Source organism: Cydia strobilella, chromosome Z (assembly GCF_947568885.1).
Source record: "Cydia strobilella chromosome Z, ilCydStro3.1, whole genome shotgun sequence".
NCBI classification, from domain to species: Eukaryota; Metazoa; Arthropoda; class Insecta; order Lepidoptera; family Tortricidae; genus Cydia; species Cydia strobilella.
The window spans coordinates 32,839,079-33,341,141 of NC_086068.1; the positions used below are offsets into that span (position 1 = coordinate 32,839,079).

The window sequence follows — 502,063 nt, forward strand, 5'->3', positions numbered from 1 at the left end:
TAGGCCGCTTGTTAACTTGTTGTCGACCGCTGTTATTTATGTTTTAAATGACTCTTATTTCACAGTCAAAAGGAATGATTTTTGATTAAAACAACAAATATTTAATGGTACATTGTATAACATTAAGGAATGTTAATGGTAACTTTTATTTTCCAAAACATGCTCAAATTAATTACAATAAATCCATAACTTGAAGGTCAGTTTTAGTACGTAGTGGCCGAGAACCGGGGGTGGCCGGTAAACCGGCTAAACTACCCTACACATTTTCCAAGATGGCTGCGATTCCTCGAGGTCCCCAAATGTCAAATAGTGTGGATATGAAAAAGAGACCTTTATTTAACATACATACCAAATTTCATATCTTTGGAAGGATTTCGAGGTGAGACTTAATCCGATTGTGCTATAAGATGTGACAAGCACTTTGTATGTTATGTTATGGTATATGGCCCTTGAACTGAACTCTTATAATAAATCAATGGTTATGGCGTATCTAAGCTGTCGCAGTAACTCCCAAATAAGTTCCATATAGGTTTTCTTGTGCCAATAATGGATGATACTATGTAACTGTTTTGGATTTGACAAATTGATATGAAAAGCTTATTTCAGTTCCTGATTAAGTCACAATCATATTTTTATATTTTGTTTACAAACCAATTCTCTTTCCAGGGTTATATCTAATTGTCCTACGCCGCATGTCGAAGAAAAAGGAAGAGAGAAAATACTTTTCAAGGTTAATAAAGAAGATTCTTTAACATTTTTTTATATTGTTTTTCTAGATATGAATATGTATAATAAGAAGTCGAATATTGCAAGAATATATACTTTTAATTTAAATATATGTATTGTTTTTTTAGCGTCCGTACCCAAAGGGTAAAACGGGACCCTATTACTAAGACTCCACTGTCGGTCTGTCTGTCTGTCCGTCTGTCTGTCACCAGGCTGTACCTCATAACTAGACAGTTGAAATTTTCACAGATGATGTATTTCTGTGGCCGCTATAGGTAGTGTGTGTTCCTGCCGGTGAGTAAGGTTGCCAGAGCTAAACGAGGGAGAGGAGTGTTAGGGTCGGCAACGCGCATGTAACTCCTCTGGAGTTGCAGGCGTACATAGGCTACGGAGACTGCTTAACATCAGGCGGGCCGTATGCTTGTTTGCCACCGACGTAGTATAAAAAAAAGGTGACAACAAATACTAAACACAGAATAAAATAAATATTTAAGTGGGGCTCCCATACTACAAACATGATTTTTTTGCAGTTTTTTGCGTAATGGTACGGAACCCTTCGTGCGCGAGTCCGACTCGCACTTGGCCGGTTTTTTCTGAATTCCTGTATTTTTTACGGAAAGAAAAATAAATAAAGTAGGTACATAGAGGCCATGTTTAGCTCCCCAGGGCCCACTTCATATGCCCACTGCAACATATCATAACATGACCGTATCAGGACCTGTCACCAAGTGGGAGTCGGACTCGCGTTCCAAGGGTTCCGTACATTACACAATTTTTAACAATGTATATTTTTATGTGAAACGTAAGTTTTTAAAAACCCGTAGGGTCGTATCAAAACTAAGTAATTAAGTCCGACTCACGCTTGACTGCACATTTCTAATAGGTTTTCCTGTCATCTATAGGTAACGAACTATTGCCCTTGGCCACGAGTCCGACATATCCGTCCTAGTTCCCCGGCTAGGCGGAATGCCTAAATGCATTACTCCACGTAAAAAAAAAGAAGGTGAGAACTGCGACCTTCACAGAAACCAACTGCTATTGGAAAACAGAGGACAGGAAGTTTTATGAAGAACAAAATGAAAGGAAGTTAATGGCCAATATTTACTTTGTTTAAAAAACCGGCTAAGTGCGAGTCGTACTCGCGCACGAAGGGTTCCGTACCATTACGCAAAAACTGCAAAAAAATCACGTTTGTTGTATGGGAGCCCCACTTAAATTTTATTCTGTTTTTAGTATTCGTTGTTATAGCGGCAACATAAATAGATCATCTGTGAAAATTTCAACTCTCTAGCTATGACGGTTCATGAGATACAACCTGGTGACAGACGGACAGACCGACGGACAGCGAAGTCTAGGCCCGGGTCTGCAACAAACGCCGTGACGCTGTACGCGACGTACCAATGCTTACTATAGTGCATTTCCATAGTAAGCATTCGGTAAGCAAGGTAGGTACCCCATTGATGATCAGCTGAATTTTCAGCTAACCAATTTTTTCGGATCAGTTAAATTGTAATCCAAAATTAAATAATCCGCTTACCCACTGATTGCTTAACAAAACTTGATTAATGGTGGATCGCTTACTGCGGATCGAATAATTAATTTGCCAACCAAATCAATTTAGAGCAGCTCATTATGACATTAATTGCGAACTGATTTTGACCTGATCAAATACACATTTTGGCTGATAGGAATATTTTGCAGATCGATTAAATAACACCCATTTTTAATTTGAATACTAATGTGGAGACTTAACCTTTGGTATGCTTGGGAGCAGATCTGCTCCAAACATCAAACATTTATTCAGCAAATAGGCCACAGGGGCACCTTTACATGTCAATTTTTACAAACAATAAAATTAATCCAAAATTACAAAAAACAATTACGTAAATATAAATGTTAAATTATACAAGAAAAAAAACTAATAAAAACTATACAAATAACAGTACTAAAATTTTAGAGATGTAAAAGTCTCTAGGTGAGAGGGATAAAATGTATATAATAATAAAAAAGATCATCAAATTATCCAGAGATGTAAACGGTCTCCAAGACTTGAATTGTTATATAATTAATAAAAAGACAAAATATTAAATCAGACAAACAGACAAGAACCGAATGAAGTGCCTCACGTTAATGCCACTCTAAAGTAAAGTTACATAGGTCAAATGAAGCCCGTGTAAACTTAAACAGACCGGTCTCCACAAACAGCATCCGTTCACGAGTATGACGTGTATCTCAGCCATCGTCTCCCTCAACCTTCATTCGGGAAAGTGGCGACCCGATCAACGACGCCGCCGTAAGCAAAGACTTTTAAGCGCGCATGACATGTTCAAGTTGCCGGCCTGTATTAATATATATGAAGTAAATTAATTCAGTGAGATACAACATTTGTGCTTTTATGTTACATTAAAGACGGCATAGCGCCACATAATCACAACATAATTCGTAAGAAGTATGCCTACCTATAAATAACTAAATTACAAATTTAAATTGACATAGAGATGTAAAGGTCTCTACCTGTCAGAATCATTAAAAATAAAGGTATTATTACATATAAAATAAAATTAAAACATAATAAAATCTTAGAGGTGTATAAGGTCTCTAAGTGTCCAAAACTAAAATTAACTTAAACAATACAATCAAGCGAGAGCATGATGGTCTCTTGAGTCAGTTCTACTGGACACTAGTATGGTTATTTCACAGAAAAAAAAGACTAAAACAAAAACAAATATTGCTTAAATTTGTATCATACTATCAAGATCAAGCTACTGTCTTAAAGCGATCCTTATCGTCTATAAAATCTTTTTCAACACTTGCTCAAAACAACGTTTTTATTCCACCGATTTTTGGCTCATAATCCTAGATATTAAACACGCGTGCTCTTTCAGTGTATTATTCCACTCGTGCTTTTTCATTATATTATCCGACTGAGTTAAGAAGGTAACTGATTGCTAATAATATGCATGGAAAGGGAGCCTTCTTTAATTGGTCGGACTGACGCGCCCGATCGCCTGCGCAGTGCGCGGCCCGGCCGGCCCGCCCGCCGCCCGCGACCGGGGCGAGCGAGTCAGTACAGGTATGACAGTTGAAACACACAATACTAAGTGTCTTAACTATTAAAATTTGATTAATATGAGTTTCTTTTTTTTTCTCGCAAGTGTGTTGAAAAACGTCGTATGAAACGGGTGTGCAGTGGTCATTACACACATCGGCTTTCTTATTGCGCGCTCGCTTACATCGATATCGCCTCGTGTGTAATGACCAACTTAGCACACTTGTATCATAATGTACTATTACAGTATAGTACGCCTTACTAGACAAACAGCGCTTAACATGTGACTTAAATTTGTTATGTGGCAAATTTACTATGTCTGCGGGCACTTTGTTATAAAAACGTGTACAGTTCCCGACGAAAGACGTACTAACCTTACGGAGGCGGTGGGCGGGCACAGCAAGTTTATTGTCTAGATTACTATTTAACCTTTTGAACGCTTAATAGAATATAAACACAAAATCATGCATTATGCCGACTCTCAAACCATTTGTCACAGCAAATGTTTAGTTATTAAGTTACAGATATTAGGTTGAGATTATAGATTATAGGTATAATGTTTATAGGTTGTAATCTTTTTTGATATTGTGTTTTCTGTATTCGCTGTTGTGGCAATAAATACATATTCTTTCTTTCATTCTTTCTTTTCTTACAAACGTCACTGTCACGCCAAGATAACGGGCGCAAGCGAGCGAATGTAAACTACTTGAAAGTATCAAGGTTACGAGTACTTTGCCAGCGTCCGCCATAACCCCTATAGTGGTCCTTGGCGCTGTGGGCACGACTAGTGACGACCACTTTAGGGGTTCTTGGCGTTCAATAGCAATTTTTTGACAGGAGCATACGGAAGGTTAAATATAACCAAAAATATTACGAATATAACTAAATGGACGGTCCAGATCCATTTAGTTATACTGCTCAGATTTTTTTGTCGAGTTTGTTGTATCGTCTAACCAAAGATGTCTAACTAATAGTAGGTATAACTGGGTGGACAAACCTTGCCAAACGGTGGTAGGTTTCTTTTTTCTTGCTGAACAGTCACCAGATATATCGGAACGACCGAAGTATTCACAAATATCTTAAATGTCAATATAATGAAGTTAAAGTGCATGTTCAGATATTCTTGAGCTACCTTGGCGACTCCGATATACGTATATCTAATGGAGACTACAAATTAATGAAGCAAATGTAGTCAGCAACAAATAGTGACGGCTAAAGTAGCCATATCGTAATGTAACTTTGTTGCCATAGACATTTAGCCACATTGGCAGTCACTATTTGATGCTTACTGTAGTACAGTCAGCAGCAGAAGTTGCTAAGCGGGCGAGGTGTTCGAAATGATCTTGACGCGACTTTATTGTGTTAGAATTACCGTTTATTTATGTTAGGATTTGTCGTTGATTTGGTAATGTAATAACTATCATAATAATTAAATTAGTATTTAAATTGTTTTAATAGATATTCTACTCTCCGCCAACGTATACTGTCAGTGGCGCCATAGTTTTAGCCACCGTCCGCGGACGACGGTCGGTGGGCGATGAGAAAGGGACAGCACACGTTGCCGGAGACAGACGTTTTGATTGATAAAATTATATCTGGATTTTTATGAAACACAATAATTGTTACTGAAGCAAATAAAAGTCGTTTAAGAGTTCCTGAGTCTTTTACTGAAGCTTGCCGTCTTACAAATTCAGAAGTAAGGGATGTAAAGGAGTAAGTATCAACTCCTTGAGTCGAACCAGTGGTTTGTACAAATAGTAAAACGTAAGTATTATTGTGATTGTATGTAAATAGTTTGATATAATAAATAGTCTTCAGTGGTGTTAAATGTACGAAAAAGCTAATAAAACAGTATTAGTATTTACGAGTTTGTTGCTTATTGTTATTTATCTATTTATGCTATAATGTTTGTTGCACAAAACATGATAGTAAAAATGGCGGATTTGTTTATAAGTACAAAAATATGATAAATAAAAGATACAAATCAATACGATGTTTTATACTATGATTGTTTTTATTTTTCTTTCGTATACATAGTGTATTTATTGGGTAGGTATTTGATGGTTTGTTCGTTTTTTTTTAAATATGATAACTACTAGATTAAATTCGATATATAGTAATTCTTGCTAATATTGTCCGGCTGTACAATAATTGTGTTATTTACATTATGGAATTCTTTTGAACTACGAAATCGTGTTCTGGGTATCGGTCTAGGTATTTAACATGTGACCACATCATGCGTTAGAAGTACTAAATAAAGCTGTTATTTTATGCCGTTTATGTTCGGTTTTGCGGTGTATCTCTTATAATGCTTATTGCTTTATACTTCCCTTGTTCCCTTAAAAAAAAAGACAGACTTGTGCTAGAAATGTATATTTCAGGAAATGGAGGACGAACAGAGAAGGTCGCGTGTGCTGACGACGCCACCTTCTGGTGAGCGCCAGTCACGCAGCACGACCAGGCATGCAGAAAGACGAGGAGGTCGTCGCTCGCGTAGTCGAAGCAACCGTCGGGGACGCGACCGAGCCAGTAACTACCGGTCGCGCAGTCGACGGGGCGGCACGCGACGGCCGCGCAGCCGGAGCAGTCGGCCAACACGGGAGCGTGCCAGCAGACGCCGGTCCCGCAGCGATGGCTGCGACAGGCGTCGCACACGCAGCCGTAGCAGTCACCGGGGGCGCGGTCGTCCAAGCAGGTCTCGCTCGCGCGGCCCGCGGCAGCGTAGCGAGAGAGGATGCGCTCACAGCAGGGCTGCGGCCGTGTCACCCTCGCCACAAGGGGGTCGACGCGAGAGCGGACCTGTGCGCGAGTCTCCGAGTACTCTGCCTGTTCCCGGTAATAATGTTACCGTTTTACAACTAGTAGAGGCTTTGCGTACCATTGGCGAAAAAGGGTCTAACGAGAAATTGTCAAAGCAAAATACAATACCTGAATTTGATCCGGCCTGTAAGGAACAGACTATCGCGATGTGGATACACAAAGTGAACGAGTGCGCAGTTATATATAACTGGAACGATCGTCAAACAGTTCACTTTGCTACCAAAACTTAAGGGTTTGGCTCAAAAATGGTACGCTGGCCTCTCGACTGTTATGTTTTCCTGGCAAGAGTGGCAGGAAAAGTTGAAACTAGCGTTCCCTAGTGATGATAATTATGGACAGTTACTTACGACAATGCTTGCCAAACGTGCCGGGTTTAACGATTCATTAGAAGAATATTTCTATGATAAGATAATGTTGCTAAACCGTTGCGGGGTTACTGGTAAGAGGGCCGTTGATTGTTTAGTGTTTGGAATAGACGACCGTAGTGTTCGCTTAGGGGCTGAAGCAGCTCGTTTCGATAGTCCCGATCAGCTGTTACCTTTTTTGAAGAGCGCCAAGAATAGTTCGTATGGTGACCGTAAAGAAAAAGTTAGACCTGAGACTAATTTAGAATTAGGCAACAAGAACATGGCTAGTAATGATAGGTCTATAAAATGTTTTAACTGTCTACAAGACGGACATTATAAATCTCAGTGTCCTAAACCAGTTATAAAATGCGGTAAATGCATACGTTTTGGTCACTTAACTGAAAATTGTCGAACCGAAAATATTGTGCTGTAGTTTCTGTGGATAAAATGAAGGCAGGCTCAAGGTAGAAGCGACTTGAACTGCGCCACGATTGAGGTGGTTTCAAGGTAGTAGCGACTTGTACCACTAATTTCGTGGTTAATTAAGTTGATTACGGTTTCAAGGTAGAAGCGACTTGTACCGCATTTATAAGTTTTAAATAGGTTCAGTAGAGGCAGGCTCAAGGTAGAAGCGACTTGAACTGCGCCACGATTGAGGTGGTTTCAAGGTAGTAGCGACTTGTACCACTAATTTCGTGGTTAATTAAGTTGGTTTCGGTATCAAGGCACTTGTACTGCAAATCTAAGTTTATATAATAATATAAAAAAGTATATAGAATATAATAAGGTTTTGTTCATAAGCACAATATGTGTATATCATCGAAGTAGAAGTGATTTTAGCCAAGTAAAGTACCTAAAAAATGTTGTATATTGTAGCGGCCTGTAAGTAATGATTTTGTGACATCTAGGTCAATGGCTCAATTTTACTTGTCTTGTACACGGGACGTGTGTATGTTGCGGATGGCCGAATTGTTAGAATTACCGTTTATTTATGTTAGGATTTGTCGTTGATTTGGTAATGTAATAACTATCATAATAATTAAATTAGTATTTAAATTGTTTTAATAGATATTCTACTCTCCGCCAACGTATACTGTCAGTGGCGCCATAGTTTTAGCCACCGTCCGCGGACGACGGTCGGTGGGCGATGAGAAAGGGACAGCACACGTTGCCGGAGACAGACGTTTTGATTGATAAAATTATATCTGGATTTTTATGAAACACAATAATTGTTACTGAAGCAAATAAAAGTCGTTTAAGAGTTCCTGAGTCTTTTACTGAAGCTTGCCGTCTTACAATTGTTAAGAGAATAAGAGCGTGTCAAGGTGATTTTGAACACCTCGCCCGCGTAGCAACTTCTGCTGCTGACTGTACTATAATTTAGATAATCCGCCGTAGACACTATTCTAGATAGTAGAAGCCCCGTTGCCAGCAGTATAGTAGGCGCTTTAGCGAGGCCGCCAAATACCAATAATCTTGTTGCCCGCGGCAGGTGGGAGCGCGACAATAGTAGACCTGCCGCGCGCGACAGATTCGCCCATATTGACCGCGGCTACCATTAACGAGCATGCCGCGAGCCATCCGCGAGCAATCCGGACAGGTTTACATACCTATTTTGAATATGAGCACTTTTCAAAAGGGCTGTTTTCTCTATTAACAGCTTACAACATCAAGCCCATTTGAAAAGTAGGCCAGGAAATAAATGCCCAAAAAAAGGTATAGAGGGAAATGCAAGGAACACAATTAACTTCGTAGCTTTGTTTGGACCAGTTAGGAGATGAACATATCAAAAGTCCCCGGCCATAACTCTGGTGCTTTTTAATTTAATTTACCAAATTTCAACTAAATCGGTTCAGCGGTTTAAGCGTAAGGAGGACTTAAAAAAGTTATTTGTTTAAAGTTTATATGTTTTTACTTCGGAAAGGTGTATTGTTGATACCACAAATTAATTCAGCACCCCCGATTTATTCGAAAACGATCCCAAACCCGGCCTAGCAGCTTTACTGATGTAGATAATCAAGATAAAAATGAGAGCCCTAAATAAACCTTCAAGAGCGGATATCTCAAAAACTATACAAGATATCGAAAAACTTGACTGAATAAAACTTGTAACAAATTAAATCTCTTTTCATTTTGTATAAGTGGCCAAGTCGCTCAGACGCATAGTTTCCGAGATATAATCGAGAAACCGAAAAATTGAACCTTCAAACCCCCCTCTCCCCCCAGCACCAGGGTTATGGCCGGGGACTTTTGATATGTTCATCTCCTAACTGGTCCAAACAAAGCTACGAAGTTAAAAATTGTGTTCCTTGCGTTTCCCTCTTATACCTTCTTATTGCTTGGCCTAAAGAATGAAATGAAATGAAATTTTAGGCTTCCGTATTTATTAGTTTAATCAAAAATATGCGCACCTAAAATCGAACACTATCCTTCTAACCCTTCGCCTTCCGCTTCTTCGTCAAATTCTCCTTCGTCATCCGCCGTGGCATCTTGATATTGCTGATATTCAGAGACCAAGTCATTCATGTTGCTCTCTGCTTCCGAGAATTCCATCTCGTCCATACCCTCACCGGTATACCAATGAAGGAATGCTTTCCTCCTGAACATCGCTACGAACTGCTCAGATACCCTCTTGAATATGGCTTGTATAGCTGTCGTATTGCCAATGAACGTAGATGCCATTTTTAGCCCTCGTGGGGGTATATCACAGACTGCAATCTTCACATTATGGGGAATCCACTCCACGAAGTATGTGCTATTTTTATTTTGGATGTTTACAAGTTGCTCGTCTACTTCTTTCATAGACATTCTTCCTCTAAACACAGTGGCTACTGTTAAATATCTTCCATGTCGTGGATCGCATGCAACCATCATGTTTTTGGCGTCAAACATTTGGAGAGTCAATTCTGGAACTGTCAACGCTCTGTATTGTTGAGCTCCTCTTGACGTTAAAGGCGCGAAGCCGGGAGTGTAGAAGTGGAGTCGGGGAAACGGTACCATGTTCACTGCTAATTTCCTCAAATCGGCATTTAACTGGCCGGGAAATCTTAAACACGTCGTGATACCTGACATTGTTGCACAAACTAAGTGATTTAGATCACCATATGTAGGTGTAGTCAACTTTAGGGTTCTGAAACATATGTCGTACAGTGCTTCGTTGTCTAAACAAAACACGTGATCCGTATTCTCAACCAGTTGGTTCACAGCCAGGGTTGTGTTATATGGTTCCACTACACAATCGGATACCCGCGGGCTAGGGAAAACAGAGAAGGTAAGTATTATTCTATCTGGATATTCTTCTCTTATCCTGTTTATTAGTAATGTACCGAGACCAGAACCAGTGCCCCCGCCCAGAGAATGTGACATCTGAAATCCTTGAAGGCAATCACATCCTTCAGCTTCTCTTCTGACTACGTCCAAACAAGATTCCAAAATGTCTACACCTTCTGTGTAATGTCCTTTTGACCAATTGTTAGATGCGCCATGTTGTCCATAGACAAAATTGTCAGGCCGGTACAAACACCCAAACGGACCAGAGCGCACGGCATCCATCGTTGCTGGCTTGAGATCGATTAACACGGTTCGTGGAACATATTTTCCACCAGATGCTTCATTGTAATACACATTGATCCTTTCTAATTGCAAGTCGGAGTCGCCGTGGTAGCACCCACTGGGATCGATACCATGTTCGTCAGATATTACTTCCCAAAACTGCAGCAAAAGAGAATAAACATTATTTCAGTAAACATGTTCAAATGTTAGTTATCACTTAGGGCAAACTAGACGGAATAAAATATATTGGACATGCATAAACGAACAACACGTTCATGGCAATATGAGACTTCAACAAAGCCATATGGCTCTTAACTGATCGATATCTATGTTGTAATTCATTGAAAATCAGGGCTGGCTAAATTATCGCCCAAGTAAAATGTTAACAATTTTACCACGAAATAAATATCCATTGACCTCGCGATAAACAGAGCTGCGAAAAGTAGTACAAAAGTAAAAAATAAAAATTCTATAGTAAGCTATCTTCACCCCCCGGTCCCAACTTCGGCATCATCATTTTCTTAAAAAAATAGAAACAAATCCTTAATGTTAAATACGCTCATGAATTAAACTTATAGCGAATTTATGATTTCATGGTAGTAAAGGCGAAGTTACGAACTAAAGGCGAACTTAGGGTACGTATTTTTGTCAACCCTCATTTTCAATGAACTGCAACCGGGATTTGCCAATTAAAAAAGAAATTCATAAATTAGCAAAACGTCTTACCTTTCCTCCAATCTGATTGCCGCAGGAACCAACTTGAAGAGTTATTATTTCTCTCATCTTGTAAATTTATCAAATATAAAGGCTACACTCGTCAATTTACTTCAGATAATCGAATAAATTATTAAAGTGAAGCTTAACATAAAACTTAATCTAAATAAAAATATACTAAAAACCAACGCTTGCCTAAATCGTGTGCATAACGTCAGTTTTCTAATAAAAATGAGCAAATGAGATTCTGTCGAAAACAAGTAAAAAATTACAATTAATTCTAGAACATGAAATTTTATTACAAAAACCAGCCATGTATCTGAATCAACAAAGAATATAATATCTGAGGCATGAAGGCTGCAATGTAAATTATTTTTTAATAAGGCAAAATCCGAAAGTTGAATACAGCTCCATCTGCAAATGATATGGAGAACTACGTATGCATTCGAATGTAAACTTTGCTCAGGCACTCTTGGTTTACTGACACGCTACCGAGTTCCAAGGAGTGCCGCTGGGGGCGCTGGGTCGCTTTCAGACTTGAAACTTGTTTTGTTTTCAGCGGCTGACGCGGCTGTATCAGTGTCATGGCGCTCGCTTGAAATGTCAGCATCATAGCGATCGAATCCGCGTATAATATAATGGATTATTAATGTAATTTTCTGAATGATGTAGTTATATTAATTATATGTCCAGGATTGTTTGAGCTAGTGACTGCCGAGTGATGTCATTAGTAGAGAAAAATGTGACTTCAAAAGAGAAAAAAACTGTTTACTCTGAAGACAGCACTGATAGTGAAAATGAAACTGAAGGGAAACCTTTGCTTCGCAGAATATCTACCAGTAAATGTGTTGGTAGACTGGTAATTATAGTATATTTATCATTTATAACATAACATTAAAAATATTATTTGAAATTTTATGGGCGTGACAAGTGTCAATTTTTCTGAGGAGTAGCGGGGGAGAGGCGGCCGGGGACGACAACATGTGCCTGGGGTTCCGGCCTTATTTTAGATTTTCTATGCTATCACTTCGAGTAGGTACGTTATAAATATGGACCTATACAATACAGGTCTTTCAACTCTGTCATTCAAATTATACAATTGTAAATATACCTATTCATTTGTCACAGGGCGAAAGAAAAGTAGAAGAGGGTCTGTATCTAGTTTACTGTTGTTATTGTTAGCTAACAATAACAACAGTAAACAGTCCTTTCTAGTTAGAAATAACCATTTCTTAGGCACTAATTTAATTTAAGAAGATAATGGAGGACGGCTTCTCCATACAAACGTAGTCACTAGGTACTTTCCTCTCTAGATATCGACTTCCTGGAAAATATTTTAACAATTTATTTGGATATATTTATCAATAGCAATTTTTTTAGATTTTTAATTGGGATACCCTCCTACAATTTAGGAGGGAATTAAATCTTCTCGGGTCCGTGGTGGAGGGTTGGAGCCGGCATAGTTTTTTTTTTTTTTTTTTTTTTTTTATCGCGTATATATATATATCTTTACTTGAAAAATAATTATAGTGTATAACTAGCCTTATGAACCGATTTTGCATGTACAACCAGCCTTAAAGTTTGTAGTCTATGATTGTTCATTATTTTAGTATGTGGGTATTTTTGCACTTTGTAATTTTTCCTCAGTCACCCGTTGACCACGAACGCTGTAAAGAGTTCGAAACGTCGGGATGTATTATAAATTCAAAATACGCGATATAATCCGTTTTCATAGTTTTATTTCATGAGTAACTATCGCGGTAACCGAAGACAATATTTTGAATTATATTGTCAATTCAACACTATAATTATTATTTCCCCTCACTAGCTAGGAAAGTTGTCTTTTATCCTTCAAAACAAGCGGGGAAAAACGCGTTTTATCCACTAGTGGGGAAAGTAATTTGACCTTGGATGGAACGTGTTTAAGTAGCTTGACAGATAACAAAACGTAAAACGCTCATGATAATGGTTCGTTCGATATTAATTATCATTGAACAAATGGTTTGAGAATCTAATAAAAAATACCAAATTTAGCTTTATTTAATGATTTTATGTCATACACCTTAAAATTCCATAATAAACGTTGTTTTTTTTTATAATGATGTTAAATATAATTCTGAACTCACAAGTTGAGTCGATGCAATTTTAAAACGCATCGTTGACATTTCATACGTCAGAAATGTCAACATTGTCAACAAATTTTTTACTTCAAAACTTTTCACACCGACGCGTAAAAATACACAACTTCAGAGTTTTCTGTTATAATATCGTAAAAAAATTAGTGATTCCAGTGATGAAGATAATCTAACGCCTGTGGATGTTGCACTTTCCTCGCTATAGTGAGGTGAAAAGTTTTGTGTTACACACGGGTGCAAATGTATTTTACTTCTCGTGTGTTGAAACACTCGCGGGTAAAATACAACTTTGCACCCTTGTATAACAAATAACTATTACGTTTAGCAATTATAAATTAGGTACGTAATAAATGTCAAATGGCGAAATAAAAATATAGTTATTGAACATTATACAATTAGTTATGTAACCAATATTTGTTTTATTGTGATTTTTTCGCAAATGCACTATACACCGTTTGTTCTCCGCGTCATTATTGGCCTGTCAGTTAGAACAAAAATTTGACAGTTCCGAACAACTGACAGGCCGATACCGTCCGGCGGATGGTTAGAAAACCTATTAGGAAAATGAGCTTAATATCTTTAAAGTTCTGGCAAAACGCGATGTACTTAGGCAGTAAGAGAATTATGCATTACGCTATTTAAATATCCATTTTAGGCCAAACGCGATAATGCCACTTTGAAAGTTAGGCACTTCATCGTAACTTCGTGACAGGCAGACCACTATATTTTATAGACAAAAAGCTAAATAGTCGGCAAACTAAGTACATAGTCTTAATGCCACTAAATATTGAAGTTTAGCCAAAACGCGACTATTTAAGTCATAAAACTAAAACGTTACGCGGAGATAAAACGAAAACCAATTTTATTTACTTACGATAGTTCGTACAATTATTTTGGTATTTGCGAAGCCTAGCGAATGTCTCTTAAATGCTGTCTATTTTAAATATCTACCTACTTTTAAATGCAATTAGCTGTCATAAATCTGCTAAGCGAACTTGATTGTCACATTGTGTTAGGAAATGCTAAAACGACTAACGCGTTAGTTTACATATACGAGTACATATAGTACGGTCATGGAATTTAATTTCAGCACCAATGCCGTAGCTTATTGTCACAGTGACAATAGTAGCCCCTAGCCGCTTTCATATTGAATGTCACTGTGACATGGTACCCACGAAATTAAATTAAATAAAAAAAAAATAAAATTATTCATTTGGTGGCATACAATGTTTCAGTAATTGGGCTAGTATCTCTTTTTAAGTATTGTAAATACTTGTATTAAGAGAATACCGCTCTTCCACTATAGGTAAGTTACAGTTTTTTACATTGGTTGCAGTTACGTTAAAAATTTACAATTACAATTTAACATTAAAATTAAAATAACAATATCATGCTAAAATATGAATATTAGAGTAAAGGCTAGTGTTAGAGCAAAACGAAATGGTACAAAAATTAAAATGTTTAACTGTACAAAATCTTCAATTTATTTTCTACTCTTGGCTGTATATCTAATAAATAATTATTAAGTTTACATGCATAGATGCTTATTGTTACCCAGTCAGTACTGTGTGTAAAGTAGACATATTAGCCTTTATTTTGCGTCTATCGGCTATCACCCGGATTAAGCACATACTTTTCATTTCGAAAATGAGCAAAGTAAAATGGGTACCTAATGATTTTCCGGTCAATTTTTACCATATTATCAATTCGCAGACGAACATAGTTTCGCAGAGTGATTTATTTGTAGATGTAACTTTTGGTTGACTAACGTTACGCAGACTCTTGGTTCATATTCAGTCCAGTTCGCTTCTGTGTACATTAGCAGAACTATTATTGGTTCTTCAGGATGACACCAACCGCAGTCTGAGCAGACCATTTACTGTATGTGAACTTGAAACTGCTATAAAGAGCCTGAAAAGCGGGAAGGCGTCTGGCATGGACGACCTCACAGTGGTACAAATTAAGCACTTCGGACCTGTGGCGACGTCTTGGCTTCTGGCTCTCTTTAACGATTGTCTGGTGTCACTTAGCATACCAAAAGTGTGTTGTTAACCAAAAATAGTCGCACTCCTAAAACCTGGGAAGCCTCCCGATGATGCAAAAAGCTACCGCCCTATCTCCTTGTTGTGCCACACTTACAAACTGTTTGAACGTCTTTTTCTCAACCGGCTGACACAGGCAGTGGATCCCCTTCTTATCAAAGAAGAAGCAGGGTTTCGCCCCGGGAAGTCGTGTACGAGCCAGACACTAAAACTGACGCAACACATTGAGGACGGTTTCGAGCTTGGCATGGTCACTGGAGTGGCGTTCGTCGATCTATCTGCAGCCTACGACACTGTGAACATCAAGATCTTACTGTCAAAAGTTGCCAACGTCACTCGAGATGAGGGCTTCGTTCGTGTACTTGGTGAGCTCCTACGGAACCGCTGTTTTCAAGTCCACCTCAACACGGGGAAAGCCGATGGCGACGCCAAAAGAATGGCCTCCCCCAAGGCAGCGTGTTGGCGCCAACCCTGTTCAACCTATACACGAATGATCAGCCAAGTCCACCAGGGACTCAACGTTTCCTCTACGCAGACGATCTAGCCCTCGCAGCTCAGTGTCGCTCCTTTGAAGATGTGGAAGATATTCTGCCCGGGGCACTGGAGCAACTCGGAAGCTACTATAGGGCCAACTGCCTCCGGCCGAATCCAAGCAAAACTCAGACCTGTGCGTTTCACCTGCGCAACCATCAAGCAAACAGACCCCTTCGCGTAGAGTGGGATGGAGCGACGCTTGACCATTGCCCCCACCCGCGATATCTGGGAATAACACTGGATAGAGCGCTAACCTATAGGGCGCATTGTACTAACACACGCATGAAATTTAGTGCGCGTAACAACTTGCTGCGTAGGCTAACATCAACAAGTTGGGGCGCAACCGCGCACACCTTGCGTACCACCGGACTAGCTCTGTGTTTTTCTGCAGGAGAGTTTGCCTGTCCAGTCTGGCATCGGTCCCCACACGCCAGCCTCGTAACCGCCGCGCTTAATGACACCTGCCGTACCATCTCAGGCTGCCTTAAGCCGACCCCGCTCAACAAGCTATACCCATTAGTTGCCCCTAATATCCGCCGGGAGGTAGCCTGCGCTATCGAAAAGCACAAACAGGAGAACGACCAGCGGCACCCCTTGCATGGATACATCCCGCCACCTGCTCGTCTTAAAAGTCGCAGGAGTTTCATACGGAACACCAGCCCCCTGTAGGGTGAGCCGCCCGCCGCCGTTAGGGAACATATAAACGCAGCAACTGAGCTACTAGTTCGGGGCAGTCAGAATCCCCACGTAAAATTCTACTGGCTAAAGTACACAGTCTGTAATTTCGCCTCAAGTGAGTTAAAACCTAATGTACCCTGCAAAAAATTGGTAGGGTATAAAAATGGGCAATATCCGTAATTTTTTTTGTAGAGGGAGCGTAGAAACGCCTTTTGCACTCGCTCTAGCAGCAGGATATAGGTTGTTTCATAGGGGTTCCAAATAACACAACTTGCTTCAAGCTTGCTTCTGACAAGAGTGGTGTAAAGGAGTTTTATTGACCTGGCATCTATGAAATCCTTAGTCATCCGAGTAACGAACCCTAGTCTCTTGTAACAGGTACGAGCCAGCGTATACATATGCTCATGGAAGTTAAGGTTCGCATCCAGAATAACTCCTAAATCCCGAATAGTATTGACTCTAGCTATTGATTCGGAATCTAGAAGATATTTATTATATAGCGGATTGCGGGCCCTACTAAATGTCATAAGTGCACATTTTGCAGCATTAAATAGAAGTCCGTTATCGAGACTCCACTGATGTACTCGGTCAATATCATCTTGCAGTGACATACAATGCGATATATCCTGTATGCCATAAATCAGTTTCAGATCATCGGCATAAAGTAAGCATCTGGCGTACTTAGGAACCGAAGCCAGGTCGTTCACCATAACTCCAAAGAGCAACGGGTCGAGAATCGAGCCCTGGCTGACTCCAGAGCGAGTATGGTAAGGTTTCGAAACAAAGCATCCATGCTGCACATATTGCTGCCTGTCAGGTAGATAACTGGCAAAGAACTTGAGCAGTTTTGGCGAAAAACCTATGCTGCACAGCTTACTCAAAAGTACATCGTTATCTACGCGATCAAACGCTTTTTTGAAGTCGAAGTACAGCACGTCAACCTGTATACCGTTATCCAAATGATCAGAAATAGAGTCAACCAGGGTTAAAAGGTTTGTCTCCACTGAACGACGGGACCTAAAGCCATGCTGCGCATCGCAAAGTAACGGCTTTAACGGCTTTACTATGATTATACAAAACAATTACTTTATATATTTTGGATATGTAATTATATTTATTACTCATACAGAATAAAGATCAATTTTTGGAATTGTTAACTAATGGAGTGTTAGAAAATTTAACCCTTCAGAAATTTTACCGTTACCGTTAAGTGACTACACCAGCCAGCAGTTCTGCTGCAAGGACGCAGAAGCGTTGGTCATACAAGGGAGGGAGAAACGGAGAGGCTCGTTGAGCTTGCTCAAATGCACGTGCTGGTACGATCCAGGCTGTCGGTCAGAGGCGTATGCTACGGTACGCTAACGACCTCCGTCCAGAGAAACCTGTTCCGAGGCATGAGGTGTATTCGGGCCTACTCGTGTACACCTCCCTTCACCTGCCGCCCCGGCATGTTCAACTGACCCTCCTGCCCGAGACACCGGTGAGCCAATAATACAGGTGAGGAGTGTGGGGCTGTTGCAGTCGAGGCTAGGAGTTGACGGGAGTAGAAGAACCAGACCGAATACCAGCATCGTGCCCAGTTTAGGGAAGATATAGATAAATATTAGTGTAAGTATATACGAAGGGATGGCGATTAGGTTGAGTTCATTTTTCGAAGGTTAATCGTCTCTCGCTCTCGTCAGGCTCGTAGTCAGCAGCAATCGAGGCCCCTTAATAGCTTTCGTAGGTGACTTTTCTTCAAAAGGCCTGCATTGCGTTAAGGGGGCTTTCGGAAAGACACAGAATAGTATCTTCATATCATTGTACGGCCTTCACATGTGGGGCCCTTAAGTTTATCCTGAGTCTGTTCCACCCATATGCTTATACCACGGCGAGCTCGATCGCTCATGTGCTACGCGCACACTAGGCTGTCAATGTCGTCGGTAAACCGCATCTGTCAGGTCTATCCTGTCGTGTGTTAGCTGCCACGATAGTCCGCTTTGTCAAAAAGCCGTGTGTTGCCCGCCGTCGCCTGACATCTTGGGGTTGCGATATTGCGAGTAATCTCTGGTCGCCTCGTACTAAATAATAGTACTTTGGTCACTGATGATGATGACACACAAAAATAATAGCACTTAACAAGCAACACTGGCACGAGTCCCGGCGCCTCAATATTACCAGACACAAAATAAACATATTAGGCAAGGGCAAGACAAGACAACAAGACAAGAGACGCCACACCCAGCCAGGAACATGCCTGCTCCGGACTAACCGGCATACCTACCAGAGGGGACGTAATTTTATGGGGAGTGACACGTTTCGGTCTTCGTAATATCTTGTGTTAAGCGAGGCCAATATCCTCTTGAGATGCCGTTTGCTCGTCGATTCGAGGTGTTCGTTCTTCTTCGTCTGATTCGCTCTCGGTTTCTTGATTCTTCCAGTTAATATATTTATCTTGCTGCTTTGATGGATTCGCCTTTGTCGTCTCATCAGAGGGATGCCGGGATGGAGCTCTGTAGCTATGTTTTTAAGAGATGAGGTTTTGGACGTCATAGGATGTCCTAGGTAGCATTTTATCCTTTTGGTTATTGTTTTGCCGTTTAATAAATCACGAACCTTACCGGGTTCTTTGTATTAAACATATGTGTCGTTAGAAGAGACGGCTTTATTTACCCTGCACGTAATGCCCGTACACACCTTTATAAGGAAAGTAATAGAGCATTTGCAACTCCATCAACAAATCTGGTGTTGCGGGCGTCCATTGGCAACATCAATTGCTCACCATCATGCGATTCCCCCCGCCCGCTTGCCTACCATAATATAAAAAAACTAATTCTACCAAAATGCCCATACTTCGAGCACGAGAGGACTGCACAATGTCACTTAAACAACACTCATTTAAGCAAATCAGGCACAAATAGCATCACAAAAAACACAAATAGCACCTCACTTGAATTGGCTATAAACTTGTAGAGTGGTAGAGTCCTCATATTCTGCGTAGTAAAGTGGCGATGCCCTTTTTTGTCCCTGCACATGTTGAAGCACTGATTGCACATGCAGGACATCGTGCATTCAATGCAAAAGGAATTTTGAAGCATAATAACGTTGATTACTCGCAGTCAGTAATAATACTATGGTTTCGTCGAGTTCTTTGTGAGGCTTTATGATTCTTTTGTTTAGGCAGACTTCTTGCGTAACCTAAATGACGAGTTTTTAAACATATTAAATTATTTCATTTCATATCTTTATTGCTATCATGTTCATCATAATACAGGTGTTACAATAAATACATTTGTAGGTACATGACACCCTGGTAGGGCACTGCAACATTCTTAAACCTAGGTGTATTTTTACATTTCTAGTACTAATCATAATATGTACTTAATTAAAATAATATCATTAATACGTAAATTGAATAAAAATCGAATTATTGAATATTAAATAATTAAATATGCGTCAAAATATTGGCTTACAATCTTTATTGTTCATGAAGTATTTAAATTAATTAGAATTATACTTTAAAATTTTAGTGTTAATTATATTAGGTATGAGAGTAAAGATACTGGCAGGTAAAAATGAATTATTAGTTTTCCGAAAAAAATTTAGTAGAATAAAAGTTTTTCTGTAGTAGATATTTTTTTAATTTGGTTTTAAATTTGGGTAGGCTATTCTCATTCTTTAGGTCAGCTGGCAAATTATTGTAAACTTTGACGCACATTGCAAACGGTCCCTTATGTACCATTTGTAACTTTGAGGTTGGTCTTTCCAATTTACTTCGTGGACGTAAGTTTTCTGGTCGCGAATGTTGCGGAAATAAATTCATATTTCCTTTAACCAACATGCTTGCCTCTAAGATATAAATTGACGGCAGAGTTAAAATTCCTAGCTCTATAAAACATTCCTTACAGCTATCTCCCATGCCTATATTACAAATTATTCTAACGCACCGCTTTTGTAACCTAAATAGATGAATAGAATCTGAGCTATTTCCCCACAGCACTATACCGTACGACAACCAAGCATGTGCGTAAGCATAGTAGGCGCACGTGGCAGTTTTTGTATTTGTACATATTTTTAGTTTACGTAGTACGTATATAAATCTATTTATAGGTAGTTTTGTCATTATTTTGTTAATGTGTTCTCTCCAGTTAATTGTGTTGTCTATAGTAATGCCCAAAAGAGGGAATGTATCCACAAACTCTAGTTGGATGCCTTCAAACGAGTAATTTATGTTTATTGCACTTCGTTGATGTGGCTTAAATTCTAACAGTTTTGTTTTTGTAATGTTGACTTGTAGATTGTGGTCGGCTAACCAAGTTGTTATGTCCGTTAGCACAAAGTCCAATTGATTTTTCAAGTCATGATCATCTTTACACGATATAGCAAGAGATATATCATCCGCGAATAAAGTGGTGGGGTGATTTATTACGTTGGGTAGGTCATTTATGTATATTAAAAATAATACACAGCCAAGTACGCTACCTTGAGGTATAGAATGGGTTACTCTTACCCTATCAGAGCGCACCGTAAGTATTTCGCCCGTTGTAGAGTCATAATGTTTAATTTCTACACTTTTTGTACGATTTCTAAGTTAGGAGGAAAGCCACTCGTAGGCAGTTCCCCTCACGCCGATACCATACAATTTTCGTAGGAGAATTTTGTGCAAAACTCTGTCATAGGCTTTACTTAGGTCGAGCAGAACACCAATCGCATGTTTTTGACATTGATAATAGTTAGTACGTCATTAATGTATTTAAAGGTGGCTAACGCCGTCGAACGTGTTTTCCTAAAGCCATTTTGACTGTCGCTAAAGATTTTATATTTCTCACAGAACGAGTTAAGCCTAGTAGTCATGGCTGATTCGAATATCTTTGAGAATGTGGCTAACAAGGCTATGGGACGGTAGTTATTACAGTCCGTTTTATTACCTTTCTTAAAGATTGGTTTAATAAGTGATATTTTTAGAAGGTCGGGAAACGTACCTTCTGCAAACGATTGATTTATAAGTACAGTTAATGGATCAGATAATTCCTGTGCACATTTTTTTATAAGAATAGGGGGCAACTCATCAATACCATAGCTTCGCTTGTTTTTTAGATTTTTGATAATTTTTAGTGTTTCCTGGGGTGTTACAGGGGATAGGTACATTGAGTTTTCTGTTGGGGATATAACTGGTCGAGCTTGTGGTTGAGAATGCTCTTCTTCATCGGTACAGATGCCTACTGATGAGAAAAACTTACTGAATTCGTTTGCTACTTCCAAAGGATTTTCTGTAAGTGAGTTCTCAATGTTCAATTTAGTGTTTATTCTGGTTGTAGTCTGCATTTTATTGGTTTGATTTTTAATTATTTTCCACATTGATTTGGTTTTGTTCTGCGATTTTTCCATTTGCTTAATATTCAAAAGTCGCTTAGAGGTAGTTACAGTTTTCTTCAATGTTTTTTGTAGGCTTAATAATGTTTGATTAATATTGGGTCATTATGTTTGGATATGAATATTTTTAGTAGCCTTTTGTGCTTACATGACGTTTTTATTCCGTTTGTGAGCCACTGTCTTTTAGGGTTGGGTTTTAATTTTAGCGCTTTCTTAGGAATTATGTTATTTAGCAAATTTTTAATTTTGCTGTCAAAGATTTCGTAATTTCTGTTGACATTGTTTTGCGGTGAGAGGGTGATACTCCAGTTAATTTTCTGTAGCTTTGTTTTAAATAACCCAAAAATTAACTAGTAAGATGATGAAAGGGCCTATCTTTACTTTTGAAATCTTTGCTCCTATTATCATCAATCAACACGCGCATCTAGCAAGGACCCGAAAATAAATAGGTAATTATGAAACCTAAGTATACCTATACGCCTATTTATGCAACCACCCGCGTAATCACTACACCTTGCAAAACAAAGCCCCCCCGCCGCGCCCGTCTGCCTGCACGTTCGCGACAAACCCAAAAACCACCGAGCGGACCCTCATGGGGCCCTCACCCACAGCGACTCCCGAGGAAGGTTCAGGCGTACAACTTGCCAACCCGTGCGAAGCCGGGGCGGGTCACCAGTAGCCTAATAAATAAATAATAAATAAATTCATTTATTAAGGACCATCTTGGATCAATTTGTGTTAGTGACAGTTTAATCTTAAGGCTAATGTTAGTATATACATAATTATTTACTGACTAGCTAACTATATACTACAAATTTCTGAAGGGTTAAATTGAGTTTGGTTCTGACCGCGGCCGGGGTCGGTTGTGTTCCTGGGGCCCTTTACAATGGCATTCGCAATTGCATCTTCTCACCAGATGTTGACCGGACCGTGATAGTTTTTACCGACGCGAGCATCTAGATACGAGTTTATTATGCAGTTTACGTTTCTCTAGAATATCTGCTTATCTCGAAAAACGTGGGTTGGTTGTATGTGAAAGTGAAACAGTGAGTGGCAATGTTAACAGTGCAATTTACCGGTGAGATTTTTCCATTTCACGTCTTTTAAATAACGGTCCGTTCTTAACAGTGTTTGTAGGTACACATAGGTACGCATGAGGGTCCACTCGGTGGTTTTTAGGGTTCCGTGCCCAAGGGGTGGAAGCGGGGCCCTGTCTGGACTCCGCTGTCGGTCTTTCCGTCTGTCTGTCGCCGGCCTGTGTCTCAGGCTGGACGGTTGAAGTTTTCACGGATGATGTGTTTCTGTCGCCGCTGCAACAACGGGTACTGGGGAGTGCGGAGCCCTCGGTGGGCGGGTCCGGCTCGCACTTGTCCGGTGCTTTGAGTTTATCTCGAACGTGCAGGCTGACGGACGCGGGGGGGGGGGGTCAACGAACAAAGAACTTAACGAAACCATCGTATTATTACTGACTGCGAGTGGTCAACGTTACGCTTCAAAATTCCTTTTGCATGTCTACAACAACATGTGCAGTGACAAAAAAGGGTATCGCCACTTCACTACGCGGAATTAGAGGACTCTACCACTCAAATTTGATAGCTATGCAATTCAAGTAAGGTGCTATTTGTGTTTTTTTTGTGGTGCTATTTGTGTATGAATTGTTTAAATTAGTGTTGTTTAAGTGACAACGTGCCGTCCTCTTGTGCTCGAAGTATGGGCATTTTGGTAGACTTCGTTTTTTATAATATAGGAGGCAAGCGAGCGGGGAGAATCGCATGATTGGGAATTGATGTCAAAACGGCAAAACAATAAACAAGAGGATAAAATGCTACCTAGGACATCCTAAGACACCCAAAACCTCATCTCTTAGAAGCCGCATAAAATATAGCTACAGAGCTCCATCCCGGCATCCCTGAGTGGCTCAACATGGCAGACGACAAAGGCGAATTCATCAAAGCAGCAAGAGAAATATATCAACTGGACAAAACCGACAGTGAATCAGACGAAGAAGAACCTCGAATCGACGAGCAAACGGCATCTCAAGATGATATTGGCCTCGCTTGGCACAAGATGTTACGAAGACCGAAACAAAAACGACGAGAAGCATATCACCAACGCTCTCCCTCGACGACATAACCTACCCCACCTACCTTCCAATATTGGCTTAAGGCTGCATAGCCGGCTGATTATAACTATCCCTTTCCCATCCCAGAGCGTGTCACTCCCCATAAAATTACGTCCCCTGGTATGCCGGCTAGTCCGGAGCAGCCATGTTCCTGGCTGGGTGTGGCGTCTCTTGTCTTGTCTTGTCTTGACTAGCTAACTATATACTACAATTATAAAATTCTAGTTTCTAAAATAAATAAGTAAGCAGATTTTCTCAAAAACCAGTTTAAAGAAAATCTGCCCACTTACCTATTCCTGCGCACATGAATCATGCAGCAGTTATTTATATATAGGCTATCAACCCTGTCCGCAATCATGGTCAGGATGCTGTTGGAGCTGGCCCGTACTCTGCTCACCAGGGATGTGGCTCGTTTGCGCATCGTGGTGTAGAAGCAGTCTACCCGCGCTTCCGCGAACATCCCTGACGCGCTACAGAATCTGGGCAGCCCCATCAGCACCCTGTACGCGTTGTTATATTGAACGCGCAGAGCGTTGTACCGTTTATACGTATAGTCCGCCCACAGGCTGCTTGTGTAGAAACTCGTACAGTAGGCTCTGAACAAACTGATTTTGACTTCTTTAGAGCACTGAGCAAACCTGCGGGCTATCATATTCGCTCTGACGGACAACGCTCTGCGCTAGAGCTCAATATCGGCATCATCCTTAAGGTCAGCGTTCACCAAATGTCCTAGGTATTTAAATTGGTTAACGATGTTTAGCGGTTGCCCATTCAATTTAACCGATGGAAACGCTGGCGGGCATTTACCCTTGACCTTAAAAATATAGGCCGGTCCGCACAGTTCAAAATGTATGAGAAATCTACATTAATTCTCACATTAGAGATTTTTTGAGATGTGATTACCTATGTTACAAATAATATATTTTGAAAAAAATCTCCACAAAATATGTCAATTTGTTTTTATAAATCCAAATTATTACTAAAATAGAGAAATAAACCAAAACATCAATCCCCACACTAGAGATTTTCTAATATGCTGTTCTCAGGCATATACTCATTAAGTATTTATATTTTCTTCCAGCTTGGCACAGAAACCTGCCCCCAATAACTTTCTTTATTAAAAAATTTTTTTACATAAAAATCACAACTAATGTGTACATAAAAATTACATGTTAATTAAGCTCTTTATATTTACTATATTCTACAAAAAAATCTCTAACGTAAATGAATCCGTTTAATTACTATTAACCATTTTTGTTTCGAATTTTTTTTGTTGCTTATAGAAAATGGACACTCGACTTTTGTTTCACCTTCATAAATCTCTTACTCATGTTAGTGTAATAACAAAAAAAATCTCACGTATATGTAATATTGTATGGAATACAACCATAATTATTACGACGTCCAAGCTATTTAAATTACCCACGCAGGCACTAACTGACGGGTACTGATTCACTGTAGAGAACGTTTGATCGACTTCCATATCTCCGTCTCACTTCAATGTTCGCGGTAGACGATCGGTCCGCTTGAACTGCCGAGAGTTCGCGATGCGGTCGACCGTTAATTCTCCCATGACTAACTTACCCAGTTTCATCGGTACGCGTAACGATTGTTTACGCATGTTTAATTTTGATTGCGCGCTTACTTAACACACCTCAGGCAAAGCTCCGATAAAACGCGCAATGCATACATTGCGGCATATATCTCACGTATGTCAGCTATGAGGCTATGACATAGCAATGACAGACAGTGGCAGTTAGTGCCAAATTAGAATACACACTTTTTTACCAACCATAAAGTTTAGTGCAAAGAGAATTTTAAACTCCTTAGTGAAAACCTCACGGTTTGTGCGAAATTGAGCGTTAAGCTATGCTATGCTAATAAAGATGATGGTGTGATTTACGGAAATTAATAATAGATATAATTTATTTTATTGTATAATACATTCCCGTTTCATTTACACCCAATATTATATCTTTTTCCGTAATCAAATGCGTTTATAATTACTGTAACCGTCTGTGTAGTGTACCATAATATACGCGATGGTTTGTCCTCCGGGCCCAAAATCGATGATCCCCTTTGATTATTTATTTTAAATGAACGTCAAAATCCAGACAGGAAATTTGATTTTGACATTTACGGCTACTGCCGTAGCAGTCGACAGCAATGTCGCGCTTCAATATTGCTGCAGTCGACTGCATTGCTGCAGAAAACGTGAAAAAGGTCATTCAATTCAATGGGTAGTAGGGTTATGAGATGAAATGACGCAATAATGAAACTTTAGTTAATTAACAATATTATATTAAATCATTATTACATACTATTTTACTCGCAAAAAGGTTTACTACCAACATACTTCTTGGTGCCCAAATGAAATAAATAGTACATTTCGATGCTAGTGCGGAAAGTATGTCATTACTTCACGAGTACCAAGATAGGTATCTTGGCAAGACTCGGGTCGAGTGAAGAATGACATTTCCGCACGTGTATCGAACGACGTTTTTTAACACAGTTGCGAAAAAATAATAAAAACAACAAGTGAGGAATAAAACAACAAGTAAGGAATAAAAACTTGGAAACTTAAAACGCCGCTTAGTAAGAAAAAACGCCTCTTTTTTGACAGGCGTTTCGGCAGCTATTCCTTTAAAGTGATATTTTCCAGAATGAACAATAAATGGGCTACATTGTCCATTTTTTTTATTTAGTGCAAATCGCCACACTGTAATTGTAACAGGGAAAATTGTCACAAAAAATTACATAACATTAAAAAAATTTGTAAACAACTCATTTTTTTTTTGTATGGAAAGGTCTAATAATTTTTTCAAAAATGAATTCCTTGTTCCTAAATTATACGAAAATGATATATAAGTTGCCCTAGTTGCTAAGAACAGGAAGAAATATAGCATAGATTGGACTTGGGGAGCCGACCCTTTCACCCCCCTTTTGGGGGGCGTTACGATCTCGTGGCTACCGGGCTGAATCAGTTTTATTTGCCCTAAGGAACAATCAATCGTGCCAAGCGGCATCGCCTGAGACAAAAGTGCATACTCAATGCGCTTACTTACCACTATAATTTAATAATCAAATTAATGGGCCCTGGAGGGAAATTCTCTGAAAACCTTAAGTTAGCTCATTTTACTTAAAGGAGACATTCTTTTATTTTTAAAAAGAAACTAAATTGCATTCAAAGGTTTTTAATTTTTTTTTTCAATTTTGCTTTCCTAAAAATATTCTTGAGTACTAAATATTCGATTTTATGGAAATTTTGTACGACAGACGAGTGTAAGACCTAATGTTTCTTGAAGAAATGTTATCATTAACATTAACTGTATCGACGTGGTATCGACTAGTAGAATAAAATAGGGAGTGTTTATTGTTTGGAATTTTTAGTCGGTTCGGCGAGACAAGCGAATTTCAAAAAAACCTTTGAATGCAGTTTTGTTTATTTTTAAAAATAAAATGAGCTAACTTAAGGTTTTAAGGCACTTTCCCTTCAGGGCCCATAAAAAAATTCCACACTGTATATTCAGAGCACGTCTTATTCTCAACTGTTAGACCTTAGACTAATATAACTTGATCCCAAGTTTCCTTACAATTATACGTAATCGAGGGCCAGGTTCATACTGGTTTCATGTCGCGATGCGCTCGCTGACAAATACCAAGCGGTAAGAATTGCTGACATTTGCGTCTTTTCACTCTCACAGCTCCCGCTACTAAAAGCATCGGATGACAGGATCGTTGAAAAGGGACAAACATATCGTTTGACGTTACATTATTCTTCTCGTGAATTGTCAAAATTTAAAATTCGAAATTAGCTTTATAATTTGTCCGGGCGGCTATTCGAAGTATAACTAAGTGGACGGTCCTTACTAACCAGTAAGATTCAGATCAAACATAATAGATAGTTGTAAGACTTCAAGGGTCTATTTATATCTGACACAGCATCCAGTATTCTAAACGTTTTGTGAATAGATATAAAAATTTGACAGCTATTGTTTTTCATATAAAGACAGAGTAGACAATGCATTGAAATATTGAACCTTAACGCAATGCCATAAGCCATAAGGTATACTTTCCTAATATACCTTGAGGCTAATTCGAACTTTGTTATTAAAAATGTCATTTTTTTAATTTGCGTGTGCGTTTCGCTCGTACTAGTTAAAATATGTTTTGGTGCGAGTGAGACGGTCGGGCGAATGATAACAAAATTATATATAATTGACATCTTAAATAAAGTTCGAATTGGCCTCTGTGAATGCCTGGAAATACCGTATACTTTTTAAATTTTTTATGCTGGAAATTGATTTAATTATCGAGAGAAAAATGAATATGTTATTCTTCCATAACTTGTGCAGTTACTGGCAAAAAACTAGAAATGTCCATTAATTGTGCAGAACATTATTAGCTGTTTGTTTCCAAAATCTTGCTGCTATTCTACAAATATAGTAGTGACTCGGGAGATTTTTAAACATGATCGATACAACTACTTCATAACCACCATAGTAAACTTTTCTCTCAGTGTGGGAGTTCCTCGGTCATGAAAAACTTACAAAATAATAATTTGTTTCAATAAATCTATAATTTACATTATTGTCGAGAGATATTCTGACCGTGTAGTCGTATAAGCTTCATAACCCATTCTACGAAAAATATCTTATGTGGGAATTATTGTTTAAGTAGTATAAAAGATTTAAAAAAAAGTTTTATTTCTCAAAAACGGGAACTGATATCAAGTTGTTACTTTACAGACGGGTATTCAATATGATATAGAATTCACCCATGTAGAAAAATTTGAGTGTGCATTTAATGTAACTTAAACTTTATATTGACTCCACTAATAACGCATTCGCTCTTGCTGACGTTGTAAACTAACCCATGGCTCGCCGCGTATCGTTCACAGATAGAGATAAGTTTGGCGAGCCCACACGCCGAGGCGTTGAGCAGCACCACGTCGTCGGCGTAGCTTAAGTTATTGACGCACACCCCATCTATGTGACAACCGACACGGGTGCTGCTCAGCTCCTCTATAAGGGCGTTTACGTATAGGTTGAAAAGTTTAGGCGAGGTCAGCCCGCCCTGTCTTACGCCGCATTCGAGCCCGTACGGTTGCGAGTATGCGTCCGACCATCTCACGACATTGACCTGGTTATGGTACCAGTATTTAAATATACCTTGCACATCAGCTGGCATTTTGATCTCATCCAGCTTTTGCCACAGAATGTCATAATGTACCAGGTCAAATGCCTTAGATAGGTCTAGGAAGCACACATAAATCGCCGTCCGTCGGTCCGTATATTTAGTACCTGACGGTCTGCTTCAGTGCCAAAATGCTATTTTGCTCTCTGTAGACAAGCCCGTTTTAAAACCAAACTGGTTGTCGTGAACCTTTTAATACTTGTCTATTTGGCTATTCAGCAGATCGTCAAGCACCTTAGCAGTTATCGTAGCGAGCGAAATGGGTCTATAGTTGGATTTGTCACTGACATCACCAGTTTTGTTTTTCACTATTGGGATCACCACAGTCCTCATCATGTCGGCAGGTAAGTAAGAGTGTTGCATACAAAATGTGTATAACATCGCCAGTACTCTAGTCAGGTGTGGGCCGGCATGATGCAAGTGCTCGATGCTGAGGCCGTCGTGACCAGGAGACTTCCCTCGCGCGATAGACCTTAAGGTACTCCTAACATCCTTTACGGTAATAAGTTGTTAATTTTTAAACTTACTTAACCCCAACAATACCGAATGTACCTACAAACACTGTTAAGAACGGCCCGTTATTTAAAAGACGTGAAATGGAAAAATCTCACCGGTAAATCGCACTGTTGAATTTGCCACTTAGCACAATCGGGTTAAGTATAACCTCGAAATCCTTCCAAAGTTATGAAATTTGGTATGTATGTTAATTAAAGGTCTCTTTTTCATGTTCACACTATTTGACATTTGGGGACCTCGAGGAATCGCAGCCATCTTGCAAAATGTGTACCATCCTGGAGAAATTTGCGTTTTACTCTAAATATACGTTCTCTATGAAAATATGGTGTAAGGCAACATTAAAGCTCATTAAATTCTACACAAAAAAGTCCTAGATATCTTTGCGGAAAAAATACATATTGTTATAGAAAATAATAGCTGAATCCAGATTTAGCGCTTATACCCTTTCAGGGGATATTCTCTTAATATGAAACTTGCAGGAATATGAATTTCACTTTTGTCTATACATTTGTACACGTTCTACCCCAATATCAACATTTTACTCGACTGCGACTTAAACAGAAAGTAGGGTTATGGGTTTAAATACTGAAAATCAGTACACCCTGTAGGTCAGGATACTGGACGGATTTTTTTAAATGACATTTCGGTAGATTCCTCTTGCCCTTCACAACCTGTTTACACTTGTTTTATTAAAGAAAAATCAATACAGCCGCCTTGAGAGGACGTCGAATAGTAAATCATATTTTTACTTCTAGCGCCTAAACTATTGAGTAGATTTCAATAAAATAGGCATCAGTAGATCCATAATTGGTATGCAAGTGCTATGCAATACAAATTTACTAAAATAAATGGAGGAAAAATGTGTAAAACTTAAAAATGTGACTACAAAAACAGATTTTAGGTCTTAAATGGGGTTTAAACAATAGTGAGTATAGTGACAGTAATGAAATTTGACACCTACAATTTCAGGGATCCTTGTTTGCGTGTCATAAAATTGGAGCTTCGGGGACCACGGGAATCAAACGCCAGCTTGAAAAGTATGTCTTTTTTGGTTTTTCTGTTTTTCTCGGAATATCTGGGTTTAATGTGAATACTGTGTATGGCGAAACAAAAGCTTAATAAGTTCTACACAAAAAAGGTATAAAACACCATGTCCTTAAAACGGAGCTTTCTTCTAGAAATATGGCTCCGAAGTCAAAAGGTTATACTTATCATCTCCTACCAAAAAAATATTTTAAGACGGGTCAGAAAAAAATACTTGTATAATTTTTTTACCAATTTTTGGAACACAAAAACATTATCTACCCAACCACGAATTAAAAAAAATGTGTGAAAACTTGTAAGCTTCCCTTGTAACTTGTAAGCCCTATTTCTAGAAAAAGGCTTCGTTTTTGGGACATGGTATTGTATAACTTTTTAGTGTGGAATTTAATAACCTTTCATTTCGTTATACACAGTATTCACATTAAACCCAGATACTCCGAGAAAAACAGAAAAACCAAAAAAGACTTATACTTTTCAAGATGGCGTTTGATCCCCGTGGTCCCCGAAGCTCCAATTTTATAAGACGCAAACAGGGATCCCTGAAATTGTAGGTGTCAAATTTCATTACTGTCACTATTGTTTAAACCCCATTTAAGACCTAAAATCTGTTTTTGCAGTCACATTTTTAAGTCCTAAGCATTTTTCCTCCATTTATTTTAGTAAATTTGTATTGTATAGCACTCGTGTACCAATTAAGGATCTACTGATGTCTATTTTATTGAAATTCACTCAATAGTTTAGGCGCTAGAAGTAAAAATATGATTTACTATTCGACGTCCTCTCAAGGAGGCTGTATTGACTTTTCTTTAATAAAACAAGTGTAAACAGATTGTGAAGGGCAAGAGGAATCTACCGATATGTCATTTTAAAAAATCCGTCCAGTATCCTGACCCACAGGGTATACTATTTTCAGTATTTAAACCCATAACCCTACTTTCTGTTTAAGTCGCAGTCGAGTAAAATGTTGATATTGGGGTAGAACGTGTACAAATGTATAGACAAAAGTGGAATTCATATTCCTCCAAGTTTCATATTAAGAGAATATCCCCTGAAAGGGTATAAGCGCTAAATCTGGATTCAGCTATTATTTTCTATAACAAGATGTATTTTTTTCCGCAAAGATATCTAGGATTTTTTTGTGTAGAATTTAATAAGCTTTAATGTTGCCTTACACCATATTTTCATAGAGAACGTATATTTAGAGTAAAACGCAAACTTCTCCAGGATGGTACACATTTTCCAAGATGGCTGCGATTCCTAGAGGTCCGCAAATGTCAAATAGTGTGGACATGAAAAAGGGACCTTTAATTAACATACATACCAAATTTCATAACTTTGGAAGGATTTCGAGATTATACTTAATCCGATTGTGCTAACTGTGTCACTTTCACATACAACAAACCCACGTTTTTCGAGATAAGAAGATATTCTAGAGAAACGTTAACTGCATATTAGACGCCAGCATATGCAGTAAAAACTATCGCGGTCCGGCCAACATCTGGTGACAAGATGCAATTGCGAATGCCATTGTACGGGCCCCCGGATCCCGGAACATAGCCGACCCCGGCCGCGGTCAGAACCAGACTCAATTTAACCCTTCAGAAATTTTAGTACAATTTCTAAAAATAAGGCCTTTTAATTGACTGCCATAGGAATTTTAGAGCGTAGGTAGATATATATTTGTAGCTTTTCTACACAGATAAAAAGGTTGCACATGACATGAAGCATAATGACCCTTCTCGAATGGAAAACCACATTTATATGGGTTTGGAAAGGGTTCCATAGACGTTACAAGAAATCGCATGCCATTTTTGGTACATTTCTGACTAAGTGTAACACTGTACACTGTAACTAGGTGTAACTAATTTCAATCGTGATCGGTTGATCGATCGACCTACTGTCACAATTGTAGGCAAGTTTCACGCTGCCGCACTTCAATTGAAGCAATATTTCTCTAAAACTATACTCATTAGGGCATGTGATATATAATTTTCGGATAAATTAAAGATGAGGAATCTATTTATTAAACAAAAACAATGCAGATTCTAACATAAAAAAATTAAGTAGAAAAGACTAAAAATCGTATTTTTTTTTCTCTTAAATCGATAACGTCCACTATACTGGACATCCCAAGAAAAAAAATCTGCACCAAATATTAAAGCATAGCGATACTTTCCTGGTAGCGTAAGTAAATAAGATGGTCTTTTTAAGTAAATAAAAAAATATTGAGAACCAGTGTGAACATAATATTTTTGTCAAAGTACTACAGAACGCAGAGCTTGCAAGGAAGCATCCGACAGACTGATATTTTTCCCATTTTTCAATATTTTTATGCTTACATATATGACAGTATTAAAACATGCAGCGTTAAAACATGTAATAAGTTACTATTTCTTTCGTTGTAGTATAATTTACATAAAAATGTGTTGTATTTATGGGTAAAACACACCCGGACGATGGACGTTGCCAAGTATGCGAAGTCAAATTATTAAAATTCCTGGTAGTTTTTGTGGTAAATACATTTAACATAGGGATGTTAGGTATTCAAAACGTTTTAAAAAGTCATTACTAGCCGTGTGACAACTTAATAAACCAAATCTATAAAAAATATATTTTTACGGATTTTTTTTTCCTTTTCGTTCATCAAGAGAAAGTCCGATATATTTCAATTGAGAAATTTCTTACGAAAATTTTTAAAAGCGCTTGCATTATTGTAAAACCATTGCTCCAGGCCCCAATTTCACCACGGTGACAGGTGCGGCAATTGTCGACATCACTATTACTGACGTCACAGGCCTCCATGGGCTACGGTAACCGCTTACCATCGGACGGGCCGTATTCCTATTTGCCACCAACATTTTAATTTAAAAAAAACTCCATTATACGTCCAAGTTTCTTATTTAGAAATTATATATATTTTGCGAAGCTAATGACAATTGTTGTCCAGTGGTTGACTGGTAGAGAATGCCTTATGGCATTAAGTCCGCCATTTGTACTTATAATTTTATGTGCAATAAAGTTTAAATAAATAAATAAATTGTCACAAGAAACACGATATGTTACGAAATTCCGACACAGAACTCATTTCCTGTCAAGAATTACCGAAAATTCTTTTAAATCTTGTGACAATTGTCATCATCATCATCATAAACTTACCTGTTTTTTGCCGATATAATAAAGTTTTTTTTTAAATAATACAATGATAATGGCAAACAGGAATACGGCCCGCCCGATGGTAAGCGGTAACTGTAGCCTATGTGACGTCAGCAACAGTGATGTCGACAATTGTCGCACTTGTCAGCGTGATGAAATAAGGGCCAGGACACTATAGGCACTTTACACGACATCATTAAAGTAATGTTTAAGTACAAAGTTGGCTTGCCAGAGTATAAATATGTAAATTGTAAATCATCCATTACTCAGGAACAACTAGTATGAAGATGAAGAACTTTAATTGCAATAAGTTTTATCATTTCTCTCGATGTTCATGAAAGTTGTTCATATAATATATATTCGATTATTTTGTGTAGGTAGGTACACAAAATAATATACGATTAATTTAATTTCCAAATATAATTATTTGCAGCCCGTGGTCAAGGAAGGATTCCTGATGAAGCAAACGCGCAGCTTCCAGCGTTGGCAACGACGGTACTTCAAGCTGCGCGGACGTACAATTTATTATGCTAAGGAAAAAGACGTGAGTAGATACGCCATACCTAAATAAACCGACCGAATGCGTCGGACAACGCATAATAGATGGTTCCATACCTACATAAGTACAAAACAAATGAAGCAACAAAGAACCGTACAAGTAGAACGCGTTTTTCTGGGCAGTGAGAAAATTCCAAAACCTTCCAAGGACGAGTCGTGTGGTTCCGTACCATCACCCAATTTTTTAAGTTTATTTTTTTCCTACTCATACTCATACTCATTTATTAATAATATAATTACATATTACACGTCAACATATAAATTAAATTAGATACAATAATTTACAATTATTATCTTTATTTGTCTTTCATCTTAAGTTACTTATAGAGGGTCGGTTTTTTTGTCTAGAAGTTTTCTAGAAATCGATTTTCGCTCATGTGGTCTTGGACATGGGTATATTTGGTATCAGTGCATTCAGTATGATTTCCTTCTTCAACACAAATATATGAGATGACAAGCGCGAAAGTGGTGGGTGTAACGTCCACTGTCATCGTGAGGGGGCTTGCTCAATAAAACACAAGGTTAAGTTCCGTCCACGTACGACACGTCCACCGTCTGTCTGATCTACCCACAAAATGGTCATGACAGCTGGCGGCTCGCCGTGCACATTTATTTACGGATACATTAAATAGTTAGTAATTTTAAAGAATCTTACACTAGTGTCATTGTGAAGGACGAGGAATTGGAATTGGTTAATAGTATAGTTTTTCTTAGTATAACTTTAGATTCTAAACTCCAATGGGGTCCCCATATTGATACTCTTTGGAATAGACTGAGTTCTGCAGCTTTTGCAGTGAGCAAAATCCGTCAGTTAACTGATGTGAAAACAGCTCGATTAGTATATTTTAGTTACTTCCATAGCGTTATGTCATATGGTATTTTACTCTGGGGTGGTGCTTCAGAGATAAATACCATTTTTGTTCTGCAGAAGAGGGCTATTCGAGCAATATATAAAACTAGAGACCCGTTGCGGCGTCAACACGCCGCTAGAGTATGGTTCTAAAAGTTAGGTTGCCTGTCCACTGGAGCGGAGCGGTAAGCGGGAAAAAAAATCCAGCAATAGAATTTCATTAAAATTTCAGAGCAGAGATTTTTACTCGCTCATCGCTCCGCCACCTCGCTCCGCTCCTGTGGACAGGCAGCCTAAGACTGAACGCCTAATGAAATCAGGAAATGTGACGTCTTCAGATGAATCACTGGCTGTCACTATCTATTTGATGCTGACTATACCCACAGAATATGAAATCTTATACATAATTATCCATACTAATATTATAAATGCGAAAGTCTGTCTGTCTGTCTGTCTGTGTGTTACCTCTTCACGCTTAAACCGCTAAACCGATTTAGTTGAAATTTGGTATACAGATAGTTTGAGGCCCGGGGAAGGACATAGGACACATTTTATCCCAGAAGTCACCCCTCAAGGGGGTGAAAAGGGGGGTGGAAATTTGTATGGGGAATCAATAACCGCTCAACCGATTTAGATGAAACTTGGTATGGGGATGCTTTGAGCTGTGGGAAATGATATAAAATAACATTTATCCCCGAAATCATCCCTTAAGGGTGTAAAAAATGGGGTGGAAATGTATAGTGTGGACCAATTTGGGGGTGAAAAAAGGATGGATTAAAAAGCAGATTTGTTTAAGAATTAAGATACCCAAATTACTAATTCCACGCAGACGAAGTCGCGGGCAAAAGCTAGTTTCTTATAAAATGGCGACACGTTTGCATAATTTTAGCGGTATTATATTTTGGTCGCGTAGCACCTACCAGCATGTTTTGTGATCGTTACTTTTGATGCAAAAAAGACATAATTATTGTCTATCTTTTCGCATCTTTCTAAACTAAAAATCATGATACGCGATCGCGATATGAAGCGAGAAAGCGATATTGCTTTCTCGCTCTTACTTATGGGTGCGTCACACAATGACCTTGGTGCGGTGCGGTAATGTGTTAGCCGCTTTATAGCCGTATTTAACAGACTTAAAAGCCGTTAGAGACTACCACACCTCACCGCGACCTTGGTGCGATGCGGCGCACGTATCGATAGTGCGCAAGGTGGTCACCGTACGTACGTTAAGGACGCAGTTATAAGTTAGAGCGAGAAAGAAATATTATAGCCGTATTTAACAGACTATCGTAAAAGCCGTTAGAGACTACCACACCTCACCGCAGCCTTGGTGCGGTGCGGCGCACGTATCGATAGTGTGCAAGGTTGTCACTGTACATACGTTAAGGACGCAGCTATAAGTTAGAGCGAGAAAAATATATTTTGACCGCACCAATACGGCTTTTCGAGATATTCCTTTTCTCGCTCTCACTTATGGGTGTGGCGCACCAAGATCGCGGTGCGGTGCGGTAGTCTGTTACGACTTTTACACACGATCGCACATACGCCGCACTGCACCAAGGGCGCGGACCGATGCGGAAAATGGGGTTGGCCGGCCGAAATAATTAACAGAGGGCGCCAGCATAGCTTGCCCTGTCAATCCCTAGAATTGTGTCAAATTTTTGTTTTTTTAATGTCCTGGATGCCAGCCCTTTAAGCCAAATCTTATAGAAAAAGAGGCAAGCTATGATGGCGCCATCTCTGCAAACCTTTGACAGTTGCCAACCCCATTGGCTGACCGTTTACCTTAAAGATCCGACATCATTTAATATCCTCATAAGAACAAACCTCGCCGTACGTGCTTTTTGAAGTAAATATAGATGCTTTTCCCCACCGATTTGTATGGTTTATGGTGACCTGGTGGGCTACAAATTCTGTCCCTCACGGGCGCACGCGGTACGCTACTTCTATAGGATCCTACCTTCTATGTGCCAAAGCAACAATAAAATAAACATGTGTAATTTTGATGAGTACGATGTGGATTAGAACGTAGTGATTATCTGATTATATGCTCTTTGATGTGGATGACACATGTCTGACATGTTGTCAAACACAATAATAAAATTTTATGGTGTTTTAATATAATTTTTAGTGTGGTGTATGCATGTTACAGTCTCAAAACAAATATTTGAATGGATTAGATACCTTACATACATTGGATATAGGTTTGAGTTCAATTCAATCTCAAGTCAGAACAAAGGTCACGTGGTAAATTTTTTCAAATTAACTTTTTAGTACTTTTTCGGGAAAAAATCCAAAAACTAAGAGCTTATTGCAAATCTGTAGCATGAGACGATTCTAATGACATATAATTTATTAAAATCGAACCATAACTGTAGATCTGATGGGATGAACAAAAATCGGCCTCGCGTAATATACCTATATATATAGATGAACCATAGAGACTCACTTAGAGATAAATTTAAGGAAATTGACATAATGACAGTGCACTGTCAATATATTTATGAGAATATTCTGTATGTACATAAAAACATTGCCAGTTTTAAGAAAAACTGTGACATTCATAACATTAATACTAGAAAAAAGCATAAGCTTGCAGTACTTTTCACTCGGCTCCATAAAATTAAAAAATCATTCGTGGGTAACTGTGTAAGATTTCATAATAAACTTCCAAATGTCATCACTGAATTATCTGTTAATAAATTTAAAAAATATGTAAAACGTAAACTTATCTCTAAAGCCTATTATTATAGCACATATATATAGCACACACATGAATGATGAAACACCGTGGGATTGTGTTTGAAAATAATTAATAATTTATTATTGTGTTAATAATGATGAAATTGATAATTCAATGAATACCTATATTAGGTAATCCGTATTTTTTGACATTTAGATTTTTATTCTAGAAACTTTCTAGACTAGTATTTTTTTTACAATTTTGGTGTTTGACGATCCTTTTGTGAATTCTTATTATTAAGTTTGACATATCTATAATAATTCAATGTTTTTAAGAATAATAATAACTGCATCAATAAATTGATCTGATATTTAGATTAAGGTAATTTATAATGTAATTTCATATTATGAGAATAAATATCTAATCTAGAGTTTTGGATGATTCACGGTTAGTTTCACTAGACTTATATTGACCGGGATATAGACCGTGACGTCACGGTCTATATCCCGGTCAATATAAGTCTAGTAAATATCTAATCTAATCTAATCTATTTAAAACGTGACAATTTAAAAGTGCTTGTTGCTAGGCCTATTTGAACAAAGAATTGACTTTGACTTTGACTTTAACTTTGATTAGCTTTCATTTGGTACCCATATTGCTATAGTAAGAAAAAAAACAATCCCCCCGCTCCCTTTTTTCATTAGTGGGTGCCATTTTCAAAATTTATATGTATAGCCTTTCTCACTAACATAGTTTTGACGAATTCAACCACACCTCATATTTCAATAACCGTCCAGCCGTTTGGGCTGTAGGGCATGCGTTGATATTTTTGAGCCATTTGTCTGGATCGATATTTTTGCCTTCGACTTTACTTTGGGGCCTATTACGTCCATGGTTTTGGAGGACTTAGTCAATCGGTGGCTGGCGGAAAGCAGGCGTTCTTTGCTTCCTAGACGGGTACGGGGTACGGATGAACTTGCTAGTGTTAAAAGTGTGCCTGTGTGTGTGTACGTGTTTGGCGATGTTAACTATGTATTGTGATGGTAGTGTATGTTATTTTTTATAAAACGTTGTTTAACTTGGGGTAGACATGGATACTATTCTGACCGCACGTTTCTGTAAGACACTTCAATCACACTAAGGCTTGGACAGATTTTATTGTTTTCATTTCTCATGCTCTGAAAGAGGGTCATTGTTGTTCTAAACGGTGTGCAGAAAATGATACGTGTCTGCACTAGAACATTTTACGTTCGAAGTACGATTTTTTTAATTTTTTTAAGATAAGCAATTGAAATTTGAGTTTAAATGGATTTGTTATACAATTTTCATTCTGATATTTGACTCTCCATTCCATAAATAACGATACTTTTGTCTAAATTGTTAATTAAAAGTACCCTCAAGAAATACTATAAAAATGTATACTTAGTCATGTTTTAAAAAAAACACATGCATTTTACTTTCCTTGTATTCGAAATGAAAAGTAGAGTGTTTAACTCGGGTGAAAGGCATCATTTCTAACTCGGACTATTGGCGCAATCACTGCGTTCGAGCGCCAAAATACCACGGCAGAAATGAGTGCCTTCATCCCTTGGTTAACACTCTACTATTGTTGTGCAGTTATATTTTCTTTATTGTCATACCGAGTTTGAAGTTTGAGTCAAGTTAACCGTCCTAACTTTCGTAGCTAGTTAGTCGTTATCATCATCAGGCCCACTTCATCAAATTAATCGTTTTCGAGAGAGTCGTTTTTTTGTTTGAAAGGAGTTAACTCCAAGGTGGTCCCACATTAATCTGGTGCTGTTCTGATGATGGGATTCATGAGGAATTGAGGGAACTCCTCAATCTTTTAAGGCACATGCATGGTGATTCGGGTGTTTTCATAAGCAACTCGAGCATTTTCTCTCGAAAACTACCAATTTGATGAGCTGATGATGATGATTGTTTTGATGATTTCAGCTATTACTCCTGCACCCATGATCCGATTTGAGTAATTCTTTCTCTGTTTGAAAGAAGTTACCTACAAGGTGTTTTCGTAATATTTTTGGTTTTGATCTGATGATGGAATCCACGAGAAATTGAGGGAACTCCTCAATTTTTAAACACACATGTATGGTGATTTGGGTGTTTTCATAAGCAACTCGAGCATTTTCTCTCGAAAACCACCAATTTGATGAAGTGGACCTGATGATGATGATTGTTTTTGATGATAATGATGATGATTATTATTTAAATGTAGATTGTTCAGCGATTACTCGGGCACCCGTGATCCGATTTGAGTAATTCTTTTTTTGTTTGAAAGAAGTTACCTCCAAGGTGATCTCGTTCAAACCAATTTTCGGTGGAAATTTGCGTGGTAATGTACATCATATATTTTTTTTAGTTTTATCATTCTCTTATTTTAGAAGTTAGAGGGGGGGCACACATTTTACCACTTTGGAAGTGTCTCTCGCGCAAACTATTGAGTTTAGAAAAAAATATATATTAGAAACCTCAATATCATTTTTGAAGACCTATCCATAGATACCCCACACGTATGGGTTTGAAGAAAAAAATTTTTTTGTCTTTCGGTTCTAAGTATGGGAAGCCCCCAAAATTTTTTGGGTTTTTTTTCTATTTTTGAGTGAAAATCTTATTGCGGTTCACAGAATACATATACTTACCAAGTTTCAACAGTTCATAGTTCTTATAGTTTCGGAAAAAAGTGGCTGTGACATACGGACGGACAGACAGACAGACAGACATGACGAATCCATAAGGGTTCCGTTTTTTGCCATTTGGCTACGGAACCCTAAAAAGACATTACACAATACAGACTTTTTCTTCTTAACTATTTCTTAGCGTTCATGTCTGTTTAGTAATTAAGACGGTCTAAGATGCAAACGTTTTGCTACCGGACCATTTAGCGTTTATGTCTATTAAGTAATAAGGACATTTGAAGATAAAGAAGTTTTGCTGCTAGATCATTTTAAATTGTAACATTCTAAGATCCAGACGTTTTGCTAAAGAGGCATTTAGCATTCATGTCTATGTAGTCACAAAGACATAACACAATCCAGACATTTCAGCTATACTGTCCTTTAGCGATAAGGTAAATTTGATAGTAACCCGGTGTGAGTGGTGAAGGTAGAGGGTGTTTGGGGGGTTTGAGGTTGGGGGTTTAAGGGCGGTGTGTTGATGGGTCGGGGACTGAGGGATTGGGAGTTGAAGGATTGGGGGTTAGGAGTTAAGGGGTCTGGGGTTAAGGGTCGGAGAATGGCGGTTGAAGGGTTGGTGGTTTAGGGTCGAGGGTTTCTTGTGCGTGTGAGCAGGGGTTGATGTGCTGTGAGGTTGAGTGATCGGGGGGTTTGAGGGATTGGGTCAATCACGGGGCGGAGAATGGATTTAGTGTAGTGACAGGAACGATTTCCTAGACCGACTTGAGGAAAATCCTGATTATTTATTAAAATTTACGAGTTTAGAGTTAAACATGGCTATGTTTTTTATTCATACGTCACCCTCTTAACAATGCCTTAAAACTAAAAATGGAAAAATAAAAAATTAAAAAAAAAGATAAACCGACTTCAAAAAGGATGAAATAAAATATTATCTTTTTAGGGTTCCGTATTTAAGTATATGCTTAAAGTACTAAGTTAACTTACATGTTTGAAGTCTGTGCCAAGCCAAGTAGTAACAATACAAGTCAAAAATAATCAGCTTTATGTCTATAAATCCTATTCCAACTGGTTTAATATTATTAACTTGAAAGTAATTCTGTCGGCCTGTTTGTTGTTACCTTTTCATGGCTTAACAACTGAACTTCTGGCTGAACTGCTCAATTTTGAAATGAAGCATCGCCGCGGAGTCGATAACGTTATACCTGACGCTCTTTCTCGCGCTGTCCCAGTCAATGCTATTTCTTTAACCAATTCCATAACTAACACGAATGATGATTGGTATAAACGAATCTACAACGGTTGCCTTAATTCTCCGAGTAATTACCCTAATCTTCAAATTAAAAATAATTCTTTGTTTCGGCCATGTAAGTATGTATGTATGTATGTATAAACTCTTTATTGTACAAAGACATAGAACACAAATATGGCACAGAAATAGGCAGTACAAAGGCGAACTTATCCCTTTAAGGGATTTCTTCCAGTTAACCTTTGAGTAGATGAGAATTGATGAAGAACGGTAGACAAATATAGCACTGCGTACAATAGACTACAGGAAAGTCAATAAATTTATAAAAGAGGGCGAAAATAAATAAAATAAGATAAAAATTTGAAGTAACAGTATAACAAATATATATAATACCTACGTTATATATAATAAATATACATCTATAGTCACAAACAGTTAATTCTGATCCAGCCACAGTTTCCTTAACTGCCCCTTAAGCGATGCAACGGACCGCGATTTCCTTAAGGAGGGAGACAACTCATTCCAAAGCTGAACCGCTCGTACCGCAAAAGATTTACCATACGCACTAGACCAAATTTGTAAGTCCAAATTTGATCAACTTACTTCGGAACTTGATTGGAAAGAGGTAGTGGTGCCAAGCGAATTTCTTTGCTTGGAACTGGCTTTAGCTGAAATTTGGCATGAAGGTTCCTTGAATTGTTTTATATTTTGAAATGTAGTCCTATGGATAAGGGACAGGAAATAACTCAGGCCCAATACCTTCACTTGCATGCTATGGACTGTTCAAAAATTAGTAAAAAATGCTCTTTAAAACATACAACGGCAAATAAACGCATTGGATTTACACTAATTTGCCGACAAACATAGTACGGATTGTACCAAGAAGGTTCGACTGTGTGTTCTGAAATGTGTTTTTAGGTACCTACAGAAAGTTCGTTCATTGTCGTCATGTAAGGCAATACAACGTTACTTACTTATACATATAGCCGGCATAGCCGCATCCTTATCAAGTCGCACCAAATTACTATGAATCTAAAGGCACCGTCAATAGAACATGCCAATAATGTAAACAATTATGGTTTGTTTACTCGTACATTATTTGCAATTTCTATATTGACGACGACTTTATGGTACAAAATTTGGCTTGGCACCGACTTCAAACATATCAGTTGGTAACGCATAATTATACTTAAATATGGAACCCTAAGAAGGATAATATTGTATTTCATCCTTTTTGAAGTCAATTTATCTTTTTTTTAAGCTTTTATTAATTGTTCTGGAAGATGCGAGGATTCAAAATATTTCATTTGATTAATTTAATAGCCGTTTAAAATATTTTTACACAATTTTCAATCGTGGCTGAATGCCGGACGAGTCCGTGCCTTCGATGCCTAACCAGTCAAAAAATGACAATATGGCGGACGAATGTCTGAAATGTCACCGTATTATTTTGCTTAAAATTTAGTTTTTTAGTGTACCGTACCCAAAGGGTAAAACGGGACCCTATTACTAAGACTCCGCTGTCAGTCGGTCTGTCTGTCTGTCTGTCCATCTGTCACCAGGCTGTATCTTATGAACCGTGAAAGTTAGACAGTTTAAATTTTCACAGATGATATATTTCTGTTGCCGGTATAACAATAAATACTAAAAAACAGAATAAAATAAATATTTGAGGGGGCTCCCATACAACATACGTAATTTTTTTGCCGTTTTTATAGATAATGGTACGGAACCCTTCGTGCGCGAGTCCGACTTGCACTTGGCCGGTTTTTTTTTGCATGTGTGATGAAAAACATTGTAATTCCGGTGGGTAAACATATTGCAAACTCGAGTCTTTAATTCACTCCAGCCTGCGGCTGTCGTCTCTAGATCTATAGACCTCGTTTGCAAAATTGTACTTACCCCCCGAAAATCACTCCACATGTTTTACTCGGTACCGAGGAGCATCATCGAAAGCTCGCGTTGGCGGACCGGCGCAGACTACGGGCTGCAGCTTTTTTGTAAACATGAAAAAAATATTAAAGTGAAGCTTAATAAAGACTCAATAGGGGATATTACTGCAATGTACTGCCACCAGAGTGCAGCACTAGCCTTTTTAGTAAACCATACAGTAACTTATACATACCGTACCTTTAACAGGTTTTTGACAAGTTTTCAGAGATAATAAAATATGACATTGATGCATCAAGGCGGTTTGTTTACAGAGGGCCTACCGGGAAACGCGAATCCGAAATTTCGCTATCTGTCTCTTTATCGCTCGAATATGCAAGAGTGACAGAGATGTTAGATAAAGTAATTTCGATTTCTTGTTTCGCGATAGACCCTCAGATTGTGGTAGTAGCGCCCTCTGCGCAATTCTAAGGCCTATTGACTTCCTTGGAAATATATGACCCGCCAAAAGCTTCTATGTGTTGTCCGTTCTCTAGAAAAAATTGCCAGTAATTGACATTAAAAAATATTTTACAACAGCAACTTTGGGCTTCGTCTATACAAGTCCGGGAACAAAACCAATTATTTTATCAAATATTTTGATTTGTATTTATAAAGTAATCACACTACTACCTATATGTAAATAATTATTTATTTTTTGATATAAATTTTTATCTATTTGAGTTTATCTTTGTCTATGTTAATAAAATCTACAGAGGGTTGACGGGCCTCTACCCTCCATAATAACATTTAAAAAAAGTCTTTGTCAATAAGCCTTGCACTTGGGTCTGGCTGGTAAGAACTAAGAACATAGACAAAATCTGTAATGTCAATGCTGTCATTAATGTCATTGAACGCAAAAACCAAAAAGTAAAGTAAGTATATAGGTAAAGAGAGCCCACTTGAAGCACTTTATGGAAACTCATTTGAAAGCACCATCTCTGTTGTCTCCCAAAACTAACTATGTATGTTTGCGTGCACAACTACATATACATACGTAAGTGTACTTTCGTCTTACATAATATTAGGTCTACTTGGGCGGTTTACAAGTCAATTTTTTGTTTCATTTCTTGTAACTTATCAATGATTTTTGAGTACAAGATATCGAACAAAATAAATGACTCGTAAACCGCCCAAGTAGACCTAATATTATGTAGAAAAAAGGTTTTAAAGTGGAATGAATATAACAAAAACATATTAGTAAAGTAAGTCTTTTTATTGCCTTAAATTTGGTATACAAAGATAGTACCTTTAATAAGAGCAGATGTAAGTACCAAGTATTTTGATTCCACCGCTTGCAGCTTCTGACTCTATATCCATTTTCTTTGCAATTTAAGTATTCTATTCTATTCTATTCTATGTGATAATTCGGATCCATCTTGTAGCTTAAGAATTTCAGACACATGTATTATCTCTTGTTTAAGCAGTTACCTCCATAGATGCGCTCTAGTAAAATTCCTCTCACGTGTCTTTAGCGGAATCAAATCCTACGATTTTTTGCAGAATGTCATCAGACATGTTTTTCGTAAACAAAATTAAAATTGCGCTATTATATTTTCGAATATAAAAATGTCTTTTCCCCTCACTAGCTCGCTAAGTTGTCTTTTATCCTTCAAAACAAGCGGGGAAAAACGCGTTTTATTCACTAGTGGGGAAAGTAATTTGACCTTGGATGGAACGTGTTTAAGTAGCTTGACAGATAACAAAACGTAAAACGCTCATGATAATGGTTCGTTCGATATTAATTATCATTAAATAAATGGTTTGAGAATCTAATAAAAAATACCAAATTTAGCTTTATTTAATGATTTTAAGTCATACACCTTAAAATTCCATAAGAAACGTTTTTTTTATAATGATGTTAAATATAATTCTGAACGCACAATTTGAGTCGATGCAATTTTAAAACGCATCGTTGACATTTCATACGTCAGAAATGTCAACATTGTCCACAATTTTTTTACTTAAAAACTTTTCTCACCGACTCGCGTAAAAATACACAACTTCAGAGTTTTCTGTTATAATATCGTAAAATAATTAGTGATTCCAGTGATGAAGATGATCTAACGCCTGTGGATGTTGCACTTTCCTCGCTATAGTGAGGTGAAAAGTTTTGTGTTACACACGGGTGCAAATGTATTTTACTTCTCGTGTTTCAATTCTACACTCGCGGGTAAAATACAACTTTGCACCCTTGTATAACAAATAAATATTTCATCGCTCGCTGCAGTGAGCACCAACGATGATGGCTCCAGGTGTTGTAATATTGGGAGGCTAATTTCCCTATTCTCGTGTTTAATGCTTGCTCCATATTTTTACTTGGTTATACTTTCAAATTAAAAGAGAAAAAATAACCTTATATAACTGTTTTCGACAGTTAATTCGTCTGACAGTAAACAACAGTGTCAACAGTTGCCGTTGCTGGGTAACCAACATTATAAATAAAGAAAGGTCTTGACACACTAGTTATATTCAACCTTCTATCGAACGATTCATGATGTATTCATGCCTTAAAATTGTATCAATTTTATAGTGACATCTGGTGCCGTAGTTTGCAAAATCGAAAGCATCGGAATTCGACTTTACGCAAAAGTAGGTTGTCTGGGAGCAAGATATAGAAATCGCCTGCATCTTTACTGACGTTAACTACATTTCTAGTGTCCCCCCCCCTGGCAAAAACATCAAAGTTTTCATTTCCATATAAAACGTCTAACTAACGATTTATTTGCTTAAAATATTTTTATTTATTAGTTTTAAAAATTTAAACTAATCATGCGTGATATGCGCGAGCAACGTATGCTAAATGCGTCTCGCACAGACTCGGTTAAATTTGAACCGTTGTAGTAATAAACCAGAAACAATAATTATTTCAAGGTAAGAAGTATATAAATCTTTAAAAAAAATAAGCGTACTACTTATTGCCAAATTCAAATATAATAATTTAATCTTACTATCCCTTTAAGTCCCGCGGACGCTATATTGCGTTCGAAAAAATAGATGTAAAACCTCACATTGTTTAAGCTCAAAGCTGGCAAATTTAGACCCCTGGTAGCAATTTTAAGCGAGATTAGTTATTAGGAAGTTAGGTAATATTGTTTAATTTGCGACTGTTTTGTTTTAGAGAGTGAATCAACAGGTGGCTTGAGCGTGTGATGATAGTATAAACCTGGACCGTCATATATAATATATTTAAAAAAGCTCGAAGGGCAAGGATCTACCGCATATCCAGACCAGTTTCCCGGTGACCAAGACCACGGATTAATAAATAGTTTCTACGTAACAGATACATCATTCCCATACAAAAGCGAAAATACCTACGCTATAATAGCCTACAAAATCTTAATAATAATACCTGCTGCTCAGGACGAGAAGAAATGTACCATAAGTACGCGCACAAAGAGTCGAGACTGTGTTGCCCGCCGTGCGAGTCACGTGCCAACGCGTCATCGTAAGAATGCGCTAGGGTTGTACTGTTACTTATTTTGTTATTGTAATAAAACGAATGTTGCGAATGAACCATATTTTTTTATTAGTCAATCAAATATTTAAAAACAACACTTATAATACCCGACTCAAAAAACTCCTTAATTTACGATTTATCTACTTATGTTCAAAGAAATAAATGGTGACTGTTGTAGATTTACAATAACAATATGTAGGTAGTCTTAATCTTAGATATTATCATATGTGGGTAGCACCAATAAATCAGTGTTTGACCAAGCATCTTGTCTTTCACTACAGTGACAAAATTCATAATGATAGATTTAAAATACTACTCACCTTTCTTTTTCTCTCGGAAATGAAAAAAACGACAGATTTTCTTTTGTTTTTTGACTTTTACACCCATCTACTGCACAATAATTACGTGGTATCGGTATTTCGAAGCGTAAGCGCGGGAAACGTGCGGTGCGAGCGCTCAGGCGGGCCTTCGGCGGCCCTCTGTCGGTTGTATCGTCGACGATACGCCGAGCGGTAGGCATATAGCGCGTGGCCTTGAGCGAGTGAAGGAGGCCTGCCAAGACCGCTGCGCTGTGGAGTAGAAAATGTCCGATAACCGGATAGATGTAATAACAACTTTAGTTGCCATTTGCCATAATCAATGTAAGTATTTATTTTGTTTTGGACTGATAGATGTGATGTGATCACAATTTACATGAACTGCAATTGTGGTGTGTGTCTGTGTGACCATATGTTCCAAATATACTTAATATGTTTTAGGTAAATATATAAAAACCCATATTAAAAGCATTATTATATTTGACAAGCCCACCACTTCAGTGGCAATAAGTTTTTAAATAAATATTATAAACAAATTCCACAGTTAGTTCAACAAGCCCCGTCCGATGCATAATTTTGTATAGTATACTTTTTTCTGCCTTGAATTTTTTTCGAATCAAGCTGTTTTGATCCTACGTAATAGGAATGAAAATATTTATTTATATCGTAATTAATAACTGTGCAGTGTCTTTTTGTATTGTAAGAATTTCTAAATATAATAGAAATCATTCTCTTCACATATTTTTTTATTTATTTGAAAAATAAATTAATCCCAACAAAAACAAAAAAGAAAAAATACAAAAAGAAATTCCCTTGCTGGGATTCGAACCCAGGACCATTAGCTACCTGAATTGGATTACTACTAATACCCGCTAGGCTAAACGGGTTGCCAATTTTAGTTTATGCTATACAACCAGAGCGCCACTAGTATAAACGAACTTTTGAAAGGGACATTTTTTTGTATGGAGTTATCCTTCTTCTCCTAGTGAGTATTATATTCTTTGATACTAGTCCTTTAAGTCTCACTCAAACAAAACTTAACAAAAAACAAAAACTCAACAAGGCAGAAATCACCACGGAGCAAAAAGAACATCCTAAAGGGCCCTCCACACTCATGCGCGAATCACGGCGCGAAGCCGCGAACGCGAGTGTGGAGCCTAGTTCGCTAATCAACGAACAAGGCTCCACACTCGCGTTCGCGGCTTCGCGCTGCGATTCGCGCATGAGTGTGGAGTGCCCTTAACACTCGGAACAAACGTCGGATGTCGAATGAGATTGAGAAACAAACAATTTTACGCAGTGACAACCACACTGTCGTAGTTTTTTTGGTCTTGAATTCCAGTTTCGAGTATATAATAGGAGATTTTTTCTCTTTCCATTAGCCGAAGTCAAAAAGTTCATCTGATAACAGCTCTAATACATACATATGTAAGTAGACATTGCTCATATTTTTCGTTTTAAAATAGTTGCAGTTTTTATTTAGCAGTTTATATCAACAATATCAACTGTGTATTTGAAGTAGGTAGGTATATTAAAGTTTCATTGTCATGCTAGCCATAGCGTTTAAATAATTATGTCGTTATGAAATATTTAAAGAGGCAGCACGGGAGGGCCGGGCCGGGACGCGGGATTGGCACTCACGGCCGAGTTACGAGTGTGAGAGTGTGCACCTGGTGAGCGTCAGGGTGGCGGTTGGACCTCGGCGATTTCAACGAAATATTTATAAACTGTACCTTCAGTGTAGCTCAGTGTACCTTTAATAAAAACCAGTGTATACCGATTTCTAATAATAGTTTACGGAGGTACACTGAAGGTACACTACAAATACATATATTTCGCGTGAAATAATGCAAGATTTCATAGGTCCACTCGCCAACCTGACATCAGGATGGCGGGTGGACCTTGTTTTGAGCCTAGCTCGTTTTAGTGATAGATATACCGATTTCTAATAAAAGTTAACGGAGGTGCACTATAAATAAATACATTTCGCGTGAAATAATGCACGATTTCATAGGTTCACCTGCCAACCTGACGTCAGGTTGACGGGTGGACCTATGAAATCTTGCACTATTTCACGCGAAATGTATGTATTTGTAGTGTACTTTTTACAAAAACTCACGAAAACTTATTAGAAATCGGCATATATACACCTTAAACGAGATATTTCACAAATAAGGTCCACCCGCCATCCTGACGTCAGGTTGGCAGGTGAACCTATGAAATCGTGCATTATTTCACGCGAAATGTATTTATTTATAGTGCACCTCCGTTAACTTTTATTAGAAATCGGTATATCTATCACTAAAACGAGCTAGGCTCAAAACAAGGTCCACCCGCCATCCTGATGTCAGGTTGGCGAGTGGACCTATGAAATCTTGCATTATTTCACGCGAAATATATGTATTTGTAGTGTACCTTCAGTGTACCTCCGTAAACTATTATTAGAAATCGGTATATTTATTTTATTTTTATTTATTTTAAACTTTATTGCACAGTAAGAATATACAGTGACAAAAGGCGGACTTAATGCTACACGGCATTCTCTACCAGTCAACCTTTAGGCCAAACAGAGAAACATAGTTGGTGCGGGGTATGTAAAGAACACCAAAACTAAATGCTTTAATAGACACAAATATAAATGTAATATGTAAATAAAATAAATATATACAACAATAAATATATAAATATCAATAAATATAAATAAATATATATATGTATATATATGTATGTACCTGCTACTAAATTTACTATGCAGACACTTAATCGTGAGACTTTTCAAAAAGATACTTGCGCAGCTTGCGCTTGAACGTCAACTTAGTCTCGGCTTGTCGTATGCTGAGAGGCAAATCATTCCATAGACGGGTGGCTTGCACGGTGAATGAATTGGTCGTAGCACCAGAGCGGTGGTGCGGGATAGCTAAAATAAGTTTACGAACGGTGCGAAGTTCGCATCCTGGTCGAGCAGTTACAAATTTAAATTTAGATCGCAAGTATTCTGGCGCCACTGGGTCAAAAAGAATGGAGAACAGGGTGCATACAATTTTGAGACTTCTGCGCTCACGAATGCGAAGCCAGTTGAGTTGTCGGCGAAAGGCGGTTACGTGGTCATACTTGCGAAGGCCATAAATGAACCTAATACAGTTCTTCAATACTCGGTCGAGCTTGTCCAGTAATCCTTGCGTCACATTAGTGCAGCACACATCACAATAATCAATGACAGGTAACACCAGAGCTTGAATAAGGAGAGTTTTGGTAGAGATCGGTAGAAAATGTTTAAACCTATACAGTGATCGCAAGGTATACGCAACTCTTTGACACATATCGGACACCTGGGGTTCCCAGGTCAGGCCACAATCAAACAGCAATCCTAGGTTTTTAATTTTTGTGGAAAAAGGGATGACAATGTTTTCGAAGAGAATCGGTGCAACATTCGTGAAAATCGGTATTTAGGACCAGGCGTGGACTCCCGATAATGATAGCCTGACACTTGGAAGGGTTCACAGCTATTCCGAAGTCTTTGGACCAAGATGAGATGCGATTGAGGTCATCATTTAATCTCGAGATAGCCTCGTCCACGTCATCAAGCCTCGATTGGGTGTAGAGTTGTAGGTCATCGGCATATAAATGGTAGGAGCACTTAATTTTGGTCGTAATCAAATTAATAAAAACGGAAAAAAGCAAGGGAGAAAGTATACTACCCTGAGGAACGCCCGAAGTTAGGTTGCACCAGTCGGAAAGCGATTGATCAGCTCGGACGGCCTAGCGGCGTCCCTGCAGGTAGGATGCAAACCACTCAGCCACTGACGACGAGATATTTAGGTGGTTAAGTGAAGCAAGGAGGAGATCGTGATTTACTGCGTTGAATGCGTTCGAGAAGTCAATCAGGACCAAGACAGTAACTAGTGAAGATTCAATGCCATACCTCACATCTTCAACGACACTTAGCAGCGCAGTGGTGGTACTGTGACCAGGGCGGAAACCTGACTGTAGCGGTGAAAGTAGATGGTTGGAAAAGATGTGGGCAGACAGTTGTTTATGAACAACAGCCTCGAGGACCTTTGATAGGAACGGAAGAATAGAAATTGGGCGGAACTCTTTAAGTGGGACTAGGGGTTTTCGGGAGAGGGATAACAAAGGCATTACGCCACGCAGAAGGGAAAATACCCGAAGACAATAAAAAGGTTACAATGTAAGTGATGATTGGTACAATGTTTTCTAAAATGTTTATTATCATGAACCTACTTATCTCGTCATGTCCGATCGCATTCGACTTTACTCGTCGTCAGTAGCCGGGGTGAAAGAGAATGTAGTTATAGATGGAAACGGCAGAGTACTGATGAAAGATAAACTAAGAGACTTTGTAGTGGGGTCTAAAGAAGAAGTTTTAGAAAAATGATTGTTAAAATCGTTTAAAGGGAATGGTAAAGAATTAGAATTACACTGAGAGCTACCCACACCAATAGATTTTAGAAACTTCCAAGTGTCAGCAGGTGAAGAGACAATAATATTATCGTGAATATGTTTCCGTTTCGCAGCTCGCACTATCATGTTGCATCGATTCCTAGCAGTTTTATAAGCGGTCTAATTGTCATTCCACCTATGTTTTTTAAACTTAGTGAATGCTCGATCACAGCTCGTCATTGCAATTCGGACCGATCGAGTAATCCAAGCAGCGGGTGGTCGCTTCACTTTCACACGGACGGGTGCGTGAGTGTCAAATAGTTTTAAAACCGCCGCGTTTAGTGAGTCGACCGCCTCGTCAACCGTCGGTGCTGTAAGTGTGGGTGTCCAGTCAATCGCGCAGGCATCACGTTTCAACGCATCAAGCCTAGCAAAACTACGCAGTTTAATTGAGACCGGATGCATCTTAGGAGGTCGAACCTCAGATAGACAAGATCATGGCGTGAGAACCCTGGAGCCGCAAACTGACCTACTTTGCTCACGTAGTCACTCGAGGAAGTCAATATGAGATCCAGCCAAGAGTCCGATGTGTCAGGATTGAAATGAGTGGGATTTAAAGGCAACACATTAAGGGCCGCAGATTCAATGATGGACAATAATTTCCGAGAACGGGTATTGTTTTTCAAAAGATCGGTGTTAAAATCGCCCATGATTATGTGATGTGTGCCCAATGTTATGAAAGACTCGAGCAGTAGTTCTAGTGATAAAAAATAATCTACTGTAGATGGACAATAAACTACCCCCAGAACCATCTTTGCCCCCTTAATATTTACTTCGACGACCAAGTGCTCCATTGAATTAGAAAATTGAGAAGGAGACGACGACAAAATATTGAAGAGGATATCACTGCGCAAATACATGGCACCACCGCCTCCGCCTTTGCCCGTGCGGTCGTTATTTATCCCTAAAACGAGATATTTAACAAAAAAGGTCTCGCCATCTTGGCGGGTGGACCTATGAAATCTTGCATTATTTCACGCGAAATGTATGTATTTGTGTACTTTCAGTGAACCTCCCGAAACTTTTATTAGAAATCGGTATATCTATCCCTAAAACGAGCTAGGCACAAAGCAAGGTCTGACTGATTCCATCCTTACGTCAGAATGGCGGGTGGACCTTTTTTTTAATATCTTGTTTTAGAGAGAGGTACACTGGTTTTTATTAAAGGTACACTGAGGTACACTGAAGGTACAATATGTTATTTCGTTGAAATCGCCGAGGTCCACCCGCCATCCTGACGCTCACTGCACCTGCCCTCCCTAGACCGCTCGGCGCCGCGCGCCGCCGCCCGCCACCTCCTTGGCCGCTCGAAAGGCCTCGCCTGCCGTCACAGCATTTTCAGCCAGTCGCGCTTCGCGCTTCACGCGTGAGACTCGCTGTACGCTGCTTTACGCTGGTCGTCTCGGCCGCATTTTTTATCATCCACTCAAAATCATTACTAGCACCTATTTTGTTTTATTTAGTCCTTTATAATTTCGGTATCTGTGGGTCTGTTACACTTAATACTTGACCTTTGGAATCAATTTCACTGACCTGGTTCTGTTTTCAATCCATTATCCATTTTTTGTGCTATATCACCTAATTTCATGTCACGAATTGGATAACAAGTGGGTAAGCAAATATTATTAACTTACGTAAATTAATTAATGTAACTGAAATTACCATTTGTAATATAATAAGTTACTCACTTTAATTGCCTTTGCGATCGTTTTAAACGTATAACTTAGGTACTTAAGCTGTAATTTTACTTTGGACAGTTTCGTATGCTTATAATATAAATAATCAAGCAAAGCTTTCTCAAGTGTGTCAATAAATTGTTTGTTCTTTTTTTAATTTATTACTCTAGCCTAATATTCCATTTTGTTAGAGGCAGGTACGTAGGTAAGTATATTAATATCCCCGTTTTAAACCCCGTTGGAAACAGGTTTTATGTTTAAATGTTCACTGTCTAGAAATTCCCATAGAAAGTGACCCATTTTCATTGATCTGCAGTGTAGTTAATGAGTGGATCCGAACAAATTTCACACGTCCGTTCTATAGGTTATAAGTTTGATTCATTTGCTGCACCAATGATAAAGCTTAGAACATGTTAACCTTGACCAGATGCTACAGCACCACCTGTTATTTGCAGGATACCCTACTCCTTACCAGCTTATAGCAGTTAGGCTAAAGGATGTGTATAAAGATACAAAACGTATTCGCGTGAACTAAATCAAATACATAAATACACGGTATTTTTTTTTAACTCCGTTAACTATGGCTAAGTACATTTAAGGAAACTGAATGGCATAGTAATTTTTTTTTCGTAAAAGTAATTAATAGCGTTATTGTAACACTGACATTATACATATTTAAATCCATCAAACAATTGAAAACTATTACATATCAATAACATTTCGAATATCGATCTCCGAGATAGTGGGTACTTACTTGCGTTTAGTAGCACATGTAGTTTCATACTAAACACTAACCAATATGTAAACAGGCCCTAAGGCAAGTGTACACGCTCGTAGGGGCCGTATCAGATACAAGTAAATTATTGATTATCTTCAAAATACAGTTTTTTTTGAGAAAGTTACTTAATTTAAACTCAGGAATGCACCCTTGAAACAGTTGAAACTAACGGACTATTAAATAAAACACCGTGTATAAGATTTTTTTACGAACGAATATGGGTACTTCTGGGGCCTATCCCACGAAACATAACAAGTGAACAATTCGACAATATTGTTAAATTGTAAACATAAATACGTACCACAATAATTTTACATAATTATGTCACATGTACAAGTGTACAATTTACAAATATTTTGGACCCGTAACACAAAACATGGAAGGTATGTCAAGATAACATACATAATTGTGGCATATGTAGAATAATTAATTTATTTTATTTTAAAATACATTAAAGGTATTGAAATAACGGACAAAGTAAACTAAACATTAAAACGAAACTATATCTAATAAGCAGTCACTCTAGTAGGCTCCATAAATATGTGGTTGAGATTACATGATTTGTAAAGATTAAACAATCTACAAGTTACTGTTGAATTTTCCAAAATATTTACATTAAAGTCGCCGCATATAAGTAATTCTTACTAGAAGGTTATACTTTAAGTACGACAGATTCCATTATGCTTTCAAATATTTCAAAATTCTTTAAAGGCGGCCTATACACACAGACAACAATAAATTGCTCCAATTCTACTGCACTTAGTTCTATAGTCCGTTCAACAGACATAGATACAATGTCCTTACGTTCCTTAAATTTTAACTGACTATTTAATATAATTAACGACCCACCATGTAAGGAACTAAGTCTGGTGAACGAACTTCCCACCTGGTGGTTATTAAATTGAGGCATTAATTCATTATTAGTTAACCAATGTTCAGTTATATATAAAATATCAATATTAAAGTCATTCAAAAAAAGTTTAATCTGTAAATCTTTTCCTCTAATACATTGAATGTTTTGATGCACCAGGTGGATATACTTTCCAGTTTTGCAGTATTTTTCATTTGATTTAATAAAAACTAAATTGCCAGAGACAGATCATTTTATCTTAAGAGCTAATTTAAATTATTGGTTATGACTGGAACAAAAACCAAGTTCATACCAGACTGCTCAAAAGAAGCAGGATTAACTGCCAAATTTTTGGCAGAAATGTCAAACAAATATGATAGCGATAAATAACTTACCTTTAATCCAAAAAACCATAGGCATATGGTATTTGCTAACAAATTTGTTAGTGTCAATTATACTAAACTTACTACTATATGTACAAAGACTATATAGAGATATATTCAACTTATGTCTAGTGTTATTTTCTGCCTCTGACATCTGCTCACAATAGGGGAATGTGAAAAAAATTATTTCATGAACTGCAAGTGAGTTTAACTGTTTAAAGTATTTAATTAAATGATTTTTATTCACATTACCCCTATTCCCCATGAGAATAAGCAGTGTTGTCTTTGAATTAATGTTACTGTCATTTAAAATCTGTATTATGATATTTTCAAAGCTACTATGTGGCAGACAATTGCTGATTGTACTAAGTCCCTCTAGGTAATACTTTAAAAATGAGCTTCTTCATATTGCTTCCAATTTCGTCACAGTATTACATAATAACATTAGGTTCAGGTGTGCTTTGTTGTGTAGTGTGGAAGGAGCTATTATCATTTTGTTGTGATAGAGGCAAACTGTCACACAGGTCCGGCTCAAGTACTCCACTCGACTGCAAGGTGCAGCAATCAATGCCTCATACTCATTAAGCATTATCATCAAATTAAAGAGTTAATCTTAGATAGGAAAATAACATGCACTATTGTGTACCTGTGTAATAATTTAATAACCACGGCGTCCAAATCTTCAGTAATCCGTCAAGGATCAAGCGTAAACTGCGATTATAGCCAATGCTTATTGCACCTTATGGTGACATCTGTAGACTAGTTTTGACCATGACCATTCACTTGCATACAGGCACATGACTGGCCATTGGTCAGAGCCTCAACCCGTTCCGAATTTTGCTTAATTTGGGATATTAAATCATCCATAGCTAAAGAATATTTATTAATAACCTTGTTTGAACTCTCATTCATCAGAATCGCTTTCATTCGACTTATTTATCGTAAGATAGGAGCGCGGTTGCAATCACTCGACTTATTTATCGTCAGATAGTCATCAGAATCTCTTTCATTCGACTTATTTATCGTAAAATAGCTACCGCGTGACGGCCGGGTTGTCAAATTAAATTGGAGTGACAGAAAATAAAAGTAAAATAACACAACATACCTTTGTTAAATTTTACGCCAGCCATAATTATATAAGGTAACTTTGACGACACTAAGTCGTAGGTCTTACTTTCACGTGCGGAATTAAATTTTTCGTCTACATTTCTTAAATGTTAGTTAAAATTTTCATGGGCCGCAAGATTATTCAATGGAATATTAGTCAGAAATAATATTAATTTAAAAGTTAATATGAATTCGCCATTTTGTCATCTCACTTGTCATCCTAAAAGCCTTCTTTCAGCTTTTTAGTCGAAAGATAGATTTGAGAATACCTTTTTTCAACGTAAGTAGCGACATTTTGTGTTAGTTTAGGGGTCTTTAGGGTGAATGTTAAAAGTAAAACCATTATTATCCAGCCCGTACTGGGCGGGGACCGTCTGATTTCAAACTCAGATTTCTCGGTTCGGGCGGAGTCACTTTCTAAGTACGTCACTTTCGGAGTATGTCACTTTCTGAGTAGGTCACTTTTGGAGTTCGTCACTTTCTGAGTATGTCACTTTCGGAGTACGTCACTTTCTGAGTATATCACTTTCTGAGTAGATCACTTTCTGAGTAGGTCACTAATGGATTTCGTCACTTTCTGAGTAGGTCACTTTCGGAGTACGTCACTTTCTGAGTACTTTCTCAGAAGTCAGTCACTTTGTCAGAAAGTAACATACTCAGAAAGTGACGTACTTCGAAAGTGACGTACTCAGAAAGTGACATACTCAGAAAGTGACGTACTCTGAAAGTGACGTACTCCGTCCGAACCGATTTCTCACTGCCATTATCACTATTTTCAATATTAGGATCCGAGTCTTGATTATTGGGGATATTTCCGGTAAAAGAACTAGTAGTCGCTTCTGAAATCATGTTTAGGAATATCGAGAAGATTTTCTACTGAACCCTCGTTCAATTTTTTTGATGGCACTTCACCCGCGGCTGCACCCAATGTCGCTGTTGTATGATCTATCATACGAGTGTACAATTTATAAACTTTAGGTCGGAAACCACCACTTCTTTTAATTTTTTTCCGCCTGTTGTAATCCATTTTAAATTGAACTAAAGCTAACGCGGTTTTTATTGTTATCATCAACAAAATGGCGATTAAATGTTGTAAAAGATTTCAAATAGCTTTCATTCGACTATTCAGCTGAATGATAGCCGTCAAAACAGCCTTTTCTCAACCTCAATATTCAAGTCGAAAGAAAGTCTTGCAGACAGCCATTATACGACTATTTGGTTAAATGAACCGCTTTTACTCAACAATTCAGCTGAATGATAGCCGTCAAAACAGCCTTTTCTCAACCTCAATATTCAAGTCGAAAGAAAGTCTTGCAGACAGCCATTATACGACTATTTGGTTGAATGAACCGCCTTTACTCAACAATTCTGCTGTCAGAACTGAATGTCGAAAGATGGCGCTATAAAAGCTGTTTTGATGAAAATTAGCAATTTGGTTACTTTTATACAACCTTCTTACGACATATCAGTCGTAAGAAGGCGATCGAGAGATACCTTTATACAATTATCGAGTAAAAGCGATATGAGTTGGTCGAGAGCACGTTTACTCGACAAGTTTATGCGACAAAAAAGCGTTCAATGCTAAACAGTCGAGAGAGTTGCTTTTATACGGCTTTTTGATAACGAGAGATCTTTCATACGACTGTTTTTCGACTTAATAGTCGAAAGAGTGAAGCTTATTCGACATAATTTACTAGTTGGGTAGTTAGGAGACGACGTGGAGTGCCTGAAGTCCCAGACTTCTGCAAATTTCCTGAATTCCCTTGACGAATAGGCTGGGCCGTTGTCTGAAATGAGCTCCACTGGAATTCCGTGTCGGGCAACTTGATCCTTTAGTGCTAGCACTACAGATGTTGAATTTATAGATCTTAAGGGACATACCTCGACAAAGTTTGAAAAGTAGTCGACTAAGAGCAAGTAGTTTTTACTCTTGTACTCAAAAAGGTCCGAACCAACTTTGGGCCATGGTAAGCCCGGTATGAGGTGCGGCACCATCGGCTCCCGCTGCGGCACGGGCGCGTGCTGCGCGCAGGTGCGGCAGCGGCGCACGGCGCGCTCGACGTCACGCGACATGCCCGGCCACCACATCACCTCCCTGGCGCGCCGCTTGCACCGGTCTATGCTGAGGTGGCCCTCGTGCACCCGCGATACCATCTCTGATCGGAGACCGGTCGGAATGTACACAAGATTGTTCTTGAATAACACGCCCTCTGCGTATTCAAAACATTCCCTGCCGTCCCATAATGCTCGCACAGATTCATCAGACTCGTGTTTTGAGTTTGGCCACCCGTTTTTGATGTAATTTATCAAACCTTGACATACCTTGTCATTGCGAGTGAATTCTCTTATGGTATCCATCTTGTTATCACTCAAGCGCACCGACCGCAACAGAAAACAGGTTTGATCGTCAACTTCATGTGAGACCTTATCGCTCATTAAGTCTGGAAGGGCCGCACGTGACAAGGTATCCGCGATGAACATGTACTTTCCGGGTTTGTATACTACAGAAATATCATACCTCTGAACACGCAACATCATACGCTGCAATCGAGCCGGTACAGCGTCCAGGGATTTCTTAAACAGCGCTTCCAAGGGTTTGTGGTCCGTTTCAACTACCACGTCTGATTTTCCGTATACATACTGATGAAACCTCTCAAGAGCAAACACAATCGCCAGCATCTCCTTCTCGATTTGGGCGTAGCGTTGCTGCGTATCGGCCGCTTTAGCTTTAGGTATTTCGATGTAAGGGAAGTAGTAAGGAATAGTTCCTTTATTTGGTTTAGTTTGGTTTTTATTTGAAGATGTTTTCTGGGTATGACTAAAAACAGAATTACCAGTGTTAAGTCTTTCATTCTGATGATTTTTGTTAGATCTAAACATACTTAAGTACTTTTTTTCGTAATCAGAAGAGTCGATAGCTAAATTAATGCGTTTACACAACTTTTGCATGTATACTTTTGTTGTTTGCCAAAATATAGGCGCATCTATAAAAGTACAGTGGGTCAAATTGTAACAAGCCGTTTTTAGTATGTTATTTGTCATGTTTACATTTAAATGCTTATTGTCTAATACGGGAATAACAATTATATTACACAAACTAATCTTTTTAAGTGCTGAATACAGTTCATACTCAAATTTAAAACAGTTTGAGTCATTTTCTCCTACACATAATATGACAAAGTCGTCAGGCTTCACTTGAATTTTGTAGCACTCTTCTAAAATGTCTTCCGCTGAGGCCATGGGCTTACACACAGCAGACACCTTGTAACTTTCATAGTTGCTAGAGTATCTGGACAGCACAGTTGAGAAGCAAGTCCCTTACATTGTTGACTTCCAAATATATAAATCTTCCTTTTTCTCTTCACTTGTAATTTCAAATCGTCTTGCTCATAACCATCCACTATATGATCCTTCAAATACACCTGCACATCCTTTGTAACAGTCGTTGGCTTTTTTTGGATTTGTTTTTCAAGGTCCGCTTTATATTCATTCAGCCGTACAATTTCGTCCATAGCCTGATTAAGCTCGGCTTGCAAATTATCTATTTTATTATTATTATTATAGCCTTTGCTTCCATATTCTTTCTTAATGTTTGTTTTTTGTATTTTTTGAGCAAGTTGTTTTATTTGTCTTTATGGATCCCTCTCTGGGTGAAGGCCTCCTCCAGTTTTTTCCAACTTTCTCTATCCTCTCCTGTCTCCATCCAGTGTTTTCCGGCTATTTGGGTAATGTCTTCAGACCAGCGTTTCTTCGGCCTGCCTGTGGGGCGTTTTCCGTGTGGTCCCTTCCATTTTGTGGTTTGTATGGTCCATCTTTTGTCTGTCATGCGGGCTACATGGCCAGCCCAGTTCCATTTAAGTTTGAGAGCATGGGTAAGAGCGTCGGTTACCTTGGTTTTTTCTCTAATTCTTGCGTGTCTTATTTTGTATATTTTACGCAGCTGTCATACTTCTCTCCATAGCTCTCTGCGTAGTTCTTATTTTCTCCTTCACTTTGTTGGTGTATACCCATGTTTGTGAGCCGTAGACTAGACATGGCAGGAGACAAGTGTCACTCACCACTTTTTTTATGTCATGCTGTAGTCTCCCTTCAGAACTTCTTTCAGAGACCAGTACTTCTTCCAGGTTATAGCTGATCTTCTGTTGACCTCTTCATCGTTGCTGGTTTTTGAGAATGAGACTTGTTTACCTAAGTATATATAGTTATTTACGTACTCTATTGTCTCGTCACCAATGATTATAGGCTATTTATAACTGTTAGTCATCACTTTTGTTTTATTAGTGTTCATTTCAAGTCCTACTTTGCTGCTTTGTTCAGTTAGTGTTCTCATCATGGTTTTTAGGCTTGTGGCGGTTTCTGAAAAAAGCACTATGTCGTCAGCGAATCTTAGATGACTTAGGTATTGGTCATTTATCCTTATTCCATTTTTTTCCCAGCTGAGCTTCCGGAAGACTCCTTCTAGCACTGCGATGAAGAGCTTAGGTGAGAGTGGGTCACCTTGCCGCACACCCCGTTCTATTTTTATTGCTTGCCCTCTTTTATCTAACTTTACTTTGCTGGTGTTGTTTTTATATATGTTCTTAAGAATGTTGATATATCTTGTGTTAACCTGAACTAGTTCTAGGGCTTCCCATATAGCGTTATGGCTGATAGTGTCAAAAGCCTTACTGTAATCTATGAAGCCTATGTATAGTGGTTTATTCAACTCTTTATATTTTTCTAGTACTTGCTCGAGTGTATGTATATGATCAACAGTGCTGTATCCAGAGCGAAAGCCTGCTTGTTCTACAGCTTGGGCTTTGTCGATGCCTTGTGTTATTCGCTTGAGAATGATTGATGTAAAGAAATTATCTATAGAAACTTGTAAATCATCGATCCGAGTTGGTGACTGATTTAGTGTGTTTCCCGGTGACTTTAAAGGCAGATTATATCGCTCTCCCTTTGGTGATTGGGATGGGCTACACAATTCCTTCTGCGTAATACCGGGTCCTTTTTTTCTTCTAGTATTTACCCTCGTACTCGGTGGAGTCGGTGTTGAGCATATATTTTTTTTCATTACCATTGCTTGTTGTAATTTTTCAGTGGTTCTCCTTAACTCAATATTTTCTAAAATTTTAACATGCAATTCTGATTGTGTTGAAAGTAAGTTAGTAGTGAGTTCGTCATTTTTTATTTTCAGTCTCTGAATTAACTCCAACTGCGAGTTGTTAGTACTGGTATCGTTTAAGCTTTCTGTACTCCTAGATATATCAGTTTGACTTTCGCACAGTGTATCGTTCTGAATGTTCTCATTTATGAGTGATGAGCTCATATCAAACTGTTTTCGAACTGGAGTGGAGTCATTCTTCCGCCTTGTTGTGACATTAACGCATATAGGACAACGCCACGCCCGAATCAGTTCATGTCGCCGAGGTCATGTTTAGGCATTGGTAATGGTAATTTCCTTTGGAGGCTACGCATGTTAGCAGCTCTAGGTTATCCGTGATCGGCCTCGGACACGCCATACAATCCATTGTGAAATAAATTGATATAAAATGAAAAGTAAAAAGCAAAAAGTTATCTCGTCCACGGGATTTGAACGCAGGCACAAAAACCAAAAAACAAAAAATGCAAAAAGTTTGAACGTTCACAAGTCTCGAATCCGGAACTTTTAGGAGTCAACTGTCCACAGTAGTCAATATGTTAAACCACTAAGCCAAATACTCGTTAGCGTGTGATTGCGAAAAAGTCTTATAGACTCTAGATTTAAGTCCGGTAAAATCGGGTATAGTAGTGATTTTGATTTGGTTTAAAAACTACCCTTTTTTTTCGTTGTTAACAGTTATTTGTTTAGCACTTTATTTTCACTTTATCACTAAATTATGTTCATGGTAAAAAGTTTATTGCTAAAAAGTTAAGTGTTTATGAGTAATATTACCGAGCACCACTATTTTTAACTTGCACTGACATTATAGTCTTTGATTGTAGACAGTATTTCATTTTCAAAATATGTTACTAATTCAATAATTAGTTCACTTAGCACTAAGATAATAATGACACAGTCAATTTACACCAAGTCTTAAATTATAAGAGTTAACAGCACTTTAAACCACGGCTAAAACTATTTTTTAAATTGATATAATCGCAGAGCCAATGTTTACGTGACGCGAGCGCCATCTTCTCGCCATTTGCATTTTACAACCGTCGACACCCAAAACGAATGCACTTTGTAGAAAACCATTTGTTACAACATGTTTTTAGGGTGCCCTATTGATATGCCGAAAAAAATACGCCGATTTTTGTTTCGCCGACAACGATTCGCCGACGGATTCTTTGGCCGAGTAACGATTGGCAGAATCTCATTATGCATAATGTAGTGTATTGACGCTTCGAGCGCTTACGTCATGGTGACGTCACTGACAGTTAGGGTCAGTCGATATTATGCGGTGAGCAGAGCCGGACGTACCGCGTGATGTTTGTGTTGGCGAATCGTTGGAAATACGTTACATCGTATGATATACTGAGGTAAATACAGTACATTACATGTGGCGACGAGGAAAACAAGAAAAGAGGAAAGGGAAGACAGGTCAGTCGATCTCGATTAATTATCAAGTTTTGTCAGTGTGCAAAAAATTGGTTTAAAATCGAATCCACTGTTTCAAACAAGTGATAAGTGAGAGTACGCACTGGTGGTACACCTTTCACACTCACTTCTAAAAAAACAAAGAAAACAATATTTCCATTCGGTAACGCCATCTAGCAATATGATCTTTGAAGCGTTGAACGTTACAATTATAATTGTAGGCTTTAAAGTTGGATGTGCGACTAACAACAATTAGATCTACCTACAAATAAAAAAAATCATCTCGGAGGCAGCCAGTGTTAATAGCACTGTTTAAAGCTTATAGCCTGCCAGGCATCAACACTGCAAATAATTGCATGTTGACTTCCACTTTTAAACGTAGGTAGGTAGGTACAAAGACACTACATTCATGGTTGACATGTTCACACTGGAGCTTTATTATTGCAACTTAGTTCCATCAAAACGCAATTGTGTGATGCAAATGATAGCAGGTTCCCGTACCTGTGCATTAAATTGTCACGGAAATAACAAATCTGATTACAAAATCGGTTAATACAGATAAATTGATTTGTTCATTAGATTGACATAGGTGCTTAGTACCCTAGCAGGTTCCCGATCCTAGACATTAAATTATATTAAAATCTGATTACTAAATCGGTCAATGCAAATAGGCATATCTTTTGTCTGCTCATTAAATAATATAAATATAGACTGAAAACACCAGGTTTTAAAGCCAGGACTAAATAGTCATGCTGTGTATAGCAAAATTGATGTCAATCGACAGGTTCATTAAATCGGCATCGTACGTACGGCCTGTTGTTTAATACATTGATGTTGTATTATATCGTCATACAATTGACAGCAAGGTCACACGTTGTATAAAAATAAATGGGTATACCCTGTAATCTTCTTCTTCCTCGGTCCCTCATTGCTGAGGATCGCGACCATGTATGCTCCGTCTCCATAGTGTGCGGTCATAAGCCACATGAGTCACGCACTGCATGTTGCCGCCAACCACCCTCTTCACACCATCAGACCATCTCGTGGGTGCTTTTCCTCGCCCGCGCTTGCCATCCATTTGACCCAAGATAATCTGCCTTTCTAGGTCATGCTTCTTAGACCGCATGATATGTCCAAAAAAGCTGAGTGCGCGTTCTTGACATATTGTAGAGAGCCGCGTGTTGATTTTCAGCTCCTCTAGGATGGACTTATTGGTTCTCATACCCTGTAATAGGTCATCCAATAAAGCGTTTCTAATATGACGCAAGAAATCGCTTGAAGACCTCAAGAGCGGGGTAAAGTTATAATCCAAACGAAATTATATATATATATTTGAAAAAAAAAAACAATAATAAGTGAACTGTGCAGATATAATAAATTATCAGCGAACGCAAATAAAGTAAAATGTATCTGGCTTATTTATAGATTTGATTTTGAGGTACTGGCATGACCATCCATCCAGTTATACTGATAAAAAAAACTGGATAGTCTACAATCTAGTCAGTATACTTTTGATTAAATTTATAAATAAATGAGGTGAGGTAAAATTTATTTGTCTACCCCGAACATTTATATAAACTAATGTCGGGTAGTTTAGTGTTGTTTACCAATATCTCAAATCTCAATTGACATTTGCTGGGACGTCAGTCTTCCGTGACCACAGCTAGTGCAACCTAGTTGAAACGTCGGAAAAAAGGTAAAATAATGACATTTAATCGCGTTAGACCCGGTATAGACATAAATTATGTGTACAAAACGCGAGAGTTTAAAGTGTTAAATGAGGTTAGCTAATCAAACAGCTACCTAATACATTAATATGTAATAAAAAAGGAGTATTGCCGATATAAAGATATAAATTAATTAAACAATGAGTTAAGTAAGCTTATTCCATAATCTAGTGGATATCAATTGCAAATACTTTAACTTGGCTGCTAGTCAGCGACATCCAATAATTATATAAAAAAACGGTTGCAGGAAAACACTTACTGGTCATTCGTGACGTTTATATTACATAGCTAATAAGCTTCGAAGATTTAAACGAAATTCGCAGACCTTTACATGGACACTGCATTCATTTGAAAAGGAAGGGATGAAGGTGTCTGCTTGAAGTCGTGATTATTTAGCAAATTCATAATAATCACTATAATTAGTTACTAGTGGCTATGTGTGAAACACTTGGTTCGTTGAGTCATTGTCATTATCATAGTGAACTCACAAGGGTCTTAAGCGCCATGGACGCTATTGGCACTAGTTATTTAATGTCAATCTACGCAGTTTGAAAAATTACCAAAACCTGGATCGGAAAAAATATATTTAATCTGGTCACAAAATTTCATGATAATCGGTCGAAAATTGTGACCTGTAGAGGAGAAACGAAAGCATATGGCTCAAGTTAAAACGGAGACCTTCGCTGACGCTTTGGTCAACTTTTGAATACAGTGTATAGCAAAAAACTAAATTGTGAACGTTTCATTACACAACTACGGTACATAAATGGATACTTGTAAATAAGTACCAGTGATATTAAAATAACATTGTGACTTCAGACCAAACGTCACATGTCACACGGCTACTATAAAAAAAAAAAATGAAATAATAAACATTGGATGTTTTATTAGTAAACCTACGTCCGATATCTTCCATAGGCATATTGTTAGCTACCTACGAGTTGGTATGTCAAAGGTTGAAAATGTGAATATATGTTTAAATTCATAAAAATAAATCCAACTAATATATAAAATAAAAACTAAATAATTAAGCTATGCAGCTAGCTTATGTATGTATGTAGTTCGTAGTTTTAACCGTCTGCACGCGCATACATGCGGGAAAATAAAGAATTCTAGAGAAAACATGAAGTCCATTTTAGTGGTGAACGATACCACACGATACCATGTACAATATATTTATATGTATGTACAAAGAACATAGCGAACAGTGCAGTCATTATCATATATAGGTATGTAATATGGGTAATGAATAAGCAACTGCCTGGTTTCACATTACCACAAGCATCTAACGAATTTGCTCTCGATTGATGGACGTTGCGTTGTATTGTAGATATATATATGTCGGCGCAAGGCACCTGTAAGCTTATAATTGCTGGGGCCCGGGTAGGTGGCATTAGGCGTGATTGTCACAGAGTACGTCGTTGTTCCTTGAAGCGGGGCGGTTATTGTAAACACTGCCGAACGTAGCCGTGGGTCTGGTATTTGAATGAAATTTGATATTAGTTCTTTATTCTGAGCTTAGCTTTGAATGCCAAGCGAGCATTAAGATTTGGGCCATGGTTGAGTTGGGACGCGCGTCGTCCCGTAACCGTGCCGTGAGATTTCGTGTGTGCTTTAAGTACCTACATACTTGTACCACTTGACCCACGGATTCGTTTCCGTTTCTTGATAACTTCGTGATGTAAAAGCTTTGATTAACTTGGTGTGATCTTTTTGTGATTTCGAACTTAATTCATTGTCAGCGTGATTTAGTGTCATTCTGAATCTATACGTAGTTACTAATGTCAGTGGGTTTATTGTATTAACATTGTATTGGACTTGTGTGCGTGATATTGATATGCCCACTGATTCCGCCCACCATGGAGCTGATGCCTGGTCCCCTGATGCCTTCGTAGAGTTACCGGCTCCGACATCAGAAGTGGGATAGTGAACGAGGAAAATCCGGAAAATTGTGGAAAATTCTAAATTGATAGATTATCAGAATTTGATCGGAAATCGGTTGCATATTATTTGAAGATAGTTTAAAGGCCATTGGTTTGTAATTTGAGGACCGCTCACTTGGAAGATGCAACCTAATAAGATATGAATTATCTAATATGAAAGTATTTGTTGACGAGATGTTCTTAGAAAGAATAAACATCTGCAACTATTTTGATTAATTTGAGTGAGCAATACACATGGTCGTGAAAACTCATTTTTTAAATCATTTTTCCCACAACACTGAATAAAAACAAGAGACTTTATAATTCTGGAAGCAGTTCCTAAGGAGCTATAAGTGATATGATGGCTGTAGTGTTCAACAACACCGACTGTGTTGGCGGTGCAGTACAAACTGACTGCAAGCGATACGGCTTGTGAGATGGAGTTATCCGGTGGGATAGCAAGATAAGTAGTAGAGGTTAAGTCGTAGACACCGCTGTGTGTTGTCTTTATTCAGTTTGGCACTTACTTCTGTACGTCTAGCGGGAACTGTCCGTGGTGTTTAGAATCAAAGTCAGCAATTCACAACACAGCTGTTTATTAGCACAGGCACAGAAGAAAGTCAGCACACGAGCATAGAAGGTGAAAGGAACACAAAACAAGCAAGGCAAGACAGAATAGCGTAAAGGTTTCGGAGCGCAAAGCGACGTGCGTCTAGTATCGAGCGGTTAGATCGACTGGCTGCGCGAGGGGCGGCGCCGACGGCGGACCGCGCTCGCGCAACCGGTCGGGAACTAGAACAAAGGATGACGTCCGGCGCTCTGTCTCCACTATGCGTAACTAGTATGCACGGATGTCGTCCGTCAATTAATACTCGATATAAAACACACATTATATATAAAATAAAACTACACAAATTTAACATGTGATGTAGATCCCCACATCACTCCCCTCCTGAGACCGTCACTACGGGCGATAATAGCGTGGTCGACGTACTTCGCGACCTGACCTTGTTTTGGTTACCACCGGGTCCTTGGTCATGTTTACTCTAGCTTTTTCGGGATGATTGTCGCTATCTATAATGTAGGCCGGTTTTAACCGATCTATTGATACAGAAACCTGTTTTCCCTTAATCATTAGTTTGAAAACCTTGGTGTCTCTTTCCAGTACTTGATGCGGTCCAGTGTATGCGGGTTGTAGCGCACCGCGCAATGCGTCTACCCTCAGGAATACGTGGCTGCATGTGGGTAAGTCTTTAAAAACAAAAATTGACTTATTATCATGGCGTGCGGCTGGCAATGGCCGAAGTCTGTTAGTTGACTGGCGAAGACGAGACATGTAATCAGTAATATCCGTAGTTCCTGGCGTATGTGGCTCAAAGAATTCGCCTGGCAATCGTAAGGTTTCGCCATATACTATTTCGGCTGAGGATGCCTGTAGATCTTCCTTGTATGCGCTTCGGACGCCCATAAGGACCAGTGGTAACGACTCCGTCCATTTTTCTGCAGCGTGACAAGAGATTGCTGCCTTAAGTTGCCTATGGAATCGCTCCACGAGGCCGTTGCACGCAGAATGGTATGCAGTGGTTGTCTTGTGTTGAAATCCGGATAATTGTGCAAGATGCTTAAATAAAGACGACTCGAATTGGCGGCCTCGGTCCGTGACTATTTCTTCAGGGCATCCGAACCTCGAGATCCATGTAGAAAGTAAGGCCTTGGCTACGGTCTCTGCAGTTGCGTCTGTTATTGGTACTGCCTCGGGCCACCTCGTGAATCTATCTACGGCAGTAAGGCAGTATCGAAATCCCTCTGAAGGTGGCAGTGGCCCTACGAGGTCTATGTGGACGTGTCTGAATCTCGCGCGTGGTAGTTGGAATGTTCCTATAGGTGCGGAGACGTGTCGCGATATCTTGGATCGTTGACAGGGCAGGCAGCACCGTGACCATTCTCGGCAATCCTTCCTCATTTCTGGCCATACGAAGCGTTCTGCTACTAACTTTACTGAAGCATTAGCCCCTGGGTGGCTCAGGCTGTGGAGGCTATTAAAAATCTGTCTTCTAAAGATTTTCGGAACGTATGGCCTCGGTTTTGCCATACTTGTATCGCAATAGAGTTCGGCGTGTGTTCCAGGAAGCTTCGTCTTAGTGAGTCGTAATGATGTGGTTTGCTGCAAGAGCTGGGCCAGTTCCGGGTCTTCGGCCTGGCTTTTGGCCAATTGCTGGAGGTTCACAGGCGATGAAATTTCCTCGATACGGGATAAGGTATCGGCTACGACGTTGTCTGTACCTGCTATATGTCGAATATCCGTCGTGAATTGCGATATATAGTCAAGATGTCGATATTGGCGAGGTGGGCATTTTTCCTTCCGATTGTGAAACGCGAATGTTAGAGGTTTGTGGTCGGTATAAATGGTGAAATTACGTGCTTCAACCATGTGTCTAAAATATTTCACAGCTTTATAAATCGCTAGCAACTCCCTATCGTAAGGTGAATATTTTTGTTGCGCCGGACTGAGCTTCCTTGAGAAGAATGCCAATGGTTGACAAGAACTATCCTTAAATTGCTGTAAGGCCGCCCCGACAGCTGTATCGGATGCGTCACATGCCAATCCAAGCTTTGTGTGGCAGTCTGGGTGAGCCAGTAACGCGGCCTGGCAAAGACTCTGTTTGCAGTCGTTAAAAGCTTGTAGTGCTCTACCCGTGATGTCGACAGGGTGCGAGCCTTTTACTGGGCCGACCAAGAGGGAGTTAAGTGGTGCTTGAACTTGAGCTGCCCTGGGAATAAAGCGTCTGTAAAAGTTCAGCATTCCTAGAAATCTTCTTAGCCCCTTAACGTTCTTCGGTACTGGGAAGCTGGAAATGGCTTCGACCTTGTCGGTCAGGGGTTTGGTTCCTCTGGCAGTTATGGAATAGCCCAAGAAGTTTATCTCTGACACGCCGAAAATACATTTCGATGTATTTATTAGCATGCCGTACTCAGACAGTCTCGAGAAGATTTGGCGAAGGTGGGTCTCGTGCTCTTCGCTGTTTCTTGAGAAGATGAGAAAATCATCGAGGTAGGCGTAACAATTGTCCAGTCCTCGCGTGATTTCGTCTACAAATCTCTGAAAAGTTTGCCCTGCGTTTCGTAATCCGAACGTCATATACGGGAATTCAAATAATCCGAACGGTGTGGTGATGGCGGTTTTCGGAATGTCTTCGGTACTGACCGGTATCTGGTTATATGCCTTTACGAGGTCTAACTTTGAGAATATCTTGCATCCAGTAATGTTATGTGCGAAGTCATGTATGTGGCGTATAGGGTACCGGTCCGGTATGGTTCTTGCGTTCAGCATCCGATAATCCCCACAAGGTCTCCAACCGTTTTCCTTCTTGGGCGCGAGGTGAAGGGGAGATGACCATGGACTTTGTGACGGCCGTGCAGTGCCATCCCTTAACATGGCTTCAAATTCTTTTTTTGCTATCTGCAGCTTATCGGGTGCTAGCCTACGTGGGGAAGCACTGACTGGAGGCCCGGGGGTGGTTTTGATAAAATGCACTGTATTGTGTTTTGGTTCTCGCTGTACGCCTGATGGCCGTGTTATCTCTGGGAATTGTTTCAGTATGTCGTGGTATTTGCTGTCACCGCCTGCTACCTTAATCGAGGATATGTTGCTAGATGAACTTGGTAACATCCCCGCGACATGCAATGAGGTTGTGCCGTCGACTAAACGCTGAAGTCGGATGTCGACTAAGAGGTTGTAATGACCTAAGAAGTCGGCACCGATGATGGCTTTAGTCACGTCGGCAACGACAAATCGCCAAGAGTAATCTCGGCGAAGGCCCAAGTCCAGTGTAAGGTGGACGTAACCGTACGTGTGTATTATGGATTCGTTAGCTGCGGTTAGTTGGAAATCGGTCTTTGGCCGGCGTTGTTTGAGTGCAGAATGCGGGAACACGCAGAGGTCACTGCCAGTATCAATGAGGAACTGTGTCTTCAATTTACGATCTGTTACAAACAAGCGGCTAGAAGCTTTGGGACAATCATTGGCCGCCATTATTGATTGCCCGAGAAGTTTTCCGACCCGAAATCACATGGTTTAATGCATTTGGTAGCCCTTTTCCCGTATTTAGCATGACACCAGCAAACTGGGAACTTGCGGTAGCTTGAGTTAGATCGTTGCCCTGACCGGCTACGGGATGGTTGGTAAGATTGCGAGCGGCGTGGAGAGCGGTTGTTGCGATCCAGCTTCATGTGCATTGACTGCATTTGCTTTTTGAGTTCGGCTACCTCGTTGGCTAATGATTCCATGTGTGATCCAGGCACGGACGTGGATGTGGAGGCTACTTGAGCTTGAGCTGAGGTTGCCAGGTCTTTTATCCTGTCTGCCCGTTCGGCGAGAACTTCTAAGCTGGTATCAGGTTGTCCTGCGATAAAGGTCTGGATGTTCATAGGAAGACGCGTTGTCCACAGGGTTTTTATAAAATCTTCAGGCAAGGTTGGGCCTCCCAGGCTTTTTAGGTGTCGCAGCAACTGTGACGGTTTTCGGTCTCCAAGCTCTTCGTGCATTACCATCTGTAGTTGCTTTTTTTCCTTTGAAGCCGTGAGTCGTTTGATTAGTTCCGCTTTTAATTTGTCATATTTTTCCGTGGCAGGAGGGGCAAAGACAATGTCTTTCACTTCTTTTAAGTACTGCTGGTCTAGTTGACTTATGACATAGTTGAATTTCGTCACGTCCTGTGTAATGTTTGCAACGTGAAATTGCCCTTCTATCTGGGCAAACCAGATTTCTGGCTCCTCCGGCCAAAACGGTGGTACTTTGACGCTGACCCGGCAAATCTCGGATGAGTCAGTGGAAACGCGCAAAGTCGCCCGCGGGGCACGCGGCTCGCCGCCATCCTGTTTTCCTGTTTCAGATTCATCACTCATATTTTTTTTTTTTATACCACGTCGGTGGCAATCAAGCATACGGCCCGCCTGATGGTAAGCAGTTACCGTAGCCTATGAACGCCTGCAACACCAGAGATATTGCACGCGCGTTGCCGACCCTTTAAAAACCTGTACACTCCTTAGGTACTCCTTACTCCTTTTTTTTATTCCGAGTATTTCTCTGTGTTCCGTTTATATAAATGCTTTCGTGTCCAACGGGGTCACCAGTGTGGCACTTACTTCTGTACGTCTAGCGGGAACTGTCCGTGGTGTTTAGAATCAAAGTCAGCAATTCACAACACAGCTGTTTATTAGCACAGGCACAGAAGAAAGTCAGCACACGAGCATAGAAGGTGAAAGGAACACAAAACAAGCAAGGCAAGACAGAATAGCGTAAAGGTTTCGGAGCGCAAAGCGACGTGCGTCTAGTATCGAGCGGTTAGATCGACTGGCTGCGCGAGGGGCGGCGCCGACGGCGGACCGCGCTCGCGCAACCGGTCGGGAACTAGAACAAAGGATGACGTCCGGCGCTCTGTCTCCACTATGCGTAACTAGTATGCACGGATGTCGTCCGTCAATTAATACTCGATATAAAACACACATTATATATAAAATAAAACTACACAAATTTAACATGTGATGTAGATCCCCACATAAAGTTTTTGATATTTTTGTTGGCAGAAAGGTACTGAATATTATATTTGATGTGGTTTAAATCATACTATGAACCTGCAAAATGATATTTTATATCTGACTTTATTTCATGACGAAGAATTTTATTCTTATTTTTGGAAGGTATCTATTGATTTGTGGCGTTGTTAATGAACGTCGGGTCTGATAAGCCCTTGATGATCGTTTGACCTTATTGGTCGTTTTGACATTTGTGTTTGTTGGAAGGGGGAGAATTTATGTTGCGACAGACTTAAGCCTCTGATGGACTGAGGTCTCAGTTGGTTGAACATTATTCCTGCTTGATTTACTCAAAGTCGCAAATTTCCGTGTATAAAAAAAAAAGTGAACTAAGATTTACTGCTAATTATATTTGACCTAATGTATCCCGTCCCGTAGCGTCCTATAAAGAAAAAAAAAGTTATAAAATAGAGAGAGCCTTGGATTTCAAATGTCTGGTGAGAAACCACTCTTAAGCAGTATTATATATTTTTTTCAAGTATCTTGATAACAGAATCTTGAAGCAATAATGAATGTTGTCACTAAACATTTGATAAAGGTGCCATATTATTTTTTGTATGGTCATAAATATGCAGCGGACAAAATGCAGTCTGAGTCTATTGAAATGTTTTAGTGGGCAAGTTATTGCCACACGTGTAATTGGGTACCTACTGTATTTCCCGCTTATTGCATTTGTTTGATTTTAAGGAAGTTTGTTGCATCGGTCAAATGACTTAACAAATTTACCTAGAATTCATGGGTACTGAATTTCTAACGCGCAAAACGATAAAATTCTTTGTTTATATTTGTTGATTTCATACAAAATGAGGAAATCAAATAAATAATTTGAAATTTGGATTATGGATTTATGGAAATGATTCATGTTGGATCATTTGGTCAGTTTAATAAAATTTGATAAAAATTATGAAGTGATCATTTCAATGATAGATCACGGATCACGATTGTTAAACTTTTGACTGAAAACGTGATGATTGTTTGAACCATACAGATCGAACGAAAAGAGATCTAATTTAAGAATAATTTAAATTAAAGAGACAATGACAAACTTTGTATTGATCAGTTTTAAGGAAATGGGACTATGGTTTGTCCAAATAAAAGAAAAGGCTTGCATTCTTTATGATATGTGTTAGCACTTGTGGTGCGGTTATTGTGTTGCCAGATTTGGCTGTGTTGTGTCTGACTCGGGTTGATGAGTCGTATATGTGAGAGAGTCGCTTGTCTAGTCTCGACTCAGGTGGCGACAGAGTTGTCCAGTCTCTGTGTGAGATGGCGGCAGAGTCGGCCAGCCTGAGTGTGATGGTAAGCGTGATAATCTCAAGTAACATTTTGTATGTTTGGCAATCTTGTGGTAGATTGCGTGTATAACTATTGAACAGAGAATGCAGAGCGTTTGCAAAGTATGTGCATTTGAGTTTTGAATAAAACTGAATATGGTTTTGATCTTGAATAGTTTGTCAATGCATCTTTAAATTTCTTGTTGAGTTTAAGACTCGTTTTAGAAGTTTGAAAAGTTTTGTTGCTATATGTTTTAGGTCAGAGTTGAATGAAATCACCTGTGAAGAAATTAGACCTAACCAGAATGAAGTAGTGGCTTTTGTGAATTTGCCTCTTTTAACAACAGTTATGCAACTGCAGAAACTTATTGGTACACTTTCATATTTCTGCCAATTTATTCTTAAGTTTTCATAGTTATCAGCGCCCCTTTATAAGGCCATTAATCTACAACAAGTAAAGTAAAATTTCGTTGGATGCTTACCTGATGCATTTCTGGAGAGATGTGCCAAAAATATTGGCGTAACTAATGATGAACGTGTTTTAATGTTTACTTTTCATTGGTACTTATTCTAAATTACCAAATGCATACTGATACTGCTGGTTCAGTAACTATAGTGTTTGGCTTTTCGCAAAAGCAGCATAATATGTATCATGCCAGAGATTATTACAAAAGAAAGGTTCATTATCATTTATACGAATTAAATCAAATGAGATTTTCAATATACTTACAGCCTTTCTTATATGGTAGTCATTTCACAATTCGAGGAAGAATTGACGATAACTAATGATCATTGATGTTCATATACACAGAAGAATAAAGTTAACACCTAGAGTTCATAGGTGATGAATCTTTAAGTGTTTTTATTTATTTTATATTGGTTATAGAGACGGTAAACGAATGGGTTCTGTTCATACTCGTATTTTTGTCGAAACAAAATACAAAAGTGCTAGAGATTTCTAACAGTCAGTTACGTTACATCCTGAACGCGATTTCAAGATTATTGAAATAATTTAAAACGAAATAAAAATGTTATCATGCAATATCTTCTGGATACATTTTGAAGTCTGATGTTTTTCACCAAAACTAAATTTAACTCGCTGTTTACCAATTTACTTCGTTTTTAGTTAGTGTGCGATAAATTACATTTGACTAGTATGCATTTCGGCCGAAAGAGACTTGATTTCTGGATAGGAAACGTTTTTGCCGTTTTCTGAATAATCGACAATATTTGTTTATTTTATTGAAATTTGAGGAAACTGAAGCTGATCTTGGTCATCATATACGAATACCGTCACTATCGGTGCAAAAAAAAAAGAGAAATTATGTACTTCTTAGGTATTGATTGAATAGTAATGTTACTGTTAGAGCTGTTAAAGCTTTATTATTACAGTGTGATTTTATGGTCGGTAAAATAAGTCGTTTAAAAAAAATCTTCATATGCCATCTAGTATGTGATGACAAGTTTCTAGTAAGACTTGGACTTTAAGATTGGGTGTATTATGATCACAGTAAAGAACATGCTTACTGCTTTGGATATCAATTAAGAGAGACCATAGCACGATGTTGTTCATGACTTATGTTGTCACAGCTCTGCTGTTTTAACTGTACAGTGATTAGGGTCATTTTTATAAAATATAACCCATTGCTTATTGGTAAATTGAAGCAAACTGACAATCGTTACATGCGTTAGGTGGTAATCACCAGAGCGTGATCAAATCTGTCAATGAAATTTTATTTATGTGGATAAACAGCATTTTGACAAGTAAAGGCTATTTCGAGAGCATTGTTAATTAAAAAAAAAAATGTTTCTGTATTTTATACTGTGGATACTATTTTTGGGTATAGCAACTATGACGAAACCTGCGCTGTAGATTGATATTGCATTTTGAGTAATGAAGTTTACGTGCAATTCATGATTTTCACTACATTAACTAAAATTAAAAATCATGAAAGAAATCAAACTAGGTCAGACTTGACAATCAACCTTTAATGAAATCAAGACTATTGTAGAGATAATATTATAAAGTTTCATGATAGTATAAAGGTATTAAAACACGTTGATTATTCGCAACAGACTGACTTTTATTTGACAAGTAACGGTACATATAAGTTACACACATATTGAGGATAGATGGCGCTAGCAGTAAGTAACATACATAAAATATTTTTTTTTGATACTATTCCAATACCCCCACTTATCAAAATAAGCTAAACATCCTCAATAAGACACAAGAATAAACAATCTTAAGAAATTAGGAAACCAAAAACCACCACCCACTACAAGAAAAAACACCCCATACATAGGTATACAATTTTACATTGGGTAAAACTACAAGGAAACAATACCAAGCTTTTTCATAAACTTGTAGTGTTTAAGAGAACACAAACCTTTGGTCAGTAAATCAGCTGGCATTTCCTCAGTAGGAATGTACTTAATATTAACATAATTACTTTTAACAACATCTCTGATATAGTGATATCGTACATCTATATGTTTAGATCTATTGTGACTTTGATGACTAGATGCTAATTTCTAAGCACTCTGGTTGTCACAATTCAAATTAATTGTATGAACCTTTCCTGTAATTTCATGTAGTAAATTTCTTAAATAAACCGCTTCTCTAGAAGCTTCAGAGAGAGCAGTGTATTCTGCTTCGGTACTAGAAAGGCTAACAGTCTTCTGTTTCCTGCTTTGCCACGAAACAGCTGACCCTGACATAACAAAACAGAAACCAGTATAAGACTTCCTATCTATGGCATCACTTGCCCAATCACTGTCAACAAAACCTTGCAAATCACTATCATTATTACTATATCTCAAACAATAGGTTTTTGTTAACTGCAAGTACCTTAAAATGCGTTTTACATAATTGTAATGTTCACTGTTATAACAATTATTGAACTGACTTAGGTAAATAGCTTACCGAATATGCTATGTCTGGCCTTGTCAAAACAGCCAAGTACATCAAACTTCCTATTAACTTTTGGTAAGGAACATTAGGTAAACTTCCTACAGTTTTTTCTAAATTTAACTTGGGTTTGCAAAACCTTCAGGAATTGACATATATATGTTTTCCTTCAGAAAACCATTTAAGAAAGCTGTAGTAACATCTAAATGCGTTATACTCATCCCTAACTTCACACTAAGAGCAAATAATAGTCTTAGGGTTGAATGATGCACTACAGGAGAAAAAGTGTCCGTATAGTCAACACCAGGCTTCTGCGTAAAGCCTTTGGCCACGAGCCGCGCACGATAACGCACATTATTGTCCACATCACTTTTTTTATTGAACACCCACCTACATTTCACTACAGACACGTTACCGGGGTTCTCGACGAGCTCCCACGCATCATTGTCGTCGAACGACCGTAACTCTTCAGCTATGGCACGTCTCCACTGCTCCTTCTCGGGCCCCTCGAGAGCCTCTGAGTATGAGATTTCCTCTGATGCTGGAACAGTACTGGGAACACACATGCTGCTAAAGCCATACCTGTCAGGCTGTTTTTGGAGACGCTTACATCTCGGCTCAGGTGTTGATGTATTTTGGACTGGTTGTTCTGGCTCTTCATTTGACAGAGGCTCGGTTAATGTTCCATTAACATCAGCGTATACTGAAGAATCTGAAGAGAGTTCAGAATGATCCTCATCTGGAACATCAGGATGCAAATCCCCCACTGAAATGCTGCTCTTCTCCTCCACACTGTTTATCGGTGCCTCTTGATTAGGTATCCAAATAGCCAAATCTTTACAGGTGTCGTTACTGTCCATTTCACCTTCCATCACAATGACATTTCTGCTGGTAACAATGGTTTTCTTTGAAGAATTATACAATCTATAACCTTTCACATTCTCTCCATATCCAACTAAGATATGCTGTGCTGCTTTCTTATCCCACTTCAAGCGTTTCTCCTTAGGGATATGTACCATTGCTTTACTACCAAACAATCTAATGTGACTTAAGTCAGGTTTTGAACCATACCACAATTCAAACGGAGTTTTCTCTAAACCTGATACAATGGACCTGTTTTTTAGATAAACTGCGGTGCTGGCCGCCTCTGCCTAAAATCTCTTGTCCAACTTTGCATTGTAGAGAAGACACCTAGCTTTCTCAACCACGGATCGGTTGGCTCTTTCTGGAATTGAGTTTTGTTCTGGTGTGTAGGCATTTGTAGTTTGATGTATAATGCCAGCAGCAGCAAGGTAAGTTTTAAACTCACGGTTGCAATATTCCAGACCTTGATCAGTATGAAATATCTTGATCTTCTTCCCTTGCTGATTCTCTACTAGTGCTTTAAATTCTTTGAATTTGCTAAAAGCTTCATTCTTTTGTTTTAGAAAATAAATGAAGGTCATCCTGCTGTAGTCATCAATAAACAGCATAAAGTATCTGTTACCATTTAAAGAATTAACCTCCATGGGTCCACACAGGTCACTATGTATTCTGTGACATGTCTCTGTGCTCCTGGTACCAACATGAGTAAAAGGTAACCTTGTTTGCTTCCCTTCACAACAGGTTTCACATTTCGCCTTGGTTATGTCCAAAGATCCTTCATATGGCACACCATCAACAATACCGTTTCTCATTTTGTTCAAATCTTGGCTATTAATATGAGCCAGACGTTTATGCCAAAGTTGTCCTGTAACTGCTGAAGCTGCCAACAAACAACTCTGTTTCTGTAGCCGCAACTTGTAAACACCGTTAATTAAATCGGCTATAGCAACCAAAGCATTGTTTTTGTCAGAAATATAACAATGTTTTTTATCGAAAGTGACACTGTTGCCATTTTTGGTAAGCTCGCTTACTGATAACAAGTTTGTTGTCAAACTAGGCACGCATAACACATCCTTCACAGTTATTTGACATTCCAAATCCGAAACAATTTCCACGTCTCCGGAACAAACAACTGGTGCTCTTTCATCATTTGCCACAATGATTTCTGGTAAACACGGCGTAAAGTTTGCATTCATCACCCAATCTTTGTTCACCACAAAATGACCGCTCGCACCCGAGTCTACGTAAAAGTCATCCTTATCGAACTTCCTGGTAAGGAAAACAACACTAAATACGCATTTACTAGCATTTTTCTTCAACATCGGGCATTGATTACGATAATGTCCACCTTTACATTTGTAGCATATAACCTGTTTAACCTCTTTTGTTGTTGCATCTGTCACTGTCTTCTTGTTTGACATTGACTGCCCGCCATTATTCTTCGGCTTAGTGTTGCTAGAGTGATATTTATTTCTCGCTACGAATGCCGCACTGCTGCCAACTTCAGAATCATTCGTTACTTCCATGTCAAGTAACTTTGACTTAATGACATCTGCAGTTATCGATATACCCGAATGTTCAATTGCCATAATCATAGGTGAATAACGATCAGACAAACCTGCTAACAATAATGATCCTACCCATTCATCGGTTATTGTAAATCCTGTGCCGTTTAACCTTTGAGCTGTTTCGACCATTTGTGTGACGTAGTTAGACATCGAGTCACAGTTTTCAAGTCTGATATTAATCAAATGTCAAAGCAAGGTTATTTTTCTCGAGAAACCACAGTCGTCATACATGGTCTTCAACTTAGTCCATAATTCCGCTGAGCTCTTTGTGTTCTTGATATGCACGTACAATGTTGGATCAATAGTTAATATTAACTTTGCCTTCGTTTTTGCATCTTCCATTGGCTTACTTTGAAATCCCTCCGGTGGATTGATGTACTTGTCAGTTCCATCGAGCACCAGCAAGCTTTCGGCCGCAAAACTCCACTCGTCGTAATTCTCCCTGCCTTTTAACTTTGGCACACTGGCAATATAGTTCGTAGTCATGTTTCCGCGAATAAACGTTCACTTTTATCTATTTTAAACTAAAATAACTGATAAAAAACTGGAAAAAAGCCCATAACCTATTAAAACACGTTGATTATTCGCAACAGACTGACTTTTATTTGACAAGTAACGGTACATATAAGTTACACACATATTGAGGATAGATGGCGCTAGCAGTAAGTAACATACATAAAATATTTTTTTTTGATACTATTCCAATAAAAGGCTCTCTCCTTTTGTGAGTTTATTAGCTCGAACAACGCTCAGGAAGCGTTTAATATCCTCTGTGACTTATTGAGACTTCTTTTTGATCTGTGTTTTTCCATCATTAAATTATCATCATCGTCGACAAAAGGGGATTAAGTGATTATTTAAAGATATCCGCCAGTCTTGTCACATTAAACGACAGGTGCATTTCCAAAACAGAAATAATGATGATATTTCAGTACAAACATTCATTCTCATTTTGTCACTGATCACCGCATTACACGGCATATTTCAGAACAAACATTTTCTTTCATTTATTCACTGATCACCGCATTGCACGGCATATTTCAGCACAAACATTCATTATCGTATCATCACCGATCACCGAATTCACGGCATATTTCAGCATAAATATTCATTTTCGTATCATCACTGATTACCGAATTCACGGCATATTTCAGTTCAGATATATTTTCTTGTTTAATCACTGATCACCGCAGCATACGGCATATTTCAGCATAAACATTCCTTTTCGTATCATCACTGATCACCGAATTCACGGCATATTTCAGCATAAACATTCATTTTCGTATCATCACTGATCACCGAATTCACGGCATATTTCAGTTCAGATATATTTTCTTGTTTAATCACTGATCACCGCAGTATACGGCATATTTCAGCATAAACATTCATTTTCGTATCATCACTGATCACCGAATTCACGGCATATTTCAGTTCAGATATATTTTCTTGCTTAATCACTGATCACCGCAGTATACGGCATATTTCAGTACCTGAATTAAATATAAATGTTTTAAATATCACACCAACATAAATACTACATATAACGCAGACTATGTTGCGCTTATTCTAATCATGTAAATATTATTAGTATAATATCACAAATTTATTTACATACAAGATATATTATTAGTATTATTTTTTAGTTACACTTTATTTGATGACATAGGTCAGCAAGTTTGAGCTGGTCACGAGTTTTTTTTTAACTATGTATTCACAAATCGCCAGAAGTTTGCGATAGCAAATATATACCTTCTAATAATAATAAAGCAACCTGGAATAACATGTCTTCGCAGGTACCAAATAGAGATCTGACAACAAATATACCTTATTATTAAAAAAATGAATAGTAAGATCTATAATAATTATCAAGATGTATGTACTCCTAAATAACCATTTCATCTGTCAAATATTTTTAATAAGTTAACAACCAACAGTAAGGCAGTACTTAATGTTGAATATTGTCCATATTACGATGTTCCTATTGTCAACAGCAGTTGAGCAATAGTAAACCCTTTGGTATTGACGATATTTCAAGACTTCCTTTCAAATTATTATTGAATACTTAAGACTCGTGGTTTTATTTTATTGATTTATTTCATTTGTTGGTTTAGTAGTCATATCGATTTAAGCTTGTAATGGATTTTATGGATTAGTATTGCTACACATTTCAAATATTTTCGTACATAAACGACATGGCTACCAAGTATTTTACCTAATTATTAAAGTCACATAGTCCACAATTTATTAGTCATTTAGTCATGTATTATATCATGTATTGTGAAATAACGTTTAATAATGAAAGTTTAACATAATAAGTCTTACACCTACATAAACAATGCATAGTTTTGATTTTATATCTTCGGGTCCAACCCATAGTCAACATGAATGCAAGCATATGCTGAGATAAAAAAAACCTCTTGATAATAATAATAATTATGAGTAACAAATTATGTTGTTTTAGGCTACCCATTATTTGACAATATTTCATTCATATACTTAATAAACGGAAGTGTAAACGAGTAAGTCCCGTTTCAATATTAAGATTATTCGATAATTTCTTTTAAATTATATTATTTTGACGGTTACCCGCTTTAGGTCATTATTATAGCCATTAAAGACTCATGAATACTCAACCAAATTTAAGAACATCAAATAAACTAACGAGTGATTCATTACAAGAACAAATTCCTTGTCACAAAAAAAGATGAATTTAATTAATTACTTTATTAAAAGTATTTAATTTCCAAATATAATCTTATTTTTTTAGAAACATATTGTAATAGGTATTACGGTGCATTTGTTATCCTAATTCGTTATTCAGGCTAAATTCCAGATTCCACAATTAATGCATGTACTTATTTCAATATGTATGCTTGGAATGTTTTTTTTTTTTAATTATTTTGGCTTTACGAAAACAAGACTTTATTAATATTACTGTCATAATTCACATATAAAACCCTGGGCAAAATAAAGTGTGGATATATATGTCGAATACAATTTACATTGCATATTATTTTTAATACTATTTTACTATATCGAGATAGGTATTCGTAAATAATTATTCAAATTAAGAACCGTTATTAAATTAAGATTTTTTTTTGTCAATTTATTAGTTGTATTGAAATTGACATTTGAATAAATGGTACTTTCTTCTGCATTATCAGTTATCAAACACACTACATATTAGAATATAAAATATGAGACTAGAATTTACATCATGTTTACTTGTCAAGATAATATTGAACAGAAACAGCATATTGATAACGAAGCACCTTATTAATTACTATTTTATATGTACATAATTACATGTCACTATGGTGATTTAAATAATGGAAGAAATGAGATTCTCTTATGAACGAAACTTATAAGATCATGTTATTTCTTTTGCAGAGATTTTATCATATCTCCTCAGTAATAAGCAGAGTTTTCATATATATATGGAATGTCTCAACTCTATGGCTTACGCGCTCAAGTTCAAATTGAACATTAAGAAAACAGGTATCACTAATGTACGCGTATATCGATTTCCTTTATATTTATGAACGAGCGATAATAACGCTGCGTTCCTTTTATTAGTCAAGTGTATAACTCCTTCGTCTTATTTTTTTTGTAGGTGTACACAAAAATACAAGTACGAGTAATGTATAACACATGTAATATGATATTTCATTCATATTATCTGTAATTTATTCAGTTTTAATCTAAATTGCACTTGAATGAGAACTCCACATATTAGCGTGTAGCGACGTTATTAAGTTTTTCTTTTTATTATTATTGTTTATTTGTATGTTATACATATTTACATGGTTGGCTCATTATTTTAGTGTTGTAAATATGTTTATGAGAGTTGTAATAAAAGTCTAGCGCCTTCATCTACGCACTTCAAGGTCTCACACGTTCATCCACGTGCGGTAACTATACACATCGATTTCACAAGATGTATGTTCATATTTACTGATACTAGCGTCTACACGTACGCCATCATTTCTATTTATGACAATTACTCAATATAGCTCTGACTGTACATATGACTCTACATGTGACTCTACATGTGACTACAAATGACTCTACAAGTGACTCTACAAGTGACTCTACATGTGACTCTACATGTGACTACATATGAGTACATGTGACTTGACTACATAACCGACTACATATTACGCATTATATTCTCTATATTTGTCTTTCATCTTAAGTTAGTGTTTTTATAATATGATATTAAAGTAAAATATAAAAGCACTTACAAAACAGTACAAAAAATATATAAACACATTATAAAAAACCTAACCTGGCCGCCGGCAGCGGGGCAAGGCCCATTTTTTACGCATTATATATATTATATGATTCCAATTAAGGTCCCTTATTTTTTTTATTTACGTAAGAATTAGTATTATTACAAAACATAAATAATAAAATGTAGTTACTGCCATATAATACACTACGATATTAAAAATATTCTCAATAAATAATAGAAAACGGGTAAATGAGTTTTTAAATTTTCAAAATATGCGAGTTAATCCAATAATAATATCGACTTCCCAACGACCTCGTATGAATGATGAATGATTTATTTGCATATGAATATTGGGTTACATAAGTAGGTGTATAGGTACATTGACACAAAAATAATTGAATGCTCAGCGCATAAAGTTACGAGATATATAATTATATATATCATGAGAGGTGTACAATATGGAAAATACGACATATGCTCTGCTCCATAACTTGGAGATTTAACATACCAGAGTTGGCAAAATTAGAATAAGGTTCGTTTTTCGACAGCTACATCATTAATTCCTTATGAAAATATTTGAGGCTTATTTGAGTTTAAGAACAGATTGCATTCGGGACAATTATGACACTGACGCAAATCGCGTTTAACCACTTGGAACTCGAGGCATTTCTTATTCAAACGCAGCATTAATTAAGAGATATTCAATTGACAAGTTATCATTTTAGTTCACTCATCGGTTTCACGGCTACTAAGTCAGTGTATTTATACAATAGGGATGATGACACATGTTAAATTGTATAACAAAATCTAGTAAAATAGATAGCAAATGAGCAATTAATCGCAATAATATGGATATTAAAATAATATACAACAGGATCTAAGTTTCAAAATCTAGTTTTTTTCAACTTCCAAAAAGAATAAAGTAAGGGTACTATTCGATTCCTTACATTTTATCTAAGAAAAGATTGTATAGCAACGATATGCATAAACGCAATATTTCACAGACAAAATCGCAATTTTACTTATTTTCCATACATTCAAGTTGGGCTCACAGTGACCTTGACGTCACGTTCATATCGTTTTGTTAGGACCGTTTCGCGAGTGAAGTACGACTGTCGGACTTTGACTATCAATTCTGACTTTTGTATTGCTTTAATGCAATGGGTCCCATATAGACATTGGATGAATTGTAATTAAACTGACATATATTTACTTGTTAATATTTATGACATGTAAAATTTGTAATTTTATCAATAAAGGAATATGAATATGATCCTAAAAATAAACCTGATCGATTGATACCATTAAATAAAATTTGTCATCTAGCCTATTTTAGTACCACAAACTGACCTCAAAGATGCAGCAGATCGTAAATTTTTAATGTGTATAAAACAATATCCTACTGTAGTCTGCTATTACACTACTGCTATGCTATGCTATTTTGCTACGCAGAAAACTAAACAATTAATCCTTAGCCTGAACTTGAAATAATCGATGTGTTACAGCATCGTACAATCGATTTTCATAAAATAAAAATAAGAAACATTCTAATGACATGATCGACTTTTCACTAACTCATATGCTGTATTCAAAAACGCTTAATAGACAACTGTAGATTTTAAAATTTCATATTTTTAATTTATTATTATTACTGAGAATACCTGTTATTTGTTCGTACGTTCTTTCTTCTCATACATATGCCAAAATTACTACATTAAATGATATTAGACGACGATAGATTATCTAACCAGTTTTATTTAAAATGAAAGAAGGTAAAAGAAATACATAAAAATTATGACTGACTTACCATAATTTAACATACTTTCCGGTAAATAATGTTTTACTCACTGATACCAACGGAAAGAAAACCTTACGTTCGTGGGGCGTGGCAAAACAAAATCTTATCGATTTTTGTTGGATCCAGCTTCTGATTGTTAGGTTACCACCGGGTTGATGATGAAGACTAATTTGTACCAATATTTTAACTTTATTCGTTCGCTACCAACATAATTACAACATAATGGACATGGCTAGCACCTAACAAAGAAATTAAAAACGAAATCGACTATATAATGGTAGCCAAAAAACAACAAATAAAAAACTTTAAAGTCCTCAATATAAAGTTCAACTCGGCCCATAGATTTTTGAGAGCAACCTACACAACAAACCAATCAAAAAGAAGCCGAGTAACGTTCACACAAAATACAAAACGTGTGTTTACGAAAGAAGATGAGCAATTTCTCCAAAATAATTTACACAACAATTTATCAAAACTGCAATTATCTCAGAACGAGAAGGTTCAAGAATTCTACGACGCTGTTGAAAAGTGTATCTCACAAAGCACATTCGCTTCTAAATCATCGTGCAATTCTAAAACTAATATAATTTCCGACAGTACTAAAATTCTTATAGACCAAAGACACAACCTCCAAAAAAATAAGCCTCTATCAAAAGAAGACAAAACTGCACTCTCTTTGCTGTACAAAAACAGCAAAGAGAGTGCAGTTTTGTCTTCTTGAAAGTGAAAAAAGTGAACAAAGAAATAAAGAAAGACTATAAACAATACCGCTTAAATATATTGGAAAAACATCTCCTTTCCACGGGAAGCACAAAACAAGCCTTCAAAGAACTTGATAGAGAAAAAATCTGGATACCTAAACTAAAATCACAGTCACGACACACAAAAAATAGAGACGAAATACTAGAACAAGCGACAAAATTCTATACGGATCTATATGCAAAAACTGACACGAAAATTTACCTGATATTACAACATTAATAGAGTGCAACGAAACCCATAGTGACGAAGTAGAATTGTTTGATGAAACTGAAATTAGAAAAGCTCTAGAAACCTTAAAATCCAGGATAAGCCCCGGAAATGACGGTATTACAAACGACATTCTAAAAGCGTTCGCACCTATACTGCTCTCTCATCTTGCACATCTTTTTAACCTGATTTTAACTTACAAAGTGGTCCCTCGGCAATGGACAGAATCAGACATTACAATACTCTACAAAAAAAAGACCCGGCCGACATTTCTAACTACCGACTAATAAGCCTTATGTCGAGTATCTACAAATTATTCGCATCATGTCTACAGAGAAGACTTTCTTCTACAATCGAAAAACATATACCCATAGAACAAGCGGGCTTTAGAAAAGGATTCTCTACAATGGACCACATTCAAGTCATCGAACAGCTAATAGAGAAACATATAGAATTTAATAGCATCATGTACATAGCTTTTATTGATTTTCAGAAAGCTTTCGACACTATATCCCACGAAGCCATATGGAAAGCACTGTCAGAGCACAACATTCATAATACATACTCTAAAATACGTATATATCAACTCTACAAGCAAAATTAAACTCGAAAATACAGGTGAAAAAATAAAGATAGAAAGAGGAGTCAGACAGGGGGACCCGATATCACCAACTCTATTCATTACCGTCTTACACAGCATCACTAAATCGCTTAACTGGAGAAATAAAGGCATCAAAATCGACTGGAAAAGCTTAAACCATCTCTGCTTTGCAGATGATATCGCAATATTTTCGAACAAACCCGAAGAAATACAGGATTTGATGCAATCACTTCAAACAACGAGCAAACGTATCGGCCTCGAAATGAATATTAATAAAACCAAAATAATGACTAACGGAAATAGAGCCAAAATATATATCGATGCTGAAGAAATAGAGTATGTAGAGAGCTATATATATTTAGGTAAGCAAATCACATTCGAAAAGAACAGAGGAGTTAAAGAACTGGACAGAAGAATAACAAAAACATGGAGCAAATTTTGGAGCCTGAAAGAGGTCCTAAAAAGCAACCTTCCAATAAGTCTAAAGAAAAAAGTTCTAGACTCTAGTTTATTGCCGTGCTTGACCTACGGCTGTCAGACTTGGACTTAAACCAAAGACATAAGACACAAGATTCAAACTTGCCAAAGAGCCCAAGAAAGAAGCAAACTAAACTTAAAAAGACTAGATAAAGTGAGGAACACAAAAATAAGAGAGAGAACGAGAGTCATCGACGCATTAGAACACTGTCTGAAAATGAAATGGCAGTGGGCAGGCCATATAACGAGGATGAGCGACTAAAAATGGACCAAACGTATGACACTTCGGAAAGGGCCACAAGGAAAAAGAAAGTCTCGCAGACTAACCACAAGATGGGTCGATGACGTCACCGACACCGTACCGCACAAATGGCAAGAGGTAGCGCAGGACCGCTCAGAATTGCGGCGGCTGGGGGAGGCCTTTACTCGCGAAGAGGTCCACCAATCATAGTAATTAAGTTATTTTATAAAATTAATAATTAAGAATGTTAGCTATATTTTTTTTATTTTTTTAAGTATTGTTCATATTGTGTGGAATTTAAGGCTTTTTTGTTTTATTTTATTTATTTATTTATATAAACAGACAAGGTTAAAATAACGCTTTTTAAAGCCTATAGTCAGATTTTTTACACGAGCAGCCTGTGGGTTAGGTACACCCAGCGTTCCGCAAACGCTCTCCGCGTTCAGTATAATAATGCTTTCAGAATGCTGATGGGGCTGTCAAGGTTCTGCAGCGCCTCGACGATGTTTGCAGAGGCGCGCACAGACGGATTCCTTGCTATCTTGCGTAAGCGCTCAGCCTCCTTAATGCAACGAGCAAGAAGCAGTCCCAACAGCTTTCTGAAAGTATTATCCGATAGATACGACTGTAGAATATGGAGGCACCTGGTGGTTTTAACTGGGCGACCTGTATGTTGACCTGTATGGTGTTTAGTTCTTTTTTAGTTGTAGGTTAACTTAGTAAATACTAACACTAGTTAACACTAACACTAGGTAACTTAGCTTAAGACAAACTAACTAAATCTATGGATTGTTATGATCTGCAATAAATGGTTATTTAATTTTAATTTAATTTAATTTAATAAAAGCTACGTGCATGCCAAGTTTCGTGCTTTCTTCCGGATGGGACCGTAATTCAGGTTAACTAGCCGTACTACGCATACCTTTCTAACTGTAAAAATAAAATAGTTACAGGTTATCAAACATAAATTGTTTCAATTGTCCCCAGACAACCCTACTAAAATTCTCAAATGAGAATGATAAGTTGCTGTTATTGTTTCAGAGCCAATTGTGGGATGAGTTTGAACTAGAAGACGCTACATTCGCTGAATGCCGCACCAACAACGCTAATAATAGTTTTCAAGTGAGTAACTTTCTCCGATTTGCTAGATTTCTTCCGAGGTTCTCTCTATTGTAATATATTGAATTGAAACTATTGAAACAAACAATTAAACATCAACAGCCTTTTATTCCGTCGGCTGCCGGGGATCTGGAGATTTTAAGGGTCGTTCTCGGAAGTGAAAGATTGAGTGTTTAAATAGTCTTGTCGACCACGTTTTAGATACCAAATCCTAAATTTCAATAAAAAAATTAACGGTTCACGAGATTTTGTACCACTGATTCGCCCGGGATACCGCCGTTTAGCCAAAATATTTTTCGCCAAATTTCACTTCCCAACAAACTTATGGCATCAGTTTCATTTCCCAAATGAAATTTTAGCAAGTTTTTTACTTCGCAACCATTTCATTTCCCAACCCCATACTTGCGAAATGAAAATGACGTACTAGGTTGGGTTAGGTTAGGTTGGATTATGAAAATTTGCGAAATGAAATTTTGCCAAATGATAATTTGCGTAAAATAGTTTGGGAAGTAATACTTTGGGAAACGATTTTTGGCAATACATTAGTAAACCTTTCAGCTTCATCGGAAATCGGGAAGATGGTTAAATTAGTTACCTTAGACTCCATTACATACTTACATACAGGTTGACCTAATAAAAGCGTGTTAAAAACGAAGTATAGCTAGATGCCAAATTCCAACTTTCTAGGTCATTTCAAAGTAGTCACTTTTTAATGAGTGAGCGGGCGAATCGGTTTACTAATGTATTGCCAAAAATCGTTTCCCAAAGTATTACTTCCCAAACTATTTTACGCAAATTATCATTTGGCAAAATTTCATTTCGCAAATTTTCATAATCCAACCTAACCTAACCCAACCTAGTACGTCATTTTCATTTCGCAAGTATGGGGTTGGGAAATGAAATGGTTGCGAAGTAAAAAACTTGCTAAAATTTCATTTGGGAAATGAAACTGATGCCATAAGTTTGTTGGGAAGTGAAATTTGGCGAAAAATATTTTGGCTAAACGGCGGTAACCCAGCTGAAAATTTGCATACGCATGTAAGTCGGGTGACAATGCAATATTATGGTACCATCAAGCCGATCTGATGATGAAGACAGGAGGTGGTCATAGGAACTGTGTGATAAAACAACGCAACCTAATTGTGTTTGTGGTTTTTAGAATTGTCTCGATGAATATTAGTTGCCCGTGGAAAAAAATTAATAAAAAAAATTAAATATTACTTACATCGAAGTGGTCTTCACACATAAAAACATTTGTATGCGCTAAAATGCTCTTTGGGTCTCTTCGCGCTAGTTTTAACCACATTTTTCTTTTTTCGGGATTCGTTGGAACGGAAACAAACAATTTATCTGGATTTTTTATAGTCGTACTTGAACATTGCGGCACTATACACCATTTATATACCATTTTACAGTGAAATAATCAATTCAATGCACATAAACCATAAGATTTACTAAGGTCATTGACTGAGTTTACTCGCGTGTGTTTATTTATTTTGAACGCGCCTTAAACAGCGTTTAAGGCGCGTTCAAAATAAATAAACATTAACATTGTTTTTTTATATTTAATACAGGAAATTTCACGGAAATATCAATGTAGTGTAATTATTAAGTCATAAACAATCAATTAAAACCATTTTCGAAAATTAGTCAAATAGCCTATACAACACTCCCACAAGTCACCTCTGCAAAATTTTTAGGTGTTACCCTCGATTCGTCACTAAAATGGGACACCCAAATTCAATTAGTTTGCACAAAGTTAGCAGGGATCTGTTTTGCACTTAAAAGACTGTCTATTATTCTTCCACAGGCCCAAGTGCGTAGCAGTTATTTTGCGCTTTTCCATTCTGTGCTAAACTATAGTCTCTAATTTTGGGGAGTCGCGGCTGACTGGCGTCGTGTCTTTGTGCTGCAGAAATGAGCTGTAAGAATAATAGCCAACGCCCCTCCCGGCTCGCCGGCTCGACAACTATTTAAATCATTACGAATAATGACATTACCATCGCAGTACATTTTTAACATCGTGATGTTCGTAAGAACCAACTTCAACTTGTTTCCTCTTAGGGCGGGTAACCTAAGATGTTTACGAAACAGGAACAGAGGGACGCTCGAAACTACCAGCTTCAGACTGACCAAATCTGCCAAAACGACCTATGCTATGGGCCCAAAAATATATAATTCTATCCCTGAAAATATAACTGTTATCACATGATAATGTATTTTATATTAAATTGAAGAAATGGCTAATTGACAACGCCTTTTATGACGTACAAGAATGATTGGAAATGTAGAATATAATATGATATGATTTTTGTAATTACATTTTTGAACATGTGTAAATAATTTTACTTTTATTGTTTCGATGTAGAAATAAATTGAAATTTATAGCGTGTGACAGAGACGGGATGCCTAAGCGTGCGTTAGTACGAGATAGCACGCCTAGTGGGCATCTTCCCAATAGAGCTAATCTAAGTAGACCCCGGCTCGCGTATTAACAGACTAAGCCGCGGGTCAATTTATAGTAGTCGCGTGCGCGGCCATGTTTGAGCATCGCGCGGATGGCAACAGCGCTGCGCGCGAGTTTAGTTCGGTAGCCGGTACCTTTGTGTATAGACGTGTGCGCGTATCCGACCCTACGACTGATCACGAGTATCATAGCATTGAATTGTAATAGTTTTAGTAATTTTAACGTATAGTGGACTGTATTGTATCATAAACCGTGTTCTTTAAGTATAATAAACTGTTTAACTTCAGTGCCGGTTATTATTATACCTACACCCGCTATAAATTTTATTTGTTATTCTACTAATTGTAATTGTATTTTGTATTTTGACGTGTAATATATGTGCATATTATTAATAAATATGAATATGAATATGAATATTTTTATTTTCGGCTGAGAAAACTATATAAGAAGTTTTTGCAGTATTAATGGTGAGTAGGTTAGTTTCAAACCACATGCTTAACGTATCTAAGTCCGATTGTGCCTGTATCAAGGTATCCTCCATTGAATTGCCATAGTAATTAATCATTTAAAACTTCAAAAAAGATAAAATAAAATATCATCCCGTTTTATGTGCGCTAGCAACTGATACGTTTGAAGTCGGTGCCAACGCCAAGACTCTATATCTCAAACTTATTCGTCAGAAAATAAAACATGAGACCACAGCTCGATTGTTTTAGGGAATTTTGTGTCTTAGGGATGTTTTTCAAATATTGTAATATTAGATCCAATTACTTTTAAAATTTAAATTGTTTAAGGTAATAACATCAAGTCGGTGCCTCGTTCTATGCGCTGACAGTCGCGGTGAAATGGAGTCGTGGGCCGGAGCCCTGCGGGGTGCTTTGCACCGCGGGGGCGACGTCGACGATCTCATGGCCAGGCTATCATGTGGAGATCATCAATGGTAACCTTCGTAATCATGTTTCTATTAACATCTTATCAAAGTAGCTCTAGTCAGGGAACGTGTTTTTTTTCTCTCATTTTATCTGCAATCGGCTGTTTTAGATGTTCTGTCATTTGAAGGGTTTTGAGAGGTCTTCCATTAAATACGCTCTCTTGACTTTTATAGAATAGAATTTATCTTCTAGTGCCTCTGGTCTAGCTGCAGTATTTGCCACCTTTTCAGCCTACTCGGATTGTCATTGGTGTTTACCAAGTCCCTTGCAAGTTCGTTTGTATGTTTTTTAGTCGTTCTTTGTACTTAACACAATATCTGTTAACCTCCTCTTTGATCTCTGTATTCTTTGCAAACCATGGTGCACATGTTACAGCCCTTAGGACATTATTCTGAAACCTTTGTAGAATCTCGGGGTTTGAGTTACTGGCCGTTCCCCAGAGTTCAATCCCGCCGTATGTCCATATGAGTTTTATAATGCATTTATACACTAGCATTTTATTAGTTAGTGTCAGAGGTGATTGTCGGCCGATCAGCCAGTACAGGCGCTTGTAACGAAGGTCTGCTTCTTTTCTCTTTGTTCTAACATGTTAGTCTCATATCCAAGTGAAGACCAAGGTACCTTACACAAGTTTCTTGGGGTAGCTGTTCTCCTCTAAGGTTCACAGCTGGACAGTTCTCTTCGTAGTGTAAATGTTATTTGTACTGATGTATTCACATTTGGCTTTATGCTCCACTTTTCAAGCCATTCTTCTATCTTGCATAAATGAGTTTGTAATTTTTCAGCTGCTATGGTCGGGTTTACGTGACTTGCAAGACCGGCTGTATCGTCTGCATATGTTACCGTTACTACTCCTACACTACATGGTAGGTCAGCCGTAGATATTGAGTAAAGAATAGGACAAAGTACGGAGCCTTGCGGGACAGAGGCTTTGATGCTGTACAACTGGGATACTTCATCGCCAAATTTGACCTGAAACTTTCTATCTTGTAAGTAAGATCTTAATACCATATAAAATGAGTTTGGTAGTAACATTTTCAGTTTATGCAATAGTTCATCGTACCAGACTCTATCAAATGCTTGCTGGATATCCAGAAACACAGCGGCACAGTATTCCTTTTGTTCCAAAGATTGTTTTATCTTGTTTACCACACGATGTACTTGTTCTATTGTTGAATGTTGTTCTCGAAATCCAAACTGGTGGTTGGGTATGATAGCTTCTTTCTCTAGGATTGGTTTGAGTCTCCGCAGGAAAAGCTTTTCGAAAAGTTTTGACATTATTGATAGAAGACTAATTGGTCGGTAGGAACTTGCATCTGTAGGCTTTTTTCCGGGTTTGGGTATCATACAGATTTGAGGAACTTTCCATAGTCTGGGATAATAATGTATTCGCATTATGGCATTAAATAGCATAGTCACATTATAGACAATAGATTTTTTAGGTATGTGTTTCAAAACTTCTGCCGTTGTTAAGTCGAAACCAGGTGCCTTCTTATTGCTTAGCATTGTTATTGCCTCTTGTAATTCTCTTGGAGTAATAGCATGGATAGGCATTGATAGTTGTTGATCGCTTTCCAGGTAAGCCTTCACCTCATGTTTAAAGTCTGTCATTGAGCTAGTATTGGGCATAAAACCTTTGCTAAGGTGTCGCGCGAAGAGTTCGGCTTTTTCTTTGGGACTTTTAACCCATGTACCCGACAGATTTCAGTGCAGGAACAGCTTGTTGAGGCCTTTTGAATTGTGTTGTAAGTTTCCACAAGGAGTACTCATCACACTTCTTCGCCGATAGTGACAAAAGTTGTTGTTGAAATGTGTAGTTTTCATTTTCGGCAATCATCACTTTTAGTTCCCGAGCAGTTTTTTGAAACAGCCGCTTGTCCTCCAGATGTCTGCTAAGTTGCCAGACTCTTCTTCTTTTTTCTGCAAGTTTTTCTCGTATGCAAAGAGGAATGTTTACCATACGTCTACTCGTTGTTTGTAGATACGGTGTACAACGCCAAGCTGCTTCCTGTATCAAATTAGTTATATAAAATGTTGCATCATCAATATCACTTTCAGTTTTAAGCTTAACTTGCAGATTCGTTTTTTTGTAAACGTGTAACTGGAACTTTTCAGTCCAGAATTACTTGACCTGTGACCTAGAGTTACAAACGTGAAAGACCTTTTAATCATGCGCCGATTAGGTTATTTACCTACATTTTTGTTATTGTGAATATTGAACCTGTATCAGAACCAGAATCCCAGTTAAGGCAATGTTTTATCCGTTTGTAGGTACTCTGCCACACACGCCCGGCCAACGTTTTGCAACGTGTGCCGCGAACCATTCGGCGCGCTGGGTACAGCGCACGCGTTAGCCTGCGAGTTGTGCAAGTTCAGGGCGCACAAGCGATGCGCCGCGCGCGCTCCTCCTTCCTGCAAGTGGAGCACGCTCGCTTCTCTCGGTCCGCACTTAGTCGAAGACGCTGAAGGAGTAAGGTTTTTGCACTTACTTTTACTATTGGTCAAGTAGACTTGAGTAGGAGCAATGTGGGTAAGACCGTCTATCATGCAAGTCCGTCTACTCACTATAATTCTTATGTTAATATACGTACGCTACTTACAACTTGGTCGGTATAGCAGTTTTTCGTCCTAAATCCATTGCTCTCCAATGAATATTGCTAGAACGAACACAACAATCAACTTTATTCGTCTAGCTATCATCGTCATTAATGATTAAAGACATCAATGCTGGCCAGTCCAAGGTATACCCACTGAACACAACAGTTAGTAAGGGAAACTGATAATGTCCTTCCCACAAAGCGAGCGCCGGGGCGGCAGGCGACCCCTTGTTCCTATTGTTAGCGTTTGTACCTCCCCAGTACACAATATTCAACGATAGAACAGTAACGCTGTATTCATTTCATACCTAGTACTTTATGCAACTGATCTTATATATATAAATATATGTATATGTCGGAATCGTGGGCGTATCATACTATCGGCAGCACAACAGAACCTTCAATCGTGGGTGACGAGGGCTTTCAATGAAATGCAATAATCAACTCATAGTCTTTACTGAACAAGACTGATTAAAAATCATAGCACACATTGACACATGTTACATTTCTCTTCTTAAGCAAACCAGTGGATTTGACTAGGAATCGCCACCGTCGTCATCTTCTCCCGTTCGTTCTCATCAGAAGATTGATTGACAGCATCGCTTCAATTGTTCTGGATTCTATTGTTTAGGCAGCGCCGCAGCGCACTCTATGACGACTTGGTGGAACTGCGTCGAACGCCACTCAGGTGTACTGTAACACCCTAGTTTGAAGAAGAAGAAGAAGAAAGACATTTATTCCATAAAGCACACATACACAGGACAATACGATGAAATAAATAAGATGCTTAAAAAATTTAAAATAAAAAGAAGAATAGCAAAAACAAAAATAAAATTATTTACACATTAAAAACATAAAAAAATGCTCTATTTGTCAAAGATTGCGTGATAACGCCTATGAAAGGCGAAAGATGGCACAATTCAGTCATTCTCCGACATATATATGCGTATGTCCTGACTGACTGACTGACTTCAATGCACAACATGTGACATTGAGTTGGCAGCAATCAACGCTTACTCGTATAAAAAAGATTTACCCAGGGTCACAAGTGGTGTGGTGTTTTGTTCATTTGCGTAAAGCTAGTAAATGAATATTGACACTAGTAATACTGGACGAAAATATGTTGCTTCATGTGCACCGTTGGCCTTGTTGCCTAAGGAATAAAAAAATTGTTAAAAATTATTGGAAAGTCCTCGTCAGGACCGGATATTAAATTATTCAATGCTTATGTGGTTGATACGTGGTTGACAACTTACAAATAAAAACTAGATTTTTTTTAGGGTACACGAAGTAGGGATAAAAGTTTTTTTCTTTTCGATTTAACCCTACGGCGTGGGGTGTCGTTGGATAGGCCTTTCGAAACGAATAGTGGTCTTCAAGTCTGCAGTCTTCAAGCAGAAAGCATTTTCGATGAAGTAAATGATTTTGGAAATAAAAGCTCCGAAAGAAAAAATTTTATCCCCCCCTCTAACTTTTGAACCATTGGGTCCAAAAAATATGAAAAAAATCGTGAAATCAGAGCTTAATCTATATATATAAATGCACGTGTCCTGACTGACTTAGTGATCAGTGATCATCAACGCAGAGGCGAAACCACAAAAGCTAGAAAGTTGAAATTTGCACAACAGGTTACATTTATATTGTGTACAAGAAATAAGAAGGGATTTTGAGAAATTCAACCACTAAGGGGGTTAAAAAGGGGATGAAAGTTTGTATGGGGTTCAAGTTATATTTTAAGCTAGGAATTTGAAACTTCGAGAAAAGATATAATATTGAAATACAAGCAAAGTAATTTCAGCGTTTTTAAAAATTCATCCCCTAAGGTGGTGAAAAGGGGGTTAAAAGTTTGTATGGTCTAAGTCTAGTAAGCTAGGATTGAAACTTCGTAAAAATGTATTTCATTAAAAGAGAAGAATACTGATTTGAAGGTGGTAATAATGAGTTGAAAGTTTGTATGGAGATCAAACTTTAATTTTTGTATAAAAGCATTATTATTAGAATACAAGAAAAGTAATATAAGCGTTTTTAAATATTCATCCCCTAACAGGGTTAAAAAAGTTTTTTTAACCCTATTAGGGGCTTAATACATTTGAATCCATTACAAATGCTTTGAAACTTCTTGGAAAGGCATAATAGCCGATTATAAAAAAGGGATTTCGGTGCTTTTGAAAATTCAATCCCTAAGGGGGTTCAAAAGGGGATGAAAATTTGTCTTGGGGTTCAAATTTTATTTTAAGCTAGGAACTTGAAACTTATTCTAAGAATTCATCCCCCGAGATGGTGAAAACTAAGTTGAAAGTTTGTATGGAGATCAAATATTTTTGTGAGTGCGGGACTTGAATCTTTGTATAAGGGCATATTAGTAGAATCCAAGAAAAGTAATTACAGCGATTTTGAAAATTCATCCCCTAAGGTGGTGAAAAAGGGGTTGAAAGTTTGTATGGAGATCAAAAATGTTTTCAAGTGCGGGACTTGAAACTTTGTATGTGGGCATATTATTAGAATACAGGAAAAGTAATTTCAGTGGTTTTTTTTTTAATTCATTCCCTAACAAGGTTAAAAAGGGGTTGAAAGTTTGTATAGGGTCCTAATATTATTTTAAGCGTGTAACAGTTGAAATAGGTTCCACTGGTACCCCCCCGCGGGTTGCTCACCTTGTCGTGGTGGAGGGGCTTAGTAACCGTGGCTTGGTCACCCACGGTGAAGCGAAGAGGCAACCAGGGCCGGCCTGTTTGGGTTGCGGGCTGGCCCGAGGAGGACGCTCCAAGTGGGCTGGTTTAGAACCATAGACCTGATCTGGCGCCCGTGGCTTCCTTGTGGCGGGCTCGGGGGGGTCCGCTACGATACAGAATGGAAGCCGAGGAGGAAGGCGCGTCTTACCATCTGGCGCGCCTAGCGTGAAGGGCCTTCGGGCATTCGCGAAGGAGCCGCGCTCGTGGGCGGCTGCCGCCGGTGGGGTCGCAGATGACAAGCGCAAGCGTTCCTGTAACCCCACCAATAGGGCGGCGAGGCGGCATATGGGGGTTTTTTTAGTGGGTACACCGTGGGCCTCATTAGCCTAGACGGGAGTCCCACATAACCACTCGGGTCACCCCCCGCACCCGGGTGGTATGCGTAATGCATTTTTCCCTCCTAACAAAAAAAAAAAAAAGATTCCACTGGTACTCACCGGGTTTGCTCAACGCAGGCATGAAACTCTTAATAAAAAATAACCCCAGGGCGCCTTTACTGTGGGTTGTGGTGTAAATGAATAGAGGTAGATATTCTGGAGAAAGTTTTTTATTCAGCACTGGGTCACATAAATGCACTATTTAATTGTCCGCTGACGTAGGGTTAAAGTTCAAATTAAGTTTTAACTAACCTTGGTGATTCCTAAAGCACTCGCGATCACTTTACTTTACACATATGGTATCCTATACGCAGACGCCGATGCCTTCAGGAAGCAGGTCCAAGGTTCAGTCAAGTGGTGACGTGGAAAACCAGCTCGAGCACCAGACGCAGGCCGGGGCTCATCACTCGAATCCGTAATTCCGTAGTCAGGGCAACATAAGGACCCCTACAACAAGGCAAACCCAGCTGTAGAACCAAAGAAATCTTGCAAAGCCAACGTGCCAGACATTTGAGGTTATAGAATAGTACTTACAGTTTTTTAGATTTTATAATTTCATTTAAGCGATGACTTCCTCCAGTTTTTTATAGTTTTTATATTGATACGCTAGCTAGTACATATTTAATCGCCAGGGTGGTGGCGCCAGCCTCCTTCTTGAGTTCATTTTTCCAAAATCCTTCTAGCCACCACGCCGGTCGTATCCAAAAAGAACGCGTCTCCTATGTCGCACTCCAACCACAGTTGCGGATCTCACCGGAACTAATTGCTTATTAAGTTTGCTAATCTAGCTTGCGCGTGAGTTGGGTTTCAAGTGAGCTATTAGTTCCGCGAAACACAGAGAGGGCGTTATAATTAATACTAATATTTCTTTATATTTAGATTATTTAAGTATTTTTAGTGAGTATTGTAATATTTATGTTACAAGTTAGGTACTTGAAACTTCGTAGAAAGATATTTAATGAAAAGAGAAGATAACTAATTACAGCATTTTTGAAAATGTATTCCCCAATATGGTAAAAAATGGGTTGAAAGTTTGTATGGAGATCAAGCCTATTTTTGAGTGCTGCACTTCAATCTGTGTATAAAGGCATATTATTAGAATACAAGAAAAGTATTAAATCACATTTACAATCGGGTCTATCGCGAATTTATTTTGTTACCTTTATTTACCGACTTGTCGGTAAATAAAGGTAACAAACAAAATAAACTGCGGTGATTTGTCAATCAATCAATCTTTAAGTAGTATGCCTCCATCGATACTGTCGATGATTTCGCCAACGTCAAAGTGGGATCCACGTGGGATCGAAGTAATATTTCTTGATTTTCTTCAGCCAGTGTACGGTAAATAAAATTATGGGCCTCTAGGGCTCTAGCCAGACACGGTTAGAGGTAGAAAAACCAAATGCTCTTAGAGCACGACGTTGTTCGGTAGTTATATTGTTGTTGTCTCGTAAAACCGATAGCTGGATTTTACGAGAAGCAAGTGGACTACCGGCCGTTGACTCCAAAATGGTGGTTAAACACGCTTTGAGATTAATTCTCCATTCACTGCACACTACCAAATTAGAATACTGTATAATAAAGCTATCGATATTACACTTTAAACAATATTAATGAGCAGAAAACAAAGGAATTAATCACGAGGCTACTATCAAGATGGCGTTCGAACCGGAAGTCCGGTGATTTGCCATGGTCGCGGCTAACTGACGTCCCAGCCAAATGTCAAAACAGAGATTTGTGTGACTACCCGACGAAAAGTGCATTTAAAGTTTGGGGTAGACATAACATTTTTAAACCACCCACTACATACGTTACGACTCGGGGACCTCTTCGGAAAAACCGAGGGTTTTGCCAATTGTGAAATTGCGGACGAAGTTATTATGACGAATAACTACCGGAGATAAATATATTCTGAAGGACGGTCGACATTTATCGGGGCATGCCTCCGTCCCAGAGTTACTCAGGCATACGTATTATCTCCGGTTGTTCTCATCTTGCTAACGGCGGTGCTTGCACAGACAATCTCGAAGCCAGAATTATTCACCAGTAACTTGCTCTCCTATACGTCATTGTGGACCGCGAAGTGCCGTACTAATAGTACTATGCCTTATGGGAAACGGTCGAAGAGATAGTTCAGATCCGTAAAACCGCTACCAATTTTTAGTATGTTGTTGGGCATGGTACTGGGTCTCCAAAACTGCCGGGAGACAGCGGCGCCGACCATCTACTTCAGCGGAATGACGTCATCAAAATGACTCCCGCCTCGTTGCGAATATTGCATTTTGCACCCAAACTATGCATTGCACATACACGTGTGGGGTATTAAACGAAAGCCAATGAAATATTATATATTTCACTAATACACTATGTATAAAAATATACAATAGTTTAAGAGAAATTTTAAAATAAATAAAAATGATCAAAAAAAAAAATTTCGATTATTTTGGTTTTTCAACCAAACCAAAAGTCGGACGTTAAAGCAATGTACTACAAAATTAAAGCTGATGTTTCAAGCCATACACTGATATCAAAATAATCAAAATCAGACCAAAAATGTGAAAATTATTATATATATATTAAATGCATTAAAGTAAAAAAAATCGAAATTGGTCATTTTCAGGATAATTCGCATAAGCTTCTAGTATGTTATTAGCAATATAAAAAGGATCATAAAACTGCTGGGAGACAATCTCTATAGTGCCTGAGTATCAAATAATGGCGTCATACATGTGACCGCTGCCGAAATTTGCAAAATCTAAATTATAACTATACCACGAGTCATACATACACGTGTGCTATATCAAACGAAAGGTTATTAAATATATTATGATTCGTTAATACATTATTTATAAAAACAATGTATATTTTAGGAGCTACAAACAAAGAAAAAACACTTTTTTTGAGAAAAGTTCGTGTATATATATTTTATAGCTCAACTAAAAACGTTATAACAACGTTGCGTCTAATATGAAAGAAACCAGTTATTCAACTATACGTCACAGCTTAAATTTTTAATTTCTGATAAAAACTGTGGAACATAATATGAGCGCATTAAGGTAGAATTGTTGGCGCACTTTAGTTTTTTTTTGTTAGTATTAAGTAGTGCGGCTGCGACCGTATGCAATTGAGTGGAATAGATGCACCTACGCGAGACGCACGTCTTTCATTCCCTTGCCCCGCCCCGCACTCCGACCAACAGTGGCGACTGGGCTGTACCTTTAATTATTACGCGTGCAAAATAAATCAATCAGTGATCATGGCTAAAGTGACAATAGGAGCGTTAACCATGAAGTGCAAGATTGGTTAGTGTTTAAGGAACGTTTGGAACAATGGTTCGTGGCCAACGATATAGGTGCCGCGGCGGACAAGGCCAAGTGTAAGCGTCAGGCTATCCTGTTGAGCAGTCTCACCGAGGGTTCTTATAAACTGCTGAGGGATTTAGCATTACCCAAAGTCGTGGGAACCCTAGAATATGATCAACTCGTGAAACTTTTGGATGATCACTTAAAGTCTGCAAAGTGCGGGTTTGCGGAACGTAACAGATTCTATTCGTCGACTCAAAAACCTACAGAAAGTATGGGCAGCACGCATTCGTGGACTAGCGGTCGACTGCGGTTTTTCTGCCACGACTTTAGATGAAACTCTTCGAGATCGCTTTGTACTCGGTTTGACACCGGGGCACAAGCGAGATAAGCTGTTTACCATGGATATGGAGAAATTAACCATCAGAAAGGCATTGGAAGTAGCGGAGAGGATTCAGTGTGCTCGGCAGGGCGCTGCACAGGCATCGCCAGCGGCATCGAGCACGCTGCCATGTCCCGACATGCCAGTGTACAAGATGGCGTCGTTCCCACGTAGCGCGAGGCCCGGCGGCACAGGAGGCAGCTTCGGTAGCGGTAGCTTCACACAAAAACCCCAAGTGGTTTGCGCGGCTTGCGGTTATGAAGGACATGAGGCGCCTACATGCAAGTTCTCGCGTTATAAGTGCGGTAAATGCGGTTTAAACGGTCACCTACGGCGCGTGTGTCCCGGAAAAAAAGTGTATCGTCAGAATTATATAGATGGTGAATACGGTGATGTTGATGCTGGTACTGACGATGATGGTAAGCTTGTTATATATAATATTCGTTGTACTCGTGGCGAACCGATGATGGTGACGGTTCAGGTTGCGGACTATGACCTATCTTTTGAGCTGGACACAGGTTCGGCGGTTACAACTATGCCAGACAAAATGTATGCCTCATATTTTAGTAACATACCGTTACACCCGAACCACACAGTTCTAATTAGTTATAATGATAGCAACATTCCAATATTAGGTACTGTCAACCTGCCCTTTACGTACGACGGTGAGAGAGCCACGTTACAGGTTTTCATAGCACGAGACAACGGCCCATCTCTGTTAGGTAGAAATTTCATCACTAAATTCAATTTGGAAATGGTAAGGGTAAAAAAATGCGAGGTAGAAAACTTAATGGAAAAAGCGGAACGCATGTTCCCGAAACTGTTCACAGGTGGGTTAGGTTGTTGTAAAAATATTTCCGTCGATTTGCTTTTAAAACCAGAGGCCAAACCAGTATTTTTTAGATCACGACCCGTACCGTTTGCGTTAAGGCCAAAGGTTGAAAATGAGTTAGATAGGTTAGTTGGACTAGGGATATTAGTACCAGTGCCATTTTCTGACTATGCAAGTCCTGTAGTGCCCGTTTTAAAACACAACGGCAGTATACGCTTATGCGCCGATTATTCGGTTAGTTTAAATAAGCAGTTAGTGATAGAAAAATACCCGCTACCGCGCATCGAAGAGCTATTCGCAAAGTTACACGGCGGTCAGCAGTTTTCTAAGCTAGATTTGTCGCAGGCTTACAACCAGTTATTGTTGAGTGAGTCATCGCAGTTGTTAACAACAATAAACACGATTAAAGGATTGTTTAAATTCACGAGATTAGTTTTTGGTCTAGCATCGGCGGCGTCAATATTTCAACGTACGTTAGATAAAATATTATCGGGGTTAGAGGGTGTTCTGATTTTCCAAGACGACATTTTGGTAACCGGACGTGATCGGTCGGAACATTTGATGAGGCTAAATAAAGTGTTTGATAGGCTGCAACAGTCAGGTTTAGTATTGCAAAAAGAAAAATGCATGTTATTTCAGGACTCAGTGTCGTACTTGGGATTTAAAATAGATCGCCATGGTCTTCACAAATGTCAAGACAAAATAAAAGCAATAAGTGATGCAAAAACCCCAACCAATGTCACTGAACTTAAATCTTTTTTGGGCATGGTAAATTACTACCGTAATTTTGTGAAAAATGCGTCGACTATTTTAAGCCCATTACATAACCTGTTACAAAAAAATGTTCCGTGGCAATGGAGGAAAGAGCATGATGTAGCGGTATCTACCATTAAGCGCGAATTGATATCAGAAAAAACGTTGGCTCATTTTGATCCAGATGCCAAACTAATTTTGACCGCTGATGCGTCACCTTGGGGTCTTGGATCGTTTTTATCCCAAATTGGGGCCGATGGTATCGAAAGACCTGTATCGTACGCGTCTCGGTCGCTCACGTCAGCCGAGAAGAGCTATAGTCAGATCCAAAAGGAAGCAACTACATTAGTCTATGCGGTATGCAAATATCACCATTATTTGTATGGGCGATCAGTTCCTTTTGTACTTAGGACTGATCACAAAGGGTGGCCTAGTCAAGTTAGTGACTGTTTAAAGCCATTTCTCTCTGTTAGAAACGAATTAACAGTTGAAAAGCCATGCGTAACTAGAGGTCATAAGGTCGTGATTACTACTAATTGTCGTAACAAAATCCTAACGGAACTGCATATTGGTCACTTAGGGTCTAATAAAATTGGAGCAGAGGCTCGGAGCCGGTTTTGGTGACCGGGCATGTCTGCAGACATAGACAAGTTTGTTGCGTCGTGCGAAATATGTACTTCTTTACGACCGTCGCCCCCGCGTACCCCTCTGACGCCCTGGCCGTTCCCGCCACACGCATTCCATCGAGTACATTTAGATTTTTTAGGCCCTTTAAATAATAAAATGTACTTAGTTGTCATTGACGCATATTCAAAGTGGCCTGAATGTTTCGATGTTTCAAACGGTTATGGGTCAAAAGTAGTAATAGAAAAGATATGTGAGTTAATGTCAAGGTTTGGGTTGTTTCACACCATATGTATTGACAATGGCACTTCCTTTGTCTCAGCAGAATTTGAGGATTTTTGTTTGAGGAACAGAATCACTCATTTAACTTCTCCAACGTATAACTCAAGTAGCAATGGGTAGGTTGAAGCGTATGTTAAGATAATAAAAAAGCGCTGAAATCATTCATTTTGTCTGAAATAAATCCGAAATTATTCAATTGCAAAATGCACGAATTTCTGATGCGATACAGAAATTCAGTACAAGTCACCAGCAGAGGTCGTTTTTGGCCACAAGTTAAGAAGTAGATTAGACACGCTAGCTATGCATCGCCCAGCAACAGCTGACGCAGCACTCGAATGCGTTGTAAAAGAAAACCAGTTTTCGCAGTGTAAATACTACGGCGGTAAACGAATTGTTGACTTTAAAGTGAACGAAATCGTTTTAGTTAAAATGTACAGTGCACAAAAAACTATTGGGCTAAGGGAACTATAATTAATCAGTTGGGAAAAAGTTTGTACACGATCAAGTTATGTGATTCTCACAGCATTATTAAAAGACATGCTAATCAACTGTTAAAACTAAAAGGGGAGGAAGTATCACGTGATGATATGGCGACTCAACCAAGTACCTGTAACATGGACCAGACCGTATCAGAAATGCCTGCAATTATTTTGCCACCACTACAGCGAAACGTGACTCCAACTCAGCACGCTGATGCGCCGGTTACAGTGGTACCTGCTAAGGAGGAACAGGTACCGATCCCCATGATAAATACGACTCCAATTGAGCAAGGTAGCGACATATCTACGCATCACTCCGAGCAGCTAATTGCAACCAGATTAGGCGAAGGGCCTGTGCCCCCGCGCTCTGAGAAAACTGAGGCTTACCAGGCAGGACCTACATCAGATTCGGCCGGAGAAGCCGCCGATCAATTTGAGTCACCCGATTCTTCTCCATTGGCTGAGCCACCTCCCCCACGGAGGAAGCGAAACGTCGTTAGCTACAAACAATATTTTTAGGCTAAGGGTGGAGGGATGTTAGTATTAAGTAGTGCGGCTGCGACCGTATGCAATTGAGTCGAATAGATGCACCTACGCGAGACGCTCGTCTTTCGTTCCCTTGCCCCGCCCCGCACTCCGACCAACATTTTTGTACAACTTCCACAGTTTTTATCAGAAATTAAGAATTTAAGCTGTGACGTATAGTTGAATAGCTAGTTTCTTTTATATTAGACGCAACGTTGTTATAACGTTTTTAGTTGAGCCATAAAATATATATACACGAACTTTTCTCAAAAAAGTGGTTTTTCTTTGTTTGTAGCTCCTAAAATATACATTGTTTTTATAAATAGTGTATTAACGAGTCATAATATATTTAATAACCTTTCGTTTGATATAGCACACGTGTATGTATGACTTATGGTGTAGTTATAATTTAGATTTGCAAATTTCGGCAGCGGTCACATGTATGACGCCATTATTTGTTACTCAGGCACTATAGAGATTGTCTGCCAGCAGTTTTATGATCCTCTTTATATTGCTAATAACACACTAGAAGCTTATGCGAATTATCCTGAAAATGACCAATTTCGATTTTTTTAACTTTTATGCATTTGTTCTAGCAAATACCTAAATTTTGATGCATAATTTTCACATTTTTGGTCTGATTTTGATTATTTTGATATCAGTGTATGGCTTTGGACATGAGCTTTAATTTTGTAGTACATTGCTTTAACGTCCGACTTTTGGTTTGGTTGAAAAACCAAAATAATCAAAAAAAATTTTTTTTATCATTTTTATTTATTTTTAAATTTCTCTTAAACTATTGTATGATTTGGTACATAGTGTAGTAGTGAAATATATAATATTTTATTGGCTTTCGTTCAATACCCCACACGTGTATGTGCAATGCATAGTTTGGGTGCAAAATGCAATATTCGCAACGAGGCGGGAGTCATTTTGATGACGTCATTCCGCTGAAGTAGATGGCCGGCGCCGCTGTCTCCCGGCAGTTTTGGAGACCCAGTACCATGCCCAACAATATACTAAAATTTGGTAGCGGTTTCCGGATCTGAACTATATTCCCATAAGGCAGTGCACTATAATACAAGTACTTACCTGCGCCAGCTTTCAATGAGAATGTCGTGAAAGACGAGGACAAGTAAAAAAAATTAAGGGAAGGAATACCTACTTTTAATATACGTCAAAATATTTTCTATAATGATAATATCCAGAGAGGAAAATGGGGACTATCTTTGAATGGAGAAGCGGTTACGTGTTTCATTTAAACACTAACATTGATCGATTACATACTTTTGCCAGCCTGCCTGCATAAGGCCGGGAGTCGCTTTCTGTAAGTGTTTATAGGCTGCACAGATGTCGCATGCTTTCACTATACCGACTACGTCTTTATACGGGCCAATATGGTCCGAGAGCTGGTAGAAATTTGGAGTAGGTCCTTGAGGCAAGCCGAAAATTTGCCTCTAAATAGCCATAAAAAAATAAGCCAGACGATTTGGTCGGGGCTTTCTACCTGCCAGATGATCTAGAAAGTTACGTATGGCACTTACTCGCACGCAAAATTAAGTTTGTTATCCTATATAAATGTATGCTAATACAAAGTTATTTTTGTTGTGCAGAAAATTAAAGATAGAAAGGTACAAATTTGGATGTACGATGTGATTTAGTCCATGGGCCAGCCGAGATATCGGTATAATTTGGGGGTACTAAATTTCCTTTTCACAGCAGTTAGATAGATTTATTATGATGTTAAAAAACCATGATTGCCATCTCAAAATGGCCGCCAATCCAAGATGGCGGATATTGAGTTTTAAAAAATCAACCATAACTCGAGAAATATTTATCCGATTTCATTAATTTTTGTTTTAAATCATACCTCTGTATGTGTGCTTGAAATGTTGTTCTATATATTGTATCAATAAAGTCAACCGTTAATTAGTAATTAAAGAAATATTTAAAAAAATCCAATTTTTTTGTGATACTTTTTTTTTAAATCAGGTTTTTACAAAATATCTGTTACAATACAAAAAAGTTTTAAATGAGGAAAAATATTGTATTAAATTACCTTTAATTTGACGTATAACTTGTATGGGTCTGATCACTGAGAACACATGGAAACATGAATTTGATTTTACTTCCGTTGAAATTCACCCTTGACTGAATATACGCAGAACAAAAAGCTTCAGATAGAAGTAGTAGAGTACAAAAATTATGTTTTTAGTACATTTTAATAATTTTAGCCATAATTTAGTTAGAGTAATTGTAGTATGACAGTAATATTAATTTTGATGTTACAGGTAAAAACTAGTATTCGGTTTAAATAGTAATTTCTTCAGTGAAAATGTGTTCGGCTACAAATAAAATACAATATACAAATAATATATTTTAATAATTTACAAGACTAGTAGCAGGGCTTCGTTTCTTTTCGTTCATAAACCCGGGAACGAAAAGGATTTCGGTTCCGTTTGTGGTAACCGGTTAAAGAACTAACTGTTCTATTTAGATAACGTTGAGATGCGTTCGCCTTTCGTTTTTGTGGAACGAAATTAACCGGTTAAATAAATTGAAAATATCGAAGTAAGATTGAACGAGTAAGTTATTGCTATCTCTTTCACGTACGACAACGAGTTTAACCGAGTCTCCGAAAGGCTGCAGTAATCGGTAGTATATCGTTCCCCGCGAACCGTAAAATTCCGTTCCCTCTTCTTACCGGTTAGAAGATAAAACGTATTTTTTTAGTTTATCATCATCATTATATCAGCCAGAGGATGTCCACTGTTGGACACAGGCCTCCCCCAAAGAGTGCCACAATGACCGTTCTTGCGCCACCCGCATCCAGCGGACTCCCGCGGCCTTTACCAGGTCATCAGTCCACCTTGTCGGTGCCTACCCACACTGCGCCTTCCGGTACGTGGTCGCCACTCGAGAACCTTTCCGCCCCAACGGATATCGGTTCAACGTGCAATGAGCCCCGCCCACTGCCACTTAAGTTTAGCGATTCGGAGGGCTACATCGGTTACTTTGGTTCTGCTGCGGATGGCCTTATTTCTGATGCGATCACGCAGAGAAACTCCCAGCATATCCCTCTCCATTGCCCTTTGGGTGACTTTGAGTCTTCTTATGAGGCACACAGTAAGGGGCCACGTTTCAGTTCCATATGGCGTCACTGGCAACACACACTGGTATAGAAGACTTTCGTTTTGAGACACTGCGGAATATTGGACAAATAGATGTGCCGTAGCGTAGCTTCCCAAACGCTGCCCATCCGATCGGATTCGTCGATTAACATCTTTCTCCAAGTTGGACCTACCTAACTGGACAGTCTGTCCTAGGTATTTATAGTCGTCTACATCTTCAAGTGTAAAGTCTCCAATAGTAACGGGAGCTGGCTCTACATGGGCATTTGACATGATCTTCGTCTGGTCCATGTTCATCCTCAGATTAACTCGCTCGGAAGCTTTACTAAGGTAATCGAGCATCATACTCAAATCCTCTATGATCTCAGCCAAGACTACTATATCGTCCGCAAACCGAAGGTGAGTGATGTACTCGCCGTTTATGTTGATGCCAAGCCTTCCCTAGTACAAAGTCTTGAAAACTTCCTCTAATGCAGCGGTAAACAGTTTAGGAGAAATACCATCCCCTTGCCTGACTCCCCGCTGCAACGGAATAGGCTTCGAGTTCCGGTCCTGGAGTCGGACTGACATAGTATAGTTCTCGTACAAACACTTCAGCACTTCGATAATCCACTTGGCACCTCTGGAGAGATTGTAGTACAGCCCAGGTTTCGATCGAATCGAAGGCTTTCTCGTAGTCCACAAACGCTAAGCAGAGAGGCAGGTTATACTCCTCAGTCTTCTGTATTACCTGCCGGAGCGTATGGATGTGGTCTACGGTACTAAAGCCTCTTCGGAAGCCGGCTTATTCAGGAGACTTGAGAGTCATCTAGCCTGCGTGCGAGACGGTTTGTAATGACTCTTGAAAACAGCTTATAGACATGGCTCAGAAGTGAGTCAGAGTTTTAGTTCGCTTTCCATCAATTAACCGGTTTCTAATAAACTAATAATTATAACGGTTTTGGAACGACGTAAACAGGTATTTCAATACCGGTTCCGAGCCTTGAATAGTAGTATGATAGTAATATTGGTTTTGATTTGATACAGGTAAAAACTGGTATGTACCTATTCGGTGTAAAAGAAATTTCGTCACTTAAATCAACGCCCAGCCCAAACCGTTGGACCCAGAGAGCTGAATTTTTTACAATTGGTAGTTTTTATAACGTTAGTATCCACTAAGAAGGGGTTTTTCATAATTCATCCCCAAAGGGGATGAAATGAGGGTCCAAAGTTTGTATGGGGTTATATTATTAAAAAACAAGTAAACTAATTTCAGCGTTTTTGAAAATCATCCCCTAAAGTGATGAAAAAGGGGTTGAAAGATTGTATGGAGATCAAAAATGTTATCAAATGCGGGAAAATTAAAATTTTGTATATGGGCATGTTCTATGCTCATGTAAAATATATACACACCAACATACAAATCCTCGCGTACGAAGTCGCGGAAAACAGCCAGTTAGTTTATAAATATGTTCAGGGTAGACACGGAAATTACCACTACCCGTTAAAGTTTAATGTTTATTGTCCACGGCACGACACGCAACACACAATATCCACACACTGGTCCGAAAATTGGTCGGAATTTAAGGTAAAAACAATGAAAATAAATCGAGGTAGACCCGTTCGTATAATTAAATATCATCTCAGCAATCGTACGATTTCACAGGACAATTAAATTCGACCGCTATTAATTGGAAGACGAAAACATAGAGTTGTTCCAGTACCCAGTAGTAAATCAGCTTATGCCAGGAGACAGTATGATGTACAATCCGCGGTCTTATATAATAAAATAAATAGGGAACTAAATATGTAGGTATTCGGAAAATTTATACGAATTTAAACAAATACTTTGTAACTGGTTACATAAACTAGACTACAGTGAGACCGAAAATTTTATTCATAAATAAATAATAATAAAAGTAGGATCTTAATTCATGTAAATACACACACACACACACACACACACTTTTCCCAAACTGCAAGATACTTCCTGTGCATTGTAAGGCTGTATATTTAAATGTATTACATAGTTACTACACTGATGATTGTAAAATACCAAGAATAAGTAAGCGTAATACTAGGTCTGCTAAGAAAATAAGATTGACACAACCGTCAGCAAAAAACTATTATGGACGAAGAACAAAAGAATACTTGATCCCTAAAATATATAATGATTACCCTCTCCTACTCGAAACACCTAAATTAAACATAGGTAGTTTGAAATCAAAATTTAAACAGATTTTACTACACAAATATGAAAACATAACCTAGTTACTTACTTTCTTACCTATTTTCGGTTGCTAAATAAGTAAATAAAGTTTTATATAATTGTTACTGAACGTGGACCTTATCTCAACGAGATAGGATCTACGCATGGACAGTTGATACCGTCTCGCATGATAGATTTAAGATACCTACGTATAAGTATGTTCCTAATGCTATACCTAACTACTGTAGTTTACTTAATTTTAGTGTACCTATTTAGTTTAAGATTATTTTAGAGCGCACCGCCAACAAACTGTTTCACAGTTTGGCGAACATTAGATTAAGGTACTTATAATGTTATAAATTTTGTTAAATTTTCAATAAAAAAAAACACACACGTAGCTTGTAATTTAGTTCTTTAGTTTTAGTTCTTAAAATACTCAATGTAACATAGTTAATATAATTTTAAAACTAACACGGGACTTAATCGCGTACAAACTTACGTTTATTATGAGTGAAAATCGTGTTAGTTTAAATCAGTATTATAGTTAATATAGTTATACTCAGAACATATTACAATGTTCATACCAATTGAAAGAGCAAGGCTTTCTGATACAGGTATACTATACCTACTAAACCCCATGATTTATGTATTACTTTAGATTGAATGAAATAAAATTTATTATTTATTTAATATAGGTTGATTGTTTGATTTATTTATTTACCTACTTAGGGTGTGTGTTTTTGGTTGTTTCAGAATATAATCATGCCTCACCAATGGTTAGAAGGCAATCTACCGGTAGCCGCTAAGTGTGACATATGTGATAAGACCTGTGGTTCAGTACTTAGGTGAGTAAATCAAGCATCAGCGCAAGTTAAAAGGAATTAGGTTTATAGCTTGTTTGTGACCTCGTAAAAGGGTACTTAACCATTTAATCGACTTTCACTAAGGGTATCTTAGTCAGAATTGTGGTAATTTAATTGAATGACGTCTACGACGTTTTACTGAGAACGCTTCTGTAGATGAGACTAGCGGATATCGCAACGACGTCTTTTGCAAAAGATAGAGATGATGTTAATGTATCAGATGTAAAATTAATATTTTTAGACTTCTCAGGAACATTTCATTGTATCAATAACAGTACAGTACGACAGAGGTCGGGAAATAATGGATTGCCGGCCAACTTGGCCGGCAATCCACTACCTTAAGCCGATGACAAATAAGAATACACATATCCCAAATGCAGGTAGTGAGCTACTAAGTCAGTTAGATATTCATGTAGATTTAAAATAGTGATGAAGCTAATAAGGTCACAACTGCGCTAATACGCGCAGAGCATTTTTTTTTTTTCATTGTGCCCTGTTTACAATTTCCGACTTAATACTTAAATAAATTCTTCTCCTCTGTTGACCCAGTTATATGTAGGTTAGGTACACAACTTTGGGAACAAATCAAATTATTTTATTAAATATTTTGAATTGTTTTTTAAGCAGTCACACTACTATATATATGTATAAATTATAAACTGAAATAGATGTCATATATTAAAGAAAAAGTGACGAAGCCCTCCAGTGATGAAGGCCGGATTCGAACGCAGCGTCGTCTTTAGCAATCCGGGCTAACGCCTTGAAACCCTAGGCACTATACTTACTTTACTCTTTGCCCTACGCCTCCCCACCCCATGCCATCTTACTAAGACTAGGCGTCTTTGACCAACTCTAAGGGCAAGCACTTATTCTTGGACATATCCTGCCTCCTTGCTCTCCATCCACTACCATTTTTCTTTTTAGGCCGTTAGTAATGAGCTTGATCTTTGACACGTTCTTCATTAATCTACCTTAAGGCTTGCCCTGCTTAGGTCCCGTTTGTAAATATAAACGTAGGCATATTTTTCTAGGGCTGCAATAACTACTGCGTGCTACTTTTCCGCTCAGTATTAAATATCGACGTTCCCCGGCACTCTTTATTCCGCGCAACCCACGTCCCGACAAGTATTTATACCCCAGGTTAAAAGTATAGAAACAACGTTTCAGCTCTTCTATTCGGAAAGTTCACATTTCAGAGGCTGATAGCCGGGTGAAAAATTGCATTTCCCACCCTAGTTGTATTTATTTATTTGTACTTCGAGCAACGGCTATAATCCTTTTCAAATAGCTTGAGCTCTGTGACACATGTCATTTAGCATTTAAAGGGTTGTGACAATGTTGTCGAATCGATTTTTTTACGATTTTCGATTAAATGTGCTAAGGGAACGTAATCGATTAATATATTTTTTAAACAAACATTACAGGAAACCATATAGGAGAATATAGGAAAATTAAACATCATAACACAAGTACATTTAAGTGTTTTTAATTTTCTGAACTTGAATCTGAAATATATGGGTTAAAGTGGAGGTATCAGAATCCCCTACATTAAGGCGACGGGAGAGGTGGATAAATTTTCAGATTCTGTCAATTTACCCCATTTCACACACAAGCGCAATTCACGCACACTACCTCACTTTACTGGGACAGGTCATTGACCCATCAAGTTTTTTTTTAAGATAGCGTTTTTAGTTTGGTATTAACCGCTGGCCTCCTTTGAGGAACAGAAACTCTAAAAGTGACAAAGGCGTTATGCGCTCGCGCCCTCTAGTACACTTCAAGCGCACTATTTTGACATGACGTATTTCGTTTTAAATAGTTGTGAATAGTCGCGTCCTGTTGCAGTAAGGTGGCGTTTTACTATTTACTTAATAAGGAAAATATGACATAAATGAAGTTAACTACAATATGCCTACCTATTTCCAGGTAGATACTTTCCACGAAGACTAGTTATAGATAGACTAAACGTGAAAGTTTGAAGCGGTTACTTTTATACTTACCAACCTAATTATAAAATCTACCAATTTAAAAAAATGTTCTTCACCGGTAGTTCCACTTCTCCATTACAGCGGATGTCTTTGTACATGTAATGCCATTGATGTCACTACCTACAGTACAGTAATGATTCAACAGTACAGATGAAGTGCACAGTAATTGTTTTCTATCGTATGTTCTCGGAAACGTTCCTATTTGTCATGCCAGTTCAGTCAATGTTCGTAAAATTCATTTCGTGGCACTTTTTCTTTTTATTTACCTATATGTTTCTCTGTTTTGTATAATTTTCTATTTGTGTGTTCTAACGAATAAATTGTTTCTATTTCTATTTAAAATAATTATGAACTACATCAGATCTATTCTGTATTTTCGCATTTTTTTTGCAAACACGATGGGTACGGTGTCGGATGTCATCTAAATACAGTTATTAACCTAAAAACGCCAAAACTCGTAAAATTGTATTGAGATGACATTTATCAATCTCTTTCATCATCTAACGTGTACGGGCCCTAGAAATGAATATCTCCATCATCAGATCCTGAATTGATAACAATGTGATCATGTGATAAACTATCACATTTTAGCTATATGATAATTATGATACTTGAAAACAGTGAGTTTAATTTAATTTTTAATGATCTTTGATCAAGTACTTATAAGTATACTTTATTACTATTACTTACAAGTATGCTATAAGTATACACCGTGTTTGTGTTGAATTCCGTCAACTCGTAATTTCAAAATCAAAAATCGTGTTATTTTAAATTAATACATCCGTCAACTCGGTCTGTCGTTGCGTATATTTAAAGAAACACAATGATACAGTTAATTTTTGTAAAATGGTATTTTTTATTTATTTATTTCTTATACAAAATAATAAAAGCTACATCAACCGCTATTGTATAGCAGGTGTTACAATTAATTCACCCTCAGAGGAACAATATGACCGAGGTTAGGGTTTTTGTTTTTACAATATGAATATAAAAGTAAAATATAAAAACGAGTAAAAAACAAAACAAATTATTACATACAAACACATAAGAACCTAACCTAGACTCTAGAGAGCCGCCAGCAGCAGAGCAAGGCCCAAGTCGCCAGTGACGGACCGCAGAGAGAGGAACCGCCGGACTATCCGCGCCCTGTTCAAGACTAGCGCCTTCTGCATCTGACCCTTGATCCAATCACCTAGCGAGAGTCTCTCAAGATGTTGGTCGAGACGCATTGATGTAGCGAAGACGCTATCAGACCGTTCGCTGAAAGACTATCAAGACAATGATCGTTGAATCAACAACCCACATGGCGGATATCTTCGTGAGCCAAGTCTAGGTACTTGCTGGACTTGTCCTTCTCGGCTTTCACAGGGGATCATGGGGGATGGTGATGTCGACGAGCACGGTCCGGCGTTGCGTCCGGTCTATCAGCACGATATCAGGCTTATTGGCTACAATAGTCCTGTAAATGATGATAGATAGGTCCCAATAGAGCGTGGCACGACCATTTTCGAGAATTGGTGCAGGGAAGTAGAAATAACTAATGGCTCGAACTGCGCAGAAAAACCTATTGATTGCATCAAATGTTGGACGCGTCATAAAAAGAAGAATAGACAGCATAAGCTATCAAAACATAGTGAAAGATATATTATGCAGGGTGACATTAAATTGGTGATACAAAACACTTGATTGTGGCTCAGTTAATGCCCAATAGTATACTACAGTAACTCCGTTGTTAAAATTAGCTGTATTTAATTATCGCTAATTTTCTAATAAAACAAATAATTAAAGTCCCGAAGTGTGGTTACCCCACGTTAAATACCTAACTGTCACACCTGTCACTCGATGTTTTCAATGTAAGTTAATAATTATCGATATCACCATTAGTGACACTCGTGTAACTAAAGCCCAGTCCAGACGGACGGGAGAATTATGGTGACATTTAAGTGCTCTAAATTAAAAAATAATGCCCCTAAACGCGCCTACTGGCGTCACAAATCTCCATTGTATCGGTCATAATCTTACAATCGAAGAAAAGGGGAATCGGCGGGCCAAATTGGCGTTTGCATCCACACCACCTGATTTGATCAGACAATTTAATCAGATTAGCACAAAACTGTTCCCGTCTGGACTGGCCTTAAGCTGTTTAGTCTTATGTACCCTGATACATTTATGGTAATAATAAGCGAATCAATTTAAATTAAATTATTAATTAATGTACGTAATCTACCGAATGTAACAGAATCTTAAAATACCAACGTATCAATAAGTAGTGTGCACCTACTTTACCTAAACGTATTTTAAGATGTGTGCAAAATGCCCACCGCCTTCCTGGACACGAAGTCTAATTCATATGATTGATTTTGAGTCTGCATTGGCTTTCACAGAATTGAACACCTCAATTATCTTTTGGCGAAGTTCATAGACGGTATTTGATTCCCGTGCGCACACTCTCCTTTTAATTTCGCCCCGCAAGGGATGTCGAGTCGGCCATGCGAAGATTGGGACTTCGAGACGGCTTTGCGACTGGGCCGTTTCGTCCAATCCATCTGTCAGGGAACTCTTGCTCCAAATGATTTCGCACACTTAGAGCAAACTGCGCTGGTGCACCATCTTGCCGGAAATGAGGATTCTCCAAATTTTGCTCCGGCACTTCTTGTAGCAAAATCGTCAACACGTTTCTCGAGAATAATTTTATCTTAAATTTTATTGTAAAACCGAAATCTTGCATAAAATCTTATTCTCTTTGACAAGTGACAAGTACTAATCAAAACACGTTTACATCATAAACTGTGGCAGGTGATTGATAACCAAAGAGGAAAATATTCATTTGAAATCATTTAACCTTTTCTTTGTTTATCAGTATGTTAGGATAACCATGTGAAGCCTAAAAAAACGGGATAAAATAAAAAAATTAAACAAATTACTTTTGATTATTTTTAAAGCATCAGACTTAATTGAGGGGCTTAGTTTAGGGAAGATGTATGTAAAACATTGATTTTGTATCACCAATTTAATGTCACCCTGTATAAACAGTCGATTGACCATGTGGCTTCAATTTAGGAAGGAAAAAATCATGAAAAAGGCCTTGGACCAGTTATCTCGACAGGAGAATGTTGAAATAAATAGATGTGGTCTGTTTATCAAGCAAGACATACCGCACTTGGGAGCATCACCAGATGGTGTAGTAAACGAGAAAATTATTGTAAATGTCCAACCTGTAGGAAACAAAAAGGTGGTTAGAAGGTTATTTATTAGGTGAAGGTTTAAGGCTGATGTTAGGCTGATCCGGGGAAATGGCTTTCGTTGTGACTGTAGTAGAGGTGGACTGGTCCGGGCAGACTGTGGCTTGGGGTCTTTTTTTGGCTTCCCTTCTCGCAATAGCCTCAGTTATATATGCCGGATCTCTAATAGGCATCTTACGTGTATACTGTATACTTTTTATTGGGAGATTTTCCCCAGACCAAATGCCAAACAACCACATGTCCCTTTTTGTGACATGTAACTGTCCTTGAATTTCATAATAATAATGGTGTTCCTTGTTGAGTTCAAGTTGCCCTTTTTTATTTTTTTGTATAAAACGGATTTTTTTTGTTTTCTACAGCTTTTTCAATTCCAACTTTATAAGTTGTGGTTGAACATTTGACTTCAACGATAATTTTTTCGTTTACTACACCATCTGGTGATGCTCTCAAGTACGGTATATCTTCATCAATAAACAGACCGCATCTACTTATTTCAACATTTTCTTTTCGAGATAACTGGTCCAATGCGTCTTTATCGTGAGTTTTTCCATGCTGAATTGCAGCCACATGGTCAATTGACTGCTTATACAGGGTGCCCATGAGGAAGGGGAAAAATTTAAACAGCGTATTCCTGACTAGGATTTAAAGTTAGAAATGTTAATTAACGTCTGCTAAATTAGGCTCGGTTTTAGAGATCCATTCCATCCATTCCATTCCATTTTTGTGTAAAAATGTTGTAATGAAATCTCCAGTATGAAACACCTTTATGATTGCGACGTTGCGAGACTTAAACATCTAATTTGACTGTAAAACTCAAATCCAGTTCTGTCACTATGAGTGTTTAGCATGACATTGTTTACGTGTCACTTAGTATCAACAGAAATATCGGCGTTTTTTTAATAAATAAAAATGAAGAAAGAATCCAAGAGATAGCATAGAGGATACCCAATGCAAATAAATCGATAGGCCTATTATGGCTAAGAATAGAGTGATCGTATTATTTGCAAACGTTTTACGTGTTTACTATTGAGAGCGTCCACTGATGCCAGGGGGCAAGGAATCAAAGAGTGATAGGTTTGTGCACTGTTCACCCAACGTTTGTTTCACATGCAGATTACTCCTGCAAAGTAACTGGACTAAGTAACCGCGAAAATCGAAGTTCACAAATTACGGGCATCTCTCTATCACTCCAATTCCGCCTTCATTGGAGTAAAAGAGAAATATTTGCGAATTTCTGCCAACCGAACGTTAGAAACTATTCGGTCTTGCTATTCGGAGGATATTGTAGAAGACGCCGCCGTGAGATATGACTGGGAGTGGGAGATTTACTAGTAAATTCGATTGTGCATGTGATTATTGGACAATAAACGTAATATTGTAACTAACTATGTATCTTTTGTTACTATTTGAAAAATCTAAAGTTAATAAAGAACTCTTATCAAGATCCCATCCATATTGGAACAGGCTATTATACCATACATTGCAGGTAACCTATGAATGCCCAGCAAGTAATATTTCAGTCTCATTTTCAATCAGCCGCAGAGAGACCCCCTGCATCCAAAGTTTGTATCCATTGGGTGTCACGTTTATCTGCAGCTGGCTGTACTCAATTGATTTTGTCCTTACTATGATTATCATTGTTATGATACCAGGTCGCTTAATTGCATCTAACTAAAAGTAAACAAGTCCCTACATAAATAAAATATTTTATTTTTTTACAATTGGGACATTGCAATTAAAGCGACTAACATGTTGTTAAATTGTGATAGACTCATGTAGAACAATGGAAGTGATATTTGTTTACTAGATTAAGCTCCTTTCTTTATGAATCATAAGCGAGGTTTAGACTAGCAAGAACTTGCATGCAATTTACGTTAGATTGCTGACTACTAAGGTTAACTGCATACAAAATGTTTATCAAATACCGCAATGTATTGAGAATTGCATGCAAGTTCTTGCTAGTATAAACCTCCCTTAAGAGGTCATTATTTGATTTTATTAAAAGTTTAATACGATTATTATTATGTAATTCATTTCATCCATAAATTAACGTACACGATTGTGTAATCTTATCTTTAGTACTCATTTATTTAAAAAAAGGTTATCTACCTCAAATTTAATAGTTTACAACCTAGGTATTATTCAATTAAAATCATACAGTACTAGTATTATCACGTAAAATTATCACTATTTCCAATACGATTTTCACGAGTAAGTAATTTGTTTTGCAAATCCTTGATGGTTGTCTGGAAATCCGTCCTTCCCATCTGGAGCATCTAAATGCTCGAGTAACGGTGATGTTGCCGGAAGATGCATCATGGAACTGTTTCATCATGAGTTCATGAGTGTTACACTCACAGATCATTTCCTTAAACTCGCTTCGCTCGCTCCGCTTCGCGCTCTGTTTGATCGCGATCATCGCGGTCAACCTCGCTTCGTCGCTTCGCGTCGTCGCACCTATCTTGTCTCTGTTACTTAAATTTACTGTTCTAAATGATTGATTTTAATTTGTCAAGTAGTGGTTTCAACTTGCGGGTCAAATATCTCGGCCATTTTTGATTTTAGAGAAAAGTTTTTACTACAAAACATGCTTATTTTAGCGTATTCTCTACGATAACATAATAAAAAATAGGTGTCATAATAACATCACTCCGATGAAAAAGTGTCGGCACCCCCTTTGCTTTAGTCCAACCCTTATTTTCTTATTATTATTAAGTGAAACTTTGAGTTTAAATGTACTTAATAAAACTATTATTCGTTTAAAACTCAATTACAGGACATTCAAGTTAAATGCTAAAATTAATAACAACAACACCAATGACGTTGACAGTTGAAGGTTGAATAAAGTAGAACATTTCTAAGTGGCAGTCATTTATCGTTTCTAATCTAAGGAGTATTTATGATGGCGAAACTTTTAAACTTTAACTATTTGTTGAGTAGTAGGACTATTAATAGGTAAACTAAGACCTACTTATTAACTACACTAACTGATATGGCTCAGCGACCCAAAGAGGATCTTGGCCTCCGAAAAGAGAGCACACCAGTTTTCCCGATCCTGCGCCGTCCTGACCTACTTATTAGAAGTGACATATCATGTCGTGTTTTTCTTTCGTTGCACATGCCCCAGCCAACGTAAGCGTCTCTGTTTTAGCAGCGCAAAGAGGCTGGGCAGCTGAGCAATCTCAAGCACCCTCTCGTTTGTGACCCTATCCTTCCAGTGTATGCCCTACATGTTACGGATGCAGCGCATGGGGAAAGCGTTAAGACAACGTTCTTGCTTGGCATACGATGTCCAGGTCTCAGCCCCGTACAAGAGTATGCTCAGGATGCACGTTTGATAAGCAACCATCCTGGTTTTCCGGTTAAGATGTTTATTTTGCCATACTCTTGTACTCAACTTCCCAAACATCGTTGCGGCTTTTTCGATCCGAACGTCAATTTCTGCATCCGGTGAGAAATTGTTTGTCACCGTCGACCCGAGGTAGCGGAAAGAAAGCTTGACACTACTCTTTAAGTTCAGTATGAAAACCCCGCTTTCCATTTTTAGAAACCTTTGAAAATTATTCCGTTACGTGATGTGCAAGTAAAGATTTTTAATCTGTATTAATTTTAGACGATTCATCTAGTGGATAATCGCCTCATGCTTAACTCATATTACAAAACAGGAAGCGAGAAAGACGAAGAGACGTCATAATTCTAATTCGTATTTTTGTATTAACCAACCTTTTTATTTAATATCTGTGGGATGATTGTTGCGGTTTAAACAAAGAAGGATCTAGACCCGGCTTTGAATAATCTATGCCCAAAAAAGTCGAAATAAAAAGTCGTCATGACATTGCCTCGTGAAAATAAAAAGAGATAGCAATAATAAACGTTGCCAGCTCGCCCTAAGGCACTTTCATACTAGGGAAGCAAACGTTATGTATTTATTATGTATGAAAAATTAAAAAAAAATTAAATAGCATAATTCGACTTACATTTCGAGGTAGTTTTAAATACACAGCAACTAAGTGCTGGAATAATATACCTCCGCCATTAAAGATATTAAATTCTCTTAAAAGTTTTAAAACACAGCTTAAGCGACACCTTCTTCAGATACAAAATGAACTACCTCTTGGCGGTAGAGCAATACCCTCTTATCTTTGATTATAGCCCAGCCATACAATAATGACATTAAATATAATATTATTTACAAATACGCACATTCACACTTTACACTCCAGTATCAGTCTTACCTACGTATAAATATATCTTAACCTACAAAAACACAAAAATCCTTTATAATTTTTAAGTACTTATAATAATACTACACACTCAACAACACAATGCACACTTTCATTTCATACACCTTCCATATACCTATTCTTTATCTTTCTTTTTCACATTTGTTCTTAATACTTAATGTTTCTTTTTTCCTTTTATCACTTATTTTTTTTTTCTTTTTTCTTTTTATTATGTAATAGGTACTTAGTGTTTATTTTTTTTTATAGGATCCGACTGAAAACCAGCGTCGCAGTAAAATTACTGCAACATTATGCTGAGTCGAGACTCCTTTTTAACATCACGCTGTCTTTAATGCCAATGTCAATTAATTTAGTTAAGAAGTAATGTACCTAGTTAGGTACATTAGTATGTAAACTACTAAGTACATATTTTATGTTTAATAATGTTTTGTGATGTTAAATAAATTTTCTCTCTCTCTCTCTCTCTCTCTCACTCATTGTATAACATTTATTACTCCTTGTGGGCTAAATGAAAAATGGAATGCGAGGTTAAATTTTTTCCCTTTCCTCATGGGCACCGGTATAATATATCTTTAACCATATTTTGGCAGCTTATGTCTATTCTTCTTTTTATCGCGCGTCCAAAATTTGATGCTGTCAAAAGATTTCTGCGCAATTCGAGCCATTCGCAGCTTCCACTCTGGAGTATAGTTTCTCGTTCTATTCTATCTCTGTCTTCTTATTTTTTTTTTTTTCAAAAAAAGCAATTTTTGATTTATTCATCATAGCTTCTTCCATGTCTGGCTTCAAACAATCTTATCCGTAGTTCTTCGAATCTTGTTTCTGCAACAGTCTATTTTTTTTCGGTTATATTTATTGGCAATTTTCTTTTCTTTCCTAATTTTTTTGGATTTCATTAACACAAGGTTTTTGCACTATAGCTCTATATAGTATAGACATGGGCGCCTGTAAGTTGAATGACAGTGCTGCAGCATAACACCGCATTGCATATTGGTATCGTTGGCTAAAGTTGATTCGTTTTCCACCTACAAATTTAGCAACTATACTATGAAACCGCTCTACAGAATTGCTGTCAACATCGAGAATCAAGCTTCTAGCATGAGCTGCAAGTCGGGTCATTATTAGCACTATTCTTTGCCAAATGCTGTTGGTGAACATTTGGCGTTCAATAGTGTCTGTATCGTCCGAACCCTTTGCGCAAAAGTATTCTTTGCATTTAGTATGACGGCCGAAAGCATGATCACACGCAATTTTTATGTCGTCATGAAGTGAGTTCCTGTTTTTTTTTGGTGCGCGATGGCCTTTTTTACAACCTTTCTTATGGATAAAATTCTTTTGGTTGTAAGATATTTTCTATATTTTAAGCAGTATCTTGTATCCACACCGATAGCAGCGAACTTGTTACACATATTTCTCAACAAATGGTTGCGGCACTCAATTTTCTCTACAGCATAGTTTTCGTAGGGTCTTGCGTTAATTATTTTTGCATACGTGTTTGCATCTCCGTCTGATATTAATCTTCCATATATTAAATTGTGCACTTCAATGCTTTTTTAAATCCTTCTACCAAAATCTCGGACTCCATTCCAGTAGATGCACCTAAAATAAACGTAAGTATGTAAATTGCTTAGTTTCTTTCGCATTTATAATAATAGTATGGGTTTATTAATAATGCATAATTGTAGGGTTTTTAGTGTATAAGTTTTAACTTAATTTGTTTTAAAATTAAGAGTACTTTTGAAATTGAAGGCGGTTATTGATTGGGTATAAAAAGAAACGACACTCGGGCGATCGCCGGCTGTTAGTTGATTTGGAGTCGTGCTAACAAACGGTCGAGATTATTGTCATTGTGAATACCATTATAAGTTGGAACAAGACAAGAAAATAAATGGATAAATATCTTCAAGGGGGTTTTTATTTTACTTTTTTTATAATAATATAAAATACCTACCTGTAAATTTTTTGTAACAGGTTTGATCTTTAGCCTCGACATTTTTCTTCTCTGCGTGAGCACAAATACAGCAGTATTTATTTTTAACTGCCAGGTATAATATTTTATTTGTCCGTTTTCCAATGATTGCTTCTGCACCAGACAAAGAAGAATAGTTCTTTTTATAAGATCGTTTCCCATAACACCCGTCAGCTATAACGTCTATTATCGGTATTCCATTGGAGTGGACCCTATTCTCCTCCATGGCCAGCCGACGCTCTTCTTCAGCAGCATCCGCCATTGATTTATAAAGCTCACCTTCCCACACTTTGTGAACCACGTCCAACCTTTTGGAAAATATTTTTTTGTTCATTGGAGGAATTCCAATAGCAGGACTTAAATCTGTAAGTTGACTATATCCACATCCAATAGTCACTGCACCAGCCACGGCACTTGTGTTGAGATCCAATTCATTAGTATCAATTGGGTTGTCATTATGTATCATGAATATCTCATTGCACATTTTGCACTTTAACTTAAATTGGGACATTAATTCATTTCGAGTTTCTGCTATAATTTCCATTGCTTCCAACTCGCAGCTTAGTGATCCATGACTTGATACTTGTTTCAGTTGATCAAAGAACTTATAAACATCTACAATTCTTCTTCGAATTGTTTCTCTGCCCTTGACACTGAAAAAAAAAGAAAATTATAGTGGAACCATACACAGAAAAACAATAATTGATAGAGAAGGAGAAAAGGAAAATTACGGTTACTTATAAATTGAACCACATAGTGAACTACCCCCCGCGGGTTGCTCACCTTGTCGTGGTGGAGGGGCTTAGTAACCGTGGCTTGGTCACCCACGGTGAAGCGAAGAGGCAACCAGGGCCGACCTGTTTGGGTCGCGGGCTGGCCCGAGGAGGACGCTCCAAGTCGGCTGGTTTAGCCCGCTTGTGATGCGCCGAAGGTAGACCGTCGAGGAAGAGGAGTGTCGGTATTGCGGTAAGCCGTTCTCCCTATCCTCGGCGGCCGAGGTGGGATCGCAGGGGAAGAGGAGTGATGGTATTTCGATGCGCCACTCTCCCTATCCCCTGCGAACTTGGCGGGGCCGTTCCGCTGTAGCGGCGTTGGTGGGGCTGCAGAGGAAGAGGAGTGTCGGTGTTACGATGTGCCGTTCTTCCTGTCCTCTGCAGCCGAGTTGTGGTTTTGCGGCAGAACCATAGACCTGATCTGTCGCCGGGCGCCGGGGAAATTCCTGGCGCCCGTGGCTTCCTTGTGGCGGGCTCGGGGGGGTCCGCTACGATACAGAATGGAAGCCGAGGAGGAAGGCGCGTCTTACCATCTGGCGCGCCTAGCGTGAAGGGCCTTCGGGCATTCGCGAAGGAGCCGCGCTCGTGGGCGGCTGCCGCCGGTGGGGTCGCAGATGACAAGCGCAAGCGTTCCTGTAACCCCACCAATAGGGCGGCGAGGCGGCATATGGGGGGTTTTTTAGTGGGTACACCGTGGGCCTCATTAGCCTAGACGGGAGTCCCACATAACCACTCGGGTCACCCCCCGCACCCGGGTGGTATGCGTAATGCATTTTTCCCTCCTAACAAAAAAAAATATAACATAGTGAACTACAGCATAAATGTGCCATTTCCAACCAATTCGCTTGTCAGTAAGGCGCTATTTCCATATAGCTTCAATTAGAAATCAACCTTATCAACAAGCGACAATGTGGTACCTTTTGGTTGAAAACGTCACAAATATACCATTGAAACAATTCCCCTTAGGGCTCATCTCATCAGTACGTACTTAGAAGACCTAAACCAAAATTCCAAATTGCTGAGTTTTGACCAAACTCTTTACTCTACTTACAGTACAGGATCAGTTGATGGCTCATCAGGGATTATTACGTAATCATCATGATCATGTAAATGTAAATAAAAACGCTTAATTATAGTTTTAATAGGTATCAAAAACAGTAAAAACAAGGCAATTTATTACTTATTCTCTTTGGTTTCTACGATTAATATTATATTCATAATAATTACGCATATCTGACCTTTATTGATTCATATAAGCCATTTATTTAAATAAAATCGGTCGGTATTTTATTTGCTGTTTTGTTTTAAGTCGATGAATTATTTATTTTGAATGTACATATGAATAAATGATTACATCAGAATAGTAATAATCACAATAGGCTATTTGACTAATTTTTGAAAATGGTTTTAATTGATTGTTTATGACTTAATAATTACACTACATTGATATTTCCGTGAAATTTCCTGTATTAAATATAAAAAATCAATGTTAAAGTTTATTTATTTTGAACGCGCCTTAAACGCTGTTTTTGCAAAGGGGCTAATCACGTGACACGTGTGACGTCACACGCGAGTAAACTCAGTCAATGACCTTAGTAACTCTTATGGTTTATGTGCATTGAATTGATTATTTCACTGTAAAATGGTATATAAATGGTGTATAGTGCCGCAATGTTCAAGTACGACTATAAAAAATCCAGATAAATTGTTTGTTTCCGTTCCAACGAATCCCAAAAAAGAAAAATGTGGTTAAAACTAGCGCGAAGAGACCCAAAGAGCATTTTAGCGCATACAAATGTTTTTATGTGTGAAGACCACTTCGATGTAAGTAATATTGTAAACTGTAAATAAATATGGTAGTTAAAGCAGCGGATTTTGTTGTATTTAACGAAACAAGATCTATGTATTTAATGTATTACTACATAACCTCATAACATAGCTCTTTCAGCATTAGTAGGTAGTTAGTAGCATACTTTTTCTTTCAAACTAAAGTGCAGTGATTCTCGTCATCGTATTCTGTATATATATCCTCGTCGTATTCGTATCATCGAAATCGAAATGTTCGTAAATAAACAATTTCGACGTATACTCACATAGCTGTTTTTACATTTCTAAGTTCCGCAGCATAGTAATCCGGATTATCTTTAAAGAAAAGTGCAACCATTATTGATGCGTCTATGTCTGGTAGGTTGCCGCTATCAGCTTTCACATTTTTCGGCTCCATTTTGAGATTCTTATGAATATTGTGCTACTAGATATACGGATAAATCGGAATATATCAGAAAACTGTGGAACAATAACTAAAATTAACTAAATACAAATAAAACAGTTAAAATACTCAAGGCAATCAAGAATGTTTACGCGCGTGTGACGTCATCCGAGCGTTGACCAATCACAGAGCGTTCACGTCCCTGATGAAATTTCCAAAAATATTAAATTTTCTTTCGTTTATATTCTAAAAAACTAAACATAATTTACATTCAAATATAGTGAAATATACTTTATTCGTTTATTATCCTTCAGGATGACAGCAATTCGTTATATATTTTTAATGTTGTCAAATACCCTATTGTTTTATTTCCCATTTTGTGACAACCCTAGCATATTTGCATGTGACAGCGTAAGTACCTACACTGGCGGCGGCATCGCGCGACATCAAAGGCGTCGTGCTACTGTAGGGAAGAATAATTGTAATACAGTGGCGTCGTCAATGTATGGAAATTGTACGAAAGTTTACACTTAAGATTCAATTTCTGTGTTGTCTTTGTAAGTAAAATATAAATCGATAATAATTTGGTAGTTCGGTTATCTAGCTTTCAAAATCACACAACAATTCAAGACAAAATTGTATTATGGCTTGTTCAAACGGAACTCCATATTTTGATTTTTGATACTTTTAGTGTCGATTTGTAGAGAATAACAGTAAATAAAAAATATAATGGCGTGGGGAGTCGGTACACGGCTTCTTTGTAAACAAATTAACGGTCATTTAATGCAATTATTAAACATTCATTTAACAATATTAAATCATTTTACGGTTTAGACTCACTTGTTTTAGTCACTCGCGCGACATGTTTTGAAGAGCCTAGGTCTCCTTTCTCAAGCACTAATAGTGCGAGCAGCGTTCACGACGACCGTGTATTGCGTACACAATACACGCAATACACAATGTACGCAATACACGGTCGTCGTGAACGCTGCTCGCACTATTAGTGCTTGAGAAAGGAGACCTAGGCTCTCCGAAACATGTCGCGCGAGTGACTAAAACAAGTGAGTCTAAACCGTAAAATGATTTAATGTTAGTATGTCTCACGACAGTTTAAATTCGATTCATTTAACAAATTATATGCGCAAAGTAAGGTCTAAATCGAAAATGCCATATCCCGTCGCCTTAATCAAAATAACACCAAACAACGCAAACGCGAAACACAAAACATAGACGCATACAAGGCAAAGCACGCTCTCGTACTAACTGACAGATAGATGACGCAAGCCAAACGATTTGACAAGATGGCGGAATCGATTCGGTCGATAGACAAAGTAAAGCTCTATTGTAATTGAGTTCCGTTTTACACAATGAGACTTGACGATATTAAAATTTATCTTTTTAGTTTTGTAACATAATCATATGTTTTAAGTGATTAGTATTTATTTTTACGAAATATTTTAAACTATGGTAATATACATTTTTATTTGTTTTTTGGGATTCAATTATATTTTTTTATAAAGTATTAGCCTGAAACGTTCATGGCGTGGAATGGAATAAACTCAAGTGTCACAGAGCTCAAGCTATTTGAAAAGAATGGAGACTATATAAAGGAGCCTGTTCGGTATGTGACAGGGGACAAGTGAAACTAACGGCGGTTGAAATCACACTACCTTTATTTATGCAAAGTGTTACCTTAAGTAGGGGTCGAGGCAACGAACCCGCTATAGCTACATGTATGCATATACAACATCTCCCCCTAATAGTTTCACAATGCATCGTTGATTTAACAATTAAGACTACCACCTAAATTACATAATACAAAAAAACGGTTTTATAATTGAGCTTAGGGACAGGACGCAACGACATATGTCTAGCCGTTCTATTCGAACTTACGGCTTCGAGTTGAGTCTCTGTATCTTGTGCACCTTCTGTGCCGTGGCTCTGTTCTCGTGCTTCGAAGAACTCGTCGTGATTTCCGTCATCAGCTGACGCGGTCGGCGGCGAGGCCTCCGCTGTCTGCAGGTCGGGTGGCGTCGTCGCAGTAGATGTCGGCGTGGTTCCGCTCTTCTCCACCGTGGGGGACTGTGGTGGCTCCGCTGTGTCTGGACGAGTCATCTCGGGTTTTTCACCGCATAGCTCAGACTGCAAAAGGTCAATTTCGTCACCCGATGTTGATTCAATGGAAGTATCTATGTCTACAGTGCCACTATATTTGTTGTTAATCTCTGTCCCTCTAAAAGCTACTAATTGATTTTTATGTTTTTTTAATTGCAATGCAGTTACACTGTCTTGCACAATATATACTGTTTCACCCAATCTCTTAATTATTACACCCCTATTCCATGTAAATTTACTGTTATTTATATATTTTTTAAACATAACTTTATCACCCGGCTTAAAACATTGCTTATTGGTGGCACCATATGCTTTAGTCTGCAAACACTGTTTAAAATGCACAACGTCAGCGAGAGTGTCAGGTGAGGGCGGCGCGGCGGCAGGTACATTAGGTACAATGAAATCCAGGCGCGAACTAAGTTTTCGCCCGAATACCAGCTGGGCAGGCGAAGCGCCCGTAGTGGTGTGAACTGAGTTTCTATAGTCGAATAGGTATTTTAATAAATTTTGATCGACTTTCTTTGCAGTATTACTCAGTAAACATGCCCGTATACCTTTTTTTACCACCTTTACGAAACTTTCGGACTGTCCATTACTGGCCGCGGTATAAGCGGGAGAAGTTATATGGGAAATCCCATTTACCGCACAAAAATGCGCAAACTCATTTGACGAGAAACATGTGCTATTTTCACTAACCAGAGTATGCATAAGACCGAATCTTGACATAAAGTCATATAATTTAGCTATAACTGCATTCGAAGTTGTATTGTTCATAAAATATACTTCTACCCATTTAGAATGGGCGTCTACGACAACTAATTATTAATCGGTCCGAGTATATCTATGTGTATTCTGTAGAAAACCTGCTGAGGGTAGGGCCATACAGCCAACGGCGCACGGGGAGGTGTTAGCCGGAGCTGTGAACAGACAAGGCAGCTCCCAATAGTACTTTCATTTGTCTTATCTATGCCTGGGAACCATAACCTACTCCGTGCTTCCGCTTTGCACTTTACGATACCTAAATGTGATTTATGAAGTTCAGCTAATATTTTTGTTTGAAATCTTGTAGGTATCACTATTTTATGGCCTCGCATAAGACATCCGTTCTCAACTGAAAGTTGGTTCCTACATAAAAAATAAGGCCGTATATCTGAATCAGACACTTTCCTAGGCCACCCGTCTTGAACATATTTTATCACTTTCCTTAAAGTTAAGTCACTAATACATTCCTCACGCAACGTGTTGAATGTGATTGGCATTGTGTCATCAACGACAAAATTAATGTATGAAGCCCGATCGTCAATAAAATCTGCCCCTGCGCTGGTTTAGTGGCCCGACTGCGACCCGGTGCATGAGTCATCGGGCAGGGATGCGCGGGAAAGGTAGTCGGCGCTGTTATCAGCACTTCGTATGTATTCTATTGTATAATTATAAGCACTTAGAAACATAGCGTAGCGTTGTAATCTGTTTGCTGACACCTCTGGAATTCCCTTGTATAGACCGAATATTGATATTAGGGGCTTATAATCAGTACGCAAAACAAAAGGAATCGTCCTACCATATAAATATTGATGAAAACGACGGACTCCGAAAATTATTGACGTGGCCTCTTTCTGTGGTTGGGAATAACGTTTCTCGGCAGCATTTAACGTTCGAGAAGCATAAGACACTGGACGTTCGACGCCATCAGCATCGATAAGCGATAAAATCGCGCCCAGACCGTACGGAGATGCATCCGTGGTCAAAATTATGGTCGCGTTTGGATTAAAGTGGGCCAACAGCTGATCTGAACTCAAATGTTTTTTTATGGCCAAAAAGGCGTCGTTATGTTCAGTATTCCAAACCCATTTGCTTCCCTTTTGTATCAATTGGTATAACGGACTAAGTAGTGACGAAGCACCAGGTACGAAATTTCTATAGTAATTTACTAAGCCCAGAAATGACTGTAAACTGGCTACATTGGTCGGGGTAGGGGCATTTACAATAGCCTCAACTTTGTTGGGTGACTTTTTCAAACCGTGTTTGATAATAGTGTATCCTAAATACTCTTACTCGTCCTTGAAAAAGTCACACTTAGCTTTTTGTAAGGTTAGACCGGCATCCTGTAGTCTTTGAAGTACTGCCCGCAACCTCGTTGCAAATGCTCCTCCCTGTTAGCTCATGTCACCAACACGTCGTCTAACATACATAAAACTCCGTCCATACCTGCCAATACACACTCCATAACCCGCTGGAAAATAGCCGGCGCGCTTGCTAAGCCATATACTAATCTGTAACAAGTGAGTTTTTGAAATTCATCATCAAGAACACACTGCGCGTACGCTTGCGAGAGATCTAGTTTACTAAATTGCTGTCCGCCATGCAATTTGGTAAACAATTCTTGTGCAGTGGGTAACGGGTACTGTTCAACTAACAGCTGTTTATTAATTGAGACAGAGTAGTCTGCACAGAGCCGTAAAGAGCCATCGCGTTTTAATACTGGCACTACCGGCGACGCGTACTCCGAGTACTCGACCGGCTTTAATATACCTATTCGTACTAATCGCTCTAATTCGTTTTCAACTTTTTGGCGCAAAGCGAAGGCCTTTGGGCGCGCCTTAAAAAATATGGGTTTTGAGTCACTTTTTAAAAATAATTTTATTTTATACTTATTGAAAGTGCCTAGCTCGTCAGAGAAAACAGCGGGATATTGTTTTTGTAATATATCTAAACAGGTATTTGACGATTCGCAAAAATTAATGGGTGTGGTAATTTCTAAACCGTAGTGAGCCATAAAGTCCCTACCTAAAATTGGTGGCCCCCCATTACGAATGACATGAACGTCAAACGTATGAGGTTTGCCCCAAAAAGAAAACAGTAACGGGGCGATGCCGACGCAGCAAATATTACCGCCTATATAAGTATGTAACCGCTTATTTGGTTGGGATAACGGCACATGTTTGAAATATTGTAAATACACCTGTTCCGAAATTGTGGTAACCGCTGAGCCACAGTCATATTGAAACTTCATTCTTACCCCGTTTACGTCAATTATTTCTATCATTGGTTCACCGTTAACAGTACGAATATTAAGTAACTCACCGTCATCGCCGTTCTCATCGACACTCTCGTTTCCCACATAACTAATTTTTTTGCACATCCTATTCAGATGACCCTTTTTGTTACACTTCCTGCAAGTATAGATAGCGAACCGACACTGCTCTGTGGTGTGATTTTTAAAACCACATACCGCGCACTTCACTTTTGCATTAGCACTAACACTTGGTTTTGTAGCGATCTTGAACAGTTGATCAGCTGACGACGAGGCCTTGGCCGGGGTAGCTCCTGCGCGTGCACTGCGCACGCTCTCCGCCAACTCCACCGCTCTCGCCAAGGTCACCTTGTCAGGGTCTACAGCAAACAGCTTCTCTCGCTCCTTTCCAGATAGCATTCCCATTATAAAACGGTCCCTTAATGCTTCCTCGAGATTTGAAAAGCTGCAATGCTCCGTCAGTCCACGCAATCTTGCCGCCCATTCCGTGTAACTCTCACCCTCCTTTTGCACCGCTAAATAAAATTTAAACCTTTTACCAAAAATACAGCGTTTTGGAGAAAAGTGAGCATCCCAAATTTTGAGAATATCTTCATACGGCAAATCATGTAATAACTTAGGCAAGGCTAAATCTGCCGCTAGCTTGTAGGTAGCCTCGCCGAGTGCGCTCAACGAAATCGCGCGCCGCTTCACTCCTGTAGCGTCGGCTTCCTTGGTTACATCGTTCGCGATGAACCATTGCGACAACCGATGTTTATACACCTGCCACGTTCCCGTATTATGATCAAAGCTTGTTAAAATTCCAAAATGAGACATTACTTTTCACTTTTTTTTAACACGCGGGCGGGTAGATTCGTCGCCACTGTTCGGTATGTGACAGCACTGTTCGGCAAGTGAAACTAACGGCGGTTGAAATCACACTACCTTTATTTATGCAAAGTGTTACCTTAAGGCACCGAACCCGCTATAGATACATGTATGCATATACAACAGAGCCAAATCTCTATGTATGAAAAGTGTCGATCAAGAAACAGTAATTAGGCGGCGCCACCATGCACCGAAATACTACCAAAAACAACCTACGCTTTTACAACAATTCTGCCATAAGAGGTTGGCATCCTTTCTATACCATCCATATTGAAAAGGATTATAACAGCAATATATGCCATATTATTCAGTTGAAAGCTCTTATATTAGCTTCCGCATTTTCAGACCAAGTATTGTCGAAATTAGATGTCAATTGCATTGCATTATAAAAAAAATTGTTAATACATCAATAGAATGACGATGAATGTTGAAAATATTGTCATTACTATGGATGGTATAGAAAGGATCGCAATCTCTTATGGCAGAATTGTTGTAAAAGTGACCGCGTTAAGGTTTAAATAATAGTTCCTAATCTCTCCGGTGGCGCTAGTTAGGCTCTGGGCAGGGGCGTATTTACCCTAGGGCCAAGGGGGCCATGGCCCGGGGCGGCTGGCTGCGGGGGGCGGCGCAGGCCGCCGCTGGCTTTCAGTTTCGGGTGCCTCAGTGGCGCCCCAATAAAAAAAATTTGTGGTGTTACTGGTACTAGACATAACTTAATTTAAAGTAAGTAACTATTCGTTGTCTATTGCCAGTAGTCACATCAAAATTTTTACAGCGCGTTTGCGCCCCTTTTCCTTCTACCTTAATTCTTTACCCACGCGGATTGTCAACGAGTTCTCATGATGTCGCCCTGTGACGTCGCTCTTCACATCGCCCTAAGGCCGCGAGCTTCCGTTAATGCTTTTTGGCCCTGTCTGTAACAAACGCCGTAGGTCGCGTCCCGGGTCCGGCGTGACGCTGTACGCGACGTACGAATGCTTACTATGGAAATGCACTATAGTGGTCTCTCTCACACGCCAGACGCCGCGGCGGCGTAAAGCGTTTGTTGCAGACCAGTGCCTAACGCTGCAAGCTTGACGTCGGCATTAACGCCGTGAGCGACGTCTAGACGCAGGCCATTGCGTCAGCAATCGCTATACTTCCTACGGTAAATAAAGGCATCGTGTACGACGTCCGTACCTCTGTGGCGCACGGCGTCCAGATGCTGACGCCGACGTCAACCGAAAACCGTACACTATTAACACTATATATAATATTTGAGTATAGAATTCAGAGGCGACCTGGGAGTTGGCGAACTGGTCAGTCGGAGCCTAGCACAAAAAACAAAACGCGTTCTTTTAGTGGGTACTAAATTTCGCATCATTCATTTAGTGGTTAATTACTCAGCAAAACACTGATCAATATACGCAAAAATCATATTAAAAAAGAACTTATAATACCTAGTGGTATTGAATAAAATTAGAGTTCAGACACGACACGACATGGTTAGTTGTTTCAAAGGTGAACCGCAAAGGCAGGAGACCGAAATACTGGACAGCAGAGCCCGAAGGGAAACATAAGGTGTATAGTTAAAAAACAAACAGACGGACCGCAAGCAGGGTATTGAACTAAAGACCCTAAGATGCCGAAAGGAGCGCACCACGTAAGGCCGAGATGCTGCAGAGCCGCTATTATAGGTACGACCCAATTTACAGTGTTATTACTAGTGGCTCTGTGAGCTGCAGACCTCGCGTTAAGCTTAGAAAATGTAAAAGTGAAAAATACTTCGTTCGTTGAGTCGTTATCACGGTCAACTCACAATGGTCTTAAGCGCCATATAGATAGACGCTGTTGGCGCTTTTAAGTCCTTTATGCCAATTTCCGCATTTTGAAAAAAATCCATAAACTGGATCGACAAAAAAATCTATTTAATCATAGAATTTATAAATATGTAACAACAATTAGTACCTACCTTACATGTAAAATTATTTAAGCATAGATATTATGTAATTTATTGACTTGTAAAATGACTGCCTTTTACCAATAAAACATCTGAATCTGAATCTGGTCACAAAATTTTACGAGAATAAGTTAAGAATTGCGACCTGGCCTTAAAACGAAGACCTTCATAAAAATTATGGCGGACTAAAAGGTCAGGTTGCGAGCCCTGAAAAGCTTAAAAGTCGCCTTTCCAGAAGACCCGAAGCATTCCTGAATTTCCAGGAAGTCGCGCCTCGTTTTAATTTGAGCGAACGCCAAAGATCGAGTAGCAGGAGAGCCGAGATCACATTGGTTCCACGTTCCAAGCCAATTCCAATAGCTCTCCTCTCCTCCAGCTCGGTCTTCGGTGTCACTATAACGTGGTCATTGTTCCAATCCCAAACATTGATTTTTCCCACCTTGACCTTTGGCTTTGCGCGGAAGAGCGCCGCAATTGGACGATCCGGGACTTCAGCACTGCAGAGCTCATCTTGGCCATAGGTTTTTGTCCCAGCTCAGCTCCACCAGTGCTTTAAGCTCTGTTCTTCTGCAGTTCGGCCTTCAGCCTCACAGGGCAGCACACCGCTATCGGACGCTCCGGGTCTCCGGCCTTATGCAGAGCTCGGCCGTCGGCATCGCTTACAATTGGCTATAGGTTCGATTCCAAGCTCTGCAGAAAGGCACTGAGGAAAAATTATGCTTTTGTGTTTGTTTCATGGGTCATGGGGGGCGGCAGAGGCCCAATGGCCCGGGGCGCCAAATATGTAAATACGCCTCTGGCTCTGGGACATGAGTATAACATGAACCATATAAGGCAACAAATAACCCGACCAAATTACGTAGGTTGTTTTTGGTAGTATTTCGGTGTATGGTGGCGCCGCCTAATTACTGTTTTTTGATGGGTACTTTTCATACTTTTCATTCATACATACAGATGGTCATTACATTACATTCATTCATTCAGTGTCACTTTTTAAGGTGCGTATACATTTTTTCTTCTGCAGGTGACTCTCCAACTAGTGAAGGTTAGCAGTCATTTTTGTTTGTCCTTGGCGAATCGAAAGAGTTCGGCCACCCTTTTAATCCCGGTCTAGTCTCGGATGTTACATATACAGTGGAAACTGGATAAGTGGAACCTGGGTTAGTGGAAAACCTCTTTAAGTGGACCCAAGCTCTTGGTTCCAGTCCCTTGGCAACGAATTACCTCTATAAGTGGAATTTTGGGACCTCTATAAGCGGAATCCTTTTTTTCGAAAATTTCCTATTTTTACCTCTGTAACTGGAAGCAGCCGCCTCCGAAACCTCTATAAGTGGAATAGCTCAGCGCAGCCAAACGTAGACAAAAATGTGTTCGACAATATTCCCGAAATTGAAAGAAATGTGGTAAAATATGACTCAGGTCAACAAACCAAAATGACGGATTTTTTTCGTTAAAGTACAATCGGTACATTGATTTATTTAACCATACTCGTTTCTTTTGCATAAATAAATATTAGGAGTGATTTTGTTTTATTATAAGTTACTTACTTCATAACAAAGGACAGATATTATTTTTGTATACGAGTAACTGTGGATTATTTACAGTATTGCTTTTTGTAGTCAGGATTACATACCAATTTTTTGTTAAAACATATCAACATACATAATTAATAAAATATGATTATTTAAGTCTTGATCTTTCATTTGACCATATACGTGACCTCTATAAGCTACATTACTAACATCCACAACCTCTGTTAGCGAGAGCCTCTGTAAGTGAGAAAACGTTTTATTTGAACCTGGTTAAGTGGAAAACTGGATAAATGGAAAACCTGGATAAGCGGAACTAAACAGCCGGTCCCTTATTGCGATTCCACTTATCCAGTTTCCACTGTACATTAAGCCCGTTTCAAATACAAACCGGCCGGTTTCAAACCGGCTTTCGGATGATTAATGCTTTGATATTCTTCAAAACCTATTTTTTATACAAAAATAACGTTACATATACAATATATTTAAATTTAACACATTTAAATTGTTTTTAGACCTTATGTCAAGGCTAGGGATACCTATAACTGATTAGAAATTAGGAACTTGTTAGGGATGATCTAAATTAATTATACAAATTTATTTCTGATTAAAATACTAGAAAGTAGTAGTATAATAAGTTTTTTAACGTTTTGATTCTTAAACTTCTTCTTCTTTCTGTAAACGTTCTTCTATAACGTTTTAAAAATTGTTTCTATTAATAATTCTATTATAATTAAGGGCTTAAAAATTTGGGGCTGGAATTGAACGCCTCCCAGTGTGAGTTTTTCCCCTGTGGACCCTAGTCATTTCTCTCTCTTCTCGTTCTTTTCGGCTTTACTTCCCGTTCATTCGGAATTTAGCACTGACTTTTTTTGTTTACTATAATTGTTGTTTGCTTGTAAAATATTTTTTTTTTGTTTCAATAAAGAAATTAATTTTTGTTAATTATAATTATTTCTAATCATAATGGTGCAATAAAAATTATTTTGTTTCTTTATTTTACCAAAATTCTACGGTTTAAAATACAAAAAGACTCGAGACTCGAGATAACTCGAGAATTTGGGCTCGAGAATTTTCGAAACTCGAAGCTTAAATTAAGTAACTTTCTCAGAGAAACCGGTATTCTACTTAACTACATTTAGGAGAGAAAATAATCATTTTATTTTTATCTGATAAGGCCTCTACGAGCGTGTACACTTGCCTTAGGGTATGTTTACATATTGATTAGTATTTAGTATAGTATAATAAAACAAGGTACCCTCTTCCGAGACTCGCGAACCACGTGACTGACACAAGCCTACGTCGTGCTGTTAAAAGGTTCACGATGACGTAGGCTTGTGTCAGTACCAGGCGGAGTATATTATTATACCATGGCACAGTATTACAATTATTCTTCCCTACAGTAGCGGTGCCTTTGATGGCGCGCGATGCCGCCGCCAGTGTAAGTACTTACGCTGTCACATGCAAATATGCTAGGGTTGTCACAAAATGGGAAATAAAACAATTGTGATTATTACTATTCTGATGTAATTATTTATTCATATGTACATTCAAAATAAATAATTCATCGGCTTAAAACAAAACAGCAAATAAAATACCGACCGATTTTATTTAATTAAATGGCTTATATGAATCAATAAAGGTCAGATATGCGTAATTATTATGAATATAATATTAATCGTAGAAACCAAAGAGAATAAATAATAAATTGCCTTGTTTTTACTGTTTTTGATACCTATTAAAACTATAATTAAGCGTTTTTATTTACATTTACGTTCACTAACTCATTTCATTCATTCACTTTTTTTGCAATCAGTACTTCTTGTAGCTGTGTGATTACACACACAGCTACAAGAAGCTTATCAACTCCGTAAAATGCCAGTTTTACCCCCAGGTTAGGAACCGCTGGTGTAATCATTCACTTCAACTCCCGTGGAAATACTTAGGTAGGTAGGTACTTGGCAATTTTATAAATTTCATGAAGCCGCTGGTAGAAGTATGTAGACGTACATACCTACCTACTTACCTAATAGGTAGGTAAATAATGCTGATTGTACCTCCTACTACATAATTTTGATAAAACTTCATGAGGTTTTTCTCGTCACGATCGAGTGCAAGTAGCCCTTAACTTAGTTAATACAAAATAATTACTTAATACTTAGTACATACATATAATATACATACATATAATCACGCCTATTTCCCGGAGGGGTAGGCACTAGAGACCACGGATTTCCACTTGCTACGATCCTGACATACCTCTTTCGCTTCCTTCACTTTCATAACATTCCTCATACACGCTCGCCGGTTTAGGGTGCTCTTGACCTGGCCTTTCTTCAGGATTTCCCCGATCTGATCAGAGAAAGTCCGCCGAGGTCTGCCCCTTCCAACTCCCGTTTCTACCTCTCCCTTATACACTCTCTTTGTTAGCCTTCTTTCACTCATTCTTACATTAAGAGCATTTTTGGGATTATACACGTACTACGAGAAATTCTTACCCGACAAAGCAACATTACTTGAACCATTATACCGGTTGCTGGAAGCGAAATCATCGTGGACTTGGGGTGATAAGGAACAAGCTGCGTTTAATAAAGCTAAGAATCTTTTGTCGTCGGATTGTACATTAGTTGGATATGACCTAAATAAAGATTTGTTACTGGTTTGTGACTCGTCAGATTTTGGTTTGGGAGCCGTGTTGGTTCACATCATGGAAGATGGATCCGAACGTCCGGTGATGATGGCGTCGCGGACATTACAATCACACGAGAGACGCTACGGGCAAATCGACAAAGAAGCACTCGCGATAATGTTCGGGCTAACTAAGTATCACCAATTTCTGGCCGGACGAAAATTTTGCATCATCACCGACCATAAACCCTTAGTTGGTCTGTTCAACCCGGAGAAACCAATTCCTGACCAAATATCGCCTAGAATGTTACGGTGGTCGCTAAAACTTAGCGGATACAGTTATTCTATCCAATATCGACCAGGCAAATTGAAAATCTGGAAATGGAAAAATTGGAAATGCGGACGCTTTAAGCAGGTGGACAGAACCGGAGACGTCTTCTGTGAACCCAAATATAGACTGCCTAGGCGAGGTACTTTTGCTAGAAGAGCAACCACTGGGATGGAACCTGGATGTGAAAGTTATTGCAGAAGAAACCAAGAAAGATCAGATGCTACAGAAGGTGTTGTTTAACGTACTCCATGGGTGGCCGCACTCCAATACAGATCCTGAAATGCAACCATACTGGATCCGCAGAGATGCTCTTTCACATAATAAAGATTGTTTATTTTGGTGTAACAGAGTTATCATACCCACTTCGCTTCACCAAAAGGTACTTAAGTTGCTACATGCTCCACATGCTGGGATTGTACAGACAAAAGCATACGCTAGAGGGTACCCTTGGTGGGCCGGCATGGACAAGGAAATCGAGAAGGTGGTGGCTGAGTGCGAGGACTGCCAGTCTGTGAGGAACAACCCACCTAAAGATCCGCAAATATGGGTAATGCCTGACAAACCTTGGAGTCGAGTCCATAACGATTTTGCTGGTCCCTTCCAGGGAAAAACCTTCTTGCTATTAATCGATTCTTACAGCAAGTGGATAGAGGCATAAATTGTTCCATCTATGAGCTCGAATTCCATAATTACAATTTTGAGCCGCATTTTCGCCTCACAAGGCTTGCCGGACGTTTTGGTGTCCGACAACGGCAGGACATTTACATCCGAAGACTTCAATTTATTTTTGAGGAGGAACCATATCAGACACATATTTACTCCGCCCTACTACCCAGCTTCGAATGGGCAAATAGAAAGGGCTGTACAGACATTTAAAAATAAGTTGAAGAAAATGGCAGCTACAAACATGCCTTGGAGTGAAAAACTGGCCAAAGCTTTATACGCTTTGCGTACCGTCCCTAACAGCTCTACCAATAAAACACCGGCGGAAATGCTTAACGGGCGAAAATATAGAACAGCCATATCTAGTTTACACCCAGAGAGCACGCCGAGCCGTGCCGAACAACAGCTGGAATAGGCAGCACAGCGGCCGTGTGCGGGCGCCTTCCGTTTGCATCAACCTGTGCTCGTGCGAATGTACACGCCAGGAACTAAGTGGGCAAAAGGCGAGGTTGAGACTATAGAGGGACCCAGTACTTATGTGGTAAGAACGGAAGATGGTGAGCTGCATCGTCGCCACGCTGATCAAATTATAGCTCGAGCACTGAGACAACCAATGGAAGCTCCTACTTGTGACCAACAACCGCTTGAATTTGGGTCTCAGTCTTCAACTGAAGAAGATCCTCCTATTGAAATACCACCGCCAGAGTTATGGCCCGACATCATAGGAATTCGTAATGACTATTAATTGTGTAACGAATTTATAATCTTATATATATAAACGTAAAAGTCCTGACTGACTGACTGACTGACTCACTTAAATCAACGCCCAGCCCAAACCGTTGCTTCTAGAGAGCTGAATTTTGGCAAGTAGGTTTCTTATAAGGTCTAGAGGTGCACTAAGACAGAATTTTTCAAAATTCACCCCCCAAGGGGGTGAAATGGGGATCCAAAGTTTGTATAGGGAAACAAGATTAGTTAGACTATTTTATCCAAAACTTCACAGGAGTATTCCTAACGATAAATGAATAAACACATGTTTCAGGTTTTTTTGAAAATTCAACCCCTAAAAGGGGGAAATGTGGTGACAAGGTATGAAAATGAACATGGGTATTGTTTCTATGGTTTATCGGGTCGATGATTACGAAAACAACAACTATTTTAAAAATCCAACGTGGCGAACGTAAAAAACCATCTCCCCTGTTGGGGTGCAAGGTTGAAAATGTTGAAATGTCTAAATATCAATATGGGTGTCGTTTTTATGGTTTTTTGGGACGTAAATGACAAAAATGGCATCGATTTTAAAATTTAATAATGTGGTCATGAAAATTCTTGAAAGTATTTGTGCGAAATTGCAATTCAAACGGTGCAGTAGTTTCGGAGCAAATCGGTGGTTACAGAGACGGACTGACAGACAGCCAGCAGACACGTGATCCTATAAGGGTTCTATTTTTGCTTTTGAGGTATGGACACCCACGTTATCCTAATAGATTTTTAAGTTTGCATTACCAAATGCCATCTCGATCGTCGGGTATTGTATATCGATGTCGTCAATCGGTACTTAGGCGAGTGCGGGCGGCGCGGCGGGACGGACGGGGCGGGAGGAGTAAGTCATCGGGAAACTTCCTGCATCCGTAATGAGTGCATTCAAGGTGCTGCAAGAAGGTTGTTGACTGTTTGCTTCTTAAAAGGTTAGGTTTTCATTCTAAGTAAAATGCAAAAAATAGTAAGTACATATATATATATATATATTCTTCCTACGAACCATAAACCATAAAAACCATATTTTCGTAGATTTCCTTCCCCTGCCTCCTTCGCACCCTATACATTAGACAAAACGACATAACTAGATTCTTAAATCACGCAGGCGAAGCCGCGGGCAAAAGCTAGTGAACAATACGTTGATTTAGACTTGTTGATTATGGTGGAAAGGTATGTTATGTATTTAGATGGGTACTTGCAGGTTTGAAATGTAATGACAGCTAAAGGTAGTTTGGAAATAAATGAGTTTTGCTACTGACCTCAATGGCGTTGTATCTTTTAATTATTAAACTTTGTTCAAGCGCACGATTAAACTGTTTTTTATGACTTTGTGTATAGCGTATTCCATTAATCATCCAAGTCAATTTGGGTTGAAATACAAGTCCTTAAATTTAATATCGTATGTTAAAGTGGGTCTAGACGAAGTCATGTGCATTGGGGCTCGTATGCTGATAAAATACACCAAGTATTGTAAGTTTTGTAACTTCATTTTAACTACAAGGGGGTGCTCAACCACTATGCAATTTTTTATATTGTATGAAATCAATGAATAATAAATATTTATTTTTTAGATTTTTATTTAAGTATCTGTTTTCACACTATTTGAACATGTGATTAATAAGCTTTGAAGTAGAAAAACAATTTTATTTCTATTTTTATAATTTTTTTAAAGTTAGATTTTTTGAACATCACCTATAAATTCATAAAAAATTGAAATAAAAATGTTATATTTTACTTAATAGCTTATAAATCACATTTTCAAATAATGTGTAAACAACTACTTAAATAAAAATCTAAAAAATAATAAACAATTTTTTTGTATATGATGAAAAAATTCTGTGGTTGAGCACCCCCATGTAGAGATGGGTAGGGGTGAGTAAATACTGAGTATTTACTCGGTATTTACTCAAAGCATACAGTAAATACTCGTATTTACTCATTTTGGTGAGTAAAAACGATTATTAACAAAATTTCAATATTTTGGTGAGATTTAAGTACTAAATTGGCTTTTATTTAATTGTGTTAACGTGTATTAATGATATTTATGTTATAAGAAGCTTATTACGCTTAGTTTTTGGCAAAAATGTGATTATCAGTGAGAGGTCATTTGGAATTTAGCGGATATATACGTGATAAAGTATAGTTAACAATTTTGTTTTAAATAAGAAGGTACTTAATTACTTTCAAAGTTACTTAATTACTTGCGTTCTAGATAAGTGCATGTTGCAAGCTGATTCACATATTATACAGTTTTTAACCTGTTGTTTATTAAAATAAAACTGCGACGAAAATACTTTACAATATTATAGCTCTTACCAGATATCGCGGTGATTGTTAAATAGTATGTATAGTTCTTACAGCTAACTCTTTGTCTATTGTAAGTAAAACCGCACGTGCTACTACCTGCAAAGAAGGTTCGGTCATTGGCATATAATTCTAATAGGGTATTTGACTACTTGTCAAATCAGGTTCTTTTTTCGAACTGTCAAAACGATTTTGCTACTATGGAATGTATATGAAACACTAGCATGTGACGTCACAATCAAATTACCTACTCTTTGTAGTTTTATACGGGCTTTAAAATAGAAATTGTGTCTAATAATAACTGCTGTCTACGTTTCTCCATTAATCTTCTGGTGCTTTATTTCATGCATGGTGTAAAATAATTAATTTTAAATACAGTAAAATACGCTATTGGCTTATCAATATTCGGGAATCTAAAATATTAAACACGAACTTTCATTGGGCATATAATAATATAATTTGGCTGTGTATTAATATTTCAGCGCCAATAATTTATATGAACCTCAAATATAAAGCCGTTTTCTTTTTAAAATGTGGTCTCCTCCTCCTCCTTGCATCGGTTTCCTCATCACTGAGGGTCGTGGTCACTTCTAGGTAACTTCTAGCTTCTCTTGGACAATTTGCTGCCACTTCTTTCTGTCTGTCGCCGAGTGTAGGGCATCGTGGAGCGTTACATCAAGGGCTGAGCGAATTTGGTCTGTCCACCGCATTGGGCTCCTGCGTCTCGGCTTATCGCCTTCGATTTTACCAGTGATTACCAGCTTTTCCAGGTTATCACTGTCTTTCCTGGCACTGTGGCCAAAATTCATAAAAATACAACTCATATTGATTAATTTAAGGCACCGTTTTTGTTGCCAATTTATTAATATTTTAGTACCCATGGCCAAAATGGTTACTGAGTGGGACCCACGGAACACCATAGACGGTGCAGGCCGGGGTTCAGACAGACCGAAAAGGAGATGGTGGGACAACTTGGACGCATTCTACCCCAAATGGTGGGAAAATGCTGATGACAGGGTCGAATGGAAAAAACGAGGGGAGACCTTTGCCCAGCAGTGGGACACCAAAGTAGGCTAATATAAAATAAAAAAGTACCCATTTCTATTTTTTTAAACTACCCAAATTCGATTAATTAGTTGACCGGTTAAATACGTGCCAATTACAATGGAAAACTATTAATTACGTCCCACGTTTAGGGGGAGGGGGTCTAGAAAATGTGACATGTTGTGACACGGGGGAGAGGAGTAACAAACTTTATGACGTCACTTTAACTTCACTTGTAGTCGAAAATTGTTTTGATTGTTTGTATTCGCGATACAACTAAATAAGCTAGTTTTTGAAACGATTTATCGTATCGGTTTCGTGTCATAAAATTTCTAATATTCCTATTATTTTAAATATTTTTATTAAAATAACTATATTTCATTCAATTTGCTAATTTCGTTGAAAACAAAATTGTCAAATATGTGAAGTCACACGAGGGGGAACGGGATTTCTAAATGTGAAATCACTAAATTCGTGTGATGTAATTTATGGATGGCCCCCTAGGCCAACGCTCAAAAACCAGTGTAAGGGCGCTCTCCGATATATATACATTTTATATTGGATAACGCGCCTTTGTTACGCATCTCGTTGACAAATTATATTTTAGACTGGTTCTGTAGCGTTCGACTCGCCGAAACTCAGTAACCGTAGAGGGACCCCACACAGCTTCGCAATTTTTCCATAGTTCATTTTGAATCTTATTGCAAGATCCATAGAAATTGTAATTCAATAACCGGTTAAATTGACCGAACCGTTTTTTATTGAGTGGGTAGCACGTGCGGTTTTACTTACAATAGACAATGAGTTAGCTGCAAGGGCCAGCTTGAAAATTAACGACTATACATAGTATAGCCGTATAGTATCCGCGGTCAAAGTTAGCGATTCTTTTTTTGCAGGTAGTAGCACGTGCGGTTTTACTTACAATAGACAAAGAGTTAACCGAAAGGGCCAGCCTGAAAACTAACGACTATAATAAAATCATATTTTAACCACACTAAATACATAGTTACGGTATACGGCAAATACGGGTATTTTAGGTAAATATTTGGTGGGTTTTTACTAACTACCCATCTAGTTGCGGTCAACTGCTGCTTAGAAAGCTTTGTTGCAAAAGTTATAGAGGGATGAACATTATTTTGGCCTAGAGATGGGTAGTGAGTAAATACTCAAGAGTAAATACCGAGTAAATACTCAGTATTTACTCAATTTACCCGTATTTACTCGTTTATACCCAATTTGGTGGGTATAAACTATTTAGAGTGCTGACACTGCTGACAGGGTATAGAAATCTGAAATAAAGGTGTATTTTGTACTGGATTTAGTAGTCCAATTAGTAAAAAATATATTTTAAGAGGGGCGTTCCATACATGTAACTAAGTGTCACAATAAAAAAATCTGAAACCACCAACGTGTGGCACATCATTAAATTGTTCTTTAAAAATAACTTCAATGTTATTATGCACTTTTTTCGATAAATTTAATACTTTTGGGACAAAACCGTTTCCAAAGGCCAAAATAATGTTCATCCCTCTATAACTTTTGCAACAAAGTTTAATAAAATATGAAAAAATATCGGGAAAATAGACCCTAGAAAACACTTTGAGAAAAAAATACTTTAAATATGATCGGTCGGGTAATTTTTGAGTTTTCATTAAAAAACTCTTCATAAAAGGACGTAAGTGCCGCGTAAACACGTAATTTAGCGTGTACGGGGATTTAGGATTCTAAAAGGCGGACCTGTGGATTCTATTCCAGTCCTCAGTCACTTATTTAAATGGGAGAGTGGAACCCAGCGTGGAACGACGCTTTCTAAGCAGCAGTTGACCGCAACTAGATGGGTAGTTAGTAAAAACCCACCAAATATTTACCTAAAATACCCGTATTTGCCGTATACCGTAACTATGTATTTAGTGTGGTTAAAATATGATTTTATTATAGTCGTTAGTTTTCAGGCTGGCCCTTTCGGTTAACTCTTTGTCTATTGTAAGTAAAACCGCACGTGCTACTACCTGCAAAAAAAGAATCGCTAACTTTGACCGCGGATACTATACGGCTATACTATGTATTGTAGCATCTCATACCTGGGTCCTTACTCCCAGTCTTTACTCCCACGGGCTGATCCTCCGGATTCTCCAATCGGCTATAATTCCTTAACGCTTTTGCCTTCTCTTCCTGTCTGATTCTCGTCTTCCAAATTACTCCCTGAAACTTTTGATTTAAAATGTTTACTTTCTGGCTACCATTTCTAAATTCTTCCTAAACTCCTTCTACCCTAATACAGCCCTGACCCGTCCGGTTACTTACCTTGCTGTTTTTCTAATCATTTCATGTTTTTATTATAATTTCGAAGCTAATCGACCTAAAAATCACTATAAATTTTCCTTGACATATTTGTTTCTTTGTTTTGACATTATCCGTCAAACTAATAATTTACTCAAAATTCTTTAGCATGAAGTTTAGGTCGTATAGTTTTCAAGTAGTTTGTTCTAAATTTTATCTAAAAATTGTTACTGGTGAACAAATATTTTCAAATATTTTCAAAAGTAATAACAAAGTAAAGAATAATTCTAGAAAATGTTATCGCTAGCTATATAAGCGGCCCAGCGGACATCTGAATTCAGTTTGCTTCTAGTTCCCAACAAAGGAACGTCAGTTGTAAGGGTCCGTGCGGGGCCAAGCCAGGCCCCGCACCATCAAGAAACCCTCGCTCGCGCTCCTTAAAAAGTTACCTGTGTTCCTGGCGAAGTCTGGCGCTCTCTGCACGCGCCCAAGTCCGGTGGTGCTTTGCGGTTGCTCTAGCGGAGCGCCTCGTCTCCTAGGCGCGCGCTATCGGCGCGCCTCGCCTCAACAGGCGCGTGCTGTCACCGCGCCTCGCCCGCTATCGGCGCGCCTCGCCTCAACAGGCGCGTGTTGTCACCGCGCCTCGCCTCTTCGAAGAGCGTGCTTATCAGCGCGCCTTACCCAGCGCGCCTTACCGTGCGCGCGCTATCAGCGCGCCTTACCCAGCGAGCCTTACCGTGCGCGTGCTACCAGCGCGCCTTACTGTGCGCGTGCTGCCAGCACGCCTCACCTTTGCGCGTGCTATCTGCGCGCCTTACCTTTGCGCGTGCTATCTGCGTGCCTTACCCTTGCGCGTGCTATCTGCGCGCCTTACTGTGCGCGAGCTACCAGCGCGCCTCACCTTGCGCGTGCTATCTGCGCGCCTTACCTTTGCGCGTGCTATCTGCGCGCCTTACTGTGCGCGTGCTACCAGCGCGCCTCACCTTGCGCGTGCTATCAGCGCGCCTATCCGTGTGCGTGCTCCTGCCTTGCGCGTGCTACTAGCGCAACTATAAACGTATTTTTATTCTTTTTGTAATTTAAACCATCTGTTAGCGTGTCATATTTAGACTATAGCCGATAAATAAAGAACCTACCCCTGTTATATCTATCCTTTCCTTTCTACCTCCTCACTCCCAGCTCCTTTACACACTCCTCCAATATACGTGGAGGAGGGAGTAACGTGACAGTATAGTCGTTAATTTTCAAGCTGGCCCTTGCAGCTAACTCATTGTCTATTGTAAGTAAAACCGCACGTGCTACCCACTCAATAAAAAACGGTTCGGTCAATTTAACCGGTTATTGAATTACAATTTCTATGGATCTTGCAATAAGATTCAAAATGAACTATGGAAAAATTGCGAAGCTGTGTGGGGTCCCTCTACGGTTACTGAGTTTCGGCGAGTCGAACGCTACAGAACCAGTCTAAAATATAATTTGTCAACGAGATGCGTAACAAAGGCGCGTTATCCAATATAAAATGTATATATATCGGAGAGCGCACTTACACTGGTTTTTGAGCGTTGGCCTAGGGGGTCATCCATAAATTACATCACACGAATTTAGTGATTTCACATTTGGAAATCCCGTTCCCCCTCGTGTGATTTCACATATTTGACAATTTTGTTTTCAACGAAATTAGCAAATTGAATGAAATATAGTTATTTTAATAAAAATATTTAAAATAATAGGAATATTAGAAATTTTATGACACGAAACCGATACGATATATCGTTTCAAAAACTAGCTTATTTAGTTGTATCGCGAATACAAACAATCAAAACAATTTTCGACTACAAGTGAAGTTAAAGTGACGTCACAAAGTTTGTTACTCCTCTCCCCCGTGTCACAACATGTCACATTTTCTAGACCCCCTCCCCCTAAACGTGGGACGTAATTAATAGTTTTCCATTGTAATTGGCACGTATTTAACCGGTCAACTAATTAATCGAATTTGGGTAGTTTAAAAAAATAGAAATGGGTACTTTTTTATTTTTTATTAGCCTACTTTGGTGTCCCACTGCTGGGCAAAGGTCTCCCCTCGTTTTTTCCATTCGACCCTGTCATCAGCATTTTACCACCATTTGGGGTAGAATGCGTCCAAGTTGTCCCACCATCTCCTTTTCGGTCTGTCTGAACCCCGGCCTGCACCGTCTATGGTGTTCCGTGGGTCCCACTCAGTAACCATTTTGGCCATGGGTACTAAAATTAATAAATTGGCAACAAAAACGGTGCCTTAAATTAATCAATATGAGTTGTATTTTTATGAATTTTGGCCACAGTGCCAGGAAAGACAGTGATAACCTGGAAAAGCTGGTAATCACTGGTACAATCGAAGGCGATAAGCCGAGACGCAGGAGCCCAATGCGGTGGACAGACCAAATTCGCTCAGCCCTTGATGTAACGCTCCACGATGCCCTACACTCGGCGACAGACAGAAAGAAGTGGCGGCAAATTGTCCAAGAGAAGCTAGAAGTTACCTAGAAGTGACCACGACCCTCAGTGATGAGGAAACCGATGCAAGGAGGAGGAGGAGACCACATTTTAAAAAGAAAACGGCTTTATATTTGAGGTTCATATAAATTATTGGCGCTGAAATATTAATACACAGCCAAATTATATTATTATATGCCCAATGAAAGTTCGTGTTTAATATTTTAGATTCCCGAATATTGATAAGCCAATAGCGTATTTTACTGTATTTAAAATTAATTATTTTACACCATGCATGAAATAAAGCACCAGAAGATTAATGGAGAAACGTAGACAGCAGTTATTATTAGACACAATTTCTATTTTAAAGCCCGTATAAAACTACAAAGAGTAGGTAATTTGATTGTGACGTCACATGCTAGTGTTTCATATACATTCCATAGTAGCAAAATCGTTTTGAAAGTTCGAAAAAAGAACCTGATTTGACAAGTAGTCAAATACCCTATTAGAATTATATGCCAATGACCGAACCTTCTTTGCAGGTAGTAGCACGTGCGGTTTTACTTACAATAGACAAAGAGTTAGCTGTAAGAACTATACATACTATTTAACAATCACCGCGATATCTGGTAAGAGCTATAATATTGTAAAGTATTTTCGTCGCAGTTTTATTTTAATAAACAACAGGTTAAAAACTGTATAATATGTGAATCAGCTTGCAACATGCACTTATCTAGAACGCAAGTAATTAAGTAACTTTGAAAGTAATTAAGTACCTTCTTATTTAAAACAAAATTGTTAACTATACTTTACCACGTATATATCCGCTAAATTCCAAATGACCTCTCACTGATAATCACATTTTTGCCAAAAACTAAGCGTAATAAACTTCTTATAACATAAATATCATTAATACACGTTAACACAATTAAATAAAAGCCAATTTAGTACTTAAATCTCACCAAAATATTGAAATTTTGTTAATAATCGTTTTTACTCACCAAAATGAGTAAATACGAGTATTTACTGTATGCTTTGAGTAAATACCGAGTAAATACTCAGTATTTACTCACCCCTACCCATCTCTATTTTGGCCTTTGGAAACGGTTTTGTCCCAAAAGTATTAAATTTATCGAAAAAAGTGCATAATAACATTGAAGTTATTTTTAAAGAACAATTTAATGATGTGCCACACGTTGGTGGTTTCAGATTTTTTTATTGTGACACTTAGTTACATGTATGGAACGCCCCTCTTAAAATATATTTTTTACTAATTGGACTACTAAATCCAGTACAAAATACACCTTTATTTCAGATTTCTATACCCTGTCAGCAGTGTCAGCACTCTAAATAGTTTATACCCACCAAATTGGGTATAAACGAGTAAATACGGGTAAATTGAGTAAATACTGAGTATTTACTCGGTATTTACTCTTGAGTATTTACTCACTACCCATGTCTACCCCCATGTAGTTGAGATAAAGTTACAAAACTTGGCGTATTTGATTAACATAATAACTTAATAAGTGTACACTGAGTGGTTTAGCATCGACAAAGGTGTTAGGCAGGGATGTGTAGCATCACCGGGGCTGTTTAATCTGTTCATGGACAGTAGTTTGCATGATCTGAGAAATGATGAATGTGGGCTGAGAATGAGTGGGTTACCCGTCAAATGTCTTCTTTACGCTGATGACCTGGTGTTCCTAGCGTCATCGGGTGAAGAGTTGCAGGAGAGGGTAACTAGAATGCATAGATCTTTTGAAAGGAAAGGAATGAAAATAAATGTAAGCAAGACGAAAGTAATGGTATTTGAAAAGGAAGAATATATGACAAACTGTGAAATTTTGATTTGTCATGAAAGCGTCGAACAAGTGAAAGAGTTTGTGTATTTGTTTTATGTTTTATGTTTTTTTGTTTTTTGTTTTATGTATTTGTTCACTGGGGACGGTAAGCATGATAAAGACATTGAAAGGAGAGCGAATGCTGAATCGCGCGAACGGGGCACTTAACGCTTTTATGAGCAGCCAGAAGGAGTCGCAAAAAGCACGGTTGGCTGTGCACAGAGGGGTGTTGGTGCCTATACACTTATGTATGGTAGCGAAAGTTGGGTATGGCAGAAGAGGCATCAGAGCCAAGTGAATGCAGTGGAAATGAGAGCGTTGAGACGTGTGTGTGATGTGAGATTGCAAGATAGAATTAGGAACAGTGTGATAAGGGAAAAGTGTGGACTAAACGAAGATGTAGTGTCAAAAATTGAGAAAGGTATGTTGAGATGGTTTGGACACGTGGAAAGAATGAGTGAAAGCAGGCTAACAAAGAGAGTGTATAAGGGAGAAGTAGAAGCGGGAATTGGAAGGGGTAGACCTCGGCGGACTTTCTATGATCAGATCGGGGAAAGCCTAAAGAAAGGCCAGGTCAAGAGCACCCTAAACCAGCGAGCGTGTATGACGAATGCTATGAAAGTGAAGGAAGCGAAATAAAATCTTAATCTGTGCCGCTTCTTCTAGCTAGAGTTTGAATTTTTCCCATACAAGCGTGAACCACCCTAATGTATAGAAATTTGGAAAAAGTTACAGATCGCCCTTTTTAATTGCCTTACGAACTAGCAATTATCTTATCCAACATTTGAGTTAGAACATTTACCTATTTTTAAAATGGTCTATTATCATTTATCTCCTAATAAATGAGTAGATATTATAAAAATCCATCGCATGGAAATCACAGTTTTTTATCATCATATAATATAAATTTGTATCCTCAAAATCGAACCCGGGTCACGGCAAGCCTTGACGGCGGCGTCTTGACGATATGATCTTGACGCCTTTGATAGGAACTGCCGGCCTAGTCAAGGTGACAATCGCTTGCGCTACGACAACGAAACGCTTTGTGTCTCTATCACTCTTCCATATTAGTGCAACAGTGACAGTTGCGTTTCGTTCGCTACGGAGCGTAAGCGATTGGCATGTTGGCTACGCGGCCTGGTGGGAGACGGGTCAAGACCGGAACAAGTGGAAAGAGAAGAGGGTTTGTACTATACTTATACTTTTGGCCTAGGTGCAGCTTCGTTACGCTGCTAAGTATTCCGTATTTTGTGGCAGGTTGCAAGACTTCAGATGTGTATGGTGCCGCAAAAGCGTCCACGCGGCATGTAAGCCTAGCTGGCGCGCCGTGTGCTCTCTGGGTGCCGCCCGAGCCTCCGTCGTGCCGCCCACCCGGCTACATTCTATTGGTCAAGACGATGCCTGGGTCCCGGATAGACCTACTAACGCGTCGCCTCTCATTGTCTTTGTGAATTCTCGATCAGGTAAGGCAAACATTATTCACAATAGGGTTGTTTCCACATGTTGAATTTTATAACTAAATCCGTAAATTGATGGAAAATGAGCAATTTATCACAATCAATTGGAAACCTAAAAAATATATGGGAATAATAAATAATAGCACAATCGGATTAGGACTAACCTCGAAATCTCTTCCAAAGTTATGAAATTTGGTATGTATGTTAATTAAAGATCTCTTTTTCATGTCCACACTATTTGACATTTGGGGACCTCGAGGAATCGCAGCCATCTTCGAAAATGTGTACCATCCTGGAGAAACATTTTTCCTTCGTTTATTTTAGTAAATTTGTATTGCATAGCACTCTTGTATCAATTATGGATCTACTGATGTCTATTTTATTGAAATCCACTTAATAGTTTAGGCGCTAGAAGTAAAAGTATGATTTAATATTCGGCGTCCTCTCAAGGCGGCTGTATTGATTTTTCTTTAATAAAGCAAGTGTAAACGGGTTGTGATGGGCAAGAGGAGTCTACCGATACGTCATTTAAAAAAATCCGTGCAGTATCCTGAGCTACAGGGTTTATCAGTATTTAAACCCATAACCCTACTTTCTGTTTAAGTCACAGTCGAGTAAAATGTTGATATTGGAGTATAACTGATTGGAGTATAGCTGATATTGGAATACAAATGTAGATAAAAGTGGAATTCATATTCCTACAAGTTTCCTATTAAGAGAATATCAGCTAAATCTGGATTCAGCTATTATTTTCTATTTTACTTTTATGTAGGAAGCAAACGAGCAGACTAGCCGCCTGATGGGAAGCAGTCATCGCCGCCCATGGACATAAGCAACACCAGAGGAGCCACTTATGCGTTGCCCACCTTTGAGAACCCTAAATACCTGCTTCTTGAAGAACCCCATGTCATAGCGCAAGGGAAACACCTCAGAAGGTAGCTCATTCCACAACTTGCACGTTCTGGGCAAAAACGAGCGAGATGCCTGCTTGTTTTTGGTTTGCCACGTGTCAAGAAAGTGAGGATGAGTTTCGTTTCTTTGGCGAGAGGTGCGGTGATAAAAACGTGACGGTGGCACCAGATCAAAAAGTTCCATTCCCCACATTCCCCATTATACAGACGGTAGAACAAGCACAGAGAGCCAACGTCCCTCCGAAGGCTAATAGGTTCCAAACCGACTGTGAGATCGGGATCGACAACAAGACGAACTTCCCGACGTTGGATGGAGTCAAGTGGAAGAAGTTGGTATTTCGGTGCTCCAGACCAGAGATGAGAACAGTGAATGAGAACAGTTTTCTATAACAAGATGTATATTTTCCGCAAAGATGTCTAGGACTTTTTTGTGTAGAATTTAATAAGCTTTAACGTTGACTTACACCATATTTTCACAGATAACGTAGATTTAGAGTAAAAGGCAAATTTCTCCAGGATGGTACACATTTTCCAAGATGGCTGCGATTCCTCGAGGTCCCCAAATGTCAAATAGTGTGGACATGAAAAAGAGACCTTTAATTAACACACATACCCATAACTTTGGAACAGATTTCGAGGTTGGTCTTAAATGTCTTAATCCGATTGTACTATAAATACTTCATTTTAAAAAAAACTTCCAAACAGGAAATAAAATGGTACCATTCGATTACATTTAATTAAAAAATATATTGTGTAGCAACAATATACATAAACCCAATATTTCACCGACAAAATCGCAATTTCCTTGTTTTCTGACGTCACGATGTAATGAATTTGTTAGAAGCGTGACTTTTGTATTGCTTTAAGACAATGGGTCCCATACAGACACTTGATCCTCAAAACGAACCTGATCGACTGATACCATTAATAAAAATTTGTGGAATACCCTTTTATTTACAACAAATAATTAAGTAGTAGGTATATATATATATATTCACTTTTATTTATACTACGTCGGTGGCAAACAAGCCCGCCTGATGTTAAGCAGTCTCCGTAGCCTATGTACCCCTGCAATTCCAGAGGAACTCGCGTTGCCGACCCTAACACTCCTCTCCCTCGTTGAGCTCTGGCAGCCATACTCACCGGCAGCAACACAACACTATGAGTAGGGTCTAGTGTTATTTGGCTGCGATTTTCTGTAAGGTGGAGGTACTTCCCCAGTTAGGCTCTGCTCTAGATCTGGAATGACATCTGCTGTCCTGTGCCCTACCACACAAAGTGAGATGTCATTCAATGTGCCCATACCTCTCTTTTGGACGCAGTTTAAGGACATACCCGGGTCCAGTTCGGGTCACTTAAGTGTACCATTTACTTTTTTTCGAAAATCCATCAACTTTTGGGTTATTTCTACTCAGAATCACGAGGACTATCGATTTAAGATGTACAGAGCGAGTTTCGTATATATATATATTTATGCTTACATACACCAAATGGACCGTTAACCTTTTCGACGCCGTGTCAAACACAAAAGCTGTCATCCAGACGCCACGTCACCGAAGTGTCAAAACTGAAATTTAACTTTATGCATATGCATGTAGGTCTATGTTGCTCTGTGGTCTATGACCGATTAATCGGTCTTTGGTGTTGAATCTACGGTGCGTATATATCAGTCATTGGCGTCCAAAAGGTTAATAACAAGATTTTTATCAATGTGAGTTGGTGGTGTGAATGAGGGTGAAGAATCAGGCAAGTGGCAACCAGTCTACAAAGCCCAAAGTAACGCTGGATAACAATCCAAGGTAACTAACGGACTATAGCGACCCGCCCCGACTTCGCACGGGTTACACTACACCTTAACAAATTATGCACCTAAACCTTCCTCAAGAATCACTCTGTTGATAGGTGAAAACCGCATGAAAATTCGTCTATGGCGAACATATTAAGTACATGCACACAAACAGTTTTATAAGGTGTTTATAGGAGTGAACGGCAGTGGGAAGTCATAATCATAGGTGTTTAGAATAATGCTGTCACTGTATTGGTATCGCTTGATTAGAATATTTTTTTGTAACTTAATAGCTCTATTAAACCCAATAAACCTTGCATTATTTAGTACCGTACCTTAGCTTATTTTTAAGAGGAAAGGGAATCGAACCATGCTCGCGGCAAAAGTACAGCCAATTTACAAAGGCAAGGGAGAAATGGATAACGTAAAACACTTTAGACCCATGTCACTAATCCCAATCTTTTCAAAAATATTTGAACGCGTGTTGAGTGATGTACTTATGTCGCACTTCAATAAAAACAGGTTAATGAACCAGCAACCTGCTTACCAGCCAGGTAGATCGACTATCGACGCTGCCCGTGATGTAACAACTCAAGTCATCTAGAGCCTCTAGAGGCCAAACAGCAAGTCGCGGACATATTTTATGACTTTATAGCTAATAAGGCCCTGCATTTCATAGTGTTTAAGATATGCCTAAAATTTAGTACGATAGTAGATAGATTACGAGTACAGATTACCTACGCACGGAACACTTGCTACCGCAGTTGTGACTGCGGGCTTGGCAAATTTTTATTGCGATGTTTTCCTCTGCGACGGCAGAACACTCACTGACAGCATTGAATAGAAAAGAATAGAAAAAGATTTATTTGGCATAAAAAAAGTAGTAATTAATCACAATTAAACCAAGTAGGATGCCGCTCAGCATAAGCCACGTCTATTAGACACGACACTGGTTTTCAGGGCACCCAAAATTAAATATTTAAAACTTAAAACTATCTAAAACAGAAACAAAAATTAAAACAAAACTAAAATAGAAACTGGACAGAATAGAAACAGAACAAAACATGTCTAAAGACTATTTTTTAAAGAGCCAGACAGAGAGAGAGAGAGAGTTCACTGACAAAAAATTATTTATGAATGTAGTCCGCTTAGTTTTATACTTGTTGTTGGGTTACGAGTAAATACTTTTTAAGATTGCACTTAAAGGAGGTAATGGATTTGTAGTTTCTGATTGGTGGCGGTAAATTGTTCCAACACTTCGTTGCAGCATATCGGAAGCTACCACGAAAAGCGGATAAGTCTAAGAGCACCCACCACGTATATGACCTTTCGAGAACTTAAGTTTTTTCAAATAAATAAGGCGGTTGTTTAACGCGAATGACTCCAAAAAGCAATGAAGCAAGTACACCTACTTTCTGAACCCTGACTGTTTTTTCGGCAGAATTTCGTTCGTCTCTAGATAGTCTGTTAATTGAAAACTGACTGACTGACTTATTCTACAATTTTTGATAAGAAGGGTAAAATACTTATTAGACGGAGATCTTTAAAACTTACTGGATTGGGTATTTTTGGGATAGGTTTAATTATGGCTGATTTCCATGTGTCGCGACAGACGCCTGTTTCTATGGAATTATTAACTATGCTTGTAATTAATATTATGCTAGTAATTTGCGGTTGGTTGCGCTTTATGTCTCGACTCTAACAACCATTTCGCCTGTCACAACTAGTTAACGCTTCAGTTTGCAATCTCTTTGCTTTTAGCGTTATGAGCAGTTAAAACACATTTTTGTTCTGGTAGATGATGCCTAAATGAATGTTAATATTGGATTATACTGATTAACAGGGGACAACCAGGGAGTTAAGTTTCTCCGTCGTTTCAAACAACTACTAAACCCTGCGCAAGTGTTCGAGCTGAGCGGCGCCGGTCCGAGACTCGGCCTGCGCCTGTTCCGACACTTCGCGCCGCTGCGGGTCCTCGTGTGCTCCGGTGACGGCTCCGTGGGCTGGGTGCTTCAAGAGATAGACAAACTTGATATGCATGTAAGCTTATTGAAGTTTGTTGCGAGATTTATAAAGCTGATAGTGCTCGGATTGGTTGAAACGTAATTGAGATAGTGCTCAATACGAGCTATAGAGGCTGAATACGTGTAGCTACTGACTGTACTGGATGCAACAAAAGTCCTCCCTTTAGAAGAAAATCACAGTCGGGTAGTATATACCAGAACACAATTAAAATTCTAAGCGCCACTTGCACCATCCCACTAGCCCAAGGTTAAGCGGTTAAATTGTACTGGTAACCACGGTAACTAGGTTTAACCCGTTAACCCCGGGTTAGTGGAACGTTAACGTTGCCGCTGCAGACCGGGCAGACAACCGCTATACTTATCAAACTCCTTACGGCTTATTTTATTATGTTGATCATGACTATCATGAGTAAATAATAACTAATGCGAAATATAGAACGACATTGAAATATAATAAACTTATAAACAAACAAATGAGCAAGCAAATAAATAACAAATTAGAAAATATTTAGATCAGTACGGTTTCACTGACTATTATTTTTAGTCGCTTTCCAAAACAAATTAAATGAGCTTTTGCTAAAAAATAGTAGATTGTACAACAAGGGCACAAAGCGATTTATTATTATACGAGGCAATTTATTGGTCCGAGCGGCAGCGAGGAGCGAGGACCAATATAGCCGAGGATAAAAATAGGCGTTTGTGCCTGAGTTATACACACTGCTTTTCACTTCGATTGTGAGTAAAATAAAACAATGGCAAACAAATAAAATACATTTAATTAAATTTTAATGTGAAATTTGAACAATTAGATATATTTAATGTAATGGTCTTATCGGGCATATTAACAGTGTTTGTTTGGTTTTGTGATGACGATGGTATATTGGGCAATCGTGATGCCTCCGGCCTCTGGGTCTTCATTCAGAAGTTGGCTGTTTGGTTCAAAATTATAGTTACTACTAGATGGCCCTAGTCCGTTTGGAACTAAATTGATGGCTTCTGTAATACTGTCGGAAATCTTGGATTTATTTCCAATGGAATCTTCTATGTATCCTTCTGCAACCTGGTCCGATTTCCAGCCGCCATGTCTCTTTAAAGTCGTCAAGTTTTCTCCGGAATCGGCTAAGAGGGTAGCCGAAGTTCTCCGAAAGCAGTGCCCTGTATAACGTTCCGGATTTTCTAAATTCAAGAAAACTGCGATTTGCTTTAGAAATGTTGCAAAGTTGTTCCGTCCTATGACTTGTCGTGTACATTTGCCATTTTGGTAATTAAGAAAGTATCTGTTTGTTGTAACATTTTGTGGACGTAAGTCTTGGTACCTTTTAACTATATTAAGATAATCTCCTTTTACGGCAAATGTACGCTCTTGGATAGTTTTTGTATTGGGCAAGTTAATAGCTTGTAATTTCGTGTCCGTCTTGACATCGTCGACGGTAATATTAGCCAGTGCTATGCCTCGACACGCACCGCTAATTCCAAATATGAGCGCCACCTACAATAAAAACAGTAATTGTTACAACGTTGCAAACTTTCAACTCAAAATTACTTTTTGAATTTCGATAGGCAAAGTATGAGATGTTGAATAAACGGAAATTAATATTACGTACTTTTGTAGCCAAATATTGAGCATCGGGAGCGGTGTTTAAGAATGTTTCCACATGGTTTGCCGTGAGAACCTTTGATTTTTTGGTTTTGTGCCCATTAGAAAGTCTTTTCAAAAAACATGTAAGTTTCACCTGCAACGTACTCTTAAGCATAGAGTACACACTCCATAATGTAGGCGGCTTCAATTTCTTGGACAATTCGTCGAAATATGTTAAGAAAACACCTTCCGAGAAAGTATTGACTAGTTTATCGGCTCTCCAACTCATGAAGTTTTCGTATACTGTAAGATATTTTTGTTTGGATTTCTGCGGCAATAACTGCTCAATAACATTTTTCGCTTTCCTTTCCATTAAAGTATTAGGCGAAACTGTAATTTCCTCCTCACTCGACGACATTATTAAAAATAACAATCGTAAAACAGCAACAATTTTTCTTTTTTTTAAATATTTGACACGTGATATTTACATTAAGCCCACTGCACACTCGTGCGCGATTTGCGGCGCAAAGCCGCGAACGCGAGTGTGGTGTCGATTTCGCTGATTAGCGAACTGTCCACACTCGCGTTCGTGGCTTCGCGCCGCAATTCGTGTGGAGGGCGCTTTAAGTCTTTATTCATACTGCCAAATTCCGTCATTGTACCTCTTTACAAAAGAAAGGGATCACAACTGGATTGCAAAAACTACAGAGGCATTAGCTTACTCAGCGTCGTCGGCAAATTGTATGCAAAGATATTGATTGAGAGAGTAGTGAAAGAAACCGATGAAAAAGTATGGGATGCACAAGCGGGATTCCGAAAGGGTATGGGATGTACGGATCAAGTCTTTTCCTTGCGATGCATAGCCGAAAAGTATTTGGCCAAAGGTCAGAAGGTCTATTGCGCTTTCGTGGATTTGGAAAAGGCCTATGACAGAGTGGTGAGGAATGAACTTTGGTCGGTACTGTCGGTGTATGGATTGAGCGGCCGTCTCATTCAGGCACTGAAATCGCTCTATGAGGATTCCAGTGCTTGTGTGAGAGTAAACGGGTCGTACACTGAGTGGTTTAGCATCGAAAAGGGTGTTAGGCAGGGATGTGTAGCGTCACCGTGGCTGTTTAATCTGTTCATGGACAGTAGTTTGCATGATTTGAGAAATGATGAGTGTGGGCTGAGAATGAGTGGGTTACCCGTCAAATGTCTTCTTTACGCTGATGACCTGGTATTGCTAGCGTCATCGGGTGAAGAGTTGCAGGAGATGGTAACTAGAATGCATGGATCTTTTGAAAGGAAAGGAATGAAAATAAATGTAAGTAAGACGAAAGTTATGGTATTTGAAAAGGAGGAATATATGACAAACTGTGAAATTTTGATTGGTCAAGAAAGAGTAGAACAAGTGAAAGAGTTTGTGTATCTGGGAACATTATTCACTAGGGACGGTAAGCATGATAAAGATATTGAAAGGAGAGTGAGTGCTGGAAATCGCGTGAATGGGGCACTTAACGCTTTTATGAGCAGCCAGAAGGTGTCGCAAAAGGCACGGTTGGCTGTGCATAGAGGGGTGCTGGTGCCTACACTTATGTATGGTAGCGAAAGTTGGGTATGGCAGAAGAGGCATCAAAGCCAAGTCAATGCAGTGGAAATGAGAGCGTTGAGAAGTGTATGTGGGGTGAGATTACAAGATAGAATTAGGAACAGTGTGATAAGGGAAAAGTGTGGACTGAGCGAAGATGTAGTGACAAAAATTGAGAAAGGTATGTTGAGATGGTTTGGACACGTGGAAAGAATGAGTGAAAGGAGGCTAACAAAGAGAGTATATAAGGGAGAGGTAGAAACGGGAGTTGGAAGGGGCAGACCTCGGCGGACTTTCTCTGATCAGATCGGGGAAATCCTGAAGAAAGGCCAGGTCAAGAGCACCCTAAACCGGCGAGCATGTATGAGGAATGTTATGAAAGTGAAGGAAGCGAAAGAGGTATGTCAGGATCGTAGCAAGTGGAAATCCGTGGTCTCTGCCTACCCCTCCGGGAAATAGGCGTGATTATATGTATGTATGTATGTACATTTAATACAGATAATAACTATGCTGTATTGTAAGATTTTAATGATTTAGTAATATATAAAATACGTATTATTAAAAAAACGAGCCAAATTAAGTGGAATAACAATATTATCCGATTATGTTTTATTGTGTACTATGGCAGTGATTTGATTGTCTTAGTCTTTAAAAAAATATTACTTTGTGCACTAGAGCATAAAAGTAGCATTTTGTGCAGCCTACATCTAGCACAAAGGAGAACTTTACGAGCATGAGAAGTGAAAAACACATTTCAATATTTTGAACAGATAAATGACATTGAAATCACTTCTTATACCTACGGGATGTGAAGTTTATAATTTTGAACTATATGTACAGTTAGGAGCAAAACTGAGTAATATACAGATATATTAATAATAGTCAAGCGTGACTTAATTACTTTAAATACAACTTTTTTTTAGATTATGAAATGCTCTATCAATCGGTCCACAAATGATCTGTCTATCATTTATGGTTTTTTACGAACTCAAAAGGCAAAAGGCAACAGTAAAGTTCATACTTTTTTTATCCCTGATATAATTACCAAACCTGTGTATAAAAGCCAATACCTAAAATTCTTAAATCAGGGAATGAGTACACCTGCACATAAGTAAATAACATACATATTGGCTCAAATAAAATTTCACAGAAAATTTTGTGAACAAAGTATGTGGTACATACGAGTACTAAACTGAATCATTGCAATAATTGTTTTTTTTTTTTTTAATCTTTTAAAAATATATATCCTAAGGAAAATACCCAGCGTTTGCTGAAAATAAGTTCATCTGTGCTAGCGAAGGCTATTCGTTCATTTCTCTACGAAAATGTGTTGCGGAGGTTGCTGTGGCTGCGGCTGTCCCAAGATAACCATCTACACATGCTGCACCAAGATCTGCTAGGGATTTCAGCAGGATGAAGAACCAACTCTCCTTGCGGCGACGGCGCCGCCTACCTGGCAGTTTTTGTGAAGCCATTTTGAATGTGCCGTTTCTCTAGTGCTCTGTAATAAAGTGAATTAGAAATAATGTATGGAGCCAACAATTGATCCACTTTTGCACCTGATATTTATTTCGGCAATAATTACCTACTAGAATATATTTCTGGTTTAAGAGAGTTGCTGTTTATTGTAAAGATGCGTAATTAGTGTGTCTTATAATTGTAGCACATTTCACATTCCCATAGTTTTTTTAATTGAAGTAAAACCTAAATATCTGATTTATACCTATTGGTTCAAAGGGAGTTAAGGTAATATACTTAAGTCATGATCTTTAACTCCGACTTAAACATAAAAAAATGTACACATTGTCTATTATTAGTTTATTTGTATTTATTCGAACTTCAAGAGATATGAAGATCTCAGAATTTTATGTTAGGAAAACTATGAATTAGACTACCCGCCAATCATAGAGGGTGGTGCAAAATAGAGTCAATGTTAAAGACGTTTTAAAAATAAAATGCTATAAGAGTTTTGAATGATTCACGGTTAGTTTCACTAGACTTATATTGACCACAATTGACCAGATTGCTGTCTACACAACTTTGACACCCACCCGCTATCTTCAGTCACCCGTGAACATGATGCATGTAACTGCGTCGAAATATCGGGAGCTCACAAATAATACAAAAGGTAATCACGGTCTATATCCCGGTCAATATAAGTCTAGTAAAATGCTATATCCTATTTTAAAATGACTAAATGCTACGGTATCCTCAATATGTATGATAACGGAAAAGAATTGATTGCAAACATTTTTTTATTATTTCTTATAATAATTTCTTACCAATTTCATGTAAATTAGAGATACATCACAAAATAGTAAACATGGGTTCAGTTATACTACTAACTGTATATTGTAAATAAATAAGTAAGTAACTCAGTCGCAAACTTCCCAACAGTCGCAACGTATAAATGCGCCGCCCACTCATATCAGGAGTGACAACACAATTGTCAATTTACCGGCCTGGCTCGGTTCGCAACGCAATGCAACTCCTATCGTCAAAAGAATTCCTAAGGGAGCTCGCATTTCCGTCGCGAATGCCCTATGCCAAACTATATTCAAAACAGTTAGCGAAAACTCATTTCAAAGTTTGTCCCAGCTATTTTCCTTTTCCTACAGAACATTACACGCTAGCGACAATAATAACAACATATTCCTCACTCAGAAAATTAAATCGAACTGTATCAATCCAACTGACCCAGTTCCCCGCCCTCAGTCGAAACGCAGCCCGAATGATATTAATCTATTTAAAATAGTGGAGCAGAAAGTCACAGATGGCGATATTAAGGGAGCCGCACAACTTCTTTTCTCAAGTGACGTTGTTGCACCAGACACCCCTGACACCGTTTCAGCATTAATTTCTAAACATCCACTTCCAGCAGCATCTCTTCGCTTGCCTGATCCCCCGGACTCCGAAGCACCCCACCAAATTGCCACTAAAAAGGATGTGCTAGCTGCTGTGATATCATTCAAGAATGGCTCCGCCGGCGGCCTCGATGGCCTCTCCACAACACCTGAAAGATTTGCTGTGCGGTGCCACCGGTGACGTCGGCGGCCATTTGTTGGACGCCATCACACAGCTAGTAAACATCATGCTTTCTAGCAAAGTATGTGACGAAGTTTTAGACATACTCTATGGTGCTAACCTCTGTGCCCTTAAAAAAAAGATGGGGACATAAGACCCATAGCCATAGGCCTAACTTTTAGACGTATCTGTTCAAAAATTTGCTGTAGATCAATTTTTCCTAGTCTCACAAAGAAATTTCAGCCTCTACAACTCGGTTTTGGCAGCAAAGGCGGCTGTGAAGCCTATGTACATGCAACACGCGCCTTTGTTGGAGACGACACTTGCGAGGTGCTGCTGAAAGTGGATGTGAAAAACGCCTGTAATTCTGTTGACAGAGGTGCTCTTCTTACACAAATTCAGGACGCCACCCCCCTGATCTACAAATATCTATGGCAGTGCTATCACCAGCCCACGCACCTACTCTTTAAAACACATCGCCTGTCGTCAGCGGTGGGCTGTCAGCAGGGTGACCCTTTGGGACCAGCCATCTTCAGCCTCGCCATCCATCCAATCATTTCAGACCTAAAGTCAAAATTCAATTCATGGTATCTCGACGATGGGACCCTAGGAGGAGACTGGAAAACCGTTTTAGAAGACTTAAAAAACCTTACGGATTCCTATAGGTCTGGAGCTAAACTTTTCCAAATGCGAGCTCTTTTTCAACAAGCCCCTTCCTGCCGTCGACATGAGAAACATAATCTCATACTTTAATATTCTAGCTCCCAATATCAAAATAATTGACAAACAATCCCTTCGACTCCTAGGCGCTCCCATCTACCCGGAATCAATACCACCCCTCATCAACGAACATCTCAATATCCATATTCAATATTCGGACCGCCTTTTAAAAATCAGCGCACACATGGCATTTAGTTATCATAAAGTTTTGCTTGTTCGTTCCCAAATTTACATACATACTCAGATGTAGTCCCATTTGGAAATATCCCCACCTTATCGAGCCATTAGATTCCATACTCAAAACCACTCTCTCATCAATCCTTAACATCCACCTTGATAATCGCGCCTGGTCTCAGGCCTCCCTGCCAATCCGGCATGGCGGCCTGAGCATACGCCAAGTCATCAGTATGGCCCTCCCTGCGTTTTTGGCCTCATTTCACAGTACACAGAACCTTGCGGGTAAGATTTTTTGCCCAGCTGCTGGAAACGTGTGTATCACCACCCTGAATGAGGCCAAAGATATCTGGTTGCAGTCTTGCACAGGCAGCCCGCTTCCGGTTTCCCTTAAATCGCAAAAACAGTGGGACGAGCCGCTCTGCAGATCAACTTTAAAAGAACTCACTGACTCTGCTCACAGTTCAGCAGAGCGCGCTCGTCTGCTGGCAGTGGCTGAACCGGAAGCGGGCTATTGGCTTCACGCATTACCTTCAACCAATATTGGCACCCTCCTAGATAAAACGACCCTCACTCATGCCACCTGTTTACGACTGGGCACCAAAACTAATGAGCCCCACCGCTGTCGCTGTGGGACCATGGTAGACGAGCTGGGTCACCACGGCTTGTCCTGCCAGATTAGCGCGGGCCGTATCTCCCGCCACGCATCCTTGAATGATGTCATCCGTAGGGCGCTTGTTTCCGTCAGCGTGCCGGCCATATTTGAGCCGAACGGTATCGCACGCGACGACGGCAAGCGGCCCGACGGGATGACACTCATTCCATGGAGGCTGGGGAGGACGCTTGTGTGGGACGCCACCTGCGTTGACACGCTCGCGCCGTCCTACCTACAGGCGACCTCCGTCAAGGCGGGTGCTGCGGCCACAACGGCAGAACTAAACAAGCGGCGCAAATATGCTGTCCTCAGCGAGGGCTACATATTTGCGCCGTTCGGAGTCGAAACTCTGGGACCATGGGGGCCCAGTGCGAAATCATTATTTAAGGATATTTCCGAGCGCCTCGTAGACGCCTCTGGTGACCAGAGGGCTGGCAGCTACTTCGGCCAGAGACTAAGTCTGGCCATCCAAAGAGGTAACGCTGCCAGTCTTCTGGGCACCATAACACGTGATAGCGACCTGGGGAGCATTTTTTATTTATAAGTTTATTTTAAGTTTTATAAGTTTAGTTTAGTTTAGTTTATTTAATAAGTAAACAATGATTTATTACATCAATAGACAAATTTATATACATATACACACGTAAGGGTGGAAAGTGAACCATTTGACCCGAGATATTTTGGCGCTCGACCTTTCCACACTCGGGTGGGAAAAGCAATATTCCACCCGGCTATATCAGCCTATGAAAGGTGAACTTTCCGAACAGGAGAGATGAAATAGTTATTTGTGCAACAAGAGAGGAAAGTTGGTTTTTCTTGCGAGTGTTTATTTTGAGTCCCGAGAAAGCGAAAGATTCTATAATTGAATCACGAGCGAAGTTATTCTAAGTTAGAATCTTGAGCGTAGCGAGGGACTCAAAAACACGAGATATAAAATAACTTTACTCTCGTGTTGCACACATAATTTTTTACCTCAGTAGTGAGAACATAATAAAGGTTAAAATGTATTTCGAATTACACAGAATAATTCAGAATGAAGTGACGGTTCATGGCCTTCACTAAATTAGAAAGCTACTTTGTTTCACTCCCTGGAGTGAGGAAAGTCGCACTTTCCTCACTCCAGGGAGTGACGAAAGTAGGCTTGTTCGAGCTGCTGAGGTGAAAACATATTTACACGCTTTTATTTTAAAAAGATAACTACAATTAAACTCAAAGTAAGTAATGTTCTTATTCTTAATTTCTTATGCTATATGCCTTGTGATATTGTGTTGTGGTATTGTGGTCTCACGTTATAGATAAACAGTTTGAACAATTAATGCACGTTTTGAATGATTAAGCAGCGTCAAGTTCAGACCGCCGTGCTCCCCCTTGGCACCGGGAACGACCTGGCGCGCGTGTTGGGCTGGGGCGCGTCATGCGATGACGCCGCTAACCTTCAGCAGTTGCTGGAGCGCTACGAACGCGCCTCTACCAAAATGCTCGACAGGTAACACATTTCTATTGTCTAAGGTAATTGATTATTTACGGACACGCCCCGCCCCGAATGGACTTACCTCACCCCGCAGCAGCAAATTGACAATCTATTGACAGAATCTCAGTTCGAGTAGCAATGCGCTAACGGAAAGATCAAAATGCCTTTTTTTACCAGTAACTATGCGCTACCTCATACTAAATTTATTTCTCGCTTCTCATGCTCGTAAAGTTCGACTTTAAGTCGTGCGTAGATGACATAAAGTTTATTTTCTTATCTATTACGACCCTTATACCTTATACCCGCCAAGTCGAGCAAAACAAAGAGGCACGGCCGTACCATCCTTTTCTCGAAGCCATTCGGGCCATTTTCGACGTCCTGTAATTTTGTGCTGGCTAAATCAAGAGCCCTGAATTTTCAGTGACATATAGGGCATAATATGGCTTACATATATTCCCAAGAACATTCAATTTGAACTTGTAGTTTAAGAATTATTGCACGTCAAAGTTCCTTACTTTTGTCACTGACACTCACTCACTCACCGATCATCATAATTCTAAGGTACTTCTAGCCAACCAGCAAGCTTCAAATTTTAAACATAAGTAGTTTTTTGCTTAACAAGCCATGAAAAACCTAAAAATATTGCAATATCAGTCACGTTTTAAAGATTTAGGAACTACATAAGTAAGTTTGTAGTCCCATATGAATATATGCTATTACAGTTACTTTTACAGTTCCAACAAATAGTAGGTTAAGTAAAGGTCTAACATGTACGATGTGAGTATAAAGATGTGTATAGTATGAGTATGGTATGGCTTTGAGTATGGTAAGAATATGAATATGGATGGTATAGGTTCATACCATACATATGGCACTCATGCGCGGGTAAGGTGTGGGATGGGGACTTGGGTATGAGTATTGGATGAATACAAGTATAGCTTGGTAGTACTAACGGTTATGGCGATATTTGCGTCGAAAGCTGCACTTGATGCAGAAAGCAAGCCGCTTTGCCCAGTGATACTAGGGACCAATCTGAATGATTTCATCCGAGGAAAAACAAATTTCATCCACTAGAATTCAAGATGGAGGACCTTTTCCAAAATGGCGGCTGCAAAATTTAAAAAAATTGTAGACACAAAACGGATGCACCGATTTTAGTGATTGATATATCAATCAACTCGTATTGACACTTGTAATCGGAAAAAAAATACCATTTAAGAAATTAAAGATGGCGGCCGAATATTAAGAAAATTGTTTTTATTTTTTATTTTTTTCCTTCTACTGAAAATAACAACTAAATGTTCTATAGTATGGTCACATATTCTTTCATTTAAATGAAACCTGATAATATTAGCTACAAAATAAAATAAAAAACTTGTCAATCCGTTGAGTAGTTTTTTAACTATACGCATTACAAAAAGCGCGTAAAACCCGTCCGAAACGGCCAACTTTGATGATATTTCTTTATATTTAAAGGTAAAAAAAGAAAATAATACATATTTACTTTATTTATTGAGCTATAAATAAATGTATTGCCGCTTATTATTTGTGACGTTCCACGGAAAAAGGAACCTTATAGAGGCTGGCGCTTACGTCGCATAGCACCGCGATAGTATTGGAGCGGCGTTAATAATAGCTTAAGCGTCAACCGCCATAAGGTACCTTTACCCGTGGGACGTCACATTTACTCCTCTTTATCATCTTGGTCCGATGTGGTTGAACTGTAGAAAAAAGAAAATTCATATGAAATCAGAACAAAATATACCTACCTAATATAATTAAATTCAATATATAGAAATGAACTACGCCAAACTGTCCCGCCCCTCCATTACTATTTCAATGTGTGTAGTATTGAAATAGTAATGGAGGGGCGGCACAGTTTGACGTAGTTTATCTATAAGTACCTTACGTTTTTGCAGTTGCCTTTGCATGTACTGCATTCTGCATTGCACTGTGCAGGGTAGACCCACCCTCCGACACGTGCAGCGCATTGTTTCGTAACCTTTTTTACAGCCGCAATGGTCCAGGTATGATAATTCACGCCATATCTGCCTGGCTTCAGACCATTGCGGTTCCCAACTGTCATTAGATGACTTCCAACCCCAAGAGGATGGCAATGGCACAGAGGCATCATCAAGAATAAGGGCATTGCCCCATAAGTGGCCCGCTTGATATGTGACACGGAGCGCGTGTTTACGTAATGCTGCCGAGTGCCGATGTTGGTGGGATGCTGGTTACCTACCAATTGATTTTTAGTAGCAAATAGTTCCTTGCGTACCAAGTTCACCGACGAATGCGCTGTTTGAGGGTCATATAGGTAGCAGGTGAACTTATGGGGAAATGCCCTTATTCTTGATGATGCCTCCTTATCCTTATCCTTGATGGGGTCTCCTTGTCATCTTTCTCCACACAGGACGATTTTATGCTGTTCCGGCGTCAATATTTGTGTTTTTCAGGTCATTTTGGACCGTTGTCAGCCAAGTAGCAGGGCGTCTTCCACGGCCCCGTTTCGTCGTTGGTAGATCCAATGCCACTCGTACCATGTGATCTGAAGACCGCCTGAGTACGTGACCGTACCAGCGTAGTCGCTTTTCCTTCAGTTTTTCTTCAATAGGAGCGATTTTAAAACTGCCTCTCACGTATTCGTTACGGATCCTATCCCTCCGGGTGACTCCAGCTGTCCAGCGAAGTATGCGCATCTCTGTTATATGCAGTTTTTGAACGTGTTGTTTTGTTGATGCCCAGCATTCGGTTCCATAAAGTATGGCGGGTCGCACTGCGGTTTTATATAATTTAACCTTTATTTTTAAAGGCATTCTGTTATCACACAACACCAGTCAACTGCCTCCACTTCATCCAGCCTACTGTGGTTCTATGAGTTACGTCTCTATCAATTTTACCATCGTTGCTGATTATCGACCCTAAGTATTTAAGTTTTTTTACTGTAGGCAGTGGGACATCATTTATGTAGAGCTTGATTGTGTTGGGATCTGTTGTACCGTCAAACGAGCTAATAGGTACCTCATAGGTAAGCGTGCTCCACCGTAGACCGCATCATCACTTACCATCAGGTGGGATCGGGGTCAAACGCCTGCCTATTCATCATTCAAAAAAAAAAAAAAACATGACGTGTTCTGTTTTCTTACGGCTTACTCTCAAACCATTTTCCTCTAATGATTTAGTCCAAATGTTTAGTTGATTTTGGAGGTTTTCGACATTATCTGATATTAGGGCGACCTCATCAGCATATAATATGTTCCATGGCACTGGTTTTTGGTGAGCCCTTGTTAGGTAATCTATGGTGACGTTAAATAATAACGGGCTTAATATTGACCCTTGATGCACTCCGTTGCTTATTTCAAACTTTTCACAGGTTCCAGCTGGACAAACTATCTGGGTGGTGACATTGGTATACATATCCTGAATTAATGCTATATACTGTTCAGGTACTTCATGAAACCTCAATACTACACACATTGAAATAGTACTGGAGGGGCGGGACAGTTTGGCGTAGTTCATTTCTATACCTATATATTCAATTTAATTATATTAGGTAGGTATATTTTGTTCTGATTTCATATGAATTTTCTTTTTTTTACAGTTCAACCACATCGGACGAAGATGATAAACAGAAGTAAATGTGACGTCCCACGGGTTAAAGGTACCTTATGGCGGTTGGCGCTTAAGCTATTATTAACGCCGCTCCAATACTATCGCGGTGCTATGCGACGTAAGCGCCAGCCTCCATAAGGTTCCTTTTTACGTGGAACGTCGCAAATAATAAGCGGCAATACATTTATTTATAGCTCAATAAATAAAGTAAACTAGAGACGCGTTGCGGCGTCAAAACGCCGCTAGAGTATGGTTCTAAAAGTTAGGTTGCCTGTCCACTGGAGCAGAGCGGTAAGCGGGGAAAAAATCCAGCAATAGAATTTCATTAAAATTTCAGAGCGGAGATTTTTCCTCGCTCATCGCTCCGCCACCTCGCTCCGCTCCTGTGGACAGGCAGCCTAAGACTGAACGCTTAATGAAATCAGGAAATGTGACGTCTTCAGATGAATCACTGGCTGTCACTATCTATTTGATGCTGACCTTACCCACAGCATATGAAATCTTCCACATAATTATTTCTTATAAAATGGCGACACGTTTGTATAATTTTAGCGTATTATATTTCGGTCGCGTAGCACCTACCAGCATGTTTTGTGATCGTTAGTTTTGATGCAAAAAAGACATAATTATTGTCTTTCTTTTCGCATCTTTCTAAACTAAAAATCATAATACGGTAAATCAAGATTTCGTGGATAGGATGCCTTCTTGTCATTTGGCTCTCATGCCTAAAATTTCATAGGGCTAGAGTATAATTTATATTTAATTTTCTTTTTCCTATTATTCATGAGACTGAAGTTTACAAACATTTTACAAACATTCCGTGACATTCCGTGTCTGGGCTATACCGCGAAAATCGAAGTTCAAATTGCGGGCATCTTCCTCTGTCACTCTAATTACGCCTTCATTGGAGTAAAAGAGAAAGGTCCCCGCAATTTGCGAATTTCGGTTTTCGCGGTAGACCCTCTGACCTAATAATAGACATAGTATATTCACGTAGTTATAGACATGAAACCGAGCGACCAGGGTATGGATGGTATAGAAAGGAGAATCAGAATTGTTGCAAAAGTGACCGCTTTCAGCTTTAAATAATAGTTCCTAATCTCTCCGGTGGCGCTAGTTAGGCTCTGGGACATGAGTATAACATGAACCATATAAGGCAACAAATAACCCGACCAAATTACGTAGGTTGTTTTTAGTAGTATTTCGGTGTATGGTGGCGCCGCCTAATTACTGTTTTTTGATGGACACTTTTCGTACATAGAGATTTGGCTCCTTTATATAGTCTCCATGGACCAGGGGTAAGAGAAAGACATATTCATGTATTGACAGTTTCATGTATGGCAACATAATCCTCTTTAGGGTTCCGTACCCAAAGGGTAAAAACGGGACCCTATTACTAAGACAACGCTGTCCGTCTGTCTGTCACCAGGCTGTATCTCACGAACCGTGATAGCTAGACAGTTGAAATTTTAACAGATGATGTATTTATGTTGCCGCTACAACAACAAATACTAAAAAGTACGGAACCCTCGGTGGGCGAGTCCGACTCGCACTTGGCCGGTTTTTTCTCTTTCACTCTTATAAATTTCGGTATTTCGCCATCGCCTCCATTTCATTCGGCATTTTTTCATGGTCGGGTTATAACATCATAGCAAACCCGACCATGAAAAAATGCCCGGTCGGTGATAAAAATAAAGCATGGCACTATTTTCTCTTTCCTCTTATAGGAATCGCAATACAATCGCAATCTTTAAGAACAAATTAAATTATTTTCTATGAAAATATTTTAATTTGTGGTTTTTCAAGTAGACACACTACTATTTAAACTATAAACTGAAATAAATGTCATATACGAAGGAAAAAAAATGATCAAAGCCTCCAGTGTCCAGAGCTACCTATCTTTCTCTATCAAAGAGTGTCAGGCCCTTGAACCTACTTTAGTTTTTTTTTAATTTACTTTTTTGAAAGTCTGTACAACGACTGGACCGCGACCTTGGTACCGTCAAAATATCTCTTTCTCGCTCTCGGCGAACGGCCCCCACCTTAAGCGCCTAACACATTACCGCACCGCACCGGTCATTGTGCGATGCACCTATAAGTAAGAGCAAGAAAGAGATATTGCTTTCTTGCTCTTACTTACCCATAAGTAAGTCACACAATGACCTTGGTGCGGTGCGGTAATGTGTTAGCCGCTTTATAGCCGTATTTATTAGACTATCGTAAAAGCCGTTAGAGACTACCACACCTCACCGCGACCTTGGTGCGATGCGGCGCACGTATCGATAGTGCGCAAGGTGGTCACCGTACGTACGTTAAGGACGCAGCTTTAAGTTAGAGCGAGAAAGGAATATTATAGCCGTATTTAACAGACTATCGTAAAAGCCGTTAGAGACTACCACACCTCACCGCGGCCTTGGTGCGGTGCGGCGCACGTATCGATAGTGTGCAAGGTTGTCACTGTACATACGTTAAGGACGCAGCTATAAGTTAGAGCGAGTAAGAGATTTTGACCGCACCAATACGGATTTTCGAGATATTCTCTTTCTCGCTCTCACTTATGGGTGTGGCGCACCAAGATCGCGGTGCGGTGCGGTAGTCTGTTACGGCTTTTACATACGATCGCACATACGCCGCACCGCACCAAGGGCGCGGACCGATGCGGAAAATGGGGTTGGCCGGTAGACATAATTAGCAGAGGGCGCCACCATAGCTTGCCCTGTCAATCCCTACAATTGAGTCAAATTTTTGTTTTTTTAATTCCCTGGATGCCAGCCCTTTAAGCTAAATCTCATAGAAACAGGGGCAAGCTATGATGGCGCCATCTCTGCAAACCTATGACAGTTGCCAACCCCATTGGCTGACCGTTTACCTTAAAGATCCGACATCATATAACATCCTCATAAGAACAAACCTCGCCATACGTGCTTTTTAAAGTAAATATAGATGCTTTTCCCCACCGTTTTGTATGGTTTATGGTGGGCTGGTGGGCTACAAATTCTGTCCCTCACGGGCGCACCCGGTAAGCCACTTCTATAGGATCCTACCTTCTATGTGCCAAAGCAACAATAAAATATTTTTTAAGAAAAAAAAACCGACTTCAATGGGGGATGCCGCTGAAAGCATTCTTAGATTCCAGACAATGAAATGACAATGACAATAAAAATGAAACCGACCTACTTTTCTAGTAGCACGTTTTGTAAGGGTCGCAGTTCTAACCTAACCTAACCTACTTTTCTAGTAGCATTTCGTTTCTGTAAGGGTCACAGCTCTAACCTAACCTAACCTACTTTTCTGATAGCAGTTCTGTTCTGTGAGAATCGCAGTTCAAAAGCTACCCACCCACCTAACCCACTTTTCTAGTAGCATTTCCGGGTCCGGGTCTGGGTCCGGATCCGAGTCCGGGTCCGTGTCCGGCTGTCCGGGTCCAGGTTTGGGTCAGTTCGGTCCGGGTCCGGGTCCGAGTTGGGGTCCATGTTCAGACCCGGGTCCGGGTCCGAGTCCGGGTCCAAGTTTGGGTTTGGGTCCATAAGGAAGAGAACAAATCGCCAAACGTGAACTATGTGTCATTGAAGAGTTCCATTCTGATCATCATCAGCAGTTCCACTTCATCAAATGTCACTTTTTTAAATGTAAATGCTGGATTTGTTGATGAGAATACTAAAATCACTATATTATGCCTGTAACATTTGAGGAGTTCCCTCGATTCCTCATGGATCCCATCATCAGAACTGCTTTTTGACAAAAACGGGACCAATCTGTATGTATATACTTACAATCAATAAAGAATTTTCAAAATCGGTCCAGAAATGACGGAGTTATGGAGTAACAAACATTTAAAAAAATAATTTTTAAGAAAAAAAACCGACTTCAATGGGGGATGCCGCTGAAAGTTCACTTATTGTTGATGGTGCACTCTTAGATTCCAGACAATGAAATGAAAAAGACAGCATCTTTTGCCTAATGATGTAGAAAAGGAGGTAAAACCATCCACTTTTCTAGTAGCATTTCATTTCTGTAAGGGTCGCAGTTCTAACCTAACCTAACCTACTTTTATGATAGCATTTCGTTTCTGTAAGGGTCACAGCTCTAACCTAACCTACTTTTCTGATAGCAGTTCTGTTCTGTGACCCACCTAAGCCACTTTTCTATTAGCATTTCCGGGTCCGGATCAGAGTCCGGGTCCGTGTCCGGCTGTCCGGGTCCAAGTTTGGGTCAGAGTTCGGTCCGGGTCCGGGTCCGAGTTGGGGTCCATGTTCAGACCCGGGTCCGGGTCCGAGTCCGGGTCCAAGTTTAGGTCTGGGTCCATAAGGAAGAGAACAAATCGCCAAACGTGAACGATGTGTCATTGAAGAGTTCCATTCTGATCATTATCAGCAGTTTCCATTTCATCAAATGTCACTTTTTCAAATGTAAATGCTGGATTTGTTGATAAAAAAACAAAAATCACTATATGTATGCCTTTCACATTTGAGGAGTTCCCTCGGTTCCTCGTGGGTCTCATCATCAGAACTCGAGCTTGACAAAAATATGTCTTAAAAACTTAAGTTGCTTAACAAACATAACAAAGAGGACAAATCGCTAAACGTGAACTATGCGTCATTGAAGAGTTCCGTTCTGATCATCATCAGCAGTTCCACTTCATCAAATGTCACTTTTTAAAATGGAAGTGCTGGATTTGTTTATAAAAATACAAAAATCACTATATGTATGCCTTTCGCATTTGAGGAGTTCCCTCGATTCCTCGTGGATCCCATCATCAGAACTCGAGCTTGACAAAAATATGCCTTAAAAACTTGATGAAAATACTAAAATCACTATATGTATGCCTTTAACATTTGAGGAGTTCCCTCGATTCCTCATGGATCCCATCATCAGAACTGCGTTTTGACAAAAACGGGACCAATCTGTATATATATACTTACAATCAAAAAAAGAATTTTCAAAATCGGTCCAGAAATGACGGAGTTATGGAGTAACAAACATTAAAAAAAAAAAAAAAAAAAAAATATACAACCGAATTGATAACCTCCTCCTTTTGAAATCTTGAAGTCGGTTAGAAATAGGTGTATATCAAATTTATAGCTAAACTAAAAAAGTTAATAAAATGTTGCGTATATTATTAGAAAAAACAGTTATTCAGGTTTAGGTTACCGCTTAAATTTTAGATTTCCATCAAAAACTAAGAAAGTTATGCAAAAAGAACTAAAGTGCGCCAACAATTCTACCTATAACGACACACATACACACACACACACGACGTACATTACTTTAACGTCCGACTTTTGGTTTGGTTGTAAAACCCAAATAATCGAATATTTTTTCACATCATTTCGATTTCTTTGTAAGTTTCTCTTAAACTGTTGTATATTTTGGTACACAGTGAAATATAGAACATTTAATTGGCTTTAATTTAATACCCCACACGTGTATGTGCAATGCATAGTTGGGGTGCAATATGCAATATTCGCAACGAGGCGGGAGTCATTTTGATGACGTCATTCCGCTGAAGTAGATGGCCGGCGCCGCTGTCTCCCGGCAGTTTTGGAGACCCAGTACCACGCCCAACAACATACTAAAAGTTGAAAGCGGTTTTCGGATCTGAACTATATTCCTATAAGGCAGTGCACTATAGGTCTACTTGGGCGGTTTACGAGTCATTTATTTTGTTCGATATCTTGTAATCAAAAATCTTTGATAAGTTACAAGAAATCAAACAAAAAAGTGACTTGTAAACCGCCCAAGTAGACCTAATATTATGTAGGATGAAAGTACACGTACGGATGCATATGTAGATGTGTGTGTCATAGTTAGTTTCGGGAGCAAATCAGGGATGGTGTTGGTGCTTTCAAATGAGTTTCCATAAAATGCTTCAATAACCGGACCAGAACACCGATGATTTTTATAACTTGATTTAGACGTTGCTATCATTTTCAATTTATACAAACAAATTGATAAGTCACAATAAACATGACCCTATGTGTCAGTGTCAACACTGTCAAATAAAAATGCACTAAACATGACGGCACTGCAAATCCTGCCAGGTCGGCCAGGCAACGTCGCCAACGTCATAGAGTGGCAACTCCGCACGCAACGTATTTGTACACGACATTTGTGACACACACATACGTAAAATTGATGAAAAAATTACGTTGATTTATGTATGATTTCTGTATGAAACAAAGTTTTTCTATTAATTTAGCGCAAACGAATATTCGAAAGTACATAAATGAGCAAATATTTGTGTAGTAATAGTGTGTAGTGCCTTAATTAAAGCAGATTGAATTTTGTATGAAAATCGAACCACCTTAATAACCGTAGTCATAACTGTAGTCATTTACAAAATAATCGAAAACAAATTATTTTTAACCGTGCATGGACTTATAAGTACTGCTAAAACATGCTTCTAACTTAATAAATTATAACTTTACCGCAATAAATGTTATTTCAAAATATACGGGAAAATTTATGAGCTATCCAAAAATATAAGTTTTATTGGTGTCTGATGTTACACAACCAAGTAATTATAAATTTTGTTCAGGGTGGGTCACTGCGCACCGTCATATAAATCCCAACAAACAATTAGGCGATACTTAGCACCTATTTTATTACCTAAAGACATAGACTGGCTCTAAAATAGCTACATATTTTGGTCTTAGCCTACAGGCTCGGGTGACATAAAAGTGTAAGAGGTTCATCTAAAGCTTTATAGTTTAAGGTCTACAGTAGCTCAAGTAGCTGTTTTGGCTACTTGGCCGCTATAATGCATGTTAAGCAGCTAGTGTATATAGCTCAGAGTGAATTGTACAACGTTAACATCTATATGAGTAGGTAATAAGCATCTGCAGTTTGCACTTAAGGTTCTAAATAGGCAATAAAATGTCTTCTAAAGCTCCTTGCATTGCAATCGCTACTTAACTCTCTTGTATCACTTACAGTCGAACAGAGAAGTTATGAGTCGCTATTATAACATGTAGTAGCAGAGAAGGTATTAACAATTTAATACCTTAGTACATCTTATACTGTTTTAGTCTTACTTACAAGCCAAGCCTACAACGCCAAACGCCATATTAAGGTGGCATCAATAGGTAAGCAAAACAAAAACTATAAATTATAACGTAAAATAGTAAATAAAAATGGATAGATAGTTTAACTCTATATTGACCTATTGTTACTATTACTATTTATACTTGAAACCGGACTTCACGGATATTGTTATTACCTACCAACCTAATTAATTTCGCCATCATAAATCCGCAGATAACGCCGGCATCAATGCACTAAAATACTTACTTGTTTTTATGCATTCGCCATTAGTTTTTACTTCTAGCTATCTGGTTACGATAGGTAATAGCACATTATTTTCCTTCTTGAGTGTTACAAATACCTACTTACCTTACCTTACCTACCTACCTTAAATCATTATATACCCATTCTCATTTTTATCGATATAATATACTTAACAGCACCTCACATTTGGGAATGTACCTGATGTCAAAGTATAATAGAATGCTGCTGGTCTACCGAGGCGCCCGCCGCGCCGTTTGTACTTGCTTGACGAAATAAATTGGTCCTGGCATATATGTTTAAGTTGTACGGTAACAAAATCAATATTCTTGGAAAGTTAATAAATAGTTTATTGATTTTTATTCTGAAACATTTCACGCTATATCTACTATATTATCTTTTTCACAAATTATTTTGGTCACTAAGGAAACCTCTTAGGTAAAAATGAAACGTTTTCTTTATTATTTTTAAAATGGTAATTTTCGGCCTCAGATTTCAAACAATAGAGTATGACGACGGCCGGGCTCCATTTACATGACGATGCACACTGCACAGTGCCCATGCTGAACAAAAGTCATCATTACTTGGTAATACAACATTATACAGCAATAAAACTTATGTTTTTGGATAGCTCATAAAATTTGCCGTATATTTTGATAATATATTTATTGCTGTAAAGTTATAATTTATTGAGTTAGTAGCATATTTTAGCAGTACTTATGTCCATGCATGGTAAAAAATCATATGTTTTCAATTATTTTGTAAATGACTACAGTAACGATTACGGTTATTAAAACACAATTATAGCACGTTTAATATTCTTTCAAATGGTATGTAACACCAATTAATCAGTAGAATAGAACCTGAGAATCCAAATCCAATCCCGCCATTTATGTGTCCGTGCGTAGTGACCCATGCTGAACAGAATTCGTCTTAACTTGGTTATAAAAAATCATACACCAATAAAACTTATATTTTTGGAAAGCTAATGAAATATCCCGTTTATTATGTAATAACATTAATTGAATTGATTGATTAATTGATTGAGTTAGAAGCATGTTTTATCAGTACTTATGCCATCCATGCACGGTAAAAAATCATATATTTTAAAATATTTTGTAAACGACTATAGTTATGACAATGGTTATTTTAAAACAATAATAGTACGTTTAATGTTCTTTCAAACGACACCTCACACGAACCGATCGGTCCCATAGGACTCAAGATGTGAACAAATATCAATGATGGTACGCCGCCATCTTTGCCCCCCTTTTTCTCGACCCGTCCCCCCCTCCATAAACTAAAACCGGTCAATTCGTACTCTGGAGACCACGAGAAACACATCCATACCAGTTTTAGGTAGAAGAGATATCTACGAAAATCGTGAAGGAGACGACTTTTGTTTAATCTGCCTCTAGTCTATACAGTTAATAAGCAGATAGTGAAAGATGTGAATAAGAACTAAATATAAAATGATTGCATAAAAAAATGTTTCCTTATTATACTACTAACTATGAACGTTACCTTATTCTTAAAACTACAAAATATTCAAAACACTTACCCTATTCGGGGAAATACTGGAACTTAACACATTTTTAGAATTATTTTGCACCATATTAAAATTTGTCACTTCATGTCGTCTTAGACTTTAAAATAGTATAGATTTATTTAGTCGATTTGACCTCGCGCTGTCAAAACCGTGGTAGGAATGTCGCCATAGACATAGTATAGTAGTTATAGACATGAAACCGAGCGAACAGGGGTAAGAGAAAGTTGCCCTGGTTGCCATGAAAACCAGCGCCATGGAATATAAATTATTTATATCCTATTCTATTCTTACCAGTCCCCATCCTACACCATACCCGCACATATGCCAGATATTCATATTCTTACCATACTCATAGGCATAATACCATACTCATGCTATACACATTTTTATACTCACATCGAACATCTTAGACCTTTACTTTACCTACTATTTGTTGGAACTGCAAAAGTAACATTGTAATAGCATATATTCATAGGGGACTACAAACTTACTTAAGCAGTTCCTAAATCATTAAAACGTGACTGATATTGCAATATTTTTAGGTTTTTTATGGCTTGTTAAGCTAAAAACTACTTATGTTTAAAATTTGAAGCTTGTTGGTTGGCTAGAAGTACCTTAGAATTATGATGATCGGTGAGTGAGTGAGTGTGTCAGTGACAAAAGTAAGGAACTTTGACGTGCAATAATTCTTAAACTACAAGTTCAAATTTAATGTTCTTGGGAATATATGTAAGCCATATCATGCCCTATACGTCACTGAAAATTCAGGGCTCTAGCTTTAGCCAGCACAAAATTACAGGACGTCGAAAATGGCCTGAATGGCTTCGAGAAAAGGATGGTACGGCCGTGCCTCTTTGTTTTGCTCGACTTGGCGACTTGGCGACTTGGCTTGGCCTTATACCTAATATTGGTTTTTTTGCACCAGGTGGTCAATAATGACGTTTGAACGCGCTGTGTCTGCGCCGCCGCCGCCGCCGCCTCCTCCTCCTGAACCTCCGGACATCGTGGCAGAAAGTTCGTTGCTGAATAACCTCCATGAAATTATGCAGGTACGAACGGAATACGTGACACTGAATCTAGAGGGATCAGCACAGTTCAACATGTATGAGAAATCTACATGTGATTACAAATACTATATTAAAAACCACCGGCCAAGTACGAGTCGGACTAGCGCACCGAGGGTTCCGTACTTTTTAGTATTTGTTGTTATAGCGGCAACAGAAATACATCATCTGTAAAAATTGCAACTGTCTAGCTATCACGGTTTATGAGATACAGCCTGGTGACAGACAGACGGACGGACAGACGGACAGTGGATTCTTAGTAATAGGGCCCCGTTTTTACCCATTGGGTAGGGAACCCTAAAAAAAAACACAAAAAATACATATTCTTTTAATAGATCCAAATGAATATTAAAATAGAAAATTAATTCAAAACATTAATTCCCACAATCGAGTTTTTTTAATATGCTGTTCTCAAACATAATACCTATATATCTCCTTAGTGAAAAACCACACGGTTTGTGCGAAGGGCGCTATTATTTACATTTATATGGCAACAGTTCAGTATAGTCTGTACTATGTGGATTGGCAACTCATTTGACTTACATCTACTTTTATTCACCGTAATCAAAAACAGAACTCATTTATTTGGTGTCTACACTTTTTTATAGTCGGTACTTCTTTTTTAATGTGGATGAATGGAATTAGTAGACAGAAAGAAAGACGAACAGAAAGATAAAATGGAAGAAAGGCTCTCTCAAGATTTCCAAACAAATATAAAGTTTTTCTGGAAGTCCGTTCGTTTAGCCAGGGGTAACACCCAGAATTTTGAGCTAAAGTCAATAAAAGACAAGAATGGAAGATTAGGGAATGAGGAAGAATGCATCTTAGAAAGATAGAAAGAGTATTTTGAAAGTTTGTTTGATAAAGAGGAGGCAAGCACGTCAATTTCGGAGTTGAATGAAAGCATTGAAAACGTGTGGGAGAACGAAGATAGTATTAGCATGGATGAAATTGTGAAAGCGTTGAAAGGAATGAAATCAGGGAAGGCTGCAGGGTATGATAGAGTTTCTGTCGAGATGCTGAAAGCTGGACAAGGCATTGTAGCAAGTCAGTTGTACCGCCTTTTCAATATGTGCTTCAGAACCGGTCAAGTGCCCAGGGACTGGTGCAAGGCCGTCATTGTACCTTTTTACAAAGGAAAGGGATCACAACTGGATTGCAAAAACTACAGAGGCATTAGCTTACTCAGCGTCGTCGGCAAATTGTATGCAAAGATATTGAAGATGTAGTGACAAAAATTGAGAAAGGTATGTTGAGATGGTTTGGATTACCCTCCCACAGATTGTAAAAGTGAAATTACCATTAAAACGACCGGACGCGATCTCATACCGAATAAATAATTACGCTACAGCAGTGAGCGCCGATAGTATCTATGAATGAATGAATGAATGAATGAATGAATGAATGATCGTTTATTTGCATTAAACAAGCGTGTATATACATAGGTGTTCAATATTTAATTACAGGACGATTCTTGTTTTACCATGTCTGGCGTACAAATATTATTACTTACTAACTATCTAAACTAACTATGTACAAGATAATAAAACTAAACTTACACACTACGATTATTCATGCAGTTCTGTACATAATATATTTCAAATACATTTTGATAACATTAATTAATAATTAAAATTAAATTACAATTTACAATTGATTATATATTCATCTACAGAATAGTAACAATTCTCCATTAAATGGTTAAACAATGATTTTTTAAATGTCTGTAGGTGCATTTTTTTAAATTCATCAGATAGAATATTAAATAATTTGATAGCCATACAGTAGACGTTTTTCCTAGATAACGCTAGTTTAGTTATAGGTAGAAGCAATTTATTTCTATGCGTCCCTCTCTGCGAGTGGGTTGTAATAATTTCAAAAAGTGACATATGCTTCTTAACAAAAATACACATTTCAAAAATATAGAGTGACGGAAGAGGCAGTATATGTTTGGATTGGAACAAAGGTTTACAGGGTGCTAAAAAGTCAGCTCCACATAGATTTCGGATACATTTCTTTTGTAATTTAAATATAATATCTGCATCTACTGAGTTACCCCAAAGTATGAGCCCATGTCGTAATATGGATGCCACATAACCATGGTACGCTGAAAGAGCTGCTTCTTCCGAGACAACATTTCGCACTCGATGCAAAACGTACACAAATCGGTCAAGCCGTATACGCAAATCGTCAATATGATTTTTCCAATTACAGAAACAGTCCAGAGTTATGCCTAAGAATTTAGCTGATTCTACTTCTTCAATAAAATTATAGTGTTATTATATGTTACCTTCAAATTCATAGTCTTACTTTTACACGTTAAAAATTGAATAACTTTAGTTTTGTTTAGATTAATGTTTAGGTGATTGTTTTCTAGCCAGCTTACTATGTCTCTTAATGCATTGTTTATATCATGATTAAAGGTCATAATGTCTTTACATTTTATGAGTAAGGTAGTATTGTCGGCGAATAGGATACATTCATGTTTTGTAGCATTTGGTAGGTCGTTAATGTATAGTAAGAATAACAGTGGACCTAGTATGCTTCCTTGCGGTACTCCTGTAGAGTTGTGTTTATAACATGACCTATAAGTTATTTTGTGGTTACCAGTTACTCTCGAAATTTCCACGCACTGTTGCCGGTTACTAAGATAACTACTTAACCATTCATAAGCAACACCTCTTATGCCATATTTAAATAATTTATTTAGGAGTATTCTATGGTTTACGAAATCAAATGCTTTGGTCATATCTAATAGTGTTGCGACTACAGGAACATTATTATCCAGGCTTTCTATGACAGATTTTACCAAGTGAAAGCATGCCTTAGTAGTAGAACTATTTTTGCGAAACCCAAACTGCTCATCTTTCAATATGTTATATTGTAATAAGAAGCTGCATATTTTGTTATGCATTACTTTCTCTAATATCTTCGAAAAGACCGGTATAAGAGTGATAGGTCTGTAATTGGTAACTTCACACTTATTTCCCTTTTTGTGTAATGGTTTAACCACTGAGTATTTAAGGCGTTCCGGAAAAATGCCTTGTGCGAATGAGAGATTTATGATGTGACTTAAGGGCGTCAAAATACTTGTAGCACATAATTTAAGGACTTTAGTGCATATGTCATCGTAGCCTGTAGAGTTTGTATTACGTAAGCTTAGTATTACCTTCATCACATCTAAATTATTTACGGGTGTAAGAAACATACTGTGTTCATTTTGAGATATATTCTTGGCTTGATTTACTTGTGGTTGTGATTGATGCGTTACATTAATGAAGTAGTCATTCATTTTATCAGCTATATCTTGAGGATTATTGAAAGTGTCAGTACCAATCACTATTTTGGAGATCTCTTCAGCCATCGGCACTGCATTACAATTGTCTTTTATAATTAACCATGACGCTTTACATTTGTTACTTGACTTATTTATAAATCGACTATTTGAGATTTGTCGCGCTGTATGAAGACACTTTTTTAAAATTTTAGTATAGTTTTTATACTGTGCTAGGAGGCATTTAATGTGCGTCGTCCGAGATGCCTTTCTGTACAATATTCTTTTGTTCATACAACTGATTTTTACTCCCTTTGTAAGCCATTTATTCTTTATAGGCTTGGTGACTCTTTTTACTTTAATGTTAGGAAAGCAAAGATTATAGAATAACAAAAATACATCATGAAATTTATCAAATGCTGAATTAGTATCAGTTTCTTCTAGTGCGTCGCTAAATGATAAAGCAGCAATACATTCGTAAAATTTATGTAAGTTATCTTGGCTAAAGTCTCTTTTAAATTCATGCCTAAATACGGGTTTTTTCTTCACAGAGGCATCATATTCTAATTTACATGTCAGACTTTGACCAGTTTCATGATCTGAAAGGGCTAAGGTGTGGATGTTCGTTTTGACATCTGTTATATTACTAGCCATCAAATCAATGCAGGTCATTTTTCGGGTCGGTTGAAGGATATGATTTCTTATATTGTAGTTTGATAGGATTGATGTTAATTCCTTCTTTATTCTATTGTCTTTTAATATATTTATATTCCAGTCTCCGCATAGTACTACGCGCTTTTTGTTATTTTTAGTTATCAACGGTAATAATTGATTAAATAAAGAGAAAAATACGCTTACGTTTGACGTTGGTGTTCTGTATATACATACTATAATTAAATTATATTGAAGTAATTCAATATGATTTAATTATAGTATGTATATGATCCATGTAGTGTGAAGAGTAAGGGATTTACGCTGAAGCTCCTACTGAAAGTTGGTAATTTGTGAGGCTGTTAGCCGCCACGTGTAATGCCAGGTTTACACTGAACAGTGTTTAAGTTCTTGAACACTATTGTGGATCATTATTTTCTTCGATGTAGTTACTCGAAAATTATTTCCTTTGCCGTATTCACATCATCTGCTTCGGGTCTTCCACGTTTTGTTGTTATCCTGGGGCGAAGGCAGTCCAGATCTCAAAAAATAATGCTGTGCTTGAGAGCAAGTGCCGCGGGCGAATGTCGCGGCGGGCGTGGCGCACACGCGGTGCGGCGCCAGCACCCCACCGCTCGAGCCTGAGCTGCTCTTAACTTAACCGCATCATATTGGATTGGAGTCAGATGATGTTGACATAATTATTTACTGATAGTGCTGGTGTATTTTACAGGAAACTCTTAAAGTGCATAGATGTGATATGATAATTATCTCCTATCTCATTGTTATAAGTTTTGAAGTTAAACTTTTCATTGATTTTTGTAATTACTACTTTAATTTTAAGATGAATACCACATAAGTGCTTTGGTGTAATACTGTTAACCTATGTGTAAAGTTTAATTTAAAAAAAATATACCTAGTACACCTACTTAAATACTAAACCCTTTATGCGTAAGTATTATTTTCTAAAGCCTGACCAGTAATATATGATCATTGTCAAGAGGGCGCTGTTCATTATCATGTATAGGGTGACGGTTCAGTATAGTATGAAAAAATTCGTTTCAGTGAAATTCCGCAACATGGCGCGTGATCATATATTCCTGGTCAGGCTTTAGTTAGGTATGAATCAGACATGAGTAGTTCGTGAATACCTACTTCACTTGATGTCTTTCATTCACTAGTTCAGTTCGGATTCATTTAGTTTTTTACCTTAGCAGTTCAGTATATTTATCTTGTCATTTACTTGCTCATTCGCATAGAAAGTGATTAGGACAATAGGACAACATGTTTAAACCTTGTATTCATAAATTCATTTATTTGAGGAATTCGTATTGAATGAAATTATTTATCAAATCCTTCATTCAACTCAATATACCCGCGAATTAGAGTAATGAAACCAGTACTGTTGATAAAAATGGATCTGTTGAGTTACTGAACTAAACTGAACTAGTGAACTAAAAGAGTGAAGTACTTTAGAGCGTACGAAACATTTCAGTGATACATTTTGCGCATGACTATTATGAATTGAAAAAACTTGGATGTTATTCTGGTAGGCAGGTGAAATGAATGTCTCCGCCAGTTCTGCGTTGCGGTCGGGTTGCGCGCAGCTGGCATCAGTCGGAGAGCGCGCGGGCGGTGCAGCGGCGCGCGCCGCACATCGTCTGCGCCGCGCCGTGTCGCTGCTGCTGCACGCACGGGCACATCTTGCGCACGATCATGCACGTTGCCGGTACGTCTTTGTTTGTTTTCACTAAAATATTTGTTAGTCCTTTATGGAGTGTTAACAGCATATTTAAATCCAAATAAGAATTCCCTAGATCGCAGTCGATTTGAGACCCCTTAGAAATAACCGTTTATATTTTTTTAATGAGTGAAATATTGATTTCATGTGACAAAAATGAGAAATGTTGTGCTGCTGTTGCCATAGCTGTTGTTGTGTTGTTGACCTGAAATTAATTCGAATAAGAAACGGTATACGTTATATAAATGATATGATGCTAAATCATAGAACAGTGATACGAAAATTATCTTTTCTTTTCATTTTACTAACTCTTTTTATGCTTTGTAAAAGTAAACGTTAGAATATTCAAACACTGTTGATGTACAAAACGAATGCTGGTTTAGGTTTTGGGAGCCTGGAGATACTACAAGCGACAGTGAAAGCGAGGCAGCTGCGCCAGTCGCAGAAAAAGGGAGCATTGAAAAGACAGAAAAGGTAAGAAAAACATTTCTTATTTAAGCAATTCGTTGGATTAAACATTGAATGTATGGATATTGTCGAATTGTGACAAAAATATAAGCCACAATGCACAGAAGAAGGTTCAGAATAGGGTACCTTCACATAATTATTGTCATTACCGGGTCTAACGCGATTAAATTTCATTATTTTACCTTTTTTCCGACGTTTCAACTAGGTTGCACTGAAAAGTTGCAAAAGTTGCAAAGTTGTTGTAAGTGAGTTGATTTCAAAACGTAAAATAATGAAATTTTATCGCTTAAGCCCGGTAATGACATTAATTATGTGTACAAAACGCGAGAGTTTAAAGTGTTATAGGGTACCTTCAGCAGTAAAGTAACAAGTGGTTACTAACATGGTTACTACCCAACTAGCAAATTATGTCGTAATAAAAAAGGCAGCATTACGTTTCTCTTTCAGCTATTGGTCGAAAGATAGATCTGTAAAATGTCGAAAGAAGGATCTGAGCACGTTACTCAACGCGATTTGAGTGCACTTCTTTCAGCTTTTTAGTGCTGTAATATATCGTACGTATTTGGTATAAATAGCCAAATATAGGGTGGGCCAATGATAAATGCATTTTAACGAAAGACGTCAATACGAAAGGAGAATTTATCACGGGCCCACCCTATAGTAAAAGAATATCGAGTAATCGGAACTCGAATGCTACTTGGTTCTACGATAGTCATCAGAATTCCATTATTCCACACAAGCCTTATACAAGCCTGTATAATCTCTTTCATTCGATTTTATCGTAATAGGTATAGCAGCGCAGTTGCAATCACTCGACTCTTTGGTCGTGAGAGCGCAAGCAAGCGGTACTCATAGAACGTTTTATTTATCTTGAAGACCAAAGAGTAAAGTAAGTAAAGAGAGCCCACTTAAGGTGGTTCGATTTTCATACAAAATTCAATCGGCTTTAATTAAGGCACTACACACTATTACTACACAAATATTTGCTCATTTATCTACTTTCGAATATTCGTTTGCGCTAAATTAAGAGAAAAACTTTGTTTCATACAGAAATCATACATAAATCAACGTAATCTTTTCATCAATCTTACGTATGTGTGTGTCACAAATGTCGTGTACAAATACGTTGCGTGCGGCGTTGCCGCTCTATGACGTTGGCGACGTTGCCTGGCCGACCTGGCAGGATTTGCAGTGCCGTCATGTTTAGTGCATTTTTTGTTGACAGTGTTGACACTGACACATAGGGTCATGTTTATTGTGACTTATCAATTTGTTTGTGTAAATTGAAAATGATAGCAACGTCTAAATTAAGTTATGAAAATCATCGGTATTCTGGTCCGCGAAAATCCAGGAAAATTCAGACTCAATTGAAGCGGAATTCATGATGGTGAAGTTTCGTTTTTCGTACAGTTTCACTCCTTCATTGTACATTGTAATTTTCTCGTGCCGATCTTTTTAGAAAATAATTCTCACTTCTTCCGTAATGGTAGGATAATAAGCAGTGAACAATACCTATATAATGTAATTATTACTGTTTTGGTTGCCGAATAGTCAATGTGTCACTAACTCTAGGTTTTTTTAGGTATTGTGCAAAATGAAGAGGCATTCTTGGAAATAAAATGTTTTCCTCAAAAAATCAGGACATCCTCACTGCAATACAATAGAAACTTTCCTGGGGTTGAAAATGATGGAATTTTGTATATGAATGAAAAACACAATTATTACTACCAGGTAAGTAAGTGATAACTTTATTAGAATCCATATTGTTGCATCATCTTTCTTCCTATAACATTAGAGATTTTGTGCTATCATGATATTATTTTTCTTTCAGGTACAGGGACAACTACGGATAACAAATATGAAAAAATGTTATTTCATTTGTTGTGTGAATCCATCTACACCAACAAGACATCCACTGCTGGACATAGGCCTCCCCCAGGGATCTCCACAACGACCGGCCAAAATATCGAGAAATAAATAATATAAATAAACATGATAAATATCCCGTTTTCTATAATAGTTATAATTAGAAGGCCATGCAATGTTGTTACTCACTGTACTTGAATCCAAAAAAAAAAAATATAAAAAAAGATTTAATTTTATTTTACATTTTTTACAATTACTACTTTATTATTAGTACATTACGATACAAGTGCGAAAAGTAGGAAATTGGCAACGAGTGGCGATAAATTGAAACACGGCCGAAGGGAGTGTTTTAATCGACACGAGTTGCGAATTACCTTTTCGCACGTGTATTGTACAACGTTTTACAGTACATAATTATGGCCCTTTACATTTTCGACATATGCACGTATATGCACCATATGTACTAAAAAGTATTTTACAGTACACGTGGTGCAACTTTCTCGCCCTAGTGCGTAAAGAGCACTTTTCGTGCATATTTCGAAAGTTTAAAGCGCCATATGTACTGTAAAACGTTGTATGATACACGTGCGAATAGGTAATTCGCAACTCGTGTCGATTTAAAACACTCCCTGCAGTCGTGTTTTAATTTATCGCCACTGGTTTCGAATTTTCTCTTTTCCGCACTTGTATCGTAAATAACTATTTCAAGCAAGGGTACGATTCAAATTTCCCAGAGATAAGACCTAGCTAGATCGAACCCCTTACAGCAAATTTCATCGAAATCGTTAGAGCCGTTTCCGATATCACTGAAATATATTTAGGTTATATCGGAATCGAACAAGAATTCGAAGAAGAAAAGGTATAAGAAAGATAAGATAACACAAAAAGAACAAAAAAAAGTACCCCTGTCGTACCAGTCTCGAACCCGAATCCTCTTGCACGTATTTCCACGAACATACCGCAACGCCATTGCAGCATACTTACACTGCATGAAATTGTCTACTACAAGCATCACGGAAACACTGTTTGCATGTGTGAGTAATAGTAGGAAATAGCATGACAGAAACACTCTGTCGACATTAAAGGTGGTTTTTGCACAATGAAGTATTCAATGTTTATTATAATAGTTCAATATTTATGTAAAGCGTGCGCTAAACATACTTTTAAGTATACAGATACCAACACTATTCCACAAAAAAAAACCTGAAAATTTGCGAAAGTGACGCCATCTAGCGGGGTTTAAGCTTTGGGTAACCTAGTCGAACCACCTTAAAGCATTTTATGGAAACTCATTTGAAAGCACCATCTCTGACATGCTCCCGAAACTAACTATGTATGTGTGCGTGCACAACTACATATACATTCAGATAAGGGCCACCTCCCTTTTTTCATTAGGGGGCGCCATTTTCAAAATTTATATAGCCTTTTGTCACTCTCGAATTCAACCACACATCATATGACAAAAACCGTCCAACCGTTTAGGATGTAGGGCTTGCCAAATAAATGGACATATATACATACATACCCACGCTCGAAATACATTACCCTCCTTCTGATGCAGTTGGGTAAAAATACCATTTTATACTATTTTATATACTGGAAACGTATTTTTACTCGACTGCATCAGAAGGAGGGCAATGTTTTTCGAGCGTGGGTATGTATTTATTTGGCACGCCCTACAGCCCAGACGACTGAACGGTTTTTGACATAATAGGCTATTTGACTAATTTGAAAATGGTTTTAATTTATTGTTTATGACTTATGACTTAATAATTACACTACATTGATATTTCCGTGAAATTTCCTGTATTAAATATAAAAAACAATGTTATAGTTTATTTATTTTGAACGCGCCTTAAACGCTGTTTTTGCAAAGGGGCTAATCACGTGACACGAGTCAATGACCTTAGTTAATCTTATGGTTTATGTGCATTGAATTCATTATTTCACTGTAAAATGGTATATAAATGGTGTATAGTGCCGCAATGTTCAAGTACGACTATAAAAAATCCAGACAAATCGTTTGTTTCCATTCCAACGAATCCCAAAAAAAGAAAAATGTGTTTAAAACTAGCGCGAACAGACCCAAAGAGCATTTAGGCGCATACAATAGTACATTTCGATGCTAGTGCGGAAAGTATGTCATTACTCCAGGAGTAACGAGATATCTTGCCACGAGTCGTAGGCGAGTGGCAAGACTCGGGACGAGTGAAGAATGACATATCCGCACGTGTATCGAACGACGTTTTTTAATACAGTTGCGAAAAAATAAGAAAAGCAACAAGTATTAAGGAATGGAATTCGAAACTTTTTATATTATGAATTCTGTGACATCATTGACATTATGAAGAGGTGTTTTTCTAGCTTTTATTCGACTAGAATAGATTTTGTTATTATTATTGAACCCACTTTAATGAAAGTTTTTTTTTTCAAATGCATGTTCTATAAGACAGAAACAATTGTAAATATTAAAACATTGTACTATTATTACTTAAATATCGTTATTTACGATTATTTGTGTATCGTATATTTATAAAAACAATATCGAATGTTGCCTTTGGAAACTTAAAACATTCTTGCAGTAAGAAAATACGCCTCTTCTTTGACAGACGTTCCGTTCCATTCAGACAACTTATTAAGAACGGTTTTTCAACATTAAAAAATAAACGTGTTATAATACTTATAATGATGAAGAGGTAAGTAATAAAATATGAAATATGCATATTTTTCGTATTCTTACATTAACAGTAGGTTTTTATGTTGATTACGACGTTTAAAGGAAACTAATATAAACACTCATCAATAAGTAGTCATGAATTGGAACAAGTATAAATTTAAGTATAAAAAGTAAAAAGCACTAGTTCGCGAAAACCAACTTTCCGCACGCTAAACAGGCACGAAAAGTAGCACTTTTTGAGCAACTCTGTCTGAACAGTGCAAAACAGTCAACAGATAAAAAATGGATTTTGTTATTTAACGAAACAAGGTCTAGGTATTTAATGTATTACTATAGATAACCTCATAACATAGCTCTTTCAGCATTAGTAGGTAGTTAGTAGCATACTTATTCTTTCAAACTAAAGTGCAGTATGGAGTGCAGTAAAACAAATACTGTGCACAACATGTATAATTTGATAAGCACTTCCGAAAGTCACTAAAAAATCTACACATAGAATTTAAAAAATTAATGTAACCAAAACAAATTGTTTTTCTGACGGTCCGCTTTCCGCACTGGCGTGAACTAATGTACGCGCAAAAGATTACGGCGTATAAATTTAGCTGTAGAAGGAAAGAAATGGATTAATGAGATGGAGATTATGGACGATAATGGCTGTTTCAACGGGTGATAGGTACCTAAATTTATTGCCGAATATTAGTTTCGCCTGACAATTAGGGGCAATTAGAATTTTAAAAGACAATGCCTTAAATAAATGCGGAATACGGATAACAGCGGCTTTACAGAATTAAAAGTAATATTACACAAAAAATAACAATGAACCGGGAAAAAATAACAATTAAACGGGAACCGATTCCAACACGTTAAAAAAATATTCAAGCTCCGTAGACGATGACAATTTGTTCGGCCAACCGAAGCTGTACCGTGACCTATCGAACCGCGCTGTATAGTCATACTTGTTATGAACAAAATGCTGCACTTCATGATAAAAGCAAGCCGCTTTGCACAGTAATAGTAGGGACCAAACTGAGCGATTTGACCCGCAGCAGCGGCAGTTTCACCCCTTAGGAACAGAGATGGCGCCACTTCTTTAAAAAATATTTCAAAAAATTCTACAAGCTAAACCAATGAACCGATTTAAATGTTTAATATCTCAAATGAAAGCGCATTATATACATTACTTTTAAAAAAATACTCAAAAAATATATACTCAATACTTTTGATAAAAACGGGAATTTTAAGTTTGTTTTTTTACTCGATTGATAGTTTTTACTTGATTTCTCTAAAAAATTGTATGAAATATGAATAGTTTAATGCATGTATATATTACTGAATAAATAACAAGTATTATAAAAAAAACCCGACACCGATATCTCTCATACTTCTCGAAATATGAAAGTTTGAATGTGAGTGTAAATTTCTTCAAGATATATTCCAAATAATTCTACAAGCTAAACTATTCGACCGATTTTAATGTTTAATATCTCAAATAAAAGCTCAGTATATATACTACTTACAAAAAAATATTCAAATAACATATACTGAATACTTTTGGCAAAAAACGGCATCTTAAGTTTTTTTTCTTACTCGATTGATAGTTTTTACTTGATTTCATAAAAAAAATTATGGAACATGAATAGTTTAATAAATATATATATAGTACTGAGTATATAAAAGTATTACAAAAAAACCCGACACCCATACCTTTCATTCTTCACGAAATATTTAAGTTCAATTATGCACGTACTTACAAATAAATTCTTTAAAAGAAATCTTCAACCGCAGTAAGTGCACTGATTTTAATATGAAATGTGTCATATGAAAAGAAATCACCCAATTCATTTAATTAATAAAAAAATAATAAATAAAAACTGAATAAAGTTTTTTCCTGGTGCTGAATTACAAAAAAATATAACAAATCTAAAATTAGGAATTATGTTTATTTAAAGTGACTAAATTTGTAAACAAAAAACTTAAATGTCCTCTTCGGGTTCACCGGTAGATGTAGAACTGAAAAAAAAGTCGTTTTGAGAAGTACTCGTACCATTTCAATACTACAAAATCACCGATCATACATGAACTGGTTGCTGTAGATTACTGTTGGAAATTTTTTGTGCCTGTAGATTTACTGTTGAATTATTTTTGTGCCTAGTTGATTACCATTAAACCTATAATTTTGTGCCAGACCTATAATCAGTGGTCAGCATGCAAAATAACTCTGGATTGAAAATTACATTAACTTACTTTTGATCTGTACAGCCACCTTTGCATGATTTACACTGGGCTGTGCATGGTAAGCTGACGCGACGACACTCACAACGCATAGTTTCGCAGCCAGATTTGCAGCCACAATGGTCCAAGAGGCTTAATTGCGACCAAATCGCTGTAACTGCCGACCATTCCGGAGTCCAACTCTCTTTTTCCTCAGTCCATCCCCAAGAAGATGGACATGGTATGGAAACTTCTGGTTTCATAGTGTTTCCCCATATATGGCCCGCTTGGTAAGCGGCTCGAAGTTCATGTTTATAGAGAGCAGCTGATGTAGGTGGCAGGCTTGACACAAGCTTGTTTTTTGAAGCAAACAAATATTTGTGAACTTCATTTACGTTTATGTGTTCCGTTTGGCCAAACAATAACACAAATCTAGGGTTACTTTATACTAAAATTAAAATATGTAATTACACACCTGACAACTGACAAAATCAAAAACTTAAAAGTTGACATACTCCTATTTTCCCGTCTTTTTATAGTGGCCAGAGAAAGGCAGCTTGATCTGAACGAATTCTTCCAGTACGAAAACCAAATTTGTCCACCTTCGTTGTCAGACAATGGAGGGCGTTGTTCAGGGAACAAATCTGATTTGGCCGAGAAATTAGAACCTGCCAACCCTGCCACCTACATCAGCTGCTCTCTATAAACATGCACTTCGAGCAGCTTACCAAGAGCGCCATATATGGGGAAACGCTCTGAAACCAGAAGTTTCCATACCATGTACATCTTTTTGGGGATGGAATGAGGAAAAAGAGAGTTGGACTCCGGAATGGTCGGCATTTACAGCGATTTGGTCTCAATTAAGCCTCTTGGACCATTGTGGCTGCAAATCTGGCTGCGAAACTATGCATTGTGGGTGTCGTCGCGTCAGCTGGCCATGTAAATCATGCAAATGTGGCTGTACAAATCAAAAGTAAGGTAATGTAATTTTCAATCCAGGGTTATTTTGCATGCTGACCACTAATTATAGGTCTGGCACAAAATTATAGGTTTAATGGTTATCAACTAGGCACAAAAATAATTCAAAAGTAATCTACAGCAACCAGTTCATGTATGATCAGTGATTTTGTAGTATTGGAATGGTACGAGTACTTAACAAAACGACTTTTCTTTTTCAGTTTTACATCTACCGGTGAACCATATAATTTGACATAACCTAATAATAATTACTTGCCCGTTTATTTTTGTATTTAATACACTGACAATTATCTGATTCAATTCGGCTTATATGTATAAAAACTACTAATTTGACCTACTTTTATATTATACACATAGATTTAAGATTAGATCCTAAGTATGCATGTAATATTGCTATGCCCCCACGGGGTCCATGTGGAACTACCAAGAATTTGTAATACCTATAAAACCATGGTTGCAATAAATAAATATGAAATATGAACCCGAAGAGGACATTTAAGTTTTTTGTTTACAAATGTAGTCACTTTAAATAAAAATAATTCCTAATTTTAGATTTGTTATATTTTTTTGTAATTCACCACCAGGAAAATCTTTATTCAGTTTTTATTTATATTTTATTTATTTATTAAAATAAATTGGGTGATTTCTTTTCATATGACACATTTCATATTAAAATCAGTGCACTTACTGCGGTAGAAGATTTCTTTTAAAGGATTTATTTGTAAGAACGTGCATAATTGAACTTAAATATTTCGTGAAGAATGAAAGGTATGGGTGTCGGGTTTTTTTGTAATACTTTTATATACTCAGTACTATATATATATATTTATTAAACTATTCATGTTCCATAATTTTTTTTTAAGAAATCAAGTAAAAACTATCAATCGAGTAAGAAAAAAAAACTTAAGATGCCGTTTTTTGCCAAAAGGGTTCAGTATATGTTTTATGAGTATTTTTTTATAAGTAATGTATGTATGTAATGAGCTTTTATTTGAGATATTAAATATTGAAATCGGTCAAATAGTTAAGCTTGTAGAATTTTTTGAAATATATTTTGAAGAAATTTACACTCACATTCAAACTTTTATATTTCGTGAAGTATGATAGGTATCGGTGTCGGGTTTTTGTTATAATACTTGTTATTTATTCAGTAATATATACATGCATTAAGCTATTCATGTTCCATACATTTTTTTTGAGAAACCAAGTAAAAACTATCAATCGAGTAAAAAAAAAAACTTAAGATGCCGTTTTTTGTCGAAAGTAATCAGTATATATTTTTTGATTTTTTTTTAAAAGTAATGTATATAATGAGCTTTCATTTGAGATATGAAACATTTAAATCGGTTCATTGGTTTAGCTTGTAGAATTTTTTGAAATATTTTTTAAAGAAGTGGCGCCATCTCTGTTCCTAAGGGGTGAAACTTGCGCTGATGCGGGTCAAATCACTCAGGTTGGTCCCTACTAGCACTGTGCAAAGCGGCTTGCTTTTATCATGAAGTGCAGCATCCGGGCAAAAAATGGCCATAAAAAGTATGACTAGTATGCGGGCTCGTGTCCTCCGTGGGTCTGCTAGTTCCTTTCCGAAGCAAACGTTCGGCCAACCGACGCTATCGAACCACGCAGTATGCGGGCTCGTCTCCTCCGTGGGTCTGATACCTGACCGCTGACTGATGGGGTCGACGACCATCCACTGCCGACTGCACGTCGGCGGCTGCGCCCTGTCGTTGATACGGCCACCACGCACCACCGGAGCACTGCTCCACGGTGGCCTTAAAAAAGGTCCTGTTGCAGGCAACTGCGGCCAACAAGGCCGCGGAACGACGGGAAGTAAAGCGCACTCGAAGTTGTTATTAGCAACCTCAGAAGATAACGTTCCTCTTCAAGCTTAAAGGGTTAACTTTGACGAAAAAAACCAGGAAAAAATTTAATATATAACAAACAGATCTTTACACGTCAATCCCAAAATCCATCTCAAGTATCACGAAGAAAACAAATTTCTCTTTCCGAATCAGAATTGAAATTCAAAATTCAACGCAATTGTAACCTGCCAATCTCGAAAATATCATCGTCCAAAAAAGGTTCCATATGTTTCTTTAAACCGCCATCTAACTGTAATTGCGTGAATCAATTCACACTATATGACACGACTAAACAAACAAGCAAACTAGACATGACTGACAAGCAAGTAGTTTCCAAAACAAAACGACAGATGTAGCGTCACGCTACAGGAGATACTATTCTCGTCATCGTATTCTATATATATCGTCGTCGTATTCGTATCATCGAAATCGAAATGTTCGTAAATAAACAATTTCTACGTATACTCACATAGCTGTTTTTACATTTCTAAGTTTCTAAGAAAAGTGCAACCATTAATGCGTCTATGTGGTAGGTTGCCGCTATCCGCTTTCACATATTTCAGCTCCATTTTGAGATTCTTATGAATATTGTGCCACTAGATAAACGGATAAATCGGAATATATCAGAAAACTGTGGAACAATAACTAAAATTAACTAAATACAAATAAAACAGTTAAAACACTCAAGACAATCAAGAATGTTTACCCGCGTGTGACGTCATCCGAGCGTTGACCAATTACAGAGCGTTCACGTCCCTGATGAAATTTCAAAACATATTTAAAAAAAAATCGTTTATTTTCCAAAAAATTAACAATTTACATTCAAATATAGTGAAATATACTTTATTAGTTTATTATCTTTCAGGATGACAGCAATTCGTTATATATTTTTAATGTTGTCAAATACCCTATTATGAGATGTGGTTGAATTCGTCAGAACAGTGGTAATGACCATAGATTAGTATATGTTATTACTGTAAATGACATAGACTACATAAATTTTGAAAATGGCGCCCGCTAATGAAACAAAGAGGGGGCGGAATTTTTTTCTTTACTATAGCAATATGGGTACCGAATGAAAGCTAGCGAAAATACCATTTCAACAATATATGTGAACAGTCAGGTTTTTTATTTGTTTTAATTATAGTTGCAGTTTAATGTAACAGAAAATTATACTGTTATTCAACTTGATGTACTTTTTTTATTTTTGGATATATCTAGTTCATTATTTTTTAACATTATATAGAGGATATTCACAGTCACTTGGTATGTACTTTGGAATGATCCATTCAGTAATTTTCAATTTAGAGCAGTTCAAAGTCAACTGTGGATTGTGAAATTTTCGAACGTGTTTAATTTTATTATTTGTTAGACCAAGTAGTGAAAATGTTACAGTATGTTATATATTTGTAATCTACGAGCCCCGATGCATATGTTTTCGTCTAGTCAGACCATTTTTTGAGGTTTTTAAAATCACTAACATTTAATGCTAATGTAGTTTAATTTTATATGGTAATATTCTCCAATAATTAAATCCAAATACAAGAAATACCGTTTCTACATGAAAGAAAAAAATAACGATTTTTTATGTTTTATTTGACGGGTAGGAATATAACAGATGTGAAAAGGGCTATTACTAGGGAAAGCAACACGGCTCTACCAATGTACTGACAATTTTGTTTCGAGTCCATGCATGCAGCAGTGCTATAGGAGAGGACAATATGATTTGGAGAACGTTTCTGAAAAATAATTTTTTTTAACAATAAGAGTAATGCAATTTTATTATACGATCAAAATAAACTAGATTAAACATTACTATTACGGTTCCCATTACTGGGTCATTTTATCTTCATGTGTAAAATTTATTAGAATAAACAAAATTGTTGTGTGGAACTAGACGAACTAATTTGCATCGGGGCTCGTACTCACACCGCCCTTTCATTTGATACCCCACATGGTATGATTTAAAAAAAGGTAAAAACTTTGTACTGCCGACTTTATGACGTCACAGCAACTACCCCCACCACTTTCGCGCTTGTCATCTCATATATTTGTGTTCAGGACATCATACTGAATGTACTGATACCAAATATATCCATGTCTGCGACGACATGAGCGAAAAGTAACCCAATAGCCGGCCGAAATATTTAGCAGATGACGCCAGCATAGCTTGCGCTGTCAATCCCTAGAATTGTGTCAAATTTTTGTTTTTTTAAAGGAATTTTATGCCCTGGATGCCAGCCCTTTAAGTCCCCGTTAAGCTCGGCCGAATTCCACCTTCCCATACAAACGGATTTTCGTTTTCATTTTAAAACTACGTGTTGGATTGTAATGAAACTTTACACATACAATTTGACATTAGGTATATTTAGTTCTGTAATAAGTTTATATAGGTATAGCTCTACAATATAAGACAAATGAAATAGAGCAAAAACAAGTTTTGTATGATAAACAAATTCGCTGTATTTTTTAACTATTGTATCTGAACCTACATAAACTAATTACATGCCTAGATATACCTTATCCTATTTGTAAGTACATAGTTTCAGAGAAATCTAGCTAGTCGTTTTAAAATGAGAGCGTATCTAAGTTTGTATGGAGAACCGAGCTTGCCGGGGCAAGCTGCTGCCGTGTCAGACGTATCTCTGCTATCTTTAGATAGCAGAGATACGCCTAACCAGTGCTTAATGAAACTAGACACTATGCTTTATATAATACTTAAACAAAATTTCAAAACATGTCTTTAGTTACTGAGATATTTCATGTTTTAAGATAGACGTTTTCGAATTTTTGGACATTGAGTTATGCGTATCTCTTCTAACTCAAGTTAGAATAATTATGCGTAACTCTTCGCAGTTTTTTTACGGCAAACTGGATATCTACTATCTCGAGATATCATAGTTTCGCGTAACCACACGCAGGTAGTACGGCGATAGGCGGCTCGCGGTGAGGCGGGGGGCGGGGCGCGGAGGGAGCGGCTCGTCGCTCCTTGCCACGTGTATTTGTTTATTTGTGTCGTTTTCAAGCAAAAGGTACCACATTGTCGCTTATCATAAGGACATTCTGACAGGTTTTTCGTATAAAGATACAAGCAATTTTCGTCCTTATGGTAAGCGACAATGTGGTACCTTTTGATTGAAAACGTCACATTTACATTTCATTACGTACGTAATATTGACCCGGTTAAGTTAGCGTTCCGGTGTTTTTTTATGTTGTTTGTTCAAAATATGATAAATTAGTCTTTGAAATGAGTTTTTTACGAAGTAGAGCCTTGTTACGAATGTGTAGTGATAGAAATGTGGTAGAAAACAAAGGTTGTGCGACTAATTATCTTAGCTAATCTCACTTTGTAATCATTGCTGAAAACCCTGTGAAAAACTAAACTATTTCGTTTTTTTTTTTAAATCTTAAGATAACCTACATAGGTACTGAACTGTTTATCGTCGTCCGCTGTCTGTCATAAACTAGTCGTCAACTGGTCTTGTGATTGTCATGTCTAATTTTGAATTTAAATGTCGGTCGTTCCAAATGTTCCAATATTCCAAATATATATGTCAGCCAGTCAGTCAGTCGGTCTATGTCAGGTCGCCACGGAGGTTAGAAGCCCCGACTTACAAAAATCTTAACGTAAATAAAAAATAAAAAATGACAAACACAAAATTAATTGAAATAACTGACAATATAATATAAGTAATGCACGAGTACTATCTTGTTACATACTTCTGTAGTAGTTTCTTTCTTCTGTAGAAGATAACTAATAAATGCATAAAAAGTAAGTAAAGTTATGAACATAATTTATAAAACATATTTTTTTACTCTACTTTTCATTTTTATTACTAAAAGCAAGAAAAAGTTTCAAACAGTGTCAGTAGAGGCAAAATATTAGTTTAAACATATATTTGGATCGCTGGAGTGTCTTATTTTGAAATATATAGAAACGTATAGTTAATGATTCTGATTCTGAATAATTTTTTTGGAGTAACTGACCTTAATATTTTTACTATATATCTTCTAATACCCACAATAAATTTACACCAAACCTGAACCAAAACCTGAGTTCCACTAGGTACAGCCAGGGTTCATCATCAGCTCTATCTTGGGTACAGCTCTCCCAAGTGCTCATCAAGGCCTGTGGGATGACCAAAAACAGCGTTTGCCTATGTTACACCAAACCTGAGTTCCAATAGGTACAGCCGGGGTTCAGCATCAGCTCTATCTTGGGTACTGCTCTCCCAAGTGCTCATCAAGGCGTGTGGGATGACCAAAACAGCGTTTGCCTACGTTGCACCAAACCTGAGTTCCACTAGGTACAGCCAGGGTTCAGCATCAGCTCTATCTTAGGTACTGCTCTCCCAGTTGCTCATTAAGACGTGTTAGATGACCAAAACAGCGTGTGCCTATGTTACACCAAACCTGAGTTCCACTAGGTACAGCCGGGGTTCAGCATCAGCTCTATCTTGGGTACTGCTCTCCCAAGTGCTCATCAAGGCGTGTCGGATGACCAAAACAGCGTTTGTCTACCAAACCTGAGTTCCACTAGGTACAGCCAGGGTTCAGCATCAGCTTTATCTTGGGTACTGCTCCCCCAACTACTCATTAAGACGTGTTGGATGACCAAAACAGCGTGTGCCTATGTTGCACCAAACCTGAGTTCCACTAGGTACAGCCAGGGTTCAGTATCAGCTCAGATCTATGTATACTAAAACCTTCTCCAAAATGTAACAAACATTTTTCTGAATACCGCATCAAACTCGGTTGAGCCAAACGCGAGATAATCTCGGACAAACATACGGGTCAAACTGAGAACCTTTTTTTTAAGGCGGTTAAAATTTTTGGAGTAACTGACCTTCTGCCGTTAATTCCGCCTTTTACACTTACTGGGATTAAATATTAAATAAAGTACATACAAACAAACACACACACACACACACACATACATACATACATACATACAGACATACATACGTACATACATACATACATACATACATACATACATACATACATACATACATACATACATACATACATACATACATACATGCAATACATGCAAACGCTATTAAACATAAGGCTCTTTTCACCATACGATTGATCTACTTTATAACCAATGATGTAAGGACTGATGGAAATCGGGCTCCTTGTATGTAATGTGAGTTAGCACAATATAAAATGGATTATCTTGTGTAGTCTGGTTACGCGTTTTACTAGGAGCACTAATACAACGAACTCTTACAACTTAAGATAAAAGAACTACGCGTGACCACCTCAATATTCCCCATGCCCTGGTTACACGTTTTACTAGAAGTTGATACAATGTAGTCTTCTAACTTTAGATAAACGAAAACCGCAATAAGCCCGCGAGCCGTGGCCACGCGAAATAGTATGAGCGCTCATACAACGAACTCGTCTAACTTTAAGTTAACATAGTTACGCGCAACCACCAAATGTATGAAACAGTGGTTACGCCAAACTATGTTTATGCGTTTATTTCAAAAACTATGTACTTTTACAAAAAAAAAGTAAAGAAATATTATTCTTCACGTCTATTGAAACACAAAACACATATTAAAAATGACTTAACTCAATAAACTCACGAAATATATGAGTTTATTAGTTTTCACGCTCACCAAAAACTTTAAAGTCGATTTACTCAAAACTATGTTTTTTGAGATAGCAGAGATACGTCTGACACGGCAGAGCTATGATGGCAACCTATGACAGTTACTAACCCCATTGAGAATACCTTTTTACGACTTAGCAGGCATTATAGCAACATTTTGTGATAGTGTAGGGGTCTTTAGTGGTGAATGTCATGCCATACAATGTACTGATTTTGGTTTACGACTTACGACTTGAGACTTACGATTTTCATTTTCGTTTAGACTTTCATTTTCATTTTTGTTTTCGTTTATGATGAAATATAATATGGGGCGCAGGTTTTTCTATTAAATTAAGATGATTTAATGCACAACACTTTCTTTTATTTATATTAATAACTAGCTGTGCCCGCGGCTTCGCCTGCGTGGAATTCGGTCTGTGTCAGTAAGCGGCTAATTCACCCCTAATTTATCTCCCTCTCTCCCCTGGAGGCAGAACTTGAAGTAAAGTTGACAGATGGATACGCTAGAGGACTGTAGTCCAGATAAAATATTTTACAATTAGGTACCACTAAATAAAACTACACCCCAAAATCAATATTTTTGTGCCCTTATTCAAAATTTTGACGTGATTTAAACGACAGAGTAGTAGGTGTATATCGAACGATACAGTACCATTTTTGTATTTTTACGTCCTTGACTGTACCTATCCAAATCATGTCCATGGCAAATATCATCCAAATCGTTCCTCCAGTCAAATCAGTCTAAGCATGACGCCGGCGGCGCGCAGCGTCTGCCCCTTCGACTTGCTGATGGTCATGGCGAAGCAGCCCAAGTAACATTTTAGCGATAAAACTAGTTCTATAAAAGCTGACTATTATTTCGATTAAACACTGATAGCGATAGTGCGGCCTAAAATTTAGCGATATAGCACGCTATAACTCTCTTATAGTCGGAATTAGGCACCGACGTTAGTGCTTGAAGCTCTACAGTGGTTCATTTTATGTGCAATAGTGATAAACTAGTGATATAATAGTGCTACAATAGGGATTATTCTTGCCGGAAGTGATAATAAAGGGTTAAAGTAGCAGTATTTTTACTTATAGTTCTAATAACCTTGTAATATGTTATCTTGTATCACTTACAGTGTTACAAGAACGCTGCAGTAGTGAAAACAATCGTTTGTAGTTTTAAATGTCAAAATATTTAATACAATTTCCAATAATCGCTCATAGTGTTGCGTGACGTAGTCAGACAGATTGTTTATAATGGCGAGCTTGATGGTTTATTGGAATTATTATTACCTGGTGAGTACACAGCAAAGTTTCACGACACGTATTAGAGAATTCAACTGAAATTCTATTGCGGTTATTACTTTTCTGTCATTATATATGGTATTTTACATCTCAATTTTCAAGCGCTTTGTAAATATACATGTTTTGATAAATTTTGTATACTAAAAATACTAGCCTAGTTTATTTTTTGTAAGTAAGTTAATTATAATCTTTAGTTTTGTGAATGGTTATGCTTATGCTAAACATACTAGATATTGTAATATCATAACAAAATGACCTTAACAATTACTGCTTTAGTACTAGATATTTCAAGCATTTTTGTGTTTGTTTGTAAACAAAATGGCGTAAATGATTATTAACACTTATGTCGTAGTTTAGAGCTTTTGGGCCTATTAAGGCTATATTTGATGTGGTATTCAACTTTAAACAACAATGTATCACGATAAACCATTAAAGGATATAGAGAGAGGTATCTTATACCTGAAATACTTAAAAATAACTTTAAGCTGTAATAATGTTCGCACAAACACTCTTGAAGAGCTACGGTTCCATACTGCTGTTATAGCACTTCTAGCACTAAAAAACTACGTGATTTAACAGGGAAAATTATGTCGGTTGTATCGCTATATTACTAAGAGCTATAAGAATAAAATTACTGTTGCCACTCTTAAATGGCTTAAGAGTATTTTTATAGCTGTTGTAACACTGTAGGCGGCATTAAGCACTAAAAGGTAAACATAACATGATTATAGAGCTATAGCGCGAGTAAGTTATAATCGGCACCCCAAAAGAACCTTCAGCGTTAAAATCTACTTAAAGTGGTAACCATAATATATAAAGAGGCAGCTAATACCACCTTATTACAGCCTTTAGCTGCATTATGCAATCATATGTCTATTATATCACCTTACTAGCGCCAGTGTATTAATAAGACCGTTTATTTCCATAGTATCACCTAAAACTATTATTATGGGTCTTATAAAACTACTACGTCACTCAGGACTCTTAATGAGTTGTTGTTATGGCTAATGTGTTTGTTGGGAGACGCTCACGGGGACCTGTAGGCGCTTGAAGCGGAACGGGAAGTTGCTCGGGATGAGGGGGATGCGCGGGATGAACACGGCTTCTCCGGCGCCACACCGTCAGAAGAGGAAAGGGCACGGCCGCTTCTCCATACAAACGCAGTCTCCATTTTCCTCTATCATTATGAAAATATTTTTAGGTACATAATTTGAAGTATATTTACCATAGCTAAATGCTACGTTTTCTACGTTTGACTTTTTTAGATTTTTTGATTATTGTAAAAATTAGGAGCGAAAAACTGATTTCAGGCAAATTTTTTTAATAACTTTTATAATAAGTAATTAAAAATTCCAAAAACACAAACGTACACGGGACATAGCTGTGGTTGATACACAACTAATTGTGTCAAAATATTTTGAATAAATCTAGAGAGGAAAATGAGGACTAACAGTTGTACGAAAAGGTGATTTCGTATGAGTAAAGGATGCGATACGTATGAATATGGATGCGATATACGATTAGGTATTTGGCAGAATTAATCTTGGTGTTCCTAAGATGTATTTAAGAAGTGGAGCTACCCAGATTTTTGATGTAGGGGGGTGGGGATGTTTAAGATTAGGTTCTAAGTCGTTTTCAACTAAATCAAAAGACGTACGTATACGTCTTTCATGTAAATCAGTTCAGGCGGTTATTGATTCCCCCTACAATATTACACCTTCCTTTTCAGTTTTAAGGTAATTTTTTTGGATAAAAACTACCCTATGTTCTTCTATGGGACTCTATACCAAATTTTATCTAAATCGATTCAGCGGTTATTGAATCCCATACGAATTTCCACTTCCCTCTTCACACCCTTAAGGGATGATGTTTGAGATTAAAACTTTCCTATGCTCTTCCCTAGGACTCAAACTATCTCTATACCAAATTTAAACTAAATTGGTTCAGCGGTTTAAGCGCGAAGAGGAATTTATAAAAAGTATAATTTTTTAATATTTTTGTGTTTTCACTCCTGAATGGTGTCATTTTGATATCATAAATGAATTCGGCATACCCGATTTATACAAAAACGATACCTAACTTGGCCTAGTAGCTTAGATGATATAGATAGTTATCAAGATAAAGTTTTTAACCCCTTTTTCACCACCTTGGGGGATGAATTTTTAAAAACGTTGAAAGTAATTTTCTTGCTTTTTAATATACTAATACCTTTTTGCTAAGTTTCAAGTTTCAAGCTTAAAATAAAATTTGCACCCCAAGACAAACTTTCATCCCCTTTTCAACCCCCCGAGGCGTTAAATTTCCAAAAATGACGAAATTACTTTTTTTGTAATTGTCTATTATACTATAGCAAAGGTGAAGGCTATGTAGGTCCAGAAGGTTTGTAGCAGAAGTAAACACTTGTCTATGTACAAGAATTGAATAGACCAAATGGAGTTATAATGGCGCTCTTCTCGACGTCTTGCGCTGCTATTGGTAGTTGTTGGTAGGCGCGGTTGAGGTCCAAGGTGGAGAATATTTGTTTGCCGGCGAGTTGGTAAGTAAAATCACGTATGCGTGGGATTGGATAGCGGTCGGGCTTAGGGATTGCGTTTAGCCGTCGGTAATCGCCACACACACGTAAATCACCATTTTTCTTCGGTACGACGTGAAGAGGTGATGCCCAGGTCCTACAAGGTCGATGTGAATATGTTCGAAACTTGTAGTTGGCGGGAAACTTTTCTTTGTTCAGCGTCTGCATACGCCGTAACAGCTGACTGGTGCGACGCGGTGATTCGTTGTTTGTGCTAGTCTTCGTAAATGCGTAGGTGAGCGGCTTGTGATCCGTGAAAATCATAAGTTCTCTTCCTTCGAACATTTTTCGGAAATGTTTCGTACTTAGGTATATTGCGAGTAGTTCTCGATCGAAGGTACTACTGTCGTATCGTGTCGTATTACGAGTATACCTACATAGCCTTCACCTTCGCTATAGTGGTGACCACCGACTCTGAACAAGAAGCAAGAAGAGGATCACAACCAAGCAGATGGGTTTTCCACCGACTACGTCAGCTCTCGACACCCAATTCCTCATCGGCGAGATAAGAAGATTATCACTCGAAGTCGCCGAGCTGCGTTCGAGACCGCGCGAAAACTACAGTAACCAACGCTACAGCCGCTCTCATCGCCGTTTCCCGTCGCGTCCACGAAACCATTCGCAATCGCAAGACCGAAACCGAAGCCCACGCAGCCGCAGAAGCTCGCCGATGCCATATTGCCATTACCACCGTCGATTTGGAATGGACGCCCAGAAATGTGCACAGGTGCCGTGCAATTTCAAACCAATCCCGGCGACAACAGCAGCACCATCGGAAAACTAAGAGTAACGCTGGCTGCGGCGGAAACCGGCGTTACCACCAAATCACACCGCCTTTTCGTACGAGACCGAACTACCAAACTTGTCTTCTTGGTAGACACTGGGGCGAACATCTCCGTCCTACCAAGAACACCCGGCACGAAGGCGCAACCTCTACCTTTTCAACTGTACGCCGCTAACAATACAGTTATTCCTACCTACGGCGAGAAGACGCTGGAGCTTGATCTCAATCTACGCAGACCATTCCGGTGGAAATTCATCATTGCTGCAGTATCGAAGCCCATCATCGGTGCAGATTTCCTGGACTACCACCACATCATAGTCGACATCACGAGGAGACGACTGATCGACGGCAAGACTCTACTATACACGAACGCACAACTCTGTACTGCAAACATACCTACCGTGCGCAGTATAGACGTGCAACAGTCGTACCACAACATACTTGCCGACTACCCTGGTACAACTCGTCTTACCTCCATGAAGCTTAGCCCGAAACACAACGTCGAGCATTTCATCGAAACAACCGGACCACCACTTCACTGCAGACCACGTCCGATTGCACCGCACCGCTACGAACTCGTGAAGAAAGAATTTGCCAACATGATGGAACAGGGCCTATGCAGACCAAGCAAAAGCCCTTGGGCATCACCTCTTCACGTCCTACCGAAGAAAAATGGTGATTTACGTGTGTGTGGCGATTACCGACGGCTAAACGCAATCACTAAGCCCGACCGCTATCCAATCCCACGCATACGTGATTTTACTTACCAACTCGCCGGCAAACAAATATTCTCCACCTTGGACCTCAACCGCGCCTACCAACAACTACCAATAGCAGCGCAAGACGTCGAGAAGAGCGCCATTATAACTCCATTTGGTCTATTCAATTCTTGTACATAGACAAGTGTTTACTTCTGCTACAAACCTTCTGGACCTACATAGCCTTCACCTTCGCTATAATACCTTTCTAAGAAGTTTCAAAGCATTTGTAATGGATTCAAACTTTCAACCCCCTTTTAACCCCGTTAGGGGACGAATTCTTGATAACGCTGAAATCACTTTTCCTGTATTATAATAATATGCCCATATACAGTTTCAAGTAACGCACTCGAAAAAAATTTTTATCTCCATACAAACTTTCAACCTCTTTTTCACTTCCTTAGGGGATGAATTTTAAAAAACGCTGAAATTAGTTTTCTTGTATTTCAAAGATATATCTTTTTACGAAGTTTCAAATTGCTAGCTTAAAATAAATCTTGAACCCCATACAAACTTTTATCCCTTTTTTAACCCCCTGAGGGGTAAAATTTCTCAAATTTTTATAGCTGGCCGTGGTTTTTTTTTTCTACAGATTAATAGAGTTTGCATTAAAATTCGTTCAGCCGTTTTTATTTGATGCGCGGTCAAATAAACAGGCAAACAGATAAACAGACAAACAGACAAAAATTCTAAAAAACTGTTGGAACGTGTTCTGTTATCGATTCTAAGTATCCCCAGCCAATTTTTTTTTCGAATATCTTCCATGTACAGACTTTCGACCCTCTTCCGCTTTATTATATGTATAGATTAAAATTGTACAGAGCGACTTTTAGTTTTTCAAGTCATGGTGGAAGAAGAAAGGTTCCACAGATACAATATACATATAGGCATTTTGACATGTGTCATCGAGGGATGTTTGAGTTGTATTTTCAACACTTCCTCAACACAATCATTCCTCGATATGAGACCAAGTTTGTCTACAAGTTTTACAAAAATAGTTTTACCTAAAGGTTTAGTGAAAACATTTGCTATCTGTTCTTTAGTACTAATGTATTCTACTTTGACAATATTTTGTTCAACCTTTTGCTTAATATAATTGTACTTCACATCAACATGCTTTAGTCTTTTCTGATCTGTATTTTTAATAGCTTTAATTGTGCTTTGATTGTCCTCATAAATTGTTACATTACTTATTTTTATATTTAAATCAGCTAATAGTTTTAACATAAAAGAAGCCTCCATAATTGCTTCACACAGAGCTACAAATTCAGCCTCTGTTGTGCTCAGTGTGACTGTAGTCTGCTTTCTTGATCTCCAGACTACACTATTATTAAATACTTTAAAGAGATATCCAGATGTTGATTTTCTGTCATCAGTTCTAGCAAAATCAGCGTCCGCATATCCTACCATAGGTAAACTTGATTCATCTTTAGTATACAGTAAAGAAAAATTTACAGTTTTTCTAACATATCTCAGTAATCGTTTCAAAGTACGCCATAACCCTGCATTGTGCTTAGATTGAAATCTACTTAGGTAATACACAGAAGCTGCTAGATCTGGCCTAGAGCCAACAGTTGCATACATCAGTGATCCTATTAATGATCTACATTTATGTTCATTTTCATCAAATTTAAAATTAATGTCCATTGGTGTGTCACAAGTTACATACTCAAAATGAGTTATTGAATTGGTCGCTAGATGTCTCTTTTTAAAATGCAAACTAGCTAAAGGTATGTTTTCCTGGAACAATGGAGTCAAATAGTTTTCAATGTCAAATTAGTAACCAAAAATAAGTGACAGTGATACAGTGAAGTGAAGTATAGGAAGTGAACCTTAAAGTGCAGTGTGTAAGTGCGGATTTACAACAGCCAGGTGCGAACATTTGGTCCTATTCGAGTCGGATCAGGCTATGACGCAAGTGATAGTGCAGTGCAAAGTGGACTCTATCGGATTGCACTAAGGACTATAATTGAGTAAGATCGTTCCGTTTATTTGAACATAGCATTTCGCGAAGTGCTTTGGACTTTCACTTTGGATTTTCCGCGATATTTGGGACTTAGAATATTTCGTAGTGTTCTGGAACATAGTCTAATTTTCGAGTATCCGTGACTTAGAAAATTTTCATAGAATTTAGGACAGAAAAATTCTGTGATTAAAAGACTTAGAATATTTTTCACTAACTTGTCTTAGAAGTTTGGAACTTAGAAAATTCTTGGAATTGGAACTTAGTAAAAATGGAAGCCTCATTCGTAGTACAAGCGGATAACTTACATCTTCTTCAGAAAGCTGCTTCAAACTTTAAGAAGTGTCCCAAGGCGAGACTTACCAAGTCATACTTGCAAGTTAGAGTTGAGAATTTAGACAAACTTTGGGAAGTTTTTCAAAACACACACCGAGAGATAGTGAAGATAGCGACAGCAGAACAACGAAATAGTCATAAATATTTTACACAAGAGATATACGACAATGGAGAAGAGTTGTATATAGACACCAAAGCTGGAATACTTGCGAAATTAGAAGACGAGCAAACGAGTCATACATCAGGAACGGAGAAGCAATCCATCAAAGCACAGAGCCAGGAAGTGAAGCTACCTAAGATTAATATACCACAGTTCAATGGAAATTACAATAATTGGGGAACTTTCAAGGATCTCTACACATCTCTCATTCATAATCAGAGTTCATTGAGCCCAGTGCAGAAATTGCACTATTTGAAGAGTAGTCTTAGTGGCGAAGCTGAACAACTGCTAAAGCACATTCAAATTACCGAGAAAAATTATGAAGTAGCGTGGAATACCTTACACAACAGATACAATAACAAGAGGATTATAGTTAACTCAATCTTAAACAGATTTTTGGGTCAAAAGAAACTGAACGTTGAATCTGCCAAAGGTGTCAAAGAATTGCTGGATATTTCTACAGATTGTCTGAACAGCTTGAAGAACAATGACATTAGTATCGAGAACTGGGATCCAATCATAATACATCTATTGGTGAGCAAGTTAGATACGGAGTCACACACGCATTGGGAAGAGGATCTTTAGACATTATCTGTGGAAAAAAAGGCCGACATTGGAACAATTCAGCAAATTTTTGGAGGGAAGATTTAGAGTTTTGGAGATGATTCAAACTGCTCACCCAAAAGAGAAGCCTCAAGTTAGAGCCAAGACATTCCATGCAACCGCTACGCCTAGCAGTAATACAGATTCCAATCAACAATGTGGTTACTGTAACGAGGAACATTTTATCTATAACTGCAAGGAGTTTGCCAAACTGGATCCTGAGCAACGATCCAAGGAGGTTCAAACTAGGGGTCTTTGCTTCAACTGTCTACGGCCTGGACATAGCGTGAGATTTTGCAAGCGTAATACTTCATGCCTGCGTTGTAAGAGAAAGCATCACACACTATTACACGTTACTAAACCTAACACTGTATCACTGGAAGAGAAACCAGAGCAAGAAAACAAAGAGCAAGCTACACCAACAATCAACATAGTATCTCACTGTGCCTCACAGAGACGGGTTACTCTTTTAGCTACAGCACTAGTGAATATTATGACAAACAGAGGAGCACAAGTAGTTCGAGCACTCATAGATCCATGTTCGGAAGAGTCATTCATATCAGAGGAAACAGTCAACAAACTACAACTCAAACGAACACGGGTGGAGGGTCAAGTGACAGGTGTCGCGAAGATGTCGACTCCGATCAAGCACGCGGCGGAGATACAAATTGTGTCGAGAATTAATGAGAGCTATAAGCTAAACTGCACCGCCTATGTGACGAAGGAAGTTACTGACATAATGCCTGTTACGAAGATCGATAAAGAACAATGGACTCAACTACATGGCTTGGAGTTAGCTGATCCTACATACTACAATCCTGGAGAGATTGATTTGTTACTTGGTGTGCATGTCTATACAGACATTTTAATGAGTGGAGTCATCAAGGGCAAACTAGGATCACCGATAGCGCAACAGACGTTATTCGGATGGATAATTTCAGGTGGAGCACCCGCCGAAGAGCACGGGAAGAATGGAAAAATTGTTAGCATGCATTTGAGTGTGAGCCTAGACAACATGCTGCAAAGATTTTGGGAATCGGAGACGCTAGATACTGAGAGCAAAGACACTCTGACGCCTCTAGAGAAAAGAGCTGAAGAGATTTATGAGAAAACACTAGCGAGAGATGAGGATGGAAGATTCATTGTTGGACTACCATTCGTACGAGATACACCGATTGTTCCCGAACATTCCCGTTCAATAGCTGTCAAAAGACTAGAATGTCTGGAGAGGAATTTAGCACACAACAGTAAATTGAAAACTGAGTATGATAATGTTATCAGAGAGTACCTTACCTTAAAACACATGGAACCGGTAGACAAGCCTGAGAAAGAGAAGAAAACAGTCTACCTTCCACACCATACTGTGGTTCGTGAGGATCGGGAGACCACGAAAGTCAGAGTAGTTTTCGACGCATCCTGTAAAGGATCTAATGGAGTATCTCTCAATGATGAACTATTGGTTGGACCGACTCTGCTAGAAGAGCTAAGAGACGTCATCATGAGATGGAGACAAAACAAGATATGTTTCGTAGCAGACATCGTAAAGATGTATCGACAGATCAAGGTTCGAGAAGCAGACACTGACTATCAGAGAATCTTGTACAGATTCGATCCAAAAGACGAGATTCAAGATTTCAGAATGCTAACCGTAACATTTGGGACAGCATCAGCACCATATTTGGCAATAAGAACATTAAAACAGCTGGCCAAAGAAGAGAAAGACGCATTCCCCATAGCATCTGAAATTATAGACAGAGACTTTTACATGGACGATGTACTTACAGGATTCGACGATGTGAAGTCAGCATTAGAAGCACATGAAGAGCTGAACAAAGTAATGAGCAAATGTGGATTTGAGTTGCAAAAGTGGGCTTCTAACAGCAGAGAATTTATGTCGGCCATACAACCTGGAAAAAGAGAGAGTTCAAATACATTAGATATGAGTAGAAAGAGCCAAATAAAGACACTAGGAATAATTTGGAATATAGAAGAAGACAAACTCAAGGTTACACAAAAAGAGATAAATACTGAGAAACCTGTCACAAAGAGAAATGTACTCGGACAGATCGCTTCACTTTTCGATCTGTTGGGTTGGTTAGCACCAGCAATCATGAAAGCAAAGATGTTCATGCAGAAGCTATGGCTGGAAAAGCTAGATTGGGATGAAGAACTACCTACAGATCTAAAATAAGAATGGATCCAGTACCAAGAAGACTTACATGCGATATCAAATATACAAATTGATCGTTGGACTGGTTCTAGTAGAAATTCAGTGATCGAGTTACATGGATTTTCAGACGCATGCCAGACAGGATATGCAGCAGTAGTGTACCTTCGAGTTATACCCAAAGATGGATCACAATGTCAAGTGTCTTTAATTACAGCGAAAACAAAAGTAGCACCAGTTGTTAAACCGTTGTCTTTGCCATGCCTTGAACTATGCGGAGCTTCGTTACTTAGCAAACTAATGAAACACGTGATAAGAGTTCTAAATATCGGTAGACTCCAAAGTGGTTTTAGCCTGGATAAAAGGAGATCCAAACAGATGGACACTCTATGTCAAAAATAGAGTAATTGACATAAGGAGCAATTTAGACACACATTGGTTATATGTCAATACAAAGGATAATCCAGCAGATCCAGCTTCAAGAGGTCTGTCACCCAGCAAGCTGAAACAACATCAATTATGGTTCAATGGTCCGGAATTCTTACGTGAATCTGATTTCACCGTACCCGTTGACTCCATACCTGAAACAGAGCTAGAGAAACGCTTGTTAGTAAAATGTAAGACAACAATCATAGAAACAGACTCTGAAAAGCTTACCTTACTGAAAAAATACTCGTCACTACAAAAACTTCTGGACGTGATTTCATATTGTAAAAGATGGCTGAAGATCCTGAAAAAAGAAAAGAATGTTAGCAAACATATAACCTGTGAAGAAAAAGATGAAGCACTTACCTTGTGTTTAAAGATGTCCCAAGAGATAGAATTTCCTGAAGAGATTGATCACCTGAAAAGTGGAAAAACAATTAAGAAAAGCAGTCGCCTACTGCAATTCACACCTTATCTGGATGATAAAGGTCTTTTGAGATTAGGTGGAAGACTAAAACACGCAGAGTTGAGTATGGATCAAAAGCATCCTATCATAATAACTAAGAACAACGTATTGTTACCTGTTTTGTTGGATGACGCTCAAAAAAACACTCTTCATGGAGGGCCTCATCTCATGACACCATATTTGAGAAGCAAATACTGGATTATTAAAGGAAGTTCTTCGATAAAGCAGTTTTATAAGAAGTGTATAACGTGTGCAAGATACAATGCGAAAACGAATACTCAGTTGATGGGAAACTTACCGGAAGTTCGAGTGAAACCTTCACGCCCTTTCCTTATAAGTGGTGTTGACTTTGCCGGTCCCGTCACATGCAGAATGAGTAAAGGTCGAGGAGCTAAGACATACAAGGCATATATTGCTTTATTTGTTTGTATGTCTACCAAAGCTATACATTTGGAACTAGTCAGCGATATGACCACAGAAGCATTTATCGCTGCCTTCAAAAGATTTGTGTCTAGACGTGGTCATTGCAAGGAACTCTGGAGTGATCATGGTACAACATTCGTTGCAGCTGAAAAAGAATTACTGAAGATGTGGCAACAAGGTCGCAACGAAATCCCAGAAGACTTGCTCAAAAGTTTAGACGACAGAGGCACTCGTTGGAGATATATTCCCCCTGGAGCACCAAACTTTGGAGGACTATGGGAGGCCGGCGTAAAATCGACGAAGTATCATCTGAAAAGAATAATGCAAGACGCAACTCTGACGTTCGAAGAATTTTATAAGGTCCTTTCGCAAGTTGAAGCGTGCCTTAACTCACGTCCATTGGCTCCATTAGGTGATGATTTAGATTATTTGACACCCGGACATTTTCTGGTTGGCGAACCCTTGATTTGCTTACCAGATCGTAATAATGAGCAGAGTAACATATCCAGCTTGTCGAGATGGCAGTTGACACAACGCATGCTACGAGATTTTTGGGTTAAATGGCAAAGCGAATACCTTTCTCGTTTGCAATTGCGTCCAAAATGGAATACACCTAAAAAGGATTTAGAAGTTGGAGAACTGGTATTGATCAAAGATGGAAGATTTCCACCAGCGAACTGGAGAGTAGGTAGAGTACTTAAAAAGTACCCTGGCACTGATGGATTGACTCGTATGTATGACATTCACACAGCTTTTGGGATCACACAACGGCCGATTACCAAGCTGTGTCGACTTCCTAACTAATAATCAAGGAATACTTCCTTGGCGGCGGAGGATGTTGAGATTTAAAATTGCCGCATAAGTGTACATACTCAAAATGAGTTATTGAATTGGTCGCTAGATGTCTTTTTTTAAAATGCAAACTAGCTAACGGTATGTTTTCCTGGAACAATGGAGTCAAATAGTTTTCAATGTCAAATTAGTAACCAAAAATAAGTGACAGTGATACAGTGAAGTGAAGTATAGGAAGTGAACCTTAAAGTGTGTGTAAGTGCGGATTTACAACAGCCAGGTGCGAACAAACATAAAGATACCAATAATTAATAACATAAAATGTTTATACTCTATAGTGAAGTCAATTATTTTTCTTATTTAATGAATACTTTTATTAGATAATTGAAGACTATAGATGTATGTAGTTAAAATGGTCAGTTGACTGTACAATATTAAAATGTAATAATATATATTATGTTGCCACGTACAAGGGTTGGAATAGCCAGCTATAGTGATGTACTTTTCATAATCATCCCACACTAAGGTTGATTTTCAACCGTAATTATACTTTCTATATAAGCCTGGTTTTTGTTTTCGGTACGTAAGTATAAAACTAGTGACTATGACGATAACAAAGTGATGAAATGTTACGCAGGAGCAGCTCAACTGGGAGGCACGGGGTTGCGCGCTGGCGGGCCGCGCGGACAGCGTGCGGCGCGCCCTTCGTTCCTTAATGCACACGCTGTCACATATCTACCCCCAGGTACGTCTGTGCGTCATATAAAAACTTTTATAAAAAAAAGATAAACCGATTTCAAAAAGGATGAAATAAAATATTATCCTTTTTAGAGTTCCGTGTTTAAGTATATGCGTTACCAACTAATATGTTTGAAGTCGGTGCCAAGCCAAATTTTAAACCATATATTCCCAAACACAATGTTTTTGATGCAATTCGATAAGGATGCGGCTATATAAGTATGTACGTTGGATTGCCTAACGCAGCGTACTACGTAGGCGAACAACACGCGAACGCAAAGCGGCGCGGCACGTCGCCTTAATTAATCCTTTGATACCTATATAGTAGTGTCCTACGTGGGCGATCTCGTTGCGAACGCGAACGCCTTGGGCCGGACGCGCCGTGCCGCGTCGCTTCGCTTCGCGTTCGCGAGTGTTCGCCTATGTAAGACGCAGCGTTACACGATGACAATAAACGAACTTTCTGTAGGTATTTAAGAACACACCTCAAAACAGAACACACGGTTGAACCTTCTTGGCGCAGTTCGTACCATGCTTGTCGGCACATTAGTGTAAATCTAATACGTTTTGTCGTCGTATTTTTTAAGGATTACTAATTCTTGAACAGTCCATAGCACGCAAGTGTGAGATTGGGACTGAGTTATTTTCTGTCGCTTATCCAGAGGACTACATTTCAAAATATAAAACAATTCAAATAACCTTCATGCCAAATTTCAGCTGAAGCGGTTCAGTTGTTTAGCCATGAAAAGGTAACAAACAGGCAGACAGAATTACTTTCGCGTTTATAATATTTGTACAGTTGCAATGGAATTTATAGACATAAAGCTTATTATTTTTGACTGGTATTGTTACTACTTGGCTTGGCACCGACTTCAAACATATCAGTTGGTAACGCATATACTTAAACATGGAACCCTAAAAAGGATAATATTTTATTTCATCCTTTTTGAAGTCGGTTTATCTTTTTTGTATAAAAGTTTTTATTTTTCCATTTTTAGATTTAAGACATTGTTAAGAGCGTGACGCATGAGTGAAAAACATAATCATTCGTAAACTTTATTAAATAATCAGAATTTTTCTCGAGTCTGTCTGGGAAATAATCCCTGTCACTAAATCCATTCTCCGCCCTGCCACTGACCCAATCCCTCAAACCCCCCAATCACTCAACCTCACAGCACATCAACCCCTGATCACTGAACCCCTCGACCCTAAACCACCAACCCTTCAACCGCCATTCCCCGACCCCTAACCCCAGACCCCTTAACTCCTAACCCTAACCCCCAATCCCTTAACTCCCAACCCCTCAGTCCCCGACCCATCAACTCACCTCCCCTCAACCCCCAACCTCAAACCCCCCCAAACACTAATACCCGCTACCTTCACCTCTCATACCTACCCCTCACCTCTCAGTCTCTGGTTGTTTCCAACACTACCTACATCAAAAATCATAATACACAGACGAGGGAAGTTCCACATATCGTCCGTGGTCTTCATCATCAGTAGCCTTACCACGAGTTTGACATTGATATATTCGCTATCGTGTGCGTAACTTACTGTTTATGCATCTCGCTCGTACTGACATATTAGTGTACAAAGTTACGAAGACGCTAGCGAATATTTAGTGTTAAACTCGTGGTTAGGCTACAGTTGCACTACATCAAATTGGTGGTTTTTGGGAGGAAATGCTTGAGTTACTTTAGAAAACACCGAAATCACCATACACGTGCCTTTAAAATTGAGGAGTTCCCTCAATTCCTCACGGATTCCATCATCAGATTAACCAAAACCAAAAATGTTACGAAGAAACCTTGGAGGTAACTTCTTTTAAACAGATAAAGAATTAATTACTCAAATCGGATCATGGGTGCCGGAGTAATCGCTGAAATCATTATCATTAAAACAATCATCATCATCAGCTCCACTTCATCAAATTGGTCGTTTTCGAGAGAAAATGCTCAAGTGTGCCTTTAAATATTGAGGAGTTCCCTCAATTCTTCAGGGATCCCATCATCAGATCAGAACCAGATTAATATGGGACCAACTTGGATGTAGCTCCTTTCGAACAAAAAAAGAATTACTCAAATCGGACCACGGGTCTCGGAGTAATCGGCGAACATACATAAAATAGCCACAACCGAATACAGAACCTCCTCCTATGAAATTGAAGTCGGTTAAAAAACCATCTAACATTGCGAATTGGAATCACCACCAACTGAAGAGGCACCACAAATATTGCGACCAGGGGCCTATTTCTCGTAAATATTAGTTTACAAGTATATTAGTTACTAGCAAAAATAATATTAGTTCTGATAATTTCTGTTTCTCAAAAAAAATTACAAGACTGGTAACTAATAACCGTAGGCTAGTAATAAATATTAGTCTGGCTAGGCTGAATGATTCAATACCCATGCCTACTTTACCTATTAAAACTGGCGGGAAAAGTTCCCGCCATTTTTTCACCCGTTTTCTTTTGACGTTTGTACATTGGCGATAATAGAGAACTGTGTGGTTTCGATTACGATTTTATACTTACATTATAAATTAAAATGGATCTCAAGTTAATGGCTCTTAGGATCATTTTAGAAGCCAAAGATACTCTAAATACTGTAATAGATGTCATATATTAAAGAAAAAAAAATATATAACGAAGTTTCTTTAGAAACTTTCCATTTTTGTGCTTCTCAATCGAAATCTTTCATTAAACTGAAACGTAGATTCAAATAGTTCGTACGTATTTCTATTCAAAAAAACTCGACGACGGCGAACTATTATTAATTCTTCTTCGCCGTCGTCGGAACCTTCCGAATCAGTCCACATTTTGTAAATTTGTTTTTCGTTATTTAATTTGCCACAAATACTTTGGGCTAATATTTTTTACAAACCTTCCGAGACTAGTAGCTTTTAACTTTTTTTACTAATGTAGTTTATTTAATTTTTATTCATGAAACCAAAACCAAATGGACTCTAATAATATTAGCTAATATTTATTAGTTGGCAACTAATAACTAATATTTTATTATTGTAGCGTCAAGAAACTCAGACTAGTAAACTTGTAAAAAATATTAGTCCATGGACTAGTATTATTAGTGTAATAAGTTTTGAGAAATGGGCCCCAGCGCGATTATTACAAGCAAAGTTGCGCCGATATCTTCTCGCGCAAGGCGTGGTAAGTAGCCATGGTTTATTGAAAAAAAAATGTGCTTTATTTACTTTAAATTTGCGAATGCCGAGTATCATAATAAAGAAGTTTGGATAGTTGTAACCATAGATTAGTATATGTTATTACTGTAATAGATAAGAAACTCGGATATTTCACGTTCACGTCTCTACTAGTGCTGCCCCTAGCGGTCCTGCTCTCAACTAATGAGACTGTATATGCAGTAAACACGCACACATGTACACACTCACACACATACTTATGGGTTCTTTACCTACAAGTAACAATTTTAATATTGGAAACTGATTTATGTAGTTTTCTTTGTCGTACCAAATTCCATTGTATATGCTTAGAAAACTACATAATAGTATTTTATACAATCGTGATATAATAGAGAGCTTTTCAGTGGAGTACCGCGTTTAAGCAACGAAGCTTGCTGAGTTGCTTAAGTAAGGTACGAGATTGAAAAGCTTGATTATATCACTATTGTATACAATACTTTTTCTACGAGACAAAAAAATAATACTTTCAACTTACTAGTTGAAAGTATTATTTTTTATCATATAGGTAAACAAACCAAAAGTATACAGCTAAGATACGCGAGCTGCCGCAGCCCGCGATACCTTCATACTCGTACGCGCCCCGGCCGCCGGGCTCGGCGCCCCCGGCGGGTTTATCAACGACACCTCCTTGTAACTCATGAGGCCCTGGTACCTGCTCCTTGCTAAATTCAATTTTAAGACTGTTTTTTTCTCGATTTTGGCCACCGTAGCCTATGGAGACTAACAAGCAACGCTAAGCGGTTTTCGTAGGGTATGGATGTTGCTATATGAAGGGTGTCACTTTCGCGTTTCTGACTTATGAAGCAGTTCTTTCTACTACAACATAAAATAAAATGTTTTTATTGGCCAACCAATCACAAAGCAGTGCGACGCAGCAGCGTGTTTAAGTAGGCTAATTTGCATTGAATCGAGTCTCCTTAAACAAGAAATATTTTATCGAAATGTATGAAGTTCTATTTAAATAGTATTTTATACAATCGTGATATAATAGAGAGCTTTTCAGTCGAGTACCGTGTTTAAGCAACGAAGCTTGCTGAGTTGCTTAAGTTAAGGTACGAGATTGAAAAGCTTGATTATATCACTATTGTATACAATACTTTTTCTACGAGACAAAAAAATAATACTTTCAACTAGTAGAATCATATATATACTAGGTAAACAAACCAAAAGTATACAGCTAAGATACGCGAGCTGCCGCAGCCCGCGATACCTTCATACTCGTACGCGCACCAGCCGCCGGGCCCGGCGCCCCCGGCGGATTGGTCAACGACACCTCCTCGTAACTCATGAGGCCCTGGTACCTGCTCCTTGCTAAATTCAGTTTTAAGACAGTTTTTTCTCCATTTTGGCCACCGTAGCCTGTGGAGACTAACAAGCAACGCTAAGCGGTTTTCGTAGGGTATGGATGTTGCTATATGAAGGGTGTCACATGCCCGTTTCTGACTTATGAAGCAATTGTTTCTACTACAACATAAAATATAAATGTTTTTGTTGGCCAACCAATCACAAAGCAGATGCGACGCAGCAGCGTGTTTAAGTAGGCTAATTTGCATTGAATCGAGTCTCCTTAAACAAGAAATATTTTATCGAAATGTACGAAGTTCTATTTTCAAATTTTTTATAATTGACTAAACCGTATCGATAAAATTCTTATGCTTAAGTCGGAAGTGCCATAGACTATCCAACGATGAAAAGAGTAAGGTTGTAGTGTTGCATGTGAAGTTGTAAATACACAGATTATACTCGACAAGTAGAAAAAAAAGTTATAATTAACTAAACCGTATCGATAAAATTCTTATGCTTGAGTCGGAAGTGCCATAGACTATCTAACGTTGAAAAGAGTAAGGTTGTAGTGTTGCATATGAAGTTGTAATACACAGATTATACTCATCATCATCATCATCATCATGTCAGCCGATAGACGTCCACTGCTGGACATAGGCCTCCCCCAAGGCTTGCCACTCCGACCGATCCTGTGCCGCTCGCAACCACCGAATTCCCGCGACCTTCACCAGGTCGTCGCTCCATCTCGTTGGAGGCCTACCCGCAGTTCGTCTTCCGGTACGCGGACGCCACTCCAGAACCTTCCGGCCCCACCTGCCATCAGTTCTGCGAGCATATTATACTCGACGAGTAGAAAAATCAGTTTTTCAGAATAAATAAATAAAAACTTATGTTGAATCAAGTACAATATATTATTTATAAGTACCTACTTATTTACATACGTTCCATTCCATGTAACTAAGACAAATGCAAATACAGCGTGAAAATATCTTAACAGCGAGTAGGTATACATATAGTATGTAACAATTTATTTCCTGACTATGTAGTGCACTGCCTTATGGGAATATAGTTCAGATCCGGAAACCGCTACCAACTTTTAGTATGTTGTTGGGCATGTTATTCGGTCTCCAAAACTGCCGGGAGACAGCGGCGCCGGCCATCTACTTCAGCGGAATGACGTCATCAAAATGACTCCCGCCTCGTTGCGAATATTGCATATTACACCCAAAGTTTGCATTGCATATACACGTGTGGGGTATTAACTGAAAGCCAATTAAATGTTCTATATTTTATTCATACACCGTGTCTCAAATTATACAGCAATATTTAGTGCAAATTACAAAGAAATCAGAATGGTGGAAAAAATAATACGATTATTTGGGTTTTACAACTAAACAAAAAGTCGGACGTTACAGCAATGTACTACAATATTAAAGATGACGTCTCAAGCCTTACATTAATATCAAAAAAATTACAATCTAATCAAAATTGTGGAAATTATCCATCAAAATGTAGGTATTCGCCCATACAAATGCCTTAAAGTTAAATAAAACCAAATTGGTCATATTCCAGAGAATCCGCATAAGCTTCTAGTATATTATTAACAATATGACCTGGATTCTAAAACTGTCGGGAGACCGTCTCTATTGTCCCTGTGTAACAAATAATGACGTCATACAGATATTCACTGCCGAAATTCGCAAAATGTAAATTATAGCTATACCATGAGTCACACATACACGTGTGCTACATGTAATGAAAGGTTATTAAATGTATTATGATTCATCTATACATTGTTTGCAAAAAATTTTTTGGTTTAAGAGCTATAAACAAAGCAATACCACTTTTTATGAAAAAAGTAGGTGTATATCGAAGTTATATCTAAACTAAAAACGTTAATAAAATATTGCTTATACTATTAGATAAAACAGTTATTCAGGTTTAGGTTACTGCTTTATTTTTGATTTTCGATGAAAACTGTGGAAGTTGTAAAAAAAAACTAAAGCGCGCCAACAATTCTTCCTTAATGCGCTCATATTATGCAAAGAATAGTACTAAGTATCGGGTATTAAATGAAAGGACATTACATAAAACACATGAAAACGATATTTTGGAGTGGAATTATAATTTATAAATTGAACTTGTTTGATAAATAAGCAAAACAACGGTTTCTTTTCGTACCTAATCTCCTCCTTTGAAAGTCGGTTAATATTTAAGTTTTATGCACCTGGGCTACAAAGGCGAATGAATTGACGCCTCATTTATCAAAATCAGTTCAGTAGTTCCATGTAAACAATACATCACACGTAGACAGTAAATTCTGCCTATTTCGTTTGTCTGGGAGAGGACACTGACTTTTGTAACAGGTTTTTTTTACCTAGCTCAGAAGTCAGGGACTTCAACACCTATTTTGTACTTGCTTCTGTCAATATTTTTATTTAATTTTTTTTTCAAATACATTTTATAAATTATGATTCCACTCCAAAATGTCGTTTTTCTACTCGTCGAGTATAATCTTACAACTTCACACGCAACACTACAACCTTATTCTTTTCAACGTTGTATAGTCTATGGCACTTCCGACTCAAGTATAAGAATTTTATCGATACGGTTTAGTCAATTATAAAAATTTTGAAAATGGAACTTCATACATTTTAATAAAATATTTCTTGTTTAAGGAGACTCGATTCAAAGAAAATTAGTCTACTTAAACACGCTGCTGCGTCGCACTGCTTTGTGATTGGTTGGCCAACAAAAACATTTTGTTTTATGTTGTAGTAGAAACAATTGCTTCATAAGTCAGAAACGTGCATGTGACACCCTTTATATAGCAACATACATACCCTACGAAAACCGCTTAGCGTTGCTTGTTAGTCTCCATAGGCTACGGTGGCCAAAATCGAGAAAAAAACTGTCTTAAAATTGAATTTAGCGCGGAGCAGGTACCAGTACCTCATGAGTTACGAGAAGGTGTCGTTGACCAACCCGCCGGGGGCGCCGGGCCCGCGGCGGCCGCGGCCGGGGCGCGCACGAGTATGAAGATGAAGGTATCGCGGGCTGCGGCAGCTCGCGTATCTTAGCTGTATAGGTACTTTTGGTTTTGGTTTGGTTTGGTGGTATGATTCTACTAGTTGAAAGTATTATTTTTTTGTCTCGTAGAAAAAGTATTGTATACAATAGTGATATAATCAAGCTTTTCAATCTCGTACCTTAGTTAAGCAACTCAGCAAGCTTCGTTGCTTAAACACGGTACTCGACTGAAAAGCTCTCTATTATATCACGATTGTATAAAATACTATTTCATGTATTTTATGTAATGTTCTTTCATTTAATACCCCATAATTAGGACTATTCTTTGCATAATATGAGCGCATTAAGGTAGAATTGTTGGCGCGCTTTAGTTTTTTTGTTACAACTTCCACAGTTTTCATCGGAAATAAAAAAAATTAAGCTGTGACGTATAGGTGAATAACTGGTTTCTTTTATATTAGACGCAACATTGTTATAACGTTTTTAGTTGAGCTATAAAATATATATAAACGAACTTTTCTCAAAAAAAAGTGGTTTTTCTTTGTTTGTAGCTCCTAAAATATACATTGTTTTTATAAATAATGTATTAAAGAATCATAATATATTTAATAACCTGTCGTTTGATATAGCACACGTGTATGTATGACTCATGGTATAGTTATAATTTAGATTTTGCAAATTTCGGCAGCGGTCACATGTATGACGCCATTATTTGTCACTCAGGCACTATAGAGATTGTCTCCCAGCAGTTTTATGATCCCTTTTATATTGCTAATAACATACTAGAAGCTTATGCGGATTATCCTGAAAATGACCAATTTCGATTTTTTTAACTTTCATGCAGTTCTAGCAAATTTGTCATTTTGATGCATAATTTTCACATTTTTGGTCTGATTTGATTTTAAGAATTTTAGTCATTTATTCAATATTAACAGTAAACTATAAATAAACTTAAAAATAATAATATTAAAAACTACAAATAAACTTAAAGTAAGACTTTATAAATAAAAAACGTCCCCCAAGTCACTGCCAATGGGCAGTGTGCCCAGAAGACTGGCCGCATTGCCACGTTGAATGGCAATGCTTATCCTTTGAGCAAAATACTGGCCAGCCCTCTGGTCACCTGTGGCATCTATAAGGCGCGACGCTAGGTCCTTGTAGAGCCGACGCGCGCTTGGTCCCCACGGCCCCAGCGTTTCGACCCCAAACGCCTCAAAAAGGTAACTACTGCCTAGGGTGGCGTATTTGCGGCGTTTGAGGTCTTCGGCCGTGGACGCGGCATGACCAGCAACACTGCTGGTGCCCGGAAGATGGGACGGCGCGAGGGTGTCAACGCACGTGGCATCCCAAACTAGAGGCCGTCCCAACGCCCAAGGCACCAGAGTCATACCGTCGGGCCTCTTGCCATCGTCCCTTGCCAATCCAACGGACTCGAGAATGGCTGGAACTTTGACACTGACAAAGGCCCTTCGGATGACATCGTTGATGCTGGCGTGTCGGGGTATGCGGCCGGCGCTTCTGCCACAAGAAAGTCCATGATGCCCATGGCTGTCCACCATGGCACCACAGCGGCAGCGATGGGGGACGTTAGTTATAGTCCCTAAACGCAAACAGGTCGCCAGTCGAAATGTGGAATTGTCTATTAGGGTGCCTATGGATGGTGAGGGTAGAGCCTGCAACCACAGACCCGACTCCCACTCTGCAGTGGCAGCAAGACGAGCTCGATCTGACGTACCAGTTGACGTATCAACAAGATTATTCCGTACTAGACGGCAGATCGGCTCGTCCCATTGCCTCTGCGAGCAGGGATTGTCAGGTGGGTCTGTGTTGCCACAGGTTAGTGACCAAACATTCTTGGCCTAGGTGCAATGTGCTGCCTCTATGGCCCCGAGAGAAGGGGTTAAAATTCTCGAAATTAAATTTTGAGCACTATGCACCGAGGACAAGAAGGCTGGCAGCGAAACACTAGAAATTTTGCGGATGCCCAGGCCACCGTGCCGAACCGGTAGAGTAGCCTGGGTCCAGGACCTTTCTTCGAAACGTATGTTGAGGACTGATGCCAAAGTGTCCTCAATTAGCAAATCTAGTTTTAGGAGTAGACTGGGATGCTTCCAGAGGTGGCTGCAGCGGAGAACGTAGGTGAATTTGGGTACAAAAAGGCAGTGTCGAATGATGGAATAGGCGGTATGCATATTGATTTCTAAAAGACGTTCCGAAACAGATCTGAAATTTAGAATTTTGTCATTGACATATTGGTCGAAAGATTGATCTAAAATCGGGCAGCCGAGGAGGTGAAGCTCAGTTTCGCTGGTTACTTTGATTCCGGGGGCTATCAGAGCAAAGTCATCCGCTATACTTTGGCAGTCAGGAGATGAGTTTGAGATAAAGAGTTCGCATTTAGAGAAGTTTAAAGTTAAGCCAATAGTTTTTAGGTCAGATGTTAGTTTCTGTAAATCGGCTAAAACGGTCTTAGCGTCACCTCCAAGGGTTCCGTCGTCAAGGTACCAGATATTTAATTTAGAATTTAGATTTTTGATGATAGGTTGGATGGCGAGGCTGAAAATGGCTGGGCCTAGGGGGTCGCCCTGCTGACGTGCTGACAACCAACGGAGGAGGCCAAAAGATTGGATTTATATAGAAGTTTGGTAGGTAAACTGTAGCATTGCCAAAGAAAATTGAATGTTTCTGGAATTTTTTCCTTGATTTGGGTCAGCAGGGCGCCTCGGTCTACGGAATTGAAGGCATTTGTTACATCCACCTTCAGCAGCACCTCGCCCGCCTGACGCTCCACGTAAGTACGCACGGCGTGAACGGCGGCTTCGCACCCGCTTTTGGACCCAAAACCCAGTTGAAGAGGACTAAAATATTTACCTAGTTTTTCAAGAATGGCACGGCAGGCTATTTTCGCAGTCAGACGGCGAAAAGTGGATCCAACAGCGATTGGACGTATGCCGCCTTCTTTTTTTTGTAGGGCGCATAGGTTGGCACCATAGAGGATGTCGATTACGTCCGCAGGTACTTCCCCTCGCAACATAAGGTTAACGAGTGACGTAAGCTGTATAAGGAGCTCGTCACGCGTTCCGTTGCAGGCACTACTTAACATGTCCTTTAGATGCTGCGGCGTGAGGCCGTCTAGACCGCCAGCTGGGCCATTCGGGAACGACATGACGGCTCCTAGGACGTCTTCTGCTGTAGCCTTAAGCGGTAAGTCACTGGGTTGGGGAGGGTCGGGCAGGATGGAGCTGGCTGCTGGAGGTGGGTGTTTATTAGCTAGGCCTGAAAGTGTATCTGTGCTATTAGGTGCTAATACGTCGTTAGAGAATATAATGCGAGCGGCTCCCCTGATGTCAACATCGGCTACCTTGCTCTCTACTATTTTACATATATTTCGATTGGTTGTGTATTCACGAGTAGTGTGATGAATGTGAGAATCATGGCAGCAGTTTTCCTTAATTTTAGCGGTAAGTGATTTATGAGAGTTATCGTCGACATTAACGTGAATAACTCTGAATGAAAATGTTGAAAGTTCTTCCCAGGCATGTTTTGAATTTTCACTCACTGTGTTTTTTATAGTTTCAGCGAGGCGTTTAGAAACTGCGACGCGAGCGCCTCTGGGTATACGTTTAACAATAGGGAGGGTACTTTTGAAGTTGCTAAGAGTTTGCCAAAAAGGTGTGTCGGAGGGTGGGGATTGTGGTTGTGAGTTAGGTGCCGATGGAGGAACGGATATAACAGGGGCCGAACATGAGACCTGAGGTTTGTGTTTTTTACCGATGTGGATGTTTAAGCCTTTTGAACCTATGAAATAACCGAGATGGGGACATTGAGGGCAGCGTACATTTATATCCAACGACGTAGTAGGGGCGACAGCATTGGTTGCGGATAGGGACATGAAATATGTACCTACTTTAAAACTACTTAATTAATACAATTAAAATAAAAAGGATATAAAAGAAATGTAGGATCACAGGCGAGCACAACGATTTAACTTCAAGTAAGTACGCTTGGAACTTAGGAAGAACAACTGCACTCCACTTATAAAGCACATATTGACAACCGGCTCTGGTTACACCAAACCGGTCTGGTTATCCGTTGATTGCTCCATCGGATATCGGATACGAAAAAATCGTCTTGTGTACAACATATTAAAAATATTACTTGAATTTCACATAAACATAGGTATTTGTTGATATTTTGATTTGACAACCTGTCATGTCAGCCTGCCGGCCGTGGAACGGCGCTCCTTCTTGGCGCAGCCCGTGGTCCGCGGTCTCCACAGAGAAATATTAACGGCTAAACGATGTCTATGAATAAATGGGTACTTTCTTGGTACTTTCACAGAATCAAAACATTAGTAGATAGAAATATTCTATTTTAAAGAAAATTTATTTTAGGAAGTACGTGTGATTCGGTTGCTAGGTCTGATTTTGATTATTTTGATATCAATGTATGGCTTGAGACATCAGCTTTAATTTTGTAGTACATTGCTTTAACGTCCGACTTTTGGTTTGGTTGAAAAACCCAAATAATCGATTTTTTTTTTCATCATTTTGATTTATTTTAAATTTCTCTTAAACTATTGTATATTTTGGTACATAGTGTATTGGTGAAATATATAATGTTTTATTGGCTTTCGTTTAATACCCCACACGTGTATGTGCAATGCATAGTTTGGGTGCAAAATGCAATATTCGCAACGAGGCGGGAGTCATTTTGACGACGTCATTCCGCTGAAGTAGATGGCCGGCGCCGCTGTCTCCCGGCAGTTTTGGAGACCCAGTACCATGCCCAACAGTACACATACTAAAATTTGGTAGCGGTTTCCGGATCTGAACTATCTCTTCGACCGTTTCCCATAAGGCATAGTACTAGTGTTTTAAATGATAATCAGAGGCAACCTATTTCATTTCTTCTTCTTGATCCCAAAATAACTTGGAAAGCTTCATTGATAGTTTGATCCAACTTTGTATTAATTTAATTTAGATCCATTTTTGGTCGCATATTTCATAGTTTTTAGAACATTCCAGCTTTTTATCCACAATTTGTGGTGCGGTCATCTGGGTTACAGCGCATAGGTAGATTTTTCCTTTTTTAGGTTCACTGAAATTGCCATTGACAAAATCGAAAAACTTATCGAAGAAAAGCAAGATACCTGCCGTGTCGCAACTTTATTCTGGAAGCTTTTTAATACCTGAAAATATATTTACAGTTAAGATGTTATCAAAATTATAAAAAGATTATTTTATAGCGAAACAGGACAAGTGTTGAGCATGCATTTTAAAGGTGTGCTATTGTCACATTTAATGTTAGGTAACAAGAAATCAGTGAATCAGGATGTAATTCATGCAAAATGTCGACAAAGGTAAACGTATTGTGGTTGGATTTTGTCATTAGATGTAGGTCTTTCCAATTTTGGCAGGTTGTAGTTGATTTATCAGATTATGACCTAGCCATAGCAGGAGATCTTAGGTCCACCACCTTGCATTTTTGAGACAAAGCAAACCGTTTGGAAAAGATGTTTCTGGGGGTGATCTGAGCTGATTTAGCCCGGTTGCCACGAGGTCCCCCCGGCAGCTGGGCAGGGGAGGGGGGGGAAAAGTGCCTCCGGCGCGCCTCACTCTAAGCTTTATATCTACATACATCTAGCAAATATATCAAGTTTGGTGTCTTTTTCGTATAATTCGAGGACGAAGAATTCATTTCTGTGACTAAATTTTCACTCACTTATACAAAAAATACGAGAAATTCGAAATGCAATAATTTTCTTTAGAGTTTTTTTTTTCGAAAATCCTCTACAAAATTAAAATTATGGCGATTTGCTCTAGAAAAAATGTTTTGTGTCGCGCGGCGTACCCGCGTTGTAAGAGCGATATGCAGCTTTTAGTATTTTTAAGTATGTTTAGATGATTTCTGATAAGTTGTTATTCTTCTGGTTGTAAATTACATTAATAAATTACTTCTGGACGTGATATATAGTTGGTCAGGTAAATCATGTCAGCAGAAAAAGGCGCTAAATTCAAATTTTATATGGGACGATATCCCTTCGCGCCTACATTTTATAAATTTTCCGCCTTTTTCTACTGAAAAGATTTGCTTGACTAACTATATATATATATATATATATATATAGTTAGTCAACTATATATATATAAACAAGTTTGGGAACAAATCAAATTATTTTATTAAATATTTTGATTTGTGTTTTTTAAAGTAGTCACACTACTATATATAAATTAAAAACTGTAATAGATGTCATATATTAAAGAAAAAGTGACGAAGCCCTCCAGTGGTGAAGGCCGGATTCGAACCGGCGTCTAGCTATCGCGGCTAACGCCATGAACCCCTAGGCCACCTATATATAGGCCTATATATATATAGTTAGTATATATATATATATATATATATATAAGAACTATATATACAAATATAAATTAAATATATAAATAAAGATGTTGCGAAAACTTTCGCCAGTAGTTATTATAAATGTGATAAAATTACCATAGTTAGATGTTTGACAAAAAATGCGGGTTAAAATTAGATATCTATTGTTCGCAATTGCCACTACATGCACATAGGTCCGTACATTTTAGTTTTTTTAACGCAGTTGCACCTCCTTGCTCATTTTTTTTGCAGCGGCAACGAATAATCTCCAAACAAGCAGCAGCCACCGCAGGTCGGCTTGTCCATATGGGCTCCCAATAACCATTTTGTTTGGACCAGCCCCAGTCAGCAGGGCATGGTAGCTGTTGCTGAGAGGATATAATCTGTCCCCAAACCTCCTCCCCAAACTCCTCCTTGGTAAACTGCACGGAGAATATGTTTACGTAGGGCATCTTCTGTTGGAGGCAGATTCTCTAACTGGAGATTTCTTATTATATAAAGTACTCTTCGGCACTCATTTACACTCGTACCTCGTACTTGTACCTGATCTGAAATCAGTAACAAAATGCATAGTGTTAAAATACTGTCTGGGGATCAATTCACACCTCGTAATTCAAATCTGTCCAGACTTAAAAATGTAAGACTCTTACTTGTGATACAAGACCATAACAATTTTTTCCAATATTGGCAACGCCTGCTCAATATTGCCTTGTTTGTCGTATTTAAATCCCTCCGTTACAGCAGGATATGCCCTCCAAGCTTGAAATACGCTTTTTTTCACCTTTCCACACAAAAAAGAAACAGTGTCGCAACCTGAAAAGGCGTGGAAGAATGCCAAGACTACTGTCCTTTCTGGTCCTGTGAAATAAATTATATACTCGTATCTATGCGTTACAAATAAAATCATATATTTAAAGAAAGTTTGCAGCACGTGACCAATTGCCCAGATGACCTGTCTCGTACTGCGGTGACATATTTATTTTATTTACAATTAATGGAGGAACTACAAAAGTTACCTAATGAAGATGCAATAGCATGGCACGAGAGGAACTGGTCATTCTTTCCTGTGCCAATATGTACCCATAACTCCTGGAGCTCCGGCAATTGTGATATACATGCAACTGCGAGAACAACAACATCGTATTCACTGTGCGTAGCATAATTTTTGTGTGACCTGGGGCTACAGCATCAGCCACATAATAGACCCTGCCCACCTGCTGGGGGGAACCTCGTGGCAACCGGGCTAAATCAGCTCAGATCACACCCAGAAACACCTGTTCCAAGCGGTTTGCTTTGTCTCAAAAATGCAAGGTCCCCTTAGAAAACGGGATCTAAGATCTCTTACTACCACGGAAAACAGTATCTTAGTTATGTTAATCAGAGCAACGTGTATCTAAAGACGGGCCTTACGGGCACTAAGAATGGTGCTAGTTCAACGGTTGTTATTTGAAATGTTACAATGTTCCATGTTCCATCGCCAACATTTCATAAATATGCTTTGCCCGAAGCCTCTATCAAAGCTTTTGATAAAGATGAAATAATAAATAATTCATCTTGCCTGCGTTGGTTTGGTTGAATGAGTAAGAGCACAACTCAACACAACTCACAAGGTTATTTGTGATATAAAGAAACGCTGTTAGTTAATATCTTAACATAAATCTGATCAAAAATATGTTTAAACGGAATTTATATTAAAAACCAACTTAGAAATAATTTCAAAATTTCCCGTCAAACCAAACGTCATTTGGTTTTTTATTCGTCATATCATTGTACGGTGTTTGCACTACATATTAAAAAACTACTTTTACGTTTCAAATTTAATTTGTTTCCTAGTTCATTTAATAATATTCTTCTAGATTTAATTAAATACGATTAAGTTACCTGCTTAGACATTTGTTTGATATATTTCGTTTTCTACCATCTACACACAAGAAAGATATCTAGCCACACTCAGCCCTCCTTATGCTAAAAGGCGGTATCTCAAAAACGAGTGAACTGGATATGGAACGTTATGTTTAAAATTTAAGGTACTTATTTGCATTCAATCTTCAATTGAGATACCGCTTTTTAGCTCAGCAGGGCACCACGGCTGAGGAATAGATGTCCAGCATACCCCAGAGATGGCATTATTATCAGCATTACATTACTCCTCTTCAGAGATACTATACCATGGTTGTAACTTCATTTTCGCGGCACAGGATCTCTGACCGATTTTAACAATCTGTCCTGTATTCTAATAACACATGATGTACTTATAATAAATAAGTATACCTATTTATAGATAGAAGTAGGTTGTTTTTTTTTTCATTCGTCAATTGTTTTTCATTCGCATCATTTGTAGAGGCTAATAGGCATCTTAATAAAAATTCAGGGTGTAGCATTATGCGAAGCGTGCGGAGGCGACGGAGGCGGCGAGAGCGCCGAGGTGGAGGCGTCGACATTACCTGTCCCACGAGCTTTCGCCGACAGCCGCCGCTCCTCGGCCACTTCTGCTGTCTCGGCCGCTTCTTTACATCCTGATAAGTGAGCACGTATAATATATTTTAGCACATTTATACATAATTAACAAGGTAACAAATAACGCGTTAAATCAGCCTTTTCCTTCAGCCTCATCCGGATAATGTTAATGTAGGTACATCATAATAAGACAGAACCACGTGAATGATTTTGCTGGACAAGTTTCTAGTGGACGTGTTTGTAAAATATTTTAACGTGTTATATTAAACACTGGGGGATTTTAATTATAGGTGTGCTCATAGCAACGTGTTCATTTTTTGCAGCATCCCGGACGTAGACGAGGATATAGTGAAACTTATAACTCCAATGTTCAATTTGGATGTGGATAAAAAGGTAGAGCAAAAACATAGTAATACGATAAGTCAAGCTCGGCTATCAGTCTCAAACCTACTGACATGTAATACTAGCTCATGCAAAAATTTGCACAAATCGGAGCCAGACACTGATCAGGAATCCAGTATTAGTAGTAACTTGATGATACCAAACTTGGTTGTCTCAGATCTTAGCGATAAGAGAGATTCGATATTACAGGGAGAAACTTATGAATCGGACCAATTGACTATTATTGATATAGACAAACCGTATACTGACGAAGTTCACTTTCAAGAGTTAATACAGTGTGTGATGGCAGGGAGCGGAGAATGCACTCCAGACAGAAGGCCCTCTAGTGTAGATTTGGAATTATATGACGACGATGATGACGACGACGATGACACAAGTTCAGAGGGTTCAAATATGAGTGATGATTTTAGTCTAATGTCTGAAATCATGGAAACGAAACCCAGTGATCTCAATGAAATAGGAGGTTTAGGTGGAATTGGACATATTGACTCGCCTGAAGCTTCTGATACGACATATGTAAACTCTGAAACACTACACGGTGAGTCGATCGTGGATGACATAAGCTCTATGCTAGGACAAGATGTTCTACTAGCCATGTTGGGAAAAAATGGTGAAAATGAAACTTATACAGATGACACAACATTGTTTACTTCCGACACAGTATCTGATTTAGCTATGGACAGTCGAAATCCAAGTTTGGAAAAAAATAAGGAGAATAAATTAAAATATAATGCAAAAGCTAATTTTTCTAAAGAAAATGATATCGATAAATTTGGCTTTGAAAACAAAGTATTTTATATTGAAAACTCTGGTAAACCGGACGAACAAAAAAAATACTGCAGCTTGGCGCATTTTGAAGAAGGAAATGATATAGCCCGAAAATCTTTTAAAAGGCATCATAAGAAGAAAAGTATTAGAAAAGTGTGCCGGAGTGATAACGAAAGTATGAAACTATTAATACCTAAAACAGCAGAGGTACTGAAACAATTAGACGAATCATCTAAAACTGACGAACAATCTCAGAATAACATTTCAATGTCTCATTTTTTAGACGATTTAGACAAAAAAAATATCCCAGATACTGACGTAGATAATGTTTCTACATTTCCTAAAGTAAGTGTTGTCGTCGAACCTCCTTCTCCATCCCACAGTGAGGATAAAAAGAGTCTGAAAGCATGCGCAAGCCGAATGGCGTCTGTATTAAGTGATATATTTGAGCAAGGCAACGACACCCTCAGCGTGAATTCGCCAGAACCTGGCTTAGATTTAAATAGAGAAAGAAGGCAGTCAGATAACCCTAAGTTACTGGGTTCGGATCCGGAATATGGAAAGTTTCTGAGTTGTTCTCCAGCGGCAACTAGAAGAATTTCCTGTGGGAGTCTATTCAAACCTGGCGAACCAGACAAGTAAGTAGTTCGTGTTGTGTTTAATAGGTTATTTAGTATACCCAGTCAAATTAACTACTCTTTACGAAACTTCTAAACGATTTATTTCTATCAAGCTAGTATGAAAAGATGTAAAATTAGTTTTTTGTCTAATCAATGAAAAGGTTGGAACACTTGGAACGTTGTCGATACCTAATTGTTTTTTTTCCCAGATTGTCTACTTCAGTGTCGTCCATTTGGGGTGAAGGTGCGACTGGGGGAGCTAGCGGGTCTTTTAAGTCAGATACCAGCGAACGTGCCAAGAAGCTACCAATTATTAATCCGCTGGTCCAGTTGCCGGCCTGGCCTCATGTCACACAAGGTTTTATAAGCCAATGTCTCTTGGCAAATGCTGATGCGCTATGTGCTGCCGTGAGCCCTTTAATGGACCCTGACGAAACATTGCTAGAAGGTTTCTACGAAAAAGCAGTTATGAATAACTATTTTGGTATTGGAATCGATGCTAAAATAACATTGGATTTCCATAACAAACGCGAAGAACACCCTGAAAAATGCCGTTCACGTGCAAGAAATTACATGTGGTACGGCGTACTAGGATCTAAAGAGTGGGTGAACAAGACTTACAGGTACCTGTTCCTTATTTTAAAATCTTTATCCATTAAATAATATATTGGACCTTATAACACTGTTGCCTTTTAAACGCTTGGTCATCTCTGGCCGCCGTTTTCAAAAACAGACTAATTTAGCTACATTTAGTACAGGCTCTCGTGTCGTATGCAATAATTAGGATGCATACGCCAGCCATACGCCAGGCTAAAAAGTGGTGCCGTTCTTTCTACTCTGCCCTGCTAAGCCAATTAGCAGTATTTCAAATACAAATTTAATAAAAAAATAGCTGTGACAGACGGACAGACAGACAGACAGACGTACGAGTGATCCTATAAGGGTTCCGTTTTTTCCTTTTGAGGTACGGAACCCAAAAAACACCAATACCTTAAATTATTTAACTGAAAGCTCCATTTTCAAAATCATTTGTTTTTTATATAACTCCATTGGGCTTAGAAGGGCAGTAACGTACTGGCTTTTGAAATTTCCTCATACATTCGCCTTCAAAAAATTCACATCCTTTTCAATTAATATTGACAAAAATAATGATTAATTATCTTTCGTAAAGCGTGGTATTATTCCCAGGGGAATTTAGATCAGTGTTTTTTTAAATTAGGTGTTCTACAAAGTCATAACGAACCCGGAAGGTTATGATCTACGTACGCCTAGGCGCGACTTCTTATATCAGTCGTGCTTAATGTACCTACATATAAATTCTAAAAGACAGCGAACTAAAAAAATTGCCCATGATGGGCTATGTATACAGGATGGCTAAAAAATAAATGCATTCCCATTGCCAGGGAGGTTTTGAGATTTTACTGAACAACTTTTACTTTGGGACCAACCACGAAATCGCGAAAAATAAATTTACCCTCCCATAGAAAATGGACCAGCCAAAATGTATAAAACTGCCAAATTTTTTTCGCGATTTCGGGGTTGGTCCCATAGTAAAAATTGCTCAGTATAATCCCAAAACCTCCCTGGCAACGGGAATGCACTTATTTTTTAGCCGCCGTGTATGTTTGGGTTACTTCGTGGGCATTTCTCAGAGGTGACGTTCGGTGCGTGACTTTGGTGCCAACTTTCTTTTTACTTTATGGACATATGATGTTAAAATGAACAATTAGGCTTATATTTAAAAAAATATTGGTCGTAAAGGCCTCCTTATAGACGTAAGGGTTCGGGAGATATTTAAGTTTTTCAAAACACTGAAACCAAACACACTCACTGAAATCAATATCAGTAAGATTGTAATAAAACAATATTATTTTAGCACCAAAATATTTTTTTTATTTACTTTCTGCTTTTTGTACGCATGCTGATATAGGATTGCAGATTGTACTGTAAATAAATATACAATGAATGTTGCACCAGCTTAGCAATCAAAATTATATGGGTGAATCACTTTTTTTTTGTTTTTTGATAAAGAATAAAATATAAAATTACTTCTTTTTACATTTTTATGAGGTTTTAGCATATTACATATATTTAACTTTCATATTTCAGGAGTTTCCGCGGACTTTTATGATTATTATATTGTTTAATATGACCACAAAGTTAATTTGAGGTTTAAAGTTAATTCAATAAAATTGCATGTTGAAAAAAGGTGAAACCAGTGCAATGTATACATAAACACGTTTTTGTTAATTACACATGTAAATTACGGCAAAATATTATATAAGTACAAAATTACAACAAGTAGTTATGTCTCTTGAGTCACTGTTGACAAGAACATAAAAAACTTTTCTATTAATTAGTAATAACCAATACTAATAAAACAAACATCATAACTTTGAATTCTCAAAGCGAAAGAACGGTAGAGAAAAAACGGTAACCCAAGAGACTTTTTATTTTACAAGTTGGTTACCCAAGAGACAAATCGATGACTCAAGATACTTTTAAAATGGAACAAGCTTGATTTATATGGTCGTATGATATATTTTTTGGGATTTTTTCATATCATCATAGAGATCATTAACAACAGCTTGATTGGGAATCAAATGAAACAAAATATTACAATAGAAAAATGTATTATCAAAGTAAATAAAATCAAAAGCCTGTCGAAACTACCATAACCAAGGCACTGAGAGTGTTTGGAATCTGTAGAACGGCATATGGCAAAACATGGGGTTTAAGCCCAAAGGTACTGAGATGGATCTATACCATGATGGTAAGACCTATCATTTTATACGGATGCCTGGCATGGTGGCCAAGGACACTAAAGAGCACATGCAGGGATGCCCTTATGAAAATACAAAGAACGGCATGCATGGCTATTACTTGCGCGTTTAGAACGACGCCAACAACGGCGATGTAAGTACTGCTAGACCTCCCGCCGCTACACCTAGTGATACAATCTGAGGCGCGGAAATCGTTACACAGGTTGGCTTTGACAGGCCTCTAGAGCGATAGCAAGCCAAAAACTAAACACACAAATATGGAATGTGACAATTTCATGAAAAGGATTACGAATATGGGCTGCGGTAAGATGCAACCCAAGTTTGTGTTCCGTAAGAATTGTAATGTTAAAGTTCCAACAAAGGCTGAATGGACCGAAGGTCTTGAAGCACCAATTTCTGATGAAAATGATATCATATGGTAATGGTACACAGATGGGTCCAAGACAGAATCTGGTACTGGGGCAGGCATTTATGCAAATGACTTTAGTAGTAGCATAAGCATGGGCAATTACGCCACTATCTTCCAAGCCGAGACATACGCTATAATTGTCGTTGTGCATGAGAATATAGTTAGGCAAACCCAAGGGAAGAATATCTATATACTCAGCGACAGTCATGCTGCACTCAAAGCGCTTAAGGCGCCCAGAGTGGACTCTAGACTGGTATACAATGGCATCCAAGCTCATAACAAGCTTGGAAGGCAAAACAAATTGCAACTGGTATGGATCCCAGGGCACGAGGGATTCATGGGCAATGAAAATGCAAATGAACTTGATTTTTGTCATTTATTATTTAATATTCAACACTTAAGCATTATTCAAGTAAACCGCCACAATGACACTGACAACTAAAGTTGTGCCGTTCCCGGTAACATTCCCCATTTTGTATGGGGAAATTTCTCGCTCGGTAACATTCCCCATACTAAATGGGTAATGTTACCGGGAACGGCACAACTCTACTGACAACAGTGACAACCTATCATTAAAATTATTGCCAGTGTAAGAAATTAGTTCTAATGAAATTCCGCAACATGGCGCATGATCATATATTTCTGGTCAGGCTTTATATTCCTTTGTGATACGCCGACAAGGTTTATAAATTCCAGTGAAAGCACGTGTTGCTGCGGGACAAGTCGAACAATTGGATTTATTTGATAACATTAATACGTAAATTATTTTGAAAAGTAGAATACGTGAACCAACATTAAAAATTAAAATAAAATTCCATACACGTAAAAACGCCACCTCTGAGAAATGCCCGTTTAGTAGTACTTACGTCTACAGACGTTCTAAAACTGGTAAACCAGTTGTTAGTAGGGTGAGTGAGCGCCTTGAGTATGCACTTTTGTCTCAGGCGATGCGGCTTGGCACGATTGTTCCTTAGCTCAAACAAAGCATATTTGGTCCGGTAGCCACGAGATCGTACCGTGCCTACCCCCCAAAAAGGGAGGGGGAAAGGGTCTATATTTCTTCCTGCTCTTAGCAACTAGGGCAAGTAATATATCATTCTCGTATAATTTAGGGACGAGGAATTTATTTTTGAAATAATAATTATACCTTTCCATACAAAAAAAGTTAATTTTGTATAAAAAATGAAAATGTAATGTAATTTTTTGTGACAATTTTGTCTATTACAATCACAGTGTGGCGAATTGCACAAAATAAAAAAATTGGACAATATAGCCCATTTATTCTTCATTTTAGAAAATATCACTTTAAAGTAGGTATTCATACATTTTTTTTCGTAAAAGAAAAAAAAAATACAGCGCGAGGCGGAGACGATTTCCATTTCCGCCGGTGTTGCAGGCGTCCATAGGCTACGGTAACTGCTTACCATCAGGCGGGCCGTATGCTTGATTGCCACCGACGTGGTATAAAAAAAAACCATTACCATGGAGTGCCTCATTACCTGAGGCGCGTTGTAGAGCATTACCTGACGGGGCGGGTAGTGCTCTATGAGCGGAGGGGTGTCCGGGGCGCGAGGGCCATGGCGTGCGGGGTCCCGCAGGGGTCTGTCCTGGGCCCCCTTCTGTGGAACCTCGGTTACGACTGGGTGATCCGGGGGGTGCAACTTCCACGCACGGTCACCGTGTGTTATGCGGACGACACACTGGTGGCCGTGCGGGGAAAGGAGCTGGAAGAGGTGCTCAGGAGGGCAGCGGTGGCGACCGAGCTCACGGTGCACCGCATAGGACTCCTGGGGCTTCGGGTCGCACTGCCCAAGACCGAGGCCGTTGTCTTCGGGCGAACGAGGGCATGGGGGCAGCTGCCGGTGGGCACTGCAGTGAGGGTGGGGGGCGAAGATGTCCAGGTCAAGCCCCACATCAAGTACTTGGGACTTGTCCTGGACAGAAGATGGTCCTTTAAGGAGCACTTCACGAGAATGGCTCCTCGTCTCGTGGGTGCTGCCTCGGCTCTGGGCCGCCTACTACCCAACCTAGGGGGGCCGAATGCCCCATGCAGACGGCTGTATGCGGGGGTCGTCCGGAGTATGGCGCTCTACGGAGCCCCAATCTGGGCCGGACGACTCACGGAGGCCACGAAGGCGCTGCTCCGCCGGCCGCAGAGGGTGGTGGCCCAGAGGATGGTGAGGGCCTACCGCACCACCTCTCACGCAGCGACATGCCTCCTTGCCGGCACCCCGCCTTGGGAGCTGGACGCGGGGGTGCTGGCCGAAAGATACTGGCAGAGGGCTGAGGCCAGGAGGCGCGTGGCGCCCATGGATGCGGAGGAGGAGGAGAGGTTGGCCCGAGCAGCCGCAGAGCGCCTGAAAGAAAGGTGGAGGGATGCCTTGGAGGACGGCCGTTATGGAACCCGAACCATAGAGGCTATCCTCCCAGTAATGGATGAGTGGGTAGGGAGAAGGAAGGGGGCCCTGACATTTAGGGTGACGCAGGTGGTGTCCGGACACGGCTGTTTCGGACACTACCTGCACAAGATACAGAGAGAGCCGGGGCCTCAGTGCCATGAATGTGGCGCGGTGGACGACACGGCCCAGCACACTCTGGAGGTGTGCAGTCGCTGGGCCGTGGAAAGAGCTGCCCTCAGGGCAGCGACGGGGGTGGCGGACCTCTCGCTACACATCATAATAGCGGCGATGCTGTGTAGCGAGAGGAAATGGGAAGCGGTGGCCTCCTTCTGCGAGGAGGTCATGTCACAGAAGGAGGAGGCGGAGAGGGAGCGAGAAGCGGCTGCTGACGCGCTTCCTCTCCGACGCAGGCGGCAGGGTCGAAGGCTGAGAGCATATGCTCGCCTCGAGCCCTAGGAGGGCCAGCGGGTGTCGAACCCGCATTGTACGTCTGGGGGGGACCAAGCGTTTCTGATCCCCCCTCCATTGTGAGGGTACTCTGGCGACAAGCCGGATGCCGGAGGGCGCCGTGGTGGAATGTTATCGATCCCACTGCGCCCTCACGAACGGCCAAGAGGTTGAAACGCCGGAGTGGGTTTAGTGGGTAGGGCCATTTCTCCCCCCCTCTCGCCAAGAGAGGGAAAAGGAGCGGCGAGTCCCACACACCGTGCGTAAGTGCATTCCCACTCCGACAAAAAAAAAAAAAAAAAAAAGGAGGTTAAAAGTAAAAATAGAACCCCCGAAGGGTAAAAAACAAATATTTAGGTTCCTACCGAAGCTTGAACCACATATGAGATAACACCCTTGTAACTCAGCCCTAATTAAGGTAATTTATCAATTTGCAGCGCCATCTATCGCGCCACTCAAGTACTAATGTCGCCCGGTTGCTAGCGCTCGGCTGCTTTCTCTTCAGTACCATATGTATAAGCCAGCAAGGCCCTTAGGCGTGGTTCAAGCTTCGGCAGGAACCTAAATATCCGTTTTTTACCCTTCGGGGGAAAAACGGTTCTATTTAGGTATCCTTGCCTCCCGCTTGAACCACATATGAGACGTGTTTAAACCTCTGCCGGCGCTGGCCCGGGCGTACTGTGACTAATAGTGGTAATATTTATGCAAAAACCACATAATAAAGGGACCCACTGACTATCAGTCCGCCGGACGATATCGGCCTGTCAGTTAGTACGTAAATATTTCCCAATTAAATGAAATGCCTAGTTAGCAATAATAGTTCACTTATTTTAACTATTGTTTTTTCATACCAGCATATAAAACGCTCACATCCAATAATTACAATTTATTTGATTTAATTCGCACTAGTCGAACTAACCAAACCAATAAATTAAAACAAATTAATAGTCAAATACGAAATAAACCCATTTGCATTTCAATATTTACGATATTGAAAGAAAAGGCTAAATAATATTAAATGAATACGCGTAATAATTGGCACGAAAACGTAATATTAGTGTAGGAAATTTCCGAGCATTAATTACTTAAGTTATATTGGAAAAAAAACGGGTAATAATCTATCGGCAAACAAGAATGCAAGTAGGTACTCACTGCCTTTTGTATTCCTTATCGCTATGCAGCGCCCGGCCGCTCGCTTATAGATAATTTAGATGTGTAGTAACATTTTAACTTGAAATATTATTAAAATTAACCGATCCTTAATGCGGTTTATTGTTAAATTAGATTCAGGGGGATATAATCTACACAATAATTAATAAAACAACTATAAGAAGGCAGTAGTTTAGGCACAAAGTTACAAATACCTATAAGGGGCAAACAAAATGGTTCGGACTCACTCTGACCGCTCGCTTGTTGCTAAGTGGATTTCGCTTGTAATCACTGGCTCACTTTACACCATCACGTCACCGATTTTTGGGCAATCCATAAAGAGATCCTCTTCTTAATGCTTAATGTGGCAGAAGATCCTGGCTAGGCTTCAAATCTTAAGGCATGACGTCCGGGTCGAAAGGTCAAAATTTTATGGTTGATGGTTTCTTCAATTAAAACATGATTTCTTGATTGTTTGTTTAATCGTAGTAGTTAATTAATTACATAATTTGGCTTTAATTTTAATCAAAATTAAGAAGGACGCAAGTACGTGCGAGCGCGTCAGTGTCGTATGTTATCTAGTTGCAGCGCTGGCCGTTATCCTCTCAGAGGTGGGGAGGACTTCCGAAGAATCCCGAACATATATCATAATATGACAGTCGTGTGATGTTGATATTCCTATTCAGATAGAGTTTTAATCTTCTTTTCTTCTTTAAAAATGATGTCGATTTTTCCTTGCCTCCCCCTCTCGTTTTGGTATAGGATCTAGTTGGGCAAAGTATAACACAAGGTTTTTTACTCTGTGCTTTTCCCTCTGCACAGTTTCTTAACTGCCATTTTGCAATTGGTTATACAGTTACGATCCTCAGAATGTATATTTTTAGGTTCGTTTGTTATCTCACGGCAAACAATTCCTTGTTTGTTATCGACCAAGACCAACATTTGTACACAACCAAGATTTACTGTAACTGCGTTTCGTTATCAATTTCGCGCCAAACCCGCCAATAGAAATTCAGCTGCTCATCGTCCTAAAAGGTGACACACAATTCGATCGATGACGTTGACTAACCGGGTCGCACATGGGTAATATCAGGACCATGCAGATCTTAAAAAATGTGAGTCCGACCAAGAAGACATCGAACAATAATGCGACCAACAAGACGTCCGCCACCGTATTAATGGTAGACCATGAGACAACGGTTGTTTGTCTAGCAAGACAACGTTATTTCATTGTCATTTCAGAGGACGATACGATGTCGTCTCATAGGACGACACATTAGGGTTTTAAGATACGACAAAATGTCGTCTTATCAAACAACGGAATGTAGTTCTGCGGGACGACGCAATGTCTTCTCACGGGACGATACCACAGGATGACGCGATATCTTTCCACAGGATGACGTAACTCATCAGGACGACGCCTTGTCGTTTTACCGGACGACGCTTGGCGTTCCACAGGGATGCTATGTCGTCTCACGGGACGAAGCTATGTCGTCTCACAGCACGACGCTTTGTCGTCTCATGGGACGACGCCATGTCGTCTCACGGGGACGACGCCATGTCGTCTCACGAGGACGACGCCATGTCGTCTCACGGGACGACGCCATGTCGTCTCACGGGACGACACCTCAAATAATTTATAGCGCGTGGCGGTGACGATATCCATACAAATGGAACTATGGCCAGTCAAAGATTATAAATGTTTACAAAACATTGAATTTGGCTTTTTAAAGTATGATTATAATGTTTTAATGCTTGTTTCATGCATTTTTGCCCTTTTTTGGTACACATTTGTTGTTTTTATTTCTCTTACATACAAACTTTCATCCTTCCATTTCATCCCCTTAAGGGTTCATTTTATAAAATATTATTTTATCATATACTTAAGCCGGTCGTATTTAATTGATGTTGGAAATTTCAGCTTCATATCTTTAGTGGTTTAGATTGTATGATGTCTGGAACGGAAGCAAACAGAGTAAGGTATTTTAATGTATGGGATATTATGAAATAAAAATGTCTTTAATTCAAACACATGTAGAGCCTAAACTACTGAAAATTTTAAGCTGAAAGTTTGAACATCGATTAATTATAATAGGTGTAAGTTAATTATAAAATAAAATATGAATATCAACCCTTAAGGGGGTGAAATTGGGGGTGAAAGTTTGTATGATTAAAAAGAATAACCTGCCACGCTGGGCCACGGGCACCGAGCGGAATGTCATCGGAATGATGAACGTCAGGGATGCCATGTCGTCTCACGGGACAACGCTTGTCGTCCCAGAGGACGTAACCATGAGGCATAAGTACCCTTGTACTTTTTGTGACGGTGCCTGTAGTAAGGTCACTGCGTCTCGTCGCTGGGCCATGGGCACCGAGCGGAATTTCACGAAGTCGGAGGTATTCAAAATTCTTTCACGTCCCACAGGACGACGCCATGAGGCATAAGTACTTAGCCGTGTATTTTTTATGACGGTGCCTATAGGAAGGTCACTGCGTCTCGTCGCTGGGCCATGGGCACCGAGCGGAATGTCAGGAAGTCGAAGGTATTCAAAACATTTTCACGATTTGAAATTTCTCTATCTTTTTAAACTTGCTTTGTAAACGTGTTGCTCGGCTGAGTTACAAAAGCGTACTGACGAGAAAGCAGCCGAGCGCTAGCAACCGGGCGACATTAGTACTTGAGTGGCGCGATAGATGGCGCTGCAAGTTGATAAATTCCCTTAATCAGGGCTGAGTTACAAGGGCTTTATCTCATATGTGGTTCAAGCGGGAGGCACGGATACCTAAATATAATGTTTTAATAATTTTTCCATGCGTTTTTGCCCTTTTAAGGTACAAATTTGTCGTTATTCTTTTTAATCATACAAATTTCCCCCCCCCCCCCCCCCCCACATTTCACACCCTTAAGGGTTGATATTTTTAAATTTTATTTTATAATTAACTTATACCTATTATAATTAATCGATGTTCAAACTTTTAGCTTAAAATTTTCAGTAGTTTAGGCTCTACATGTGTTTGAATTAAAGACATTTTTATTTCATAATATCCCATACATTAAAATACCTTACTCTGTTTACTTCCGTTCCGGACATCATACAATCTAACCCACTAAAGATATGAAGCTGAAATTTCCAACATCAATTAAATACGACCGGCTTAAGTATATGATAAAATAATATTTTATAAAATGAACCCTTAAGGGGATGAAATGGAAGGATGAAAGTTTGTAAGTAAGAGAAATAAAAACAACAAATGTGTACCAAAAAAGGGCAAAAATGCATGAAACAAGCATTATAACATTATAATCATACTTTAAAAACGCCAAATTCAATGTTTTGTAAACATTTTTAATCTTTGACTTTGGCCATAGTTCCATTTGTATGGAAATCGTCACCGCCACGCGCTATAAATTATTTGATGTATTCCAGAATGAACAATAAAGGGGCAACATTGTCCAATTTTTTATTTAGTGTAAATCGCCACACTATGATTGTAACAGCCAAAAATGTCACAAAAAATTACATAACATTTTCATGTTTTGCACAACAAAAAATTTTTTATATGAAAAGATATAACAATTATAACTTGCCCTAGTTGCTAAGACCTGGACGAATTAGACCCCTCTCTTTTTGGGGGGGTAGGCACAGTACGGTCTCGTGGCTACCGGGCCAAACCAGCTTTGTTTGAGACTAAAGTGCATACTGCTCCATACATTTAGTGTCGTTACTTACCCTACTATTGTAGATAAACTTAAACGTTGTGTGCGCGTAATTATTACGTACCCGTGTGATTCACTACGCCACTCAAGTATCCGTTAAATCTATATTTAAGGCACCTCGGACAACGAGTGCAACTAGAATGCGATGGTCAACGTATACCGCTGCCAGAACTGCAGGGGATTGTCGTACTTAACATATCATCATTCATGGGAGGGACGAATTTCTGGGGAGGAACGAGGGGCGATGATATTTTCTTAGCCCCTTCTTTCGACGACCGCATCTTAGAGGTAACACTCAAACCTATATATTAGATGTGCATGTGCAAACGAAACATAGTTAAAAGGAAGTAATTAAATGATCAGCCGTTTTTAAAACTGATTTGCAAAAAAAACATTTGGACAGCAAACAAAAATTTTGCTGGCAATAAATAAAAATCCAGCTGAAACTTTTGTTCAGCAAACAATTCACGAACGGACAACATTATAACCAATATCGATCTGCTTCTGTTATAATTTATTTGCTTAATAAATAGTCAAGCTGCAAAATAATTACTTGGTCAGCAAGATTTAAGAATTAGTTGGTAGAACAAACATGTCTTTTAGCAGTTTAATTGAGCGGTATGCATATTAAAGGAATGGTAATCTGATATAATAAGGTGGGTTACGTTTGATTGGAAAAATCGTCAGAATTGCAGGCGGAGCGAAATTAATCATTAGTCCACTTAATCCACGTGACACGAGCAGCCAATCGTATGCGTGCTTTTCATTAATCGAATTTAAATTGTTGTGAGACATACTAACATTAAATCATTTTACGGTTTAGACTCGCTTGTTTTAGTCACTCGCGCGACATGTTTCGGAGAGCCTAGGTCTCCTTTCTCAAGCACTAATAGTGCGAGCAGCGTTCACGACGACCGTGTATTGCGTACGTAAACATGTCGCGCGAGTGAATAAAACAAGTGAGTCTAAACCGTAAAATGATTTAATTTTAGTGCTTTTCATTCGTTGATTACTTGTTTGACACCAACTGCTACTAGAAAAGTGGGTTAGATTAGGTTAGAACTGCGACTTTCACAGAAACCAATCACACACACACACAGATTTATGTACCTAGTTATAGTTTAGGTTTAAGAAATACTTGCTGTGCCCTAACAGGGTTCATGTGTGAACGTACCCTAATGTAACATCTGTTTGTACTACATGATAATAAGCAATAAATTATGAATTATGAAACCAACTGCTACTAGAAAAGTGGGTTAGGTTAGGTTAGAACTGCGACCCGATATCGGAGGTCTACAATCGAGTTCCCGAAACCCCGTCAACAAAGCGCGCGGCGGAACACCCCAGGGGGTTTAGTCCGTGGGAGTCGGACATACCCAATAGGCCTCTCCCGGGCCAGTGGGATCCACAAAGGATTCCCCCTGGGTCATCAAAAAAAAAAAACTATGAAAACGGATTATATCGCGTATATTGAAAAAAAAAAAAGTTATAACTGCGACCCGAGATGGTAAGCGCGACCTAGTGTCCCGGAAGCGCTTCCACTGTGTTGGTCAGGGGAATAAAAAAGGGTATGGATCCTAGTCAGGATAGCCGCTGCGGGGTCGCGGACGCATTGCGTGAGCTTCCCCGTTACCCCGCAACCATAGCGGCGAGAGGACACCATGGGGTTTAGTGGGTAGTAGGGCCTCTATACAGCCCTAAGTCCCACATAACCGCCCGGACCCGGCGGCATGCGTAAAAGCATTCCCCATGTAAAAAAAAAGGTTAGAACTGCGACCTTCAAAGAAACCAACTGCTACTAGAAAAGTGGGTTAGGATAGGTTAGAGCTGCGACCTTCACAGAAACCAACTGCTATTAGAAAACAAAGCTAGTGGGCAGTAAGTTTTTGAAAGGACAAAATGAGAGGGAAGTAATCAAATGATGGCTAATATATAGGTTAGGTTGGTTAGGCATTTGCTGATTAACTGATTTTTCAGCTATCAAATTTTTGCGGATCAGTTAAATTGTAATCCAAAATGTAATAATTCGCTTACCCACTGATTGCTTAACAAAATTTGATTAATGGTGGATCTCTTACTGCCGCTCAACCAAATCAATTTAGAGCAGCTCAGTATGACATTAATTGCGAACTGGTTTAGAAATACTTGCTCACCGAGTATCCATTTTGGCTGACCAAATATATATTTTTGTTCAACAAAATAGGAATATTTTGAGAACGATTAAATGACAACCTTAGTTAAATAGGTATAGTATGCGGTCTATCTACTGAGCTCGTTAAGTGAACGACACTGTACTGACAATGGCATTCTGTTAAACAAAAGCCATCATTTCTTTTGTGCCTGATCGCGTGGCTATTGTGTGGGAGCCTCAGGCACAAAGGCCACGCGCTCAGGCACAAAAGACATAATGGCTTTTGTTTAACATAATGCCATGGTTAGTACGTAAGTGATCGAGCTCAGTAGAGATAGCGTTAACTATAATAACTTTTCATACATGTATGCAGGTGGTGGCAGTTTTCGGTTCAGCACAAATGGCGGCGTCCCGCCTCATCAATTTGCAGAAGCATCGCATTGCCCAGTGCCGCGCGGTGCAAATCAATATTCTTGGTGAAGAGTGCGTGCCCGTACAAGTGGATGGCGAGGCCTGGCTGCAGCCACCCGGCTGCGTGCGGATCATTCACAAGAACAGAGCGCAAATGATGTGCCGCTCGCGCGCGCTCGAGACAAGCCTTAGGTTAGGATTAGGAATGTTAGGATTTATTTCAGTATAGTCTACACACGCGGCAGTGTGACCGGCCAAGTTCATAGTTAGGTATATCAATATCAATCCAATATGCAATATTGATTGTGATATGGGCGTTTTTCTATTTTTATAAGTTGATTTGGTTTTTAGGTTATTCTTACCTGTATACGTACCGTTATACGTAAGTACGTAACTACGAATCACAAGTGACTGATTCAGCTAGGAGAAAAAAACCGGCCAAGTGCGAGTCGGACTTGCGCACGAAGGGTTCCGTACCATTACGCAAAAAACGGCAAAAAAATCACGTTTGTTGTATGAGAGCCCTCCTTAAATATTTGTTTTATTCTGTTTTTAGTATGTGTTGATATAGTGGCAACAGAAATACATCATCTGTGAAAATTTTAACTGTCTAGCTATCACGGTTCAAAGAGATACAGCCTGGTGACAGACGGGCAGACAGACATACAGACAGACAGATAGACAGACAGACAGACAAACAGTCATACAGATAGACAGACACACAGCGGAGTCTTAGTAATAGGGTCCCGTTTTTACCCTTTGGGTACGGAACCCTAAAAAAGGGTCCCAATTTTTCCTACTGCCTTCGATTTTCCATTACCTACGTTACATTACAACCGAACAGTGTGCCCGAAGAGAAGCATTAGTTGATTCTACTTAAAACAGTAACACTTTTTTTTCTTACACTGTGAGTTACACGTTTATAGGTCACATAATGTTGATCATTGACACCTATTAAAAGTCAGTAAAATACTCAAACGTTTAAAATGATACCTAGCCTGGTTAAACTTCGTGTAAGCTCAAGAAAGTCATTCATTTCGCAGAGCTTGGGACGAGAAGCAACAAATGAAAGCTCACGCAGCTTCAGGCTCGGCGGCAACCACGGCGGTGCCACAGTCGGCGCGCGCGCCACTCTCCGCCGCCGAAAGTGCGGCGCTGCTGGGGCTGCTCGACGACGTCAACACACTTGTCAAACACGTTAGTATAGGGATGATGACACATGTTGAATTTTATAACAAAATTTAGTAATATAGATAGCAAACAAATGAGTAATTTATCACAATAATGTAGATATTAAAGAATATATGGAAATAATGCAAAAATACAGGACTTGAAAGTTTCAAAATTTAAGTAATTTTTCAACTTCCAAAAAGGAAAAAAGTAGGGGTACCATTCGATTCCTTACATTTAAACGCAATCGGCCGAGCGGCCCGACCCGAAGTCTTCCGAAGATAGCCAAAAGAATCGCAGAGCGAGAGCGCGCGATCACTGAGTGCGAGTGCGAGCGAGATAACAAAGCATGGCTTGGCAAACAACCAACTGTGATGACACTATTGCAATAGGCATTATACATTACGCGCACTGTGTATAGAGTTGAACTGACCATTCATATCGGCGCGTCAATCTATTGAATTTATCTGGAATTGAAACCATTACGCGCGCTTCGGCGCGGGGCGTGATGCTCGCGTGATGAGTGATACATGAAGTAATGGTTGATCTTTCCGCGTGATACGTAATGGCATATTACGCGTTCGAGAGATATCTCATTTGTGATATTACGAGCATTACTTACACATGTCTAGTAGGTATAGATATACCAAATAATTAAGCTAGACTTAATGCCACAAAAAGTATCCATGTCTGACTTCGCCTGCGCATTGTGCGTTTTGTTTATGAAGTGCCTATACCTATTTTCTCTTAAGCGCACGATCGGAAGACTCGACCTCAGAGCTTGCCCTGCCGATAGTGCCGATCATCAAATACCGGTACCCTATATACTACCCTAGCCTTCGGCCATACTACTAGGAACTAAACTTTTCATATAATATTAGTTTATCCGGACCTTGGAATGACTTCTGCTGTTACTGAAGCTTACATTGTCAAGCCGTACAACGTACAACCATTGCAAGCGAGGTTCAGGTTATCAAAATAGTAGATTGTACACCAAGGGGATAAAGCACTGTTTTATGTCACGGGCGCGACATTGAATCCTGAACGTAACGAAGGACTCCCAGTTTTACGAGTATATTCCCGAGCGAAGCGAGGGAATTAAGACTGTCCTGAGTGCAGTGAGGGATTCAAGCGCCCAAGACAAAAACAGTTTTATTCCCGAGGTATATACTCTACTTTTCTCACCTTATGCGAGACAATAAAAAACAGGCTTAGTTCGCAATTTGTTTTTGCCGGCGTGGCCTGATCGTTCGAATCTAGTAGGCCGCGGTTTCGGTTTTCGAAAATCGAGTTGGCCACGACCGCTAATTACCTGGCCGCAGGCAGGTGCAACACATTTTGCTTAACGAAATTAGACTTTATCGTCATAGCAATAAGGATTATGAAAAGTGAAAATTACGTTATTGACCGGCGGGTTATAATGAAATTCCATACAACATTATAACCCGGCTAAAGCCAAGGGATATAATGTCTTGCTTTCGGTGAGGTTTATATGATATATAATCCGGCTTTGTCGAGCATGTGGTGTGAAAAATATAATATTTTCCCATGAACATTCTCCTTGTTATACTTTCCAATGTCGGTCCTGTTAACAAGTATTATGGTCGGAACGCAGGTAAAGCTGTCGTGCATCAGCGAGGGCGCCGTGACCGGCGGGAGCGCCGCGGCGAGCGTGGCCCAAGCGCGTCGTGTTGCCGCCCGTGCCGATGCTCTGCAAGACTCTGAGGGTCGGCTCCTGCCCCCACCTTTGCTGCGGCGCTTACTTGCAGCCCTGGTAAATACCTATTTACAATATAATGATGTACATACTAATTTCTGCCGGCTGGAATGATCATGACTGATTGATAAATACTATTCTATTTCCTTCGCCGGGCCTCAAACTATCTCCATACCAAATTTCATTGAAATCGGTTAAAGCGTGATAAGGTAACAGACAAACAAACAGACTGGAAGGTCACTCCCCAATACCTTTCATAACAACGTGACATACTCCAGACTGACCTCGATAGTCTCGCCTCCTTAGGTCGTCGTGACCGGAGACCCAAATAGTAAGAATATTAAAGGGGATGCGTGGCATCTAACCCCAACGGCATCCGACTTAATCATCTTGGATCGAGAGCCTCCTTTTCGATCTCCTCTCCCCTGAGTCCTGACCTGGCATACTTGACATAACGTATGCGGAGTGAAATTTGGACAAAATTCAATGTCGTATTAAATTAAAACAACATGTTTATTTTTCATAAATTTCATAAATGTATTTTAATAATGTATTTAACAACGTTAAATGCAAGATAAAGTTTACTCAAATGCGCGATTTTTAACGGAAGTTGTGGTACTTTAAAGCCACATATGTTGGCATTTTTTTAGTTAAATTTTTTTCTTCCTTAGGAAAACTTTTTTAGGAAACTTCGTATGACCGACATATTTCACATTCTCGTCCGTTGGACCATTGGTGTTCTCAAAATAATAGTTACCTTGCCATAAATTTCCATTTTAAGTGACATATGATTAGTCGCCCATAAATCCCATTACGCAAAAACAGCTATTTTTGTACATTTTTGTCGGTATGACGTACCCACATTTTCAGTCATTTATTTTTATTTTCGGAGACGGTGACGTCGGTGACCTTAACTTTTCTTGGATGTTTGCCGATGCCCATATCTTCAAGATATTTTTAAACAGTGTTACTGCCACATTTGAATAATCTCATGACATCTCTGTAACATTATGTAACCTCTTTAATAAAATAGCACGCGAAGGGATCCCTGATATCTGGAGAAAGAGCTTTCTGGTACCATTTTATAAGAATAAAGGCGACATACGACTCTGCAAAAATTATAGGGCGATAAAATTGATCTCGCATACTTTTAAAATCTGGGAACGCATTATCAACGATAGGTTACGGGCACTCACAACAGTGTCAGAAAACCAATGCGGATTCGTTCCCGGCAAGTCAACAACCGACGCACTGCATTCAATACGAATTTTAATGGAACACCACAGAGACAACAAAGAAGACCTACACATGGTGTTTATCGACTTAGAGAAGGCTTTTGATCGCATTCCTAGACCGTTGATATGGCAAGCCCTAAGAGCCCAAAAAATCCCCGAAAGCTACATCGCAACCGTGGCAGACATGTATGAAAGGGTAAACACGAAAGTACGATGCCCAGCCGGAGTTAGTGCAGAGTTCGACGTTAAGGTGGGAGTACACCAGGGCTCAGCACTTAGCCCCCTTCTTTTTAACCTCGTCATGGACTTTCTGACGTCCGAATTTCAACAACCTACACCCTGGAATATACTCTACGCGGACGATGTGGTTTTAATCGACAAGGATCCAGCAACCCTCCAATGCACGCTTGATATATGGCGATCAGCCTTGGAAAAAGCAGGACTCCGGATAAATAGGCAAAAAACGGAACACATGCACTGCAACTTCTCCGGGAACAACATCCAGCACACCCTCCACGTCCAAAATACGGCCCTAAATACCGTAACCACCTTCAAGTATTTAGGAAGCGTACTGGCAAACGACGGCACCATTGACGCCGATATCACAAACCGAATTGGCGCCGGATGGCAGAAGTGGAGAGACCTAACTGGAGTGCTGTGCGACACTAGAGTGCCAGTACGGATTAAAGGAAAAGTTTATAAAACAGCAGTGAGACCAGCTATGACGTATGGAGCGGAATGCTGGCCCTTGAAGAAACAACAAACCGACAAGCTTCACGTTGCTGAAATGAAAATGCTGAGGTGGTCGTCAGGAGTCTTCTTGACAAGGTTCCTAACCGGTATATCCGTGGCAGCTTTAAAATAAGGCCTATACCTGAAAAGCTGGAAGAGACAGGGCTTCGCTGGTATGGTCATGTCATGAGGAGGCCTGCCGACCACATGACAAGAAAAGTGCTGGAACTTGAACCGAGACCGGGGCATCGCGGGGGATCTCGAACTACATGGAAATCCGTCATAAAGAAAGACCTCAAAAACTCCAACACGGACGCAGAGACGACCCAGAAAAGACCACTCTGGAGACTAAGGATTAGGAGAGCCGACCCCAAATAGAGATGGGAATAAGGCCTGAAGAAGAAGAAGTACTGGAAAAATTACATACAGTTTAGCGCTGGTGTTATTCTAGATTGGCCACAATTTCAAGAGAATGAATCCAATGCCCATGAAACTTACCGGATTAATTGACATATATATATATATGATAGAGTTTAATACATACAATTTGATATAATTTCAGTTAAATTTTTTGTTTCCTTTTTATGTGTTCAAAACTTTGTCCAGATTTCACTCCGCATACGTTAGCACTCATAAAGAACGAAGGGCTAACCCTGCGTAATCTCGACTATGAGTAACTTATCGATTAAAACAAGGTTATAAAATCTATCCTATGTACTGTCCTGGGACTCAAACCATCTCTATACCAAATTTCAACGAAATCGGTTGGGCGGTTTAAGCGTAAATAGGTTTTTTATAATAAAACATTTTTTTAAATTTTGTTTTTACTTAGGAATGGTGTCAAAGTTGATACCATAAATGAATTCAGCACCCCCGATTGATACGAAAACGTTACCAAACCCGGCCTAGCAGCTTTACTGATGTAGATAATCAAGATAAAAATGAGAGCCCTAAATAAACCTTCAAGAGCGGATATCTCAAAAACTATACAAGATATGAAAAACTTGACTTGACATTTTGTATAAGTGGCGAAGTCGCTCAGACGCATAGTTTCCGAGATATAATCGCAAAACCGAAAAATGGAACCTTCAAACCCCCCTCTCCCCCCCAGCACCAGGGTTACGGCCGGGGACTTTTGATATGTTCTTCTCCTAACTAGTCCAAACAAAGCTACGAAGTTAAAAATTGTGATCCTAGTATTTCCCTCTATACCTTCTTATTGCTTGGCCTAATCAAAATCAACAACATAAATTAAAGGTACTAGTAGCACTTGTACCTACCTGAAGGCCAATTCGAACTTAATTATTACATCCAAATGATGTCATTTAAGTAGTTTAGTTGTCATTCGCGCATGCATTTCGCTCGTACTTGTCTATACATGTATTAGCGCAAGCGAGACGCATGGGCGAATGATAACAAAATGGCATCATCAGTTTGTATTGTCATTTGGCCTCCTGTGCCTACGCTGCCTGTATACACATTTTAATTAACCTGGGTTAATTTGAGCTAGGTACTTAGAATTAATGCGTCTAAGGTAGAATCGCTTAATCTTGATCTGAGCTTATTGCAAAAATATCCAGTTGTTGAAAAGCTAGCCCCGACTCCACGCTTGTAGGCTTAAATGTTATCTACAGTAGATCCCGTGTTTTTGTCAAATGATTGCCGCGGCCAGCTCCATTTTCATGTAATGTCATCTCAATATGTACAATATTTGGCAAGCACGAATTGCCTTGAGATGGTTCAGATACTTCAGATTCAGATGCATGCATGCATCGACGACTTTGGAGCGTATTTCAGTTTTTCTTTAAAAAATTTGAATGAGGGCGTTTCAGACTGCGATGATGAAGGCATTGGCGATGTATTCACATTATTATTGTTAGGCAGTTCAGTTGGTTCGTCGTTTGAAACTAATGAAACGATAAACTACTTTATATTTTCTGTTGATACTCTAGGTAACTCGTACTGCGAATGCTCTTCCTGCAGGTCGTTGAAAAACATGTTTGGGTTTTTTATATATTTTAGAACTCCTTGTATCAAAAGATATCGCTCAGATATTCTCTTCAGGAGTGCATTGTATATTTTTCTACCGAAATTCCAATAACTGCATGGAGTTTTTTAAACGTACTTGAAAACGGTGTCTGTTGTTGACAATGTTGCATCTTGTTGGCATAAAACTTCGACTGAGCTTTTAAATATCTCCAACACACCATGAACATGTTTTATTAATTCTAATTCATTGTCTGTGAATTGTATCCTCGATTTGATATCAAAGAGTGCTTTCTGGATGCATTGGTACAGCATGATAAATCTCTCTATCATCAAGCACAACGAACTCCAACGTGTTTTACAGTCAACAACCAAAGACAAGTTTTTTCCAAAAGCATCTACCACGTGCTTCTGTAGAACTTCATTATTTTTGTAGGTAATTTGCCAAATATTTTCACCACTTTTTTATTTTTTCAATATATATATATATTGAAAAAAAAATATATAATATAAATATAGTATATATTTGGGTTTCATCCACAACAGTAGGTAGTTTCTTGTTTTTTGTACAATACGTCTATGACGGCCAATCGAATTGCATACGCAAAACATAGCTGATGATAAGCTGGTAAAGACTTTACGAGCTTAATCATCACGCTTGCTCCATCGTTGGGAGAGCAACTATATCCTGAAACGATAGTCTAAACATTTCCAGCCGATTCTTTAAGTATGTTGCCAGTTTTGTTGCAGTTGCAGATCCATTAATGCGAATTAAAACCAAATTTAAAAATTTGGTAGAGTTTTGAATAGATGGAGGATGTATGTTTACATTCATGTATCGTTTCTGGTCGAAGTCCATTCGTCATTGAAAATTTGTAGCCTTGTCTAGTTAACGTCTTCAACTCGTCGATAATGATCTGAGTGACTGCCAAATACTCTTTCATTACAATCTTTTTTAGGGTTCCGTACCTCAAAAGGAAAAAACGGAACCCTTATAGGATCACTCGTGCGTCTGTCTGTCTGTCTGTCTGTCCGTCTGTCACAGCCTATTTTCTCCGGAACTACTGGACCAATGAAGTTGAAATTTGGTATACATATGTATGTTTGTGACCCAAAGACGGACATGTAACGTAAACAAATGAATTTTAAACATGGAGGCCACTTTTAGGGGGTAAATGAGAAAATTAAAAAATAAAGTTTTTCAAACTATATCGCGTTACATATCAAATGAAAGAACTCATTGTAAGAATCTAAAATATATTTTTTTATAATTTTAGGATAAATGATTTAGAAGTTATTCAAGATAATTTTTAAGAAAAAAAAACCGACTTCAATGGGGGATGCCGCTGAAACTTCACTTATTGTTGATGGTGCACTCTTAGATTCCAGACAATGAAAAGAAAAAGACAGCATCTTTTGCCTAATAATGTAGAAAAGAAGGTAAAACTACCCACTTTTCTAGTAGCATTTCGTTTCTGTAAGGGTCGCAGTTCTAACCTAACCTAACCTACTTTTCTGATAGCATTTCGTTTCTGTAAGGGTCACAGCTCTAACCTAACCTACTTTTCTGATAGCAGTTCTGTTCTGTGAGAATCGCAGTTCAAAACCCAACCACCCACCTAACCCACTTTTCTAGAAGCATTTCCGGGTCCGGGTCTGAGTCCGGATCAGAGTTAGGGTCCGTGTCCCCGGACAGCCGGGTCCAAGTTTGGGTCAGAGTTCGGTCCGGGTCCGGGTCCGAGTTGGGGTCCATGTTCAGACCCGGGTCCGGGTCCGAGTCCGGGTCCAAGTTTAGGTCTGGGTCCATGAGGAAGAGAACAAATCGCCAAACGTGAACTATGTGTCATTGAAGAGTTCCATTCTGATCATTATCAGCAGTTTCCACTTCATCAAATGTCACTTTTTTAAATGTAAATGCTGGATTTGTTGATGAAAATACAAAAATCACTATATGTATGCCTTTCACATTTGAGGAGTTCCCTCGGTTCCTCGTGGGTCTCATCATCAGAACTCGAGCTTGACAAAAATAAGTTTTAAAAACTTAAGTTGCTTAACAAACATAACGAAGAGGACAAATCGCCAAACGTGAACTATGCGTCATTGAAGAGTTCCTTTCTGATCATCATCAGCAGTTCCACTTCATCAATTGTCACTTTTTTAGATGGAAGTGCTTGATTTGTTGGTGAAAATACTAAAATCACTATATGTATGCCTTTAATATTTGAGGAGTTCCCTCGATTCCTCATGGATCCCATCATCAGAACTGCTTTTTGACAAAAACGGGACCAATCTGTATGTATATACTTACAATCAAAAAAAGAATTTTAAAAATCGGTCCAGAAATGACGGAGTTATGGAGTAAAAAAAACACAACCGAATTGAGAACCTCCTCCTTTGAAATCTTGAAGTCGGTTAAAAATAGGCAAAAAATTACCATTTGAAAAAAATACACAAAATAGATCTTTACCTACAGATTACAGGAAAACCTATTAGAAATTGCAGTCAAGCGTGAGTCGGACTTAATTACTTAGTTTTTGATCCGACCCCTACGGGTTTTTTAAAGACATTTCACATAAAAAATACATTGTTTAAATTGTGTAATGTACGGAACCCTTGGAACGCGAGTCCGACTCGCACTTGGCCGGTTTTATAGTATGTGGAGACTTTGGAAGCTGGTGGCCACTTTCAATAAATAATTCTGTGAGGTAGTAAATGTTCTAAATGAAATACCGTCCACAGCCACCATGCATGAAATTCTTATTTCCAATGAAACCATGACTTTACTTTTTTTGCAGGAGGTTTATCTTTGTTCCCTGTGTCGGCTGTGTTAGATGTGGCAGAAGCCGTAGCTGCACTAGCTACATTTTTTTCTTGTCCGGCTGATTTAGTGCTATGTGGCCCTAACAAATGGTTTCGAAGACTTGATGTACTTCCTCCAGAAGTCTAGAATTTTGAAGCACAACTTGCATTTTGCTGAAGTCCCGCTTTTAGACTTGAGGAAATGATTCCAGACGTCACTTGTGGATGGTTTCATAACCGAATGCTCAATGTACTCCTCCATTTTTTGAACCTGTGACAACGATGATAAATAATATAAGACAAAAATTAAAGATGTCATAATACAGATAAAATGAACATCAAAGAATGGTATCAATCAAATAAGTTAGAATACTTAGAATAGACTTGACACCTTCTTCGCAAAAATATATACATGAACTATGTATACATTATAAATACTAAAAAAATGCAAAACTTACCGTTATCAATAAACACCATTTGCGAAATACTTCACTTCACCAAACTATGTAGTATTTGCAATAATTTAAATGATGGTTGGTCCACTAAACGTGAACACTTATTACACCACCAACCACCGTCACCGTGTCAACAATACTTACTAATACAATACTTATCAGCCGAACTTCAAATACCTACTAACTCATTTTAAAAAGTACCATGCCTATATATCCTTTATTATTTTGCGAACTGGTATTTAGGGATGAGCCATATTGGAGAGATAAGAATTATCACACCACCCTTTTTTGTCTATTGTTGTCTCTTTCTAAATTTAAATGACCGCATGGACCTTAAATTAGATCTTAAATGATTGATTAGGTACTTAGATTAAAAGAATAACACAATATTAGTGAAAAAATATGAAACTCGAAACCGCGGTTTTTAACCGAAACCGACCCCGGTATTGCATCGGTTAAAAACCATCGGTTAAATTCGATACTCGGTTTTTTCATTACTCGGTTGCATTCCCTAGTACGAACAGAGAATTGCCGAATTTCGGGAGATATTGTTCAGGGATATGATCGGAGAAATAATGCCTAGTCACCAGGCATACTAGGAACTAGCTAGATCTCTCAAACCAGATGCCTTGTGGTATACCTACTCCCCATTCGGATCGCCCGGATCACCCGATCCCCGCGTTTGAGGACGACGCGGACGAGAAAGCCGAATGCCTTGCGAGTAGCTTAGTCTCAATGTTCGCCCAGTCTCCTGCCTACCAACGAAGCCTTTGTCGAGAGGGTAAATTCCGAGGTGGACAGATGATCGCGTCTCCCAGTAACTTCACTGTTTGCGCGTAAGGAAGTCTCCGGGTGCGGATGGCATATCCAACCCCATGCAGAGACCTGCCCGCTCATCTACTGCTCGTTTTGGTTGGCATACGGGCAGGATCTGTCCTCTAGACATGCGCGAAACAGTGCTCCAAAAAGTAATGCTATATTACATCACTTTTTCGAAAACGTAATAGTACACTGAGATATCACATCACTCATCACTCGAAACATGACCCGAATGTGAAAAAGCGCTCCGGCGCGCGCGTGATGGTCAAATTACAGCATCTCCTACATTACGCAGCGCATTACAGCACTACTCTAGTGACTAGCGCGTCTCGTACCTATCCGTAATCCGTATCGCCGATCGATTTATTTAATTTATTACGCGTTGCGTTTTGTCACCGCTATGTGAAAGATTTTTTGTTAATTCTTATAAATCATAAAATATGCATAATTTATTATTATTTGCATAAAATTGATATGACACTGATACAGGTATGTAATTAATTATGTATGTAAGTTTTGCAGGTAGATAAACCATACCTGCATTCAAATTGATTTCCCTTCATACTTTACCAAAATAAAATGGAACTCCTGGCTTAGGACTGGCAAACTTCTATAATTATTTTACTATTATTTACAATTTCATTTAAGTATATTTATAATTTAGTTCAAACAGTCTATATATACACAAATCTAATTTCGACACTCAGTCTCGGTACCGTACGCACTAATTCACAATTAAATTAAAGGATAAACATACTTGTTCTGTACTCGTACTTAGTTTGTCGCCAACCGCGAAAGTCAACCAAACATTTCATAACAATATTAAAAAACGGTTTTGTTTTCGTCACATTCAAAATCTCAAACAAATTACTTGATTTAGCCGCATCCTTCTCGTACTATAAGAAAACATTATAAGCTCTACGCGGACGCACTAGAGTTTTAAATTTATTGCAGATGCAGAAAATCATATTCGTAAGAATATTAGTGAAATTTGCGACAACTTAAACGCAATCGGCCGAGCGGCCCGACCCGAAGTCTTTCGAAGATAGCCAAAAGAATCGCAGAGCGAGAGATAATAAATTTAGATTAACATGAAAATATTTTTTTTAAATGCACATGTCAACAATTCCATAATTCAACTTCATTAAGAAATTAATAACAATAACATAAGAGATAATTCTAATTATAATACAATTACACAGATTATTTAATCTTATCTAATCTACCATGGGGACTTGGTCACATTAATTCTCTAGAAACTCATTTACCGACTAGTAGGCCATGTTAGTGCAATAAATTTTGAGCTCACGAACAAAGGCACAATCTGTCGTAACTGTTTTGATTGGCTTAGGTATTTTATTATATATTTTAGCACCCATTATGTTAGATTTAGAATCTACTGTAATGTGTATATACTTATTTGTTATATATGAACTAGTTTGGTACTGGCTTACAATGATGTAAGTCTATGATAATATTATTTGAATTTTATATTTCGCCTGTGTTCTAATTTTTGACTGCTTGACACCATTATGTCACTCGATCCTAATGTTTACATTGTGATACACGTTATTCAATATATATGTTAATATGCCTAAATAGCGCTTTGTAGCGTGCTCAGGGAGTTCCGCCACAATGGTTATGGGCCCAGAGAGCCTAAGGTGTATTAAAATTGTATGCGAGTCTGTTTTAGGTTGATTTGATTTGAGGTACGTACGGTTGATGAAGAAGTGAAGGTTGGCGTAGAGAGGTCAACAAAATGAATACCGTTAAAATAGAACCGCTCACACAAGAAAATTATGAAACGTGGAAGATTCAGGCTGAAGCGGTTCTTGTCAAAAATGATGCTTGGAGCTACGTGGATGGGAGTAGCTTGAAACCTGCCGAACAGGAGGAAGCTCGAAAATGGAGCGTCGGCGATGCGAAAGCTAAGTCGGATCTAATACTTGCTATCAGTCCTAGTGAATTGCGGCATCTGCGTGACTGCAAGACGTCGCGAGAGGTGTGGCTGAAGCTGGAAAGTGTGCATGCCTCCAAAGGGCCCGCTAAAAAGGCGACCTTATTAAAGCAGTTGTTGCTTCACAAAATGCAGGAAGACGGTGACATCCGAGAGCACGTCATGCATTTCTTCGACGTGAGGAACAAGCTTGCCGATATGAAGATCGAGATGAATAATGATTTAATCTCTATAATGCTGCTGTACAGCCTTCCACCAAGTTTTGAAAACTTTAGGTGCGCCATTGAGTCAAGGGATGAGTTGCCAGACCCAGAGGTTCTAAAGGTTAAAATTATTGAAGAGTTTTGTACCGGAGGCACGCCTTGCGCATAACCAACGTCCCTTCACGTACTGTGGCCTTGACCTGTTCGGGCCGATGGAGGTGACTGTCGGGAGACGCCACGAACTGAGATATGGCGTACTGTTCACTTGTCTCACGCTGCGGGCGATACACCTGGAACTTGTTCATTCACTTACCTCGGACTCGCTGATCATGGCCCTTCGGCGTATGGCGGCGAGACGTGGGTGGCCTAAGTACCTATTTTCTGACAATGGGACAAACTTACGCGGCGCTGACATGGAGTTAAAGAGATCACTGCAGGAACTGGATGTAGATGACCTGAAAAATAAAGGTGTTAATTGCGAAGTACAATGGACTTTTATTCCCCCCGCCAGCCCCCACTGGGGTGGGGCGTGGGAACGTCTGATTAGGAGTGTGAAGACGTCGTTGAAGGTAATCCTGAAGGAGCGCGCCCCTAGAGACGAGGTACTTTCCACCTTGATGACGGAGGTGGAGAACATGGTGAACGGGCGTCCGCTAACCCATGTGTCCGTTGAGCCTGGCAGCGAGGAGACGCTTACACCTAATCATTTTCTGATTATGGGGCAAGCGTCAAACTTACCTGTCGTGGGGAACTTCGATGACTCCGATCTCTTCTCTCGAAAGCAGTGGCGTAAGTCTCAAAGACTCGCCGACATGTACTGGACACGGTGGGTCAAGGAGATTTTGCCAGACCTCATACCGAGAACCAAATGACCCAAGAGCAAAAGCCACTACAGGTAGGTGATTTTGTTCTCATTGTAGATCCCGCTGCGCAGAGGAACGTGTGGATGAAAAGCGTTATCCAGCAAGTCTACCCTGGCAGAGACGGTCGCATAAGGGTGGTCGAGGTAAAAACTAACTCTGGAACCCTGAAACGTTCTGCTTCGCGCGTCGCTCGTATTCCAGTAGGTATCGAGTGCTGAGTCAGCACTCAGGGTGAGGAGATGTTAGCGACGTGCTCATATTTTATTATTTTGTATTGCTAAATGCTGTGCTAATATATACTTAGGTAGATTAAAAAATCGAAACTTAAGGGTAGTTTTAACGGTGGCCGCGAGCCGCCATTCTGGTTTGTATGTGCGCTGTATGACGGTTCAGTCGGTCCATGCTATCCGCGCGCGCGCACGTACACACTATTGTCATTTTTTAAATTCTCTGTTCGTGTACTTTGTGTGTCGTTTTCGAAATATAAGCTGTTAAAAGTTCTACCGTGTTCACTATTTCGCCGCGGCGAGACCCTATCCCCAACAGTTCCGTTATACATGAACGGGCTAAGAAAATGTTAACCGATATCAGCGCGGGAGGTACTGTCTGCAAACTTAAGAGGTCATTATATGGGTTGAAACAGGCGGGACGTCAATGGAATGCCAGGTTGGACGAACAGCTTCAACGCATGGGATTGAGGCCATCCTTAAACGAGCCGTTCCTATATTTTGAAGACAGACGAAAACACCAAAATTTTTTGTTGCGGTATACGTTGACGATATCTTGATAGCCTCACAAAATTAGGTTTGCATAGAAAAGTTCAAAAAGGAACTGGCCAGCGAGTTTGAACTAAGATTACGGGATTGCGAAATATATTCTGGGTATTGACATTGACAGAAATGTCAACGGCAAAATCAAGTTGTCACAACAAAAATATATTGAAAACCTTTTACAGAGATTTGGTTTTGAGAATTGTAAGTGATCTGTATCGACTCCAATGGAAGTTAACTTTAAATTTGAACCGTTACAGCGTGATTTTAAATCAAAAGAGCGATATCCATACCGGGAATTGATTGGAAGTTTGATGTATTTATCCGTGGGTACCCGGCCTGACATTTCAAATACCGTCTCAAAATTAGCACAGTTTGTAGAATCTCCGCATAAAGAAGCTTGGGTCGCTGCAAAACGCGTATTGCGATATTTAAAAGGGACGAAGGAGTATGGTCTTATGTTTGCAAAAACGAGTAAGTCGTTAGAGGGATATTCCGATTCCGATTGGGGAGGTTGTGCGTTGGACAGACGTTCATACTCTGGTTATGCTTTTGTATTAGGTGGTGCGTGTGTGTCGTGGAAGTCTTAGAAACAGAAGTGTGTCGCGACGAGCACTTGTGAATCAGAATACGTTAGTCTAGCGTCGTCGATGAAGGAAGCGATGTATCTGAACAGCTTGTTAACTGAAATCGGATTGTGTAAGTTTGCACAAGTAACCTTAAATGCGGACAATCAAGGAGCAATTTGCCTAGCCAATGATCCAGTGTTTCATTCCCGAAGCAAGCACTTTGATATAAGATACCATTTTATAAGAAATGCTTTAAAGGAGAATCGGAACATCAAGTTAGTGTATTTGCCAACCGACTTCATGTTGGCAGATATATTGACTAAGGCCTTGGCGAAAGTAAAACATCACGCGTGTATGTCTGGTTTAGGCATAAGTTGTTTGTCTTAAATATTATAATGTTTTGTTTTCATTATTTTGATCTGTAGCCTGGGGTGATTGATAATATACACATTAAGGGGGCGTGTTAGATTTAGAATCTACTGTAATGTGTATATACTTATTTGTTATATATGAACTAGTTTGGTACTGGCTTACAATGATGTAAGTCTATGATAATATTATTTGAATTTTATATTTCGCCTGTGTTCTAATTTTTGACTGCTTGACACCATTATGTCACTCGATCCTAATGTTTACATTGCGATACACGTTATTCAATATATATGTTAATATGCCTAATAGCGCTTTGTTATTTATACACAGCGTGCTCAGGGAGTTCCGCCACAATTTACACCAAGAGACTTACCGGTTTTCATAATTGCATTGTAGACTTCAAAATATGCCAAAAAATCGCCCAATGTTTCAATCTGAGAATTAGCCAAAAAGTGTAAAACTTCGGTATTTCGAAAGGGCAAAGAAGCGGAACAACTTAAGGAACTATCGAAAGCAACGGATACTACCTAAACGAAGTCAAAAGTAGACCGCAAATTTAAAAAACCAGCCAAGTGTGAGTCGGACTCGCGCACGAAGAAAAAATCACGTTTGTTGTATGAGAGCCCTCCTTAAATATTTGTTTTATTCTGTTTTTAGTATGACATATTGTGTTGTTATAGTGGCAACAGAAATACATAATCTGTGAAAATTTCAACTGTCTAGCTATCACGGTTCAAATAGATACAGCCTGGTGACAGACGGGCAGACAGACATACAGACAGATAGACAGACAGACAGACAAACAGTCATACAGATAGACACACAGCGGAGTCTTAGTAATAGGGTCCCGTTTTTACCCTTTAGGTACGGAACCCTAAAAATCGTCCTCGAAAATTATAAGATGACGCTGTTTTGACGAAAAATGAGCAGTGCATAATACGGCTGCTGGCACCAGAGAATGGATGTAGACCCACGATGTCCATTACGAGTATGTCGCGAAAACTTTTACACACATTTTACCACTTTGGAGGTGTCTCTCGCGCAAACTATTCAGTTTAGAAAAAAATGATATTAGAAACCTCAATATCATTTTTGAAGACCTATCCATAGATACCCCACACATTGAATTGTGTGTGTTGTGTGTGTGTGTGTGTTTTGTTTGGTTTGATGTTTTTTTTTTTTAATTTCAGTTCTAAGTATGGTGAACCCCCAAAATTTATTGATTTTTTTTCTATTTTTGTGTGAAAATCTTAATGCGGTTTACAGAATACATCTACTTACCAAGTTTCAACTGTATAGTTCTTATAGTTTCGGAAAAAAGTGGCTGTGACATACGGACGGACAGACAGACAGACATGACGAATCCATAAGGGTTCCGTTTTTTGCCATTTGGCTACGGAACCCTAAAAATTGGAAACAGGGTTGAACTTGTTCTTCGAACAAACGTGGTTTCCTGAACAAATTACTTAACCCACATTTCCGAGGGGTGTTATTCTTTCCTGTGCTACTCTGCGTTCTCGTCACGTCCCGTACAGTACCTAACAATTGGCCGTTGCTGGTCCAACAACATGCTTCTCCAAGAATTACCTTACAATCTCTAAAGTTTTTATCTTGCTGTCAATAAGGATAAAATCTACGTATCATTTTCAACTCCCATCTTATATTTAATGAGATGAAATGTTACTTAAGGTGCTAAATTGTCTTTTACAAGGTGGAAAGTTGTCACGAGTTGGTTGAGGATACAGTGGCAGTGGGCGCCGCTGTGACGGCAGCGCTACGTGTACACCTCGCTCGCTGCGATATTCACGATGGACACGCATTCCTGCAGGTAGACGAGGTGAGATAACAAACATTTAATTAAATAAATATACTAAATTGACATTGAAACAGTTTAAAATTGGGTCTGTCAACGAGTGGTTGATATGAGCTCCAAAACTTCCTTTAAAAGTAAAGGTTTTACTTGTTTGTGACACTTCTGATACTTGTTAGCATAAAGTGTGAAAATAGAGATCCATGAACATTTCGAAAAAACACGAGGTGTATAGGACGCAACAGGGGTGAATAGGGACGACTGAGGGGTGGAGCGGGACGCCTCTGGTAGATAATAGGGACGCAATAAGTGGAAATAGGGACGCTAAAGGGTCAATAGAGACAGGGCTGCCAAAAATTGTTTTTAAAATGAGTTATTCTTTATTTGTAGTGTATTAGTAGTGTTTTTTGGTAGATTAGTATTAGGCCCTTACTTACACCAACTAAAACAGGCAGAATTTTTGAATGGGATATAAGTAGGTATATAAATATATTAAGTAAGTAAATGTTTTTTTTCTGACTTTTGTTACTTTTGTCCGTATAATATAAGCCCCGCTTAATAATAAAATAACAATTAAAATTAATCATTCTGAGCGTAGTAATTTTATGATTACCTGCAGCAAATAATTAAAAGTTTATTTTTAATAATAGTTTTATTCGTGTTTTAATTTAAAATATTTACCTTATCATATTTAAGTACTTAAGTACAATAAACTATCTAGACCAGGTACTTACCTGTCAACTTATTATATTTTTGACAACCCTAAGCACAAGTCCCTATTCCTACCTAAGTCGTCCCTATTCACCCCAAATCCAGTTTTAATCAAAATGGCCTGTTTTTTTCAAAAAAAGGGCATTAAAACGAAATTATTAATAAATATTCTATTATAAATCAATTCTCAAACATAAAACAAAAGTTTATAAACCTTTAAGGTCAAGTTGGGTAAGTGAAACAGCGGGGCAACTGGAACACTTTAAAATATCTCCCATGTAATAACTTCAACAAGCTGCAGTGCGTGTCGGTTAAGCACGCTGCGGATCGCGAGTGAATGAGACAGAGCCTTAGAATCTGTCAGTTGGTGAAAAAAAAATTTGCGAGTTCTACGTGGTGCCGAATTTCTAGTGGTTTAGTGTCTCAAATCGAATTTATGGGCTGTGATTAATGTAAGTACGATAATCTTTAGTTAACTTCTCACGTGTGTGATTTTGTTTTACTTAAAACTAAAATACTTAGCCAGAATTTGATAATTAAAAACAGCCTAAAATTTATATATTGAGGCAAGTGAAACAGTTCGGGCCGGGGGAAGCGAAACGTATGTTTCACTTACCCCCGTTCAGGGAGTCTAAACATTTTTAGTTACACTTTTTTTAATAATACATTTCAATTATTATTTTCGCAAACTTTGTGTCATTTAAGTGTGCATTTCTAAAAAAGTTTGTACAAAAACTAGGGAATTCACGTGATAAATTTTAATTATTTCTTATTTTGTTACCAAGAATTATTTTATAAATTGAGACTTTAGCCAGTTTTTTCTAGTTATTAAGGTTCTCTCGTGTCTATATTTTCCTAATTATAACAAATTATCTGCAAACAACTTACGAAAGTCAAGCTATTTTAGTAAATCTTGGTAACATAATAGGATCAATTAAAAGTTGCTAACGTGGCTATGTACACACTTTTTTAGAAATGCTCACATGCAGTGTTTTGTTACAGAAACATGAAAAATGGGGCGAAACTATAAAAGAAAAACAGATGAGGCGTCATATTCTCAAGAACATTTGCTTGAAGCTGTAATGTAATTCTTTAAATATACAGGGTGGCCAAAAAATAAGTGCATTTCCGTTGCCAGGGAGGTTTTGGGATTATACTGAGCAACTTTTACTATAGGAACAACCACTAAATCGCGAAAAAAAAAATTACCCTCCCATAGAAATTGGACCAGTGAAAATGTATGAAACAGCCAAATTTTTTTTCGCGATTTCGGGGTTGGTCCTATAGTAAAAGTTGCTCAGTATAATCCCAAAACCTCCCTGGCAACGGAAATGCACTTATTTTTTGGCCACCGTGTATATAACTACTATAATTTAGTTAAAAACACTTGTTATACTCATTATTGTGATTTTAACTTAATAAATGGCCCCTTTTTTTTAACGAAAACTTTTTATTTAACTTAGCTTTAGTCCTTTAAAACCGATGTTGACTACCCCTGACTTTTAATTTATGTTTCACTTACCCCAAATTCAATTTTTTTGTTGCTATGCAAAAATAAACTTAGTTTTTCGGGTATCAAGGATCTAAATTGTTTAATGACTTTTAGATGGAATGTCAGTTACATTCAAAATAACTTTTGAGGCTAGTACTAAAAGACAAACACAACTGTTTCACTTACCTCAGAGGCGAGGGAAGTGAAACAGTTTTTTTTATGTGGACGTTTTCTATTTTTCACGGATTCTGAGCGCACTTAGAGTTATATGTTGCTGAAATTATAATACATTATTATATTGCAGAAGTACATTTTATATTGTCGCTGCTATAAATCTTTTATTTCAGAAATACCAGTTGATTATCTGAAGAAAAAAATAAAGTATGTTTCACTTACCCAACTTACATTTGTGTCCATCGAGGACAAAATCCTTTAAAATCTCTCTTAAAGTTCAAAATCGTCCCTATTCACCCCATTTGACGGTATTTATTAATAATTGTAATAATTAAATGCAATTTAATCAATCCTCATTTAATGAAGTAGAATATAATTTCTATCATTTTTTATTACTTTTCTAGTTATTGAGTTATAGATGAGTTTATCAAAAAGTACCCAAAAACCTAGTGAATGAACAAAAAAACTAATGAATGAACACAGTAAAACCCAGTGAATAAACATTATTAAAATCTTTTTAATCAGCATAAAAAAAACACTTTTAACACAAAAACCATTTCTAACTCTATTTTAGTAGGTATAGCGAAAGCGTTCATAATATCTATTTATCCCCTTGATATTGATTTCAAATAGATTAGAATGTAATAAAATGATGGTTATTCGCCAATAACACAGAAACCTGTTACATATTAATAAATACGAAAAAAAAGGGAAAACAAGAAACAACGTACCTATACAGGGTGTTTTTAACCATGGGGCTTTAAATTCAGGGCTCGATTTTACTCCCTAAACTGAGTTTTATTATGTGACCAACCCCGAAATCGTGAAAAAAAAATGTTTTTTTCATACATTTTGGCTGATCAGATGTCGACATCTATGGAAAAGCCAATTTTTTTTCGCGATTTTGGGGTTGGCCCCATAATAGAAGTAGCTCAGTTTAGCGAGTAGAATCGAGCCCTGAATTTAAAGCCCCATGGTCAGAGACAGTGGTATATGTTGATGAAAAAAGGTCAAGCTCAGCAAATAACGCTTAAAATAATAAACTTTTAATTACATTGTTCGTGGATACAGTGTTCATACACAGAATTAGTAGAAATCTAATAAATGAACAAGCCAAATTTTGTACTGTTCATACATAGGCATGAAAAATCTAGTAAATGAACTACAGAAATTTGGTTTGTTCCAATACTGGCTAAATGAATCAGAATCGTTTTCTATGCAGAATCACAAAAAACAAGCTCAATACCATTTCATTTATCAGAAATCATTTTGAAATCAAATTTCAATTAAATTTCGAAAAAAAAAAATTTAGACGACACCAGTAAATGAACACCCCGTTCATTTACTCGTTTCAGAACATTCGATAAGCCAACGATAAGATAAGATAAGATAGTAATGGAACTATAAAAAATAAAGACTTAATCGCATAATACGCCGACAAAGTGTACATTTATAGAAGGTTTAACTCTTAATCTACCCAAATAACTAAACTTTGTAACAATACAACATTAAATAAGCACTTCATATGTTGCTCCAAACGTACACTGTTCTTATCAGCGATCTAATTTTTCCATAAATAACTTCAAAACCAGAAACACGTAAACTTCAAACGCCAGTTACGCCAGTCACATTCAAACTGGTCGAAAATAAATTTATCACGGGTTGCCATTGCATAGGAAATAGAGTTGTTAGACTATGTTAGTAAGAAAAAAAAATACTTCAAAGGGTAGAAATACTCTAAGAAGAAATTATTATTTTTTCTATGAAAATATTTTAATTTGTGTTTTTTCAAGTACACACACCCCGTAATCACCCGAGTTTGATTCAGTTAGAAGGTCGAACCATACTGTTCTACCTTAGAGGTGGCCAGGAGGCGCCACAATGATAATACTATTACTTATTGCCACAAGCCTTCGGGAAATTGTCATATATGTACTTGGAAATTTTGACCCATGCCACCGTAACCGGATAGCCGGAGAGGTTCAGGCACCTGTCCGGTAAACGGGGGACGCTGGTTCGATTCCAGCTCTGGACACTGGAGGCTTTGGTCATTTTTTCCTTCGTATATGAGATTTATTTCAGTTTAAATGGTAGAAATTGCTATATTTCTTATTTTAGACAAAAAACGTTATTTTGTTAACTCACTGGGGGGTGTTCATTCACTGGAGGGGTGTTCATTCACTGGAGGGTTTACCCAATATGTAGCATTCGCAAATGTATCGAAAAATTAGCTCCGCACGAGTTTCAACGATGTCTGCCCTCTGCCCTCACATGTCTGCCCGCTCGGGTAAGCGCAGTCGGGAACCTGCCCCCCGCGCGCTCCGCACCCGCCACCGATCAAGCCACGCCCCGCGCGAATTACAATTACTTAGGCACCTATTACAGATTCATTATTAGAGAATAATGGTTCACGGTTTATGCATAAGGTTTATATTTATGAAATTACTTGTCTTTATTTTATTTTTATATTTGAGTTGATTGAATGAAAGATAAAATTGCGGTTTACGATTTATGACGTATTAAAAAAACTGCTTACCTACTAGATTTCGTTCAAACCAATTTTCGGTGGAAGTTTGCATGGTAATGTACATCATATATATTTTTTAGTTTTATTATTCTCTTATTTTAGAAGTTACAGGGGGGGGGGGACACAACATTTTACCACTTTGGAAGTGTCTCTCGCGCAAACTATTCAGTTTAGAAAAAAATGATATTAGAAACCTCAATTTTTGAGTTTCAGTTCTAAGTATGGGGAACCCCCAAAATTTATTGTTTTTTTTTTGTATGAAAATCTTAATGCGGTTTACAGAATACATCTACTTACCAAGTTTCAACCGTACAGTTCTTATAGTTTCCGAAAAAAGTGGCTGTAACATACGGACGGACAGACAGACAGACATGACGAATCTATAAGGGTTCCGTTTTTTGCCATTTGGATACGGAACCCTAAAAGCTATATTAACTCCTCCCGTGAGAGTAAAATGGACTTAAGCTGCCGCTACACTTGCGTGAAATAGCACGCTTACTGCGCAAATGTGATGAAATAGTAACATATTTGATATTCCTTTGAGTGCTTATTTTGAGTCCCGTGTAAGCGAAAGACATATTACAATCTTGAGCGTACTAAGGGACTCAAAAGCGCACGAGATGTAAATAACTTTGATCTCGTGTTTTACATACTTTTACCTCAGCAGTGAGAACATTAGAAGGAAAAATACAACCTCAAAAATGTAATCTTTCTTCATCAGCATCACTTAATCACTCATGTTTTCTTAAGGTATTCTAATAATTAAGTTTAATTACCGCAAATAAACACAAAAACAAAACGAAGTCTCTTTATTTTTGCTAACAACGTGAAAGGGACAGAGGGAACAGAATCCATTGTATTTAGAACTTCTATTAGGCCTCGCACGTTGAAGTAAAGGTCGAATGTAAAGGTTACTTGAATGTCATTTTGTCTCACTCAGTGGGCCAAATGCGATTTTTCTTACTGTTTTTAACCCGTGGATCGCCCTACTGTCAGTGTCACACGTGTGACAGTCTAGGAGGATATAACCAAACGGCATTCCCCTCTTTCGAAAATAGTCTGTCAATGGTCATACACAACGTATGGACTAACGTTTATCTGACATGGCTATTTTCACGTTACGTATACATTTCACGTTCCCCTCCCCCGCAAAAATTGGCAGACTTTTTTGTACAGCAAACTACAGACGTGGCGGCTCCGTTTGGTTATATCCTCCTAGGTGACGGTGACAGTAGTTACCTACTTAGAATAGGAGTTCCAATCATACTACTGTGAAACTGGGGCGCTCCACGGGTTAACTAGCAAAGTCCCTTGTTCGAGCTGCTGAGGTGAAATAGTAGATTGTACAACAAGGGCACAAAGCGAGTCATTTATATACGGGGCAATTTATTGGTCCGAGGTCCGAGCGGCAGCGAGGACCAATATAGCCGAGGATAAAAATAGGCGTTTGTGCCTGAGTTATACACACTGCTTTTCACTTCGATTGTGAGTAAAATAAAACAATGGCAAACAAATAAAATACATTTAATTAAATTTTAATGTGAAATTTGAACAATTAGTAGATTACGAACTTTTGTAGCCAAATATTTAGCATCGGGAGGGGTGTTTAAGAATGTTTCCACATGGTTTGCCGTGAGAAGCTTTGATTTTTTGGTTTTGTGCCCATTAGAAAGTCTTTTCAAAAAACATGTAAGTTTCACATAGGGTTTTATATTCACGTCGTTTTTCACCTGCAACGTACTCTTAAGCATAGAGTACTACACACTCCAAATGTAGGCGGCTTCAATTTCTTGGACAATTCGTCGAAATATGTTAAGAAAACACCTTCCGAGAAAGTATCGACTAGTTTTTCGGCTCTCCAACTCATGAAATTTTCGTATACAGTAAGATATTTTTGTTTGGATTTCTGCGGCAATAACTGCTCAATAACATTTTTCACTTTCCTTTCCATTAAAGTATTAGGCGAAACTGTAATTTCCTCCTCACTCGACGACATTATTAGAAATAACAATCGTAAAACAGCAACAAATTGCAAAGCCGCAACAAGAGCTTCCCGCCAATATTCTTTTTTTTTCTTTTTTTTTTTAATTTTTAACACGTGATATTTACCTTAAGCCCACTGCACACTCGTGCGCGAATCGCGGCGCAAAGCCGCGAACGCGAGTGTGGTGTCGATTTCGCTGATTAGCGAACTGTCCACACTCGCGTTCGTGGCTTCGCGCCGCAATTCGTGTGGAGGGGGCTTTAAGTCTTTATTCATACTGCCAAATTATAACTACATTTTGTAGTTTATTTCTATAATAACTATGCTGTATTGTGTAAGATTTTAATGATTTAGTAATATATAAAACACGGATTATTAAGTGGAATAACAATATTATCCGATTATGTTTTATTGTGTACTATGGCAGTGATTTGATTCATAATGTCAATGATGTCACAGAATTAATAATATAAAAGTTTCGAATTCCATTCCTTACTTGTTGCTTTCTTATTTTTTCGCAACTGTATTAAAAAACGTCGTGCGAAACACGTGCGGAAGGAAATGTCATTCTTCACTCGTCCCGAGTCTATCGGATATCTCGGTACTCGTGACGTAATGACATACTTTCCGCACTAGCATCGAAATGTACTATTACAATGCATGTGCTCGAAAAGTGCGTTTCCTACGGAGCCATATCATGCGGGAAGTACTACTTTTCCGCACTAGTGCTTTTTGTTTTCAATTTTTTTTTACAGTACATATGGTGCTACTTTCTCGCACTAGTGCGGAAAAGAGAACTTTTCGTGCATATGTCGAAAGTTTAAAGGGCCATATGTACTGTAAAGCGATGTACGATACACGTGCGAATAGATAATTCGCAACTCGTGTCGATTTAAAACACTCCTTTTAATATTTTTTTATGGATCTCCGTTTGACATTCACATTACTATTTTCTCAAACATACTCCAAAATGTATGCGTTAATGTCACGAAATGAAGACATGAAGTTGCTTATTTATGGCTCCTTACATTACTTCTTGACCTAGGCCAAGAAGTAATGTAGGGAGTTAGTATGAAACGTACATTATTGTCCGCTGCTCTAACTTTTTAAATTTGCTCACTAAGATTAGACTGACAAAGGAAATATTACATACAGCCAACGACCAGTCTCTCTGTAAGCATACTTGCGACAGCGGTTAAAAATGCTAAAAAAACCCGAAAAAAAATTTTTTTATCGGGCTGTATCTCCTAAATCATGCGTCTTAGCGCAAAAATAATAAAATTTCCGTTCCCCTCTAGGTGACCCTTAATTTATATTTAAAAAAAAAACAAAAAAACAAAAAAAAATCTTCATATCAAGTATCTCCTAAACCATGCGTCGTAGCGCAAAAATAATAAAATTTTCGTTCCCCTTTAAGAATCCCCAAAAAAATACAAAAAACAGTGAAAATCAAAAAAGAAAAAAATCTTTATAGGGCTGTATCTCATAAACCATGCGTCGTAGCGCAAAAATAATAAAATTTTCGTTCCCCTCTAGGTCACCCTTCATTTATATTTGAAAAAAAAAAAAACCAAAAAAACAAAAAAAAAATCTTTATAGGGCTGTATCTCCTAAACCATGCGTCGTAGCGCAAAAATAATAAAATTTTCGTTCCCCTTTAGGAAACCCCAAAATAATACACAAAAAACAGAATGAAAATCAAAAAAGTAAAAAAAAGAAAAAGAAATCCCTTCAGGGCTGTATCTCCTAAACCATGCGTCGTAGCGCAAAAATAATCAAATTCTCGTTCTCCTCTAGGTGACCCTAGAAAGAAAAAAAAAGAAAAAAATTTTTTTTTCGTCTTTTTTTCTTTTTATTTGTGTGTGAACCTAAACCGTGTGTCGTAGCGCAAAAATAATCAAGTTTTTGTTCCTCCTCGATACTCCACGCACTGAATAACATATCACATTACAACATGAAACAATCATCATCATCATCATGTATGTATTATTATTTCATTGCATGTTTGAGAAAAGCACTATACATACCTCGGCGTGAAAAGGGGTTGGCGGCCTCATAACTATCCGGCCTCACTACGTTCGGCCGTCTATTCTATTCGGCCGGCAACCCCTTATACATACTTCACGGCCTCTGTAGTAATGTACTATTTATGACCTAAATTACATCTAGGAATATGGTATGTTTAACTCGTTTTAAAGACATATTAAACAAAGCCCATATTTTATTCAGGCACCAAAGAAGGGCAGTGGCCGATATTGGCTAAGAGGACGTCGCAGTTTGTCAGAAGGAGGGTCTACTCGTACAACGCCACAGTGCGGCATCGGCAAGCAAGTTCCTTGTTGGGGCATGAAGGAAGTACAGGCATGGCTAGAGTGTCTGCAGCTGGGAGAATATTGCGACGTATTTGCCAAGCATGACGTTACGGGCCGAGAACTATTGTCATTATCGAGGCGCGATTTGCGTGATCTCGGCATTACTAAAGTCGGCCATGTCAAGAGAATTCTGCAGGCCGTAAAAGAACTCCAGTGACACCCGCGCGGCCGCTCCGAAGAGCGTGGCAAGCCGAGCTTCAATGGTGTACTCCATTAAATATTTAAACACGTATCAGGAGATCGTATCCTTTATGGTTTTCATTCACTAAATAGAACGTAAATATAATAATATCTACAAGTAACGTCGTAAAGTAACTCCTTTAATTGTGTTTTGACCAAAGATAACATTGATTGAGTAAGATGCGTAAAATCTAATACAATTTCATGCTTCGAATTTGACAGGTAAACGAGATGGCGCTGTACAGCTCCATACATTTTGCGGTAACTCAAATTGTCAAAAGTTGACGTCTGATAATGGGGTTGGCCGGTCGAAGTGTTTAGCAGATGGCGCCAGCATAGCTTGCCCTGTCAATCCCTAGAATTGTGTCAAATTTTTGTTTTTTTAATGCCCTGGATGCCAGCCCTTTAAGCCAAATCTCATAGAAAAAGGGGCAAGCTATGATGGCGCCATCTCTGCAAACCTTTGACAGTTGCCAACCCCATTCAGTGACCGCAAAACGCATGGCGCAGTACAGCGCCATCTGGTTTGGATGTCAAACTAAGGGGCACTTTTATTTCTTAGACTTTACCTCTCTATTACAATGAATTCTCTTTGGTTTTGACAAAACATGCTATCTATTAAAGAAAAATTTAGAACGTCCTTCAAAAGTACTTTTTTTACCTACAAAAGAATCTTAAGATGAAACTTTGTTTTTATGGCGACACATTTTAGTGTCGTTTAACATTAAATTATAATACTCACAGTTATAGATACTCGTACAGATACAGATAGTTTATTCATAACGCCAAGTTACATGTCATCAGGTAATAGGTACATATTCAATTTAACTGTTACACATACCTACGTACTATATTTTTATGAATAATTTAGTAATCATTATCTTTCCAAGGTTTAACTTTTTAAGTAGGTGTAGGTATTCATTAATATGAAATGGCATTACCTAAATGGTTGCCAAAAGAAGTAGCACTGCTGTCACGGTGTCATATATTTTGTGCAATTGGACAACATTCCTTATGATAACTATTACTATGAGACTTTTATTAGGTAGCACATGGACTTTGTGACCTATTTAGGAATTATTGTTTAAAAAAACACTAGATAACTAATAAATTATGTCTACCAATTTGCAAAAGACCAGCTTAAACTATTTCTAAAACAAAACTTCAACTCATGTACACATAGCTTAGGCTATAGGTATACATATAAATATACGTTATAACAAATTTTAGCTAATTAGCTACATGGCTGATTATGTACATGAATGTACTAAAAGACTGAGTAAAAGCCCGAGTGTGTTGCGTCAGCTGCGTGCAGCAGGCGGGCGGCAGAGCCGCGTCGTTACACTTATCCGTGTAAGAGCGTATTTATATTGTCCGATGCGATATCGGATGGAGGATCCTACATCCGCGTAGGCTGGTAGTCAGGCCGCGTGGGCGCGGGCGTGGGCGCGGGCGCGGGCGCCGGCGCCGGCTTTAGCGCACACTACACACTACAACAAACAGTATGCATACACATTCTCACACAAACTAATATTAACGGTCCGACAACTGACGGGAAGCTCCGACATGGCTAAAATTATCGGATGTCGGAAGGCGCTTATGAGAAAAACAGATGCAGGACAGTGCCATATGGCATCAAGTCCACCTTTTTTGCGTTATCTATCGTTTTTAGTTATAATGATTCATTAAATGAATAAATAAATACAGAAAAACACATGTCTTACATTTTACTTCCATCCGACATCGGATATCGGATCGGGCAATGTAAAAACGCTCTAATGCTGACACCGCTTCTCGTTAGTGCTTATTGCATGCTCCTGAAAAGACTTCTCATTATCTTACCTATATACTACCAATTCGGCCTTCGTTTTACCTATATACTACCAATTCGGCCTTCGTTTTCTCTTCCTTTTATTGAATAGGTAAGTCTTCCGCGGTCTGGAAAACATCATAAAACGATTGAAACTTACCCATCTCGTTTTAGCTAGCACCCCCTGCGAGGTTGAACACGATAAAAAATATAGGGTGACCTTAGCCATTGGACAAACCCTGAAATCCCACGTAGGGTTACTGCTCAGGAATGCTCTAACGTTAGTATTTTTTTAATTAGACCAAAGGATAAAAAAATAATTTTTTAAACAAAAATTAATTCCAATGATCGACAACAAAAAGAAACACACTGTATTAATCATTGGCAGTGTGTTTGACAACTTGTTCGAAAATGTGCGGCAATGATGACATTTGTCAAAAGTCAGAATCTTATTAATGTCATAAATAAAAAAGAGAATCAATAAGGTCGAAGAAGGTTTCATACTATTTATTACCTCAGGAGTTATTAACACATACAGGCTGCTCCAAAGTAAAAAATCGTAATTAGTTAAATTTCTTCGTAACCGCTACACCGGTTGTTATGATACTTGGTATACTGATTCTAAAGACCCTAATGTATATGTACATTTCAGCTTTGTCCAATGGCTAAAGACAACCTGTATATCTGAAGTGATACCATAAATAAACACTTACAAAACCCTTAACGGTTTTGATCAGATCTTGATCTAAACAACGTTAAGTACTTGTTAATGTTATGTCAAGCATACCTATACCTATAGATACATCAAAACTTTAACAGTATATGTATCTACATATGTTATTATATTATGGTTCTTAAATTTTATCTATTTATAAAATTATCTAAGAGTTTATAAGAGACTCATGTATACTAAAGTGTTTCTAAATAATTAGTTACTCAAGCATGTATCATGAAATTCATGAAGATACCTTTATATCTTAAGTAAATTAAAATAATAATAAAAATGTTCACCGTTATTCTCTATGGATTATACATGATTATATTGGTTAGATAGGTAATGTGTTTTTACATAAGATAAGCATCAATTATATATAAATGTGCGTCACCTAGGATATAATTATAATTATAACCATCGATGTTTGAAACTTTTCTAGTTCTCTATTCGCTCGCTATGCACTCCGAGCTCCACTACTCTACGGCGCGATGGCTGACATCATTACTTGTATACGAGATACGAGTATACAACGTTTGTATACAAGGAATTCACATCGAAATCGCTACCTCCTTTTTTAAACTCTACAAGAAGGTCACGAAAACTTCTTTCGTACCTACATCATCAGCCATTTAGATCGTACTGTGGCATACATACTTACATATTTTTCTACTCGTCACTAGTTAATTATTAAATTAATAAACATGTTCTAAATAGTATATACAATATTATTAAAATTCTATATGGTGGTTAATATTAATATCTAAAACATAATAAAGTCAGATATGCATTGAACTATCTAGCAAGTAATGTAATGACACGGTAGGTACGTCGTTGGGAACAGACACGGCGAATTTACTAGCTACATAATTATATGATTACATTCATTACTTAAAATGGGTACTGTTCTTCGATGTTTGTAAGAAAATACAAATAAAAAATTTCTTACCTATTTAAATCTTGTCCACGCTGAAAAGGAAATAATAATAATACTTAAATCGACATCGACAATAGTTCTTTGTGCGACAAGAGAGCAAGATTAGTTTTTGCTGTGTGTGCTGAGAAAGTTTGTAATTTTTAATCTTGAGCGTATGGAAGGCACGGAGTGCAATAAAAACGTTCGTATCATGTGCTACGCTCTTTTCACCCCAGCAGTGAAACCATTTTTAAGAGGGGTCGTAAAACCAGAATATAAGAAGAGAACAAAGAGATGGCGCGCTGCGCGCTGCGCGAAACTTGCGACGCGATGGAAGAGATATGGCAATGGCGCGAGTCTTTCCCTTTTTTCATATCTCATGCTCTGAAAGTGGGTCGTTGTTCTAAAAAGTGCGCAGAAAGTGACACGTTTCTGCTCTAGTGCAGAAAAGTGGTGTACTCCTCTGCGTCCCCGTCCCACGAGAAACTTGGTGGAACATAATTGAAAAATAGAGTATTTATTTCCCCGCCTGGAACAATTGGTATTTGTTCTAATTTTACTAATCCCGCATTAAATCGTTTTTTATTAAAAATGATCTAAGTAAATTGTTACAATAAATTATTCTTTATTTCTTTTGTTGAATTGTATTTTACTTATAAATTTTAGTCCATCGAAATTAAACAGATTTTAAAATATGCGAATTTTACTGTCCTTTAAAAATGCTGGGTTTAATACAAAATAAGAAATTCGAATAACTAGGATTCATTCATATGGTTTCAACTTAGCAGTCGAATCCGGACTTGGCACTTGGATACGAAAACGGACTCAGAGCAGAGGGCCTACCACGAACCACGTTCGGCGTGTTGCCTCCGTGTCACACTTACGTACGAATTTACAAGTGCGACAGAGAGGAAACACGTCGAACGTGGTTCGCGGTAGGCCCTCAGGACCCGAATGCGGACTTTGAGTTAGGTTGAAGCACAGCTGAAAGCTGGGCACAGAATCAGCACTGCAACTGCACCAACTCGAGCCGCTCAGTTTTCTTTGTAGGAAACTCCTTACCGTAACGCACACTTATCGGCATCGGAACAGCATTAACTTTGTGTCGAGTGGCTGTCCAGTTGTAATAGTGTGCTAAAACCTTTAGACAACTTGCAGTAACCACGCTTCATACATTTGGCTGTCACTGCGCTTGCGTCTCGCCGTATGTCCGGAAACGGCGGCGGCGTGCGAACCGCATGTGGTCACTCCTAACCTAAGAGGCGCCGCTGCGCCCCACCGGCGCTTAGTCTAACCCGTTCTTATAAAAATACCGCAAATCGATGTACAGGTTAGCCGTTTGGCACACACATACTAGAGGTCAAAACAAATTTTTTTACCCGCAGTTCCTAAAAAAATTTCGCTAAAACATTTATTTTTTTGTATGGAAATTTTTTTTTTATCAAAACCTATCGTGTGTGGTATCATGCGAAAGGGCTTTTTGAGGCGATTCTAAAAATATATCATATCATTACATTTCGTGCATTTTTTTTTACTAAAACAAAAAGAATTTTCGAAATATACACGTTTGGGCTCCTCCAGACACGATATGGCTGATTTTTTTTTTGTACAATATACCACAAATGATACGTAATATCTTGATATCGAACCCCAAGAAAGCAATTTTGAAAATAATATCATTTACAATTTTTTTTTAATTTTTCAATTTTACAAAGTGACACAGTTCTACTTCAATACCTATTTCGTGAAATATGGAACTACTGCAGATACGGTACATATTAATCATAAAATGATACGTAATATCCATATATCCAACGGGAAATACAGTTTGGTTGATATAGTTTGTTTAGTTAATGACACAAAATATTAAGGTCGTTTCCTTCAGCTACGATATACCTCACTGATTTTTAACGAGAAATGCGTGTGCCAAACGGCTAACCTGTACATCGATTTGCGGTATTCCTTTGAAATTGGGGTCGAGCGGCTTCCGCTAGCTGTAACGCAGCGTACTACGTAGGCGAACAACACGCGAACGCGAAGCGAAGTGATGCGGCGTGGGGTGAATCAATCCATTGATACCTATAGATAGAAGTATCCTACGTGGGCGATCTCGTTGCGAACGCGAACGCCGTGGGCCCGCGCCGCTTCGCTTCGCGTTCGAGAGTTGTTCGCTTACGTCGCGACGCCACACGTAACGGAAGTTTTTACACTTAGCGCCACTTGCACCATCCCACTAACCCGGGGTTGGTGGGATGGTGCAAGTGGCATCCCACTACACTAACCCGGGGTTGGTGGGATGGTGTAAGTGGCATCCCACTAACCGTTGTTAACCCAGTGTCAAATTGTACTGGTAACCATGGTAACTCCAGGATTATTCAGTTAACCTCGGGTTAGTGAATGGTGCAAGTGGCCCGTGTCCTGGAGTAATTACAGTCCCTCTACGCTCAAGATTCTCAATTAGAATCAGTATCTTTTGTGTTCTTTCAATCAGAACTAGGAGCAAAACCAATGTTGGCTCTCTGATGAAACTACTAACAAAACTAAATTATTCAAGGACTACAACTATTGTTTTATAGGTTAAAAGAATAGTTATTTATTTTACAAGGGAGCAAAGTTGTTGTATAACCGCTCGTGCTAATATTGACATCCGAGCATGCGAAAGATTTCATAATTGTACCAAGAGCGTTGCGAGGGTTTCAATTTTGCCACCGTGTGGTGAAAAAATTGTGTCTGAATCAATATCTACAAGTTTTAGGGATCATAACTGTCATACAGAATAATAATAAGTACTTATACTTATGTTTAGACGTAAACATAGGAAGTTACGATAATAAATAGGTAGAGTAGCTATACATATAGTAGTTCGTATTCCCTACAATATAAAGGTTAAAACCAAATTCTAAATTAAAGCAAGCAATGTTTGTTTGTTTGTCGTGATGAGTGTTGTAAATATATTGTATTAATACAAAACTATGCGAAATGTGATCTATTCTTCTAAATTTAATTAATAATTGTTATTATGGTTGTACATCTATTAAGTGTAAAACTACTTATGTGTGACAAAATAAATATTGTCGACTCTTCACTACATAGTATAAAACAAGTCGTTTTCCGCTGTCTGTCCGTCTGTCCCTATGTATGCTTACATCTTTAAAACTACGCAACGGATTTTGAAGCGGTTTTTTTGTAATAGATAAGTGTTTCAAGAGGAAGGTTTAATTTGTAAGGGTTTTGTGTAAATTAGTTACTACCCGTGCAAAGCCGGGGCGGGTCAAATGAGGCGGGAAAAATGAGTATTGAAAGTGAGTTGCATAGTGTCGGTTTCGGTGAACAGCCCAGAGAGCAAGTTCCCGGGTCACAGCGAGGCGGGGAGTCCCCAGGCCGCAGCGGGGCGGGGGTTCCACTACCCCGCGTCGAGGCGTCGACCTCACACTGACATCACACCACACCTTGGCCTTACACTTACACAATGCCTGTTTTTTTCAAGTGATCTTTATCTACTTCACGTTTAATAGCACAAGTAACATTAAATTACATTGCTGGATTTACTTCAATTTATTCCTGATTGATGTCTGATCGAAATACAGCAGGCCGGGCCAATGAGCAGGCTCTCTAGAACAGTGTCGTATACATAATAAAATTATTATTTTTATCAATATATGTATTTTTCGACAGTGAATGTATGAGCATTGTATGGGGGAAATGCAAGTGTCTGGGAACGGCACCCCTTTTTTACGAGGCAACAAATAATTGGGTGTTCATGAAGCGTAGGAACACCACTTCAAGGACAAGACGTCAATGCTATGCATTATGCATACGTCGCTGTTATAATAGAGAGCCTGTCTAAAATGTTTTTTTCGTTAAACATTCTGATTTTGAAAAGAATGCCATTGATTAGAATCGTGAAAAGTGTTAATTGTTCAGTAGTTGAATATATTATTTACTCAGTGTTAGTGTTATCAATTATCATGTGTGAAATTAAATAATTCTCTGTATGTCCGTTTATTCCCCACATTTATAAACTTCTTACAATAACAGGTACTTAAATTATTTATGGCTATTGATTGACAGACAGTTTTTATCAATTTGATTCTCTACAATAACACAAAAGTAGATGTTTTAACCACGCCGTCATATAGTATGAAATACAGGGTGGGATATATCATGTGTCGTTTTACATAATGTTAAGTCGACCTTTTCTTATGGTATCACTTACGAAAACAATAACTACTTATTACACAGCTACGCAGCTGCTTCCTACACATGTAATACGTTAATTAAGTAAATATTTATATCTCTTTTCTTCTACATTACCTAAGATTACCATATCATTAAGTTAGTATCTATGTCCTTCAATTTGTTAATGTATAGGTATTTTGTACCTGTAGGTCTCTATTAGACTATGTATGAAAATCGAAAATACCTATCGATTCGCAATGGGACGTTAACTGATAAGTAAGATCAGCTTCTTTTTTCGCACTTTTAAACCGATAACTATATAATATCAAGTTACTTTGTAATTATTTTTTCCGATTTATTTAAAACGATGTAATAGTGACAATTAGTACTAACTACTAGCGGTTACAATAGCGTTTTACAACTTTTCCACATTTTGCTAGTGATTTAAACTAACACGATTTTCTCTCATAAGTCATAATTTTAAACTAACACGGGACTTAATCCCGGATAAACTTACGTTTATTTATTTCATATATACCGCAAGCAATAAATCGACATCCTACCGAAACTATTATATATCGAATGATGATGATGATTAATAAGAACTATCCTATGTCCATCCCCGAGCCTCAAATATTTCCATATCAAATTTCATCTAAAGATAAAGATGGTAGATTATTATTCAAGTAGGTATATTATAATGCGCTTATGAACGTCAAATAAAGTTACGCCGGCTCTAACGCTACACCTCTGCCTCGTGAAGATTTGAAAACCCCCCTCAATTGGAGGAGGGTATCCTAATATGGGACCGGCAACAAACTCGGCAGGACAAATCTTTTCAAAACATTACATCTTATATTTAACATGCATTACGAGTAAATAAGAAAAATACAATTTAAATTACTATAGAATTCTTGAAATTACGTACATCAGGTACTTTTCTTTATACAATTTTGATTTAAAAATATACAGTGTGGAAAATATTATGGGCCCAGGGGGGAGTGCCTAAAAACCTTAAGTTAGCTCATTATACTTAAAGGAAACATTCTTTTATTTTTTAAAAGAATCAAACTGCAAAGATTTTTTTTAATTCGCTTGCCTCGCCCGGGAATCGTACCGACTACATTTATTTTTATTAGCCTATGGGTGTGTCCCACTGCTGGGCAAAGTCCTCCCCTCTCCCTTTACAATCCTCCCTGTGCTGAGCAAGATCCCGCCAATCCCGCTGAAACGCATCCAAGTCGCTCCGCCACGCCATCTCTTTCTCGGTCTGCCTCTGCCACGATTACACTGGGGATGCCAGCTAGTGGCTATTTTGACCGACTACATATTCCAAAAAATAAACACTCGCTATTTTATTCTACTATTCGATACAGTTAATGTTAATGATAACATTTCTCCAAGAAACATAAGGTCTTACACTCGACTGTCATACAAAATATCCATAAAATCGAATATTTAGTACTCAAGAATATTTTTAGACAAGCAGAATTGAAAAAAAAAATGAAAAATCTTCGAATGCAGTTTTGTTCCTTTTTTAAAATAAAATAATGTTTCTTTTAATAAAAATGAGCTAACTTAAGGTTTTAAGGCACACTTTCCCTCCAGGGCCCATTAATTTTTTCCACCCTGTATATCAGGGTTTCTTAAAGTGGGGTCCACGGACCCCCTAGGGGTCCGTAGCATGTTTATCAGGGGTCCGCAGTAGGTCAGTTACTTGCATGACTGTAAACATAGAAGAAAATATTGTTGGTCAAGTTTGACGAGACCAAAGATAGATATAACTCCGTAATAGATGGATACAGTCTAAGGAAAAAACGTGCCTCGAAAATCACGAAAATTTGATTCTCGATCAGAGGGCGCCACTAGTTTTGGCCTACTCTCGTATAGAGGGCGCTGACGGTTTCGTTTGTTATTTATAATTTTAACGCACATCAGTGAAAAACATGGGTCAAAATCATATAAAAATAATTAATACATGTCTACCGTTCTCCAACTCTCCCTCAACTGCTCAAAGGTTAACTGGAAGGGATCCCTTAAGGGATAAGTTCGCCTTTGTACAAATGATGCGTTTTTCTCGTGTTTTATGTTTATTTTTGTACAATAAAGAGTTTTGCTACTACTACTACTAATACAAATAAAAAAATCATTTATCCATATTTAAATACATTTTAACATATTTTTATAAATCTTCATTTTTAGTTTTAACGTATGTCGTAGATGGCAGTGAATTTACAGCGGTTACAAAATTTACTATGACAGTACCGCTCTATCTTATTATATCCTCATTGACGAGACCTACTTAAGTGTAATGAAACTTATAATAAAAGTAAATTTTTAAATAAAAATGTGGGTTTTTATTATTTTCCTAAAATATTTTTTGACCGGGGTCCGTGGAATTGTTTAAATTGTGAAAATGGTCCGTGACTGCAAAAAGTTTAAGAAACCCTGCTGTATATGTACATCAAATCATATACAAATACATACGTAGCTTTTTCAGAAAACGTAAAATTCTTAAAAATGGAAAAGGAAATAAAATTAATAAAGAAATGAGAACATACATGATTACGGGTACCTAATGATTCTCCTAATAATTTTTAGCAGATTATCGATTCGCAGACAACGATACGCCGAACATCGGTTCGCAGAGTGATTTATTTGTAGATGTAACTTTTGGTCGACTAACGTTACGCAGACTAGGTTCACATACAGTTCAGTTCGCTTGTGTGTAAATTAGCAGAACTATTATTGGACGATTTTCATTTGGCAGAGTAATCTTTTCGTTTAAGCAATGTTTAGTCGAATTACGTTTCACATTTTATACATCGTTATTTTCGAAATAAAAACTTCTTACAAAAAAAAACCGACTTCAAAAAGAATGATTTTTTTTTTTAAGTATGCATATACGTATGTTAAGTATATGTATAAAAATAAAGTTACGAAGACGTTAGCTGATATGTAGTGCCAAACTCGTGGTAAGGCTACAGTTGCACTACATCAAATTGGTAATTTTCGGGAGGAAATGCTTTAGTTACTTTAGAAAACAACAAAATCACTATACACATGCCTTTAAAATTTGAAAGTTCCCTCAATTCCTCATGGTTCCCATTGGAGGTACTTCCTTTCAAACAGAAACAAAACTCCATGATCCACACAATCAAATGCTTTAGAAAGATCACAAAATATGCCAATTGAGACAAGAATTTTGCCAAATATTATAATTATAAATATTTAATGAGTACCGAAGCTATTTGAAGTGTCCCAGTAGATCATTTAACATTAACTTGAAGTGTCCCAGTAGATCATTTAACATTAACTTTTCAAAACTTTATTCAGTACAGGAAGTATTGATATTGGACGAAAATTAGTCATATCACTCGAATCAGCCGATTTAAAAAGAGGTATGACTTTACTATATTCCATATGATCTGGAAAGACGCCTTGTGAAATTGAAATATTATAAATTACGGCTAAGTAATGTGCTATTACGTCTATGACATGACTAATGACTCTAAACTCTAACTGATGTTCCCCAGTCTTCCGTTTTCTTTAAATTGAGTGACTTGAATGTTTTAACAATACTACACACTTATACAAACGCTTACGTATTAGCTGAATCTACTTGACTAAACTCAAAGTTAATATTACATTTCTTAACATTGGCGCAAAGTCAGGAATGAGCTCGAGAGTCTCGAGCTCTCGAGTCGAGACGAAGATGAATGTAGACATTTCGTGGTATTAATAGCTATTAATCTAAATCGGTTCAGCGGTTTAAGCGTGAAGAGGTAACAGAGAGAAAGATACAGATGAACACAGACGGACAGCTTTCGCATTCATAAAATTAGTAGGGATATTTGCATAGTCAAACCAAGCTGCTTAATTAATACTGCATCAACTTGGCAAGTGACAGTGGCTAAAAGTGCCGTCATAAACTAAACCTATGAATTTTAAAAATACGTGGGCATTAATCCCATAAGTAAGAGCGAGAAAGCGATATCTCTTTCTCGCTCTTACTTACGGGTGCGTCGCACAATGACCTTGGTACGGTGCGATGGTGTATTACGGCCTTTAGGTTTTTGGTGTCCGGAAGATAGCAAATTCTCAACCTATCTTTACATTAATTTTTACACATCCTTTATTTTTCACAAAACTCCTGTATTATTTTTAATAACAGTAAAACAAGGCTTTGGTTGTTTTAAGGCTTATAAAAATTAAATAAGTAGTCAATTGATTGTTTCGCATATTTCAATAAACATGAAATTAGTTTTTTCTACTCGTCGAGTATCTGTGTATTACAACTTCACATGCAACACTACAACCTTACTCTTTTCAATGTTGGGTAGTCTATGGCACTTCCGACTCAAGCATAAGAATTTTATCGATACGGTTTAGTCAATTATAAAAATTTTGGAAATGGAACTTCATACATTTCGATAAAATATTTCTTGTTTAAGGAGACTCGATTCAATGCAAATTAGCCTACTTGAACACGCTGCATCTGCTTTGTGATTGGTTGGCCAACACAAACATTTTATTTTATGTTGTAGTAGAAACAATTGCTTCATAAGTCAGAAACGCGCATGTGATACCCTTCATATAGCAACATCCTTACCCTACGAAAATCGCTTAGCGTTGCTTGTTAGTCTCCATAGGCTACGGTGGCCAAAATCGAGAAAAAATTATCTTAAAATTGAATTTAGCGCGGAGCAGGTACCAGGGCCTCATGAGTTACGAAGAGTCTGAAGTGTCGTTGACCAACCCGCCGGGGGCACCGGGCCCGGCGGCCGGGGCGCGCACGAGTATGAGGGTATCGCGGGGTGCGGCAGCTCGCGTATCGCGGGCTGTATACTTTTGGTTTCGGTTTGGTTTGGTGGTATGATTCTACTAGTTGAAAGTATTATTTTTTTGTCTCGTAGAAAAAGTATTGTATACAATAGTGATATAATCAAGCTTTTCAATCTCGTACCTTAGTTAAGCAACTCGGCAAGCTTCGTTGCTTAAACACGGTACTCGACTGAAAAGCTCTCTATTATATCACGATTGCATAAAATACTATTCCTGTAATGGTCAAAATTCTTAGTGGCCTTTATTTTATTTTGAGTAGTATACGTAGTGGCACTTTCACACTGCCACAGTCTGTGCAGAATTTCCTTATTAGGCAGTCTCTAACTAATCCTTGTTTTTAACCGACTTCAAGATTTCAAAAGGTTCTCAATTCGTTTTTTTTTATGTTTATTACTCCATAACTCCGTCATTTCTGGACCGATTCTGAAAATTCTTTCTTTGTTTGTAAGTATATACATACAGATTGGTCCCGTTTTTATCAAAACGCAGTTCTGATGATGGGACCCATGAGGAATCGAGGGAACTCCTCAAATGTTTAAGGCATACATATAGTGATTTTCGTATTTTCATCAACAAATTAAGCATTTACATTTAAAAAAAGTGACATTTGATGAAGTGGAACTGCTGATGATGATCAGAACGGAACTCTTCAATGACACATAGTTCACGTTTGGCGATTTATTCTTTTCGTTATGGACCCAGATCCAAACTTGGACCCGGTCTCGGACCTGGGTCTGGACATGGACCCCAACTCGGTCCCGGACCCGGACCGAACTCTGACCCGGACTTGAACCCGGACCCAGATCGATCTCGGACCCAAACTTGGACCGGACAGCCGGACATGGACCCGGACTCGGATCTGGACATGGTCTTGAACCTGAACCTGAACCCAGACCCGGACTCGGAACTGCTATCAGAAAAGTGGGTTAGGTTAGGTTAGAACTGTGACCCTTACAGAAACGAAATGCTATCAGAACTTGGGTTAGGTTAGGTTAGAACTGGTACCACCATTAGGTACCCTGCGCGCGGTGCTTGGGAGGAGAAGGGGCTGTCGTGCGGCGTTCCACAGGGGTCTGTCCTAGGACCACTCCTGTGGAACATCGGGTACGACTGGGCGCTGAGGGGGGCCAACTTGCCGGGGGTGAGCGTGACCTGTTACGCCGACGATACCCTGGTAACGGCTCGAGGCATCAGCTTCAGGGAGGCGTCACTTCTGGCCACAGCGGGAGTAGCGTCGGTCGTGGCTCGGATTAGGAGGCTGGGGCTGGAAGTTGCTCTAAATAAATCAGAGGCCTTGTGTTTTCATGGGCCTCGGAAAGCCCCTCCGGCGGGTTCCAGCTTAATGGTGGGGGGAACGTCCATTGGTGTTAAGTCGACAATGCGGTACCTAGGCATAGTCCTTGACAGCCGTTGGACGTTCAAGAAACACTTTGAGGGACTTGCTCCCAAACTAATTGGAGCGGCGTCGGCACTTAGCCGGCTTCTACCCAACGTCGGTGGGCCGAATGTGGGCTGCAGGAAACTGTACGCGGGTGTAGTGCGGTCCATGGCCCTATATGGGGCGCCCATTTGGGCCTTCTCCCTGACCGCCGAAAATCAGGCCCAATTGCGAAGGCCACAGCGTGTCATGGCGGTCAGGATGGTGAGGGCATACCGCTCCGTCTCCTACGAGGCAGCGTGCGTGTTGGCGGGGACTCCGCCTTGGGACCTCGACGCAGCAGTGCTCGCTGATGTTTATTGGCGTGTCACTGAGGCGCGGGCTGAGGGGATCCAACCACCTCTGGAGGAGATCAGACGGTGGAGACTTGACTCCCGTCGAGTGCTCCTCCACAAGTGGAATGAAAGGTTGGAGGCGCCAAGTGCCGGCCACTGGACTGTCGAAGCCATCCGACCCGTTCTGGAGCGATGGGTCAAAAGAAAGGGGGGGTTCCTCTCCTTCCACCTTACCCAGGTCCTCTCGGGACACGGTTGTTTCGGGAGATACCTGTGTAGGAGGGCGGGACGGGAACCAACGACGCAGTGCCACCACTGCGGCGACGCTGAAGACACAGCGCTACACACGCTGGCTGGATGCCCAGCGTGGGCGGAGCAGCGGGCCGCACTCGTGGCCGCAGTGGGAAGAGACCTCTCCTTGCCAGCGGTGGTGAAAGCCATGCTTGGTGGGGAGAGTCTATGGAAGGCGGTGGCCTCTTTCTGTGAGGACGTGATGGTGCAGAAGGAGGCAGCGGAACGCGGCAGGGAGGAAGATCCGACCTCTCAGCCAATGCGCCGCAAGCGCGTGGGGCGGCGGCGGTTGGCATACGACCGCCGGTTACCCCCATAAGGGTCCCTGTGGGCGGCAGGCTCGGGGACGTCTGTCGCCTACACAAAGGTCCCTGCGTGGGCGGGCGCAAACAAGGCGCCCATTGAGGTGAAGGGGTAATTTCCCCAAGAGCCGGGTCCGAGTCCGGACGGCCGCTGGCGAGGTTGCGGAAGAGTACTTCGGCGTTCCTGGGACCTCGCCGTATAGCAGTGAGGCGGCAACAGAGGGGGTTTAGTGGGTAAACCATGGGTCCCATTAGCCTGTATGGGAGTCCCACATAACCATCCCAGGCCCGTCCCTGCGCCTGGGTGGTATGCGTAACGCATTCCCCCTCTATAAAAAAAAAAAAAAAAGGTTAGAACTGCGACCCTTACAGAAACGAAATGCTACTAGAAAAGTGGGTGGTTTTACCTCCTTTTCTACATAATTGGGCAAAAGATGTCTTTTCCATTTCATTGTCTGGAATAAGTAACCTTTCAACAGCATCCCCCATTGAAGTCGGTTTTTTTTCTTAAAATTTATTATATGCCAGATGCTAAAATTACAGTTTGCTTGCCACTATTCAATCGATCAATCTGTTATTTTAGTACAAAAGTGGTACAAACTTAGCCGGATTCGAGCAGTGCCGGATTAAGATATTTTAGTGCCCTAAGCATTTCTAGGCCAGGGTGCCCCCTCACCCTGGATTTTTTCAAATTTGCGTGATTTGGTATACCAGGTGCGGCTGCAATGAAGCACGTGACCAATCTATGACATTGTGTGGATGTCAAATAAAAACTCGAGTCGAGAAACCCTTTTACCAGACTGCAACGGACTGCAACAACACTTTCGATTCTTTGCACTCGTAGTCCCGAGTCGAGTCATTTGTTAAGTCTTTTTTAAACTCAACTCAAAAGGACTCGAACTTCGAAATAAAGACTCCATCAGACCATCAACAATTTTGTAGGTTTTATTTAAACTATTAGTAAATAACAAAGACGTAACTGCATGATTCGTCTATCTACCAACACATGAATTTTATGTAAAATAATGGTTTTGAAAAAATATTTGCAATAAAGAGTTCTCTGAAAAAGACTCAAATCTCTACAAAATAGTCATACGCCAGTCAAATTAGATTTTTTCCACGAATTAATTCTCAGCAAGCTGGAAATCGTCTTAATACCTTCATTTGGTTCTAAATTAGTGTAATCCGAGTTTGCTCCATTCCAGTTGTGGAAAATTTTTTGCTCTTTTTCAGTTTTTTGCTTGTAATTCAAAAACGGTACGTCCGACGGAAAATTTGCTTCCAAGGCTCCCAAAATGTATCCACTCCTCCTGGGATGGAGCAAACTCGGATTAGGACCAAATGAAGGTATTTAAATGATTTCCAGCTTGCTGGGAATTAATTTCTCAAAACGCTTTTTATTAGATCTAATTTGACTGGCCTAGCATAAGGTGATTTTCTTTACTAAAAACAAGCATGAATAATAAAAACTAAAACTATCACAAACATTTATTTAACTCTAACCTAATAACACTTTTGATTTTCTAGTTTTTTGAAAAGCAAATTTTTTTTATGGTATGGCTATAATTAATTTTTCGGAGCAAATCTGACTCTATACAAAACTTATTGATAAAACTACCTTTTCTACTCGCATTTAATTTATCTAGTATAACATGACCTCGAGATTCATACACACAGTGCGTAATTGAAGCTCAGACTTAAAATGGGGATTTTAACTCGGGCCAACCGAGATGGGTTGTTAGTAACGTTGAGAATTTCAGATTGTTTTTCAAAGAATTACGCACCATTATTTAAGCAATGAACTTTTGGTCAGCTAAAATAAAATCGTGTGGTAAACATTATTTGTACCTAATTTAAAAAAATGTTTAGCGTTTTCAACCTGGCATTCTGGTGCCCCCCTAAAGGTGGTGCCCTAAGCACGACCGTGCTTATTTTGCTTATTGGTTAATCCGGCACTGGATTCGAGACATTATATGTATAGTATAAGTATATATTTCTAAGAACAAAAATATTACTGCCGATTATTCTGCATAACATCCTTACATATTGTAGCTACGAGTACATATATGACATTGGTATAAATAGCTGTACAAAGAAAGTAAGAGCTTTGTCCCTTCGATCACGTTACTGCGTCTGATGTTGATTTATATAAAGGTACTTACCGTAAGTGTAAGGACCGTATCGAATAGAATGTTATAACATTCTGTCTATGGCCGTGTAGTGAGTTTGTAGTTATGAGTCATAATTTGTAGAAAGTAAGTATGGTAATACGGTTAGAGAATGTAATTTCTGTAGGTACCTTTTCGTGCATTGTCACAGTGACAATATTATGAGATCCCTAGCCGGTAGCGGCTTACAATATCGATTAAATACCCTACCCTAAAGTTGTCTTGTCTACTCTCAATCCAAAACGGTTCTTAGCATCGTACCATAGCGTAGTACTATTAGTTATTCTGTGCCATAGCTGCTTTCATATATTTAATTTCATTTTCTGTAATTCTAATGTTAGGTACAACTAAAGTATTTTTTCCTAAATACTAAATATTTGTGTTTGAAGTCGGAAATATTAGTTTTTAACAATTTATTTTCACGTCACAATAAATAAAACAGTAAATAGAAAGTCCATGCATAGATCGTGATCGGCAACGCAGGCTTCGTCAAGTAGACACAAAAACAAATCAGCAACAGGCTTCGTCATCAACTTACAAATGATGTAATCCGCAACAGGCTTTGTCAATCTTAACCACTAAATTAAACTATTTAGGCTATGGTGCCACTGTTGGAGTTGCATGAACGTACTGGCACATCACTACTACAAGGTTTTAAATGTGTGTCACTTATTATACTCTGTCAATTCTGATATATTGCGAAAATGTGTATGATCTAATTTTAATGTGTTTTAATGTGATTAAGAAAATAAAACAAACGTTTATATACCGCTTCTCCACCCAACAAGTGGTAGCAGAGCGTGGTTGGCTAGTTAAATGTAGTCGGTGAAAATAAAACTTCGTTCAAAATGAGCACGTCGGCAGCAACCGCTTCGTCGTCGTACCATCGCATCGAAGCCCTAACAAAAGAAAACTATGATACGTGGTATCTCCAAGCGCAAGCAGTGCTAATCAAAAATGGCCTGTGGGGATACGCAAGTGGAGAGATACCCGAGCCGACTGAAACTAGCGACGAGACGGAGAAGAAAGAATTTCTACGCAAAGATCTACTAGCACGGTCAGAATTATTACTACTCATCTCGCCTTCAGAGCTGAAGCAAATAAAAAGTTGCAAAACTTCATCCGAGCTTTGGAAAAAACTGAAAAACATTTATCAAAGTACTGGTCCCGCAAGAAAAGCAACACTGCTAAAGCATCTCATACTGAAAAAGCATGATAACGGTGACGTCCGCGAACATCTAAACGACTTCATGGACACCGTAGATAAACTGGCAGACATGAGCATAACTTTAAATAGTGATCTACTAAGTATAATGATGCTATACAGCTTACCTGCTTCGTTCGAAAACTTCAGAATAGCGGTAGAATCGAGGGATACCCTACTAAAGCCTGAAGAGCTGAAAATTAAAATTATAGAAGAAAGCGAAGCTAGACAAAACCAAGATACGCAAAAAGAAAGAAGAGAAGGTGCATTCTATTCCAAGAAAAAGCCAAAATAATACTGTCAGAAATGCAAGAAAAAGGGGCATAATACCGAGGAATGCTGGAGCAAGAAAAATAAACCTCAACCAAATCAACAATTCCACAAAAGGGAAGAGAAAAACTTCAGCATCACGCCTACTTGTCTGTCCATCACCTCTGCAGATACCTGGTGCCTGGACAGCGGCTGCACGTCCCATATGTGTGTACAGGAAGATCATTTTGAGAACATGAACTCCGAAACTGGAACTTTGCGCCTAGCGTCTGAAAATCACATCGCTAAAGTTGAAGGAAAAGGCAAAGTACGTATAAACATCTGCAACGAAACAATTAACCTCCATGGTGCGTTGTACGTACCTACCTTGGCATCAAACTTGATGTCAGTCGCAAAGATCACTGATAAAGGAAACACTGTACTGTTCACAAAAGATAAGGCATACGTCAAAGATCAAAAAGGTAACGTAACTCTAACTGCCACGAAAGAAAATGGCCTGTACTACACAAAGGGAAAAAAAGCAAATATAGCAAAAACGGTTAACAACATTGAAATTTGGCATCGTAAACTTGGACATCTTAACGAAAATGACTTGAAGTTAGCTGCAAACAAGAAACTGATTAGAGGACTCGAACTAGGAGTAGGAAATTTACCGGACTGCGAAGTATGCATCAAAGGGAAGATGTCCAGACTGCCATTTTCATCCTTAGACGGACCACAATCTACACAAGCGCTTGAAATTGTGCATAGTGACGTCTGCGGGCCCGTCAACACTGAAACACTTGCCGGATCGAAATATTTCCTAACATTCCTGGACGATTACACTAAATATTGTTGCATATACTTTATATCTCACAAAAACGAAGTATTCGAGAAATTTAAGGAATACAAAAGCAAAGTCGAAAAGTTTCATAATAAACCGATAAAAAGCTTACAATCGGACAATGGAACGGAATACTGCAATAGAGAATTTGATAACTTTCTTAAAGAACATGGAATCAAGAGAAACTCACGGCACCGTACACACCTCAACAGAATGGCCAAAGCGAACGCAAAAATAGGTCTCTTCTTGACAGAGCACGGTGTTTGATGATCGAAGGAAATATACCTCAAAAACTGTGGGCCGAAGCAGTATATACAGCGAACTATCTCATCAACCGAAGCCCAGCTAAAGCCCTGAAAGGTTGTACACCATATGAAAAATGGACGGGCCGTACTCCATCTGGAAATCACCTGCGTGTATTTGGATGTAAAGCTTTTGTCCTAAACAAACACAGAAAAGGCAAATTTACACCAACATGCACAGAAGGGGTCTTCATGGGCTATGCACAGCTAGCAAAAGGTTACCGCATCTACATTCCTGCGAAACGAGGTATTGTAATAAGCAGAGACGTGAAGTTGATTGACAAAATGTATTATAAAGAGGATGATGACCGTACCGAAGAAAACTACGATGATTTTTTCAAAGAACAGGAACAACAGGAACGTGTGAGACCTGAAAGAAATATCAAGGTTAATAGAAATACACAAAATACAGAAATCAAGAGGAAGGAAAAACAAAGAAAGAAGAAGAAAAACTTACCTGTAGTAGAAGTTGAATTCTCTTCAAAACCTACCCATGAAACTGTAGTCGCACCTCCTGAACCAGAACCTCAAGATGACGAATTTGAAGTCAACGTAGAACCTGCAGAACCTGAAGATGTTGAACGTGAAATCGACGCAGACCCAGTAGAACCTGAAATTAGAGAAAGTACAAGTCATGAACCAATAAACATCAGAAGTTCTACAAACGAAGAGCCAAGACCCCGTAGAGAACGAAAAGCTCCGACTTGGCATCAAGATTATGATCTGACTAATAAGTCTTCATATTATGACGAGAATCAAGAACCAATATATGTAGACATAGATGAGGTTACATTTATGTGCGAAAAAGATCTCAAAAATGAAGAATGGCATGACGCTATCAAAGCGGAAATAAAAGCCCATATTAAGAATGGAACATGGAAAATTGTTAAGAAAGAGAAGGTTATGAAAATTATTGACCATAAAATGATTTTAAGAAACAAATGGACTCCCGAAAAAGGAGAGATAAACAAGGCCAGACTCGTTGCGCGCGGATTTGGACAAAGACCTGGAATCGATTTCAATGAGACATTTGCACCAGTCGCCAAATTAAGTACCATTCGATCTGTAATTGGACTGGCAGTCGAAGAGGACTTAAAACTTAACCAAATGGATGTCACGACGGCATACCTGAATGGCGACCTGGCAGAAAACATATACATGAAGTTTCCAGAATATACCGCGCAATACGTAGCCGAAATTATGGTAGAGGCATGCGACAAGAATGATTTTACTTTGTATGACAAGGCAAAGAACATGCTAGAAGATATAAAAAGTATTGAACAAGAAAAAGTATGTCACCTCCAAAAGGCCCTTTACGGACTAAAACAAGCAGGAAGGCAATGTTATACAAAATTAGATACCGAACTAAAGAAAATAGGATTTCAAGCCTCGAAAGCTGATCCTTGTGTCTACATATTAGTCAAAGGAGGAGAAAAGACAATTATTGCCATATATGTAGACGACCTTCTTATTGCTTACTCTTGCCCGAGAATACTGGCCGAAATTAAAAAAAAGTTAAACCAACAATTCGAAATGAAAGATTTAGGACAACCAAAACGTCTAATCGGAATTGATTTGGATTACAACGAAAATAAAATAAAATTAACCCAAAAGAAGTTTATAGAAGAAACATTGAAGAAATTTAAGATGGAGGATTGCAAAACCGCGACTACTCCTATGGAAGTTAATTTAAATCTGGAGCCTAATATTATAGGAGGAGAAGAGAACTTACCTTACAGAAACCTAATTGGAACATTGATCTATCTCTCAGTTGCTACCCGACCTGATGTAACGTACGCCGTTAACTATTTATCTAGATTTAACGATTGTTTTGGACCGGAGCATTTCAAATCAGCTAAGCGAGTATTACGCTACTTAAAAGGCACGACTGACGTCGGCCTAACTTACTCCAAGTCACAAGAGCCATTAGAAGGCATGGCGGATGCTGACTGGGGTGCTTGCAAGTTGGACAGAAAGTCCTGCTCTGGTTATACTTTCAAATACGCTGGGGCAGCTATCAGTTGGGCATCCAAGAAACAAAGAAGCGTGGCCCTTTCAACAGCAGAATCGGAGTACACAGCTCTCACAGAAGCTGCGAAAGAAGCTGTTCACCTAAGATCACTGTTCAGAGATCTAGGCATTGATTTCGGACAAATAACAATTTGGAGCGACAATCAAGCCGCCATAAAATTGGGACACAACCCTATAGTATCCTCCAAATCCAAGCACATCGATCTAAAGATGCATTATATAAGATTGTGTGAAACAAGGTGTCCTACACATCATGTACAAGTGCACGGAAGAGATGGAGGCTGACTTGTTAACAAAGGCATTACCAGGGCCCAGACTAACTACACTAAGAAGCAAACTGGGCCTACTGCAGTAGTGCCGTGAGGAGGAGTGTTGGAGTTGCATGAACGTACTGGCACATCACTACTACAAGGTTTTAAATGTGTGTCACTTATTATACTCTGTCAATTCTGATATATTGCGAAAATGTGTATGATCTAATTTTAATGTATTTTAATGTGATTAAGAAAATAAAAGAAATATAATTATTCTTTCATCTGCTTCTCCACCCAACAGCCACCCCGGACCGTAGCCGGCCCAAACGTCCCCATGACACTGGCAGCGTTGCCCCGTTGAATTGCCAAGGAGATCTGTTGGACCAGGTACGATCCGGAGCGAGGATCGCAACCCCTATCTCTCAGTCGCCGACCCAATTCCCACACAAACTCCTTAGCCTCCGCACCCCAAGGTCCTGCAGTCTCCACCGCAACTGGTATAAAATCATACATTGGTTCCAAGGCAGAGTACTTCGTATGCTTCTGTTTAGCCGCATACTCCGCAGCTGAACCAGCAGCACCGATGGTGTGACTCAGATGGGACGGGGCAAAGGTGCTAACACACGTTGCGTCCCATAAGAGGCACCGACCCTTCTGCCAAGGAACCAATGTAAGACCATCTGGCCTTTTGCCATCAGCCCGGCACAATCCCGGAGGCTCCAGGACACAGGGAACATTGGCTGAGACCAAAGCCCTGCGAACTACCTCATTTATCGCATGGTGACGCGAAAAACGCCCAGCGCACCTCTGACAACTAAGGCCATGGTGACCGTTTTTAATTAGGTACTTACTTAAAATGTGAACTTAATATGTGTTCACAGTATAGGTATTCAAGGAGAAGGAACTAAGGAAGCTCATTAGCTAACTTCAGTCCCAACGATTTGCAGCAATGTTATGATACATAATGCCTACCTAATATGTATTTCATGTAAAGAAAGTCTAATTTGTACTTATTGACTACAATCATTCTATGACCTTGTGTTCGTACGTAGAGGTGTTCACTCTGGTTATTATATTACATTAGTTACATTAGTTAAAATGATAGATCTCAAGTAAGCATTGGTTTATGTTGTCTTATGGGTATTTACCTACACATTTAATGCCTATGTTTATAACTAAGTGAAGCAAGACCTTATACATGTATACTTATTTATATTTGGTATTACAATTAAAGATATACTGTTACTTACTAGCTTGGTTTCATTATAAGCTAACCTACTGTAAATTAGAATTTATTTTATAGATTTTTACTTTGTACAAGGTGTAACTAAAATAGTGGGGATCCGTCTGGCCGTGCCCCAGTTTTTATTTTTGCGTCAAAAAATTTTTTCTTCTATTTCCTAATCAGAACACGATACCGAATATGCCCATAAACGGATCCTCATTATTTTTGTTTCACCTGTATAGGTATAGGTGACGTCAAGCGGGTCATTTTTTATTTTGTAATTTTTTCATTTTTCTCAGATTTTGATAAAATTTGGTGGATAGATAGAGTTCCTTATTCTGTACAACATAAGCGCACTTTCACTGTATGGGTGCCCTATTGATTTTCCGACAAAAAATACGCCGATTTTTGTTTCGCCGACAACGATTCGCCGACGGGTTCTTTGTCGAGTAACGATTATAATAGTGGTTTGCAAGAGTAGTCAATAAGCAGAGCATTGATACGCATATTTACTATTCGTAGAATAATCATTTAGAAACTGTCACAATTACCAGAGAAACCATTGGTCGAAACACAATAGGTCGAATGTTCAAATATTGATTAGCAGAACCTCTCAGCGATTACTCCGGCACCCATGGTCCGATTTGAGTACATAATTATTTTTTTGTTTGAAAGAAGTTACCTCCGAGGTGTTCGCATAATTGATTCTGCGAGGTTCTGATCTGATGATAGAATCCATAAGAAATTGAGGGAACTCCTCAATTTTTAAAGGCACTTGTATGGTGATTTCGATGTTTTCTAAAGTAACTCAAGCATTTCCTCCCAAAAATCACCAATTTGATGCAGTGCAGCTGTAGCCTTACCATGAGTTTGAGATGTAGTGTGTTCGTTAGCGAATATGTAGTATTCCTATTCGCTAACGTCTTCGTAACTTACTTTTTATACATATACCTACTCAACGCATATACTTAAAAAAGGATAATATTTTATCTTATCCTTTTTGAGGTCGGTTTCTTTTTTTTATGTAAAAAGGTTTTATTTCGAAAATAACGATGTATAAAATGTAAACCGTTATTCGACTAAACATTGCTTAAACGAAAAGATTACTCTGCCAAATGAAAATCCTCAATAATAGTTCTGCTAATTTACACAGAAGCGAACTGAACTGTAACCAAGAGTCTGCGTAACGTTAGTCGATCAAAAGTTGCATCTACAAATAAATCACTCTGCGAATCGATGTTCGGCGTATCGTTGTCTGCCAATCGATAATCTGCTAAAAACTTCTCGGAGAAGAGAAAGAAAAGAAAGTTTGTGACCCAAAGACAGACATGTAACGTAAACAAATGAATTTTAAACATGGGGGCCACTTTTGGGGGGTAAATGAGAAAAAAAAAGTTTTTCTAACTATATCGTGTTACATATCAAATAAGAGGTCATTGTGAGAAGCCCAAATATATATTTCTGGGAATTCTGCGGGCACGGCAGTGCCCCCGCCAAGTCGAGCAAAACAAAGAGGCACGGCCGTACCATCCTTTTCTCGAAGTCGAATCAGGCCATTTTCGACGTCCTGTAATTTTGTGCGGGCTAAAGCTAGAGACCTGAATTTTCAGTGACCGATAGGGCATAATATGGCTTACATATATTCCCAAGAACATTCAATTTGAACTTGTAGTTTAAGAATTATTGCACGTCAAATTCCTTATATTTGTCACTGACACACTCACTCACTCACCGATCATCATAATTCTAAGGTACTTCTAGCCAACCTTCAAATTTTAAACACAAGTAGTTTTTAGCTTAACAAGCCATAAAAAATCTAAAAATATTGCAATATGAGTCACGTTTTAAACGTTTAGGAGCTGCATAAGTAAGTTTGTAGTCCCATATGAATATATGCTATTACAAAGTTACTTTTGCAGTTCAAACAAATAGTAGGTAAAGATCTAAGATGTACGATGCGAGTATAAAGACGTGTATAGTATGAGTATGACTATGAGTATGGTAAGAATATGAATATGGTATAGGTTCATACCATACACGTGGCACTCATGTGCGGGTCCTGTGGGATGGGGACTTGGGTATGAGTATTGGTTGAATACAAGCATAGCTTGGTATGGCCATGAGTATTGTACAGGTATGAGTACGAGTATAGTGTGGGACGGGTATGAGTATGAGTTTTGAGAAAAGTGGTAGCTGACGTACAAGAAGTAGTACCCGAAAAGAAGGACTGCCTACAAAAAGAGATGATCGTGATAAGGTAGTAATAGTTATTTGTTATACAAGGGTGCAAAGTTGTATTTTACCCGCGAGTGTAGAATTGAAACACGAGCAAGCGAAAGGATTCTATAGTTGAACCACGAGCGAAGCGAGTGGTTCTAAAATAGAATCCTGAGCGTAGCGAGTGCTTCAACACACGAGAAGTAAAATACATTTGCACCCGTGTGTAACACAAAACTTTTCCCCTCACTATAGCGAGGAAAGTGCAACATCCACAGGCATTAGATCATCTTCATCACTGGAATCACTCATTTTTTACGATATTATAACAGAAAACTCTGGAAGTTGTGTATTTTTACGGAGTCGGTGAGAAAAGTTTTTAAGTAAAAAATTTGTTGACAATGTTGACATTTCTGACGTATGAAATGTCAACGATGCGTTTTGAAATTGCATCGACTCAACTTGTGCGTTCAGAATTATATTTAACATCATTATAAAAAAACAAACGTTTCTTATGGAATTTTAAGGTTTATGACTTAAAATCATTAAATAAAGCTAAATTTGATATTTTTTATTAGATTCTCAAACCATTTATTTAATGATAATTAATATCGAACGAACCATTATCATGAGCGTTTTACGTTTTGTTATCTGTCAAGCTACTTAAACACGCTCCATCCAAGGTCAAATTACTTTCCCCACTAGTGGATAAAACGCGTTTTTCCCCGCTTGTTTTGAAGGTTAAAAGACAACTTTCCGAGCTAGTGAGGGGAAAATTATTTTTACAGTAAATTACATAATAGTACATTTCGATGCTAGTACGGAAAGTATATCATTACTTCACGAGTACCGAGATATCTTGCCACGAGCCGTAGGCGAGTGTCAAGACTCGGGACGAGTGAAGAATGACATATCCGCACGTGTATCTAACGACGTTTTTTAATACAGTTGCGAAAACATAAGAAAAGCAACAATGGAATTCGAAACTTTTTATATTATTAATTCTGTGACATCATTGACATTGACATTATGAAGAGGTGTTTTTCTAGCTTTTATTCGACTAGAATAGATTTTGTTATTATTATTGAACCCACTTCAATGAGTTTTTTTCAAATGCATGTTCTATAAGACAGAAACAATTGTAAATATTAAAACATTGTACTATTATTACCTAAATATCGTTATTTACGATTATTTGTGTATCGTATATTTATAAAAACAATATCGAATGTTGCCATTGGAAACTTAAAACATTCTTGCAGTAAGAAAATACGCCTCTTCTTTGACAGGCGTTTCGTTCCATTCAGACAACTTATTAAGAACGGTTTTTCAACATTAAAAAATAAACGTGTTATAATACTTATAATGATGAAGAGGTAAGTAATAAAATATGAAATATGCATATTTTTCGTATTCTTATATTAACAGTAGGTTTTTATGTTGATTACGACGTTTAAAGAAAACTAATATAAACACTCATCAATAAGTAGTCATGAATTGGAACAAGTATAAATTTAAAAAAATTGGAAAAGTAAAAAGCACTAGTTCGCGAAAACCAACTTTCCGCACGCTAAACAGCCACGAAAAGTAGCACTTTTTGAGCAACTGTATTAAAAAGTATTTGATAGTTGTGTTCCTCATAAAATAAAAAAGGCTATAACATCTCAGTACACATATACGGAATGGTACACGGCGGAAATCATTCAAACAATTAAACTAAAATATTCATTACATAAACAGTATAAAAAAAGTAGATGGAATGATGATTATTTAAAGTTTTCGCATTGCCGAAATGAATTAAAGTCGGCCATTTTACTTGCTCACAATCAGTACCAAGATCACTTGCAGTATAATATGGCAAAAGATCCAAAATCCTTTTGTAACTTTATAAAACGGCAAAGAAATAGTAAATTCAATAATGTATTAATAGAAGAAGCACGGGTTTTGTCGCAACAAGAGTCGGCTGATGAATTTGCCAAATATTTTTTTTAAACAGTTGCTCAAAAAGTGCTATTTTACGTAGCTGTTTAGCGTGCGGAAAGTTGGTTTTCGCGAACTAGTGCTTTTTACTTTTCCATTTTTTTTTTAATTTATACTTGTTCCAATTCATGACTACTTATTGATGAGTGTTAATATTAGTTTCCTTTAAACGACGTAATCAACATAAAAACCTTCTGTTAAGAGGCCGGTGTCGATTTTAGTCGCAAAAATGTAAAATTGATAGATTTAGTCGGTGAAATTGTACACCTTTTGTTACCTAATTGAAATAACAAGTACTGGTTTGTATTAGCGCATCTTCTTATCTTACCTTTTATCAGATTAATTTGTTGAAAACAGACTCACTAAATTAGTAATGTTTGCTTTTCTGATGGACGTTTAGGTAAACGCGCGTAAAGCACTGATTTTGTCGCTATTATTTGTAAATTTCGTAAAGTTTGGACTGCTAAACATAGTAATTTTGTATTACACATATCCTGTACTTGACGTTTATCAGACTACATTTTTATTATTATGACTTTGAAGTAGTGTAAATGAAAGTTACACGAAATCAATTTTCTCCAGAAATTATTTCAAAACAAGTGACAACTTCTCTGAAAATCGACTTAATTTCAACGTAATTTTGATACTTAAACAATCTCCAACATTTGTTGAAACTATTTTTATACATCAATTTGTATAATTTACCACCATAAATTTTTGATGATTTTTTAAAAACTGCCCCTTCTTTTCATTTATTACCGGTGACGCACGCTTGCGACCTCATTATTAAAAGGCAAGATGAGAAGACGTGCTAATAGAAACCAATACTTGTTATTTAGATATTACGTTTTTTTCGTCGCTGATCATTCGGAGCGACAAGTCACGTTTAACACCTGCACTTAGTGCACTTCAAAAATTTAAACGAAAAATATAATATATTAAATTAAACTAAGTGCACAGTGCGCAGTGTTCAGTTTAGTATACTCAACGCATAGCAAAGTCTAAATAGATTCGCACCCGTGCACAGTGATTTGTTTCGATTCCACATTGTCCCGAGTTCCTCTACTAACGCCGCGCTAATGAAGGAGATGGGCGATAGTACGCACGGTGTCGACTCCGACATCGAATCGAACACGGCATTCAAGCCTACCTCCACATTGGTAGCGCGATCTCCGCCGCATAAATGCACATCAAATCCTGATTTGTCATCGGAATTTCGTAAACGTAAATACGACAAAATGACAAACATATCAGAAGAGGTCAAGGAAACGATCGAGCTTAAGTTTTCAAGCTTGCAGGATAACATTACTGCCACCATAAACACAGCCCTGGCCGCCGGCTTGGCAACTGAGCTCGCTAAAATCTCCAACACATTGAGCCAAATTCAACTCGACATTCAAAAGGTTAATCAAGACAACACCACCATCAACCAAACATTAGATGAAGTCAAGAATCGCCTGACACACGCAGAGAATTCACTTCAATATTCCGGCTCGCGTCAGGACTCTTATGAGGAAAGACTGCGTTCTGTTGAATCCAGCATGTCGTCATCACAAGGTCAAGCTGACCGTATCCAGACTCTTGAACGCAACATAGATAAATTGGAACAACAATCGCGAACGAATAATATTGAAATATGCGACATGCCTGAGAAGCGAGGCGAAAACCTGATGACATAGGAACCGCTATAAAATTTACTTTTGCGCCCAGTGACATCGTCTCAATACATCGTGTATCGCATGCCGACCCCAGCTGTAATCGCCCCAAAAACATAATAGTGCGTTTTACCTCGGTTTTACTACGTGACAATATTCTGGCTGCGTTTCGCCTTGCTAAAGGACTCAATACTTCGCAAATAAACATAACTGGATCCCCGCAAAAAATATATCTGAACGAGCATTTAACACTTAAAAACAAGTTGTTACTACGACAGACTCGTGAAACAGCCGCGAAGCACAGCTTTAAGTATGTATGGGTCCGACATGCCACTATATTGGTCCGCTAAGATGACACTTCACCAATAATAGCTATACGAGCTGCCCACGAGCTAAGTAAGATATCGCCGAGTAGTTCCTGACCAACATAGATCTAGACTTTTCACTATCTCAATGATGTGTTGTATTTTTGCCCTTATTTTAATTTTATACCAGTGCTGCAGACATATAATACCTACCAGTAAACTATTAAAGTCGCGCGTTTTGCGCGTGGGCATTTTATTATTTGTGTTTAAAGAATTAATAACTATCCTACACAACCAAACACGTAAGTACCTAAAAGTTATGGGCGGGCGTTTTATTTTATCAGAGATCATTATTTTACTGCATTACAATGTTACCTACATTAATTTTCCGTTTTAAACAGTCTTATATCATATTTCAACGCAATAATGGATAGTATTTTTTCGGTTTACTATCAAAACTGTCGAGGCCTCCGTACTAAAACAAACACTTTATACATGAAAATTTTATCGCACAATTATGACGTAATAATCTTAACTGAAACATGGTTATGCCCAGAAATAGCGAATAATGAGTTTATTGACACTCGGTATGTAGTTTTTCGAAGTGACAGGGATCGAACGGGCAGCGGGCGCGGCGTCGGTAGCGGCGTGCTTGTGGCGGTGCTGCGTGAACTTGGCGCCGCCGTCTGCTCTCCGCTGCCTACGCCGCTGGGCCGACCGGCGCTTTCGCCGCTCGTTGATAACATTGTGATTGCCCTGCCGCTCGGCGCTCACCATAAACACATTATAAGTGCGGTGTATATTCCACCCAAACAACCTACCATAACATATGAAACACACTTCGAACAACTGCAAACTCTGCTTTTACAAGCAAACGCAAAAAGTTATTGGATTGTAGGCGACTATAATTTCTCGACCTTGGCTTGGAAGAACTGTGGAAATTTCGCAACTCTGTCTCCGGGTGAACGAGAATCTAACCACCATAAGTGTCTTATTGACTTTATTTAATCTCACACAATATAACACATATTTTAACGCGGGCGGTAAAATTTTAGATCTATTTCTCGCGAACAACTCTGACTGCACCAGCGCACCTGCCCCCCTCGCCTTGTTCCTCCGGATGCCCATCATCCACCATTTTATGTTATTATGACCCTACCTAATTCCCATAATAAAGCGTTGTTCCCTAAAGCAATATATAGGTATTGTTTTAACAAACCTGACTATTCTAATATTAATAGCGATATTGATAAGATCCCATGGTCGGACCTCCTAATGGATCTCTCGGCGGATTGTGCTGTCTCAACGTTTTATGAATGCATTTATAAAATTAAAAAAGACCACGTTCCCTATATGAAAACACACTTAAATACATTCCCATGCTGGTTCTCACCTGCATTAATTCACATTTTTAAAAATAAAAACAAAGCATGGATCAAATGGAAAAAGTACCACAATTTGATTGACTATGAAGTATTCTCAAAGTTAAGAGACAGATTTAAGACAGAGACAAATAAATGTTATAAAAGATATCTGGAACGAGTGGAGGACAGTATACATGACAACATAAAATATTTCTGGACCTATGTTTCTAATCGAAATCATTCATCTCATATACCTAACACTATGAACTATCAAAACGTAACCTCTGATAACAATACACATATTTGTAATATGTTTTCAGATTTTTTCCAGTCGGTCTACCAGCCCTCCACTGTACCAGAGAACTTTAATGTTCCGGAAAATAACCCAACATCTAACATTAACATACACAACCTGCATATCTCAACCAGCCGCATATCATACGAATTGAACCATCTTGATTTATCAAAGGGTCAGGGTCCTGACAATATTCTCCCAATATTTCTCAAGAACACAGTTAAAACAATAGCTACACCTCTCGCTATTATATTTAATAAGTGCCTGAGTGAGGGTGTCTTCCCTTCTATTTGGAAAACCGCAAACATAATTCCAGTGCACAAAGGTGGTTCCAAAAATAACGTAGAAAATTATAGACCCATATCAATTTTGTCCACACTGTCAAACAAAAGTCTTCGAGAAGTTAGTACATAAACTGATTTATCCAATTCTACATACTCAAATTATTCCTAATCAACATGGTTTTGTCCAGCATAGATCTACAACCACTAATCTTCTCGTCTATACCTCATACCTATTTGAAAGCCTTGACAGTAATACGCAAGTAGACAGCGTGTATACTGATTTCCGGAAGGCTTTTGATAGGGTGGATCATCGATTGCTATTAGAAAAGATTGCTTATAATGGTATAAGGTGTATAGATGAATTACGTAAACCTTTAGTTAGCCATATCACATTAAAACCAAATCTATAGCTGGCCACTGTAATGGGTAATAATAGAAACGCGTTCCGTATGTGTTTCGCTTTGCAGATGACCAGGGTGCTTAGCCAATATGCCAACCGTTTACGCTCCGTAGCGAACGAAACGCAACCGTCTCTGTCGCACTAATATGGAAGTGTGATAGAGAGAGATTACCCTATCCTTCGCTGCGGAACGAACGACTGGCATCTTGGCTAGGCACCCAGGTTTAGGTACCTATAGTTTACATTAAAACCAAATCTATAGCTGGCCACTGTAATGGGTAATAGAAACGCGTTCCGTATGTGTTTTGCTTTCCAAACACATACGGAACGCGTTTCTATTACCCATTTCAGTGGCCAGCTACGGATTTGGTTTTAAGTGGTTTTAACGTAAACTGTAGGTACTAAACCCGAGTGCCTAGCCAAGATGCCAGTCGTTCGTTCCGAAGCGAACAATAGCGTAATCTCTCTCTATCACTCTTCCATATTAGTGCGACAGAAACAGTTACGTTTCCGTTGCTACAGAGCGTAAACGGTTGGCATCTTGGCTAGGCACCCTGGTCATTTGGAAAGCGAAAGACATCGTTTCTATTACCCATTTCAGAGTGGCAAGACTCGGGATGAGTGAAGAATGACATTTCCGCACGTGTATCGAACGACGTTTTTTAATTGAAAAATTAAGAAAGCAAAAAGGAAGGAATGGAATTCGAAACTTTTATATTATTAATTCTGTGACATCATTGACATTGACATTATGAAGAGGTGTTTTTCTAGCTTTTATTCGACTAGAATAGATTTTTATTGAACCCACTTCGGTGAGTTTTTTTTTCAAATGCATGTAATATAAGACAGAAACAATTGTAAATATTAAAACATTGTACTATTATTACCTAAATATGGTTATTTACGATTTTTTGTGTATCGTATATTTATAAAAACAATATCGAATGTTGCCTTTAGAAACTTAAAACATTCTTGCAGTAAGAAAATACGCCTCTTCTTGGACAGGCGTTCCGTTCCATTCAAACAACTTATTAAGAACAAAAACTATGAAAACGGATTATATTATATCGCGTATATTGAATTTATAATACATCCCGACGTTTCGAACTCTTTACAGCGTTCGTGGTCAACGGGTGACTGAGGAAAAATTACAAAGTGCAAAAATACCCACATACTAAAATAATGAACAATCATAGACTACAAACTTTAAGGCTGGTTGTACATGCAAAATCGGTTCATAAGGCTAGTTATACACTATAATTATTTTTTCAAGTAAAGATATATATATATACGCGATAAAAACTATGCCGGCTCCAACCCTACACCACGGACCCGAGAAGATTTAATTCCCTCCTAAATTGTAGGAGGGTATCCCAATATGGGACCGGCAACAAACTCGGCGGGACACATCTTTTCAAAACATCAGAATGTCCAGCATCATCCAACACTAAGGTCTCACAGTCTATGTCTCGCTTGCTCCTTTATCAGATGGACTACAGGATCCCAAGCTGGTGGTAGAGAAAAGCCATCTTCCCTATTAAAGTTTGGATATTTCTTAATCTCAATGGCCTCGCGCAGCATTCTGGGTATGTAACGCTTCTCCTTGGCAAGAACCAGAGGCTTATCAAACTTAATTGAGTGATTGGCTTTATCCATGACATGCTCACAGACAGCAGACCTAGGTCGACGGTGCTTGACATCAGCTATGTGTTCCTTCACCCGAGTGGAAATGCTCCGTTTCGTCTGCCCGACATATGATAGGCCACACTCACAGTCCAGCCTGTACACTCCTGCAGTCTGTAGAGGGGTATTGCATTTTACAGGCCTCAGGAATTGTGACATCTTCTTCATTGGCTTGAAATATGTTTTTATAGAAGCACGCTTCAAGATGTGGCTGATCCTGTCCGTCACCCCCCTGACAAAAGGCAGAATGGCAGGCCTGCGCTCGACTGTGGGGATCTTAATGTGGGACCTCTGGTTGACCCGCGGTATCCTGAGCTCGTTTGCCTGGAGCGCGCGCCTGGCATGCTGGAGCTCCGCGGCCAGATGCTGGTCATCACATATCCTCTGGGCTCTCTGAAACAAAGATTTGCCTACTGTAACAAGTTGACTGTGATGGTGATGCGATTTGCCATTTAAGTACCTATCAGTATGAGTAGGTTTCCTATACACGGTGCGACCTAGGGTGTTATCAGGATTTCTTTTTACCAATACATCTAAGAAGGGGAGAGAACAGTCTTTTTCCAACTCCATAGTAAATTTTATTTTGCTATGGATGGAATTTAGGTGATCCAAGAAAGTTGAAACACTACTTTTTGGAAGTATAGTAAAAGTGTCATCTACGTATCTTTTAAATATCTTCGGTCGCACAGGAGCCAATGAGAGTGCCCTCTCCTCGAAGTCCTCCATAAAGATGTCAGCGACTACTGGAGACACCGGAGACCCCATGGCCACGCCGTCGACTTGAAGGTAGAATTCACCATTCCATAGCAAGTAGCCAGATGTAAGGCAATGTTCCAACAGCTTAGCATATTCCTCTAACATGTTCTGCTCACATAACCTCTTCTTGACAATTTCAATGCAGTCTTGTACCGGTAGGCTTGTAAATAGCGACTGAACGTCAAAACTGACCATGATCTCATCATCAGTCAATGTTAGGTCTTTAATCTCACCGATGAAATGGTAAGAATCCTTTGTATGCGTGCTAGTGTTACCACGTAATGCTGAGAGGGCTCCCGCGAGGTGCTGAGCCAATTTATATGTGGGAGCATCTATCTGGCTCACTATGGGACGTAGCGGGGCACTAGGTTTGTGTATTTTTGGCAACCCATACAACTTTGGAGGCACGGGGCAGTCAGGAACTAAACTTGCAACATTCAGATCAAGGCTGTCCGAGTAATCACTAATTAGTTCTTTAGTGGTTTTCAATACTTTCATAGTCGGGTCCGTCTTTACATGTTTGTAGGTTGTAGTATCCGCTAATAATTCCCTAATTTTCTGGTTATAATCTGAAGTATTAAGTACAACCATCGCATTTCCCTTATCCGCTCGAAGAATAGTAAGGTCTGGATCATCGCGTAACGTTTTCAACGCGGCCAATTCATCTCTAGGCAAATTCCTTTTCGGAGGCTTGGCTTTCCGTAATAATGACGAAACATCCTGCCGTATAGCCTCCAAATCTTCCTTCTTTACGTGATTTTTCACCAGACAGTCTTCTACACTAACAATAATGTCCTCAAAAGGGATCTTTCGCGGCGCCACAACATAATTAAGACCTTTTTCTAATACTGAAAACTCAGACGTCGACAATTGTTTACTACTTCTTCTTCTTTTAAAATTATGGCTTCAGCCCAGTGGGACTATTTCGCCAGTGTGAAGGTATTAAGAGGTTTAAAAACGACAAAAATTGTACGGTTGTACAAGACAGTGTACGGTGATTTGTTAACTCTTATACTCGATAGTTAGACTTTACAAGAAGCACGTGGACTACCGGCCGTTGACTCCAAGATGATGGTTAAACGCGCTTCAAAATTAATTCTCCATTCACTGCACACTACCACATTAGTTTACTGTATAATAAGCTATCGATATTACACTTTAAACAATATTAATGAGCAAAAAACAAAGTAATTAATCACGATGCTAACTATCAAGATGGCGCTCGAACCGGAAGTCCAATTGTTTACTAGATAGATTGACAATCGACCGATTTGACACTGACAGCGACGTTCCGTTAGTGCTATTATTCTGAAGCCCTCCGTTATCGCTGCGTCTCGTTTTCGATTTTAACTTGTCAAACTTGGCACTTTGTCGTTTCTTGCATTGTTCAAATATAAATGCGTAACGTTTATTACCTTGTTCAACAACATCATTAAAATCGGTGCTTGTCAACACTTCCTGCAATTGACCGGTGCCTACCTTAATCTGTTGCTCAAGTCTATAAGCCGTGTAACGGTTGTTATGGATGGTTTTGCACAGTAATCTCTCACTCGCCCGGCGAAGTATGCGTTCACTGCCGATAATGTCCTTCTTCGGAGCTATCTTCACGCATGTAGGAATAAGATTTTTTTTTTTTTTATCGCGTATATATATATCTTTACTTGAAAAAATAATTATAGTGTATAACTAGCCTTATGAACCGATTTTGCATGTACAACCAGCCTTAAAGTTTGTAGTCTATGATTGTTCATTATTTTAGTACGTGCAAAGATAGATATAACTCCGTAATAGATGGATACAGTCTAAGGAAAAAACGTGCCTCGAAAATCACGAAAATTTGACTCTCGATCAGATGGTGCCACTAGTTTTGGCCTACACTCGTATAGAGGGCGTTGACTGTTTCGTTTGTTATTTATAATTTTAACGCATACCAGTGAAAGAACATGGGTCAAAATCATATAAAAATAATTAATGCAAATAAAAAAAATATTTATCCATATTTAAATACATTTTAACATATTTTTTTAAATCTTCATTTTTAGTTTTAAAGTATGTCGATAGATGGCAGTGAATTTACTGGGGTTACAAAATTTACTATGACAGTACCGCTCTAGTATAAGTTACTCTATGGTACGTGGGTATTTTTGCACTTTGTAATTTTTCCTCAGTCACCCGTTGAGCACGAACGCTGTAAAGAGTTCGAAACGTCGGGATGTATTATAAATTCAATATACGCGATATAATATAATCCGTTTTCATAGTTTTATTTCATGAGTAACTATCGCGGTAACCGAAGACAATATTATTAAGAACAGTTTTTCAACATTAAAAAATAAACGTGTTATAATACTTATAATGAAGAGGTAAGTAATAAAATATGAAATATGCATATTTTTCGTATTCTTACATTAACAGTAGGTTTTTATGTTGATTACGACGTTTAAAGGAAACTAATATTAACACTCATCAATCAGTAGTCATGAATTGGAACAAGTAAAAATTTTTAAAAATTGGAAAAGTAAAAAGCACTAGTTCGCGAAAACTAACTTTCCGCACGCTAAACAGCCACGAAAAGTAGCACTTTTTGAGCAACTGTATTAAAAATTATGTTACTTGCTATTGAAATCGACAACAATCAAGATTATTCTTCTCTGCGTTCAAAACGCGTTATAGTTGGCGGCGCTGGCGTACCGCGCGTCAACGCCATCTATTGAGTGTTATTTCGTGAAATCGGTGAACGCTCCAGGGAATAAGGGTGTAGCATCTCATACCTGGGTCCTAACTCCCAGTCCTTACTCCCACGGGCTGATCCTCTGGATTCTCCAATCGGCTATAATTCCTTAACGCTTTTGCCTTCTCTTCCTGTCTGATTCTCGTCGTCCAAATTACTCCCTGAAACTTTTGATTTAAAATGTTTACTTTCTGGCTACCATTTCTAAATTCTCCCTAAACTCCTTCTACCCTAATACGGCCCTGACCCGTCCGGTTACTTACCTTGCTGTTTTTCTAATCATTTCATGTTTTTATTATAATTTCGATTTCGAAGCTAATCGACCTAAAATTCACTATAAATTTTCCTTGACATATTTGCTGAGCATATTTGTTTTTTTGTTTTGACATAATCCGTCAAACTATTAATTTACTCAAAATTCTTTAGCATGAAGTTTAGGTCGTATAGTTTTCAAGTAGTTTGTTCTAAATTTTATCTAAAATTTGTTACTGGTGAACAAATATTTTCAAATATTTTCAAAAATCTTAAAAAAAAATGTATAATTCTAGAAAATGTTATCGCTAGCTATATAAGCGGCCCAGCGGCCATCTGCAATTCAGTTGCTTCTGGTTCCCAACTAAGGAACAGTTATAAGGGTCCGTGCGGGGCCAAGCCAGGCCCCACACCATCAAGAAACCCTCGCTCGCACTCCATAAAAGTACCTGCGTTCCTGGCAAAATCTGGCGCTCTCTCTGCACGCGCCCAAGGTCCGGTGGTGCTTTGCGGTTGCCCTAACGGTGCGCCTCGTCTCTGCAAGCGCGCGCTATCGGCGCGCCTCGCCTCTGCAAGCGCACGCTGTCAGTGCGCCTCGCCTCTCCTAGGCGCGCGCTATCGGCGCGCCTCGCCTCAACAGGCGCGTGCTATCAGCGCGCCTCGCCTCTTCTAAGAGCGTGCTATCGGCGCGCCTCGCCTCTGCAGGCGCGTACTATCAGAGCGTCTCGCCTCTCCTAAGCGCGTGCTATCAGCACGCCTTACCGTGCGCGTGCTACTAGCGTATCGTATTTATTCTTTTTGTAATTAAACCATCTGTTAGCGTGTCATATTGACACAAAGCCGATAAATAAAGAACCTACCCCTGTTATATCTATCCTTTCCTTTCTACCTCCTCACTCCCTGCTCCGTTACTCACTCCTCCAATATACGTGGAGGAGGGCGTAACGTGACAAGGGCTCGACTAAAAACGTATTTTTGTTGTTTTTTTATTTGTTATTTATACCAATTTTTTTTAAGTATAGGAAACTAAAACTAAAGTCGTAAATCCACACTTATTTAGTTTAAAAAATATATAGTTTATTTTATAATTCTGTTGATATAGGGTGATTTCAATGCAAGATCGCCCGTGAAGTAAGTTAGGTACTGTTTTAAACACACGGAAGGTGAATTTTTTTTTTGTTTCATGACTCTTAAATGAAACAACGCAAAGAATATTGTATATCATAATTATTATTTGAGATCAGCATCGTGCACTTTAAAATGAGTGCCGTAAAAATCTGTTTACCAACAAAGACCGGCAAATAGACCAAACCGACACCGACCAAAGCTGCTTAATTTATATCAGCATTTTGAAAAGCCATATAATCATGTTTGGGGTCAGTTAGCACAAGTTCAAAATCTACCCTGTCCGTCTACTTGGGGTTCCACGAAGGTCAACAACAACTGGGAGCCTACATGGACGGACTTGTCTGTTGCTGCAGAAGCATGCCTGGAAATTGTCAGGTGCAAATGGAAACAACAGTACCGCGGCTGGAGCGAAAATTGCAAAAAAAAGGCAACTTAACTGTTCAGACCTCTGTCTGTGCAGTACATCTTGCAATATATAATAGTAGATTGTACAACAAGGGCATAAATCGATCACGAGCATGAGATGTGAAATAGTACATTGTGCAACATGGGGCGTAAGTTAAATATTGCAAAACGAGAGTAGAGTTTAGACTCGAGATTCTCGAGAATTATACTAGAAACTTCATAACTCCCTAGGGAAAACGCTTTTTCTATAGTTCCCGCTAAGCCTGCGTGCAATTCCACATTTACTGAGCGAGTGTGATAAAAAAATATTTTTCCCCTCACTAGCTCGGAAAGCTGTCTTTTATCCTTTAATACAAGCGGGGAAAAACGCATTTTATCCACTAGTGGGGAAAGTAATTTGACCTTGGATAGAGCGTGTTTAAGTAGCTTTTGACAGATAACAAAACGTAAAACGCTCATAATAATGGTTCGTTCGATATTAATTATCATGAATAAATGGTTTGAGAATTTAATAAAAAATACCAAATTTAGATTTATTTAATGATTTTAAGTCATAAACCTTGAATTGCATAAGAAACTTTTGTTTTTTTTAATGATGTTGAATGTAATTCTGAACGCACAAGTTGAGTCGAACATACAATACACAACTTCCAGAGTTTTCTGTTATAATATCGTATTATCGTAAAAAAATTAGTGATTCCAGTGATGAAGATGATCTAACGCCTGTGGATGTTGCACTTTTCTCGCTATAGTGAGGGGAAAAGTTTTGTGTTACACACGGGTGCAAATATATTTTACTTCTCGGGTGTTGAAACACTCGTTACGCTAAGGATTCTATTTTAGAACCACTCGCTTCGCTCGTGGTTCAACTATAGAATCCTTTCGCTTGCTCGTGTTTCAATTCCACACTCGCGGGTAAAATACAACTTTGCACCCTTGTATAACAAATAACTATTTCCCCTCACTAGCTCGGAAAGCCGTCTTTTATCCTTTAAAACAAGCTGGGAAAAACGCATTTTATCCACTAGTGGGGAAAGTAATTTGACCTTGGATGGAGCGTGTTTAAGTAGCTTGACAGATAACAAAACGTAAAACGCTCATAATAAGGGTTCGTTCGATATTAATTATCTATACATATAATAAAGCGGAAGAGGGTCGAAAGTCTGTACATGGAAGATATTCGAAAAAAAATTGGCTGGGGATACTTAGAATTGATAACAGAACACATTCCAACAGTTTTTAGAATTTTTGTCTGTTTATCTGTTTGTCTGTTTATTTGACCGCGCAACTAATGAAAACGGCTAAACGGATTTTGATGCAAACTGTACTAATCTGTCGAAAAAATCCACGGCCAGGTTATAAAGGCTATAAAAATTTGAGAAATGTTACCCCTAAGGGGGTTAAAAAGGGGATGAAAGTTTGTATGGGGTTCAAGATTTATTTTAAGCTAGCAATCTGAAACTTCGTAAGAAGATATATTATTGAAATACAAGAACACTAATTTGAGCGTTTTTGAAAATTCATCCCCTAAGGAGGTGAAATAGAGGTTGAAAGTTTGTATGGAGATAAATTTTTTTTTTAGTGCGTTACTTGAAACTTTGTATAATGGGCATATACAGGAAAAGTGATTTTAGCGTTTTCAAGAATTCGTCCCCTAACAGGATTAAAAGGGGGTTTAAAGTTTGAATCCATTACAAATGCTTTGAAACTTCTTAGAAAGGTATGATAGACGATTACAAAAAAACTAATTTTGACATTTTTGGAAATTTAACCCCTCAGGGGGTTGCAAAGGGGATGAAAGTTTGTCTTGGGGTGCAAATTTTATTTTAAGCTAGGAACTTAAAACTTTGAAAAATGTTATTATATTAAAAAGCAAGAAAATTACTTTCAGCGTTTTTAAAAATTCATCCCCCATGGTGGTAAAAAAGGGATTAAAAACTTTATCTTGATAACTATATCATTTTAGCTACTAGGCCAAGTTAGGTATCGTTTTTGTATAAATAGTTTGAATTCATTTATGATATCAAAATGACACCATTCCCGAGTGAAAACACAAAAAATATGAAAAAACTTTTTTAATTTCTCTTTACGCTTAAACCGCTAAACCGATTTAGATAAAATTTGGTATAGAGATAGTTTGAGTCCCGTGGAAGAACATAGGGTAGTTTTTAACCAAAAAAATGGAGGCTGCGTTTGCATGGAGAAGCGGCCGTGCCCTTTCCTCTTAATAATGGTCACGAAGGTGGGTACTTAAAAAAAAACATTTTTCAGTAAATGCCAAACGATTTGGGACTTAAACGCGTTACCATGCCTTCCCGAAAAAAATCGAATCTTTCGCGAGTCTCGCAATGCATTGCGGCCACAAGGGGCACGGTCTCAGGAGTCTGAGAAAAACCACGGTGAGAGACTCAGTGGCGCTCTAGCCAGGCAGGTCGCTTCGCTTTCGGCTGAAACGGCAAGCCAGCGCGAGTTCTATTGTGATCCCAAATACATCGTACGTAATACATATGTAGGCGCAGATCCTGACGGAGTGTGGCGCCGGAGAAGCCGTGTTCATCCCGCGTATCCCCCTCATTCCGATCAACTTCCCGTTCCGCTTCAAGCGCCTACAGGTCCCCGTGAGCGTCTGCTTCGCTATGACCATCAACAAGTCGTAGGGGCAGATGCATTTCGCACTACGAAAACAAAAAAAAAGGGGCAGACGCTGCCCGTGGCCGGCGTCATGCTTAGACTGATTTAACTGGAGGAACGATTTGGATGACATGATTTTGATGGGAACACCCAAATATTCCGAAATACGTTTTCCCGATTTTTATAACCACGACTTTCATAATCCCGATTATTTATAAGTCCGAAATATCAAAATTACGATTTTTAAAAACACGATGGAATAAAATCACGAATGTGCTATTTCCGAAAACTTAAAATCCGATTGTCACTTGACAGAAAGCTTAAAGTTCCGATTTTACACTTTTCCGAAAATATTTTTTCGTTCCGAATTCCTAAATTCCGAAAAATCATTGTCCGATTAGAAATAAAATAATTCAGAAATTCGTTTTTTTACAAGATCGGAAAAATGAAATCCGTGATATACAAATGAAGACTCACGTTTTAGTAATTATTACGGGTACCTGGCGTGCCGCATCATGTTAAATTCGTCATAAAATATTTTCGGCATAAAAATTCGGCATAAATAAATTAGACAGAACTGCGAACCTGCGAACCCGAACTGTTGCTAGAAGTGGGTTAGGTTAGGTTAGAACTGCGACCCCCAAGAAAACGAGCTGTTGCCAGAAGTGGGTTAGGTTAGGTTAGAATTGCGACCCCCAAGAAAACGAACTGTTGCCAGAAAAGTGGGTTAGGTTAGGTTAGAACTGCGACCCCCAAGAAAACGAACTGTTGCCAGAAAAGTGGAAATTTAAAAATTGGGATATTTAAAATACAAAACTTTTCACGTTAATTCGGAATAAGGGCAATTCCGAATTCGTGATTTTGAAAAACGTAAATGTTAAATTCGGTGTTTGCCACCAATTGTTATAGTCGGAATTATGTAGTTCGGAATTTACAATATTCGGCTTTTTGGGTTTTCGGAAATATAAATCTGAATGATGATCCGAATGATGAATATAAATTTTCATCATTCGTAATTATGACAGTCGGAATTTTGATGGGTCGAGCATTTAAAAATCGGAATGATAAAATTCGACATTCTAAAATCCGGAATAAAAAAATTCGGAATTATGTAGTATAACCGATTTGCATAGGTACAGTCAAGGACGTAAAAATACAAAAATGGTACTGTATCGTTCGATATACACCATACACCTACTATACTACTCTATGTCGTTTAAATCACGTCAAAAATTTGAATAAGGGCAAAAAAATATTCATTTTGGAGTATAATTTTATTTAGTGGTAGCAAAGAGGATATAATATTATAATTATTATAGAGCGGTACTGTCATAGTACATTTTGTAACCACAGTAAATTCACTGCCATCTATCGACACACTTTAAAAAAAAAATGAAGATTTATTAAAATACGATAAAATGTATTTAAATATGGATAAATGATCTTTTTTATTTGCATTAATTATTTTTATTATTTTGACCCATGTTCTTTCACTGATATGCGTTAAAATTGTTAAATAATAACAAACGAAACCGTCAACGCCCTCTATACGAGAGTAGGCAAAAGGTAGTAGCGACATCTGATCGAGAATCAAATTTTCGTGATTTTCGAGGCACGTTTTTTCCTTAAACTGTATCCATCTATTACGGAGTTATATCTATCTTTGGTGGTAGGTACCTAATTGTAAACTATATTATCTGGACTACAGTCCTCTAGCGTATCCATCTGTCAACTTTACTTTAAGTTCTGTCTCCAGGGGACAGGGAGATAAATTAGGGGTGAATTAGCCGCTTACTGACACAGACCGAATTCCACGCAGGCGAAGCCGCGGGCACAGCTAGTCATTAAATAAATGGTTTGAGAATCTAATAAAAAATACCAAATTCAGCTTATTTAATAGTTTTAAGTCATAAACCTGCAAATTCCATAAGAAACGTTAGATTTTTATAATGATGTTAAATATAATTCTGAACGCACAAGTTGAGTCGATGCAATTTCAAAACGCATCCTTGACATTTCATACGTCAGAACTCAGAACAGAAATGTCAACATTGTCAACAAAATTTTTCTCACGACTCACGTAAAACATAGAATTTCCAGTGGGTTCTGTTATAATATCGTAAAAAAATAAGTGATTCCAGTGATGAAGATGATCTAACGTCTGTGGATGTTGCACTTTCGTCGCTATAGTGAGGGGAAAAGTTTTGTGTAACACACGGGTGCAAATGTATTTTACTTCTCGTGTGTTGAAACACTCGCTACGCTCCGGATTCTATTTTAGTTATTAACAGTAGTTTAATAACAATAGTTATTTGTTATACAAGGGTGCAAAGTTGTATTTTACCCGCGAGTGTGGAATTGAAACACGAGCAAGCGAAAGGATTCTATAGTTGAACCACGAGCGAAGCGAGTGGTTCTAAAATAGAATCCGGATCGTAGCGAGTGTTTCAACACACGAGAACACACGGGTGCAAATGTATTTTACTTCTCGTGTGTTGAAACACTCGCTACGCTCCGGATTCTATTTTAGTTATTAACAGTAGTTTAATAACAATAGTTATTTGTTATACAAGGGTGCAAAGTTGTATTTTACCCGCGAGTGTTTCAACACACGAGAAGTAAAATACATTTGCACCCGTGTGTAACACAAAACTTTTCCCGTCACTATAGCGAGGAACGTGCAACATCCACAGACGTTAGATCATCTTCATCACTGGAATCACTTATTTTTTTACGATATTATAACAGAAAACACTGGAAATTCTGATTTTTACGTGAGTCTTCTTCTTCTTTTAAAATTATGGCTTCAGCCCAGTGGGACTATTTCGCCAGTATCAAGGTATTAAGAGGTTTAAAAACTACAAAAATGTGAGAAAAATTTTGTTGACAATGTTGACATTTTTGTTCTGACGTATGAAATGTCACGGATGCGTTTTGAAATTGCATCGACTTAACTTGTGCGTTCAGATTATATTTAACATAATTATTAAAAAACAAACGTTTATTATGGAATTTTAAGGTTTATGACTTAAAATCATTAAATAAAGCTAAATTTGGTATTTTTTATTAGATTCTCAAACCATTTTTTTAATGATAATTAATATCGAACGAACCATTATTATGAGCGTTTTACGTTTTGTTATCTGTCAAGCTACTTAAACACGCTCCATCCAAGGTCAAATTACTTTCCCCACTAGTGGATAAAATGCGTTTTTCCCCGCTTGTTTTAAAGGATAAAAGACGGCTTTCCGAGCTAGTGAGGGGAAAATAACTATTTCACTTGTCATGCTCGTAAAGTTCGAATGTAAGTCGTGCGTAGACGACATAAAGTTGCTTATTATGTTCTAGACCATAAATTTTAATCATCTATTACGACCCTTATTGTCTTAGCAATAAAGTCCAAAATCTGCCATACAAACTGCCAGCCCTGACGCGTGCCGGCGCGCCCCCGACCGGCGTGCCCCGTGCTTCCGACCGGTCCGAGTACAAATTTCTTTAGCCTTGAATAAATATGGTAAAATAACCTAATATTGTTAGTATCAGGATGGCGGGTAAACATCAACAAATGGAGCTGCGGTATACGTCAGGAGTTAGTGCTAGCAATGTGCCAAATGTACGCCAAAATTGGAGCAATGTGCTCTTTAAACTCCAGAGATATGTAAGAAATAAATAACGCCCGCCATCCTGACGTCAGGTTGGCGGGTGCATTTCCAGTTCTAGCTTATGGCTGCCTACTCAAGGGTGAAAGTACTGCCTAAGGTTAGTGTTCGCAATGTGCTTCCACATGTATATGAATGGCTATATATATATATATATATATATATATTGTTGGGGTGTTGTGGGCCTGTGAGTGTTACGTCGACCAAGCAGTGATCTATTGTGACGGCCCTTTAAAGTTCATTACGAATGCCCGTTGAGTCCAGAAAATTCCAGACTCTTTGGGCCGTCATGTTCTGTACCTCAAAGGGTTGCAGTATGTGCCGCCCTAAGTGGTATCGTCTGCGTAGGATATAACTCGACCATTAGGGATAGGGAGGGTACATAGGTCATTTATGTACGTCAGAAAAAGCGATGGAGCCAGGATACTTCCCTGTGGGACGCCATACTCAATGGGGAGTTCGTCACTTACATGGTTTTCAATCGATACTCGTTGTTTTCGATCAGAAAGGTAGTCTTTAAAAATTCTTAGAGGGTGACCTCTTATTCCTATGTACTCTAGCTTGTCAATAAGTGTTGGAATTGTCACAGTATCGAAAGCTTTAGCCAGGTCCAGAAATATGGCTAAACACTTTTTTTGGGAGTCAAGCTGTCTAATAACATAGTCTGTAAGATCGTGAACTGCGTCGTTTGTTGATAGCCCTGATCTAAAACCATATTCTCAGAATAATGACTAAAGCAAAGAAGCCGGGCAAAAATAAAAGCTTGGTAAAAGATATACTTTTTGTCTATGAGTGAGTGAGACAACAATCCGCAAGTACTTTCGTTTTTTTCAGTATTGTCATAAGATTGTGGTAGATTTAGAGAGGGCCAATAGAGAGTACTCTCTCCAGACGGGTGTTATGCCTGGGGACCGAAGTCCACTGAGAGTTAGTCAGAAGGAGTATATATAGTAAGTGACATTTGAAACTTCGTAAGCGCGACGTAGGTTTCTAGCTAATTGCGTTCTAGCTCCCTAACGCCATCTGTTAGATGACGTCGACAGTGGCAGCTAGTGGGGACGCCACAAGATGAACTGAGGAAAATGTCAAATGGTCCTATGTGGTTCAAATATAATCCAGCCAAATAAAATATATGTTCGTTATTTCACAGGTAGGTGTCAACTGTAACAACTTGACTTAGTCGTATTATTCTAGTTGAAATATTTCGGGAATTTCAGCGGTCATCTTGGTTTATTTTAATTATATTGTTGCTATTCCTAAAAGATTGTTGGAAAACGTGCTGAGTTTTTATTTGTAATGGTTTGAAGTACCCTTTGTGATAATGTCTTGTGTGATCGAGGGCTGTAAATCGCATACAGGAAGAAAAGAAAATACGCACGAACCGATAACCTTTAATCGGTGAGTTTTGTTCAATTTTGAAGAAATTAATTTATAGGACCTGACCCTAAACATAGAAATCGATATGTTGTTTATGTAATTATTACTTGCATTCAAGTCTATATAGATTTTTGCATATATTTTCGAACTTTTCTGCTAAGTATGAAAGGTTATATTTTTGGCATAGTGATGTATCGACCTCAGATCAATAACCTATCGACATTTACAGCTTTCTTATAGTTTGGCCCAGGACTGTCTCATTTTAATTGATGAATACAGTCAAGGGCATAAATATATATACATTCCCAAAGTCTCAAAAATATGTGTACGCTCAGACAATAAAATCGTGTTCACATATTTTTAGGCCATTTGTCTGGATCGAAATTTTTGCCTTCGACTGTACCTATAGTTTTCTTTGTTCTTACTTACTGACAGATTGTGTTTGCCAGACTATAGTTTAATACTAAAAACCGGTCAAGTGCAGGTCGGATGCGCGCACCAAGGGGACCGTACTTTTTAGTATTTGTTGTTATAGCGGCAACAGAAATACATCATCTGTGAAAATTTCAACTGTCTAGCTATCACGGTTCATGAGATACAGCCTGGTGACAGACAGACGGACAGCGAAGTATTAGTAATAGGGTCCCGTTTTTACCCTCTGGGTACGGAACCCTAATAAAAAAGTCATTAATGATCATTGATGAATGTTCCTTTTATTAATATTGTTGGTTTACCTATCTCACAAAACTCAACTTTTTATTTCAGATTTCCAAAGGACGAGGAATAGGGGATATTACTGCAATGTTCTGCCACCAGAGTGCAGCACTAGCTTTTTTAGTGCACCGTAGAGTAACTTATTCATATTGTACCTTTAACAGGTTTTTGACAAGTTTTCCGGGGACCTACCGGAAAACTTGAATCTGAAATTTCGTTATCTAGCTGCCTCTTTATCGCTCGAATACGCAAGAGTGACAGAGATGTTAGATAACGAAAGTTCGATTTTCTTGTTTCGCGATAGACCCTCAGATTGTGATAGTGGCGCCACCTACGCCGAGTTTCGCGTAATATTCCATAAATTAAAAAAATATATTACACGAACGTTTTTTTTTTCATTTCCTATTTGGTACATACACGACTAGAAACTATACTTAGTCTTTTAGCATTAGAAAAAACGGTAAACCATTTCCACGTGTCTTTTTATTGACATCGTGTCGTCGGTCCGCCGTGCCTCGCTCCGCCGCTTCGCGCTCACTGCTTGGAAGCAAGACACGACGAGTCCGATGAAGATGCTGCAGGCTACTGGTTCCGGATAATCAAAGTGTCCTTCTCAGGGCAATATTGAAACTACCCTTTTCAGTGGCAAACTAAACTGCTCTTGTCAGAGCAACTTCATGTTTCTCTGCTTAACCGCGGAGTATGTCAATCGCACTGTTCTTATTATTATTAGAACAGTGTCACTGTTTCTCAGCCTCAGCACACGGTGTCAATCGATGTATATATATGTATATCTTCAATTATGTAGTGTGTTCCCACAGAAGTAAAGTACGGGTATACATATTTGCGAAGCATTTTTGCCCGACTTCTATGCTTTAGTCATTATTCTGAGACCATATTGTGATGATGCAATGAGTTTATACCTACTTGTCTAAGAATTTAACAAATCGTTTTGATATTACACGTTCTAATATTTTTGATAAAGATGGCAAGTTAAATTTTTCATTCAACATTACCACGTAATTATTAGTATTTATTCAAAAACTGTTAACGTTCTTAAATAATCATTTCACTAGCGGCTGAAATAGTTAGTTTTCATTTTCTCTTTTTAAACCTAAAATAAATGAGTTTTCTTGGGAGTATTTTTCAAAATTTGCAGTGAGAAGTGTCGTTTCGGTTGTCAATTTTGCAGTAAACAAGAATCATTTGATACATGATTGATTACAATTCAATTCACCATATCTTGTACGAGCGGCTGAAATAATTGAAAATCAAAGATTCATTTAAAAAAAAATTAATAAAATACCTTCCGAGTTTTATTCATTTTTTCGGTGAAAACAGGGTCGCATTATGTTTTTTTATCGCAAATTGTACTTATATTTTGCCCTCAAAATAATATTATAGCAAACTAACTTTATGTGAACCCATAAAAAAATCATAACTATAGGACCTATTTTGCCGTAAATTTAAATATTTTTAAAAGACGTATAAATCACGCTGCACCGACGCTGTGCGCTCATTCTCCGCCGAGCGCGCTAGGGGACGGACCTGTGCTCGATCGTCAGGCGTTCATTGCGTTCGTAACCAGCGAGCTACTTCCGAGAAGTGGTGTATACTGCGATTAGAAAATCTTGATCCTTAGGTGATCAATGTGATCATAAGTACATTTTATACCACAAATATTAAATTTTTTCGCTAAGGTAATTCGGGTCTGTTCAGGGTGCCTAGCCAAGATGCCAACCGTTTAGGTACCTATAGTTTACATTAAAACTAAATCTGTAGCTGGCCTCTGAATGAAATGAAAATGAAAATTGTTTTATTTCCTTGTAAGCTTAGTCTACAAATTGCCATCAGTGGTTGGGACTTCCTTTTAGGTGAATGTACCTGTATCAGGATGCCCCGCTCTTCTATAAATATAACAGTCTTTTTGATGAGTCTATCTGAATGGGTAGTAGAAACGGGTTCCGTATGTCTTTCCCTTTCCAGATGACCAAGGTGCCTAGCCAAGATGCCAACCGTTTAGGTACATTAAAACCCAATCTGTAGCTGGCCTCTAAAATGGGTAGTAGAAACGCGTTCCTTATGTCTTTCGCTTTCCAGATGACCAGGGTGCCTAGCCAAGATGCCAACCGTTTAGGTACCTGTAATCTACATTAAAACCAAATCTGTAGCTGGCCTCTGAATGGGTAGTAGAAACGCGTTCCGTATGTCTTGCCCTTTCCAGGTGACCAGGGTGCCCAGCCAAAATGCCAACCTTTTACGCTCCGTAGCGAACTAAACGCAACTGTCTTTGTCGCATTAATATGTAAGAGTGATAGAGAAAGATTACCCTATCATTCGCTACGGAACGAACGACTGGCATCTTGGCTAGGCACCCAGGTTTAGTGCTAACAGTTTACATTAAAACTCCTTAAAACTAAATCTATAGCTGGCCACTGTAATGGGTAATAGAAACGCGGTCCGGATGTGTTTCGCTTTGCAGATGACCAGGGTGCCTAGCCAAGATGCCAACCGTTTACGCTCCGTAGCAAACGAAACGCAACCGTCTCTGTCGCACTAATATGGAAGAGTGATAGAGAGAGATTACCCTATCGTTCGCTAAGGAACGAACGACTGGCATCTTGGCTAGGCCACAGGGCGGACACGATATACATTAAAAATCACTGCGTTTCTATGTGTGAACGGCACGTCTGTACACGCGTCATGCGTCATAGTGTGAGTAAGTTGCTTAACAATAGTACTGAGAGCACGCCAGATGTCCGCCAGATTTTTGTCGCGGGCGAGGTAATTCGAGTCGGGGCGAGTATGATAATACTATTGCTTATTCTGTGGCTAGGCAAGTAGGCACCCAGGTTCAGTACCTACCGTTTACGTTAAAACTACTTAAAACCAAATCTGTAGCTGGCCACTGAAATGGGTAATAGAAAAGCGTTCCGTACGTGTTTCGCTTTCCAGATGACCAGGGCACCTAGCCAATTAACTGTTTACGCTCCGTAGCGAACGAAACGCAACCGTCTCTTTCGCACTAATATGGAAGAGTGATAGAGAACGATTACCCTATCGTTTGCTACGGAACCAATGGTTGGCATCTTGGCTAGGTACTCTGGTCATATGGAAAGCAAAACACATACGGAACGCGTTTCTATTACCCATTTCAGTGGCCAGCTACGGATTTGGTTTTAAGCGGTTTTAACGTAAACTGTAGGTACTAAACCCGAGTGCCTAGCCAAGATGCCAGTAGTTCGTTCCGAAGCGAACAATAGCGTAATCTCTCTCTATCACTCTTCCATATTAGTGCGACAGAGACAGTTACGTTTCGTTTGCTAAGCGCGGCAGCGTCGAACTTCAAGTAATACACCTGGTTCATTTAATAAATGTTTTTATTCTTAACAAGGATTGGTGTTTACCAAGCAGCTGCATCATTTCAGCCACGCCGGGACCCTCAGCGAGACCGCTGAGAACTGATCTGAGCATTTTCATAATAATTGGAAACTTTACATTATTTTCAGTACAGAAGTCCCTCAGATTTTGTTTTATATGTATATGATCATAATTTGGTAACGATTCTAATACGGGTATTAACTTTTCAAGTAGTTCCCTATTAATTTCAGCTTGATTAGTATTTGATGGAAGAATCCATAAGAATCCATATTTGTCCGTCACCAGCTCTTCGAGCCTGCTGATTCTGGAGGTCGCCCACTCGAGAACTCCTTTGACATGTTCATGGCTCACGTTCAACTTCTCTTTGGGATACGAACATTTCACTAGTTGTTGTAATGTAGCAACGAGGGCTCGGCATTCGTGCTCGTCGCGCAAACGGCGTCTAATTTCAAGTTTGTTGCATTCATCAAGCAAATCAGCATTGAGACGGCTCGGGTGTGATGATAATTTTCGTAACTGAAACTAAATTTTGTACAGTCAGCATCAAAAAGATAGTGACGTCACAAGTGTCCAAATATAATCTACGCGACAACATTTCCATTTTCACCACTTAGATGGTTGTCAGTCCTCAACTCCCCAGTAGCATTTATACGTCATTATGACGTCAGCGACGTCATTATGACGTGATAATGCCGTCATTATGACGTCCCTGACGTCATTTTGCTACCTGGGCTGTGCGTTTACCCAGGAACTGCCTGCCTCGCACAGCTAAACTATGGAATGATCTGTCGCCTGCGGTGTTTCCGGACCGATACGACCTTCAAGAAAAGAGCGTATTCCCATCTTAAATGCCGGCAACGCACTTACTTAGGGAATAAATGACTAAAAACGCTGAAATCACTTTCTTGTTATTATTGTGTCTTTTTACGACATTTCAAGTTCACTATTTACAAACATTTTCGTACCCGATGCAAACTTTAAACCCTTTTTTCACGAACAGGTCAGGACACACGACGACACCTGTCACTAGACAGACTAGACACTCAGTGTATATGTCGGCGGCAGATCGTAAAACCGGGCATATCGAGATATTCCTAGGCATATCATGAAACGCCGCAATTTCACGATCTGACTAGCGACTACCAGACATATCGTTCAAACCTCAACGTTTGACGATTTGCCCGGCGAGTTTAGGCATATCAAATAAGTAGGGTGTGATATTCCTAGGCAGATCGTGAAACGCCGGCATTTCATGATCTGCCTAGCGACCACTAGCCATATCGTGCAAACTTCAAGGTGTGATATTCCTAGGAAGATTGTCTCATCAAAATCGCCGTGAAGTTGTGCGAGTGTGGAGTCATACGTCATCTGCGCGAAGTCGCGCCACGATTTAAGCACATAGTCTGGAGGGGGCTTTACCAATACACAATTTTCACAAAAGATACGTACCTACAGCCCACTCCAGACTACGCGGCGCGAATCGCTGATGAGCATGTGCCGTTGTCCTGAGAACTTCTGCTCTGTCCTTGGTGTACTCCACGGCTGTATTTGCGCACCGGCATGGTTGGGTAGTGCCCACACCACCAGAGTAGACGTTGAGTTGAACAGGGCCATGCGACTCATCTCCGGTACGCTACTCTCAACCCCTTCCCACTGGCTGCCAGTGCTTTCTCGGATTGCTCCGCCAGACTTGAGAAGGAAAGAGGCCCTGATGCGAGAAGCGGCACGGATCCAAAAGAACCCAACCCTACCAATTCGGGCGGAGTTTCTAAGCCCAAACAACTGTCGCTTAAAATCCTGAAATTCTTCCTACAGAATCTTTAAGGGTCTGGTTGATAGTTGTTTGAACCGGAAGCGCGTGTGGTCACAGTCGTGGAACTCATTGATGGCGGGGAAGCTGGGTTCCGAAATAATTCCAGGTGACATAATTAAAGGGGCCGACCTCCCAAGACGGCATTGGTGCAACCTCAACAGATTTCGCACTGGCCACGTTCGCTGTGCTTACTATGTGTCGTGATATGCCTGGGTTAGTCTTAGTCAGATCGTGAAATGGCGGCGTTTCATGATATGCCTAGGAATATCTCGATATGCCCGATTTTATGATCTGCCGCCGACATTTTTTTTTTTTTTTTTTTTTTTATTATAAACTGATCGGCGATTGGCCCTAGTCACACCTGATGGAAAGTGAAGACAGGGCCTAAGATGGAGCTCACCGGTTCAGTAACAGCCTAAGTGTATGTGTCGCAGCCGTGGAGACAGGACGTGCGTAGTGTCTGACACAAGTGTCGCGAATTTAAAACCTGCGCGAATTTTTTTATAGCTATAGCAATATGACGTCACGCGCGTGGACTGCAGAGGAAATAAAATCTTTGAATTTATATTATGAGGCGCTGCCAGAACTATGGCAAATATCGAACTCCGATTATAAAAATCGCTTAAAAAAGACAGCAGCAGCCAGAAAGTTTGGCAGAACAATTGAATACTACTGCAATAGAAATAAATAGAAAACTGCACAATTTGCGAACTCAAAGTTTTAAGTTGTTACATAAATATTGAAAGTCTTCGTGTTACATCCGAAGAAAGTTTTTGTAGCATTATGGATCTTCAGTTCAGATAACAATTGATTAAATGCTCCCAGCTGTGCTCTTCTTTTAATCCAATCTTTACCCCATATCAATCATTTTTTACGACGACGCATTTTAATTGAAATACCTATACATATCGCGACAACCGCGGCGGCAGCACGTCGACTCATGGCGAGGGAATGTACGACACTGAGTGTAGTATCGATTCGGGTAGACAGCCAATACTTGAACCGGGACATTAGATGTTACACCGATGTCGACACAAAAAATTGCTTAGCATGTGGACGCAAACGACACATTTGTCGACATTTGTGTTTAGTGTCAGTGTCGTCGTGTGTCCTGACCATTAGGGAATGAATTTTTAACACGGTGATATCTGTTTTGCATATATTTTTATATAATGTCCTTTTACCAAGTTTCAAGTTCCTAGCTTACCCCTTTTAGCGTTGATTACGAACGCTGTAAAGGGTTCGAAACGTCGGGATGTATTATAATTCAATATACCTACGCGATATAATCCGTTTTCATAGTTTTATTTGCTCAAAATAAAACTTGAACCCCAAAAATTTTCTCCAATTTTTAATCCCCTTAGGGGTTGAATTTCTCAAAATCGCTTGTTATTTCTTGTACATATTACAAATGTAACCTGGTGTGCAAATGACAACTTTCTAGCATTTGTAGTTTTGGGCTCTGCGTTGATGAGTCAGTCAATCAGTTTCACGCATTTAATTCAAATTTATTATGGGACGATAACCGTTCGCGCCTACTTTTTTTTAATTAGCCGCCTTTTTCTACTGGCAAGATTTGCTTGACCAACTATAATATAGATGTGTCCTGACTGACTGCCCCTAATAGGGTTAAAAAGGAGTTGAAAGTGTGTTTCGGAAAATAAACCCACGCGGACTAAGTCAAGTCGTGGTCAACAGCTAGTATAAACTTGTGGGACAATTTGGAACATTATTCAATGAAAAGTTTAAATGAGCATTTAAATGTGTTGATATTTTTTTCATGTATTTGTCATCAAATAATCACCCCTTTACCTGGATATGAATATCCAGGTAAAGGGGTCAGGTGTGTCCATGGGTAAAGCAATGAACGTTAATATTAACAAATTTGTTTTCAGGGTTAATCTTAAGTTCGCATATTTCGTCTAGACATGCGGCAGGGTGTCAATACATGTTCAATAAAAAGGAACTATGAAGAAATAATGTCGGATAATTCCGAAACATCCTGTGATAAATTCGCATTCCCAGCGCGGGATAACCCGAAATTGTCGTCATATTCAACTAGGAGAGGACTATTTAATACCTATTGTAGCATGACGCTACATCTGTCGTTTTGTTTTGGAAACTACTTGCTTGTGAGTCATGTCTAGTTTGCTTGTTTGTTTAGTCGTGTCGTATAGTGTGAATTGATTCACGCAATTACGGTTAGTTGGCGGTTTAAAGAAACACATGGAACCTTTTTTGGACGATGATATTTTCGAGATTGGCAGGTTACAATTGCGTTGAATTTTGAATTTCAATTCTGATTCGGAAAGAGAAATTTGTTTTCTTCGGGGTACTTCAGATGGATTTTAGGATTGACGTGTAAAGATCTGTTTGTGATTTATTAGATTTTTTCCTGGTTTTTTTTGTCAAAGTTAACCTTTTAAGCTTGAAGAGGAACGTTTTCTTCTGAGGTTGCTAATAACAACTTCGAGTGCGCTTTACTTCCCGTCGTTCCGCGGCCTTGTTGGCCGCAGTTGCCTGCAACAGGACATTTTTAAGGCCACCGTGGAGCACTGCTCCGGTGGTGCGTGGTGGTCGTATCAGCGACAGGGCGCAGCCGCCGACGTGCAGTCGGCAATGGATGGTCGTCGACCCCATCAGTCAGCGGTCAGGTATCAGACCCACGGAGGAGACGAGCCCGCATACTGAGTGGTTCGATAGCGTTGGTTAGCCGAACGTTTGCTTTGGAAAAGAACTAGCAGACCCACGGAGGACACGAGCCCGCATACAGCGCGGTTCGATAGGTCACGGTACAGCTTCGGTTGGCCGAACAAATTTTCATCGTCTACGGAGCTTAAATATTTTTTTAACGTACTGGAATCGGTTCCCGTTTAATTGTTATTTTTTCCCGGTTCATTGTTATTTTTTTGTGCAATATTACTTTTAATTCTGTAAAGCCGCTGTTATCCGTATTCCGCATTTATTTAAGGCATTGTCTTTTAAAATTCTAATTGCCCCTAATTGTCAGGCGAAACTAATATTTGGCAATAAATTTAGGTACCTATCACCCGTTGAAACAGCCATTTACGTCCATAATCTCCATCTCATTAATCCATTTCTTTCCTTCTACAGCTAAATTTATACGCCATTATCTCAGTTCACGCCAGTGCGGAAAGCGAACTGTCAGAAAAACAATTTGTTTTGATTACATTATTTTTTTTAAATTCCATGTGTAAATTTTTTTAGTGACTTTCGGAAGTGCTTATCAAATTATACGTGTTGTGCACAAGTATTTGTTATACTGCACTATACAGTGCTTGCATTGTAACCCGAACTAATTTGGAATTGCACTTAACCGACATACTTTTCAACAACAAGAACTAACTTCGGATTTACTCGAATACATCTTGTACAACATCTCTATTTAATATTTTAGTTGTAATTTGTAAATATTGATAATTAATTATTAGTACTTAATACTACTTATACTTGACGTCTAAAAGCGCCCTCGTTTTTAGTGTTCCGTACAAAACTTTGTTCACGGAACACGTATGGGATCACTTCGGTCTTGCAAATCAATTATTTATGATATAGGAGGCAAATGAGCAGACGAACCGCCTGTGACTTATTTGCTGATTTTACCGCATTAAAACATTTGTATATATGCTGTAAAATATGCTGATTTATCTTTGTTACAAATCGCCCTAAAGGAAGCCAACAGATGAGCGCAACGCTATTTACAAGCTTTTAACAGGGTGGCCCAAAAATACGTTCACAAAGCTTTTTCTATTTTAGTAAGTATGTACTTACGTAACTAGTACAAAATAAGTAAAAAATTAAAACTACTGTCTTTTTTGAGGCACACAAGCTACGTAAAGCACACCTCCTTGAGGATAGAGATAAAAAAGTTCGCTTGGAGAGATGTCGGTTGATTAAGCAACGTGCCGCTGCCGCTACTGAAAAGTGGAAAAATTTACGTTTTACTGATGAAAAACTTTTTTGTATTGAACAGGCCCATAATCACCAAAATGACAGAATTTACTCTTCTTGTCGCCCTGGAGAAGCCGCAGTCATTCCTCGTCGCCAAAAGCCACATTCAGTTATGATTTGGGGTGGCATTTGCAGTAGTGTGCAGCAGTGGTGCAAAGATAATTTTCCCGTATTTATAAGTTCAAAAGAGTGGCCACCCTACTCGCCTGATCTAAATCCAATGGATTATAGTAGTTTGTGGTCAATCTTAGAGACAAGGGCCTGTGCTACTAAAAACAAAAGTGTAAACGCTCTAAAAGCAACACTAACGTAGCGTCTTACGTAGGCGACCGACCGACGGACGATCGGCTAAATCAATCATTTGATACCCATAGAAGTGTCCTACGTGAGCGATCTCGTTGCGAACGCGACGCGGGGCAAAGCGGCGCGATTTGCACGCGAACGTCAGGCGGCGCCATGCGGCGCGGAAAAAACAAACCCTTCTTACCTATGTAAGTGTCCTAGGTGAGCGATCTTAACGCGATGGCGCGGAGCGGCGCGGAACGGGCGCGATCAATCCATTTGATTTTTTGACGCGAATACGACGCGGCTAGAGGCGTGACGCATGTAAAATACCGGATTAGATTTGATTAGTCGACTCACATTTGATTTTGTTTAGGCTTTACTGTAATTTATAGGGAAATGAAATAAAATTATTTCTATCCTAAGTTGATTACAGCGCCACCTATGGACCGTCTTGAACTACGTACCCTGGTGGGTGCGAAATGAAAGGTTGCAAAGAATGGCTCATGGCTCCCCTTCTTCATATGTTCAACCTAGCCCTGGATACTGGCGTGAACCCTTACCAATGGAAGGTTACCCGAGCCGAGTGAGACCTATTCCTAAATGTACTAGCACGGGTACAACTGGTTGAAGATTATCGGCCAATAGCCATACTTTCCTTGATAGCTAAACTATTTGAGTCAATCGTAGATAGAATGGTAGCACCACAATTAAAGCCGTTACTCTGCGATGCGCAGCATGGCTTTAGGTCCCGTCGTTCAGTGGAGACAAACCTTTTAACCCTGGTTGACTCTATTGATGATATGGATCAGACATTTGGATAACGGTAACGGTGTACAGGTTGACGGTTGACGTGCTGTACTTCGACTTCAAAAAAGCGTTTGATCGCGTAGATAACGATATACTTTTGAGTAAGCTGTGCAGCATAGGTTTTTCGCCAAAACGTCTCAAGTTCTTTGCCAGTTATCTACGCGACAGGCAGCAATATGTGCAGCGTGGATGCTTTGTTTCGAAACCTTACCATACTCGCTCTGGAGTCAGCCGGGCTCGATTCTAGGCCCGTTGCTCTTTGGAGTTATGGTGAATGTCCTGGCTTCGGATCCTAAGTACGCCAGATGCTTACTTTATGCCGATGATCTGAAACTGATTTATGGCATACAGGATATATCGGATTGTGTGTCACTGCAAGATGATATTGACTGAGTACATCAGTGGAGTCTCGATAACGGACTTCTATTTAATGCTGCAAAATGTGCACTTATGACATTTAGTAGGGCATGCAATCCGCTATATAATAAATATCTTCTAGATTCCGAACCAATAGCTTGAGTCAATACTATTCGGGATTTAGGAGTTATTCTGGATGCGAACGTTAACTGCCATGAGCATATGTATACGCTGGCTCGTACCTGTTATAAGAGACTAGGGTTCGTTACTCGGATTACTAGGGATTTCATAGATGCCAGGTCAATAAAACTCCTTTACGCCGCTCTTGTCAGAAGCAAGCTTGAAGCGGCTTGTGTTGTTTGGAACCCCTATGAAACAACCTATATCCTGCTGCTAGAGCGAGTGCAAAAGGCGAACGCCTTTTGTAGAGGGTAGAAACTTTCTACGCTCCCTCTACAAAGAAATGTTCGGATATTACCCATTTTTATACCCAACAAATTTTTTGCAGGGTACATTAGGTTATAACTCACTTGAGGTGAGGCGAAATTACAGACTGTGTACTTTAGCCAGTAGCATTTTACGTGGGAATTAATTTTTGTTGCATAAAAAAAAGACTAGTTTTAATTTTTAACTTATTTTGTACTAGTTACGTAAGTACTTAATAAAATAAAGAAAAAACTTTGTCAACGTATTTTTGGGCCATCCTATATTAACTTGCAATTATCTGGGCGACCGAGCTTTGCTCGGAAAACATATAAAAACTCAAAAATGCGCGTTTTCTCAGAGATAAGACCTAGCTAGATCGATTTTTCGCCCCTGAAAACCCCCGTATAGCAAGTTTCATCGAAATCATTAGAGCCGGTTCCGAGATCCCCGAAATATACAGGGTGGCCAAAAAATATGTGCATTCCCGTTGCCAGGGAGATTTTGGGATTATACTGAGCAATTTTTATTATGGGACCAACCCCGAAATCGCGAAAAAATTTTGTCTGTTTCATAGGTTTTGGCTGGTCCATTTTCTATGGAGGGTAAATTTATTTTTCGCGATTTCGTGGTTGGTCCCATAGTAAAAGTTGCTCAGTATAATCCTTAAACCTCCCTGGCAACGGGAATGCACATATTTTTTGGCCAACCTATGTATACATATACACGGTGTTTCATGACCCACTGAAAACCTTAAAACGGTTTGTTCAGAATCGATAGGAGAATTGATCGCGCTATGCTTTAATAAGGGTAATTTTTTATTTTATTATTTTTACATGCCCATTCTACAGGTTTGTAATGCAAGAATATCAATAACTAGCATTTGACACGTTATTTGTCAATGAGCAACACCCTTAACTGGTTATCTCGTTGCAGTAAGGTATGCAAATGGTCTGTCAACAGTGTTTTCGATGTTAACTAGCAATTGTTTGATGTCACTAAAACGACGAAGCATCTTGTGTAGAATTACCAGTCGAATAGAATTGTTGAGAAAACTACCTATAAACAACTAATTTTTTTTTATATTTATCGAATTTTTTAAATAAATACTCGAGATGAGTTCAAAATAAATAAAAACTGTTGGGGTGTCTCAGGTTTTCAGTGGCTCAAGTAACACCGTGTATACAAGAATTGCTCGTTTAAAGGTATAAGATGTACGTAAAGCCTGACCAGTAATATATGATCACGCGCCATGTTGCGGAATTTTACTGGAACTAATTTTTTCATACTATTCTGAACTGTCACTCTATACATTGAGAATAACAGCGCCCTCTTGACAAAGATCATATATTTCTGGTCAGGCTTTATATTTATACGGGTCAAATCTTGCAAGTTAAATTTGACCCACTTCCCGACTTCTAATGAAGCTGAAAATTTACACACATGTAAGTCCGGTGACAATGCAATATTATGGTACCATCGATCTGATGATGGAGACAGGAGGTGGCCATAGGAGCTCTGATAAAACAACGCAACCTAATTGTAGAAATAAAAGTACAGTCAGCGATAAAAGCTTGTACCAAACATGAACATGAAATATTTACTTGTTCAGCTAGGTCGTCCATTGATTTCAGCCGGAACCCGGCGCCGGGCACGTGGCCGAACCCGCCGCCAGATAGCGTGATGTAGTTCACGAGCGCCAGCGGGTACACTCCTGCAAACGAATTCACTTTAAACTCATGTGAAAAAATCCGGCGAAGGGCGTGTCGGGCCACACAACGCCATAAGGAAGATCCGAACCTTCACGGAGCACGAGAAAAGCTAATACAACCTAACCTAGAGTGCGGCCGCGTGTTGGTTAAAAACCGCAGAGAGAGGAACTGCAGAGGGCCAAGCGCGAACCACGATCGACGTGTTGCCTCTCTTTAAGTGTGACAGGGAGGCAACACGTTGAACGTGGTTGGCGGTAGGCTCTCAGGGCTCAAAGATAATCGTATCCCTTGCTCCAGACGCCCAACAAGTCTCAAGGTTTTGGTCGAACCTCAGTCCTATTCGCCGAAACAACTACCTATCGGTACAGTACCCGGCGATAAATATTGCACATCGGACTTAGGCTTCGTAGAGCGTTGTTTCTTTCTCTCTCGTTGTCTCCAATATTCTCTTTGTAAAGACCGATGTGCAATATTTGTCGCCAGGAACTATACAATAACCGCCGAACCAGCTTTAGCAATGAGCTGGAGTGAACATGGTAAACAGTGTCAGTGTCAGGTCATGGACTATTTAACAAACATCGTTTTATAACAGGTGTCACAGACAGTCCCCTATGCCGAGGATGCATGGAGACAGAAGAAACAGCCTCTCACGTGGTGCTGGAATGCAGCGAGTGGCTCCATACAGGGCAAAACATCTCGGATCCCCGAGGTCTTACTCAACATCAAAGGTTTAAATGGATTCCTCGAGGAGCTGGCAGGACCGACTTTACAAACAGATTGACTTTACAAACCTTTCCGCCTGTAATCTTCCACCTTTACATCACTTTGCCTTTTGCTCAGCTTGGTACCGTCAGCATTCACTATGAGAGGCAAATGACCAAAATTGGGAGGTATCCATCCAAATGCCCTGCAAAATCGGTTTTTGCTACAGTCTGTTATATTATAACAATGGTTGTACGTACACCCCTACCCAACGTATCTCCATATAATTTACGGACACTACGCACAAAGAATTCCATACACCATTTCCTATTTCTATCGCGCGCGAATAATATTCCAGCGTCCCGCTCGCACAGTGTCATTGATCGCCGCATTATCGGCGGGACAGCGATATAACATATAATAATGCGAGTGTGATAGAGATAGGAAATTGTGAGTCAGTGTACGAAATTATTTGTGCTTAAGGTGGTTCGACTAGGTTACCCAAAGCTTAAACCCCGCTAGATGGCGTCACTTTCGCAAATTTTCAGGTTTTATTTTTTTGTGGAATAGTGTTGGTATCTGTATACTTAAAAGTATGTTTAGCGCACTCTTTACATAAATATTGAACTATTATAATAAACATTGAATACTTCATTAGTGCAAAAAACACTTTTAAAGTCGACAGAGTGTTTCTGTCATGCTATTTCCTACTATTACTCACACATGCAAACAGTGTTTCCGTAATGCTTGTAGTAGACAATTTCATGCAGTGTACGAGTAAGTATGCTGCAATGGCGTTGCGGTATGTTCGTGGAAATACGTGCAAGAGGATTCGGGTTCGAGACTGGTACGTCAGGGGTACTTTTTTTTGTCCTTTTTGTGTTATGTTTCTTATACCTTTTAGTCTTCGAATTCTTGTCCGATTCCGATATAACCGAAATATATTTCAGTGATATCGGAATATAACCGAAATATATTTCAGTGATATCGGAAACGGCTCTAACAATTTCGATGAAATTTGCTGTAAGGGGTTCGATCTAGCTAGGTCTTATCTCTGGGAAAACGAGCATTTTTGAGTTTTTACTTATGTTTTCTTTTTCTCCCAGATATTCAGTATTATTAATAAATTAGTTTATAACGTTTTATAAAAATATGTGACGTTTTGAACTAAAAGGTACCACATTGTCGGTTGTCGATTAGGTTGATTTCATTTTGAAGCTTTATGGAAATATGACAACAATAAGTAGGTACCCGTTTGGTTGAAAACGCCACATATATTGAAAACCTGACTTTCACAAATCTCACCTTTTTGGGTTCTTCCAACTCAGAAAGGATGGAGAATACTGACGATTCTTAGTAGCACTAGCCCAAGGAAGTCCAGGTTTGTAAGTGTCAGGTATCAGTTTTTTTTAACGCGCTAAATATAGTTCTACAAGTAAAGCAATCCCTTACTGCCCAGCCTCTATAGTATTTTTCAAACTGGAAGGGTACGATGATCGATTTCATCTCCATACAATTTATAACCTAATAATGCCAAATGTTGCAAAATTATATTGAATTGAGATCTATCATCGTACCCTTGCAGTTTGAAATAGTTATTTACGATACAAGTGCGGAAAAGAGAAAATTCGAAGAGTGGCGACAGATTAAAACACGACCGCAGAGAGTGTTTTAAATCGACACGAGTTGCGAATTACCTATTCGCACGTGTATCGTACAACGTTTTACAGTACATATGGCCCTTTAAACTTTCGACATATGCATGAAAAGTGCTATTTACGCACTAGGGCGAGAAAGTTGCACCATATGTACTGTAAAATACTTTTTAGTACATATGGTGCTACATATACGTTACCGCCCTAGTGCGGTAATTAGTACAATACGTGCATATGTCGAAAATGTAAAGGGCCATAATTATGTACTGTAAAACGTTGTACAATACACGTGCGAAAAGGTAATTCGCAACTCGTGTCGATTAAAACACTTCCTTCGGTCGTGTTTCAATTTATCGCCACTCGTTGCCAATTTCCTACTTTTCGCACTTGTATCGTAATGTACTAATAATAAAGTAGTAATTGTAAAATAAATTTAAAACTTTTTTTAATTTTTTTTTTGGATTCAAGTAGGTACAGTGAGTAACAACATTGCATGGCCTTCTAATTATAACTATTATAGAAAACGGGATATTTATCATGTTTATTTATATTATTTATTTCTCGATATTTTGGCCGGTCTTGCAAGACCAGTGGTTGTGGAGATCCCTGGGGAGGCCTATGTCCATCAGTGGATGTCTTGTTGGTGTAGATGGATTCACACAACAAATGAAATAACATTTTTTCATATTTGTTATCCGTGTCCCTGTACCTGAAAGAAAAATAATATCATGATAGCACAAATTCTCTAATGTTATAGGAAGAAAGATGATGCAACAATATGGATTCTAATAAAGTTATCATTTACTTACCTAGTAATAATTGTGTTTTTCATTCATAGACAAAATTCCATAATTTTCATCCCCAGGAAATGTTTTATTTTACTTTATTGCTGTGAGGATGTCCTGATTTTTTCTGGCTAATGAAGGAAAACATTTTATTTCCAAGAATGCCTTCATTTTGCACAATACCTAAAAAAACCTAGAGTTAGTGACACATTGACTATTCGGCAACCAAAACAGTAATAATTACATTATATAGGTATTGTTCACTGCTTATATCTACCATTACGGAAGAAGTGAGAATTATTTTCTAAAAAGATCGGCACGAGAAAATTACAATGTACAATGAAGGAATGAAACTGTACCTACCTTACGAAACTTCACCATCATGAATTCCGCTTCAATTGAGTCTGAATTTTTCTGGATTTTCGCGGACCAGAACACCGATGATTTTTGTAACTTGATTTAGACGTTGCTATCATTTTCAATTTATACAAACAAATTGATGTCACAATAAACATGACCCTATGTGTCAGTGGCAACACTGTCAAATAAAAATGCACTAAACATGACGGCACTGCAAATCCTGCCAGGTCGGCCAGGCAACGTCGCCAACGTCATAGAGTGGCAACGCCGCACGCAACGTATTTGTACACGACATTTGTGATACACACATACGTAAAATTGATGAAAAAATTACGTTGATTTATGTATGATTTCTGTATGAAACAAAGTTTTTTCTATTAATTTAGCGCAAACGAATATTCGAAAGTAGATAAATGAGCAAATATTTCTGTAGTAATAGTGTGTAGTGCCTTAATTAAAGCAGATTGAATTTTGTATGAAAATCGAACCACCTTAACGTCCTTACTTTCCCCGAAAATACACTTAACAAGAATAATTTAGAAAACTAAACATCAGTTAAGATTTATATGTAGGATGTAGGTAATCACTACTAAAGTATGGACACGAAAAAATCTGGTCGTGCATGATATGGTAAATCTTTTAAATGAATGAGGATTTTCAAGCAGCACTTTTTTTAATGATTTATGGATATCAAACTACATAATAAAAATACAATCATAATATAACGTTGTTGTTTGTGAGTTTCAGCATTATATACTCCACCATACCTATGTTTTTATGAACAGCGTCTTCGGACAGTATTTACCAAATTTTCCTGTTATTTTTTTATTGTATTTTGAACTTGATATTTCAAATTATACCCTATTACATCGTCCTTTCACAATACCTAACATTTGAGGTAGTCCGACGGTTTTTTAATTATCGTGCATTTGCCTTGTTTGATAGCCACAAATCATTAAAAAAGTGCTGCTTGAAAATAATCATTCATTTAAAATTTAAAAGATTTACCATATGATGCATGACCAGATTTTTTCGTGTCCATACTTTAGTAATCTTTATGACTCACATTGTCAAAGTAAACAGACTGGACCTAGGTAAGTGATAGTACAATATGTACCTAGGTAACTAAAATTATAATTATGTATATCTACCTATATAGCAGACTTTTGGAACATGCTCAAGTGTATTCATTTAACCTTCTAGGTAAAACTTACTTGTAAATTAAAAGATGTTTGGTCGTGGAAATCTGCCACTCGACGCCTCTCAGCACATGAGATATTGCCATCAGATGATCATCGACGACGTTAGCAAAGTGATAAGTCGGGAACCCGTCAGACTTCATTAGCACCGGGTCTCCTTCGTTGATGGACACATCATACGCAATGCCACCAAAGATCAAATCTTCAAAAAACTGGCACTCGGATGACAGCTGCAGTGCATGTTTACAGATTAGGTATCTATTAGAACCAGAACGAATAACAATCGAGCTATTTTTTAATGATAATTAAATTAGCTTCCGGATATTATACATATAAACTATCCAACCAATACCTACGTGTAATAGGGTAGGTGTGTCAGTTTTCGTCCACTTATAGGAGATGCCGACTTTGTAATGCGAAAAAAAAATCTTAAAGTATTCTTACTTGAATGCGTTATATTTGTTTGTATTGCTCATATTGCCTATTTAAGGTTTATATTACTTGACCTTAAATAATATTAACGATTTATTTTATAAAAAATATAATTTGCAAAAGTAGGGCTATTTTAGTTTCCTTCCACCTATGAGCTAGTTTTCGTCCACCTATGAGCTAGTTTCCGACCACTGCATTATTGAGTTACAAATCGGACAAGTGCGAGTCGGGCTCGCGTTCCAAGGGTTCCGTACATTACACAATTTTTAACAATGTATTTTTTATGTGAAATGTGTGACTGTGTGTGACTGTGAAATGTCTTTAAAAAACCCATAGGGGTCGGATCAAAACTAAGTATGTAATTAAGTCCGACTCACGCTTGACTGCACATTTCTAATAGTTTTTCCTGTCATCTATAGTTAATAACTATTTTTTGTATTTTATTTTCAAAATTTTAGGCCGAGTAGTTTCGGAGATAAAGTGGGGGGTCATTTTTTGGCTATTTTCTGAAATACCTTCTGAACTATTTATTATAAAAAAATAGATTTGAGATTCCCACAATGAGCTTTTTCATTTGATATGTAACACGATAGTCGATATAGTTTGAAAACTTTATTTTTTAATTTTCTCATTTACTCCCCAAAAGTGGCCCTCATGTTTAAAATTCACTTAATATTTACGTTACATATGTCAGTCCTTGGGTCACAAACTTACATATGCGTACCTTTCAACTAAATTGGTCCAGTAGTTTCGTAGAAAATAGGCTGTGACAGACGGACAGACAGACACACAGACGCACGAGTGATCCTATAAGGTACGAAACCCCAAAAATCGATTATATATTTCATTTTTTTATTAGTTCTTATGTTATATATAAATCGTTTTTAGTTGGTTTTATAGCTTCTGCTCGCGGCTTCGACCGCGTATAATGATTATTTTCGTGATAAACCTAACCTATGTCCTTCCTTGTGTTTCAAGCTATTTTCATACCAAATTCAAATCGGTCCAGAGAATCAATTGTACAAAATACCATTTTATTCACACACCATTAACAAAGGAGTGCACTTAAACTAAATGCCTTCTTTAATAGGCGATAGAAATGTATTTAATAGATATATTGTAGAAAAAAATTTTTTTTTTCAGAAAATGAGAATATCTTAAAAAAATAATATAGTTACATGTAAAAAATCCGCAACGCAGGCTTCGTCAGATGGCCACAAATACAAATCAGCAACATGCTTCGTCCCGTCCGTTACGTTATAGATATATTTAAATAAAACCACCATACTAAATATTCGCCTAGCTATTTGGGTTTCCGTCCGCCCGTGTAGCACAGGTAAAATAAGACTAAATATGGCCATTTGGCGGCAAAATATGTACATCCATGAAACTTTGTTTTCTATCTTTATCTTGGAACTAGAAATGAGGATCTGATGAGTCCTATCAACATTTAGGGTTCTGATCCCTTTTCGGGGGGTGTGGTCAGGGGGTTCATTTAAAAAAATGCACAGTTTACAAACTGGGCATGTGAGGTGTCACTTTCGTGTAATTTTTTGCGCTGAATCGAACGAGACCATATTCATACTTATAGGGTATTTTGCGAGATATGTATGGTTTTTGTTGAAAAAAAATGAAAAAATCAAATATTTCAAGTCAAATTAGGTTTTAATCAGCAAAACAATTGGAAAGCTATTTATTTATTTAATCTTTATTGCACAAAAGAAAATACAATCGTACAAAAGATGGACTTAATGCTATAATGCATTATCTACCAGTCAACCTTTCAACAAACCAGATAATTTATAGACGGTGCAACATCATGTTGTAATATAAAAACAAAAAACATACTTCAGTTACAACATTCATTTATTTGTGGCATGAGCACGAATATGTGTGCCCGAGTCACGGGTGTTTTCTATGTATTTAAGTATCTACATATTATATACATCCTTGTCTAAGTACCCACAACGCAAGCCTTATTAAGCTCACTATAGGACTTAGTTAATTTGTTACTCGTAATGTCGTATAATATTGATTTATACAACTAAACATGTATACAAGTAATATAAATAATACATAGGCATATTACATACATATAGTATATTATAAAAATACATATACATACACATACATAAGAAATCAGATGACTCAAATTAGAAACTAAGAATTTACCATACTGCCAGAAAAGTAGTTTTTAAATGCAAATCTGTTTGGACACTGTCTAAATTTAATAGGGAGACTATTCCAATGGTGTCTACCTGAATGAAGAATAAATTGGACATGTAACCTGTTCGGTGAGATGGTAGACAGGGAAAGGCAGCAGAGTGAAATTGACGAACGCGAGAAACTCCATAGAAGTTGAAGAAATACAGATAAGAACAGATATTCGGAGAATTGAAGATCGTTAATGACAGAAAAGAGGCTGTAAAGCATGCAAATGTTGCGACAACTCGTAGGTATAGGAAACCAGCGGATGATCTTGCACCGCTATAAATTATCTGCTTTGTCCAAAGGTTGACTGATAGAGAATGCCTTATAGCATTACGATTGTATTTTTTGTGCAATAAAGATTAAATAAATAAATAAAAGTTTTCCAATTGTTTTTGCTGCTTAAAACCTACTTTTGACTTGAAATATATATTTTTTTTCATTTTTTCAATAAAAACCCTACATATCTCGCAAAATATTGAACCTATAAGTATGAATATGGTCTCACTCGATTCAGCGCAAAAAATTACACGAATATGATACCTCACATGCCCAGTTTGTAAACTGTGCATTTTTTTTAAATTACCCCCCTGACCATACCCCCGAAAAGGGGGTCAGAACCCTAAATGTTGATAGGACTCATCAGATCCTCATTTCTAGTTCCAAGATAAAGATAAAAAACAAAGTTTCATGGATGTACATATTTTGCCGCCAAAATATGCTATTTTTCCTGTACTAAAGCTGCAACTAATATGTTTTATTTTTAATTCGCTTCTTGCAAAATATAATTGTGTTATGTAGATTTATTGTTTAGACATTAGGCCAGGATTACACTTGTAAGTTTTACTCACAAGTAAAAAAACTGTCGTCTGCATAGCAATGAATGTCGTCGATAGACAACATGTCAATGATGTGCAGCAAAAATAGCGTTGGGGATAGCACAGAGCCTTGCGGAACGCCAGCGTTAATGTCCATGCTATTTGAGCAGCTTCCGTCTACTACAGCTCGTATGCGTCTGCCAGACAAAAAGCTAGCGATCCATTTGCATAGTCCCTCCGGCAATCCATAAGATGACTTCGACAGGAGACCCCGATGCCAGACCCGATCGAACGCCTTCGCTACATCTAGGCTAACTGCCAATGCCTCACCTTGACTCTCAATGGCCGAAGCCCAGCGGTGAGTGAGATACACTAGAAGATCACCAGTCGAGCGACCGTGGCGAAAACCATACTGACGGTCGCTGATCAGGTCGTGTTCTTCTAGGTATCTCAGGAGCTTTGCGTTGATTATACGCTTGCGTTGATTACTTACGTAAGTAGGGACACAGCTATACTACAGAATGAGATATGAATATCGTTATCTCATTCTAGCAAATAGCTTTGTCCCTACTTACGTAAGTAAAACTTACAAGTGTAATCCTGGCCTTATATAAGGATTGCAATAAGTCCAAAATTGTGCGGTAAGGTAGGTTTATATTTAAATTACATCGCAATCCTTTGTGGCAACTTCGTTAAGTGGACGGAAACTGACACTGGACGTTATTAGGAATATCTACCCTACCTAGGCTGAATCCGAGGTGGCCACAGATGGGAATGATTCATTCCCATTTGCTTCCGCCGAATATTGCGTTCTACTACAAATGGAAATACGCCTATTCCAATCTGTGGCTGGCGAGCATAACGTATGCGGAGTGAAATTTGGACAAGGTTTTGAACATGAAAAAAGTAAACAAAAAATTAAACTGAAATTATATCCAACTGCCAATTTAAAGTCTATACAATATCTGTCAATTAATCCGGTAAGTTTCATGGGCCTTGGATTCTTTCTCTTGAAATTGTGGTCAATCTAGAAGAGCATCACCATCGCGAAACTGTATGTAATTTCTTCAGTACTATTTCCCTATGGCCGAAAAGAAGACAGTGGAACATTTTGTGGAAGCGGGTTAGAGGTGAAGGTATGTTTAGTTTATAATATTTTTAAATCCTTTTTCTTTAAAAAAAAACTACCGCTAGAAAGTCTGGTTCAGGGAAACATTCCAGCATTAGCCAGTTTCCTGGGACTCCTGGGAGAGATCGATTGAAGAAAATGACGGCCCGCTAAGTCACAACATCTTACAGAGAGGCCATGAGATTATTCACATGTGGCAGTAAAATTATTTAAAAATATCTTGAAGATATGGGCATCGGCAAACGTTCAAGAAAAGTTAAGGTCACCGTCTCCGAAAATAAAAATAATAGCTACAGCGGTTAGCAAAATGAAACTGCACTTGATGCAGAAAGCAAGCCGCTGTGCCCAGTGATACTAGGGACCAATCTGAATGATTTCATCCGAGGAAACACAAATTTCATCCACTAGAATTCAAGATGGCGGACCTTTTCCAAAATGGCGGCTGCAAAATTTTAAAAAATTGTAGACACAAAACGGGTGCACCGATTTTAGTAATTGATATATCAATCAATTCGTATTGACACCTGTAATCGGAAGAAAAAATACCATTTAAGAAATTAAAGATGGCGGCCGAATATTAAGAAAATTATGTTTTTTTTTTCATTTTTTTCCTTCTACTGAAAATAACGACTAAATGTTCTATAGTATGGTCACATATTCTTTCATTTAAATGAAACCTGATAATATTAGCTACAAAATAAGATAAAAAACTTGACAATCCGTTGAGTAGTTTTTTAACTATACGCATTACAAAAAGCGCGTAACTCCCGTCCGAAACGGCCCCCTCGCGTCAAAACTGACAACTTTGATGATATTTCATTATATTTAAAGGTAAAAAAGAAAATAATACATATTTACTTTATTTATTGAGCTATAAATAAATATATTGCCGCTTATTATTTGTGACGTTCCACGGAAAAAGAAACCTTATGGAGGCTGCCGCTTACGTCGCACAGCACCGCGATAGTATTGGAGCGGCGTTAATAATAGCTTAAGCGCCAACCGCCATAAGGTACCTTTACCCGTGGGACGTCACATTTACTCCTCTTTATCATCTTCGTCCGATGTGGTTGAACTGTAAAAAAAGGCAATTCATATGAAATCTTAACAAAATATACCTACCTAATATAATTGAATTGAATATATAGAAATGAACTACGCCAAACTGTCCCTCCATTACTATTTCAATGTGTGTAGTATTGAGGTTTCATGAAGTACCTGAATAGTATATAGCATTAATTCAGGATATGTATACCAATGTCACCACCCAGATAGTAATCCAGCTGGAACCTGTGAAAAGTTTGAAATAAGCAACGGAGTGCATCAAGGGTCAATATTAAGCCCGTTATTATTTAACGTCACCATAGATTACCTAACAAGGGCTCACCAAAAACCAGTGCCATGGAACATATTATATGCTGATGACGTCGGCCCTATTATCAGATAATGTCGAAGACCTCCAAAATCAACTAAACATTTGGACTAAATCATTAGAGGACAATGGTTTGAAAGTAAGCCGTAAGAAAGCAGAACACATGTCATGTTTTTTTTGACGGTACAACAGATCCCAACTCAATCAAGCTCTACATAAATGATGTCCCACTGCCTACAGTGAAAGAATTTAAATACTTGGGGTCGATAATCAGCAACGATGGTAAAATTGATAGAGACGTAAAGCGAGGTTTAGACTAGCAAGAACTTGCATGCAATTTTCATTACATTGCGGTATCTGGTAAACATGTTGAATGCAGTTTACCTTAGTAGTCAGCAATGTAACGTAAATTGCATCCATGTTCTTGCTAGTCTAAACCTCGCTTAACTCATAGAACCACAGTAGGCTGGATTAAGTGGAGGCAGTTGACCGGTGTTGTGTGATAACAGAATGCCTTTAAAAATAAAGGGTAAATTATATAAAACTGCAGTGCGACCCGCCATACTTTATGAAACCGAATGCTGGGCATCAACAAAACAACACGTTCAAAAACTGCATACAACAGAGATGCGCATACTTCGCTGGTCAACTGGAGTCACCCGGAGGGATAGGATCCGTAACGAATACATGAGAGGCAGTTTTAAAATCGCTCCTATGAAGAAAAGCAGAAGGAAAAGCGACTACGCTGGTACGATCACGTAATCAGGCAGTCTTCAGATCACATGGTACGAGTGGCATTGGATCTACCAACGACGAAACGGGGCCGTGAAAGACGCCCTGCTAGTTGGCTGACAACAGTCCAAAATGACATGAAAAACACCGCCGGAACAGCACATAATCGTCCTGTGTGGAGAAAGAGGACAAGGAGAGCAGACCCCAGATAATGGGAAAAGGCTTAGGTAGAAGAAAAAGAAGATGAATGTGTGTAGTATTGAAATAGTAATGGAGGGGCGTGACAGTTTGGCGTAGTTTATCTATAAGTACCTTTCGTTTTTGCAGTTGCCTTTGCATATGCCAAATGCTGCATTCTGCATTGCACTGTGCAGGGTAGACCCACCCTCCGACACGTGCAGCACATTGTTTCGCAACCTTTTTTACAGCCGCAATGGTTCAGGTATGATAATTCACGCCATATCTCCCTGGCTTCAGACCATTGCGGTTCACAACTGTCATTAGATGACTTCCAACCCCAAGAGGATGGCAATGGCACAGAGGCATCATCAAGAATAAGGGCATTGCCCCATAAGTTCACCTGCTACCTATATGACCCTCAAACAGCGCATTCGTCGGTGAACTTGGTACGCAAGGAACTATTTGCTACTAAAAATAAATTGGTAGGTAACCAGCATCCCACCAACATCGGCACTCGGCAGCCTTACATAAACACGCGCTCCGTGTCACATATCAAGCGGGCCACTTATGGGGCAATGCCCTTATTCTTGATGATGCCTCTGTGCTATTGCCATCCTCTTGGGGATGGAACTTGGAAGTCATCTAATGACAGTTGGGAACCGCAATGGTCTGAAGCCAGGGAGATATGGCGTGAATTATCATACCTGGACCATTACGGCTGTAAAAAAGGTTGCGAAACAATGCGCTGCACGTGTCGGAGGGTGGGTCTACCCTGCACAGTGCAATGCAGAATGCAGCACATCAGCACATGCAAAGGCAACTGCAAAAATGAAAGGTACTTATAGATAAACTACGCCAAACTGTCCCGCCCCTCCATTACTATTTCAATACTACACACATTGAAATAGTAATGGAGGGGCGGGACAGTTTGGCGTAGTTCATTTCTTTATATTCAATTTAATTAGATTAGGTAGGTATATTTTGTTCTGATTTCATATGAATTTTCTTTTTTTTTTACATCGGACCAAGACGATAGAGGAGTAAATGTGACGTCCCACGGGTAAAGGTACCTTATGGCGGTTGGCGCTTAAGCTATTATTAACGCCGCTCCAATACTATCGCGGTGCTATGCGACGTAAGCGCCAGCCTCGATAAGGTTCCTTTTTCCGTGGAACGTCACAAATAATAAGCGGCAATACATTTATTTATAGCTCAATAAATAAAGTAAATATGTATTATTTTCTTTTTTTTTACCTTTAAATATAAAGAAATATCATCAAAGTTGTCAGTTTTGACGCGAGGGGGCCGTTTCGGACGGGTGTTACGCGCTTTTTGTAATGCGTATAGTTAAAAAACTACTCAACGGATTGTTAAGTTTTTTATTTTATTTTGTAGCTAATATTATCACGTTTCATTTAAATGAAAGAATATGTGACCATACCATAGAACATTTAGTTGTTATTTTCAGTAGAAGGAAAAAAAAGAGGAAAAAAGAACATAATTTTCTTAATATTCGGCCGCCATCTTTAATTTCTTAAATGGTATATATTTTTTTCCGATTACAGGTGTCAATACGAATTGATTGATATATCAATCACTAAAATCGGTGCACCCGTTTTGTGTCTACAATTTTTTTAAATTTTCCAGCCGCCATTTTGGAAAAGGTCCGCCATCTTGAATTCTAGTGGATGAAATTTGTGTTTCCTCGGATGAAATCATTCAGATTGATCCCTAGTATCACTGGGCAAAGCGGCTTGCTTTCTGCATCAAGTGCAGCTTTCGATGCAAATATCGCCGTAACCGCTAGTACTATAAATTGCTTTGAAAATGTGATACCGACCAAAATGTACAAAAACAGCTGCTTTTACACGACTGCCCAAAAAAGGAGTGTATTGTTTTCAGGGTTCATGTTTGTTTGCTTAATGGTATTTATGGGGGACTAATTATATGTCACTTAAAATGGAAATTTATGGCAAGCTAACTATTATTCTGAGAACACCAATGGTCCAACAGACAAGAATGTGAAACATGTCGAACATACGAAGTTTCCTAAAAAAGTTTTCCTAAGGAAGATAAAATTTTAACAGAAAAAATGCCAACATTTGTGTGTTCGACACCGATGGCTTTAAAGTACCACAACTTCCGTTAAAAATCTCGCGTTTGAGTAAACTTTATCTTGCATTTAACGTTGTTAAAAACATTATTAAAATACATGAAAATTTATGAAAAATATCCATGTTGTTTTTATTTAAGTAATACGACATTGAATTTTGTCCAGATGTCACTCAGCATACGTTAAATTGGAATAAGTCGTTCCCATCTGTACCAGTCCCTTCTAATGGGAATACACCATCAAAATTTACATCTCTTCTGAAATCAATGAGTTGACTCTCTGGCAGTGGCGTAGCTAGGCGTGGGCGATGTAGGCCGTCGCCCGCAGCATCGCGCCCCAATGGGGCCTCTTCGTGCACAGTGATAGAGAAGGGCCTCGCAAATTGCGATTTCGCCCACGGCGAGATTAGGTCACGCTACGCCACTGCTCTCTGGTTACTAGCAAAGTTTCATTAATTGTATAAGATGTGGTTTAAAAAAATTAGTGCTCCCTAGTTCGACAGCTAAAATAGACGGTGCTGTTCTATACTATCTATATGTTTAACAGTACAATGGTGCTACTTTCTCGCACTAGTGCGTAAAAAAAGCACTTTTCGTGCATGTGTCGAAAGTTTAAAGAGCCATATGTCCTGTAAAACGTTGTACGATACACGTGCGAATAGGTAATTCGCCACTCGTTTCGAATTTCCTCTTTTCCGCACTTGTATCATAAATAACTATTGTGGTACCTAACTGAACTTTCAAACGTCAACTTTTGACAACCAGAGTTACAGCATAAATCGCATAATATATGGAGACTACGGAGCTGTACACCGTCGTCTAAATTAGCTGTCAAATTCGAAGCACGATATTGATACAATGAATGATTTGTTGGTTACTAGTAATTAGTAATATAAGGTAAGCAAGCATTATTAGCTAGTAGCTAGACAAACCTTGAATCTGATACAGTTTGGAGTACCTGCATTCAATTTTTCCATGACTTCTCCAAATGATAGACTACGGCATCTGTTATCATACTTTGGTATACTATGTGTTCTCATTGCATTTCTACGCAGCAAATTTAATCTACGTTCTGTACAGAAACATCTATATGCTGTACCATTGTCAAGGAGTTTAGTGATGTATTTCCTGCAACAATCACAACAACAACAATAACAAAATTTTAATTTAAACTATGCATGTATCTACCTATACAGTACCGGCCAATAATATATGGGTGTTATTTAATCGATCTGCAAAATATTCCTATTTTGATGAACAAAAATATATATTTGGTCGCCCAAAATGTGTATTTAATCAGCAACTTAAGGTTAGCAAGTATTTCAAAATCAGTTCGCAATTAATGTCATAATGAGCTGCTCTAAATTGATTTGGTTGGCAAATTAATTATTTGATCGGTAGTAAGCGATCCACCATTAATTAAATTTTGTTAAGCAGTCAGTGGGTAAGCGGATTATTTCATTTTGGATAACAATTTAACTGATCCGCAAGAATTGGTAAGCTGAAAATTCAGCTGATCAGCAAAGGGGGTACCTTTGCGGATCAGCTGATTTTTAGGGTTTCCGTACCCAAAGGGTGGAGACGGGGCCCTATTACTAAGACTTCGCTGTCCGTCCGTCTGTCACCAGGCTGTATCTCATGAAACGTGATAGCTAGACAGTTGAAATTTTCACATATGATGAATTTCTGTTGCCGCTATAACAACAAATACTAAAAACGTAATAAAATTTAAGTGGGGCTCCCATACAACAAACGTATTTTTTTGCAGTTTTTGCGTAATGGTATGGAACCCTTCGTGCGCGAGTACGACTCGCACTTGGTCATGGTGATCACAGAAATATATGATCATTGTTAAGAGGGCGCTGTTATTCTCATGTATGGAGTGACAGTTCAGTATAGTATGAAAAAAATAGTTCTAGTGAAATTCTGCAACATGGCGCGTGATCATATATTCCTGGTCAGGCTTTACAAGAAAGCTTAAGGTATATTGAGAAAAATATTGTATACTATTTTTAAGCTTTTTTTTATAGGTTCAGTGGAAAAACAAAGGCAACTAGCATCTGCCCGCAACATTATCTGCATGGAATAGTGATGATGATTGATAAAAAATATCCTATGTCCTTCCCCAAGCCTCAAACTATCTCCATACCAAATTTCATCTAAATCAGTTCAGCAATTTAAACAGGAAAAGATAACATACAATACAGACAGACAGTTACTTATTTATTTATTTATTTATTGAGAAGTTCAACAGCGTTTACATTAAATAATATACAAAAAACATGAGAACTTAAGCATAGCCAATAACAGAACTCCTGGGATTTATACAAAATGAAAATAATCTGTGGATAGACTTGTGACTTGTGCTATACAAGAATTGTAAATATAAGTTAAGAGCCCTTGTTCCTTATAGTCTAACCGGTTCGTATAAAAATATGTACCGCAAATCGATGTACAGGTTAGCCGTTTGGCACACACATACTAGAGGCCAAAACAAAATTTTTGACCCGCAGTTCCTAAAAAAATTTCGCTGGGGGTGGTGGTAAAACATTATTTTTTTGTATGGAAAAAAATTTCTTTTTCAAAACCTATTGTATGTGGTATCATACGAAAGGGCTTTTTAAGGCGATTCTAAAAATATATCACATCATTACATTTCGGCCATTTTTTTTTAATTAAAACAAAAATAATTTTCGAAACATACCAAGTTTGGGCTTCTCCAGACACGATATGGCTGATTTTTTTTGTACAATATACCACAAATGATACGTGATATCCTCATGTCTAACTCCAAGAAAGCAATTTTAAAAATCATTAACAATTTTTTTTTTTTTTTTTCAATTTTACAAAGTGACACAGTTCTACTTCAATACCTATTTCACGAGACCAAAGAGGATATAATAAGACTGATTACGGAGTTATATCTATCTTTGACGAGACTTATGGAACTATACGGCAGATACGGTACATAGTAATCAAAAAATGATACGTAATATCCATATATCGAACGGGAAATACCTCTTTAACCCTTTAACTGCGCCTTTCATCAGTTGGTATAGTTTGTTTAGTTTTTGACACAAAATATCAAGATTGTATCCTTCAGATACGATATACCCTATCGATTTTTCTTTGTACAATATACCACAAATGATACGTAATAACTTATTATCTTTCTAACCCCAAGAAAGCAATTTTGAAAATAATTTCATTTGGATTTTTTTTTAAATTTCTCAATATTGTAATATCGAAAAATTATACACATGAAAAATATTTTAAAAAATTCTTAAAGAGATTATTTTCAAAATTGCTTTCTTGGGGTTCGATATCAAGATATTACGTATCATTTGTGGTATATTGTACAAAAAAAATCAGTAAGGTATATCGTAGCTGGAGGATACAACCTTGATATTTTGTGTCAATAACTAAACAAATTATACCAACTGATGAAAAGGCGCAGTTAAAGGGTTAAAGAGGTATTTCCCGTTGGATATATGGACATTACGTATCATTTTATGATTAATATGTACCGTATCTGCAGTATAGTTCTATGAGTCTCGTGAAATAGGTATTGAAGTAGAACTGTGTCACCTTGTAAAATTGAAATTTAAAAAAAAAAATGTTAATGATTATATTTTCAAAATTGCTTTCTTGGGGTTAGACATGAGGATATCACGTATCATTTGTGGTATATTGTACAAAAAAAGTATCAGCCATATCGTGTCTGAAGGAGCCCAAACTTGGTATGTTTCGAAAAATCTTATTGTTTTAATTTAAAAAAAATGCCCGAAATGTAATGATCCGATATATTTTTACAATCGCCTCAAAAAGCCCTTTCGTATGATACCACACTCAATATGGATTTTTTTTTTCATACAAAAAAAGAAATGTTTTACCACTCCCCCCCAGCGAAATTTTTTTAGGAACTGCGGTTCAAAAATTTTGTTTCGACCTCTAGTATGCGTGTGCCAAACAGCTAACCTGTACATCGATTTGCGGTATTCCTTCGAAATTGGGGTCGAGCCGGCTTCCGCTATTAGACCGTTCACCGATTTCGCGAAATAACACTCGATAGATGGCGTTGGCGCTCGGGGCGCGAGCGCCGGCAACGCTAAGCGCGTTTCAACGCAGACAAGAATAATTTTGATACTTTTCAATTTAATTGCAAGTAACATTATTTTTAGTGTTATATTGACCCTTTTATTTTATTTTATAAGCATGGTAGTAGTCAATAGAGTGTATGTGTTAGGATAATACATAACCAGAGACGAGTAAATAATAAAGATTGTTTACCGCTTTCATGGAATTATTGTGACAAGTTCATCCATGAAGTCGTCACTTCATCAAGGAAGTTGAATAATTAAATGTTTTAAAGATCAGGTTACTTTAAATAATAGTAAATACCTATATGTGTAATAAAAGTTAATTCGAGAGTACTAACAAAAAAAACCGGCCAAGTGCGAGACCGACTCGCGTTCCAAGGGTTCCGTACATTAATTTAAACTAGGTATTTTTAGGGTTCCGTACCACAAAAGGAAAAAACGGAACCCTTATAGGATCACTCGTGCGTCTGTCTGTCTGTCTGTCTGTCCATCTGTCACAGCCTATTTTCTCCGAAACTACTGAACCAATTAAGTTGAAATTTGGTATACATATGTAAGTTTGTGACCCAAAGACGGACATGTAACGTCAACAAATGAATTATAAACACGGGGGCCACTTTTGGGGGGTAAATGAGAAAATAAAAAATATAGTTTTTCAAACTACATCGTGTTACATATCAAATGAAAGAGCTCATTATGAGAATCTCAAATATATTTTTTTTATAATTTTAGCATAAACAGTTTAGAGGTTATTCAAGAAAATAGGCAAAAAATGACCATTCCCCCTTTATCTCCGAAACTACTGGGTCTAAAATTTTGAAAAAAATACACAAAATAGATCTTTACATTCTTTACCATTTATAAAACCTATTAGAAATGTGCAGTCAAGCGTGAGTCGATCTTAATTACTTAGTTTTTGATCTTGGGGCCTGACCTACGGGCTTTTTAAAGACATTTCACTCACGTTTCACATAAAAAATACATTGTTTAAACTGTGTAATGTACGGAACCCTTGGAACGCGAGTCCTACTCGCACTTGTCCGGGTTTTTTTATGTGAAATGTAAGTGAAATGTCTTTAAAAAACCTGTAGGGGTCGGATCAAAAACTAAGTAATTAAGTCCGACTCACGTTTGACTACACATTTCTTATAGGTTTTCCTGTGATCTATAGGTAAAGAACTATTTTGTGTATTTTTTTCAAAATTTTAGACGCAGTAGTTTCGGAGATAAGGGGGGAATGGTCATTTTTTGTATATTTTCTTGAATAACTTATAAACTGTTTATCCTAAAATTATTAAAAAAAAATTTGAGTTTCTCACAATGAGCTCTTTCATTTGATATGTAACACGATATAGTTTGAAAAACTTTATTTTTTAATTTTCTCATTTACCCCCCAAAAGTGGTCCCCATGATTAAACTTTACTATGACAGTACCGCTCTATCCTATTATATGCTCTTTGGAAAGGATAACCACGACTTGGAAAAATTTCGAATATTTCGATGGATGTTGGTGTCATTATGACACCTATTTATTATTGTTTAATCGTAGATAATACGCTAAAATAAGCATGTTTTGTAGGAAAACCTTTTCACTGTTATCAAAAATAGCCGAGATATTCGACTTCAGTTGACATGATTTTAGGACAAAAATTTCGATGGATGTTGGTGTCATTAGGTATAACACCTATTTGTTATTGTTTTATCGTAGAGAATACGCTAAAATAAGCGTTTTGTAGGATTTTTTTTTTCTCTAAAATCAAAAATGGCCGATATATTCGACCTCAAAGGTGACACAGTTTTAGGTATCTTGCGTTCACAACACACCCGCCTCGCTATCAAAAAGGAAATACAGTGCCAGAGTCACCGTTAGGTAGGACGACGAGCGAAGCGAGGTTAGGTATCTTGCGTTCACAGCACACCCGACTCGCTATCAAAAAGGAAATACACCGCCAGAGTCACCGTTAGATACGACGACGAGCGAAGCGAGGAGGAGTGTTAGAATCTTGCGTTCACAACACATCCGACTCGCTATCAAAAAGGAAATACAGTGCCAGAGTCACCGTTAGGTAGGACGACGAGCGAAGCGAGGAGGAGTGTTAGGTATCTTGCGTCCACAACACACTCGACTCGCTATCAAAAAGGAAATACAGTGCCAGAGTCACCGTTAGGTACGAGGACGAGCATTAATTTTATTTGCGATATTGAGAACATTATTATGCCAGCATAAGATTCGGAATTATAAATAACTTCGAGATGATTTATGCCAAAACATACTATGCGCAAGATGCTTTATGTGCTTTATGTGTTTTTCCAAAAATTTGATTTTTACGTTTTCTGCCCATAGCCAAATGCTCACGTTCTATTCTGAGAAAATGGACCTAAAAATAAAGAAATAGAGTAATTACTAAATTCCCTTACTCAACTACCTATCTAAAAACTTGGACCTCATCTAGATTGATGGTGCTCGTCGGAGCAAATCTAATGAGCCCTAACACGATAGAATTATGATGAGCAGATTAGGAGTTCTGGTGACCAACTCCTGACAGCATCATGAGACCCTGGACCTCATCTAGATCGATGGTGCTCGTCAAGGCAAATCTATTGAGCCCAAACACGATGGAGTTATGATGAGTACATTAGCAGTTCTGGTGACCAACTCCTGACTCCATCATGAGACCCTGGACCTCATCTAAAAAGATGGTGCTCGTCAGCGCAAATCGAATGAGCCCAAACACGATGGAGTGATAATGAGTAGATTAGCAGTTCTGGTGACCAACTCCTGACTCCATCATGAGACCCTGGACCTAATCTAGATCGATGGTGCTCGTCAAGGCAAATCTATTGAGCCTAAACACGATGGAGTTATGATGAGTAGATTAGCAGTTCTGGTGACCAACTCGTGACTCCATCATGATACCCTGGACCTCATCTAGATAGATGGTGCTCGTCAGTGCTAATCGAATGAACCCAAACACGATGGAGTGATAATGAGTAGATTAGGAGTTCTGGTGACCAACTCCTGACTCCATCATGTGACCCTGGGCATCATCCAGGTCGTCCGGGTATAATAATAATGCAAACCCTAACCAGAATTCAAGTGACACTGAAAATATTGATATATTTATAGATTTTTCATATGATCATAAGCGTGTCGGTTGTTAAAATTAAATATGGTGTAAACAATGTACTTCCTTGGATCAAGTTTTTTTTTATCGCTGTATACAGCACTTCTCGGAATTTGCTCGCTGGTTACGATCGCAACGAACGCCTGACGATCGAGAACAGGTCCGTCCCCTAAGCGCGCTCCGAGGAGACTGAGCGCGCAACGTCGGTGCAACGTAATTTAAACGTCTTTTAAAAATATATAAATTGACGGCAAAATAGGGCCTATAGTTGTGATTTCTTTTTATGGGTTAACATAAAGTTAGTTTCCTATAATATTATTTTGAGGGCAAAATATAAGTACAATTTGACAATAAAAAATATAATGCGACTCTGTTTTTACCGAAAAAATTAAGAAAAATCGGAAGGTATTTTATCAATTTTTTTTAATTAATCTTTGATTTTCAATCATTTCAGCCCCTCGTACAAGATATGGTGAAATGAATTGTAATCATTCATGTACCAAATGATTCTTGTTTACTGCAAAATTGATAACCGAAATGGCACTTCTCATTGCAAATTTTGAAAAATACTCCTAAGAAAACTCATTTATTAAAAATGTTAACCATTTCAGCTGCTAGTTTAGGAAATAGTTACGTCGTAATGTTGAATGAAAAAGAAAGCATTTTGCAAAATACGCTCGTTTGTAGGAGTAAGGACTCTTAAGTTGTAAATCTTTAAGATACAAAGAAAAATTAAAAAATAATAATAGTAACTGTTAACTGGAACACTTCCTAAAATATGTTAATTAAGTTCTAATGTTGCGTAAACAATAAATAAATCAATAAAAATATACGAGCGAATCCATTAGTTTGCATGCATTTAATGGGATTTAATGTGTTTGTGTGTGCGTGTGTGTGGGTGTTTGTGTGCAAGTGGTGTCTGTATGTGACAACCAGGAAAGTTGCTATGCAATTTGTGATTTGAAAACACGTCTGGAGGAGGAGAACAGGTCAATATTATGGAACGATTTATTATAGGCGCGTGCAATTCTACTCTACTGAATTTTGGCCAAAATTGGTACGATGATAGGAAATATTGAATAGTGTGGTGTGACAAGTATGGTACGACGTTACTTTCACATTTATAATTATAGTAAGTAGGGATTTTTTAAAGAGCTTGTATATATTAAAGTTGCTATTCAGGATAGACTAATTTTAACACCTTGATTTTTTTTCTTTCAAGTTATGGTGCTGTGTGTGTAATAATTATTCCTGAAATATTACAAATCTTTTAATTGGACATTATTTATCACCTGTACTATTTATTTAACTGAATAATATATATTATGCATACTTACTGGTATATATCAAGTCTTTTGCTTTGAATATATGGGCCATATTGACCACCAATGCCAGGGCCCTCATCACATTGAATGCCAGCCCATTCTAAATCTTGGACTAGAGCATCAATAGAGCCTTCTACTCTCCGTGTCTGATCAGTGTCCTCTATTCGAAGAATAAGTGAACCTTTGTGCAATTTTGCAAATAATTTATTATATAATGCAGTGCGTAAACCACCTAAATGAAGGTAGCCAGTAGGACTTGGTGCAAATCTGACTCTAGGGGTTTTGGATGTCAGATAACGGTGAGGTAATATAAAATACGGGATGGGTGTTAGCAGCTTCATAGTTGTATAAAACATGCGTAGCTGTAGGTTCTTTTTTTGTTTTAATCACAATTTACAATTCTGTGTAATGTAGAGAATTCCTAGCTTTCTTTGCTGTTCAAAATGCTTTTTTTTTGGCACCAGTTACATGAATACCCTACAACCGGCAGAATTTCACATTTGAAGTTTGTTCCGTTCACTGTTCACTCACGTGAATATTATTATTCAAGCGTTATAAACTCTCCGTTTTCGCTGGAAGATATATATAATATAAATATTATTATGTCCCAAATTCTCAACTAAAGGAGACTAACTAAATGAAAAATGACAGAATACAGATAATGACATGAAGTTGAAAATGAGTCGCTTAACTTCAACTACTTCAAGCACGGGTAAATAAATCCATCTCATCTATCAGATTATGCGATTTTGGTATTAAGTCCCTCCACACGTGCGCGAAGATACAAACATAAACGACAGCGCAGATTCGCGCACGTGTGGAGGGGACTTTAAGAAAAGGTAATAGCCATGTAATAGGAAAACGTAGTGGTTAGAGTCTGTGCGGAAACAGAAGCGTCGTAGGATTTGAGGGCGTGCCGGTGCTATTTTACCGATTTTGCTATGCTGACAACGCTGTGACGTAATTATAGTACGACACTAAAGGTCATGATACTTAAATCCTTTTGTTCCGGCTTTTTGCCACAGCTCACTAAAGAGAGCCCGGTGTCGGCTCGGCGACCTAACCCTATGAATTAGCTCAGGCACTAGTGACTGCCATTTTACCTTCTACCCAAAGGTTAAAACCAACTTGTTTTTATATCTCAGATACTACAGTGACAGTTCGATGGAAAATACATGCCCATACCAATTGTCGTATTAGTACAAAACTAGATAGGTTCTAATTTTTATCCAATCTGCCCAGTCCAACAGTTATTTTAGCACAAACCTGGATAGGCAGATTGGGTAGGTAATCAAACTGTAATTTAATATCGGGGACATAAAAACAGTGAATGGGTTGGTCTTATTGGGATTATTCGAATCACGATATTTTACTTCGTTTAAAGTCACTGATATAAATAATCTATCTTCTATATATATATATTACGCGAGGCCGATTTTTGTTCATCCCATCAGATCTACAGTTATGGTCCGATTTTAATAAATTATATGTCATTTGATTCGTCTCATGCTACAGATTTGCAATAAGCTCTTAGTTTTTTGATGTTTTCCCGAAAAAGTACTAAAAAGTTAATTTGAAAAAATGTACCACGTGACCTTTGTTCTGACTTGAGATTGAACTGAACTCAAACCTATATCCAATGTATGTAAGGTATCAATCATAAGGTAACATGCATACACCACACTAAAAATTATATTAAAACACCATAAAATTTTATTATTGTGTTTGATAACATGTCAGACATGTGTCATCCACATCGTACTCATCAAGATGACACATGTTTATTTTATTGTTGCTTTGGCACATAGAAGGTAGGATCCTATAGAAGTGGCTTACCGCGTGTGCCCGTGAGGGACAGAATTTGTAGCCCACCAGCCCACCATAAACCATACAAAACGGTGGGGAAAAGCATCTATATTTACTTCAAAAAGCACGTACGGCGAGGTTTGTTCTTATATGAGGATGTTAAATGATGTCGGATCTTTAAGGTAAACGGTCAGCCAATGGGGTTGGCAACTGACAAAGGTTTGCAGAGATGGCGCCATCATAGCTTGCCCCTTTTTCTATGAGATTTGGCTTAAAGGGCTGGCATCCAGGGAATTTAAAAAACAAAAATTTGTCTCAATTGTAGGGATTGACAGGGCAAGCTATGCTGGCGCCCTCTGCTAATTATGTCGACCGGCCAACCCCATTTTCCGCATCGGTCCGCGCCCTTGGTGCGGTGCGGCGTATGTGCTATCGTATGTAAAAGCCGTAACAGACTACCGCACCGCACCGTGATCTTGGTGCGCCACTCCCACCAGTGAGAGCGAGAAAGAGAATATCTCGAAAAGCCGTATTGGTGCGGTCAAAATCTCTTACTCGCTCTAACTTATAGCTGCGTCCTTAACGTATGTACAGTGACAACCTTGCACACTATCGATACGTGCGCCGCACCGCACCAAGGCCGCGGTGAGGTGTGATAGTCTCTAACGGCTTTTACGATAGTCTGTTAAATACGGCTATAATATTCCTTTCTCGCTCTAACTTAAAGCTGCGTCCTTAACATACGTACGGTGACCACCTTGTGCACTATCGATACGTGCGCCGCATCGCACCAAGGTCGCGGTGAGGTGTGGTAGTCTCTAACGGCTTTTACGATAGTCTATTAAATACGGCTATAAAGCGGCTAACACATTACCGCACCGCACCAAGGTCATTGTGTGACTTACTTATGGGTAAGTAAGAGCGAGAAAGCAATATCTCTTTCTCGCTCTTACTTATAGGTGCATCGCACAATGACCGGTGCGGTGCAGTAATGTGTTAGGCGCTTAAGGTGGGGGCCGTACGCCGAGAGCGAGAAAGAGATATTAGATAGGTTCAAGGGCCTGACACTCTTTAATAGAGAAAGATAGTCTTATTGCGATTCCTATAAGAGGAAAGAGAAAATAGTGCCATGCTTTATTTTTATCACCGACCGGGCATTTTTTCATGGTCGGGTTTGCTATGATGGCATAATCCGACCATGAAAAATGCCGAATGAAATGGAGGCGGTGGCGAAATACCGAAATTTATAAGTGAAAGAGAAAAAACCGGCCAAGTGCGAGTCGGACTCGCCCACCGAGGGTTCCGTACTTTTTAGTATTTGTTGTTGTAGCGGCAACATAAATATATCATCTGTGAAAATTCAACTGTCTAGCTATCACGGTTCGTGAGATACAGCCTGGTGGCAGACAGACGGACAGCGGAGACTTAGTATTAGGGTCCCGTTTTTACCCTTTGGGTACGGAACCCTAAAAAGGATTATGCTGCCATACATGAAACTGTCAATACATGAATATGTCTTTCATGGAGACTATATAAAGGAGCCAAATCTCTATGTATGAAAAGTGTCCATCAAAAAACAATAATTAGGCCATGGAGACTATATAAAGGAGCCAAATCTCTATGTAGGAAAAGTGTCCATCAAAAAACAGTAATTAGGCGGCGCCACCATACACCGAAATACTACTAAAAACAACCTACGTAATTTGGTCGGGTTATTTGTTGCCTTATATGGTACATGTTATACACATGTTCCAGAGCCTAACTAGCGCCACCGGAGAGATTAGGAACTATTATTTAAAGCTGAAAGCGGTCACTTTTGCAACAATTCTGCTTCTCCTTTCTATACCATCCATACCCTGGTCGCTCGGTTTCATGTCTATAACTACGTGTATATACTATGTCTATTATTAGGTCAGAGGGTCTACCGCGAAAACCGAAATTCGCAAATTGCGGGGATCTTTCTCTTTTACTCCAATGAAGGCGTAATTAGAGTGACAGAGAAAGATGCCCGCAATTTGAACTTCGATTTTCGCGGTATAGCCTAGACACGGAATGTCACGGAATGTTTGTAAAATGTTTGTAAACTTCAGTCTCATGAATAATAGGAAAAAGAGAATTAAATATAAATTATACTCTAGCCCTATGAAATTTTAGGCATGAGAGCCAAATGACAAGAAGGCATCCTATCCATGAAATTTTGATTTACCGTATCATATCGCGGTCGCGTATCATGATTTTTAGTTTAGAAAGATGCGAAAAGATAGACAATAATTATTTTTTTTGCATCAAAACTAACGATCACAAAACATGCTGGTAGGTGTTACGCGACCGAAATATAATACGCTAAAATTATACAAACGTGTCGCCATTAGTTAGTTAGTTAGTTAGTTTTGCTGGGCATTTTCCGCAACTCGACATCCAATGTGCCTATTTTGCGTGAAACGAGGTAGCGCTACTCCAACCACCCCAGCTCCTCCACGAAGCCTAGCAAGGTCTTCAGGTTGCTAGTTGCTTCCTTTAGTGTGCATGGATTCCCTAGGTATTTGCTCCTATATACTTCTACCTGTTTACGGTCTAGGAGAATATGTTTTGTTGTTTCTTCTTCTGCCATGCACGCTCTGCACATGGGGCTGTCCGTTTTACCCATAATATGTAGGTGTTTGTTTAGTGTGTTATGTCCTGTTATTAATCCTACTATTTTACGTAGTTGGCTTCTTGGTGTTTTCAGTAATATTTTGGTAAGTTTGTGGTTCAGTTCCGGTAGAATTTCTTTGGTTTGCCTGCATGTCTTCATTTCATTCCAGTACTTGTTGTGCAGTTGTCTGTGATGTTGTTCTAGCTGGTTGTGTATGTAGGATATTGGTAGGGGCATGATTGGCTCGGGTCCATATGCCGGTGTTTCTGAACCTTTCCTGGCCAGTTCATCCGCTGCATCGTTTCCTCTTGATCCACTATGCCCCTTTATCCATTGTACTGTTACTTTGTTGCCTTCTTTGCTCACTTCAGTGAGGCTTCGATGACATTCAAGTATAAGCTCTGAAGTAAGTTTGTCGCTGCATAGCGCTTGTAGTACCGATTTACTGTCTGACAGTATTAGTATGGTTTCGTGTTTCACTTGTCGTCTTGTAATAGCATTGCAAGCTTCTATTATTCCTAAACATTCAGCTTGGAATACCGTATTGTGTTCACCAAGGGACTTTGTGATGTGTATGTTCAGGTCCTCTGAGAAGACACCACATCCTGTCCCTTCGTTTGTCTTTGAGCCATCTGTGAATATTCTTAGGTTTATTTGGTTTAGTCCTTCTTTCGCATCTTCTATTAACGATATGGCGTAATCTTTCCAGAAGATCATAGTTTTTGGTATTTTGTCGATGGGCGCTTCCAGCATGGGCAGTTTTAAGATCGTATTTTCATAGATCTTTTTGTGCGATGAGCTGAAAGATGTCCATAGGTTTAGATTTTTCAAACGAAGAGCTGTGGCAGCCGCTTCTTTCTGTATGTATATGTGTAGTGGCAGGAGTCCTAGCATTATTATAGCGCCATTGTATAAGACATAATTATGTGTAAGATTTCATATTCTGTGGGTATAGTCAGCATCAAATAGATAGTGACAGCCAGTGATTCATCTGAAGACGTCACATTTCCTGATTTCATTAAGCGTTCAGTCTTAGGCTGCCTGTCCACGGGAGCGGAGCGAGGTGGCGGAGCGATGAGCGAGGAAAAAATCCACCGACTGAATGGCATAAAATCTCCGCTCTGAAATTGTAATGAAATTCTATTGCTGGATTTTTCCCCGCTTACCGCTCCGCTTCAGTGGACAGGCAACCTAACTTTTAGAACCATACTCTAGCGGCGTTTTGACGCCGCAACAGGCCTCTAGTATGACATAATATTTCATAACTAAAAATAAGGAAATATTTTCAATCAAAAACTTTTATTTGAATCGAAGTCTGAGGGCTTACCGCGAATACCGAAGTTCGCAAATTGCGGACATCTTTCTCTGTGACTCTAATTACGCCTAGATTGGAGTAAAAGATAAAGATGCCCGCAATTCGGGAACTTCGGTGTTCGCAGTAGGCCCTCTGAACCGATATATTCAACGTAACTTATAATTGAGCTAGCTTCAGAATAACCAGACGAGACACTCATCAAACTGTCTTCAACTAAACTGTATGTGCTTGAATCTGACATGTGGATTACAAATTATGGCATATCATCTAATAAAATTGTCTTTTATTCGAGATACCGTAGGTACTTTTACTCAGTCCTGAAATTAAATTGAGTATACAAATGTTAAATATGACTAAAATGGTAAAGTATCAAAACTATTCATTATTTACGTAAATCTTTTTTTTTTAATTCTAAATAGAAAACTTTATTAAATCAGAATAATAATAGGTAGTAGGTACAGATGTCATTTCTGAACTAAACGATAAAGTACAATTAAAGTATTACAATTAAAACATTACATTAAATGTCATCATAATTACATTACAATACTATTCTATAATTATCCTTAATAGTAACAAAAATCATCTGTCAACAACCTCTTACTACTACATATTTACAAACACAAACTTAAAACTATTTAAATAACCTAAGAACCGTTCTGTGGCATGCCTGGTCCAAAAGTCCCCATCACACTCGCAGCGTTGCCGCGCTGTAATGCGATGGACAATTGTTGGACAAGCCAAGACCCAGATCGGGTATCGCTCCCCTCAGAATAATGACTAAAGCATAGAAGTCGGGCAAAAATGCTTCGCAAATATGTATACCCGTACTTTACTTCCTTACGAATTAGATAATGTGCCGAAAAGAGATGCATATATGCTTGTTATTTCTCATTTACGTACGGTATCATAAGTTTGATAATTTGCTAGGGATGTAACTGTGTCGACTTTTTATATCGATAAATTATGCATAAGTTTATGTGCCGTGTAAAATAATAATCACGAAATTGTTAAATTGATAATAGTCTGGCTAATGAAAGTTGAACCTGAAAAAACGCGGCAATTTCAAGAAATCTGTAGCAGGCGGCTCGTTGAAATGAAATGCGTGGAATACAAGGATTGCATAACTTTTACACTTTTTGTAATTTTCATATTCTAAAAATCATTAAAAAGTATAAAAATTATGCAATCCTTGGAATCAAAGAGCCGCCTGATATAAGGATTAATGCATGTACCTAATATAGCTTTTATCTCATTTGCAGTCTACCACTCAGAACCGTCTAACTATACCTCTCGTTTTTTTATCATTAGAAAGAAGGCGAGCGATCTTAACGTGTCGTTTTATCGAAAAACACTTTGAAAATAAGTCACAACAAATATAATATACGATCATTTACACACTTTTGCTTTCATAAGTAAAATATTGTTATATTTATAAAAAAACTTGTCAATAAAAAGACACGTGGAAATGGTTTACCGTTTTTTCTAATGCTAAAAGACTAAGTATAGTTTCTAGTCATGTACAGTCAGCTGCAGAGAAAAGGCATAGAAAAGACATACAAAGTTCTGTAAATTAGTATGGACGTGGGGTACCTTTTCTCTGCAGCTGACTGTACCAAATAGGAAATAATAAAAAAAAACGTTCGTGTAATATTTTTTTTTATTTAATAATGGGGAATATTACGCGAAACTCGGCGTAGGTGACGCCACTATCACAATCTGAGGGTCTATCGCGAAACAAGAAAATCGAACTTTCGTTATCTAACATCTCTGTCACTCTTGCGTATTCGAGCGATAAAGAGGCAGCTAGATAACGAAATTTCGGATTCGAGTTTTCCGGTAGGTCCCCTGAAAACTTGTCAAAAACCTGTTAAAGGTACAGTATGAATAAATTACTCTACGATGCACTAAAAAAGCTAGTGCTGCACTCTGGTGGCAGAACATTGCAGTAATATCCCCTATTCCTCGTCCTTTGGAAATCTGAAATAAAAAGTTGAGTTTTGTGACCAACAATATTAATAAAAGAAACACTCATCAATGATCATTAATGTCTTTTTTATTAGGGTTCCGTACCCAAAGGGTAAAAACGGGACCCTATTACTAATACTTCGCTGTCCGTCTGTCTGTCACCAGGCTGTATCTCATGAACAGACAGTTGAAATTTTCACAGATGATGTATTTCTGTTGCCGCTATAACAACAAATACTAAAAAGTACGGTCCCCTTGGTGCGCGCGTCCGACCCGCACTTGACCGGTTTTTAGTATTAAACTATAGTCTGGCAAACACAATCTGTCAGTAAGTAAGAACAAAGAAAACTATAGGTACAGTCGAAGGCAAAAATATCGATCCAGACAAATGGCTTAAAAATATGTGAACACGATTTTATTGTCTGAGCGTACACATATTTTTGAGACTTTGGGAATGTATATGTATTTATGCCCTTGACTGTACTCATCAATTAAAATGAGACAGTCCTGGGCCAAACTATAAGAAAGCTGTAAATGTCGATAGGTTATTGATCTGAGGTCGATACATCACTATGCCAAAAATATAACCTTTCATACTTAGCAGAAAAGTTCGAAAATATATGCAAAAATCTACATAGACTTGAATGCAAGTAATAATTACATAAACAACATATCGATTTCTATGTTTAGGGTCAGGTCCTATAAATAAATTTCTTCAAAATTGAACAAAACTCACCGATTAAAGGTTATCGGTTCGTGCGTATTTTCTTTTCTTCCTGTATGCGATTTACAGCCCTCGATCACACAAGACATTATCACAAAGGGAACTTCAAACCATTACAAATAAAAACTCAGCACGTTTTTCAACAATCTTTCAGGAATAGCAAAAATATAAGTAAAATAAACCAAGATGACCGCTGAAACATTCCGAAATATTTCAACTAAAATTATACGACTATGTCAAGTTGTTACAGTTGACACCTACCTGTGAAATAACGAACATATATTTTATTTGGCTGGATTATATTATAGAACCACATAGGACCATTTGACATTTCCCTCAGTTTATCTTATGACAATACTAAAAAAAACGAAACGGATTGTTGTCTCACTCACTCATAGACAAAAAGTAATAACGTGTTGTGAATACGATATCTTTTACCAAGCTTTTATTTTTGCCCGGCTTCTTTGCTTTAGTCATTATTCTGAGTCGCTCCCTCTCTCTCTCAGCCGCCGACCCAGTTCTCTGAACAATGAGGGCTATCGTTTTTTTGCTCACAGTTGGCGCCTCTGTTGATGGTGGTCCAAAAGACTATAGAAAAGCTATCAGTCATTAAAGTGACAAGTGACATTTGACATTTCGAACTATGGAAAAGACCACCATCTACACTAGCGCTCCTAGCGGCGAATTCATACGCGTTAGCCCTCATTCGGACGCCTCGCTGCACCATGGTCCGGCTGTTTCGACCTCAGAATAATAACTAAAGCATAGAAGCCGGGCAAAAATAAGAGCTCGGTAATAAGTATCGTATTCGCAACACGCTATTACTTTTTGTCTATGAGTGAGTGCGACAACAATCCGCAAGTTCTTTCGTTTTTTTTCAGTATTGTCATAAGATGGACGATGGACTGAGGAAAATGTCAAATGGTGGTTTTTGGTGATCTTTTAATCCAGCCAAATAAAAATATATGTTCGTTATTTGACAGGTAGGTGTCAACTGTAACAACTTTACATAGTCGTATTATTTTAGTTGAAATATTTCGCGGAATTTCAGCGGTCATCTTGCTTTATTTTAATTATATTGTTGCTATTCCTGAAAGATTATTGGAAAACGTGCGGAGTTTTTATTTGTAATGGTTTGAAGTTCCCTATGTGATAATGTCTTGTGTGATCGGGGGCTGTAAATCGCATACAGGAAGAAAAGAAAATACGCACGAACTGGTAACCTTTAATCGGTGAGTTTTGTTCAATTTTGAAGAAATTAATTTATAGGACCTGACCCTAAACATTGAAATCGATATGTTGTTTATGTAATTATTACTTGCATTCAAGTCTGTATAGATTTTTGCATATATTTTCGAAATTTTCTGCTAACTATGAAAGGTTATAATTTTAGCATAGTGATGTACTGTGTATATCTCGACGTCAGATCAATAACCTATCGACATTTACAGCTTTCTTATATGCTTAATATGTATATGGACCAATGTTGTCTGCAATAAATGATAAATAATAATAATTATATTTAAAAGTGGAAAAATTACTGCCTTGGGTGAGACTTGAACTCACGGCCTCAGATTTCTAACCTCTCCCTATTTCTCGAAAACGGCTGAACCGATCGGGACGAGTTTGACGGTTTCGTATAGAGGGCCGAGGGAGACGTATGGGAAAAATATGGATTATTGGCTCCGACCCTTGGGTCAAAAAATGTTGGACGGCCCGGCTAAACGGTCCGAGCTAGGCGGGGGGTGCTCGACCAAATGTCATAGAGAACTCTGGGCAGTTTTTGAAGCCGCCTTTTTTTTTCAAAATGGCGGATTCAAAATGGCGGCCAATTTTCAAGTTTGTCCTAAATTTTGGTCACGGAATCTCGGGGTCCCCTAGATTGGTATGGAAAAAAAATTGGAAAAAATCCAAAATGGCGGAAAAAATGGCCACTTTTTTTGTATGGCAACTTTTAAACGGTGAGAGATGGGTGGGGGGTTGGGGGGTTCTTGACCAAATGTCATAGAGGGCCCCGAGAGAAGTAAAGCTGCATTAAAAAAATTTCAAAATGGCCGACTTTTTTTTTTCAAGTTGGTCCGAGCGCGCTGAGATTTCGCATGCGGCGAGCCTCGGGGCCCAAGATTAGTATGTCGAAATTTTTTTTTGGAAAAATCCAAAATGGCGGCGGACAGGGACAAAGTCAAAATTTCGAGTAGGTTAAGCGAGCCCGAAGGCCCGACGGCGAAGCGTCGAGACTAGCGAAGGCCGAAGGCCGAGCTCCGCGTAGGGCCGAAGGCCCGAAGCGTCACACGAGAGGGGGAAGTTGGAGCTTAAATACGACTCAATAGTAAAAATGTCTTGACAAGCTTCGCTTGAAGCTTGTCAAGACATTTTTACTATTGGGTCGTGTTTAAGCTCCAACTTCCCGCTTACCGCCCAAAGCAAAACCAACCCGAAAGTGTTTTAATAAGCGAAGCGGCGGGCCGAAGGCCCGACGCAGAGCTTCGAAACCCAGCGAAGGCCGAAGGCCGAGCTCCGCGTAGGGCCGAAGGCCCGAAGCGTCCCTTACGATTTCCCAAGTACGCGAGGCCGAAGGCCGAGCTGCGGGTATGAAGTGCTCGCATGCGGATCTTTTCTTTGTAACAAAAGTACAACTTTATTACTTTTTCCATTGGAAAACAAAACTACTGCACCAACAACAGCACCAACAACAACAATAACAACAACAACAACAAAAACACAACAACAACAGCACAAACAACAGCACCAACAACAACTACACATCAACAACAGCACCAAAACAACAGCACCAAAAACAACAGCGCTAACAACATCATCATCATCATCATCCAGAGGCCGTGAGTTCAAGTCTCACCCAAGGCAGTAATTTTTCCACTTTTAAATTTATTCTAAGCTTAATAGCATCGATCGCAGACGTTTCTGCTTGTTAAAAATTAATATAGAATGGGTAGCACATCGTGACTGGTGAATTTCCAATATGACTTGGAACTCCGGTGGCCGTTTAAGAAGTGTAACACTTACGGTAGATGTCGCTAGGGTCCCCTAGAACCATATAGTGGGAAGATTTGCTGACTATGGATGAGGTCTTGGTGGCTCAGTTGGCAGAGCGCTGGAGTATCTATCCAGCGGCCGTGAGTTCAAGTCTCACCCAAGGCAGTAATTTTTCCACTTTTAAATTTATTCTAAGCTTAATAGCATCGATCGCAGACGTTTCTGCTTGTTAAAAATTAATATAATAATAATTATAGTTTGGCCCAGGACTGTCTCATTTTAATTGATGAGTACAGTCAAGGGCAAAAGGGCATAAATATATACCTATACATTCCCAAAGTCTCAAAAATATGTGTACGCTCAGACAATAGTCGTGTTCACATATTTTTGAGCCATTTGTCTGGATCGATATTTTTGCCTTCGACTGTACCTATAGTTTTCTTTGTTCTTACTTACTGACAGATTGTGTTTGCCAGACTATAGTAAAATACTAAAAACCGGTCAAGTGCGGGTCGGACGCGCGCACCAAGGGTTCCGTACTTTTTAGTATTTGTTGTTATAGCGGCAACAGAAATACATCATCTGTGAAAATTTCAACTGTCTAGCTATCACGGTTCATGAAATACAGCCTGGTGACAGACAGACGGCCAGCGAAGTCTTAGTAATATGGTCCCGTTTTACCCTTTGGGTACGGAACCCTAATAAAAAAGACATTAATGATCATTGATGAATGTTTATTTTATTAATATTGTTGGTTTACCTATCTCACAAAACTCAACTTTTTATTTCAGATTTCCAAAGGACGAGGAATAGGGGATATTACTGCAATGTTCTGCCACCAGAGTGCAGCACTAGCTTTTTTAGTGCACCGTTGAGTAACTTATTCATACTGTACCTTTAACAGGTTTTTGACAAGTTTTCAGGGGGCCTACCGAAAAACTCGAATTCGAAATTTCGTTATCTAGCTGCCTCTTAATCGCTCGAATACGCAAGAGTGACAGAGATGTTAGTTCATGTTAGATAACGAAAGTTCGATTTTCTTGTTTCGCGATAGACCCTCAGATTGTGGTAGTGGCGCCACCTACGCCGAGTTTCGCGTAATATTCCCTATTATTAAATAAAAAAAATATAATACACGACCGTTTTTTTTTCATTTCCTATTTGGTACATGACTAGAAACTATACTTAGTCTTTTAGCATTAGAAAAAACGGTAAACCATTTCCACGTGTCTTTTTATTGACAAGTTTTTTTTTAAATATAGCAATATTTTACTTATGAATGCAAAAGTATGTAAAAAACTTTTACACAAAAGTTAATGATCGTATATTATATTTGTTGTGACTTATTTTCAAAGTGTTTTTCGATAAAAACGACACGTTAAGATCGCTCGCCTTCATTCTAATGATAAAAAAACGAGAGGTATAGTTAGACGGTTACTTAGTAGAGTGGTAGACTGCAAATGAGATAAAAGCTATATTAGGTACATGCATTAATTCTCATATCAGGCGGCTCTTTAATTAGAAGGATTGCATAATTTTTATACTTTTTATGATTTTTAGAATACAAAAATTGTAAAAAGTATAAAAGTAATGCAATCCTTGTATTCAACGAGCCGCCTGCTACAGATTTCTTGAAATTGCCGCGTTTTTCAGGTTCAACTTTCATTAGCCAGACTATTATCAATTTGCCAATTCCTTGATTATTTTTTTACACGGCACATAAACTGCATAATTTATCGATATAAAAAGTCGACACAGTTACATCCCTAGCAAATTATCAAACTTATGACACCGTACGTAAATGAGAAATAACAATCATATATGCATCTCTTTTCGGCACATTATCTAATACGTAAGGAAGTAAAGGACGGGTATACATATTTGCGAAGCATTTTTGCCCGGCTTCTATGCTTTAGTTATTATTCTGAGATTTCGACAGCCCTGAGTATTTGACATGCTTATTTTTGGCGCTGCCGCTGAACCTGCCGTTGCCTATATATATATATATTAATTAAAATATTTACGTAAATTAATATATTTGAATTAATATATTTACCGATTTTGTACCGGAGACTAATTACTTAGGGGTAGACTAATTACTATTAAATAAGTAATTATTTTATATTAAATACAACATAAATACCCGTCATAGCCGAAGCACGTTGTGTGACTATTTGTAAGTCGATATAGTCGGCTTTTAGCCGTTTTCTTTCCGCTGACAAAACTGAACAATATTAATAGTTATACAAGGGTGCAAAGTTGTATTTTACCCGCGAGTGTAGAATTGCAACAAGAGCAAGCGAAAGGATTCTATAGTTGAACCACGAGCGAAGCGAGTGGTTCTAAAATAGAATCCTGAGCGTAGCGAGTGTTTCAACACACGAGAAGTAAAATACATTTGCACCCGTGTGTAACACAAAACTTTTCACCTCACTATAGCGAGGAAAGTGCAACATCCACAGGCGTTAGATCATCTTCACCACTGGAATCACTCATTTTTTACGATATTATAACAGAAAACTCTGGAAGTTGTGTATTTTTACGCGAGTCGGTGAGAAGTTTTAAGTAAAAAATTTGTTGACAAATTTGTTGACAAATGTTGACATTTCTGACGTATGAAATGTCAACGATGCGTTTTGAAATTGCATCGACTCAACTTGTGCGTTCAGTTATATTTACATCATTATAAAAAACAAATGGAATTTTAAGGTTTATGACTTAAAATTATTTATTAGATTCTCAAACCATTTATTTAATGATAATTAATATCGAACGGATCATTATCATGAGCGTTTTACGTTTTGTTATCTGTCAAGCTACTTAAACATGCTCCATCCAAGGTCAAATTACTTTCCCCACTAGTGGATAAAACGTGTTTTTCCCCGCTTGTTTTGAAGGATAAAATAAAAGACAACTTTCCGAGCTAGTGAGGGGAAAATATAATTTCCCTTGTCGTTTTATGTACGGATTAATCCCGTTTTGATAATATTTTATGCATAAAACTTGCAGTTCTGTAAATAAAAATACACAATGACAGAAGTATGTTTACAAGATAGGTAGATAGGTGTCAAAGGTTTGATTGCCATATAAAATTGATAATGTTAGTTCTCGTTTCTGCCACTATCTAGTATAACTGGATCGGTCATGAGAGGTGGGGGGAAATGACCGAACGGGATAGTCTTATGTATCTTTCAGTAGGAGTAGCAGAGAGCAATATATTACTTTTTGTCTTTGTCATAGTTTCACTTTTCCACCGCTGCCACAATGGAGTTTGTGGCAAACAAATAAGTACGTGACATGTCATGCTTGTTCGTTGCTTGTTTTGTATGAAATTGTGCTTTCTCTTATGTAATTTAGTGATGGTTAGCGTTTTGGATGCTTGAACTTTGATAAAATAGTGGTGAATTGTTCTGTAATCGCCTGTAATAGCCGCTCTGAGCAAATATATGAGAACATAACCTTTCACACGTAAGTACGGTATTGTACACCTTCCTCTTAACGCAACATGTGAGAATAACATCGTAAAATTACGTTACACTCAAAGCAATGTAGAATCAAACGATTTCAATAAAAATATCACAATTATTTACGCAAATTATGTAGGTTGTTTGTGATAATCTGTCAGCCATTTTTAAACTTCTTCTTAATTTAGCTGCATAACAATCATATTAGGAATACCAGATGAAAATATCATAATTTTATGGGTAATTTTGGCCTCCAAAGTTATTTCGTACTTCTAAATTAAAAAAAAAAAACAAATGTTGTGAAGATTAAATGTGGTGTACATTAATGTGTACATTTTCTAGGTTTCCGCTAGACAAGTCTGTGCGCAATACTTGGTTAGCGGCTACTGGGCGGCAAAATTGGCAGCCGACTAAATAATTTCTTGTGATTGTGATTTCTTAAAATTAAAACTCATAATACTTTTTATTTTACGTTTTATTTACTAAACATATTTAGTTTTGTACCACCTGCGCGAAGTATAGGAGGCATTTCATTGTTCATACGCCTAAAAAGAACTGCCTATTGACATTTATTTAACAATTTTAATACCGTCAAACAAGCTAACTTTGCCTCCAGGGTAAACGCCCCAGCCCCAACGTTATATCAAATATTGGGGTAATTTTTACCAATATGGTATCCCCACGTTTATGACGTCATCTATGTCTATCCCTCGGGCGCACGCGGTAGGCCGCATCTATAGAAAATATACTAGATCTATTCTATGTTCCGAACAAACTCTATATACTCTTTGGGTAGGGTTTGGGTAGGGTAGATTTATATTGACTGAGAGGATCGAATGGATTTACTCGAGTTTGAAGTTATGCGATACAAACATGACACAAATGAGAATATTGACAATTTGACACTGTTTATTTAGTTATTATTCTGAGGTTTATAGTGTTTATTTCCCTACGTCCATCTAAAGGGCTGTATAGATGTAACAGATGTGGCAATATGTCTTGGATTTGATTGCGAATTTAAATGTAGGCGCGAATGGTTATCCAACTTATCCATGGTTATCGTCCTATAGGAAATTTGAATTTCGCGCCTTTTTCTACTGACAAAGTTGTTTGACATACTATAATACATAACCCGGCCCAATTCTTGTTTATTTACTTTTTTATTTCACTACTTTGTCTGTGGTTAAAGGATAAGAGCAAAAAAAACGGATATCACTATGGTACCGATGTCGAAATAACAGTGAAAGTCATTGTTAGAATTACCAAAAATCATACTAAAATGGTAAGCATCATGTCCTTAAAGCTTTTATAAAGGTACTCCATGTCCATATTTCAGTTAGGAGTAAACGTTGACCAATACTGACGTCCAAACAAGGCACCTAAGAGCAACCTATAGACTAAGGTTATGACATTACCTATTGCGTTTTCTTTCAGAATAAATTAAAATCATCACAGAGAGACAAAGTCAAGAAATTCGTCGCTTTTACTCAAACTACCGAGAGCACTGCGATTTATTGCCTTACTCAGAATGATTGGAAACTGGACCTGGCTAGTGATAACTATTTTCAGAACCCAGATGCGTACTACAAGGATCCCATTAAGGCTTCAGTAGACAGAAAAAAGTTGGAACTCTTATTCAACAAGTACAAAGATCAACAAGAGAATGATAAGATCACTGTGGATGGAGTCATGAAATTTCTAGAAGATTTAAACCTTAGTCCTGAATCTATATTAGTACTTATCATTGCATGGAAATGTAAAGCTGCAGTGCAGTGTGAGTTCTCTAAAGACGAGTTCCTGACTGGACTGATGGAGCTGGGAGCAGACAGTATAGACAAATTAAAAACAAAACTAGCTACCCTTGAAACAGAAATTAAAGATCCTAATAAATTTAAAGATTTCTACCATTTCACCTTTAACTATGCCAAAAACCCAGGGCAAAAGGGATTGGAGTTAGATATGGCAATAGCATATTGGAATATAGTGCTTCGTGGAAGATTTAAATTCCTAGATGCTTGGTGCAAATTTCTTACGGTATGTGTTTCTACACAAACATTTTTATTTCTGGTTGTATTACTTATATACAAACTGATACTTTATAAATTGCCAATACTCATTTACTCATGCTACACGTTTTATGGTTCTAATTATAATTTGGTACTGGGGCCTAGTTGTTGATATTATAATTTGGTACTGGGTCCTAGTTGTTGATATTATTATTTGGTACTGGGTCCTAGTTGTTGATTTTATTATTTGGTACTGGGCCCTTGTTTTTGATATTATTATTTGGTACTGGGTCCTAGTTATAAACTGAAATAAATATCATATACGAAGGAAAAAATGACCAAAGCCTCCAGTGTCCAGAGCTGGAATCGAACCAGCGTACCCCGTTTACTGGACAGGTGCCTGAACCGCTCGGCTATCCGGCCACGGTAGCATGGGTCGAAATTGTTGATATTATTATTTGGTACTGGGTCCTAGTTGTTGATATTATTATTTGGTAGTGGTCCTAGTTGTTGATATTATTATTTGGTACTCGGTCCTAGTTGTTGATATTTTTATTTGGTAGTGGTCCTAGTTGTTGATATTATTATTTGGTACTGGGCCCTTGTTTTGATATTATTATTTGGTACTGGGTCCTAGTTGTTAATATTATTATTTGGTACTAGGTCCTAGTTGTTGATAATATTATTTGGTACTGGGTCTTAGTTGTTGATATTATTATTTGGTACTAGGCCCTTGTTTTTGATATTATTATTTGGTACTGGGACTACTGGGTCCTAGTTGTTGATATTATTATTTGGTACTGGGTCCTTGTTGTTGATATTATTATTTTTAATCATTGTAAAACCAATGAGGATATAATAAGATAGAGCGGTACTGTCATAGTAAGTTTTGTAACCACTGTAAATTCACTGCCATCTATCGACATGCTTTAAAACTAAAAATGAAGATTTATAAAAATACGTTAAAATGTATTTAAATATGGATAAATGATTTTTTTATTTCCATTAATCATTTTTATATGATTTTGACCCATGTTCTTTCACTGATATGCGTTAAAATTATAAATTACAAATGAAACCGTCAACACCCTCTATACGAGAGTAGGCCAAAACTAGTGGCGCCATCTGATCGAGAATCAAATTTTCGTGATTTTCGAGGCACGTTTTTTCCTTAGACTGTATCCATCTATTACGGAGTTATATCTATCTTTGGTAAAACCAATGCTTCTAAAGTAGTAAAGATAGTACAAATATAATGACGAGTAGTGGTTAAAAGATTTACAGTTTCTGAATCCTAATAACATCCTAAATGTAAATGTTTTCTTTATTGACATATAAATTGAAAATGGGCTTACTATGACATATCAATAATTAGGTGTACCGATAAGGTCCTGTATGTTAGTCCTGTCATGATACTTTCAACATACCTAAGTCGTTTTCATACATCTAACAGATAATAGATTAAATTTTCATCCATAAAGGATTGTCCCATTCAGTAGCAAATGTTGACAGTGTCATATACTAATGAAGTGGTTATTTTAAGTGGTTTTTCACAAGTCTGTTAATGTGTTGATAATCATATATTGCCGGGTGTGAAGTAAAGGGCCTACTACATATTTAAAATCACCAGGGTTGCGGTGGTTGGAAGCATGCTTGACGGTTGTGTAGTGGGCCCTTAAATTTGACTCACCCACTGCACCAGTTTCTAAATGAGCTGAAATTAGCATACCAACTTTATGGTAGAAAGTACAATCTGCAATAAAAACATGCATCAAATACATTTATGACAGGTACTTTAATTAAGTTATTTCAGATTTAAGCTGATGCATGATCAAATCAAAATTAGTTTTGGAAATTATTCAAAATAGTAGGTACTACTGATTGAGTTAATTGCACTACAAACAGGGTTCGAAATTATCCAGATAATCATAGTCTTTGATAATTATCGCGATAAAAAAACTAGTGCCTATGCCAATTCTTGGGATTAGTTGCCAAGCGGACCTCCAATAATCATAATTCTAGATAGATATATTGTTTAGACATTAAGGATTGCAATAAGTCCAAATTGGTCCAATGTCGTTGAGTGGACAAGCTTATTCGTGGCTTTTCTATTGAATGAATAGGGCCCTTACATGCATTCTAAGCATAGGCAGGCGTGGCTCACTCCGCGATTTCGTCGCGTCGCTACCGCGGCCTACACCAATTACCTAGCGGTCATATCTGTCGTAATAGACGCGTTTTGTTAGAGAGTGAACTTTCTGTACCTAGTACTATTATTTATTCTGTGGCCCGTCTCTGATGGAAAACACTAATTAAACATTTTTGCAATCAATGATAAAGTTAAATATTTATGATTTTGTAAATCCATCTTATTTGACTCAAAATGTATAAAGATTTCCAAAACACAAAATCATAAACTGAATAATAACTTATTTTAAGTAGCTAATCAATAAATAATTTTCCTAAGTAAGTATAAGTTAAATTGTTCCTGCAGGTGCGAATGCTAGCTATTATTCTTTATCAAAATGATATTGAATATTCTTTGCTTAGCGAGTGATGTATTAGATTATATTATTTGGATTATATACTGGTAACAAGCTGCGAAGTATGATTATAAAATGTGAAGTAATGAGCATTATGCAGCACTGATAGTGATAAAATATTTGCATTTAAGTGATTCGTGGTCATACTTAGTCAGGTCATAAGTTCTGTCACAAAAGATTTTACTGATAAAAAAGTTATAGGTACAGATCCCTTATTCATATATATGGGTTGAAGGCTTATTTAATGCTGAATTACTTACAATTTAATTTAACGTAGTTTGCTGTCTCATTTTGCATAATTCTATGTAATATTCGGAATAAAGTTATAAAAAAACATGCAAAAAATACGCGGCCTGTTCCAGGTGATTTTGATCCCTAATATCCCTATTTATTTATTTTCTTTTATTACATGGCTGAATCTTATATAAAGGAAAAGCTGGGTATTTTATCTTTCTTTAGATGTATAATTCATGTGTAAAAGTAGGGTTATGGGTTTAAATCACAGAACTATATCAAGATAGAAGGAAAGAGCTCGGCAATCGACGCGACTTAAACAGAAAGTAGGGTTATGGATTTAAATACTGAACGGTCAGTACAGCCTGTAGCTTAGGATACTGAACGGAGTTTTTAAAATGACGTATTGTTAGATTCCTCTTGCTGTTCACAACCTGTTTACACTTGTTTCATTAAAGAAAAATCAATACAGCCGCCTTGAGAGGATGCCGAATATTAAATCATATTTTTACTTCTAGCGCCTAAACTATTGAGTGGATATCAATGAAATAGACATCAGTAGATCCATAATTGGTACACGAGTGCTATGCAATACAATTACAAATTTACTAAAATAACTGTAGGAAAAATATTTAGGACTTAAAAATGTGACTGCAAAAACAGATTTTACTGAGCTACAGGCTGTACTGATTATCAGTATTTAAACCCATAACCCTACTTTCTGTTTAAGTCGCAGTCGAGTAAAATGTTGATATTGGGGTATAACGTGTACAAATGTATAGACAAAAATGGAATTCATATTCCTACAAGTTTCTTATTCCCAATATTCCCTGAAAGGGTATAAGCGCTAAATCTGGATTTAGCTATTATTTTCTATAACAAGATGTATTTTTTCCGCAAAGTTATCTAGGACTTTTTTGTGTAGAATTTAATAAGCTTTAATGTTGCCTTACAACATATTTTCACAGAGAATGTAGATTTAGAGTAAAACGTAAATTTATCCAGAATGATACACATTTTCCAAAATGGCTGCAATTCCTCGAGGTCCCCAAATGTGAAATAGTGTGGACATGAATAAGAGACCTTTAATTAACATACATACCAAATTTCATAACTTTGGAAGGATTTCGAGATTAGACCTAATCCGATTGTACTACTATTCCAATGTAAACAAGTAGTAAATGAAGTCGCGATCTAAATTTTATACAAATCGTATTACGTTTTGATCAGTATAAATAAAACAAGCTTTCAAATTATGACAAACTTTTTTTATTAAAAGCTTTGTATTACATTTTATACAAAAAAAGCATAGTGACAGGAACAAAATTATGGACATCTGCACACAATTCTATACTTCTCTATATTCGGAGCCATCCAACTCACATAGCACACCAGAGTATTACTGTGCTGAAACTATCTTTCCCATCACAACCGAGGAAGTGGGTAAAGCCATGTCCACGATGAAGTTCGATAAAAGCCCTGGAGCTGACGGAATTAGCACAGAAGAACTTGTTTTTGGAAAGACCAACCTTTTACTTCCCCTTACCAAATTATTCAACAACATCATAAAAACAGGAAAATTACCCCAGAAGCTGCTTCATTCTCATATGATACTCTTGTAAAAGAAAGGCGATAAGTTCGACATAGGCAACTATCGCCCCATCAGTCTGGTTTCTCATATTTACAAAATATTTATTAAAGTTATCGAATGTCGTATTGCTGGGCAGCTCGACCGACATCAACCCCCCGAACAGGCAGGCTTTCGTCCCGGATTTTCCACCACCGACCACCTCCACACACTCAACCAAATCATTGAAAAGTATAATGAATTTAAGATCCCCCTGAATTTAGCATTTGTTGCTTACAGGAAAGCATTTGATAGCTCAACCCATTCTGCCATAGTAACCGCACTCATAAATCGAAACATTAATTCTACCTATATAAACCTAATCAAAAATATATACAGTAATAGCACCGCCGATATAAAACTTCAGTACTCCGGTCCGTCGTTCCCTATACAACGAGGTGTTAAACAGGGTGATCCGCTGTCTCCTAAACTATTCACAAGCACCCTCGAAGAAGTTTTCAAGAGCCTGGCGGTTTCCTGGGGGGCTGAGGGAATGTCGGTGATAGGAGGCTATCTAATCTTCGATTCGCCGACGACATTGTTCTCTTTGCCCCTTCTGCAGCAGAACTACAGAAAATGCTCCAAGATCTGAGCAACGCAAGCCAAGTTGGACTTCAAATGAATCGCGCAAAGACAAAGGTGATGACCAATAGCAAGACACGAGATAGTGTCAAGGTAGACGGTCAGATCATACATTATGTTGACGAGTACATCTACTTGGGCCAGCTAGTTTCTTTCAGTAACAGGCAAGACAAGGGAATTGAGCGCCGTGTTCAAAATGCCTGGAAGAGCTACTGGTCTATGAAAGAGCTGATGAAGGGTAACCTTCCATTGTCACTGAAGCGCAAACTCGTTGACATGTGTGTTCTGCCTGTTCTAACCTACGGCGCCCAAACTTGGTCACTCACAGAGATCCAGAAGTCCAAACTGAAGGTTTGCCAACGCGCTATGTATTCAGTATATATTATATTTAGATTCTGATCGCATAAGAAACACCACGCTGCGCTCAAAAACCGGCATCGCTGACGTAGACGAGAAAACCGCTAGGCTCAAATGGGACTGGGCCGGTCACGTCTACCGCATGCATCCGGAGAGGTGGGCTAGCTTAGCAACCAAGTGGATGCCGGTAGAGGGGCGTGGACGGGGTAGGCCCAAACGGAGATGGCGGGATGACCTGGACAGCTTCCTGAACAACTGGCCGGAGGAAACACCAAATCGGGAGTCGTGGAAATCAAGGGGAGAGGCCTTTGCCCAGCAGTGGGACACTTAGTAGGCTTAAAAAAAAAACATTTTATCAGTCAAACCCTTTGTGACAACATAAGACCTGACTAAGTACATTTATCCTCACTGGCGACTCATTAGAAAAAATAATTTATGTACATTTTTGGTTTCATACTGAAATCATGTGACACCTTATGGGGTGAAGGAAACTGGTCAAAAAGTAGACAAAATAAGATGACATTACTTCAAAATATTTAGATCAGTACGTTTCCACTCACTAATATTTTGAAATATGTCTCACGTTAGTTTAATTTCGATGACATTAGTACAGGATTATAAGTTTTACTTACGTAAGTAGGGACACAGCTATACTACAGAATGAGATATGAATATCGTTATCTCATTCTAGCAAATAGCTTTGTCCCTACTTACGTAAGTAAAACTTACAAGTGTAATCCTGGCCTTACTTCTGAATAAGTTACTTGTTTCCTTGCAGTGGTCTTCACCTGATGTATCTAAAGCTAAAGGACAAGACAGTTGGCAAAAGTCAAGCCCACATAGGGGCAAACTTGAATATTTATTAATACAACTTCTACAGTAATCTGCTCTACTATGAAAAACTACTCATATGTGTTTGTGCAGCTATTATTTTAAAAACATACATGTTTGCCTGCTCTGCAACTGCCATACTGCCTTTTGTGTACTAAAAAACAGTTTTACCCAAGTTAAAACTACAGGCACATGCAGCTTAATGTTAACAGATAATAAGGCTCCTTATATATTCTTCTTCCTCGATTCCTCATGACTGAGGGTCGCGAACACATGAGGTTTCAGTAGCCACATAAAAACCTGGACGTAATCATTTATCACGGTCCATTGTCCGCTGAAAACAACGGACATAAAAAAGCGCCCTAAGTCTTTGGATTTGTTTATTAACCCGGCCAAGACCTATAATATGTGTATTAAACTGAGCTATAGAGCAGTGTGCAGTGCCTCTGTGAGCTATACGTTAAGAAAAAAACGGAATACATGTTTGGTTTCTCCACTCAATAACATTACCAATTTTCATGACACCCTGAATAGTCATACTTGTTATGGCCATTTTTTGCCCGGATGCTGCACTTCATGATAAGAGCAAGCCGCTTTGCACAGTGCTAGAAGGGACCAAACTGAGTGATTTGACCCGCAGCAGCGGCAGTTTCACCCCTTAGGAACAGAGATGGCGCCACTTCTTTAAAAAATATTTCAAAAAATTCTACAAGCTAAACCAATAAACTGATTTAAATGTTTAATATCTCAAATGAAAGCTCATTATATACATTACTTTTAAAAAATACTCAAAAAATATATACTGAATACTTTTGACAAAAAACGGCATCTTAAGTTTTTTTTTTACTCGATTGATAGTTTTTTTACTTGATTTCTCAAAACAAATGTATGGAACATGAATCATTTAATGCACGTATATATTATTGCATAAATAACAAGTATTATACAAAAAACCCGACACCGATACCTTTCATACTTCACGAAATATGAAAGTTTGAATTCGAGTGTAAATCTCTTCAAAATATATTTCAAAAAATTCTACAAGCTAAACTATTTGACCGATTTCAATGTTTAATATCCCAAATAAAAGCTCATTTTATCCATTACTTATAAAAAATTACTCAAAAAACATATACTGAATACTTTTGGCAAAATACGGCATCTTAATTTTTTTTTTCTTACTCGATTGATAGTTTTTACTTGATTTCTTAAGAAAAAATTATGGAACATGAATAGTTTAATAAATGTATATATATAAATATAGTACTGAGTATATAAAACGTATTACAAAAAAAAACAGACACCGATACCTTTCATTCTTCACGAAATATTTAAGTTCAACTATGCACGCTCTTACAAATAAATTTATTTAAAAGAAATCTTCAACCGCAGTAAGTGGTCTGATTTTAATATGAAATGAGTCATATGAAAAGAAATCACCCAATTTATTTTAATAAATAAAAAATAAATAAATAAAAACTGAATAAAGTTTTTTCCTGGTGCTGAATTACAAAAAAATATAACAAAATAGAAATTATTTTTATTTAAAGTGACTACATTTGTAAACAAAAAACTTAAATGTCCTCTTCGGGTTCACCGGTAGATGTAGAACTGAAAAAGAAAAGTCGTTTTGAAGTACTTGTACCATTCCAATACTACATAATCACCGATCATACATGAACTGATTGCTGTAGATTACTGTTGAATTATTTTTGTGCCTAGCTGATTACCATTAAACCTATAATTTTGTGCCAGACTTATAATCAGTGGTCAGCATGCAAAATTACCTTCCGTGATTCTCACCTGATGGTCTCATCGGAAGATCAGTGCTGGAAGTCGCCAGCAGCATGCTGAGATGGGGCCATTTCGTGACACTTTATTTTCATGTTCTTTTAATGTATGTCTATTGTCTGTGTGTGTTTACGAATAAAGTATTCTATTCTATTCTATTCTATTCTAAAATAACCTTGGATTGAAAATTACATTAACTTACTTTTGATTTGTACAGCCACCTCAACATGACTTACACTGGGCTGTGCATGGTAAGCTGACGCGACGACACCCACAACGCATAGTTTCGCAGCCAGATTTGCAGCCACAATGGTCCAAGAGGCTTAATTGCGACCAAATCGCTCTAACTGCCGACCATTCTGGAGTCCAACTCTCTTTTTCCTTAGTCCATCCCTAAGAAGATGTACATGGTAAGGAAACTTCTGGTTTCAGAGGAGCGTTTCCCCATATTGCTATCGTTACAATTTCAAAAAACAAGCTTGTGACAAGCCTGCCACCTACATCAGCTGCTCTCTATAAACATGCACTTCGAGCAGCTTACCAAGCGGGCCATATATGGGGAAACGCTCCTCTGAAACCAGAAGTTTCCTTACCATGTACATCTTCTTAGGGATGGACTAAGGAAAAAGAGAGTTGGACTCCAGAATGGTCGGCAGTTACAGCGATTTGGTCGCAATTAAGCCTCTTGGACCATTGTGGCTGCAAATCTGGCTGCGAAACTATGCGTTGTGGGTGTCGTCGCGTCAGCTTACCATGCAAAGCCCAGTGTAAATCATGCAATGGTGGCTGTACAAATCAAGTTCTATTTTGTTATATTTTTTTGTAATTCAGCACCAGGAAAAAACTTCATTCAGGTTTTATTTATTTATTAAAATAAATTGGGTGATTTCTTTTCGTATGACACATTTCATATTAAAATCAGTGCACTTACTGCGGTTGAAGATTTCTTTTAAATAAATTTATTTGTAAGGGCGTGCATAATTGAACTTAAATATTTCGTGAAGAGCTATCTAGTCTAGCTTTTATTCGACTAGAATAGATTTTGTTATTATTATTGAACCCACTTCAATGAAAGTTTTTTTTTTCAAATGCATGTTCTATAAGACAGAAACAATTGTAAATATTAAAACATTGTACTATTATTACCTAAATATCGTTATTTACGATTATTTGTGTATCGTATATTTATAAAAACAATATCGAATGTTGCCTTTGGAAACTTAAAACATTCTTGCAGTAAGAAAAAACGCCTCTTTTTTGACAGGCGTTCTGTTCCATTCAGACAACTTATTAAGAACGGTTTTTCAACATTAAAAAATAAACGTGTTATAATACTTATAATGATGAAGAGGTAAGTAATAAAATATGAAATATGCATATTTTTCGTATTCTTACATTAACAGTAGGTTTTTATGTTGATTACGACGTTTAAACGAAACTAATATTAACACTCATCAATAAGTAGTCATGAATTGGAACAAGTAAAAATTTTAAAAAATTGAAAAAGTAAATAGCACTAGTTCGCGAAAACCAACTTTCCGCACGCTAAACAGCCACGAAAAGTAGCACTTTTTGAGCAACTGTATTAAAAAATAAATTAAGATGCCGTTTTTTGTCGAAAGTATTCAGTATATATTTTTTACGTATTTTTTTGAATGTAATGTATATAAGAAGCTTTCATTTGAGATATTAAATATTTAAATCGGTTCATTGGTTTAGCTTGTAGAATTTTTTGAAATATTTTTTAAAGAAGTGGCGCCATCTCTGTTCCTACGGGGTGAAACTGCCGCTGCTGCGGGTCAAATCGCTCAGTTTGGTCCCTACTATCACTGTGCAAAGCGGCTTGCTTTTATCATGAAGTGCAGCATTTTGTTCATAACAAGTATGACTAGAAGTCAAACCATGCTAGTAATATAACCTATTGAAAAACACCAAATTTTTGTTTGTTTCAGTTTGCAAAAATCCCTGCTTTTTAAGAATAGACAAAAAAGCTTGGAAAAATTACAGTAAGTTATATAGATTCATTTTCTTTAAAAAAAAATTTGGGAAAATAAGTAATTCTTACATATGTTTATTGGATTTTCATCGATTTCATCGACTTCCTAAGATAATTTTGTCGTACGACGTCCCATTCCTTTAGCAAAGCAGCTTCAGGTCCTGGTGGTGCAGGATCTTGGTTCCAACCTTCCTTTTTTGACAGTCCTACACGTGTTTGATGGAATAGGGGTCCAGCGTAAGAGTTGCGTAGCGTAGTTCATTATGGCGATGCCAACTTCGGGAAGGTAGGCCCGGATTATCCTTGTTATATGACAAGGGACATTGTTCTGCATCGGAAGGAAACCCTCGTCAAAAAACAAGCGTAAGTGAGGGAGGATGTCAGTATTATACCTTGCCGCTGACAATGTGCAGTCGTCAGGCGGGAGCCAGGCACGAGAAGAATCTCGGTCCCGCCATATATGGACATCTTTGCCCACATCATTAAAGAACCTCCATCATAGCCGTCTGTTTCTCTAATGCTGCACTGCGATAAATGGTTTCAAAGACTCCACTGCACACGTCTTCTTCGATCACAGTTACTTAAACACATGCAGTACTAGTCAGATAAAGGAACTGGGCTCCGATAGGTAATAGTCTATTTTTCAGAATTTATCCATCGTGTTATACAGTAAGTGCCCCAACTTGAGTACCCACGTTGCCATACTAGCTGTATAGAAAAGTCGATACTTATGTTAGCGTACCGACTGTACAATATCTTGACAGCATTTGGGCCTGGTAGCAGGTTTTTTGGAGTCAGGTCACCTTTCCAAAGTTATCTAACTTTCCACTCATTGGCATTCATTACTTGCACCTGGCGAAGCTGTAGCTGGACTGCAACTCCTGAAAGGTGGCGTTTTCGAAGAGCTGTTTTGCACCACTGGTGATGATCAGTTCCTGGTCTTCGAGTAAAGGTCATACTTTCTCAAAAACTCGCATACACTTTATAAACTTCAGACTGGTTAAAACGAGTAGATCAACGTCCGAGTCCGGAATGCGGCGTTTTTGGAGGAATACCATAGAATTATCTTAAGAAATTAATAAAATCGATGAAAAATTTATTACCATGTTCAAAAAGTCGTGGGGGTGGTAACTTTAATTACTGATTTTCCAAAATGAAATCTTTTGTTAAAGGAAATGTATTTCTAAAATTAAAATCACTGTAATTTTTCCTACCGTTTTCTGTTTGTTCATGTAAAACGGGGATATTTCAGTTGTGAAACCTTAAACAAATAAAATCTGACATATTTTTAATAGGTTATTATTATCAGCATTTAATTGATACTAATTTCTTCAGGATGGCATGAAAATTAGAACAGATATTGAGCAGAGAAGCCAAAAACGTAAAGTGTAAACTTTACCTTGCGGAGTCATGGCCGCTATTTTGAATATTTCCTACACTATCCTATCCAACCAACCATCAAAAATATCATTATATATAAAAAAAATTGACGAAGTGGGACTCGCCGCTCCTTTCCCCTCTCCTGGCGAGAGGGGGTGGTGGGGGGGGAGAAGTTGGCCCTACCCACTAATAAACCCACTCCGGCGTTTCACCCTGTTTGCCGTTCGTGAGGGCGCACTGGGATCGATAACATTCCACCACGGCATAATTATAGTTTTACGAGAATGAAGTGAGTTACGAGAAATGCAACCTGTAATGCATTTGGATCATACACATTTCATTCATAGTATGGTTAACTCGTTCGCGTCTTTCTTGTAGTCCTTGTAGACATGGCAAAGTTAAGGGAATCTAACGCTAATTTTACGCTGGGCGCTTATAGGCGGGATACATTTTTTTAGTACTTGAGACATATATATATTATATCAAAGATAGATATAACTCCGTAATAGATGGATACAGTCTAAGGAAAAAACGTGCCTCGAAAATCACTTAAATTTGATTCTCGATCAGATGGCACCACTAGCTTTGGCCTACTCTCGTATAGAGGGCGTTGACGGTTTCGTTTGTTATTTATAATTTTAACGCATATCAGTGAAAGAACATGGGTCAAAATCATATAAAAATAAATAATGCAAATAGAAAAATCATTTATCCATATTTAAATACATTTTAACGTATTTTTATAGATCTCATTTTTAGTTTTAAAGTATGTCGATAGATGGTAGTGAATTTATAGTGGTTACAAAATTTACTATGACAGTACCGCTCTATCTTATTATATCCTCTTTGTAGCACAATCGGATTAAGTTTCACCTCGAAATCCTTCCAAAGAGATGAAATTTGGTATGAATGTTAATTAAAGGTCTCTTTTTCATGTCCACACTATTTGACATTTGGGGACCTCGAGGAATCGCAGCTATCTTGGAAAATGTGTACCATCCTGGAGAAATTTGCGTTTTACTCTAAATATACGTTCTCTATGAAAATATGGTGTAAGGCAACATTAAAGCTTATTAAATTCTACACAAAAAGTCCTAGATAACTTTGCGGAAAAAAAACATCTTGTTATAGAAAATAATAGCTGAATCCAGATTGAGCTCTTATACCCTTTCAGGGGATATTCTCTTAATATGGAACTTGGAGGAATTTGAATTCCACCTTTGTCTATACATTTGTACACGTTCTACTTCAATATCAACATTTTACTCGACTGCGACTTAAACAGAAAGTCGGGTTATGGGTTTAAATACTGAAAATCAGTACACCCTGTAGCTCAGGATACTGGACGGATTTTTTTAAATGACATATCGGTAGATTCCTCTTGCCCTTCGCAACCTGCTTACACCTGTTAATACAGCCGCCTTGAGAGGACGCCGAATAGTAAATCATCCGTTTGTGCTATTGATTATATGTACCAGTCGTTTACTTTTATTATATTGTCCTCAGAAGTGACCATTTTCTATAATGTGTTTGACCCATTTTTAGGGTTCCGTAGCCAAATGGCAAAAAACGGAACCCTTATAGATTCGTCATGTCTGTCTGTCTGTCTGTCCGTCCGTATGTCACAGCCACTTTTCTCTGAAACTATAAGAACTATACTGTTGAAACTTGGTAAGTAGATGTATTATGTGAACCGCATTAAGATTTTCACACAAAAAAAATTATATTGGGGTTTCTAATATCATTTTTTTCTAAACTGAATAGTTTGCGCGAGAGACACTTCCAAAGTGGTAAAATGTGTGTCCCCCCCTGTAACTTCTAAAATAAGAGAATGATAAAACTAAAAAAATAATATGATGTACATTACCATGCAAACTTCCACCGAAAATTGGTTTGAACGAGTTTTTTTTAATACATCATAAATCGTAAACCGCAATTTACCTTTTACTCACGTTTCACATAAAAAATACATTGTTAAATTTATGTAATGTACGGAACCCTCAGTGCGCGAGTCCGACTCGCACTTGGCCGGTTATTACCCAAGGTAAAACGGAGACATTCATTCTCGTTTAGTCAATTGTAAAAAAAACAATGTGACTATTTATTTATAAAGCGGTGGCATTTTTGCCCCCATAGTGATTACTGATTTATTCATATTTAGATTAATATGAATTATGAAATGTAGTTTACCATGAATAAATGAATTATTCTATTCTTAATAAATAAAGAGGTTGAAATGTTGCATTCAAATTATACTGATTTTATGCATAAAATGTACAGAGCCAGAGAAGCAGTCGGTAGGGTAACAACAAGTAACGCTAATTACGATATGATTCTTTTGCGTAATGTATATTAGGCATTGTAAAGACCTATCGGCGCCGGTTGTGTACCACCTCATAAACCCTTTAGCCATCGAGAAGATTTTTTTAATGAGTACTTACTACTTTTAGTAATCTTAAAGTAATCATAGTGCAGCAAACGAAAACGTAATCTGGCAGGTTGTGCTTCTGCTTTGATTGTTTATGACCACTATAACTAATATTTTTCAAAATATCCAATGTTTCAGGAACACCACAAAAGGTCAATTCCCAAGGACACGTGGAATCTACTTTTAGATTTCGCCACGCAAATCGACGACGGCATGAGCAACTATGATGCCGAGGGAGCCTGGCCCGTACTAATAGACGACTTCGTGGAGTGGTGCCAGAAGCAGGGCCTCACCGCCGAGGGGCTGAAGGCGCTGGAGCCGGCGTCCGGCTAGCTGGCGCCGCCCGCCTGCGAGCCGCCCGCGCCCGCGACCGCGCCGCGGCGCCCGCGCCCGCAGCCGCGCCCGCGCCGCGCCCGCTCGCGCGCGCTGGCAGCCTCCGTCGCCCTGCTGCTGCTCCGCCTGCTCCTCTACGTTCTGGACATTTGTCCCCTAGAGTGGATCGCGGTTGTTATGGTATTCGATTTCTGTGGCTAATACGATGCAATTGTAAGTTATTCCAAAAAGATATTTTATACTACATTTATAGATTATTGTCCCGGTTTAAAAAAACGTTTAAGATGTTTACTATGTAATCTAGTAACTTAGATCTAAAACAGTAGAGATTCTGTAATAAGAGTTAATAATCACTCTTTCGTATACAGCTCTCTTTAAGTATTAGATGCGAAGGTACGCCTATTTGCCATTGGGTGTGCGTAGATTCACGCATTATCATAACTATTGTAAGATTTGTCAATTTTGATTTTATTTTTATGACTAATACTGGTTGTATTAAAACTGAAAACTTATTGACTTTGTTACTATATGTATAGTATTTTTTTCTAAATAGGGTCGGTAACTAATTCATAATCGTTGAAGACAGTTGTGATATATAGGTATTCATACAATATTAGATAAAGATTACAACGTAGGATACTCGTAGGCCTGTGTATATATTATAAGTCCGCATTGTTTCTGGTCCCGGCGAGGAGGGCTGGTATGTGCTCCCGCGCGCCCTTCTGCAAGGAACAATAGGTACGTGGCCGAGGTCTACGCGCTGCCTAGCCCCCTAGCTCCCTAGCCTCATGTTCCCAGTCTACCGAATCAAATTGAGATCTAAATGTGTCTCTTAGTAATATATATATAGTCCTCTTCATCGTTTTCGTTGACGGCGACCCCAAATAAACATTATGGACGTTGTCTCTTAGTAATAACTGCTACACTGAATGGTGGCATTTTTAAAATGTTATAATATAAATATTACTATTGTGTGTATGTATTTTATGTGTTATGTGTCATTCTCGTTTTGTCCTATTTCTCTAAAATAGTTCTGGTAAGTTTAGGTATCTAATTTGATTACACTTCTGGGCCTCTGTAGTACCTATTTATTGCAATGACAATCAATATGAAACACGTGAGAAATATACAAGGTGTTCACAAGGAAACCGAAAGATTTTAACCACGCTTTTCTGAGGCCAAAAGAAGGAAAAAATTTAATAAGTGTAGGTCAAATTCGCAAAAGAATTTTTTTTTTGTTTTTTTTTTCGTTTTTTTTTAATGTATTTGTACATAAAAAGTAAATATTATTGGTAAACTTATCACTTAAAACGGACTTTTACTTATTTTTTCTTCTATTCTATTCTAAAAACGTGTTTTGCACTATGTAATAATAAAAACTTTTTTTTTTATTGGTATTAATTCTGAAACTAGGCGAATTACATAAAAGTTTATAGGACATTTTTGTCTTTAAATATGATCAGGAATACGCCGTTAAAATTATTCGGTTTCCTCATGTTACACCGTGTATAAGCTTTTTATTAACTTGCAATGTATCTACAGTGCTGTACAAAAATAATCATACACTTACACAAATATACTTTCTTATACAACTTCTTTTGTGAACTTCGCCTCGTGTTAGTATATTATATACCTATAGAAAAGTTTATAGTACATGTAATGAGCTATATTAGTATATGTTTCAGCGATTATCACGATCTTGTCTTCTAGAGCGTGATTACTTTGACTGTCATTTTACTCTGGACAAAATAAATAATACGAACGCTTTGCGAGCGAGATGATGAAATATACAATACAATAACCTGGGTGGAAACCCAGTTGTATTATTATTGACAATTCACAGTCATTTTCATGCATTACTTAAACGTTCAAGATGTAGTACAATCGGATTAGGTCTAACCTCGAAATCCTTCCAAAGTTATGAAATTTGGTATGTATATTAAAGGCCTCTTTTTCATGTCCACACTATTTCACATTTGGGGACCTCGAGGAATCGCAGCCATCTTGGAAAATGTGTACCATCCTGGAGAAATTTGCGTTTTACTCTAAATCTACGTTCTCTTTGAAAATATGGTGTAAAGCAACATTAAAGCTTATTAAATTCTACACAAAAAAGTCCTAGATATCTTTGCGGAGAAAATACACCTTGTTATAGAAAATAATAGCTGAATCCAGATTTAGCGCTTATACCCTTTCAGGGGATATTCTCTTAATAGGAAACTTGTAGGAATATGAATTCCACTTTTGTCTATACATTTGTACACGTTATACCCCAATATCAACATTTTACTCGACTGCGACTTAAATAGAAAGTAGGGTTATGGGTTTAAATCACAGAACTATATCAAGATAGAAGGAAAGAGCTCGGCAATTTGTAGGGAGACCGAGCGTGTAACATTTTGCGTAGGTACTTTGACGTCACGAGCGTAATTTAGTGATGAGAAACATAAGAGGCCTTATTCCTACAAACGATCGTATTTTTCAAAATGCTTCCTTTTTCATTCAACATTACGACGTAACTATTAGTATTTATTCAAAAACTTTTAACGTTCTTAAATAATCATTTCCTAAACTAGCGGCTGAAATAGTTAATGTTTTCATTTTCTCTTTTTAAACTTAAAATAAATGAGTTTTCCTGGGAGTATTTTTCAAAATTTGCAGTGAGAAGTGTCGTTTCGGTTGCCAATTTTGCAGTAAACAAGAATCATTTGGTACATAAATGATTACAATTCAATTCACCATCTCTTGTACGAGGGGCTGAAACGATTGAAAGTCAGATTCATTTAAAAAAATTGATAAAATACCTTCCGAGTTTTCTCCATTTTTTCTGTGAAAACAGGGTCGCATTATATTTTTTTATCGCAAATTGTACTTTTATTTTGCCCTCAAAATAATATTATAGCAAACTCTAACTTTATGTGAACCCATAAAAAAATCATAACTATAGGACCTATTTTCTCGTAAATTTAAATATTTTTAAAAGACGTATAAATCACGCTGCACCGACGCTGCGCGCTCAGTCTCCGCCGGGCGCGCTTAGGGGACGGACCTGTGCTCGATCGTCAGGCGTTTGTTTTGTTCGTAACCAGCGAGATAGTTCCGAGAAGTGGTGTATACTGCGATTAGAAAATCTTGATCCTTAGGTGATCAATGTGATCATAGGTACATTTTATAGCACAAATATTAAATTTTTTCGCCTAGGTGATCGGGTCTGTTCAGGGTGCCTAGCCAAGATGCCAATCGTTTTGGGTACCTATAGTTTACATTAAAACCAAATCTGTAGCTGGCCTCTGAATGGGTAGTAGAAACGGGTTCCGTATGTCTTTCCCTTTCCAGATGACCAAGGCGCCTAGCCAAGATGCCAACCGTTTTGGTACCTAGAATATAATTTACATTAAAACCAAATCTGTAGCTGGCCTCTAAAATGGGTAATAGAAACGCGTTCCTTGTGTATTTCGCTTTCTAGATTGACCAGGGTGCCTAGCCAAGATGCCAACCGTTTAGGTACCTATAGTTTACATTAAAACCAAATCTGTAGCTGGCCTCTGAATGGGTAGTAGAAACGGATTCCGTATGTCTTTCCCTTTCCAGATGACCAAGGTGCCTAGCCAAGATGCCAACCGTTCAGGTACCTATAATATAATTTACATTAAAACCAAATCTGTAGCTGGCCTCTAAAATGGATCGTAGAATTGCGTTCCTTGTGTCTTTGGCTTTCTAGATGACCAGGGTGCCTAGCCAAGATGCCAACCGTTTAGGTACCTATAGTCTACATTAAAACCAAATCTATAGCTGGCCTCTGAATGGGTAGTAGAAACGCGTTCCGTATGTCTTTCCCTTTCCAGATGGCCAGGGTGTCCAGCCAAGATGCCAACCGTTTACGCTCCGTAGCGAACGAAACGCAACTGTCTCTGTCGCATTAATATGTAAGAGTGATAGAGAGAGATTACCCTATCATTCGCTACGGAACGAATGACTGGCATCTTGGCTAGGCACCCAGGTTTAGGTACCTATAGTTTACATTAAAACCAAATCTATAGCTGGCCACTGTAATGGGTAATAGAAACGCGTTCCGTATGTGTTTCGCTTTGCAGATGACCAGGGTGCCTAGCCAAGATGCCAACCGTTTACGCTCCGTAGCGAACGAAACGCAACCGTCTCTGTCGCACTAATATGGAAGAGTGATAGAGAGAGATTACCCTATCGTTCGCTGCGGAACGAACGACTGGCATCTTGGCTAGGCACCCAGGTTTAGGTACCTATTATAGTTTACATTAAAACCAAATCTATAGCTGGCCACTGTAATGGGTAATAGAAACGCGTTCCATATGTGTTTCGTTTTGCAGATGAGCAGGGTGCCTAGCCAAGATGCCAACCGTTTACGCTCCGTAGCGAACGAATCGCAACCGTCTCTGTCGCACTAATATGGAAGAGTGATAGAGAGAGATTACCCTATCGTTCGCTACGGAACGAACGACTGGCATCTTGGCTAGGTACTCTGATTATCTGGAAAGCAAAACACATACGGAACGCGTTTCTATTACCCATTTCAGTGGCCAGCTACAGGTTTGGTTTTAAGTGGTTTTAACGTAAACTGTAAGTACTAAACCCGAGTGCCTAGCCAAGATTCCAGTCGTTCGTTCCGAAGCGAACAATAGCGAATCTCTCTCTATCACTCTTCAATATTAGTGCGACATAGACAGTTACATTTCGTTTGCTACGGAGCGTTAACGGTTGGCATCTTGGCAAGGCACCCTGGTCATTTGGATAGCGAAATACATACGGATCGCGTTTCTATTACCCATTTCAGAGGCCAGCTGCAGATTTGGTTTTAATGTAAACTATAAGTATCTAAACGGTTGGCATCTTGGCTAGGCACCCTGGTCATCTCTGGGTACAAGTATGTATATTTTCTTAACATAATAAAATAAAATTACTACTACCATGCATATAAAATAAAATAAAAGAGTGGCTATAACAATAAAAATAATGTTACTTGCTATTGAAATCGACAACGATCAAGATTATTCTTCACTGCGTTCAAAACGCGTTATAGTTGCCGGCGCTCGCGTACCGCGCGTCAACGCCATCTATTGAGTGTTATTTCGTGAAATCGATGAACGCTCCAGGGAATAAGGGCTCATAAGCCGCGCGAAACGATTCAAAAGTATTAGAACACGGCATCGATTCTAAAATATTGATAAGAACCGACAGAGGAAATGATAATTATTTTTGACAGAGGAAATGATAATTCACGTTGACGATTCAACGGAGCCACGCCGTTCTATTGCCAAAATAGTGCTTAGTTTTTAAGTTTATGTAATTTATATGTATGTTAGTCTATAAGGTATTATGTAAATGTGTACCTTTTCATCATTTGACATCATCACTACATCAATAGTCGGATAAGCTGTACTGATTACTCGTCGGTACTTTGATGGGCCAGTAGAGGTGTCTTTGTGGAAATGTATAGAACACATCCGGCTGCTCTTTGCAGGAAACCATTTTTTACGACCAGTTGCTTCAATCCATTTATTTTTAACATTGGGATCATTCGGAAAACTAAAACAAAATTGCAATATAGAAGTAACCATAACCCGTTTGTTAATAATATTTGCTCTGCACTACGTAAATTATATAGCTGCATAATAATATAAGAACGTAATTATCATTTCGTCTGTCAAAAATAATTATCATTTCCTCTGTCGGTTCTTATCAATATTTTAATAATCGAGTAAGAAAATCGCAGTATACAGCACTATTCTTACTTTTGACAGAAAAAAATAGAAATCGGCCTTGAGCGTGACTCGACAGTTTGAATAGCTTATTTTTTCATCGCTGGTTTTGAACGCACGCCAAGTCTGGCTCGTCAAATTAAAGCCCCAATGGAAAGCTAGCGTTGGCACACAATCGCCCGCTATTGTTTTGATGAAAATAATGAAATAAATCGTTTTTTAATTAATAACAGATATTTAAGGACACATTGTACTTACCTATGAAAGGAAATACCTCCATTAACAGCTCCAACTTTATTGGTAGTGTTTGAACAGTTAATTATTGCGCAACAAACAATTTTGTTTTTAAAACCTGACGTCGCAAGCAGACATCGATCGGGAGCAGACTGAAGTTCGCGGCGAGCAACGAAGACATCGTGTCTTCGTTTCGCCACGCGAGGTACATACACTCTTTCCTTCTATCTTGATATAGTTTTGTGGTTTAAAAAAAATCCGTCCGGTATCCTGAGCTACATGGTGTACTGATTATCAGGATTTACACCCATAACCCTACTTTCTGTTTAAGTCGCAGTCGAGTAAAATGTTGATATTGGGGTATAACGTGTACAAATGTATAGACTAAAGTGGAATTCATATTCCTACAAGATTCCTATTAAGAGAATATCCCCTGAAAGGGTATAAGCGCTAAATCTGGATTCAGCTATTATTTTCTATAACAAGATGTATTTTTTTCCGCAAAGATATCTAGGACTTTTTTGTGTAGAATTTAATAAGCTTTAATGTTGCCTTACACCATATTTTCATAGAGAACGTATATTTAAAGTAAAACGCAAATTTCTCCAGGATGGTACACATTTTCCAAGATGACTGCGACTCCTCGAGGTCCCCAAATGTGAAATAGTGTGGACATGAAAAAGAGGCCTTTAATTAACATACATACCAAATTTCATATCTTTGGAAGGATTTCGAGGTTAGACCTAACCCGATTGTACTAATGTTAGAGAAACAGATTTCCATTGATAGTACGGTGGTTTTTGGTCTAGAAGTCTTCTGGAAATCGATTTTCGCTCATGTCGTCGCAAATATGGACATATTTGGTATCAGTTTTCTAATAATTTGTTAGACGAAGTAGTGAAAATGTTACAGTATGTTATATATTTGTGATCTACTCACAAAGCCCTTTCATTTGATACCCCACATGGTATAATAAAAAAAAGTAAAAAACTTTGTACTGCCGACTTTTTGACGTCACAGCAACTACCCCCACCACTTTCGCGCTTGTCATCTCATATATTTGTGTTCAGGACATCATACTGAATGCACTGATACCAAATATGTCTATATTTGCGACGACATGAGCGACAAGTAACCTAAAGTCTGTTTCGCCAAGCCACTATGATGTTCGCAATCTGGTTATATAAGCCACCAAACCAAACTAAGACCAAACATTGCCAATCGGGGGTAGTGTAAGTATAAGCCAATTTTCCTATCCTCCTCCTCCTCCAGGGTGTCATATACCTGCAGTGTCAGTTTAACATGCTTTTTTTGGGACACCTGTATATTATCTATTTTGTAGGAAATTTTATACAGATTATTTACGTACAAGATTATTTTTTAATACAGTTGCTCAAAAAGTGCTACTTTACGGGGCTGTTTAGCGTGCGGAAAGTTGGTTTTCGCGAAGTAGTGCTTTTTACTTTTCCAATTTTTTTAAATTTTCCAATTCATGACTACTTATTGATGAGTGTTATTATTAGTTGCCTTTAAACGTCGTAATCAACATAAAAACCTACTGCTAATGTAAGAATACGAAAAATATGCATATTTCATATTTTATTAGGCGGTCCAGGAGGAGCCTGCAGGCGGCTTTATATGAGCGTGGTGTGCTCAATGGCGCCCAATATGGGCGGACACAGTGAGAACTCGAAGTGCGGCCCTATTGCGCCGGCCGCAGCGGGCCATAGCTATCACGGTGGCTAGAGCATACCGCGATAACTCGCATGTAGCAGCCTGCCTGCTGGCTGGGAGCCCGCCCTGGGACCTTGAAGCCGGCGTTCAGGCCACGGTCTATTGTCGGGTGCTGGCAGCTAGGAGGAACGAAAACTGGCCCGCCCCCCAAGAAGTTCAACAGTGGCGGGAAGAAGCACGAGATGTGCTCTTCGAAAAATGGTCGGAACGTCTGGAGATCCCGGGAGTTAGCCGGGACCTGGTGGCCGCTGTTCGGCCCGTTCTAAAAGAATGGGTGGAACGAAAGCACGGCACACCCTCCTTCCATCTCACACAGCTCCTGACGGGGCACGGCTGCTTCGGTTGGTACCTGTGTGAGAGGGTTGGAAGAGAGCCGACGACAGCGTGCCACCATTGTGACGGAGGAGCTGTGGACACGGCCCAACACACGCGCGAGGAGTGCCCTGCGTGGGCGGAGCCTCGCGCTGTCCTGTCCATGGCTGTGGGAAGAGACCTCTCACTGCCGGCGCTGATACGCCGTATGATCGGCAGTGAAGAGGCATGGGCGGCAGTGGCCACCTTTAGCGTCACCGTCCTGACGCAAAAGGAGGCCGCTGAACGAATGCGCGAGGAAGACGCCAACTCGCTCCCTCAGCGCCGAAGGAGGCCAGGCAGGCGGCGAAGAGCCTTCGCAGCCCGAATGCTGCCGCCCTAACAGAAACTGCGTGACAGAATCTGCGAGTGACAGAACCTGCGAGTGATGGGTCGGGAACCCCATCACTCGCCTGAAGAGGTTTCCGAGCTGGAAGGCCCTCAAGTGTTCCGAGGTGCCTTCAGCGGAGTAGGCTGCTGGAGCAGCCCCAAATTGATGGGCCCGCAAGGGCAACGCCGGCGGGGTCTCGGAGGTCTGCAAAGTTGTTCCCGTAACCCCGCCCAAAAGTGAACGTCGAAACACCCCAGGGGTTTTAGTCCGTGCGAGTCGGACATACCCACTCGGCCTCTCCCGGGCCGGGTGGGATCCCTAACGGATTTCCCCTGGGTAAAAAACAGTTAATTTAAAAAAAGTGTGAGTTTTGTAAATCTGAATTGAAGTATCTCGGCTACATTGTCAACGAGCGTGGTCTTCAAACTGATCCGAGGAAGTTAGAAGCTATTAGGGATTACCCTACCCCTTCTTCTACCAAGTCTCTTCGCGCTTTCATTGGTATGTGTTCATATTATCGCCGTTTCGTGGATGGTTTTTCTTCGATTATTGCTCCTCTCACGGCACTTATCGGAAAGAGGAAGGGACGTGATCCCATCGATTGGAACGATAGCGCTGGTGAAGCTTTTTCTAAATTGAAGGATGCCTTGCTGAACTCTCCGTTGATGGCCTGTCCAGATTTTTCGAAACACCTTTTATCCTTCAGTGTGACTCTAGCCAGGTTGGTTTAGGCTCGGTCTTGGCTCAAGAGATTGATGGCGTTGAGCACCCAATTGCTTATTATTCCCGTTTATTTACTAAGGCTGAACGTGGGTATGGTACAACCGAGCATGAGCTTCTCGCCGTTATTGATTCCATCAAGCATTTTCGTGGATATCTCGATGGAATGAAGTTTAATGAAGTTGAAGTGTACCGTGATGTTACCAGGTTCCTTTCCGATTGTCAGGTTTGCAAGTCTTTTAAAATTGCAAAGTCACAACCTCGTGGTCTTCGTTTGTTCCCTCGTCCTGTTGCTGCTCCAATGGATCTTCTTTCTATTGACTCAATTGGTCCATTACCTGTTAGCCGTAGTGGTTTTCGTTATATTTTGGCTATGGTTGACGAATATTTTTTCTATTTTTTTCCTTGTTTCCGTCAAGTAAACATTTAATCGAGAGGAACGTTTTCTTCGGAAGTTGCCAATAATAACTTGGAGTGCGTTTTACTTCCCGTCGTTCCGCGGCCTTGTTGGCCGTAGTTGCCTGCACCAGGACCTTTTTAAGGCCACCGTCGAGCAGTGCTCCGGTGGTACGTGGTGGCCGTATCAACGACAAGGCACAGCCACCGACGGGCAGTCGGCAGTGGATGGTCGTCGACCGGCGGTCAGGTATCAGACCCACGGAGGACACGAGCCCGCATATTGCGTGGTTCGATAGGTCACGGTACAGCGTTGGTTGGCCGAACGTTTTCTTTGGAAAGGAACTAGCAGACCCACGGAGGACACGAGCCCGCATACTGCGTGGTTCGACAGGTCACGGTACAGCGTTGGTTGGCCGAACGTTTTCTTTGGAAAGGAACTAGCAGACCCACGGAGGACACGAGCCCGCATACTGCGTGGTTCGATAGGTCACGGTACAGTGTTGGTTGGCCGAACGTTTTCTTTGGAAAGGAACTAGCAAATTGTCATCGTCTATGGAGCTTGAATATTTTTTAACGTTATGGGATCGGTTCCCGTTTAATAACCCTATAATTGTTTATTGTTATTTTTTGTGCCATATTTCTTTTAATTCTGTAAAGCCGCTGTTATCCGTATTCCGCATTTCTTTACGGCATTTTCAAAATTCTAATTGCCCCTAATTGTCAGGCGAAACTAATATTCGGCATTAAACTTAGGCACCTATCACCCGTTAAAACAGCCATTATCGTCCATAATCTCCATTAGTCATACTTGTTATGGCCATTTTTTGCCCAGATGCTGCACTTCATGATAAAACCAAGCCGCTTTGCACAGTGATAGAAGGGACCAAACTGAGTGATTTGACCCGCAGCAGCGCAAGTTTCACCCCTTAGGAACAGAGATGGCGCCACTTATTTAAAAAATATTTCAAAAAATTCTACAAGCTAAATCAATGAACCGATTTAAATGTTTATTATCTCAAATGAAAGCTTATTATATACGTTACTTTTAAAAAAATACTCAAAAAATATATACTGAATACTTTTGACAAAAAACGGCATCTTAATTTTTTTTTCTACTCGATTAATAGTTTTTACTTGATTTCTTTAAAAAAATGTATGGAACATGAATAGTTTAATACATGTGCATATTACTGAATAAACAACAAGTATTATACAAAAAACTCGACACCGATACCTCTCATACTTCACGAAATATGAAGGTTTGAATGTGAGTGTAAATTTCTTTAAAATATATTTCAAAAAATTTCACAAGTTAAACTATTTGACCGATTTCAATGTTTAATATCTAAAATAAAAGCTCATTATATACATTATTTATAAAAAAATACTCAAAAAACATATACTGAATACTTTTGGCAAAAAACGGCATCTTAAGTTTTTTTTCTTACTCAATTGATAGTTTTTACTTGATTTCTTAAAAAAAAATTATGGAACATGAATAGTTTAATACATGTATATATTACTGAATAAATAACAAGTATTATAAAAAAACCCGACACCGATACCTTTTATTCTTCACGAAATATTTAAGTTCAATTATGCACGCTCTTACAAATAAATTTATTTAAAAGAAATCTTCAACTGCAGTAAGTGCACTGATTTTAATATGAAATGTGTCATATGAAAAGAAATCACCCAATTTATTTTAATAAATAAAAAATAAATTAATTAAAACTGAATTAAGTTTTTTCCTGGTGCTGAATTACAAAAAAAATAACAAAATAGAGATTATTTTTATTTAAAGTGACTACATTTGTAAACAAAAAACTTAAATGTCCTCTTCGGTAGATGTAGAACTGAAAAAGAAAAGTCGTTTTGAAGCACTCGTACCATTTCAATACTACAAAATCACCGATCATACATGAACTGGTTGCTGTAGATTACTGTTGAATTATATTTGTGCCTAGCTGATTACCATTAAACCTATAATTTTGTGCCTGACCTATAATCAGTGGTCAGCATGCAAAATAACCCTGGATTGAGAACTACATTAACTTACTTTTGATTTGTACAGCCACCTTTGCATAATTTACACTGGGCTGTACATGGTAAGCTGACGCGATGACACCCATAACGCATAGTTTCGCAGCCAGATTTACAGCCACAATGGTCCAAGAGGCTTAATTGCGACCAAATTGCTGTAACTACCGCGATTCTGGAGTCCAACTCTCTTTTTCCTTAGTCCATCCCCTAGAAGATGGACATGGTATGGAAACTTCTGGTTTCAGAGCGTTTCCCCATATATGGCCCGCTTGGTAAGCTGCTCGAAGTGCATGATGTAGGTGGCAGGGTAGGCAGGTTCCAATTTCTCGGCCAAATCATCTGCTTTGAAATTGGCCGAGAGATTTGTTCCCTGAACGAAGCCCTCCATTGACTGACAACGAACGTGGACAAATTTGGTTTTCGTACTGGAAGAATTCGTTCAGATCAAGCTGCCTTTCTCTGGCCACTATAAAAAGACGGGAAATTAGGAGTACGTCAACTTGTAAGTTTTTGATTTTGTCAGTTGTTAGGTGTGTACCTACATATTTTAGTTTTAGTATAAAGTAACCCTAGATTTGTGTTATTGTTTTGCTATAGTTACAATTTCCAAAAACAAGCTTGTTACAAGCCTGCCACCTACATCAGCTGCTCTCTATAAACATGCACTTCGAGCAGCTTACCAAGCGGGCCATATATGGGGAAACGCTCCTCTGGGACCAGAAGTTTCCATACCATGTAAATCTTCTTAGGGATGGACTAAGGAAAAAGAGAGTTGCACTGCAGAATTGTCTGCAGTTACAGCGATTTGGTCGCAATTAAGCCTCTTGGACCATTGTGGCTCCCAATCTGGCTGCGAAACTATGCGTTGTGGGTGTCGACTGTCGTCGCGTCAGCTTACCATGCACAGCCCAGTGTAAATCATGCAAAGGTGGCTGTACAAATTAAAATTAAGTTAATGTAATTTTCAATCCAGGGTTATATTTTGCATGCTGAGTTACTGACCACTGATTATAGGTTTGGCACAAAATTATAGGTTTAATGGTAATCAGCTAGGCACAAAAATAATTCAACAGTAATCTACAGCAACCAGTTCATGTATGATCGGTGATTTTGTAGTATTGGAATGGTACGAGTCCTTCAAAACGACTTTTCTTTTTCAGTTCTACATCTACCGGTGAACCCGAAGAGGACATTTAAGTTTTTTGTTTACGAATGTAGTCACTTTAAATAAAAATAATTTCTATTTTGTTATATTTTTTTTTGTAATTCAGCACCAGGAAAAAACTTTATTCAGGTTTTATTTATTTATTTTTTATTTATTAAACTAAATTGGGTGATTTCTTTTCATATGACACATTTCATATTAAAATCAGTGCGCTTACTGCGGTTGAAGATTTCTTTTAAATAAATTTATTTGTAAGAGCGTGCATAATTGAACTTAAATTACTTAAATATTTCTTGAAGAATAAAAGGTATCGGTGTCGGGTTTTTTTATAATACTTGTTATTTATTCAGTAATATATACATGTATTAAACTATTCATGTTCCATAATTTTTTTTTTAAGAAATCAAGTAAGAACTATCAATCGAGTAAGAAAAAAAACTTAAGATGCCGTTTTTTGCCAAAAGTATTCAGTATATGTTTTTTGAGTATGTTTTTATAAGTAATGTATATAATGAGCTTTTATTTTAGATATTAAACATTGAAATCGGTCAAGTAGTTTAGCTTGTAGAATTTTATGAAATATATTTTAAAGAAATTTATACTCACAGTCAAACATTCATATTTCGTGAAGTATGAGAGGTATCGGTGTCGGTTTTTTTTTATAATACTTGTTATTTTATTTAGTAATATATACATGCATTAAACTATTCATGTTCCGTACATTTTTTTGAGAAATCAAGTAAAAACTATCAATCGAGAAAAAAAAACTTAAGATGCCGTTTTTTGTCAAAAGTATTCAGTATATATTTTTTATATATTTTTTTAAATGTAATGTATATAATGAGCTTTCATTTGAGATATTAAATATTTAAATCGGTTCATTGGTTTAGTTTGTAGAATTTTTTGAAATATTTTTTAAATAAGTGGCGCCATCTCTGTTCCTAAGGGGTGAAACTGCCGCTGCTGCGGGTCAAATTGCTTAGTTTGGTCCCTACTATCACTGTACAAAGCGGCTTGCTTTTATCATGAAGTGCAGCATTTTGTTCATAACAAGTATGACTACATCTCATTAATCCATTTATTTCCTTCTACAGCTAAATTTACACGCTGTTATCTTTCGCACGTACACCAGTTCACGCCAGTGCGGAAAGCGGACCGTCAGAAAAATAATTTGTTTTGGTTATAATATTTTTTTTAAATTCCATGTGTAGATTTTTTGGTGGTGTTCGGAAGTGCTTAACAAATTATAGACCAGCGGTGGAACGAAAATGGGTTTTTATAATATTAAAGTTTTTTCTTTTTCGATATGTCATTGTTAGCATGTTAAGGGGCCCACTGACTATCAGTCCGCCGGACGATATCGGCCTGTCAGTTAGAACAAAAATTTGACAGTTCCGAACAACTGACAGGCCGATATCGTCCGGCGGACTGATAGTCAGTGGGCCCCTTTAAATAAGACTTTCGTAAAAAGTTAGAAATTTTTAGGGTGAGCGTTCGGATATATTGAAATATTTTAATTTTTGCTAATAACTTTGTAAATATAGAATTAAAGTTACAAAAAACTTTAACATATTCAATACCACTTTAATTTATTTACAATACTCGGTTTTTAGAAATCTGGAACATGTGCTTTCTGGTGAACTTAAAAACATGAATTATTTTGTAAATAAAGAATTAGAGTAGCTGATATTGCAAAATTACGATATTATGGATCAGCTTATTATACTTGTAAAAAATTAGAAATGTAGACAATGTGCTTCTCTAGATATTGATTTCTGGTTAAGCAGTATAGCCAATATTGAATTAAAGTTTGTAGAGTTAATATTAAACGGTCATGACAATGATCTTAGTCCCCACACAAAAGATTAGAAATATAAAATCAGTGCGTCACTAAATACTGATACGTATGCATTCCTTGCTTATATTTACGTTACATTTCAAACGCGCGGCATGGTTGCGCGCGCCGCGCTGTGCGCCGCCGAGGCAGCGATCAAACGGTATTGATATATAGATCAACGGGCTAGCGGGGAACCTAACCTTGCCAGACGCGTGCAAAAAATTTTTTCACAAAATTCAAAAAAATGTTCTAAAAGCAATCTGTAATTTTTAACCGACTTCAATTTCATAGAAGGAGGAGGTTCTGTATTCGGTTGTGGCTATTTTTTTTTTATGTATGTTCACCGATTACCTCGATACCCGTGGTCCGATTTGAGTAATTCTTTTTTACAGGTTAAAATTAAGTATCTAAATAGCCATAAAAGTAATAAACCAGAACATTTGGTCGTGTCGTATCTTTAACCTTGCCAGGCGATCTAAAAAGTATGGCACTTACTTGCACGCAAAATTAAGTTTGTTTATTATACAAATTGTATGCATTACAAAGTTATCTTTGCACGCAAAATTAAGTCTCTACTATACAAAGTGTATGCATTACAAAGTTATTTTTGTAGTACAGTAAATTAAAGACCACTAGGTAGGATGTACAGTCAGCAATACTATTCGCTTAGCACCTTTGCATACAAACTTCTATACAGGGGTGGTATCTTTTCTCTGCAGCTGACTGTACAATGTGATTGTAACTATGAGGATGGTGTATATTTATGATATAGAGGATATTTGTATTAAAAGTTATGTTAGATTTTGATTTTTTTATATTGAGTATTTATATCTACTTATATAAAAAATTTGAATTTTGGTTATGGAATTTTATATTATATAACATACAAAAAAACACAACAATAAACAAAAAAAATATATATAGGGCTGTATCTCCTAAACCGTCCGTCGCAGAGCAAAAATAATAAAATTTTCGTTCCCCTTTAAATAACACTTAATATATAAAAAACACAATAAATAAATAAATATTATAGGACATTCTTACACAGATTGACTAAGTCCCACAGTAAGCTCAAGAAGGCTTGTGTTATGGGTACTCAGACAACGATATATATAATATACAAATACATAATTACATAGAAAACACCCATGACTCAGGAACAAATATCTGTGTTCATCACACAAATAAGTGCCCTTACCGGGATTCGAACCCAGGACCATCGGCTTCACAGGCAGGGTCACCCACTAGGCCAGACCGGTCGTACAATGAAACACAAAAAGAAAAAAAATATCTTTACACGGCTGTATCTCCTAAACCGCGCGTCGTAGCACAAAAACAATCATCAAATTTTCGTTCCACTTTAAGAAACCCTCAAATAATATTTAAAAAAAAAACGAAAAAATACTTATAAGGCTGTATCTCCTGAACCGTGCGTCGTAGCGCAAAATAATAAAAATTTCGTTCAACTGCAGTGGGCCCTTAATTAACATTAAAAAAAAAAGAAAAAATAATCTTTAGAGGGCTGTATCTCCTAAACTGTGCGTTGTAGAGCAAAAATAATCTAGTTTTCGTTCCCCTTTGAGAAACCCCTAAGTAACATACAAAAAACACAATGAAAAACAAAAAAGCAAAAAACAAAGAAAAAATATTTATAGGGTTGAATCTCCTAAACTGTGCGACGGAGCGCAAAAATAATCAAATTTTCGTTCCACTTTAAGAAACCCTTAATTAATATAGGTATAAAAAAAACACAAAAAATCTTTATAAGGCTGAATCTCCTAAACCGTGCGCCGTAGCGCAAAATAATAACATTTTCGTCCGCCTGCAGTGGACCCTTAATAAACATATTAAAAAAAACAAAGAAAAAAAAACAGAAAAAATATTTACAGGGCTGTATCTCCTAAACCGTTCGTTATAGCGCAAAAATAATCAAATTTTCGTTCCCCTATCAGAAGCCCCTAAGTAACATATAAAAAACACAATGAAAACATAAAAGAAAAAACAAAGAAAACAATCTTTTTATAGGGCTGTATCTCCTAAACCGTGCGTCGGAGCGCAAAAAAAGTAAAATGTTCATTCCCCTCTAAGAAACCCTTTTTTAATACGAGAAAAAAACAAAAAAAAACCGAAAGAAATATTTACACGGCTGTAACTCTTATACCGTGCGTCGTAGCGCTAAAATAATCAAAATTTCATTCCACTTTAAGAAACCCTTAATTTATATTTAAAAAAAATCTTTATAAGGCTGTATCTCCTAAACCGTGCATCGTAGCGCAAAATAATAAAATTTTCGTTCCATTGCAGTGGACCCTTAGTTAACATTTAAAAAAAGAAAAAAAAACAGAAAAATATCTTTACAGGGCTGTATCTCCTAAACCGTGCGTTGTAGTGCAAAAATAATCTAATTTTCGTTCCCGTTTGAGAAACCCGTAAGTAACATTCAAAAAATACAATGAAAAACAAAAAAGAAATGTTTGTATCTTTTAAATATTAATAAGGGTTTCTTAAAGTGGAACGAAAATTTAATTATTTTTGCTTTTCGCTCCGACGCACGGTTTAGGAGATACAACCCTATAAACATTTTTTTCTTTGTTTGTTTTCTTTTTAGTTTTTCATTGTGTGTTTTGTATGTTACTTAGGGGTTTTTCAAAGGGGAACGAAATTTAGATTATTTTTGCGCTACAACGCACGGTTTAGGAGATACAACCCTATAAAGATTTTTTTAATTTTTTGTTTTCTTCTTTGTTGTTCGATTATGTTTTTTGAATGTTACATAGGGGTTCCTCAAAGGGGAACGAAAATTAGATTATTTTTGCGCTACAACGCACGGTTTAGGAGATACAGCCCTCTAAAAAAAATTTCTGTTTTTTTTTTTTTCTTTTTAAATGTTAATTAATTTTAACGAAAATTTTATTATACGCTACGACCCACGGTTCAGGAGATACAGCCTTATAAAGTTTTTTTTTGTTTTTTTTTTTGTTTCTTTTTTATTTTAATATTAATTAACGGTTACTTAAAGTGGAACGAAAATTTGATTGTTTTTGCGCTACGACGCTCGGCTTAGGAGATACAGCCGTGTAAAGTTCTTTTTTTTCTTATTGGGTTTCATTGTGTTTTTTGTATATTAAAAGTGTTTTTTAAAGGGAAACGAACATTTTATTATTTTTGCGCTACGATGGACGGGTTAGGAGATACAGCCCTATATTTCTTTTTTTGTATATTATATGATATAAAATTCCATAACCAAACTTCAAATTTATATATAAGTAGATATATTTAATATAAAAATTTCAAAATGTAACGTAATTTAATAATAGCGTCGTCGTAGCGTAAATTAATAACATTTTCGTTCAACTTAATTAACATTTAAAAAGAAAAGAAAAAAAACAAATTTTTTTTTAGAGGGCTGTATCTCCTAAACCGTGCGTTATAGTGCAAAAATAATCTAATTTTCGTTCCCCTTTGAGAAACCCCTAAGTAACATACAGAAAACACAATGAAAAACTAAAAAGAAAAACAAAGAAAAAATCTTTATAGGGTTGTATCTCCTAAACCGTGCGACGGAGCGCAAAAATAATCAAATTTTCGTTCCACTAAGAAACCCTTAATTAATATATTTAAAAAAAAAACACAAAAAATCTTTATAATTCTGTATCTCCTAAACCGTGTGCCGTAGCGCAAAATAATAAACATTTTTCGTTCGCCTGCAGTGGACCCTTAATAAACATTTAAAAAAAAACAAATAGAAAAAAAAACAGAAAAAAATATTTACAGGGCTGTATCTTCTAAACCGTGCGTTGTAGCGCAAAAATAATCAAATTTTCGTTCCCTTAACAGAAGCCCTTAAGTAACATACAAAAACACAATAAATAACATACCTACATCATAAATATACACCATCGTCATAGTTACAATCACATTGTACAGTCAGCTGCAGAGAAAAGATACCACCCCTGTAAAGAAGTTTGTATGCAACGGTGCTAAGCGAATAGTATTGCTGACTGTACATCCTACCTAGAAGTCTTTAATTTACTGAACTACAAAAATAACTTTGTAATGCATACAATTGCTATAGTAGACAAACTTAATTTTGCGTACGAGTAAGTGCCATACGTTACTTTTTAGATCTTCTGGCAAGGTCAAAGACCCGACCAAATGTTCAAGCTTATTTTTTTGTGACTATTTAGATACTTCAACCTGTAAAAATTACAGATTGCCTCACGAACTTTTTTGGAGCCCTAAAAAAATCTTAAAAAATATAAGGGTTGATTTAGCCCCGCTACCCTGCAGCCAGACCTCCAGTGCTGAGTTAGGGTATGATAGGAGAAGTATCAGGCAAATTTTCAGCTTGCCTCAAGGACCTACTCCAAAATGTCTACCAGCTCTCGGACCACTAAGTAACTACAAAATATCAGTCCACATAACAAACATTTTGTACTCATTTTGAAGTCATAATTACATTAATTTCACGTAATATCGGCATCTAATTTATGTGCACGGTAAACAAACTAATGAATGACAAGAGAAGTCAAGCAGCGCTTACGAAGCTGAGCGGGGGGTGGGGCGACCGGGCGAGGTACCCATAGGTATAGATAGCTACGAATGCTACGATAGGCTCCCGCGTGCCGCGCCGGCACCTTGACGGACCAGCGCGGCGTATGTATGAATTTCGCGCCTTTTTAAATAGATTTGGCTATAACAATGGAAGCTACACACAGAAATTTCTTATTTTTCATAATATGGTTGCATATATTATTTTATAGTATGAAACATATCTTTATAGACTTTAATTCAATATTGGACTTTACAGGACAAAAAACGCATATTAAAATTTAAGCAGCAATCCTATTTTTCTAATTTTTCGGCTTTGTCTATTAACTTAAGAATATAGAGATATTATTGTGGATTTTAAAAACTTTAATTCAATATGTATGTATGTATGTAAACACTTTATTGTACATAAGACAGATTACAAACACAATAAAAGAACATAAATATATACAATGTACAAAGGCGGACTTATCCCTATAAGGGATCTCTTCCAGTCAACCTTTGAGCAATTGAGAATGAAACAATAAACAGATCAAACAAAAACAAAACAAAAACAGATCAATATCGACAAAATAATAAGCTAATTTTAGTTTGACAAAGAAGCACGTTAAATTTTTTTCTAAAAATGTAACAGTTTAAAGCGTCATACATAATTTAAACGATGAAGCTTAAACTTTGCACTTTAATTCAATGTTCAAAAAGCATCAATCAAAATATATAAATACCTAATTTATACCTAACGCTCGTTCTAACTTTTCGTCTTAAATTGCAAATATGCTTAAAAACATGTCCCCTGCCATATAAGCATCACTTTTCCTTCTTTAGAATTATCATAACTTTAAGGTCAAAAATATGGTCCCACTATCGGTCTATTATACGTGTTGTGCAGAAGTATTTGTTTTACTGCAACCGCTATCACTAATGGCAAAATTAACAAATCTGATGTCACTCACAACTCACAAGGATTCCTACTTCAGGGTTCTGGAAAAGCTTGGGGCAATATTAACCCAGAACACTTAAAATAATTGGTCGAAAGCGTGCCTCGCAGATTAGCAGCACTGTTGATTGCAGACGGAGGCCATTCAATATATTAGACTCAAGTTTAATTTGCGATTGTGCTTACTGTATGATTTAATATGTACATGAGTAAAATGAAGTGCTCTCGATAATTACGTTTGTAAATAAATAATTGTGATTAATCTTGAAATTCCATTATGTATGTGTAATAAATATAATAATATTAATAAGCCCTTAAATGTGCTATTCATAAAGTAGTAAATATATTTAGAAACTTTCATTTCCGTGCAAGTGTCTTTTTGTCCAGCACTGTATGTAACTATGTACATATATTTGAACGGGTTAAATCTTGCAAGTTAAATTTGACCCATGCACTTTCCGGTTCCCGATGAAGCTGAAAATTTGCACTCATATATACCAGTCGGGTGACAATGCAATATTATGGTGCCATCGAGCTGATCTGATGATGGAGACAGGAGGTGGCCATAGGAGCTCTGATAAAACAACGCAACCTAATTGTGTTTGGGGTTTTTAGAATGGTCTCAATGAGTATTAGTTACCTGTGGAAAGAAAAGTACAGTCAGCGATAAAAGCTTGTACCAAAAATGAAATTTTAGCCAAAAACTTAATTTTCAATATGATAAGTACAAAGTAGCCTATATACCTATAATTCAAATTGACTTACAAAACGTTATCTCCGCAACACCACAGAATAAGTAATAGTACTACCTTACAGAAAGGACACTTTTCCTACAAACCCGAAGTTTGACAGCGATTCAGGGTCGAATCATGCTGTCCTGTCCCTTTCTAATATATAGCACTATTCCTTTCGGCTATTTAGGGTTGTCAAAATTCAAGTGGTTATCTTATCTGTGGTCGTGCGCGTGCACCTTTGCGTAAAGGGACGTCAAGTTCTGTCAACCCTAATAATTGCTCGGAGCAATGCTGGCTGAGCCGAGCGAAGCCGAGTTTGCCCGAAAGGAGGAGTGTCCCACCACTGGCAAGACTTCCTGTAATACCTATTTTAATTGTGACCTATGTATGTGAAACACGAAAATAGAAAAATAATGACTACAGAGGCCGGGAAGTAAGGGGTTGCCGGCCGAATACACATAGACAGCTGAGCGTAGCGAGGCCGGATAGTTATGAGGCCGACAACCCCTTTTCACGCCAAGGTATGTATAGTGCTTCTCTCAAACATGCAATGAAATAATAATTAAAGAAAATGATGATGATGATGATGATTGTTTCATGTCCTAATGTGCTAGGTAATTCAGTGCGTGGGGTATTAAGGGAAACTAAAATTTCATTATTATTGCACTACGAACCACCGTTTAGGAGATACAGCTCTATAAAGATTCTTTGTTTTTTCTAAGTTTGTTCTAAGTTATTTAATCGTGCAGAAATCTTTATTATAGGACTGTATCTCCTAAACCGTGCGTCGTAGCACAAAAATAATTAGATTTTCGTTCCTCTTTAGTACCGGGAATTCAATAATAAAAAAAACACAAAAAAGAAAAAAAAGGCGTAATGGCAGAATGCCATAACGAACCAAAAATATTATTAAATATTTTAAAAGATTTTTAATGGCTGAATGCCAAGATGCTGTCACAAAGTCACAAATATATGTGAAATAGAAATTTAAAAAAAGACACTTCCCGGCCTAGGCGTGCAACTTTGTATCAAAATAATACAATACTTTGTAACAAAATACCTCGTCTAGCCGCGCCCGAGACGTGATACTTCCCAGCCTAATATGAAGAATAGCCTAATATCAATATTTCATTGCATGTTTGAGAAAAACATATTTACTTCCTACTAAAATTTGTACTTATAGTTGTAAATAGGATAAATATAAAAAATATAAATCACCTTTACTCCTATTTTATTACCTGAGATATGGACTTTATATTTCACCGATAATTATAATTCAATATATTAGTACTATGCCTTATGGGAAACGGTCGAAGAGATAGTTCAGATCCGGAAACCGCTACCACATTTTAGTATGTTGTTGGGCATGGTACTGGGTCTCCAAAATTGCCGGGAGACAGCGGCGCCGGCCATCTACTTCAGCGGAATGACGTCATCAAAATGACTCCCTCCTCGTTGCGAATATTGCATTTTGCACCCAAACTATGCATTGCACATACACGTGTGGGGTATTAAACGAAAGCCAATAAAATATTTTATATTTCACTAATACACTATGTACCAAAATATACAATAGTTTAAGAGAAATTTAAAAATAAATCAAAATGATGAAAAAAAAAGTTGGATTATTTGGGTTTTTCAACCAAACCAAAAGTCGGACGTTAAAGCAATGTACTACAAAATTAAAGCTGATGTCTCAAGCCATACACTGATATCAAAATAATCAAAACCAGACCAAAAATGTGAAAATTATGCATCAAAATGTAGGTATATAATATTATTATAATTCCACTCCAAAATATCGTTTTCATGTGTTTTATGTAATGTTCTTTCATTTAATACCCGATAATTAGGACTATTCTTTACATAGTATGAGCGCATTAAGGTAGAATTGTTGGCGCGCTTTAGTTTTTTTTTGTACAACTTTCACAGTTTTTTTCGGAAATTAAAAATTTAAGCTGTGACGTATAGTTGAATAACTGGTTTCTTTTATATCTTATCTTATAGTTTCGGGGGGCCCTTACGGATACACTTCGACCCATAGGGATCTTTTGTGCAGTTACCCCCTAGGAAAGATCCGTCCGCTACTCAAGAGCTTTCCCCACCATCTCCATATGCCGGATGATGGACCTTATGGGTAGCTTTTTGAATTCCTTTGGTACCAGGTAGCCTGTTCCAAAGTCCTTCATTCTTTGTCTGGCGAGGGCGTGACATTCACACATAAGGTGTTCTATTGTCTCTTCCTCTTCGCCACACATACGACAATCGGTGTTGTCAGCGTGCCCCATCTTGGCCAGGATTCCCTTGACCCCGTAATGGCCAGTAAACACCCCCGTTATTATTTAGAGTTGACGTTTGCTAAGTTTCCAAAGCTTTTTGCTCCAACCAGAGTCTACCCCTTGTATAAAGAGCTTTGAATCTTCTTCTTTTATATTAGACGCAACATTGTTATAACGTTTTTAGTTGAGCTATAATAGTACATTATTGTCGAGGCTCGGAATTAGCTACTTGCTGGCTGAGAATCCGAAGCCAGCAAGTAGCCTTCCTGCCGAGTCATATATAGTGCTTTTCTCAAAAATGGCGCAATAAACACAAATATGATAGAAATATTTTACAGAAGCAACGTTCTTACGTATATATTTTCACAGATTTGCTTTGCCGCCTTTTTATTTTTTTTAATTGAAAAACGAAGTGTATTTTTCTGCCGAAAATACGCCAACCTATTTGAGACAGCTAAATAGTCGAAGTACCAACATTATAATAATATGTACTGATCGTCTGTTTGGATGTTTAATGGACCTATGCCTTCATTTGATATGACCACTTCAACTTTTAAAAAGTTTGGAACTCGATAAATAATGGAATTTGCATGCAACATTGCAGTCCCGACATCGAGACTGCAATGTTTTTAACTTTTTAATTTTTTGACTGACCATAAAACTACGCACTTCGCGACCTAATTTTTAACCGGCAACGTCGACTTTGCCGTCCATTTTTGAGAAATAGTACATTATTGTCGAGGCTCGGAAGTAGCTACTTACTGGCTGAGGATTCGTTTTAAACGGACGACCTTGGGAGTCCGTTTAATTGAATCCGAAGCCAGCAAGTAGCCTTCCAGCCGAGTCATATATAGTGCTTTTCTCAAAAATGGCGCAATAGGGTATTTGACAACATTAAAAATATATAACGAATTGCTGTCATCCTGAAAGATAATAAACTAATAAAGTATATTTCACTATATTTGAATGTAAATTATGTTTAGTTTTTAGAAAATAAACGAAAGAAAATTTTATATTTTTTGAAATTTCATCAGGGACGTGAACGCTCTGTGATTGGTCAACGCTCGGATGACGTCACACGCGGGTAAACATTCTTGATTGCGTTGAGTGTTTTAACCGTTTTATTTGTATTTAGTTAATTTTAGTTATTGTTCCACAGTTTTCTGATATATTCCGATTTATCCGTATATCTAGTAGCACAATATTCATAAGAATATCAAAATGGAGCCGAAATATGTGAAAGCTGATAGCGGCAACCTTCCATACATAGACGCATTAATGGTTGCACTTTTCTTTAAAGATAATCCGGATTACTATGCTGCGGAACTTAGAAATGTAAAAACAGCTGTGTGAGTATACGTAGAAATTGTTTATTTAGGAACATTTCGATTTCGATGATACGAATACGACGACGATATATATATAGAATACGATGACGAGAATAGTATCTCCATACTGCACTTTAGTTTGAAAGAAAAAGTATGCTACTAACTACCTGTAGTGTATTGACGCTTCGAGCGCTTACGTCATGGTGACGTCACTGACAGTTAGGGCCAGTCCATATTATGCCGTGAGCAGAGCCGGACGTACCGCGTGATGTTTGTGTTGGCGAATCGTTGGAAATACATTACATCGTATGACATACTGAGGTAAATACAGTACATTACATGTGGCGACGAGGAAAACAAGAAAAGAGGAAGGGGAAGACAGGTCAGTGGATCTCGATTAATTATCAAGTTTTGTCAGTGTGCAAAAAAATTGGTTGAAAATCGAATCCACTGTTTCAAACAAGTGATAAGTGAGAGTACGCACTGGTGGTACACCTTTCACACTCACTTCTAAAAAACAAAGAAAACAATATTTCCATTCGGTAACGCCATCTAGCAATATGATCTTTGAGGCGTTGAACGTTACAATTATAATTGTAGGCTTTAAAGTTGGATGTGCGACTAACAACAATTAGATCTACCTACAAATAAAAAAATCATCTCGGAGGCAGCCAGTGTTAATAGCACTGTTTAAAGCTTATAGCCTGCCAGGCATCAACACTGCAAATAATTGCATGTTGACTTCCACTTTTAAACGTAGGTAGGTAGGTACAATGACACTACATTCATGGTTGACATGTTCACACTGGAGCTTTATTATTGCAACTTAGTTCCATCAGAACGCAATTGTGTGATGCAAATGTAATACATAGTTGGTTTATTTAAATATTATTGTAGTGAGAGGAAGAAAATATTTACTTTGCTACGAGTAATGTGAATATGTAAGGTGATTCCCAATCAGGAGCCCAAGTGACTTGATTATTTTGAAACAGCAGATTACAGAATCTGGACATTAAATTGTCACACGTAACATTATGGATGGCATAATGAAACCGATTTATGAAAATATAGCAGATAGATTTATCTGGTCATTAAGCTTCTAAGCGTTTTATTGTAAGGTAAAACGCTGCTATTAGATTGACATGTAACAGCTGTAGCTAGCAGATTACCGAATCTGGACATTAAATTTTCATGATTTATGAAATCATAACAGATAAATTTATCTGGTAATTAGATAGACGTGAATATGTAAGGTGATTCCCAATCAGGAGCCCAAGTGACTTGATTATTTTGAAACAGCAGATTACAGAATCTGGACATTAAATTGTCACAGGTAACATTATGGATGGCATAATGAAACTGATTTATGAAAACATAGCAGATAGATTTATCTGGTCATTAAGCTTCTAAGCGTTTTATTGTAAGGTAAAACGCTGCTATTAGATTGACATGTAACAGCTGTAGCTAGCAGATTACCGAATCTGGACATTAAATTGTCATGATTTATGAAATCATAGCAGATAAATTTATCTGGTAATTAGATAGACATAAAACAGCTGCAGCTAGCAGATTACCGAATCTGGACATTAAATTGTCACGCAAATAACAGTTACGATAAAATCAGTTACGACAGATAATTTGATCTGGTCATGAAATTGACATGGCGGGTTACCGAACCTGGACATTAAATTGTCACGTTAATAACCAATCTGATTACACAATCAGTTACGACAGATAATTTGATCTGGTCATGAAATTGACATGGCGGGTTACCGAACCTGGACATTAAATAACCAATCTGATTACAAAATCAGTCACGACAGATAATTTGATCTGGTCATGAAATTAACATAGCGGGTTACCAGACCTGACATTAAATTGTCACGTGAACAACAAATCTGATAACAAAATCAGTTAAGACAGATTAATCTGGCCATTAAATTAAGATAGCGGGTTACCGTATCTGGACATTATATTGTCACGTAAATAACAAATCTGACAACAAAATCAGTTATAACAAATAAACTGATCTGAACATTAAATTGAGATAGCAGGTTCCCGTACCTATGCATTAAATTGTCACGGAAATAACAAATGATTACAAAATCGGTTAATACAGATTAATTGATTTGTTCATTAAATTGACATAGGTGCTTAGTACCCTAGCAGGTTCCCGATCCTAGACATTAAATTGTCACGTGTGTATTAAAATCTGATTACTAAATCGGTCAATGCAAATAGGCATATCTTTTGTCTGCTCATTAAATAATATAAATATAGACTGAAAACACCAGGTTTTAAAGCCAGGACTAAATAGTCATGCTGTGTATAGCAAAATTTATGTCAATCGACAGGTTCATTAAATCGGCATCGTACTATAGTACGGCCTATTGTTTAATACATTGATGTTGTATTATATCGTCATACAATTGACAGCAAGGTCACACGTTGTATTAAAATAAATGGGTATAAATAGAGGGGTATTGCATTTTACAGGCCTCAGGAATTGTGACATCTTCTTCATTGGCTTGAAATATGTTTTTAAAGAAGCACGCTTCAAACCCCCCCCCCCCCCCCCACTCCAGACTGCAGGAGTGTACAGGCTGGACTGTGAGTGTGGCCTATCATATGTCGGGCAGACGAAACGGAGCATTTCCACTCGGGTGAAGGAACACCTAGCTGATGTCAAGCACCGTCGACCTAGGTCTGCTGTCTGTGAGCATGTCATGGATAAAGCCAATCACTCAATCAAGTTTGATAAGCCTCTGGTTCTTGCCAAGGAGAAGCGTTACATACCCAGAATGCTGCGCGAGGCCATTGAGATTAAGAAATATCCAAACTTTAATAGGGAAGATGGCTTTTCTCTACCACCAGCTTGGGATCCTGTAGTCCATCTGATAAAGGAGCAAGCGAGACATAGACTGTGAGACCTTAGTGTTGGATGATGCTGGACATTCTGATGTTTTGAAAAGATGTGTCCCGCCGAGTTTGTTGCCGGTCCCATATTGGGATACCCTCCTACAATTTAGGAGGGAATTAAATCTTCTCGGGTCCGTGGTGTAGGGTTGGAGCCGGCATAGTTTTTTATCGCGTATATATATATATCTTTACTTGAAAAATAATTATAGTGTATAACTAGCCTTATGAACCGATTTTTCATGTACAACCAGCCTTAAAGTTTGTAGTCTATGATTGTTCATTATTTTAGTATGTGGGTATTTTTGCACTTTGTAATTTTTCCTCAGTCACCCGTTGACCACGAACGCTGTAAAGAGTTCGAAACGTCGGGATGTATTATAAATTCAATATACGCGATATAATCCGTTTTCATAGTTTTATTTCATGAGTAACTATCGCGGTAACCGAAGACAATATTAAAAACTAAATAATTAAGCTATGCAGCTAGCTTATGTATGTATGTAGTTCGTAGTTTTAACCGTCTGCACGCGCATACTAGACTACATGCGGGAAAATAAAGAATTCTAGAGAAAACATGAAGTCCATTTTAGTGGTGAACGATACCACACGATACCATGTACAATATATTTATATGTATGTACAAATGTACATAGCGAACAGTGCAGTCATTATCATATATAGGTATGTAATATGGGCATAATATGGGTAATGAATAAGCAACTGCCTGGTTTCACATTACCACAAGTATCTAACGAATTTGCTCTCGATTGATGGACGTTGCGTTGTATTGTAGATATATATATATATATATATATATATACACATAAACACATTTGCAGGTCTATAGATACTATGTATATAACTCGTAGTTAATGGACGGGACTCATACATTTGAAAACCGATTTATAAAGCATCTTGTGTATAAAATATAAGATTACAATAAATAAATATTATAAAATAAGTTTTTATTGGTCTAAAATGTAGGTATACATGTTATTTGAACATACACAGAAAAGCTAGCAATTATCATTGGCAGGCATTACCCGATGATGTAGTCCACTATCCATATCACGAACATTTTAGGAACGGTTTTAACGATTATAAAAACAAGGGGATTAAGTATAAGCACTTAGACTTTACGGAAAAAGGGGGAAAGGAAAAGGGATTCAGGTATCAGACTTACAGGACCTATCGATAATACAGTAGAGAAATTGAAGATTACAAAAGTCCCAAGTGGGGTAAGTTATAGATCTCGGAGTCTTGGAGATGTCCACCCAAGGCAATGGTACCAGCGCATTCATAGAACGTTGGGTATGTAATTATGTATTGTTATGATTAACTTAGTTCTCGAAAAATAAACAAAGGAAGGGATGTAGTGTATTGACCCTTCGAGCGCTTACGTCATGGTGACGTCACTGACAGTTAGGGTCAGTCGATATTATGCCGTGAGCAGAGCCGGACGTACCGCGTGATGTTTGTGTTGGCGAATCGTTGGAAATACATTACATCGTATGACATACTGAGGTAAATACAGTATATTACACTACCTACTAATGCTGAAAGAGCTATGTTATGAGGTTATGTAGTAATACATTAAATACCTAGATCTTGTTTCGTTAAATACAACAAAATCCGCTGCTTTAACTACCATATTTATTTACAGTTAAATATTACTTACATCGAAGTGGTCTTCGTACATAAAAACATTTGTATGCGCTAAAATGCTCCTTGGGTCTCTTCGCGCTAGTTTTAACCACATTTTTCTTTTTTTGGGATTCATTGGAACGGAAACAAACAATTTATCTGGATTTTTTATAGTCGTACTTGAACATTGCGGCACTATACACCATTTATATACCATTTTACAGTGAAATAATCAATTCAATGCACATAAACCATAAGATTTACTAAGGTCATTGACCGAGTTTACTCGCGTGTGACGTCACACGTGTCACGTGATTAGCCCCTTTGCAAAAACAGCGTTTAAGGCGCGTTCAAAATAAATAAACTTTAACATTGTTTTTTTTTATATTTAATACAGGAAATTTCACGGAAATATCAATGTAGTGTAATTATTAAGTCATAAACAATCAATTAAAACCATTTTCAAAAATTAGTCAAATAGCCTATAAATACAAATATAATAGAAAAATTATACAGAAGCAACGTCCTTATGTATATATTTTCACAGAAAAAAGTAGTAAGATTTGCTTTGCCGCCGTTTTATTTTTAACCGACTTCAAGATTTCAAAGGAGGAGGTTCTCAATTCGGTTGTTTTTTTTTTTTTTTTAATGTTTGTTACTCCATAACTCCGTCATTTCTGGACCGATTTTGAAAATTCTTTTTTTGATTGTAAGTATATACATACAGATTGGTCCCGTTTTTGTCAAAAAGCAGTTCTGATGATGGGATCCATGAGGAATCGAGGGAACTCCTCAAATGTTAAAGGCATACATATAGTGATTTTAGTATTTTCATCAACAAATCAAGCACTTACATTTAAAAAAGTGACATTTGATGAAGTGGAACTGCTGATGATGATCAGAACGGAACTCTTCAATGACGCATAGTTCACGTTTGGCGATTTGTCCTCTTCGTTATGTTTGTTAAGCAAGTTAGGTTTTCAAGAAACATTTTTGCCAAGCTCGAGTTCTGATGATGGGTTCCATGAGGAATCGAGGGAACTCCTCAAATGAGAAAGGCATACATATAGTGATATTTGTATTTTTATAAACAAATCCAGCACTTCCATTTTAAAAAGTGACATTTGATGAAGTGGAACTGCTGATGATGATCAGAACGGAACTCTTCAATGACGCATAGTTCACGTTTGGCGATTTGTCCTCTTCGTTATGTTTGTTAAGCAAGTTAGGTTTTCAAGAAACATTTTTGTCAAGCTCGAGTTCTGATGATGGGATCCATGAGGAATCGGGGGAACTCCTCAAATGCGAAAGGCATACATATAGTGAATTTTGTATTTTTATAAACAAATCCAGCACATCCATTTTAAACAGTGACATTTAATGAAGTGGAACTGCTGATGATGATCAGAACGGAACTCTTCAATGACGCATAGTTCACGTTTGGCGATTTGTCCTCTTCGTTATGTTTGTTAAGCAAGTTAGGTTTTCAAGAAACATTTTTGTCAAGCTCGAGTTCTGATGATGGGTTCCATGAGGAATCGAGGGATCTCCTCAAATGTGAAAGGCATACATATAGTGATTTTTGTATTTTTATAAACAAATTCAGCACTTCCATTTTAAAAAGTGACATTTGATGAAGTGGAACTGCTGATGATGATCAGAACGGAACTCTTCAATGACGCATAGTTCACAATAGGCGATTTGTCCTCTTCGTTATGTTTGTTAAGCAAGTTAGGTTTTCAAGAAACATTTTTGTCAAGCTCGAGATCTGATGATGGGATCCATGAGGAATCGAGGGAACTCCTCAAATGTGAAAGGCATACATATAGTGATTTTTGTATTTTTATAAACAAATCTAGCACTATTTTAAAAAGTGACATTTGATGAAGTGGAACTGCTGGTGATGATCAGAATGGAACTCTTTAATGACGCATAGTTTACGTTTGGCGATTTGTCCTCTTCTTTATGTTTGTTAAGCAACTTAAGTTTTTAAGACATATTTTTGTCAAGCTCGAGTTCTGATGATGAGACCCACGAGGAACCGAGGGAACTCCTCAAATGTGAAAGGCATACTTATAGTGATTTTTGTTTTTTTGTCAACAAATCCAGCAGTTACATTTAAAAAAGTGACATTTGATGACTGATAATGATCAGATGGAACTCTTCAATGACACATAGTTCACGTTTGGTGATTTGTTCTCTTCCTTATGGACCCAGACCTAAACATGGACCCGGACTCGGACCCGGACCCGGGTCTGAACATGGACCCCAACTCGGACCCGGACCCGGACCGAACTCTGACCCAAACTTGGACCCGGACTCTGATCCGGAACCGGAAATGCTACTAGAAAAGTGGGTTAGGTGGGTGGTTGGGTTTTGATCTGCGATTCTCACAGAACAGAACTGCTATCAGAAAAGTAGGTTAGGTTAGAGCTGTGACCCTTACAGAAACGAAATGCTATCAGAAAAGTAGGTTAGGTTAGGTTAGAACTGCGACCCTTACAGAAACGAAATGCTACTAGAAAAGTGGGTGGTTTTACCTCCTTTTCTACATTATTAGGCAAAAGATGCTGCCTTTTTTATTTCATTGTCTGGAATCTAAGAGTGCACCATCAACAATAAGTGAACTTTCAGCGGCATCCCCCATTGAAGTCGGTTTTTTTTTTCTTAAAAATTATTTTAATTAAAAATTGAAGTGTATTTTTCTGCTGAAAATACGCCAACCTATTTGAGACACCTAAATAGTCGCGGTACCAACATTATAATAATAAGTACTGATCATCTGTTTGGCTGTTTAATGGACCTATGCCTGCATTTCATATGGCCACTTCAACTTTTAAAAAGTTTGGAACTCGACAAATAATGGAATTTGTATGCAACATTGCAGTCCCGAAATCAAGACTGCAATGTTTTTAACTTTTTAATTTTTTGACGGACCATGAACTACGCACTTCGCGACCTACTTTTTAACCGGCAACGTCGACTTTGCCGTCCATTTTTGAGAAAAATATATATACACGAACTTTTCTCAAAAAAAGTGGTTTTTCTTTGTTTGTAGCTCCTAAAGTATACATTGTTTTTATTATAAATAATGTAGTAACGAATCATAATATATTTAATAACTTTTCGTTTGATATAGCATGTACGTACGTGTATATATGACTCATGGTATAGTTATAATTTTGATTTTGCAAATTACGGTAGTGGTCACATGTATGACGCCATTATTTGTCACTCGGGCACTATAGAGGTTGTCTCCCAGCAGTTATATAATACTTTTTATATTGTTAACAACATACTAGAAGCTTATACAGATTATCCTGAAAATGACCAATTTCGTTTTTTTTATCTTTAATGCATATTTGTTCTAGCAAATACCTACATTTTGATGCATAATTTTCACATTTTTTGTCTGATTTTGATTATTTTGATATCACTGCGTAAGGCTTGAGACATCAGCTTTAATTTTGTAATACACTGCTTTAACCTCCGACTTTTGGTTTAGTTGAAAAACCCAAATAAACGAATATTTTTTTTCATCGTTCTGATTTATTTTTTAATTTCTCTTAAACTATTGCATATTTTGGTACATAGTGTATTAGTGAAATATATAATATTTTATTGGCTTTCGTTCAATACCCCACACGTGTATGTGCAATGCATAGTTTTGGTGCAATCCATACTATATATACTATATACTATATATATATATACTATCCATACTAATATTATAAATGCGAAAGTCTGTCTGTCTGTCTGTCTATGTGTTCCCTCTTCACGCTTAAACCGCTGAATCGATTTAGATGAAATTTGGCATAGAGATAGGTTGAGTCCCTGAGAACCCAGGTAGCAAAATGACGTCAAATGACGTCAGGGACGTCATAATGACGTAATAATGCCGTCATTATGACGTCGCTGACGTAATTTTACGTCATTTTGCTACCTGGGAATGTCCATAGGATAGTTTTTATCCTGAAAATCATCCCATAAGAAAGTTAAAAGCGGGGTGGAATTGAGATAATTAATGAAGTGTCTGCTAATTTGTGTGCATAATATGCTCAAATTGAATAATTGCTATAAGATTTTCTCCAGGCGCTATTCTTACTCTAGCTGGGGTTACTAAGTCCACGCAGACGAAGTCGTGGTCAAAAGCTAGTAACTATGTAATATTATAATATAATATATATAGTATTATAATATAATATATTATATCCATACTAATATTATAAATGCGAAAGTCTGTCTGTCTGTCTGTCTGTGTGTTACCTCTTCACGCTTAAACCGCTGAACCGATTTAGTTGAAATTTGGTATACAGATAGTTTAAGGCCCGGGGAAGGACATAGGATACTTTTTATCCCAGAACTCACCCCTCAAGGGGGTAAAAAGGGGGGTGGAAATTTGTATGGGGAATCAATAACCGCTCAACCGATTTAGATGAAACTTGGTATGGGGATAGTTTGAGCTATGGGAACGGATATAGAATAATTTTATCCCCGAAATCATCCCTTTAGGGTGTAAAAAATGGGGTGGAAATGTATAGTGTGGACCAATTTGGGGGTGAAAAAAGGATGTATTAAAAAGCAGCTTTGTTTAAGAATTGAGGTACCCAAATTACTAATTCCACGCAGACGAAGTCGCGGGCAAAAGCTAGTATTATAAATGCGAAAGTGTCTGTCTGTCTTTCTGTCTGTGTGTTCCCTCTTCACGCTTAAACCGCTGAACCGATTTAGATGAAATTTGGCATAGAGATAGGTTGAGTCCCTGAGAAGGACATAGGATAGTTTTTTCCCAAAAATCATCCCTTAAGAAAGTAAAAAGCGGGGTGGAATTGAGATAATTAACGAAGTGCCTGCTAATTTGTGTGCATAATATGCCCAAATTTAGATTGCTATGAAAATTTTTCCAGGCGCTATTCTTACTCTAGCTGCGGTTACTAAGTCCACGCAGACGAAGTCGCGGGCAAAAGCTAGTATGAAATATTCGCACCGAGGCGGGAGTCATTTTGATGCCGCTGAAGTAGATGGCCGGCGCCGCTGTCTCCCGGCAGTTTTGGAGACCCAGTACCATGCCCAACAACATACTAAAAGTTGAAAGCGGTTTCCGGATCTTAACTATATTCCCATATGTGCCATTTTCAACCAAAAGGGTACTTATTGTCGGTTGTTAAAAAGGCGCTATTTCCATACAGCTTCAATTCGAAATCAACCTTATCGAGAAGCGAATATAATATTATTATAATAAAATGAATCATCAATACTAACTGACTACCATGGCAAGACAGACCTAGCAAATATTAAGAGCCCGGTTACGATTTTAGTCGCAAAAATGTAAAGTTGATAGATTTCTTCTGTGAAATTGTACACCTTTTGTTACCTAATTGAAATAACAAGTACTGGTTTCTATTAGCACGACTTCTTATCTCTAGGTTTATCAGATCAATTTTTTGAAAAAAGGCTTACAGAACAGAACTGCTATCAGAAAAGTAGGTTAGGTTAGAGCTGTGACCCTTATAGAAACGAAATGCTATCAGAAAAGTAGGTTAGGTTAGGTTAGAACTGCGACCCTTACAAAAACGAAATGCTACTAGAAAAGTAGGTGGTTTTACCTCCTTTTCTACATAATTAGGCAAAAGATGCTGTCTTTTTCATTTCATTGTCTGGAATCTAAGAATAAGTGAACTTTCAGCGGCTTCCATTGGTCGGTTTTTTTTTTCTTAAAAATTATTTGAGATATTGTTAGGTTTTTTTTTTTTTATGAAATAGGAGGCAAACGAGCAGACGGATCACCTGATGGAAAGCGATTACCGCCGCCCATGGACACCCGCAACACCAGAGGGGTTGTAAGTGCGTTGCCGGCCTTTAAGATGGGAATACGCTCTTATCTTGAAGGTTTGAAGGTCATATCGGTCCGGAAATATCGCAGGCGACAGTTCATTCCACAGTTTAGCTGTGCGAGGCAGGAAGTTTCTAGAGAAACGCACAGTTGAGGACTGCCAACCATCTAAGTGGTGAGGATGGTAATGTTGTCGCGTAGGGCGATGGCGAAAGGAAGCTGCAGGGATTAATCCGAACAATTCCTCGGAGCACTCCCCGTTATACACGCGATAGAAAATGCAGAGCGAGGCCACATCTCTACGCAGCGCCAAGGAGTCAAGCCGTTCCGAAGTACGCTGGCAGTCGACAATTCGAGTCGCTCTTCGCTGGATGCGGTCCAGAGGGAGAAGCTGGTATTGGGGTGCCCCTGCCCATAGATGAGAACAGTATTCCATGTGTGGGCGAACCTGCGCTTTATACAGCTGTAGGCGGTGGGCCGGCGTGAAATACTGTCTCGATCTGTTGAGCACACCGAGCTTTTTTTAAGCCAATTTGGCCTTACCCTCTAAATGGCCGCGGAACTGGACTTCACTCGAAATGTCGACGCCGAGGATTCCGATACTGGCTGCGGCAGTCAGGGGAGTGCTCTCAAAACGAGGTGATACGACAAACTCTAACCTTTTTGCGGTAAACGCGCAAACCTGTGTCTTGGCAGGGTTAAAACGGACTAAGTTTAGTCGACCCCATTCAGAGATTTCTTTTAGGGAAGTCTCAATTTCAGACACAAGTTTGTTCCGGCTCTCGATGACGTTTTCCCGAGAGATATTGGTGCGGCCGGTGTAAGAGGCATCACCCGTACTATCATCAGCATAACAATGAATTCCGCTGATTTGCAGCATGTCATTGATATGCAGAAGGAATAGCGTGGGTGATAGCACACAGCCTTGGGGGACACCAGCATTCACAGACATGGAGTCTGAGCATTCGCCGTCAACTACGACCTTTATGCTTCTGTCTGCTAGAAAGCTACTGACCCATACACATAATCTCTCGGGAAGCCCATAAGATGGTAGCTTCGAAAGAAGTGCCTTGTGCCAGACGCGATCGAAGGCCTTCGCTATATCCAAACTAACAGCCAATGCTTCACCCTTTGTCTCGATTGCCTGTGCCCAACGATGTGTCAGGTAGACTAGAAGATCACCAGCCGAGCGGCCTCTACGGAAACCGTATTGTCGGTCACTAAGCAACTGGTGGTCCTCTAGGTACCGAAGGAGCTGGCAGTTGATAATGGACTCCATTATCTTCGAGAAAAGGGAGGTTATAGCTATTGGCCTGTAGTTGGATGGATTTGAGCGGTCGCCTTTTTTAGGGATCGGGTGCACCAAGGCTGACTTCCACGAGGTCGGGACTACGCCGGAAGAGTAAGAGAGCCGAAAAAGACGCGTTAAGACCGGTGCCAACTCGGGAGCACACATCTTCAGCACAACCGCAGGGATTCCATCGGGCCCACTCGACTTATGAGTGTCGAGGGAAAGAAGTGCTTTGCGCACCGAGCTTTGTTTGAACCGGACATCCGGCATATAGCTCTCGCACCGCGGTATGGTCGGCGGCGCGTTTCCCCCGTCATCCAAAGTCGAGTTGGACGCAAAGAGTTTGCCCAGAAGATCGGCTTTGTCTTTTGCGTCGTGGGCCAATGAATCATTCTCCGTGTGCAGAGGTGGAAAAGATGGCGTGCAGAAATTCCCCTGGATAGCTTTAGGTAAATCACATTTTAGCTTTTGTCCCTATTCACCCCGGTTGACGTTACTTATTTTGTTACATTGTTTGCGACAATAGGAATATAGTCAATAGAATGTAGTACTACTAGTACTATTATTTATTCTGTGATATAGTTAACGTCTTTAGCCCCCTCCAGACTATGTGCGTGAATCGCGGCGCGACTTCGCGGAGAGAACACATCGCGACGTTGACGTATGACTCCACACTCGCAAACTTCACTGCGATTTCGCAGATTGGTTCGCGCCAAGATGGCGGAAAAGCATCAGCTGCTAGAGTTTAACTGTCATTTATCTGCAGCATCATACGTGCTGTAGCTATTTTTCCATTTAGTTTTGTTGTAAAACCGTCCTTATATAATATAAAGCCTGTCCAGGAATATATGATCGCCATGTTGCGGAATTTCACTGGAACTAATCTTTTCATACTATACTGAACTGTCAGTACTGTCACCCTATACAAGAGACCAGCGGCCTCTTGACAATGATCATAATATATATTACTGGTCAGGCTTTAATTATTATTTATATCGGGCTGTCATAGGCAAAGAATATAATACTCACTAGGGTCATAGGCCCCTGCGACCGCGCGCGCTCTGGAGCCCGTTGGTGCTGCCGCGCGTAGGGACGCGACGCGTTTGCGCATAATGGCATGGAAATCGTTCGTGTCTGCCTCCGCGAACATCCCCGAAACACTGCAGTACCGCGGCAGCCCCATCAGCATCCTGAACGTGTTATTGTAGAGGACGCGCAGCGCACTACGCGTATAAGCTTTCTTCGTGCAGTTGATCCACTGGCTGCAAGTGTAAAAAGTTTGGCAATATGATCTGAACAAGGTTAATTTAACACTTGTTGTGCATTTTGCAAACGTGAGAATCAACATGTTGCTTCTCACTGATAGTGCCTTGCGCTCCCTCTCCACTGAACGCCCCCTAACATGACTGGTGATACGTGGTACTATGCTGTATGTTTTTGTGCCGGCTTATATAATAAACCGACAGAAAACGGGAAACTAGGCGCGAAGGCGTGAACAATTTGCGAAATCGACGCCACGTTATGTTCGCGGCTTCGAGCCGAAATTCGCGCATGAGTGTGGAGGGACCTATACAGTTTCCATTCTCTGGAAGAGGACACTGACCTCTGTAACACAGGTTTTTACCTAGCTCAGAAGTCAGGGACTTCAACCTCGGACTTCAACAAAAATATTCTGTCAATAAAAATATATTTTATTATTATATTTATTTATTATTAGCCCATAAATCTAAAATCCGTAACAGACTACCGCACCGCACCGCGACCTTGGTGCGGTCAAAATACCTCTTTCTCGCTCTAATCGCTCCTGGGCTATAACCGCGAAAATCGAAGTTCGCAAATTGCGGGAATTTTTCTCTGTCACTCTAATTACGCCTTCATTGGGATAAAAGAGAAAGATCCCCGCAATTTGCGAATTTCGGTTTTCGCGGTAGCCCCTCTGTACACCATGGCCTAGTGTAGGCCAGTCCAACTAGTCCAAGGGACGCATTTATGTGTTAGAGGAAACAAGTGATATTGCTATCTCATTCCACCGCATAGCTGCGTCCCTTAGACTGGCCTACGCTGGCCATGGTGTACAGGAGCCATAACTTATAGCTGCGACCTTATAACCAAACGGGTAGCCATTAACAGGCGTTCCCCTCTTGTCGAAAATAGTCGGCCAATGGTCATACACAATGTATGGAATGGACTGACGTTTATCTGACATGGCTATTTTGACGTTACGTATACAATTGGCAGACTTTTTTGTACAGCAAATTACAGACAAGGCGTCTCCGTTGGTAATACCCTCCAAGGCTGCGACCTAGCACGGACGGCGACCACCACACCAAAGAGTAGTCTAATATATCACCACACACTATCGATACGTGCACGCAGTAGTCTGTTACGGCTTTAAAACTGGTGATTAAGGGTATGCGCGCACGAGCAACTTAGTCGCCAGGCGATTTATTTGTCTCTACGACAAATAAATCGCCTTGCGACAAGTTGCTCTTGATGCGCGCACGAGAGCGACTTTCCTGTCCGCAACTATTTTGTCTCTCATATCAAGCCTATGGGTAAGTATGAAAGTGCGCGCATGTAGCGACGTGACATGGACGTGACAAACGGCAGACTTTCTGAGGGCCTACCGCGAACCACGTTCGACGTGTTGCCTCCCTGTCACACTTACATACGAATTTACAAGTGCGACAGAGAGGCAACACGTCGAACGTGCTTCGCGGTAGGCCCTCTGGCCGACCGGCGACTTATTTGTCGCCCGTGCCGTGCGCGCACTTGCATTAAATCCAATAGGGAAGGAGACAGTTTCGTCGCGGGCTTGTCACCTAACCCGCAGACAAAAAAGTCTCCCGGGAGTCAGTCCCGGGCCCATAGACTTGATGTAAGTGACAAAATAGTCGCTGTGACAAAAGTTGCTCGTGCGTGCATTGCATACCCTAAATTGGAGATTTGATCATCCCGTCTGGAAAAGCCTTAAGGGTAATCAGGGTGACATTGGACCATCGAAGGTTGTTTGGTGCAGTTCAGTGTTGCCAACTTGGCATAATTGGTGCTAGATATGGCATAATTTAACACTCTCTGGCATCGAAAATTTCCATTTAGCCACAGATTATATAATAGTTCTTACGAACAGATACTTATCTCTCAAAGAAAACGCAAATACCTACCGTTTTGATACCTACAAAAAAATACAATGGAGTGACCTTCGACGGTCCGCTCCCCGCACCGCGCGCACCGGCACAACGCTAGGGTTGCCGACGCTTAGAAATGATAAACACCAATAGGCATTTATCATTTCTAACAGCAGAGTGAAATAAAATGAAATCTAAATCTTAAATTATGTATTTTAGTCATTCATTCATTTACAACTGTTTTACTTTGTAACTATAAATTTGTCGTAATAAACACTACATGTTTAATGAAAGAAATTCAATAGTAAGTACCTACGTAGCTTGTAACTATCGTAAAAATTGCAAGTGCGGCGCGCGGTGACGTGCGTGCGTGAGCGCGTGTGGCAACCAACTGGCTTGCTTTTCTACCGTGAACGGGAGGCGATTCGTAGGTATAAATCCGAGCTCGCGCGGAGAGTTCCATAGGCCTGATTTAGCATCTGGCATCTTTTTTAGCATAATTTAGTGAATCAAGTGATTATGTCCCTAAGCCAAGTTTGAAACCTACTTGGCAGTGATAGACAATCCATGGCACAACCGTCAAAGGAAATTTTATACATACGAGGAATTATAATAAGCCGTAACAGACTACCGCACCGCACCGCGACCTTTTTTCATACGCGTTACCAATTAAATTGTCAATCAGATTGTGCGAAAAATTGTCTCGTCTACACCCACTAATCTTTTTGTGTTATCTATGGTATAGTCAATGTCAATGTCATGCATAGACCTAGCATTACATAGACCAGCTATACGCGTGCGCCCGTAAGGGATAGACATAGATGACGTCATAAACGTGGGGATACCATATTGGTAAAATTTACCCCAATATTTGATATCACGTTGGGGCGATTACCCTGGAGGCAAAGTTAGCTTGTTTGACGGTATTAAAAAATTGTTAAATAAAATGTCAATGGGCCGTTCTTTTTAGGCGTATAAACAATGAAATACCTCCTATAATTCCCGCAGGTGGTTAAAAACTAAACATGTTTAGTAAATAAAACGTAAAATAAAATGTATTATGGGTTTTAATTTAAAGAAATCACAAATCGCAATCACACCAATTAATGTACACCACATTTAATCTTCACAACATTTGTTTATTTATTTTTTGGAATTAGAAGTACGAAAAAACTTCGAGGTCAAAATTACCCATAAAATTATGATATTTTCATCTGGTATCCCTAACATGATTGTTATGCAGCTAAATTAAGAAGAAGTTTAAAAATGGCTGACCTCAGACTCTTACCTACCTACGTAATTTGGGCGGATAATTTTACAAATAATGTTTTGTTAATTTGCGTAAATAATTGTGATATTTTTATTGAAATCGTTTGATTCTACATTGCTTTGAGTGTAACGTAATTTTACGATGTTATTCTCACATATTGCGTTAAGAGGAAGGTGTAAAATACCGTACTTACGTGTGAAAGGTTATGATCTCATATTTTTGCTCAGAGCGGCTATTACAGCCGATTACAGAACAATTCACCAGTATTTTATCAAAGTTCAAGCATTCAAAACGCTAACCATCACTATATTTCATAAGAGAAAGCACAATTTCATACAAAACAACGATAATTAAACAAGCAACGAACAAACATGACATGTCACGTACTTATTTGTTTGCCACAACCTCGGTTGTGGCAGCGGTGGAAAAGTGAAACTATGACAAGGACAAACAATAACAGCGCTTTCTCTGCTACTCCTACTGAAAGATACATAAGACTATCCCGTTCGGTCATTTTCCCCCACTCCTCATGACCAATCCAGTTATACTAGATTCATGATGTCATGTCATATGTCATAATGGCCGGTTTATTGTTACCTATAATATTTTAGCATCTTTTTTAGCACATTTCAAAATTATTTAGCATATTTCTGGCATTTTTTCAAATTCCTAGTTGGCAACACTGGTGCCGTTACTGCCGTTCAGTAGGTTCAAGGAACTATTTTAAGATGGGGAGTAAAGTTAATTAGGGAAAATACCTAGGTCTGGTGTTCGAGTTTTATTTTAATAGTCTTACATGGAAAATGAGCCAATTTTAGTTTAGTTTAAATTGTAAATATATTTATTATTGGTACATTATTTTCCTAAGAATTAAATATAATAATCAAATATCGAGAAGAAACTTACTTTTATTCTAAGTTTACATAACCATTGATTGAAAGTAAAATCCACAATGTATTTTTGTACTAAAATTGTCTTGAAAACGCTCGGAAGACGATTTTTGTCAACTAATAAGTTTCGAAGTGTTACGCATTGCATTTTTGATATGGATGGTCTACTCTTAGGTAAGTCGTTTGGTTTTTATATTATGAGCCCATTATTATATCAACAAAATAGCCTCGTGAGGTAAGTTTCGTTCGGCCTTAACAAAATTCTGATATTTCGTGAAAAGGAAAGCTTTGTCCGGTAATCCAACCTTGTGTTAGGTACTTCTGGCCTCCTTTAGATAGTGACTTTGAGAAGGATAGATGTAATAAAGCCTTTACCAGAATTAATTCCTGTATTGTTCGGGTTGCTCCTGTATTGGTCGGGTTGCTCTACTCCTGCAGTCTGCTACTGACGCTCTTTGTGCAAATTGTGGAGAGTAGAAGTGTAGGGGTCATATTCTCACGTACTACATTATTGTATCATTCATTAATATCATCCATTCCCAACATCACCCTCTTTGATCGTCCCATTCCATGGAGAGATGAGGCCATTTACCTCGGGATAGTTCTAGATAAACGGTAAACTTCCATCGACATATTAAGACAGTAAGCGATCGTGCAGCTTATTATGTATGCCGACTTCACTGCCTTCTAAATAAGAAGAGCAAGTTGTCGGTTCATAGTAAGCTGCACATCTACCTACAAAGTGTGTACCTGCACAGTTTTCTCATATGCCTCGGTTGCCTTCACCCAGGCATCTCCCCGCCAGCTGTAGAGCCTACAGGTGCTTGGTGCAGGAGAAACACTGATTTGCACAAGGACTTAAGACTAGCAACTGTGGCACTTTAAAGTGCCCTTTCGGCCACGTCACCAATCTTCTCATTATAGTCATACTTGTTATGGCCATTTTTTGCCCGGATGCTGCACTTCATTATAAAAGCAAGCCGCTTTGCACAGTGATAGAAGGGACCAAACTGAGTGATTTGACCCGCAGCAGCGCAAGTTTCACCCCTTAGGAACAGATATGGCGCCACTTATTTAAAAAATATTTCAAAAAATTCTACAAGCTAAATCAATGAACCGATTTAAATGTTTATTATCTCAAATGAAAGCTTATTATATAAGTTACTTTTAAAAAAATACTCAAAAAATATATACTGAATACTTTTGACAAAAAACGGCATCTTAAGTTTTTTTTTCTACTCGATTAATAGTTTTTACTTGATTTCTTTAAAAAAATGTATGGAACATGAATAGTTTAATACATGTGCATATTACTGAATAAACAACAAGTATTATACAAAAAACTCGACACCGATACCTCTCATACTTCACGAAATATGAAGGTTTGAATGTGAGTGTAAATTTCTTTAAAATATATTTCAAAAAATTTCACAAGAAACTATTTGACCGATTTCAATGTTTAATATCTAAAATTACATTATTTATAAAAAAATACTCAAAAAACATATACTGAATACTTTTGGCAAAAAACGGCATCTTAAGTTTTTTTTCTTACTCAATTGATAGTTTTTACTTGATTTCTTAAAAAAAAAATTATGGAACATGAATAGTTTAATACATGTATATATTACTGAATAAATAACAAGTATTATAAAAAAAACCCGACACCGATACCTTTTATTCTTCACGAAATATTTAAGTTCAATTATGCACGCTCTTACAAATAAATTTATTTAAAAGAAATCTTCAACTGCAGTAAGTGCACTGATTTTAATATGAAATGTGTCATATGAAAAGAAATCACCCAATTTATTTTAATAAATAAAAAATAAATAAATTAAAACTGAATTAAGTTTTTTCCTGGTGCTGAATTACAAAAAAAATAACAAAATAGAGATTATTTTTATTTAAAGTGACTACATTTGTAAACACCCAGACGAGGCTAGCTCATATCGCCCGATTGCCCTGTCCGCGACAATGGGAAAGATACTGGAACATCTGGTTAAAAACAGACTCGAATGGTTTGTGGAAAACAAAGGTATTCTAGCTGACACGCAGTTTGGCTTCCGAAAGGGCCGTAGTACAATGGACAGTTTAAACATTTTAGCAACTGATATCCGACTAAGCTTTTCGAAAAACGAATATCTTCTGGGATGTTTCCTAGATATCTCTGCGGCCTACGACAATGTCCTTCTTCCGGTGCTCAGGGCAAAAATGCTTCATCTGAGCATTCCCGCGAAGATTGTACATATTGTCACCAACTTATTCATGGGTAGGTCAATTAAAATTAGAAATGGTAATTCCTATTACCCGCCTCGGACTTTGTGGCGAGGTCTCCCGCAAGGATCTGTACTCAGCCCCCTGCTTTACAGTATCTACACCTACGACTTGGAACAATCTGTCCTTTCCTTCTGTAATGTCTTGCAGTATGCTGATGATCTGGTCTTATACACCTCAGCAAACTCAATGGACAAAGCCACTGCTAGTCTGAATACAGCGCTGGGTTACCTCAAAGATTGGCTTGATGAACATGGTCTTACCCTATCGCCAACAAAAAGTTGTTTAGTGACTTTCAGTCGCAGAAGGATCATGCCTCCTGCAGATGTCCGTTATGGTGGTGTCATGATACCAAGTAAAGAGTCAGTAAAATTTCTAGGTGTTATTTTAGACCACAAAATGTCGGCCTCCTCACATCACAAATATGTACTGAGTAAATGTGAAAAAAATATTAATATTCTGCGAGCATTATCAGGTGTTTGGTGGGGCTCTCACCCTTATTGCCAGAAGCTACTATACAATGCCATCATACGCAGCCATATAGACTATGGGTCATTTCTAATGGAACCTTGCAATAAGGATGGCCTAGATAAATTAGACCTCATACAGGCAAAATGTTTAAGGATCATACTGGGTGCTATGCTTCCTTCTCCCAAAAATGGCATGCAGGTAGAAGCTGTTGAACCTCCTTTGTCTCTCCGCAGACAATATCTTGCCGACAGGTTCTTGATCAAAGCCAGCTCTTACAACAACCACTTGTTGCTTCCACGCTTGCGGGCACTGGCACTGGAGGTCACTGAAAACCGATATTGGACATATAAAGCCTTTCCAAGAATAATAATGTCTTTTTCAAAACTGTCTAATATTAACCCCAGTCTATATAAATCCGGCGCTAACCCTTTATTTGAGGTGGCATTTGAGACCTTAATATATTCACCTAAAGTTCTATTAGATATAGGAATTTTCAAAAATGATCCAGGAGCAAACAACAAGTTCAATAAATTTTTAGATAAATGGCAAGATTACTTACCGGTTTTTACTGACGCTTCAAAGGTGGATCCTACAAAATGTGTGGGAGCAGCGGTGTGGATTCCTCGGTACAATATTGCCCTCCCATTTAAATGTCCTCCTCAAGCATCCATTTTCACAGGCGAGGCAGTTGCTATTCTTGAGGCTGTCAAATATGCAGAGACCCACAATATTAAAAACACCATTATCATCTCTGATAGTAGGAGTTGCCTGCAGGCTATTGTAGGCAACCAATTCAAATTCAAAGCAAAATTTCCATTGATTCTCGAAATCAAAGCTTTGCTACGTAGGTGTGAATCAAGGGGCCTACATATTGTTCTCGGGTGGGTTCCAAGCCACTGTGGTATTAACGGCAATGAGATGGCTGATATGTGGGCAAAACGAGCGATTGACATCGGATCAATGAAGCAGGAAATTTACGGTACTGACCTATTGAGTTGTGCGCTATCCAATATGTTTAATACATGGCAGAAGCAATGGGATACCTCTAGAATACAGACAGGTAAACATTATGGCTGTGTACAACCTCGAATTACTCGAAAACCGTGGTTCTATCGTTTTCGTACTTCTCCGAAATGGGTAATATCGACCATTTGTCGTTTACGCTTAGGTAAAGTATGTACTCCGTTATTTCTGGCTATGATTGGTGTCCGTGCGAACTCATTGTGTGAATGCGGGTTGGATGAGGGTAACTTGGACCACATCTTCTTTGCTTGTTCAGGGTGTAGTTATTCACTGTACGATGTATTACCCGAAAATGTTCCACGACCTATATGCTTTAGCTCACTGCTTTGTCACATGGATACTAGGCTTACTTCTATACTCATTAAATATTTACAAACGAACAACATTAAACTCTAAATAGCGTCTTATCTTTTATAATCTAATGCGTCTAATTATTTATGTTTTATTCTATACTTCATATTTATTTTATATATCGTTTTCTTCTCTTCCACTTCCTTCATGTTGGCACTATTAACGTTCTGTCACCCACTTCCCGCTTTTTTTCTACTAATTTTTGTATTCGTCATGTGTTTGTCTGTGATGTTCATAACAATTATTCGTTTTTAGGTCTTCCCAACCACAACCTCCCAGACTACCGAACATTCTCCTCACGTGTGAAAGTCAAAAACCGACATTGGCAAATTCACCCCGTGCAAAATTGCGGGGAGTAAAAGCCAGATAGGATAAAAAAAAAAAAAAAAAAAAAAAATTAAAACTGAATTAAGTTTTTTTCTGGTGCTGAATTACAAAAAAATAACAAAATAGAGATTATTTTTATTTAAAGTGACTACATTTGTAAACAAAAAACTTAAATGTCCTCTTCGGTAGATGTAGAACTGAAAAAGAAAAGTCGTTTTGAAGCACTCGTACCATTTCAATACTACAAAATCACCATCCCCTAGAAGATGGACATGGTATGGAAACTTCTGGTTTCAGAGCGTTTCCCCATATATGGCCCGCTTGGTAAGCTGCTCGAAGTGCATGATGTAGGTGGCAGGGTAGGCAGGTTCCAATTTCTCGGCCAAATCATCTGCTTTGAAATTGGCCGAGAGATTTGTTCCCTGAACGAAGCCCTCCATTGACTGACAACGAACGTGGACAAATTTGGTTTTCGTACTGGAAGAATTCGTTCAGATCAAGCTGCCTTTCTCTGGCCACTATAAAAAGACGGGAAATTAGGAGTACGTCAACTTGTAAGTTTTTGATTTTGTCAGTTGTTAGGTGTGTACCTACATATTTTAGTTTTAGTATAAAGTAACCCTAGATTTGTGTTATTGTTTTGCTATAGTTACAATTTCCAAAAACAAGCTTGTTACAAGCCTGCCACCTACATCAGCTGCTCTCTATAAACATGCACTTCGAACAGCTTACCAAGCGGGCCATATATGGGGAAACGCTCCTCTGGGACCAGAAGTTTCCATACCATGTAAATCTTCTTAGGGATGGACTAAGGAAAAAGAGAGTTGCACTGCAGAATTGTCTGCAGTTACAGCGATTTGGTCGCAATTAAGCCTCTTGGACCATTGTGGCTCCCAATCTGGCTGCGAAACTATGCGTTGTGGGTGTCGACTGTCGTCGCGTCAGCTTACCATGCACAGCCCAGTGTAAATCATGCAAAGGTGGCTGTACAAATTAAAATTAAGTTAATGTAATTTTCAATCCAGGGTTATATTTTGCATGCTGAGTTACTGACCACTGATTATAGGTTTGGCACAAAACTATAGGTTTAATGGTAATCAGCTAGGCACAAAAATAATTCAACAGTAATCTACAGCAACCAGTTCATGTATGATCGGTGATTTTGTAGTATTGGAATGGTACGAGTCCTTCAAAACGACTTTTCTTTTTCAGTTCTACATCTACCGGTGAACCCGAAGAGGACATTTAAGTTTTTTGTTTTCTAATGTAGTCACTTTAAATAAAAATAATTTCTATTTTGTTATATTTTTTTTTGTAATTCAGCACCAGGAAAAAACTTTATTCAGGTTTTATTTATTTATTTTTTATTTATTAAACTAAATTGGGTGATTTCTTTTCATATGACACATTTCATATTAAAATCAGTGCGCTTACTGCGGTTGAAGATTTCTTTTAAATAAATTTATTTGTAAGAGCGTGCATAATTGAACTTAAATTACTTAAATATTTCTTGAAGAATAAAAGGTATCGGTGTCGGGTTTTTTTATAATACTTGTTATTTATTCAGTAATATATACATGTATTAAACTATTCATGTTCCATAATTTTTTTTTTAAGAAATCAAGTAAGAACTATCAATCGAGTAAGAAAAAAACTTAAGATGCCGTTTTTTGCCAAAAGTATTCAGTATATGTTTTTTGAGTATGTTTTTATAAGTAATGTATATAATGAGCTTTTATTTTAGATATTAAACATTGAAATCGGTCAAGTAGTTTAGCTTGTAGAATTATTTGAAATATATTTTAAAGAAATTTATACTTACAGTCAAACATTCATATTTCGTGAAGTATGAGAGGTATCGGTGTCGGGTTTTTTTTATAATACTTGTTATTTTATTTAGTAATATATACATGCATTAAACTATTCATGTATCATACATTTTTTTGAGAAATCAAGTAAAAACTATCAATCGAGAAAAAAAAAACTTAAGATGCCGTTTTTTGTCAAAAGTATTCAGTATATATTTTTTATATATTTTTTTAAATGTAATGTATATAATGAGCTTTCATTTGAGATATTAAATATTTAAATCGGTTCATTGGTTTAGTTTGTAGAATTTTTTGAAATATTTTTAAATAAGTGGCGCCATCTCTGTTCCTAAGGGGTGAAACTGCCGCTGCTGCGGGTCAAATCGCTTAGTTTGGTCCCTACTATCACTGTGCAAAGCGGCTTGCTTTTATCATGAAGTGCAGCATTTTGTTCATAACAAGTATGACTACAAGCTAAATATCATAGCTTCCCAGCTATGGTGCGCTGAACCTATTTCAATGAAATTTGGTATGGATATCTCCCTTTAAGGCCCAAGGGACATAGGATAGTTTTTATCAATCATCATCATCATCATCCCATGCAGGCAAAGTCGTGGGCAGAAGCTAGTAAATTAGAAATTGAAATAAATATCTTTTTCACCTCAGCAGCTCGAACAAGCCTACTTTCGTCACTCCCTGGAGTGAGGAAAGTGCTACTTTCCTCACTCCAGGGAGTGAAACAAAGTAGCTTTTTAATTTAGTGAAGGCCATGAACTGCCACTTCATACTTTTATTAAAAAAAAAAATGGTATGGTATGGTTTGGTATGGTATGGTATGGTATGGTGTGGTGTGGTATGGTATGGTATGGTGTGGTGTGGTATGGTGTGGTATGGTGTGGTGTATGGTGTGGTGTGGTATGGTATGATATGGTATGGTGTGGTGTGGTGTGGTATGGTATGGTTTGGTATGGTATGGTATGGTATGGTGTGGTATGGTATGGTATGGTGTGGTATGGTATGGTATGGTGTGGTGTGGTATGGTATGGTATGGTGTGGTGTGGTATGGTTTGGTATCGTATCGTATCGTATGGTATGGTATGGTGTACACATTATATTACTTTTTTTTCTGTTTATTCTGTGTAATTCGAAATACATTTTAACCTTTAATATGTTCTCACTACTGAGGTGAAAAATTGTGTGTGCAACACGAGAGCAAAGTTATTTTATATCTCGTGTTTTTGAGTCCCTCGCTACGCTCAAGATTCTGCCTTAGAATCTTTCGCTTTCTCGGGGCTCAAAATAAACACGCAAGAAAACCAACTTTCTTCTCTTGTTGCACAAATAACTATTTTCGGGCACCAGATTCCTTTGTAATATCATAGAGTAACTTATACTAGAGCGGTACTGTCATAGTAAATTTTGTAACCCCAGTAAATTCACTGCCATCTGTCGACACACTTTAAAACTAAAAATGAAGATTTATAAAAATACGATAGAATGTATTTAAATATAGATAAATGATTTTTTTTATTTGCATTAATTATTTTTATGATTTTGACCCATGTTCTTTCACTGATATGCGTTAAAATTGTTAAATAACAAACGAAACCGTCAACGCCATCTATACGACTGTAGGCCAAAACTAGTAGCGCCCTCTGAACGAGAATCAAATTTTCTTGATTTTCGAGGCACGTTTTTTCCTTAGATTGTAACCATCTATTACGGAGTTATATCTATCTTTGGTAATATGAAATTGTTTCTGTGATGTGTATTTTCGTAGTCTTGTGTTATTATGACGAGAAAACTAATAGGTATTATGATTTGTTTTCCAGATACAGAACTTGTCTACAAGAAAATGGTCACTCAGCTGTGTGCAGCATATGGACATGAATACACGGATGAACTTATGATGAAGGTTTTAGGAGGAACTGAGCAACGTTTGTCTGAGATTCTGTGCAAGGAATTAAATCTTCCAGTATCTGCAAAAGAATTTAGAAATCAATTGCTGGAACTAGGTGATAGAATGCTTGCTGGCACTCCTCTGTTAGATGGTATGTTACTTGTTTTTAATGCTAATTTCAAAGATAGACACTTGAATCATATTAATCAGTTGGTGTAGCACTGCCTCGCACTTGAGGAGACCCCACAGGAGCCAACTCAGATTCGACTTTGCCCACGGCTAGATTAGTTCACACAGTGCCACTGTTTTTAACCCCCAATTGTCTGTGGCATTGTAGCTCTCAAACATGTGCTAGATGGCACTCATTTAGTTTGTCGGGGGTTTGAAATGATAACGGTAATTTTTTGGACTGTTTCAGGGGCAGAAATAATAATAAGGCATCTGCACAAGAGTAAAGTTCCATTTGCATTAGCAACTTCCTCTAGTGAAAGATCTGTGGTTACTAAGGTAGCTGCGCATAAAGAGTTGTTCAAGGTATTTAACCATATGGTCATGGGAAGTAGTGACCCAGAAGTAAAATTTGGAAAGCCAAATCCGGACATATTTCTAGTTGCTGCTGCGCGATTTCCTGATAAACCACACCCATCCCAGGTAATCATACATTAATTACAGTCATGTTACCTAACGTTTAAAAATTAAAAATAAATGTTGTATGGTTCAATTAATAAAATTAAAAAAAAAACGGAAGAAAATATTAAATGTTGGGATTGGGACCAAAAACACCCAAAAAAGGAAAAGAAAAACTACGTACTGTCGTGACGTTTCGAGCGTGACACGTCCGTCGTCAAGGCAGACTGGTGAGGAATGGGATTGGCCGGTCGAAGTATTTAGCAGATGGCACCATCATAGTTTGCGCTGTCAATCCCTAGAATTGTAAATTTTTTGTTTTTTTTTTAATGGATTTATAGCGAAGGTACTGGCTATGTAGGTTCAGAAGGCTTTGTTTGAAGTAAAACACTTGTCTATGTACAAGAATTGAATGAAATTTATTTACAAATGCACGGTTTATATACAAAAATTGAGGAAAGAATGAAAGAGACGTATTTACATAAAAGAGTGAGACATAAGAGATAACCCCGCGCGGGGCGCACGGGGGAGGTGCGCCGGCGCGTGCTGCGGCGCATCAATAAAACTGAGTGGCCCGCCGGCGCGAGCCCTTTCGCTCGCCGGCCGCTGTGAAGTTAACATCGTCTCGTCGGTGCGCCGTGCCTCGCTCCGCCACTTCGCGCTCGCTGCTTGGAATCTAGACACGACGAGTCCGATGAAGATGCTGCAGGCTCCTGGTTCCTGATGTTCAACTGTCCTTCTCAGGGCAATATAAAAACTGCCCTTTTCAGTGGCAAACTAAACTACTCTTGTCAGAGCAACTTCATGTTTCTCTGCTTAACCTCGGAGTATGTCAATCGCACTGTTCTTATTATTATTAGAACAGTGTCACTGTTTCTCAGCTTCAGCACACGGTGCGGTGTCAATCGATGTATATCTTCTATTTATGTAGTGTGTTCCCACAGGGTTCCTCCTCAAGCGAAGCGTACCGGCAGGCGAATGGTGCGGCCTCGGCGGGTTGTGCTTGTAGGTATTTGAGCGGTCATGGTTGTGTTTTCTTCGTTTCAGGATGCCTTTTTTCTGTTGTTGTTGTCGTTTTTGGTGTCTTGTGTTGTCGGTAAACTCGGTGAAACGGTCGGTTGCGTCGATGTTGTAGCTGTAGGTATACTCGTAGTTGTGGCTGTGGGTATATTCGTTGCTATCGTTGAACTCGTAGTTGTAGCAAAGATAGATATAACTCCGTAATAGATAGATACAGTCTAAGGAAAAAACGTGCCTCGAAAATCACGAAAATTTGATTCTCGATCAGATGGCGCCACTAGTTTTGGCCTACGCTCGTATAGAGGGCGTTGACTGTTTCGTTTGTTATTTATAATTTTAACGCATACCAGTGAAAGAACATGGGTCAAAATCATATAAAAATAATTAATGCAAATAAAAAAATCATTTATCCATAGTTAAATACATTTTATCGTATTTTTATAAATATTTATTTTTAGTTTTAAAGTGTGTCGACAGATGGCAGTGAATTTACTGGGGTTACAAAATTTACTATGACAGTACCGCTCTAGTATAATTTACTCTATGGTTGTAGGTATATCTTGCTCGGTGTCGGCGATAGGGTTTGCAATCCGAATATTCGGATATGAATAATATTCGAATATCCGCCAAAAATAATATTCGAAAATATTCGAATAATAAAACTCAAAATATTCGAATAAACGGATATTTTAAATAACACAAAAATAACGTTTTTGACAATTTTTTCATACAAAGACGTCACCCCACCTAATTGTAAATGATTACTGTAACAGCTAAACATGCATGTACATAGACTTTACGCAAATAAATAATCTGAATCTGGCCGCGGGGGCGCCGCACTTGCTTGCCGCAGTTATAAACTCCAGGTTAAGTGCGTTAACTAAGTCCTGTTTTGACGAGAAACGTTTACCATCTGTGTTTCTTATGCGGTCGGTATAGTCAACACGATCACGGGTCTTACGTCCTAACTCTGCATTTACGACCTTCCACATTCGTTTTGTCTTATTGGGGTCGTTACGAATCTGGTCGGAATAAAACTGGGTTCGCTTATTTTTTAATAGGAGGTTGTATTTCAAGGTCAACTCTTTAGCAAATTTGTCAACACCTGAGTCAGCTGGGAAAGCTCGTTTTAAATGTAACATGTCGTATACCAGGTGTTTTAAATTCAGAACTTCTTCGTCGACCCAGTTGTTCATGGGGCACACATTTGGTTGTTTTTTAAACGGAAAGCAAATCTCAAATTTACCTAATACAATTTTAATGAGAGCATCTGTTATTGCGTTACACCTTCCTCTGTCCTTGCCTGGTTTGGGTAGCATGATCACCCGACCAAGTTTCCAGGCTGTCGGGTAGTGTCCCGAGCGCATGATCCCGTTAAACAGGCGAGTCACTGCCACTATGGAGCGCAGTGACAGGTGACTCAGCGCCGCGTTCGGGATCGAGTCGGGGCCCGGGGCTTTCCTTGGTTTGCAGCGACGGAGAGTTCGCTGCACTTGGCCGGGTGTGAGGAAGACCGGATCTTCCTCTGTCCCGAGCGGTTGCTCGAAGTATCTCTAGGTGTTGCTCGACTTCGTGTTGGTGTTCCTCGTTTCTGACTGGGTTGGGCCGGAATTGCTTGCCCAGGCATTCGGCGAAGATCTCCGCCCTGTCCTCTGCCTTGTGTGTCGTATGGATGTTGTAAACTCGCTTATATACAACAGCTGACGGGTGCGGCGCGGTGATTCGTTGTTTTGTACTAGTCTTCGTAAATGCGTAGGTGAGCGGCTTGTGATCGGTGAAAATCATAAGTTCTCTTCCTTCGAACATTTTTCGGAAATGTTTCGTACTTAGGTATATTGCGAGTAGTTCTCGATCGAAGGTACTGTAGCGAGTCTGGGCGTCGGAGAATTTCTTCGAAAAGTATCCAAGTGGTTGCCAGGCGTTGTCGACAAATTGATTAAGTGAGGCTCCCGCGGCCTTGTCGCTCGCATCGCTGAATATTGCTAGCGGGGCGTGGTGGGAGGGGTGCGCGAGCAAAGCGGCGTTTTGTATGCTCACTTTGCACGCGTTGAATGCTTCGTCGGCTTCGTTGTCCCAGTTGATTTCAGTTTTGTCGCGCTTCTTCGCATTGTGTAGGTATTTGCAGTGGTGCTTGAATTTGTGCGGCGTTTTTAATGTTTTCGCGGTAAAAATTCAGTATTCCGAGAAATCGTCGTAGCTCGTCGATGTTTTTCGGCTTAGGATAGTCGATGATTGCTTGCACTTTCTCGGTAGGTGGTCGTATGCCGTCTTTGCTGACTTCGTAGCCTAGGTAGATACTTTGACCTTCTACTTGTCTAACATAATATATAAAAAGCTGTATTATTACTTTTACTGAAAACAAGAATCTGTATTCTCTAGAATTTTGACTACTCTGTACTTAATTTTATTTAAATTAATTACTTACTCTGTATACTGTAAAATAGTCTTACTTATAAATACTTACTGTTGGTTCAAGATGAACTCATTTTTCTATGTAAATGAATGTAAAAGAGACCACTATAATTTAAAACATTATTTTTTCTCAAAAGGCACCAAGCGACTGCACTAAAATTAATCTATTCCCTTTTTCCTCAAACTTGTTGGTCGCTGGTCGATTTCAGGTCTGCACAGATGTTGTTCGTGGTCCTACTTGGCATCGTTTTACCGCCGCTATCTCTGGTTCAATTTGTTCAGGTCTACTCGCTACTTGAAGGTCAAAGTTAGTTCGCTCTGTCTCATTCTAAATATTCTTATATTTATTCATAATTGCTTTTATAGGTCTTGCAATTTAAGGCCAAAGCACTCTATTATTATTACTGATACTCACTGAAAGTGAAGCTACTTTCTAAAATTCTACCATGAGAACTCTGTACTAAGCCGACAGCTGGTACCTATTCTCATTTCTCTAAACACTTCATACTTGCATTTAGGAAACTTAATTTTTAAAAGTAACTTTTTTTTTTTATGAAATAGGAGGCAAACGAGCAGACGGATCACCTGATGGTAAGCGATTACCGCCGCCCATGGACACCCGCAACACCAGAGGGGTTGTAAGTGCGTTGCCGGCCTTTAAGATGGGAGTACGCTCTTTTCTTGAAGGTTTGAAGGTCATATCGGTCCGGAAATACCGCAGGCGACAGTTCATTCCACAGTTTAGCTACTAACTTAATGCCGCCTTACTCATTCTTTCTTGGTAGTATTAATTTGCAACTACTATAGTTAGGTTTAAGAAACTTAATTTTCTTTCTTACTAGAAGTGATGTTAATAAAGCAAAATGTCACTCTATTTCTCTCTGTGTTCTAAACGGGAACATAGTCTGCTTAATCATATAGACAATACCTATTCTTAGCTTATAGGTATTATTTTGTCTCACTTTGTTAAGTCTTATAGTTTTAGGATGTTTTTTTAGTTAGCCAGCACACAAATCATAGTTTTAATTCTCTTACATAGGTTACTAATACATCAACAAATAGGTGTATACTACCTATATACTCTCTTCTGAAACTTCTCTTTTGTTTGATGCAATGTTCAACAAAGGAATATTGCCTAGGTATTTTCTCTGTTCTAAAATGAACGCTGTACTTTTGCCTCTCTGCAAAGTACGCATACCTACTCTTGTAAATACTAATTACTTTAAACACTTTTAGCTTAGGTCTATTACTTGATAACTTTGCTATCTAAATGTTTGATAAACATGGTTGATAATAAAACAACAAAGCAAGTTATTTGGTTACTTTAATTGTTAGGATTACATACACAAATAGTTTGGCATAGTGCCCACTGTTTAACAATACATATCTCGGACTTGACTTTTAATTCACCATAACCTAATAAAGTATCTTTGTTATGCTGGATTTCACTGGATTCTTCTATGGTACATTTCAGGCAATGAAACTGTTGCTTCTTGACGTCGAGCTTTCGTTGTCGAGGAGGCTTGGCTATGTTTTGTCCTCTGGTGTTCAAGACATCAGCTGGTTCTCTGGATTTTAAGGTCGGTCTAGTGCTCATTAATGAAGTGATGATAAAAAGTGCTTAGTGCAGTGAAAATTTTGGTTTAAAGTGCGGTGATGTCTTAATCCATGTTCCTCTGAGCATTGAATGGAGTTTCGAGCCCATCTGGATCGAAATTTTGAATAACATGCTCTGATACAATACAACCTCCATTTTCGATGACATTTAGCGCTTATGACCTTTTGGAATGGGAAGCTCCTACGTAGGACCTCAGAATAATGACTAAAGCATAGAAGTCGGGCAAAAATGCTTCGCAAATATGTATACCCGTACTTTACTTCCTTACGAATTAGATAATGTGCCGAAAAGAGATGCATATATGCTTGTTATTTCTCATTTACGTACGGTGTCATAAGTTTCATAATTTGCTAGGGATGTACCTGTGTCGACTTTTTATATCGATAAATTATGCATAAGTTTATGTGCCGTGTAAAAGAATAATCATATAATGAAAGTTGAACCTGAAAAAACGCGGCAATTTCAAGAAATCTGTAGCAGGCGGCTCGTTGAAATGAAATGAAATGCGTGGAATACAAGGATTGCATAACTTTTATACTTTTTATAATTTTCATATTCTAAAAATCATTAAAAAGTATAAAAATTATGCAATCCTTAGAATCAAAGAGCCGCCTGATATGAGGATTAATGCATGTACCTAATATAGCTTTTATCTCATTTGCAGTCTACCACTCAGAACCGTCTAACTATACCTCTCGTTTTTTTATCATTAGAAAGAAGGAGAGCGAACTTAACGTGTCGTTTTATCGAAAAACACTGAAAATAAGTCACAACAAATATAATATACGATCATTTACATACTTTTGCTTTCATAAGTAAAATATTGCTATATTTATAAAAAAACTTGTCAATAAAAAGACACGTGGAAATGGTTTACCCTTTTTTCTAATGCTAAAAGACTCAGTATAGTTTCTAGTCATGTACAGTCAGCTGCAGAGAAAAGGCACCCCCCCTGCATACAAAGTTCTGTAAATTAGTATGGACGTGGGGTACCTTTTCTCTGCAGCTGACTGTACCAAATAGGAAATGAAAAAAAAAAAAACGTTCGTGTATTATATATTTTTTATTTAATAATAGGGAATATTAGGGCGTAGGTGGCGCCACTATCACAATCCGAGGGTCTATCGCGAAACAAGAAAATCGAACTTTCGTTATCTAACATCTCTGTCACTCTTGCGTATTCGAGCGATAAAGAGGCAGCTAGATAACGAAATTTCGGATTCGAGTTTTCCGGTAGGTCCCCTGAAAACTTGTCAAAAACCTGTTAAAGGTACAGTATGAATAAGTTACGATACGGTGCACTAAAAAAGCTAGTGCTGCACTCTGGTGGCAGAACATTGCAGTAATATCCCCTATTCCTCGTCCTTTGGAAATCTGAAATAAAAATTTGAGTTTTGTGACCAACAATATTAATAAAAGGAACATTCATCAATGATCATTAATGTCTTTTTTATTAGGGTTCCGTACCCAAAGGGTAAAGACGGGACCCTATTACTAATACTTCGCTGTCCGTCTGTCTGTCACCAGGCTGTATCTCATGAACCGTGATAGCTAGACAGTTGAAATTTTCACAGATGATGTATTTGTGTTGCCGCTATAACAACAAATACTAAAAAGTACGGTCCCCTTGGTGCGCGCGTCCGACCCGCACTTGACCGGTTTTTAGTATTAAACTATAGTCTGGCAAACACAATCTGTCAGTAAGTAAGAACAAAGAAAACTATAGGTACAGTCGAAGGCAAAAATATCGATCCAGACAAATGGCTTAAAAATATGTGAACACGATTTTATTGTCTGAGCGTACACATATTTTTGAGACTTTGGGAATGTATATATATTTATGCCCTTGACTGTACTCATCAATTAAAATGAGACAGTCCTGGGCCAAACTATAAGAAAGCTGTAAATGTCGATAGGTTATTGATCTGAGGTCGATACATCACTATGCCAAAAATATAACCTTTCATACTTAGCAGAAAAGTTTGAAAATTTATGCAAAAATCTATATAGACTTGAATGCAAGTAATAATTACATAAACAATATATCGATTTCTATGTTTAGGGTCAGGTCCTATAAATTAATTTCTTCAAAATTGAACAAAACTCACCGATTAAAGGTTATCGGTTCGTGCGTATTTTCTTTTCTTCCTGTATGCGATTTACAGCCCTCGATCACACAAGACATTATCACAAAGGGAACTTCAAACCATTACAAATAAAAACTCAACACGTTTTCCAACAATCTTTCAGGAATAACAAGAATATAATTAAAATAAACCAAGATGACCGCTGAAACATCCCGAAATATTTCAACTAAAATAATACGACTATGTCAAGTTGTTACAGTTGACACCTACCTGTGAAATAACGAACTTATATTTTATTTGGCTGGATTATATTATAGAACCACATAGGACCATTTGACATTTCCCTCAGTTCATCTTATGACAATACTGAAAAAAACGAAAGAACTTGCGGATTGTTGTCTCACTCACTCATAGACAAAAAGTAATAACGTGTTGTGAATACGATATCTTTTACCAAGCTTTTATTTGTGCCCGGCTTCTTTGCTTTAGTCATTATTCTGAGCGTAGGACTGGGTGCGTTCCATTTCACATAAAAACTTATTCAGACGAAGTTTTATTTTTTTCTTGTGTTCTTTATTGTGGAAATTTATTTCATGGTGTGTTCTTACACACATTGACACTGGAAAAGGGGAGACTGGGGTAATTAGTGCCCATCTCTTTTTGAAAACGAACTTTCTCGTATGACTGAATTTTAATTAGGATTTGAATCTCTGTGTACGTACGTTCTGCTTGTTGTACACTGTTCTCTCTCTCTATGGACGGTGTATGGGGAAATTGCTTCCACTTCTGTTGGCACAAAATCCTGAGGGACATATACTCGCGTGATTTAAAATAGTTACTTTGGATGCTTCTCTTTGTATCTCTGGAAGGGGACGGAAGTCTTCGGTGCATTTCTGCACATATGGTACAAAAGGGGAGAAGGGGGTAAAATGTATCACTGGTCTTGACAAAATAAAAATAAAATTTTGTAGTTTCTTTAATTAGGAATGAATTTGACTGCTAAGTCGCGGTTTATTTACTTTCATGCATTGGATTCTCTCTCACTAATAATCCGTCCATGGGGAGTTCGTGTTAATTCTGCTAAACGTCTTCTTGGAGTCGACAAGGATCGAAAATTTTGTTTTCTTCCTATCCGTACACCACGCTCTGGTGTTACGATAGTTTATTCTTAGCTTTTAGTGCTTGAGGAGTAGGCAAAGGTTGGACGTGCACCCCGCTCAGGTATCCTGTGCTCGCTGCATCACCAATCTTCATCGCTCCCAAACTCACATAGCCTATAGTTTCTTGCATGTTAGGTATAAACATATTAAACTTCATTATTGGTGCTGCATATGCCTCATAGCATAGCGGAAATAGGTAGCAAGGTATTAAAAAAAAAGTCAGTAAAAACATTTTTTTTATCTAAGTTAGGTGGTAATGTTACGGTTGTAAAATCGTAACTTGAGTTTTGGCTTATATAGGAATCAATCTCGTTTCAATACTCCTAACGCCATCTGTCGAGCTCGGGCAATACCTTTTGGATAAAACCTGGCAACATTTACTGCAAGGCGTGTTTTCAGATGTTTCGCCACACTATCACTTGACTCGACTGTCACATTTCAAACGTAGACAGAGAGAGTCATGCCGTCTTTGTCTTACACTAGTACTAGCGCCCGAAAAAAAGAGATGAATGTAATTTTCCTGGTGGTTACTGACTGACAGATTGGTTTGACTGCTATAATTTCGATGACTGAGTGTGAGTTTTTTTTTGTACTCTGTGGCAACTTAGTACGGGAGGACGTGAAAAGGTTGACAATGCTCGATCACTTGGAATCGAATGGCGATGTAAGACGTAACGGGAAAGATTTTGCAGGTCACATCTCTTCGGGCAAGCAGCCCTAAAATGCAAACACATTAAGCATTACAGCTTATAACCCGTAGCGAGGTAAGTTTCTTGATATTTGTCATCGTGAAAGCACAATTACTAAAGTGCTGATTTGTATTAATTGTTGGTTTCTTTGTTATAGGTACAACGTGGCTGACACCAACAATTTCATCAAAAGTCCGGGTAAGGATTTGTAATTTAATATGGAAAAGTGTAGATCTTTCTTTGTCTTTGTGCATACGTGGCAATAATGACCATGGGTCAAATTTAATAGTTTTCTCATGAGTAGTAGAGTATTGTAGGAGTTTTAATCATTGTCTGGTCTGTTTTCGTGGGAAAATGAAATCGAGGTGCACATGGCCATGCACTTTGCCAACATGTGTTTCAATGTGTAATTTTGTTCGTAGCTTAAAAGCCGGTGCTTGCTTCCTTCCTTCCTTCCCCATGGCATCCTTCCTTGTGCCTCTGCACACCTGGCTTTGTCTTCTGGAACGTGCTGGCGCAGCCTGCTCTTGCGGTGTCGTCCTTGTGACTCCGTGCTGTTCATCGCGGCTGTGGCGTACTAATAGAACGGCTGGCTGGATACGCAACGACGGTCTCGCTGAGTATCGTCGCGACTCCTGCCGTCTGCTGCGCGCCACTGGGATGGCACGTGGCCACAGTTCTGCTGCCTCTGTAGCAACACGTGTCTCAGGTGTGGTCAACTCTAATTTCTCTTAGTGATTTTTTTTTAATACTGTAATGGAAAACATAAACAAACAACATAAGCAAGACGAATAACGCCCTAACCACTACTACTAACGCCATCCAGCAGGGAGTAGCAGAAGCAACCCTCCGATGGGGACCTACTAGCGACCTACAACGATGAGCGGCGACACTGTTTTAGTTCCCAAAAGCGCCGCTAGATGTCGCCGGCAAAACGCGATCGGATTCGTAGATCGCGGTGTTAAGATTTTTCTCGATTTGGTTAGGTCCGCCGCCTGAAATTTGTTTTGTATCGAATCTTAGGTACTGACTATTGCTACCTATAGCCCTCTGCTTCCCTCGTGGAACTACGCGCTATAGTTAGTATTCGTCTTTGACCAACGTGCTTCCGCTCCGGCCCTCTTGCTCCTTGCCGGTTGAGGAACGCGTCATATTCGTCATCATTGTACTACGCTGAATATAAGGCTATTCATTTCGACACTCCGGTTTCCCTTCTCTCCCCGCACGCACTCCCGCTACAATACTTAATTAACCTAGCAAGGAATGAAGGAAAATATAATAGTGGCCTCTTAGATTTGATTTCAAGTGCGAAGTGTTAAGCGTAGAAACTGAACTTCATAGACTTTGTCACGTTTAACGTCTAATTGTAGTATAGTTCACCCTAGCATAATTACCATAAGTATGTAAATTCTGTATCAGGCCCACTGCCCGTCATCCATTTATTTAAGGATTGTAATTAAATGTGTAACTGAGCTCAAACAATAGTTTATTTCATCTCATATTAATCTTCCTTCTTTTGCACGCTTCATGTGTGCTGGCGCCCAATCTTTCTTTAGCTTAATATATTTTATCTACTAGGAGATACCTTAGGAAACTACCAGACGGGTATTGTGATAGCAGCGTCGAGACCCACGACACTGAGAGAACCTACATAGAGTCCATAGCTTAATATACTGGTTACAACTTGACCGATGGCTGTCCGAATACGCATTTCGACGGGTTGATTGTTATACCGTAGTCTTCGAGTCTGCTTAGTGCGGAGCGTAGATGTTTCTCGTGCGTAGATTCGTCGGCCGATGCGACAAGTAGGTCGTCGACGAATGGGAACACGAAGTCAAGGTCGCGCAGTACTTCGTGAATAAAGCGTTGAAACGTCTGTCCGCAGTTTTTGAATCCGGGGCACATTCTCGGAAATTCGAATAGGCCGAATGGAGATGATGGCGCTCTTTTCGACGTCTTGCTCTGCAATTGGTAGCTGTTGGTAGGCGCGGTTGAGGTCCAAGGTGGAGAATATTTGTTTGCCGGCGAGTTGGTAGGTAAAATCACGTATGCGTGGGATTGGATAGCGGTCGGGCTTAGTGATTGCGTTAAGCCGTCGGTAATCGCCACACACACGTAAATCACCATTTATCTTCGGTACGACGTGAAGAGGTGATGCCCAAGGGCTTTTGCTTGGTCTGCATAGGCCCTGTTCCATCATGTTGGCAAATTCTTTCTTCACGAGTTCGTAGCGGTGCGGTGCAATCGGACATGGTCTGCAGTGAAGTAGTGGTCCGGTTGTTTCGATGAAATGTTCGACGTTGTGTTTCGGGCTAAGCTTCATGGAGGTAAGACGAGTTGTACCAGGGTAGTCGGCAAGTTGTCTCGGAGGTCTGCAAAGTTGTTCCCGTAACCCCGCCCAAAAGCGAGCGTCGGAACACCCCAGGGGTTTTAGTCCGTGCGAGTCGGACATACCCACTCGGCCTCTCCCGGGCCGGGTGGGATCCCTAACGGATTTCCCCTGGGTTAAAAAAAAAAAAAAAGGGGTAGTCGGCAAGTATGTTGTGGTACGACTGTTGGACGTCTATGCTGCGCACGGTAGGTATGTTTGCAGTACAGAGTTGTGCGTTTGTGTATAGTAGGATCTTGCCGTCGATCAGTCGTCTCCTCGTGATGTCGACTATGATGTGATAAGGTAGTTCGCAAAACCCGCGCAGCTGGATGTTGAATACAATTCCTCGCCAATTTGCCTGTGACCACGGACGTAATGTCACGTTTGAAACGTCAGGCCAAATAATAGAAGTGTAACGTCTCAGTTAAAAAAAAAAGAGTGAAAATCGTGTTAGACCAAGATAAGTATGCAACTATTTTGATAGCACACGTAGTGCAATGTGGTTGGCCGGTCTAAGTGTTTAACAGATGGCGCCAGCATAGCTTGCCCTGTCAATCCCTAGAATTGTGTCAAATTTTTGTTTTTTAATGCCCTGGATGCCAGCCCTTTAAGCCAAATCTCATAGAAAAAGGGGCAAGCTATGATGGCGCCATCTCTGCAAACCTTTGACAATTGCCAACCCCATTGTTATTTATACGTCACAATTTCAAAGAAGTTGGACGTTTAAAATAACACTAGCACTGCGTTATGCTATCAAAAACGTTGCAGAGTTATCTTGGTCTAACTCTAGTTGAAATTTTAACATAATAACTATTATATAATAACTATTGTATAATACCTATTACTGTTCTAGGCATAAAGCCCGCTGACAGACAGACATACCATATGTCCTCCTTGCATGGAAACCTTTTAATACATAAATTCTGTTTTGTTCAGAATTTAGTCTTCCATAGACTTTCTCAAACTTTAATATGCTTCCCAAAACTGAAATCCATTTTGTTTGTAAATTTTCGGAATGTTTATACAAATACAATTAATTAATAATAATCAATTTATCCTGCTCCTTTAATAACTCCTGCCGCATCATTTCAGTGCTTGGTCTTCGAGGACTCTCCACACGGCGTCACAGCGGGAATTTCAGCTGGCATGCAAGTGGTTATGGTGCCCGACCCCCATTTAGATAGAAAACTGACTGAACATGCCACCATAGTTCTTCCTACTTTGTCTAAATTTCAACCAGAGCTATTTGGATTACCAGCTATGCAGTAAAGAATGAGATGCCTACATCAGTGTCAGTCCTTTGTTGCACGTGCGTTTTGTTTCACGTAATCTATATACCTATATATAGGTATAAACGTAAAAGTCCTGACTGACTGACTCACTTAAATCAACGCCCTTAAATCAAAGCTGAAATTTTCACAATAGGTAGCTTTTATGACGTTAGTATCCACTAAGAAGGGGTTTTTCAAAAGTGGTTTTTCTAAGGTGGTGAAAAAGGGGTTGAAAGTTTGTATGGAGATCATAATTTTTTTTTAGTGCGGGACTTGAAACTTCGTGTAAAGGCATATTATTAGAATACAAGAAAAGCGATTTCAGCGTTTTTAAAAATTCATCCCCTAAATGGGTTCAAAAAGGGTTGAAAGTTTGAATCCATTAAAAATACTTTGAAACTTCCTAAAAAGGCATAATAGCCGATTATAAAAAAAAGTAATATTGAAGTTATTTCAAATTCAACCCCTAAGGGGGTTAAAAAGGGGATGAAAGTTTGTCTTGGGGTTGGGTTTTATAATATAAATGTTTATTAGTTATAATAAAAAAAACAAGAGAACTCATTTCAGCGTTTTTAAAAATTCATCCCCCAAGTTGGTGAAAAAGGGGTTGAAAATTTGTATGGAGATCAAATATTTTTGTGAGTGTGGGACTTAAATCTTTGTATAAACAATGAGGATATAATAAGATAGAGCGGTACTGTCATAGTAAATTTTGTAACCACTTTAAATTCACTGCCATCTATCGACATACTTTAAAACTAAGAATGAAGATTTATAAAAATACGTTAAAATGTATTTATCTATGGATAAATGTTTTTTTTATTTGCATTAATTATTTTTATATGATATTGACCCATGTTCTTTCACTTGTATGCGTTAAAATTATAAATAACAAACGAAACAGTCAACGCCCTCTATACGAGTGTAGGCCAAAACTAGTGGCGCCATCTGATCGAGAATCAAATTTTCGTGATTTTCGAGGCACGTTTTTCCTTAGACTGTATCCATCTATTACGGAGTTATATCTATCTTTGGTATAAAGGCATATTGTTAGAATACAAGAAAAGTAATTTCAGCGTTTTTAAAAATTCATTCCTTAAAAGGGTTAAAAGTTTGTATAGGGTCCAAATTATATTTTAAGCAAGGGTTTGAAACTTCGTAAAAAGGTATTTCATTAAAAGAGAAGAAAGCTAATTTCAGCGTATTTGAAAATTCATCCCTTAAGGTGGTGAAAAAGGGGTAGAAAGGTTGTATGGAGGTCAAACATTTTTTTAAGTGCGCGACTTGAATCGTTGCATAAAGGCATGTTATTAGAATACAAGAAAAGTGATTTCAGCGTTTTTAAAAATTCATCCCCTAAAGTGGTTAAAAACGGGTTGAAATTTTGTCGTGGTCCTAATTTTATTTTAAGCTAGGTACAGAAAAACCTTCATAGAAAGATATATAATTAGAAGAGAAAAAAACTTATTTTAGCATTATTAAAATTCATCCCCCAATGTGGTAAAAATGGGGTTGAAAGTTTGTATGGAGATCAATTTTTTTTTTTAGTGCGGGAATTGAATCTTTGTATAAAGGCATATTATTAGAATACAAGAAAAGTAATTCAAGCGTTTTTAAATATTCATCCCCTAAAAGGGTTAAAAAGGGGCTGAAAGTGAATCTATTACAAATGCTTTGAAACTTCTTAGAAAGGCATTGTATAAGATTCCAAAAAAGTTATTTCAACGTTCTTAAACATTCAACCCCTAAAGGGGTTAAAAAGGGGATGTAAGTTTATATGTGGTACAAATTTTCTTTTAAGCTAGGAACTTGAAACTTGGTAAAAAGGGCATTAAATTAAAATAGACGAAAACTGATTACTTACACCGTTTTTGAAAAGTTTGTATCAATAGTTTCGGGAGCGAATATTTTTTAAATAGGGCTTGTAAATCTTCTAAGGGGGTCGAGAGGGATTATATCGGGAACAATTTTTTTCAGTTAGGGTCTTGAGACTTCGTAGTTTGTGAAAGACAAATTTCATGCGTTGTATAATTATTAACAAATGATTAACCGTCCCTACTGCTATCTCTTGCTGCATATAGTTATATGCTCATGTAGAATATTTAACCACCAACATACAAATCCACGCGTACGAAGTCGCGGGCAACAGCTAGATTTACCATAAAATATGAACTGAAATATTATGTGACTGGCATTATCAACTCTATATTTACCATCGTAAACACTGTTAACTGACCATTTGCATACCTTACTGCAACGAGATAAGGTTTACCAATGGTCAGTTAAGGGTGTTGCTCATTGACAAATAACGTGTCAAATGTTATTGATATTGTCGCATTACAAACTTGTAGACTTGGCATGTAAAAATAATAAAAAAAATATAAAAATATTACCCCCATTCAAATATAGCGGAATCGATTCTCCTATCGATTCTGAACAAACTGTTTTTAGGTTTTCAGTGGGTCATGAAACACCGTGTATAAACGTAAAAGTCCTGACTGGCTGACTGACTCACTTAAATCAACGCCCAGCCCAAACCGTTGGACCTAGAGAGCTGAATTTTTCACAATAGGTAGTTTTTATGACGTCAGTATCCACTAAGAAGGGGTTTTACAAAATTCATCCCCTAGGGGATGAAATGAGGGTCCAAAGTTTGTATGGGGTTCAAGTTTTATTTTAAGCTATGAATTCGAACCTTGGGTAAAATATATATTATTAAAAAACAAGAAAACTAATTTCAGCGTTTTTTGAAAATTCATCCCCTAAGGTGGTTAAAAAGGGGTTGAAAATTTGTAGGGGTCCTAATTTTATTTTAAGCTACTTGAAACTTCGTAGAAAGATATTTAATAAAAAGGGAAGAAAACTTATTTCAGCATTTTTGAAAATTCATCCCCCAAGGTGGTAAAAAAGAGGTTGAAAGTTTGTATGGAGATCAAACCTTTTTTTGAGTACAGGACTTCAGTCTTTGTATAAAGGCATATTATTAGAATACAAGAAAAGTAATTTAAGCGTTTTTTAAATATTCATCCCCTAAAAGGGTTAAAAAGGGGTTGAAAGTTTGAATCCATTACAAATGCTTCGAAACTTCTTAGAAACGCATTGTATAATATTACAAAAAAAAGTTATTTCAACGTTCTTAATAATTCAACCCAAAAGGGGGTTAAAAAGGGGATGTAAGTTTATATGTAGTACAAGTTTTCGTTTAAGCTAGGAACATGAAACTTGGTAAAAGGGCATTATATTTAAATAGACAAAAACTGATTGCACCGTGTTTGAAAAATTTGTATTAATAAAGTTTGCATCGGGTGTAAAAAAAAAATTTATATAGTGGACTTGAAAGTAAGTGTTGAGCGGGATTATATCAAGAACAATTTTTTTCAGTTTGGGGCTTGAAACTTCGTACTTTGTGAAAGACAAATTTCATGCGTTGTATAATTATTAACAAATGATTAACCGTCCCTACTGATATCTTTTGCTGCATAATGTTCTATGCTCATGTAAAATATACATATAACCACCAACATACAAATCCACACGTACGAAGTCGCGGGCTACAGCTAGTATTCAATAAAATCAAAAAAATATAAACTTGTTTCCGGCGGCTTAAAAAAGCCCCCCACAGCGTCAGTTCAGTCAGTTATCCTCAAACAAGGCGACTCATTTTAAGATCCAACCCATTACTTGACACCACGCTTGAAGTTTAACGACTAGGCTAGAGTACTTCATTGTCGGTCGTCCTTACTCCTTACGATCGACAATGAGGTAAGTACCCTAGTCGTTAAATTTTTTCTTTAGAAGGCACGATGTAAATAAATGTGACGTTTGGATTCCGGCTGCACGAGCATTACTGCTGCTGTTTTGCAGCGCGACATCACTGCCGACTGCATTGCTGCTGCAAATGTCAAAAACAAAAACAATTTTGGCAGTAATGTCGCGCTACAATAATGCTGGTGCAATCTGAGTCCGAACTTCAATTTTAATCTGAACAACGTATCATTATGTAGGTACTGGCCAAAATATTTTTCACATCACCTATTCGAAAAGGGAACTTTTCTTCCCTGTTAGGAGGGATCAAAGTGGCACTTTTCTGTTCAAGGACATTTTGTTGCCAGTATGAAATATTGACACAAAGACATATGAAATTAGTATGCATATAATCGATTACAATTTCTTTAAAATCGATTACGTGCATACAATTTTCTAACTTAAATAATATTTTGTTGTAATTGTAAACAATAAAGAAATATAAATAACATAGCATAGCATATAAATATAAATGTAATAAATAAATATATATATATAGCGTATTTTAAATTAATTAATAGCATATTTAAATTAAGTAAATTAATTAATTAGCGTAATATTTACAAAGAAACGTAAAAAACATTAGTTTAATAATTTAATTTTTATTTTGACATTTTAGGTCTCCTTAAACGCAACCATACTTGTCTATGCAATTTAAAAAGTTTTGTACAAATATTTCACAAAGCATAATTATGCGGTTCTGTATTGTGTATAAATTTGTAAATACTTAGTTTAAATCAATAACTTTATAATAATAAATATAAGTGATATCAGTCTTCATAGTGTTCTTTCATAGTGGATTTGGTTCAAAAGGGTACTTAAGAGCTAATTTGTTACCAGAAAAATCTACAAAAATAATGCACTTGATTTTCATTGTATCATTTTAGGTGTTTGCTGCTGTTTTTGAAAAGATATTAGGTACATAATTATGAGCTGTAAGTACTTTTAATTTGTCAGTACAGTCACGTCTGAAAATATCCATACGGACAAAGTGCCAGAAGTATGTACCTACCTATACTAAGGTCGTGTATACATATTTTTGGCACTTTGTCCGTATCGATCTTTGCTTAAAATAATAATGTTTTGAAACCTAATATATGTATGTAATTTCCTCATAGGTGATGTGAAAAGCAGTATGTGTCACATGGTAGCAATAGTTATTTGTTATACAAGGGTGCAAAGTTGTATTTTACCCGCGAGTGTGGAATTGATACACGAGCAAGCGAAAGGATTCTATAGTTGAACCACGAGCGAAGCGAGTGGTTCTAAAATAGAATCCTGAGCGTAGCGAGTGTTTCAACACACGAGAAGTAAAATACATTTGCACCCGTGTGTAACACAAAACTTTTCCCCTCACTATAGCGAGGAAAGTGCAACATCCACAGGCGTTAGATCATCTTCATCACTGGAATCACTCATTTTTTTACGATAATATGATATTATAACAGAAAACTCTGGAATTTGTGTATTTTTACGTGTCGGAGTCGGTGAGAAATTTTTTGTTGACATTTCTGACGATGCGTTTTGAAATTGCATCGACTCAACTTGTGCGTTCAGAATTACATTCAACATCATTTAAAAAAAAAACAAATGTTTCTTATGGAATTTAAGGTTTATGACTTAAAATTATTAAATAAAGCCAAATTTGGTATTTTTTTATTAAATTCTCAAACCATTTATTTAATGATAATTAATATAGAACGAACCATTATTATGAGCGTTTTACGTTTTCTTATCTGTCAAATGCTACTTAAACACGCTCCATCCAAGGTCAAATTACTTTCTCCACTAGTGGATAAAATGCGTTTTTCCCCGCTTTTTTTAAAGGATAAAAGACGGCTTTCCGAGCTAGTGAGGGGAAAAATTATTTTCACCTTGGGCGTTAACACTTGAATCCCTCACTACGCTCAGGATTCTATTATAGAATCCTTCGCTTCGTTTAGGATTCAATTGTACGTCCTCGCCGTAAATATATCATTTTGCTCCCTTGTGACACAATCTACTATTTAAGCATAAGTAAATACGTACCTACGTCGTTCTACCTACAGCAAAGACCTACACAACTTGTCGGCGCGGCGGCGCGGTCAAAGCTGGGATGTAAGCCGACACAGACGTGCGCTATCTCGCTCTTTCATTGCGCAACTCCGTCGCACGCGCTTCAACAAGTCATTCGCCGTGTATCGTTGGTGAGATGCGGACCGGATGGTATAGATTTTGTTGTGTTGCTTTAAAAGTATAATAAGTATTTACTTACACTCCAGCGCTAATTAAACTCATTAAGGAAAAATCTAAATTTCATAAAAAATAAAAGTGACGAGTTAACATTTAAATTGCTTCGGCAAAGGTTGGCTAAATCAGAAGAGCTTTGCTATATAAATTACGTAGAGGAGGCCATAACAAAAAACCCTAAATTATTTTGGTCGTTCATGAAAGACAAAAGAAAACATGGAGCGCTGCCCGCCACCATGATCTACCGGGACCAATCAAGTTGTAGTTGTAATGTGGCAAATGTCCACTTTCCGTGTTTAGCAGTAACGATTTGGTTTACTGCGACATAAACGCATATTGCTTGTGTCAGCGCAACCTAACATGTATATATAGGCAGGCATTTAGAGAATATACGTTCTTATACTCTACCTACTCCCACCATCTGCTCGAAACAATATAACAAAACCCAATCCTGTTATTTGAAAGTAGTGACGGGTCGGGTATAGTATAAGTGAGCTATTCAGCTCGTTTTTCGCCTCAACATTTCTGAACCCCTTACATAACTGTTCTAGCACGCCAGTTACTGCTCCAGATAGTGGTTTATTCACTCCCTGTGACATTTCTTCTGTTGAAGTAGATAGTGACCGGGTCTATTAATTACTAGTCACTTGACCCTAACAAATCGGCAGGACCTGACACTATCCCTGCTACATTTCTTAATGTCAGTATAACATTTAAAACTTTCGCTGTTTGAACACATATTAAATCACATTTACAATCGGGTCACTTTTCGTCGGGTAGTCACACAAATCTCTGTTTTGAAATTTTGCTGGGACGTCAGTTAGCCGCGACCACGACCAGTGAAACCTGTGTCGAAACGTCAGTAAATAAAGGTAACAAAATAAATTCGCGATAGAACCGATTGTAAATTAATTTTATAGCAGTATTAAAATATGTTTGGCACTATTGTTTATTTTTGTGGCATTTGTAAGACCCTGACGACATTTGTATGGCACCTTTCCGATATTTGTATGGCACTGTGTCGACATTTTTATGTCACATTCGACATTTGTACGGTCAAAGTAGCCATACAAATGTTGACATACAAATATCGGCAATAATATTTTTGGGCCATTTTCGTACATTATGTACCCGATTCACGTATTTATTAAACACAACATTCTTACACCATATTGCTTACTTGTATTATAGTGAAACACATTTTTATTTCAGGTGTATATCAATAAAAGGACCCATACAAATGTCGTAGTGGCCGTACCAAAATACGTGGTTCGAAAAGATTAACTGTTATTCGGTCAAAAATACCGTTTCTGTGTCCACTATCGTTGAAAATAGAAGTCCAAGTAATGTACCTACTATTGTATCGTTAATTAACATGTAATGGTAGATCAATAGACGAACCAGATGTAGGGAGGTATCCTTGCAAAATGTTAGTGATGGCAAAAACGGAATTGTTTTTTGATGTCACCACAAATTTATACCTTCAATTGCGCAAAATCTACTCAAAAATGTTTCCGATAATCTACTTGAAAGTATAATTTTTTATTTATTTATATGGCTAAAAGTACAACTTAATAAGTTATTCGAAAAACAAAACACATTTTTGGTACCAAGCTATTATCGGTTACCGTACTTTTCTTTCCATAAGCAACTAATACTCATCGAGACAATTCTAACAACTCCAAACACAATTAGTTAGTGTTGTTTTATCACAGAGATCCCATGGTCACTTCCTGTCTCCATCATCAGATCAGTACCATGTCATCATAATATTGCATTATCATCCGAATTACATATGTATGCAAAATTTCAGCTCAATCGGAAATCGGTAATTGGGTCTAGCTTCCTAGATTTGACTCACACTAACTAACAGGGCAACCTTGTAAAAACTCAAGTACCTATCTGAAAAACACAATGTATACGACACGAAAATCACAAAGCCAAAGAAAATCTACATAGTAAATAGTCTGTATTCAAAATACTATGGACGTCTTATAAGGAAATGTGCGGGAGCATGTTCTCATCGAGAACATTCCCGAGAATATGCTCGGGAATTTCCCGAGAGTGAAGAGAAAGTCGCCGTTATAATATACTATTACATTTGAATGTTTGCGGATGTCTATCAATTACTTAAATAATGATAAACGAACATTAACATTTTAACTTTTTTGCAAATTTTTATAACTTTCTCGGTAATTCACATCCAAGAGAATGTTCTCGAGAAAGTGCGGAAATTTCCAAGGGAAGGAATTCCTGAGAGCGAGAACATTCTCGCTGGCACATCTCTAATTGTTTATAATCAAGTTTGTCATTATAAAGTCATGGCTTTTCTCGGTGGAAAATCCACCGTCACGAATTTATTCTTTTAATGATTTTGTTTCATACAATATAGGGAAAGGTAGCCAAATTGATGTTATATACACCGATTATAACAAATGTTTTGATCGAATAGATAATAACATATTATTGTCGTATTGTGAGTCGCGTCCAATGCGCGCAGCGACATAGACGCATTGATATGTAATTAAATTATTAATTGCGAAATTAGCGCGGCTCGGCCGCCGCTCGGAAATTGACGCGATGAGTGACTCCGAACAGACTCAACCCATCGTGAATGAGTTCCTCGCCTTCCTGCAACTAAAAAACAAGCTGGTGCAGGAAGGAGCGATGGATGCGGTGACAGGCAGTCCCTTGGGATCGTCGGCACATATGTACCTCACCGGAGAGGAGACGAATTCGGGAAGAAGTCCCTTGAGGACATAATGAAAATCCTGAGTGAAAACAAGGATCGGATTCCGGAGTTCGTGGCGACGGGTGCCCCTATCCTGCCGTCGTGTGCTCCGGATAATGTCGACGTTCGCCTCTTGTTTAAGGAAATCGTGGCCCTAAATACAAGATTAGCCGAAGTTATTATGAAGTTTGAAGCTAGCCTAGTCACTATCGCCGAGTTACGTGACGAAATTACATGTTTGCGGAATGCTCCAACTCGGTCGGCGGTTTCAAATTTCAAGAGCGATTATCGACCTGACACTTGTGTCGAGTCGGTTAGTTTACGTGCTGCTGACACTGCAAAATGTGCCGCACGCGCCGCTGCACCGCCCGCGCACCCCCCGCGCGAGCGACCGCCTCCTGTCTCCTCCAAGTCACGTCAGCGTGCTTATGCTGACGTCGCCGGTCAGTCTGTCGCAGCTAACCGGGTCAACGCGCCTTCTAAGGCGTGTAAATCACGGGCTCCCCTTTTAGAGAAGTCCTCCCGCACCAATGTGGATAAGGAGGGATTCACAATGGTGGAAAGGAAGAGAAAGGCACGCAGGTCGCCCCGTAAGACTCTGTGTGGCACTGCGGAGCCGGTTAATTCCGGTCTACGGGTTGCAACACCGAGTAAGGCGCTCTACGTGTCTCGACTGCATTACTCCGCCGGAGCCGACGAGGTGGTGGAGTACATCCGCCGGAAGACTGGCTATACGCTGAGGGTGAACCAGCTACAGTCGCGTCACTATGTGCACTTCAGTTCATTTGTGGTGCGCGTGCCGCGGCCGCTGCAGGACACCATAGCTAGCGCGGACTTCTGGCCGAAGGGTGTGGTGTTTCGGTGGTTCCGGGGCAACTTGCCGAATTCTACACCAAGTCAGACGACGCAACGAAGCATCGCTGTTATGTCGTCGCCCAAATCTTAAATACTTAATTTTTTGTGTTTTCTCGTAGGGTATTGTATCTTTGTATTTGTATTTGTTTTGTTTTTCACAGTGCCTTGGTAGTAATACTGTAATGCTGTGTAACTAATTTAAATAATAAAATAAATAAATTATTCAAATTACAGACTCTGGGTATCCGTGGTGATCTTATTAGGTGGTTCTCGGCCTACGTATTAAATATAACTCAGGCTATTGTCCTTAATGGTTTCAAGTCGCCTTGGGTAAGAGTACCTTCTGGAGTTCCCCAGGGATCATTGTTGGGGCCACTCTTATTTGTGATCTTTATCAACGACATTGCTTGCGATTTTTATAAACAGTGAATTTCTGCTTTATGCGGACGATATGAAAATCTTCAAAATAGTTAATAGTGAATTAGAAGCGAAATTATTGCAAGAAGATTTAGATAAAGGACTTGTATTGCATAAACAACAATTTAGATTTAAACGTATCAAAATGCTATAGTATGAGTTTTACTAGGAAAAGAAATGTTTATAAAAGTGTGTACCAAATTAAATCACAAAACCTTATAACTAAAAAGTCCTGCCACGACCTAGGTTTCAATTATGATGATAAACTTACTTTTAATGGCCATGTAGAGAGTATTATTGACAAAGCTTATAAAGCTCTTGGCTTTCTGATTCGTTCTGCTAGCGACTTTAAAAAAATGAAAACAATTAAAATCATATACTGTGCCTATGTAAGATCTCAACTTGAATATGCGTCTCAAATATGGAACCCGTTCTATAAGATGTATGCAGAAAATATTGAAAAAATTCAGAAGAAATTTGTCAGATTCCTCTCCTTCAAATTTAAGTTATCTAAGGACAACTATTCTATGTCATGCGTCATGCCAAAAACTCCACCTTGCCCCTCTATTTAAAAGACTATCGGCAAATGACGTAAGTCATTTAATAATTAATTAATGAAAATTGCCCAAGGTATAGTTGATTCTCCGGATCTGGTGAGTAAAGTGCAATTTTATATACCTGCCTCGCAATTGCGCAGAAGGCCCTTATTTCGCCTCCCTCTTATATAACATTCGTAAAAAAATGTTTCTTCCCTCAAACAACTAGGCTATTTAATGATTGCCGGGCTATGATGCTTTGTCACCATTTCATTTATCATTGTATAAGTGAAAAGACGGCATATCTGATAAGTGATTTAATTCGGTATAAAGTCGCGAGGATAACGTATAAGTGACAAATGATAGCGATGAGGTTTTGAAAAATCAATTTTAAGCTCGATGACTTAAGGTGTATTTTAAAGAATAGATTGTTAAATCACATTCTACCACTTATCCATGTACAAATGACATAGACAGTTATAAATTATCCATGGTTTGAGCTTTTGAAAAATCAATTCTAAACAAGTTTACTTAAAGTGTATTTTAATGAATATTTGGCTAAATGACATCCTATCACTTATACATGTGATATTGATAGTTAAAAATTATCCATGGTGTAAGCTTTTGAAAAATAAACTCTAATTGAGTTTATTTAAGGCGTTTATTAAAGTAAAACTTTTATACCGTCGCCTCAAATTTAACCGTCTTTAGCATGTCGCATTACAGCAGTAGTAAAATTCTACTTTAATCATATAATATACATGTAAAAATGTTCTTTTAAAATGGAAATATGCAATGTAAGAATTTTGTGCTACGGTTTGAAATTGTGTTACGATTACGACCCTATCGAATTCATTGTTTACCGATGTCCCCGAAGGCGCCTGTAAAAAACTAGGCCTACCCATTGGAGTGCCGGCTTTCGCCTGCCGTAAGGCCCCTTTCGTTTCGACGCCCTGTCTGAGGCCTAGCGCTCCGGCTCCGACCATGTCCCCGCTGCCGCCGCTAGTCGCGACGGTGCACCGTGCACCACACATCGAGAGAGTATCGACTCTGCAGTATCGTGCCAGACGTTAATTTTGAATTGTTTAGTTATACATAATTATATACTGTAGTTTGTGTTTGTTATTTTTCTCATTTACTATGTTACTATTTTATGGTGTTAGATGCAATGAGTTCTCTGTCTGAGTCGTCGTGCCCCTTACTGTCTTGACTCGTCGCGAGTGTTCACGTCCCGAGGTCTTAAGTCGCATATTACTCGTAAACACAAAGATGTTCCCCACCTTATGCCTCCGCAACCCGCCGGCGAGGCCTCTGTTCGCTTTAATATCACACCACCAGCTCCAGCTTCACAAACACATAGCTGTAGCCTGGACCAACTTGTTTCATTAAGGGTCAGTGCGATCTGTATCAGAAGAAGCAGGATTTCTTACCGCCATGCCATTTTAAATGCGTCTATCTTTCTCAAACATGCATGAATTAGGTATTTTATTTAGTAACTAGCTTTTCTATGTGACTCTGATCCTATTAGCAGATGCTTTTAGGGGTAAAAGCTATCCTATATGTTAATCTTATGAATGATACTTTTTGTTCCGCCATGTAAACAGTAATCTTCATTTGAGAGTCCCGGGCAAGCTCGGCCGAATTTCACCTTCCCATACAAGCGGAGTTTCGTTCTCATTTTAAAACTAAGTGTTGGATTTTAATGAAACCTTGCATATTCGATAACATGAGGTATATCTAGGTCTGTAATTAGTTTATATAGCTCTCGTAAACGTAAACGAAATAGAGCAAAAACAAGTTTTCTGTAAAAAAACTTATATTCGCTGTATTTTTTTTACTATGGTATCTGAAGCTACATAAACTAATTACAGCCGGGCTAGCACATGTTTGGCGCGAGAGTTTCTCGTCACGACATAAAATACTCGACCCCCTTTAATTCATACAGAAAGACGGGTAGTCTATCTCGCGGCGAGATACTGTCGCGTCAATCATTAGGTAAGGGAAATTAGCTAAAATTACGGCATAATTAATGGAAGACTTTTTTAAATTGGGATATGTACGTTATGGACCGAAGTTATTTTTCATCAACCCTCCCCATCCCTCCCCCCTCTGCGTCACCCCCCCCCACCGGGCCCGGGCCCGTAACCCGGTTTTTCTCAATTTTTAAGGAAACCGTTCAAGATACAGAAAAAGTGTGTAGGAACGAAGTAATCCTTAATAAATTTGCTATTAATCTCTTATACACACCACAGTGCTATCACTTATAGTTTTTGTGCAATCTGTCACCAAAGATGCAAATTTTTTAGCATTTAACGTTTTTTTCTTTTTTAAGATAACTTTTCTCAAAAAATACTCACGATATCGCCCAATTTTGTTTTATTTAAGTACATAGTTAATATGCTCTTTAAAACTAAGCATTATTTATTATTAAACTCCTTCATTTGACGATTTTATGCCATTTTGAAAATACATCCTCGTCAAACATATTCAAAGTCAGCGAATATCCTTATTAACCACTTGTCTGTATGAATCGGACCCTAACCGAAATTCATACCTAAAGCACAACCCGAGGGTGAACCCACGATTTTCGACCACCACATACATATGAAAAGTAATGAGCGAAAGAAATATAGATAGATGGATTTTGCTGTTAGGACACTCTTTACGAATGGGAAACGTAAACATTTCAAAAGTTCCCTACGTGTGTCCAATGTATATGATTCCGTGGTTACTTTTTAGGTTTCCGTACCCAAAGTGTAAAAACGGGACTCTATTACTAAGAATCTACTGTCCGTCTGTCTGTCACCAGGCAACAACACGTGCGCTTGTTCTTTAAGAAATTCAGCACCTGAATAGATATTCAGGTCAATTTGGTATAAACTGGTCGGAATGTCTATCCTACCTATTCATAAACATTTGTCTTAAACTGAAACTGAAAAGTTCAGACTCAAGGTTTGTCAGGGAGCAATGGAACGCAGCATGCTGGATGTTCGTAGAACCGACCAACCGAGCATATTACATATAAACACCGCACTGCGATCCAAAACCGGTATTGTGGATGTGGGCATGAAGGTCGCAAAGCTATAAGTGGGCTAAATGGGGCTGGGCAGGGCACGTTGGCCGAATTAACGAACTAGCCACATACTGGATCCCACAGGATGGACCTCGGAGCAGAGGAAGACCAAAATAGAGATGGCAGGACACTTATTTAGAAAAGAAGTGGGAGTGTGCATTGGACAATTTGGATAGGACTAAATAGCGGTGAGAGGAAAGGCCTTTGCCGAGCAGTGGAACACTCTTATATATGTATAGGCTAGTAAAAAAATACACAAAATAGGTGACATAGACAATATCTAAATTAATTCCGTGACCATAAGAGGTTCAAGTGCTGAATATCTAAAAAAAAGGCATAGAGCATGTCGGGCCATGCTCATTGTAGGGCTCCGTAGTTACCCGTCCGTCACAATAGGCTGCCTTGAATGGAGCCTATTAGTAAGTAACAACATAACAGGCAAAAGGGAGTAGGTAAGAAGGGAAGTTTTAGAGATAAGTCAAAAACGACTTTTCATTGAATGTCTTTCTACAGCTCTACATTCACAATATTTTTTTTTGTTTTGAACCCACGGTTCAAATGATAGACTTATGTACGAAATATAATTTGATATTTACGAGTCGCTTTTCGGTGAAGGAAAACATCGTGAGGAAACCGGACTGATTCTAACAATGCCTAGTTCCTCCTCTGGGTTGGAAGGTCAGATGGCAGTCGCTTTCGTAAAAACTAGTGCCTACGTCAATTCTTAGGATTAGTTTGTCAAGCGGACCCCAGGCTCCCAGGAGCCGTGGCAAAATGCCGGGATAACGTGAGGAAGAAGGGGGTTCAAATGTTAGGCACACATTTTTTTCTTTTTGTGCGATTACTTCCGAAAAAATATCAAATGTAGACTATAGACACACAGACACCATGCATAAAAGAGTAACCACAGTCCATAGACACACACCCACTTTTGAAATATTCACGTTTCCCATTCGTAGAGATTTACTGTCACTAAAAGCAAAAATCTACTATTTCTATCTCTTTCGCTCTTATAACTTTTCATGGGTGTGGTAGTCAAACATCGTGGGATCACCCTCGGGTTGTGCTGTATAAAATTCGAAAATAGATAAAATAGATCTTTACCTATAGATTACAGGAAAACCTACTAGAAATGTGCAGTCAAGCGTGAATCGGGCTTAATTACTTAGTTTTTGATCCTACCCCTACGGGTTTTTTAAAGACATTTCACTCACGTTTCACATAAAAAATACATTGTTTAAATTGTTAAATTGTGTAATGTACGGAACCCTTGGAACGCGAGTCCGACTCGCACTTGGCCGGTTTTTTTTTTAACCCATCGTAAATTTGAATGGTTTATGGTGGGCTACTCGACCAATCATATTGTCGCATTGCGTATGTTCTATCCCTCACGCGCGCACGCGGTAGGCCACTTCTATTATAGTACGATAACTTTTATTATTCGATGACAATACAGCCCATGAGAAAAATCTAAGATCATCAGTATTTTTGTTAAAATGTTTTCAATCCTCGATTTATCGTAGGAAATGTCAGAAACTGTTTAAAAACCTAATATATTTTTTTTTCGGTTGATTTATATTTTATATAGGTATATGTCCATGCCAAATTTCAGCTTTCTAGCACTAACGATCACGGAGCAAAGCCTCGGACAGACAGACAGACGAACGGACATGGCGAAACTATAAGGGTTCCTAGTTGACTACGGAACCCTAAAAAAGAAAAATCCTAATTCCCAACGATAGGCTACTCGCAAGCATGTAGACATCTCGGAAACCCCAGTATAACGTGACCGTGAGATTCGTAACAACCTATGCGTAATCGGAGAGCTTACTTATACCGGTTTCTTTAGCCATTGACTCGCGTATACACAATACTTGGTTGTATGAAGTAACATTGAGAAGGTTGCATATACCTACCAAATTTTTCAAGCCCATTCTTTATTTATAATCAGAGATGGGCAAAATGTAATCGACTAACGATTAACGATTAAGATTACAAGAATTAATTGCGACTGACGATTGAAAACGACGATTGATCAATCTTAGTTGTATAGAGTGCAACTAATTTAGTTGCAACTAAATTAGTTGCCGATTGATTTCGGACAACTAAATTTTGTAATCGACTAATTAGTTAGACTATTTTCTCGCGACTAATGTTAGAAGCAAATTGAATAGAATACCTCGGTATGGCTTTGTTGACAGACTGATTAGGACATCTTAACGGATGTTTAAAAATAAAATAGTCATGTATTACTTACGATATTTTGACCGTTTCTAAGGAGTGAAATCTGTTCTCACTATTATTTTGCTACTAAAGTAGTGCATCTCTCTGAAATTGGATTAAATTTCTCTTATCTAAGGGTAAATAAGAACTGGGTACTTTGTGTATTAGTAAAATAACACTTAAAAAAACACAATTATATAAATCAAACTTTGTATATTAAATATAAAAGCAACCATGATATGTATTTAGTTAAACTCACGTTAAACTATAATTTTAGCTCAATCGGATGAAGATATCTGCTTCAAAATAAGTCGCAAAATTCTACCCAAACTAACATAGTTACAACATACGAGTACCTCCGTATGTTACATACATACGTACTTGTAGTTACATATTGCAAGATAAAAAATGCAAAAACGGGCGACTACGTAGTTTTAATATAGATTTAATCGTGAAATTTAGTCGATTGAAACTAAAACTAATTTAGTTGTTAGTCGAACATTCTCACAACTAATTTAATCGCAACTAAATTAATCGCGATTAAAAAATGACGATTGATATTTTTAATCGATTGATTAGTTAACTAAAAGATTAATCGATTAATGCCCATCTCTGTTTATAATTTATAATTGATATAAAGTACATATTAATTACTTTCATTAGCTTTATGCATACTTACCTTATGAACTTCATCTTTAAGTTCCACATTTATTTCTATTAATACAAAAAAATACCAAAAAATTAATTAGCTATATGTGTATTTATTTATATGCATGCTGCGCCGACCCCAAGTGAATGGGACAAGGGCAAGCGAATGATGATGTGTATTTATTTATATTAAAAAGTATACAGAAATTTACAAACTTAAAACCTACATCTAAAAATTATGGATACTATATACTAGGGTCGACTCGACAGGTACCCGGGTAAACCTCTGGCGATGGATTGCCGGGACCGCTCGTCTCCTGGGAAGAGATATCCATTTGTCCTTAAGTCTGTAAACAACCCACCACTTTTATGATTTGGTACCTTAGCTACACGTAGCTAATATTGAATAATACTTCCATAAATATGGAAGTACAAGCTTCGAAGAGTCCTAAAGAAGTTGCATTTAATAACAAAAGTTAGGTACATATGAATATGAATATGCATTGAAATATTTAGAAACACTTTAATTTTCAAAAATACACATTCAAGCCTTATTTTTTTTCATAGTCCTCGAAATTCTACGTAAGTATGTATTAGGAAAAATGTACAAATATAATGTTACTGACTATGTATGTGATTACGCCGTATAAAAGGAACATCATTATAGTTCTTATCACCTGCGTCAGTGGTGTTCAGTACCGCAATGGACATACCTTCTATTCACCGCAGTCACAAATTGATCCAGGTACTTGCTGGCGGTAGATTGAGCAATGGACAAGCCATGGTCTTGTCCAGTTCCCCTTTGGTAACTACCGTCAGTTAATAGGTGCAGTGATTTTAGAACCTAAATAAAGAGTTGTAAGTTGGTATGTCATTATTAAACAAGTATTAAGATCAAGGTGGTGGTAAAGGTGACAAGAATGATTTGAGGAACAGTGCAACATTATATCTTTACTTTAAGATGTGCCGAGAATCCATCGCCATATTGAGGTTTGAGCTCGGCGTCGAATTCGCCACACAAATAGAGTGCCAATTTTTTGCGCACTCTATATATGTGACGAAACTCCTTGTTAGGCATATCGAATGGGTTGCATGCATCCCTTATGGCCCGTCGTTGCAGTTTTCTTTCCTCTTTTTCTTCAATAGCAGCAGCTGCCAAGAAGAAATGGTATCTTGCCATCCCTACAAAGAATGTATTGATAATATTATATGTAAATAAATGGAATCCAAATTGTATATATTATATTGAAAAAAAAAAACATATACTTACTGATATTTAACTCCAAAAACTGGTATATTTCAAAATTTATATTCCACAAGTTTTTTTCGCTAATTTTAGCAGAACAAACGAAAGATGTACTATCCTCACAAAAAGACCTTAAACCAAACTTCACGGTAGAATATGATGGAACTTGCATTAATTCTAACTTAAGATCACATCAATGTACCATATTCTGACAAATAAATACTTTTCATTTCATTTCATTTCAAATCCCCTTCTAGTATTCAAGTCCATGTGTTTCCACTTATCGTGCCCAGTGAGCACTACGATAAATTAATCAAAGGCTAGCCGTCAAAAATCGACTATATGTCTAATTATCCAACAATCGTAGCCATTTACCGGCTATTGCTGTCAAAGTGGACAAACGTGTATAAAAATGTATAAATCTGGACAAGTGTCATATATATCATTTAACTTATCCACTTATCATCAAATTTTAAGGGGGAAATTTAGACAAATGACATATTATCCAACGACCATGTTATGCAGTATATCATTTACCGGCAATCGTTGTCAAAAGTGGATAAGACGTCAAAACTGGATAAAATGTCAGTTTTATCATCATTTATACAGCTATATCATTTATACAGTCGAGCATCATAGCCCGGCGAACGATATGCCCGATGTAGATTTGTTTCATAGTAAGATAAATAATGTTAAAAATATTATTTGGAATAGTAGTTAAAAATGCCCGACAACTTTGCGTTCTTAATATTTTCTGTTAAGAATATACTACAAATATAGTGTAATACTGTGCTATTTCGATATGCCCGATGTAGATTTGTTTTATAGTGAGATAAAATATAATGTTAAAATAGTTATTTGTTATACAAGGGTGCAAAGTTGTATTTTACCCGCGAGTGTGGAATTGAAACACGAGCAAGCGAAAGGATTCTATAGTTGAACCACGAGCGAAGCGAGTGGTTCTAAAATAGAATCCTGAGTGTAGCGAGTGTTTTAACACACGAGAAGTAAAATACATTTGCACCCGTGTGTAACACAAAACTTTTCCCCTCACTATAGCGAGGAAAGTGCAACATCCACAGGCGTTAGATCATCTTCATCAACTGGATTCACTCATTTTTTTACGATATTATAACAAAAAACTGGAAATTCAGTACTTTTACGTGAGAAGTATTTAAGTAAAATTTTTGTTGACAATGTTGACATTTCTGACGTATGAAATGTCAATGATGCGTTTTGAAATTGTATCGACTTAACTTGTGCGTTCAGAATTATATTTAACATAATTATTAAAAAACAAACGTTTATTATATAATTTTAAGGTTTATGACTTAAAATCATTAAATAAAGCTAAATCTGGTATTTTTTATTAGATTCTCAAACCATTTATTTAATGATAATTAATATCGAACGAACCATTATTATGAGCGTTTTACGTTTTGTTATCTGTCAAGCTACTTAAACACGCTCCATTTAAGGTCAAATTACTTTCCCCACTAGTGGATAAAATGCGTTTTTCCCGCTTGTTTTAAAGGATAAAAGACGGCTTTCCGAGCTAGTGAGGGGAAAATATTATTTTGAATAGGGTGTTATTTAATCGATCTGCAAAATATTCCTATTTTGATGAACAAAAATATATATTTGGTCAGCCAAAATGTGTATTTGATCAGCAACTTAGGTTAGCAAGTATTTCAAAATCAGTTCGCAATTAATGTCACAATGAGCTGCTCTAAATTGATTTGGTTGGCAAATTAATTATCAGATCGGCAGTAAGCGATCCACCATTAATTAAATTTAAGCAGTCAGTGGGTAAGCGGATTATTTCCTTTTCGATTACAATTTAACTGATCCGCAAGAATCGGTAAGCTGAAAATTCAGCTGATCAGCAAAGGGGGTACCTTTGCGGATCAGCTGATTTTTAGGATTTCCGTACCTAAAGGGTGGAGACGGGACCCTATTACTAAGACTTCGCTGTCCGTCCGTCTGTCACCAGGCTGTATCTCATGAACCGTGATAGCTAGACAATTGAAATTTTCACATCTGATGAATATCTGTTGCCGCTATAACAACAAATACTAAAACGTAATAAAATTTAAGTGGGGCTCCTATACAACAAACGTGTTTTTTGCCGTTTTTGCGTAATGGTATGAAACCCTTCGTGCGCGAGTACGACTGCACTTGGTCGGTTTTTTAAAGAAAGAAAATATAAGCCATCAATTTAATATCTTCCCTTTCATTTCGTTCTTCAAAAAATTGCCCACTAACTGTTTTCCAATAGCAATTGGTTTTTGTGAAAGTCGCAATCCTAACCTAACCTAACCCACTTTTCTAGTAGCAGTTGATTTCTGTGAAGGTCGCAGTTCTAACCTAACCTAACCCACTTTCCTAGTAGTAAGTAAGTAAATCTTTATTGCAAACCATGGTATGTACAAGATTTTACAATTGGTTGGCACACACATAGCAACCCCACCCTGAGAGACCTCCTCCTCGGCCAAGTCCCTAACTCGGGCAATCGCGTCCAGCGTCGAGCGCAGTGGGCGGAAGCCATATTGGCAGTCACTCAGACCCGGCTGCAAGCTCCTGGCGAGACGACTTGCGATTATACGCTCGAAGAGCTTACTGGTTTCGTCGAGCAACACTATTGGGCGGTAGGCCGATGACTGATCAGGTGGACGCCTATCCTTCCGGAGGAGCACCAACTTGCCTGTTTTCCACCTATCGGGGAACCGCCCTTGACTCAGGCAAGAGGTGAAAAGGTCTCTGACTCTTCCAGCCCGCTGAGTGCTAATACCAATGCACGCCCAGGTATGCCGTCTGGTCCGGGAGCTGTCTTTTTCGGGCGGCAACATTGAGCTCGACTTCCGTCACTGGCGGGACCTCTCTCGCCACTTCCGGCGGTCTTATGTTGGGTGCCATAGCTGGCGGCACAAACTCGCCCCTCTCTGGAAACAGAGTACTGACGACTCGCCTCAGGAGGTCCGTTTGGAGACTGCTGGTCAGTGGAGGCGCCCAAGGTCGGAGCTTTCTCCTAACAGCTCGATACGGCCTGCCCCAAGGATCCCTATCAAGAGTCTCGAGCCACTCCTCCCAAGCGACCTCTTTGGCTTTCACAATAGCCTTTTGCAGAACTAAACGTGTTTCCCTGTAGGCATCGTACCGGCCCTCTTCCTCGGCCTGGTCTCGGATCCGCCTTCTCCTATATCTAGTATACTGGCGACGCGCAGCCACGCAAGCGTTCCGCAATTGGCGGAGTTCAGGTCGCCACCAGTACACTTGGCGTTTGGGAGAAAAAGGCTTAGCCCTTGTCATTGACGCATCACACACACGGGTTAGAGTGGCGTTGAGAAGCTCCTGATCGACCTGTACCACCTGCGCTGGGTCATTAGTAGCCCTCCAGGACTCGGTTATGGCCGCCTCCCTTGCGATCTGTCTGTCAAGCTTTGACACCATCCACCTTGGACTGTCCCCCACAGCGGGTCGGTTTTGTCTAGAGGTGGCGGGTAGAGTTGTAACATCGAACCGGATATATCGGTGATCCGATAGCGTCTCTGTGCCAATCTCCACCTTCCAATTTTGTACACGGCGGGCCAAGGCGTTGGACGCAAAGGTAACTGTACACGACGCGCATAGTATTTTGTAACTTAGAGTCATTTTAACATGTAATAATTTTAAGTCGCGTCACGTATAGAAATAAATGGTATTTAGTATGTTTTTATAACAGGACAAAGTATGAGTAGCATACTTTGTACCTCTTAAAGGAATCCAATAAGAGAATTCCAATTAGGTAAAGTTAGGATTGCAATATAATTTAATTAAGATAGGCTTATAACAAATAAAGAATTTTCCTCATTGTGTTTCATTACGTAGATCTGTATAAGAAAATAGGGCAAAAGTATACGCAACCTTATTCTAATAAGAAATTGTGATAATAGAATAGAATCTAATAAGATAGGTAGGATAAATAAATAAAGCATGTAATTTGTTAATATATAACTTTAATAAATAAAGAGAAACGTAGGAGAGTCGAGGAAAGAGAGGTCTGCGCATGCGCGAAGCGCAGACGCCCGCGCCGGCGCGGCGCGGGGGACGAGGTCTTTAAATATGGAGGGAATAAAAGGCGGTGCGCCGGCCATAGGAAGCCATTACGAATCGAGCAGCCGAGCAAGAAACACCTCTCCAAAAGAAGAAAAGAAGACCTCTCCGACCTCGACCCTCCTGCATCTGATTTAAGAAGAGCTCCAGTTGTTTTACTCCATCCTTGCCGCCTATGCCGCACCCTATACAGTCCACACCCCTACGATAGATCTCAAGACAACAAGATTAGGGCCTAACACTCACATTGTTTGGTCCTCGTCGAAGCCGGATCTCTGAAGCAAGAAAAATAGCAAGATGGCAGTAACAAGAAGCAACCACGGCAGAGAAGAAAATTCGTCAGATGAAACGCAGGCCACGGACCAGACCGGCGATACATCTGGTACAGGAGAGACGTCAGGCACAGGCGAGACGTCACGAACAGGCGATACGTCACGCACAGGCGAGACGTCAGGCACAGGCGAGACGTCGGGCACGGGCGAGACGTCAGGCACGGGCACCACCACAAGAACGCGCGCTGCAACAGAAGCCAGCATCGCCGGCGCCAGCACGAATGGGGGCCCAGCCGACACGTCGGGAATCAGAGCAACGCCTGCAGTTAGCACCGTCGCCACACTCGTCGGGCGAGATTCCGTCGAGTTAATGCCACCGCCGCCAGTTCCCGCTAAGCCCGCTCGGTCACACCGATCCAAGGCCTCCAGCAAGAGACTCCTCGCGGAGTTAGAGGCCAAGGAGAAGTTAGCCGAGCTGGAGCTGAAGCGCGTACAAGCCGAAACAGAACTAGCAAGAATCAGACAACAAAGACTCGACCTCGCCTCGTCAAGAGAAGAGTCTGAAGAGGAAGAGGACCTTGCTCCACAACGCATTGCCGATTGGTTCAACCGCCGCCCAGAACAACCAACAGCGATTGAAGAAGAGCCCGCCCATGAAGAAGCACACGTGCCGGCCCCGCGCGCCACTAGAAAACACGCGCGGCCGGAGGCCCCTCGAGCCGCCCACGCCATGGACGTGTCATCGCTGACCGCCGCCCTAACAGAAGCCATCCAAGCCGGCAAGTCCTACAGAAAATACATACCAGACCTGCCGACATTCAGTGGCCTATGCAACGAGTGGCTACAATTTAAAGCCGCGTACAACGAGTCCGCCCCCAGTTTCGCCGCAAGTGAAAACGTCGCCCGTATAAGAAAAAGCCTCAAGGGAGTAGCCTTGGAAGCCGTAAGCGCCCTCCTCATCAGCCGGCCGCACCCCGAGGACATCATTAAAGCACTAGAAAGAAGATACGGAAGGCCAGACGCATTACTCGTCAACGAACTGGAGAAGATGAAGGGACTGCCGCGACTCACCGACAGCCCGCGCGACCTGTGCATATTCGCCAGCAAGATCGCAAACACTGTCACGACTATCGAGATATTGAAGAAGCCTCAGTACCTCTACAATCCAGAGCTACTGCGGTCGATGGTCGATAAACTCACGCCTATACTTCGAAGCAAGTGGTACGACTACGCGGCCACGAGAGAAGATACGCCCGAGCTTAAGAAGATTGCCGACTTTCTGAACAACGAAGCCGACAAGTGCACGCCTTACGCTCCGCCTGAAAATACGACGGAGAACAAAGAAGTGAGGACCGCAAGAAAGAAGCCCGAGCGAACGTACGCCGCTACCGCCGACACTAAGAAGCCAAGAGAAGAGAAGCAAGCGTGCCCACTATGCGAACACGCTACTCACCAACTGCCGTCGTGCCCGCAATTCATCAAAATTGACACGAACGAGCGCTGGGAAGTAGCGAAGAAACACAACATTTGCTACCGATGCCTCGCTAGCAAGCATCGCCGCTTCGCGTGTCGTGCGAAGCCCTGCGGCCACCTGGGCTGCCCCATGAGACATCATCGCCTACTACATCACGAGAAGACGCCGCAATCAGTCGCCGCTGCGCAAGTCGAGCCACCACAACAACATAAACCGGAAGAAATAGTGGCCTCGGCAGTGAACACAGTCGCCTGCGCACAACCACGAACGAGCCGCGCCTACCTGAAGATAGTGCCAGTAACACTGCGCGGCCCGCGAGCGACACTAGACACGTTCGCCCTATTAGATGAAGGCAGCACGGTGACAATCATCGACTCAGCACTGGCGGACGCACTCGGGCTAGACGGTCCCACTGAACCAATGTGGGTGCAAGGCGTAGGCGGGAAAGAGATGGAGCACAATCAGAGCAGGAGGGTCGAGGTCTTCATCAAGAATAAGCACGACAGCCAAGAACAACGCATAACGAACGCGCACACCGTCGGCAGCCTCGGCTTCACCACACAGTCGATCGGCATGGAAGAAATAGACGGCTGCGCGCACCTCCGGGGTATCAAGCACAAGTTAACCTACCGCGGTGCAACCCCACAAATACTCATCGGCCAGGACAACTGGGACCTGATCGTGTCACGAGAAATAAGAAAAGGCCGGCGCGGACAACTCGTCGCGTCGAGAACCCTACTAGGATGGGTACTTCACGGCTGTCGCACCACAAAAGCGAAGCCGATCGCCTACTGCTGCGCACATCTCACTCGTACCGGGCCGACCGAGAACATAGAAGAAACCATGAAGAATTATTTCGCCCTCGAGTCTCTATCAATCGAGCCGAGGCGACCCCGTAGTGATCCCGAACAACAAGCTCTACGCATACTAGAAGAAAAGAGCCGCCGCCTACCCAATGGCCGGTTCGAGACGGGGCTACTGTGGCGCAACGAAACAGAGAAGATACCTAACAATCGCACCGACGCACTCAAGCGGCTGCACACGCTCGAGAGGAAGCTGGATCGTGACGCAAGCCTAAAGCAACAATATAACGAACGCGTCAACAACCTACTTACCTCAAACTACGCCGAGCGCGCGACAACGCCCCCGAGTGACAGAACGTGGTACTTACCTCACTTCGCAGTCTGCAATCCAGAGAAGCCGAAGATTAGACTGGTCCACGATGCTGCGGCCACATCACACGGTCGCAGCCTCAACGACATGCTACATACGGGCCCAGATTTCCTACAATCGCTACCCGGCGTCATCATGAAGTTTCGACAACATAGCATCGCAGTCTCAGCCGACCTGAAAGAAATGTTCATGCAGATAAAAATAAGAGAAGAAGACCGGGACGCCCTCCGCTTCCTATGGAGGGGCGATCGCCGCGAGGGAGAGCCAGAAGAGTACCGCATGACTTCCGTCATATTCGGCGCGTCATCATCACCGTGCACCGCCCTATACATAAAAAATAGGAATGCACAAGAACACGCGACACAGTACCCGCAAGCCGCGCGGGCGATAGAGCGAAATCACTACATGGACGACTATCTACAAAGTTTCGACACAATAGAAGAGGCAAGACAAGTAACAAGAGACGTCGACTATGTGCACAAAAAAGCCGGGTTCCAGTTGCGAGGATGGGCCACGAACGAAAAAGAAGCAATAAGTAACGTCGTCGGCAGCGAAGAGCGAGAGGGAAATACTGTCCCTATCGGCGGGAGCGAGATAGAAAAAACGCTCGGCCTGCTATGGAACACAAATGAGGACAGTATCCGCTTTCGCCTCAATACAAGAAGAGCGCAGCCCGAAGTAATCAACGACCTGCGGCCTCCGACGAAGAGAGAAGCACTCAGCGTCATTATGTCAATTTTCGACCCGCTCGGCCTCATATCACCAATCACTACGCCGGCCAAGCGAATCATGCAAGACACGTGGCAACATAGCACAGGCTGGGACGAAGCGATACCAGAGCAGCTACACGAACGCTGGAGCGAATGGCTACGACAACTTCGAGACCTAGGTACCCTAAAAATACCTAGGTGCTACGACACTACGCCCGCCGCCACACACGAGCTGCATACTTTCGTCGACGCCAGTGAAGAAGCCTACGCCGCCGCAGTGTATTGGAGAATGACGCGAGCCGACGGCTCAGTCAAGATAGCCCTAGCCGCCGCAAAAAGTCGAGTCACACCCAGGAAACCGGTCTCCATTCCTAGATTGGAGCTACAGGCGGCCGTCCTAGGCGTACGGCTAGCAAAAACAGTCGTCGAAGAACACAATTTCGAAATCACTTCGAAAACATATTGGAGTGACTCTCGCACGGCACTGGCATGGATACGCGCCGAGCCCCGCACATTCAAGACGTTCGTGGCACACAGACTCGCCGAAATAGAAGACTGCACTAAGAAAAACGAGTGGAGATGGGTACCGACAGCACACAACGTGGCCGACGACGCGACCCGCGCCACCCCGGCAGATTTCGACTCGCAACATAGATGGTTCACCGGCCCGCCCTTTCTCTATGAACAAAAAGAGACTTGGCCCCACGAGAATAAGGTCGAAGTTCCCGCGACCGGCGAAGAAAAAGAGACGTGCGCTGCGATCGCCGTCCCTACGCAAGATAAACACGCAGCTATACCCGAGATCGAACGCTTCTCAAAATGGATGCGGCTGCTGCGAGCGACCGCGCGCGTGCTACAGTTCATCGACCTAGTGCGCCCTCAACCCCGCGCGCCCGCCCCGCCCTCGACACAACTTATCGCGGCGGCGAAGCGCAAGCGGACACGAGCGAACGCGGAACAAGACGGCGCATGGAACAAACGCACGCAACACACGCGCGTGCCCGCCAAGAGTGCAGCTACCCAACCCCAAGAAGAGAAGAAATACTTAACGCTAGAAGCCAAATACCTAAACGCCGCCGAAAAGTTACTAATACGCGCCTCACAAGAAGATAGCTACGAGAAAGAGAGAAGGCGAATAGCGAGCGGCCGTACGCCCGACAAGGACGACCGACTGGCCAAGCTGAGTGTTTATATGGACGAGGACTGTATCATACGACTACGGGGAAGAATAGCGGCGGCCGGCAACATACAAGAAGAGACAGTGCAACCAGTAGTGCTATATGGGAAGCATCACTACACGAAATTGTATGTTTCTCATGTGCATGAACAATTACATCATGGCGGTACGGAAATAGTGGTGAACGAGTTGCGACAGCGAGTGCACATAGTGAAAATAAGGCCGACAGTGAAACAAGTGATCGCTCAGTGTCCGAGATGTCGACTACGTCGTGCGAAGCCCGCGGCCCCGGCCACTGGTGACCTACCGGCGGCACGCCTGGCGCATCATGTGAGGCCCTTTACCTACACGGGTCTAGACTACTACGGGCCGCAAGAAGTCACAGTGGGACGTCACAGAGAAAAAAGGTACGTCGCGCTGTTCACATGTATGACGTCGAGGGCCGTACACCTAGAAATGGTAGCCTCACTAAGCACGGACTCGGCCATCAACGCACTACGCCGTTTCATTGCCCGGCGCGGGTGCCCTACAGAGCTGTGGAGTGACAACGGGACCGCCTTCAGAGGAGCCAACCGCGAGTTGACGGAAGCCATGAGAGACGCCGCCCACGCGCGCCGCATAAACTGGCGTTTCCTACCCCCCGCCGCACCCTTCATGGCGGGCGTGTGGGAACGTATGGTGCGCACGGTGAAAGAAGCTATGAAGGCCACCCTACATGAAAAATACCCGAGCGACGAGACTCTACAAACCCTACTGGCGGAGGCGGAGGCGACGGTCAACTCGAGGCCCATAACCTACGTAGCGGTGAATCCAGAAGACCCGCCGGCACTGACTCCAAACATGATCCTGCTCGGGCCGGACTGCTACACCCCGGCTCCCGGCACCTTCGAAGAGAGCGACATGAACGCGCGACAACACTGGAGGCGCGCCCAGCAGCTGGCCGACACCTTCTGGCAGCGCTGGGTTCGCGAGTACGCGCCGCTACTACAACACCGGCGGGAGCCCCACGGCGCAGGAGTCACCCCGGCCGTCGGCGATGTCGTAATAATATGCGACTCCAACCTCCCCCGCAACATATGGCCACGTGGAATAGTGAAGCAGACGTATCCGGGCAAGGACGGCGTGGTACGAGTCGTGGACGTCACCACCAGCAGAGGACACGTGCTGAGGCGGCCAACAAAGAAGATCGTCGTGCTACCAGTGGGATCGCAAGGCGACGGCGGGAGAAATGTACACGACGCGCATAGTATTTTGTAACTTAGAGTCATTTTAACATGTAATAATTTTAAGTCGCGTCACGTATAGAAATAAATGGTATTTAGTATGTTTTTATAACAGGATAAAGTATGAGTAGCATACTTTGTACCTCTTAAAGGAATCCAATAAGAGAATTCCAATTAGGTAAAGTTAGGATTGCAATATAATTTAATTAAGATAGGCTTATAACAAATAAAGAATTTTCCTCATTGTGTTTCATTACGTAGATCTGTATAAGAAAATAGGGCAAAAGTATACGCAACCTTATTCTAATAAGAAATTGTGATAATAGAATAGAATCTAATAAGATAGGTAGGATAAATAAATAAAGCATGTAATTTGTTAATATATAACTTTAATAAATAAAGAGAAACGTAGGAGAGTCGAGGAAAGAGAGGTCTGCGCATGCGCGAAGCGCAGACGCCCGCGCCGGCGCGGCGCGGGGGACGAGGTCTTTAAATATGGAGGGAATAAAAGGCGGTGCGCCGGCCATAGGAAGCCATTACGAATCGAGCAGCCGAGCAAGAAACACCTCTCCAAAAGAAGAAAAGAAGACCTCTCCGACCTCGACCCTCCTGCATCTGATTTAAGAAGAGCTCCAGTTGTTTTACTCCATCCTTGCCGCCTATGCCGCACCCTATACAGTCCACACCCCTACGATAGATCTCAAGACAACAAGATTAGGGCCTAACACTCACAGTAACGTCCACGATGGACTCCCCTTGGGGCCTCACGCATGTACTCTCCGACCCGGTGTTGAGGACAGTCAACCCCATAGAGATCGCCCACTCTTCCAGCACTTCCCTCGGACATCTGTCGCTGGGGATCCCCATGCCATTGACTTTGCATTGAAATCCACAGCGACCAGCACCGGGATAGGGGATATCTGACCTATCAGGGCTCCAACTTCTGTGAGCATCTGCTCAAACTCGGAAAGGACACGTCGGGGTGAGAAATAAATCCCGATGATGCCTAAAAATCCATTACCATCTTAATATGTCAAAAGTAAGTGCGAGATCGGTTCCGCAAATGCTGACACCGGTTCAAAAAGATATGCGAGTAGCTTGTTGTTAGTAGTAGTTGTAGATAAAAAATATTTTTATGAGGGATAAAAAAAAATTGATCGATCTTTTAAGTGTATCAACATAGGGGGGGGGGAGTATATTGAAAAATAAAAATATTAAAGTTATCGTATTTTTTTGTTTTCATTCACATACCGAGAATTTATTGAACGCCCCTCGTAGTTTCAGGAAAAAGTGGCTGTGACATACGGACGGACGGACAGACAGACAGACATGGCGAATCTATAAGGGTTCCGTTTTTCCCATTGGCTACGGAACCCTAATTATAAAAAGGAAGAGATGTAATGTATACATAAATAAATGTGCACGGCCTCATGACCATTATGTGGGTAGGTCAGACAGACGATGGACTTGTCGCACGTGGACGGAACTAAACCTTGTGTTTTACTGAACAAGCCCCCTCACGGTGACAGTGGACGTTACAGTCGGCAATCAATACATCTGTATCCTTTACATACCTACTTTCTTTGGAATTTGTATACAATTAATATTTGGCAATCGAGGTGACAATGTCAAACAATGTTAATGCCTCTTTGGGGACTTTGTTTTATAAGGTGCAGTGATAAACTGAAATAGATGTCATGCGAAAGAGTTTTCTAGGCCTCCAGTGCCGACCCATTGACCCGTGGACTCGCGAGTGCCCTAGCTGGCGCCTGCTTTGCCGTCAATGCAAAACACTGGTTTGGTCCCCGTCCCCATCCTGAGCACTGGAGCTGGAGGCCTTGCGTATATGGCATCTATTTCAGTTAACATTTTGGGTTCATAGAATACCTAAAAAAATAACAAATATACATAACCGTTGGTATTTAAGTAGATATATAGTTGAGAATCAGTAGATGGCTAAGAAATAAAGAAGTACTTAAGTAAAAATCAGTTTTTAATTTCCCAACATATGTATTTTTCTAAACCTATTTTTAATTACATTTGTTTGGTTTTATTTTACCAGCTTTTTAATGGCGGCCAAAACATCCCCAGCTGATAAATTTGTGAGAATTGTACTGCGCTCCACTCCTTTATCTGAAATATATAAAAAAACAATATTATGTCTTCTTCTTCTACCCTTATCCCACGTTATGTGGGGTCGACACAACAGGTTTTTCTCTTCCATTTTCCTCTATCTTTCGTCACCTCAGCACACTCCTTTCTTTCTCATGTCCTCTTTCACACATAGTTTCTTGGGTCTACCATACGCTCTCCGTCTATCCACATTTATCCCTAACATTCTTTTGGCTATATGACATTCATCCCTTCTCATCTTATTAGGTACATGCCCATACTACGCTAAGTCGCTAACCTACTACTCCTCATCTTCTCCGTTACCGCTGCTACTTTCAAACTTCCCTTTATATACTTACTAGCTTTTGCCCGCGACTTCGTCTGCGTGGAATTAGTAATTCGGATAGCTTATTTTTTATCCAATCTGCTTCCCAATCGATTCCCCATACAAACTTCCACCCTCCCCCCTTTTCACTCCCTTAAAGGATGACTTCTGTTATAAAAACTACCCTATGTCCTTCCCCGGGACTCAAACTATCTATACCAAATTTTAACTAAATCGTTTCAGCGGTTTAAGCGTGAAGAGGTAACACACAGACAGACACAATTTCGCATTTATAATACTAGCTTTTGCCCGCGACTTCGTCTGTTTGGACTTAGTAACCGCAGCTATAGTAAGAATAGCGCCTGGAAAAATTTTCATAGCAATCTAATTAGGGGAAGATAGCGGCCCACCATCATTGATATTTTTTTACATCTTATTATATAGGTTATATAATATCATACACCAATAAAACTTATGTTTTTGGAAAGCCAATGAAATGTCCCGTAAATTTTGTAATAACTTTAATTGCGGTAAGCTATAATTTATTGAGTTAGAAGCATGTTTTATCAGTACTTATGCCATCTATGCACGGTAAAAAATCATATATTTTAAAATATTTTGTAAACGACTACAGTTATGACTACGGTTATTAAGAAACAATAATAATAGTACGTTTAATATTTTTTCAAACGACACCTCACACGAACTGATCGGTTCCATAGAGCACACCAAGATGTGAACAAATATCAATGATGGTCAGCCGTTTTAGGTATTTAAGAGAGATGTCAAAACAGGCCGGTTTCCTCCAGTCTTTTACAACAGGTCTCACGATCGGCCTGTAGATTTTCCCCATAAATTTAAGAGGCATTTGTGGATCGCAAGTTGTTCCAGAGACCTGTCGCTATTTCATCCATCCCGCATTCACGGACGTCACGGTCGATGTTTTCCGTCACTTTGGTTCAATGACCCAAGGTACCGGAAGTCGGAGCAGTCTGGTAGGAATACACCATCTAAGGCAATATGAGAAAAACTGGATAGACCACTGAAATCGTCTGCGACATCTGGTACCTTGGGAACCATCGCAGACGATTTCAGTGGTCTATCCGGTGAATCGCTCCGTTCTGGCCCCCATTCCACCATTCTCCATTCTGGCTCCATTGGTTCCGCTTTCCCATTCTTCATACCTTGCACTTCACCATACCAATGTTAACTTCTAGCATTTTCTAGCACACTCGACTCCAATCATTCTCTTCGTTCATAAGTTTAACAAATCAATATTATGTAATCATCATTATCTAAAATTCCAGATGAAACGTGGAAATGATTAAAAACACTCGAGTATTGAAAAAATGGTGCCCTATTGATATGCCGGAAAAAATTCGCCGATTTTTGTTTCGCCGACAACGATTCGCCGACGGGTTCTTTGGCCGAGTAACGATTGGCAGAATCTCATTACGCATAATAGTCATTTGCAAGATTAGTCAATAAGCAGATCAATTGATACGCATATTTACTATTCGTAGAATAATCATTTGGAAACTGTCATAATTACCCGAGAAACCATTGGTCGAAACACAATAGGTCGAATGTTCATTTGGCATTAATTAATATTGATTAGCAGAACTTCTCTCTTATTTATGGTTAGACTAGGACATGACTAACCTACACAATAACTTTTAGTTTGAGTCTGATAAAGATGGTTATGATACATTTAATTGTACTTATGTTCACTAACAGAAGTTACCATAAAATTAAAACCTATATTGTATAGGTTTTAATTTAACCTATATATACTATGCTTTTGTTCATAGTTAGGTAAAAAATTGGTTTAGGTTAAAAATTCGGTTGTGGCTATGTTATTTTTTAGGGTTCCGTACCCAAAGGGTAAAAACGGAACCATATTACTAAGACTCCTCTGTCCGTCTGTCTGTCTGTCACCAGGCTGTATCTCATTAACCGGGATAGCTAGACAGTTGAAATTTTCACAGATGATGTATTTCTGTTGTCGCTATTGTCATACTATATTTTCTTTCCTAGAGGTTTACTAAAGAGATAAAAGAAACTAAAGCGATAGTGGACAAGAAACAATTTATTTGTAGCACTAATTTATCTATACATTTTGTTTGCCGGGGAAATTAGTCTATAAATCTGTTCTTAACAGGGTCTATTAATTTATTTTACAGGATTCTACTTCTTGGTGATATTTGGTCGATTGCGCTACGAGAGGTAAACACTATGTAGTAGTAGAAATTGAGGTTTAGTAGAAACATATAGGCTTAGCTGCACAGTAGCGGTAGTTGGCAACTCTCCCGACAGGCTGGCCGGAGGTTCCAATAGCTCTGCCTCGGACGGTGCCAGCTGCACTAGTCGAGTTATTCGGGATCTGCCCTGCCAAAGGCCGCGCCTCCAGTAGATACCTCCTGAAATATTCCGGATACGGAATTAGTTTCCTTGACTAGGATACGCCAGGGCTCGTGGTTCGCTCCATTTGAAGCGAGGACGGCTCACTCCGATAAATCCGTTTCACATAGGGGACACAGGGTTTTTATGCCCTTTGGGGTTATACTACAGGATATCGTTCAGCGTCACGCAAGACCACGGCGTGAGGCCGCATGGCGACTATGAAGTTTCTGGCGAAAGTAGGGACGAAATCTTACCAATCGGAGGAAAATCGTCTTGCCGGGATTTCTGTGTGAACAAATGTCAACTCCAGAGGGCCCAGGACGCGCCTGGTTCCTCCTTACAGGATGCGGGTTAACCGCAAGGCAATAACCCCTCAAGGGCAGCTGAAAGAAACAGTTCACGTTATAATCCAACAGAACAGATCACGCATTTCACGATCCTCACGAACGAATGTTAGATAACTCACCAAAAGGGAGAACGTCGTCTCAAATATTAGCCGATATCTTAAGTCGGCACAGGAAGAAAATCAGTCCAAAATGGCCGGAGGTTCCACCGAGGCCTCCACATCAATGTTGCCAGGGTTACCATCCCAAGACATTTAACCAAACTGACGCAAAATCCTAGCTATTGGGATCACACCAAAGCGTGGTAAGGGTTGCTGGACAAGCGAGGAATAATATAAAAAATAGAAAGGAAAGAAAATCTCGACAATCGGTTCACCGATACCCGTTTATCGAGAACGATAATAATTATTTTGGTTATACATGGTTCTTGACCGACCCGGTGTCGAAGGAATTCGGACAATCAATTGATACCATTCGAGACACCGATTTAATCGTCCGTTAGGCTTAATGAATGTATTTTGCCATCAAAATATTTATCCATTACACTATAACAAGAAATACTAAAAAGTACGGAACCCTCGGTGGGCGAGTCCGACTCGCACTTGTCCGGTTTTTAAGTAAAGCCTGACCAGGAATATACGATCACGCGCCATGTTGCGGAATTTCACTGGAACTAATTTTTTCATACTATACTGAACTGACATGAGAATGAACAACGCCCTCTTGACAATGATCATATATTACTGGTCAGGCTTTATGTTTATCGATTACTCCGAGACCCGTGGTTCGATTTGTTTTTTTTTTTTTGTTTCTGTTTGAAAGGAGGTACCTTCAAGGTGGTCCCATATTAATCTGGTTCTGATGATGGGAACCTTGAGGAATTGAGGGAACTTTCAAATTTTAAAGGCACGTGTATAGTGATTTCGTTGTTTTCTAAAGTAACTAAAGCATTTCCTCCCGAAAACCACCAATTTGATGTAGTGCAACTGTAGCCTTACCACGAGTTTTGCACTACATATACGCTAACGTCTTCGTAACTTACTTTTTATACATATACTTAACGCATATACTTAAAAAAGGATTATATTTTATTTCATCCTTTTTGAAAACAGTTTTTTTTGTAAGAAGTTGTTATTTCGAAAATAACGATGTATAAAATGTGAAACGTTATTCGACTAAACATTGCTCAGACGAAAAGATTACTCTGCCAAATGAAAATCGTCCAATAATAGTTCTGCTAATTTACACAGAAGCGAACTGAACAGTATGCGAACAAAGAGTTTGCGTAACGTTAGTCGACCAAAAGTTACATCTGCAAATAAATCACTCTGCGAACCGATGTTCGGCGAATCGTTGTCTGCGAATCGATAATCTGCTAAAAATTATTCGGAGAATCATTAGGTACCCTAAAAAAATACTTTTAAACTTCCACAAAATTAAATTAAATCAGAAGGTACGAGGTAGGAGATACGGGTAAGTGCCTTCACATTGGGCCTGTTTACACATGAATTAGTGTTTATTGCAAGTTCATACATTTTCTACTTGCTAATAGAGATGCGCAAAACGCTTCACTAAGTTGAAAAGATTGATTCATATCTTTCGCTCGCGGAGATATAGTCGTATATCACTCATTTCGCTTAGTGGATCTGTAGACTATATATTATTGACATTATTGTTCACACCAACCACACAATATACCAACATAGCAATAGCACATCACGCATACAATTGGAAAGATATGGGGAGACATTCAGAATAGAAAAAGGAGTAAGACAAGGGGACCCATTATCCCCAAAACTATTCTCTGCTGTCGTGGAGTTGGTATTCAGAAACCTGGGATCAGCTCGGTCTTAACATAGATGGCCGCCGACTAACACATCTAAGGTTTGCGGATGACATTGTTCTACTTGCTAAAAACTCAGACGACCTAAACAAAATGATAAACGACATTGAAACTAACAGCAAAGAAGTAGGACTAACAATGAATTTGGAAAAGACAAAGGTGATGCAAATGGCGAGAAGAACATCATTAAAATAGGAGAAAGGACAGTCGAATACGTGGACGAATACATTTACCTCGGTCAGATTATATCACCTGATGAAATAATAGAGAAAGAAATAGAGAGAAGAATAGTAAATGGGTGGAAAAGGTACTGGTCCCTGTAAGAAGTCTTCAAAGATAAACAACTCCACTCTAAGACAAAGGGTAAACTATTCAACACATGTGTTCTTCCTGTCCTAATGTATGGCAGCCAAACCTGGGCCCTGACAAAAGCTACTACATCCCATCTAGCATGCTGCTAGCGCGCCATGGAAAGGAGCATGTTAGGAGTACCTTTAATGAGATGGGGCGACGACATCGCGCAGGTAGCTGGCCGTACCTGGAGCAGTGGCAACGGACCGGAGAGAGTGGAGAAGGTTGGAGGAGGCCTTTGCCGAAGGTCAAGCAGGCAGGGAATTCAAAAGATGGGAGATAATAGAGAGATTTTTATTTTTATTTATTGTTCACGGCGAGTGAGTAAAGGCAGATGGCGAATCACGCGATAGGATTCCGCCATGTTATCCCGACACCCTCCGAATTCTTCCGAATCGCACCGAAACGGACGTTTCGCATGTTCGCATCGTCTCACTCGTTTGGCTCGGCCGGCTCATTTGAATCATGAGTGGGAATGGTGAAGAACGAGCAAGTAACACTGAGATACAAGATGAGTTACTGTGCGAGTTAAATCTTCAGTCAGTAAGTTCAATCAAAAGACATACCTAGTTCATTAAAATCACTCACTGCACATGTCTACTTGCTCGTGCTACTCGCGTTTAGTGGCAAATATATGACCTCTCAGTAAACAGTCATCAATGTGTAAAGTTGTAAACAGGCCCAATGTGAAGGCCAGCCACACTTACCCGTATTGACCTTACTAAATGACTTATTCCTCACATTATGTGTAGATATATACTGATTTAAACTAACACGATTTTCACTCATAATTTTAAAACGAACACTGGACTTAATCGCGTACAAACTTACGTTTATTTATGGCCTGACGTTTCGAACGTCACGTTACGTTCGTGGTCACAGGCAGACTGGCGAGGAATTGTATCAACATCTTCTTGCCGCGCGGGTTTTGCGAAATACCCGCACTTGATCTTGATTATTAACTTGTACGCTAGGGTTGTCACTTTGCCTACACACAACACTCACGACATCCGATGGTATGTGGTGGGATGTCTTTTCCTCCTTACATTTGCTAATTACTGGATTCCACGAAGACGAAATACCCTGTCCCTCATTTTGATTGATATTTCGATGTTTTCTGATTTCAATTGCTTCACATACCTTCCTGCTGTAGTAAAGACGTTCCAGCCAGCCAGTCTGCCTGTGACCACGAACGTAACGTCACGTTCGAAACGTCAGGCCATAAATAAACGTAAGTTTGTACGCGATTAAGTCCCGTGTTAGTTTTAAAATTATGTGTAGATATTATAACTTAATCACGCAAAATCAATACATTTATAATGGGGATGGAAAGTTGATATTAGAGTACGATTAATGTTGTGTCGACGAGTGTTGATAAATAAATACTTATGACTAGATACAGTTAAAATCAATATTATAAATAAGCAATAGGTAAGTATATAATAGTTATATTTAGAGATGGGCGGAATATTCGGTATTCGGCATAATTTTCAAAGTTCGTATTCGGCCGAATAGTTCGGTTCGAATTGCCGAATATTTAAGCTTGGGCCCTATGATCTATACTGCCCAAGCTTAAAAAGTGACCAGCAACTCGTTGGGCGGACGTGTCAGACCTGCGGTCTTTATTTCTGCGCCAAAAAAACGTTTAATAACACTACCATTTAATAGGGTGACCCTGTCGAAAGGATTATCCAGGCTCTGGTAGTATAAATAAGTGTCTAATATGTGTCGAAAAACTCATATAATTAGGGCTAAGCTTAGTTAAAATATTCTCAAAATATAGAGATTGTAACCGAGTTAAGACGAATGTTTGTATTGTACCTCTAACCTCTTATGAAATAAACAGATATTAAAAAAACTAGCTAAAAATTAATATAATATTAGTAAATATTAAATAAAAAAACTACTGCTCGGTTGGTATCAAATTCTAACATCTCTTTGTAGAGAAAGTAAAGAACTTGTCTAGTCACTTTAGTAACATTTTGAGTAATCGCGGTTTCAAAATTTCGAACCATTTCAAAATGTATGGTAATTCCGTGACCAGGTCTTTTTTAACTAAAAAAAAAGTTGTGTTACATTATATTATACAGTGGTAGCAAAAAATATAACTAATAGTTCATTAAGAGCTCTACATTTTGATATTAAAATCTCATTTTCCGAAAAAAGTGACTAGACATGTTTTTTTCCGTGTACCCTTCATATATTCCTGGTCAGGCTTTACAAATCATGTAAAAGTAAATACACACAAACTATAAAACGCTAAAAAGAAACAGTCTGACAGGCTTTTTAGAAGTTGACTGAATGATTCTGTTATTATAATGTTCATGTTAGTGATATCTCGATAGTTACCCAGCCAGTTTTCTAAATATTTCCATAACTTGAGAGGCAGATAAATTGCTTAATGGAGTTACTGTTTCACATGCTCTTGCTGTAAAGTAAGAAATGTGTTTACAATTAAGAACCATCACAGTGTGCTAGAGTTAAACCAACCAAAGTCTGCAGCTGTCATTCAATTAAAAATTATATATGGCAATGTTTTAGCAGTCACTAAACGTCATTCATATGGCATGTGTATTGTCAGAATCGTATTAAATATTTGTTGGATTACCTGTTTTGTAATAAACGGGGAAACCATGGTAAAACCTTATAAAAGCAGCATGCGGGAGCTACTTTTCTTTCTGTTTTAGGGTTCCGTACCCAAAGGGTAAAAACGGGACCCTATTACTAAGACTCCGCTGCCTGTCTATCTGTCCGTCTGTCGCCAGGCTGTATCTCATCAACCGTGATAGCTAGACAGTTGAAATTTTCACAGATGATGTATTTCTGTTGCCGCTATAACAACAAATACTAAAAACAGAATAAGATCAATATTTAAGGGGGCTCCCAAACAACAAACGCGATTTTTTTGCCGTGTTTTGCGTAATGGTACGGATCCCTTAGTGCGCGAGTCCGACTCGCACTTGCCCGGTTTTTTTTACAAGTAATCTGACCTTTTGGAGGTTCATCCATTTTCATTCACATGTTGAAGTAAATCTTAAATTAAAATGAAGTCACTGGTTTAATCCTTAAATGCATAGTGAGGGTTCATCCATTAATTACGTCACACGAATTTCGAGGTTATTTCACCCCTCCCCCCCTCCTTGTCATACTTGGTCACATTTGGCAAACCCCTCCACCCTGGTGTGACGTCACATTTTTTCAATGAAATCGGCAAATCGAATGAAGTATTATTAATATTTTACCAAAATATTTTTGACAAAAGAAATATTAGTAATTTTATAATCCAAAACTGGTTACGAAAGACAATGAAACAATTAAAAACGATTATCGTTCAAGAAACTCGTTATTTAACTTTACAGCGAATAAAATAATTTAAATAAGTTAGTGACGTCCAACTCTTTAATAAAGTTCTGCAACAGGAAAAAGTACCTATACAATGGGTAGAGTCGGACATCGTGATCCTGTATAAAAAAGACGACCCAAGAGACATCGCAAACTACCGTCCAATTAGCCTTATGTCCAGCTTATATAAGTTGTTTGCAATATGATTTCAGAACCGAGTGGCCCCGAAAATAGAAAGTTTTCTGGCTGTAGAACAAGCGGGCTTTCGAAAGGGGTTTAGTACTATCGACCATTTACAAACGGTAGAGCAGCTCATAGAGAAGCATAGAGAATTCAGGAAACCATTATACATAGCTTTCATAGACTACCAGAAGGCGTTTGACTCTGTAGAGCACGAATTTATATGGAAAGCGTTGAATGAAGCAACGATAAACGAAACTTACATAAACATACTGAAACACATATACACAAATTGCAGAAGTAGAATCAAGCTAGAAAACACCGGCAGATATATAAGCATCGAAAGAGGAGTCAGACAAGGAGACCCGCTTTCTCCGACTCTTTTCATAAGCGTCCTGCACTATGTAATGAAGAACCTAGAATGGGAACATAAAGGAATATATGTCCAAGGAAAATATCTAACATATCTTGCTTTTGCAGATGATATAGTACTGCTATCTAAAAATTGGAAGGAGATGCAATTTTTAATTAGCACTCTAAACACAGCTAGTAAAAAAGTTGGTCTAGAAATGAATTTACAAAAAACCAAAATAATGCCTAATAATATAGAAAGAGACGTATTTATAGATGACATCAAATTAGATTATGTACAAGAATATATCTACTTAGGGAAACAAATATCCTTCAGGCCAGAAAACAAAGAAGAAGAGGTAGAGACATATAAACAAGACATGGAAGAAGTTTTGGAGTATGGCATATGTCCTTTTGAGCACTCTTCCACTATATCTGAAACGAAAAGTGCTCGATTCTTGTCTCCTCCCCACATTGAATTACGGATGCGGGATGTCAGACATAGAAATATACAAGCAACATAAAACAGAAAATTAGAGTTTGTAAAGGGCAATAGAGAGACAAATATTAAAAATCAAACTGATGGATAAAATACGCCACACAAACATAAGAGCAAAAACTAAAGTGATTGACGCTCTCGAGCACTCACTCAAACAAAAATGGCAGTGGGCCGGACACGTCACAAGGATGACCGATATAAAATGGACAAAGCGAACCACTACTTGGCTCGGCCCAGGAGGCAAGCGCGGAGCAGGGTGCCCGCGCGCGCGCTGGGCAGACGATATTGAAAAGATATCCCACAACTGGCTTTCGGAGGCTCAAGACCGAGAACGGTGGAAGAGGTTGGAGGAGGCTTATACCCGACAGGGGTCCTAACACTATAGTATGTAAGGTTAAATATTTTTTTAAGATTGTAAATGTTTTATTAGTAGTTATGGAATAAAAAGGCTTTTTATTTTATTATTATTAAAGTGACGTCACAAAGTTTGTTACTCCCCCTTCCCCCTTGTCACATCATGTCACATTTTCTTGACTCCCTCCCCCCCTAATCGTGTAATGTAATTAATGGATGACCCGTGATGGATGTATGTATGTACACAACAAAAACCATATATTTTATGCATAATTAGATAAAATCTATTTGGTCCTGTATAATTAGTTTGATCGTAAATTAATACACTTTCCGATGTTTTATTCAAATTTGCGCAGTATTCACGTTTAAAAAAATTACATTTCTTATAAGACGAAATGGCAGAAAATTGGGAAAACTTGGAGAAGTTGATGATTTTTAGTATGTAATTTAGGCGGTTTTTACAAGGTTTGCAAATTATTTATATTTAAGGTGGTTCGATTTTCATACAAAATTCAATCGGCTTTAATTAAGGCACTACACACTATTACTACACAAATATTTGCTCATTTATCTACTTTCGAATATTCGTTTGCGCTAAATTAATAGAAAATCTTTGTTTCATACAGAAATCATACATAAATCAACGTAATCTTTTCATCAATTTTACGTATGTGTGTGTCACAAATGTCGTGTACAAATACGTTGCGTGCGGCGTTGTCGCTCTATGACGTTGGCGACGTTGCCTGGCCGACCTGGCAGGATTTGCAGTGCCGTCATGTTTAGTGCATTTTTTGTTGACAGTGTTGACACTGACACATAGGGTCATGTTTATTGTGACTTATCAATTTGTTTGTGTATATTGAAAATGATAGCAACGTCTAAATCAAGTTACAAAAATCATCGGTATTCTGGTCCGCGAAAATCCAGGAAAATTCAGACTCAATTGAAGCGGAATTCATGATGGTGAAGTTTCGTAAGGTACAGTTTCACTCCTTCACAATGTACACATTGTAATTTTCTCGTGCCGATCTTTTTAGAAAATAATTCTCACTTCTTCCGTAATGGTAGGATAATAAGCAGTGAACAATACCTATATAGGTATAACGTAATTATTACTGTTTTGGTTGCCGAATAGTCAATGTGTCACTAACTCTAGGTTTTTTTAGGTATTGTGCAAAATGAAGAGGCATTCTTGGAAATAAAATGTTTTCCTTCATTAGCCAGAAAAAATCAGGACATCCTCACTGCAATAAAATAGAAACTTTCCTGGGGTTGAAAATGATGGAATTTTGTATATGAATGAAAAACACAATTATTGCTACCAGGTAAGTAAGTGATAACTTTATTAGAATCCATATTGTTGCATCATCTTTCTTTGTGCTATCACGATATTATTTTTCTTTCAGGTATAGGGACAACTACGGATAACAAATATGAAAAAAAGTTATTTCATTTGTTGTGTGAATCACCACCAACAAGACATCCACTGCTGGACATAGGCCTCCCCCAGGGATCTCCACAACGACCGTTCTTGCAAGACCGGCCAAAATATCGAGAAATAAATAATATAAATAAACATGATAAATATCCCGTTTTCTATAATAGTTACACAGAAAACCGCCTATAGAAGCCTAATATTGGCCATTTTGTTCGCGACGGAAATTACCAAATAGTGAAGCGGGGGACGGGTGCTCACGGCGTTGTGATTGGTCGTTCCAAACGACACGTGTAAGCGTAGGGATGGGACATGTTCATTACAGGCAGTGGTAAAACAATATAATAATTCATTAAGTAGGTACTTTATAAACGTATCTAAAAAAATTACGTAGCATATTAATGATATAAGATTCTAAACGTTAAGTACCTAATAAGGGTCCCAGAAAATATGTTGCATACATTTTGTGGTGAAATTTACATTCATGAGATTTACAAAGTATGTATTTCGTAAAAGCGTTAAAAAAATAAGGTGCTTCTGAGTAACTCCAACTTCCGTACTTTTTAGTATTTGTTGTTATAGCGGCAACAGAATAGACGTGTGCGCCGCGCCGGCGCGCCGCCGCCGCCGGGCTTTTTTGCCACGCCGCCGCCGCCGATAAATGATCGGCGTGACCTTGAGTGTTGTTAATTAGCTATTCCAAGTTGGTATTTGAATTACTATATGGATTTTTTTTGTCAGATATACGTCAATTATTAATTAAATAAAACAGAAGAGCCAGTTGCACAAACTGTTTCACACACCGATTAAAGTAACTGAGTAATCCTCAGTATTCAGCGTCAAGAAAGATGAGATAGCGATAGCTATATGAAGTAGGATTTTTTCTTGTTAATTGTGAATTCACATTGTCTCACATACGAAGGCAGAATCCTCAGTCATGACAAGACTTACGAGTTACGAGCAACGAAAACACAGTGGGCTCATGTACCATGGGACCTCAAGGTGGAAATTGAAAAGGAAAACTAACTGGCTAATATTGCGACCATCATCCTTGCTTATTTGCTTGCGTCTTAAACTGTATTTAAGTCCAGCAAAAATCTGAAAATATTGATGAGCGAATACTCTCTCGAGAGAGAGAGACAGAGTGGCAACACTGTAGATTCGCTTGCCCTACGGAAATGTGCAAGCTGTAAATGGGTGAAGCAACATTTTCTTGTCACTCGTTGCTATGGTTACAGTCACCTGGGTCACTGGGGCTTTCAATTAACCAAACATTTTTGTAGCAGTTACTAGTTATAAACTTATAAGCCCTTTCCATAATAGGCCATCTAACAAGAATGAATGATAATATAATATGACTCAAAAGTTCTTGTAACACACTGTGCTACTATTGTCGCCTGCCTGACGGGAATAACAATAGCAAATACATCGAAATGGCGGCTCTTCTGAAGAAATTTGAAGATAAAAGTTCTAGAGTTCAACCGTTCCAAGAAAAAAGTAATGGTAGTAGACAGGGCAAATATTCTCCCAGTAACCAAAGCGGGATACCGCCGTTTAGCCAAAATATTTTTCGCCAAATTTCACTTTCCAACAAACTTATGGCATCAGTTTCATTTCCCGAATGAAATTTTAGCAAGTTTTTATTTTCGCAACCATTTCGTTTCCCAACCCCATACTTGCGAAATGAAAATGACGTACTAGGTTGGTTTAGGTTAGGTTGGATTATGAAAATTTGCGAAATGAAATTTCGCCCAAGTAAAAATATGGGATAAATAGTTTGGGAACTGAAAGTTTGTCAAGTAATTTTCGCCGAAACATCAGTAAACCTACCGAAGCACTCGGCGATTTTGTATATCTTGGGTTGATAACCAGTGCCGGTGGTTGCACCGCCGAGATACGCCGCAGAACTGGCATGGCTAAGAGTGCTATGGCTAACCTCGAAAAGATCTGGAAGACAGAGGTATTCGACGTGCAAATAAAGTGAGCTTGCGTGCGTGCTCTCGTCTTTTCAATATTCCAATATGGTACCAAAACGTGGAGTCTCAAAAAGTGTGAAGTGGCAAAGGTTGGTGCTTTTGAGATGTGGTGTTGACGATGACTGCTGCTTACCTTGGACAGCTAGAAGAAAAAACCCGAGAGCTCAATATCGCCACTCTTCACAACATGCCATGGCCGAGCCCTTAGATTCCTCGGACATATCATGCGGTTTTCAATGTATGATGTGGAGAAACACATGTATTTAGGCCGATGGCAAATGTGCTCGAGTTGGAGCATGTGTGAGAAGGTCGAACGCAATGAAGAGGTCGGCTTGCGGCAGTCTGCACTGTGCAGTCCACACGGCTTATGACCGCGCGAAATGGAGACAAATTACATGTAATCGCGTTCCTCAGCAATGAGAAAACGAGAAAGAAGATACGTCTCAGTAAGCCTGGTGCTTGTACGACAAGAAAACCGTTAAAAGGAAGCCATAACAGTCCACTATGTCTAACAAATTTCAAGGATTTTGGAGTTCTGTTTTGTTAAAGTCCGTCATTTTTAATACGATAAACCACGGAGATCATGAGAAAATGGAGAGTTACAGATCAGATCGTAGGTCATTGGGACCAGGTAACCCCTTAATCCAAGTTACTAGGGAAATTAAGTTATTATACCTATCCTATGTTATTCATTTACAAATCGTATTTTACTCACAGCCTATTCAAAACTATACTTAGTTCACTGGAATCACTGGCCAGCAACCTGGATTGATCAAATTTTCAACAAAAACAACAAATTAACGATTTTTCTTAAGAAATCTGAAAGTCACGGTCACGCCGATTTCACGCCGAAAATACGCCGCCGCCGCCAATTTTTTGGCAAACGCTGCCGCCGATAATTTTTTAATCGGCGCACACGTCTAGTCGTATCCTTGGGCGCAACTGATCGGAGCGGCGCGCGAGCAATCTTATATAAGACCATACGGGCGGTGATCGCGAGTCGTCCTATAAGCTCGGTCTATAGGGGGTGGTCTGTGAATAGTTATAATTAGAAGGCCATGCAATGTTGTTACTCACTGTACTTGAATCCAAAAAAAAAATATATAAAAAAAGTTTTAATTTTATTTTACAATTACTACTTTATTATTAGTACATTACGATACAAGTGCGAAAAGTAGGAAATTGGCAACGAGTGGCGATAAATTGAAACACGACCGAAGGGAGTGTTTTAATCGACACGAGTTGCGAATTACCTTTTTGCACGTGTATTGTACAACGTTTTACAGTACATAATTATGGCCCTTTACATTTTCGACATATGCACGTACATGCACCATATGTACTAAAAAGTATTTTTTAATACAGTTGCTCAAAAAGTGCTACTTTTCGTGACTGTTTAGAGTGCGGAAAGTTGGTTTTCGCGAACTAGTGCTTTTTACTTTTCCAATTTTTTTAAATTTATACTTGTTTCAATTCATGACTACTTATTGATGAGTGTTTATATTAGTTTCCTTTAAACGTCGTAATCAACATAAAAACCTACTGTTAATGTAAGAATACGAAAAATATGCATATTTCATATTTTATTACTTACCTGTTCATCATTATAAGTATTATAACACGTTTATTTTTTAATGTTGAAAAACCATTCTTAAGGCCGTTCCATCGGTTTGCCGCTGTCTTTGTCACATTTCGCAAGAAAGAACGGGAAAGAACATACGCGCCAAGTGTCAATTTTGATCGAATTTTGTCGGTTTTTATTTATTTTAAAAACGTTACCATACAATATCGAAATTCTAAAGCTATGAAATTATTATTTACGTTAAGATTGTTTTTTCTTCTTTTTTTGTTTATAGTATCACATAATAAATAACCGAGTAAAGTAGGATTAAAAGTCCGAGTTAGAGGTTACTTTGGGAATTAATTGTATCGAGCGAAGTGTCATAATTCGTGTATCGGAAGCTATGTTGTTAAAGATAATATAGTCAAAAACTACATATATTTTTTCCACGTCTACGAATATCAACGCCTCTTAGAAAAACATGATCATATAAGGAGATTTTTCGCCTTCTGGCTCAGGGAACCGCCTTAATAAGCTGTCTGAATGGAACGGAACGCCTGTCGAAGAAGAGGCGTATTTTCTTACTGCAAGAATGTTTTAAGTTTCCAAAGACAAAATTCGATATTGTTTTTATAAATATACGATACACAAATAATCGTAAATAACGATATTTAGGCAATAATAGTACAATGTTTTAATATTTACAATTGTTTCTGTCTTATAGAACATGCATTTAAAAAAAAAACTCATTGAAGTGGGTTCAATAATAATAACAAAATCTATTCTAGTCGAATAAAAGCTAGAAAAACACCTCTTCATAATGTCAATGTCAATGATGTCACAGAATTAATAATATAAAAAGTTTCGAATTCCATTCCTTAATACTTGTTGCTTTTCTTATTTTTTCGCAACTGTTTTAAAAAACGTCGTTCGATACACGTGCGGATATGTCATTCTTCACTCGTCCCGAGTCTATATCTCGGAACTCGTGAAGTTATCACAAACTTTCCGCACTAGCATCGAAATGTACTACTACAGCACATATGGTGCAACTTTCTCGCCCTAGTGCGTAAAGAGCACTTTTCGTGCATATTTCGAAAGTTTAAAGGGCCATATGTACTGTAAAACGTTGTACGATACACGTGCGAATAGGTAATTCGCAACTCGTGTTGATTTTAAACACCCTACAGTCGTGTTTTAATTTATCGCCACTCGTTTCGAATTTCATCTTTTCCGCACTTGTATCGTAAATAACTATTTCAAACTGCAAGGGTACAATGATGGATGTCAATTCAATATAATTTTGCAACATTTGGCATTTTTAGATTATAAATTGTATGGAGATGAAATCTATCATTGTACCCTTCCAGTTTGAAAAATACTATAGAGGCTGGGCAGTAAGGGATTGCTTTACTTGTAGAACTATATTTAGCGCTTAAAAAAAACTGATACCTGACACAAACCTGGACTTCCTTGGGCTAGTGCTACTAAGAATCGTCAGTATTCTCCATCCTAATCCTAACATAAAAAGATATCCTAAAATATCGTATCCATCACGTCATGTTTTAGTATCAACAAATTTTCCCAGTCTGCGTGACGTAGTACAAAGTAAAACTTCTATACAAAAATATTTGGGACATGTTTTATATATTAGCATCAGGATTCAATATGAATATGCTAGTTATTCTGAGATGGAAGAACCCAAAAAGGTGAGATCTGTGAAAGTCAGGTTTTCAATATATGAGGCGTTTTCAGCCAAACGGATACAGTTCATTGTCAGTTGTCAATAAGACGCTATTTCCATAAAGCTTCAAAATTAAATCAACCTAATCGACAACCGACAATGTGGTACCTTTTAGTTCAAAACGTCACATATTTTTATAAAACGGTCATAAACGAATTTATTAATAATACTGAATATCTGGGAGACCGAGCTTTGCTTGGAAAACATAAGTAAAAACTCAAAAATGCTCGTTTTCCCAGAGATAAGACCTAGCTAGATCGAACCCCTTATAGCAAATTTCATCGAAATCGTTAGAGCCGTTTCCGATATCACTGAAATATATTTCGGTTATATCGGAATCGAACAAGAATTCAAAGAAGAAAAGGTATAAGAAAGATAAGATAACACAAAAAGAACAAAAAAAGTACCCCTGTTGTACCAGTCTCGAACCCGTATCCTCTTGCACGTATTTCCACGAATATTATAATCTTGGCAGAATCTGCGACCCAACTAGAAGACATGATGAATACCCTTGACAAGGAGAGCAAGAAAGTAGGACTGCACATGAACACATCTAAGACAAAAGCTATGACCAACAGTCGAAGAAGATCAATAAATGTGGCAGGGACTGAAATTGATTATGTTAATGAATACATTTACTTGGGAAAACACATATCCTTTAGCCCATCTAACAACGAGGAAGAAGTGGACAGACGCATAAACACAGCCTGGAAAAAGTTTTGGTCCCAGAAGGAAATCCTGAAAGGCGAATACAGCATAGCCCACAAGAAAATTGTTATGGACACCTGTATCCTGCCAAGTCAAACTTACGGAAGCCAAACTTGGACATACACAAATAAAGTGCGTAAAGCTATAACGACCTGTCAAAGATCGATGGAGAGAAGTCTATTAAATATAAGAAAAATACAGAAAATTAGAAGCGAAATAATACGTCAAAAGACCAAACTTACAGACGCTCTTCAACAAACTCTTCATCTAAAATGGCAATGGGCAGGTCATGTATCCAGATATCGGGACAAAAGATGGACACTGGAAGCAACAAAGTGGACTGGACCTGTAGGACGGAGGCGCTCAGGAAGGCCCAAAAAGAAATGGATAGACGACATCTCCTCTGTCGCAGGAAAAGACTGGCTCCAAAAAGCCCAAGACAGGGATGAGTGGAGAAAAAGTGAGGAGGCTTTTACCCAGCAGTTGGGATCTGCAGTCAGCCCCAAAACAAAGCCAAAGTAAAAACACAAAAACAAGAAAAAAACTTGACTGTAGAACAAACAAAGCTTAAATAATAATAATAATAATAACCAGTCTCGAACCCGTATTCTCTTGCACGTATTTCCACGAACATACCGCAACGCCATTGCAGCATACTTACACTGCATGAAATTGTCTACTACAAGCATCACGGAAAAACTGTTTGCATGTGTGAGTAATAGTAGGAAATAGCATGACAGAAACACTGTCAACATTAAAGGTGGTTTTTGCACAATGAAGTATTCAATGTTTATTATAATAACAATGAAGTATTCAATGTTTATTATAATAGTTCAATGTTTATGTAAAGAGTGCGCTAAACATACTTTTAAGTATACAGATACCAACACTATTCCACAAAAAAATAAAACCCGAAAATTTGCGAAAGTGACGCCATCTAGCGGGGTTTAAGCTTTGGGTAACCTAGTCGAACCACCTTAAAATCTTTATTATAAATGTGGTATTTCCAATAAAAAGGGACCTTATTGTCGATGGCGCTTACGCCATTATAAACGATGCTCCATATAAAAACAATGCCGCACAACGCTGTGCGGCATAAGCACCATCGACAATAAAGTAAAATACCACAAATTTCTAATGGTACTAAGATTTTTTATATATTTTACCAATAATTGTATAAATTTACATAAAATATGATTTACCCTATGTAAATTCTAACCCTGGTTTAGCAGTGAAAATCAATGTTTTAATATTTTTTATTACTTTTCCCAGAATCAGTAAACAATTATGTAAGATATATTAATTTCAGGCAAAAAGAAAAAATCATGCAAGGGTTAATCTTTTTAACATTAGTAAATGTTTTTGGTGACAGGAGTTAATAATCATAATGTTAACAGTCACATGTAATGAAACAAAACAAAATGCATGCTAACATTCAACACTGTCTCTAAATACCTGCTAGCCAGAAAATAATGTTATTAAACCTATAAAAAGTACTACAAAGTAATATTCCTAAATCAAAACTATTTTACATACCATATCGGGCCCAGATCTTAGGTTCAACTCCGCTGCACTCACGAATCAATATAGGAAAGCCAGGATTCTCTTTCTTGATAGATACATAGTTATGCTGAATAAAATCCCTGAAAGGGATGTGGTTAAGTTAATTAGCAATATTCGTCAGATTAATGTTTCATAGTTTTATGTAATCAAGCATACCTCACGCCCGCAGATTGCTTATTGGTTTGACACAGATGAATCCGGAGCTCTTTTAGTGCGCCGCCTAGACGTACTGACATTTTTAACGTTTGTGCTTCTATTCAATAAACAAAACGTTAAGAAATTCACAGTAAAAGGCAGATATTTAGGCAATTTTTTCACCGACCAACGAACGTCAAATTTAATCGAAATGTCGGATCCAAAGAGTATTAAGTATATAACCACAACGTTGTCGGATCTATATCTGTCTGTCACTTTTTTTTTACTGTTTCTGTCACTAGAATACTTTTGATCATGGAGACTATATAAAGGAGCCAAATCTCTATGTATGAAAAGTGTCCATCAAAAAACAGTAATTAGGCGGCGCCACCATACACCGAAATACTACCAAAAACAACCTACGTAATTTGGTCGGGTTATTTGTTGCCTTATATGGTTCATGTTATACTCATGTCCCAGCTCAGAATAATGACTAAAGCATAGAAGTCGGGCAAAAATGCTTCCGAAAAAATGTATACCCGTACTTTTCTTCCTTACGAATCAGATAATGTGCCGAAAAGAGATGCATATATGCTTGTTATTTCTCATTTACGTACGGTGTCATAAGTTTGATAATTTGCTAGGGATGTAACTGTGTCGACTTTTTATATCGATAAATTATGCATAAGTTTATGTGCCGTGTAAAAGAATAATCACGAAATTGGCAAATTGATAATAGTGGCTAATGAAAGTTGAACCTGACAAAAAGCGGCAATTTCAAGAAATCTGTAGCAGGCGGCTCGTTGAAATGAAATGAAATTGAAATGCGTGGAATACAAGGATTGCATAACTTTTATACTTTTTATAATTTTCATATTCTAAAAATCATTAAAAAGTATAAAAATTATGCAATCCTTGGAATCAAAGAGCCGCCTGATATGAGGATTAATGCATGTACCTAATATAGCTTTTATCTCAGTCGCAGTCTACCACTCAGAACCGTCTACCTATACCTCTCGTTTTTTTATCATTAGAAAGAAGGCGAGCGATCTTAACGTGTCGTTTTATCGAAAAACACTTTGAAAATAAGTCACAACAAATATAATATACGATCATTACATACTTTTGCTTTCATAAGTAAAATATTGCTATATTTATAAAAAAACTTGTCAATAAAAAGACACGTGGAAATGGTTTACCGTTTTTTCTAATGCTAAAAGACTAAGTATAGTTTCTAGTCATGTATGTACCAAAAAGGAAATGAAAAAAAAAAAACGTTCGTGTAATATATTTTTATTATTTATTATTTAATATAATTATTTAAAGTTTACAAAACAGCCGTGAGACCGGCAATGATGTACGGTGCTGAATGCTGGGCAATCAAAAAGGCGCACGAACAAAAATTACATGTGGCAGAGATGAAGATGCTGAGATGGGCGGCTGGAGTAACAAGACTCGATAAAGTGAAAAATGAATACATCAGAGGTAGTTACAAAGTTGCGCCCATCACAGATAAAGTCACGGAAAGTAGGCTTCGCTGGTATGGCCACGTGATGAGACGCCCCGAAGACCACGTAGTTCGGCAAGCCTTGGCATTGCCGAACAGGGAAGCAAACAGAAAAGGAAGACCTAAAGCCACGTGGTGGTCTACTGTGACCCGCGACTTGGAACGAGCCCAACTTACCCCAAGGACAACTCAGGACAGACGGTCCTGGCGCATGAGAACGAGGAGAGCCGACCCCAAATAATGGGAACAGGGCAAAGAGAAAGAAGAAAGAAGAAGAATAGGGAATATTACGCGAAACTTGGCGTAGGTGGCGCCACTATACGTGAAAATGGTTTACCGTTTTTTCTAATGCTAAAAGACTAAGTATAGTTTCTAGTCATGTATGTACCAAATAGGAAATAAAAAAAAACGTTCGTGTCATATATTTTTATTATTTAATAATAGTGAATATTACGCGAAACTCGGCGTAGGTGGCGCCACTATCACAATCTGAGGGTTTATCGCGAAACAAGAAAATCGAACTTTCGTTATCTAACATCTCTGTCACTCTTGCCTATTCGAGCGATAAAGAGGCAGCTAGATAACGAAATTTCGGATTCGAGTTTTCCGGTAGGTCCCCTGAAAACTTGTCAAAAACCTGTTAAAGGTACAGTATGAATAAGTTACTCTACGGTGCACTAAAAAAGCTAGTGCTGCACTCTGGTGGCAGAACATTGCAGTAATATCCCCTATTCCTCGTCCTTTGGAAATCTGAAATAAACAGTTGAGTTTTGTGAGATAGGTAAACCAACAATATTAATAAAAGGAACATTCATCAATGATCATTAATGTCTTTTTTATCAGGGTTCCGTACCCAGAGGGTAAAAACGGGACCCTATTACTAATACTTCGCTGTCCGTCTGTCCGTCTGTCTGTCACCAGGCTGTATCTCATGAACCGTGATAGCTAGACAGTTGAAATTTTCACAGATGATGTATTTCTGTTGCCGCTATAACAACAAATACTAAAAAGTACGGTCCCCTTGGTGCGCGCGTCCGACCCGCACTTGACCGGTTTTTAGTATTAAACTATAGTCTGGCAATCACAATCTATCAGTAAGTAAGAACAAAGAAAACTATAGGTACAGTGGAAGGCAAAAATATCGATCCAGACAAATGGCTTAAAAATATGTGAACACGATTTTATTGTCTGAGCGTACACATATTTTTGAGACTTTGGGAATGTATATATATTTATGCCCTTGACTGTACTCATCAATTAAAATGAGACAGTCCTGGGCCAAACTATAAGAAAGCTGTAAATGTCGATAGGTTATTGATCTGAGGTCGATACATCACTATGCCAAAAATATAACCTTTCATACTTAGCAGAAAAGTTTGAAAATTTATGCAAAAATCTATATAGACTTGAATGCAAGTAATAATTACATAAACAACATATCGATTTCTATGTTTAGGGTCAGGTCCTATAAATTAATTTCTTCAAAATTGAATAAAACTCACCGATTAAATGTTATCGGTTCGTGCGTATTTTCTTTTCTTCCTGTATGCGATTTATAGCCCTCGATCACACAAGACATTATCACAAAGGGAACTTCAAACCATTACAAATAAAAACTCAGCACGTTTTCCAACAATCTTTCAGGAATATATTAATATAATAATTAAAATAAACCAAGATGACCGCTGAAATTCCCGAAATATTTCAACTAAAATAATACGACTATGTCAAGTTGTTACAGTTGACACCTACCTGTGAAATAACGAACATATTTTATTTGGTTGGATTATATTATAGAACCACATAGGACCATTTGACATTTCCCTCAGTTCATCTTATGACAATACTGAAAAAAACGAAAGAACTTGCGGATTGTTGTCTCACTCACTCATAGACAAAAAGTAATAGCGTGTTGTGAATACGATATCTTTTACCAAGCTTTTATTTTTGCCCGGCTTCTTTGCTTTAGTCATTATTCTGAGTGTCCCAGAGCCTAACTAGCGCCACCGGAGAGATTAGGAACTATTATTTAAAGCTGAAAGCGGTCACTTTTTAGTCATACTTGTTATGGCCATTTTTTGCCCAGATGCTGCACTTCATGATAAAAGCAAGCCGCTTTGCACAGTGATAGAAGGGACCAAACTGAGTGATTTGACCCGCAGCAGCGCAAGTTTCACCCCTTAAGAACAGAGATGGCGCCACTTATTTAAAAAATATTTCAAAAAATTCTACAAGCTAAATCAATGAACCGATTTAAATGTTTATTATCTCAAATGAAAGCTTATTATATACGTTACTTTTAAAAAAATACTCAAAAAATATATACTGAATACTTTTGACAAAAAACGGCATCTTAATTTTTTTTTCTACTCGATTAATAGTTTTTACTTGATTTCTTTAAAAAAATGTATGGAACATGAATAGTTTAATACATGTGCATATTACTGAATAAACAACAAGTATTATACAAAAAACTCGAAACCGATACCTCTCATACTTCACGAAATATGAAGGTTTGAATGTGAGTGTAAATTTCTTTAAAATATATTTCAAAAAATTTCACAAGTTAAACTATTTGACCGATTTCAATGTTTAATATCTAAAATAAAAGCTCATTATATACATTATTTATAAAAAAAATACTCAAAAAACATATACTGAATACTTTTGGCAAAAAACGGCATCTTAAGTTTTTTTTCTTACTCAATTGATAGTTTTTACTTGATTTCTTAAAAAAAAATTATGGAACATGAATAGTTTAATACATGTATATATTACTGAATAAATAACAAGTATTATAAAAAAACCCGACACCGATACCTTTTATTCTTCACGAAATATTTAAGTTCAATTATGCACGCTCTTACAAATAAATTTATTTAAAAGAAATCTTCAACTGCAGTAAGTGCACTGATTTTAATATGAAATGTGTCATATGAAAAGAAATCACCCAATTTATTTTAATAAATAAAAAATAAATAAATTAAAACTGAATTAAGTTTTTTCCTGGTGCTGAATTACAAAAAAAATAACAAAATAGAGATTATTTTTATTTAAAGTGACTACATTTGTAAACAAAAAACTTAAATGTCCTCTTCGGTAGATGTAGAACTGAAAAAGAAAAGTCGTTTGGAAGCACTCGTACCATTTCAATACTACAAAATCACCGATCATACATGAACTGGTTGCTGTAGATTACTGTTGAATTATATTTGTGCCTAGCTGATTACCATTAAACCTATAATTTTGTGCCTGACCTATAATCAGTGGTCAGCATGCAAAATAACCCTGGATTGAGAACTACATTAACTTACTTTTGATTTGTACAGCCACCTTTGCATAATTTACACTGGGCTGTACATGGTAAGCTGACGCGATGACACCCATAACGCATAGTTTCGCAGCCAGATTTACAGCCACAATGGTCCAAGAGGCTTAATTGCGACCAAATTGCTGTAACTACCGCGATTCTGGAGTCCAACTCTCTTTTTCCTTAGTCCATCCCCTAGAAGATGGACATGGTATGGAAACTTCTGGTTTCAGAGCGTTTCCCCATATATGGCCCGCTTGGTAAGCTGCTCGAAGTGCATGATGTAGGTGGCAGGGTAGGCAGGTTCCAATTTCTCGGCCAAATCATCTGCTTTGAAATTGGCCGAGAGATTTGTTCCCTGAACGAAGCCCTCCATTGACTGACAACGAACGTGGACAAATTTGGTTTTCGTACTGGAAGAATTCGTTCAGATCAAGCTGCCTTTCTCTGGCCACTATAAAAAGACGGGAAATTAGGAGTACGTCAACTTGTAAGTTTTTGATTTTGTCAGTTGTTAGGTGTGTACCTACATATTTTAGTTTTAGTATAAAGTAACCCTAGATTTGTGTTATTGTTTTGCTATAGTTACAATTTCCAAAAACAAGCTTGTTACAAGCCTGCCACCTACATCAGCTGCTCTCTATAAACATGCACTTCGAGCAGCTTACCAAGCGGGCCATATATGGGGAAACGCTCCTCTGGGACCAGAAGTTTCCATACCATGTAAATCTTCTTAGGGATGGACTAAGGAAAAAGAGAGTTGCACTGCAGAATTGTCTGCAGTTACA

General features: G+C 38.6%; 7 protein-coding genes and 1 pseudogene across 11 annotated transcripts; 4 read left to right on the forward strand and 4 right to left on the reverse strand.

Moving 5' to 3' along the window:
- Nucleotides 1-9,309: 9,309 nt before the first annotated feature.
- On the reverse strand, nucleotides 9,310-11,434 carry LOC134753863 (tubulin beta-4B chain-like). The gene is made up of 2 exons (XM_063689819.1): nucleotides 11,221-11,434; nucleotides 9,310-10,653 (listed from the first exon to the last, which is right to left on the reverse strand). The coding sequence occupies exons 1-2, from the start codon at nucleotides 11,275-11,277 to the stop codon at nucleotides 9,367-9,369; spliced, it is 1,344 nt and encodes a 447-aa protein (XP_063545889.1). The 5' UTR covers nucleotides 11,278-11,434; the 3' UTR covers nucleotides 9,310-9,366.
- A 406-nt stretch (nucleotides 11,435-11,840) lies between these two features.
- Nucleotides 11,841-271,752, forward strand: LOC134754152 (diacylglycerol kinase eta). Of its 4 annotated transcripts, none has more exons than XM_063690255.1 (22): nucleotides 11,841-12,067; nucleotides 34,414-34,524; nucleotides 88,717-88,797; nucleotides 92,056-92,201; nucleotides 94,465-94,663; nucleotides 111,151-111,242; nucleotides 150,746-150,951; nucleotides 155,486-155,682; nucleotides 164,726-164,874; nucleotides 178,230-178,353; nucleotides 183,847-184,022; nucleotides 184,418-184,508; nucleotides 213,100-213,207; nucleotides 229,486-229,637; nucleotides 229,895-231,379; nucleotides 231,571-231,984; nucleotides 242,380-242,554; nucleotides 244,771-245,000; nucleotides 245,852-246,005; nucleotides 247,594-247,752; nucleotides 262,167-262,292; nucleotides 271,383-271,752. In XM_063690255.1, exons 1-22 carry the CDS (start codon nucleotides 11,930-11,932, stop codon nucleotides 271,680-271,682), a joined length of 5,013 nt encoding a protein of 1,670 aa, XP_063546325.1. In that variant the 5' UTR covers nucleotides 11,841-11,929; the 3' UTR covers nucleotides 271,683-271,752. The 4 variants fall into 4 exon arrangements, with proteins under 4 accessions (XP_063546325.1, XP_063546326.1, XP_063546327.1 ...); XM_063690256.1 differs by having other exon boundaries at nucleotides 164,729-164,874; XM_063690257.1 differs by lacking the exons at nucleotides 11,841-12,067; nucleotides 34,414-34,524 and adding an exon at nucleotides 53,469-53,749.
- Nucleotides 127,298-131,705, reverse strand: LOC134755077 (uncharacterized protein K02A2.6-like; annotated as a pseudogene).
- Nucleotides 271,753-300,026: 28,274 nt separating the features above from the next.
- Nucleotides 300,027-300,626, forward strand: LOC134753742 (uncharacterized). The gene has a single exon (XM_063689680.1). It carries the CDS (start codon nucleotides 300,027-300,029, stop codon nucleotides 300,624-300,626), a length of 600 nt encoding a protein of 199 aa, XP_063545750.1.
- Nucleotides 300,627-321,948: 21,322 nt separating this feature from the next.
- Nucleotides 321,949-354,191, reverse strand: LOC134754306 (nondiscriminating glutamyl-tRNA synthetase EARS2, mitochondrial). The gene is made up of 6 exons (XM_063690547.1): nucleotides 353,583-354,191; nucleotides 345,953-346,148; nucleotides 336,053-336,267; nucleotides 332,128-332,243; nucleotides 331,229-331,338; nucleotides 321,949-322,489 (listed from the first exon to the last, which is right to left on the reverse strand). The coding sequence occupies exons 1-6, from the start codon at nucleotides 353,924-353,926 to the stop codon at nucleotides 321,950-321,952; spliced, it is 1,521 nt and encodes a 506-aa protein (XP_063546617.1). The 5' UTR covers nucleotides 353,927-354,191; the 3' UTR covers nucleotide 321,949.
- A 15,468-nt stretch (nucleotides 354,192-369,659) lies between these two features.
- On the forward strand, nucleotides 369,660-385,102 carry LOC134754405 (DCN1-like protein 1). The gene is made up of 3 exons (XM_063690720.1): nucleotides 369,660-369,758; nucleotides 369,911-370,510; nucleotides 384,390-385,102. The coding sequence occupies exons 1-3, from the start codon at nucleotides 369,756-369,758 to the stop codon at nucleotides 384,582-384,584; spliced, it is 798 nt and encodes a 265-aa protein (XP_063546790.1). The 5' UTR covers nucleotides 369,660-369,755; the 3' UTR covers nucleotides 384,585-385,102.
- A 40,648-nt stretch (nucleotides 385,103-425,750) lies between these two features.
- LOC134754690 (probable pseudouridine-5'-phosphatase) lies at nucleotides 425,751-452,154 on the forward strand. Its single transcript, XM_063691025.1, has 4 exons — nucleotides 425,751-426,111; nucleotides 434,027-434,245; nucleotides 434,513-434,745; nucleotides 447,171-452,154. The coding sequence occupies exons 1-4, from the start codon at nucleotides 426,000-426,002 to the stop codon at nucleotides 447,345-447,347; spliced, it is 741 nt and encodes a 246-aa protein (XP_063547095.1). The 5' UTR covers nucleotides 425,751-425,999; the 3' UTR covers nucleotides 447,348-452,154.
- Nucleotides 452,155-477,207: 25,053 nt separating this feature from the next.
- LOC134754455 (NADH dehydrogenase [ubiquinone] 1 alpha subcomplex subunit 2) lies at nucleotides 477,208-496,690 on the reverse strand. Of its 2 annotated transcripts, XM_063690789.1 has the most exons (4): nucleotides 496,480-496,690; nucleotides 496,297-496,403; nucleotides 484,960-485,038; nucleotides 477,208-477,365 (listed from the first exon to the last, which is right to left on the reverse strand). In XM_063690789.1, the coding sequence occupies exons 1-4, from the start codon at nucleotides 496,557-496,559 to the stop codon at nucleotides 477,362-477,364; spliced, it is 270 nt and encodes an 89-aa protein (XP_063546859.1). In that variant the 5' UTR covers nucleotides 496,560-496,690; the 3' UTR covers nucleotides 477,208-477,361. The 2 variants fall into 2 exon arrangements, with proteins under 2 accessions (XP_063546859.1, XP_063546858.1); XM_063690788.1 differs by lacking the exon at nucleotides 484,960-485,038 and having other exon boundaries at nucleotides 496,480-496,679.
- Nucleotides 496,691-502,063: the final 5,373 nt, after the last annotated feature.

What these genes read in the sequence shown, in the direction of transcription:
- LOC134753863 (XM_063689819.1), bottom strand. Translation starts at nt 11,277, where the DNA reads ATGAGAGAAATAATAACTCTTCAAGTTGGTTCCTGCGGCAATCAGATT. An exon ending in GCAATCAGATTGGAGGAAAG is followed by an intron (nt 10,654 to 11,220) that starts GTAAGACGTTTT and finishes CTTTTGCTGCAG; the next exon opens with TTTTGGGAAGTAATATCTGA.
- LOC134754152 (XM_063690255.1), top strand. Translation starts at nt 11,930, where the DNA reads ATGTCATTAGTAGAGAAAAATGTGACTTCAAAAGAGAAAAAAACTGTT. An exon ending in ACCTGTGGTTCAGTACTTAG is followed by an intron (nt 111,243 to 150,745) that starts GTGAGTAAATCA and finishes ATTTTGTGGCAG; the next exon opens with GTTGCAAGACTTCAGATGTG. An exon ending in GCGCTCGAGACAAGCCTTAG is followed by an intron (nt 245,001 to 245,851) that starts GTTAGGATTAGG and finishes TTCATTTCGCAG; the next exon opens with AGCTTGGGACGAGAAGCAAC.
- LOC134753742 (XM_063689680.1), top strand. Translation starts at nt 300,027, where the DNA reads ATGAAGGAGATGGGCGATAGTACGCACGGTGTCGACTCCGACATCGAA.
- LOC134754306 (XM_063690547.1), bottom strand. Translation starts at nt 353,926, where the DNA reads ATGTTTTATACAACTATGAAGCTGCTAACACCCATCCCGTATTTTATA. An exon ending in CAAACTGTATCAGATTCAAG is followed by an intron (nt 336,268 to 345,952) that starts GTTTGTCTAGCT and finishes CATGCACTGCAG; the next exon opens with CTGTCATCCGAGTGCCAGTT. An exon ending in AAACATCTTTTAATTTACAA is followed by an intron (nt 332,244 to 336,052) that starts GTAAGTTTTACC and finishes CCGATTTTGCAG; the next exon opens with GGCATTTGGATGGATACCTC.
- LOC134754405 (XM_063690720.1), top strand. An exon ending in CTTGGTGCAAATTTCTTACG is followed by an intron (nt 370,511 to 384,389) that starts GTATGTGTTTCT and finishes CCAATGTTTCAG; the next exon opens with GAACACCACAAAAGGTCAAT.
- LOC134754690 (XM_063691025.1), top strand. Translation starts at nt 426,000, where the DNA reads ATGTATTTTTGTACTAAAATTGTCTTGAAAACGCTCGGAAGACGATTT. An exon ending in TATGGATGGTCTACTCTTAG is followed by an intron (nt 426,112 to 434,026) that starts GTAAGTCGTTTG and finishes TTTGTTTTCCAG; the next exon opens with ATACAGAACTTGTCTACAAG. An exon ending in ATAAACCACACCCATCCCAG is followed by an intron (nt 434,746 to 447,170) that starts GTAATCATACAT and finishes GCATCATTTCAG; the next exon opens with TGCTTGGTCTTCGAGGACTC.
- LOC134754455 (XM_063690789.1), bottom strand. Translation starts at nt 496,559, where the DNA reads ATGTCAGTACGTCTAGGCGGCGCACTAAAAGAGCTCCGGATTCATCTG. An exon ending in AAGCAATCTGCGGGCGTGAG is followed by an intron (nt 496,404 to 496,479) that starts GTATGCTTGATT and finishes CATCCCTTTCAG; the next exon opens with GGATTTTATTCAGCATAACT. An exon ending in TAAGATCTGGGCCCGATATG is followed by an intron (nt 485,039 to 496,296) that starts GTATGTAAAATA and finishes CTTACTTTACAG; the next exon opens with CAAGAGCATGTGAAACAGTA.